Source organism: Lepidochelys olivacea (assembly GCF_965140295.1).
Source record: "Lepidochelys olivacea isolate rLepOli2 genome assembly, chromosome: 2".
Taxonomy (NCBI): domain Eukaryota; kingdom Metazoa; phylum Chordata; order Testudines; family Cheloniidae; genus Lepidochelys; species Lepidochelys olivacea.
In genome coordinates this window covers 232,457,018-233,033,733 of record NC_140412.1, presented here as the reverse complement: position 1 = coordinate 233,033,733, position 576,716 = coordinate 232,457,018, and the positions used below count along the sequence as shown (strand labels likewise).

Genomic DNA, 576,716 nt, shown 5'->3' with positions numbered 1-576,716 from the left:
AATTGCTCTTTCAATCCCATGGGTCTCAAAAGTTACAGATTTACTGTCTGTTTTGGTTTCAACTGTCATCATCTAGGAAAATAACTTTTCTCAGAAAACATAGTTATCTGATTTCACTCTTCATGGGTGCTACAAATTATACATTGTTTCTTCCTCTGAGATAGATTGGGCAATTCTTAGTCTCATGGGTACTCCTACTGACTTTGCTGGGACTGCTTGTATAAAAAAGTGATCTTCAACATGAGTTGCCCTTTGCAATTTATAGCAGCACCTGATGCTGAAAATCTAAGAGGGAGGAGTACAGTTGAATAGTCAAATGGTAGGTGATAAACTTGAGGTATAATTGGCTTCAGCATATGCATTTCTTCCCAACCAACTGCACAAGCTGGGTCAGATTCTGATCCCCGTTACAAAAAGCAAATCCAGAGTAACTCCAGTGAGTTTGCACATTGGAATCTGGCATATTGAGCAGTCCTAGTTTAGGAATAGTAAACTAGGCTTTAATGTACTTATGGAACTTAAATGTAAACTTTCGAAGCTATTAAAATTATAATACATTTTTCAAAGGGCTGAAGAAAGGTTTAATATTAGTCTGAATATATAACCACTGATGATAAAGAAGTTGCCTGGAGAAAGTAGAAATGAAGACATGCTTCATTCATGGGAGAAATAAAAAAGATTTTAATAAATATAAACTCGAGCTCTTTTTTTTAAAAAAGAGAAGTTAAAAAAAACTCTTCTTTTCACACTTGGTGGAGAAGATAATGACAGTATGTGCTGCTTAGATGGGTTCTAAGTCTCTGCTGATGGGGGATCTCATCTAAGCGCTGTGGCTGAAAAGAAGAAGCTTAATGGAGAAGAAATTAGAAAAACCTTTGAATTAGCATTATCAGTTATTAAGACACTTAAATGAGTCTCAAGTGATGAAGTGAAACACTGGCAATTAATATTCAAATAAAAGCATGATAACTCTTAAATGAAAGCCTTTAAATCATAAAAAAATCTCTGAAGATGTAACAATATTTTATAAAAAAAGAAATTAAAGGAAAAACATGTCTAAGTTTAAAAAAATTGTATTACATCAGTGCTGTCTGGATTCCATTCAATCAAATCCCTAACTGAAACAAGATGCTTTTTATGTAGATAATTTTTTATCTTAAAAATGGAGGATTGCAGTTTTCTGGAAATGGTTTTAGTAAAATGAATATACATTTATATCCAATTCATTTTCCTTTCCTGAGCTTGCTATTAATTATCAGTAAGAAGTATAAGACATCTGAATATAAATATTCCAGTGCAAGCTGAGATTTCATATCCATGCAGATATATCAGCAACAAGACTTGACAGGCTGTGCATATATTTTCAGAGGAATTTTTTTTAAATACTTTAAGTGGATTGGGGTACAAGGTCTAAGGTCAGGGTCTTGGCTGGTAATTATTTGGGTCTGGATCCTTCAAACATTTCTGCATGTGATTTCAGTGGGATTACTCACATGCTTATAGTTACTCACACGTGTGTTTTGGAGGAACAGAAGATGAAATCCTGGTTATGTTGAAATGAATAGCAAAACTCCCATGATTTCAGTAGAGCCATGATTTCACCCATGACATCTTAGCTAAAACCTGCTTATCTTACAAAACATTCCCAGTGAACATTTTTATTAATGGGAATGCGTGTAAGAAGAGCAGAATAAGGACTGCAACAATGCTTCAGGTCTTGTGGAGGACTGAAGACAGAGAGATGGTGCTTTTTTGGGTGAGGAGTGAGAGATGGGGAGAGACTCAATTCCTTTTCCTTTCTGTTTTTGGGTCTTAGTTTGATCTTTGATTAGGAACTTCTAATAGTTTTACCTTGAATTTTTTAAACAAACTTAAATATGTATTATTATTTATATTATAGTAGCACCTAGAGGCCACACTGCCTCTCAAACAGGAATTGTTTCTGAAACATAGTACAGAGATGGAAGGAATAGGTATGGTCATGTCAGGGAATGCTTTTCTGCATTAGAATTTTAAATCACCGGGTCTGGCTTGAGAAAACATGGTGAGCAAGGAGCCTTTCAGGAGATGCCATATTATCTTTCAGGGGCCTAACGGAGATAAATAAGGACAGTGAGCTTTACAATGTTTTGCTACTAGTACAGCGTCTGGATAATAAAATAGAAAATCAATCTGGGAACCTACAAAAGAAAACAAACCAACTAGCTGGTAATTTGGTATCAATTATCAACAATTTGGAAAAGTGGATGCCAATGTTATAAGGATCATATTAATAGCCCAGAACCCACTCTCTGTGAGGCCACATTTTCTGTATCAATAGCAAATAATACCACATAAAACCTATGCTGAAATAAATCTCTATTCTTTCTCTTTATTTGGCATTCCCCACTTTAAATAGTACAGGTACATGAAATCAGAGCTATCACAGGTGTGAAAAAGCATATGCACATTGACTATAAATGAGGCTTACTTTGGAGTCCACACTGATGTAGTTACCTAACAGTTAACAGTCTACAGGTTTCAATGAAGAATACATTTTAATTTAATTTTATTTGCAGAAATATTTATAGAAAATTATTTTGAAATTTGTATTTAGTTTGTCACCCTCCATGCACCTTTTTATTCCTTTTCTCCTTTTTCATTTTTTCCCTTTCCTCACTTCTTACCTTTTTCCATTTTTGCCAATGAAAAAGAAAGAAAAGAGTAAAGTGTGAGAAAATGTGGGCGGGGAGGGCATATGAAAAATGCTAAAACAAAGAACCAAAACAATTGACTGTGTTTTCCAATTTCACTAAACAAAAATGGAAGATTAAAAACTCTTTTTGCAAAAAAAATTTTGATTTTGACAAAAGGCTATTTTTTGACAAAATAATTCATTTGGAATATTTTGACCAGTTCTGCTGCTTAATTTCAGGCTGCTTGGGCTGTCTTCAAAATATCAGGACTTTCAGTGATTCAGCTCTGAAAGTGAGATTGGCCCTGTTTAAGTAGGCTACAAAGAGATTCAGCTCTTGAGATTTACTAGAGTCCAGAATCACTTAAAGTAGGGGAATGTGTTATTTTCCTGGCTTTAAAAATTCCTTGCTTTTAGATCAGCTGGGTTTCTGTGGTCATAGGACGATGTGAAGGCTTGGAGACTATATTTTAAAGAATCCTTATTGAGGTTACAGGGACAAACCATCGCGATGTGTGGAAAGAATAGTAACTGTGTCAGGCGACCAGCTTGGCTTAACAGTGAAATCCTTGCTGATCTTAAACACAAAAAAGAGGCTTACAAGAAGTGGAAGATTGGACAAATGACCAGGGATGAGTATATAAATATTGCTCGGGCTAAATCACACCTGGAGTTGCAGCTAGCGAGGGATGTTAAGAGTAACAAGAAGGGTTTCTTCAGGTATGTTAGCAATAAGAAGAAAGCCAAGGAAAGTGTGGGCCCCTTACTAAATGAGGGAGGCAACCTAGTGACAGAGGATGTGGAAAAAGCTAATGTACTCAATGCTTTTTTTGCCTCTGTCTTCACAGACAAGGTCAGCTCCCAGACTACTGCACTGGGCAGCACAGCATGGGGAGGAGGTGGCCAGCCCTCTGTGAAGAAAGAAGTGATTCGGGACTATTTAGAAAAACTGGACATGCACAAGTCCATGGGGCCGGATGCGTTGCATCTGAGAGTGCTAAAGGAATTGGCGGATGTGATTGCAGAGCCATTGGCCATTATCTTTGAAAACTCATGGTGATCGGGAGAAGTCCCGGAAGATTGGAAAAAGGCTAATGTAGTGCCCATCTTTAAAAAAGGGAAGAAGAATGACCCTGGGAACTACAGGCCGGTCAGCCTCACCTCAGTCCCTGGAAAAATCATGGAGCATGTCCTCAAGGAATCAATTCTGAAGCACTTAGAGGAGAGGAAAGTGATCAGGAACAGTCAGCATTCATTCACCAAGGGAAAGTCATGCCTGACTAATCTAATTGCCTTCTATGATGAGATAACTGGTTCTGTGGATGAAGGGAAAGCAGTGGACTTGTTATTCCTCGACTTTAGCAAAGCTTTTGACACGGTCTCCCACAGTATTCTTGTCAGCAAGTTAAAGAAGTATGGGCTGGATGGATGCACTACAAGGTGGGTAGAAAGTTGGCTAGATTGTCGGGCTCAACGGGTAGTCATCAATGGCTCCATGTCTAGTTGGCAGCCGGTATCTAGCGGAGTGCCCCAAGGGTCGGTCCTGGGGCCGGTTTTGTTCAATATCTTCATTAATGATCTGGAGGATGGTGTGGATTGCACCCTCAGCAAGTTTGCGGGTGACACTAAACTGGGAGGAGTGGTAGATACCCTGGAGAGTAGGGATAGGATACAGAGAAGCTGGATATGAGTCAACAGTGTGCCCTTGTTGCCAAGAAGGCCAATGGCATTTTGGGGTGTATAAGTAGGGGCATTGGCAGCAGATCGAGGGACGTGATCGTTCCCCTCTATTCGACATTGGTGAGTCCTCATCTGGAGTACTGTCTCCAGTTTTGGGCCCAAAGTACAAGAAGGATGTGGAGAAATTGATGAGAGTCCAGCGAAGGGCAATAAAAATGATTGGAGGATTGGAACACATGAGTTATGAGGAGAGGCTGAGGGAACTGGGATTGTTTAGTCTATGGAAGAAAAGAATGAGGGGAGATTTGATAGCTGCTTTTAACTACCCGAAAGGTGGATCCAAAGAGGATGGATTCAGACTATTTTCAGTGATAGCAGATGACAGGACAAGGAGTAATGGTCTCAAGTTGCAGTGGGGGAGGTTTAGGTTGGATATTAGGAAAAACTTTTTCACTAGAAGGGTGGTGAAACACTGGAATACGTTACCTAGGGAGGTGGTGGAATCCCCTTCCTTAGAAGTTTTTAAGGTCAGGCTTGACAAAGCCCTGGCTGGCATGTTTTAGTTGGGATTGGTCCTGCTCTGGGCAGGGGGTTGGACTAGATGGCCTCCAGAGGTCCCTTCCAACTCTGTTATTCTATGATTCTATGATTCTATGAGACAGGAGTTCAGGGAGCAGCCCAGGTGCCATTGTAGAGAGATCTGCCCCGTTGGTAGAATATCTGGTGGGAAAGGAGAAGAAGATATTGAGGTTAGGAGCCCTGGCTGCCAGTGGTTGGGGTATATTGTGCAAGGCAGTAGCTGGAAAGGTTGGTGATTGGTCTATGGTATTTTTCTTGGCTTTTGTTCCCCCAGAAAGGTCATGGTGACAAACCTTCCTAGAGAGAAATTTGTGCTGTACAGGCTCTACCCAAAGGTAACGAGCCAGAAAAAGTATATTTGCTTTTAAAAAAGCACTTAAGTCATATTTAGTGCCTTGAAAAAGTCTGCTGGCATCTAAGAGATCAGTCTGAAGTTTCTGTCTGTCATGGTTACCGGGCAAACTGCACTTTAGACACCTTTTAGTCCCTTAGGGGATAGGCCTTGGTAGGCTTGAATAGAGACTGGGAGTGGATGGGTCATTACACAAAGTAAAACCATTTCCCCATGTTTATCCCCCTCTCTCGCCCCTGTTCCTCAGATATTCTTGTCAACTGCTGGAAATGGCCCCCCTTGATTATCACTACAAAAGGTTCCGCCCCCCCCCGCTCTCCTGCTGGTAATAGCTCACCTTAAGTGATCACTCTTGTTACAGTGTGTATGGTAACACCCATTGTTTTGTGTTCTCTGTGTATATGAATCTCCCCACTGTATTTTCCACTGAATGCATCCGATGAAGTGAGCTGTAGCTCACGAAAGCTTATGCTCAAATAAAATTGTTAGTCTCTAAGGTGCCACAAGTCCTCCTTTTCTTTTTGCGAATACAGACGAGCACAGCTGCTACTCTGAAACCTCTCCTCCTTCTGTGAGGAGTCAATCAGTTCAACCACCTGGGTTGGATCTCCAGATATCAGCCCCCCTGTTTCCCAACCATGTCAATGCGACAAGTCCTGCTGTGTTTTACTCTGGGGACATGTGATTGGCTGATTTAAAGTGACTCAAAACCAGCTGCTTCAAAACAGAGCTTATTCACCCAAAGGTACAAAGCGCGCAGAGCAAAGGGTACAACATTGTAGGCCTATATGCATTTATCGTTGCCTAATCTTTAATCTTTCCTTGCAAGCTTTGCTACATTTGATTTGGTACATTTAGTTATATTTTCAAAGCATGATTAACCTCTATTGTTCTCAGTCCCATATCTTCAAAAATGGTCTGTATAAAACAGCTCAAATGTTTGCAAAAATTGTCTTCTGCCCAGAGACAGCCTCTATATAATTTGAAGTGCAAATCAACACCTTTTCTCAAGAAATCTTGAAAGGATGGATATTGCTGACATGTAGAGGATCTAATAGGACTTACACTGACTCCACTAGTAGTTGGATCAGGCGTTGTATTGGAAGGCAAAACTCATTGTTAATTACAGCAAAGCTATTTCCTCCCTAAAATGAGAACTGTGAAAAACCTTTGGTGTTGCAGGGAGAAATTCAAGAACTTTTTTGAGTAATTTATAATGAATCTGATATCAGTGAAGGTCACTGGAGATAAAAGACCTGATTCTGATCTCATGCCAGTTTTACATAGTTGTAACCACATACTACTGACTCTACCTCTGAGTATCGGAGATCAGCATTAGATCTGAAGAGTACAGACTTTAGAGTTAAAATGGAGAAAAGGTCTGATGACACTTGAGTGAGAGTGGATGATCTGCTAGCTGGTACGTGATATGTTAGCAGTGATTCTATCCCCAATTTCTGCCCCATTTCAGTTTTGTTTTTGTTTTTCGTACTACAGACAATGCAAACAAATTCATCTTTTACCTGATATAGCAAATCCACTTCACTTAGCTGCTAAGTTAAGGCTCTGTTTTGGGGAGAAGGATACTCTTTTATCAGTTAGAATAAAACCAAGAAACTTGATGTATCATTTATCCCATAATGTTTTTCATTTAGAGATGGAAGAGGATTGTTTTTATAACAAGCTGCAAGGCCCCCTCCCTTGCCATTTTTAAGTCCCTCATAAAGTCTGGCTTATGCTGCACTTACAGTGATTCAAGTTAACTTGTGTATAAATTACCTTTTATGCTTTACCTTCCCCTAAGTTATGTCTATTTGTTTACTGTCATTATATTGTGAGCCCCTTGGAGCAGGGACCACTTTTCCCGAGTGTTTGAAAATCACCTAGAACAAGAATAGTCACTATCACAAGTAAATTGGAGAGAGTAGGCCTGAATTCAGAAATGAGTAATGGCACTGAACAAACTTATAGGTTCCCCTAGCCCTCTCATCTTGAAAGCTATAATAACTTAGACTTCTTCAGATACCCTTCCTCTTGCTGACATGTAATTTACAAATCTTTATACCACACCCCTGAATTCATGCTGCTGAAGCTAAGGAAGTCTACATTAGTAACTTACATGATGAGTGATTGGAAGAGTGGAGTGTGGTAAATAAAGTATCGTGAGGGTGTGAGAAGTTTAAGTTAAAGTTGTGTGGTGACCCATTTCCAGTTACATCCCCTTACATTGCTCTGTTAGCTGTTTTTCTGACATCTTGTCATCTTGCTCCTCAGCATTTTTTACCAATTTAGACTTAATTTCACTCATGAAGGCCCAGGGGGACAAATTCAGAGGGGATGAACAAGGGGTATATTTACACATGTAAGTATAAACAGGTATCAGTAAGAGAGTCTAATTTTGTGTAAGTTGGTACAAGTTAAAACACAACGGACTTAAACAAGTGCAAATTGAAATTTTGTGATAAGCTTAATAATTTTGTTTATAGTTTATTGTTTATGTTACATGGCTTTTTATTTCAAATGAATCAGGCATTGAGCAATGGGTGTAATAATAATAATAATTAATAATTGTTTTCAATGGGCTGAGAGGCTGTCATATTGATGCTTTTTCATAGAATCATAGAAGATTATGGTTGGAAGAAACCTCAGGAGGTCATCTAGTCCAACCCCCTGTTCAAAGTGGGACCAACCCCAACTAAATGATCCCAGCCAGGGCTTTATCAAGCCGGGCCTTAAAAACCTCTAAGGATGGAGATTCCACTACTTCCCTAGGCAATCCATTCCAGTACTTCACCACCCTCCTAGTGAAATAGTTTTTCCTAATATCCAACCTAGACCTCCCCCACTGCAATTTGAGACCATTACTCCTTGTTCTGTCATCTGCCACCAGAGAACAGCCTAGATCCATCCTCCTTGGAACTCCCCTTCAGGTAATTGAAGGCTGCTATCAAATCCCCCCTCACTCTTCTCTTCTGCAGACTAAATAGGCCCAGTTCCCTCAGCCTCTCCTCATAAGTCATGTGCCCCAGCCCCCTAATCATTTTCATTGTCCTCTACTGGACTCTCTCCAATTTGTCCACGTCCTTTCTGTAGTGGGGGGGGGGAGAACTGGATGCAATACTCCAGATGTGGCCTCACCAGTGCCGAATAGAGGGGAATAGTGTATTCTCCTGATAGTTGCTCTAACCTGGAGTAATAAGTGTGACTGATGATGGCATTTTAGGTAGCACAGACTCAGTGACCTGTTGTCCAATTGGCTTAGAGAATTTTTGTGGCTGCTAATTGTTTGCTGTATGTTCAGACAGTACCAAGATGTTTGTATGAAAGAAGATTAATCCAGACTCTCTCAATTTTAAAAATTCAATAGCCATAGATCAAAACGAGAGAGCTGCTGCTACACACATTGACAATTCCTGTTTGTTTGCAAAGTGAATCAGTGAGAACAAGGCCACTTAGTTTACCAAAAAAAGAAGACATGCTAGCAGTCAAAATGAAGTCAGACTTGCTAATAATAGACTCCACATCAATCACAGTAAGAAAAGCAGTGACAGGTGCATAGTTCTAAATATAAATACACATTAGAGAAAATCAAACTGCTAAATAATGTTGAAATTATCCTATTAAGTACCTAATTATATAATCTTTGCCATAAATAGCTCATTAAAAATATTTTCCTCATCACATCCACCACTATTCAATTACAATGCACTGAAATCAGTTAGCCCCACTTCTCAATCATTGATTATTTCCAAATTACAACTGTACTCTATACAGGTTCTTCTACCAATCTCCTCTCAGTAGTATCGGAACATTTTCCAGTAGTGCATTAAGTGCCGTGACTAATATCTGTCATGTGATTCCTTCTCTCTTTCATCCTCTCCCCAGAAGGAGAATTGTATGTACAGTGTGGTGTTTTGATTTGTTTTGTTTTTTATGTATATGCTGCTACATGTCTGACATGACAGGTTGGAGAAGTGCACCTTGCACTTGGAGCAGAAGGTGATGAGGTTTGTGATCGCCTTTAGTTCCTGTAGGAGTTCATTGCACAGTCTCAGACCAAACCCGAGAGAGCTCCCGCTCATGGACAAATTAGCTTTTTCCTGTATAGGACTTTGTAGTTGGAGTTGTCAACTACAGTCTTCATCCTGGAGTATTAGGCAAACTTCTAGATGCCCAGGCCATTGAGTACTTTGAAGTGTGCCGTTGTTGCCAAGAAGGCCAATAGCATTTTGGGATGTAGGGGCATGTAGGGGCATTGCCAGCAGATCGAAGGACGTGATCGTTCTCCTCTGTTTGGCATTCGTGAGGCCTCATCTGGAGTACTGTGTCCAGTTTTGGGCCCCACACTACAAGAAGGATGTGGAAAAATTGGAAAACGTCCAGCAGAAGGCAATAAAAATGATTAGGGGGCTGGAACACATGACTTATGAGGAGAGGCTGAGGGAACTGGGATTGTTTAGTCTACGGAAGAGAAGAATGAGGGGGGATTTGATAGCTGCTTTTAACTACCTGAAAGGGGGTTCCAAAGAGGATGGATCTAGACTATTCTCAGTGGTAGCAGATGACAGAACAAGGAGTAATGGTCTCAAGTTTCAGTGTGGGAGGTTTAGGTTGGATATTAGGAAAAAAATTTCACTAGGAGGGTGGTGAAACCCTGGAATGCGTTACCTAGGGAGGTGGTGGAATCTCCTTCCTTAGAAGTTTTTAAGGTCAGGCTTGACAAAGCCCTGGCTGGAATGATTTAGTTGGGGATTGGTCCTGCTTTGAGCAGGGGGTTGGACTAGATGACCTCCTGAGTTCCCTTCCAATCCTGATAGTCTATGATTCTATGATTCTAAGATAAGGACTGAGGCCTGGAACTTGATTTGATATTCTATGGGAAACCAGTGTAGACAGTAGAGGACAGGTTTAATGTCTTTGCAGTAGCTTGTGTTGCTGAGGAAATGTGCTACCGCATTCCGTCCTAGTTGGCATTTCCTAAGAATTGATGGCTTCATGCCCAATTGCTAACATCACCAATAAATTGTTTTAAAAAAATCCTAACATTATCCCACGAGCAATGCTATTCAGGGGGTATATATTGGTCCCTGTTCCAGTCCCTTTATGCAGCTCTGCCATCACAACAAGCTAGAAATCAGCCTTAATGGGACAACTGAGGATGCCCTGATATAGAGGAATCGCTGGCTTCTGTAGAACCAGTATAACCAGCTCTATACAACCCTTTCATCATAGGTGGGCATGCTGGGGATGTGACAGGAGTGGACTGGGCCTTAGCTAGAACCGCTGTGCTTCAGCAGTCATTGGTCAGTAGAACAGTCTACGGGGCCATTAGAAACTGGCATAACTTACAATAGCTTTAAGGCCTCTCTAGTTTGTCAGGTGCTGAATGCGCCTGGGGGAATCAGAGTGAAAAGATAAGATACAGATGCCTTTGGCCACTCATCTCAGGTCCAGCACCTCCTGAACTGAAATGTTTGGTTTTGTTTTGTTTGTTTTTAGTGTTCATGCTTTACGTTGCAAATACATTTTCTTTAAGGAACTGTCAGATTGGCAAAGCCCTCCCTGCCTTTCTTATTAGCTCTATGAAAAATGCAACAGTCTGTGATTTCACCTCAAATCTTTGGTTTTTAGTTTTCAAAACTTCTCAGCCCCAGAATGGTGTGTTTCAAAATGTAATGTCTTTCAGGCTCATAAACAAGAATAAGCCAAGAGTTCCTTTACACTATAGCGCATTGTGACTGCATTCACCTTTAGTCAGACCACTTAACACGTTGGCTTAGGGTGGATGAAAAGATGTTTTGTGGGAATTGACAGGTTTCAGAGTAACAGCGTGTTAGTCTGTATTTGCTCCAGCTCACAAAAGCTTATGCTCAAATAAATTGGTTAGTCTCTAAGGTGCCACAAGTACTCCTTTTCTTTTTGTGGGAATTGAGTTTTGGCTGGTTGGGTGGTGGATTGTTTTTTGTTTTTTTTGTTTTTTGGTCCCAGCCAAACAACTGAACTGCCAACCATATTTTTTTCTAAACACCATTATTTTTCTGTGGCTGGGAGCATTTATTTTTATTTCAAGAAAATAAGTGCTGCCCACTGCCTGGATGTATTGGGACTATATGAAATACTGCAGGCTTCCTTCCAGAAATGGTATGAAAATATGTTGCTGTATTACTCTTATTTTTTTCTGTTCCTAAAAGAAATCACTCAAATTTTTATGAAGGAAAGAAAAGGAGTTGCCCGCACATTGGGATTTCATTGCAACTTTCATGCTATGCAGCAGTTACATGGAAACAAGCCTAATCAAGTTTAACACATTGAATATTCATCCTTCTATCTACCTTGCACAATTAGCAGCTCTGCTGGCAAGCTATGACTAAGGCTACAATTTTGGCATGGGTATTTTTATTAAGTCACGAACAGGACGCGGGCAATAAACAATAAATCACTGACTTATTGAAGCTAAAGCCCAAGCTCCGCTGCCTGAGGCTGAATTATTGGAATTTTCAAGAAGTCACGGAGGTCTCGTAAAATCACGGAATCAGTGACCTCCACAACAGATTCATAATCTTACTTGTGACTATCCACAATCTGAGTATTTTGTTTGCTAAATGGTGGTGTATTTTGGAGCACTTATATGAAAATAATTCATAATTAATGCCTATTTTTTCAAATGATTTATCCTGTGTGAAACAAGCAAAATGATGGTAGACTATCTAATACCTACTAGCATCTTCTTACTTCCAAGGGGCTCGTTCATGCAATTTGAATGATTAGAAGCCATTGTGTAAGGGCAGCTGTGGGTCTTCAAACCTGGGCCCAGGGGTTCCCAGGCTGTCCTTACACCCTGGCTGCCACTGGGCAACCCACACAGAACTATTGAAAGTGAGGGGCTAGCAGAATTCTGACCACTCCCAGAAGCACCACTCACAAGGATCCTGACTGGAAGCAATGACTAGACCTGCCAGTTGGCCCAGCCATACTATTTAAGCCAGAAGGAGGGACAGAAAGTTGTTTGAGTAACTGAGAGACTTCCTGGCTGGACTTGATCTTGCTTGATACCTAATTCTGGCTCTGACCCCTAGTTTGTTCTGACCACCCCTGCTCTGACCACTAGGTCAGACTGCCAGCGTCCCAGGCCTAATGCAGTTTCTTCCTTTCCAAAAAGTGGCAGCTAACAAATATTTCTAGAAGTATAACGAAACTGAGCCCAAACTCTAAATCTCTTGAAGTTTGACTAGCTCAGTTTCTGGGTACACCATTAATAGTGAAAAGTAGAGCTTACCTTGGTCTGGGACACCATCAAACTTTGGGAAAGCTTGAATCCAGACAATGTAGCTTCTCTTCTGCAAAGTGAATCTTTGAAATATGCCCAAACAGGAACCCTAAAACTGAACACCTATTCCAAACTTTGGGAAAATCTTGATCCAGATCCCCTGCTTGCGGTTAAAAACAAAGAAAATGAAAAGAGAAAGAATAACAAGAGAAAAGAAAACTAACAAAAATGTTTGGTCTCTGGATATTTAAATACATTTCCAACTCCCAGCATTTTAACTGCCATGGTTCTTTGCTTTCTAACTCTGCTCATTAAGCTTTGTCAGTAATAGGCTTGGGAGACATTAACAGTTGTAAGTCATGGAAGAAATGGTTTCTTTGTAATCCATTTTAGTTTCCTAACAAAAACCTCCTGGTTCTCTTAAATAAAGACTTGATGCTGAGCAGACAGATTAGCAAATTGAGCTGACTCAGCTAGGTTCTTAACCACTCATTTTCAGGCACACAAGTACCTCTGCATATAACTGGGATTGATGGGGTGAAACACTTAGGAAGGCTGGGGAAGTTAGGAGCCCAATCCAATAGACCCAGCAGCTACAATGTCACCTCCATACTGATAAACCATCTGGCTGACGCCTTCAGCCACTTGTATTGATTGAATTACAAGACTTCACTTTTATTATGTGTTCTTCTGGTTCTCTCATAATAATGGGCTGGAGGAACAGTTTCACTAGTAATTGAAACCAGATTCATAACTTAGGGGGAGAGCTTATTGGGGCAGAGAATTGTCCTTTGTGTTTGTTTGCAAAGTGTCATGCACGTCCATAACACTATAGTGAATAGAATTATTCTTGGTGGACGCCTCCTTTCATTGCATCTGTACCCACAATACATTTTTTCAGTTGCTTATAACTTTGTCAAACTTCTACTGTTCGGGCTGAAATTTTCCAGGAAGGGAGTCTGCCTCAGGTTTAATTTTTGTTGTTGTTTTCTTTGGAAACTTTCAGCTAAAACTGTTCAGCCATCCCTAAGAATGAGATTATTTTTGCTGTTAAAAAATTATTTCATCCATTTTGTTGGGAAGTTCTAACATCTCCAGGCTTGGGAGCAAGGGTTTGAAGTTTGGCAGGGGATTGCCCTAGTGTCAGGGATGTGCCATTTGCTGTTCCCATGAGAAATCACACAAATTTAGCCCAGTTATAAACCTTTGAAATGAGATAGTTTGCATGTGCTCAGTAGAGACTTGTTAGAGTTTGGCAGCTAAATTCTTGGAGAATTTTGTCAGCACTGAGCATGCTACAGCCTGGTTGCATGGTCTGAGCAGGGCTTTCCCAACAATTGCTCCTCCTGGATATTCTGGGTTGCATGGCACAGGCCATCAGTGCGTCCAGTACTTCATGTGAAAAACAGTCATTCCTGGAGGTTTGTGATCAGTTTGCCCCACCCTCCAGCACCACAACTTCTGTGTGAGGGAAGCCATGCTGGTCCAAAAGCAGGTTGCTATAGACATCTGAAACTTGACTACCCCAGACTGCTACTAGTCTGTGGCTTACCAGTTTGGAGTTGGCAAATCAACTGAAAGGTTTGTTAGACCATCAGGACTGTGAGGTATCCAAAGGTGGTGGTGTGATGCTGTCCTCAGGGTTCCCAGAACTGTAAGCCACTGTTACCTCTCTGCCTCACAAGGGAGAGCTTTGCTGGAGCTTAAACTGTGTCATCTCCTTGCCACACAGTTCTGTCAGCCTCACCAGCAAACTACCTGAGACTCTGCCATCTTAACCTTGTCTTGCAGGTAACATTTAGTGAACTCCTGTTCCCAAGTTCCCCAGAGATATCTCTTTGTAGTTGCCTGTCCCTCTCACTGGACACTGACAGACAGTGCTAGCCTTAGGGAAAATATCACCCTGGACAAACTTGTATCTTGGCACCCTGGCCCCAGCGTCTTCCCCAACCCATTGCTCTGGTCCTCGCTGCCACTTCACTCACTCCCATTGCCCCAGCTCCCGCTGACTCTGCCCCCCACCTTGCCCCAAGCTCCCTTCCATGATCTCACACTCCAACCCTGCTCTCCTCCTTGCCTCTTAACCACAGCACCCTCGAACACTCACCCACCCATAGGGCCAGCCCTGCCCTGCAGTGACTCACATGTGGTTGCCATGGTGATGGGCATCCTAGGAAACCCTGCAGCAGCCACTTTGATTCCCCTAGATAGTGCTACAGGGACCCCTTTGCCTGGTCATTGAGCATACAGTATTCAAGATGTGGGCATCTTGGATTTCTATAGAAGTAATATAATATTTTCTGTCTTATTATTTATCCCTTTCTTAATGATTCCCAACATTCCGTTACCCTTTTTGACTGCCACTGCACATTGAGTGGATGTTTTCAGAGAACTATTCACAAATTGCTCCAAGATATCTTTCTTGATTAGTAACAGCTAATTTAGACCCCATCGTTTTGTATGTATAGTTATGTTTTCTAATGCACATTACTTTGCATTTATCAACATTGAATTTCATCTGCCATTTTGTTGCCCAGCCACCCAGTTTTGTGAGATCGCTTTGCACCTCTTCATAGTCTGCTTTGGACTTAATTATCTTTAGTACTTTTATATCATCTGCAAGTTTTGCTACCTCACTGTTTACCCCTTTTCCCAGATCATTTATGAATATGTTGAATAGGCTTGGTCCCAGTACAGACCCCTGGGGAACACCACTATTTATGTCTCTCCATTCTGAAAACTGACTCTTTGTTCCTACCCTTTGTTTCCTATGTTTTAATCAGTTACTGATCCATGAGAGGACCTTCCCTCTTATCCCATGACAGCTTACTTTGGGCATTACAAATGTTCCTGAAATAGTTGCTGGCTTTCAGCAAATAGGCTTTCTAAATTGCACCAGGCCATTGACGGAACTGTGCCCATAGTTTGTCCACTGCAAGGAGCACTTGTGTACATAAAGTGCAAAGGATACTACTCCACTGCTATGCAGGCCCTGGTTGACCACAGGGGCAGATTAATGGACTCTAATGGGAGATGCACTGGCAGGGTGCATGATGCCTGGTTGTTCTGTAGAACAGGACTTTACCTTCATGGATAAGATGGAACATTATTCTCACCAAATGACATTGTTATAAATGGAGTCACTATCCCCAGTTATTCTAGGGCACCCCACTTACCCCCTGTTGCTCTTTTGAAACCACATCTTGATTTCAGAAGACCTGAAAAAGAAGGCTCCACCACATCCTATAGCTACTGAGGGTGGTGATGGAATGTGCATTTGAGAGAGAGAGAAATTCTGTTGACATTGCCTTCAAAACCATTTGATTGCCACTGTTGTCAGTGCAGTCTGCATTATTATGGATTACACTGTGCAGAACACAGCATGTGAGGACAAGGGGGAACCTTTTTGCCAGCAGTGGATTCAAGACAGTGCTGGATTTCTGAACCTGTACGCACAGTCAGAAATGTGACAATTTGGGGAATCTGTACAATTTAGGAATTTTGTGAGAGATAATTAACTCTCTAGGTATCTTGAACAAGCTTCAAACCCCAGTTTGAATATGCAGCAGCTCTGTTGTCCTTTTACCTCCAGGGGGTACTGATACAGGTCGCACAATAGAGTTGCTAAATCTGGATGCTCTCCTCTTCAAATACAAACATGCCACACAATAGGCTGGCTGCCACTCAGGAGAAATTGTTTGGCAGGAGAGAGGTCACCTGTCACTTGGTAGGGATCTGTAATCAGCTGAGGAGGCTGACTGGGGAGTCACCCGATAGAGGGACTGGAAGGTTATAAAAGGACAGGAGCTGGTCTACTCAGGGTCTTTGGGCATTTTCACCAGCTCAAGCTGAGGAAAGCTGCTGCAGGAGCCTGATGGATCAGGGGAACCCTGCCTACCTGAACTTGGACAGTGCCCCAAAGATTCCCAAGGGTGGGTGAGAAGGGTATTGTGTTCAGGATATCTGTTTTACTAAATGATCTGTGCTCTCTTGTACTTTTTTTCTCTCATGTAAAGCGCAATGATGTTTTAGAATCCTGTGCAAACTCTGTTAGTTGAAAAACCTATCACATGCTCTTGAGGAGTGTCTACATAGCTGGGAGAGGTGTGTTTAAGCTATGAGAGAGCCCGCGGGGGGCAGGGGGTGGTGGTGTCAGCACTGGGCAATTGGACTGTGAAGCCTCAGCTCTCTGTAAGAGGTGCTAGACAGCATCTGCACCCTGAGAGGGTACCTAGGGACCCCCACCGGGGCAGTGCTCAGATTCCTGAGGTTTAGAGCATGTGAGGTTTTGGTGAATGACCAATAAGGGGAGCACAACTAGATATGTGACAAGGAAATTGCATCCAAAAAGCTATGTTAAAAGAACATTAAGGTTGCAAAGTCAAGCACTCAGAAATTAGGAAATGAGAGAATTAAAAGTCTCCTGTGCAATCTTAATTTCTCCTCCTTGTAGCAATGCATATGCAATCTATAATTCCATAATCACATACTCATTTTTTCACAGAACCTGTGTCTCATTTAGTGAATGGTTAGTCATTCAGTATTCCTTTTTTTAAAATCCTCCTCATTCAAAGTGTGGCCACAGGCCTCATTTATCACCTACCCTTCAAGCTCTAAACTCAATATAGAAACTAATTTCCATGGTATTCAAAGTCTCTAGGTGCTTCACAAACATTTAATGAATTAACCTTCACCCCATGTGATTAGGGAGGTATAATTATCCCCACTTTGCAGTTAGGGAACTGAAGCACAGAGAGATTAAGGTCAAATTTGTCAGAAGTGTGCACTAAGTTTTGTGTGCCAACTTGAATCACCTAGTGCTTGACTCTTTTAAAAGTACTTAGCATTTTGTAGTACTTCGTATGTTCAAAGCATATCTCCTATTTTGGTTGTGGTCATGAACATGCATCACTTCAGCAACTCCGGCCCATGTGTCTCACATAGGGCACCCAGAAAACGAGAAACACACAATTAGTGTCCAGCTGAACATCTTGCTTAAAGTGGCTCACCCAGCATCACATAGGAGCTCTTTTGCATAGGCAGGGATAGAATCCAGTTGTCCAGGGTGGCATTCAGCTTTCTTAACTATGAAACTTTCTTAACTAAGTTTCTCTTCCCACAATCGCCTGCCTTATTACCTACATATCTGGCAACTTGTGGAACAAATGAGACAGGGATCCTTCTAGTTTCCCTATTTTAGGCAACTTTAAAGAAAGTAAAAAACACCATCCTTTTGAGACTTTGTGTCCCATTGTATTCAGTATCCAGTTTTTGGAGTGTATTTGAATGTTATTTTCTCTGGATATACAGTACAGCGTGGATTAGCAGCTCACAATTCTTTGTTTTGTATTTTTAAGTACATAACTTTAACGAGCTTATATGTATAAAAGGTTGGACCCCCTCCCTCTCCATCACACCTTCTCTTTCTTCTTTTTTTTGAGGGGGGAGGAAGGCTTGAGGGAGGATGAACCTAACTTGCTTTTAAATGTTTTACTTGTGATGTTAGGTCTATTATATTACTCACAAGAAACACAACGTTATTCATTCCTAAGCAATTATACAAAAAATTGTATCATTCCCTAAAAGTACCCCAGACTAACGGCGAATTGAATCTAGACTAGGTGCTGGCAGTAAGGACTAAATCATGGTAAAGGATCCATGTACTGTATATTTAGTTGTAGAGTTAAACACCAAGAAAATAATAATATAGACCACTGAATTTCCCTAGCATTTGATTGGGAATGACAAATCGGAGAATAATGAACCTCCCCTTGAGTAATTTTGATGTAAATGTTTTTTTCAAAGATGCAGTTATGTGCACACGTACAGTGTTAAGGATTTACAGAAAGAAATATTGATCCTCAGTGCAAGTAGATGCATATGTGTAGGACGAGTAATAAGTAAGCCATTTTACATAATGATTATTAGTGTCCTTAATGGTTCATGTGCTGATTGTACAAATTAATCTGGAGAACGTAAAGGAAATGGTAGTGTGGAATGTCCTGTTATAGCTGCTGAAGGTGAGGCAATATAATAAGATGCTTTAAAAGTAATGTGTGGTTTTAATTTGTTGCCTATTGCTCATGCAACTTACACAATTTACATTTGACTCTCTTCTCAGAGATCTCCTCTCATATGTGAAGTCTTTTCAAGTGAAGCTAGTGAAGTGGCCATGGTTTTTAAATGAGAGCTAAAAGTTGGGCTCTTAAATCCACAACTGGGCACCTAAACAAGTGGTCTGTTATGTACCCAGCAGTTTCCATAGACTTCAAGGGTTAACAATACACACATCAAATTCTAGTTCCCTGACATTTGATTTCTGTATTCTCATGAGTTGCTGGTACTGCTGGGTGAAAATAGATGTTTTGATTTGCTGGAAATTAAAAAAAAAAATCATTTTGGGGTCAAACAATGTTTCATTCCAACAAAATAACATTGTTTACTTTTGATTTTAACCATTTTAAAATATTTTGATTGTTTTAAAAAGGAAATTAAAAGAAATGTTTGAAATGAAGTCATTTTGAACCCGTCAAACCATTTTGTTTAAAAAACGTCAAAATGCAACATTTCAGTGTTACCAGATTTTTCATAGCTTTTTCATCAGGAATAATTCTATGATGCTAAAATGAATTCACAAAACATTTTTTGCTGAAGAAGTGTTTTGGCAGTCATCACTCGCAACCAATGTGACATGGTGGATGGACAGACTGCAAACCTATGCACAAGGATGGTAGCACGAGTAACTGGGGAGGCTTAGACAGTGATCAATAAGGAAGGCTTAGACAGTGATCTCAGAGTGAATGAAGGATGTTTGCTAACAGCTGTGCTTGCAATTTTTTTGCTGTTGTTCCATGGCAAGCAGCAATTTGCTGCACATCTCTACTGCCACTCAACCTTCCCTCTGCTTAAACAATGATACACCCTGCTGCATTAGTCATAGGTTCAGTGTTCTGGACTGGTGCATGGTTAGATGCTGTATGTGCATGGTTAGATGCTGTATAATGCAATGTGACCTTCCCCTCTACATCCTCCTGGTAATCAATCTTGTACATGGGGATGTCACTTACATTCTACTGACGTGCATCTGTGTCCCGTCCCCCGCCCCCATTTAACTCATTTAAACTGAAACTATTTTAAAGTAAATCACATATTACCTTAAATATTTAGCAAACTAATATAAGGAAAAGAGCATCCTTGCTTATAAAACTTCACCCAACTTTGATGCAGGAAGCATCATATAAAGTAGCTCTTGACAGAGTTTCTGTTAGTAGTAATGTAATATACCTGGAATGACACTTCTTGCTTATGCTCTCACAGCTGTATTCCACCTTTAACAGGAAGTCCCACGGAATTCTGTTTGCACTTTGTCAAAGGGGAAATCACATAAAAGTCAAACATTCCTCACTTCTTCTGGCCTTCCATTGCACTGTTATTGTGGTGCCTGTTGTGGAGAGCTTTAAGCAAAGAGTTTGCTGTGGAAGTTACTGTATAGAGGAAATTTACTGTAGCGGGTGGCTGACAGGTAGGAAACATTTCAGCAGGTTATTGATTCACCGTTAGCCTATTAGTTTAGGCAATACATCCCTTTAGGAGGGCATAGAATGTTCTCATAATTTCAGAATCATGGAAGAGATGCAAGAAGCCTGAAATATCACATTGGCTATGGCCCAGGGGAGAGAATGTGAAGTACAGCAATGCAGAGAAAATGAACCTCATTACTGATGAATATTGTCCAAAGAATGGTTGCTCTAAGCATTTAATTACACGTCGTTACAGCTCCTCAGTGTGTTAAGCTACTCCAGTTTAGTCTCCCTTAGATATCAGTAGAGGTGGTATAGGTGGCCTAAAGCCATCTTTGTTCCATCCCTTCCTCCTCCCCCTTTGTCCTTTTCTCCATGGGAGCAGCACAGAATCAGACCCCTCAACACTAATTCAGCTTTTCTTACTGCTCGAACTCCCTTACAGCATATACCCCTCCTACCAAAATTAAAAGGATACTACACTGAATTAATTTAACATACTGAGGCTGTAGAAGAAGGTGTAACTTAAAGCAGGGTGAGAGTCATTCTAACTCACATCTTCCACTACCTCCTTGGTGTGTAAATTACATCAACTTAGTGTTGTGTAGATATCAATAGAATGAATATAAGTAATTCTAAGGGAGTCTGAGATAGCGTAAGTGCAACTTTCATATCATTTCTGAAAGACACTATGTGACTCTGAGAGTCCAAATAAGGAAGACTAGTGGGAGTTTTATATATTGGTGCTCCTTCCAGACTTGCAATTTGTGCATCTGTGAGTCTATGAATGCCCGTGTTCATTCCCTTTCTTCATGGACCATGGGTAGAGCAGGAAGCTTTGCAGTGGCCTCAACATACTCATAACGCTTGCAGCTTTGCATTAAAACAATGATTATAATTAAATATCACTCTTCCAGGCTTTGTTGCCTTCAGAAGTCAGGCAGGAATTGGTCAGATGTATTCTTGGATTTATTTGCCTTCCTCTGAAGCATCAGGAATGGCCATAGCGGAGACGGGACAATGGATGCAGTGGACCAGTGCTCTGAGATGCTACAAAGAATCCTCTTTCTCAAATGCTTGGCTGGTGTGTCTTGCTCACATGCTCAGGGTCAAACTGATGTCTGGATGTGGGGTTTGGAAGGAATTTTCCTCCAAATCAGATTAGCAGGGATATTGGGGGTGGGGTGGGGGCGCCGCCTTCTTCTGCAGTATTGGGCATGGATCAGCTGCTGGATTCATCTGGTCATATCTCACCTAAAAAATTTCCTACAGTTGTAGGGGCCTTTGGGCATTAGTGGCACCTCGGTCTCTCCTCTGCTTGCAGCACAGTTGAGTCTCCTGAGGACTGAAATGTTTTTAGTCTAACGCAAATTACTGGGCTCATAATAGGGGTAAATGGGTGAAATGTAATGGTCCCTGATATATAGGAGGTCAGACTAGATGATCTAAAGGTCCTTTCTGACCTTAAAGTCTGTAAAACTATTGAGGGGATAGGTAGAAGCTGTGAGGTACAGCTACTAATACTCAATGTAGGCCCTATTAAACTCACCTCCGAATGTGACCCCATGTTTTTATTTTCTCAAATAAAGTGCAATCCACACTTGTTTTACTGTATATTATTGTTAAATTATCATAACAACACACATGATAAAGTTACATGCAGCCTTTAAAAACAATCTAAAAATATTGTCCATCCAGTACAGAACCCTCTTAAATAAACAAATAATGTGCTTTTAATAACTGAAAAAAAGTAGTCATTCACTGAATCAGAGCACAAAAATCTTGACTAACTTTTAGATTATTTTAATAGGAATATACAGAGGTTAATAAATACAAATATAATTTCTCAATTGTGTAGTTATATCTTGGGCTGGCAAGTCATAACTGTCATACAATAGGAAAATAATTTCAGGAAACCACAGTCCAGGAAATGTAAAATTATCTTAAAAGGAGGGCATTGTGCCAGAAATATAGTACTTTAATTTAAGAACAGATCGTTGTATTGAAAAACGCTGCCGCAATGTTACAAGTAGACTATCATCCAGATGCCGATGGTATCAGACTGATATTGGCAGGGCAATGCAGTGTGGAAATGCAGAATCAGTGGCTCAGGTAAAGCTACTTAGTGTGACAGTTACCATCTACAGGTGCCAACCTGTAACAGCCAACACACAGTTAGCTTTTCTCATCTGTACAGTGCTCCTGAAAAGGTGCCAGACTGAAATCTGAGACAGCCTTGGTTTATTCACACAGGACCTGATCCCACAGGTCTTTACTCAGGCAAAACTCCCCTTGAAGTGAAATAAAAATTTGGGTTCATTTAAGCTTTTATAAGTAACTAAGGATACATCTACAGTGCAAATATACACCTGCGGCTGGCCCATGCCAGCTGGCTCAGGCTAAAGGGCTGTTTAATTCCAGTATAGACTTCTGAGCTCAGGCTGGAGCTCAGGCTCTAGGACCCTATGCAGTGGGAGGGTCCCAGAACTCGGGCTGCAACCCAAGCCTGAACGTCTACACAACAATTAAACAGCCTCCTAGCCTGAGCCCTGTGAGACTGAGGCTATGTCTACGCTACCACTTATGTTGGCAAAACTTACGTTGTTCAGAGATGTGACTATTCCATGCCCATGAACAATATCAGTTACGCTGGCCTAAGCACTAGTGGGAACAGTGCTATGTCAGCGGGAGAGCTTCTGCAGGTGACGTAGCTACCGCTGCTCACTGGGGGTGGATTAATTACGTTGACGGGAGTGCTCTCTCCTGTTGGCATAGAGTGGTTACACAAGAGATCTTAAAGTGCCGCAGCTACATAGGTACAGCTGCACTACTGCAAGTTCTGTACTGTAGACATAGCTTGCGTCAGCTGACATGGGCCAGCCCCAGGTGTCTAACCGAAGTGTTGACATACCCTAAACCAGAGTTTCTTAATGCTAGTCCCTGAGATCTCCCTGACACAGTTTAGGAAGGCAGCAGCTAGTCCCTGGTATCAAGAAGGTTGAGAAACACTGCCCTAAAACATGTGGCAGCAACGTTTTGTTTAAATGGAACAATTTTGTTGAATTATATCCATTCTTAATTTACATTAAATACAATGCTGATCCGCCACGCTTCTGTGGCAATCTCACTAAAGAAATCCTACTAAGCGTGGGTTTTTTTTCCTTCATCTATTTGTGTATACCAAAAATCTGGCCTCCTTGGACGATAAGTTTCAGCACAGAAAGAAATGAGACAGCTGAGGTATAAAACCTTGACAGTTGTTTACAATGAAAATGCTGATACAGCAAGAATTAAATTTCTGTGACTGACACTGTTGTAATAAAAATTAGCTTTTGCTTTTTCCTTTTATCTTCCCCTCTCTGCCCTATTGTGAGCTTTGGTTAAGGCATTTGTTTAAAACAAGCCATGTTTATCCTCCCCAGATGCAGAATCCTTACACCAAATCACTATCTGGAACTAATTAATATATATATTAATGTATCTCAATGGCGATATAAGTTGGAAAATGAACAAAAAAGAATCAAAATCCCCCAAGCTTGAGCCTTCTTTTATCAACCAAAGCTGAGTTAGAGGAACATGTTTGCATCTCAGCTTCTTCCTAACCCTGTTTCTGGTGATGATTGGCGATCCCTCGATTCAAGGATGATCTCTACCACGGATTTGCATATGAGTCCTGAGATGACTCAGGAGTCCGATCCTGGAACCGCAAATCCAGGCAGTAGGTACAGAATTTTGTGGTAGGCCAGTGGCCTGCTGGGAGAAAGTTATTTCTTTTTCCTTTCTCCTCTCTCTCTTTTCTGCTTTGAGGCAAGACACTTCTCCTTGAAGCAGGCCACTGCCTGATGGAGAATATGGCACCATTGGGATAGGTTGGTGGCTTGCTCTTCCCAGCTTGTGATGTCCACATCAGTTTTCTTAAGATACGCTTTCAGTGTGTCTTTGTAGCGTTTCCTCTGACCACCACGGGATCTCTGACCATGCATGAGCTGAGTGTAGAGAACTTTTTTTGGGAGGCAAGAGTCTGGCATCCGCACACAATGTCCTGCCCAGTGAAGTTGGTGCATAAGGATCATTGCTTCAATGCTGGTGACATTGACTTCAGCGAGGATGCTGGCGTTAGTGTGGCGATCTTGCCACTTGATGCGAAGGACCTTCTGGAGGCATTGTTGGGGATACCTCTCCAAACTTTTGAGGTGCTATCCACAGATCACCCAGGTTTTGCATCCATAGAGGAGTGTAGGAACAACAATTGTCGTCTTGGCCTGGATCTTGGTGTCCTGCCATAGGTAATGGTCCATGAAAATGAGTCGAAGCAATTTCCTAAAGGAAGGACTTGCACACTGGATCATGTGCTGGATATCACTGTCAATTTTTGCATTTTGAGAAAGTTGGCTTCTGAGATAGCAAAAGTGCTCAACTGTCTCCAAAGTCTGACCCTCAATGATGATTTGTGGTGGGTCATAGGCAAGGCATGAATCAGGTTGATAGAGCACTTTAGTCTTCTCAATATTGAATGAGAGTCCTAGGCTTCAGTAAGCTTTTGCAAGAAAATCCAGTATTGACTGAAGGTCATTCTCAGTGTGCGTGAGGATGACACAATCATCAGCGTACTGACAATCAGTAATGGATGCTCTGAAGACTTTAGACTTAGGCAGAGACTCTGAAGATTAAAGAGCTTCCCATCCATTCTATATTGAATGTCAACTGCATTGGGGAGATGATCTTTAATGAGGACCAAAATGACGGCTAAATAGATTAAAACACGGTTGGGGCAACAACACATCCTTGGTTAACCCCAGTTTTGATGACAAAAGGTTCCATCTCAAGGCCATTACAGAGAACCGTGGCAGTCATCTGATCATGGAGAAGCCTTAATAAATTTTGGAGGGCAGCCAAATCTGGCCAGCACCTTCCACAGGGCTTCGCGATTGACAGAGTCGAAGGCCTTTGTCAAATCAATGAAAGTCATGCACAGATCCTGATTTTGCTCCAGAGATTTTTTCCTGGATTTGGCATGAAACGAAGATCATGTCAGTTGTCCTGCGGGATGGTCTAAAACTGCACTGAGATTCCGGCAATATTTCCTCAGCAAGGAGAAGTAATCAGTTTAAAAGGATACGGGCAAGAAATTTCCCTGCTGTAGATAGCAAGGCAATGCCTCAATAATTTCCCCACTCTGAATTATCTCCTTTCTTAAATATTGTTACAATGTTATCGTTTCTCAAGTCTTCTGGAATCTTCTCATTATACTAGATAGGAAGAAAAAGTGTGTGAAGCTTCCCTACCAGTTCTTCACCTCCAAACTTGTAGACTTCAGCTGGTATGCCATCTGGCCCTGCTGCCTTGTTGTTCTTAGTTTGCATCATGGGTCATGTTATTTCTTCGAGGGGTGGGTGTCAGCAAGAGATTCTCTTTCATGTCATTGAGGTATAGATTCGATAGTGGCATCGGAGACAGTTGACTCACGGGTCAGGAGTAACTCAAAAATGCTCCTTCCATCTGGCTTTGGTGGCTTCGCTGTCGCTGTCTCTGGTAGGATTAGGGTAAAACTATATTGACTTTTATGGGACAGTTCTTGTTTTCCTGGATTTCCTGCAAGCCTAGTTTTTTTAGGCCTGACCTAATGATGGTTACATCAGTGCATAAAAATACAAATGGTGTGATTGATACAGCTTCATGGAACTGTAACATGATTTTGTCCTGTGGGACAGATATAGTTAAGTAGCAACCAGTGGTTCAATGAGAGAGTCCTGAACTGGCATCTCCTTGTCTTCAGGCAAGGTTGAGGGTGCTGAGCACCTTGTAAAAGGAACTTGGCAATTTACAGGATCAAGTCCTAAAGCTGTACTGGTCAGCAGTGCTCTTGATCCATCTGCAAAATACTCCTCCAAATACGGAAAAGTGCTGTATTGAAAAGAATGTCTTTTCTGTAGCTGCTGCCAAACTGTGATGTATTGAATCTTCAAGCCAAACCAAGTATGAAACAACACATACAAATGAAGAAGGGAAATATCAGTCTATATGAAAGCCACAGATGTATTTCAGAAGCAAAGTTTACCCAATAAATCATTAACAGCCTACTCAAGCAAATCCTTCACTGACAGAATACATAAAAACCAATGGCTCAGGTCCTTAGCGGGTGTAAATCTGCATAGCTTCCTTGGACTCTGTATAGTGGTGTTGACTTACTCCAGCTGAGGATCTGGCCACATGTTCAGTAAATGAGTGGTGGCACAACTACGTTTGATTTTGACTAGCAACAAATTATGGCTGATATCTGATAAGACTGTTTAGAGACAAAACCTTATCAGGTTATCTGGATCTCAGTGATTACTGGTGTGTTTATAGATGCCGTTATACCACAACACAATACATAAGTGATGTCCCACATCTGGCTATTGTTAGGCATGACCATGCTTGAGAAGCCATTTCAGAATTATGTTTTAATAATTTCCAGTATGCAGTTCCAGATTTCAAAGCAGAACATGTCAGGCAATGGAAAAATGCAAACAGGCCTCACCATTTTTATATCTGTTTTTACTCTCATGATTCAATAAGTTTGTTTGTGTCGCAAAATTTGCATTTGCCTTACTCTCTCTTTGGGTTTACAGTTCTTTCCTGTACGAACAGGTTATTTTGCACAGTTAATATAAGCTTAATACAACTGCAGACTTTTTGATTGCAAAATATTATTGTGGCTATACTGTAAATGTCTGACACTTACCTTCTACTCAGTAATCTTTGTGGTGATACCACATCTGGAAATAGTCTGAAGGGGTCTGAGAGGTTGTTTTACACCAAGGTAATGTGATGTCTCATTAATAGCTCTAGCTATAAGTTGTCATTTATAATCACTGCATAGTGCAATTAACTCATGTTAACAATTTATCAACATCCTTCATGTAAAAAATTTATATTTGCAGGTCCATAAGCTTTGAAACACAGGAAATGTGAGTTAATAAAAACCTTAAATGTATTATGTTACTCATTCACCCCTTGCCAGACTGAACAAACAGGACCAAATCATAATAACCAATCCATTATTTTTATTAAATACCGTCTGGAAAAGTTTACAACTTTTGATTCACTCCATACACTTTTCAACCACCTACCCCAGTGGTTGACTCTCAGCCAAGGTGATGGATGGAAAAGAGGATGACAAGGAAATGATGCCATGATTAAACGGACACTCCATTACCCTTGTAGAATAGAATTGGAAGGAAACGTAAATAAAGCCACAAGAAGAGAATAGGCTAATTTTGTTATTCCAATTCCTATTACTTTAAAGTGCATTTTGCATGGACTCTATTACTTTATTTCAGTAATCCAACAGAGTTTTTAATAAGGCTTTCTGAGTACTCATGTCTAAGTTTTGCTATGGCAGGAATTGCCACGTGGAGTTGTTACAGATATAGTCTTCCAAGTTTTTTTTCTCAGTATGTAATCAAGTTTTGACTATGGAAAAGGCATACTGGGTTGCTAGTTTTGGGCTATGCAAAGTTCTGTGCAAGCATGAAGAGAGCTCTCCCCCTCCCCCTTCTTGTGTGGCTCTGATTAGTCAGTTTTTGAGGCAGAATCATTCTCTGGGGATCAGGCAGTGGTGCTGGGCTGAGCTTTCTGGAGGTAGGCATTACTCTGCATGTTGTTTGACCATTTCCTTTCAGGACTGATGTATATGTGTAAATAAAGCAAATTACACTTAGAGTGTACCCAGACTCACTGATACCCACTCTACTTGGTAGCCAATCTGCAAGGAACCAGACATCTGTTATTTCTTGAGAGAGGGGCGACACTGGTATCAGAAGAAGAGGTAACATTATTAAATGTCATTGAACACTGATTTTGACCAATGAAATAATCAGTACCTCAGTTTTAAAAACCCGAATAGAACTTCCTTCTAGAGACATCTGTTCATCTGTCCCTTGATTCTTTACCTCCAGCACAGGTTATATAGACATAAACCTAAAGCATTTTCTTTATTGAGAAAGACCTGCTAGTCAGAGAGTGTTTGTATGTATATTAATTCATAGTTCTTGTAATAGTTCTAATTCATGAAAAGAGTGTCATCCAGAATCCAGCATGACTTTAAAGAGGCAGATAACTCAGAAATAACATGCATCTGACCCACTCAGGTAGAGTCAATATAAAAAAAAGAAACATATCTATAATGCTTCTTTGAATAATATTTTTATTGGAATTTTATGCAAATAATGCTTTTTGATATCCAGACTTTGATTGATTCAATATATATGAAATGAAAGAAGATTAGAACTTGAAAATAAGTATAGCTCTACCAAGCCTTTCATTACACCCCAGTGGTCCATTTATCATTGAGGAACTCAAGCACCTCCAGGGAATCCTCCTGGAATGATGATAGACATTACACATTGTGACAAAGCTCTGTCCTTGCCTCCATGGGTCCTGCATTTCCTGGTGGATTTCGCTAGCCTCAGAGGCTCACTGTGACCCTGCATGTAACCCTTCTCTCTCTAGAGACAAGGGTCACAGTCTACTGACCCATTTTCATCATAAGCCAGCGAGGGAGGTGAGGAGAAGGTATCCTTCCTTGCACAGTCTCTGTTGTCTCCCAGTCTCAGTGATTAATCGGGGGCAAAGGTGGGGAGGGGGGCACCCGGGCCCACCCTCTACTCCGGGCTCCAGCCCAGGGACCCTAATAGTATCAGTTATGGTAGCTGACCTTTTAGAAACATTACATGTACAATTCCCTGTGCTACTTCCCCCACTGCAGCCCTCACTTCCTCAAGCTCCACTTCACCCTTATCTCAGGGCCTCCTTCCTTGTGCCTGATATGGTGTGTACTACTCAGCCTCTCCAACAGCGCAACTTCCTCCCACAGCTCCTGACATGCACCCCCACCTGACTAACTGGCAGGCTTTTAACCAGTTTCAGCCAGCCCCTGATTGGCTTCAGGTGTCCCAATCAACCTAGCCTTCTCCCTGCCTTCTGGAAAGTTCTTAATTGGCCCCAGGTGTCTTAATTGACCTGGAGCAGCTGCCATTTCACTTATCCTGGTACCAGGGATTTGTTTAGCCTGGAGCTAATATATCTATCTCCCACTACTTTTCTATAGCCCTCTGGCCTTGCCCCGTCACAATATGTATCTCCAGTAGTACAGAAATACTGGAAATTTATTACAACTTCTACTTAATATATAATCTAGCAAGGGTAACTATTAATCAGTTCAATATCAATACAGGAATAAAGAAGGGATGGATAAAGATAGAACAAATCACTCTACTTTAATTGGTCAAAAATATCATTCCTTCATTCCTTTGTCTCTATTCTCCTACTATCTCTGATATCTTGACACTTTCTTTGTTCAACACAGTAGAAATTCATGTTTCAGGATGGCTAAAATGCAAGAATTTCAATTTGAAATTAATGCATTTATCAGAAGATATCTACAGACTTTTCCCTTTGATTACAGTAACAAAATCTAGGGTTCAACTCTTTCATTTAAGATAATTCATTAACACTACCTTTAGTAAAAGAATTAAAGACTGTGTAATAGTTCAATGCGCTAATGCTTTCTGCTTCACTACATTGACATTTTGCTCTTTGATACTGTCAACCAAGGTTTCTTTTAGGATTTGAATCTCATAATGAGATTGCTGTGAGCTCCCACGTTTCTGTCAGACTGACTTCATAGTCATTCTCCTAGGTAATTAGGACAATTTCCCTCGGGGAGATTAAAAGAAAATCAGATCTTATATTTTCTGCAGTGTTTCACCCAAACAATCTTTACTGCTAAAAAGATTGAACAGGATTTCCTTATTATGTTCCTTGTTCATCTGTAGAACCCAAGAGACCTCAAAAGCTGAAATATGTATTGGACTTTATTAGAAAATGGGAGTTATGGTGCCCCATAACTGAATTATGGAGAACTCTGGTTCTAATTCAGCATGGCATTGAAAAACAGTCAGCTAAGCAGTTGAACAAGTGTTTCAGTGGGACTTAATCATATACCTAAATTAAATACCTGTTTTAAGTGCCCTGCTGAATAGGGATGGACTGTGGAATTGTGGCCTCTGTGATGACTTACTAAAATGCCTCCTATTTCAATATGTTATCCCATAGAGAAATACAAGATCCTCCAGAAAGCTTCTTTTCCACCAGAGCAATGTTTTAACATAGTCATTCTTAGTTAAGAAATGTTAGTTCTCATATCTTTCAACTTTGTCACTTGGAAAAGTATAGTCTGCCATTATAGTGAAGAAAAATTCATAGAGCAATCTTGACACCTTTAAAATGTATTCAAGCTATTAATTGTAACGTCAATATATTATTACTGAATAGCAGGGGGTTTGGCTGAGACAGAGACAAGCCTCAAATTTTGAAGAAGGGATAACATCAACAACATATCCACATTTCCTAGTCCACTTACAGGCCTTGAATAAGTGGAAGTGTAGCATCACAAAATGATGATATACCCAAAAGAGTGGAGGAAAACTAAATGAAGCAGTTAACTTTGTAAACACATTTGTTAAACAAGCTCCTCTTATTTTCTAACAATCTGAGCCCATTTTCCCTTTCCCTGAGCACCGTTTGCCCTCCACCCCCATTGCTTTAGTTCCATGCATGCACTTACCCAAGTGATAGACTATCTCTGCACTGTATATTAAGTAAGAGAGACAGTTTAAGTGGATGGCACAGTCACACTGCCAGCAAGAGATTTGAGAGACCAGAAGTTATACTAACTGTCACCTAGGTGAAGATATCTTCAAAATATATTGAGGTACATTTTCAGCCCTTGGAATAAGGTGTAACACAGCTATAAACAATACCAGGATGATGAACTCTAGAGCCAACATACTGTATTTCTTCTCTTATCACTAGAAAGTCAAATGCAAAGTTAGAAAATATTAATGTTTTGTTGTTGTTTTTACTCCTCCCAGACTCAGCAAATATGTGATTGGGGAAAAATTAAATGAGCAAAGTGGGAATATATTTTCCCAATACGATTCATTGTCAGGAAACCTTATTCACTAATCTATTGCTTTTTCTAATAGTGAGACACTGGACTACTGTTATATATAGTACATATCAGATGCATCTAGACAATAATTATCGTAGGGGAAGATTATTTATTGTTTCCACAAGGGTTGCACCAAGAGGTCCAAATTAGGATTGGGGACTCATTGTGCTAAATGCTGTATGAACACATAGGAAGAATTGGTGGCTATCCCAAAGTGGTGGAGAGGAATACAATCAATATGTTATATATTTAAAAAGCCAAAAAAATTTACTTTAAAAGACAAGAATCCGGGGGTGGGGGGGGGAATAGCATATGATCATGTAACTAATGACTGTATGCTAATGCATACACATGAATCTATCTTAATTCTAGCATTTCCTAACTTTTGAGCGCTTGTCTTTGCAACCTTACTATTCTTTTCAGATAATGTATTTTCTTATGATTTAAAAAGCAAAGTGGAAAACCCCACCCCCAGCATTCAATCATGTGAAATCATATTGATCACTGAACTTCTGTCACCAACAGAGTTGGGATCTTTAGCTCCAGAGCACAGATCTCTACCACTTCAGCTACCCGAGTAACTGGTGGGAATAGTAGGCTGTTATCCTTTTGTGGATATCCCGCAGAAGGGCAAGAGAAACACTCTTTATCAGTGTGCAATGCTGGTATTTGCCAGACAACACAGGAATGTTGAGACTCAGAAATGTGGGTTCTGGAAGGCAGTGTGCTTAGTGATACAGATCCTTCTTCTCCTTTCCCCCACAAGACCGAATCTTTCTACCATTGTCCCCTCCAGCCTGTCCCTGTCTTCATCCCCACCCCCATCTGCTGTCTCAGTTAACTTCCCCCCAGCTGCTGTCACGTTCTCCCTTTCTTCCCCCCAGCTCCTGTTTAAGTTTCCCACTCCTCTCATCCTGGCTTAGTCTCCTAGTCTCCTCCTACCTCCCTGCCTCCTCCTGATCCAGTCTCTTCTCCTCCCTTTCCCTACAAAGCTGCTCTCTGTCTCCCAGTCTTTCCCCCATGCCCAAGCACCTATCTGAAGGGAACACAGGTCTCAAATACTGGGCCACTGGTCCCCAGGCCACAACCACCACCCTGCATCTCACCTGAGTAGTGAGGGAAGAGTACAGTGTAGGGATAGCTCTTAGGGTATGTCTACACTATGGAATAAGGTCGAATTTATAGAAGTCGTTTTTTTAGAAATTGGTTTTATATATTCGAGTGTGTGTGTCCCCACAGAAAATGCTCTAAGTGCATTAAGTGCATTAACTCGGCGGAGCGCTTCCACAGTACCGAGGCTAGAGTCGACTTCCGGAGCGTTGCACTGTGAGTAGCTATCCCACAGTTCCCGCAGTCTCCGCTGCCCATTGGAATTCTGGGTTGAGATCCCAATGCCTGATGGGGCTAAAACATTGTCGCGGGTGGTTTTGGGTACATATCGTCAGGCCCCCGTTCCCTCCCTCCCTCCGTGAAAGCAAGGGCAGACAATCATTTCGCGCCTTTTTTCCTGAGTTACCTGTGCAGACGCCATACCACGGCAAGCATGGAGCCCACTCAGGTAACCGTCACCCTATGACTCCTGGGTGCTGGCAGACGCGGTACGGCATTGCTACACAGTAGCAGCAACCCCTTGCCTTGTGGCAGCAGACGGTACAGTACGACTGGTAGCCATCATCGTCATGTCCGAGGTGCTCCTGGCCACGTCGGCTGGGAGCGCCTGGACAGACATGGGCACAGGGACTAAATTTGGAGTGACTTGACCAGGTCATTCTCTTTAGTCCTGCAGTCAGTCCTATTGAACCGTCTTATGGTGAGCGGGCAGGCGATACGGACTGCTAGCAGTCGTACTGTACCATCTTCTGCCAGGCAGGCAGGAGATGAGGATTGCTATCAGTCGTATTGTACCATCTTCTGCCAGGCAGGCAAGAGATGAGGATGGCTAGCAGTCGTACTGTAGCATCTTCTGCCGAGCAGCCATGAGATGTGGATGGCATGCAGTCCTTCTGCACCGTCTGCTGCCAGCCAAAGATGTAAAAGAGAGATGGAGTGGGTCAAAACAAGAAATAGACCAGATTTGGTTTGTACTCATTTGCCTCCTCCCCTGTCAAGGGGACTCATTCCTCTAGGTCACACTGCAGTCACTCACAGAGAAGGTGCAGCGAGGTAAATCTAGCCATGTATCAATCAGAGGCCAGGCTAACCTCCTTGTTCCAATAAGAACGATAACTTAGGTGCACCATTTCTTATTGGAACCCTCCGTGAAGTCCTGCCTGAAATACTCCTTGATGTAAAGACACCCACTTTGTTGATTTTAGCTCCCTGAAGCCAACCCTGTAAGCCGTGTCGTCAGTCGCCCCTCCCTCCGTCAGAGCAACGGCAGACAATCGTTCCGCGCCTTTTTTCTGTGCGGACGCCATACCAAGGCAAGCATGGAGGCCGCTCAGCTCACTTTGGCAATTAGGAGCACATTAAACACCACACGCATTATCCAGCAGTATATGCAGCACCGGAACCTGGCAAAGCGATACCGGGCGAGGAGGCGACATCAGCGCGGTCACGTGAGTGATCAGGACATGGACACAGATTTCTCTGAAAGCATGGGCCCTGCCAATGCATGCATCATGGTGCTAATGGGGCAGGTTCATGCTGTGGAATGCCAATTCTGGGCTCGGGAAACAAGCACAGACTGGTGGGACCGCATAGTGTTGCAGGTCTGGGACGATTCCCAGTGGCTGCGAAACTTTCGCATGCGTAAGGGCACTTTCATGGAACTTTGTGACTTGCTTTCCCCTGCCCTGAGGCACATGAATACCAAGATGAGAGCAGCCCTCACAGTTGAGAAGCGAGTGGCGATAGCCCTGTGGAAGCTTGCAACACCAGACAGCTACCGGTCAGTTGGGAATCAATTTGGAGTGGGCAAATCTACTGTGGGGGCTGCTGTGATGCAAGGAGCCCACGCAATCAAAGATCTGCTGATATCAAGGATAGTGACCCTGGGAAATGTGCAGGTCATAGTGGATGGCTTTGCTGCAATGGGATTCCCTAACTGTGGTGGGACCATAGACGGAACCCATATCCCTATCTTGGCACCGGAGCACCAAGCTGCCGAGTACATAAACCGCAAGGGGTACTTTTCGATAGTGCTGCAAGCTCTGGTGGATCACAAGGGACGTTTCACCAACATCAACGTGGGATGGCCGGGAAAGGTGCATGATGCTCGCATCTTCAGGAACTCTGGTCTGTTTCAAAAGCTGCAGGAAGGGACTTTATTCCCAGACCAGAAAATAACTGTTGGGGATGTTGAAATGCCTATATGTATCCTTGGGGACCCAGCCTACCCCTTAATGCCATGGCTCATGAAGCCGTACACAGGCAGCCTGGACAATAGTCAGGAGCTGTTCAACTACAGGCTGAGCAAGTGCAGAATGGTGGTAGAATGTGCATTTGGACATTTAAAGGCGCGCTGGCGCAGTTTACTGACTCGCTTAGACCTCAGCAAAACCAATATTCCCACTGTTATTACTGTTTGCTGTGTGCTCCACAATATCTGTGAGAGTAAGGGGGAGACGTTTATGGCGGGGTGGGAGGTTGAGGCAAATCGCCTGGCTGCTGGTTATGCGCAGCCAGACACCAGGGCAGTTAGAAGAGCACAGGAGGGTGCTGTACGCATCAGAGAAGCTTTGAAAACCAGTTTCATGACTGGCCAGGCTACGGTGTGAAAGTTCTGTTTGTTTCTCCTTGATGAAACCCCCCGCCCCTTGGTTCACTCTACTTCGCTGTAAGCTAACCATCCGCCCCTCCTCCCTTCAATCACCGCTTGCAGAGGCAATAAAGTCATTGTTGCTTCACATTCATGCATTCTTTATTCATTCATCACACAAATAGGGGGATGACTACCAAGGTAGCCCAGGAGGGGTGGTGGAGGAGGGAAGGAAAATGCCACACAGCAATTTAAGCACAGCACTTTAAAAGTTTACAACTTTAAAATTTATTGAATGACAGCCTTCTTTTTTTTGGGCTATCCTCTGTGGTGGAGTGGCTGGTTGGCCGGAGGCCCCCCCACCGCGTTCTTGGGCGTCTGGGTGTGGAGGCTATGGAACTTGGGGAGGAGGGCGGTTGGTTACAGAGGGGCTGCAGTGGCAGTCTGTGCTCCAGCTGCCTTTGCTGCAGCTCAACCATACACTGGAGCATACTGGTTTGGTCCTGCAGCAGCCTCAGCATTGAATCCTGCCTCCTCTCATCACACTGCCGCCACATTTGAGCTTCAGCCCTGTCTTCAGCCCACCACTTACTCTCTTCAGCCTGCCACTTACTCTCTTCAGCCCGCCACCTCTCCTCCCGGTCATTTTGTGCTTTCCTGCACTCTGACATTATTTGCCTCCGCGCATTCGTCTGTGCTCTGTCAGTGTGGGAGGACAGCATGAGCTCGGAGAACATTTCATCACGAGTGCGTTTTTTTTTCTTTCTAAGCTTCACTAGCCTCTGGGAAGGAGAAGATCCTGTGATCATTGAAACACATGCAGCTGGTGGAGAAAAAAAAAGGGACAGCAGTATTTAAAAAGACACATTTTATAAAACAGTGGCTACACTCTTTCAGGGTAAACCTTGCTGTTAACATTACATACATAGCTCATGTGCTTTCATTACAAGGTCGCATTTTGCCTCCCCCCACCGCATGACTACCCCCTCAACCTTCCCCGCTCCCTGTGGCTAACAGCAGGGAACATTTCTGTTTAGCCACAGGCAAACAGCCCAGCAGGAATGGGCTCCTCTGAGTGTCCCCTGAAGAAAAGCACTCTATTTCAACCAGGTGACCATGAATTATATCTCACTCTCCTGAGGATAACACAGAGAGATAAAGAACGGATGTTGTTTGAATGCCAGCAAACATACACTGCAATGCTTTGTTCTACAATGATTCCTGAGTACGTGTTACTGGCCTGGAGTGGTAAAGTGTCCTACCATGAAGGACGCAATAAGGCTGCCCTCCCCAGAAACCTTTTGCAAAGGCTTTAGGATTACATCTAGGAGAACCGCGAATGCCAGGGCAAAGTAATCCTTTCACATGCTTGCTTTTAAACCATGTATAGTATTTTAAAATGTACACTCACCAGAGGTCCCTTCTCCGCCTGCTGGGTCCAGGAGGCAGCCTTGGGTGGGTTCGGGGGGTACTGGCTCCAGGTCCAGGGTGAGAAACAGTTCCTGGCTGTCGGGAAAAGCGGTTTCTCCGCTTGCTTGCTGTGAGCTATCTACAACCTCATCATCATCATCATCTTCTTCGTCCCCAAAACCTGCTTCCGTATTGCCTCCATCTCCATTGAAGGAGTCAAACAACATGGCTGGGGTAGTGGTGGCTGAACCCCCTAAAATGGCATGCAGCTCATCATAGAAGCGGCATGTTTGGGGCTCTGACCCAGAGCGGCTGTTCGCCTCTCTGGTTTTCTGGTAGGCTTGCCTCAGCTCCTTCAGTTTCACGCGGCACTGCTTCGGGTCCCTGTTATGGCCTCTGTCCTTCATGCCCTGGGAGATTTTGACAAAGGTTTTGGCATTTCGAAAACTGGAACGGAGTTCTGATAGCATGGATTCCTCTCCCCAAACAGCGATCAGATCCTGTACCTCCCGTTCGGTCCATGCTGGAGCTGTTTTGCGATTCTGGGACTCCATCATGGTCACTTGTGCTGATGAGCTCTGCATGGTCACCTGCAGCTTGCCACGCTGGCCAAACAGGAAATGAGATTCAAAAGTTCGCGGTTCTTTTCCTGTCTACCTGGCCAGTGCATCTGAGTTGAGAGTGCTGTCCAGAGTGGTCACAATGGAGCACTCTGGGATAGCTCCCGGAGGCCAATACCATCGAATTGTGTCCACAGTACCCCAAATTCGAGCCGGCAACGTCAATTTAAGCGTTAATCCACTTGTCAGGGGTGGAGTAAGGAAATCGATTTTAAGAGCCCTTTAAGTCGAAAATAAAGGGCTTCATTGTGTGGCCGGGTGCAGGTTTACATCGATTTAACACTGCTAAATTCGACCTAAAGTCCTAGTGTAGACTAGGGCTTAGAGGGCCCTGACCCCAAAGCTCCTGAATGGGGGGGAACATCCAGCCCCCTGATTGGCTGAGGGGCAGGATATAAACCAGGAAGTAACAACAGGATGTTTTCTGAGCAACTAGGGGAATCCCTGGATGGCTGCTACTATGGATGTCTCCTGCTTGCCTGAGCCTGATAGGGTTGCCAACCCTCCAGGATTGTCCTGGAGTCCCCAGGAATTAAAGGTTAATCTTTAATTAAAAATTATATCATGTGATGAAACCTCCAGGAATACGTCCTATCAAAATTGACAACCCTAGATCCTGAAGTCCTGCATTCCTGCCTGTTCCTGGTTTCTGTCCTCCTATCCCAGTCTCCTGCCTACTCCCAGTTCCTGCTGTCCTCCCCTACTCCAGGCCCCTGCTCCTCTGACTTATTCCTGATGCTGGCTCTGACCACTGTCCTAGCACCTGACTGTCTCCAGCTGTGATCTTCAGCTTGGTACCTGCTGGTGTCTTCAGTTTTGACCCTTGGCTCTGACCACTAGGCCTGACCACCCATTCCCCAGTCATTGAACTGTCTCAGTCTTCTTTCCACTGGTTCCTCTTTCATTCTCTGCCCAGCTCCTGATTCCTGTTTCAATCTATCGTATCCCATCTCCCCTCTTCATTCCAGACAGACTACTTCCTCCTACATGTTGCCTGGGCACCAGCAACAGGGGGAGCACAGAAGAAGCAGTCTGCCTCTTCTTAGTTCTGGTGCCATAGCAGACCAGTGGATGGAAGGTGCCAAAAAAAATCCTGCTTATTCCCTGCAGGCCTGGGATACTTAATCACTTTGTAGGGATGAAGCATGCTCAGTGAAGATGCTGCAGTCTCTGGTGAATTTAGCGGGCAGCCTCTAGCATACCTATACTGAGCAGGTGCAAATTGCAATTTTTCAGAAGCTTGTAACTTGGCAAAAATAGGGTAGAGGAAAGGGCATGTTCCTGACATGAGGGTAACTTTTCTGTCACAACCCAAATTTCAAATCCCTGGTCCAAAGTATGCATGAGCTAGAGCTTCTCTATTAAATGGCTATATTATTTTTTTAATATGGGCAGAGATGTTTTCCCCTATATTTGTTCTCACAAATGGCTACACGAATTTTGTTGAAATTTTGAAAAGAAAGAAATCGGCTTCAGGCAGACACCTGGGGTCAAGGTTCCTCCCCCACGCTGAACTCTAGGGTACAGATGTGGGGACCTGCATGAAAAACCTCCTAAGCTTATCTTTACCAGCTTAGGTCAAAACTTCCCCAAGGTACAAAATATTCCACCCTTTGTCCTTGGATTGGCCGCTACCACCACACCAAACTAATACTGGTTACTGGGGAAGAGCTGTTTGGACACGTCTTTTCCCCCAAAATACTTCCCAAAGCCTTGCACCCCACTTCCTAGACAAGGTTTGGTAAAAAGCCTCACCAATTTGCCTAGGTGACTACAGACCCAAACCCTTGGATCTGAGAACAATGAAAAAGCATTCAGTTTTCTTACAAGAAGACTTTTAATAAAAATAGAAGTAAATAGAAATAAAGAAATCCCCCCTGTAAAATCAGGATGGTAGATACCTTACAGGGTAATTAGATTCAAAAACATAGAGAACCCCTCTAGGCAAAACCTTAAGTTACAAAAAAGACACACAGACAGAAATAGTTACTCTATTCAGCACAGTTCTTTTCTCAGCCATTTAAAGAAATCATAATCTAACACGTACCTAGCTAGATTACTTACTAAAAGTTCTAAAACTCCATTCCTGGTCTATCCCCGGCCAAGACAGAATGTAGACAGACACACAGACCCTTTGTTTCTCTCCCTCCTCCCAGCTTTTGAAAGTATCTTGTCTCCTCATTGGTCATTTTGGTCAGGTGCCAGTGAGGTTACCTTTAGCTTCTTAACCCTTTACAGGTGAGAGGAGCTTTCCCCTGGCCAGGAGGAATTTCATAGGGGTTTACCCTTCCCTTTATATTTATGACACGCCCCCCAAATCTCAGCTAGGGTGAAACACTGGCTGGGATTTCTTCCTGGAGCTCTAGGAAAAACAGAGTTATAAGACACATGCATCTCTAAATATACTACCAAGTACATAAAGACTAACAATATTTTCTACATCTCAAGGATGATTTTAACCAGTTGATTCTGGGAAACTTTCACGGGAGAGTGCATCAGCCACTTTGTTAGAAGCTCCTGAGATGTGTTGGATGTCGAAATCAAAATCTTGGAGAGCTAAACTCCACCAAAGAAGTTTTTTGTTAGTTTCTTTGACGGTGTGAAGCCACTTCAGTGCAGCATGGTCGGTTTGCAGGTGGAAACGCCGTCCCCAAACATATGGGCGTAGCTTTTCCAGAGCGTAGACAATGGCATAACATTCTTTTTCAGTGACTGACCAGTTGCTTTCCCTCTCAGACAGTTTTTTGCTGAGAAACACTACAGGGTGGAATTCTTGATCAGGTCCTTTCTGCATTAAAACTGCTCCCACACCACGCTCGGACGCATCTGTGGTTACTAGGAACGGTTTGTCAAAATCTGGGGCCCTTAGTACAGGGTCAGACATGAGTGTCGCTTTAAGCTTGTTAAAGGCCTTCTGACACTTTTCGGTCCACTGAACAGCATTTGGCTGTTTCTTTTTGGTTAGGTCTGTCAGTGGGGTGGCGATTTGGCTGTAGTGCAGTACAAATCGTCTGTAATAACTGGCCAAGCCTAAGAAGGATTGAACCTGTTTCTTTGACTTTGGGACAGGCCACTTTTGGATAGCATCCACTTTGGCCTGTAGGGGGCTGATAGTTCCTTGACCCACCTGGTGTCCAAGGTAAGTCACTCTGTTTAGGCCTATTTGACACTTCTTAGCCTTAACAGTTAGTCCTGCCTCCCTTATGCGCTCAAGGACTTTTTGTAGATGTTCCAGGTGGTCTGCCCAGGAATCCGAAAATATGGCCACATCGTCAAGGTAGGTGACTGCATATTCTCCTAATCCCGCTAGGAGACCATCTACAAGTCTTTGGAAAGTGGCGGGTGCATTTTGCAGCCCGAAAGGGAGTACATTAAATTCATACAGCCCAAGATGTGTGGTGAAGGCTGACCTTTCCTTGGCTGATTCATCTAGCGGTACCTGCCAGTACCCCTTGGTTAAGTCGAAGGTAGAGATGAACTGGGCCCATCCCAATTTCTCTAATAGTTCATCTGTGCGTGGCATTGGATAGTTGTCTGGGCGAGTTACAGCATTTAGCTTACGGTAGTCCACGCAAAAACGTATTTCCCCATCTGGTTTGGGAACTAGAACCACTGGAGATGCCCATGCACTTTCAGAGGGGCGGATGACACCCATCTGTAACAGATCCTGGATCTTCCGTTCTATAGCAGTTTTAGCTTGAGGAGACACCTGATAAGGTTGGACTCTAATTGGGTGAGCATTACCTGTGTCAATGGAGTGGTATGCCCGTTCAGTCAGTCCTGGGGTGGCTGAGAACGTTGGCGCGTAGCTAGTGCACAGCTCCTTGATCTGCTGTCGCTGCATACACCCAAGGGTCATGGAGAGGTTCACCTCTTCCACACCACCAGCACATTTCCCTTCGTAGTAGACACCTTCAGGCCACTCAGTGTCGTCTCCTCCTTGGGCTGTAAACTGACAAACCTTTAATTCTCTGGAATAAAAGGGCTTTAGAGAATTAATATGGTACACCTTAGGCTTTCGGTTGGAGGTGGGGAATGCTATGAGATAATTAACAGCTCCCAGGCGCTCCTGGACCGTGAATGGCCCTTCCCACGATGCTTCCATTTTATGGGCCTGGAGCGCCTTTAAGACCATGACCTGGTCTCCTACTTTGAAGGAATGCTCTCTGGCATGTTTATCATACCAGGCTTTTTGCTCTTTTTGAGCATCCTGTAAGTTTTCTCTAGCAAGGGCTAAAGAGGTTCAGAGGGTGTTTTGTAGGTTGGTTACAAAGTCCAGAATGTTAGTTCCTGGAGAAGGTGTAAATCCCTCCCATTGCTGCTTCACCAACTGCAATGGCCCCTTAACCTCACGGCCATATACAAGTTCAAATGGGGAAAACCCTAAACTGGGGTGTGGTACAGCTCTGTAGGCAAAGAGCAACTGCTGCAACACTAAGTCCCAATCATTGGAGTGCTCATTTACGAATTTACGTATCATGGCCCCCAAAGTTCCATTAAACTTCTCCACCATGCCATTTGTTTGATGGTGGTGAGGAGTGGCAACCAAGTGATTTACCCCATGAGCTTCCCAAAGGTTTTCCATAGTTCCTGCCAGGAAATTAGTCCCTGCATTTGTGAGGATGTCGGAGGGCCAACCTACCCTGGCAAAAATGTCTGCTAGTGCCTGGCACACACTTTTAGCCCTGGTGTTGCTTAGAGCTACTGCTTCTGGCCATCGGGTGGCAAAATCCATGAAAGTCAGTATGTACTGCTTTCCTCTGGCTGTCTTTTTCGGAAAAGGACCCAGAATATCCACAGCTACTCGCTGAAATGGAACTTCAATGATGGGGAGTGGCTGGAGAGGGGCTTTGACCTGGTCTTGGGGTTTTCCCACTCTTTGGCACACCTCACAAGACTGGACATAGGTAGAAACATCCTTGCCCATTCCCTCCCAGTGGAATGACCCCCCCCAAACGGTCTTTGGTCCTGTTCACCCCAGCATGGCCACTAGGGTGATCGTGGGCTAAGCTCAAGAGCTTGGCCCGGTATTTAGTTGGAACTACCAACTGTCTCTGAGGATGCCAGTCTTCCTGGTGTCCCCCAGAAAGAGTTTCCTTGTATAAAAGTCCTCTTTCTACAACAAACCTGGATCGATTAGAAGAGCTGAGAGGCGGTGGGTTGCTCCGCGCCGCCGTCCAAGCTCTCTGGAGGCTTTCATCTGCTTCCTGTTCAGTCTGGAACTGTTCCCTTGATGTTGGAGACATCAGTTCCTCATGGGATTGTGGACCTAGGCTTGGTCCCTCTGGAAGCGATATAGGGGATGGAGCAGTTTCTGTTGACTGTGAACCGCTCTCTGCTGGTGCACTATGTTGGGATTCAGGCTCCGGCTGAGCCTCTTGTGTAGGGTTATCAGCTGCTGCCCGTTCAGGTTCGGTGGGGCCCTCTGGTGTTGAGGTTGCAAGTACTGGATTCAGTGCCGACACTGGGTCTGGTGTTGGTTGTTCGGCTGGTTCCGGTTCTGGGACTGGTTCCGTCTGGGTCTCTGGGACTGGATCCACTACTGCTGTTGCAGACATTGGCCTGGGGTCCGGGTCCATCACCTCTGACCGGGTCCTGATAGAAGTTTCCGGAACAGAGCTAGGCCTCATGGCTTGTTTAGCCTGGCTGCGGGTGACCATTCCCACCCTCTTGGCCTGCTTCACATGATTGGCCAAGTCTTCCCCCAACAGCATGGGGATGGGATAATCATCATAGACTGCAAAAGTCCACATTCCTGACCAGCCCTTGTACTGGACAGGCAACTTGGCTGTAGGCAAATTGAAAGAGTTGGACTTGAAGGGTTGAATCGTCACTTGGATCTCTGGGTTGATTAAATTGGGGTCCACTGAGGAAGCATGGATAGCTGACACTTGTGCTCCGGTGTCCCTCCATGCGGTGACCTTCTTCCCACCCACACTCACAGTTTCCCTCCGCTCCAAGGGTATCTGGGAGGTATCTGGGCCTGCGGACCTCTGGTGTGATTCCAGTGCAATGAACTGTAATCTGTTGGGGTTCTTGGGGCAGTTGGCCTTTACATGCCTCAGCTCATTACATTTAAAACATCGTCCAGCTGACAGGTCACTGGAGTGAGGTGGGTTGCTGGAGAATGGGGTGGTGGGACGATAAGGGTTCTTTGGGAGGTCGGTGGGGCTTTGGGTGGCCCCCGGTAATAGGGTGTGGTCTGGGTTGTCCCTTCTGGTCTCTGCTCCAACTGCAACCAGTTTTCTTCTTCTCTGCCACCTCCACCCATCTGGCTCCAATCTCTCCTGCCTCGATTACAGTTTTGGGTTTCCCATCTAGGATGTATCTTTCTATTTCCTCAGGAACCCCCTCTAAGAATTGTTCCATTTGCATTAGGAAGGGCAAATTTACTGGAGACTCACCACTTGCTCCTGATATCCAGGCATCCCAATGTTTCACAATGTGGTAGGCATGTCGGGTAAATGACATGTCTGGTTTCCACCTTAGGGCTCTGAACCTCCGACGAGACTGCTCGGGTGTTATCCCCATTCTGACTCTCGCCTTGGATTTAAACAGTTCATACTTGTTCATGTGTTCTTTAGGCATTTCAGCTGCCACCTCAGCTAAGGGTCCACTGAGCTGCGGCCTCAGCTCTACCATGTATTGGTCAGTAGAGATGTTGTACCCAAGGCAGGCCCTTTCAAAGTTTTCTAGGAAGGCCGCAGTATCATCGCCTGCCTTGTAGGTGGGGAACTTTCTGGGATGAGAAGTGGTACTTGGAGAAGGATTACTAGGGTTTGTTGGGATATTCTGCTGAGCCTTTATCTTCTCCATCTCCTCCACATACTTCCTCTCTTTTTCCTTCTCCTCCAGTTCTTTGTCCCTTGCTTCCATAGCTCTCCTGTGAGCAGCCGCTTGGTGTTGTTCTGCCTCTCTCGCTGCCTCCCTTTCTTGTTCCTTCTTCAGCCGCATGAGTTCTATCTGTCTTTCATGTTCCCTTTGTCTTTCCGCAGCCTGAAATCTGGCTAATTCCAGCTTGTGTCGAGCCGTGGATTTTGTCATTCTAACCTCTCTGTTTTAACTAACTTTACACCCAAGGTTTAGAAATAAACAAAACTTGGCTGTAAAATTTTGCTGTGCTGGAATAGAATACCTATTCTCTGATAGTGATTGTCAGCCTACAGAAAAAGACAATTCCCTTGTCTCTGCTCTGGGCCCAAATAAAGCAAAAAACCTCCAACTACTTGGAAACCTGCTTACCAGCAGCCCAAAGGAAAAAAAAATTTCCTTTTCAAACCTGTGCTCTTTGTAAAACAAAAAAAATCAAAATCCTAAAAAAAAACCCCTGCCACTTTTGTCTCCAGGCAAATGGGTAGAACACCCCCCTCCCTATTTACTTTTAGGGGAAAAAAAAAAACCTCTGGGTTGGAAGACTGTGAATTTCCCTGCAGGAGTTAAGTACCCTGCCTCCAGGCAAAGAAAACCTGCAATTCACAAAGATAATCCCCTTTTGTCTCAGCTCTGGCTCCAAAGCAGAGAGAAAACAAGCTGCTTTTCCAGCAACTCCAAAGGAAAAAAAAATTCCTTTTTAAAATCTGTATTTCTAGTTCAAAAAATCTCAACTGGATCTCAAAATGATTTCAGGTTAATCCCACTACTATGCCACCATGTCAAGGTTCCTCCCCCACGCTGAACTCTAGGGTACAGATGTGGGGACCTGCATGAAAAACCTCCTAAGCTTATCTTTACCAGCTTAGGTCAAAACTTCCCCAAGGTACAAAATATTCCACCCTTTGTCCTTGGATTAGCCGCTACCACCACCAAACTAATACTGGTTACTGGGGAAGAGCTGTTTGGACGCATCTTTCCCCCCAAAATACTTCCCAAAACCTTTCACCCCACTTCCTGGACAAGGTTTGGTAAAAAGCCTCACCAATTTGCCTAGGTGACTACAGACCCAAACCCTTGGATCTGAGAACAATGAAAAAGCATTCAGTTTTCTTACAAGAAGACTTTTAATAAAAATAGAAGTAAATAGAAATAAAGAAATCCCCCCTGTAAAATCAGGATGGTAGATACCTTACAGGGTAATTAGATTCAAAAACATAGAGAACCCCTCTAGGCAAAACCTTAAGTTACAAAAAAGATACACAGACGGAAATAGTTACTCTATTCAGCACAGTTCTTTTCTCAGCCATTTAAAGAAATCATAATCTAACACATACTTAGCTAGATTACTTACTAAAAGTTCTAAAACTCCATTCCTGGTCTATCCCCGGCCAAGACAGAATATAGACAGACACACAGACCCTTTGTTTCTCTCCCTCCTCCCAGCTTTTGAAAGTATCTTGTTTCCTCATTGGTCATTTTGGTCAGGTGCCAGCGAGGTTACCTTTAGCTTCTTAACCCTTTACAGGTGAGAGGAGCTTTCCCCTGGCCAGGAGGGATTTCAAAGGGGTTTACCCTTCCCTTTATATTTATGACACCTGGCATTGGAAATTTTAGCCCAAACATAGAAGGTTGGGAACGTTATAGCCACTGAATATAGGGTCCTATAACAGAAAGTGCAAGGCAACCTTTATTATAGACATCATTTTGGAAAGGAAGATGTGACACATTGTAAAATAACATTATTTTTAAATAAAATTATTTGATTTCCCAATCGGAAGCCTTTATTATTTGTCATTTTTATGATGCTTTGTGACTGGGGGTCACTATTTTCTACTACTTATATCACCATAAATTGGTTGCCATCACGTCAGATAATGAAATGAAGTTAGGATACTGACAGCATTCAGAACAAAAAAATCAATTCAGTAAATATTGGAATCCTATACCAATTAACATTCTTCTGGCATGGAAAACTATAACATGCTTAAAGCATGTGGTGCATCCTCTGAAACAGTTTGATGTGCTTTTCAATCCAGGAGAACTCTCCAAAGTGCAATAAACTTTCAGTGTAATTCTCTTAAGAAAGGCAAGAAACACCACATCAAACGCAATACAGGCAGAAAAAGAAATCTGACATTTTGGCTTGGGGTGGGGGCTGAGGGGGAGGTGGATACTATCACAGCATTCAGTTTGGGGTACAATCCAGACCAGAAAGAGGTTGTTAACCTTACAACTCAGGGTGTCTCATACTGCTTTGCTGCGGTAGCTCCCAAACTGGATGGCTTACAACTAGTCTATCAGCATACAGGTCACACCCTGAGTGTCTGTGTGTTAGACAGCCATGGTCCAGTAGCTCTGATCCCAGCAGCCTATCTACAGCTCCACTCTGACTTTCATCAGCCAGCGTTACTACTTGCAGGACTCACTCCCAGTCCTGAATTTTCCCAAAGCTATGTGCTTTGTAAAATCTAGCTCTCTCCTGAATGGTTCAGAGAAATAATAAGGTTTGTTTGTTCCACTCAAGACCAAAAGCACACCACAGCTTATAAACTTAACTGGAATAAGTACACCCTTCCATTTAAACACAGCACTGAGTAGGTTGATATTAATAGTAACATTTATTAACAAACTCTACATAGGATTACGTGATGCCAAGAAAAAGGAATAAATTTAGAAAGGGTTACAAGAAAACAAAAGTCAAAACACTCATCTAAAAGTCTAAAACTTAACCCAGCAAGACTGTGCCCTGGTCTACACTGGGGGGTGGGGGTGGGCAATCAATCCAAGTTATGCAACTTCAGCTACGTGAATAACGTAACTGAAGTGGATGTACTTAGATCGACTTACCATGGTGTCTCCACCGCAGTGAGTCAACTGCTGCCGCTGCCCCATTGACTCTGCCTGCACCTCTCATAGCGCTGGAGTACAGGAGTCGATGGGAGAGCGCTCAGGGGTCGATTTATCGCATCTAGACTAGATGCGATAAATCCATCCCCGCTGGATCAGTTGCTGCCAGCCAATCCAGGAGGTAGTGAAGATATACACTCAGGCTTTGATCAAGATGGTTTCTCTCACCAGTCATTCTTCTTCCCAGCCATGGCTGATTTTCTCTCAGACAGGACCTTCCACAAAAGCACAAGGTGATGGTTTCCTTTGTCTGCCTTGGTGAAAGATCTATGCCTAAGCAGGTTTCTCACCTATATTCAGTTCCAGAGACTTCAGCAGCCCCCTTGGTGAAAGACCCATCTTTCTCAGTTTGCAAGAGCTCTGCTCTCTGGTGTCTGTCTAGTGATGGAGGCCAAAGATGGCTTCTGTCTTAGCTTATATCTTTCAAAGTTCAATTATTTTGTTTCAAGAAGCAGGATGACCTCATGCTGTCCTTCCTTTTCTGTGGGCTTCTCATCCCTCCATATGATTTCTGTGTAAATGGGGCTTCCATTGTTCAAGTTGCAGTGGGGGAGGTTTAGATTGGATATTAGGAAAAACTTTTTCACTAAGAGGGTGGTGAAACACTGGAATGCGTTACCTAGGGAGGTGGTAGAATCTCCTTCCTTAGAGGTTTTTAAGGTCAGGCTTGACAAAGCCCTGGCTGGGATGATTTAACTGGGAATTGGTCCTGCTTTGAGCAGGGGGTTGGACTAGATGACCTTCTGGGGTCCTTTCCAACCCTGATATTCTATGATTCTATGATTCTAATTCCTCCAGGCTTAGTTTACATAGGAGACATGTGCCCTTCCTTCCTGCCTGAGCAGACTGTACAGCCTAATATCAATTAGTATCTATAATTTCTTATACTGTCTTAATACATACAATTCACAAAGATATTAATCACCAGTGAGTCATAGGGTTTCAGAAATGACCTCACGCTATATATTTTTATAATACAGTATGCAATCAGCTGATCCAATTGCTTATCACTTGAAGTTCAGCACCCCTGTCTCTAGAGACCGGTAAACCTTTGCTATGTATTCACTGAAAGTAAAACCCAGACCAAGCTTCTCTCCCTTGCTGGGTGTAGATGACATGCTGCCTTCCCGTCCTCCCCCCCTCAATTGTTAGTGTGAGGTTTGCCGCTAACCCTTGTTGGCGTGATGGGTCTGATGGGTCTCATTGTCTTTCAAAGTGCTTTCAAAGTAAATCCCAGGTGGAGAAACCCATTCCTTTGTCTAGTGCAGACCAGTTTACTAACTCTCTCTGGCATACCTGGTTTACATACACTTTAGTTATAATATTCCCATATTCATAACTCTCAATACCCACCACATTCATACAACACACAAGAATGTTAATGCTCAATGAGTTATTAGTTTTCAACTGACACCTCACAAAGCATATTTTGTACAAAGATTATTATAATAGTGGGTAGGGTGTGAATACACAGATGCTTAGTGTTACAGGGCCTTTTGTGCTAAAGCCTTTTTTTTCCTTGAAAAAGAATACAGATTTCTTTGCTGCTGCTACATCACAGTAGTACCTCGGAGTGAAATAAAGTACTTGAGTTTCAGCCCTGGACAGGGGGTGATAGTAAGGTATGTGGCTTCTTTTGACCATACTCTTACCTGGAAGATACTGTTGATGGGGGGAGGAGGACACTGGAAGATTATTGCACTTCCGTCTTTCAGACAACAGTGAAGGAAAAATAACTTATTTGGATTTATGATTTTGGGTTCAATAAAGAATGCCAAAGTGTTGGCAGTTTATTTTATTTTCAGCTCATTAAGGTCTGTCATTAGGCTAAAACTCAGACACCTTCCTTGTTTCCCAATTGCCAAACCTGAGTAGCCAGAATGGACCCTGAGTATAAACATGGAGAGGCTGTGAAGCTGCTGTGGTGCGTACCTTAGCCCAAAGGAGCCCTTGGCTTGCTGTCACCCCATTCTGTCTTGCACCTGTCATGCTGCCCCACAGAAATATGCACTCTCTGTACAGTTCTCTCAAATTCAGCCCACCTTGCATGATGGAACTACATCCATTCTGGTGCATGTAACCTTCTGATCTACTGATGTTCATGAAGAGGCTGGATTTCCTTTTTAGTTTAAAGCTCTTTCTGTTGAGCCTTATTGTTTCCCCTAATACAAGTCCTCTCTTTCTTCAATGGACTGGGGAAGAGTGGAATTTATTCATTCAGAAAAAAGAGAAGTCATGCAATTCATGACTATCATATCCAGTGCATATGATCACCTAGAGATTGTTTCATTCTAGTGTGCTAAACCTCATAGAATCATAGAAATGTAGGGCTGGAAGGGACCTCAAGAGGTAACAAATCCAGCCTCCTCTGCTGAGGCAGGAACAATAAACTTAGACCATCCCTGATGATGTTTGTCCAACTTTTTCTTAAAAACCTTCAGAGATGGGGATTCCACGGCCTCCTTTGGAAGTTGTTCCAGAACTTATCTACCCTTATAGTTAGAAAGTTTTTCCTAATATCTAAGTTAAATCTCCCTTGCAGATTAAGCCCATTACTTCTTGTCCTGCCTTCAGTGGACATGAAGAACAGTTGATCATAATCCTCTTTATAATGGCCTTTTACATATTTGAAGAGTTTGATCAGGTCCTCCCTCTGTCTTCATTTGTCAAGAGTAACAGGCCTATGTTTTTTTTAAAAATCTTTCTTCATAGGTCACATATTGTTGACTCATATTCAATTTGTGATCCACTATCAGCCCCAGATCCTTTTCAGCAGTACTACCCCCTACCCAGTTATTCCCATTTTGTAGCTGTGCATATGATTTTTCCTTCCTAAATGTAGTACTTGTCTTTATTGAATTTCATCTTGTTGATTTCAGACCAATTCCCTCATTTGTCAAGATCATTTTGAATTTTAATCTAGTCCTCCAAAGTGCATGCAACCCCTCTCAGTTTGGTGTCATCTGAAAATTCTATAAACATTTCTGCACTCCATTATCATTAATGAGACTAGTATTGGACCCAGGACTGGCCCCTGTGGGACTCCAGTAGATATGCCTTTCCAGCTGGACAAGGAGCCATTGATAATTACTGTTTGAGTGTGGTCTTTCAGACAGTTATGCACCTTCCTTCCAGTAATTTCATCTGGATTGCATTTCCTTAATTCACTTATGAGAATGTCATGTGGGACTGTATCAGAAGCCTTACTAAAATCAAGATATAGCACATGTACTGCTTCATTGCTATCCACAGGCCAATAACCCTGTCAAAGAAGGAAAGGGGGTTGGTTTGGCATGATTTGGTCTTGACTAATCCATGCTGGTTATATCTAATAACCCTATTATCCTCTAGTGCTTAAAACTGATTGTTTAATCATTTGTTGCAGTATGTCTCCAGGTATCGAAGTTAGGCTGACTGGTCTATAATTCCCTTGAGTCTTTGTTCCCCTTTTTAAAGATAGGTTATACATTGTTTGGACCTCACTCATCCTCCTTAATTTCTCAAAGATAATTGTAATGGTTTTGAGATTGCTTCAGCTAGTTCCTTAAATAGCCTAGAATGAATTTTATCAGGCCTTGCCAACTTGAATACATCTAACTTAACTAAATAGTCTTTAACCCGTTCTTTCCTTATTTTGTCTTGCGTTCCTTCCACCTTGTTGTTAATATTTATTGTGTTGAGTATCTCATCACCATTAACCTTTTAAGTGTGAAGAGTGAATCAAAATAGGCATTAAAAATATGCCTGCTTGATGTCATCAGAGATTAGCTCTCCTTCCCTGCTAAGTAGAGGATTTACACTTCCTTTCATCTTTTTCTTGCTCCAAATGATTTAAAGAACCTCTTCTTATTGTCCTTTCATGCTCCTTACTAAGTGTAATTTGTTTTGATTTTCTTTCTGATTTTGTCCCTACATGCTTGTGCTATTCTTTTGTATTCCTCCTGAGCAATTCTTCCATGTTTCTACTTTTGCTAAGATTCTATTTTGATTTTCAGGTCATTAAAGAACTCCCAAGGGAGCAATATTGACCTCTTACTGGGTTTCCTATCTTTCCTTCACATTGGGATAGTTTGCTGTTGTGCCTTTTACATTGTCTCCTTGAGAAACTGGCAGTTCTTTTGATCTCCTTTGTCCCTTACATTTTCTTCCCATGGGATCTTACCTTGCAGTTCTCTGAGTTTCTTAAAGTCGACTCTTTTCAAGTCCACTGTCCTTATTCTGCTGCTCTCACTCTTTCTTTTTCTTAGAATTATGAAATCAATCATTTCACGATCCCTTTCACTCAAATTGCGTTCCACCTTCAGATTTGCAATCAATTCCTCCCCGTTGGTCAGAATCAAGTGTAAAATTTCTGTCCCCTGGTTACCCTCCTCCACTTCCTGAAACAAAAAGTTGTCCCCAATACATTCCAAGAACTTATTGGAAATTTTGTGTTTTACTGTATTGCTTTTCAAAGCGATATCTAAATAGTTAAAGTTCCTGATTACTACTAGGTCTTGTGTTTTGGATATTTCTGTCATTTGTTCTAGACTTGCCTCATTTACTTCCTCTTCCTAATTTGGTGGTCTATAGTAGACCCCTACCATGATGTCATCCCTATTTTTATCATGTTCTATGTTCACCCAGAGACTTTCAACTGGGCTTTCTCTCATCTCCTTCTGGATCTCAGAATAAAGTGCATATATTCTTGGTGTAATGCAACACCTCCTCCCTTTTTCCCTGCTTGTCCTTCCTGAACAATCTGTACCCCTGTATACAATATTCCAGTCATGAGATTTATCCCAAGTAACTGTGATGCCACTTAAGTAATAATTTAGCTTATATACTAATATTTCCAGATCTTCATGTTTATTCCCCATACTCTTTGTATTTATGTATAGACATGTAAGATGTTGAGCAGATTTTCCCACTGATTCCTCTTGTTGCTCTTATGATCCTTTTGTAATTTGTGTGTTCCCCCCAAAATCTAGCCCTCTGTTAAGGTAATCTTTTCTATGCTTTCTTGTGGGTTACTGTCATCCCTTGCCCCCCTCTGCCCCCCCGCCCCGAACCTAGTTTAAAGCCCTCCTCACTAGGTAGGAAAGTCAGTGCAGGAAGATGCTCATGCCCGTCTTGGATGGACATTTTTATTCATTATTAGCTGTATTTTAAAACAGAAAACTTTAAGTACAAGGAGGGTTTGGAAAGACAAAGGGATCTCAAAACATGCAGGCATTTGGAGGCTGCTAGGTATATGGACAGTGCAGGCACTCACATCATTACCTACCCAATAATGAGCATATTGTATCTTCTTGTCATTTTCAGAGCTCCCAGCTCAAAAACTGTTTTTCATAGAATAATATCAGAGAGTTAGAATACTGACTAGAGGACATTGACACCATTTCTGAAAGTGTTGCCCCTGAGGGCGGGGCAGCTCTATGTACACCTGGTTATACGGATAGTCTGGCCATAGTAGCAAACAAAAATATTGTCTCCTTTTCTGTGAACAGATGTATATTTCCCAGACATCAAGAAGGTGGGAAAGGGATAAATTCAGATCCTAGGAGACAGGAAGTGGACCAGTTGGACCCATATGCGGCTACTATAAAGAAGGTGACACTTTTGGCAGACAGGAGGTATCTCTGGACAGTGGCTTCAAATTTTCACTGCAGTTGCTAGAGCAAGCTGTACTAATTTTTTCTCTTTAGACCAGGACTGCAGTAAGCCTTTTGGGGACTTTAGACTTTCGATTCTGTTCGGAACTGGGAGGTTGTGGGACCTCACCCCTGCAGAGAAAAAGAAAAAGAAGAAAGTAAATCCCACTTTTGTGAACAGTTGGGTCCTCTCCAAGGAATGGGACTAGTTGAGGGAGTTGGCTGCTGGCTGAGATGTTTGTATTCTTCATAAAGAATTGTGTAAATGATGTACGCAGTCCCTGTATATAGACTGTTTTAACATAAATCTCATCTTATTTTTCCTGTTTCCATTCACTCAGATTTTCAACAATTCTGTACAATGCTAATGACTTTTTTTAAAAAGATGGTGGGAAAGTGATGAATGCTAACATTATGCAAATATACTTTCTCTATTCATAGCTTTATAGAAAACTACATGAAATAAGTTGAGAAAATACTTTATCATACAATAAGAATAAGAATCTCTTCTCTTAGTTTATTGCTAGTCAATATGAATCTATTCTCTTAGTTTATGGCCAGTCTGATAATACACTAACAACATTTGCACTTGTTAGATACTGCTCAGCAGAATAAAAATTTAACTTCTTCTACATTATAATATTCTTATGGAGATCCTTTTCTCTTCTTTTCTTTTCTTAACTTTCAGAAACTCCTGGAAATTTTTAAGTGGTTTTATTTATTTTCTTGCTTGTTTACTACTTTATAAAAACAAAAACAAGAGACTTCACCAACCAAACAATATGTCCTTTAAACTTATAATTTCTAGAAAGAAGAATATTACAAAGCATACAGCTTGTAGCAATAACACAGAAGCCACTAGAAAATCAAGAGAGTCTCATAGATCTCAAGTGTTCAATGCTGTACTTGTCAAGTTAAAAATGTGGCAGAGATGGCATTGTGTTACAAAGCAAACTGTCTGTAGCTATGAAATGGCCCCTAAAGATCAAACTCCAAGCGTAGTGGAAAACTAAGGGGCCTGTCTTTCTAACAGAGTGGCAACCTTTGTATAGCTTGTAGAACCAATATTATTATTATTATTAGTTTGTTTGTATTATGATAGTACCTAGGTGCCTCAGTTTTGGACCAGGACCCAATTGTGAAATGTACTGCACAAACACTGAACAAAAAGATGGTCCCTGTCTCGGTAATGTTTTCTCGTGTTGTATGGATATTATGCTGTTAACTAACTTCTCTGAAAAGGATTAAGAAGTACAACAGGGGATGTGTGTTTTGAGGAAGAATTCCTGCATCAAGCTGCAGCTAAGTTGCTGCCTTGGGATAGCAGAGAAAAACAAGAGAAAACAAAATTGTAAAACCAATTAAAATAACGTATTTTTGTTTTCTTTATTTTGCATAGGACTTCTGCTTCTGATGCATTTTTTTCAGCTGTACATAATGTTACTGCCAATAGTGCACGAGTGAAGCATATTCAGCAATGGATTGGCAGGAGTTTTTTACGTCATCACTCATGTACATCATGACCTATTGAATCTATAAAGTCAGTAAGATGACTTTACATTTTTAAGTCAACTTCTGCTTTCAGTGACCCTGGTGTAAATGAGGAATAACTTCATTGAATTCACTACAGCTCAGAAGGAAGACCTCAGCTTAGATATTTCTTTAAAAAAATTATTTTAATTTGTAGGGTAATATGTGGTGCACTGGGCATTCACTGCATATCTTTTAAGGCTGAAGGTTCAGAAATCTAGAGATTTTATTAAAATGAATAGATTCTGCTGCAAAATCCTACCTCAACATCTCAAAGTGGCACAGTAGTGACCCTGGCTTTTTTGAAATTGAGGATAGTGGAGTGTATTCTTCAGTAGGTTCAACCATGCTATTAAGGTGTCAGACTACCAGCCCAGGGAGAGGACAGCTGTCCTCCTTCTTGAGGTTGGGTGCTAGCTAAGTTGAGGAGGTAAACGTGCCACTGGCACCATGGCCAGTGGGTGGATAAAGAAATGGCTAAAACAACATGAATAAATGGGCCCAGGTCCTTGTGTGCTCCTCAATCCATTCTACGATGGTGGTGGGGAGTTCAGTCGATGAGAGGCTGTTAAGAATCTCAGGGGCCAGAAAAAGGACAGCCCTCTCAGTGTGCACCTATAACTGCAGGACACTGACGAAAGACGATTTGCTCAACCATCTAATGGAGAAGAAGGCAAGGACAGCCTGAGACATCCTTGGTCTCAGAGAAACATGACGAAGAAAGGAGATGGAAGTGAAGTGGAGAGATGAAAGTACCAACTTGTTGGGAAAAGGAAAAGTGCGAGAATCATTGGAGGAATCGACTTCATCACCAATAAGAAATGGTCTTCAAAAATCATCTCCTGCAAGTTCAAGTCATCGCGCATCAAAGTGCTACATACCCAACTGAATAAGAACAGCATCCTAAAGATTATTCAGATCTATGCTTCCACAAGCACAAGTGAAGATGACAATGTGGAAGAATTCTATCAGGAGTTCGAGGAAACCCTCACTCAAAAATCCACATATACGATTGTGATGGGAGATTTCAATGCCAAAGTTGGAAGAGGGAAAGAAGGTGAAAAGTTCATTGGAAGGCATGGCATAGGAGAAAGGAATCCACAATGAGAGTGACTGGCAACTCTGGACCAGAGATGAAAGAAATGTTCATTGATAACACCTGGTTTAAGAAGAAGGTCAAAAGGAGGTGGGACATGGATCATGCCCAATGTGAAGAACAAGAATGAGATTGACTATATTCTGATTGATAAGCGGCACATTGTACAAGACATCTCAGTAGTACCATCATTTAACACTGATAGTGACCATTGCTTGCTCAGAGCATGGCTCAACTTCAATGGAAAAGTTGGAGAAGAAAGCGCTATAGATGGCAAATCAGAGACAGCGGCCAAAAATATTAGATGAGGCAATCTTGAAAGTGAACATTTCCAAGGAAGACTGGAGTCTTATAGATAACTATAATGAGGATTATAAAAACTTCACTGATAAACTGAGGCAATGAGTGAAATTAGCTGAGAAAGAAAGACTGAAAAGAGTGAAGGGAAGAATCTTGGAGGAAATGGGAAACTTGCTAGAGAAGTGGAGGAATATGAAGCGAAATGATGGTGACAAACTTGAATACTCCCTCCTCTGCAGGTTGATAAGCAGAAGACTAAAGGAGGACTTCGAGAACATCACAGAAGTCTCAAAAATGCAAAAGGGAATAGATATTGTACAGTTCAACAATAATGGCACTGAAGAACAGGGACGGAAAGCTAGTAATTGACAGAACAGGGATGGAAGTGGTCTGCAAAGATTTCTACACTGAACTGTTCACGTCTCAGATAAATGTCCTAGTACCAACAGACCAACGAGCATGTACTCCCAGTCCTTGTCAGCGAAGTTCAACATGCAGTTCACCAAATGAAGGAAGGAAAAGCCCCAGGTAAAGATAGACTGACAATCGAAATGATAAGAGCTGTAGGCCAAGGCCATTGAGAGACCCTTGCTCAGAGGTTTAGCCCTTACTTGGAAATGCAGAAGATACCATCTAGCTGGAAGGAATCTGAGATGGTGCCCCCCCATAAGGCTTTAGTGAAATTTACCTATATTTGTGTGTGTGTGTGTATATATATATTTCATATATATAAGAATGTATATATGACATAACTAGAATGTGTTTCATGCTACATATGCCATGTAACATATCTCTGTAAAAGTTATGATCTACTGAATCTATTAATCCTATTTGTATGCATGTATCATTTTTGTATTCAAAGTTACAAATATTGGCTGCATACTTGTTTGATTCTGAGTAGGTTTTAGTGAAGCAGTTGGTCAGCTTTCTGAGAAAAGACTATTCTCAGTAAGTGCCCAATCAAGAAGCCCTTAAGCCAACAGTGAACTTGGAGATGCCAGTTCACATCTGGGCTTTCCCAGGAAAGTTGCTTGGCTGATAAGGAACTCAGTCATGCATGGACATGTGACTAGCCCAGGTGACCCCAAAACTCCATTTTGTAGCTGGACTTTGCATAGGAGAGAGGAGGGGGTCTCCACGCACAGGAGAAAGTCTATTTAAACCCCTGGGAGACCCCTCCATTTTGTCTTCAGCTGGCTAAGGAGATAGCCTCTCCACCCCCAAGGATACCTGAAAGAAACTGTAACAAAGGACAGTAACTACAGGGGGTGTAAGTGCTTGCTGGACCCAGACTAGAAGGAGGCTAGTCTGTAAAAGAGGCTTATTGGAACATCTAGGAGGGTGAGATTTTATCTGTATTCAGCTTCTTACTGTATTAGCATAGATTTGCGGGTTTTTTGTTTTGCTTGGTAATTCACTTAGTTCTGTCTGTTACCACTTGGAACCACTTAAATCCTACTTTCTGTATTAAATAAAATCACTTTTTACTTATTAATTAACCCAGAATATGTATTAATACTTGGGGGGAGGGGCAAACAGCTGTGCATATCTCTCTATCAGTGTTATAGAGGGTGAACAATTTATGAGTTTACCCTGCATAAGCTTTATACAGGGTAAAATGGATTTATTTAGGGGTTGGACCCCCATTGGGAGTTGGGCATCTGAGTATTAAAAACAGGAAGACTTCTTTAAGCTGCTTTCAGTTAAGCCTACAGCTGTTAGGGAATGTGGTTCAGACCTGGGTCTGGGTTTGCAGCAGGCTAGCGGGCCTGGCTCAAACCAGGCAGGGCACTGAAGTCCTAAGCTGCCAGGGCAGGAAAGCAGGGGCAGAAGTCATCTGGGCACATCAGATGGCAGCTCCCAGGGGGTTTCTGTGATCCAGCCCGTCACAGAGTCCAACAACATTCTGCTGTACAAGAAGGGTGATTGTGAAGATCTAAAGAACTATAATCCAATATGCCTGCTCTCACATGTCTACAAGCTGTTCACCAAAATAATAACAAACTGACTCTCTCCGAGTCTGGATGAGCAGCAGCTGAGAGAGCAGGCAGGCTTTCGAAGGAATTTCAGCACAATGGACCATATTTTCACTATAAACCAGCTATTGGAACACTCAAGGGAATACAACTTCTGGGAATTTCAATCCGCCACCAAGTCCCCAATGAAGTGATCAGACAGCAGAGTGGAGTGCGGGACATCATTGTTGAGAGCAGGCATGGTAAAATGTGATGGGCCAGGCATATAGTAAGGCTCACTGACAATTGATGGACTGCAGCTGTTGCTGAGCGGTACCCTCAGGAACTGAAATGACTACTTGGCTGACCTCCAAAGAGATGGGAAGACATTATTGTGAAAAGACATGGCCGCACATGGAGAAGGAAAGCCAGGATATGAGAAGAATGGAAAATGTGTTGTGATCAGTGCAATCTATTCAAGGGCTGAAGGATAGATTGATCAAGATGATCACGGTGAATTGATTTCCAAATGTTGCATATTTGAATATGCATCTGTCAAGGCTGATTCCTCACTCTGGCACTTCAAGTGCATAAGGTATGGGCCCGCAAGGATTCTAAAAATTAATACTGGCCACTCCAGGCTTGTATTAAACTCCCAAGGTTACAGCTTCTTCTCTCTGACCTTGGATGCGTAGATGCTGCCACCACCCAAGTGCAAAAAAGTCCCATTTGGACCCAGGAAGGCACACTTGGGAATTCATCCGTTTGGGGTACCCTCAAGCCCTTTCACTCCTCTCTGGGGAAGAGCTCAGACAGAAAACAAAGGAAATCAGCTGTTGCCACCAGCTAATTAAACAACATATGCACAAACCTCTTAGGACACAAAAAACCCCAATCCTGTTCTTAAAAAAGGTAAATTTTATTAAAAACAAAAAGAAAGAAAATACATCTGGAACTTGGGCTATTGCTAGATTTAAAAAGAGCATTAATTAAGCATCAAGAATGGTTTTCTTGAGGTCCAGTTTAATGGTTACAAGCAAAACAAAAGGATTTGGGAGTTAGCACAGAGGAGACTGCAAGCTTTAGAGAAATAAAAGAGATAAACCTAATCGTGTCTTCCTAGACATTCCCTGATCTACTTACATATCTGGGGTTTCAGATACGTAATTCCTAGGTATGATTTGATGATTTTTCATACCTGGATTAAAGCTTCTTACAGCATTGCTGCTCTGTGTCTTCTCTCTCTGTAGAACAACAGACAGACAGACAGACAAAGGGAAATTTTTTCCCCAATTTTAAAAAGTTCTATCCCTCCCATTGGCTCTTTTGGTCAGCTGCCCACTCACTTCCTTTTACCTCTGGGCTTTTTTAACCCTTTACAAGTAAAGCAAGTAGAGAACAGCTACTAACAGGGATTTTGTAGCTAACAGGCTGGCTTGGTGCCCATAAATGGGAGCACTCCCCCCAGCATCATCTTATTTACCTGAATTATGACAAACATCCTGATTACCAGAACTTATATCTGAAAAGGCTGCAGCTTGGAATGAGCTTTAGGAGCACAGGAATTGCTATTCTTCTGGCTGGTGTCAGTATCAACTTGCACTGGAGTCAAGGTATCTTTGGCAACTCCTTGAGTCTCTGCTCCTGGTTGTACCTTTCCCTGGACTGGGTGGAGGTCTGTGGCCAGGTTGTACTGGTTGCTGCTTGCCCTGAATTGGATGGGGGACCTGCCAGGCATCAACAGGGGATGTTCTCGCTTGGCTGCTAGTCCTTAGCTGGGTGCCTAGCTCTGTCTGCTCCTTGTCCTTTGCTCTATTGCTGCGGGGGAGAGAGTCTGGCTGCCCCTCGCTGCTGCTCTCTGGCTGAGGTGGTGCTATTGTTGCGTTAAAGGGATTCTGGCCTAGACTTTTGGTTGCTGCTTCCTGGCTGATGGGCATCTGGTTACTGCTCAAGGACCCTGTGGCCAGGGAGAGATGGCCAGAGCACTTCCCAGTGTCATGCCAGCTGCAGGGCACGGGTGGTTCATGGAATTACACTCTAGGCTCCATCTCTGTGGTTAGAGCCTTCCTGGATGGGTCAGCACAGAGAGAACGAAGACCTCCAACTATGACACCTAGAACAGCCCTAACTGTAGAGAGGCAGCCTAGAGTGTCTTGTCATCTCTCTACCCAACTGGGAGATCCTATGCTGGAACCGGCATATGACTAGATCTGACTGTCAGTCCTTGAAGGAGTCCTAACATCACTGTAATTTATTTTCTATTTACAATAATAAAACATGCAGGATGGGAAATGAGCCCATCTGTCTGCAAAGAGCCGGTGGCGCTGACAGGACCGGCACATTGACAGAGATGGAGGTTCCCTGTAGTCTTGCGTTGTTAGCAGCAGAATAATCCTTGTGTGTGTGTAGGCCGGCCTGTGGCCATCCAAGTTAGTGCTGGAAGTGGGCAGCATTGCACAGTGAGGAGACTGGGCATGTACTGATTTAGAGCATTTCCTAAGCAACCGCTACTTACGTAGCTTGTATTGATAGAGCTCCAACCATAATTTAATAGTGACCCATTCAAATGCCACCACCCCTACCCACATGAAACACTGCCTGCCCTCCTCGGAGGGTGAATACCTCTGGGATGCAGTGGCTTCTGAGGATGTGTATGGGGCAGGTGGGGGCAAATCAGTCCAAATCCATGTTCAGACTCCAAACGTTGGTAAAGTTCAACGGTGTTCAGATCTATGGGGTTGATTTAGGCCCATCTCTAATCTGTTTTTAACAAAGAAGCCCTACAAACTTTTCCATTATCCTTTGTTGCTGTTTGCTAATCCTTTGTCAATCTGAGAAATTGAAGTTATATTTTGAAGATTTAAATGTATTCGCATCTGCTTTGTAGATTTATATGCAAAGGGTAAAACATGTTTAGAATACAGCCAGCACAATGGTCTACAGTCGGTATAGACCATTGCTCATTAAGACTGCTTCAAACTGAGCTGATTGAATTATCTCTGTTTGCTTGCCACCAGACCATTTGGAAAGAGACCTATTGTTAACATACTGAGCCCTAAATAATGTTTTTATGGGAAAGAGCATTATTCTATCTATATCCTTTCAATTCTAGCCAAAATTCCTGACCTGAACCAGTTATAAAAAATAATACTTAATATTTACAGTATGCGACCCTTTCCAGCCACAAATCTCAAATTGCTTCACAAAAGTTTGGCTTATTTCCATTTTGCAGATCTCTAAGAAAGAATTTAGTGACTTGCTCAAGACAACACATTGAGTCAGTGGCAGTGTGAGGAATGGAACCCAGACCTCTTGGTTCTCAGTCCCATGCTTAACCACCTCTTTTTTGTAGAGTAAAGGAATTTGATTACATATCAGCACAGATGTGGAAAGTGAAAGGAATGATTAGATCACATAATCTAGTAGAAGGCTAAAAACCTACTTCTGGACACAGATGCATTGTGTATTTTGGGCAAAAGTTCAGATCTTTTGCATTTGAGTTCTGTAGGCAGCACACTCATATCATCATAAGAATCCATAATGACACTTTAGAAAAATAGTTGACCCCAAAAATCTAAATGTATAGGTGTTTATAGAATTGGAATTATAGAAACATTACTATTGAACCACAAAGTGACAGTTATTTGTAGCAGAGAAGATACATGAGTTGAAATAAACTGAAAGAGAAAATCAATCCCCCAAAAGGATGAGGTAATAAAATAACAGAATAATAATGAGTGACTGGAGCCCTGATGAATTATGAGCTTGGTTTTGACTGATATCCTAAGGTTTAGTATATGTTCTCTAGCCATAATTATCTTTCCTTAGAACTGATTCATCACATCTATTCATTTCCATTTCTTTTCTGTTCTCAGATGTATTTTCTCTAAAGACTGTTCCTAACCACATACAGTAGGCATCTCTGCTGAGATCTAGAAAAGACATGACTTTTTTGCTAAGGCATATGCTGTCCTGCTGGAAAGTCATTCTTCCACTTCTTGAGCCTCTACTTCCTTTTTAGTGCAAGAATCAATTTGCGAGAGGTTGTCAGATGGCAAATCATGTCATCTCCTCAGCAGCTGCAGAGCCCCCGATCCAGTGGAACTGGTGCATTTCCATTACAGAGGAGTAGGCAAGGATTCATGGAGTTCATACAGTGGATGCACACCCTTTACATGTCTAAATGCCCAGCTCTAGCTAGGATTCCTTGCACAGTAATGGAAGAGGGGCTTGTAAGCATAGCAGGACTAAGTCCTAGCTGATGCTGGCCAGGGTCAGTGGCTCTGTCACTATAATACATGGATCCACCAGCCATTGTCTCTCATGGAGTCAGAATAATATAGTGTGTATTTTCTATGAATTACAGTAGATTACAAAGGCATGAAAAACTGAAAGTAAAAGCATTAGCACTTGAAGGAACAATCCAACATTGGTAGGGAATGGACTAGATGATCTACCTCTAGGTTTCTTTCATCTCTAGTTTTTGAGAACTAGATTCACTCAGAGGATACCCAGTGATGGACAGTCTGCCTAGAGAGCTTTTGTGACAGTGCAAAGTACCTGCTGAAGTCCCAGCAGATAGCCATTCCCACTGTGTGTGGCCAGGGTGCCTGGCGGATGCGCTGAACTCGCTGCCCTTGTCATGTCACGTGTTTGTTCAAAATGGAGCTTAAAAATAAAAATAGAGTAACTTTTGTATGTGTAAACTGACCCAAACCTCTGAGTCTTAGAAGGTTTGCCCATTGCTGAGGAGTGGCCAGTGTCTGTTTGGGAACAATATTAAGGAATATGAATTGATAAATGCAAATTTATAATAATACATTGCACTGATACAATGCTTTACAAATGTTAACTACTTAACCCTCATGACACAGGTGTAAGGTAGGTATGCTAAGTACTGGTATCCCTATCTGCAACATGGGGACAAGGAAATATAGAAAGGTTGTGCAGAGTTCACAGCTGTAGGGGGGGATTGTTATTGGATCAGAATTCAAATGAAGGGGGCAGATCCTCAGCTGGTGTAAACAGTGTATACTAGCTGAGGATCTGTTCCAAGGTGTTTCTGCCTCTCAGCCCCATGTTCTGATCACCAGGCCATAAGTCTGAAGACTGTTGCCAGAGATCTCCTGTACTGCTATATTAAATACACACAGCCGGTTGGGAAATTTTTTACAAAATGGTTTTCATGTGAAAATAGCCATTTGTTGAAACCAAAACTTTTTGTAGGAAAGGGTCCATTTTGATGAATTTATCAATTCAAAATGATTTTGGAAAAAAGTTTCAAAATTGTGGAAAGGTTTCATTTTGACATTTTTGAAATGAAAAATTCTGTTTTTCTAGTTTGGAATGACCTTTTATTTAAGCTAATTTTAGTAAAAATAAATAAATGGTTTAAAAAACATTTTGAAATTATTAAAATGAACTGTTCAACTAACCCCAAAACTGAATTTTTGGGAGGGGGTAGATTTTCAGTTCACAAAAGTTGTTGAGACTTTGACTTTTTGTCACAATTCCAATTTTTTTTTGATCTTTTAAATTTTTTTGTAGGATGGAAAAACCATTTCCTACACAGCTCTATAAACAAACATGTTCTTTATGAGCTATGCATTTCAGAAGCTGCCTCTTTGTTGTTAATAACCAATTTAAATGGCAGTTTATATTGAAACATGTTATTCCCTGTGAACAGAAGCATGCTTGGAGCCGTGCCTCCAAATAAGTAAATATTTCAGTCAAATCCCACCCAAAATACTTTTATGCATTTTGGGTACTTATAACATCTGAATAGAATAAACTAGCACACCAAACCAACCCATACTTTTCAGCAGAAGAGAATAAGTGCACAGAAAGAAAAACATCACAAAAGATCACCACATATAATACACACAAAACTAGTTACAATAGATAGTATTGTCCCACTTTCTACTTGTATTTCACAGTCATCGGCTTTCAGTTGGATGCTTTCTTGATTATATTAATCTGTTCCCTGATCTTCTAGCAGGGGCAATGTTTTGTTTTCATCCCAGTTATTTATTATATTATATATATATATATATTTGCAATTGTAGCTAACGTTCTAAAATGACATCTGTTACTTGGCTGCTGAAACATTTTCTTATCTGGTAACATAAATCCCACTATGGTCTTCCTTCCATTTCCCCTGTTAGTGACAAATGTCTACTTGACTTTTCTTAGTGAGGCACCATCTGCTGGGGCTATATGCTTCATGTTAAAAACGTCTCTCTTTAGACCATGTGGAATATTACTTTTTTCATTATATCTTTCATTAGCCTGAATGCACTCCAGCCCATTCAGGTTGTTTTGATCTATGCAACTGTTGAGAGCAACTTTTTCAAAGATATTCCTATCTGTGATGATATCTCTTAAGTGTAGGAAACTAAGAAGATCTTTTTGAGATGGATATTAAACATCATGAAGGCAAATTATGGGTACTTCTTCCTTAGATCATATCTGCCACTGACTGAGGAACAATTATGAAAGAATAATACCAGTTCTCCAGGACTACTTTTCTTTTTTGTTTCAACATATATACTGTGATTAATTTTGTTCCCTCCTCTGCCATTGAACTCTAGATTCTGCTTAGGAGCTTTGTAGTGGTGGGGAGAACTTACAATGTTTGGAATTTAGATTCATTCCAGATAAGCATCTAGAATTTTGCATGCTTGTCTGAGGCTCATCCAAACTATTTGAATCTCCTCAATCTGCAAAAATTGGACTGGAAGTATTGTTAAGAAGCTTTATTTTAAGCTGTCTGGTTCTGCTATTTCTGTTTGGGCTGGACGTGTCGAAAGAATAAAGAGGTAGAAAAAACAATGGCAGTAGAGTGACAAGTTAACATTTTCTTTTGAACTGCCCAAAAGGTTTGGTTTGAGTCTTGAATGAGGTAAAAATCCTTCCAAACCTACACTCAAAGTGGATTATTATTTGTTTTATGGTAGCACTTAGATGCCCTGTTTGGGAATTGAAGCCATATTGGTCTGGACACCGTGCACACACATAATGAGAGGGTTTGTGCATCTCAAGTGCTTTCCCATTTCCTTTTTTCAATGTGTGTGCTATTATAACTTTAGCATATCTTCTGTTTAAGATCTAATTCATCTGTGGTGTAACTATTGAAATTAGCTGATTCATCCTAGGGATGAATTTGGCCTGATATGTCAGTATTACACCTACATGCACAGTGGGGAAAAATCCACAAACACTTGTTTAAAAATTTAAGTATATTCATGGGAATTTGGCTACTTCCTATTTTATCCTACAACATCCTTGGCTCTTGGTGTGGAAATTAGACCTATCCTGGGAGTCACAGGTAATGTAAGCACACTGTTTGTGTTCTAATTCAGGTTTAAGATCAAGTGCCCCTTTTGTTCACACAGAAATCAGTCTGACTCAAGCCAGAAGCCCCTCTGGCCCCTCTATATACAGATAACGATCCTCCACTGGCCTGGAACAGCAGTTCATGCTTCTACTTGGAGACCTCCAGAATATCAGTGTTCTGTAAAGCTTGCCCTTCCTGAAAGGATTGAAAAACCATAGCTAGAGACTAGACCATTCATAAGTCCTTTGCCATCTCCTGCACCCTACACCCAGAAAAAAGTGAAGGGCATGTAGAAATCATTTCAATTGAATTTTGTATTAAATTTACCATGATGTGTGATGGCTTTCAGTGCTGCTCCAAAGGATGTCTGAAAGTGACTGGTATTTTTTGCATGGATAACAAAGCCCATTGATTAAAAGCATTATCTTTTGACCTTGAATTAAAGCAGTCCTTTTGATAGTGTGGGAAATTTAATTTTTGTTATCATGGTCAGACAATAATGTGTTCTTTCATTTTCTTTTCAAAGCCCTTCTCCCCTTGCAGGAAAAAACACACAGCACCAGCATCCTGGGGAGGGGCCCGAGGGGTAGCTCAGTAGTTTGAGCTAAACCCAGGCTTGTGAGTTCAATCCTTGAGGGGGCCATTTAGGGATATGGGGCAAAAATCTGTTGGATGACTTAAATGGGGATTGGTTCTGCTTTGAGCAGGGGGTTGGACTAGATGATCTCCTGAGGTCCCTTCCAACCCTGATATTCTATGATTCTATAAAGGAGCACCTACTGTAGGCAAGGAAGAGCTTTTGGAAAAAATGAATCAGCAGACAGAGTTCCAGAATGACCAAATGGAGTACAAAATGGATAAGAAAGAAGGAAGGGTGGAAAGAGACAAAGGAGTTACACATCTTGATGAGAGATTGGTGGACATACTCATGGAACATGACCACAGGGAGGAAGGCAAAGCGCAGCAGAAGAAACTGTTTGAGTGATTACTTGTGCTCATGGCTTCCAGATTGCTGTTTCCACTACCACCTTCAACACCTGCTTCAGCCCCGCTCCCTGATTTCCCTCCATATTATTGTGTCCTGCAGATTGTGCAGCCTTTGGATAATTCATGGGCTAGTTGGACCATGTCACAGCACACAGAATGGAATTTGCCCACGATTTTGGCTACATCTTTGCAAGAAACAGAGTGCAGTATAGGGATTTTTAATGATTCTTCACTGATGCTGAAATAATTTGGTAATCCTGTAGAGGCTTCCAGTGTAAAGCCATTCGAAGACAGGTAACACTCTATTTTTTTATTCCCAGATATTCTACCAGCTGGTCTTCAGCATGGGATGAAGTAAGGAAGAAATACTCCAGGACTCTCAACATACTCTAATGTTCAACTAGAATAGACTTTTCATCTGAGACTTATGTAATTTTCTGGAAACAGCTTTCTAGAAGCGAACACCACCATCCTTCTTGAATAAAGAAAGTCAGCAAGGAGTAAGCAATTTTTTCCCCCCCTTCCCCTATTCGTTGAAAATTCTTTGTTCAGGACAAGACATGTATCTTTTTAGGATAACCAAGGTTTGTAATGTGCTTTACTTCTTATACTAAGTAGTAAAGATCACACACACCTAGTAGTGTTGGTAAGAAGTTTACTTCCTGGCGCAGGTCAGATGACATAGGTCAAGGTTACCGAGGTCAAACCCAGTCAGTCATATTGGTTTCTATTGACTCAATTGGCTTCTGGTGAACCAGAAACAGGAAAAGGTAAGGGCTGTTTTTCTTTGGCACAGGAAGTTTTCATGCTTTTTGATAGCTCCTATGCCAGCACATGTAGTGGTGCTTGGTCTGCTTTTACTTTTTAAACAGTCATTCACAGTTCATTGTACGTACAATACATTATATTTGGTGAGACCGAAGTCTAAGGTGAAAGCATTGAAGTCAATTTTTCACATGACCTCCATAATTTTCAAGAAAAATGAACTTGAGTTGCATGCAGCATAGAGACATTGATTTTACTTTTAAATCTACTTACTTGAGGGAAGAATGTGTTTTGAAGTTACAGTTTCATAATCTGGAACCAGCGAGTGCATCTGTTCTTTTGCAGATAATGAGCAGTATCATGTGAATCAAATTAAGTCAGCCATTATTTTATCAGGTTGGTATCCAGCTTTTGCCTTAACTTTTGAATATTGGAGGTGACAATGAAAAAATGAAAGATTCCTTTCCTTCTTTAGGATTTAATTTGTTGTACAGTCATCTTATCTTCTCATTATTTCTCCACCTTCTAAGTTCAATTTTCTGAAATCATATATTGTCTGAGGCATATACACAGACAGAAATATTCATACAACATACCTGTTCTTCAAAAGAAAAAACTGATTAAGTGTTCTTATTTCCATTCTTTGTACAGAGCCTCCTTCTTCTCAGCATTATCTCAGTCCACAGAAGTATGAGAAGCTAACAATCACAGCTATATTTACATAGTTCTGCACTACGCAAGCTGAGAAGCACTTCATAAGAAAAAACACGGCCACTTCTGAACCCCAAATAATATTCTGAACTTGCTAAGAAACTTCTCCATCCTAAACCTCTCCACCCCAGTTTAGGAGTACCAAATCATTTTCCTGGTTCAACAGAAGTGCCAATATTCTCTGTTCGTACCCTCTTGACTAGAGCCATGTCCTGTATTTCAGAAAACGAGCCCCAATCCTTCTTTAGGCCAAACCTCCCTGTAATGCAATTGTCTTCAATAGAAACTTCAAAATGGATCAATATCTAAACACCTCTCAGTCACAATTTCATAGACACAGTTAAATGTTTCTGCAGTAAATTGGTCATGTCCTTTCAAAACTAAGGATCCAATCTGGTACGTTTACTAGCACTCACCCATGGGAGCCATATCATCAGCATCAAGGATGGTCTTCTAGTTAAGGTACATGGTGGGAACTTAGATCTGAGTTCTTATTCAAGCTCTGGCAGTGATTTCCTATGTTTCTTTGGACAAATTGTTTAATTTCTCTGAGTTTCTCTTGTGTAAAATGGGAGTTCTAATCTTTCCTTCCTTTGTAGGTATGTTATATGGTTAAGTCCACAATTTTTTGTGATTTATGAAGGCACTATGATGATAGGTGCCATAGAGTAACTTGGAAATAAACAACATGTATGAGGAAGAGTTGCAGATTCAAACCGTAAATGAAAATCTCTACTAGGTCTGTAAATTGAAAGAGGCTTTTCTGACCAGAAAGATGAACCTGATATCATCCATGCACTGCACACTGCTACAAAACTGTCAAGTCACAGCACTATGGGAAGCTTCTAAATTAAAAATTGATGGATTCTGCACACTCACAGGAAAAAAAAAGACACACTGTAGTTAAATGAAAGTTAGAGTTGAAGTTAATTTTTCCTTCTGTTCAGTCAGGTTAATGGCCTTTCTGCACTTCCACACTTGCTTGGTTGTGAAGAGACCATTCCAGAGAAGGCTTGTCAAATATTTACTGTTGACAGCAAAATCATTTTAAATTCAAATTATGCAAGCTTTAAGTGTACCATCAAAGCTTGGGGGGAAGTCATGGAATCCAGACCCACGCGCTGTCACTACTTTTAATTTAATCTCTGAGGCCATGTCTACACTTACCGCTGGATCGGCACTGCTGCGATTGATGCAGCAGTGTCGATTTAGGTGGTGTGGTGAGGACCTGCTAAGTCATGGCAGAGTGCTCTCCTGTCAACTCCAGTACTCCAGCTCCATGAGAAGAGAAAGGTAAGTTGTCAGGAGAGCGTCTCCTGTCAGCACAGTGCAGTGTAGACACCGTGGTAAGTCTACCTAAGCTACGTCAACTTCAGTTACGTTATTCACATAACTGAAGTAGCATAACTTAGGTCGACTTACAGCGGTAGTGTAGACCAGCCCTGAATCTTGATGACTTCCAGAGGAAATTCCAATTGCACGTTCCCCTAATCTGTCTGAAGAGATGCTAGTGGCCAGACTCAGTTTGCTTGTAGTGTGGTAGGGGTATCTACCTATAAATAACAGATAATAGCAGAAGCTGTAGCTCTCATTTTGCTGTTCACGCTACTCTAAGCATAAATCTGTCCAGGAAAAGCATAGCTGAGATTTTCAAACCAGTGAATGAGATCTAACCACACTTCTTCCATTGAAAAATATGGAAATTATGGGTCTAACTCCCCTGCACTGCTTTGCAAATTTCAACTATATACTTATTTCTCAGACAGCATGAAAAGTCTACTGCTTATAGGTCAGTGGTTGTTGTACAATCTACAGTCATTGACCAATATCTATAAGAACAGAGCTCCTCATTCCCAGTCATTTGTTTCTATGCATACCACAGTCTGTGGAAATTCTTGGAAATCTGTATAGAGTATATTTATGCTGCATAATCTATGAGCAAAGGCCAACATGAATAAATTAAATTACCCCAAGTCTAAGGCTAGAGTTGTGGTATTAACTGCCAGTTTTGAAATACAATGGCTTTTGTCACTCAAAACTGAATAAGTGAAGTGGGTTATCCTAATCCTAATGAACATATGTGGAAAGTTATTTGATTAAATTCTACCTGTTTAAATCCTTCAGTATGTAAAAATTGATAAAGGTGTTCTGTCCACATGCGTGCAAGTATATTTTCTTTTTAATTTAGCTTGTTCAAAGGTCATTAGATGTTACATGTAGTGGATCAATAACTGATCTAAGAATCTGTTTATCTTAATAACAGGCATCATGCCATAGAACCGGGTGATAACGGACCCTTTCAGTACAGATCTGCTGCAATACTTCATTCATTTCTGAGCAGCTTGTTACCATGCCATGTAAGTTATTGATAAATTGGCAGGAGCGCAGCGTAACAAAAATGATTAGGTAGCTGAAGGGATGGACTTAGAAAGAAAGTTTAAGAGTTAAATAAGTATATGATAGCTTGGCAAAGTGATTAATGATTACAGGGAATATGATAAGTCTACCAATATTTGAAAGTATTTGAAACATCAAGGAGTGATAGGACTGATTTAGAATAGTAGAAAGGAGTAAGAGTGTAAGCCCTCTCAGGTAGGGGATTGCCTCTTTCTATGTCTGTATTTTTGTGTGGCCCAGTCCCAATTTGGAAGTTTAGCCCTACCATAATACAAATTCTTTTCTATTCTGTTCTACATAGGATCTTATATCGCACTGAGCACTGTAGATTCTAAGTGTCTTCTTGTAATGCATTAAGCAACATGCCTTCACATCTGTCATGTATTTGCTCCCTCATCTTCTCCCAAATATTTACTAATAATAACTAGGAGTAATGGAGTTAAATGATGAAAACGGCCATTTAAACTGTCAAGGGAGGGGAAATCTTCCCAGTTGTTAGAGCTATTAAACTGTAGAACACTCTCCCAAAACACTGAAAGTCCTATCTCTTGGGACCTTAGGAAAAGACTGGACAAAACACTTGTAAATGTACAATAGGTAAAAATTTTACACTGGCAGAGAGAAGGAATAGATCTGACAGGGCTTATCCATCTCTACTTTCTATGATAATCAAATACCTTAACTTTTTAAAAACGTATCTGGTTTAGACTGGTATTCATGTATCGTCCGAGTCATCTGAAAAAATGTGCAAATGTAAGAGGGATTAGAGAAAGCTGTTATTGTGTTAAATTATTCCTCCCTGCTCTTTCTCACACCACAATCCCTCAAGAGGAAGCAAATATTTCAGTACATTACAAATAGAGAGACAATATTTCCTCCAGAAGCAGGTTCCTTTAGGAATGGAGATATGTTCAGGGACTGCCAGCCCCTTCCTTGCTACACCCACCATGCCAGGGCCCAGGCTTCAGAAGCCTTCATTCCCCACCCACCCACCACATGGTTGTGACCAGCATGAGGGAGCCCACACAGAACAGTGGCTGCGGCAGCAGCAGGAGCCTGTCTTCAGTCTCTTGGATCCAGGATGTCAGAACTAAGATCAAGTTTGGGACTTTCTTGGAGTTTGAGCACTACTTTTATCATGGTCTGAGTCCTCACCCTCCTGCTTGCCACACCCTCCTTTTGTCTCCTCTCCTCCCTCCCTCAGTCCATCAACATCTCTCCCTTACACCCTCTCTGCTCCCTCTTCCCCCCCCCCCCCCGACTACTGCTCAGCTTCCTTTCCATTCCTTCCCCATAAAAAATACCCCACTGTAATAGGGTGTGCAACCCACACTGGCTCAGCAAGAGCTGTGTGGGGGCGGATGGGTCCAAGCTACTAATTAGGCTGCAAGCCAGGGAGCTAATTGAGGAGCAAGGGCTCACCTGGGCAGGAACAGGTGGGGCCTGCAGAAAGCCAGGTAGCTGGCTACAGGGCAGAAGGGGTAGCAGTGGCTAGGGAAGGGCAGTGATTCCCTCGAAAGGGAGAGAAGTGTTTGAGGTTGCAGGAAGGCAGGTTGCAGAGACTCCCTGAGAAGAGGGAGTGGAGAAGCTAGTGAACCCGGTTCAGGGGAGGGGAAGAAATAGGTAGGCAAAAGCCCAGGGAAACAGCAGCCAGGTCAAAGGCAGTACATGTTGGCTTCATGTTATAGGGTCCCTGGGCAGGAACCCAGTGTAGAGGGTGAGCCTGAGTTCCCCTACCTACCACTGGATAGTGGGTCAGGAGATGCCTGCCGGAGAACTGGTCTGGAAAGACTGAAATTTTCCTGAAAGGGGAAGGACTTAGTGACCCTGGCTGGAGGGCCAAGCCATGCACTGGAAGTGGCAGCACTGAGAGTGAGAGGCTGCATACAGAGAGAAGATGAGTGGAGAGACTGCTGAGGAGAGCACAGCTGAGAGACAGAGCTAATTCCCTGAGCAGGAGGCACCACGAGCAGAAAGTGAACCCCATCACACCCACCATATGTAAAACCATAAAAGACCCTGGACCTAACATAATGTGTGCTGAACAACACTTTGACCACTTACCTGCTTGCAGTACGTCTTCCTCTACCCGTCTTCTGTCTTACCTATTTTGACCCTGATCCTGCAAGTTTGCATACACAGCCAGATTCCTGGTGCATATGCAGAGCACCACTGATCTGAGCTCTGCATGGATGGAGAAGCCAAAAAAAGAGAATATAAACTGAGAGACTGGGACCTCAGATTGTAAACTCTTCAGAACAGAGACTGTCTATTTCTAAATGTTTATAGAGTGCCCCAGTCAAGGCCTTTAGTTACTGGAATACAAATAATAAATCTCTTTTGTGAAATTATCCAAATAATTTTTTTTAATCAAAGGTAGTACTGCAATAGTTAATATACTCATTTTCAAATAAACTGGGCTCATTTAAGGCAACCTTAAGTTGGTGGTGATGTGGGTATGAAAACCATGTGCCAATTTTTAAGTAGCAATGCCAATAAACTCAAAAAAGAGCTACAAAAGAGTTAAATAATAATTTAAACAAGGTTATATGGAAAACATCTCACATAATACACTGTGTATAAGTGGCAAAGAGTCCTGTGGTACCTTATAGACTAACAGACATATTGGAGCATAAGCTCCAATGAAGTGGGTATTCACCCATGAAAGCTTATGCTCCAATATGTCTGTTAGTCTATAAGGTGCCACAGGACTCTTTGCCACTTTTACAGATCCAGACTAACACGGCTACCCCTCTGATACTTGACACTGTGTATAGACACTAACCCATCCTATGCACCTGAGATATCATAAGGTCCCTCTAACAGAGTTTTGCTTTCTCTGAAAACATCAAGCAAATTCTTTCTTTAAGAAAAGGCTTCTGAGATCCCATTAGGCACCCAGCTTTGGAAAAACTGGTGTTCTGCCCAACTCACAGCTGTCAAGAGAAAGGCCAAATCGCCATGCTATTGTGTTAGTTCACAAAAAGACCACATGACCTGTTAACATGCCTGACTCTCTTCGCTTTACTTAAGGAAAGAAGTCTGGCAGGAAGCCCAAGATAAAGCTACCATCTGTAGATTTTTCTCAGAGCCCCTGCCCTCTATAGCCACGTATCTGTGAGAAATCAGGGTTGGACAAAGCCACCCTTTGGTTTTCCATATCAGTGTCAGGAAATGAAACCACTGAAGATGAGACAGAGAGAGAGAGAGAATCAGTAGTCTGGCTACTACCTAGAAACACATGATGCCTGGCACCAAAGTACATGCTGAGGAGCGCACATATCAGCACAAAAACCCTGGATATTTAATAACTGGCCCAGAATTTGCTGACTGCTTGTTAATTACTTGAACAATCCCAAATTGTCTGACCAAAAACCTACCCTATGACTCCTCAGCTGTTAGTCCCAGATGACTAATAGCAACAGTACTTGTAATAGTTCCAGGAATGTATTTGTATTGCCTTTGTTTTCCACAACTCTAGCCAAGCTTCTACACACCAAGAACCCTGAAACATATAGCCAAAACCTCTCCCTCCTGGTACATTCAGAAACAACTGTGGCTGTTGACTTTAAATGCAGCTTCCCCTGAAATACTCCAGAAGAGGTGCTCTTAACAGAAGAAATATGGGTTCTCAGCTGTTATTAAAGCAGGTAAGGTGGAAAGGTAGAGGTACAAAATCACAGCCTCTGTGAGAAAGATCTTATAGGTAATACTCTCAAAATCCAGCAATAAGAAAAATTATAGATTTCTCTTTTCTGCTCCACATACCTATGTCAGTAATTGCTTAATGATATGGATTGATTTCAGGAATGCAGGCTAGATATTTTTCTGAACTGAAAGACTAGAAGTGACAATTATATTTGTACCCTTTCTTAAAGTTTCAGAGTAGCAGCCATGTTAGTCTGTATCTTCAAAAAGAACAGGAGTACTTGTGGCACCTTAGAGGCTAACAAATTTGTTAGAGCATAAGCTTTCGTGGGCTACAGCCCACTTCATCAGATGCATAGAATGGAACATATAGTAAGAAGATATATATATATATATATATATATATATATATATATATATATATATATATATATACACACACACACACACACATACACATATACATACACACTCATACAGAGAAGGTGTTGTTTCTCTTTAGAAACTTACACTTGCTCTTGGTATGTAAGAGTCCTCAATAGTTTTGCAAACAGTAAATACAAATAGACAAGGAGCCTTTTCAGATGTTTGTAACCTGTGACAATCTTACTGTTTGTATTGTGTTTCTGCCACACTTTTCAAATGCTAGTGGTTTTGGCAGAAGTGTATGAAGAGGTTTTTTTCTCAATGTGCTATCTGTAGATAATATTTGTAGTGACAGCATTGACCCAATCAAATCCTGTCTAACAAATTAGTCAGTTAAGTTCCCTGACTAGTTACATTAATTTTTTGGTCCTCAGGTACCATTCAAGCATTGACCTTAGTCATATTCTGAGCTTTGAATACGACATACCCATATTCTTGAAAGATTATTTTAGCTCCAGAGACTTTTTTTTAAAATTATTTCTATAATTTATCATATCTTTAACCTGGGCTGGGCCAGAGGAGAGAAATTACTTGATACTCTGTTCCTAATGGTGGTAGGGAGATAAATATCTCTAGTCTTCTTTCTGTCCCTGTTGTCCCTTGAAGGTGTCTGTAGAAGTGAGCAAAAAGCTTTGGTATAGAACTTCCTATGTCCTATGCACTCTTACACCTCTTTCAGATTGGTAGGACAACTTCACTTGCTTCTGCTGGTTCTGTTTGTTGAAAGTGGTGCTGTTTTTTTCTCTATCACTGTTGACTGCTCCTGGTTCCTTTGCACTGGATATCTGATGGACTCCTTACAGCAGCTTAGGCGAAGCAACCAGTGAACTCTGTTTACAGTCTGACATGGAAACGAGTGCTAATGGAGCCTCAACAGAGATATTAAACTGTCAGCCATGATTATAGATAAGATTAGAACCAGAACCACCACAGTGAACTTCCTTTATTCAACTGTGTGTGTGCCATCTTCTTTTCTCCAAATTGCAAAGCCAAAATCTGGACCCCTTCAGATAGAATATTAGAATGTGTGGGATTTCATTCACCATATGTATTTGCTTACTCATCTCTCTCATACTTTCTCTCTGCAGCCTGATTCCTTGCCTTTTTAACCACTCATGATTGTCCTGTGTGCTGAAATGTGTATACTAATCCATTATTTGTCTTCTGCTCATATTAATACTAAGAACGAAATGGTGAAAGGTAGCCACTACTATGAAATCCCTTTCTCCTGCACCACTCCAACCCTATTGTCTCATGTTAAAACTGCTATTTGAGTGTACTATAAACTGAAATACAGTAATTCTTTAAAGAGCAAAGCTAAGATGCCTTGGGCATCTTTTACTATGGGCAAAAATCAGAGGTAAATTCAAGGCATTCTTCTTCTGACTCCCTCAACGTGCTAGTTACTTCTTTAGATTATCTCAAACCCAATGATGCTCCACGTACTCATGCACTTAGACGTGTAACTTACACCCATTTACAAATCACCTCTGAATTTTGCCACTGAATCCAATTAAGACTAATTTAAACTTCTCCATAGTTCAGGCCAGTGACCTCTTGAATAAGGCACATGCAACTCAAAGGCTGAATCAAATACACTGACTCTTAAGTTTTTGAAATTGTCTGTGTGCCACAGCAGAGCAGCCATATTCAAGAGCTTATATGCTCAGATGTGGAGTCCGTTTCACTGTCCCTTACAAGGCAGCTCTCTGGTCTCCAGACTACCTAACCATGCATTTCTAATATTTCTTTTCAGAAAAGATTTCCATGTTATAAAGTAAACACATATATTGTGTAGGCACCATCATGCTGGTGCTAATGTGGAAATGAAAAGTGTGTGCTCTGTAGGACATGAGACTGACATTTTATTGCTGAGCTGATTTGCAAAATGCCATTCATATCTATTTGCTAACTATTTATCTGTAGCACTTGAAAGCTGTGATTTAGTGTAAGCATTGAACTGTGGCCAAGAATCAGGAAGTTCCTGAAGTGAAAAGGCAGGTAAGGTCAGAAATATGTTGTTACCCTTTTTGGCCTGCGCAGTTAGCCAACGTTTGGGGCCCTGTGGATTGTTTCCATTACAATGAGAAATTGATAATGGAGTCCAGTATCTTTGATGCAATCCTGATTATTTGCAAAGAATGTATGAAGTCCTGTTTACTGAGCACAGTAGGAATCAAACAACAAGCTCCATGTTGCTTTCAGCCAGCACCAGCCCAGAAGCTCTTTCGCTAGGCTTTTCTCAGGGCCACCCTCTCAGTGCTGTCTGGTTTTCAGCTCTTTCTGTGTCTGTGTGGGGTTTCTCCTGCTTCTCCCTCACTCACATGCATCTGCTAAAACACCCAGCCAAGCCCCTCTTCTTAAATTCCTGAGCAGCCTTACATGTGCCTTTGTTTTGCGGGGGTGATATGCGCCTATGTTTAGGGTGGAGGTCGCTACTGCTTCCTTTAAGATTGTTTAACTTAAGCTCCTTTATGAAAGGCAGCAGCTACGGCATCCCCCACTTTCATTGAGGTTTAGCCATTCAATCTGTTATGGGTTGGGCTATCTGTATTCTTGAGAGTTTCCAAAACCTTAACATAACATAGTATTGCTTTCCCACAGTTTAGAAGGCCTATTTGTGTTTCAAGTACATTTTTTAATGTGGCACATTTTCATAAACTTTTGAAGCACAGGGTTTGATTCTCCACAGCCTAACAATTTGTACAGGTGTAAATAGTTACAAAAATTGTAAGGTAGTAGAGAATCAGGCCCATAATAAGTCAAAGAGGGCTCAAAAACTTCTCTGAATCATCCACCTCTCCCACTCAATCTTTGGTGGATCAGATAAAATAGAACCTGGATTCAAGCTGCTTCTGGTTTTGCAAAACCCAAACCATGCTGCTGATCCTTAACAACCTACTCTGTTTTGCCCACTACAGAGATGGACATTACCAAACATTTTTTCCCAACCCACATTCTACCTCCATTTTACTTTGGTAGTCAGGATAAAATGCAAACCACATCCATACCAGAGCTGGTTTTAATTTTACAAAACCAAATTCCTTCTAATGAGGTTTGTCAAAACAAAAACCTCACCTCCTCAGCCCAAATCTCCTTTCAACAGGGTATCTTGTTAATTTTTCTTGGCAGAGTTGTTTCCCCTTATAAGTCTGAACATAGTAGAATGTCTATTGAATCATTACTGCAGTAGGGTTTTGCCACATGCTGAGTAAAAACCAAAACATAGCCTAATATCCTCCTTCCTCTTGACTTTGCACTTTCCAACATGTTGTTCCTCCTGTTTCTTTGGAATTCCCTTCCTACCATAGCGTGCTAGCTTGCTTCCTCTTTTTTCCATTCTCCCTCCTTAAACCACACTCCAACACATAGTCTGCCAGTCCCCAATCCATTGCAGTAAACTAATATACTCAGGAATCAAAAAGTGTAAAACCCAGAAACAAAAGTATGTTTCAATACACAACGATGCTCTGGATCAAGGCAGTGCATTGTGTGGCCGTTTCTCTAATGCTTGTTTAGATTGTAGGTTTCTTGGGGAAGGGAATGTATCTTCCTCTGTATCTTGTATAGTTCTGTCAGCCTACAAATAATAACTAGTAACGTTTTCCATAGGCTAATTTAGGTCTAGGAAAACCAACCTCACAATTTGAGGAAGTAAGACTTAAGTTTCAAGATGTTCATCATCATCAGGATCAAATTTCTCTGTCCAAAAACAGTCTAAAAATTACAACTAAAACTTTCATTCAGGCTTCAGCCCAAATTCTTTTTGTGGGTGGGTGAGTGCATTTCCACCCACAAAATTGTACTGAGTGTGTGTGTGTCTGTTCACGCAAACTAATTTTCAGTTGGATGTCTAATTGCATGATTTGCAGGCCACCCAGTTGCTAAGACTTGGGTCAACATGCAGATTGTACCTTCAAAAATAAAGGCAGACTTTCCAAAACTTATTTTTATTTTTTTTCCATTTTTTAAAAATTAAATATTAACATATTTATTTAATTTGGGCCAGCTTTTATAATAAAGCTTCAACCTGTGATGAAAATGCAACAGATTTTAAGATACTACATAGCCTGAATAAAGGTCAACTGGAATAAGCACTATATATGCTTGTGTATTAAATATGTAACTGATAATACAGTATAACATAATAAATGGAGAGACTTGCATATCAAGCACCATAAGACATTACACAAACTAAGCCAACAATTATGTCTCAACTCATTGAAAAGTGAAAAAAATAGAAATACATTTAATTTATTTTGAAACAAGTGCATGAAGCTGAGCTGGGTAGGGGTAGAAATTCCATACCTTTGACAAATGTTTTTTGTTGTGCTTGCTGATTTAATTTTTTATATGGCACTACCAATTAACCTTCTTTGAAGAACAGAAAGTGGTAACCACATTTTAAAATGAGCTCTAAATCTTTTTTGGGTGGAGATCAGATTGTGAACGTCTTACTTCCACTGACTCACAGGCTCACCAGAGAGATGACTAGAGCGACCAGATGGCCTGATTTTATAGGGACAGTCCCAATATTTGGGGCTTTGTCTTATATAGGTGCCTATAATCCCCCACTGTCTGTCCTGATTTTTCACACTTGCTGTCTAGTCACTCTAGGGATGACTAGTGTGAATAACTGTTTAACTGGTGGGAGTCAGGGCTTCATAATCTGTCTTTAAAGAGCAGAACATAAGTAGTATATATAATAGTGAAATTTTGTGCCTCTTCTGAATGGTATTTTGAAGCAGCTTTTTTAAAAAAAATTTAATTACACAGTCTGAGGGGCAAAATTGTCAGGAATTATAACAACTGGGGACTGGATGGCTCTGAGAATTGATAATGGGGAAGGATGTCTTTTCTCTCTAAATTATCAGTTTGAATCCAGCTGAGCTCGGTAATGATCAAAAGTTGCTACCATCTGTCTGATGGCCTATCAGAAATTAGTTGGTTGTCTCGTTCCAGTTCCCAGGGGACGACAAGTGTTTTCATCACCAAATTAGCTTCTAAGATCCTTTTCTTATTATTTCTAAAGCTCTGTATACATGTGTGGAAATCAATATTAATGATTATATTTTTACAATAATCAGTAAACCCACTATCACAATTGACAATACTTGGCAGCTTTGTTAGCAGTCCAACAGAGAGGCCTAAGATTAAATTGGCCTGGGGACTAATCTAGTCTCTCACCTTTCATTCAGATCTCTCCAATTCAGGGGTGAGGCACACTGGAAGGGAAGTGTCGAGAGGTAATTGCATACAGTTGCTACTGTCAGATATAACCCAGAGGCCTGCTCTGACATCCTTTGCATGCTCACAAATCTCATCTCATTGATTATATTGGGGAACTTTGAGTGTGCAAAAAACATAGTAGAGGACCTTATATGGACAAGTGCTGCGTTGTCCATCTTGGTGAGAAAATGCATTAAAAGGCTGGCTGTGAGTAGATGAGAGTGCACTCTATGTTTAGATTAAAGAACTCTGTGCAACACACAACTGCCCATATACCCCCATAAACAAACCTTTGGTCATTTCTAGACTTGAACTTGTATCACTGTGGCTCAATTTTTTTTTCTCATTTCCAGTTTCCATGCATAACTTGTAAGTGCTGAAACATTAAGACTGTTAGTATGTCCAGCTTGGCACAGACACGGGAGTGCTAGAATCCTATGGGAGACCTATTCTTGGGGGATTGCCATACTGGTTCTGCAGATTCAAGAAGTCTGGACTGTTTACATAAGCACCCAAACTTTTAGATGTTTCTTTGAGCCCAAATCCAAACTCTAAACTTTCTGAGGTTCACTCGTCCCTATTAGTTGTGACTGTCAGGAAGCAGACTTCAGCTCCTGCCATTGATGATGTGTTTCAAAGACTAGATATGGTTCCATAATGACACTCAGACCTTAAAGTGAAGATGACTGAGCCACTTTCTATCCATTAGAGAAAAGAAGATAATGGATTCTGACAACAGGGATATTCAAAAAGTTGCTCAGAAGTTTAGTCATGTCTCCCTTTGGAATCAAGATTATGTGGCCCAACAGCAGCATATATAACTGTCCAGACAGACTCTGCAAGCCATATCAATCCAGCTCTAAAAAGAACTCAAACCATGAAAGGAACAATTCACTATGAACTAAAGCAGTGAATATCTGACTGATCATTAGCGCTCCTGAACTGACATCCAAATTGCACCAAGAAATGGCAGTTTTAAAACTGTATTAGTATGATTTTAAATTGGATCATTTATAACCAGACTTATTGTCATAAAAATGGATTGCTGTTATAGCACCATCTCTTCTCATTTTCACGGTCTTTTATTCCGGAGAAGAATGGCTGCTGTTGAAGATGCCTGTAATAGCCCAGGGAGGATTGCACCTGCCACCTCTGGCTTCACTTTTAACTGAACAGGGAACTTGCAATATTCATGAATGTCTGAATATTGCAGTATGGACACAACCACAGCAGAACCATAAGGATTTGCCCTGGGCTTTCTGTTAAAAATTTCATGCTACAGTGCTGACCTTTTCAACAGTCACTATTTTGGACAAACAACCCTACACTCTTGGACCAATTTGATTATTGCAAACAGAGCCTCAATTTTTTTTCCAATCTTCATATTTTATTCATATTCTTTTAAATGTGGATCAGGGTTAATATTTTCCCGAGACAACGGAAGAGGAAAGGAAATATTTGTATGTATGTATATTTGAACTAAAATAAGCAGCACTGATCCTACCAGTATTCCTTTTTGGATTATCCCATTAATTTGCTCACATTGTGACATTAATTATTTTGGTTCTGGTGTTTTATCTACAAGCTGTGATATAAATAAATCCTACAAAGGTAGATGCAGAATCATGTAAAATGACAGAGCACTCCTAAAGGCACAGATTCTGAAACCATTACTCACTGAGCAGTAGCTTAGGTCAAAAGTGATCTCACTCATGTCAGTGGCACCACTTGTACAGTCAAGTTGTGTTCTACATGAATAAGTGTATGAGAATCTGGCCTCAAATGAACATAGAGAGTTGGGTGTTTCTAGTAATGCAGTTCTGTTATCTGCAGAATATAGAAAAGGGATATGACTGATCCAGATGCACTGCACATTTCATTTATTTATGCAGAGGAATGATGTTTATAGTTCTTGGTGGTTTCAGCAGGAGATGCAGCTTCTACTTCTGAGTCAGTTTTGAAATTGCCTCTTGTCAAAATGGAGGAAGCATTTTGGAGGGCTCTGTTTGTGCACTATAAGGTGGGTAGAAAGCTGGCTAGATTGTCGGGCTCAACGGGTAGTGATCAATGGCTCCATGTCTAGTTGGCAGCCGGTATCAAGTGGAGTACCCCAAGGGTCGGTCCTGGGGCCGGTTTTGTTCAATATCTTCATAAATGATCTGGAGGATGGTGTGGATTGCACTCTCAGCAAATTTGCGGATGATACTAAACTGGGAGGAGTGGTAGATACGCTGGAGGGGAGGGATAGGATACAGAAGGACCTATCCAAATTGGAGGATTGGGCCAAAAGAAATCTGATGAGGTTCAATAAGGATAAGTGCAGGGTCCTGCACTTAGGACGGAAGAACCCAATGCACAGCTACAGACTAGGGACCGAATGGCTAGGCAGCAGTTCTGCGGAAAAGGACCTAGGGGTGACAGTGGACGAGAAGCTGGATATGAGTCAGCAGTGTGCCCTTGTTGCCAAGAAGGCCAATGGCATTTTGGGATGTATAAGTAGGGGCATAGCGAGCAGATCGAGGGACATGATTGTTCCCCTCTATTCGACATTGGTGAGGCCTCATCTGAAGTACTGTGTCCAGTTTTGGGCCCCACACTTCAAGAAGGATGTGGATAAATTGGAGAGAGTCCAGCGAAGAGCAACAAAAATTATTAGGGGACTGGAACACATGACTTATGAGGAGAGGCTGAGGGAGCTGGGATTGTTTAGCCTGCAGAAGAGAAGAATGAGGGGGGATTTGATAGCTGCTTTCAACTACCTGAAAGGGGGTTCCAAAGAGGATGGCTCTAGACTGTTCTCAATGGTAGCAGATGACAGAACGAGGAGTAATGGTCTCAAGTTGCAGTGGGGGAGGTTTAGATTGGATATTAGGAAAAACTTTCACTAAGAGGGTGGTGAAACACTGGAATGTGTTACCTAGGGAGGTGGCAGAATCTCCTTCCTTAGAGGTTTTTAAGGTCAGGCTTGACAAAGCCCTGGCTGGGATGATTTAACTGGGAATTGGTCCTGCTTTGAGGACTAGATGACCTTCTGCGGTCCCTTCCAACCCTGATATTCTATGATTCTATGACTTTAAAGAAAGCTCTTCCCCTCCTTTGTTTTCCCATTATTACTCCTCTGAGCTTTCTATCCCACTCTACTCCTTTGAGTATTCTTAGTACCTGAGGTCCTCTGCCTAACTTTCCCAGCTGTTCAACTCTATCCCCCTTGAGGGAGCAATCCACCCATAGCCTTCACCTCAATCAGTTGAATGCTTCCTTTACATTAATAAAAACAAGAGAAAACCCATTTACTCACAGGCAATGCAAATTAACTCATCCTCGTATATGAGCAAACAAAAAACAATTTTTTAAAAAAAACTTTCCTTTATAACCAATTGTAATCAATAGAAACAAAATGGCCTTTTGACCCATAAACTACATTTCCCAGAATACCACAGGCTGAGAGTCAGGATTGATATCCCCTACCCAAATATAAAAGTTTCGGGATCCCTAGCTCTCTTCCATGCTGTATGTATCAAACATGTACTCAAATTCAACAATACTCTGTTAACAAAGAGTACATAGGCTGAAGAAACCATGCAAATATTGCCTTTTAAATGTGTACTTTCCCCAGAAATGGTTCCTTTGATACTCAGGCACATATGAAAATACAAATCTTTAAAAAACATCCTTCTTTCCCTATTCTGGAGCAAACCCTGAACTCTTAAAGATTTCCCCATGTCACACCTGAACAAAAATGAGCAGTGTCCATGCCTCAGACAAGTTGGATTATCAGCTTATCTTCCTTTTGAAGACATCTGTTCTGTGAGGATATATCGACTCCAACCTGTTTCTTGTTACAATAGATACACTGAGTCACAAGGTAACAGAAACCAGCCTTTACTGAATTCAAACTGATGTGCACATTTCAAACATAAGCAATACAAAAGTCTGACGGATGGAGATCATTATAAGGATATAAAAATGGTATCAGGAAGTGATCTCAGAGGTTACTATGGCATTTAGCTTCTGATTGTAAGGAATTTTAAGAAGAAAGAAAAGCTTGCTTGGTTTTAGATTTATTTTTAATGCAGTCCCTTTTGCAAAAATGAAGTATAGCCTAGTTGATCATAAATAGTAAAAGCAGAAATTTGAAATGTGAGTTTAAATTTAGAATCACTGAGGTAGATATCCTCCTCCTTTCGTTGCACAAAGTGATTTGACACACAGTTTCAGATTTTTTTAAAAAAAATTGTGTAATTTGTCTATCCTGCTAATAAGCATCCAGCCATTACCAAATGTTTGTGTGTCCACCAGCACTACAGGTCTATCATCATCTCATCAGGCAGAGATGTACTGCAAGGCAGAATAATGCACTTGCTCTGAGTTTCAGAAATCATCATCCGTTTTTGTGCGTATAACCAAGGGTATAAAAGTTATTTTGCACCTGCCAGTAAATGCATGTGCAGTTAATTGTCAGCACAGACTTGCCCCTGCTGAATTGGCGGTTGCCTTGAAGATTTTTATTTACAAATCAAGCCCATTCCATTCCAAGTGCTCTCCCTGCTGAGCTGCTTGAAGAAATGTTAAATCAAAATTAGGATCAGATTGTGGCTGCCCTGTGCAGGTTTTCCAAGAGGCAGAAAAGAGGCCGCCTTCTCTGTCTTGTGGTCTTACTCAGAGGCAAGTCACTACAATCCTGAAGTTTCCAAAGTCCCGAGCACCCACAACTCTGACAGAAGTCAACGGGAGCAGCAGATGCTCAGCACCATGAAAATCCATGCCGATCACTTTTGCAAAAGGAGTTGGGAGAGAGTGGAGCTATGGCCCCAACCCCATCCCTCTGTACCAGCCAGTGTAGCTCAGCAGTCACAGGAAGGCACATACACTTTGACAGGGAAAAGAGCTCCCACTCACGTGTTCATTCCCTTAGAGACCTCCAGATGCTGCCAGTGCCTAGATAGTACAGTGGCTGGCCTTCTCTAAGTATACCTAGGAGAGTGAAATAGACAGAATTTTGGCTGACAGGTGACTGTTGACATTTTCCTATACTGATGTAAAGAGCACAAATACATTTTCCAGTGAGTTTGTCTGAGCTACATTGGACTTGGGATGTACCTTTGACAAACTGCCAATTCATAGGATATCAGAATACTTATCCTCCAGGGTGTGTCTACTTGATGGTCTTGATTATTAATATTTGATGTAACCTTTACATTAGCTTTTATTAGTAACAGCTGCATATTATTAAGGTTGCCCATCACTTTCCATTATAAGACTCTTTTCAATTGTTTATAACTTTGCCAAATTTTAACCACTGGGGCTAAAATTCTCCATGCTGGCTGTCTGTCTCAGGTTGAATTTGGTCAGAACTGTTCAGCTGTTTCCAGGAATGAAGCTAGGTAAAAATATGTTTTACCCATAAAAAAATCTTCAGTCTTTGTCTTTGCAATGGGGGTGCTAGACCATGCTTTGGAGCCTGGATCTGAAATTTGACAGGGGTGGTATTTGTGTCAGGGATTTGCCTTTTGCCACCTCTGAAAATCCATCCAAATCTGGCCATGTTACAAGTCTTTGAAAACATCACTTTGCACATGCTCAGTAGATTCTTTTTTTAATTTTCACAGCTAAAATCTCCAGAGAGGTCCATTCTCATGGAGCACTCACCAGCCTCTCACAGCTCCTATTGCTGACCAGACTGCACATACACCATCCTGACAGAATGACTGAACATGCTTCAGCCCAGGGCTATGGGAACTCAGAAAGGTCTTCCCCATAATGGCTACTCTGGCCTGGGGTGGGGCTGGACATTGGAACTGAGAGCAGGGAACCTGTTTCTGATGTGCTCTCATTAACCCTCCTGCTTGCACCCAGGTTGCAGAGTAAGCAACTGTCTAATTCAAATTCAGAGAGGATGAAAGCTCGGCAGGGGCCCTATGGGGGAAAACATAGTATGGAATCGTATATTTGAAGACAGTATCACAATGCGTACATACGTGGGGCTCAAATTAGGTTGCACAGGTAGCTTTAGTTCTGGCAGCTTTTGAGTGCTTATCCTGCAACCTTCATGTTCTTTTAATGTAGTGTTGTGTGTAATATATATAGGTATTTTAGACATTAGGGTATGCCCATTCGTCTCCCTGTTAGCCCCACCTTTGGCAAGCTGTACCTGGATAGGTTTCAGAGTAGCAGCCGTGTTAGTCTGCATTCGCAAAAAGAAAAGGAGGACTTGGGGCACCTTAGAGACTAACCAATTTATCTGAGCATGAGCTTTCGTGAGCTACAGCTCACTTCATCGGATGCATGCCGTGGAAACTGCAGCAGACTTTATTTATACACAGAGATACCTGGATAGTATTCTCAGAAGTGGAATTTGTTTGGTGCCTGATGTAGGGCAAACCCTGCTTTCCTAACTCACATGACTAGTCCCAATGACTATAGTCAAGTGGCTATTGGACTAAACAGATCACAGGTTCTAAAACTGTGGTCCATAGACCACCACTGGTCTGCGAGCTCCATTCAGGTGGTCCGCGGATAGTTCCCTCCAAGTTGCGGACCTAGATGGCCGCACACGAGAGAATGAAGGGCCACCCACCTGATTAGTGGAGCCGTGTAGGTGTGATTCCATTAATTAGGTGCTTGGACCCTGGAGAAGATGCACATGTAAGGTGAGCTGGTGGCCTTGGGGGGAATGGAGGATAGGTGGGAGGGGAAAGTGGGGTGAGAAGAGGGGGTGAGGGGAATTTGGGTTGTGCAGGACTGCAGCGGCCAGAGACAGAGCAACTTTCCCCAGCTCCAGGGCTGCAGCTGCTGGGGAGAGACAGCCCTCCTCCCCAGCCTCAGCAATATGGCTGCTGTGGCAGCGGAGAGATCCCCCTCCTTCCCACCCCAGCTCGGGGGCTGCCGTGACAGGGGAGAGAGGGCACATCCATTGCATTAAAAAGATAAGACTACTGATATTAAAATATGAGTTGGGTGCTTTTATTTGTAGATCAAAAAAGTTCATTATTATTAAGGGTTTTTTTATATAGCGCTTTTATCCAAACTGCTTTACAACAGTTAAGCTAACGGTCCAAAAAACATTTGGAAAGATCATGAAGTGGTCCGCCAAGACCCTCAGCAATTTTCAAGTGGTCTGCGGAAAAAAATGTTTTTGAGAACCACTGCTCTAGCTGATCAGGCAGACAAGCTCCCAGGGGAAGGGACAGTTGAAAACTAGATTTGTTCCACTCCAGTTCCTCCATTCCCCTTTCTTTTTCCTCTCTACTTTAGTACTTCCCCTTCTGCTAAATTTTGCATTCCAAGAAATTAAAACGAAAAGTAAACTGTAAATGCTGCACAACTGCCTCTGTTGCAATTGCTAGGCTGGGAGGGAAATGGCAGATGTGCTTCAAAGTGACACTGCAAGAGGAGCACGAGCAGGGGTGTTTCTTTACCTCCCAGCCTGTCTGGCCCCTCCAGAGGTGCCCTGGCAGCTTTTACATTTAAGTTGAGGCTAGAGGGATGAACTGGAACTTGGTTTTAAAGTCACCATTTCAGTATTCTGAGATCTGGAATCTAGGAGAGAAGAACAGAAAGGAATGGGGGGAAAGGAATAGATCTTCAGCTGATTTAAACCAGCAGAGCTCCACTGAAGTCAGTGGAACTACACTGATTCACACCAGCTAAGGATCTGGCCTGGAATATTTTCATAAAGAACCTTCCCCTCCCTCCCATGTATTGAGTTAAATGCAGTGAGAAGGAAAATAGAAGGAAAAGTGTTTAAAATCCCCCCCACACACACACACCCCTTTTTCCTTTTAATTTAACAGGCTTGGCCTAGGAATTTCGCTCTTTGTGGTGATGTGGTCCCAGAAGTGAAGCACTAGGAGCTGGCCCTGTAGCTGGATGACACAAACTTTGTGCACAGCAGATGGTGTAGATAATAGTGATACTGCCCAATTTACTGTAATGTGCATCTATTAGTCAAAGTAAAAAGTCTGTTTTCAGTGAATTAGAACGCTTCTGGGAGAAATCACAGCAACTCACCGATTTAGTACTGCATACAAATAAGAATAAGGTTTTGCTCTATATTTTCTTAGAAACTAGAGCTAAGCAAACCCTATGAACTCTTCCCTTTGGATTTTTGCAAGTGAGTTAATGATATTCTCTTTTTCCACAGCATTTTGTACACTGGCATAGCAGCTCCATCCTACCCAAACATTCAGATTAATCACACATTTTATGCAAATACCTTCAGATTCATGGGACTCCTTCATATTTACTGTATAGTTGAGAATATTTTCTTATGCAAGGAGAGACTTTCAGCCGTTTATCTTGCTGTCAGGTTAAGCCCTCGGGATAAATATAATGAGATCTAACTGTGGAACAGGTAGCCTTAACTACTACAAGGGAGGGAAAATATAAAATGTGTTTCTCTAGTAGGGTTGAACTGTGTTGTAGCATTTTGAAATGAATGGGCACAATCATGTGTTCGCTGTGGATAGTGGGCATTATAATAACATGCATGGTTGATTAAACTGAACTGTCTTCTCATGCTATCATGTACCCTCCCCCACAACCCAGGTATGGCCTTTTTTGTAGTGTTCTGGCAGTGCAGAGCAGGCAGCTGAGGTCCCCCCCCCCCATGCTCCCCAGTGTGGGGAATCCCCCCAGTGGTGTAGAGAGGACATAGATCATGTTGCACCAGCCCCTCAGAGTGCCTGGCATAGAAGGCCTGCCAGGAGCATGGCTAGGGAAAGGGACATTCCAGCAACCCCCAGCTGATAACAACCCCCCTCTCAACTCCCAGCTGATGTAACAGCTTCCTGGGGGCTTACTCCCAACCAGCTGTACTGAGTGGAGGGAACTCTGCTCCAGCTGATGATTAAGCCACATGAATATCGTTAGCCATAAATTTACACTGCTGAAAATGACCAAATATTTCCTGTGTCTTCAGCATTATAGAAAATGACTGAGCCAGCTGGCCAGGCCCTGCATCCCCTCTCTTCCTCAAGTCTCTTCTTCATTTCTACTCCTCATTCCTTCTGATCTTTTTAATATAATTCGTTCAAGGGCCTGACTTTATAGAGGCAAGAGGTACTTGACTTTATAACTGCAGTGCTTATATTGACTCTATCTCCTAGCATCAGCATCCATCCTCCCTCCTCATTTGTCACTCTCTCACACTCTGAAGGCTCCCAGTTTCTATTTGCCTCTGCTTCCTTAATCTTATAGGAAGAGTTACATCAGAGATAAATGTGACCCATTGTAGTGTAAAGTCCAGGGATGTAATTGTTAATATTTGAATAAATATCATGTATGATAACAATGTATATATGCAACTCTTTAATTCACCAGGATGGTGTGTATATCTTCCACTGTGCAAAGTGTAACATATTATTTTAGATAAATTATTTCATAGCAGTTTAAAACAATACATATTGTTGCAGGAAAATGCATATTATAGGATATTTGTATAATTTATCTTTGGAACAACATATAAGAGGAAAAAATGAGAATTTACTAGAAGAGTTTAATTGTTATAAAAGAGGTTTATAAGGTTACAAGACCAATAGAAAGACAAACAAAGCACTGGGTTTTGTACCTCTAGCAATGTAAGGTATTTACATAGTACTAGCACTGTAGAATCTGGGTACTATATAAAAAAAAATGAATACTTGCTTTAAAAATGATCTTGTTAAATGAATACATGACCAATTAAATTGATTTTTGCTTCCAGCTCTCAAAAGGTGCCATATAAACAGCTCCGGAGAATGCATCTAGCCACAGAAAAGGTACAGCATTCACAGCAGCAGACCAAACTTCCCATCAATCTGCTTCTACCCGCACTCAGAGAGACTGCAGCTAGGGCCACCTGGTAGTTCATCATAATTCAGGAGCTCAATCTTGTGAGGTGTTGATTACCAACTCTAATAAATCAGCACCTGGCAGGATTGAGTCCTCAATCCATGGCCTCTACTGAGATGGCCAACAGGTTTTCAATTAGTGCCAGTTGTAACATGGTTTTTGTGATATGGACATCTATGTACTAGGAATGCCAATCACCGTCTCACTGCCTTCATTCCCTGTTACCAACCCCCTGGGCCCTGGAATCTCTCCAAAATAGTTCATTTAAATTATACTACTCATATTTTCTGGATAAGCAGTTACATGCAAATTACTAATGCCAGAGTATTTTGCAATTCCGATTATTTTCTCTGAGAAATAATATTCTAACAATGTAGGTTTTTTTTTTTTTTTTTACAGAAGATAAAATGTATGTCTTTCAAAGCAAAATATAGTATGTTCAAATAGTTTCTTCCTATCATGTTAATATATTTATATATTACAATTACAAAAAATGAATATGCATTACACTCAAACTTTTCCTTTGTTTATGGTGATCAGCAGTAAAAATAGCTACTGTTGATATTCTTTATAAGGCACCTTACATGTAATGCACTTTGCAGTCATAGGCGAAAATTCAGACTGTGGAGAGGACCTGTGCAAACCCTTACACACCACTTAATCCCCACAGCGGGAGCCACATGGGTTCCTACTGGGAGCCCTGTCTCCTAAGGCTCTGCACTTGCACTGCATAGTCTGGTGCTCGGGCTGGGACAATGAAAGGACCATGAAATGCAGATTCTGTGGTCTTATCTTCCTTTGCAAGAGGACTGAAGGGTCTGTGGATGCTACTGGCAATGTTAGGCAGGGAGCTGGGGTTTGGATTTCAGTTCTCCAAGCTGCCTGCTCTCTGCCCTACGGAAGGTTCGATGACTCAAACTTTTTGAGGGCAAAGTGAATTTTACTCATAACAAATGTTATATTTTATGGTATTAAATATTTCCTTAAGTTTTCCAATATTATTCAAAGCTACAAAGAATCCTATCCTGAATCTTTCTAAAAGTAAGCAATCTACCTATGAGCACATGCTAAATATTTCATTGGCACAGAGCTAGCACCTACCCAATGATGCAAGTCTGATAAATGTTATCAACACATAATCAATGTGTCTGAAAAAATACTACTTTAAATATAATGTTATAGTCTATTGCTTAATACCTTCCTAGTAATAGAAAAGCAATAGTTACAGTGTAACTGAAAAATCCAAAGCAGAAAAATGATAAAAAGTTAAAGAGTATTTCAGCTACACAAGCAGAAACTCTAACTAGCAAAGATCTCCCAACAGGATATTGAACAACATTCTCATCTTATGAAATACTGGAGAGAATTTATCTGATAGAAGTCGTTTTAGGCTGGCTGATGATCTGTCCCTGTAGTTTCACAGTATTACAACATTCTCATTGGCCAAACATGTAAGAAACTTTTATTTAGCAACCGTTGAGAGCTGGATAATTTTGTGTGGGTGTCATCTACACCACAGTACTAGGGAGTTTTGACTCTAAGCTCTGGGTTCCAGCTACTGGAAAATGTTTGTTATTGGAACAGAAAGAATTGGGGGAACCAAGAAATGAATGTATACTGTAGTAGTAAGAAATTAAAAATGGAAGCATCAGGGGGAGGGATAGCTCAGTGGTTTGAGCTTTGGCCTGCTAAACCCAGGGTTGTGAGTTCCCTCCTTGAGGGGGCCATTTAGGGTTATGAGGCAAAAATTGGGGATTGGTCCTGCTTTGAGCAGAGGGTTGGACTAGATGACCTCCTGAGGTCCCTTCCAACCCTGATAATCTATGATTCTATGATCTGGAGAGATTATTGTTTTTCACGAGAGGTTAAAGCTGCTGAGCTTACACCTCCATCCCTTACATTACCACCCAGGGGCTATAATTGTCTAAAATGTCACTCCCTCTCTGGTCTTATTGATTAGTTATTAAAAAACTTAACTAGATGCTTTCATTAGTTTAACTACAGAATTCAGCAATTAATTTTCTTGGAATGATAGGTAACAAAAAGTACAATTACCATGTGCTAAGTCTGTTTACCACATTATTACAGGGCAAATACAGTTCCAACTGTATTGTTGGAGTGCATTTATGCTGTGCATTTGATGAATTATTACTATTTTACTTCCAGCTACAGTTGTTTTGGCTAAAGTGTATCAAAGTTCTCTGAGTAAGTATTTTGGTGGCAAAAGACCACAGGGGAATTAAAATGTGAAATGCACTGTTCAATACAAGCAATTCAATGCTTGTGGTGTCCTGCCAAGAATTATACTGCTGCATACTGTATTCGTTCCTAGAGGGATGTTTTCTTATTGGGAAAGAAACAAGAAATACACAGAAACACTTATATGATTGAGAGGATAATAAAATCTAGTTGCTTGTGCCCAGTGGAGAAAAGAAAAAGCAGATGTACTTTTAATCATAAATGAGAAGCTCGAGAGCTTATTTTATTTGGAAGCTTTTGAAAATCTACAGGCATCATCCTACATTGTTAGGGAAACACACAATGTTAGGGACCCATTTCAGCATTATGCATTATAAGTCCAACGCTACTGAAACACAAGTCCACAGGGAGTTCACCAATGATCCATTTAAAGGCATGACAAATTATCTGCATTTCCACATATAACACTTAAGTAGTATTTGAGTATTGAATTAGTTTGGGGGTATCTCAATGTTCTCTTGCAGGAGTGCCAGCAAAGGTCACAGAGGACATCACTGATAGTGTCTCTGCATAAACACAATTTGTAGCTGGCCTGTGTGAATGGTATTGCCATCACCCTCCTCATCAGATTTCCCTGTGGGGAACAGCTCTATATTTAGTGCGCATCTGTGTGTCTGCCTGTACGCCTACCGGGGGGCTCCACCCAACTCTAAGAAGGTAGATTGTAGTGGATGGATTCTCAGGGGGGTAGTTAATTGGACCCATTATATTTATCTTTGCTATTGAAATATTACTAAAGTCATTTGAATGATATAGAGCTTGATAAAATTAGGTGCATCCTTGCCACCATAATCTGTAGTGTCTGAGCAATAGCACGTGTTCCCCAGCCAACAAACAGCATGTACACCTGGGGTTCACTGAAGCATGAAAGAATCAAATACTTCAATAGACCCAAGAAGTCTGTGTCTTGTTATGAAGAAACACCTCATAACACATAATTAGCACTTGTACAATGCTTAGATTACTTAACAGGAAAAAGTAGTGTGTGTTTACAGGTTAAAAATAACCTTTTTAAAACAGCAAGTGTCTTTATTTTTTATAATTTAGGATTAATTTATGAAGGTATGTTTACAAGCTTCTGAACTCGCCTCACCTCAAATTTTGTTCCTCAGTGCTCCACGACTGCTTGAGTTGAAGCCCATGTTGTCTATGAAAGACTGTTTTAAACCAATATTGCTTTTTCTGGAGACAGAAGAGAAACCTCTTTGCAGGACCTGTTTTAAATGAACTCTAACCGCCATTTTGAGTCTGGCATTACCCTCTTGAGATGCCCTCTGCTGAGCAGCATACGACCAGTGCAAACTGCCTGCCTGCTCAGCTGAGGCAGTTACTTTGTCAAAATAACCATCACACCCTAAGATGGCTACACAGACTAAATGCCAAAGAAAGCCTAAACCTATCAGACTCCTTAGATAACTAAAGTCTTGATCTCTCCTGTAGGCACAGCCTTGTATTGAGAGCCAAAACCACATGAAGAGCAGAATGCCTCTAGGAGCTCCAAGGCCACTATGACTGTGCGTGCACTACTATAACCCTATATACTCCTTCTACTTCCCTGTGACTGGCCGGCTATACCCAACACCTCCTCCTCCCAAACTGTTGGGGCAACTTCTGACTCCAAAAGGCACACTCCAGAGCACAGAGTCTGCAATTCTACCTGGTGGATGTATAGGTGGAGGGGGGGAGCCTCCTTCCACACACTGCCCCCACTTCACAGCTACATAAGGAGCAGGCAGATTCTGGTCCTAGAAATGTATTTGCAATTAGGTAACCTCAATATTTGTAGATTCCCTATTTATCTTAGGTAATACTGGTAAGTTTTTTAAGGGCTCCAATTGTACTTCCAATAAATTTATTTTATCTTAGACAACCCAGGAGTTATTTCTCATAATATTCCTCACAATTCTTAGTTATCAGGAAACCTAGCAACTTCTGAAACAAATACTAGCAAGTAATTATAGCACCTAAAAATGTCGCTCACAGCGTTAGAAATGCACACTTGATTGACTGATTTCCATATTAATGGAAGTCATGAAAATTCATTTTTGCCATTTGTATGGATTGCAAGCAATAACTGAGTGAAATTGTGAAACTGCAAACTAGTTTATGAGACTAAAATATAAAATCTAATATTCAACACAGTACTTTGAAGACAACTCAAATACAAGCAAGAATAAAATTATCTTAGTCACAATTGAGAGCTAGCCTCTTGCTCTTTAAAACCAAGGACTTTTAAAAATGTATTGCCCAAAAGTCTATGCAAGACTTCAGTAGTTTTATAAAGAATACATCTATCTATCCACACACACACTATACATAAACGCCATCTGATCTTTTAACTTATAAAGAAGTTGCAAAGCTGTAAAAACAGTCGTGCATGAGTTTTGTATTTTTAATGAGAGTCACTCCTCCTGTAAGTAAATCTAAAGCCGTTTCCCCTGACTTGGGCAATCTGAGGACTATATGTTTTGGAACTATTGCCTAGTCAAACTGTGTTCAGCTTGTCCTTCTAAGTGGGACTCCCATATCTTGAGCCACCAAGCTGCAACCCTTCAATAGCTTTAAAAATTAGAATACCATCAGACAGGGTACAGATGCATTAAAATGGCTTTATGCCACCTTTGCATACATACATCCATGCCTGATGGCAACTCTGCAATTGGGTTACACTGGACAATGTGGCCCTTTGTGTCTATGTGAATTATAATGTCTCCAAGAGCTCTACCAGTGCACACCTACAACTAAGGACTTCATGTTGTCATTGTTTGTGGCTATACCAATGAAGAACATGTCATTTCTCTAACAGATTGTTAACTTAACTACCCACCCAATCAAATTCCTCATATGGGAATACAGCTATACTGACAAAAAGCTACTGTCCATAATACTGCCCTGTTTTAAAGTTCCAAGGTTAAGAAGTTTATCTTCAGTAGTTAACCCCTTTTTATTTATGTAGTTGCAGTTTGTATGTTTCCAACAGAAGATAAAACATACTGGTAAGTAAGATGTAGTGGCTGTCAGGTGTAATAGATTTATTTTATGCTAAAAATGCACATTTTAATATCCTCATTGAGGAAGCTTTAAACACATTGTGATCATATAGCAATGCAATGATTTTTCTGATCGGCTGGTGTTTGTATATTTTAAACAAAGCTGCACTGATATTTTGTTAGCATGTTGATTTTTCACATAATGATTTATGTTCTGAAATCAGAGGCAAAGAGACAGATTGATTCCCATCAACAGCAAGAAAAATAATAGCTAATCAGAGTCAGATTTGATTGCAGTATTTTTCAGGGCATAAACTGAAAACAATCACTTTGGACATTGTAGAACGTTATCAGAGTTGACAATACTTATGTATACAGTACAACTTTGTGCCCAATCCAGCAGATTATACATGGGTGACTGCAGTGCAGTCAACTGAACTATTGATACGAGTAAGAACTACGAATGTGAGTAAGGGATAGAAGTTCTAGGTTCTGACACCTTTTTGTAACGTCAGAAGAACTGAACATCTTTCACCGTATGGCCTTCTGAGTTCTCATGCAAAATAAATCATAATTGATTCAAATAAATAGTGAGAAATATTAGGATGTGTGGATATGTCATACCATGATCAAACTAGCAAAGAAGGAGCTCAGTATGAGACTCACTTGACGTCTGTACTGAGCTCCTTCAAAGATGCTGAGGTCTCTTTCAGCAAAAGGAAGTAAGGGAGGACCTGATATTTCTAAGATAAAAAACAGAGTAGGAAGTTTTGTTTTTCTTGTGAACCTTTAAGAATTCCAACCCTTAATGAGTAGGGCCCTACCAAATTCATGGTCCATTTTGGTCAATTTCATGGTCATATGATTTTTAAAATAATAAATTTCATGATTTCAGCTATTTAAATCTGAAATTTCACGGTGTTGTAATTGTAGGGGTCTTGATCCCAGGGCCGGCTCTAGGCACCAGCAAAACAAGCAGGTGCTTGGGGTGGCACATTTCTAGGGGCAGCATTCCGGCGCCAGCCATGCCACCTGTCACAAATATAAAGGGAAGGGTAAACCCCTTTAAAATCCCTCCTGGCCAGAGGAAAAATCCTCTCGCCTGTAAAGAGTTAAGAAGCTAAAGGTAACCTCGCTGGCACCTGACCAAAATGACCAAAATGAGGAGACAAGATACTTTCAAAAGCTGGGAGGAGGGAGAGAAACAAAGGGTCTGTGTCTGTCTATATGCTGCTTTTGCCGGGGATAGACCAGGAATGGAGTCTTAGAACTTTAGTAAGTAATCTAGCTAGGTATGTGTTAGATTAGGATTTCTTTAAATGGCTGAGAAAAGAATTGTGCTGAATAGAATGACTATTCCTATCTGTGTGTCTTTTTTGTAACTTAAGGTTTTGCCTAGAGGGAGTCTCTATGTTTTGAATCTAATTACCCTGTAAGATATCTACCATCCTGATTTTACAGAGTTGATTCCTTTATTTCTATTTACTTCTACTTCTATTAAAAGTCTTCTTGTAAGAAAACTGAATGCTTTTTCATGGTTCTCAGATCCAAGGGTTTGGGTCTGTGGTCACCTATGCAAATTGGTGAGGATTTTTACCAAACCTTTCCCAGGAAGTGGGGTGCAAGGGTTGGGAGGATTTTGGGGGGACAGACGTGTTCAAACTACGTTTCCCAGTAAACCCAGTTAGAGTTTGGTGGTGGCAGTGGATATTTCAAAGGCAAAGGATAAAATTAATTTGTACCTTGGGGAAGTTTTAACCTAAGCTGGTGAAAGTAAGCTTAGGAGGTTTTCATGCAGGTCCCCACATCTGTACCCTAGAGTTCAGAGTGGGGGAGGAACCTTGACACCACCCCTAGAAATGTGCCCCCGCTGCCCCAGATAGTCTCCGCTCCGCCTCTGCCTGCTCCCCTGAGCGCGCTGCCACCGCTCCGCTTCTCCCCGCTCCCTCCCAGGCTTGCTGCGCATGACAGTTGTTTGGTGCGGCAAGCCTGGGAGGGAGGGAGCGAGAAGCCGAGTGGCGGCATGCTCAGGGGAGGCGGCGGTGGTGGAGCGGAGGAGAGCTGGGGCGGGAAGCGGTTCCTCTAGCTCCCCCATTACTTCCTGTGCTCCACCCATCCTACCTCACCTCCGCTCTGCCAACTCCCCGAACGCGCTGCCTCTCCCTCGCCTGAGAGGGAGGGGGGAGAAGCGGAGCGGCAGCATGTTCAGGGGAGCTGGTGGAGCGGAGGTGAGCTCAGGTGGCGGGTTGCTGGGGGGAGCCGCAGGAAGCAATTCGGGGGGGGAAGTGCAGCATGCCTGGGGGAGGAGGCAGGGCCAGGGATTTGGAGAAGAGGTTGGGAAGGGGCGGAGTTGGGGCAGAGCCTGGGGCAGGGGGTGCGGGGGGGATGAAAAATTTTTTGCTTGGGGCAGCAAAAATCCTAGAGCCAGCCCTGCTTGACCCAACAAGGAATTGTGGGTGGGGGGTTGTGAGGTTATTGTAGGAGGGGTTGCGGTACTGCGACCCTTATTTCTGTGCTGCTGCTGGTGGCGGCACTGCCTTCAGAGCGGGGCAGCTGGAGAGCAACAGCTACTGGCTGGGATCACAGCTCTGAAGGCAGCAGTGCAGATGTAAGGGTGGCATGGTATGGTAATGCCACACCTACTTCTACGCTATTGCTCGCGAGGCACCGCCTTCGGAGCTGGACACCCAGCCAACAGCCACTGCTGTCTGGTCGCCCAGCTCTGAAGGCAGTGCAGAAGTAAAGGTGTCAATACCGCAAACTCCCCTACTATAACCTTGTGACCCCGCCCTGTAACTCCCTTTGAGTCAGGGACCCTCAATTTGAGAAACACAGGTCTCCCCCATGAAATCTGTATAGTATAAGGTAAAAGCACACAAAAGACCAGATTTCATGGTGGGAGACCAGATTTGACAGTCCGTGACGTTTTTCATGGTAGGGACCTATTAATGAGGCACAAAAATAGATATGTCCCAAAAAATCTTGCTTAAAGGAAATATAACTCCTATTATTAAATGTTTTGTTACCAGACCAAAAAGGGATTTATGATTCAGGTTTCAATAAACCCTACTAAGTGGAGATAAAGCAGACAAGGTATTAACAGGTCAACAAAGCTAGTTTATTCAGTGAACAAGAGAATTTCACACTTGAGATCGGTTTACAGAAAGTCAGCCTTCTTGTCTACAAGTTCAAATGATATGCTAAGCAGCTCAGGAGGGGTTGGGGCTATATTCAACTGTCACTAATTCAACTGGACAATTGACAGGCAGTGTTGATGTTGCTACTGGATTAAGAGATGCTGGTATGGACAATCTATGGCAACGCTGTGCATGCTAAGAAAATGGTGCTGCCAGTATTTTAAAGTTTTATTTTAATCCTTCAAAAGAATTTTTGGTATGTTTTCAGCAGCAGCAGTCAGTTAAAAAACCTTTTGCAAAACGTTCAGGTAGGGAAACGTAGCACTCTATACTGTTTAGATCCTGGCAAGTCATAGAATATAAGACTTAAATGTACTCTTTGTCTAGACATTATAATTTAACTAGGTTGTCTCTGTTCTTTTCTCTTTGGACGTGGTAGGGAAACGGAATGAAGAATTATAAATCTCAGCATATTAATGTGATATACAATGAATACACAAACACAGCCCCTTAGTTGGTTTTTGAACTGTATTTGGACTGGAGATAGATGTGAAACTGTATTTGCACTGGTTTCAGAGTAGCAGCCGTGTTAGTCTGTATTCACAAAAAGAAAAGGAGGACTTGTGGCACCTTAGAGACTAACCAATTTATTTGAGCATAAGCTTCTGTGAGCTACAGCTCACTTCATCGGATGCATTCAGTGGAAAATACAGTGGGGAGATTTATATACACAGAGAACATGAAACAATGGGTGTTACCATACACACTGTAACGCTCACCTTAAGTGACCACTCTCGTTACAGTGTGTATGGTAACACCCATTGTTACCTAGGCCTGGGTAAGGGCGGGGCAACAAACAGTCAGTAGTTTCAGGCCCTCTGGCAGGGGCTGAGCAAAGAGTTCAATAGCAAACCCAGACTCCTGGCTCCGAGCGGCAGATGGGTGGCAGGCAGGACCCAGGCCCACCCACTCCACTGCATCCCAGCCCGGGGCCCTAGCAGCAGCAGAAGACCCACTGCTGTGTCAGTGGGGTTTCTGGCCACAACACACTGACATTGGCTCTGGCAGTGTTGCAGCCTGACTAGGGTCGGCTGCCCTAGGCTACTTTCTACCCACCACCACTCCAGAGGTACCTGGGTCCAGCTGGCATCCTCCAAGGGGTCACACACCATGGGCTCCTCGGGGTAACTGGCACACAGTTGGCTTGGCAGTTCCTCGGGGTAACTGGCGAGCGGCAAGCTTGGCAGCATCTCTGGGCTTAGGCTAGCATCAGGCATTGGCTGGTCTGGCCAGTCCTCAGGTCAGCTGCCGCTTGCCATGGTCTCCCAGCTGGAAGCTCTGCCACAGGCATCTGGCCTCTCCAGGGGCTGTCTTTTAACTGAGCTCTGGGGTCGGGCTTTTATACTTCCTGTCCTGCGCCTTGACCTCTGAGGGGCCGGCATAGGGTTAGCTGGCTCCACCCACTTTGGTGTCCAGAGAGGATCGTCACTCTCCGGGGTGGTGGGGAACCAGGCCACCTCGCTACACTTACCTATAGTGTGTTAAATATGACTGCTGAGATAAAGGTGTAAAATAGAGGACAGACAAAAAGTGTTTCTTTCAGTGTTATATAACAGTGCCAGTGGCAAGTTCTGCTTTAACAGAAGAAAGAAAACAGTCTTTTGAAGCAGAAGGAACATATTGGTGAAGAAAAAGAATCAATGTAATTTTTTTTTAAATGTCCTGTATAATATTACTCTGCATCAGAAAAAAAAACAAACAGATGAAAGAACTGCAGTAAGTGATGGCGGAACGATGTAACTAAATAGAGAAAGGCATAAATCATTAAAAGTCTAATACATGATAAAAATTCACCCACCTTGTCTCTCTACTATCCTGGGACGAACACAGCTACAACAACACTGCATAAGGAACAGAAAGAGTCAGAAACTCATGCAGGAAGTCAACAAGGAACATTAATCAATGATGAGCAATAGAAAAGTGAATGACAAACCTCCATGGATACAATAAGGTTGTCTCTATCTATCCAGTATTTATATGTCACATGTTAAATCGTTATTACTATTACTTTTTATCCTTATGAAGATAATAGCCAGACATGTGGCCTCTCTGAGCCAGATGGGGAGGGACCACTTTGTGAGCCCTGGTGGGCAGAGCCAGGCTGTGTTTGCCCCTCCCACCAGAAGTCAGAGCACAGGAGAGGAATTATAAAGGCGGGTCCTGGAGCTCAGTTGGGCTGCAGCTGCCAAAGAAGTCATGGGCCTCCTGCCCACTCTTGAGCTGGGAGACTGCAGCAGACCCCTGCAGAGCTAAGGACTAGCCAGAGATTCTGGAGCCACGCACTGACCAAGCCCCGGAGGAGTTGCTGGGACTACTACAGGCCTCCCGATGAACCGGAGAACCTCCTGTGGATCCAGGTATACCCCGAGGAGAGGAAGTGGCCCAGGGACAGCTGACCGTAGTCTGTCTGGCTGCTTTGCTATCACAGACCCAGTCAGCAGACTCTGCCACTGTTAAGGCCCTGGGCTGGGACGAAGTGGAGTCAGGTGGGCCTGTGTCCCCCTGCCACCTTGCCCCTGGGGTGGCAGTCCTGCCTCTTTAGCCCAAGGAGCCTGCATTTGTTGGCTGTCTACCAGAGCTAGGATGCCAGACCACCTTGTTGCTCAGCCCTGAGTACAGGCTTGAGCCATAGACTCTTTACTGCCCTGCCCTGACTAAGGGCTGGGCCCAACAATTACTGCTTGTCCCTGAGTACAGGCCTGAGTCACAGACTGTTATTATTCTGCCCTGCCTGGGGGCCAGGATGCATAACTGTTTGCTTCTCTGCCCTGATTGCTGGCTACAGACCCCAACGATTAACGCTCTGCCTGGACTGTTGGAGAGCCATCAGCTGTGTGTTGCTCAGCTAATTCCCGAACTGTGGGTGTTGCCCAGCAATACAGTGAAGTGGAGTGGCCTCCCACTGACACAGGCGGGGGGGACCACAGCAAACCCACTACTCTCTCCAATATGCTTGTTTTTGTTGCTGTTTTGTTGGATTTTAGCACTTTTTAATAATATGAGACAAATTCTGATATGATGTTGCACACAACAAAAAATAGTTGTGGGGGGAGGAGCTCAAGATTTCTGCCCCAGTTGTTTCCCACAATTGTACAGATAAACAACTCTGCAGGAACTCCACAACAAAGATGTGCTGAGATGTCACCTTCACGCAGGGTGAAGAACTAAGCACCCCCTGCCTCTTGCAATGTTTTTTAATCACTGAAAAGAGTAAGATATGTGATGGATATTGCTGCTTGCGTATTTTAAAGCATTTTCTTGAGTTTACCAACCTATGTCTGACTGCATTTTGTTCCAAAACACAACATTGCATGTTGTAATTTGACTCACACCTTCATTTTATCTCCGTGTGAAAGCCTTTTTCAATTATTTTTAGTGAATGGAAGTCTACATAGAATAATGTTTGTTGTAAAAAACAGAGTTACAGCACTGCAGTTTTAAGGCAAAATGTAGAATAACAAAAGCAAGTATCATGAGACAAATCAAAGAAGAGTAAGCAGAAAAATATCTGTAAGATACATCCTACTACTGGTAAGAAAGATAAAAATAGGGGCATAGAAAAGGAAGGCATTGAAATGGCCAAAATCTGCCCTCAATTACACCTATGCATGCTCCAATGATTTTACTGAGCTTGTGCAGGAGAATAAAATTTGGCCAAGGATTTATACTTTCAGGCTCCAGCAATGAAACTGGTAACATGGATCTGACTTTGGTTTTAATGGGTCCCGGTATGCACTCAGCTATCTCTTGTTATGGGTTAAATTAAAAACTTGAGGAAACGGCTGTGTCAACATGCCTTTCATTTAAGTCTGCTGTAAGAGATAGTTAAGGAGCTGCACCTAAACCTGATTTTTCAAGTATTTTTAGAAAAGAGGCTCTGGATACCCTGTCACCAACGTTTTCATATACAGCTATGCCAGGCTTGCCATTGAAAGCTATACTTACTGCGAGTACTATTTTTAACTAATGCAAGCACATACTACTTCTTTTTGCTGAACTAATAAATAATCTTCCATTGACTGATCATATTTATATAATAATGCAGAAAAGACAAAAATGTTCAATATATATTTCAGTTCTTTATTTGCGGGAAAAACAGCTGTTGTCGTCATGTCATATGAGAACTCTTTACATTCCATTAGTATCTCAGGAGAATGTTAAATATTCTTAAGGTAAATAATCAAGGTAAATATTTTTAAATCAGCAGGTCCAGATAAATTCCATCCCAGAGTTTTAAAAGAGCTGGCTGGGGAGTTAGTTGGACCATTAATGATGATTTTCAATGTCTCGGAATACTAGAAGAAAACTAAATTTGTTCTAATATTTCAAAAGGTTAAGCAGAGTGACCTGGGTAATGATTGGCCCGTCAGTCTGACATTGATCCTGGGAAAGATAATGGTATGGCTGATGCAAGACTCGATTAATAAAGAATTAAAGGAGGGCAATATAATTATTTCCAATCAACATGGGTTTATGTTAAATAGATCCTGTCAAACTAACTTGATATCTTTTTTTGATGAGATTACAAGATTAGTTAATAAAGGTAACAGTGTTGAAGTAATATATTCAGACTTTTGTAAGGCATTTGATTTAGTACTACATGACACTTTCATTAAAAAACTAGAATGATGTAAAATAAACATGGCACACATTAAATAACGTAAAAGCTGGCTACTTGGTAGGTTTCTAAATGTAATTGTAAATGGGAAATCATCATCAAATGGTTGTGTTTCTAGTGGGGTCCCACAGGGATTGGTTCTTGTTCTAATGCTATTTAACATTTTTATCAATGGCCTGGAAGAAAACATAAAATCATTGCTGATAAAGTTTTCGGATGACACAAAGTAATGAAGAGCACAGGTCAATTGCTTGGTAAACTGGGCGCAAGCAAACAATACATGTTTTAGTACAGCTAAATATAAATGTACACATCTATGACCAAAGACTGAAGGCCATACTTACAGGATAGGGGACTGTATCCTTGGAAGCAATGACACTGAAAAAGATTTAGGTGTCATGGTAGATAATCAGCTGAACAAGAGCTCCCAGTGTGACGCTGTGGCCACAATGGCTAATGCAATCGCTTGGATGCATAAACAAGGGAATATTTTAGAAAAAAATGCCTTATAGTGATAGATGTAAAGAGCTCAATCTGATTATCTTAACAAAGAGAAGGTTAAGGAGTGACTTAATTACAGTCTGTAAGTACCTACATGGGAAAAAAATATTTGATAATGGGCTCTTCAGACTAGCAGAGAAAGGTATAACACAATCCAATCGCTGGAAACTAAAACTAGACAAATTCAGACTGGAAATAAAGCATAATTTTTTAACAATGAGGGTAATTAACCAGTAGAACAATTTACTAAGGGTTGTGGTGGACTGTCCAGAAGCGGCCATTTTGAAATCAAGATTGGATGTTTTTCTAAATATGCTTTGGGAGATATTTTGGGGAAAATTCAATGGCCTTTGTTATACAGGGGGTCAGATTAGAGGATCACACTCATCCCTTCTGATCTCAGAATCTATTAATACAATCTGTTATAGATGTTTTTTTCCCTGTTTATTGTACTGTTTGGTGACTTTAGTCATTTGCGTTAAAGTAATTGTGTCAGCCACTGTGAACATTTACCTTCTGAGATTGTGTTTGCACTCTTGGTTTGATTTCTGTGTAGCCATTTGTAGAGAGTGTGGTGAGATTTGTTTTTCTACTTGATACCTTGCTTTTTCACATTTCTCCCCTATATTTAATTATTAATAACTTGTCCAGGATGCAAAACCTCTTTTAGACTTAAAATGACAGCCAAGGACAGGAGCCACTTCATCTACCACTGAAATATATCCAGTGCTGAGGGAATAAGTTGCATGGTTTTAACGTGAGGGTAACTAACCAATGAAACAATTTAGCTAGGGATGCGATAGATTTTTCCATCACTTGAAGTGTTTAAATCAAGACTGGCTATCTTTCTAAAAGAGATGCTCTAGCTCAACAAGAAGTTATGCTCTTGATGCAAGAATCACTTGGTGAAATTCTAAGGCCTGTGTTGTGCAGGTCAGATTTGACAATCATAATGGTCCCTGTTGGCCTTAAAATATATGAATTTTAGCAACTCTTTATCAACTCAAAGCAGCAGTACAAAATAATTTAGGTCATGAAATGAAGAAGAAATTCTACTTCAGGTGAAAATATAGATGGGAAAATGTAATTGCCGAGCCAGGAATTTGATTGACACAGTACGGTTAACATGCCTAGAAGATTTGTAAAATCCACAAGTGGTCAGGATCTGTTTCATGGTACATCGCATCCTAGATATGGAACATAACACCAGCTGCAAGTGGTAAATATTATCGTTTGACATCTGAGTACTCTTGACTTGTGAATTAAAATGTCATTGAGAAAGAAAGACACATAGAGAAAACAAAGGGTAAAACCCTTTACCCCTGCATGAACGCAGAGTGGTATGAGAGAGAACAAGAACAGGTTTCAGTGTCTCTTCCACCATCCTCTATTCTCAATGTCAAATTTTCTTTCAAGTGCCTCATCCTCCCGAGAGCTCTTTAAAAACGGTATAATCAGCCCTCTATTCCCTGAAGGAAAAGGAAGAGGTGAAAACTGATATATTTGTACTGAGGGGAAAAAAGCAGCTGAACAGCTAACCGATGAGTTGGAGGACAAAATGAAACCTGTGAGTAAAGAAACATGCAGCACACAAAGGCGCAAATGGAGAGTGGAGAAGTAATTTCTGGGCTGTAATGAAAGTACATGCTTTGCTGAAATTACAATTGTTTTCCAGTTGGTTTTTTTTTTTTTTTAACGGTGAGGCTTTGGTAGCCTAGTGATGGCACTGAAAGAACTGAGTAAGCTGCAGGGATACCAAAAAGATTGGAAAGTTTGGGTTTGATTATTTGACTATCCACTAAGATTTGAGAGTGCATTGTAGTTTGTATCCTGTTCAACCAATGAATATCCAGAGAACACCTAACCATAAGTTATGCTGGGGTGACACAAACTGCAGCATTTATTATTGTGTTTTTCTCATGAGATGGTGATTCAGGAAATGAAAAGTAAAATATTTGTTAGAATATTTGTTAGAATCAATGAATCCCTAAGTTTCTAGATATTCTTTATTCCCGGCTATATTGATATGGCTTAAGCCTAGAAACCCAAATTTTCAGTTTTGTGGTCTGAATTTGGAGGCAATAGGCCAAATTCATTTCTGATGCAAGTCCACAGACTGCAGTGGGGCTACACCGAGAATGAATTTAGCTCAATATGACCCTTTCATGCTCAGCACATCCCTGGTTAGTTTTGAAAGGTGCTGAGGACTGTCTTTTTTTCAATGGCTTTAATGATCAGAGAAATGTCTTCGCCCTAATTCAGCACTAATCTCAGACTGGAAATAGTATAGACATTGGAAGAGTATTGGACAGATAGGAAAAACTAGTGTACAAAAGGTTTTCTTCTGATGGTAGACCTTATTTGTTGCGCACACACACATTATCAGGGCAGAGTCTAGACAAAGCAGAGAAAGGGTGGCCCCATGATTCAGGAAGTGTATTAGAAATTGGAAACTTGTGTTCACTTCTGGACTCTGCTCCAGAATTCCTGGATAACCTTGGACACATTGCTTAATCTGCCTGTACCTCTGTTCCCCATCTATAAAAAGGAGATAAAATACTTCCCTACCACAGAGGCTTTTCTTGTGAGGCTCAAGTCATTAATGTTTGTGACGTTGTTCAATAATATAACGATGGAAGCTATATAAATAAAGAGTTTATGGTTGTCCTTTATATAACTGGCAAGTTAATATTTTTTAGTTTAGTGGCAAGGTCTCAGATTTAATCTACGATCTCATCAATTTGATTTACAGTGACTTTTGACCAACTCTATTTCCACTCTCTTAGCATCTTAGAGGTCAAACATTGTTAGGATATAGATATTCAGGCCTGTCTGTAAAGGCCTGTACTTTAAGAATTTAGGTGTATTCTTATCACTTGGCTAGTTAGAGGTATAAAAGAAAGAAAGAATCAAAATCATTGTCTGCCAGTGTAAGGTCCTTCTCTTACTGTGACAGTCTGAGGCCCTGTTCTTAGGCTAAGGCCTTTGGCTAAGCAGCAGAGGCAGCCATAAGCTAGGAAGCGAACAGTCACATCCTCACATTCCAAACTAGTCACATTGAAATAAGGTGCTATTGGGCTGTCAGGCACTATCAGGACAGGATTGTATTCCTATCACCTCCAGAGAAAGGGAAGTACCTAGAAAATGTAAAAGGAAACTTAGTTTGATAGCATCCTGTCTGGCAAGAACTCACTTATCAATAGCTGGGATGTGAAATCCTCACTTCTGTATTGTTTTGTCATTATAGTTCCCACTTTGCTATTGTTTGTCTGTATAATCTCTGTCTGGTTCTGTGATTGTTTCTGTCTGCTGTATAATTAATTTTGCTGGGTGTAATCTAATTATTGTGGTGGGATATAATTGGTTAGCTAATCATGTTACAATATGTTAGGATTGGTTAGTTAAATTTCAGTAGAATGATTGGTTAAGGTATAGCTAAGAATAATACTATAGGGGCAAACAGGAAGTAAGTTGGGATTCGAAAATAAGGAAAAAGGAACTTGTATTTAAGCTTGCTGGAAGTTCACCCCAATAAACATCAAATTGTTTGCACCTTCGGACTTCGGGTATTGTTGCTCTCTGTTCATGCGAGAAGGACCAGGGAAGTGGGAGAGTGAAGGAATAACTGGAAAGGTATCTGTCACCCCCTCAGCCTCTCAAATGATTGGTAAAATCTAGGAATAATAATCTAAATCCCACATTACATCTAAATAGGAAACGTTGGACAGCATTCTTAAAAATTTTAAACTCAGTACATGAATTATGAGATTTCAGAGAAAATGGATTTTTTAGCATCCCTCTGCTCATTTAGAGAAGCTGTTCCCCTCTAAGTGAATTTAACAAAGTGCTAAATTGACAACCGTGGATAATGAAGTCCTGTGTTTCACCCAAGGAACCAGGCTGAGCACATACAATTGCAAGGCAAGCTTCTCCACGTTGGTAAGGTAATGTGCCTCAAACTTCACCTATAAGGACCACCTCAAAAGGCAATTCTTATTAAACAAGAGCATGCAGGTTCTACCTATAAAATCTGGTAAACCAAAATGTGACACAAATGTGAAATATATTACAACATCATCACATTGCAATGTTAGCCTTTGAAGAGCCCACTTTTGGGAGGTCAGCTCTGTAGAATGAGTGGCAACATAGGAATAGCAGTATGGGGCAGCAGTGAAACAAAAAAAAACTTGCAGTGCAGAAATTAATCTTTGGGGTGCAATCGGGTTCATGAAACAGATTTGTGAAACTAAACTGGTTTAAGTCTTCACCTCATAGCACAAATTTTCAATGTCAAAAATTTGAGTTCATTCAGCAGGCTACATCAAGGCCAATTTGGAAAAGCTCAGACTTTTTCCTCCAAAACTGTTTTCTAAGGTGTGGATAATGTAAGCCTGTTAGCTTTGTTGCTAACTTAACACATATGTCCCTCACACTTACTTCTAGTTTCAGTTAGAACAACAGCTGGTCAGTTTGGCAAAAATAGTGTTTGCAAACATTCATGCAGTTTCTAAACACCTGTATGGTGCTAACGTGTTCATACACCTTATTTGCTATTTGTGAACATTCACACAAACTGGCTTTTGTTTGTGTAAAAAAAAAAAAAAAAAGTTTAGGGAACATCTGTTCTATATATGAATAGCCATATTCACAGTTGAAGAATAGTAATTTATGCCGATAAAAGTATTTCATACTCATTATTCCCTATTCTTTATTTGGTACTTGTGATGTATTATCATCATCTTTAAAAAGCTTCACTCATCCAATCAGGGAGCAGAAATAATGCCATATCACTTTGGTGACCAGTTACACACAACTAGCAAAGAGTCAAATCTAACAGTTTTTGCAACTGTGTTGGTTGAAAATTGTTTGCATCAACTATTCAACAAATATTTTTTCACAACAAATGCATGTGTAGAAATCACGGTTGGGTCATGAACATTTTACAGATATTAAGAAGGATTTAATTAAATCCACAATTTATCCACAGTTAACAAATCAACCTGCTCTAGTAGTCAGTAACTGATTAGCTGTAGTCAAACCATATAGTTGAATGGCTGTTTTTCATTAATAACGCCCTGAGGCATCCAGTGCCCCAGGAATACTGTAAAAAATTGTAGCTTTATAAACAAGGAGGTCTATTTTTTAATCATGATGAGCTATTTTCTAATAGCTATCAAATTGAATCTTTCCAACTTACTATATGAAAGTAATCTTGTCAAATACAAGCATTTCTGGCTGTACAAAATATAGCAATAACATAGTAGCATATCAGTACAAAAAGAAAAGGAGTACTTGTGGCACCTTAGAGACTAACCAATTTATTTGAGCATAAGCTTTCGTGAGCTACAGCTCACTTCATCGGATGCATAAAGTGGAAAGTACAGTGTATGTCCTTCAATCAAGCCCCCAACCTTGTCAAGCTCAAAATCAGAATCAATCTCCTCACGGACCAGGACACACCAATTTAAAGCAGCATCCGACCCTGCCGTAACAACGGATGCAAAACCTGCTGATATCATTCCATGAAAATGATGATCAATGTCCCCCACTATTACTAGAGAAAATCTCCAGTCTCTACTTTGTATTTCTGATCGCCATTCCTGAATAAGTAATACATAAATAAATAAAATCACTCTACCCTGAGAGGGGCGATGTACACCCTGAGCATGCTAAGTAAGAACTTAGGATTTCTTAAAAAAAAAAAAAAAAAGGTACTCGGGCAAAGAGCCAAGGGGGTGTGGGTGTGGCTCCACAGAATCACAGCTCTGAGGTAAAGGACAACAATGAGCATGTGCAAGATTGGCAGCTATTAAGCATGTGCAGTAAGGCGTGATAGAGAGGGCAGTCAGTTAAGCAGCTAGGTGGTCAGAACCCACTCATACTGGCCACAACTTGTTTTAAAGGTCAGAGCTATCAATCAGAATTCTGAGATAGTGGGCAAGTCTTGAGCCCGTGCGAGTGAGGTAACTTTTGCTAAGAATGGGAAGGTATATAAAGCATGAGCTCCAATGTAGCATAAAAGGTTCAGAGTCTGGAGGCTGCATCTGAAAAGGTGAGAAGCTCGCAGGAAGAACCAGAGAGCCAGCAAGAGAAGCCAAAGAGAGAGAAGAAAGCTGGAGCAGAGCAGAGCTGATTGACCAGGAGCTGAACATCAGCAGCAGTGATTTGATTTTAAACGAAAGCAGCAATGGATTTATAGTGTAAGCTTAATATTTTTAATTATAGTTTAGGAAAGAATATAATAAATATATGTGTGCTTGAAATGTGTGTGTGCATTTTACTTATGGAAACTTTAAAGCAATTTAAGATCTGCTGTCAGCAATTTCTTGCACATTGGACACTTCCAACAAATTGCTTCACTTAGGGCTTGGCTACACTTGCCAGTTACAGCACAATAAAGGAGTCCTGGGCACCCTAGCTCACTGCCTGTCCACACTGTCAAGGCACGTAGAGCACTTTGACTCCGCGGCTACAGCGCTGCTGGTACTCCACCTCGGCGAGTGGAATAACATTTTGTGCGCCCCCGCTGGAGCACTGCAGCACCAGTGTGGATGCCCTGGTCTGTTAGCGTGCTCTGATCGGCCTCCAGAAGTGTCCCACAACTCCTATTCTAGCTCTCAGGTGACCAACCATCAGACCCACCTTTTAAACTGGAAGGGGATTCTGAAAATCCCCTTCCTGTTTGCTCAGCAAGGTGTGGAGTGCTCTCAGCGAATCTTTCCAGGTGACCATGCCTCCACATGCCAGGCGATCCTCAGTATGGAGCAATGGCGAGGTGCTGGACCTCATCAGTGTTTGCGGGGAGGAAGCTGTCTAGTCCCAGTGGTGCTCCAGCTGCAGGACTTATGATATGTTCGGGCAGATATCAAGGGCCATGCTGGAAAGGGGCCATGACCAGGACACACTGCAGTGCAGGGTTAAAGTGAAGGAGCTGCAGAATGCCTACTGCAAAGCCGCAAGGCCAACAGCCACTCCGGTGCTGCCCCCAAGACCTGCTGTTTTTACAAAGAGCTGGACTCGATATTTGGGGGTGACCCCCACCTCCATGCCGAGTACCACCATGGACACCTCAGAGGCCAGTGCAACAAGGCGGGAGGAGGAGGAGGAGCAGCAAAGCGGGAGCAAGGGTGCTGAGGCAGAGGAAGAGACCCCTAGAATCCCTAGATGCATGCAGCCAGGATCTGTTCTCAAGTCAGGAGGAAGGAAGCCAGTCGCGACGGCCATTGCTTGGGGAAAGACAAACACCAGAGGAGGTTCCCAGTAAGCAGCTTTTATTTTGGGAAGGAAGTTATTCGGTGCAGGCTCTTGGGGTGAGGAGGGTTAGGGCTGCATGCGTGCCTAGATGAGGAGTAGGGCGTTGATGTGCTCTCTCACGTCACGGTAATCGGCCTCAGTGATCTCTTCAAAGGTCTCATCCAGAACTTGGGCAATGCGCTTGCTCAGGTTTCTCAGGAGAGCCACTGTGGTCCTTGGCCCAGTAAGGCTAACTTGTCCGTGCCACTGTGCCGTGGAGGGGAGGGGGCCATTGCTGCACACAGGCAAGCTGCATATGGGCCAGGGCGGAAGCTGCATTGCAGTAGAAGATCCTCCCTTGCTTCCCAGGTCACCCTCAGCAGCGGCATACCTTCCTGGACGAACTCCTGTGGAAAATGTGGGGACAGTGTTCACTATAGGGGCCTCCTGCTGCTCTTGGCTCTCCCCAAGGCACAGAAACCCAGAGGACAGTACAGCCGTGAAACAATCAGTCATGCTTGACCCTGTGCTTACTCACCATTTTGGGGCTCCCGTGGGTTATGTGCTCTCGCTTTGGGACAGGCAAATTATGCTATTGTGTAGACTGTGCTTGCCCTTGAATACAGGGGGAATCATTGCTCTGTCTGGTGTGAACAATGCTGCCTCTGTTAAGTGTTGCATTTTGCCTTTACAGATGCAACCTTGAGAGTTCAGCTGTCTGTGTTATCAACGGCCAAGAGACTGCAAAGAATCAGGAAGAGGCCACGTGGAAGCAGAGAGGACATGCATGCAGCATTCAACTAAAGAAAATAAAAAAGTGCAGGAGTGGCGGGAGAGTGAAAGGAGAGTCCGCCAGCAGAATGTGGATGGCTGGCACCAAAGCACAGAGCTGCTGATAAGCATCATAGAGTGCCAGGTGGACTTGATCCAGGCACTCATAGCCATGCAGGCAGAGCACTACCCCACCTTCCCCCTCCCCCCCCGCAGCCCTTGTCCCAAAACTCTTTCCCTTGTGCCACCATGTCACCTCCAAACCACTTTCCCCAACATCCAGGTTCTTACCACCGCCTTGCAGTGCCTGTTGCAATAATAAAGAATGTTTTCAAAGCCAAAAAATCAATTCACTGAAAAGAAACACAACACAACTGCTTGGGAAACACAAAGGGCAATGGGGGGGGGAAACGTTAAATCACAGATTTGCATATGTCCTGTCTGGAGTGCTGTGCAATGTGTGCTGCACTTCAGGATGGCTATACTGCACAGCGATGGGGGTTGAGTGCAGTGGGTAAGGGTCATAGTTTTCAGGGCTGGGTGGTGAAGCTACAGGTGTTAGAGGCAGTGGGCAACAGGCACTGCAAGGCAGTGCATCATACGTAGCAAACACAGATTCCTACTGCACTTCACTCCTATGCAGGGCACCACACCAGACATTACTGGTTGCTTTCAGCCTCAAATTGCTCCCTCAAGGCACCCCTAATCCTTGCAGCCACTTGCTGGGCCCTCTAATAGCCCTGCTCTCTGGCTGTTCAAATTCAACCTCCAGGTGTTGAACCTCTCAGTTCCATGCTCGAGTGAATCTTTCACCCTTCCCTTCACAAATGTTATGGAGGGTACAGCACATGGATATAACCGCGGGGATGCTGTCATCAGCCAGGTCCAGCTTCCCATACATAGAGTGCCAGTGACCCTTTAAATGGCCAAAAGCACACTCCACAGTCTTTCTGCACTGGCTCAGCCTGTTGTTGAACCGCTCCTTGCTTCTGTCAAGGCTCCCTCTATAGGGTTTCATGAGCCACGGCATCAAAGAGTAAGCAGGGTCTCCAAGGATCACAATGGGCATTTTGACTTCCCCTATGGTGATCTTCTGGTCTGGGAAAAAAGTCTCGGCTTGCAGCTTCCTGAACAGGCCAGTGTTACAAAAGATGCATGCGTCATGCACCTTTCCGGGCCAGCCTGTGTTAATGTCAGTGAAACACCCACGGTGATCCACAAGCACCTGGAGAGCCAAAGAGAAATAGCCCTTCCAATTAACATACTCGGAGGCTAGGTGGGCTGGTGCCAGAATTGGAATATGTGTCCCATCTATCGCCCCTCCGCAGCTAGGGAAACTCATTTGTGCAAGCCAGCCACAATGTCATGCACGTTACCCGGAGTCACCGTTCTTCTGAGCAGGATGCAATTAATGGCCTTGAAAACTTGCATCAACACGATTCCAGTGGTCAACTTCCCCACTCCAAACCGGTTAGCAGCTGACCAGTAGCTGTCTGGAGTTGCCAGCTTCCAGATTGCAATAGCCACCCACTTCTCCACAGTCAGGGCAGCTCTCAATCTCATGTCCTTGTGCTGCAGGGTGGGGGGGCGAAATCCTCACACAGTCCCATGAAAGTGGCTTTTATCATCTGAAAGTTCTGCAGCAACTGCTCTTCATCCCAGACTTGCATGACAATGTGATCCCACCACTCAGTACTTGTTTCTCGAGCCCAGGCTGTGGGTATGATCCGGAGGGACTTTCAAGCCAGCAAACTCACCAATGCTGCTAAGAACCTGATATATGGACTTTGAAGTCTCTGTATGTATCTGACTGCTTTACCATTTAACTCTCTTCTTGTTCTTTATTTTTTCTTTATAATAAACCTTTTTTTAAAGACACTAAAGGATTGGCTGGCAGCATGGTATTTTAGGTAAGATCCAACCTAATATTGACCTGGCCCTTTGGGGTTCAGAAGAACATTTTGTATAGTGAGCAGAGTTTTTAAATAACTTTTCACTGTACTGGATCTAGGTGCTGACTGGGAGTGAGAGAACTGGAATGCAGTAAAGGGGGCTGTGTGATTTCTCTTTTAGCTTCTTGATGACTGGTTTAGGAGATCAGAAGCACAGTTTATGACCAGTTGGTGAGTTTAACTTCAGTGTTAACCACCAGTTTGGGGAGTATATGCTCCTGCTTTTGCATCCTGCCCTGGGCATTTTCAGTGAGGGCTGCCCCAGGCACACTGGGTCACAGGTTATATCTGTGTCCTTTAGTGTTTCCTTAGCAGTCCTGGGAACTTTTACCTTGGCAAGAACCGATTAAGAGGGCAATAGGCAAGTTATTGTAGCAGTGCCCAAAACTCATTTTTTGGGGTAAAACCACAACACAAATTCCAAGAGCCCTGGCTCCTACACATGCCCACCACAACATTTGATGTACTACAGCCAGTGCACTAAATACCCCAATAACAACTATGTGGGTGAAATCAGTGTGCTGTTCCCCTCTGGTGTTATCTGGACCGGTGATCTGCTAGGTCACTCCAATCCTTGATTCTGGGAACCAGCTTTACCTTGCTCTGCTGTGAGAACCCCCACTCCTGATCTGTTCACATATGGCCTCTAGCATGTAGGCTGCTCCTTGGATTGTGCAACCAAATGACACTAGCCAATATCTCCGGTCCCAGACACAACCCTAGGAACTTCCATCTTGTATTGTCCAGTTATGCCTGCTGGATGCTGCAAGCTTATATCAGTTCGTCAATTTAACAAAGAAATTGAAATGTACCAGGCTTTTTATCCCAAGGGGAGACTCTGACACACTTCAAACCAAATGCTCTGCTTCAGGTAGAACAAACAGATTTATTAACTATAAAGATGGATTTTAAGTGATTATAAGTCAAAGCATAACAAGTCAGATTTGGTCAAATGAAATAAAAGCAAAACACATTCTATGCTGATCGTAACACTTTCAATGCCCTTACAACCACAGGCTGGCTGGTTGCTCTTCAGCAAGGCTCTTCCCTTTGATCAGTGCTTCAGTCACTTGGTGTAGTGTCTGTATATGTAGGTGGAAGAGACAGAGTATGGCAAACATCTCTCCCTTTTATCTTGTCCTTTCTTCCCTCTTGGCTCTGCCCCCACCCTCCATCCCTCTGTTCAGAGTCAGGTGAGCATTTCCTCATCACAATCTCAAACTGACCAAGGGAAGGGGGGAGACTCACTGTAGAGTCCAACAGATTGTTTTATTGTTGCCTAGGCCAGCGTTCTTTGTTCCTGTGAGGCTGGGCTGGGTTAGTCCCATACCTGCCCCGATGAGGTATGAACTGCCCCTCTGCTCTTGGAGAGTTTTTGCCTGGGCTTATTTTAAGCATGAGGCTACATTTTCAGCCTTATAATTATATACATGAAATTATAACCTATAGCCTTACTATAACATTGCTGTAACAACAATGCTCAGTGCATCATGAGCCTTCCAAGGACACCTGGCATGACAAACTTTGCATTGGATACCACACAATCATTTTACAAGGATGAACATGGGGCTGCCGGGTGTTACCCCAAGGTACAGAGTGTCACAACCAGATAGTCATTACTTTCTTGAATGAACTCAAAGACAAAAAAACACCGTATCACCCATGGTCACAGAAGTCACAGATTTCCCTCCCCCACCCCCCACACACACAGATTGAGGCCCTGTAGCAGCCCAGCTGCTCTGGCAGTGGGGGAGGGAGGCCCCCCGCATCTCCCCAGCCCCCCACGGGTGGTGTGGGACCCCCCCCATACACTGCCCCCCAGCTGCCACCAGCAAAGGGGAATCCCCCAGAACTCACTAGCCGCCGGCAAGAGAGGGGGACCATGCAGATTCCAGCCCCAGTGGGCGGCAGGGAACCTCCTCCCAGCGTTGTTTGCTTGGACTGCTCAAGACCTGAATGCTTGTGTAGGAGGAACTCTTTGAGTTGACTTCTTAAATATCTTCATGCTATTTCACATCTGATACTCCTTGATGAAACATAGGAGCCTTGTCTTATAACAGGCTTATTCAAAGTGATACAAGCTACAAAAGTGAAATCTTGGAAAAGCGTTGCCATTTTCATAACGTAATAAAAATACTGTAATGATAAATAATAATAAATAGTGTGTAATAAGCATGTAATAAAAATACATTATGTATTTCCAAGATCACTACCTTTATAATTTGTACTCAGGTAAAGGAGAAAATCCCTGGAAATATTTAATTTTAGGAGGGGGTTCACAAGACTTGACATTTTATTGAAAGGGGTTCACAGGGGGGAACCACTGTTCTAGATGTTTGCAAATTGATTGCTTACTTATCTGCTCCATTACCTTTCTGGGTACAGAAGTTAAGCTGACCAGTCTGTAATTCTCTGGGGTGTCCTTATTTCCCTTTTTTATAGATTGGCACTATATTTGCTCTTTTCCAGTATTCTGGAATCTCTCCTGTCTTCCATGACTTTTCAAAGATAATCACTAATGGCTCAGCTATCTCCTCAGTCAGCTCCTTGAGTATTCTAGGATGCATTTCATCAGGCCCTGGTGACTTGAAGACATCTAATTTGTCTAAGTAATTTTTAACTTGTTCTTTCCCTATTTTAGCTTCTTCTGATCCTACCTTATTTTCACAGGTATTCACTATGTTAGATGTCCAATCACCACCAACCATCTTGGTGAAAATGGAAACAAAGAAGTCGTTAAGCATCTCTGCCATTTCCACATTTTCTGTTGTTAGTTCCCTCCCCCTCATTAAGTAATGAGGCTACCCTGTCCTTGGTCTTCCTCTTGCTTCTAATGTATTTGTAGAATGTCTTCTTGTTACCCTTTATGTCTCTAGCTAGTTTGATCTCGTTTTGTGCCTTGGCCTTTCTAATTTCGTCCCTATATACTTGTGTTATTTGTTTATATTCATCCTTTGTAATTTGAACTAGTTTCCACTTTTTGTAGGATTCTTTTTTGATTTTTAGATCTCCTGGTTAAACCAGGGTGATTTCTTGCCATACTTCCTATCTTTCCTAGGCAGTGGGATAGTTTGTTCTTGTGCCCTTAGAAATGTTTCTTTGAAAAACTGCCAACTATTCTCAATTATTTTTCTCCTTAGCCTTGCTTTGCATGGGAATCTTACCTACCAACTCCCTGAGTTTGCTAAAGTCTGCCTTCTTGAAATCCATTGTCTTTATTTTGCTGTTCTCCCTCCTACCATTCCTTAGAATCACGAATTCTATCATTTCATGATCACTTTCACCCAAGCTGCCTTCCACTTTCAAATTCTCAACTAGTTTCTCCCTATTTGTCAAAATCAAATCTAGAACAGCCTTTCTCCTAGTAGCTTTCTCCACCTTCTGAAATAAAAAATTGTCTCTAATACATTCCAAGAACTTACTGGATAATCTGTGCCCTTCTGTGTTATTTTCCCAACAGATGTCTAAGTAATTGAATTCCCCCATCACCACCAAGTCCTGTGCTTTGGATGATTGTGTTAGTTGTTTTAAAAAAGCGTTATCCACCTCTTCGTCCTGGTTAGGTGGTCTGTAGTAGAACCCTACCATCACATCAACCTTGCTTTTTACCCCTTTTGTCCTTACCCAGAGACTTTCAACAAGTCTGTCTCCTATTTCCATCTCAACCTCAGTCCAAGTGTATACATGTTTACTTTATAAGGGAACACCTCCTCCCTTTTTTCCCTGCCTGTCCTTCTTTAACAAGCTGTGCCCTTCTATACCAATATTCCACTCATGTGTATTATCCCACCAGGTCTCTGTGATGACAACTCTGTCATTGTTGTGTTTATTTACTACTATTTCAAATTCTCCTGCTTATTCCCCATTCTTCTGGCATTAGTATACAGACATCTAAGATATTGATTTGATTCCCCCATCCAGATCTGTCTTGTCTCTCCTTTATCCTTGCTATAACAGCCCATGCTCCCTGCAAATTCTGAACCTTCTCCAAGATCTCCATGTTCTTGACTTACCTGTGGGTTTGGTCACCTGCCCTTAGAACCTAATTTAAAGCCCTCCTTAGTAGGTTAGCCAGTCTTTATCCGAATATGCTCTTCCCCTTCCTTGATAGGTGGACCCCATCTCTGCTTAGCGGTCCTTCTTCAAATAAATACAACTAAAATACAACAAGCTATTGCTGTTTCTCAGTCCAAAGTGTTAGAGATTGTTTGCCTTGGGCTTGACCCAGCGCTATCAGGGAGATGAAGATCTCAGTGTTGCATTTTATGTTTAGCATAATAATCACACAGTTAGTATTACGGCTCCAAGAGCAGACTTTGCATTTCAATATTTATAGTATCAAATTTTAGAGGAAATTTAACAGTGCCAACAACAACATAGTGGTTGAACACTGCTGTAATCCTAAAATATGTAAAGTTACTGTGAAGCCAGATTTATGTGTGGATTAGTTGCAGTGCAGTTTAATTGCTACCGGTGGGTATTGCAATGAAAACTGAGTAAGGAATGACAAAAACATGGCTTTAGATACAAGGAGGGAATTCTTATCAGGAGAAACTCTGAGCACATTCTTTGTTCAAGTCTTCTTAATACAGTTTTGGTTTTTGGACTTGAAAATCTAGGGACTATGTGTGTTCACAGTCAAATGCACACACATCACGTACATTTTTAAAGCCAAATCCCTAATCCAAGTGAACAATAAAAAGTCACAGTGCACCCATGAAGCAGATTCACTGCTGTGCAGGGAGCCCCTGACAATAGCCTGAACTTGTGCTGTGCTTCAATGGCCTCAATATTATTTTACAGAGGAGCAGAATAGCAGGGGCTTGGATCCATCTTCACCAAGCCACCCCTCCCTTCTCCTGCCTGTCCCACTTCTAATGTTCTACCCTCAGCCCTGAAACACAGGTTAAGTCTAGGGATCTGGTAAAGCCAGAGGACCCACCCCCCACCCCCCCGCCAGTAATTCTCTGAGGGGCAAACAAGATTGGCATAAAGGTCTGACAGGGTAGGGATGACCTGGGTTATGTTTTGGTCATGGTATTTTTAGTAAAAGTCATGGACAGGTCATGGGCAGTAAACAAAAATTCATGGCCCGTGATTTGTCCATGAATCATACTGTATAACCCGATTCAATCTTGTGGGGAGGGAGGCAGGACTTTTGGGTTCGACTCCTAGCTGTGACACTGACTTGTGCAAACTTGGAACTGTTGCTTCATTTCAATGGCTCACTTTCCACACCTGTAAAATTAGTATAATAATATTCACCTGCCTCACAGGCTGAATATTATCAGGCTTAGTTAAGATGATATTTGGAGAGTTATTTGAGATATTCAGATAGAAGGCACCAGAGCTGTACAGAATTTGCCGTGTGTTTGGAAGTGAATATTTCTTCCCACTTAAATGACACAGAGAATTCCAAATGTCATTTTCATAAGTGCAGTGAGGTCACTACACCCAGATGGTACAAGGATGGAATCTTCATGTTGAGTTTTCTGCAGAACTTAGAAGAGATTCTAGATTCTGCGCATCAGAATCCCACATGAAGCCTCACTCTTATTCCAGATGATGGTGGTACTGGACATTATTCCTCATACCTGCATAATGCATAGCATACCAGTCTGTTAAATGCAAATGCAAGTGGCGGAATATGGCAAGAGGCCAGTGCATATGGAAGACCTAGTACAGAGGGACCTACCAGAGAATTACAACATGTAAAGTGATATGCTGTTCCCAAGCCCTTCATCTGAAGGGAGAAAAGACTATCCCCATTCTCCTTGGAGGTGGTAGTGATGGTAGACACAGCATTTGCTGTTATGTCCCCAAGCCATCCATAGAGTCCTGTCTTTGCTCCTTTCCCTGAATACCATTGTCTCTCCATTCTGATGCTACTGAAGCCCCTAATCGGCTGCTGTTCCGGGTCATTGGCTAAAATAGAAGTTGCTGACATGCTGTATACTTTGCATGTGTTTTTGAGTCACTGGATCCATCTAAATGGTGTTCCATTAGCCGAGTTGTTAATCCCCCTCTACATGGTCATGAATCAGTGGCCAGTGCAGAAACTACCTGTACAGCTGCACCACTCCAGCACGGGGCTTAAAATGCCCCCTCAATAAATATCGATTAGCAAGACAAATATGTTTTATTGTTGCAATCGACATCAGGAAAAAGGAAAAGCAGACTTGCTGCTGACAATAAAATAGATCTGCATATGCCCCCAAGAGAGGATATTCTGGAGGTTTTTGGTTTGTCTTTGATTTTAGTTTTCAACAAGGAGGCAGGTTTACAAATGTTCAAATAATGGACTCTGACCTCCAGTTTGGTTACCTTTCTCTACCCTTTGGATTGGTCACTCAGAAAGCCAGTGCTGATGATAAGTCATCTGTCATCCTGCTACTTTTGCATACAGGGAACTGGCACTGCTTGCTACAAATATATGCAGAATTTAAAGAGAAAATTACTCCTTAGCTAGACCACTGCAGTGAAACATGGTTCTAAGGTTTTATTCAAAGTGTTTCTGTGCATAGTGGGGGAAAGGTTGTTGCTCAAGTTGTCTCTTCAGAATAAAATGTTCAGCACATAAGAACGTACCTTTCACATTCAGCAGACCAGTGTTTACAAATGAAGGGCATGATCCTGCAAACCCATACCAAGGGGACAGAGCTCTAAGGCCCTGATCCTATGTCACGGAAATCAGTGGCAAAATGTCCATTGACTTCAGTTTTACAATATCTGGCCCTAAGCAAATAGTCCCGTTGAAGTCAGTGGGAACGTTTGTTTGCACTCATGTAAGAGTTTACAGGATTAGGCCCAGAATCTGAACCCATATCTGTATAGGGGAAACTGTCAGCAACAATCAGATATCTACTTCTCTCTACCTACCTATATATTTCTGGGGCAACCATCTCTGTAGTTTCTCTAAGCCAGATAGAAATCATCCTGTCATATTAGCTGATAGAGAATAGTTTCTTTAGGGGTATCTAATATATTCCCTATATTACCTCTTGTTTCAAATATAACCTATAGTATTCTTACAGAACTGTACAGTAAGGGCACCAAATGCTACAGGCTACCTAGTGTTACTCCAGTGTTTAAAGGCCATTAATGAAGAGGACTACCACTTCTTTTCTTTCATGTGCTATCTACTCACCATTACAATTTGCAGAACTGGAGGATGTGTGTATCAGTAACCAGAAAATCTTTTGTAGGGGAATGTTGAAACATATTGGAGGCATGAGGCTTTTGTCTGTCACAATGTTGAAGTAAGATTTTCCTGAGCTTAGGCTGAAGGACCAGGGCCAAATATGAATAAACAAAAGTTGCAACATATAGCAAAGCTGTTGCCATTGGAAATCTTTCCATTGTCTGTTGAAATGAGATTGTCATGACAACTTTAACAAAACTCACTCCCTTGCTCCTTATTGGCTCACTGGTGATTTGGGTTAGTGTCATGGCTATTGGCAAAATACCCTTATTTATTGCGATAATTATAGTCTTATTTTTCTTTACTATGATCAACACTTCCTGATTACTAGGAATAGACAAAAAGGTTTAGGCTAAAAGAACTGAATCCTTTACTTTGCCCAAAACTCATTTAGGGTTAAAAAGGTTTGATTGACTAATTCTTGTCTATTTTTATCTTCACAGACTTAAATAGTTATTGGTTTCATTGAGAATTGGGATCAAAACCACCAAACACCGTGATGTGATAAGTTTTGAAAGTCTTACAATTGTGCCCCTTAAATCCAGGTATATTCAAAGCTACTCTTGTCACCATGTTCTCACTGACAGAGATCTTTACAGCGTGGGAAGGCATTTGGGTGTGAAAAAGAAGCTCTTTAATGACCTGAAAATCAAAAAGGAATCCTACAGAAAGTGGAAACATGGATGAATTATTAAGGAGGAGTACAAAAGAATAACACAGGCATGCAGGGACAAAATCAGAAAGGCTAAGGAACAAAATGTGTTATACCTAGCAAGGGACATAAAAGGCGATGAGAAGAGGTTTTTAAAATACATTACAAGCAAGAAAAAGACAAAGGAAAATGTAGGTCCCTGCTTATTTTGTAAAGAGAGCTAATCATTACTGACCTCAGAAGGCTGAGGTGGTTAATATCTATTTTTCTTCGGTCTTCACTAAAAAGGCTAATGGTGACCAGATACTCAACAGAGTAAATTTTAACAAGGTAGAAGGACCACAAGCCAAAATAAGGGGAAAACAAGTTAAAGACTATTTACATAAATTAGATTCAAGTTGATAGGTCCTTAAGAAATTCATCCTAGGGCACTTAAGGAACTAGCTGAAGCAATTTCAGAACCATTAGCAACTATCTTTGAGAACTCATGGAGGGCAGGTGAGGTCCCATAGATTCATAGATTCATAGATCAGAAGGGACCATTATGATCATCTAGTCTGACCTCCTGCACAACGCAGGCCACAGAATTTCACCCACCACTCCTGCAAAAAACCTCTCACCTACCTCTGAGCTATTGAAGTCCTCAAATTGTGGTTTAAAGACTTCAAGGAGCAGAGAATCCTCCAGCAAGTGACCCGTGCCCCATGCTACAGAGGAAGGCGAAAAACCTCCAGGGCCACTTCCAATCTGCCCTGGAGGAAAATTCCTTCCCGACCCCAAATATGGCAATTAACTAAACCCTGAGCATATGGGCAAGATTCACCAGCCAGATACTACAGAAAATTCTTTCCTGGGTAACTCAGATCCCACCCCATCTAATAACCCATCACAGGCCATTGGGCCTATTTACCATGAATATTTAATTACCAAAGCCATGTTATCCCATCATATCATCTCCTCCATAAATTTATCGAGTTTAATCTTAAAGCCAGATAGATCTTTTGCCCCCATTGCTTCCCTTGGAAGGCTATTCCAAAACTTCACTCCTCTGATGGTTAGAAACCTTCGTCTAATTTCAAGTCTACACTTCCTGGTGGCCAGTTTATATCCATTTGTTCTTGTGTCCACATTGGTACTGAGCTTAAATAATTCCTCTCCCTCTCCGGTATTTATCCCTCTGATATATTTATAGAGAGCAATCATATCTCCCCTCAACCTTCTTTTAGTTAGGCTAAACAAGCCAAGCTCCTTGAGTCTCCTTTCATAAGACAGGTTTTCCATTCCTCGGATCATCCTAGTAGCCCTTCTCTGTACCTGTTCCAGTTTGAATTCATCCTTCTTAAACATGGGAGACCAGAACTGAACACAGTATTCCAGGTGAGGTCTCACCAGTGCCTTGTATAACAGTACTAAAACCTCCTTATCCCTACTGGAAATACCTCTCCTGATGCATCCCAAGACCGCATTAGCTTTTTTCACGGCCATATCACATTGGTGGCTCATAGTCATCCTATGATCAACCAATACTCCAAGGTCCTTCTCCTCCTCCGTTACTTCTAATTGATGCGTCCCCAGCTTATAACTAAAATTCTTGTTGTTAATCCCTAAATGCATGACCTTGCACTTCTCACTATTAAATTTCATCCTATTACTCTAGTTTACAAGGTCATCCAGATCCGCCTGTAGAATATCCCTGTCCTTCTCTAAATTGGCAATACTTCCCAGCTTTGTATCATCCGCAAACTTTATTAGCACATTCCCACTTTTTGTGCCGAGGTCAGTAATAAAAAGATTAAATAAGATTGGTCCCAAAACCAATCCTTGAGGAACTCCACTGGTAACCTCCCTCCAGCCTGACAGTCCACCTTTCAGTAGGACCCGTTGTAGTCTCCCCTTTAACCAATTCCTTATCCACCTTTCAATTTTCCTATTGATCCCCATCTTTTCCAATTTAACTAATACTTCCCCATGTGGCATGGTATCAAACGCCTTACTGAAATTGAGGTAAAATAAATCCACTGTGTTTCCTTTGTCTAAAAAATCTGTTACTTTCTCAAAGAAGGAGATCAGGTTGGTTTGACACAATCTACCGTTTGTAAAACCATGTTGTATTTTGTCCCATTTACCATTGACTTCAATGTCCTTAACTACCTTCTCCTTCAAAATTTTTTCCAAGACCTTGCATACTACAGATGTCAAACTAACAGGCCTATAGTTACCCGGATCACTTTTTTTCCCTTTCTTAAAAATCGGAACTATGTTAGCAATTCTCCAATCATACGGTACAATCCCTGAGTTTACAGATTCATTAAAAATTCTTGCTAATGGGCTTGCAATTTCATGTGCTAATTCCTTTAATATTCTTGGATGAAGATTATCTGGGCCCCCCGATTTAGTCCCATTAAGCTGTTCGAGTTTCGCTTCTACTTCAGATATGGTAATATCTACCTCCATATCCTCATTCCCATTTGTCATGCTACCATTATTCCTAAGATCCTCTTTAGTCTTATTAAAGACTGAGGCAAAGTATTTGTTTAGGTATTGGGCCATGCCTAGATTATCCTTGACCTCCACTCCACCCTCAGTGTTTAGCGGTCCCACTTCTTCTTTCTTTGTTTTCTTCTTAATTATATGGCTATAGAACCTTTTACTATTGGTTTTAATTCCCTTTGCAAGGTCCAACTCTACTTGACTTTTAGCCTGTCTCACTTTATCCCTATATGTTCCGTCCCAGAGGATTGGAGAAGTGTATACATAGTACCTATCTTTAAAAAGGGAAACAAAGAGGACCCAGGGAATTATAGACCACTCGGCCTAACTTTGATACCTGGAAAGATACTGAAACGAGTTATAAAACAATCCAATTGTAAGCAGCTAGAGGATAATAGGGCTACAAGGTACAGACACCATGGAGTTGTGAAGAACAAGCCATGCAAAACCAACCTACTTTCCTTCTTTGACAGAGTTACTGGCCTAGTGGATAAGGGAGAAGCAGTAGGCCTGATATATTTTGGTTTTAGTAAGGCTTTAGATACAGTTCCACATGACATTCTCATAGGCAAACTAGGGAAATATGGTCTAGATGAAATTACTCGAAGGTGGGTGCATAACTGGTTGAAAGACCACACTCAAAGACTAGGTTTCAATGGTTTGCTGTCAAACTGGGAGGGCATACCTAGTGGAGTCCCACAGGGATCAGTCCTGTGTCCAGCATTATTCAGTATTTTCATTATGACTTGGAAAATGGAGTGGAGAGTATGCTTCTAAAGTTTGCAGATGACATCAGTCTGGGATGTGTTTCAAGCACTTTGGAGGACAGGATTAGAATTCAAAACAACTTTGAAAAATTGCAGAATTTCAACAAGATGAAATTCAATAAAGATTAGTGCAAAAGTACTTCACTTAGAAAGGAAAAATCAAATGCACAACTACAAAATGGGGAAAAATGATTACCTACCTTTTGTAACTGTTGTCTTTGAGATGTGTTGCTCATGTTCATTCCATTCTAGATGTGTGCGTGCCCATGTCCATGGTCGTCAGAGACTTTTGCCTCAGCAGTATCCAGAGGGTCAGCTGTGGTGCCCCCTTGAGTGCCGCGCTCATGCATCAGTATATCAGGCGCCACCGGCCCTGTGCCCTCTCAGTTCCTTCTTGCCAGCAACTCCAACAGAGGGCGGATAACGGAATGGTCATGAGCAACACATCTTGAAGAACAACAGTTACAAAAGGTGGGTAACCGTTTTTTCTTTTTCAACTGCTTGCTCATGTCAATTCCATTGTAGGTGACTCACAAGCAGTATCAATGGAGGTGGGCTCAGAGTTCATGGTCTTGCAGCTTGCAACATTGCTTTGCCAAAGCCAGAGTTGTCTCGAGCTGGCTGGGTAAGCGCTTAATGAGACGCAAACGTGTGGACAGATGGCCTGGTAGTGGCTCAACAGATCTCTTGGACTGGTACTTGTGCCAGGAAGGCTGCTGATGATGCTTGTGCCCTAGATGAGTAGGCAGTCATTATCACCGTGGAGGGCACCTTTGCCAGCTCATAGCAGTAGCAGATGCAGGCTGTCATCCAGGACAAAATCCTCTGAGCAGGGCGACCCTTCATTCTGTCTGTGACCCAATGAACAACTGTGTTGACTTAGGCAACGGCCTTGTTCTATCTATGTAGAAGGCCAGTGCCCTCCTGAAGATCAGAGTGTGTAGCCTGCACTCCTCATCTGACACATGAGGCTTTGGAAAGAAGACCAGTAAGTGTATGTCCTGGGAAACAACCTTGGGCAGAAATGCTGGGTGTGGTCACAGCTGGACCTTATTTTTGCAGAAGACCGTATACAGCCACTCCAAGGTAAGTATCCTGATCTAGGACATCCTGAGGGCTGATGTTATCATGACCAAGAATGAAACCTTCCAGGAGTGAAGCAGGGGAGAGCAAGAAGCCAGAGACCCAAAGGGAGGCCTCATGAGCCTCAACAGCATGAGATTCAGGTCCTGGGGGAGATGGGATATGTGGGTAGAGATGCTCCAGACCTTTCAAAACCCATGCCATCATGTCACGAGCAAAGATCTTGCCACCAGTGCCAGGGAGCCATGCTACTTCATTTTTTTCTGGGCACCAGTGACAGGGAGTGGTGCTGGGTGGAGCCCGGTGCCGGGGGTGTGCTCTGCCCCGAGGCCAAGGTATTAGGGGTAGAGTCTGGCCGCGACAGCCTCGATGAGGAATGCCTGCAAATGAATATCCCGCTCTTTCTGAGGCCTGAGTCGAAGATTTTTACCAATTTGACCCTTGTCCTTCACATGTGATTCCCCCAAGCGCTTGAGGCAGCTGCTGTGGAAGTCACTTACAGGCATAGGCCTGTTGAGATGGGCATGCCCCTTAACAACTTTCTAACACTAACTACTATTAACAACTATTTACAAGGCCCTGTGGCTCGAAGTCAGAAGAGATGAAACCGCTAGCCCTTGCTCTGCAAGGAAAAGGTGCTCCGGCTAACCACCACAGGCAGTAAGAAGGAACTGAGAGGGTGTAAGACCTGATATACCGGGCGAAGCCTGATATACCGACGCATGAGTGCAGCACTCAAGGGGACATTATAGCTGGCCCTACGGATACTGCTAAGGCAAAAGTCTGGACGACTGTGCATGTGGGCGTGCACACACCTAGAATGGAATGGACATGAACAAGCACTCAGAGCAGAATAACTGGCCACATGGTACTACTGAAAAGTCTCTGGGGGTTATAGTGTCTCACAGATTGAATATGTCAATAAATTGAAGCAGTTCTAAACAGGCTATTCTGGGGTTTATTAACAGAGTGTTGTATGTAAGACACAGAAGGTAATTGTCTGGCTCTACTCAGCACTGGTGAGGCCTCAGCTGCAGTACTGTGTCCAATTCTGGGCACCACACTTTAGGAAAGATGTGAACAAACTGAAGAAAATCCAGAGGAGAGCAAACATAATGATAAAGGTCTGGAAAACCTGACCTATTAGTAAAGGTTAAAAAAACTGGACATGTTTAGTCTTGAGAAAAGAAGACTGAGGGGGGAACCTTCTTATATGTTAAGAGCTGTTATTAAGAGGACTGTGATCAATTGTTTTCCATGTGCACTGAAAATACGACAAGAAGTAATGAGCTTAATCTGTAGAAAGGAGTTTTAGGTTAGATGTTAGGAAAATCTTTGTAACTGTAAGTACTGTTAAGCTCTGGACTAGACTTCCAAAGGTGGTTGTGGATTCCCCATTGTTAGGGGTTTTTAAGAACACATTCAACAAGCACTTATCAGGGATGGCCTAGGTATACTTGGTCCTGCCACAGAGCAGGAGATTGGCTTGGATGGCTTCTTGAGGTTCCTTCCAACCCTACATTTCTACGATCTATGAAGAAAGACACCTTTTAGTGATGTGTGTTAATAAAACCATCTCTGTCAAAAGGTCAGACTCTTTTAGCATTAAAAAGCATACAACACTGAAAAATTGAAAAATAGTATGGACTGTGTTATAAATCTACTAGCAGAAGACTGCAGAAAGCTATAAAAATCTGTGTTTAAGCATACAAATTATTGACTTTTGATGAATCCTGATTTTATAGTGACTATGACATAAAAATTTCCCTCATTCTGTGAAACTGAAGGCTCAGTACAGATACACTGTTTTATCTTACCCTGATGTTTATTTTAAAATTCTGACTACATCAGGAGGGGGAGAAAAGACACATAGTTAAAACTGAATAAGATAATAATGGAACCTTTGTTCTGTCACACATATAAATATCTTTAGAATTGTTTTTAATGTCTGGGAATGACAATTCCAAAATTTGATAAGATGATTTCATCTGATCTGTCCTTGCTTTTGGATTCTAAAACTAGTTTAGTGGAAAAAAAAGTTAAGCTTTCCTACTATTAGCATAACAATTAAGATTGCTTTGCTTCTCCATCTAATCCTGTATACATTCCTTAACTTACAACAACAAATCACAAGCTTTTAAAGCTAGAAGGGCTTTTGATTGCATTTTTAAAGTGACTATCTCAAACTGTGATTTCATCCAATAACTGATTTGTGCTGCTGTGGTTCACCATATTGGTACCAGGACTTAAATGCAATCCCAAGCGAGACATGTTCCATAAAACATGATGGAGCCTTGAAAGACGGTATGATCTGTAACATCACCTAGCTCAAGGTATAATTGCCATCCAGCAACAGTGCTAAGATTCCCAACAGCAGAGAGTTGCACATGCTGAAGGACAGAAAGATTTTCAGGAATCCATTATTCTCTCAATAGGTCAACAAGTTTATGCTTTACAATGATGAATACTGCTGAAGAGAAGATGAGCAGATTTTCACATAGTAAATGCCACTACTACTATACAGTAGCTTTAATTATATGCAGTGCCTCAGATGTTTAGTATGCATTAAAAGATGTCTTCAGACAAGTGACCATGCCCATTTTTTCCAACAAATAAAAATGTTGTTGGGCCATCCCCTTTTTCTATGGAAGAGGCATAAAAAGGTGATGACTCCTTTAATACGAGACAAAATAACGACATTCCCAGCATGGTAGAGAAACTTTACTTCTCATGAGACTGAAGGGAGGAAAATATTGTCTTGTCATTAAGGCAATGGAATGGGAATCAAGTATCTTGGCTTCGGTTCCTGGCTGTGTCATAGACTTCTTATGTAACTGTGGACAAGTCATTTATCTTTTCTGTGGTTCAGTTCCCCAGCAGTCTTTCTTATTTCACAGATGTGTTTTGTTGTCAGGATAAATTCATTTTATGTCTATGAGGCACTTAGATACGAGGATGATAGGAGCCATATAAGCACCTACTGCAGATAGCTAGGTCGTTGTAGTACCAACGATGATTATGGTATTGCCTCTTGATAGCTAAATATTATCGGCACAGACGTGACAGTCTTGAAGAAAGAATGGAGGGAGGAAAAACAAAATGCGGAGAGCAGGATTTCTACAGTAAGTGGTGATTTCACCAACACAGCCAATGTATTCTGCTAATCGCTGCATCCTACGCATCTCCTTTTTGTCAGATGAGAAATGCCACCTTGCAGTAATGACAAAAGCGTGGCACTCGTCTACTTACAGCTTCTTTGCCAATTTCCATCACATAATGTGGATTTTCTAATGCATAAATCACTGCTGTTGCCATGCATGATACCTAATTTGTTGTCATGTATTTGTTTTGCGGTAGAGCCAAGGGGCCAAATCTGTGGAGATGGGTCCCTTTGTGCTAGGCCTGCTGCACACATATAACAGTCCTTGCCCTGAGGCGTGTGTGTTCTAAGGGTGAGATGCTGTGCTACATTGCTAAGCGGCGCAGCACAGAGCTCACAGCCTGGGGAGTGGAGGGGGAGCCTATATTGGTTTAAAACTATCATTGCACTTTCCTGATTGCAGGTGCTTCAGGGCCCTGGATGTAACTTAGACACGCTGCGGGGGGGTTGGGGGAGGCTGTATCACAGCAGCCTCCCAGTCTGTGCTTTGGGTCACGACGCTGCCTGGCATCTCCAGAGTGGTGAGCTGGGATCCTGCCCCAGCCGCGCTGCTTCTGCTCCCAGCCCACTCCCTCAAACCGTGCAAAGGTGTCCTAGGGAATCAGCTTTATAGCTCTGTTCCACAGTGCCTGTGCTGGCATAATCCTCCCTTGTCTGGACCCAGGATTTTTAGGGCTCTCTGATGGGCCTACAACACTTGTATGCACATAAAGGCCCTGGGGTGTGTGAGAGAATCTTACCCTATGTGTGTATGTTAATTATTATTAATTATTTTTGTTAACGCATGATATATTTAAAGCACAATTGTGCATGAAAGCTGATAGTAACAGAATAGAGTGTATGAGCTGGTAACTATAGGCCAGTTAGCCTGAAATCAGTCCAGGGGAACAGTATGGAAAAGAGGATACAGGATTCAATTGATAAAATACTAAAGGATAGGAATATAATTATTGCCAGTCAACATAATAAACAAAAATAATGGTGTAACCCCTTTGGGGTTTAGAGAGCATGGCCCCTTTAAATCTTTTTCCTACCGGGGAGGCGGAGCAGTGAGAGAAACGAGGGAAAGTCGGGTGTGGCACTGGAGTTTCAGAGAGAGAAGAATTGCAGCCTGGAGGCCCTGGATGAAGTGAAGCAGAGAGAACCTGCCTGAAGGCTGGGAAGGGCAGGGCGGCCAATCGGGGACACCCCAGGATAGGAGCCAGGAGGAGCACTGTGCCAGGGAAGAATCGCCCGAGAAGGACAGGCCGGAGCTGGACCCAGTGATGTGCACCATTGTGTAGCCTGAGCTATAGGTTATGTATTAATTATACAGATTACTTCAGAATTCCCTTTTCTCACTTTGAGGGTTGACAGGTTCTTGTCCCAAGCTCAGACCCAGTATTATTTAAATGCCATATAAGGATACAGGTCTGTAGGTTCCTTGCCTTACTGCTGAATATAGTAAAGGCAAGCTAGCCCTATAGGATACAAGTGACAAGCCCACAAGGAAATTAATCATTCTGTCTTCAAAGCAGGACTTGAATAGCACACAATAAATAAGCCATGGGGCCATTACAAATACAGCCATGTAATTAAACACTGCATCATAATGCAAGCTCATAAGGGGCTAAATTTAGGTTTCACAGGCAACTTGTGAGTGCTTTGCTTTGCAACCTTAATAGTGTTCTTTTAACAAATATTTTCTGTGTATAATACATGTATCTACTTCATTGACTTATTTTACTGAGAGTCTAAGGTGCCATTTGGCAAAGAAGTTTGAAATCTTTTTCCTGGAAAGTGCCTTTTTTCTGTAATCTGCAGCAGAAAATGTCATAATTTCATTGGGGACATTAGACTTAAAAGCACACTTCTACTAAATCTAGAAAAAATAGGAAAGGCTACTTTTATGAAACTTTTCTAATCACTTCAACATCTATTTGTATGCAAATACCTGTGCATAGAGAAATGGGCTATGAGATACAGTAACTGCTACAATAAATGGCACTTTAAATAAACAATTACCTAGATGAATAATTCTGAAGTACGCTAAGGCTAAGGACCAGGGAGATTGTTAGGGAAGCCATTGTTCCACCGCTATCAGGCTGCAATTTCTTTTGGATTGTCATGAAGAGGGACACCTGGATCCATCAGTGTTACAGTTTATAAAGTGATAACTATAGGCTTCTTTGCGTCTTCTGATATTTCATTACAACTACTGGAGCAAAGAATCACATTTGTATCACTTTTAATTTTTAAAAATGTAGAAAAGCAGATGGAATCATAAAACAACAACAGATTACTTAATTACCTTCGCCCACTGGGATAAATGGAACATACTACAGAATATATCAAAGCAGACACTGATGAGACACTCAGTTTCTACAGGTATGCAGGAATTTTCCCCTTCAGACATCAGTTCCTCTTCAGACACAGGAATATGCCTATTGAATAAATCCAGCAACTAATAATGGTATAACCAAGTACACAGAAGTATGGGAAAGCCAAATCAACTCTATTAAGATATTTCTTTTATGTCAGCCATTCAGTGAAATCTGTCACCAATTTACCAGGGATGGCCAAAGAGTGAAAAAAAAAAAGCATGAATATTTCAATTAAGAAATGTCATCAAATGTATGTTTATTTGTGAATTATCACAAACTTTTCATCCAGCTCTATAAAGGGGATAGGAATGAAAACAGAAAAAATTGCTGACTATGAAAAAAATCATGAAACTCACAAATACAATGACCAGTATTATTCAGCCAGGTCCACTGTTTACTCAGTATAACATACATAAGTAAAACTGAATCCAGCTTGTTTTACTAAGCCAATACTTCACCTTCAAACCCAGAGTTCTGTGAGTAGTCTTTACTTACATGAATATTAAGACAACCACACATATTGCAGTACCATGTGGATACTCTTTAGTCAGATTCACAACATTTATATGTTGGCTGATATGTCATGATGTGATCTGGAATAACATTTATTTTAACTGGTGAGGACATCATGCTTCAAAAATCACAAGTGCGAGTTCTGTGATTGTTTTATTAGGCCGATAGATCCTAGCTGATGATTGCAAATCTACTTGGAATAAGATAGAAAAAGTGATTATAAGTATCAGACCCCGGAAGTTTGTTTTTTAAATTATGTGTACTGTTATGTGTTTTATTTTAAAAATTAGTGTCACCAGATAGGCATGTGTATATATTTGATTACTGCTATCTGCATTAATAGCCAGTACATTAATCCCTCCCCCATCAGAAACAGGTGTTGGTAGAGCCACACAAATTGAAAAGAGTGATCACTGCAAGATTTCAGCAGACCTCAAGATGTGGTTTTTATCAGTTTCAAATTAATGCTGGTTAGATTTTGAACATTTCAAACCTCACAGTGGACGATTTAAAGCCGACAGTAAAATGTGTGTTACACAAAATAAAGAATGAATACAGAAAATACAGTATTGTATAATTTACTGAAGAAAATAACAAGTAAAAATCATGTTATTTTTAAAACAGAGTTAAGTAAACAAATTTAGACCATACGAGCATTGACAAGAAATGTAAATAACTGATTAATTAAGGTTGTAACTACAAGGTGTCTAAACTACTTGAGACCTAAAACTGCAAATGTTGAATACTGTACTTTAAAAAGATTCAAGGGCCTCTGCTTGTACAGTATGTAAAAGATTTGAAAGTGAAAGACCACAATGAAATGTACATACAATACCTGAATTGAAAAGTTTAGTAGCTCAGTGTATATTAACCCCTTTCCACCCAAAGGAATATATTTTCTTTTCACTGGGAATTTATCATATTGTTTTTCCCTAGTCAGGGAGGAAAAGGGTTGATATTAAAAGAAACGTGGTTCCAGTCGGCAGAAAAGTTATGGCACTGCAACTAAACGGACCACCATCCCTAAGCAACATAAAAATATTCTAATATTAAGGATTATTTTACAACTCAGTGGAAATATGCAGTAATGCAATCCATTTCCTCCGTCTGGATGACAAAAATGCAGTCTTAACAGCCACAAGAGCCTGCCTTGTGTTAGCTATAAAAAAAAAAATATATTTATATATATATTTATGCAACTACTATGTGTATTAAACAAAATCACTGAATGAATCAGATAGTTTGAATCTCTATCTCTGGGAGGGGTGCACTGGAATCTGCAACGCTTCTCGGGAAGGACTCACAATGAGGATAAAAACCCATTTGTTTAAAATCTTAACATTTTTTCATCACATTGTCTAAGAAATGGTCTATATTGATTTCTGCCAGCATTAGCCAAAAGCATCTGTTGCCTTCATTTCAGCCCACTGTTTGGAAATGGAAGCGACATCCCTTAAAACAAATCCGATAATTAATTGTTCAGTGAACACTGACACTGAAAATTACTCCAATTATACAGCCCAATTTCACCATAGCGAAAACTCCCAGCTATTTTTTCTAACCGCCTTGTGCTAACTTTATAATTCTTTATCACGGCTTGTTTAACGGATATTAACCAACGAAGTACAAGAAACATTCTACTACTCCTGGAAAGAATAGATATTGTACTGTAACTCACTCACTCACTTGGTTATGTTAGTTTGGCACTGAACACTCAGAATTGTATTCCACATTCATTTGTAGAAGTACAGAAAATTGCTTATTTTTTACCTGCATTGAATTTATTTTCTTAGCAACTTTGTCAAAACTGATCATTGCTCTTTGCATGAAAGGGTTACAGATTTGTAACACAGTTTATCTTTGAGAAACCAGAGAAGAATGCTTGAACAAAAGGGTAGCACCCTGATGAACTAAAGCTTTATTATATTTTTTTATTCTTACGCAACCCCATACCTCAGCCAATAACATGGCATTTGTGCCACATTTCTCAGACTGTAGCTGTCCACTCAGGGTGTTCTGAATGAACTATTGTATGTCAATCCACGAAGGGAAACTACAGCGCAGTGGGTAATCTGCTATCCTAGATTGTTTTTTCTTCTTGGACAAGATTTATCCAACAATCTTCTTTACAGCTACAGCAGCTTAGGCCTCCTTTTCTTTAGAGAGAGGCAAAGTAAATGTCTTACACCTGTAGACCAGTACTGGTGCTCTTGTCCTAGAAATTTTAGCACTGCTCTGATACAATGAAGCCTTCTTTTTCTCCAACTGGTTCCACTTCCGCATACGCAGGATGTCCCGAGCCTCTTCGAAACTTCATTGCAGGCCATCTGCTTGGGCGGCGCTACAAAAGAAACAAGAACAAAATCCTTTTTAGAATATGTAAGGGACAACAACAAGAAAGCAAGTGTTGAAAAGTACCTTGTAATTTCAATTGCCTTGATACTAAAATCCAATTGGCTAATGCTGTAGGGCATTTTGGGAGCTGTGGGGAAGGGATAGATAACCAGAGCTGAAGAAGTTCATCCTTCCTTCTTAATTCATAGGAAAAGTCTGGCACTCTCAAGCAGCCCAGCACTAGCTACTAGTCCTGAGACTATGAGCTAGTGTTGCCTGCTGTCTCCTCCCTCTCCATCTGGGGATTTGGTAGATCTTCACTGTGCTCTGAGTCACTGGCCAATCAACCCACTCCCAGGCCTGCCCACAATGCCTCCTTTCATAGGCCTGCATAGAGAGTTCCCATTGAGCTCTACGCTGTGTCCCCCTGAATGGTCTCTCTTCCACTGCAGAAAAGTGGAGTCCAGGTTGCAATGTGACATGTGGTACTTGGGCCTATAAATTAGGCTCCTAATTGTGAGCCTAACTGTGGAAAAGGGGATAAAAGTTTATGAAGTGTCACAATAATCTATCACAATAAATGCTGATGGGAAAAAGTGAGACAGAAAGACCGAATTAGTCCAAACAAAACAGCCTACTGATATAATTCAAGGACCGTGTTAAGATCTTGCCTGATAAACAAAAACTGTGTGACACCGGAAATCAATTAACCAAAATTGACATGTTGGAAATGAGGCCTAACTGGTGGACAAAATAATGAGGGGGATGGGCTATTCCACCCATCGCTCCCTTTTGGTGCCCTCAAAAGGAGATTTTTTTGGAGGGGGGGACAGCTGACTATGCAACACTGGCTGACTGAAAAATCAGACTAAGAGGAAGGAGCGAGCTTCACTATCATGACTGCAAACCCCACTAGCTCTGGGGACCCCAAACTGTCTTTGTCCTAAGCCTGAAAGATATTCTGAGCAGACTGGGCCAGAGAGAGGGGACCAGATGTCATCATTACCTCCACTTCTATTGGCGCCAGCTAAATTTCAGTCACCACCTAGGATGTGCGACTCTGTCTAACCCTTGCCCAAATGTGTTCTTTTTCCTCCCACTCTTTTTTTCTTTCTGATACCTCTCCTTTTTCCTTCTGTCTAACAAAGGTCTGGCTTAGCCAGCCAAGACTGCATATTTTGCAATTCTGCTGTGAGCCTGGGCCTAGAAAGAGGGAGCTAAAAGCAATGCCCCAAACAGCCAAGGCTGTAACAAGTTTGCTAGGTCTCAGACTGTCTGACAAGACTGTGCCTGTGTTTTTCATACAGTGCGGTTGCAAATGAATCAACATTCAACAGAGATGGAAGCTGTTTTTTCCTATCTTTTTCTCTCGTCTTGTGCATGTTTGTCTTGGTTTGTTTTCTAGGAAACAGGGTTGGACTTTACCGACAATAGCTCTGGCTCATCTCAACTAATTTCTTTTCTTTTTTCCAAGAGAACAGTTATTACCATCTTTAATACCATCTAAGAGATTGTCAAAGAAAGTGTTTTTACTTCGAAAGACACTCTCCAGCCAAAAAGAAAGGGAACCAGGGATGTTGTTAAAATGAAAGCCTTACTTAATACTTTACATTTCAAATGCTTTAACTGTTTATCCTTCTTCTGTATCTTTTATAAAAGGTTAAAAAGAGTTCTGATGATGTGTTTGCCATGGTATTAAGCCTGAACCTTGTTTAAAAATATTTGATATGGGGCCATTTCATGGTCATGTTAACACCTTTGACTCTTTGGGCCCATATATTCCATCTATATTAATACACCAGATATTTCTGTTTCATATCAGTTCTTGGAGCCAAATTCTAGCACTCTTACCTGGGTTTCCAAGAAATTAAAATTCCAATTTGAATAACTACATTCTGCCTGAATAATTTTTCCTGCAGCAGTTTCAAGTAGATGCAGTATTGATCCTTGAATTTTGCCAGGTGTAAAAATTGTGTAGTCAGACAAGCATTAATGCATGGTCTGGCAGGGAGCCATGGGGCACCACCTCGTTGGATAAGGCAAAGAGTATCTGAACAAGGATCTGAACAAATTCCCTGGGGTCATAAGAGGCTCAGCTATTTTGCAACCTGGTGCACCAGAATTATTTAGGGAGGGTCGGGTTCCCCTGCCCGATTTGGGTGCTGATTTGGTTTTGGACAATAAAAAAGAGGGCAGTGGGAGATGTCTGGGAACGCGGCTGGGTTTGTGGGGGAGGCAACCACACCCACACCTGACACCTCCTTGTGGCGGTTGTCCAGTGCAGGCACACCATAGGAAAGGCAAAGAGTGACCAGATAAATGCCTCGTAAAGGACTTAAAAAGGAGGTATTGATTAAAGGAATGGAATGGGGGGAGGGTTTGGGGCTCCTATGAATGGTATGGTAGGGAGCCAACCCCCGCTTTCTTATAGTCCACCTTAAACCTGCTACGGGGGGGGGGGGGGGGGGGCAGTTGGTATGGTCCCAGCAATGGGTTGGCTGGGAGTCCTGGATGGAAAAAGAGTGGGGGCTGGCAGAAGACATCCCAGACATCTAATAATAAAGTCACAGCCTGATTAAAACCATATCAAATATCTCTGGTACTTCTTTTGGTAGAGCCAGACAACTACAGTCTGCCTGAGTAAGTTTCCCTGCAGCCGTTTCAAATACATGTAGTATCTTCATTCCAACCATCCCAATGTGTTTTGTATTGTTAGGGCCTCATCCAGCTCCCACAGAATTTTTTTCTATTGACTTCATCAGGCCCTGGATCAGTTCTTTAAGCAGCAGCCAAGAACCAGCCAAGTGAAGTGGATTCATTTCAGTGGTAGTTGAAATGAGATTTCTGTGTATCTATAATGCCTTCTGAGATGAAAGACACTTCTAAGCCCTAAATTTTCAAAAGTAACTAGTGCTTATGGTGCTTATGCTTATGTTGCATCCGATGAAGTGAGCTGTAGCTCACGAAAGCTCATGCTCAAATAAACTGGTTAGTCTCTAAGATGCTACAAGTACTCCTTTTCTTTTAGGGCTTATGGGGCTCAATTTTTGGGTGCCCAAGCTGATGCATATTTAAGGATGCTGATTTCCAAGGGGTGATTGCTCAGTACTTTCTGAAAAGCAGCCCCTTCAAGGTATCTCAAATTAAGTGGCCAAAGTCATTAGTCACTTCTGAAAATTTTGGCTTAAGTAAATATATTATTAAATTATCAATTGTTTCTTCTTCAAATCTGCTACATAAAGTAGCAGTCCACTTTGGGGGACTGCTGAATTACAAAGCGAACATTCCAAAAGTGCTCAAGTTCAACAGAAGGAAGAGGAAAGAAAATCACTTACAATTTTATAGTTTCATTTTGAGACCGAGACACAGCTTAAATGGCCTTTTCTCAGCCCTGGTCTACACTACGACTTTAGGTCGAATTTAGCAGTGTTAAATCGATGTAAACTTGCACCCGTCCACACAATGAAGCCCTTTATTTCGACTTAAAGGGCTCTTAAAATCGATTTCCTTACTCCACCCCTGACAAGTGGATTAGCGCTTAAATCGACGTTGCCGGCTCGAATTTGGGGTACTGTGGACACAATTCGATGGTATTGGCCTCCGGGAGCTATCCCAGAGTGCTCCATTGTGACCGCTCTGGACAGCACTCTCAACTCAGATGCACTGGCCAGGTAGACAGGAAAAGAACCGCGAACTTTTGAATCTCATTTCCTGTTTGGCCAGCGTGGCAAGCTGCAGGTGACCATGCAGAGCTCATCAGCACAGGTGATCATGATGGAGTCCCAGAATCGCAAAAGAGCTCCAGCATGGACCGAACGGGAGGTACGGGATCTGATCGCTGTTTGGGGAGGGGAATCCGTGCTATCAGAACTCCGTTCCAGTTTTCAAAATGCCAAAACCTTTGTCAAAATCTCCCAGGGCATGAAGGACAGAGGCCATAACAGGGACCTGAAGCAGTACCGCGTGAAATTGAAGGAGCTGAGGCAAGCCTACCAGAAAACCAGAGAGGCGAACGGCCGCTCCGGGTCAGAGCCCCAAACATGCTGCTTCTATGATGAGCTGCATGCCATTTTAGGTGGTTCAGCCACCACTACCCCAGCCGTGCTGTTTGACTCCTTCAATGGAGATGGAGGCAATACGGAAGCAGGTTTTGGGGACGAAGAAGATGATGATGAGGAGGAGGTTGTAGATAGCTCACAGCAAGCAAGCGGAGAAACTGGTTTTCCCGACAGCCAGGAACTGTTTCTCACCCTGGACCTGGAGCCAGTACCCCCCGAACCCACCCAAAGCTGCCTCCTGGACCCAGCAGGCGTAGAAGGGACCTCTGGTGAGTGTACCTTTTAAAATACTATACATGGTTTAAAAGCAAGCATGTGAAATGATTACTTTGCCCTGGCATTCGCGGTTCTCCTAGATGTAGTCCTAAAGCCTTTGCAAAAGGTTTCTGGGGAGGGCAGCCTTATTGCGTCCTTCATGGTAGGACACTTTACCACTCCAGGCCAGTAACACGTACTCGGGAATCATTGTAGAACAAAGCATTGCAGTGTATGTTTGCTGGCATTCAAACAACATCCGTTCTTTATCTCTCTGTGTTATCCTCAGGAGAGTGAGATATAATTCATGGTCACCTGGTTGAAATAGAGTGCTTTTCTTCAGGGGACACTCAGAGGAGCCCATTCCTGCTGGGCTGTTTGCCTGTGGCTAAACAGAAATGTTCCCTGCTGTTAGCCACTGGGAGGGGGGAAGGTTGAGGGGGTAGTCATGCGGTGGGGGGAGGCAAAATGCGACCTTGTAACGAAAGCACATGTGCTATGTATGTAATGTTAACAGCAAGGTTTACCCTGAAAGAGTGTAGCCACTGTTTTATAAAATGTGTCTTTTTAAATACCGCTGTCCCTTTTTTTTTCTCCACCAGCTGCATGTGTTTCAATGATCACAGGATCTTCTCCTTCCCAGAGACGAGTGAAGCTTAGAAAGAAAAAAAAACGCACTCGCGATGAAATGTTCTCCGAGCTCATGCTGTCCTCCCACACTGACAGAGCACAGACAAATGCGTGGAGGCAAATAATGTCAGAGTGCAGGAAACCAACCGCCCTCCTCCCCAAGTTCCATAGCCTCCACACCCAGACGCCCAAGAAACAGACGCCCAAGAAACAAACAGAACTTTCACACCGTAGCCTGGCCAGTCATGAAACTGGTTTTCAAAGCTTCTCTGATGCGTACCGCGCCCTCCTGTGCTCTTCTAACCGCCCTGGTGTCTGGCTGCGCGTAACCAGCAGCCAGGCGATTTGCCTCAACCACCCACCCCGCCATAAACGTCTCCCCCTTACTCTCACAGATATTGTGGAGCACACAGCAAGCAGTAATAACAGTGGGAATATTGGTTTCGCTGAGGTCTAAGCGAGTCAGTAAACTGCGCCAGCGCGCCTTTAAACGTCCAAATGCACATTCTACCACCATTCTGCACTTGCTCAGCCTGTAGTTGAACAGCTCCTGACTACTGTCCAGCCTGCCTGTGTACGACTTCATGAGCCATGGCATTTAGGGGTAGGCTGGGTCCCCAAGGATAGGGGGATATAGGCATTTCAACATCCCCAACAGTTATTTTCTGGTCTGGGAATAAAGTCCCTTCCTGCAGCTTTTGAAACAGACCAGAGCTCCTGAAGATGCGAGCGTCATGCACCTTTCCCGGCCATCCCACGCTGATGTTGGTGAAACGTCCCTTGTGATCCACCAGAGCTTGCAGCACTATCGAAAAGTACCCCTTGCGGTTTATGTACTCGGCGGCTTGGTGCTCCGGTGCCAAGATAGGGATATGGGTTCCGTCTATGGCCCCTCCACAGTTAGGGAATCCCATTGCAGCAAAGCCATCCACTATGACCTGAACATTTCCCAGGGTCACTACCCTTGATATCAGCAGATCTTTGATTGCGTCAGCTACTTGCATCACAGCAGCCCCAACAGTAGATTTGCCCACTCCAAATTGATTCCCAACTGACCGGTAGCTGTCTGGCGTTGCAAGCTTCCACAGGGCTATCGCCACTCGCTTCTCAACTGTGAGGGCTGCTCTCATCTTGGTATTCATGCGCCTCAGGGCAGGGGAAAGCAAGTCACAAAGTTCCATGAAAGTGCCCTTACGCATGCGAAAGTTTCGCAGCCACTGGGAATCGTCCCAGACCTGCAACACTATGCGGTCCCACCAGTTTGTGCTTGTTTCCCGAGCCCAGAATTGGCGTTCCACAGCATGAACCTGCCCCATTAGCACCATGATGCATGCATTGGCAGGGCCCATGCTTTCAGAGAAATCTGTGTCCATGTCCTGATCACTCACGGGACCGCGCTGACGTCGCCTCCTCGCCCGGTATCGCTTTGCCAGGTTCCGGTGCTGCATATACTGCTGGATAATGCGTGTGGTGTTTAATGTGCTCCTAATTGCCAAAGTGAGCTGAGCGGCCTCCATACTTGCCTTGGTATGGCGTCCGCACAGAAAAAAGGCGCGGAACGATTGTCTGCCGTTGCTCTGAGAGAGGGAGGGAGGGGCGACTGACGACACGGCTTACAGGGTTGGCTTCAGGGAGCTAAAATCAACAAAGTGGGTGTCTTTACATCAAGGAGTATTTCAGGCAGGACTTCACGGAGGGTTCCAATAAGAAATGGTGCACCTAAGTTATCGTTCTTATTGGAACAAGGAGGTTAGCCTGGCCTCTGATTGATACATGGCTAGATTTACCTCGCTGCACCTTCTCTGTGAGTGACTGCAGTGTGACCTAGAGGAATGAGTCCCCTAGACAGGGGAGGAGGCAAATGAGTACAAAACAAATCTGGTCTATTTCTTGTTTTGATCCACTCCATCTCTCTTTTACACCTTTGGCTGGCAGCAGACGGTGCAGAAGGACTGCATGCCATCCACATCTCATGGCTGCTTGGCAGAAGATGGTACAGTACGACTGCTAGCCATCCTCATCTCTTGCCTGCCTGGCAGAAGATGGTACTATACGACTGCTAGCCATCCTCATCTCTTGCCTGCCTGGCAGAAGATGGTACAGTACGACTGCTAGCAATCCGTATCGCCTGCCTGCTCACCATAAGACGGTTCAATAGGACTGACTGCAGGACTAAAGAGAATGACCTGATCAAGTCACTCCAAATTTAGTCCCTGCGCCCATGTCTGCCCAGGCGCTCCCAGCCGACGTGACCAGGAGCACCTTGGACACGACGATGACGGCTACCAGTCGTATTGCACCATCTGCTGCCACAAGGCAAGGGGTTGCTGCTACTGTGTAGCAATGCCATACTGCGTCTGCCAGCACCCAGGAGTCATAGGGTGACGGTTACCTGAGCGGGCTCCATGCTTGCCGTGGTATGGCGTCTGCACAGGTAACTCAGGAAAAAAGGCGTGAAACGATTGTCTGCCCTTGCTTTCACGGAGGGAGGGAGGGAACGGGGGCCTGATGATACGTACCCAGAACCACCCGCGACAATGTTTTAGCCCCATCAGAGTGCTCCATTGTGACTGCTCTGGACAGCACTCTCAGATGCCCGATTGTTTGCCGTTGCTCTGACGCAGGGAGGGGCGACTGAGGACACGGCTTATAGGGTTGGCTTCAGGGAGCTAAAATCAACAAAGGGGGTGTCTTTACATCAAGGAGTATTTCAGGCAGGACTTCACGGAGGGTTCCAATAAGAAATGGTGCACCTAAGTTATCGTTCTTATTGGAACAAGAAGGTTAGCCTGGCCTCTGATTGATACATGGCTAGATTTACCTCGCTGCACCTTCTCTGTGAGTGACTGCAGTGTGACCTAGAGGAATGAGTCCCCTAGACAGGGGAGGGGGGGAAGCAAATGAGTACAAAACAGATCTGGTCTATTTCTTGTTTTGATCCACTCCATCTATCTTTTACATCTTTGGCTGGCAGCAGACGGTGCAGAAGGACTGCATGCCATCCACATCTCATGGCTGCTCGGCAGAAGATGGTACAGTACGACTGCTAGCCATCCTCATCTCTTGCCTGCCTGGCAGAAGATGGTACAGTACGACTGCTAGCAGTCCGTATCGCCTGCCTGCTCACCATAAGATGGTTCAATAGGACTGACTGCAGGACTAAAGAGAATGACCTGGTCAAGTCACTCCAAATTTAGTCTCTGCGCCCATGTCTGTCCAGGCGCTCCCAGCCGACCTGGCCAGGAGCACCTCAGACATGACGATGACGGCTACCAGTCGTACTGTACCATCTGCTGCCACAAGGCAAGGGGTTGCTGCTACTGTGTAGCAATGCCGTACCGCGTCTGCCAGTACCCAGGAGTCATAGGGTGACGGTTACCTGAGCGGGCTCCATGCTTGCCATGGTATGGCGTCTGCACAGGTAACTCAGGAAAAAAGGCACGAAACGATTGTCTGCCCTTGCTTTCATGGAGAGAGGAGGGAACGGGGGCCTGACGATATGTACCCAGAACCACCCGCGACAATGTTTTAGCCCCATCAGGCATTCGGATCTCAACCCAGAATTCCAATGGGCAGCGGAGACTGCGGGAACTGTGGGATAGCTACCCACAGTGCAACGCTCCGGAAGTCGACTCTAGCCTCGGTACTGTGGAAGCGCTCCGCCGAGTTAATGCACTTAATGCACTTAGAGCATTTTCTGTGGGGACACACACACTCGAATATATAAAACCGATTTCTAAAAAAACGACTTCTATGAATTCGACCTTATTCCGTAGTGTAGACATACCCTCAGATTCACACTTGACTGTGAGGAAAACTCTGTTCTGACCACAAGATCTTTTTACTTTTCCTGTCCTGAAAATAAATTCCTCTAAATGTCTCCTTTTGCTGTAGTGTTACTGTGCTTCTTGCTGTTTAGTATATTTGATGGTAGAGAGAATCTGTGCTAAGAACCACTGAACACCCGCTGCTGTTACATTATATTGGGATTAGTGAAGCTGATTTAGAGCAGGATTAGCTAAAGAATTTCTCAGGGACTGCTGAATTCCAATCTCAAAAAGACTGTAACTGCGAGGAATTTGGTGGTAGGGCACAAAGAAAGGCTTACATAGGGATCACTGTCATGCAGATATACTACAAAAGCTGCTGCTCCTCCTCCTCCCACGCCCCCTTCTAGGGTCAGGTGTGCTTTTGAGGTGTGCAATGTTAAATTTTATTTGACAGTTATTTAAAACCTATGGCTTCTTTGTGTAAAACCTCGCAACATTAAAAATAGGAATGTATAGTGCTGTTCTTTTGACAGGACAGGTTTTTCCTAATATGGACACTCAGCCCATTCCAATTTTTTTTTAGACTTTCCATGTATACTTGATTCAGATTGTTTTAAAAATTAAAAAGGGCAGTTAGGTTATTGCTAACGAAGAGGGATCAAATTCTGTTCTCAGATTCACTGGTGTAAATCCAGATTAAATCCAATAAAGTTATTCCAGACTTACACCATTGTAAATTAGAACAGAATTTGACCTGATAGGTCTCTAATGAAAAGAGAAAATGAAAAACCAATGGAAAACGAGTAGGGAAAAATAATTAAAAACAGCGTCGCAGAAAACAGTGACTAAGGATGACCTAAGTTTTAATGTATTAAGATGTTTTCCAACCTGATTTTACCATTTTTAGCTCTGCTGTCTACGGGCAAGATACTTCTTAATTGGCATTTCCTTTTGATGAAAAATGAATGAGTTCACCGAACATGGGATCGAGCATAAATGTCAGCTGTTGCCCCAGAAACTAACAAACAATAAATCTGAAGGTCATCTTCAAACATCAGAGTTGAAACTTTGTGAAGATTCTGTTCATGCCAGAGGTAAGAGAAATATTTTTGTGCTACCTTGTTAGGTTTTACATTGCTAATAACATACAGTAGGGTTTTTGAGTAACAGCCGTGTTAGTCTGTATTCGCAAAAAGAAAAGGAGTACTTGTGGCACCTTAGAGACTAACCAATTTATTAGAGCATAAGCATCTGATGAAGTGAGCTGTAGCTCACGAAAGCTTATGCTCTAATAAATTGGTTAGTCTCTAAGGTGCCACAAGTACTCCTTTTCTTTTTGCGAGTAGGGTTTTTGTTGTTGTTGCTGTTGTTTTTTGTATGTGTGTATGTGGGAAGATCTAGTCTTTGAAATCAGAGCATTGACAAGCTACCGATTCACTTGACTTTGTTGCTGACCCAGATAAAACTGTAGAGATATTACAGTTTTAATTGATAAAATGAAAAGTAACTTAATGGGCATCATGGGATTTGAAGCTCCTCAAGCTATCACAGCAGCCCAGGAACAGCATAATGAATTCTCTGCATTTGCTCCCTCTCAAGTAGGTAGAAAACATGATTCTTTCCCTTAGAATTTGAAACCTTTGAGGCTATTTTCTGAACCGCTGTACTGTAAATAGGGCTACTAAGACTCTCGCTTGCTCTCACAGCATGTATTACAAAGTGTATTGCAACTGAATTCACTGGGATTTTTGACACATGAGTGAATCTTCCAGAAATAGGTCCCAAGTTTATCTTCCTAAGCAAATCTGCTAGAGGAAAATACCCCCAGTCTTGCAACCCCCAGAAGGCCATGGATACTGAGCGTGCAGAAGAATGACCTGCCATATGTGGGGAAAGAGGTTGGTTCCCTGTGGAAGGCCATCAAAGTAAAAAGAGAAATAGTTCCAGAGCAGGATAATTCATAAAATAACATTTCCAAATTCAGACTCCTGTGATGGACCCATCCATTGTACCACTGCTGGGGACCATGCAGTCTGCTGGAGTTCCTACTGCCCTTAGCCTGGAATAAACATCTTTATGCAGACCCTGGAGCAGTGACAGGATAGGTTTTGCCCGTCTCCTTTTTAAGAGCACAGGTGAGGTGTTTCCCAACCCAAGTACTACAGTGTGGACGTTCGGGGATTCTTCTCTTTGCCCTGGTCTACACTAGGACTTTAGGTCGAATTTAGCAGCGTTAAATCGATGTAAACCTGCACCCGTCCACACAATGAAGCCCTTTATTTCGACTTAAAGGGCTCTTAAAATCGATTTGCTTACTCCACCCCTGACAAGTGGAGTAATGCTTAAATCGATGTTGCTGGCTCGAATTTGGGGTACTGTGGACACAATTCGATGGTATTGGCCTCCGGGAGCTATCCCAGAGTGCTCCATTATGACCGCTCTGGACAGCACTCTCAACTCAGATGCACTGGCCAGGTAGACAGGAAAAGAACCGCGAACTTTTGAATCTCATTTCCTGTTTGGCCAGCGTGGCAAGCTGCAGGTGACCATGCAGAGCTCATCAGCACAGGTGACCATGATGGAGTCCCAGAATCGCAAAAGAGCTCCAGCATGGACCGAACGGGAGGTACGGGATCTGATCGCTGTTTGGGGAGAGGAATCCGTGCTACCAGAACTCCGTTCCAGTTTTCGAAATGCCAAAACATTTGTCAAAATCTCCCAGGGCATGAAGGACAGAGGCCATAACAGGGACCCGAAGCAGTGCCGCATGAAACTGAAGGAGCTGAGGCAAGCCTACCAGAAAACCAGAGAGGTGAACAGCCGCTCTGGGTCAGAGCCCCAAACATGCCGCTTCTATGATGAGCTGCATGCCATTTTAGGTGGTTCAGCCACCACTACGCCAGCCGTGTTGTTTGACTCCTTCAATGGAGATGGAGGCAATACGGAAGCAGGTTTTGGGGACGAAGAAGATGATGATGAGGAGGAGGTTGTAGATAGCTCACAGCAAGCAAGCGGAGAAACTGGTTTTCCCGACAGCCAGGAACTGTTTCTCACCCTGGACCTGGAGCCAGTACCCCCCGAACCCACCCAAGGCTGCCTCCTGGACCCAGCAGGCGTAGAAGGGACCTCTGGTGAGTGTACCTTTTAAAATACTATACATGGTTTAAAAGCAAGCATGTGAAAGGATTACTTTGCCCTGGCATTCGCGGTTCTCCTAGATGTAGTCCTAAAGCCTTTGCAAAAGGTTTCTGGGGAGGGCAGCCTTATTGTGTCCTTCATGGTAGGACACTTTACCACTCCAGGCCAGTAACACGTACTCGGGAATCATTGTAGAACAAAGCATTGCAGTGTATTTTTGCTGGCATTCAAACAACATCCGTTCTTTATCTCTCTGTGTTATCCTCAGGAGAGTGAGATATAATTCATGGTCACCTGGTTGAAATAGAGTGCTTTTCTTCAGGGGACACTCAGAGGAGCCCATTCCTGCTGGGCTGTTTGCCTGTGGCTAAACAGAAATGTTCCCTGCTGTTAGCCACTGGGAGGGGGGAAGGTTGAGGGGGTAGTCACGCGGTGGGAGGAGGCAAAATGCGACCTTGTAACGAAAGCACATGTGCTATGTATGTAATGTTAACAGCAAGGTTTACCCTGAAAGAGTGTAGCCACTGTTTTATAAAATGTGTCTTTTTAAATACCGCTGTCCCTTTTTTTTTCTCCACCAGCTGCATGTGTTTCAATGATCACAGGATCTTCTCCTTCCCAGAGGCTAGTGAAGCTTAGAAAGAAAAAAAAACGCACTCGCGATGAAATGTTCTCCGAGCTCATGCTGTCCTCCCACACTGACAGAGCACAGACGAATGCGTGGAGGCAAATAATGTCAGAGTGCAGGAAAGCACAAAATGACCGGGAGGAGAGGTGGCGGGCTGAAGAGAGTAAGTGGCGGGCTGAAGACAGGGCTGAAGCTCAAATGTGGCGGCAGCGTGATGAGAGGAGGCAGGATTCAATGCTGAGGCTGCTGCAGGACCAAACCAGTATGCTCCAGTGTATGGTTGAGCTGCAGCAAAGGCAGCTGGAGCACAGACTGCCACTGCAGCCCTTCTGTAACCAACCGCCCTCCTCCCCAACTTCCATAGCCTCCACACCCAGACGCCCAAGAACGCGGTGGGGGGGCCTCCGGCCAACCAGCCACTCCACCACAGAGGATTGCCCAAAAAAAAAGAAGGCTGTCATTCAATAAATTTTAAAGTTGTAAACTTTTAAAGTGCTGTGCTTAAAGTGCTGTGTGGCATTTTCCTTCCCTCCTCCACCATCCCTCCTGGGCTACCTTGGTAGTCGTCCCCCTATTTGTGTGATGAATGAATAAAGAATGCATGAATGTGAAGCAACAATGACTTTATTGCCTCTGCAAGCGGTGATTGAAGGGAGGAGGGGCGGGTGGTTAGCTTACAGGGAAGTAGAGTGAACCAAGGGGCGGGGGGTTTCATCAAGGAGAAACAAACAGAACTTTCACACCGTAGCCTGGCCAGTCATGAAACTGGTTTTCAAAGCTTCTCTGATGCGTACCGCACCCTCCTGTGCTCTTCTAACCGCCCTGGTGTCTGGCTGCGCGTAATCAGCAGCCAGGCGATTTGCCTCAACCTCCCACCCTGTCATAAACGTCTCCCCCTTACTCTCACAGATATTGTGGAGCACACAGCAAGCAGTAATAACAGTGGGAATATTGGTTTCGCTGAGGTCTAAGCGAGTCAGTAAACTGCGCCAGCGTGCCTTTAAACGTCCAAATGCACATTCTACCACCATTCTGCACTTGCTCAGCCTGTAGTTGAACAGCTCCTGACTACTGTCCAGGCTGCCTGTGTACGGCTTCATGAGCCATGGCATTTAGGGGTAGGCTGGGTCCCCAAGGATAGGGGGATATAGGCATTTCAACATCCCCAACAGTTATTTTCTGGTCTGGGAATAAAGTCCCTTCCTGCAGCTTTTGAAACAGACCAGAGTTCCTGAAGATGCGAGCGTCATGCACCTTTCCCGGCCATCCCACGTTGACGTTGGTGAAACGTCCCTTGTGATCCACCAGAGCTTGCAGCACTATTGAAAAGTACCCCTTGCGGTTTATGTACTCGGCGGCTTGGTGCTCCGGTGCCAAGATAGGGATATGGGTTCCGTCTATAGCCCCACCACAGTTAGGGAATCCCATTGCAGCAAAGCCATCCACTATGACCTGCACATTTCCCAGGGTCACTACCCTTGATATCAGCAGATCTTTGATTGCGTGGGCTACTTGTATCACAGCAGCCCCCACAGTAGATTTGCCCACTCCAAATTGATTCCCAACTGACCGGTAGCTGTCTGACGTTGCAAGCTTCCACAGGGCTATCGCCACTCGCTTCTCAACTGTGAGGGCTGCTCTCATCTTGGTATTCATGCGCCTCAGGGCAGGGGAAAGCAAGTCACAAAGTTCCATGAAAGTGCCCTTACGCATGCGAAAGTTTCGCAGCCACTGGGAATCGTCCCAGACCTGCAACACTATGCGGTCCCACCAGTTTGTGCTTGTTTCCCGAGCCCAGAATTGGCGTTCCACAGCATGAACCTGCCCCATTAGCACCATGATGCATGCATTGGCAGGGCCCATGCTTTCAGAGAAATCTGTGTCCATGTCCTGATCACTCACGGGACCGCGCTGACGTCGCCTCCTCGCCCGGTATCGCTTTGCCAGGTTCCGGTGCTGCATATACTGCTGGATAATGCGTGTGGTGTTTAATGTGCTCCTAATTGCCAAAGTGAGCTGAGCGGCCTCCATGCTTGCCTTGGTATGGCGTCCGCACAGAAAAAAGGCGCGGAACGATTGTCTGCCGTTGCTCTGAGAGAGGGAGGGAGGGGCGACTGACGACACGGCTTACAGGGTTGGCTTCAGGGAGCTAAAATCAACAAAGTGGGTGTCTTTACATCAAGGAGTATTTCAGGCAGGACTTCACGGAGGGTTCCAATAAGAAATGGTGCACCTAAGTTATCGTTCTTATTGGAACAAGGAGGTTAGCCTGGCCTCTGATTGATACATGGCTAGATTTACCTCGCTGCACCTTCTCTGTGAGTGACTGCAGTGTGACCTAGAGGAATGAGTCCCCTAGACAGGGGAGGAGGCAAATGAGTACAAAACAAATCTGGTCTATTTCTTGTTTTGACCCACTCCATCTATCTTTTACATCTTGGCTGGCAGCAGACGGTGCAGAAGGACTGCATGCCATCCACATCTCATGGCTGCTCGGCAGAAGATGGTACAGTACGACTGCTAGCCATCCTCATCTCTTGCCTGCCTGGCATAAGATGGTACAATACGACTACTAGCAATCCTCATCTCTTGCCTGCCTGGCAGAAGATGGTACAGTACGACTGCTAGCAGTCCGTATCGCCTGCCCGCTCACCATAAGACGGTTCAATAGGACTGACTGCAGGACTAAAGAGAATGACCTGGTCAAGTCACTCCAAATTTAGTCCCTGCGCCCATGTCTGCCCAGGCGCTCCCAGCCGACATGGCCAGGAGCACCTCGGACACGACGAGGACGACTACCAATCGTATTGTACCGTCTGCTGCCAGAAGGCAATGGGTTCCTGCTACTGTGCAGCAAAGCCGTACCGCATCTGCCAGCACCCAGGAGACATAGGGTGAGAGTTACCTGAGCGGGCTCCATGCTTGCCGTGGTATGGTGTCTGCACAGGTAACTCAGAAAAAAAGGCGCGAAACGATTGTCTGCCCTTGCTTTCACGGAGGGAGGGAGGGAACGGGGGCCTGACGATATGTACCCAGAACCACCCGCGACAATGTTTTAACCCCATCAGGCATTGGGATCTCAACCCAGAATTCCAATGGGCAGCGGAGACTGCGGGGACTGTGGGATAGCTACCCACAGTGCAACGCTCCGGAAGTCGACTCTAGCCTCGGTACTGTGGAAGCGCTCCGCCGAGTTAATGCACTTAATGCACTTAGAGCATTTTCTGTGGGGACACACACACTCGAATATATAAAACGATTTCTAAAAAACCGACTTCTATAAATTCGATCTTATTCCGTAGTGTAGACATACCCTTTGTTATTATTGTACTGGGAGGTCTCCAGGCTTATCCCAGTGGATAGCACTATTCCCCTCACCACCTTTTCATTTGGGTGAATCCTGGGCCTCAGGGCATCATTCTTATTCCTGGCTGGGCATCAGAATGGAGTTATCAGCCACAAAAAGATATGGAATGCAAGCAAATATGCCCCCGTAGCATTCTTTCTTCGCTGACAGAATTTCAGTCAACCACAGAAGGATCCACATTAGGAGCTTGGCTGCTTAGTTCAGGAGATTCAGAAGACCCATGAAGCTGCTTTCTAAGAGATAGAGCTTGTAATGAGCTGAATGCCCCAATTAGTTTGGCAACTGAGGGCATTCAACACATACTGAATTGAGGGACTTTTATGAAATCCTTTGCAGGTCAGCTTTAAATCAGCTGATTTTCAGTTGTAGAGTAATGTGTTTAAAAGAACCCCAGACATGTCCTAAGCTGAATCCTCCACCAGATTCTCATATAGAATCATAGAATATCAGGATTGGAAGGGACCTCAGGAGGTCATCTAGTCCAACCCCCTGCTCAAAGCAGGACCAATCCCCAATTTTTGCCCCAAATCCCTAAATGGCCCCCTCAGGGATTGAACTCACAACCCTGGGTTTAAGCAGGCAAATGCTCAAACCACTGAGCTATCCCTCCCCCCATATAAATTAGTGTCGTCTAGAAATGTAATCTGATTGGCTGAGTTTCATGACGAGGGTTCTAGTAAATGACATTACCTCTGGTATAGTTCTACAAGAGAGGAAAAGGAAAACAAACCTTTGCTTTCAATCTTCAGACTCACTCTGAACAACCAGACACCATTTAAAGAGTTGTGATGGATTTTCTATTGCCAACAAGGCTTCCCATCTATAATTATTCACAGGACCACTGATGACATAACTATAAAATAATATAGTACATAGCTTTGAGCTGAACAGACAACTGCAATTCAGTTGAGAAGTTCTGCAGAAAATTATAAATGACTATACTTCTTTATAGCCTAGAATTCAGTCAGGATTTCTAATCAATTTTATCCTGAAAACAAAGGAAACAATCATTTCTGTGTTTCAGTAAAGAAACTGCTACAAAATAAATGGAAGATGTTTGTAAATATATATATAAAAACAAGAAGAAGGAAATGCATTGAATGTGAGCCAGAGGGAGGGAAAAGTCTACTGTGCAGATGCCACAGGAATATAAAGATTAGGGGATAAGTGATGTAGGAGAAGATCAATTATAGAAGTTCTGAACAGATGTGCTCACTGGCATATAATCATTTTCAGATAGAGTACAAGCACTATAATATGGGCGTACTGGCACCTAATGACTGCTTTTCCTTGGCCTCCTGAAGGAACTGAGAAACATATTGTTATCCCTTATAAAGATCCATATAATCTCTATGAAAGATCAGTCAATAGTATGGTACATTTTACCTGTGACAGGAATTCATTTACAGTAATTATAATGATGCACACTGAGCACTGTGCTTCATTGTTAGTTTGCTGCAATTCTTAATAATTCTTTTTTTACATTTCCTTTCATGCTTCTGCAAAATAAGTTTGTATTACCTGTAGATAATATTATCCGTGGAGAGTAGTTTGGAGACATTTACCATCCTCTACAACTGCACACTGAGGACTACAGAAATAGTACAATCCTATGTAGTGAGACCAGCTACTGTGTCAGAAAACTAATCAAGGACAATCTCCATTACAGTCATGTCTCTTTCCATTTCCTGTACTGAGAAGCCTGTACACTACTAGTAAAACTTGCCTTTTGCTTTAATAGTATCATCCTACCAGCACCAAATCCCAAAGAGTCTGCTGTGCAGTTTCATCCCTAACCAGTTACCAACTTCATCATGTGGTCTTACCTTGATTCATGGGGATTTAAGTCTCCTCCCATGCCTATTTTACGTGTGTATAATTGACTTTAATAGAGTTACTCTGATTTACATCAGTGTAAGAGCCTGATTCTGCAAAGTCCTGAAGGCTTTCTCGGAGGGACATAACACCATCACCTCCCATTAAAATCCATGCAAGTTGAAGGTATTGAGCATCTTTCAAGTTCAGGTTTCTAATGCAACCCTGCCCTCCCTAGCTCTATATTCTATATCGACCATTCTTTTTAACTTTAAAAGGGAACCTCCACTGTTTCTGACAAATATTATATCTCACACAATTCACTGAAGTCCTGTCTGTGGCACATATTCTTATCCAGCTCAGTGGATAAGACTTATAAAGATGTCTAACATCAAGTGAAAAGTTTATTAGAATTGCTTATGGGCTTTTTGACTGAACTTCAGTCTTTGACAACAGCAGATGTTTATGTCTCGCAAGTAGAGATATTTAAATACAGATTCCTCACAACTCTCAGGATTGAGTGCCAAAGCTTTAGAACGATAGTACAAAATTACCCAATGAACCAAGAAAGGAGGAAGAAAATATATTAATCTATTACATTTTGATCTTACTATTCAGTTTACCCAATCAATATTAGTACATTTTCAATAGGAACATATAAATCATGTTCCTTTTTACTAAATATTAGACAACTGTTATCTGTGATAGCTTTGCAGTCTTCAACATTAATTAAAATAAACTGTAATTTCCACTAAGAAATAAAGGCATATGTTAACACAGTATCAACAAGATCCCATATCATCCTTATGCAAATAAACTAATATTTGATTATGATATCCAGGACTACCATTGTCCCATGACAAGTAATCAAATGCCTAGTCTTGTCTACCACTGATGATCTTGGCTGTAACAGGATTGCTCTATGGGTCATCTGCACCCTTACAGTCATCCGAGTATTTTTTGAATACTTGCAATTTTAGTGCCAGCCCCACCTGTTTTTTTCTCCGAACCCCAAACACCCAATTCTTTTGACTAAATGTCAGTCAGACATGAGCAGGTATTGAAATATCAGATCCAACCCAAAGTGCCTGCAAACACTGTGTTTCCAATATACCTAACTTTCAAGTAACTGGGTAACATGACATGCCTGGTACCAATTAAAAAATTAAAATTATTTTAATGTACAGATTGACCCAAGCTGTACAATTCAAAAGGATGATATGGCGATACAATGAAAATACCTCATTCATTTCTTTCTTTCACTCGATACAAATCCTTCTCCAAAATAGACCTCTCTGATTTAAAATGCTTCTTATAAAAAAAGTTTCTGCAACTTTAAGGACCAGCAGTATGTAGGATCATCTAAGCAGTCAGCTGCTGAATGATGAGAAACTGGATGCCTCCTTCCTTACCCTTTTGACTTTTATTTTCAGTGATAATTATTTATTTTACAGGTTTTCGAACTGACATGATCTGGGTCTTCCCCGCTGAGTTGCTGGTTCCTGCTGAGCTGAATAAGCTCTTGAAGATATAAATGTATTATCAGTGCAGTGCAATAACAATTAGATCAATAGCAGTATTCAAAATGCCAGGACAATGTAGAACTTTCAAAGAACAGAAAAATTATACTTGTTCTTTTTTCTTTTAATCATTAGTTTCAGGATGCGGAACTCATCTGTCAGTGCAGGGAAGAATTAGATCAGTGACAGTGCTCATGAAGAGGAGTGCCTGGCCATTTTCAAACTAAAAAAAAAAAAAAAATTATGGGCCAAATCCTCAGCTGATGTAAATCAGCATAGCTCCATCAACTTCAATTTAAACCAGCTGAGAATCTGGCCTTACATTTCTCTTTCTCCTATTTACTTTGCATTATTTTAAAGAGCTATGCAGCATCTGTGAAATCACTGCATTGTTAGAAATAGTTATGAAAAATCCTTACCTATCACTGTGCAATCTTATCTGCTGTGTGCTGCTATATACAAAGATGTAAAATGCTGAACCTCAGATGGAGCCCAAAAAGCCCATCAAGACAAGAAATCTGAAAGTCAACACCAGGAAAAATATTGCAAACTAGATTTTCAATTATTATATTATTTTTTCTTCAGTTGTCTCCTTTCAAACAGCCAATTGGAATGGAGGTTGGGGGTAAGGAGTGGGCCAGAGAGAACCAAATTCAAAGGTGACTCTAAATGATTCTATTGGGAGTCAAAGTAGAGACTGTGATGCTGGCAGACCTGATGACACATCATGCCAAGGTCCCCATGTCTCAAATGAACACTGACAAATACATGGCTGGAATCAGTCCAGCTCACCTGTGTGTTAATATAATTAAAATAGGTATTAGAATTATAAGGAAGTGTTTAGTCTTCATTGAATGCGTGTGAGTTGCTGAATGCATTAATCTCACTTACAGCATCTGCTTCCCATGTTATAAGGTAATAGTCGAGCATTTGTAGTGTAAGCCACTGTGACTGTGTAAATCACCAGACAGGAGAGAGACATCAACTAGAGCAAAGTGTTGGTCTCCAACAGAAGATGTTACATCCTGCCTGACAAGGAAGGTCCATCAACACCGGATGGTTTATTGGGAAACATTAAAGAGGACAAAGGACTTTGTTGCTCTGCTCTTTTCCCACTCCCTTGAAGATAAGGTATGCAAGTGGATTCTCCCATCAGCTGAGTTTGCAGCTCAAAGCATGGGGGGGAGTGAATAAAAACCACAAACAAGAAGGAGCTGTATCTTTATGATGCTTGGATTCTAGCAGCAAGGTTTTCTATGCAAAAGTAGGTTTCAGAGTAACAGCTCATGCTCAAATAAATTGGTTAGTCTCTAAGGTGCCACAAGTACTCCTTTTCTTTATGCAAAAGTAAATGATCTCCAGTTGCTTAGCCTGGGTTAGCCCAAAAGGCAATACAGAGCTTGCTTATTATAGGTGCTTCTATTACCTTTTGAAACTTAAGATTGTAACTCATTTGTGTATGTACGTTTACCTGCTTTAACCTTGTAAATAACTCTCTCGTTTCCTTTTCCTATTTAATAAATCTTCAGATAGTTTATTATAGGGTTGGTTACAAATGTTACCTTTGGTATGAAATCTAAGGTGCAGTTGACCTGGGGTAAGCGACTGGTCCTTTGGCACTGGGAGTAACCTGTGATTGCTGTGATTCTTGGTGTATCACAAAGGTAGGCATATCTGGGTGGCAAGACAGATTGGGGATCCCAAGGGGACTGCCTGTGACTCCATGTTAAAGCTGTTATAGTACTTGAGGAGTTTACAATTGAAAATTGGCTGGTGGAATATAAGTATAGAATTCACAACCAACTTGGGGTTTGTGCCCTGGTTCTCAAGAGTCTGCCCTGAGATTGGTACCTAGTCACTGCAGGACAGCTAGATAGGGATAATTTACACCTTTTGGTTTCCTCAGAGTGAACTTCACACCAACCTAAACTACCTGTACAGTTACTTAGAATCCATCAGATTTACTTACACTCAGAACTACTTACCAACGTGTAATTCTCACCAACACAGACACCCAATCTCTGAATTTGGCACACTGAGCCTGATGAAGGCAAGTAATTCTAATGGGGCCAGATTCTCTCCTGTGCCAAGATCCACTCAGTAATGGAGAGCTGATAATGGCTCCCTGATTCTCAAGCTGCCCCTGCACCAGCCCTGAAGTAAGACACACAATCTAAACCCAAACCTAATTCATGACAGTTGGCCATGGTTCCTGCAGCACTGTACTCCAGCTGAGAACTGCCATAGAAGAATACCATTGTGTTGTTGCCATGCTTTACTTACACTCACTTGCCATCACACCCCCATGCCAAGGTAGAGAAGAATGGCACAGGAGCTGACTCACTTGGCTTTATACCAGTCAAGAATTCTTTTGGGGGAATTCTCAGCTGTCCAGCTTCAGCCAGATTATGTCCCCTTTGTGCCACTTAGGCAGTGAAAAGGTGACAAAACTGGGGTGAGAAGTAATGTAGCTCATACACTATGGGGCCTGGAGAAGGAAGTATAGCGGAGAAAACCACCATGTGTACTTTACACCTGCTTTGGCTTCTCTATGTAAGTTACATCCGCATAGTCTTTCTTTGGTACATCAACAATGCACGCCTCTTTTGGCAGTGTGTAGCGTATATACCTGCAAAGTCCTGCCAGCATGGATATAGATAGCAGCACAGCTGGTGATGCATGGTTTAGTTAAGCAGAGTAGAGACATGCCTGAAGGGTGTGAGTATGTATCCAAGTACCTACCCTATACACTCTCTCCTTGCTTTCCCATCTACACTGCTATTTTTAGCAATGCTATTTTGGTGGTGGGAGGGGGACAGCGGGGAAAGGCTCCAGACGCTTCCTGCTGCAAAGCCCTTCCTCACTGTAGTGAAAGACACCAGCAGCAGGGAAAGGCTCCCTTAGTGGGGAAAGGCTCTGCTAGCTCCCTGCCAGCTCTGCCTTTCCTCATCACAGTGAAAGGTTCTGGCCATAGGGAACTGCTGAAGCCTTTCTCTGCTCTCTCCCTCTGCCAGAGCTTTTTGCTGACATGGGTAGCTACACACTGCAGTGTGGATGGAGCCTGCTTTTCACTGAGGCATGTAGCTACACTGACGCTATACACCTCCACCAGTGCTGCATAGTATAGATGTAGCCTTACACACAGATAAGTGGGAGCAAGTAGGGTAAAGATGCCTGGATACAAGACAGTCTAATTTTTATCATCTCACATATTACCTCTTAATTTTGTCTAGTTTGTCCTTCACGCATAATTCCCTTTCACCCCTAAGGCTCACATTTGAATCAACCAAGTTACAGGGAGGAATATAACCTCATTCAAATGCAACTTCAGAAATTCCTGAACCATGTTTTCTCATATTTAATCTTTATACAGCACACCCTTCAATTAATCTGTTTCATATGTTCTTGTATTCACAGGCATGTAATCCACCATAATTGGCACATCATGCCTGGCTTTTTGCCAGACAAATCTTACATCCTGACTGCAGTATATTTTACGCTACATAGATTAGTGGATAAATTAATTATTTTTTAATTGTATTATAGCTAACTATTATTGTGGTTCATTAATTTTGTTGTATTTAAGGCGCCTAATGTGAGCTGTGGTTTTGTTAAAACAAATATGAAAGACATCAATTTTTATATGTGCATTATCCTCCAAAAATCAGCAAGGGGGAGTTTAAAGTCTCATCTTGCTGCAACATTCCTTATTCTCAAGAGACACTGTGAAAGAATTCCTGAGAGTCAGAGTCAATCTGTGACCTGATTCAAAAGGAAGTATCCCTGGCAACTAAATGTATTTTATTTTTGTATTCCAAGAGAGGAAAAAAGATCTTAACAATAATTTAAAAAAGGACCTGAGCAAGCAATATCTTTTCTATTACACTGAAAATGCATCTTTACTCATTATGTTTTATTTATGTTTTATTTAAAAGGAATCCTCTAAAAGTAAATAGGTTCCATATGGTAATAAACATTTTTCTTGGTTTGTGGCCTGTTCCCATTGAGATGTCAATGAGAACAGGAGTGGTCCTTTTGTTTGAAAAGTTCATAATTCTTTCCACCTGACCACATATACATTTTATTTTCTGAGATAGAAACTTTCAGTATTATCCCCTAAATAAGTGCTATAGCACTTAATTATGAGTAGTCCAACAATAATAAACAAGGAAATGCATGTTGGATACACTGCAGAGAAGAAGAAATAGAGAAGTGTCAGATTACAATTTCAATCTTCCAAATGATTAATAAAAAAAGGATTTTTTTTGAAAAATTATGAAACTACCTTGACACCATTCTGTATAAATGATACAGATATCATTGCTAGTTAACTAATAAATACACACAAAAATCATACTATCAGTTAGGGTGACCAGATATCCTGATTTTATAGGGACAGTCCCGATATTTGGGGCTTTGTCTTATATTCTTGCCAGTTACCCCTCACCCCCTGTCCCGATTTTTCACCCTTGCTATCTGGTCACCCGACTATCAGTTCAATATCTATTTTCTGTTCCAAGTGTAACTGAAGATATGTTTTGTGCTCAATAAACCAAGTACAAACACTTCAGCACCTACTTTGCTTCACTCTAAGGAAAAGTTCACAGAAATCTCAAGAACACTGCTTCTTTTGAAGTTAATAGCATTTTTCTTGTCTTGGGCATACAATTTGTTAAAACCCAATATTCCACTAAGAATGTAGTAGACATAGTTAAATTAGCCCCGCAGACTGTAGCTTCCTTCCTTCGCCACTTTGGTTTGTTTTCAAAAAGAATGAAAAAAGGGTGTGTGTATGCTCTCATGCATGCAGTGTGATGCCCATAAATCACACAAATGATGAAACAGAGAAAAACGTACTTCAGCTTCATCCTTTTCTGTGCTCTTACATAAAAAAAGAGTGTTTGCTAATCAACCTCAGTAATGTAACCAATGTACAACTTAAAATATACAGACTCACAGCGGGCTAATACCCTCTACGGGGTTGTGATTTCTAAAGTGCACTAACATAATGCATGTTAAATGGTCTGTGTAGCCCCTGCTGGTGTGTAATTTAATGTTGTGCGGTTTGAAACAGCACTATGCTAAAGTGCACTGGGGAACCTTTAGTGCACATCAACAGGTTCTACACAGACCAATTAAAATGCATTATGTTAGAGCACTGAAAAAATCACACCCCATGTAGAATGCATTACTCCTCTGCGTAGACGAGTTCTTAGTGCAGAGACCAGAGGGGTATGTGTGTGTGTATAAAACTTTATTAATTGTACAGCTACAAGACTACTCAAAAATGCTTTAGTACATAGATACTCTATCAATATTCAGTGTGAGTTTTCCTGCTTGTAGCAATGGAATGAGGAGTTAGCCCTTCATCTTTTTTGTTTATTGTACAATTGAGTGCCAAATTTTCTGCTGGTATAAACTGGCACAGCCCTTCTAGTTCACTGCAGCAGTGGCAGTTGATACCAGCTGTGAATTTGGCATGTCTTTAACATGCTCTTTTAGGATTCCATCCAAATCCATTGATTTCAAAGGGAGTCTTTCCACTGAAGAAAGTGAGAGCTAGGTTGTTCTTTTACCATCTCCAGAATTAGTGGAAGCTGTAAGACTGTATGCCAACCTCTGGTGTATGTTCTTCTTGCATTGGTATTACTACAGTCTCTGGTGGACTTTCTGGTTTTGACCTTATTTCTGGTTTCTTTTTTTGATAAAGTTGCTGATGGCTGTTGGAACAACCTGGACTTATCTTTTTGGAATAGCATTTCCCAAGAAATTCCATCAACTGCTATGTATTTATTCTAAGGTATGTCTAAAATACTGTACACTTCTAGACAATTCCTTCCCTTTTAAAAGAAATACTACTGTGGTCCACGTAATGATTCCCAGTGCTGTAAGAACATTACTACAAGCTGTAGGGTAGGTTCCATTATTGTAGAATTCTGGGTTTCCAGTCAAAAGGTGAAAAAAAACCCTAATTTTCTGGGAAATGACACAAGAGGTATTCTGTGTTCTATCATGTCATTAACTGACATGGAAATGTTAGCTATATGTGTGCTACTTCAAAGAAATTTGTTTTAATTGCCCTGTCCTCTTTTCCTTTGGCAGCAATCCAGCTCAGAATATTTGCTGTTTGCTTTTCTCGTGGATAATAAACATGAACTACCACTTCCAAGAGGGTGAATAAGTGTTCCAACTTGGAACTATAAAGGAATCATGCTGCCTAAAATAATCCTTCTCTCTCTACCCATTCCCTCCTGAAAACATGCAAAGCTCGAAACATAGTTGCCATAGAAAGCACTACGAAAGCTCATGCTCAAATAAATTGGTTAGTCTCTAAGGTGCCACAAGTACTCCTTTTCTTTTTGCGAATACAGACTAACACGGCTGTTACTCTGAAACCTACTAATACATTGTTCCTGCTTTCTTTGTCTGGGTTCCCTGCTCCATTTGGATACATTTATTCTCCTCCAATCCAAAGCGTGGGAAAAGGGGCAGTGCCGTCTCAGAGGACAATTTGAAAGCCAGCCATGGAACTTGATACACAATTTTCAATCTATGAAGTTCTCTTATAATCAATTCATTGCTGATATCCATTACTCTGTACTTGATTGTTGGATAGACTCTAAAATATACTAAGGATTATTAAATACCTGCAAGTTCATTAATATGTGATAAGAAGAAATGACTGATTAATAACTACCTCTTTTATAGTGAAAATTGACCTTTCTGACCAGTACTAAAATCTCCACCAAGAATCCCCCATCCTTGCAAATGATGTCAAATTCTTGCTGACTTAGCCTACGTCTGCGCTGCTAGGTAGGGGTGTGATTCCCAGCCTGCAGAGACATAAGTGTGCTGGCTCTCCTCCGAGCTAGCCTGCTAACATAGTAGTGTAGCGTGGTAGCGTGGACAGCAGCACTAGTGACACAGGCTCGCTCCCTTGAGTACATACCTCTGGGGTTCAGGTGGGTTTGTACTCAGAGCGGCTAGCCTGTGCTACCACTCTGGCTGTCCGTGCTTCCTGAAGGCACACTGCTATTTTTAGCACACTTGCTCAGATGAATACTAGCACAAGTGTGTCTACATGAACTGGGAATCACACCCCTCGCTCTTAGTGTAGATGTATCCATTTACATTCCAACTAAGGAGGATCACATTTGTTATTTTATTACCATTTCCTAAAACATGTCAAAATTATTCCATTTTTAAGTAAAGCATTTTCTATTTCAAAACACAAAGTTAAAAGAGGAGTAAAATCTTTTTCGGTTCATTACATTAACAAGCTAACAAAACATCAGCAGAGATTGTCCTATACATCTGTTGTTATGGTAAATATTTGCTATTAAAATAGATGGCAATAGATAGTATAATGAAGAGCAGTGAATAATAAAATGCTTTGATTAGTGAAAATTAATTGCAGTTTGCGGTCTTCTTTCAAAAAAACATTGTATAAATAGCAAATGAAACCTGTTGATGCTAACTAAGAGTATGTACTGTACAGGTGTCATGGGGTCCAGTCAGAGTACATGCTACAGGGCAGTTGGTTTATGTAGGGTGACTGGCTATCCAGCATAATGATATATAGACTGCAAATGGAAATCACACTGCAGTCTCTTCCTACTGTGTTATGATGCAGGAACAACGTATAATTGTAGTATGTAATCAAACAAGTGGAAGTAGCTATACATACAAACTCCAATTAAAGGGGCTCATCTGTGACTTCCTAACTGACAACCAAAATATTTCTGGGTCACAGCATTTAGACCCAGTCCAGACACAAACACCCTCCGCATGGAAAAAGTCTTATACAGTTTAATAAAACCCAAAGGGTTCTATAGCAGTCTCTCTATAAACCTACAGAATCTAGTAGAAAATTACATACTTCATAGAGAATTAAAAGATCATCCTACAGAATTTAAGAGTGGATTCTTTGTACTTCTGTTACAGAATTCTATAACTTGGGTTAAAAATTCTGTACAAAGGTTATCATTAAATTCAATAAGATGTTTTATAAGGGTGCAGATAGCTTGTTTTTATAAGCATAGGAAAGCCAGGTCCACTTCTTCTCTTTCTTCTCTCCCCATCAGTACATTGGCTATTTATTTATTGCATTGACTAGCCTTCTCTCTGGAGACCTAGATTCAAATCTTGATTGAGTATGACAAATGAGAATGAATTTTTGGCTTCACCTTGAGCCTTGACTAAACCACCACTCAAGGCAAGGAGGTACAGTTCATGCTCTATGCTCAAGGAACACCAATTCTGGAAAAGCAGAATGGTTATAGGTCAATTGTTCAGATACAATTATGTGAAGAAGTTGCCTGCCTGCCTATCCGTGCTTTAAGTCATACAAAATATATGAAAACAATGCTTTTTCCTGTTCACTACTCTTATTTTACCTAACATTTGTGTGTGTGTGTTCAGGGGAAGGGAGGATTTCTTTCATGCTATTTGATCAAGCCTGTGGCAACATTTCTCAATCCATATCCTACAATACTAACACCAGATCTATATTATACTCATCTCCAATAAATACGGTAAGTTAGCTATTTTGGAGAACCTTGCTAACCCTGTTGACTGGGTATTTTGGTCTGAAATCACCCTCGAACAAGGATTCCTTTACATCATTGTGCTACCAGCATCATTTACTCAGAAATCTCTCTTATTCCCAGTCATGAATCTTTATGCTGACAGAACCTTTTGTATTGTTTCTACAACCAAATGAGTAAATGCTTTTGTATAAGTTGCCTCCATATAACAATTATAATTTATCATCTTCCTCTATATTCCCTCCCAAATATGCATATTTGTTCTTTCCAAAAGCAAATCTTAGGGGGATACATTCTCATCTCCATGTGAGGGAGTTGCATGTGCATACCCTTGTGCACCAGGTGAGAAGGATGAATTTTTATCATGCATTTTCTCAATTGGCCAAACTACTTATAGTTTTTGTTTGTGAAATTAAATGATCAGTGGTAGTAGTTAAGAAAGTATCTGAAAAGATCAAACAATAAAACTATACTTAATAGAAGCAATCAGTGCAAGAACCAACTGTATTTCAGAAAGCAATAGCATTCTCCTATACTGTAGGCTGCAGATACTTGCTATTATATTTCCAAAGCCGTGGTAATGTTCTAAAATTCAGAATAATCCTTTTCCCTACTCATTTTCGAACACCTAAAAAATCAATAAAAATACTCTGCAAGTCTGAGTCTCAGTGTTCAAGGAACATCTTTACCTGTTATTCTGAAACTGACTACAAGAAGCCTACCCCTTCCTGGCACAATACCCAGGCTTGTACTTTTGTTAATTTTCACAGAACTTATGGTTTTCACAAATATTATATCATTGCCAGAAAAAAAAAGAATTATGTAGTTTACAGCACTAGTAATAAGGGTAATAGTCATAGTTTTGATGATCACTGGTTTGTTACATACCAATAACTGTCCTTATTTTCATGCATCCTATTCATTTTGGGTAGGATAGAAAGATCATGTTACCACATTTTCTAACAGCCTGTCTTGAAAACTAGTAAGCTAGTTCATTAGCATTGAATGCTGGGATTACTTCACTTTTGGTGACAGTAAATATATTATGTAGTAGATGGCTCTACTATTCCAAGGAGAACTGTGTACAATTGTACTATAATACAAAGGTTTAATAATAATAAATTGTTAACATGTAGAATTTCTGCTCTGGACCATGTAACTACGCACCTCAGAAACTCCCTTTTAATATGCATTTTACTGTTAGCCAGTACCTTGTTTCTGTCCTTTTGAAAAATGGTGTTACCACACAAATCAAGTCTTTTTGGAAGGTTTTGTTAACAGATAAATAAGTTTCCCATGCCAGGGTCAATTAAAGCTAGTGAAAAATACAGTGGGCCAAATTTTCTGCTTAATGGAAATAGACACAACTCCATTGACTTCAGCGGAGTTGGGTTCACTTACGTCAACAGAAATTTGCCTCAGTATGTCACTTAGATATGTATGAAAAATTCATGAGTTTGTTATTTGGATCCTGATCCCAAATGGTTAATGTAGTTACATAGCCTGAGCTCTCACAATACTTGTAAGCATTTCATTTTGATTTCTGTCACTACTCTTGCATGTAAGTTCTCTATTTAACTATAAAGTAATTTTAAAGATGAAGCCATGTTTAATTTACATTTCAATTCATGCTCCTGTTACTAAGAATGAACTTTTTATCAATAATCCAGACCCTTTTGGCTGATCTTCAACCTAAGCAATCCCCAGGTAACTCCTTCATGATATTTCCAGTTGTTATGCATCTTTATTGTTGTCTGTTGCAAGTATCCATATTCTTAAAAGTAAGCCAATACTGCATATTGGTTTCATGCATGGTCTCAGTTTTCTTTTTTGTATAGCAAGTATATATTTAGCTTGATACAGATGAACTCTGCTGAGCTCCAAAAGAAATATTTATCACAGCAGAGTGCAGATCCTAACAATATACTGGAGCCACAAATACCTGCAATAGGAATAATGTTCCAGTCTCATGTTGTCAGACACTGTCAGGTACTGTATTAAAGGATTTCAATAAATGAATCTGTTGCAAAAGTGTCTGGCTTACCCCAAGCATTATTAAACTTGCCATAGGTCAGGCATTTTGCAGAATTTACTAGTGCACATATTCTTTTATTTTTACGCTAGACAAATAAGCAGATTAAAAAATAAATACAAGCTCGCAAATAAAATGACAACGTGCATCTATTACACAGTTACCAATAAATCTAGTGACAATATGTTATTTTAAGTGAGTAAAATGTAAGATAGCAAGAGATTTTGTGACTATGACTGATAACTGAAATGACTGCATATGGCCTTTGAATACATATTGGGTAAAAAACACCTACTTTCTTGAAATAAAAGGATTGTCGTGAGGGGTGGGGGAAGTGGCTGTATTTATAGCAGCAGGTTTTGGGTTAGGTATTTAAGAGTCTTTAAACATTACAGATTAAAGCTAGTACCAATCAGGATTCTAAGAATAGTCTGTAGTTTAAGCTTAGAAAGTACTATTCTGTAGACTGAATAATCATGTTAAACAAGTAACAGAATTAGTGACCCATCATGGCACCGTTGACTTACCTCAATAAAGAAGAGACTAGCTGCTGACGTTGGATGATGGTACATATAGACTGTCACAAGGATGGCTGCTGCTACAATGAGGACCAATATCAGAATTCCAACAATTAAACCAGCATGGAGAGTTCCACCTTTCTTCTCTGCAGCGCTATCGTCTGTAGAAGCTACAAGCATGGAATACTTTTTAGCATGGCAACTGTTTTGCGATTAAGAGAGATTATTTCTTCTCGTCTACAATAAATTATTAAAATGACAATTGAACATTTGTTTTCTCTGTCCTACATTTTCCTACTATTCTCAATGGCCCACGTTGCAGAAAGAAATTACATCTTCCTTTCCCCTATATGCATATTCATATAATGTTAATGAAATGATATTTCCAAATGTTTTATTATTTCTAGCTCAATAAACAAAATTAATATCCTTCTTTCTGAAAGTAATTTGGACATTCTAAAGTTCCTAATTATCTACATAATGAATTTACATAAGAACAAAATTTGACTTTGATTTACCCAAAAAACTATCACAGTTGTCCTACAGACATCAAGTATTAATTGAATACATTTTGAAATATGTATTTTGTCTTTTTTTTTTTGCAAGCTTCAATTTGAGAGATGTCACAGTTCCCTGTGAGGGGTAGCTAAAAAACACATTCTGAAAGCCTGATTCATTAGCTTGGAGAATGATTTCCCAGAGTCCTGTGCAACTGAATCACATTGCAAAAGTGTAACAAATGAATGTTAAATGACCCTCAAATATTTAAATCTTAGTATGAAGGGAGCAAAGTATTACTGAAGTTGATCATTTTGTTAAACTTTATACTGATGGGTCTCTTGTTGTATTATACACTTGCCTTGGGGAAAGAAGACATACCAGAGTATATCCTGTAAAGCAAATAACACCTCCACTCCCAGGTAAATCAACCAATTGAAAATCTGATTAACAGTGTTATCATCATGATGAAAGAATCTCATTAAGTTAGTTAGTTGTCATCTGTGGTACTGGTTGCACTTGGGTGAGTCTGATTCCTATTTTGGGCACCCCAGAGAATTTTAGCAATTTCAAACATCAACAGTAGGTTAATCAGCTACTATTGCCTATAAAGAGAATTCACATGTAATCAGTTACCAAACTGTACATAGAAAAGAAACAAGAAGAAGGGGAAGGCCTTAGAATGATTCAGAAGCCCTAACTTAGTTTTAAGACCAACTGGAACATGTGATTTGCATACAAAAGCTAATATTGGTGCTTGTGTTCCCATCCTTGTCTGCCATTTTGTCTTTCGAACAATCACCTGTGTCATCTGCTTTCACGTGACCCATTCCGGGCTTCTGAATCACTCCAAAGCCACCCCCTTCTTATTTCTTTTCTACATATAGTGTGGAACTGATTGAGTGACAGTTCTATTTTTATGCAACTGAAAGCTGAACTCATTAACAAGGACCCTTCACTTTTAAGCCCCCTCTCCAAAACACATTTCTGTCATGTCGCCTATAATGACGTTTGTTGAGTTGTATTGAAATCCCTTTTGTTGTTCCCTTTCCCAGACTAGGATGTATCTGTTTGTCCTTAATTAGTGAGATCCTCAGGGCAGGGACTGCACCTTCTCATGTGCCTGAAAAGCTCCTAGTACCTCTCAGGCACCACTGCAAACAAATGATACATAAAAATAGTAATAACTACTGTACATGATCTTTTAGCATTCACCAGCTGGTCAACAGATCATTCAAAGCATATCTTAGACAAGGAAAATTGAAAAAGAACAGGAAAGGGACTATCCATCTAGGTTCTCTCACAATGATGCCTGTCACGGTACCAGCTGAGCACTTAGGATGAATGGTTAACTCGCATGATCCCAGCTACACATGTTCATGCACAGTAGTACTCTCAGATGGAATCAAACTGTATAAAGCTAGAGGTCCATAAACAAAACCATGGGAAGGAATTTAAAATGCTACCCTAACTTGGGATCTTCGAGAAGAGCATGAACATCTGATCCTATTTCCTCCTACAGATTTCCTTTCGTGGCTATAGGTAAAGCAGCAGGAAACTCCTTGGAAGCCAGTAGTCTTCTCTTCCAGGTCTTCCAGCAGCTGGCTATGGAACACTTCACATGTTGCAGGCTCAGATAGCAGTTGGCCAGCCTAAGCGTCTCTCCTCTGCTTTCACAGCACTAAGCTCAACCACAAGAGCCCATGGGGCCCAGGTCCATCCTGCCCTTCTTGTAGCCTGCGGGGTTGGGGGTGTTGCAAAGCCAGGCAAAAGAAGAAGAAAGTAAAAGATGAGAGAAGGAGAAACAAGAGACAGAAAAGGATGGGAGAGAGAAAGAAAATGGGCAGAAAAGAAAGAAGAGGAGACAAATGTACTTGAATATGGTGTAACAGAGCTGGGGGGCCCACATCATTACAAGGGGTAGGGGCTCCTACAGCAAAAAGAAGTTGTGGGGCCTTCGCCATTTCAGTGCACTTTAAATTGAATTAACTTTCTTTTTTCTCACTGTTCACAGCTAGGAGCAGATACATTTCAAAATTGCTATGCTAATCATGTTTCACATTTTCAAATTAATTTTTGTACCAACTGCACAATTTTTTACTACCATGGGTCCCATTCTGCCATCTTTCCTTATGACACAAGTACGCCAGATGAAGTGTGCAGATGTGAGTTGATCCCATGACTGGCTGCATTCGGGGCCATTATAGGACCAGTGAAAAAAAGGAAGATGGCTTTTAAAGATTTTACCTTTACCAAGAGATAATTTAAGCTAGCCCAGTGGTTCTCAGTCTGCAACTGCAGGCCATTTGCAGCCCAATCAGCACACAGCAGCGGCCCATGTGACATCCTCAGGGCCACACAGGTAGTATATATATTGTTTGGATGTGGTCCACATACCACATAGAGAGCTGCATATGCGGCCCACAATGGTAAATAGAAAAGGAGTACTTGTGGCACCTTAGAGACTAACCAATGTATTTGAGCATAAGCTTTCGTGAGCTACAGCTCACTTCATCGGATGCATAAAGTGGAAAATACAGTCAGGAGATTTATATACACACAGATATAAATCTCCTGACTGTATTTTCCACTTTATGCATCCAATGAAGTGAGCTGTAGCTCACGAAAGCTTATGCTCAAATAAATTGGTTAGTCTCTAAAGTGCCACAAGTCCTCCTTTTCTTTTTGCGAATACAGACTAACACAGCTGCTATTCTGAAACCTGTCACAATGGTAAATAGGTTGAGAACCGCTGATCTAGCCGCAGGAGCAAATTTGTGGGGAAGAGGGGAGAATCTGGAATCATTCAGCTTTCCCCTGCTCCTCTCCAGGATTACCAAAATCTTCAGATAGGGCAGTTTTACCCTGTGGTTTGGCTGTATAATTCATCAGGCAGTCAATGGGACAACGCATGGTGTAAAGTACCACTCAGTGGACTGAGAGTGACAGAAACAGGCCCTAAGTCATTTATAAAATGGCTATATGCTGCACCTGAGACTAGACTGCATTATAAAAGCTCAAACTGAAATTTTCAGTTTATACACTGTAATAAGGATAATAATATTTAGTATGTGTACAAGCTTTACATGCTCAAAGCACTATGCAAACATCAATTAATTTATCTAGAGGCCAGCAGGAGAGGCCTGCTTTATGTTACATGCCCTGGGCCAGACTGTGAACCCTTTATTTGCAGTGATGAGCAGTTACTTGCACAAACAGTCCCATTGACTCACCAGTAGGAGTAAGGGATTCATAAACTGACCCCCCACTAGTTACTTTTCCTTTTACAACTGCCTGCTCCTTTGCTCTTCCACTGAATGCTGGATTAGCATAAGTTAAATTTACTTGACCATTTACACCCATTTTCTGACCAACTTATGCCTGACAAGTACTTTGTATCACTACTTTGTGGACTATCATATGCTACAGACATCTGAAAGACAGGTTCTAGCCAGGGAGTGGGGACCAGATCAAGTTAATCCCTTTAATTTGATACACTGTCAGTATTTACTACCTGGATTTGTAAGAGACTCCAAATGATAGCAGCCTGTCAGTATTTCTTCTAGCCCATTGTGTAAAGCATTCCAAATACACTGAAATAATGATCAGAATGGCAAATGCAAAAAATAATAAAATATAAATACATGGTTTTCTAAATGACAAGTGTAAGTGACTAGTGAGTTCCATAATCAAACTTCAGTTCATTGACCTCAGTGTTAGAATGCTGAAGAGAAATTGATTTCACTCTATTTGCACAGACAATAAACAGTGTTGTCAACTGTGGAAAATATCCTCTGTCATAAATCAAGGACAGGTCTTTAAAAAGCCACAGAGGGGAATGCTAGAAAGAAGCCTTGGAATCTTTTTCAGGTGCAAAAACATTAAGCTTATCACAGCCCATCTCCTGCTTCAGGCAAGGCTAAACCTGTAAGGAGGATATTTGTCTTGATGACCAATCCCTTCCTGATGGCAGCTCTCACCAATAAGCTTCCCTCATACTCTCCTTTTCTTTTGCTCCAGCTGTGGGTGTTACAGATAGCATGTTCTGTTTACTAGAGGGTCACACACATCATAGCTTGTGTAGGCTGAGTTTATGGCACACACCAAGGGCTCCTTCCATCCTTTCATTTTGCCTGACCACCACGAGCTCCCTGTGTGGTCCCCCTTTATTTCAGGGACTCTCTACAACTCCCCCCAGTCACTCCCTTGCCAGAAGTTCTGTGTGCCCTTCCATTTCCACTTCCGCCATACTCCCCACTCCCCCTTTTCATCCCATGGCAGGGGCTCTGCATACTAACTAATCTCCATACCAATTCCCACCCCCCAAAGGTTCTGTGTGCTCTCCATTCCCTTCTCTTCCCATTTCAGAATCCAACATTCTCCTCCCCATGGATAGGGTTCTGTGTGCACCTCAGTCCACTTTGTCTCTGCATGTCCCTCCATACTAGGGGCCCCCAATCTCTACCATCACCAGGTTTTCTGTTTGTCTCCACTCTCTTCCCTTTCCAAGCGCTCTGTCTGAACCTTCATAACTCCTGTTTCCCCCCATTTCCTCCTTTCCTCTGGCTTACCAGGGGCTCTGTATGTCCTTCTTCCTCCTTTACCAACCTGCCATCCACCAAAGGTTCTGTGTGCCCCATTCTACCCTCCCTCCATATCAGGGTCTCCAATCTCTTCATGTCTCCTTTCTCCTCCATCCTTATTCTTCTTTCTGTCTGGGAGATATAAGCCATTCAGGATGTCAACATGCTAAAACTCTATTGGAAGGATGGGCAGAGATGAGAGGCTGGAAGGTGTTAATGGGTGCCATCAATCAGTTCTTTGTCCTACAGACAATTGCAGAGGTGCTTGAGGCCTGGCTGTGCTGAAGATCTGGCAGGGGCTTCATGTGTCCCCCATTTCCCACCTTTCAGTTTTCCAAGTTCCTCCCAAATCCACAGGGCTCTGGTTGCCTACAACATTCCCTGAAATTTTGGAATTCATTGGATGGCCTGACAGACAGACATGCCATTGAATTGAGTATAAGGCCTTTGCAATTTCACCCAATTACTCAAATAAAAATTGTTCTAGTATAACTCTTAAACCAAAGGAGCATGTTCAAATGTGCAGGTTAGTCTGCTTTTCATTATGGACTGTGGAGCAGGAAGGAAACAGAGGGTAATTACATGCTTTTTAAAAAACAAACACACAAATGAGCTAAATATTAATTCATTTCAGTCTCCTGCTGCTGGAAGTTCTTCCAAGGAAGCCCTGGTCTACAATGCCAACTTACATTGGTATGACTACATCGCTCAGGCTGTGGAAAATCCCCTGAGAGACATAGCTATACCAACCTAACTCCAAATGTAGACAGCGCTATGTTGACGGTGAAGCCCTCCTGTCGACATAGCTACCACCTCTTGGAGAGGTGGAGTACCTACGTTGGGTGCTACAGCGGGCACAGCTGCACTACTGTAAGTGTAGACAAGCCCATACAGATGATGAGTGAAAATCAGAAATGTTTTCATAACTGGATAGTTTACCTTTAAAAATATATTTTAAAAACACACAGACTATCTGGTTTGATTTTAGATTATGTCGTGGCTTATGGTTCGATTAGCTCCTTCAGACATTCTAGTGTAGAAAGACATCAGAGAGACTCAAAGATACATTATAAAGAGACCTACCCTGTTCCTTTTACATTCAATGGGAATTTTGCAAGAATGTATCCAAAATCTTAATTAAAAAAAAAAAAAAGCCAAACTGGCAATGGTATGCACATCTTGTAAAACCCATTTTGCTGTATTTATAGCATTCGCCTCCCTATAGCACTAACCATTCAGCTCCATAGAACAGTATACATGACAGACAGTACTATAGTATACTGCCTGCAAGATCTGCCCCATAGTTCAGCTTGATGCTAGCTTTCCACTATGCTATTATTATAATAGAGATTGTGAGGGCACCTGCCCCTCAATAATGTAGGAAGGAAGGGAAGGGGCTAACTAGGAATCCATTAGAGCAGAAATATAAAGAGAAGAGAGTGGAAGGCTAAGGGAAAATCCCTGAAGGTCTACTACTATTTCTTCGGTGGGAGCCTTGTCTGCCCACCCCCACAGGACAGAGTTAGTGAACTTCCAGACCAGGAAGCAAGGAGGAACTGAGGAGCTACACTGACAAGTTATTTTATTTGAAAGAAATTTTCTAAGTTATGCATTTCTTTTTTAGGCCTAAGTTGAAGCAAGCCAGCCGTTCTTATCAGTTTGCCCTTATATTTTAGACCAGACTCCAAAAGCCCTGCTCATAAATCTCAATATAGCTGTACATATGTGTGCACCTGAAAGAGGCAGGACGCATTTTTTTTTTTTTCCCTTTTCCAGTTACTCCTGGCTATGGCCCAGGTCACATCCACAAAGAACTCTTCTTCACTTATATATTGAGGCATTTAAAAATAATGTTTAAAAGTTTCAGTGTAAACTGATCTCCTGATAACACCTGTGGGCCATGTGGAGTGGGGGCACAAGACCTCAAGGGAATTTGGGGGAGGTGTGGGGAACCACAGCAGAGTTGGAGGGGACACAGAAGACCTTGAGAGATGTAGAAGGGCAAAAAAGGTGAAATTTGTAATTCACATTAAACATTGTGAACCATTAAAATTTTCTACACACAAAACATAAGAGAGTAATTTTTTCTTTGTGGACAAAATCCTCTTAGATTTCCTCCTCACCTGCTATGCTGTCGACTACTCCCATACCCCACTCAGACGTAATCCTGTCTCAGTGTAGGGGGCTGGACTAGAGAGGTCCCCTCCAGCCCTCCATTTCTATGATTCTATCCCCCTTCTGTGGGCTTGCTATGAAACATGCAGGAGGGGAGCCCTGCTTTGATGGCCTCACAAGATCTATCAGAGATCTATCTATGGGTCCTCTACCTGGGTATTTTATGAGCTAATCCAAATTAAACTTTTGGTTCTTAATAAAACCAAACCAAACCAAACAAACAAACAGTGAAATACCCAAACAAAACCTTTCTTTAAAAAAAAATTAAGGTTGAAATAGTATTTCAGCGTGAGTCCAGTTTAACACCAAAAATTATTAAGGGCTGATGCTATAACCCTTATTGATTTAAGTAGTTCCATTAAAGCCAATGGTAAAACTCCTGTTGGCATTAGTGTGACTAGTTAAAAGGACTACTCTGATGAGTAGACTTGCAGGATCAGGCCCTGATTTCATAACAAAGGAATACAAGTTGGGCATTGAAATTGTTTTCCTGTGAGTGCTTTAAAAATGCATTTGCTGTTAGGCCATGTGGCAATGCTATAATGTATTATTAATGATCATTCTAAAATAATGAATTTATTGGGCTATTCAGATGAATGAAAGACTATTCACATGAGTAACTGTAGTAGCATAAAGCACCGTCACGTATTTACACTGATCTCCGGAACTAGTGAGTTAGCGTCCTATAGCAGTGGTTCTCAAAGCTGGTCCACCGCTTGTTCGGGGAAAGCCCCTGGCGGGCCAAACCGGTTTATCTGCTGCGTCCGCAGGTTCGGCCGATCGCGGCTCCCACTGGCCGCGGTTTGCCACTCCAGGCCAATGGGGGCTGCGGGAAGCGGCGCGGGCCAAGGGATGTGCTGGCTGCCTTTCCCGCAGCCCGCATTGGCCTGGAGCAGCGAACCACGGCCAGTGGGAGCCGTGATTGGCCGAACCTGCGGACGCGGCGGATAAACAAACCGGTCCGGCCCGCCAGGGGCTTTCCCCGAACAAGCAGTGGACCGGCTTTGAGAACCACTGTCCTATAGTAATTCAAATGTTAAAGAAATAGAACGTACAATGCGTTTTTCAGGGTCTTTGTGTGAATATGCCACTTGGTAAAGGTTGGGGTTTTTTTGTTTTTGTTTTGTTGGTTTTGTCTTTGCTGATTTTCGGCTTGTTCCTGCTTTCCTTGAAGTCAATGATAGAACTCTGATTGGCAGAATTTGCATGAGTAAGGACGAAAAAATGAATGTTTCAAGATTGGGTTTGATTTTTAAGCAAAGGATTGTAGCATGGAGATTGTGCTGGCTGAGAAACGATGCAGTACTTTTATTATGTATTCGTAATACTAATGCAAAAGCAATAGTAATACCCGCATGTTCTTAATAAACAAGCTCTTTCCAGTACTGGTTTAGGAATATTAAAATATGTTAATACATTATTATGATTTTATGTATATAGCATCAAAGAGTGGTGGTGGTGGGGAAACTTCACACACACTTCAACTGACAGGTCAGATCACCAAAGAGCTCACAATCTAGAGTGCTGATCCTAAAGAGAGACACTAAAATAAGCAGAAATGACAGAGTACAGACAAAGAACAGGCCTGTCCTGGGGGAAGGTGCCATTTTTTTCATAATCATTTTTTCAAAGCAGATGGAAATGTACCCTTGCACCTTACATGGAAACTGCTGAGCTATGGAAGTTTTACAGATGAGCCCTTTGTCCCATAATCACACATGACAAAGGGTTTTAATCACACAATTATTATGGAATCAAAGAAATTGGAGACTTCTAAAGACCTATAGTTGTTAGGTCATTTGAGCATTGGCCTGCTAAACCCAGGGTTGTGAGTTCAGTACTTGAGGGGGCCATTTACGGATCTGGGGCAAAAATTGGGGATCGGTCCTGCTTTGAGCAGGGGGTTGGACTAGATGACCTCCAGAGGTCCCTTCCAACCCTGATATTCTATGATTCTATGATTTAATGCCTCACATGGCCAATGCACGGCTGCTCCCTATGAGCCCCTGTGTTTTATGAGAGAATGGAGTTGGTAGAGTATTCTCCAGGACGGGCCCTCAGCTTTACAAAAAATCCACTCACCTGTTTGTGAAAAATAGCACAATCTGCAAATCTTGAAGTCTTGGGGAAAGAGGGATATGCTGAGAGCTGGGTTTAGGGGCTGTGTATTTTCTGCTTTTGGGGAAGCTGCAAGGTTACACCCTCAAACACTGGGAGATTTCAGTTCTGTATCTGAAGTTGAGACACTGAGCCCCTCTCACCACATTGCACTACAACCCCAGTCATCCATTCAAAATACTAATGCACCTAGGCTAACATCATTCCCACAGTGTTCTCTCCTAAGCTACTTCTTGCTCCCTACTTGGTCCAATTACCCCCTTTCCCAGGAATTTCAGGAGATACCAAATAGCTGCTTCCCGGTAACAGAATCTTCTGGGAATCACCAGGCAAAGGTTCTTTCCCACATGTTCCCTCTCTCCCCACTGGGCAGAAATGCTCCTCCTGGTGCATAACGCTTAGCTGTAAAGAAGTTGCAAGACAGAATTGTTTAGTTACCACACATGGCTGATGGAGAACTATCTGCAGTCATCTCAGAAAACAGGTGGTTTAGGATCTTACAGGTTGGGAAAGCAGAGAGAGATTTACTGTTTGAAGAACCCTACAGAGAATCAAAGGAACATCCATAACAGTGCATTTACTGCTGTTGCAGCAACTTAATGCTCTCGACTTCCATTCACAGTAATGGGGTATGATGTCCTTGTTTTGGGTTTCAGCGGGGGCAGGGAGGAGGAAGGATAGCTCAGTAGTTTGAATTGGCCTGCAAAACCCAGGGTTGTGAGTTCAATCCCTGAGGGGGCCATTTAGGGATCTGGGGCAAAAATTTGGGATTGGTCCTGCTTTGAGCAGGGGGTTGGACTAGATGACCTCCTGAGGTCCCTTCCAACCCTGATATTCTATGATTCTATGAAGTAATTCCCTTAGCATTCATTAATACTTTTGAGCTTTCTGCTTTACTGTTATTTGCTTGGCTGCACAAGGAGTAATAAATTTATGCAGAAGTGGATTAAGATTTATTGGGGACCAAGGCACAAAGAACTTTTGGGTCCCCCACACTCCTTCGCCATGGCGCCCCATCCTCTGCTCCTCCTCTCCCCCGAGGCCCTGCCTCTTAGCCAGACCAGAAGCCAGAGCCAGGCAGTGGTAAAAGCTGTGGCAGCTGCCTAGGGAGACGGTTTGCTGTGGGGAGCCCAATGGTGCCAGAACCTTGTAAAAGTGTGTGTGTGTGGGGGGGAGCGCAAGGCCAAATTGGCAGAGGAATCCCCCACATTGTCCCTGGACCCTGCTGCCTCCTCTCCATTGCCCCGAGCTCCCTTTCATGGCATGGCACCCCAGGCTCACCCTGCTCCTTGCCTCTTGATCACAGCACCCCCCCCCACCCTGGCCCCCCCGACCCGTGAGGCTGACCCTGTGTTCACCTTATTTCCAAACTCTACTGCCTTCCTAGATTGGCATCAGGATACACATGCCAAAATTAAAACTCCCAGGCTCAGTGTAGAGTAAGATCGAAACAGCCAGCTACTAACATTAAGATTTATACTCCTCCTCTCGTGGCCAAAAATCAGGCTCTCAGTATATTAGGATGCACCCAACAGGCCCAGAATGACAGGATTCACATTAGAGAGACAAGGTGGGTGATGTAAATATATTTTATTGGACCAGCTCCTGTTGGTGAGAGAGACAAGCTTTCGAACTTACAGATCTGAAGAAGAGTTCTGCATAAGCTTGGAAGCTTGTCTCTCCCCAAGAGAAGTTGCTCCAGTAAAAGATATTACCTCTCCCACCTTGCCTCGCTAATATCCTGGGTCCAACAGGGCTACAAAAGCACTGTATACAAAAATGGAGGATTCACATTAGCAGCCCAGAGTGATCATCACACCAGGGCACTATTTTCAAGGTTCATATTTCTAGCATAACGCTGTTACGACACCACGGCACCAGCACTACCAGCACAATGAGATACATATAGCAGGGTGTGGATGCACTCCTGGAGCCCCCCCAGTTGGCTGTGGCAGTAATCTGCCACTGCATTTGTGGTTAAGATAATGTTTTAAAACTATCTTTCCCCCTGCATGTAAGGGAGGAAAGATGGTCTTATTCAAGTACTACAAACTGTGACCCAGGAGATCTGGGTTCAATTTCTGGCTCTGCCACAGATTTTCTGTTTGACCATGGGCAAGCCACTTGGTTTCACTCAGTCTGTTCTGGACTGGAATCAAGAAGACCTGGAAGTAGCAAGCCCAAAGGGATTCTTTGTTCAGGATGCTGGACATGAACAGGCTCTGTAGTGCCATGGTTCTCTAGTTCAGTGGCTCTTAACCTTTCGAGACTACTGTACCCCTTTCAGATATCTGAATGATCTGGAGGATGGCGTGGATTGCACCCTCAGCAAGTTTGCAGATGACACTAAACTGGGAGGAGTGGTAGATATGCTGGAGGGTAGGGATAGGATACAGAAGGACCTAGACAAATTAGAGGAATGGCCAAAAGAAATCTGATGAGGTTCAACAAGGACAAGCGCAGAGTGCTGCACTTAGGACGGAAGAATCCCATGCACCGCTACAGACTAGGGACTGAATGGCTAGGCAGCAGTTCTGCAGAAAAGGACCTAGGGGGTTACAGTGGACGAGAAGTTGGATATGAGTCAACAGTCAACAGTGTGCCATTGCTGCCAAGAAGACCAATGGCATTTTGGGCTGTATAAGTAGGGGCATTGCCAGCAGATCGAGGGACGTGATCGTTCCTCTCTATTCAACATTGGTGAGGCCTCATCTGGAGTACTGTGTCCAGTTTTGGGCCCCACACTACAAGAAGGATGTGCAAAAATTAGAAAGCGTCCAGCAGCGGGCAACAAAAATGATTAGGGGACTGTAACATATGATTTATGAGGAGAGGCTGAGGGAACTGGGATTGTTTAGTCTGCAGAAGAGAAGAATGAGGGGGGGGGAGGATTTGATAGCTGCTTTCAACTACCTGAAAGGGGGTTCCAAAGAGGATGGATCTAGACTGTTCTCAGTGGTAGCAGATGACAGAATGAGGAGTAATGGTCTCAAGTTGCAGTGGGGAGGTTTAGGTTGGATATTAGGAAAAACTTTTTCACTAGGAGGGTGGTGAAGCACAGGAATGCGTTACCTAGGGAGGTGGTAGAATCTTCTTCCTCAGAAGTTTTTAAGGTCAGGCTTGAGAAAGCCCTGGCTGGGATGATTTAGTTGGGGTTTGGTCCTGCTTTGAGCAGGGGGTTGGACTAGATGACCTCCTGAGGTCCCTTCCAACCCTAATATTCTATGATTCTATGATTTGTCTTGTGTATGCCCAAGTTTCACCTCACTTAAAAACTACTTGCTTACAAAATCAGACATAAAAATACAAAAGTGTCACAGTCACATTATTACTGAAAAATTGCTTATTTTCTCATTTTTACCATATAATTAAAAATAAATCAGTTGGAATATAAATATTGTACTTACATTTCAGTGTACAGTATGTCACCTTCTACAGGACAGGCCCAGCAAAGAAAATAACAGAACGCCACTAGCCATCACCTTCAGTCCCCAACTAAAACCTCTCCAATGCATCATCAAGGTTTTACAACCTATCCTGAAGGACGACCCATCACTCTCACAGATCTTGGGAGACAGGCCAGTCCTTGCTTACAGACAGCCCCCCAACCTGAAGCAAATACTCATCAGCAACCACACACCACACAACAGAACCACTAACCCAGGAACCTATCCTTGCAACAAAGCGCGTTGCCAACTGTTCCACATATCTATTCAGGGGACACCATCATAGGGCCTAATCACATCAGCCACACCATCAGAGGCTCGTTCACCTGCACATCTACCAATGTGATATATGCCATCATGTGCCAGCAAAGCCCCTCTGCCATGTACATTGGCCAAACTGGACAATCTCTACGTAAAAGAATAAATGGACACAAATCAGACATCAAGAATTGTAACATTCAAAAACCAGTCGGGGAATACTTCAATCTCTCCGGTCACTCGATTACAGACCTAAAATGTGCAATTCTTCAACAAAAAAACTTCAAAAACAGACTCCAACGAGAGACTGCTGAATTGGAATTAATTTGCAAACTGGATACAATTAATTTAGGCTTGAATAGAGACTGGAAGTGGATGGGTCATTACACAAAGTAAAACTATTTCCCCATGTTTATTCCCCCCCCTCCACCCCACACTGTTCCTCAGACGTTCTTGTCAACTACTGGAAATGGCCCACCTTGATTATTACTACCAAAGGTTTCCCCCCCACCCCTGCACTCCTGCTGGTAACAGCTCACCTTGAGTGATCACTCTCTGGTTACAGTGTGTATGGTAACACCCATTGTTTCATGTTCTCTATGTATATAAATCTCCCCACTGTATTTTCCACTGAATGCATCCGATGAAGTGAGCTGTAGCTCACGAAAGCTTATGCTCAAATAAATTTGTCAGTCTCTAAGGTGCCACAAATCCTTTTCTTTCTGTGAATACAGACTAACACGGCTGCTACTCTGAAACCTGTCAGTATATAGAACAGTATAAACAAGTCATTGTCTGTGTGAAATTTTAGTTTGTACTGACTTTGCCAGTGCTTTTTATGTCGCCTGTTGTTAAACTAGGCAAACATCTAGATGAGTTGATGTACCCCCAGGGGTATGCGTACCCCTGGTTGAGAACCAGCACTCTAGTTTGCTGGATGCCAATGCTCTACTGGTATAGGCTAGTGGTGCAAACTACTGCATTGTTCTGCACTAGATACACACCAAAACCTCCAGGGGCTTGTACTAGAAATAAATTTAGCCTGTCTGATGGGCTCAAAGGGACTCAATTGTGTTCTGTGTCATTTGGCCTGGCAAAGCACCTGACTGCGCTCTTCATCCCCAAAAGAGTGTGGCTAGCTGGAGTAAGTGTGGCCAAGCACTGTCTCCTCTGTCCGCCAGTTGAGGTTAGGTACAGCTACTGGCCTATGCATGCTACCTTCTTTCTATAGCTGCCTCTAGTGCTCCCTGAGGCATTCATTATATTTTCCCTGTGAAGACATAAAGCTTTACAGCACTTTTAACTCAGGGTGTATCTGCACTAGTCTTCCCTCCGAATTTTCCACAAACAACTGTGTAGCTCACCAATGGTAGCAAGGATGAGAAAGTTAGCATACAGGGCTCCGAGCTGTACTGGTGAGAACAAAAGTGGGAAATTTTAAAGGAAAAGCATTCAGTCTGGACAGTGCCTAATTCTCCACTCCCCTATCTGCTCTCCAGCAAAACCCTTTGGCCTGGCTTACACATACAAGTTGCAGTAGTTTAATTAAAAGGGTGGTGTTAAATTGATTCAGTTAGATCAGCACAACTGTGTGTGTGGTCTTACATCTGGTTTACAATAATAGATACGTCAGCAGCAGAGGCAAATTAAACCAGCATAAGCCAGGCTTAAATCGAGGTAAGTGTCTACACACACAGATGTTTCACTTTAGCTAAATTGCTTAAACATTACACCATATCTTAAACCACTACAGTTTGTGTGTGTAGACAAGACTTTTGTGGCAAAGCCAGGGTCTGACATGCATTCTCTGCATAGAAAATAACAATGGCTTTATTTTTTGGGAAGACTTTGTAGATATATGTATTGACTCTCTGGGTAATTTATCCCTTATTTCCCATATTTACTGTGAGGATAACTGCAGTAAGAAGATGATGACAGCAAAACTGGTGAGCAGTGAAGATATGAAAATTCTAGAAAAAATACACATACTTTAGCTTAAGGCTCTTTTGGGCACTCCCCAAAGCACCAGGAAGCAAACTGAAGTGAAAGCAATTTATCAGACCTACTAGATTAAATTTCCTGAAAGTAAAGATTATTAATCTGTGATGTTGTTTCTCCAGGATGGATGAGTTCAGCACTTTTTCCTCTGGCTGAGAATTTAAACTAGTCCTTGGACAAGCAGGCTGGATTTAAAGCGTACAGCTCACATTTGTTGAACCAAACAGTACCTCATGCCTAAAAGCCTTATAATTAACAAGGACTGAACCATAAAAAAATTGAACAACACTTGAAAATATACAAGACCATTTTTTTGTTGCATAAATGTTATAGTGGTGACAAGTTAATTACCATCCCGTTAAAAGATCTTGTGCTGGATTACAGTTCGACAAGTCATTATTTTTATTTCCAAATAATAAAGCACAGCCTCAGTAACTCATGGCACCATGCAGAATTACTGCTGCATTATCCGTGGCTAGGAATATAATTAATTCCTGTCACCATTGCAGAGGATACTTACAATTTTTAAGTAAAATTATTTAGGTATTGCAGTGAAATATTGAGAATTTATTTTATAAAAGGAACAGCTGTCAAGCCCCATATCTCAGAAAACAGAGTTGGCACAGAATAGACTCATTTTACAAAACATTATGGCTAAAAATATCAAGATCCTCCTGCCCCCATTTTGTAAGCATTAGCTGTGTTTGGACTGCATTAAGAGTTCCTAGGCAGCACACTCATGCCATGTATCTGCCATGCTTTGTGCTAAACCAGTGCTTGTCTTTAAGGGTTAAGGAGGAATTTTTTGAATGCTGCTGATGGGGATTGTGAATATTTGTTTCACTTTTCCTTGAGCTCCGTGCATGTCAGAAGGCTGTGAGTGGTTGGTTTTGTCAGGATTTGAATGGTGGTGACTGATTTTGATCTTTATGAACATGTCAATTTAGCTGTGTCATCTTCTTAGGATCTGAGTCCTCTGCAGTACTGGTGCATGTTGAGGTTCTAGCTTATCCCACACCTGATTATATTGCCAGGAATAATGATTGGTAGAATACGGAGAAGCACTTTTAAAACTGAGCATAGGTTAGAGGTATCCATCACTCACGCCCAATTGTTAACATGAAGAAAGGACTGGTTGGGAGAATGATTCCAAACAAGTATTGATAACCTCTGGGGCTTCATGTGGCCACTGTTTATTTGAGGCACAATGCCTCCAGGAACTCCTGGTAGGATGGTCCCGCTCTGCGTTGCTTACAACTCAGCCGATGGCTGGCACTCATTGTTTGTACTTGCTTTAGTAATTGCCAGTGTAACCCACCAATCAGTGGGTACATCTTCGCTTTGTCTGGGAGCAAGCCTCCCAGCCTGGGTATAGATTAGTGGTAGTGGGGCTCTCACTTGTGTACTAAAATAGCAGCACAGACATTGCAGTGCCAGTTGCAGCTCGGGCTAGCCACATGAGGTCAACCCTACCCCTTGGGTCCAAGCTCACTTCCAGCTGCAACGTAGACATACCCAGTACATATAACATGTTCCCCTCTGGGTCTGATACACAGAGAATGTGAGACTGTTACAGCCCCCAGCTATGCAGGCAGGCTCCTTAGCTCAAGCTGTAAAGTCTCAGCTTTGGAGGTCTCTGTTTGCTAAGATGGATGCTGCCATCCTCTTATCTAGTAGATACCTAGATCTAACAGCAGCCAGAGGTATTTTCTTTAATAGACTATATATTTCCCCTTTAATGCCTTTGGTTCATACATAGGCTGTTTTGGGAAGGAAGAACGTTGCTCACAGCCGCATGCTACTGTAGATTTCCCATTACCCTTTCTCAGGAAACAGTGGCTTCTTCTTCCAAGCACATAGACTGAAATTGTACAACCAATGAACTGCAGTTAGCAAAACATTTGGAGTTTATAGTCCAGCTCTAACTATGTTTCATATAAAACTGAAGAAAACAGGAGTGCTCTGGGATGTATGCAAGACCCTATTCCAACTTTAACTAGTCTAGAGAATTTGATTATGTGAACGAATTCATTACTTGGAAGTGCTAGAGGAGAAATGGCTTGATAATTGGTTGGGCTGATACTGCTGAGATAGCAAAGTGGAGATATCCAGCGGCACAGGGCATTTGTTAGCTTAAGTAAATATGCAAATTTACCTCGATCAAAGGCGGACAAACTTTTTGGCCTGAGGGCCACAGAGGGTTTCCAAAATTGTATGGAGGGCCAGTTAGGGGAGGCTTTGCCTCCCCAAACAGCCAGGCGTGGCCCGGCCCCCGACCCCTATCCAAAGCCCCCTGCTTCTTGCCGTCTGATGCCCTCCCCCTCCGCCCCGCCCGGGACTCCTACCCTATCCAACCCCCCCGTTCCCTGTCCCCTGATGGCCCCCCGGGGACTTCTGCCTTATCCACCACCCCCTGCTCCCTGTCCCCTGACCGCCCCGGACCTCCCGCCCCTGAATGTCCCCTGCTGCCCCAACCAACCCCTCCTCTCCTTCCTGACTGCCCCCCTAGGACCCCTGCCCCCATTCAACCCCCATGTTCCCTGCCCTCTGACCGCCTCAACTCCTATTCACACCCCAGCCCCCTGACCACCCCCTCAAACTTCCCTGCTCTCTATCCAACCCCCCCCCCGGCTCCTTACCACACTGCCTGGAGCACCAGTGGCCACGCCATGCCCTTCAGCTGCGCTGCCCCAAGAGCTCTCAGCCCCGCTGCCCAGAGCACAGCACCGGCAGCGCAGTGAGCTGAGGCTGCTGGGGAAGGGGAACAGCAGGGGAGGGGCCGGGAACTAGCCTCCTGGGCCAGGAGCTCCGGGGCCAGGCAGGAGGGTCCCGTGGGCCGGATGTGGCCCGCAGGCCATAGTTTGCCCACCTCTGACCTAGATTCTTGGTTTCACATCACAAATGACAAGTTATTTTTGATTTGTTAAAAGACCACTAAAGTATGTGCACAAGACAATTTTCTTTCTGGTTTATTTGATAGTCTGGGTGGCTAATTGCTATTCACAAAGCCCCACCTACCTGTCCTTATCCTATTAAAACACTACCCCCCTCCATACCCCTCTTTTTCTTATCTTTGAGCTCTAGTAGCATCTCTCTATTTTTTCTGATTGCTGTTTCCATCACTAATGACACAGTCCTAAAGCTGCTTATTGATAAGACTGGTTTTCAACAAACACAGCACAGCGTCAATAAAATAAAGAACAGTTGGATGTTGTGTCAAGTTTCCACTGGGGAAATTCTTTGCTACCATGAACTGCATAAACTCTGCAATTATGTCAGAACTCAAATGTTTTTAAACAGCTGAGAAACTCAGGGTTAGACTTATAAAAAATGGACTAAATTGTAGAGCCAAATCCCATTTGGAGTTTTGCCAAAATTCAGACTAGCGCTAATACCCTCCCCTTCTCGTAGGAAAAGACTTGGAAAAGGAAGACTGAACCATGGCTTTTTGACTCCTTGGCCTACAGGTGTACTTGGCATCAGAGCTGATTAGCCAGAGGGTAGGGGTACTATTTCTTTTGGGCAAGCTACGATCTGAGGGAATAACAACAAAGCCATGACCTGTGGATCTTATCCTGTGCAGGGTCCACCTCCCTGAAATAGTAGTAATATGGCTCTTGAATGTACCACGCTATCACTAACTGAGCAATTCTTAGCATCTTTTTTGAATCATGCAGAAACTTAGTATGTTAAAAGAAAATACTTTTTAGATAATGATTAGCAGGTGTCAGTATAATAAACATAATCATAGGTTTCAACTGGAGTTTAGGGTGCACAAGAAGGGAAGGACTGGGCCCTATCCAATGTTTATTGTTATGTTTGCATAAATTTAGACTGGGATTTTCAAAGGCAGTTAGGTGCCCAAATTCCAATGGGAGTTGGAAATATGTGTTAACTACTTATGCTAAACAATCTGTTCCACCTTGTATTTAGCTATGACACCTTGAGTACATTTCCCAGTCCTGAAGAAGAGCTCAGAGAAAGCTTAAAAGCTTGTCTATTTTGCCAACAGAAGTTGGTCCAATAAAAGATATTACCTTATCCACCTTGTTTCTCTAAAACCCTTAGGCTCCATTGCAAAAGTCCAGTCTTATATTACTTTTTAATAAACACTGTATTGTACCAAATATATGCAACAGTATTCACGTCTTTTTCCCAAGACTGCAAAACTTGATTTTGTTTGACGTCCATCTGCATATGACACACACTGTATTTCACCCTATACAAAAGACTAGCAGATGTCTTATACAACACTCACTTCCAGCTAAAACATGGCTTTGAGAGCTTAAGTAGGACTAAGTGGCATGGGGCGTGTCTACAAAATGCAAAGAAAACCCTGTGGTGCTGAATCTCAGAGCCTGGGTCAAATTACTTGGGATCACAGAGCTCGGGTTATTTATAAGAATGTGGACAGTCCTGCTTAGGCTGGAGCCTGGGATCTGAAACGTGGCAAGGGGTGACGGTCTCAGAGCCTGGGCTCCTGCTCAAGCAGGAATGTCTACACTGATATGTTTAGCCTCTCAGCCTGATCCCTGCAAATTGACTTGGGCTCTGAGACTTGACATCAAGGGTTTTTCTTTGCAATACAGACATGCTCATACAGGCCTTTTGTTGGTCTTCTGCTCAATGGCGAATTTCACAGTAGCACATCAGAGAGGATGAATTTGTGAAGCTTGGTAGTTCTCAATGGAAGTTTATTCTTTAAGAAGATATTCTGACTAATGGAAAATGGCAACGGTTGGTCTCATGGCCATTGCCTTATACATAAATCCTATTTTTCTCAGTGCTCAAACTCAAGACAAGTGAAGAATCTACAGCTAGCAGATCATGGTAATGAGCTATATAAAAAGGTCAAAACAAATATATAGAACTCTGGGACAATTATCTGTTGTTTTCATCTAAATTCAGTTTGAACTAGTTCAATGAAAAAGGGGCTCACTCAATCATAAATAATTTTAAAATAGAAAAGCTTAGTTCATCCTACGTGAACCAAACTATTTAAATTCCATTTTTAGCTTCCCTGAATGAATGATTCTAAATCACGCACCCAAGAATTCTCAACATGAAAGGGCTATTACTGTATCATTATTGCCAACTGCCTGCTTCTTTTATGAAAAATTAGGTAGCTGTTTTTGAAATATGTTAGCTTTGGTACACACGAAGTTAAAGGAAAATAAGAACAACAATGGATTGAAGGGTTTTTATAACATAAAATATAAAAAAGCAATGCTATTATACAAGAACATCTTAATTTTCCTAAACTTTTAAACCACGTTTTTCAAGTTTGAAAACTTTTAAGAGAATGAAGAGTTAACAAGTGTGACGTTAAGCTAGCCGACTGTAAAAAATCCTTAGACGTGCATACGGGTAACTGGCAGTAATGGAAGAACAAATGCAGAAGAAATAGATAAAAGCTAAATTGGAATTAATGGTAAAAGGTGCCACACAAGGTTATATATGAATGGGTATAGCACTAAATTACAAGTGATTTTCTCATATAACTAAAAGGTCAGGGCAGTTTGACCTACAACTGGAGTCTGCTTTAAAATTTTAATTTAGTTACTGCTTGATAAAATTTGGCCTCAAAAGTTCCAGTCAAAGGGGAAATGCAGAATTTATACAGAATCCTTTTGTTGTACCTAACCATCTATTGACTGTTATCATCCAAGGACACATCTAGCTATAGGCCCTTATTGATCAGATATAGCTTAGTTTTCCATTACAAAAGGTTCACTTTGATTTGAGTTTTATAGGATCTAGTTTGGAAAGGCTAAAGACTCTGTATTTGGTTGACCTGGAAACTTCTACTCTTTATGAAAGGCTGACAAACCACAGCATATCAAAGAACAAACCTGTGGCTACAGAGGTTTTATCAGAGCCTAATCTAAGGGCTATTGTAAAACTCAATGCATAATTGAAGATTCATGAAGCACAACTTCCCAGATTAAAAGCTAGGTTTATTATGTGAATGAGAAATCCTGCTGAATGACTTTGCTTCCATACTGTTTGAAGTCCATATCACCACCTTCATTTTTATTTCAAGAACTAAACCAAGAAAAGTGAATCTATAGCTGCTGGTTTCTATTTCTGAAATCAAGGAGCTTTATGCACTGAAACTGCCTACCTAGGCTTAAAGAAAACCATACCACAAAGTCTACCAAGGGACTACATCTGAGTTCTTCCTCTTGGTTTTGTACGTTTTGCTCTCTGTTTCAGAGATTTCCTTCTCAGATCTTAGGCAAGAGGAGGAAAGCCAAATATAGTGTTTGAAGTAAGTCCCCCAGTGTGGGAGAGAACTGGAATTTATTTTTTAAAAATATATTGATTGGGTTTGAAGTAATTTTATATTATTATGCTCTTTAAGAAGATGAGCATTGAAGCATTTGTTTTGACAAAACAAAGTGTAATAACTTCAAAAACAAACAAGGGAAAGAACAGGTCAAATGTGGGGCTGACCAACCATAGCAGTATCCCTTTTAATAAAGTTTTAAATGGTTAATTTGTAAGTTACCTTATTCAGAGTTTCCAGTTATATTTCAAATCCATGCCAATTAACAACAAATGAACAGCCCTGCATGAGGCAAAGTTCAATACTTTCCTAGCTGTGCTGTTGCTATTGATAGTGAGGTGAAGATGTTGTCCAGACAGATGAGTGACTGGAAAAACGATTCAGAGGGGGATATTTAACTTATGAGAGGAGGAGAACTAAATAAAAAATCCCCTCATGGATATCACTGGTGAACCAAGCAGCAAAAAATCAATCCAGAATGTCAAGGGCCATATGGACACCACACATTCTTTCAAGCCTAAGACAACTGTAAAAGGTAACTAATATCAACAGTAAAGCTTCCCTTTACATCAGTGCAGGTCTAGTGCATTTCGTCACGCAGAACAAATCAGCATTCATTCTGAGGGTCTGATCCAAACCCACTGAAGTCAATGGGAGTCTTTCTAATGGCTTCAATGAGCTATGTTTAGTGACTCAATGCTACTTCTCTTGAAGTCAATGGCAAAACTCTCAACAATTCAAAAGGGAGCATGAACTGAGATGCTGATACTGCCAGGAGGACTGTGGGGTGTGGTCTCTTGAAGAGCCCCATTTAAAAGGGTCCATAATATTATATGCCTAATCAGAGAATACATGTGGATAGCAACTGTAATCTATGATAAATACAAATACTGTAGCTTATAGTATCTTATATAGACCACATCACAACAGAACAAATATATGAATACTGCTATTAAAAAACTATCACCAGCCCCACTCCCCATATCATCTTCTCCCCTAGATTTTTGCCTTTAAAAGATCATCTTTTTGGATGCTAAAGTTATTTTACTGTTACACTAATGAGTTATAAAGACAGTTGTAAACATTTAATTTACTAAGCAGTAGCTTAGCCTTTTTACCCTGGTACTGTGCCATAGAGATGTGGATAATTTAAGTCCCTTGGGGTCCTGGTATTTCTACACTCTGATTTAGATTAATTAAGCTGAGCAGGCTGTAGTTATGTAACCTATTGACATTGTTTACACACACACACAAAAATCACCTCTTACCTCCATTATCTTTTAGGTGCAGTGCTATCTTGGTATCATCTAAAAAAGAAATTCACCATTACTAACACAGGAAACCTAGTTTAATTAGGTCATAGATCTCTTTAATGATATTCCAATGTCCAACAGATTTAACCATCAGAATAGAATTTGGTGTTCTACTCATACAGGGCTTGATCCTCTTGCCTTCACACTGAGTAGTACCTTACTCCTCTAATAGTACTAAGACATCTAAAGGACTATCAGTGGAGTAAGATAGAATTCAAAATGAATAAAGGGATGAGGATCTAGCCCATAGCTTTTAAAAGCACCTTTACCACCTTTACCTATGTAATATAAGTATGATTATTTGTATGACTGACTCTGTAGGTCACATGACATATTTAGGACTCAGGTAGCAGCTGACAGTAAAAAAAAACAAAACAATTATTAACTGTTCCCATAAGAAATCATTGGAAAAATATACCCATTTCAAAGTCTCTATATATTTCCAGATTTCTTTTATTACTTGTATATTTGATGAGCCAAATATCTGGGGCATTATTAGCAAATGAGCATTCAAGAATAAAGCTACAAATCCTGCAGTGTCAGCTTCTAAACTTTTCTTGCTGCTTTGCTGCAATGGAAGCCAGTCCTTTTCATCAATAGACTCCCACCTTGTAACATCTTCAGTTTTAGGCTTAACACTTGAATATCTTAGAAGCTAGAAATGTTCCTGCCAGAATCTATTAAAAAATTCTGACCACACTGTACAGCTTCCCATATATTAACAGGCAATTCTGCTAGAAGAAGAGTTGCCATGATATTTTATAGTTGCTACTTGATTCATTTTAGGTAGCTTTTCAATCCAGCTGAACTTCTACCAGATGCAGGAGGCTAGAATATCTTATCTGCAGGATGGCAAGGTTTAAGCTCTGAAATCAGAGGAACAGCTACAAATGTGAGTTCCCACATTATCTCTCAATCCTGTTACTTTGCATTGGGACCCTAAAGAAAAGGGTCTTTCTGGAAAAGAATAGTGTAGTCAGTACTGACGCAAAAGGTTAGTGCCAAATTTCAAAAGAAATCTTTAATTTTGAGTGTCTCTGTTTTCAGGTGGCCAACATTGGACCCTCAGGACCTGTTCCAAAGCTCTCTGAAGTCAATAATGCAAGTCTCTCCATTGACTTCCATGGGCTTTGCTTCGGGCCCATAAGACCTGATTTTTCCGACGAGCACCAATAACCTCCTAAGCTTCATAATTGTAAATTCTTTGAAATGTTGACTGTCTTTAACCGTATGTCTGTACACCACCTCGCACAATAAAGCCTTCAACCCTGCTGGGACCTCTAGGCGTTACTGTAATACAAATAATTCCAACTGAACATAGTGGGAGCAGAGAATTGGCAGTCTCTGCAGAGACAAAGGCCAAGACAGCAGTAGTGGCAGCCAGGATGTAGCAGTTAGAATTAAGAAGCTGAGGCAGGGCTGTTTGAAGACACAGGGTTTGTGTCATTGGTCTAAGAAGAAAAATTAGGGCTTTGGTTTTCATCACTATCCAAGCTTCTTGTTTTGGAAACATTCAAAGGCCTTCAGATATTTGCTCCATGCTAAGTCTTCTCCCTCCAAAAAACAAAAACAAACAAACAAACAAAACAAACAAATACTCCTGCCTCCTCCCCCCCACAAACTTAAAAGATCAAAAGATTTGTTTTCTCTTTTACATTGTAACTAAGACAACTTTGTATTATGGACTAAAGCATTTCATGGTAAGCCACCTTCTGTGGGCAGGCTGGTTGGCAGGTGGGATGTAGTGGCTCCTCTGGTGGTGGTTAAAACTCTGAACCTCGTGGTAGTTGGCTGGAGGGAAGTGGTGGTATGGGGGTGCTTCTCAGTTGTGTCCACATTCTTCTCACAGACCTTATCTTTCGACTATTGAGAAACACCAAAAACAAGCCAGAAGAAAATTAGTTTTCAGTGGAGACCATTTGTCACTAAACTAAAAGTTGGAGTATGGACAAACTGCCAAGCCAGAAAGAATGAAAATGGAAACTAAATCAAGGAATATTTGGAGAGTTTATTTATTTATTTTTAAGGTAAAATACTCTGCACAGGTTTCAGTAGAATGACAGGTATTCAATTGAACTGGAAAATTGGCAGTGCCTAACCTGCTGATGACAAAGCTGTGAAGGCTCTGAATACCAAATGTATATTATTACTGCCACAAAGTTTTAACGTCTAAATTCATCACTAGGAAGTTATGTTTTGGGAGGGGGTTGTTCTTTTTGCTATTGTAGTTGGAATGCACACCTCAATCAATCTTTTTTTCTGGGTGCCATAAAACATGTCAGAGCAGATACATGTCTGGGTAAAATAAAAATACAGAAAATATGGTATAGCACAGAAAATAAGGTGTAGTTAATTGTAATTTATAATTAATTACATTTTCCTTGGAAATTACCAAAGACAATAATAATGATATATATAAAATAGCTTTACATATAAATAGTGAACTTTACTTTTTATTTTTATATAATAAATCACATATGTGAATATGTGCATATGTATACACACACATACACATGTATACATTTTTAACTCAAGGTGACATTTATATATTCAGTAGGAGTAAAGATTAAAACCTTTTTTGTTTTGTTTTCTTTGCAGTGCATCTATAACACAGTTTTGCAGAAAAATATTTCCAGCCAACAGCAGCAAATATATGAACTACCCCCGCCTCACACCCGACATACATCATCCAGTTCAGAGAGTTGTGAACTCTGCTTCCTGGCAGTGTGTTCATCTCAGTGAAATGTGAACTTCAAAAACAAGTGTGTATTGTTTCACTTTTGACATGCATGGTTATTTTCTTGTCCTCTCTTCCCTCTACCCTTTCTTTCATAAGTGCAAACTAGGAAATTAAATGAAAAAAACAACAACACCCTAATACTATCCCCAAAACAAACAACCCTTCCACCACCTTCCATCCGCACCTACAAAAACCCAACCCAAGCCCTCATGTTAATATTATATATTTAAATAGAAAAAAATCCCCAGGAGATGCCAAATATAAGTTTGCTCTCAGTCACAAAACAGAGTAACTCATTCAAATTCAATACCATGTTGGTAATATTTTTGATAAGTAGGTCAGGTATTATGTGTATATCTAAATATATAGGGCCAGAAAGAGTGCATCCTCTATAGGTGCCCCAGGGAGGGAGGGGGCATGAGTATCTCTTCTCTCCTCCCTTTGCAGCTCACTGAAAGAGGCCTTGTGCTCTGGGAATGCAAGCCTTGCTAGTACAGATCTCGGCAAAGAGGAGAGAGGTCGCTAGCTAGCAGAACCGGATGGGTGCAGAGAAGAGCTGTGGACACATTCTGCCCAAGCAGCCAGGGTCTACCAGCATTCCCCAGAGCTCAGGAAGGCATTGTATATGGCTGAGGCAAAATGCCTCCCAGAGGTCCTCGTAGCGTGTGGTCACACTGTGTGACTCACAACACAGGCCTGTGGCCATCAGTATCCTTCAATCTGAGACCATTCTGTGAGGTTCCGCCCCACAGTGATAGATTTACCTGTAGCCTTAATTGCATGTTCTCAGAAAGTTACCTCTCTGAGCACTAAAACTCTGAGGGCAACCCCATGACTAGACTTTCAGTTTGCAAATTGCAAAGCTGAAGCTACAAGCCTTTATAACAACCAGCTAGGATGTAATTATTGTACCTAATCATGCAGTATTACTTTGCAGTTAGGGCTGTATAAGAGGAAGAACTCCAACAAAAAATACCCCCACCACAATGGGCTCATATCAGTGTATGCATTGGACTCAATTATTGAGACTAAAATCGAGCATGCTCTTCTAAACAGACACTTGGGGACATATTTTGCCTTTAATTATACCCTGCCATATCCTGTCAATGGGGCTGAGCTGTTGTATCTGAAGACAGAATTTGGCCCTTAGTGCTGAAAAAGAGAAAGTAATTGCTCTTTATCAGCCTTTGAGAGAATCAAAGTCTGTTAGATGAATTAGTTCATTTGACCACAAATCCTCACATGAAAAAAACTTGTACAATGAGGCCACTGGGAAAGGACCAACATAATGTAAGATACTAATGAATGTGACTTGAAAATGACCTGCTCTGGGCCTTCTTACCCTCTGGCTGCATCTCCTGTAGTCAGCAGCAGTCCCAGGATCGCCGCCCACCCTCCCTCATGTCAGATATCTATTGTTGCTTTCTTTTTTTTACAGGAGAACTGAATGTATCAAGTCTTTAAAAATGAGTAACAACAAAATCTGTACTTAATGCTAAAGGCTTGGCCAGAATTCACAACCAAAATGCTTGGGCTGTATCTTTAGCTAGAGCTATTCTTGCAGAGTCTGTCAAGGATCTCTTTTCATCCAACTAAAATGGAGATGAGCAAAGGCAAGGAAGGCTCAACGGCAGTTGGCAACTACAGCCCAGCCTCTTCCGTCATTCTGATGAGAATCTTAGTGCTACACCAATCAATGCAGGGTCAGAAGTTTAGCATTAGCCTTTTTGTTGCATTAATTTTTGGGTTTACCATATTTTCATGGAAATAAAAAATTCATATTATGCTCGTTTTATACCTTCAGATAATAATGACTATTGCTCAATCTAATGTTTCTTTAATACAACCTACTCAATTTTTAAGTAATGTATATGGATAATTGTAGCATGCACTTGGCCTTGAAAAATGTTGCTTAATAATCTGCAGAATGTAATCAGAGGCATAATAACTAGGGCCCTACCAAATTCATAGCCAAAAAAATACATCATGGACCATTACATCTGATCTGCCCCTATAAAATTTGGTCTTTTGGGTGCTTTTACCCTCTACTACACAGATTTTATGAGGAAGAAATTTTCAATGTTTCTCAAATTGGGGGTCCTGACCAAACGGGAGTTGCAAGGGGTCACAAAGTTATTTTAGGGAGGTTGTGATATTGCCACTCTTACTTCTGTACTGCCTTCAGAGCTGGGTGGTTGGAGAGTGGCCGGGCAGCAGTTCTAAAGGCGACGCCCCATCAGCAGCAGCGCAGAAGTAAGGTTGACAATACCGTACCATGCTGTCCTTTACTTCTGCGCTGCTGCCTTCAGAGCTGGGCGGCTGGAGAGTGGTGGCTGCTGACTGAGGGCCCAGCTCTGCAGTCCGAAGTGCAGAAGTAAGGGTGGCAATGCCATACCAGGCCATCCTTGCTCCTGCACTGCTGCTGGCGGTGGTTCTGCCTTCAGAGCTGGGCTCCTGGCCAGCACCTGCCCCTCTCCAGCTTCCCAGCTCTGAAGGCAGCACCACCGCCAGCAGCAGTGCAGAAGTAAGGATGTAGCAGCATCGTAACACCCCCTAAAATAACCTTGTGACCCCCCCCACAACTCCTTTTTGGGTCAGGACCACTGCAATTACAACACCATGAAATTTTAGATTTTAATAGCTCAAATCATGAAATTTATTATTTTAAAAATCCTATGACCGTGAAATTGACCAAAATGGACCATGAATCTGGTAAGGTCCTAATAATAACTGCAAATTGCCTTTGGTGGTCATATCAAAGTTGTAAAGCACCTTCTTACCTCTTCAGGGCAGCCACTGTCTACCCAATCTTGCCGGTGGCGATCAAATCCACTGGAGCATCTTTAAATGATGAAAGAGATAAAAGCAGTCCAGATGGAAATAGAAAGAGGGGTGCAGGTAGGGAAGGTGGTGGGGGGGGGGAAAGAGAAAGAGACTGTAATTAACTGATTTATTTATAAACTGAATGATTAGCACAGTTTGTTAACCATTTTCTTCTAAGGATGTTTATTTCAGTTTGTCATTTTTTAGATACCAGAGTATCTATCCCTTTTGACAGTCAATTTCTGCACCAAGCAGTGTGGGCTTAAGTTTGATCTCAAGCATATAGAATTAACTCATTAAATTCATTCTGTCCTGGCTTCTTCTTAGTCTGTAAAAAGCAACAGCAGAAAGGGCATAATGTATCAGTCATTTCTGCTTTCCCTTTATCAGACTAGGTGATCTGAGACATCAAGACACTCACTGCTGTACGATCAACATGCCAGGATTACATAACAACCCATCTGAACACTCCCAGTGGCAGTCTGCAAATACTGTAGAGCTGCTTCAATCTCCTTACTAGCTGAAAAGATTTAGGTTACATACACATTTCTTGCCAAATTCACTGAGGTTAATAACCTGTTTTAACAATCCTTTGTAATTTCAGTAAATAATGAGAAAACTTTCAAAGCAGCTTGTAATGTTTTAAGTTAATGAGTCCCATAGACCTCCCCACCTCATAGGAGTGTTCATTCATGGTTGTAAAGCACTTTGAGATCCCTGAACAGAAGGAGCTATAGATATGCAGAGTTATATTAAAAGGGCAAGCAAGTGGCTAGACTTCCAAAGACTGCTTTGAAAATTTTGCCCACATTTGCTTAGCAAATGGCTTTTTGTGGCACTGTGTTGTATTATGTCATGCCAGGGGTGATGTACCACAGCATAAATGGAAACAACATAGCTTGAGTAGAATGTGGGACACAGGTCAGTAAAAGGGACAAAACAAAAGGGTTTTTTTTCAAGTACAAGACTGCAACAGGTGAAACACGTTTGGCACCTGCAATCTGTGTTGAAGTCAGTCTACGTTGTTTTGAGTTCTTTTTCTTCACATTACCAAGCATAAGGAATCTTACCCACCACTCCAATTAGCTATATATGGATGGTATTATTTGCCCCTTCACAATTCAAAGGTGCCTAGATATCTTTTTAAAACCATGAAACAATTAGGGATAGTTAAAACTGTGCAGTTAAAGGCTGGGGGAGCGACTTGAACCCTTTTCTAAAAAAGTTTGTGGTTTCCCAAATTTGGTGGTAACATGGCATGTTGGTGGCTATGAGTTTCCACACACCTCACTCTGACAGAGGCCACAGTGAGGTGTGTTTATCTTTGCCCTCACTTGGGGGCCAAGGAAGGAGTGCCAAACAGGGTGAGGGATGGTGTCCTCTTCTCCCAATCTAAGGGTTCGTCTCTCTAACTGGGAGATGAGGGGTGACTTGCCTAAGCAGAATGGAACCGGTGAAAGCCAGGTTCCTACCTGCATGTGACATTCAGTCCCTAATTTTCAATGATGTTTGAATGGCTTTGCCAATACCATATTTGCCCAACTCTAAAAAGAGCCTGATTTTCAGAGGGGCTGAGCACCTGCAGTTCCTTTTGATTTCAGTCAGAGCTGGGGGCTCAGCACTTCTGAAAATTAGGCCCAAAGTTTAGAAACTAAAATACCCAACCCCACAGTATATTATTATAAACAGATAACTACTGCAAAATTATACATCCACACTTAACTGGCGTCTAGCCGTATCTAGGACCATCTTGTATTCTATCTTGGATCGAGATGGTGCAAAATTTCAAATTCATTAGGTTGAATGAACAAAACGTATCCCAGACTTACTCATTTACTGTTTTGAAGTTTCTTTTTGGCAAACTACTGAAATATTGCAGTAGGCAATATAATTTGTCATAATTAATACAGCCATGCTCTGGGCAAGGATTTGCAACAGCTCCTATCGAAAACATGTAAAACAAACATTCCTAAGATAACTGCCCCCTAAAGAATTTGAAAGGCTAGACACTGCTGACGTACTGGTGGGCCCAAACATTATTATCTGAAAGCAGGTTTATCAGAAATTAGATAGTTTTGGCTCCAAACAAATTGTCTGCAAAATATTTCTGAGACACATGTCAAGGAAATGCCAGTTTTAGAGGATATAATCTCTGTTGCATCACTGAGTTAGGACTCTGGAAACTGTCATTACAGCAGCGTACCGCCTGCACTACATTAAGCATTTATAAGATTTTCATTTAATGGCATGGCAATAATTCCCTATTGCCATGAAAACACTGGAGTAGATTTGATTAGCTATGCCATTTGTGCCATCTGACAACACGGCCATTTTATAACAACTTCATTTTCAAGTGATGATCCAGATCTGCTCGTAGCAAAGCAATTAACATAGCATGTTCTGGGAAATGAGAACAAGGACACTATTTGAGAAACAGGGAATCCCAGGCTTCCTTATTTACATGGAACACAGATGTGCAATTTTAGGAAGCAGAGGGAAAATTCAAGTGTTTACATATGTGATGGTGATGGTTTGGCATGGCTGACACACTTGACATTGAAGTATGAATCCTTCCATTGTGACTTATGTGAGACTGAAAGGAGCTGTAAACATCATGAGATTTACTAGAGGCCATTTACCTCCGTTTGGTAGAGAGCACATAGATGAGGAGAAGTTTCCATTTACTCTAGCAGCCAAACCTCTATCCTTTTTTTCTGCTGTAGAGTCCCAGTGCTGGAAAAAAGTCAGCCAGCTCCCATAGTAACCCAATACAGAAGATTTAGCACAATATGCTCTGTGCAGGATAAATACACTCGGGAAAGTAACAGAGAAGGAAAAAGACAACGCCCCCCACAATGAAAAATCTAGGTACCTGACAGATGGAACGAAACACAACCAGGAGATTCAACCCCTTCTATGACATTTATCTTCCACCTTAATAGCAACCCGCATATCTCTCCCAGGATATCTGAAGCATCACACAAACACCCAGATCCTGGGCATAGAAAAGACACACTCAGCAACAAAGGTTTTGAATCAGTTTCGTAACTACACTGTATACAAATATTGATTCAGCACAGTTAAAACATTTACCTATTCCTCTGAATAAAAGTGTAACCGGGGGATTAATTAGAAGAGTGGGCAGGCTGAAAACAAACAGCACGCTATTGTTCAGGGAAAATGCAACTGTACTGTTTTAAATTATTGAATGGATTAGTGTCATTTTAAATGCAGTCTCAGACTAGGTTGAGAGAGAAAGGAAGTATCAGGGAAAATACTGGCAGCCTTGGTGGCAGTAACTGTTGCACCTGTGAAATGTTCTACAATAGAATCCTTATACTCGTAAAGCTAACAATCTATCCAGTTACATTGGGGCAAATCCCTAATAAAGACTAATTTAAACCCATTTAAATTGCACTTGAACTGATTTATCTTAATGCAGTAACTTGCTCTTGGATATCACACCCTCACCATCTGGTGTTTGTAAGAAACAAGCACTGAAAGGGATAATCTATATATGAATGTTATCTTTATGCTTACTCTGACTTTTCCTCCATTTCACCCCAGGACAGGCTTGTCTTGGTCCTTCCGTTCTCCCAGTATCATTTTCTTCTCATGCAGCTTAGGGTGGAAAGAAATTGCATTTTCCTGCTCTTGTTGTTTCCCACTTGCCTTATCTCAGCTCCAGAGCTGGATAAATGTGTTTGGAATTCATTTAAGTGTCACTGCAAATTACTGTGATGTAAAACGGGTTGTGCCCTATGGCCCAGATTTTGTACAAAGTATTTAAGCCCATGCCTCACTTTAAGCATGTGAGTAGTCTCATGCCTAACCCCTTGCTTAATTACATGCCTAAACCCCTTGATTAACTAGGGCCTATTCCTGGAGTCTCCACAGATCTCTCTGTAGTAGGATGCCCTGGTAGTGATAGGAAGGGGAAGTTTGAGTGCAAATTTGCTCCTATGTGGCTGCTATATGCCCTGCTACTGAGCAGCTAAGATAAACCTAAACCATTTAAAGGTGAATAACGTAACTGAAGTCGACATACTTAGATCGACTTACTGTGGTGTCTCCACCACAGTGAGTTGACTGCTGCCGCTCCCCCGTCGACTCTGCCTGCGCCTCTCACAGTGCTGGAGTACAGGAGTTGATGGGAGAGTGCTTAGGGGTCGATTTATCGCATCTAGACTAGACACGATAAGTCGATCCCTGCTGGATCAATCGCTGCCCTCCGATCCAGCGGGTAGTGAAGACATACCCTTAGTGTAGTAACTGATCCCTGTGCAAAGGGGGTGTACGCTATCATCAGTGTAGGTTAGCAGTGAATTCTCATCTGGTAGTGTTTCACGCCCACTTTGCCCAGGTGTAAATGACTTCCCCATGGTGCAAGGGAGTGGGGAATCAGGTCCTGAATCCTAATATCACTATTGGGACCACCTATGTAGTTCTGGCTTCTTAACCGCAGCATGACAATTACTTTCTTACAATCACCTTGGCTTACAAGTCTGAATCCTTTTATCTCTTTTCCACATAGCCACTTTAATTTCAGAGTGAGATCTCCCAGGATGACTACCTCCTCAGGAAATACATTTACTTTTCCCCACCACCAATCAGCAGACTCTCCCCCTGCCCTACCCCCCCCATGGATAAATAAATAAGTGATAAGCTTTATATAATAGTTTCAGAGTAGCAGCCGTTTTAGTCTGTATTCGCAAAAAGAAAAGGAGTACTTGTGGCACCTTAGAGACTAACAAATTTATTTGAGCATAAGCTTTTGTGAGCTACAGCTCACTTCATCGGTTGCATTCAGTGGAAAATACAGTGGGGAGATTTATATACATAGAGAACATGAAACAATGGGTGTTACCATACACACTGTAAGGAGAGTGATTACTTAAGATGAGCTAATACCAGCAGGAGAGTAGTGGGGGGGGAGGGGGGGGAGAAAACCTTTGGTAGTGATAATCAAGGTGGGCCATTTCCAGCAGTTGACAAGAACGTCTGAGGAACAGTGTGTGTGTGGGGGGAAATAAACATGGAGAAATAGTTTTACTTTGTGTAATGACCCATCCACTTCCAGTCTCTATTCAAGCCTAAATTAATTGTATCCAGTTTGCAAATTAATTCCAATTCAGCAGTCTCTCATTGGAGTCTGTTTTTGAAGTTTTTTTGTTGAAGAATTGCACCTTTTAGGTCTGTAATCGAGTGACCAGAGAGATTGAAGTGTTCTCCGACTGGTTTTTGAATGTTACAATTCTTGATGTCTGATTTGTGTCCATTTATTCTTTTACGTAGAGACTGTCCAGTTTGACCATTATATATTTGACTATTATATAATAGCTTTCTAAATAAAGTTTGACTCTGACTTCCTTTAGAGTGCAGCTGCGCTTATCCACTCACTGATTTGTCTTTTTATTTTTAAATAGAATAATGAGGCTCACTGTGATTGAGTTTCTTGGTTTATTTATTTTTTAAGTAGTAATTTAGCTCCTTTTGGTGCATCTGACCACTTCCTCTTTCCTTTCCCTCTAGCTATGCAGGTAGCTTCCTGTGTCATTAGCAGAAGGCAAGGTCTGAAGGGTGTGCACAAGGATCGCAGAGGCTGCTGGAAAAATAACAGACTGCTGTTTCCAAGAGCAGCAGCGCTAAGATCATCAGCAGCACTAAGATCAGCAGCAAAAGAGTAGCACGTTCACCCTCTCTTCTCCATGGCACATGGCAGCATGAACTGTGCTGGGGTTCTCTCACCAGGCTGAGGTAACTGGTCAGTGGGATCTGACCTGGCTTTGGGGAGCAATACAGGCAAGTGTGGCTGCTGGGAAGAAGGCTGAAGGCAAGCAGTAGCCAGCTCTGAATGTTTAATACAACCCATCTTTGCTATCCTCTCAACAGTGCCTTTGGCAGGCCATTGGGAAGGAACATGCTCTTTATCTGTTCCTCAGTGCCCTGGAAGCAGGGAAAGGGATGCACTGAAGTCCATTCACTAGGATGGGGCTGGAAGCGGAGTAGGCTTCTTCCCAGCTGCAGATCAAAGGGTTGCTGCTTTGGGAGAAGTGGCAGACATGTGGTGCAGCTCAGCAAGGAGAGAGCAAGGAAAGTCAGTGTTCATAGTCACTCAGGCTCCCTGCAGCCTCACTCCCCAATTCTTTCACCAAGCCAGCCCCCACAGAACTGCTGCTGATCAGCTAAGTGGGGCCTCTTGAATAGGAATCCAGGCTGGCTGCCAATAACCAATCTGTGCATTCCAGAAAATATTCTGTCCCATAAAATAGTCTCCAAAGCATCCCCCACAATGATTAAATTTCCTAGTCTACTGCTACTTGTCATTTGATTTATTATTGTTTGCATCACAACTGTGCTAAGTGGCCTAAACGGATACTGGGGCCCTGTTGTGCTACACCCTGTGCATACACATTGTAAGAGTTAGTCCCTGCCTCAAAGCGGTCACAAACTGAACAGTTAAAACACAGAGAGAAAAAAGTACCAATTATCCCCATTTTACAGATGCGGAATTGAGGCACAGGGGGGATTTTAAATGATTTGACTAAGATCGCACAGGAAGCCTGTAGCAGAGCCCAGGACTCCAATACTTTAACTACAAGATGATACACTTTCTTTAACACCCACTGATATATGTAATCTAGATATGGTTCTATGTCTGCTGTAAACTAATCTAACCTTTATATAAACAGTTACATCATTATCTATATATAACCTAGCTCAAGGCCAAATTGAGGCAATCTGGTGCCCTAGTACACAGGGCCTTACATGGCTCTGCCACTCCCAGCCCCCAGGCAACAGGCTCACCCTCCCTGGGAGTGGTAGTGGCAGAAGGATCCCCTCCTTGAGAGGTAGCGGCAGCAACAGGGGGCTGCTTTCTCCCCGCAGGAATAGTGGCACCCCACCTTTCCCCCCCACTCAGGAATAGCCACGGTGTCAGCAGGGGTCTCCTCTCCTTCCAGGAAAAGCAGGTTGTGGTAGCAGGACCCCCCACCCCAATTGCCAGGGTGCATCTGTTGGGTGGGTTGGTAAGTGGGCTGGGCCTGTGCACACACAGAGTCCTTTTCTGAGGTGGGGTTGCCAGGGCTGCCACGTGCACTGGCTCCGAGTGTTAACAGAGCATAGAAATGAATGAGACAGTTCACATCTCCTAGAGCTACGATTCAGGCTGTCTGCAGATGTTGCTGCACCCATTACAGCTGTGGCACATTTTTACTTCATGTCGTAAGTTCAATTACAGACTTTTTTTTTCCTTTTGAACTGAGAGCTCCTATTTAGATGTAATCACAAGACTCTGGGACCTGGGGCAATGTATGGGCCTAAAGTAGAATCTTTAGGTCTAAAGTCACCTTAATTTGACTCTGACCTAGGTCCTTCACCATCATCCTTGGAAAACTGACCCAAGACTGTGAGACCTCCACTACATCCCTCTGTAAAGGCAGAAACAAAGAAACTGATTACTGAGTATTATGGACTAAATCCTGGTGACCCTATTCATGCAAGCAAAATGGTTTGACTGAAATGAGATTTACTTGTGTGAATAAGGTGAGCAGAGCTTGGCCCCATAACCTTATCTGCTACACCTTATAAGCTCTTCACTCTCATTTTTAAGTGAGTGGACCTGTTTCTTTTCTATCTGATGGTGTACAAATTTGAAACACTCATTCTGCCCATTCTGAAAGGAAAGAATTCAACTCTCTTACAGAAACCTCCACTGTAAATTGCCACAAGAAAGTCCCAGGGAGTAGAGGTGAAACACAAAACAAATATTCTGTCAATGGCTGCTATAAAGTTAGAATCACTGAAGACAGAGCAGTGTAAAAAAGATTGACTGCTTTTCAGAGAGAAGACCCCGGGTTTTTGCAGCAGAGAGGAATGAGGATGTTATGATTGCTAGGAACGAATGCTAGTGCTTGTGACAAAAATAAAGCAAAAGTTTTCACTCGCAGGCAGGCAAGGCAAGTGTTTTTGTCCTTACAGCCAGATTTTTTAAATGGTCCCTATAAGAAAGGACCTACATATGGTAGTATCAGTTTTCCTAACATTTTCCTAACCATAACTTTTTCCTACTTAAAAGGCAAACCCACAGGGAGAGGATGGAATAGCCAGCGAGACGCCTGCTCAGGAGTTAAATTATAAGGATTTAGTTTTTGTCATTAGAAAAACTACTGCAGGTACTGTGGTGTATAAATAGGGGTAGGAGCCAGAAACCCTGACTTCTGGAACAGGCAAGTGTGCAAAAACAAGGAGTGTTCATTTGATTAAAAAACCCAATGTACAAACCATTAGAACCGGTGGATTTTGCTCTAAAGATGCCTAGATTAGGAGGAATGTTGCAAATCAGAGCTGAGGTGCACTGGGAAAGTTATGTGAAAAATCTTGCCCAGTGCCTGCTCAGACTGTGCCTGCTTCAAACCAGTGCTATCTATAAGGGTCTTCATTTTTACGTGGACTACATTCACACTTTTATTTTGTAATATGCTACTAATAAAAGCCCTGAGTGATTTTATAGATTATCGGTGGATGCATAGCTCTTTCTTGGCTAAGGATCCTGGCCTTTCAGCTTCCCTTTGTAGTTGTTTCACCATTAACACACATGAAGGGCCACTCCTGAGATTAGATTAGAAACCTTTTCACTGGCGCATCTTTAAAGAGTGAAAACCAGGAAGAATTGATAGTTAAAGGAGAAAAAATTGTTCCTTGCAATAAAGCAGGCCTACACGTCCCTTCAAAATTGAAGTGTCTAATCCCTTTCACACCCATCCTAAACTATGCTGATGGTGTAACGGGAATAGCTAATAAAGAAAACGTGGCTATCTCAATATCAATGAGGAGTGATGCCTACACCAATAAAAGGGGAATTATAGAAACATTCAGGTGTTGCAACGATATGTTACCCTCTCAAGTTCTAACTCACTCAAAAAGGTAATGCAGAGATTTCAGCTACAAGGAGGAGGAGTTGTTAAGAGGTCAATGGGAGGATGGGACTGTGAGGGAAGAGTTGTAATCTACACAATATGATGATCCTTCATGACTGCCAATGTTTAAGAGGTTTATTAGGCAGCCTGATGGAATAGGAAATCTTTTCTTCCCTATTCTTGTTAAGAATCCATACAATTCTAGAAGCTCTATGTTCATACTGATGTTTTTGTGAAGATGAATTGCAGAGGATAATTAAAACAGAGCCAAAGGAAAACAATGTGGAACTCTGCTATAGAGTCTCAAAGAATTAATCAACCCAGGAGAGCAATGAAACAAAAGGGGCTGAAATGTCCTATGATTGACTTTGCTCAGAGAGCTGTGATGATGCCACCTTTAAGTTCAGAAAGGTATTTGTTTTTTCCTCCCACCTAACTCACTCTCTTTTTCCTAAAACGAGCGCAAAGTCCAATGATATAGTCAATACTCAGCAAGATTTCTGAAGAATTATAGAACAGTTGGGGATCATCAGTTTCCTCATTAGAAATACACATTAATATACATTATGGTATCTGGAAGGTGAAAACCAAATGGTTTATTTGTTGCTATATGATAATGCTTATATTGGAAGAGTTTAGTAGAACTAGACTATTACGGGGTTGGGAACAAAAGGGTAGAGTAAAGGAATGGGATGAAATTAAGGAAAGGAAAATGTAGGACAAATATTGAGAGAAGTTCCCTTAATTCTCTGAAACTGGAATTGCCTCCAAAGGGAAATACTGGAGTCCCCATCACCTGGAACATCCAAAACTGGACTGGGCAACCATTAGAAAATATATATGTTACAGAGAACAATTTTCCAGTTGTGGGGGGAGGGGAATGAATTAAATGACTGAATAGGTCTTCATCTCTAATATTTTTATTCTATGTACAGCTGTACAGACTTCAACTTTACCTAAAGACACTTTTCAGGGAACCTTAGATAGGATGAATATTTTACTTAATTATTATGGATCTGAAGTACTGCATGATGCCATTTAAAATACTTTCACACCAAAAAGCAGCATCTTCCTTAATTCCCCCTACCTTAAACAAGGTATTTATAAGGGCACTACTGTGTCAACATGTCTACAGTTATGCTCAAGTCATTTTCAGAACCACAGCTTTAATGTGTTAGTCCTTCCAGAAGAGAACTTAGCAAAATAGTGGCCACCCAGCTTATCCATGGCTAAAACAGATATCTGGGTCTATGAGATTCAGACAGTCAATTGTTTTATTTCAGGCCATCCAGTCAGAATGTAACGTACACACTAAAACACTAGCCAAACTGTCATGCGAATTGCTGAATATGAACACTGTAAAATTAATGGTAAGAAAATGAGGACTACCAAACTAACTAGTTAGTTTCCTGTCTTTCACAATACAGATTTGTGCTGGGATTACAATAAGGAATTCAATTAATTAGAAATGCTTTGGTTATAAATTTGGCCAGCAATTGATTGGGAGAATTTTTGCAGCCCAGTAGTGCTTACTTATAAGCAGACTTCTTATTTGCATTTAAATTATATTCCCCCCGACATTCTTCCTGTCAAAACCCTGAATGTCATCCACCGACATAAAAACTCCTTATTAGTCACCATCATTCTGCCTGGGAAGTATGGGGCAGCAATCATTTCAAAGCCTGATACTGCTACTCTTCAGTCTGCTGGAGCAGGGGTCATGGCTGAGTGATACCAGACATCCGGTCAGGGATCAGTTGCACTCTTCCTATGATATAACTAGATCTAACCATTTGCAGATAGTGACAATGAACAGAATTACCACGAGACCTCTGGGTTGAGTTTGTTACATTAACTGTAATTACATTATATTCTGTAGCATCTTTATACACCATATTATAGCATTTAAATAGCACATTTCACCTGAGATTCTCAAGGAGCCTGTTGTATAGGAATATGCCTGAATCCAAGCTTTGGTGTGATACAAGCTATCCATGTACAAAAACAAGCATAAGAAAACATGATGGTGGAAACTGCTGTGCCAACTGACCATGCTGTAGTTCTGCCAGCAAATGACTATTTCAGCCAGTGGCACATGCCAGCTTAATAGAACAAGGCCACATTCACTGTTATGGCTTTAGCAGTACCAAGATAAGCAAACAATGCAGGAATTAAGGAATTAACTCTACTGTACTGAGACTTCAAAGATTTACGCTGGCATGGAAGTTTCAACTCCTGATACAAATGGCTCATCAAAGACTGGGCATTTTCAATGTTTTGTTCCATTATTATAAATGAGCAATAATAGCTTACTGGTATGTAAAAGAATCATGTTTCATAGGCATTTCTAGTAAAAAAATGGGCTATTTATCTAGGGTTTCATACTATTGTATCTGAAGATCTTCCATGAAAACTAAACACAAGAGTTATAATCTCTCTTCTAACCCAGCCAGCAAAAACAAACATTTTCAAAGGCACAAATGGTAGTTAGATACTCAGCTCCCCTACTGTGAACGGGATTTAAATGTTTAATTACCCTTTGTGTCTTTAAAAATCTCCTACCTATTTTACAGAACACACAACAGGAATGAGGACCCTGTTATGCTTGAGAGGCCTATGTTGGGAAAGAAAAGTCAAAGAAATGGATTTTGAAATGGTCTGAAAGTAGCAAAGACTGGTGGCCATTGTTATTTCATCTGGCAGTGACTTCCATAGTCTGTGTCCAGATTTCTTGCAGAACTAGACAGCACAGAAAGTCTTAGACTGAAAGGAAAATGAAAAATTATTTTCCAATAATCTAAGACTTTGAAGCCACAGCAACAGCTCTAAGCAATGGCTATTAGGAAATCCCTATAATTCTTTAAGAGAAACGGCAAGGAAAGGAGAATGAAAATAAAAATCATCTCTTGGAGCAAGACGTGTTTATCCAAGAAATGTTAGTAGTGGGGCTTGGCTGGGTCTCTCGCTCTGTTCCTGTTTATTGTTATACTTTCCCAGTAAATCATTCTTAAAAGCAAGATCCTGACAAGAGTAGGATTCCAGAGAAGGGGGAACATCATTCGTCCTTTTGGCCAGTTGTTTGGAGACAAACTCAAAATCAAGTATAGCAGGGTTTTGGGACTCAACACCACATTTCTTAAGAACCTTCTTCAATATTGAGCAGACTTAGAGCTTTGGGGAAAGTAGCCTCAACAGGAAGGAGCTGATAACATATGTAAAAGCTTGTTCAGTGACACTGTACCAGGAAGGAATGGAAAGGTTTCTGTTCTGGAGCAGGATTCCTGAACATATCCACTAAATAATTTAGATGAGAATAACAACTATAAACTGACACGTTAACAAAACAGTGCAAGCAGGCTTAGATATCCATTCTTAGCAGCTGGGCATTGGGGATTATCAGTGAGCAGAAGAACCTGAAGGGACTGCAAAAGAAGAAGGTGTGAGGAAGGAAAGAAACATTATGGAGTGAAATATGTAGGGATGTAAAAAGCTAAGGCTGTAGGAAAATGCCAGGGTGTTTCTCGAGAAAATAATTCTGTATGGACCAGCCATGAGGTATACATAAACTATAATTTGGTAAGTTGGCTTTTCTCCACGCATTTGTGTCCTGTGGATTCCACAGCAATTCTACAATGATTTCATAAAGTCCAGCTGCCACTAAAAGCTACACAATGATATTATGTATTAGAAGGACTGCTTAATTTATCTGCAGTTCATCAATGCATAAATCTCAATAAAAGTCTAACTCATCTGGCTAGAGGCTAACTTTCAATATAAATGCTTTATGGACTCATAATCATATGTATTCAGTGATGATACTTGTAAATGACAACCTTTAACTTCACTCACTCTACATTGTCTTCAAGACACAATTTTCATCCCATGTGGGAGACCTATTTCTAAGATCTTACAAGGCCCCCTTCATCACATCCCAAACATCACTAAGTTCACCCCAGTTTGAGGAAATGTTTTGTTCATTAAACAGTCCTGTGCTGCTTTCTTTTCTTGCTTTACTCCATCAGGTTTGCCATGCATACCAAATTCTCAATTATTGAATGCTAATTTCCTTACAGTTTCATGCAGTTCATGCATTCAGATTAGCTTGTCAAATTAAGAAAAAAGCAGCTTGGAAGGGAATTGAAGAAGTTGGGTGTGGAGCAATTTTCTGCTCCATAAAATACAGTTCTAGTTATCAGCAGCATATCAGGGGCTGACACATTTCCCCATACAAAACTTATCATTCCTGACACTTGTTGCACTTGATTTAAAAGACCCCCTCCCTATCGCAAGACGATCTCTAAAAAAGAAGAAAACAAAACACTGTGTTAAAATCAAAGCACGCTCCTCAAGGAAGGGCCAAATTCTTTACCTCATGAATTTCAATGTGATTGTGGTATAATCTGGGCAGCAACTGGCCCCAAGTTGGAAAAACAGCACTAGCATTATCTTCAGTTTAGCATAGGGACAAATTTGAGCTGAATCAATAGACTGCCACAATAGACCTAGATGTTAGAACTCTACATGTTTGTTCATTTTTCATATAAAGCCACTCTAGCACCACTCCCAAAAGAAACACTGTAACTGGAATATTAATTATAGAGTGAGCCAGAATCTGGACGATTTTCCCCCACTTTTCTTTGCTTGAAGCAGCAAAACGATCAGCAAATTGGGTCTCACTTTCATAATTTTCTGCATACTGCTAGAATGTGCTAGTGTTTAGGGAACACACATTGTTTGAAATCTCTAGCCCTTATAAAACATTTCAAATTAGATTTTCCTTGTAATTTGTATATGAATCGACAACGTTCATTGGGTTATGTATGCTGCCTCTGGTGGTTTACTTAATCGGTACAAATTCTTCATTTTCTTTCTTTGTAACTCAAGAGATCAGATCTTGTACCTGATTTTGTTATAGTGGCTCATTGCTGTCACTTAAAATTGGGCTGCGGTAAAAATATCCATAATATAAATCAACACCTCCCACACTTAATTCTGATTATAAATATTTAACATGCACAAGGGGAAAAAAGAAAGAAAACTCCACCAAATTACAAAAAATAGAAGTGTTTAAAAAGGAGCCAGGATCATTCATATTTAACTATCTGAATGGTCAATTCCGTGAGACACTGGACGATGGACACCTCCCTGCATCTCAATGCTCCCAAGGCTGGATCTATGAAGTTTGAAGGTACACCACAACCACAACACAAACGGGCCACGATTTTCAAGAAAGCTTAGCATCCACAGTAAGGGCCAGATTTACAGAAGTGTTTAGCAAAATGCATGTCACAATGGGAGCTTCTGGGTGTTGACTGAGCACTTTTGTGAGCCTGGCCCAGATTGTGCATACTGAACACTGGAAATTTTAGTCCGGATCTCTTTTGAAAAAGTGGCCTTTAATGTTATTAACTCTCATCTAATTCAGTGTCTTTATAAAATATCTCTCCCTGCTCTGTTCTTTTAATTTTTTTATGGGGGGTGGGTGGACAAGCAACATGGTCACACCTGATTATTTATATTACAGTAACCTACTCCAAAAGCTTATATGAAAATATTTATGGTACAGGTAGGTCTAAATCAAAACAAACCCCTCCCCAACACCCTGAATGTTGGAAATTTTCAGATCCAAAAATCAGATTTAAAACTAACCTTAATATATTTGAAACTACTACTGAAAAGAAGAAGAAAAAAGCAAGCAAGAACATTTCCGGCTTACCCAGAGATCTAAATGTAGAGCGATAAGGTATTTTTTGTATATCAACATGGAGCTACTATAAAGGTATCTACAAAAATATCAAATAATATTTCAATTTAAAATCATTTTCCTGAGAAGAGCAAGTTCCCAAACTTGCTTTTCCCCACTTCCAGTTATTCAGCTTGGAATGCAAAATAATGTGTTTCCTCAGTATCGGTTTAGGTAGAAGATGTGATTGTAATAAAGAGAACGCAGAAATATCAAGATTTTACATGACATCACTGGGATCCTTCTCAAAAGCCTTTCCGACTTTTGACTTCGTGCTGAGCACATCACTTAAAACACAAGAATAACTTCCTGGTTTGCATAACAGGTGCTATTACTAGTGTCAACACCGGCACATGAGAGAGGATTATTTTCTCCTACTCCTTATCACTGTGGCCCAGAGTCAGGAAAGCACTGAGGCGCGCATGTCATTAAAGAGCTCTTCATGAAGCCACCTTGGCCTCCTAAAATTTTTTTCCTAGCTCTCCTTTGCATCAGGATAGTTTGCAGTTGTGCCCTTTAATACTGTCTCCTTGAAAACCTGCCAGCTCTCCTGAATTCCTCTCTCCTTTAGATTATCTTCCCATGAGACCTTGCCTATCAGTTCTCCGAGTTGGTTGGAGTCTTCTTTTTTGAAGTCCATTGTCCTTATTCCACTGCTCTCTCTCCTTCCTTTCCTTAGACTCATGTAATCTATCGTCTCATGATCACGTGCACCCAAATTGCCTTACACCCTCAGATTTGCTACCAATTCCTTTCTGTTGGTCAGAATCAAGCCTAAAATGCCGTCCCCCCACCCTTTGGTTTCTTCCTCCACTTTCTGAAACAAAAAGTTGTCCCCAATACATTCTAAGAACTTAATGGAAATTTTGTGTTTTGCCATATTGCTTTTCCAACAGATGTCTGGGTAGTTGAAGTCCCCTATTACTGCCAAGTTTTGTGTTTTGTCTATTTCTGTTAAGCAGCTCGTTTCTGGTTCTCCCTGACTGGTGGGAGTGTGAAACTGGGCACCCAATGTGGTGACTCCCAAAGTTAGGGGTGTTTTTGAAAAATTAAATCTTCACTTTTCTGTACTTATATTTCCTAATCTGTATAATGGGGATAAAAATGTTTATGCACCGGGGTAAGACACATTTAGATCTACGGATGTAAAGTAATACAAGTACTAAATATAACTATTCTATAGTAAATATACGTTCCCTCCAAAAACAGCCCTGGGTGTTATTTCTCACCCTCTCCCTCTGATCACTCTGGGGGAAGCTGATCTTTTTGCTGATGCCAGAACAGCTACCGAGAACAGACTACCCTCTCTTCATTCACACCCCATCTCAAAAATTCAGCTCAGATCCCATTTTTCCCCACAGTGTACAACTGGGGAGCTGTCAGCAAGCACCCTGCCCTGGAGTTAATTATTGTCTACCCTGGCCTCACATCCATGTCTACTTTCACACTCTTGGGGCTCATCTACATGGGGAAAGTTACCGGCATAGCTTCTGTGGACTAAGCTATTCTGCAATAACTATTCTGGAATAGCTCCCCATGTGGACATTCTATTCTGCTGAAAAAAGTAAAATCATTTTTATTCCAGAATAGTGTGTCCATGCAGGAGAGTTATTCAGGAATAGCTAAATCATACTGGAATAGTTATTCCAGAATAGCTGTGCTGGTGGATTTCTTCTGGGAAGACAAGACCTTTGAATAAAGATTTTATTGTTGTAACAACTGCGCTCGGTCATACGAATGACACAATATAAAATTTTAATTGTATTGTACTGTGCCTGGGAGACAAAAAATACAGAATGCTGTGTTTAGTAGTAACGTAGCTTTGATATATGCTGTCCTGAAGAAAAAGGGGCTGTGGGAGTGTAAAAGAGTTTTACTTTATACTGAAGAGATGCTTGTTTGGTATTTGTTTATTAGCTAACATGCTCTAAGCAATCTCACTTTAGAATATCTGCTTATTGCCCCAGCTTCTTTGCTTCTCTAGGAGACCATTTCAATGGCCATTGAAGCCCCTTGTGGATCTTGATTTATCACATTCTGATCACTGGGAAATAAATTCACTGCTTCCCTGCTCCTTACTTGACAATGGCAGGACTTCCCAATGCCCAAGTTAAATGCTGTATTCAGGGTATCACAGTAAATGTTAATTGCCTTCCTCTATGGACTCTGAGTATAAGGAAGGAGATTCTGTTATTTTCTGTCCTGTTTCTTGACTCAATCTGTTAAAACAGATTTTAGGGCCATTATCTACTTTACAGGAGTCAGATCCATTACTCATCAAAAGTCTTTCAATTTTGATTATTGTGGATGGGCTTGTCTTGTAGTTTCCAAAGTATCTTCTTATGACTACTTGAAAAAATTCTGCAGGTATTCCCTCCAAAATTAAATATTAATTTTCTGTATATTCTTAAGCACTTTCAAAATGCCTATGTTAATAGTTCATGTGGTATTTTATCTGTTTTCCCAAATAGATTCTGCTCCACTGCAGAGGTACAATATTTATCCCAATGGGAGATAAAAATCCAGGGCTGTATTATTTTACAAGAATTACAATTGATACACAATGGTTCACAGAAAAAATGGAGTACTTGGGATGAAGCCACACCCAACAATCTATCCTTAGCAATTTTTGACCAGGAAATTCAGCTATCTTAATCGAGTTTGTATTCCTTTACCACACATAACAGTGAAATATTTTACTAAAGCTAATTTTGGCTTTTAAAGAACAAAAATACTTGCTGGAACTGAAGCTCATGATTTGGAGCATTTTGCTGCTGTCAAGAAACACAAAATATAGTTGCCAACCAGGTTATAAAATATGGCAAGAGATTACCCAAAAGTGGGTGTTGGGGAACTTGATGTGTATTTGTCATGCTCCAAACTCACCTTCCTTTGAAATGCAAGCTAGACTGTGAAAATGAATTCACTCCCTTAACAGTATCAAGGCAAGAAGGCAATGACTGTAATTTGTAAAAATAATCATCCTTTGGACAATGTGGACGTTTTTGAAGAGTGGCCGGATAACATAAGAGAATCACTGGACCAAAATGTTGCATAAAGCAATCTAAGATGCTGGGAAGGAGAAAACATTTTGCAAGTTGAGAGCAGAACTTGCATTTGATGATTGATACATTGTAATGTGCTTCCTAATTACTACTATGCATTGTATTAAATTTCTGATACCATTCAGCTACATTTCATGCTGCACACCATTGGATATTTTATGCTTTATAGTTATTCAGAACTGCCCATTTTGGAATTGGGTGAGATAATATCTTTTATTGGACTAACTTCTGTTGGTGAGAGAGAGAGAGGAGGTTTTGACCTTAAACAGAGCTCTTCTTCAAGTCTCTGTGTAAGCCAAGGATGGGCAAACTTTTTGACCTGAGGGCCACACCAGGGTTGCAAAACTGCATGGAGGACCGAGTAGGGAAGGCTGTGCCTCCTCAAACTGCCTGGCCCCTGCCCCCTATCTGCCCCTCCCACTTCCCACCCCTGACTGTGCCACTCAGAACCCCTAACCCATCCAACCCCCCCTCGCTCCTTGTCCCCTGACCGCCCCCCCAGGACCCTCACACCCTATCCAACCCCCCCCCCCCGGCTCCCTGACTGCCCTGACCCCTATCCACAATAAAGAGATTGCACTTCAGTACTTGTATTAGGTAAACTGAAAAATACTATTTCTTTTATCATTTTTACAGTGCATATATTTGTAAGCAAAAATAATAATATAAAGTGAGCATTGTATACTTTGTATTCTGTGTTGTAATTGAAATCAATATTGAAAACATAGAAAAACATAAAAAAATATTTAATACATTTCAATTGGTATTCTATTGTTATAAGTGTGATTAATTGCGATTAATTTTTTGAGTTAATTGCATGAGCTAACTGCGATTAATTGACAGCCCTAATATTAACTGACCATGTTTTTGTTTTGTTTTGTTTGTTTTTGGTTATTTTAAGAGCATGGGGGAATCTGTCTGTTCAGGAATTTTCAGGATCTAAAGTTTTTGCAGGTGGGAGTGGGATAAAACTGCACGAAACAATGCGGGAGCAGGTGGAAGTGGGAGTGGGTATTACGGGGTGGGATGAGAGTGGGATTAAAAAAATAGCCTCATGCAGGGCTCCAGTGCTGAGGTTTCTATCAGGGTGCTCTCCCTTGATCCTGCCTGGCAATTCCATGTCATTTACAGCTATGCAAAGAGGGTGTAAAACATTGCCACTATTTTGATCTAACAGTGCTGTATTACCAAGTAAATGACTGCATGAGGTGCACAGCAGTGCAGAATTCACTGTCCATCTTTTGTACCAGTCTCTAGCTCAGGGGTAGGCAAACTACGGCCCGCGAGCTGAATCCAGCCTGTCAGGGCTTTGGATCTGGCCCGTGGTATTGGCACCATGTCCCTATGGCCCCTGGAGGGAGGAGGTGTGGCAGAGGGCTCTATGCGTTGCCCTCGTCTGTAGGCACCACCTCCTGCAGCTCCCATTGGCTGGGAATGGGAAACCACGACCAATGGGAGCTTCGGGGAGGTACCTGCAGGCGAGGGCAGAGCACGGACCCCTCTGCCCCCACCTCCCCCAGAGGCTGCAGAGACTTCTGGGAGCAGTGCGGGGCCAGGGCAGGCAGGGAGCCTGTCGTAGCCTCGCTGTGTGCTGCTGCCACCCTGGAACCTGCACCCCGAAACCCTCCTGCATCCCACATCCCAACCCTCTTCCCTGAGCCTCCTAACCCCCTGCCTTGAGCCCCTGCCACACCCCTCCTGCACCCCAACCCCCTGCCATGAGCCCCCTCCTGCACTCCATGCCCCCTCCTGCACCCCAACCCCCTGCCCTAAGACCCCTGCTGCAGCCTGCACCCCTCCTGCATCCCAACCCCCTGCCGCACCTTGCACCCCTCCTGCACTCCAACCCCCTGCCCTGAGCCCCCTCGTACACCCCCACACCTGTCCTGTGCCCCAACCCCTTGCCCTGAGCCCCTTCCTGCACACTGCACCCCCCACACCCTCCGCACTCCCTCCCAGACCCCAACCCCCTGCCCCAGCCCTACATTCATGGCCCTGCATGCAATTTCCCTACACAGATGTGGCCCTCGGGGCAAAACGTTTGCCCATCCCTGCTCTAGCTAGTAGCTGTCTGATAAATTTGAAGCCCCACCTCCTTTGTTGCTAATGGAAAGGAGCTTTTTTGTCTCTTTTCCTCTCTCAGAGCCTCCTAGCTACTGTTAAGGGAGGTGTCTCCACTGCTCTATTCTTCCCCGAGCCTCCTGGCAGCAGGCAGAATTGGAGAGAGCAAAGAGGTCTCTGTTAGTCTTCCCCTCTCTTAGACCTGATCCATACATAAAGTTTCATCAGTTTAACAAAAATCAGTTTAAAAACAAATTTAGTTAAACAGGTGCAAATTCCTGGGTGGACATTCCTCTATTGGTTTGAATCTGGCTTTTTATCAGTAATTTTACAAACACAAGCTAAATGATAGAACCAGCTTTTAAATGAATTGTATTTAAGCTAGTGCAATTTCTGTATGTAGACATAACCTTAGTCTCCTTTTTTTTATCCTTCTCATGAATAACTTCAGATCCTGCCTCTGCTGCTAGTCAGAGATTTCCCAAGCCCAAGTAGCATGAAATGACTGACAGCTTCACTCCCACCCAGAAATAGCAGCGACAAATGTGCCATGTTATTCATTTTACTCTACCACCTCTTGTCAAAGCCATGAGCACTGTAACAGCACTGGAGTTGTCTGTTTGCAGAAAACCATATAGTACTAGGTTACATACTTGATAGAAGGTGATCTACAACCAGAAGGACAAGAATCTCTTTAATGAAAACTTATATTCTATAGAAATCGAAGTCTCACGCCCCCCATACTTGCCACTGATGAGTGGCTGAATTGATTTATTAAGCCTTTTTTGCAGCACTTCTAATGCTCTGGTAGTTCAGCATAATGCTTTAGAAACTTCACAACAATGGCTGGGCGGTTTTGTTTTTTTACTTTCATAAACGGACCAATTTTTGCTGTTTCCACAAACAAAGCTCCACTCACTCCAGTGGGTGTTTCACCTGAGCAAGGAGGACTGCAACATGATCCCAAAGCATCAGATCTTGCTCCTAACTAAGTCAATGCATGTTCATGCTTCAGTGTAAGCAGGAACAAATCCTAAGACTAAACTTCACACCAAGCAACCGGGGCACACTTACAAGGCCTGCTCACTTAGCCTTTCCTTGGAATAGCCTGCTACTAGGTGTATATTTTTATTCTGTACAACATTTGTCATGCTGCATGATACAATCTGATGTAGATAAAATACCTTATCAAGGCTGTCTGGCAAAATAAGTGGACAAAACTGATTTGCAGCAAGCTTTGATACAAACCTACTTCAAGTGAAGCGGCTTAGGAAAATATAAATATAAACTACCACAAATTCTTAATTCCATACTGACTTCATCAACTATTTGCCTGTCTTTCAGCATCCTATTAAATAACTGCACACTTTTAAAATGCTAATAGCCTTTTCTCCTTTCATTATTCATACACTTTATAAATAAGACTTGTGTCCTTAATCTCTGAGGTTGAAAAGCAAAACACAAATAATTCACATCCATAACTATATTGTATTTTACATAACTGAATGGCTGTTTAATTCTAGATACCAAGGTCAGCAAATGAAGAACTTTTTGAAAAGCCATGATCACAGAGTTGTCGTTATGCTCTTTACACTTCAGCTATTCCATAAAGCTTCCAAATGGTTCCTGCAGCTGACATGACTGTCAGAGTGAATGTAGCAGTGAGGGGATGATGAGACCCAAAATGTTCACTAAACATGATGAGAGGCTCAAAGACTTTTTTTTTTTTAAACTCCTAGTTGTGTCAGTCTCATCCCTGTTTGGGGGACCAGCAGGTTTTTATAGCTACATTTACATACTCGCCCCTTGGTCTCTGCATGCAGTGACATTTCTTTCTGATGACATACAAGGAGCAAATATGAATTTAATTATGATTTCTATTGGCTACTTTAAACCAAAGATAATTAGAACTTCAGATAAGAGTATGGAAATAATGGTAGGAACTCTGAGAAACATATGCTTGCTCTGTCAGCCCTTGGGCCCTTCTTTCCTAGCTTTCTTTATTAAAGTTAAATGGGGTAGTGATGTGTTGCTGATAATGGGAGCTGCTGAGGTTCATAGTGATGAACAATATTACTTTAGGATGATACTGTAAATTACAATGCCAAAAGCATCCCCCTTGTCTTTCCTCAGCAAATAAATTCCCAAAAGAACAAGTCCTATATTCTGAATCATTTAAGGTCAAACTTTTTTTGAATACATTTTGAGCACGGCCGTATATCAAAGGCCAAAGAAACAAGGCTCTTTACCTTTGGAGTTTATTACACCAGCTGCAGTTGAAGCCAATCTGGGCAGTGACACAGGAACCACAGCTGTTAAACTGGAGACAGGCTGGGAGATGGAAAAATAAATAAATATTAATACACCTATTAATCTTATAGACAATTCTTACTACATGTACAAAGCAAGAATAAATCCTCTCCAAAAATATATTTAAGCGATCACTGGGCTCTCAGATGTGCAGCATGACATATAAAAGATAGCCTGTTAGCATGTACTGTACAGATATATGCAGAGAAGGTAATTTTGATCTTCAGGATTTAAATTGTTTTCCATTTGTAAATTTAATCCCATTTCCAAAAACCTCCTTTCACTCAGGTTGCTAATTTTTTATTTTACTGTTAAGTATTAAGTTATTTCTTTAAATCTCTTTCCTTCTCATTTCTACATTTCTCGGTATAGCTAACATTTAGACATATGCTGATAAGAAGACTGGCAGGAAAGTGTGTAAGAACTGTAACTGGATTAGGAAAAAAGGGTGATAGCTACTTTCAGTGTATCATAGTGGTACAGCTGGCCATTTAAATGCTAAGATTTCTAAACAATGTAGGTTTACCTTGAGCAAAGAAGAAGGTGGATGAATTGCAAAACTTGTTTGTCTGTTCATTTAAGTTGGGCTGCACTGTACACATAAGTTTTTGTGTTTGACTCACAATCTTGTAATTTACTCCCTTTCTTCATGAAGCAAACAATGGATATATAGACACTCATTGGAAAATCATTTAGTGCAACTGTCATTCAAGATCTTCTGGCAGTTATGATAAAACTCTGATCTGTTAACTTACTTGAGTCAGCTATATAAAGTTTTCAAACCCTCAGATTCTAGGAAAATATTTTGCAATGCTGCATTTTCCAACTATTTTGGACCTGTCCATATTAAATTTTACTTACTAGGTAGAGGTATCATCTCAACAGCTGACAGATTGGTAATCTTTGACATTTGTAGCTCCACCCTGTGGTATTCATAAATCGTTCTTCTACGGACATCTATCAGGGAGGAAAACAGGGAGGAGATATTTTCATATCTTATTGTTTTGCAAGCTGCATCCTGTGAGAAACCAATGGGTTTACCAGTTGCTTGCTATACTACACACACACACACACACACACACACACACACACACACACAGAGCACATTTCCCCCATGACGCAATTTTAATTTAACAGCTCTAGAGTGGGAGATTCATTTGAGAAACCATCAGAGACTTTCACCAATAAAGGACTATGAAAATGCTGAATGAGCTCTCAGCCATCTCATTAACTCATTTAGGCAGAACTTCTAAAGCTGATACTCAAATTCATTTTAGACTATATTTCAGATATTTACCCCCAGAAGATGTTTCCCAAGCTAGATGGCTTATAGAAACATACTGTCGGAATGCCATTTGTTCTCAAAATGTGCAAACAAAAATGGTTTAGTCACTTAATTTATTTGTTAGCTGGAAGCTACTTCACATCTTAATACTGCAGCCTTTGCTCAAAAGTATTGGATTAGAACGTTTTTAATATTAAAAAAAATGAAAAATGTTAAAGGAGCTAAGAAAAGTGTTACTAAAAAGGCAGCTGCATGTGAAATCACTCCGTAAACTGAAATCAGGTATGTTTCTCAAAGCAGAAGATTCTCTGCAAAGTTATAAGTGTACTGTTTAGACAGGCTTTGAACACACAAGCCCAAAGCAACAGACGGGAAATGTAAAAAGAAAAATCAGTTGATTGTTAGTTTCCTATTCACTGTTGTATTATTTATTCTAGTCATCTTCAATATTCCAGATATTAAGTGTATGGCTGCAAAGCAGACCAGAACATTTGCAAATTAGAAGGATAGACTATACTACTGGTCTTACATTATAATGATGACCATTTCCATAGGCCTTGGATTCAAGGTTAATTTTTTGTCAGAGGCCTGATCAAGCTTCCATTTAAATCACTGCAAACTCTTTCACTTCAGTACGATTAGGACAGAAGAGAAATGAGCAGATTCAGACATTGGATTAATGGATTCTCTTGGTCAATTTTGTCAGTTGAGCTGATGGGAGGAGAAAATAATACAGAGAACCACAAACCTATGCTTAGGCAGCCTTGTGTTGCCAATTCTGCACCATGCAAATGGGGCACAGCCATATGGTTGGTGTGAGGGACATGTTTTTATCAGCCATTCTGCTTTGGACTTTAAGAGTATTGTTGCATCCCCAAATGTTGTTAGGAAATCATATAGCAGCTGTGACAAAAAGAAAGTATTTTCCCCAGCTTCTTCTGGTCAGAAGGTCATGGCCACTTCTTTCAGATGCAAAACGTTTTTACTTATATATTTATTATACACTGAAATAAACACATTAACAGCAATAAATATGAATTCCTACAAGATGTGCTAGAGTGCACTTGGAGATACACCTAGCTACTGTGCTTGAAGAGCACAGTTTGGCCTGAGTACGTGAGCTTTGTTAGGACAAGTACATGTGCTGCCACCAACAGCAAGCAAAAGCTGTCAAAGCAACCAGCAAACAACCTGCTTGAAGGAGCAGTGAAGACAGCCCTAAGAAGGGTTGGGCTGGGATGTCATGTGAAATCCTGCCCTGCCCTGGCAAGTTTCTTTGTGAAGCGACTGCACTGGACAGCCTCTCTGTTCTCCTCTTTGAACAAGCTCTTTTAGGCATGAATAGTCAGAATCTTGCTTGCAAACAATAATACTTCTACCTAACTCTCCATAAGGCTTAAGGTGCCATTGCCAATTAACTCAACTTGTTATTTATTTGAGGCTGACTTCTGCTATCATTGAACCACTCCTGGTGGAGGATCTCTGTTTTTATCTTGGATGCAGTGATAGCTTTTTAAGTTGGTACACTTATATATTTTTACCACAAAGCCATTCTGATTGGATAGTAGGCAGATCCTGGCAAGATAAGATATCTGCTGTGGATGTTCTGATACCTGCCAGACTTCCAAAGGTACAGGCTAGGAAACCCTGCCAAGATGAAACTAATCTGGGCTTGGTTTGGGTAGATCTGACAGCAGTGAAGGATATATTCTCCCAGAATGTTTTGTCCAAGAGAAGCACCTGCCAAATCAAAGCAATCATGGAATGTGTTTGAAATGAATTCCTGCTGATGCCTGAAGCTTTCATTTGTTTTTTTTGTTTTGTTTTTTTTAAATCTGGCTCCTGTCTGTCAAAAAAAAAAAAAGAAAAAAAAAGGCAAATGGATACATAGAAAGAAATGATGGCACTGGAAATGAACCTGGCAGCATTCTGTCATTAGTAGAGGTGAACAGTGCAGGTTGGTTAGCCATAATCTTATTATTTCTGAGTATGTCACAATAAATGCCCAAGGGGGACATGTATCAAACCAGGTATTCAGGCTTTCCAAAATCCCCATGAAACAGTCTGTCACACAACCACCCTGCAGATAATTACTAAAAATACTAATATTATGTAAGATGATGTCTGATATAAAAGCTTGCTTTATAATCATGCAGAATGCAGCATGACTGCTAATCCTAGTAAGCAATACATTTTCAGATGGATGGAGGCTTGACCCTTCCTTTTGGAGAAACAATTGGTATCCACAAAACATAATGTGAGCTTCCACACTGTGGTGACACGTGGTGTAAGAAAGCCTAGCATAGGTAGAATCTGAGTACTTGCACTCTTAACGACTTGATTTGCACCTGTAAGCAGGTAGCTGGAAGTACAAGCACTCAGATTTGTGTACACAGTTAAATCGTATGGAAAATGCAGGTACAGCTTCTTTTGAAAATTAGACTTGAAAGGCACTTTTCATCCCCTTTCAAAATTCACATATTCCTCAGGCCTATAATCCTCAATCCTCTTCTTCCGAAGAGAACAAAAGCCAGAAACCAACCCAAAGCAGAAAAACACAACTGAAGTCCCCAATCCTAGACACTTGGGTGTAGTTGTTGTTTTTCACATGCTGTCTATTTGGGTATTTAACAAACAAGTATAAATACAAAGTCCCAGCCCCCCAGAGTTTGCAGTCTAAGGCCTCACTTCACCCAGGTAGTTAGGCGGATGCTTAACTGGAAACATGAATAGTCCCTCTGAAGTCAACGGGACTACTCATAGACTAAGTTAAGCACAGGCTTTACACTGCAAGTTCTTGAGACAGGGACTTCGTATTTATACTTGTTTGTAAAGCATCTATCATGCTTTGGGCATGTCAAAAATGTAATACCACATGTCACAATAGCTTAGATAACCTCGGTGTGTACTAGAAATAAATTTCTGTTAATAGTATTTCCTGGAGCATGTGTATGAAAATGTTTCACTTTTCTTTTAGTCTTTTTTTGTCTCCCATGAATCTTTTTTTTAATTTGAAAAAGATCAATAATGTATAATTCTTCAGTAACAGGTTCTACCTTGTGGGCAACTGTTGCATTTACAATGTAGTTCAAATGGTACACATGTAATATCTTTGAATACAAAAACAAAGGCAGATTTCCGGCATAAAAGAACCAAAGAGAAAACTAGCCTCTTGAGGTAACTACACACCTCAGCCCTGTTGCTAGCCTCTAAAAAGATAACATGCTGTCACAAGGCCAATTGTCCTTTCAAGAGATTAAGCAATGCATCTGTAAATTATAGATGTCTAAGATACTGGTCTGAGAGCACATTTTTCTCTACAGGATTATCACAGTGGTTTAAATGAAATAATGACATATAAACGTTACTTGAATCAGAAGTGCCAGAGTTTACTACATTAGCCACAGAATGCAGGAGGCTCTGCAGATGGTGCAGTAACACAAAAGCAGAAGAGACTTCTACAACATATCAAAAGGGTTAGTACTTGTACTGAACTATTCTGAATCCATATGTTTGACAGATGTAAACCTGATTAGGTTTCTTCTATTAAATCCATTTCAGTTAAACCTTCTAATTTTATCTTCACAAATTACAAGGCTTTGTCACTTAAAGACCCCCAGGGATTCAACACCAGCCCTAGAATCAGCAAGAACAATAAACAAAAATAGCTTACCTAGTAAAGAGAGTTTTTATGTATTTGTGAATCTAAGGGGTGGGAAAATAAATGGCCTGTTTACAAATGAGTATGACAGCTCAGTACGAAATAAACAAGCTATGAAGGATATTCAGTTTATACTACCAGCAATTTATAAATCAAATAAAAGTTACAAAAGAGGGTGGGGCAAATCTCAGTACAAAGTGACCTTTAAATCCAGCAACTAGTACTATATGTGAGCAACTGAGATCTTCATGCCATAGGAGCAAGTATGAATTCTGGGTTGATCATGCTGTTAGTCCCATATGACTGGCAGCCAACTCCAAAACAATGTAAAGGAGTCAGAAAGGCCTGAAGATTATTTTCAAAGTAATATTCACCCTCAGCACTTCATGCACTTTCCATCTTCAAAGGTCTGTAAACTACTAACATTAACTAATGAATCTACAAACAAGAATCTACTGTTCGACACTAGGGAAGTGCTGCTTCCTGATAACACACAATTATGCATGTGTGTCTAAAGTTGTGTCTACACTGCCCCACAGCTTGGACTACAGGGGTGTGAATAGCAGAGTGCACCAAAGGGCTGTGCTATAACTCCCCCATGTGGATGCATTAGGTGTGAATGAAAAGGTTCCTTGTTAGCATTAATGTAATCCTGTTTGAAGAGGACTATGTTAACACAATGAGGAGCTGTTTAGTTCATGCCCTCAGTATCTACACAGGGCAGTTACAGTGCAGCACTTTGGTGCACACTGCTCTTCACTCCCCATAATCTGAACTGCAAGGCAGTGTAGACAAGCCCTAAACCTCCAGCCGAGATGTGGGTCCTTCTTTGTACAACAGTCATTTTTAACATTCTTTAAAGTTACTCAAAACACTGCAAAGTCACCAGCAGTTGGAGGAATTTGAACCTCAGTTCAACAAAAGTTATAAGATCATGGTGAGAAAGGGTGGCAGTTGAGGACACATAGAGGAGATAATCTGTCAATGAGTGAGCCAATGAATTAAGCACCAAATAATTGTTTTGTGAGTAATGTAGAAAAGCCATCCGCAACAGACACAGTTGCCACGTGTAGTTTAGCTGGTTGGGGAAAACACTCAATAGGACAGGTTTCAGAGTAGCAGTCGTGTTAGTCTGTATCCGCAAAAAGAAAAGGAGTACTTGTGGCACCTTAGAGACTAACCAATTTATTTGAGCTTAAGCTTTCATGAGCTACAGCTCACTTCATCGGATGCATTCGATGAAGTGAGCTGTAGCTCACGAAAGCTTATGCTCAAATAAATTGGTTAGTCTCTAAGGTGCCACAAGTACTCCTTTTAACTATATATTGAGTGGCACTAATTGCACTGAAACTGGAATGTTGTTAATTGATTACTAAACTTTCATTTTTATTTGCATACCCAGTGTTGTAGAGTAATTTCAGTGTTTTTAAACCTTGGGTTGTCTCAGCCCACACTTCCTAAAATAGATGAACCTACCTTAACAGAGCCCAGTGTGAAACATCACTGGGACAAAGTCCAGCCATTTATGTGCCTTCATTATAGGAGTATCCCAACCATTGTTTCCAATAAAAAGACCAGCATGGAGTAGCAACCCACTGTGAGGCTGTAGGAAAAACTGAGAATTCACATCATTTTACACTGCACTTATGGACCACGATTCTCAGTGCAGTGTGGACTCAGAAAGCAGGACACTTGCTCGGTGTTTTAGAGTTGAACACAGTGTCAGGTTGAAGACAATATTTCTTCATTATTTTCTACATGAGCAATTTTAAAACAATTATTTTAAAAAGGTATTGAAAAAGGAGTGTCCTGGAAAAGAGAGAGAGAAAAGGGACTTAGGAGCAGAGATGATAGACCAAGGTGTAGAAATAAAGCTTGAGAGTAGGAAAAGGGAATGCAGTAGAGAGAGAAGAAGATTGAGAATGGCCTGGGAGTAGAAAGAAAGGGCTGGTCTGACAGAGAAGAAAAAAGAATAAGGAACAGTGAAGAGAGGGTGGCAACAGAGGGGCAAGGAGCTGGTAATTGATATAGCAGGGATGATGAAGAAAGAAAAGGAAAAGACCTGCTGAGAGCAGCTGTAGAATTAGCCAGACTATCAGAACTACTGCCAGTCACAGCAATACCTAACCTGAAGACAGGTATTAAGACTTATAGTGTGCTTTCTTGCAAGACAGAAAAGTTAATTTAAAGAACATTCAGCCTGTCTATAGACAGAACAGAGACATCCTGTACCCGCATTAGCCAACTCCTACCTGACTTTCACTGCCAGACTCATCCTTCTTATGGTGGCACATCCCTCTTATAGTGTCCTGGATATGCTCTCACACCTCACACAAACTCAGCTACATCTGGAATGTAGCACTTGTTCTGTACTAGCAACGCTGCACAGTATTTAGGCTAGGAAAATATTCAACCAACAGGAACAATAAAATAAAATAAAATACAATAAAAAGGGGTCTACCAAAATTCCACGTCCCACTCACTCTCCCATCCCCCCCAAAGCCCCCAAACTGCTTTACAATAGCAATGGGGCAAATCCTAGGAAACATCCCAGGTAAATGAATGCAGTAGACAGAGAACAAAGAGTTGCTACTGCCAAGCCTTTGGGGATGGAAGAAGAGACACTTACATTAATATCAGACAAAATGGTCGCTTTCCAGAATCACATGCATATCTAGACCTTTGCTTGTTTATCAGAACTGAATTCCAAGCTTGACCCATCACTAAATGTACCACTTTTCATGTTTTGTTTGATAAGAAACCAATGAGTGAATTAAATCCAAACAACTCTGATGCCCATTTCCTCTGTTGAGGTTTCCCTTAGACAATGAGACTGTGAATGGATTGTACATAGCTTTATCCCACCATTAACAGGAAAACTATAACTAGCGAATGATATATCCTTCCAATGATGATTGCCATCAATTGAGATAAACTGTCTAAACGCTGGCAAAGAGTCCTGTGGCACCTTATCGATTAACAGACGTATTGGAGCATAAGCTTTCATGGGTGAATACCCACTTTGTCAGATGCATGTTTGGCCGATGTACATAGCAAAGGGGCATTGCTGGCACATGATGGCGTATATTACATTAGTGGACGTGCAGGTGAATGAACCTTGACTTTATCCTCATGCACAATTATTTCAAATTTGGTGACAATATATACCTCCAGAACAGTGGCATCGCTATGGGCACCCGCATGGCCCCACAATATGCCAACTTTTTTATGGCTGACCTGGAACAATGCTTCCTCAGCTCTCGTCCACTCATGGCCCTTCTCTACCTATGCTACATTGATGACATCTTCATCATCTGGACCCATGGGAAGGAAACCCTGGAAGAATTCCACCATGATTTCAACAGCTTCCACCCCACCATCAACCTCAGCCTGGACCAATACACACGGGAGGTCCACTTCCTAGACACCACGGTGCACATAAGTGATGGTCACGTTAACACCACCCTATACCGAAAACCCACTGACCGCTATGCCTACCTTCATGCCTCCAGTTTCCATCCCGGACACACCCCACCATCCATTGTCTACAGCCAAGCGCGGAGGCATTTGCTCCAACCCCTCAGACAAAGCCCAACACCTACAAGATCTTCACCAAGCATACTCAGAACTACGATACCCGCATGAGGAAATAAGGAAACAGATCGACAGAGCCAGACGTGTACCCAGAAGCCTCCTGCTGCGAGACAAGCCCAAGAAAGAAACCAACAGAACTCCACTGGCCATCACATACAATCCTCAGCTAAAACCTCTCCAATGCATCATCAGTGATCTACAACCCATCCTGGACAATGATCCGTCACTTTCACAGGCCTTGGGAGGCAGGCCAGTCCTCGCCCACAGACAACCAGCCAACCTGAAGCATATTCTCACCAGCAACTACACACCGTACCATAGTAACTCTAACCAATCCATGCTACAAACCTCAATGCCAACTCTGCCCACATATCTACACCAGCGACACCATCACAGGACCTAACCAGATCAGCCACACCATCACCGATTCATTCACCTGCACATCCACCAGTGTAATATACGCCATCATGCGCCAGCAATGCCCCTCTGCTATGAACATCGGCCAAACTGGACAGTCCCTATGTAAAAGGATAAATAGACACAAATCAGATATTAGGAATGGCAATATACAAAAACCTGTAGGAGAACACTTCAACCTCCCTGGACACACAATAGCAGATTTAAAGACTTCAAAAAAACTTCAGGACCAGACTTCAAAGAGAAACTGCTGAGCTTCAGTTCATTTGCAAATTTCACACCATCAGCACAGGATTAAACAAAGACTGGGAATGGCTAGCCAACTACAAAAGCAGTTTCTCCTCCCTTGGTGTTCACACCTCAACTGCTAGAAGAGGGCCTCATCCTCCCTGATTGAACTAACCTCGTTATCCCTAGCCTGATTCTTGCTTGCATATTTATACTTGCCTCTGGAAATTTCCACTACATGCATCCGACAAAGTGGGTATTCACCCTTGAAAGTTTATGCTCCAATACGTCTGTTAGTTTATAAGGTGCCACAGGACTCTTTGCCACTTTTACAGATCCAGACTAACATGGCTACCCCTCTAATACTTGTCTAAATACTAAGACGAAGACTTCTCTGTTAAGAAAAAAAAATCCTTCAGTTTTGTTCCCAATTCTTATAAACAAACCTTTTCCAGTCTTGTTTAAATGCTTTTTAGAGGAAATAACCAACCATAACAAAAATGAAATATCTCCAAACCAGATTTTCAGGGAAGCATGTTTATCCATCAACATTAAGCAGTTTTGCCTGACTTTGGAATAAATGTGTTGTTTCATGAATATTTACAAAATATATTTTCTTTTTTGGCCAATGTTTGAAAGATCCAGCTGTTAGCTCTAAATTTTCTTCCATAAAAAGCAGGTTGGTATCCTGAAGTTGTAGACCCTGATTTGCAGAGGTGCTGAGTTCCCATAATTCCAGTTAAAGTCAGTGGGAAATAAAGATGTTCAACACCTCTGAAAAACAGACTTATTAAGCCTTTTAACTAGTTCAAAATTGTTGAGGTAAATAGAGGACAGCAGCTTTAATGTCAGTCCCTGCTGGAATACTGAAGTCATGAACATATGGCTATAATCATTTAAAAAATATTATCCCATTGAAACTCTGAAAATACTTTTGGTTTTAATTTTTTTGGGGGCTGGTAGAAGAAAAACAACAAAAAAAAAGCTCCAAATAAACCAGATGTGGTTCTATAAGACATCCAGTGTAGAGAAATCAGTACAGTGATTCACAAAATTTATCACTGTACCACTATGTCTCCAATTTTCCCAACTGAATTGCTGATTGTACTTTTTTTTGTTTTAAATACAAAAGCTTATTATCTGTCTGTGCCTAATAATAGCTAACATACCATGGCTACATTTTGTACTGAACAATAGTGACACAAGTTGAAAAGATCAAATGTAAATCAGCTGCTGCCTACCATTTAGAAGCCACCAAAGAATAAACTCTCTTGTGTAACAGAAGACGAACTGACCCAAATGAAGAATTTTGGAAATAAGCCTAAGAAATTTCACTTTTGGCATTTTGAATTTGCACCCACTGATGCTAGAACATCTGGAAAAGTTTTGATTATATGTCTGATAAAGGTCCTGGTAAAGTGAGGTTCACCTCAGATTTCTCACACCCATTAGCCTGTACTATAGAGGGAAATGCCAGAAATGCCATATATAGAGAAAGTGAATCCTTCTGACAAAGACTAACGAGGATTATAGGTACACAAAAGGTCAAACACCTAGTAGTGTATTTAAAGAGAGCTCTGCTCAGTCAAGAGAAGTTCAACTGGCTGAACAATGTAAAAACACACTGCAGATATTATGTGCTACATCTCTACAGCTCTGTGAAAGGAAAATGCTTGTTCCTTACAGTGAGAAAGCACTCAGTTACTGTACACTTGTGTATATCTAGAGAATGTTATTTACCTCATTATAATTATACTGGATTTATACTGTTATGCCTGAGAACAGATTCTGGACAGTTACACTAGTATACATTCAATTCAAAGCCAAAGGCTTCATTTTACTGGAAGAAGCATTTATTGTAGACAATGCAAGGAACCTCACTTGCGATCTATCCAAATTCTAATTCATTTACCCTCTGTAATATACCAAAGCAGGTTTGAAGTGTTGAAATAGATTCCAAACCTATCTCTGGATGATGTTCTGTTTCCAAGTCACTAATGGGACTGATCTGCCATGAGTGTATACTAGCTATCTATGCTGGGAGTTCACTTAAAGTAGCATTGAACTTAATTTTCATTATCATTCTACAGGAAATATGCCCTTGTCCCATTGCCATAAATGGAAGTGGCACCAAGTGAGCAGGTTGAAAAAACAGCTTTTCAAGCATCAAGAGAAAAAGCAACAGTAGAAGAAGACTGAGGGCATTTCCCCAACTTTGCAGGATGAAGTCAACCAGTTATTGAGTACGACTTGGAGGGTGCTGAACATTTAACATATAAATCAACACAAATGAACTGTAAGCTCTTTTCTAATAGGGTTATAAAGGAGTCCCTATGTGAAATTCATATTCCATTTTACAGTTTTCCATCCTGTCTAGCCAGTTGATGCGAAGTCCTAGCTAAAATATTAGACAAGAACCCATAAAACAGCTATAGGAGCTCTGTGCCTTCTACAGGGACAAAGTAAGCAGCAATTTATATTCTTTCTGTGTCCTAAAGAACCAATAAATAAACTAAAACTACTATTATTTTATTTCACTTTTGCAGTAATTGACTGGAACCCTGGTTGATTTAACACCTCTGAAAGACAAGAATGCAAGAACATGCATACTTAAAGAGCAGCTGACATTGGCTCTTTACAGGCCAACACTATTTAACAGTTTTGTCAGGATACAATTATATTGCTGGCACATACGAATATAAGGTTGTTCTGTTGACAGCACTATTTGACTCCAGGAAAGCCAACTGCAAATTGCCCATTCCCTTGAATACTACTACCTCCCTCAAGAACTTCAAGCTAGTAAGCAACAGAGTTACCAAGAATTTTCTATTTCCATCCTTCACAAAATAGTACTCTCCTATAAGTGAAGAAGTCAAAGTAGCACAACCTAAAGAGTACAGTAGGTAGTGTAGAAAGGAAACTACCAAAATAGCTGATACAATTCCACTGCTTAGAGCCTCTCACCAATTTCCAGATTGCTCATCTGCCATTTACCAGAGATGACAAAATGAACAGAATAAACTTAAAATTACACTCTATAATATGTGAGCTGGTAAATTAGTGTCACTTCATAAAATCAAGGGAAAAAAACAACAAACAACCCCTCCCCCCCTAAACCACTCATATAGCTGAAAAGTGTCAGGTCAGACTTACTCCTGCTGGTGCAGGGATAGAAAAGGCATTTGTAAGTGTTGAATGCAGCTTTAATTTCCATGGTAGCTCAGCCTGTAGGCTGCTTTGGGGATGGGCTGAATCAGGTCAGCTCACATCAAGTTTGGCTATGCCACACCCCTGCCAGCATTATCCACTTTGGAGACTGCTTATACAGTCCCAAAGCACTAGGAACAGTCTTGGGCAGCTTGTTTCACTGCAGCTTTTTTCCAAGCATATCCTGCTGCCAGGGGCCTTCCCTAAGGTGTAATGGGTAAATCTGGCCCAAAGTATGTATGTAAAGACGCACACCTAGAAAATGAAGTGTGCATTGGAATCCTTAATGGTGCAACTGAAGTCGAGCTATGATCAAGGTATACGAACACCAAGTGATAACAAAATAAGGAGTGATGACTAGTCTTAATTTTAAGTAAGGTGAGTATTTTAAAGCTTTGATAACACCTTTAACCTCAGAGAAAATAAAAATGCAAATTGCAGTGTAACTGAAAAGATTTATGCAAACACAAAATACTAGTTAATTTCTGTGTCTTCTCTCCCTTCCTCTCACTGAAAGGAAGGTATGTGGTCTGACATTTACAGTGTGGAATGTGTTTTGAGAAAAAAAAATCCAACTTTGAAAGCATGATTTTATCTTTCACCTGGGCACAAGGGCATTCTATGCACAATTTATTTGTTCCCATTTATTAATAAAGAAACATATTGCAGCAACTAAGGTGGAGTATCCTATATGGAATACAGAATTGTGTGGTTGATTTATTTTACTTTGTCTGACTCTTTAATTATTTTATTTTACTTAAGTCATCAGTTCAAGAGAAAAAACAGAAAGCCACAGTGGGATCTGTAAATCATATAAAATTGCATTTGAATTAACAAACTGAAATTAGCTAAGTGATTTGTTGTTCAGTTAAATCCGCTTCCATGCAAAATTTGCTTCCCCACTTCCACACTAGTTCACATCATACAGAATTTTTATTACATACTGGGAATTTGCTGGATCCTATGCACCACCACAAATGCATCTGACAGTCCCACTTTCACTGGGTGATTGGCTGAACTTATCTGTGTCACTGCGACAGGAATCTGGAAGAGAAAATAGATTGATGTGCATTAAATATTAATTTTTTACATCAAGAAATTCAAGTCTAAAAATAACAATACTGCCAGAATGAGCATATAGTGTGTGTTTAACAGTTATAAAATAGAAGTTTAAACATATTATAAGAAGGATGCAGCATGCTTAAAATAAGTTTTAATACTGACTGAAACTGTAGATTTTAATTTTATCCTACTTTGATTTACCGCCTATTTAACAATATTCACATAATCACCTCTTTTTTAAAGCAAAACAAAACACTTCTTTCCTTCCTTTTGTGTTCAGCTAGACTGGACAATGACAATTGTTACAATACTGTTTGAGTCTGCAGCCAAATAGACGGGAACGATACTGCCCTGGAAAAGTATTAGCTTCCATGTTCATTTTAATGGGACGGTTAACTTGATGGCTTAATTATCTGAACTTAATATCTACTATTAAATATTGATCAGCATAGCAAAGTCATCCAGCTGACATATGTATCCTCCTTAGGAACCTTTATATCCTGGCATTTGATTTACTTTTTGGTGCAACTCTTCCTGGAATATTTTATATAGTTCTTTTTCCATAGTTTGGGAAAAATACAGAAAAACATAAGACTATATTCAGGTTAGTACAAGCATTGGAGGACAAGATATATGAAAAGAGTCTGAAGGAACCATATTTTCATAGTCTCCAAAATATAACACTCAAAGGGGATACAATAACAGTCTAGAAAACTCCTTCAAAGTGAGAGTATAAATGAAAGAAGGGAATTAATCACAGCCTCAGAAGACTGTAGGACAAAGGAGGAAAAGCTTTGGCTGCATATGAAAGAAATATTCTTAAACTGGAGGAAAAGAGACCATAAAAGGCACCATCAATTTAGCTATTCAAGACCAGGATAAATAAGACATTGGTGGGGGATGATGTATTGAATAAGTTCTGTAAGATACAGAGGGGTCACACTAGATGAGCTAAGTAACCAGAGTTTCATGGTCACAAAAACTACAGGTTCAGTTCAAGCTCTGTGTGCGTGTGTGTTTGTGTGTGTGTGTGTTTGTGTGTGTATGCATGCGTGTAACTATCTAACTGTGCCCACAAAACTGGTAGTCTGAGATGTAAATGATATCAAGTGTGCCCATAAAATAAAAATTGTGAATGTCTCATTTTGTGTCTAATGGTGATATTGGGTATTAAAATAGGAGACTGGAGCCCTGTAATATGGAAAACACAAATAGAGCCGTCTGCATAAAGATTTGGAGCAGAAATATCTTCACAGATTTGGCAAATTCCCTGCAGATTTCAGCTTTCATGTGCTTATTCTAATGAGATGTTAAGCATGGAATCAATCTCTAATACATAGCAAGGGCCAACAACCCAAGATCCTAAAGTTCAGAACCAATAAACTGGATCAGAAATCTAATTTAATGTTTTCCAATAATGCTTTCATATCGAGTCTGTCACAGGGTAGCACCGTAGAAATCGGGGAGACCCACCATAGAACCTCGCAAGTTACTGCAGTTCAAGAAGGAGCAAGGACGATAGGGTTTCAGGAGGTGTATGCTTTTGTTGTGGGGGGGCAGGGGTAAGGACATTAGAAGGTACAGCCCCACTAAGAATGTAAACTGTAAGAATGTAGACTGACACTGAAGATTTGGGAGCCCCAGTCAGAGGTGCGCAAAGGGGGAGGGAAGGAAAGCAATGGCACGGCCTCCCCAATAATTGTCAGGGTCACAGAACTTCTCCGGCCCCAGGGCCAAGGGGCAGCGAAGAGCGAGCTGCTCTGGGGGCCAGGGTGGGGGGAGAGCTAGTTCCTATCAGGGTCAGGACCGGGGTTGGGGCTGGAGTGGGAGGGGGTTGGGGCAGGGAAGAGCGAACTCCAAAAGGGGTCAGATTTAAATTTCTGCACACGCCCCTGCCCTAGGTAGTGGTGAGACTACTGGGAGGTTTGGACCAGGAGGGGTAGGAGGGGGCCTGAGTATTTCAGGTGTGCGAAAATGGGACACATCATCAGGTGGTTCTGCCCTTTGAAGAGGAAACTTGGGAAAGATGGTGTCTGTGGAGGTGGAGAGCCTTAAGAGTGAGGGAAATAATTTCCCAGGTGGGGCACTGACGCAGAGGAGGGTAGTAGGGGAACGGAAGCTGGTGGCAGAGATAAAACACTGTTTAGGGCCTTGGTCCGATCAGTGTGCAACAGGGACCCAGGCAGGGCTTCAAAGGAACAGTGCCTATGAGAAGGGTACAATGGAGGCTGCAGTTATGGCAGTATTGTTTAGGGCTATCATAGGAATTAGGGCTGTCAATTAATGGCTGTTAACTGAAGCAATTAACTCAAAACAAATGAACTCGCTTTTAAAAATTAATCACAATTAATCGCAGTTTTGATCACACTCCTAAACAATAACAGAATACCAATTGATATTAATTATAAATATTGTTGGATGTTTTTCAACATTTTTAAAAATATTGATTTCAATTATAATATAGAATACAAAGTGTACAATACTCACTTAAGTACAGGAGTGCAATTTCTTTATTGTGCAAGTGCAAGTTACAAATGTAACGCTTGTTACAAAAATAATGCATTAATTAAATTTGTGACTGAACTCCTTGGGGGAGAATTGTATGTTTCCTGCTCTGTGGTTTTTCTCACATTCTGCCATATATTTCATGTTATGGCAGTCTCATATGCTGACCCAGTACATGTTTGATTTAAGAACAATTTCACTGCAGATTTGACAAAACACAAAGAAAGGTGCCAACGTGAGATTTCTAAAGATAGCTACAGCACTCGCCCCAAGGTTTAAGAATCTGAAGTGCCTTCCAAAATCTGAGAGGGATGAGGTGTGGAGAATGCTTTCAGAAGTCTTAAAAGAGCAACACTCTGATGCAGAAACTACAGAACCTGAACCATGAAAAAAAGAAAATCAGCCTTCTGCTTCGGCATCTGACTCAGTTGATGAAAATGAACATGTGTCACTCCTCACTGCTTTGCATTGTTATTGAGCAGAACCTGTCATAAGCATGAAAGCATGTCCTCTGGAATGGTGGCCGAAGCATGAAGGGGCATGCAAATGTTTAGAATATCTGGCACATAAATACCTTGCAGAGCTAGCTATAACAGTGGCATGTGAACACTTGTTCTCACTTTCAGTTGACATTGTAAATAAGAAGCGGGCAGCATTATCTCCCGTAAATCAGAAGAGCTCGCGAAGAACTTGCCAGCACAGTTGATCATGGAGACTCAAGGCCGAAAACACACTCCAGCATGGAGTACACAGGAGGTGCTGGATCTTATTGCTGTGTGGGGAGAAGAGTCTGTGCAGGCAGAGCTCCGATCCAGCAGAAGAAACGCTGACATCTATGCCCAGATCCTGCAGGGGATGGGGAAAAAGGACTACACCAGGGACCTGCAGCAGTGCTGCGTGAAAATAAAGGAGCTTTGGCAAGTGTACCAGAAGACAAGGCAAAAGAAGACAAAGTTGCTCTGGTTCTGCCCCGCAGACATGCTGCTTTTATGAGGAGCTGCATGCGATTTTCAGCAGAGACCCCACCACTACCCCAAAACACTCCTTGGATACCTCCCAGGAGCCCTGGGAGAACTTGAGCAACAACGAGGAGGAGGAAGAGGAGAATGTGGGGCAGGCAAGCAGAGGATCCATTCTCCCCGACAGCCAAGATATATTTTTAAGCCTGGAGCCCATCCCTTCACAGGACCAGTTGGCAGAGGAGCATGATGCTGGGGAAGGCACCACTGTGGGATAGCTACCCACAGTTCAGTGTTCCGTGTGTCGATGCAAGCCCTGCTAGTGAGGATGCACTCTGTTGACACAACGAGCATAGTGTGGACATGCAAGACTGACTTGCTTAAATCAGAGGCTCAATGTCGACTTACATAAAGTCGACTTAACTTTGTAGTATAGACATGGCCTATGAGATGAGCCAGCTGAAAGGAGAGCTGGAGCAGCTACAGGAAAAAACACTAATAAGGGTCAGAGAAGAAGATGCGATTTATATTGATTGTGCCTGGTGAGACAGAGTATGTGTCCTTGGCCCCACTGCACAGGACTGAGAAGGACTGGGATTAAGGGTTTGTTCCTGTGGGACGTAGGGAACCCTCTGTGCTGTCAATGAATGTATCTGTCCTGGGAAATGGTTTCTGGAATGCTTGGGCTACGTGAAATGAATGTTTGAGTTGGAGAGGGAAAATCTGGGGTCCAGTTTCAGGAGTTGGAGCCCCAGAGTATTATAAGGAATGTTTTGTGAGGCCAGGAATGGGGAAGGAGTGATTGGGACAAGCTCTGACTGGAGAGCAGCCACAGAGGAATGGAGCTAGCTCAAGTAGTGGGGTCCTGGAGTAAGGGGGTGGTCAGAGCTAGTACTAGCCCATTGGGGTCCCTAATCAGGAATATCCTACCCCCAAGACTAAAACAGGCAAGTTTTTACAATAAAAAGTGAATAGGAGGCCCCCTTGAGCTGATTGGTGTCCTAAGCAATTGCTTAGTTTGATTATGCCTAGCACCAGCTCTGGGGCAGGTGTTCCAGAAGGAGCAGGGAGCTGGCTGAGAAGTGTGAACTGAGGAACTGCCTATGTTTGGTTTGCTTATGTTTGAAAAATAACCAGGTTTGAAGGAGGCTGGGCAAGGCAGTGTATGTTTTGAAGCTGAGGAGAAACCCTGTCCTGTGACTGATTGCTTTTAAACGGAAGGCTTTGAATGAGGTTTTAGGATTAGGAAGAGCATTCTCCAAGGAAATGCTCAAATAAATTGGTTAGTCTCTAAGGTGCCACAAGTACTCCTTTTCTTTTTGCGAATACAGACTAACACGGCTGTTACTCTGAAACAAGTTAAATACAGTAAGTCAGTTAGGCCAACTCTTCAAAGTGGAATATAGCTTATGTCAAATGATTAATGTTACAAAACAATGGTCCAGTTGAAGTAGACTGGTAATTCATATCATATAATTAGCCAAAGAAAAACATCCTCTTCATTAAATATACATATGCACACAATATATTTTTTCTGTGAGGGAGAGTCAGACCTATCTTACAGAGCAGGCTATTTCAGTCTTTTTGTAATTTATTTATATCAATAACGTCTTATATAGATTAAACATCTTCTGAGCAAAATACCAGCTAATAATAGGCTCTCTCACTATTATGCCTTGTTAGTAAAATCTAGCAGACAAACCCATTAGATTTCCAATGTTCTCAGAACATTGAGAACTGTAGTCATATACAGATGGTATAAACACCTTCAATTTCCCTGCTTCCCCCCTTGGGAGGGTAGGGAAGGTACTGTGTATATAATACTAGCTGAAAACTGTGTCAGCTAGTGGCTTTGAGCTGTGAGAATGGTTGCTGAAAGGTGGCAGGAGCACTTGAAGGGCAAATTTAAAAAAAACCAAAACCCTAAAAGCCTATTTTAGCTTCCACCATGGCCAACACAAAACTCTCTCTTCTACAACTGACCAGTTTGGGAATAAGCTTTCCAATACCAATGTCCTCCCTAGGATGTCTGCATGCCATAATGACCTATGCAGACAATACTGGAAAAGGAGAGATCTAGATTCTAGAGAGCACTGTATTAGTTGCAAAAAGCCATTGACAGTATTAAAGTGAGCAGTATTTTCCATTCGACAGTTCTGAAGTCCCTGTTTGGGTTCATCTTTCTCGGAGGCCAGACCAGTGAAATAGATTCTTTGCCCCCCCAGAAAGTTACACAATGCTCTGAGCTTATTCTGAAGAAGGCGCTGAGAAGGATATAATTATCATATTCCCCCAGTCTAATTCCATGTCAAATATAAGACCTAGAGTATGGTCTAGAATAATAATTAGTAATACCTAATATTTTATATAGTACTTTTCATCTTCAAACCTCTGTATAGACATTAGCGCATTAATCTGTCCACTGAACTGCATAAAACATCTGAAGAAGGAATTATTAATAATTGTGTATTTTATTATATTTGAGGCGTATATGCATCACTCCCACCCCTAATATTGTTTTAAAGAGAAGCTGAATTTTCACTTTAAACTTTGGAATATATTCTATTTCAAGCCATTCTGATCTACAGTAACTCATCGCTTAACGTTGTAGTTATGTTCCTGAAAAATGCTACTTTAATCGAAATGATGTTAAGCGAATCCAGTTTCCCCATAAGAATTAATGTAAATGGGGGGGTTAGGTTCCAGGAAATTTTTTTCGCCAGACAAAAGACTATATATATACACACACACACACGCACACGGTATAAGTTGTAAACAATTTAATACTGTACAATGATGATTGTGAAGCTTGGTTGAGGTGGTGGTGTCAGAGAGTGGGAAAAAGCAGGGAATGCCTTACTGCTAAATGATGAACTCGCACTTGGCTGAGCCCTCAAGGGTTAAAACACTGTTGTTAATGTATCCTCACACTCTATAAGGCAGCATGAATGGAAGGAGGGGAGACAGAGTGGCAGAGAGAGACCGAGACACACACCTTGTGTGTGAGAGAGAGACGTGCATTGCCCCTTTCAGTACGCTGACCCCACTCTAAGTACACTGCCTTTTAAAGTAGATAAGCAAGTTGAGACAGCAGCTGCTGCTGCTTCGGTCCAGAGCCCTGTCCTGTTCGTTGTCTCCCCCTCTCCCACTCTGTGGATGGGGTGAAGGAGGGGTGGAGGGAAGCGGGATACCCTGACATTAGCACCAATTTCCCCCTCACCCATCCCCCGCACAGCAAGCAGGAGGAGCAGCTCTAAGGCAGAGGGCAGGAGCAGCACATGGCAGTAGGCGGAGGAACAGCTGAACTGCCCGGAAATTGATAGTCTGCTGGGTGGCTGTCGCACAGGGAACTTAGGGGAGCGGGGAGCTGATAGGGGGGCTGCCAGTCAACCCTGGTTCCAAGCCCCCCCCACCTGGCTGCAACGGGCTGCTCTTTCTGCAAGCAGTGGACAAAGCAGGTGGCTGCCAAACAAGATTAAAAGAGGGCATTGCGCAACTTTAAACAAGCATGTTCCTAATTGATCAGCAACGTAAGAACGAAACAACATTAACCGGAAGGACTTTAAGTGAGGAGTTACTGTATTTATCTTACAGTAAATATTTCTTCTTTGATTTTATATCACTAGAAATATTCACATGAAAACCAGATCTTAGCTCCTTATGGTCTTGTCTAATCTGTATTCACCTAAAATCCCAATACTCTTTATGTGATCTCTTAATCATTTTCACATCAGCCAACTGTGATGTCAAACCACAAACAAGGGATGATATTTTTAAATGAGAAGTGAGACAGAGAAACAGGTAAAATCTTAAAAACTAAAATCTCGTTTCCACGTAAATATCCAGAGTAATAAGAAGAGGAAGAGAAATGCAAAAAAACTCCAACCCCCCCACCCATTATGTAAGCAGAACTGTCTTCGAAGTGAATATTTTTCTGATTTTTCATGAAGCAACAGTGAGTTTTTAAACTTTTGTTACCTAAAACAAAATATTTTCCAGCATAAACAGCAAGAGCATTCACTTAATCTAAATGCCGACATTATACATCTGTATTAACCGCTGTCCCCTCTCAGAAGAGAGAGGAACTTGACAGCATGTCTCTCTTAGAACTATTTGCTGGCTTCAGATATTCTGCAATTTCAGCAAGTGTTTCAACTTTTACAATGGTTTCTGGATAGTTACATAACTGAAGGACCATTACTATCTAAACCAACAGAGACAGCCTTCATGTCAATGAAATGAAGAAAAATGTCCTCAGACATTCAGAGAGCCATTGACACCTCTGGTTAATTTGCACTGGCCATGCATTAATTACATCTAAAGATAGAAACAGTAAATATTACACTAAGACCGTGTCTGCACTACACAATTAAGTCAACCTATGTTAGGTTGACCTACAGCTACCACATTGATTACAGTAGAACCTCAGAATTATGGACACCTCGGGAATGGAGGTTCGTAACTCTGAACAAAGCACAGTTCGGGCTCTAGATCCAGCAGCTGACACTTCAGGCCAGGTTCCAGCAGCAGCTGAGCTCCCTCCACAGCACCAGCAGCTTCCTTGCAGGCTGTTTCTTTCCCTGTGTTGGACCGAGTTTGCAAGCTTGTTCCCCTCCCAGCCGCGGGAGGGAGGGTGAAAACAGCATGTCCCCCTCTTGGCCAGGGGTGGGAGGGTGAGTGCATCCCCCTCCCCCAGGGGCGGTGAAAGTGATGCTGACCCCAGCGCTGCTCCTGCTCTGCTGGCTCTGGTTCTCTTGGGCTGGCAGCCCCAGCATCTTTACCTCCTAGCTGTAAGTGGCTGCCCCATGTGTGGCGGAGGGGACAGGCAGCCCAGATCTGCCTACCTTTAAGATGCAATACAGGCACATAACAGTATTCGCTCTTTTGGAGGGGCGCAGGGGTCTCTACTGCTGCCTTATTGGTTACTTTCAGTTTCACATGGTGTGCAGTTGACCAATCAGTCCATAACTCTGGTAGTCTCATCTCTGAGTTTCTACTGTACTGTGGTTTTTCATGTCCACACTACCCTCCTTCTGTCGGTGGTGCACGTCCTCACCAGAAGCACTTGCATCGGCTTAAGAGGGGTAGGAGGGTGGGGCTGAGAGCCCAGGCTCTCAGCACTCGCAGAACTTCCAGTTGGGAGCCCGGCTACCCATGGGCTCCAGCTGGGAGATCTGCAGGGAACCGAGAGCCCAGGTTCTCAGCACCTGGTGGCCGGGCTCCCAGCTGGGAGCTCTGTGCTGAGCTGAGAATCCAGCCTGACAGGCAATGTAAGTAACGCAGTATACAGACACTGCATCGCCCTAACTACATCAACCAAAGCGCTACACCTCTTGTGGAAGTGAAATTATTAGGTCAGTGTAGTGGGGGACTTAAATCGGCGGGAGAAATGCTATAATGTAGACACTTACAGAGTTAGGTCGATGTAAGCTGCCTTATGTCTACCCTACTCTGTAGTGTAGACCTGGCCTAAGGAACATTAGCTTTAAGTACTTCCAACAGAAGACTGGATTAAAAAGCTGTTTTCTTTAATAAACTGTAAAGCTCTTGAAAACTGACCTTCTCTGAGATTTACTACAGAATGAGAGGGCAGTCCCTATTAAAACATACATAAGCACATTCCCCAGCAGATTGTTTATTAATATCCTCTACTGGCAAAACTGAATTATCACTTCAGTGTGTCCTAAGCATTAGAGACTACCAGTAAAATATTCATTAATGTAAACTGCATTAGTTAGCCAATATAATACACTTTCAATGAGGTTCTGCATGCTGAATAACATTACGTATTAGCAAAGCAGCATTCAAAGAGAAAATGTGTACACAGTAAACAAACTAAAATGTTAAAAAATAAACATTTAGCTTACTTGAAAATCTTTCTAGTCTATTTCCTCAAAGGAATTTATAATACACAGAAGTCTTTGGCTTATACAAAGCATATTTACATTCTTGTAAATCAATTCTGATATTATAATGCGAAAGGAATATCAGAAAGATACACTAGAAAAGTATCAGGGGGTAGCCATGTTAGTCTGTAAGCACAAAAACAACAAGGAGTTCGGTGGCACCTTAAAGACTAACAGATTTATTTGGGCATAAGCTTTCGTGGGTAAAAAACCACTGCTTCAGCTGGATGGAGTGAAAATGGAGTGAAATTTTCACTCCATGCATCTGAAGAAGTGGTTTTTTACCCACGAAAGCTTTTTCCAAATAAATCTGTTAGTCTTTAAGGTGCCACCGGAACCCTTACACTAGAAAAGATGATGATAAAAATACTTTTATAGGGATGAATAAATAAGTTCAGAGAAAAAAAGAACTAGACTAAACCCAATTAGAGAACTTACTTAGTTTTGAAAATTTTCAGGTACATAGGTCCCTCTTCCCAAATCCAAATTACCTACTGATTTTCCTGGAACACATTGTGGAGTCTCAGTAGTGCTAACAATCTCTGCTGGGCTAGCTGCTGTTTTCAACACATGACTTCAGAGTTTCCTTGGGCTTTGAAGGTAAGCATGGATCTCAAAACCTCTGGAGTACATCTGACCAGGGAGTCCACAGAATATGCAAGATTTTAATAGCATAGCTCTCTAGAACCCAGTTAAGCTGAACCTGAGATCTTGCTTCAATACATCACAGTATTTATGGGGTCAGAAGGCCTGTAGTGGGCTAGGATGACAGAAAGAAGGATATGAAAAAGGAAATATCAGATGGTTTGAATAAATAGGAGCAAGAGGTGAAAGCTTCAGGTAAGGTGCCTTAGTTTCCACTCCACTCCCAATACCCTGAAGCATGTAGTCAGTTATTTTTAAGCTTGATTCTTTATAGATAACAGTTAACTCTGTCTCCTAGTATTATTGGCCAACTTTTTTGCCACATGTCTAACTTTTGTACTTTGCAATGTTCTTGTAGCCATGTTGCTTCCAGGTTATGAGAGAGACAAGGTAGGTGAAGTAATATCTTTTATTGGACCAACTTTCTGCTGGTGGAAGGTATAAGCTTTCAAGATACACAGAGCTCTTCCTCAGGTCTGGGAAAGGAAGCAGAGTGTCTGAGCTAAATACAAGATGGGACAGATTGTACAGCAGTAGAGGTAATGCATGTTGGAAGTAGTCACGTGAAATGAAGTGGGCAACTGGGAGTTAGATTGTTATGTACAAAGTGTTTTGAAGTAGGCAATTAAGAGTAGCAGACAGTGTGGTGTGTGACAAATTGCTGTAATGAGACATAAAACCAGTGTCCCTGTTCAGTCCGTGGTGTCTAGTGGAGTTATACATTTAAGCTCCCACGCTCACCTTTAGAAGATGTTAAGCGGATTTCCTTTGAGGACAAGTATTGAAAGATCACTTATGCAGTGTCTGCCCACAGGTGATATGGTGTTTTTCTCTTTTATCATTTTTTCTGTGTGAGTTCATTCAAAACACAGTAATTGTCTGGTTTCACCCACATAGTTGCTGTTGGAGGATTTAGTGCACTGGATGAGTATACCACACGTTGTATTCATGTAGGACCCATGAATCTTGAAAGATGGGGAGAGAGAAGGGGGGATTGATCATCATAGCAGTGGGTACTGGCAGGGTCTAGTGCTGCTTTGAGTTCATGGGTCCTAGTCTGTGTGGAGCTTGCTTCTGATGATGAGCTGGGAAAGATTGGGGGGGGGGGTTGTCTGATGGCCAGAAGACGAAGTTCAACAATTATTTTTTTCAGGATGTGGTGCCCATCAAATATGGATTGTAACTGTTTGAGGATCCCCACATGACTTACAAGGAGAGGTCTGAGGGAACTGGGGTTATTTAGTCTGCAGAAGAGAAGAGTGAGGGGGGATTTGATGGCAGCCTTCAACTACCTGAAGGGGGGGTTCAAAAGAGGATGGAGCTAGGCTGTTCTCAGTGGTGGCAGATGACAGAACAAGAAGCAATGGTCTCAAGTTGCAGTGGAGAAGGTCTAGGTTCGATATTAGGAAACACTATTTCACTAGGAGGGTGGTGAAGCACTGAAATGGATTACCTAGGGAGGTGGTAGAATCTCCATCCTTAGAGGTTTTTAAAGTCCAGCTTGACAAAGCCCTGCCTGGGATGATTTAGTTGGTGTTGGTCCTGCTTTGAGCAGGGGATTGGACTAGATGATCTCCTGAGGTCTCTTCCAACCCTAATATTCTATGATTCTATATGGGTTGCAGTGTGGTGTGGAAGGTGGCAGGTAAGGGTCTGAGTTTTTCTTCTCTATTGAAGCAGGTTCTCCTGGAGTATTTGGTAGCCTTTTCCATGATGCGATCTACTTCTCTGGTGGAGTTTCCTTCTTTAGAGAAGGAAGCTTTTAAGTGTGTTTAGATGTGTGTTCTGATTCTGAATTTTATCTTTGGAGCAAATGTGGTGGTATCGGAGTGCCTGCCTCCTTTCATTATTATTTACATCTATACAAAATGAGTGTGAAATTACTGTAAAATGTTACCAAATCAAAATGACAGTCTCTGACACCCACTCTGCACAGGTGTAAATGGTGACACAACATTCAGGACACAGGAGAATGGGGAGTAATGACTACAATAGTTACCATTAATATGGTCACTAGTTTAATTTACAAAATGTGCCTCTCTCAAATTCAAAGTGCATTTGCAAGCCACTTTTTAAAAAATATTTATCTAAGAAATTACAAGTTGGATCCGGGAATCAAATTAGATTTCACCTCCCAACCCCTACTAGGACTTTACTAAACAATCAGCACTGAAAACATCCAGAGAAGGATCATCTTAGAGTCAAATGAAATTCACCAACTATGATATTCAAGGTAATCATATGACCTTCAGCTTTACAAAGGAATTCAAGTTTCAGCAGAACAGGTATCTTATGTGTAACAAAATATAAAAGTGATTTTGACACATTTGAACTTTCAGGTAACCAAAATAAAAATTATACAGAGTAGGTCCTGACAGACAGAAATTGTGGGATTGTAAAGTGATACAATTATTCAAATGATAGTTTTCAGACTCAACTTACTTCTTTATATCCAAAAATGATACGCCCATCATTGAGTAAGGTAGCCTGAAAAGTGAAACTGCCTAGGTTGTAATTATCCTGCAGATGTACATGATCCCATTGGACAACAAGTGCTGTGCCTGTGAGCCCCAGAGAGGGGAAGAAAAACATGAGAAAAATATTCATTAACATTAGCGTAAGCATTTACCGAAGTTATATTAAATAAAAAAAATACTTTGTCCCTATATATCATATTTCAGCCAAAGACCTCAAATCACCAAAGATCTCATAAACATTACTTGAGCACCAAACTCTCTTGTAACATGTTTATTACAGTGTTATAATTAATTATATCATTATATAGATACATTTGAGTCAAGACAGATTGAGGAACTTGCCTAAAGTCATAGAGTGAGTCAGTGTCAATAATCAAGAACAGAACCCAGTATTCCTACTCCAAGTTTGCTGCTTTAACCACAAGACCAGTGTCCTTCATTTATCCTATCACTCAATGGCTATCAAGGCTGAAAAGTTAATGGAATTGCTGGTATTGTAAAAGTGATTATTTAAGGTATTCAGTTTCCTCCATTACAATGCAGCAATATAAACAACATTATATTTTCTCTACAATGTAAGGTTTCACTGTGTTTCTGAAAGCTGAAAAATACTAGGGGTTGGCAATAAATATTAACTATGCAGTCTAAATTAAAGCCACTAAAAAGCCATAGATGGGGGTAAATGTTGAGTTAGGTGTGCAGAGATTTAGTTGCAAAAGGCCTATTAATATCCATGGGAGCTGTCTGGCTGGACCCCCATGCACCACACTAAAAATGTACCCTCAAGTGACTCACATGCTCTGCAAACATGTTTTACAGATGGTGAGAGGTTCAGGCAGCTAGGCTGAAAGGAATTTATCACCAAAACAGTGTTAACTGAAAATGTCTTTTTCATATTTAGGACTATATCCTTCCCCCAGTGCACATCTCCTTTTAACACTAATGGGAGTTATGTGCTTTGGTTCAGAAAACCTCTATTTCATTTCTTGCTGTAGTGTCACAAGGATGCTTCAAGGTGGGTCAACGTGCCTCGAGCTCAACACATCTTTGATGAATCCTGCAAACTCCTCAGCTACAGATCTTCCGCACAATAGTTTATATGCCTGTTTTTTGCCAATATGTTTTAGGAAACTATGAACATGCAAATCTATCACATCATTTGCAAGTGTATATTTCATGGTCTTACTGCATAAATCAATGCTGTATGCAGTGTATTCTTCATAGACAGCAATAAGCGTGCAAGCTCATTTTTAAATGATAAGTAGATTATTTTAAATTTCAATTTTAAAAGGACATTTCCCATTTCAGGATTCATTTTCACCTGCATAATGTTACAAACAAAAATCCATCAATGGGCCGGACTCTGCTCCCCATATCCATGTGGATCTCAGCCCTCCTGTGCAAAAGTGGGAGTCAGCAGCCTCTGTGGCACTGGCTCTTTCTTCCCCGGGGAGCTGTCTGCTGGGCTGGGTTCCATGAGAGGTAACAACATGGGTAGGTCACTAAGCTCGACCCATATTGATACAGAATTATTTCCAAAGTAACTAATGTACTTCAAGGAGAAACAGCAGAGGGAGAATGACAAAGGCAAAACCAGAATTAAGTAGCTGATGATGTAACTTGTTCTATTTCTTTTCATCTACTGTAACCAGCCAAATCCTTGGTCCTAAAGCACATACAGCACAGAAGAAGTTCATGACTATGGAAATATTAGGTACTTCCAAGGGTGGACACATACTCTGAGGCAATTGCCCAACCTCTTCACTTAAAGGGCAATGTAAGGGCATCTGCCCCACCCAGGCACCAAAGAATTATGTTAGTATGGATCATAAGAAGTTCCTCCTCAAGGACATTCAGATCCCTTTCAGTTAGCCAGGTTCCCTCAGTGTTTATGGCACACCTGTACTCGACAGCTCCATTATATCTGCAGGAATTTGCATTTGTCATTCATGTATATGACATATAACATACACACACACATATATAGATACAAATACGTAGTGCTACATCAACAGTCCAGGTTCAACAATAGCACCTAACTGGTTGTATACCTGGATTAACAATTCATGATAATGGAAATTCTCCACATAGCCTTTTTCTTTCTCAGCAAACATCACTAAAAAGATGACTCCACTGTCCATCAGTTGAATTAAGAAGAAATAAAATAGCTGACCAAACACACTGCTATGTTAGGACCACAGCTGGCAGAACAATTCATGTCAAATAATTTATTGCATGAATGCCACCACTTTTCACTTTGTAAATCGTCTCCAAAGGGAGTATGGTTTTGTCAAATGTATTTATTTGAATGTTTTTGGCAAATAAATTCTTCAAAAAATTACTGGACTGTGATTGACATATGACATGGCTGATTTCTGATTGGATGAGCATAACTTTCAAGATAAGTTTTTTGGTGATAAGTTCTCATGATTACAAACATGAAATGTTGTCATAAACATTCCATAAAACGTGCTTAGAATTCACTCTCCTCCCCATAAATTCATTTGTTAGAATATTCATGGAAAGCAAATACAAAAGGAATGTTTTGTAGAGTGGGCACTTCCAGGACCAGCCAGTCTCCCATCTCAGGAATAGGGATAGTCCCTATTAATGTAAACATAAATATAAATATAAAGCAGTCTTTCTAATTTTAGGCTCCTGCTGTTGAAAATATTGGCTGTAAATGCCTAATTTTAAGCATACATGTTTTAAAATTGTACCCTAACATTTTAAATATGAAATATAGAATCAGTGTCTTGTGTGGCATCACTAGATTTACCACTAGAGATCAGAGTTAAGGCACTAGATGTCATTTCATCGCAGAGGATCAAGCTTTCAAAATGCTGATTTTTAACAGACAACATGACTACAGTCCTCATAGTTAATGCTTTAGAAATGTATCCCAAAGAGTAGCCCTCAGTATAACATTTCACTTTGCTTTTTAGCTTTTCAGATTTTCCTGTGAAGGACTGCTATACTGCTATACTCCTATACTGGGGCACACTGCACATTTAATCAGTGATGGGTTTATTAACCTCATACATGCCCTGCCTCTGTGTATGCTTAATATTACATCTCATAAGGCTATTTTCTTTATAGCTACTGGGTGGACAGGACTTACTACACAAATGAATCAAGAGGGCTATGTCTATGTACCTTGGCAGGAGATAGATTTTTCTCTTTAAAATGATAAAGTATATTTCAAGTCTAGAAGTGGTGTTACATGTTCTAGCATTTGTGGGATTTTTTAAAACCATTTAATACAATCCATTCATGAATGTCTAACCATGTTTTAGAATCCATTTTACGACTATTTAACCACGTTCTTTAGATGACCTATCAGCCACATACAATATTTTGAGTAGTCTTCATCTTTTTTTTTTTTAAGCTATTTAGGAAAATATAAATAGCCAAGGGATAGACAAATTCATTTTTGTAGGACTATCACATACCATTATCAAAGTATCTCACTGTTGAATTTCTTGACACACTGGGGTCAAAATTTGCCATCAAGGGTGCAATGTATTGCGTAGCTGTTAGCATTCGATGCACAACTTCTCCAGTATATATGAAACCTACAATAAAGAAGAAACAAAATCAGTAATTTCTAAAAGATTTAATAAATGTCCGATTTAACTAGATATTGCCAGAGTTTTAAAGATAAATTAATCCCATCGCCAACTTCTAACAGTAAATTAAATAACAGAATAAAAGGCACAAAAAGTTTCATGACAGCAAACAGAAGGAGCTCTGAACAAAGGAGGAATCATTTCAAGGAGTAGATTTTCATAGTGGCAGAAAAACAGATCGAAACTCATTGTACACTGAAGGATATTTTCTGTTCTGGGGCGAAACTCAGAAGGGCTGTGTAAAGCAAGCATTATCAAAATGCAGCCAATTACCATCTTTGCTACTTTCCTCATGTGTTGATCCCCTCCCCCCTTCATTAGTCTGCCTGTTTTGTCTTTTCAGCTGTCAGCTCTTCAGGGATGAGACCACACCTTCTTTTTGTAAGACACACAGAAAGGCTTTGTCTACACTGCACTTTTGTCATTAAAAACTTTTGTTGCTCGGGGGTGATGAAAAGCACCGGTGTGCACAGTGCTTCGTCATCAGGAGACATTCTCCCGTCAACAAAACTACTGCCCCTTGTTGGGGGTGGTTTTATTTTGTCGCCGGGAGAGCTCTCTCCTAGTGATAAAGAGCGGCTACACTGCGCACCTTACAACAGTCAACTGTTGAGAATAGGCCACTTCCACCTTAACTGAACTGGCTCATTAGCACTGGCCCCGCACTTGGTAAGACAATGCCCATCTTTTCATGTACTATAATATATATTCTGCTTTCTGTTTTTTTCATTCCATGCATCTGATGAAGTGGGTTTTAGCCCACAAAAGCTTATGCCCAAATACCTTTGTTAGTCTCGAAGGTGCCACAAGGACTCCTCGTTGTTTTTGCTGATACAGACTAACACGGCTACCACTCTGAAATCTTTCTAAACTGTTATCTTTTGCTTGACAATTCCCAGGCTTTGGCCCTGCTTGTCAAAATTGGTTCTGTAAGCTGGCTGGAGTCAGGAGTAGATACTTCACAGCTAATAGTTTGGACATTGTCTCTTAAGGACCCTTAGAATTTACTGAGGGGCGGTTTATCTTGAGCCATTGTTTCCTTCCTGCTTGCTTTTCCTTTCTGCCTCCTATGATGCTAAACCAATATATCCAAACAGTAAACATCCCAATAACCAGGCCAACATTAGAACGGTTGAAAAAATTTCTAACAAGATCGTTTTCCATCAGAAAATGCTGTTTTGCAGGAACATGTCATCTTTGATGAAAGTTTTGATGGGAAGAGTGGTGTAGCAGCAATGGTGACAGTGAATGTGTTCCTTCCTGTCTCAGGCACATGGATTTCCCTTCCCCCTCCTCACCCTCCCATCTCCAGTCTGGGGGATGGGGTGGGGCTTTCTTTCCCCTCTGTGTTATCTGGATGCAACACAGGAAGAAGGAACAGCATAGAGGGGCAGAGATACCTGAGATAGGTCATGGCACCTGTATGTTCCCAAATCAGGCTATTTCCCTTCACAGGAAATCCAAGGTTTGACATTTCAGAACAACAACAAAAAATCTGGAACCCTCTCATTTTCCTTCGGGACAGAAAATCTGTTTTCCAGTCAACTCTAGTCAACATGAAGTATTCATAAATTATTATAGCACAACTCCACTTCTGTCACAGGAAAGTAAGACACAGAGAGATTAGATGAGTTATCCAAGGTCACAGAGTAATTCTGTGGCAGAGCAAGGAATTTAACTCATATCTCCTGAGTCCCAGTCCATACCATAGCCACCTCTCCCATCTCATGTTGTTAAACAGGCTATCTTCATTAACAATTTTTTCCTGACCCCTTTTAACCAAATGCTTGCACAGTATAACTGAGTTTGTCAGATATACAGTTTTACATGTTGCACTGTGCAGTGACTAGAGAGGGTAATTAAAAAAAACAACCTGCCTGGCTAGTAGCAGTTATCACCAAATATCATGAGGCAATCCTTTGCTGAAATGTTAGAAAATGCATTAATTCAAAAACTATGCTGGACAAAACATCAGAAAATATACTCTAGGAAACATCCTACATTCCCATGGGCTGGATTAGAGGATTCATTTGCCTTTCTTTTCTTTTAAAACACGGTTTGCAGTTTCATAGTTTCAAATGATGGTAATATTCTAAAACCTGGATGTCTACTATTCAGCTCCTAAATCTATATTTAGGTCCCTAAGTGCAGGTGACCTGGTTTTCAGAGGTTCACAGAGACAGACAAAACAAACCCAAACATCTTTTACAATGTTCGCTTTTGTAAACTGGTAGAAAACAATTAATTCTCTCTGCTTATAAAAAACTGTAATCTCTTCTTTCCTCACCTTTTCTTCATGTGATTTTTTGGTCACTTAAAATCTAAACTTTTCAGATGTTCTATTGCAAATGGATTTTCAATAAGACTTGTATTCTACCATATGTCTTCTTAGGTTAAGCAGAAATCCTACCAGACAACAGTCACTAAAATGCATTTTTATTAGTTCACAGGTCTTGCTGTTTGTTTCTCAAGAGAGTTACATTTAAGAAGCATTCTCCCTTTGGCTTATTCAGACCTTTTAAATATCTCTGGTTTCATTCAGCACTTGAGTGCTGATGGTCCCTGAGGTAACACGTACATGCCTTTTGTCATATTCTTGTCTGGATCTATATACCTACAACCACACCCCTAATATTCTGAAGATGATATATACAATCTTGAAAGTCACATTCATGTATCAGGATTACCTTTTAACACCCTGCACCTCAAATTCATTTCTGGTGTAACTCCAGTGTCCTCATATGCTTGCACACCCTCTCATCCCAATTTACATTTGTAAACATTACCATCACAACTAATACTCAGGCCAGGTACAAAATACAAGGCAAAAATTTAATTGTTGGAATATTTAAGTAAATAAATAAATTAATCCAGGTAGTTAGTAGCCATAATGTATATTTCTACTTGTTTGCCAGTGATACATTTTTCCTATAGATAACAGTGGAAAGGGGGAGGGAAGGGTGATGATAGCTGGAAACCAGGAAGGTTCCGAACAAAGGTCATTCTAATGAGAACTCCTGTCATGCTTCAGAACAATTTGGAAAGAAACACAAAGTCAGTTCAAAGCATCCCAGAGATTCAAAGGCAACCACTGTTGATATTTTATCATTGCCATTAATACTTCAAGTATGTAGCACATATAAATTTAACTTATCCCTGAAGGGGCTTTCACAGAAAGTTGGCAAGCAGTGGCTTATACTGTCTGTAAGCCAGTTTTCTGATAGTCAAGGAAGAATTTTCCAGACCTACAATTTCCTGAACCACTTAATCCTCCTTTTGTGGGAAGAGTTTGGAGGGCTCTTTTGCAAACCTATCCAAAAGGACTAAAGCTAGAAACAAGATTCTAGCTGCCTCTAAAACGTTCGGATGAAATTTATCAAACTCTGTTGTTCAGGATTTTATAAGTTATAACAAACAGCTCCATGTAAAACAAGAACAAGTATAAACAAAACCTAAAGTAAGTACAGGTGAATAGTATAGAAATAAAAAGGATAAATCTCATGTGGAGTGTGGGTATACATGTACATACAAACATACGTATACAAACTGATGGAGAAGTACACGTTGTGGGCCAGCTTTTTAGAGTTGACTTGGGCCAATTTCCAAAATTTCAATTCCATTTACAGAAGACAAAACCAAACTGTTTTGGTCACACAAAGGAGGGCCATTCTTGTCATTTCTCTGTTCCACTGGTTGCTCTAGATTCACGCTTGAACGGTTTCAGTGGAGTTACTCGGGATTTTCATCAGTTGATTCAAGGGCAGAATTAGGCCCACTATTGGTTCTCAAACATCAGTGGCAGTTTGCCTTCATAAGGATTGCAGAATTTGGCTTTTTCCTCTTTTATTCACTTTCTATAGGCATGCCTAGACACCAGTCACCCAACATAAGCTTCCTGCATTATTCACCAAATTCAAGGAAATTGTAGGATATCGGCTTTAGGTAGTGTGAATAACTAAGCCATATAATAAATAATTAAATAACAATACCTAGCTCTTTTACAGCACTTTTCATCAGTAGATTCCGAAGGTCATTATAAAGGAGGTCAGGATCACTGTCCCCATTTTACAGATGGGGGTGGGGAGGTGAACGCACTTGCCCCAGGTCAACCAGTAGGCCAGTAGCTGAGCCGGAAAAAAACCCACATTTCCTGAGTCCCAGCTCAGTGCTCTAGTCACTAGGCTACACAGATTTCCCACTTTTCTGCACCCTTTGTTTCATTGAAGATATGCCAAAACATGAGCTACACAGGTAAGTAAAAGGAATGAAACACTCTGTCTTGGAAATCTCCTTTCTAAGGCCGATTCAGTAAAGTACTTAAACATGTACCTAGTTTTATGCATGTGAGTTCATGCATGGACTTCAGTGGGACTACTCACATGTTCAGGGTTACATTTGGCACATGCTTAAGTACATTGCAGAATTAGAAACAAAATAAAAAGCTGAGACTGTGATTTCCAGGATACTGTAGGGGGTTGGCTTGAACAATTGGTGGTATCTAAAAAGCAGTTACAAATCCGACTGAGTAAAGAGTTCAGCTGAAGTATTATTGCAAAAAAGAGTCTGAAGGAGTCCATTCAGAGTGCACATACTTCAGACGCTCAAATATTATGGTCCAGGTTTTCTTTGAAGCTAATGCAAGATGTGGATTTACAAGGGTTTTGTCTGTGTACATGTAGTTTGTAATGTTTTATGGCATTTATTTGAATGACTGGCATTTACAGGAACTTGTTTGTTTGCAAGCTTATGGTAGATGCTCAACAAAGATATTTTATTTGAAGATATTTAGAATGCCAGCGGGAAAAGGTGTAATCTGACAACTGAAATGGCATATTTAATACACGACAATAATGTACTTGGCAATTCTCGCCATCTACCTTTCTTAAGTCACTCCCATTGCGTTCACTGTTTAGTTTAGTTATCCTTGAGTGAAAACACAAACCCCTTAAATGGAAAAATTTGCTTGGCTGTACAAAGCTATCAACAAGAACATGGTATGAAAAATTCTTTCTACTTCATGACACTTGCACTTTCAACAATAAAAGTTTTCATTGCTCCAGGTGACAGGAACATAGATAATGAATGCGGCATATCATTTTGAAATACTCCTGTCATTGCTTTTATAGAAGGGCTTTAACTTTGTGAGTTCACCAAAACCATCCCTTATTAAAAATAAATATATAAAACAGTGTCCTCTTCTATTCCAATTACCAAGCAGTTCATTTGACAGGACTGGGAATGTAATAATCTATTCACAAATATAGGCAGAGAAGCATTTTTCTGACATTTGTCTGAAGGACTCTATAACAAAGTGTAATTGTCTTTCTCTTGATCTTGTAGCTCTGAAAATGACAAGAGCTGAATTGGAGCATTAGATGAAATGCATATAGCATACCCCAGAATAAAATATACAGCATGTCAGGTGCCTCCACATGGTGATACTTGGCTCTGCACCTACTGCACATGTGTATTCATGTTTCAGTGCTATACAAGACTTGGTTTTATGACCTACAAAGCCCTAACTGGATTGGGTCTGGTTACATTAGAGACCATTCTCCCCTTGTGCAATACTGCAGCACCTGAAATCAGATGATGAATGATGGGGCTGTAAAAAGGAAGTTGTCACTGAAGAGACTTGAGCTCTAGAATTCACTCTGGCTGCTAGCCTGAGTGTGCCTGAAATCATTGTCTTCCAATGCACATACCAAGGTTCATCTCTTTCCCAAGAGGACAGGTTAATGGCCAGTGGATTAAAGAGGAGGTATTAGGCTTGGGAAGGATAGTTAATATGACTATTGGGCCAATTGGAAATGTATTTATTTTAAAAATATATTGGTACATGCACCTTGAGCTCGAAGCACATTTTAAAAGAAAATCTAAATAAACAGCATCACTTTACACATGCAAAAATCAGATTGCCTTGTAAAGAAAATGCCCATTTGTTATCATCAGTGTTGAGCAAAAAAAAAAGGGCAGTGCGTGGAACCCCATCCAATGGGAACTGCGGGGGCAGACCCCATATGTTCAAAGCCCTGCTAAGACAAAGAGCTCTGGTTAGCAAGCTGGAAAAGTAATCATCTGCCAGCAGTGACAATAGAGTGAAAGGTCTGGCATGAAAGAGACTTCCACTGGGCAGAGGCTGAGTTGCTAGTCAGTTCACTGCAGGTTTATTAGTTATGTTCTAGCAGCACACAAATTAGAAGGAAAATGGTGTAAGAATTTCCAAAAAAATTGGAAATGGAGAAAATCTGCCCCTGTACCCCAATGGCCTGAGATACACTAGCTATGAAGCCCTGATGTCATCTGTGAGATTTTATATTAAAAAATTAGCAGCCATGGTAGCAGAGATGTAATAGCAGATATTCATTCCCACTGTACCATCTTGCTGTGTGCTGTTGAAATGATCGTTTTCATTTCTCCCTTTTATTTTCCTTATTTAATCAGTGGGAGAGTACACAGCCTCTACTGATCATTTTCATCCAAATCCATGCTAAAACCGCTGCACGGGGCAGAGAGGGGAAGCTGTAAAGGAGATAGCTGAAGCTCCCGAATTCTCAGACTATTTCTGCCCTGGTCCCGGCATAGTTTATAGAGCTATCTTGGGCTGCTATAAACTATGCCAGCTGGTAGCAGTCTGCATGGCTCCAACATGATCCCTGTCTCTGGGTCTCTGAGGGGGCATGGTTTTATTCCCTCTTTAATATCCCAGATTCTGGGGCCACCAGTTTGTCCCTGGCACGAATCAGAGCCAGCATCAGATTGCACTAACTTGGGCTGGCTGATAACAGCCCATAAGGGCAGGAGCATTCTGGCCATCACCCACCCTTAGTCTAATTGTACTCTAGGTGCTGTTGGAGGGCTGGCATAGAACTGGCAACGCTGACTGTACCTGTTCTAGGGATTCCCCCATGGTGGAGAAACCACAACATGCCCAGTTGGGGCCTGATCAAAAATCCACTGAAATCAACTGAAAGACTCACCCTTACTTCCATGGGCTTCGGATCAGGTCCCTTTGCACACAGAGTAGGGTTGCCAGCTTTCTAATAATACAAAACCGAACCCCCAGTCCTGCCCCTTCTCTGAGGCCCTGCTCAACGCTCGTTCCATCCCCCCTTCCTCCATCACTCACTCTTCTCCACCCTTACTCACTTTCACCGGGCTGGGCAGGGGGTTGGGATGCAGGAGGGGGTGAGGGCTCTAGGAGGGGGTGCAGGCTCTGGGGTGGGGATGAGGGGTTTGGGCTGAAGGAGGGGGCTCTCGGCTGGGGCTGAGGGGTTGATGTGTGTGGGGAGGGTCAGGGCTCTAGCTGGGGGTAGGGCCGGGGATGTGGGGTTTGGGGTGTGAGAGGGGACTCCAGGCTAGGGCAGGTAGTTGGGGTGCAGGGAGGGGGCTCTGGCCCTCACCCCCCAACACACTCCAACCCCCTGGCCCAGCCCAGAGCTCACTACTGGACTCCAAACTCCTTATTCCCAGCTCCACCCCCAGCCAGAGCCCTCACCCCGACCACAGCCCAATCCCCTGGCCCAGCCTTGAGCTGTCTTCTGCACCCCAAACCCTTCATCCCCAGCTAGGGTTGCCAGGCATCCAGTTTTTGACTGGAATGGCCAATCAAAAAGGGACCCTGGCAGCTCCGGTCGGAACCGCCCACCAGGCTGTTAAAAGTCCAGTTGGTGGCACAGGAGGTCCGCGTGGACCTGCCCTAGGTCTGCGTGGCTCCCGGAAACAGCCACCAGCTCCCTGCAGACTCTAGGCACACGGGCAGCCAGGGAGGCTCTGCACCCTGCCTCCAGTGCCAGCTCTGCAGCTCCCATTGACTGGGAACTGCAACCAATCGGAGCTGCGGGGGTGGCGCCTGTGGGCACGAGGGCAGTGTGCGGAACCCCATCCAATGGGAACTGCGGGGGCAGAGCCTGTGGGCATGAGGGCAGTGCGCAAAGCCTCCCTGGCCACCCATGCACCTAGGAGCTTCAGAGACCTGGCGGATGCTTCCTGGGAGTCGCAGTAAGCGCTGCCAGGACCCCGCATCCTCTCCCGCACCCCTATCCCTTACTCCAGCCTAGTGAAAGTGATTGAGGGTGGGGGAGAGCAAGCGACAGAGAGAGGAGGGATGGAGTGAGCAGGGCCGGGGCCTTGGAGAAGGGGTAGGGCATTGGCGGAGCCTCAGGGAATGGGCGAGACAGGGGTGTTCTGTTTTGTGCCATTAGAAAGTTGGCAACTTTAGGTGTTATACATGTGTAAAGTTCCTAATATTGGGACATCTGGTCACCCTACGTGGTATACACGTGCAAAGTCTGAGTCCAGAGGGCTACATGTGCTTTTTGTTCAAATGCTTCTGAACTATTTCAAAAACTCCTTCCCACTTCTGTGCTTTTTTAAGCAATTGCGGGGGGGGGGGGGGAGGAAGGGGGTAGGAAAAGAGGAGACATGGCTGAATCTGCAGATATTGAGAGGCTACCGACACCATACCTTCACCAATATATGCACGTGGATAGCATTGTTGCCATTAGCAGCCAGAATCTGGGTGGTGATTAGCACAGTTGTCTGTACAAACATCTGCACTTGTTTTTTTTCAGTACTGTGCTCCTTTGTGAGCCAGAATTTTCTTGTACATTTAATCAAATATATTATGTGAATAGTATGCAAAATACATGGTATGCCTTCTGCAGACTTTGCATAACATTTACCATATTCTTAGGTAAGAAAATAATATATATTTAAAGCATTTCAATGTTATTTGAAATATACATTTAAATATATGTTCTGTTTCATATAAATGCACTCAACTGAGCATTTATACACAGTTTATATGTGGAGTAGGAATTCAGAATATTTGTACAAGTATATGGGTGAAACCATTAGCTTTCCAAATGAAGCATGCTTGTGGGGAATGAATGACTCTCCATCTATGTTTTTTAAAGGAAATGTAGGGGAAATGTATTTAAAATAATAGTATTTACTGTTAAAAGACTGGAGAAAGTAGAAGTTACATTCAAAATAATGGTTCAGCTAGGATTTCCGAATGGTTATTTTAACATTAAAATGGCGTCAAATCCAGCAAAGGAGCCCTGTAGAAAATACACAACACATTTGGCACAGGAATTTATTTATTTTTGCTTTAAACAGGCAGTGAAGCTCAATCTTCTCGGAAATGTTTAAGGTTAAAAGCAGACACTGTAACACAAGTTCAGCTTGTTAGATAAAACTCTATGATCTAAAGGCTTCAAACCTCAAAAAATCCCACCTTAACAGGGCAAAGACCGTTTGCTGAAAAAGTCATGGAGAAGAATATCAAGATTCAAGTTTATTTTGCCACCTAAACGTGCCACCTTTGAAGCAAATGGTTCCACATCAGCCATTCACATACACGGATATCTTCCTTTCAAAAGGTTTTTGTAAAACAATTATCTTAAAATTTAGGACCTAATAAAATGTGGTCAGAATCCTTTTGGTCTGTGGTCAGATATGCTCATTTCGAACTCTTTCAGAAACCATCACTGATTTGAAGAAACTTCTCCTAACTGCTGAGAACCTAAGAACTCCAGTTTTATTCTGCAAGTGAGATGACTCGTGAAGTATCTCTGACATGAGAATTTACACCATACTCCACTTATTTCCTTCCTAAAAAATGCTACAATCCTTCCAAGCAGTTCTTTGGGCAGTAAAAGACAGATTTGCTGAAACTATTTTAACCTTGAGTTATAAAAATTTCTTCTACTCCTTCAAACACATCTTTTCATTAGGTTGGAAGATATCTGTTTGGAATCAATCTGTACAGAAATGCTTTCAAATATATTTGGTAAATAGGTTTAATTCCATTTGTTTTAGAATTTTCCGTAGGGTGGAAAAGCAGAGTTTGGCTAATTGGGCCAGTCCTTAGCAGGTGTAAATGTTTGATCTCTACTGACTTCAGTAAAAAACTCTGATTTAATCAAGTGAAGATCTGGCCATTGTTTTATTTCATGTATTTGAGATCAAATCTAATATTTCACTTGGGGGTAGAGCTGCAAGCTTTTTGTATGAATAAATGGTAAGATTCATTTAAGCAGGGTGACCAATATTTTACCAGTGTTCAGTGGTTTAAAATATAGTTTAGAGATCGCTACACCAAGAAACAACTTTGCTAACTGATACTTTTTCCTTTGCATTTTTGATATATTTTAATAATTTTCCACAGAAGCACTTGATGCAAAATTAAGAAAATTTGTATGAAATCATTAACCTCCCAATACATATTAGAACACTAGATTCTATAAAGAGTTAACATAATTTCTTTATACACTCTTAGCTACCAAATTACATTGATACCTCCTTATTGCCTCACCAAAGCAAGTCAATTTAGAGTAACTTCCTTCACACAAAAATGACTAAGTTATTGTTACAATGCTATGGTTTGGAAGAGTGCCATCATCATTCTAAATACATGAAGACTGGTCTATAGCTAACCAAAAGGACAGCAGCAATTCCAGATAGCTAAAACAATCTGAGAATTAAATAACTGAATAATGAGCTTAGTGCTCACTCAATGTCAGGCCCTCTCACTGTTCCTGTCTCCCCCTGGAAAAATGAGAGAGAGAGAGAGAGAGAGAGATTTAAAAAAAAATCATTTTCATATCCACTAAGATAACCTTATAGTGCACAGCCATAATCTTCTCTCAGTTTGAAAGGTGGCATATCAGAAAGGGGAAACCCCAAAAGGCATAACTGCATAACCTCGATTAATGGGAAACTTTTTGTAAAAGACTAGCATGAACCTTAGTTCTTCTAGACAGAGTTTTGTGGTCTCTCATGTAGATGTTAGAAAGCCAAGGGGATGAGCTTCTCTGCATTCTTCCTACTCTTCTTTTAATATGAAAAGTGGTATCTGGAACAATTGAAAATGCTCTGTGTAAACCCAAAAGCTTCTCTCACCAACAGATGTTGGTCCAATAAAAGATATTACCTCACCCACCTTCTCTCTCTAATGTGTTGACACTGAGTTATGTGAGTGATTTTCTCAGGTTGCTGTAATATTCATTACTTTTGTAAAAAAATATATGATCTGGTCGATTGTAACACATTCTGTTGAATATCCCATTTAATTAAGCAAAGGGATTTAGGAGTTTTTATGTACTATGAAATACTGCCAGCAGATATTTTTCTTCTAAAATGCCAAAAAAATGGACCTTGTCAAAAAGAGGTTGGATATCACAGGGAGGGGTGGAGGAGGAGGGGAGAATAATGCCAGCAATAACCAAACTTCAGCTTTAATTGTAACTGATGTATCTGTTCCTATGTTTTTAATTACATATTTATACTCTGAATTGTGGAGATAGAACTTTCACATTCATGAGAAAACAAGACAGGAGGCTATTTAGATTCTAATGACTCATCATTCCTGTCTGATCAGGTACTTATTCCTCCAGAGAAGGTATGGGGACAGAATCATAATGGTCTGTACAGGAAAATAGTATCTATTCAATGAGAAGCCTTGAAACTTGATAGCTCTCAAGTCACTCACACCTCTGTCCTACCAAACAAAGCCCTTAGCTTTGTTCCTAGATGGGTCAGAACCAGAGTAAGGAAGAGAGGAGAGAAAGGATTACCTCACTCAGGCTGTACATCTTGGCAGTTATGCTACTGTAGCTAACTTTGAACTTGCAAAATATTAAGAAGAGGTTTAAAAGCATCTGCAGAGGAAATTCTAATTTTGTAGGCTCTTTGCTGTATTGTAAAAAAAAAATCTATTCTGTAGAACGTGTCAAAAAGTTTTATGCAAAAAAATGGGTTTTGCCAAAAGCAACATTTTTGGCAGGGGAAATGACATTTTATTTATTTTTAAATGGTAAATCTCAGAATAAAAATGAAACAAAGAAAATGTATTTAATTTTGAGTTGAAAATTTTTATTTGGTTTTCAAAATACAAACTTTTAAAAACATTTCAGATTATTGGTTTTCCCTGTATTTCTCCTTCCCTTTTTTTGCTGAGAACAACAGAATTAGCAGTTCTAGGATGTTTCCCCGCCACAATTTTTCTCTTTTTTCACACTTTTCCAGCTCTAACTTTTCAAAAGTTCCTCAACTCTGAAAGACTATAGAATGGCCAGGAGGAAAAATGACATATTTGCCACTATCATTTTTCTAAAATTGGAGTTTTGAAAAGTTGCAGCAGGGGGGAAAATTAAACAATTACAGAACATAACCTTGTATTCATTGTATTGTGCTCAGTGCCTCCCTGCCGCTCTCCCTCCCCCCCCAAAAAAGATGGCAGAAAGTTTTTAAAAAATGAAACATTGTTCCATTGAGAATTCTGTGAAACAGAAAAAGTACTTAACTGCTGAGGCTCAAGTGTGTTTGACAAGGGATTTTCGATGCAGAGGATCAGTCCTATTGAGTTTATCATGCTATAACCTTGGCAAAAGCCGGCCGTGAAAAAGGTGTACAAAGGAAATAGCAGGTCAATCTTTTCACAAATACTACATTCATAAATGTGTGGAAGAAAAAAACACACCAAAAGAACTACAGCTGCAGTAGATAGTACGGTGATAGATGATTTAGAAATGCCCATTGATTAAATTAAGAACCCAAAACATACATCTGATTTACAGACTGAAATAGCAAAGGACGCAATTTTTTTAAGCCAGTAGTAAAGTCCTTATTCAAAAAGGTTGTCAGATGTTGTGTATCATTATTTCGTCCTACTTCCTGCCATGGCTGGAAGTATGGAGACTACAATATTATACTCATCTGCAGCTCTTTGTTTAATGGCCATGTTTATTCAGATGATACTCAGAATTGACCCATGACAGACAATATGGTTTTGCTAGAGACAATGAGCTCCCCAGTTGAACACCATGATCAGTGGGATGGTGGTGAAGGAAGAGATGACAGGGAGAGGATGCAGGAATTTAAGAGAAAATCCATGCATGTTTCAGAGAGAGTGGTTTATTCTACATTGTTGTTCATAAACATCACATTTCTTCATAACCCTTTTCATTTCCTTTCTTGTCAAGGGCTGGGAGCTATTTGAAATGGAATCCTGACCTCTGGTTTCTCATTTTATACTGAATTTCCCTTTCTAACAGTGCTCCTCCTCATGGGAGAAAAATGATCAGCCTTTTCTAAAGGAAAAGTTCTTAAGGGAAAAGCAGTTGGCTCTAGCCCCAGTTCATAACTTTTCACACTCCATACACATATTAGAGTCGGGTGAGCAATTTATAAAAAACAATTAACAAATTTAGCCCCCTTTTCTCATTTGTACATAATTACAGAAAACACATGCTGCCTTTTTCCTGAAAGATATCTGGCTACAGTCAATTAGAAAGTGGGTAGCCACTGACAGAGTGTGTGTATGGGAGTAGGGGGAGAGAATATACCGGTCTCAATATTTGACAATGGGAACCTAGCAGGCAGACAGCACTAAAGTCAGCCTAGCCCAAGTACCTTCAGTAATCAGAACTGTTTCTCCTCTCTTGCTCTCTCGTCACTTTTCTTGCATCTGATTACATTATAGTACTGTATTAATCAGCACCTCCAAACACATACAAGATCTGCAAATGGGTGGTTGGGCCTGGGTCAATTTTTCAATTTATTTATTTACCATCTTTTGCTTATTTTTAATATATTTTGCAGCATATCTGATCTGTAGTAAGAAAATGTTGAATAATTGATCATGCTGGGAGCTGTGCTTAGGAAGAATCAGTTCTGGGATGCTGAATGGTGAGTGATGATTCAGCAAACAGCACTTTTTCCTCTAGACAGTACTGAATGGAGGTTCAGGATGGTGTTTTGATACAAAGTGTGCTGTTAAATTTGGTAATTATGGTTTCTTTAAATCAATTCCCCCAGTCGTGTTATTTAGCTAGGATAGTCCTCTTCACTTCCTGTCCTAAACTATGCAATGTAGCAGTTCTGCTTAACCCCAAATTTTTATAACCCCACTAAAACCACAAAGGAAAAAAATGGTGTCAACTTTGTGGCATATAATACATTTCAGCCCAGAAGAAACTTTACAACTGAACTTAAAACACAAGGACTGGGGTAACAGAACTAGTGATGTTCCCCACCCTGACTACGGTGTAGCAGTGCTGTCAGCGGATGAGATCATCAACATAAATATGTGAAAGGTTTTGCTTCAGCCACAAAAAATACAAAGTAAGAATTCTGGGTCAAATTCAACTTAAGTTCATACAACACAGAGTCCATCTGCAAATATTTGGTGGCTGTGAGCACAGAGGTGATTGTGTACACAGAGCTATTGAAGGTGAGGGAACTTCCTCTCCTCACATCTGAACTCTGTCACTACTGTAACAGCTGCCTCTCCTTGACCTCAATAAGCCCCGGAAGTCCACTCTTCCAAAGACATCTGTTGAGTTCTAGGAGCATAGGTGGCGGATGTTGGTTCTCTGGGGAGTACTAAGTTCATCTGAACTAGACTCCACAAGCAATATTAAGAATCTCATTTACTTCTAATCCCTGCAAGCCAAACTTCATGGGTTCACTTTGCAAACCCCTTTCCGAATTGAACTCTGCAAGGTTCTCACAAGCACTACTCATTAATACGTTTTAAACAGGTTTAATCACAGTCTCCCCACAATAGGGTCAGTTGCCTATCTGTGGGTCCACTGATGCTTTTCAGTGCATACTGCTGCTAGCCCTGCCAGTCAGACTCTTTTGATGAATAAATGTCATCAGACTGGCTCAAAGCACAAGGGATCGTATGCTAAAGCAAGCATGAAACTGGATTTGTATCTCTATGCTTCACTATGACAAAAATGTATGGAAATACAAGTTGTTAACAACTCTTCAAAGCACTTGAAAAAGACTGGAAGGGTCACATTTCATAAATTCCGTGTGCCACGTTATGCAATCTGAAGGAAATTCCAGGCAAGCAGCAGAACAGATGTCAAACATTTTATATCAGTCTCCTGACAATAATCCAGTAGTCTTAAAATGAACAGTTAAAGTGTTTTAGAAACAGCCACAGTAAACAGATCAGCAGATAATTTCTCCTTCGTTCTACAGATCTACCTTCTGACTGAACTAAAGCAAGATAGCTTTGGAAGGGGGTCAAGAATGACATTACAATAATGCTCTGTTTTATGGGGTACAAATATCATGCAACACACTTTTACTCAGATGATAAATGTGGATTATTTAATTATAAGGTAAATTACAAGTAGCAGCAAGATATCTATGGTACATGTAAGCAAGTACATGTAATTACAGAGTACATAAACAGTAATTCCTGCCTTTTTAGACAGAGGGGAGGTTACAATGTCTTGGATTTACTGAATGTCATTATCACATGCAGTTATGTTATATTTGTCAAGAAAAAGTCATTTAGTTTCCAAGCAAAGAAAATATATATGTTCACTATAACATGGACTATGGAAATTTAACAGTAGTTATCATACCCACACACAATCAAAAAGATAACAGTTGTGGCAGGATAGCTAGCAGGACTACACTGAATGCAGATGTCTTTGCCAGACACTACTTCAGTTGATAGCTATAAAGGACTAACAATACTTTAAGGCAGTGGTAGTTAAACTTTAGCAACCTGAGGACCCCCATTTTGATTTAAAAAAATTTGAAGACCCCCCCAAACGCCCCACTCAGCCCCAAGCCCTGCCCCCACCCCACATAAGAATGGTCATACTGGGTCAGACCAAAGATCCATCTAGCCCAGTATCCTGTTTTCCGACAGTGGCCAATGCCAGGTGCCCCAGAGGGAATGAACAGAACAGGTCATCATCAAGTGATCCATCCCATCACCCATTCCCAGCTTCTGGCAGATAGAGGCTAGGGATATCATCGCTGCCCAGCCTGGCTAATGGCTATTGGTGGACCTATCCTCCATAAATTTATCTAATTATTTTTGAATGCTTTTATAGTCTTGGCCTTCACAACATCCTCTGGCAAGGAGTTTCACAGGTTGACTGTGCGTTGTGTGAAAAAATATTTCCTTTTGTTTGTTTTAAACCTGCTGCCTATTAATTTCATTTGGTGACCCCTAGTTCTTGTGTTATGAGAAGGAGTAAATAACACTTCCTTATTTACCTTCTCCACACCAGTCATGATTTTATAGACCTCTATCATATCTCCCCTTAGTCGTCTCTTTTTCAAGCTGAAAAGTCCCAGTCTAATTAATCTCTCCTCATATGGCAGCCGTTCCATACCCCTAATAATTTTTGTTGCCCTTTTCTGAACCTTTTCCAATTCCAATATATCTTTTTTGAGATAGGGCAACCACATCTGCATGCAGTATTCAAGATGTGGGTGTATCATGGATTTATATCAAGGCAATATGATATTTTCTGTCTTATTATCTTATTCCATCCCTATATCTTATTCCACCCCTTACCCAAGGCCCCACCCCATCCCACCTCTTCCCACCCCCGCTACACCCTTGCCCCTCCTCTTCCCCACCTCTTTCTGCCCCTCTCCCGAGTATGCCCTGTCCCTGCTCTTCCTCCTCCATCCCAGCTCCTCCTGTACTCCAGGGAACAGCTGTACCATGGCGTGCAGGAGGCACTGGGAAGGATGGGTAGGAGTTGATAAGCAGGGCTGGAGGCCCTGGACATGGATTCCACCCCCTCCCTCGAGCGCACCCCATCCCTGGTCCTCCCCCTCCCTCCCAGCGTCTCCTGCATGCCGCTGAACAGCTGTTCCCTGGCATGCAGGCAGTGCTGGGAGGAAGGATTTGAGGAAGGGAGGGGGAGGAGTTAATCAGTGGAGCCCAAAGACCTCTTGGAGTACCCTCGCGGACCCTTCAGGGTCCACAGACCCCAGTTTGAGAAACACTGCTTTAAGACATTTCACCATATAGTGGTGATAAATGTTCAGGTGTGGCATAGTATACAATATGCAGCTTCTTCCTTATCAAATTTAAGCTATGCAAAAGCTAGGACAATTTTTTCCACACAAGCTTTTCCATTTTCCTTTGGGTGATTTTGCAAACCCAAACGTTAACAGAAGAGTTCAGGGTAATGGTTACTTTTCAGATAAATGAAAACACACAAATGCCAGTGAACTTCACTTGAAATTTCAGCATGCAAGATGTGGAGTGGCAGTTGTTCATGTTCTGCCTTTTTTTTTTTTTAAAAGAAGGAATTCCTACAAGATCAAATTCACAAAACATGCAAGAGCAGGTACTTGGACAGAACTCTTTCATGCACCACTTGCACCAGAGTGGCCCCACTATCTGATCCACAAAATCTAGGGGAGAGAGAGGAGCTAATATCATATCCATTACTTCTCTTAGCTTGTGTAACAAATTACATGCAGTATATAATTTTCTGAAATGGCATTTTCACATAGATTGGTATTTTGCTGCATGCTGCAGAACAGAATGCATCACCATCCTTCTCCCTGTCCAAGGTCTATGCCACAAAGCTTGTATATTCACGTATAGTCATCAGCTTGACAAGTGGTCCATGCCTGTTGTGAAATGAATTGTCTTTCCCACATGCCTCACTAAATCCAAGAGTGTATCCGTAAAATGAGCGAGCGTTTCTGTCAGTCTGGGATTAAGCAAGAGGGCCATGGGGTAGGTAGCTCAGGCAAAGGGGAGACAGACATCAGCAGAGTCACTCCATAAAACACACCACCAGCAACCAGGCTCAGAAAAGCAGAAAGAGTTTAAATAAGGATGTGTACACTGTTGCACACCCAGAACACCAGCAGAAGGAATAGACCACCAGTCTTGTCTCAGAACAAAGTCTCACTGTGTTAAACAGTAGCATCACTGATTCTGGCTTGTATATTTTACACTGACTGTCACAGGATTTAAGAGAAACAGCAGATAAGTAGGTCATATATATATGCAGCAAATCAACAGTACAATCAGATCTCCACCCTTGTTACCAAGTACAGCCTAACTATTCTCTTAGGCTGTATGCCAGCATCCTCGTCTAATTTTACAGTAAATAAGATATTGGACAAATTCTTGTCTCCAAATTCAGCAGCAGCAGCTGCAGCCTCCTCTGCAGGAGCCTCTGTCTCTGACAAGCATCTCTCTGTCCATGATTGCTTCTGCTTGGTCCTTCTAGTTATGTCTTGTTAGTCTAAATTATGTATTTCAGTGGCAACTGTCAAAGATCTGCAGGCAGATTGTTTGGCTGGCCATTGCAGAAGAAGCTATATTGCAATCTTTGAATATAGTCCTTTCACCTGGCTACAACTCCATAACATTATCTTTTAGTATTTGTTTGTTTAAAGAGAAAACCATCTCTCTTTTGTGAATGCAGAACTGCCTCCCCTGCTCAGCCAGATTTTGCAATTCTTGCCCAGATTGCTTGAAGTCCCTGGGAGTAAAGCCTGAAGGGTCTGGCTCTTTGTGAGAAATGCCAAAATGCAGCAAACCAGACCTATGATATTTTGTATTCCTGCTGCCAGGAGAGTAGTTAAATTCATACAGATACATGCTCCTCTATGTTCTACGCAGGGATAATTCCATCTCTCCCTAACACCCATGAGTAAGGCTACATTTTAGTCATGGGTATTTTTAGTAAAAGTCACGGACAGGTCACTGGCAGTAAACAAAAATTCACGGCCCATGATCTGTCCATGACTTTTACTATATGACTCAGACTAAAACTTGGGGGGGAGGTACTGCCCGGGGGTGCTGTGGGAGGGTGGCCTGGGTGATGAAGTGGGCAGGCGGTGGCATGCAGCCCGGGACCCTTGCTAGTGCTGGGGGGGAGGGGTTGGTGGGGCTGGCAGGCTCCCTACCTGGCTCCATATCTCCCTCTACACCAAGCAGCAGCAGTTTGGGTGTGGGAGGGGAAGGGGGTTGTGGCACTGGAGGGGATGAGGCAGGCTCTGAGCAGCGCTTACCTAGGTGGGGCTCCCAGAAAGTGGTGACATCCCCCTTGCTCAGCTGCTAGGCAGAGGCGTGGTCAGCCCAGAGCACTGGCTTCACAACTCCCATTGGCTAGGAACTGTGGACAATGGGAGCTACGGGGGCACTGCCTGTCCCTGTTCCTTGATTATTTGCTCTCACTGGGGGTGCCCCTGTTCTCTGGATGCTCAGGCTCAGCTGACATTGTCAAGCCTCACTGTTACATGATGCTATGATCTCCAAGAACTGCTGTGCTCACTGCCTTCCCCATGCTCCAAGGTAACTCCAGGCTCTTCAGCAATTCAGTCACAGGGCATCTTTCTCCAGCAAAGATGTGGTGATGACTTCTCCAGCACTGTGAACTGAAGTGAAAGCCTCAAAAACAGAAAAAAGGAGCAGGAAATGCTTATAGCGTTTCACATTCTGTGTTTGAAGTGGAATACGAAGCAAATAAGAGGCAGTTTCTACACACTACAGCCAACCTTTTTCAAAAGCTTGGCCAAGGTGTGTACAGCAATTTGGGCCCTCAGCTAGAGCCTCAAGTGGGAGTTGGGCAGCTAGGAGATTTGCAAAGCTGGGATTCAGTGCCTGAACACACAGCACTTGGTGGGATACTCAAAAATGCCCATGAAAATTTCTTGGATACTCTGCCTCAAATATGTGGGTAGCATGATGGGAAGGGTGTTTTTTAATGTCTGTGTAAACTATTTTTCAGAGCATAAAGATCTCACATGAGAGGTTGATGCTTGAACCTCTGAACCGTTTCTTCCTGTTCTTCTCTGACCCAACCAAGTTTTGAGCAGCTGGAGCAATCTCTGAGTGCCCGGGCGTCCTCTGAAAATATGGATTGTACACCGAAGAAAGACTAAGCCTGCCCTGCCCCATTGGAAGTTCTCAAACCACTGGGTTCCTGGACATGACCAAACATCAGCCTTGAATATCCCTGGGGCTCTCAGCTCTCTGGATGGGGCAGAAATGCCAGTTTGTACCCGAACTTTTAAAAGCTTTGTCTGGAGTGAAATCAAACAGGAAATCTGCTTCTCTGGGGCCTTTGGTATAAATATAAATATGGTATAAATATATATAAATATGACAGGTTTCAGAGTAACAGCCGCGTTAGTCTGTATTCGCAAAAAGAAATGGAGGACTTGTGGCACCTTAGAGACTAACCAATTTATTTGAGCATGAGCTTTCGTGAGCTACAGCTCACTTCATCGGATGTGAAAGCTCATGCTCACGAAAGCTCATGCTCAAATAAATTGGTTAGTCTCTAAGGTGCCACAAGTCCTCCTTTTCTTTTTATATAAATATGGTAATTTTTTCCTTTTTGTTTCCACTGGAAGCAGCAGTGGTTTCATATGCAAATAGGTCACCTTCAGGTTTAAAGCCAAATTATTACTTGAAAAGAAGGAGAGATTACAGTTTAGTCACAGGGCATCTGCCATCACAGTCATATAGCTCTGGGACTGCCAGAAGACTGTTCTCAACACTCAAAGATACTACAGACAGAAGGAGAGACAACAGAAATGCCTGGGAGCTAAATTCTGTTCTCATTTTACAAGTGTGTAGATTCAATGAGTGCATAGGAGAAAGCAAGCATATAGCAGAAGAAGCTGGATCCTGATATTTAGAATTACAGCCACAGCATTAGAATCAATCACAACATAAATACAAATCAGAGAACCTTACACCAAGACACTTAAAAACACTAGGGGAAAAACATAACTAAAATCACAAATCTGTATCCTAACAGGCCCGTTCTTCTCTGGCTAATCATATACATTAGAAATTGTAGATTTACAGTTTATTTCAGTTTTACAGCTTCTATTTGCAGTCTTATGCTTTATTTTGGGGGATTAAATGTCACCATGGCACAGCCAGTGTCTGGTAAATTTTGTTTAATTGAATACTAAACCATTTTGGGGAGAAGACAATATAAAAATACTTTCTTAATTCTATTAACTCCCATCAATTATACAAACTATGGAAGGAATAAGCCTCAGAAGTGTGTGTGTGTGTGTGTGTGAACGTGCGCGTGCACATGTGTAAAGCTGAAGAATCCAAAAGAAAGGTGCAGAAAAAGAGAGAACTCCCATATCTAAGTTATACTTACACAATATTTTCATAGTTTTTAATATGGTCAGGAAAGTCGAGATTCATAAAATAAATGCACACTATTTACAAAGAGGAGTATAGGCAATCCATACATTTTATGAATAAATTACATGCTTCAGTGATTCATAAGTGGTTAGTAACAGCACAGAGGAGAGGACCTATTTTGCAACCTTAAAGGGGCAGAATGTACTGCACATTGCAAACAAAGTTCTTCACATTATGATAACAGATTTTAGAAAATATTTCAGGGATTGATCCTGCAAGAGGTGGAACAACCTAAAGGTGCTCAGCACTTCTCAGAGAGCTTGTGAGATCAAGCCCTAAATGCAGAATGCACAGATTTGACGTAACAAGCTTAGCCACAAGACACAGGGGATGGGAATTCAGATTTAACCAAGGGCCCAGTTGTGCATTTAAGGTACTAGCCTGCACTGGAAGCTTTGTGGGAGATTTGGGAGGCCCTGTGATTGAGGGAGGCTCATCTTTTGAAGTTCTCAGGCATACAGCGGGAGTGTACCTGCACCTACAACCCTTAAGGAGTGCTTCCAACAGTTCAGTCCACAGCTAGCCATCTCCTGGGGCAATCCAAGATGGTGGGGCCATGGCCCTGCCTCTTTCCCACTCCTTTAGGTTGGCTAGTGGCTTAGAGATGGCAGAGACTTCAGCCAAGCCTGGAGACTTCTTGTGCACCAACCCCACACTTTTTCAGGATAATTCCAGGCACTCCATACCCCCATACATGGAAATAACCAACAGTAGAACCATTTGCACATGGGGGCGGGGGGAAGGGCTTTGCGGGGAGAATGAAATACATATCCCAAACTGGAAAGGCACAGCCCTTGTACACCTACCACTGATTTGAAATAACTCACAACACCTTTCTAACCTTTGAAAGGGGAAGGGGCTTTCTGGATGGATGAGGCATGTCTCGCCTACGTGTCCTTCTACCCAGCTTCAGAGAGTGACAAATCCTTTGTTATTTTATACAGTTTTTTTTCTTAAACTGCCAATCAAATAATTGTCTGTCCACCATGCTTACATGAAAAATCCATAGAGCTCAGGTCATATTTCAAAAAGGCACCCAACAAAACCTTCAGCACTCAGCTGTTCATCAACTTGTTAGCTACACCAAAGCTATAATGTGGCTGACATTGGACGGATCTTTCCCCCCCCCTCCCAAATGCCTATTAAAACAAAGCAGACAGCATGCTTTAGAGAATGAAGATGGAAAGGCCAACCAGTAACATACAGGTTTGGGGCTGAGCTGGAGAGATATATAGTGGTTGCTCTCTTTCCAGACTGGTGAAGATGACAAATGGCTGTCACCATTTCACACTCCATCCTTGAAGTTGACTATCACCAATTAATGCACAGGAGTCACAGATGTGCTTTTTTCACCACTACTGCTATTGCCATTACCTTTCATTCCTGTTTTCAAATCATCTCGTTTACCGCTTGCAAACACAGAATCATAGACTATCAGGGTTGAAAGAGACCTCAGGAGGTCATCTAGTCCAACCCCCTGCTCAAAGCAGGACCAATCCCCAACTAAATCATCCCAGCTAGGGCTTTGTCAAGCCTGACCTTAAAAACCTCAAAGGAAGGAGATTCCACCACCTCCCTAGGTAACGCATTCCAGTGCTTCACCACCCTCCTAGTGAAAAAGTTTTTCCTAATATCCAACCTAAACCTCCCCCATTGCAACTTGAGACCATTACTCCTTGTTCTGTCATCTGCTACCACTGAGAACAGTCTAGATCCATCCTCTTTGGAACCCCCTTTCAGGTAGTTGAAAGCAGCTATCAAATCCTCCCTCATTCTTCTCTTCCGCAGACTAAACAACCCCAGTTCCCTCAGCCTCTCCTCATAAGTCATGTGTTCCAGTCCCCTCATAATTTTTGTTGCCCTCTGCTGGACGCTTTCCAGTTTTTCCACATCCTTCTTGTAGTGTGGGGCCCAAAACTGGACACAGTACTCCAGATGAGGCCTCATCAATGTCGAATAGAGGGGAACGATCACGTCCCTAGATCTGCTTGCAATGCCCCTACTTGTACATTCCAAAATGCCGTTAGCCTTCTTGGCAACAAGGGCACACTGTTGACTCATATCCAGCTTCTCATCCACTGTAACCCCTAGGTCCTTTTCTGCAGAAATATAGGTGCCTTGTCCGAGAATCAGCAAGCCTGTCCCCCACACATAAAGCAGATGATGTACTCCATGGAGCAGCATTTCCAGTGATTAACCTTCTGTTTCCAATGACACTTTACTACACAGCATTTTCACATTACTCTCTCTCTCTTGTACAATGTTGGCTTGCTTGATTTGGGCACAGCCATGCACACAGGAATGTGGGACTTCAAGCATTTCTAAAGAGAGGCTGTTTTCAGCCATGCATAGCATTTCACTTGGGAATGTCCATATGCTTGGATTTGTAAGTTTTACCCTCTGACTGGATGTGTGAATTGTGACCTTTTACTTGACCTGCAAGTTAATAAGCCGTGGAAGCTCATACTTTGTAAAACAAGTACACAGAGCAGCTGTTAGAAGCTCTTCTTGAATGAAGTTCAAGTCAAGCTGTAGCATGAAGGATTTTGTTAAGTGCAGAGGATAAAGTATAACAACTATGTGGCATGAATCATCCAATTTCAGCAAACAACTTCAAACCTGAAGGATATGCCCTCTAGTTCATATGAAAAGAGGCATAAATGAGAAGTGGCACAAAGGGTATTAGTCTGTGTTGACAGCAATTACCCAGAACCATAAAGCTCACACAGCGAAATATCCCCACATTCAAATGTCCTATTCCTAAAGCTGTACAGTTGATTCACCACATAATGAGTAATATGAAGCATAATTAACATGGGTTTGTATGCTGGTAAGGGCCATCATTTTAAACGAGTTTAACCTAGGTGCTCCAGCAAGCGTTATGCCAGATCCTTAGGTACAGAATCATAGAATATCAGAGTTGGAAGGGACCTCAGGAGGTCATCTAGTCCAACCCCCTGCTCAATGCAGGACCAATCCCCAAATTTTGCCCCAGATCCCTAAACAGCCCCCTCAAGGATTGAACTCACAAGCCTGGGTTTAGCAGGCCAATGCTCAAACCACTAAGCCATCCCTCCCCCGTGAGCTTGAATCCCAATGACAATCAGAATCCGGACAATGACACCTCTTGATGTAAACCAGCACTTGACAAAACTTTTTCTGTTTGTATGGTGAAAAATAAGGTTTTTTTTTCATGGTACCATGACTTTTGTATGAAAACACAGTTGTTTAAATCATGATCATAGCTGAATACACATCCGAGAAAATCTTTAAGTTTCTGAATGTCAGGACCCTGGGTGAAGGTAGGCAGGACTAGTGGCAGGAGCTTGGGATCCAGGAATTGACGCCAGCAGTCAGAGCCAGTATCAGAGTCAAGAATGAAACTGAGGGTCAGAGCTGGACACAGAGTCAATCAGGCTGAGAATCATTACCAGGTACCAGAGGCTATGCTGGGGTTCTAGGGATTCATCGGGAGTAAGAATTCAAGTCAGAGCTGAGGGCAACATGGCGAGTTCAGAAACAGAGAACCAGGGAAGCCGTGGCAGCTAGCTAGCTAGGGATCCAGGTTGTTGCCTGCATACTTCCTGGTATGCCCCATGGCTTATATAGGATCAAGAAGCCAACCAGGGATTGCTAAAATACTGTCAGTCAGATCATTGGAAGAACCTCCTGTGACATGCAACCTCTGCAGCTTGTGGGTTTCAGGGAGCAGATAGGTTACAGCTGCTGTCAGGTGACAGGGTAGATATGTTGGTTACCTGGTAGTCCTGCAGGCTCCGGTTAAAGTCCCTGACCAAATGCCAGATACATAGAAGATGCACTGAATGAAGTGAACCTTTGGGCCATCTAATTCATTGCCACCTCTTAGGTAGAAAGCTTTATTAGGTATAAACCATCTAATCTGAATGGAGAGCATGACAAACATTTTCAAACTCAGGTGTCTAACGTTAGGCAACTAAATCCACATTTAGACACCTTGATAAAAATGGCAGGATTCTCAGTGGATATAGGTGCTTGACTGTGCACCCAACTTAGCACCCAAGTTTCTAAATTTTGGCCTAAGAACGTGCCCACTATTTTCCAAATTAATGCATAGTGGGTTCCTTACCTTCACTCTTCCTTTTTGCTGGTATGTTTCTCCTTAGAGAGAAACCTCTCCTTTCCTGTCAGTTCTAAACATATCACTTATCTTTTGCCTGTTCCATATCATGACCCCTCATTTTGTGATCTTCCATTATCTCAACAGGTCTTTTCCAGACTACTTGTATCACCCTTTCAAATACTTAAACTCTGTAACCAAGTGCCCTCTTCTTTTTCAAGACTGAGCATATTCAGCTCTTTGAAAACAGACCTTCTCATCTGTATCTTTGTAGCCTTTTCTGAAACAGTTTCTCTGAAATAATTTTAATATCCTTTTTTAAATTCAGTGAATACTACTAAACACACACTTCCAAGTGAGGGATTTTTTGTTGGGGGTGTGTGTGTATATTCTTTGCATAACACAGCCAATATCCCTTCTGATTTTTAACCAATTGGTCCTGTTGAGCCCTCTGACCCTGTTACCTTTTCTTGCAGCTATAATGCACTTGACTTCAAGTTATCCCACACTATTTCTCTCCCTCTTCTGTTGTTTCACCAAATATGTTATGCAAGGTATGTTTCACCTTCTTGGCTGATCCTCCAAGTTGTATATTAAAATACATACTCCAGTCCCTGCCCGTTTTGCCATCCAGTTGAAATCTTCTTTGATGATGTCCTCCATCTTGCATCTTTTGACGCACTGCACTCCAGCAAAGGACTCTACTCATTTTATTTATTAGTACTTCTAGCTTAGCACCCCCAAAGTATCTGAGCACTTTACAGGACTGAAGATAAATCATATACCTCCAGCAAGCGCAACTTTCTCCCCCTCCCCCCGTCTCTTAACCTATTTCTCAGAGCAAATGACTATGGGCCATTGATTCCTTTTTATCCTTTAGCTCATCAGATATGGCCTGCTCCTGGTTACTCATCAGCAGTATCCTAACTGGAGTGAATCTGTATAACAGAAGTAAAGAGAAAGTGTACTGTAGTGCCACAATGCCCTGCTATGAAGATTTACTTGAGGCAGTTACTGTGACTTCTGCAATAGCTGATAAATGGAAAGAAAAATTGTGTGCAGGTTGGTTAGATATTAGTTACCAAGCTGCAGGATAACCTCCCTGTCAGTTTGTCAGTTGCCTGCCCTTGGATGGGAACTGGTGGATGCAGTAAGAACCCTCACTACTTCATTCAGGTGCTGCCTAATGTTTGCACAATTCTGAAGAGTCAGACAGGAAAGGTTAGGCAAGGCTACATATTTCTTATTGCTGTATCAATCTTTTCCTTCACTACAGAGCTTCCACTTTTACTTAAGCTACTCCTGGAGCTTTAGTTTGTTTGGAACTGATCTTTGCTCAGTGTGACACACTAGATTGTCAGCCAAGAGCAAATGTTAATTAGTTGAGTGCCTACTAGTCTTGCATCACCTTTTCTCTTCCTGTACTTTAATGCAGGGTAACAATGCCTGTAGTATAATAATGAAAGTGATATTCCTTTCTCAGTGGCAGGACCCTAGCTCTGGAACACCTTTCCAAATGAGATCAGACTGAGCCCAAGTCTGGTTGTGTTTAGATCAAGGTATAAAACAAACTTTTTCAAGAAAACCTTCCTCCATAATCAATACCCTTAAAAAAAAAAATCCTACAGCCACAAATTCATGCTTCTTTGCCTGGAAGAACTGAGAGAGAAATACTTGTTATAAGCTTTTGTGATTTTTAATTTTGTGCTCTTTAACTTTTGTGCTCTTCAACTGTTTCATATCATGGAGGTAGGTGCTACGTATAGCACACTGATTAGATGAGATATATAAAGCTATAGAGATGGATACGTATACCATGTTTCAGAGTAGCAGCCGTGTTAGTCTGTATCCGTAAAAAGAAAACGAGTACTTGTGACACCTTAGAGACTAACACATTTATTAGAGCATAGGCTTTCGTGAGCTACAGCTCACTTCATTGGATGCTAGCTCATGAAAGCTTATGCTCTAATAAATTTGTTAGTTTCTAAGGTGCCACAAGTCCTCCTTTTCTTTTTACTTATACCATGTTACTGCTGGCAAAGGTTTCCTTTTCTTCCCTTTTTATTGAACAGCAAGAAAAAAAGGCTGGATAACACTGCACTTTTGATGACAGGAGAACTGACAACCAAGAAGCTAAAGCAAAGCTACATGAGATGCACCTAGGGATATTACAATCTCTTCTTCTCCCTCTCCTAGCTGCTGAAACCATTGCTAGGCGCACTCAAGTGCTTTTCCTAGAGTCTTATAAACACAGAAGTCTGCAGACAGCTTTTTACTGCACCACTTACAGTAATGGAGTATGTTAAAAATCAGCTTTCCATCACTGGGTCAACTTCAATCTGGTGTAACTTCACTGAAGTAATTAAATTTGGCCTATTATGTATTTATTTGAAGAAAACTAGGAGAAAGAGAATGTCATAAGATTAATACAGTTTTGGTAAACTGAACTTTCAAGGTCCTGATAATGTCAGGACAGAGGCATGTAACCAAACTGACAAATGCAAAAAACTTTCAAGTAGAACTCGATCTTGCTTTAGCTCAGAAAAAAAATCTTAAACATTTTTTTCTGTTTAGCCGTTACCTTTATGCCGAGCATAGGCAAATGCATTTTAGGGTATTACATGTACACTTTATGCAGTGTCCCTTAATTTCCATTTTGATACAAAATGTCATCTGGCAAAACACCATTCTGGAAATGGGCATTTCAGGGATGATCTTTTGAAACTCAGAAGTTTAATGAGATCAAGCTAATAAGAAACCAAAAATTTTTAAAAAAAGAGGAGTACTGGTGGCACCTTAGAGACTAACAAATTTATTTGAGCATAAGCTTTCCTGGGCTAAAACCCACTTCATCGGATGCATGCAGTGGAAAACACAGTAGGAAGATATATATATATACACACAGAGAACATGAAAAAATGGGTGTTGCAATACACACTATAATGAGAGTGATCAATTAAGGTGAGCTATTATCAGCAGGAGAAAAAAACTTTTGTAGTGATAACCAGGATGGCCCATTTCCAACAGCTGACAAGAAGGTGAGAGTAACAGTGTGTGTGTGGGGGAGAGGGGGGGAATAAACATGGGGAAATAGTTTTACCTTGTGTAATGACCCATCCACTCCCAGTCTTTATTCAAGCCTAATTTAATGGTGTCCAGTTTGCAAATTAATTCCAATTCAGCAGTCTCTCATTGGAGTCTGTTTCTGAAGTTTTTTTTGTTGTAATATTGCGACTTTTAGGTCTGCAATCAAGTGACCAGGGAGACTGAAGTGTTCTCCAACTGGTTTTTGAATGTTATAATTCTTGATGTCTGATTTGTGTCCATTTATTCTTTTACGTAGAGACTGTCCGGTTTGGCCAATGTACATGGCAGAGGGGCATTGCTGGCACATGATGGCATATATCACATTGGTAGATGTGCAGGTGAACGAGCCTCTGATAGTGTGGCTGATATGATTAGGTCCTATGATGGTGTCCCCTGAATTGATATGTGGACAGAGTTGGCAATGGGCTTTGTTGCAAGGATAGGTTCCTGGGTTAGTGTTTTTGTTGTGTGGTGTGTGGTTGCTGGTGAGTAGTTGTTTCAGGATTTCCCTCACTCTCACAGATCTTGGGAGACAGGCCAGTCCTTGCTTACAGACAGCCTTCCAACCTGAAGGTAACACCAGCAACCACATGAGAAAATGAGACAATTACCGAATAGGGCTATCCTTCAGGTTTGAGTTAGAGTAACTCATGAATTAAATTAAGTGGCCCACTAAATTACTCAAACTGTCTGCCATTTGCTGATAACGGCACCATTTTCATTCTGCTTCAAACTTTACCTGGAGGTGAGGCACTCTGTAGATCTCATCACAACCCATTTATCAATCGTCTCCTGCGTTACCATGGAAACCTTCCTCACCAAAAACAGGCACACGTTGCATTATACATTCATACACACGGTGTGACTGAGCATTTTGCTGATGGGTCTAGAGGTGGGGCCAAAGCTACAGGCTCCTTTATACTAATCACCAATCTAACTGATAACAATGCATTGTGTTCCATTTAGCACTTTTCCTTATGACTGTTTATGGTTTTACAAGGTTAAGGTTTCCATGGATATCATCAGCTGTTGTAATGAGATTCTCCCACACAATGTTTCCTTATAATTTCTCTATGCACTCACAGCAAAGAGGCAATTTTTTATTTGTTTCCTCTTGAGGTTGATTACTGTGAAGCTACTCGGCTGGAGCCTGTTTATAGGTTTTGTGACAAATGGGTTTTTAGGCCAGTGCCTTCGATTCACTCATTCTCTAGAGCAGGTGAGATGAGAAATGTTTAATGTATTGTCATTTGCTTTTGCTAAGTCAAACACTGGAACACCCAGGCTTCACTGCTTTCTACAGCTGAGCCAGTCAACATTTCTCCAGACTACTGGACATAGCTCATTTCATTTTAAGATGATTCCTTTCTAAAAAAAAAACCCCCACCACGTTTGTTCTGTCTATTAAACAGCTTCACAACACCAGAGCCACCCTTCAGTTTTGAAGGACCCCCAGGGAAAGTAGTACAATAAGTTGGAAAGACATATTGTACAAAAACTGACTGGTAGAGCCTAAGAAAACATTTCAGAGAATGTCCCCTCCCCCTGACACTTTTCTTAGTTTCTCTCAGATTCAAAGACAGTAGCTCCTTGTTTGTAATAATACTTTAATACTTTGCATTCATATAGCACCTTTCATCCAAGGATCTCAAAACACTTTACAAAGATTCAGCAATTCAACCTCACAATACTCCTGTAAAATGTATCTAATGTGGTAAATTGAGGTCCAGACTGGTTGACTTTCTTATGGTTATACAGTGATTAAGTGGTATAGCTAACAGAAACCAGAGTCCTAATGGACTCCTGTCTCCCCTTCTCTAATTACTAGGCCAGTTTACCTTGCCTCACTGAATCCTACCAGAATGTAACAAGTCTGTCGCTTGATCAAGTTAACCCATATTAGGTGGGGAGTCCTAGAGGTACCCCCCCAATGAACTCAATCCGTAATGTAAATCTCTCTGATGTTTTATCCTTATGAAATTTCACTGAGATCAGAATGGCAGCTAGAGCACAGGTGTACAAAGAAAACTGAAGTTACTGCTGTCTCTGTTTCCCTTACTGTTTAGTCTCCTGGCCAGGTCTTCCTTGTCTCTGCCCTATTAAAGTCATAGTGCAAAAAGAAGTTGTAGAGTCTTAGCTCCTTAACACATGGAAAATGTTTTTGATTTAATTTAAGGCATGTAAAGTGTGTCCAGATAACACAGAGATGGAGAGAATATGAATGCTAATAATTAAGTAAACTGTGAAGAATGCTAGTATCTGGTTCTGTCTCATATTATTACGTTCACATCCATTTTATATGAAATTAAATATAGTCTCCCTCTTTATATAGTTTTTATTAAATTATAGGAATAAATACTTCAGGCAAGATTGCTATTTATTATTCCTGTTGCAGCTCTGCCTAGAGATCTTGTGCTAGATTTTGTGCAAACACATAGTAAAAAGACAGTCTCTGCCCCCCCAAAAGCTTACAATTTTGATTAATGACAAGACACAATAAGAAGATAAGACTGTACTACATTACGGTTTGATCCTTACTGAAGTCGATGATGGCAAATCTCCCATGGACTTTAGTGGGAGCAGGATCAGATCCCAGTGTATGTGATAACTAGGTTTCAGTAACCAGCTCCATTACTAGCCACTGATTTAGAGCAAGGGGGTTGTTACAGATGAACTAGGAGTGGGCAACGATTAATTTTTAAAAAGAACAGAAGTCAGAATGAGAGATGGAGAAAAGAAAGGTGAGAAAACAAGCACTGAAAGAATTAGAGACAGAGGTGAGAAAGGGCAGAAGATAAGGTTGAAGTGCCGAGAGAGGCAACAGGACAATGAACAGAGAAAGATGGATGTGAATAAGACGCACAATAGGATGGATTCATTGACTACACATTTTCCTTTAAATGGAGCACTTTGGGACATATTGTTGGGTTAATGACAACTCAGGTGCAGTGTAGGAAACTAAATGGATTGAAAGAGATTGGGGGTTTGGGATAGTGAATGTTAGATGGAATTTAAATAGGATAAAAAGTAATTCAACATGAGACTATTTTGGTCAAGTTCTCAAGATAGCATGTATCAGTGACATGATCAGAACACACGGGATGCTAAAGAAGAGGACCTAAAGTACAAGTAATTGAAGAAGACTACTGAGTTTGCAGCTGCAATTAAAATGCGCTGAAAGAGGGACAGGAAGCTATAAGACTACACAAATTGTATTTAAAAGCATGAGTAATTTGTATGTAATTTTAGGATAAATGCCAGTCCAATAGATTCTCAGCAATATTGTATCTAGTCAAATTTCCATATATTTAACGCTTCTAAATATGGATTTATGCAGTTAACTGCCATGGCTCTGGACCAGTCATAGAATCATAGAATATCAGGGTTGGAAGGGACCTCAGGAGGTCATCTAGTCCAACCCCCTGCTCAAAGCAGGACCAATCCCCAACTAAATCATCCCAGTCAGAGCTTTGTCAAGCCTGACCTTAAAAACCTCAAAGGAAGGAGATTCCACCACCTCCCTAGGTAACCCATTCCAGTGCTTCACCACCCTCCTAGTGAAAAAGTTATTCCTAATATCCAACCTAAACCTCCCGCACTGCAACTTGAGACCATTACTCCTCGTTCTGCTGTCTGCTATCACTGAGAACAGTCTAGATCCATCCTCTTTGGAACCCCCTTTCAGGTAGTTGAAAGCAGCTATCAAATCCCCCCTCATTCTTCTCTTCCGCAGACTAAACAATCCCAGTTCCCTCAGCCTCTCCTCATAAGTCATGTGTTCCAGTCCCCTCATAATTTTTGTTGCCCTCTGCTGGACGCTTTCCAGTTTTTCCACATCCTTCTTGTAGTGTGGGGCCCAAAACTGGACACAGTACTCCAGATGAGGCCTCACCAATGTCAAATAGAGGGGAATGATCACATCCCTCAATCTGCTGGCAATGCCCCTACTTATACAGCCCAAAATGCCATTGGCCTTCTTGGCAACAAGGGCACACTGTTGACTCATATCCAGCTTCTCGTCCATTGTAACCCCTACGTCCTTTTCTGCAGAACTGCTGCCTAGCCGTTCGGTCCTTAGTCTGTAGCGGTGCATGGGATTCTTCCATCCTAAGTGCAGGACTCTGCACTTGTCCTTGTTGAACCTCATCAGATTTCTTTTGGCCCAATCCTCTAATTTATCTAGGGCCTTCTGTATCCTATCCCTATCCTCCAGCGTATCTACCTCTCCTCCCAATTTAGTGTCATCTGCAAACTTGCTGAGGGTGCAATCCACACCATCCTCCAGATCATTAATGAAGATATTGAACAAAACCGGCCTGAGGACTGACCCTTGGGGCACTCCACTTGATACCGGCTGCCAACTGGACATGGAGCCATAGATCACTACCCGTTGAACCCGACAATCTAGCCAACTTTTTATCCACCTTATCGTCCATTCATCCAGCCCATACTTCTTTAACTTGCTGGCAAGAATACTGTGGGAGGCAGTGTCAAAAGCTTTGCAACAAGTTATATGAGTAATTCACATTTACATAATCCTGATTTTAAAAATATCTGCTAATCCTTAATTACCTGGTACAGAAAAGTGGCTATAAAATGAGTACTAAAATCCATCACGTTAATTCTCACAAATTTCTACAAATGGGTCTAGTTTTGTTTGATTTGTTTCTTTAAAAATTAACTACAATAAAATAAAGGGAATTAATCACAAGGCTTAACTAATGTTATTGGGAAGATACAAGACCAGAATTCTATATTTCTATACTCCTTCTTTAAAGGAAACTCTCATTGACTGCTGTGGGAGTTGTGAGTTCTCAGGTGTTCAGCATGTCTCAGAATTTTCCCCACAAAAGGACAAACAGAAGAAATTCAACATTGAGACCAAGAATTCATCCGCAGAACACCCCTTTGTGCCAGCATAGGAAACAGAGACAGGATCATTATGCACTGCTGCATGAAATGTACCTAAAGAATGTTCTGTAGTAGCTTACGCACCAAGAAATGTCTGGAGTATAGACTATTGGCTTTTTGTTTTTGTGTCACAACCTAAAAATCATTAAGCATATTGCCACCTTAACATGAACATGAAAACTAAGCGTAACAATTTAAAGATAAAGAAATCAAGTGAGTAAAACAGAACACTGCTCTCAAGCACACTGAAGGAGAAAGAATGTTAGACAATTTACAGTTAAAATACAAATGGAAAATGTAATGCGCCATAGAAGATGAAAGAACAGATGAGAGGATATCTGTAATCCCCTCAAACTAACTATTACTTTCTCCCGCCAGTGCATCTTCCTCTTGACAGATGCTACTTTGAAGTCTGGGTATCTTTTTCACCGCTAGCTGTAAAGACCACCTGCTCCTCAAAATTCTCTAATAAACATGTTCTTAAGACCTTCTGGTTTAAAGGACAAATTGATTGTAAAATAAGGGTTTGTTTAAAACACTCCCAATTGTACATTCACGTGCTGTGGTGACAGAAGTTTGCTGCATTACTAAAATATATCAAAACTGTTACCATGCCATTGTCATTTCCAATAGCATTGGTGCTCAGTTCCTCCACAGTTATTGTCCAAGTACAATAGAACCTCAGAGTTACGAACACCAGAGTTATAAACTGACCAGTCAATCACACACCTCCTTCGGAACCAGGAGTACGCAATGAGGCAGCAGCAGAGATAAAATAAAATTAAAAAATACCAATACAGTGCAGTAGTGTGTTAAACTACTAATGAAATAAAGGAAAAGCAGATTTTTCCTCTGCATAGTAAAGTTTGAAAGACAATGTTTAGTTGTAAAGTTTTGAATTAACACCCATAACGTTTTGTCCAGAATAACGAACGTTTCAAAGTTGTGAACAATCTCCATTCCCGAGGCGTTCATAATTCTGAGATTCTACTGTAAAAAAAAAAAAGGCACGGGACTGCTACATTGGCTCTATAAACCAGTTTGCTTGCTATCAACCTTCAACTGGGGGCTCCAGTTGCTCCAGTTGCGCAATCATGTCTCTAACGTGGTTGGGGAAGAACCAACTGGCCATTATGGGCAGTCAAGCCAACGAGTGCTCAATGGGAGATGAGAATATAACTGCAACAACAGCACTGAAGAGCATCATGTTGTGCACTCGAATAAAAAACAACAACAACAACCCTGCCAGTTTCAACTACATCTAGGAGTATATATCCGAGTACCTGAGCACACACTATACAAAAGGAATTGTTATATGCAGGACTCAAGAGATTTCTCAAAGCGGAACTATGTCCCATCCATGACAACACTATAGAAGTCAAGGATCATGCATTTTTATGTTTAAATCGTAATAGGTCAGGGGACCTTTCTGTCTTCTATCATTCATGCAGCATCTTAAAGCCTACGCTTGCTTTTCTAAGACAGTGTTTTTTATCTGTCAAGTGTCAGAAGCATAGTTTCTAGTGGGATAAATATTCCTCGTGTTCCCTCTTCTTTCTCTCTCCCCTTAAAAAAATCTTGTTTTTAAGGTGGTCACAAGGTGTCTCAGACTGTTAGATGGGTAATTTCACCCAAACCACCCCAAAAGAGAGCAAACCCCTCAATCCACCAAGGAGAAGGAGCAAAGGAGAGAGGGTGTCTGGAATCTTAGCACTCCATCAAGGTCTTAGACAGTTGAGGATTCAGTCAAAGGGACCCTGGCTGAGGTGGCTTCTCCCAGTATGTGGGTCATCAGGAGCTGCATCCCAACAAAACACAAAGGAGAAACCCAAGGAGAAAATATAAGTTGGAAGGGGGGAAGGTGACACAAACCCCTTTTAGGTCAACTTACCATGTTATTGCCTGACTGAAAGTAGGAAACAGCTAGTCTATTCTGTCATCCTTGTTTCATGAGCGTAAGAAATAAATTGTAAAGGCACCTTTTGGGGGGAGGAATAAAGAGGGGAAGGGGGGGTATGCAGTCCTCTAAATACCAATCACTGAATAGAAAAAAATAGTGTGCTGAAGGTGAAAATGAAACCTTTGTTTAGTTTCCAAAATACATAATGATCTATCAGTGCCTTTGTAAATGGAGTTTACCTTTAACATATTGGCTGACTGCCAAAATGACTTAGAATTAAAATCAAACAAACAAGCAGAGCTATATTTCACAGCAAGGAATTTCAGTTTGAGACTCTTTTTGACAGTGGCCAGTCAGTTCTGCATTTTTCCCTAAGAGATAAGTGTTTTTAGTCACATGAATTAAAAACATGTCACACAAGATTCATGAAAACTGTGCTTCTTCTGTGCTTTATAGGGTTGACAGGCAGGAAAATATGATAGAAGTGGTTGTATCCAAGCTTGCAATCAGTAATACATATACAAATGAAATACGATCTTCAGATAAGAAAGTATCCAGAAGATATATTTTTAAACCCTAAAACACACTCACCACCATAGTGAACCAAAAGCTATGGAGCAGATTCTACTACCCTTACTCAAATTTAACTTTAACTCCACAAGTTGTCCCACTGGAATCATTGATAAGTAAAGGTGCTTTAAAATATTGGTGGACAACACTGCACACAACATGTTTTTACATGTACAGTTATGGCTAGATATGCCTGCTTAATTTCATAATTTCAATTTCCAACATGGGTGTGCTTTTTATAATTTAGAAGAGAGATATCCGAAACAAAGCATGTCTTTCGCAGTAAAACAGCACCATACCACTATTTTAAAATATCCAATACATAAGTAATATATATGGCTTTAGTGTAACCATGTGTAGCAGGTGCAGATGTGTCTAGCAATGAAAGTTTTTATAAACGAAAATAAATAAGTTCTGCAGCTGGTCAGCCAGGGCTAAATAGTGGCACACTCACTCCTGCTGAGTAGTTGCTGGCAATCCCTCGAGGTCAAGGATGATCTCTTTCACAGGTTTTATTTTTCATGGGTCCTTTGGTGACTGAAAAGACCGATTCTTGAGCCACAGGCTTGTGGGCAGATGTTGCAGGTGGTGTTGGAAGACAGGGTTGGGCTGCAACTGCTGCATGACCATTGTCTTTCCTTTCTTTTCTGGCATTTTTCTGCAACCAAGGCAAGGCAATTTTCCTCAAAAGCGGATGTTCCCTTCTCTGACAAGTCTTTGCCAGTTATCCCTATGCTGGGCTGCTCTCTCCCAGTGTGTGGTGTCGATGCCACATCTCTTTATGTTTATCTGTCTTTAAATCGTTTCTTTTGGACTCCTTGTTTCCTTTCTCCCCTGGCGAGTTGGGCAAACAGCAGTTGTTTTGGTAAGCGCACATCAGGCATGCGCACATAGTGCCCGCTCCACCTCAACTGGTGCTGGATAATCAGGGCCTCAACACTGAAGATGTTGGCCGCTATGAGGACACTGACATTAGTGTGATGATTCTCCTACTTTATGTAGAGGATCTTCTGAAGAAAGTGCTGGTGCTGGTGTTCCAGGTTTTTCAGATGTTTTCTGTAGGTCACCCAAGTCTCACAGCTGTAGAAGAAAGTTGGGATTACCGCTGCTTTATAAATGAAAAGTTGAGTATGCGTTCTAATGTTGTGATTGTTGAATACCTGGTAAGACGGTCTGCCAAAGGCAAGGCTGGCACAGCAAATTCTGTGCTGAATCTCGACGTCTATATCTGCCTACTGTGAGAGATGGCTGCCAAGAAAGGCAAAGTACTCTACATTTTTCAGTTCTTCTTTGTCAATATAGATCATAGAATCATAGAATATCAGGGTTGGAAGGGACCCCAGAAGGTCATCTAGTCCAACCCCCTGCTCAAAGCAGGACCAATTCCCAGTTAAATCATCCCAGCCAGGGCTTTGTCAAGCCTGACCTTAAAAACCTCTAAGGAAGGAGATTCTACCACCTCCCTAGGTAACGCATTCCAGTGTTTCACCACCCTCTTAGTGAAAAAGTTTTTCCTAATATCCAATCTAAACCTCCCCCACTGCAACTTGAGACCATTACTCCTCGTTCTGTCATCTGCTACCATTGAGAACAGTCTAGAGCCATCCTCTTTGGAACCCCCTTTCAGGTAGTTGAAAGCAGCTATCAAATCCCCCCTCATTCTTCTCTTCTGCAGGCTAAACAATCCCAGCTCCCTCAGCCTCTCCTCATAAGTCATGTGTTCCAGTCCCCTAATCATTTTTGTTGCCCTTCGCTGGACTCTCTCCAATTTATCCACATCCTTCTTGAAGTGTGGGGCCCAAAACTGGACACAGTACTCCAGATGAGGCCTCACCAATGTCGAATAGAGGGGAACGATCACGTCCCTCGATCTGCTCGCTATGCCCCTACTTATACATCCCAAAATGCCATTGGCCTTCTTGGCAACAAGGGCACACTGCTGACTCATATCCAGCTTCTCGTCCACTGTCACCCCTAGGTCCTTTTCCGCAGAACTGCTGCCTAGCCATTCGGTCCCTAGTCTGTAGCTGTGCATTGGGTTCTTCCGTCCTAAGTGCAGGACCCTGCACTTATCCTTATTGAACCTCATCAGATTCCTTTTGGCCCAATCTTCCAATTGGTCTAGGTCCTTCTGTATCCTATCCCTCCCCTCCAGCGTATCTACCACTCCTCCCAGTTTAGTATCATCCGCAAATTTGCTGAGAGTGCAATCCACACCATCCTCCAGATCATTTATGAAGATATTGAATAAAACCGGCCCCAGGACCGACCCTTGGGGCACTCCACTTGATACCGGCTGCCAACTAGACATGGAGCCATTGATCACTACCCATTGAGCCCGACAATCTAGCCAGCTTTCTACCCACCTTATAGTGCATTCATCCAGCCCATACTTCCTTAACTTGCTGAGAAGAATACTATGGGAGACCGTGTCAAAAGCTTTGCTAAAGTCAAGAAACAATACATCCACTGCTTTCCCTTCATCCACAGAACCAGTAATCTCATCATAAAAGGCGATTAGATTAGTCAGGCATGACCTTCCCTTGGTGAATCCATGCTGGCTGTTCCTGATCACTTTCCTCTCATGCAAGTGCTTCAGGATTGATTCTTTGAGGACCTGCTCCATGATTTTTCCAGGGACTGAGGTGAGGCTGACTGGCCTGTAGTTCCCAGGATCTTCCTTCTTCCCTTTTTTAAAGATTGGCACTACATTAGCCTTTTTCCAGTCATCCGGGACTTCCCCGGTTTGCCACGAGTTTTCAAAGATAATGGCCAGTGGCTCTGCAATCACAGCCGCCAATTCCTTCAGCACTCTCGGATGCAACTCGTCCGGCCCCATGGACTTGTGCACGTCCAGCTTTTCTAAATAGTCCCTAACCGCCTCTATCTGCACAGAGGGCTGGCCATCTCTTCCGCATTTTGTGATGCCCAGCGCAGCAGTCTGGGAGCTGACCTTGTTAGTGAAAACAGAGGCAAAAAAAGCATTGAGTACATTAGCTTTTTCCACATCCTCTGTCACTAGGTTGCCTCCCTCATTCAGTAAGGGGCCCACACATTCCTTGGCTTTCTTCTTGTTGCCAACATACCTGAAGAAACCCTTCTTGTTACTCTTGACATATCTGGCTAGCTGCAGCTCCAGGTGCGATTTGGCCCTCCTGATAACATTCCTACATGCCCGAGCAATATTTTTATACTCTTCCCTGGTCATATGTCCAACCTTCCACTTCTTGTAAGCTTCTTTTTTATGTTTAAGATCCGCTAGGATTTCACCATTAAGCCAAGCTGGTCGCCTGCCATATTTACTATTCTTTCGACTCATCGGGATGGTTTGTCCCTGTAACCTCAACAGGGATTCCTTGAAATACAGCCAGCTCTCCTGGACTCCTTTCCCCTTCAAGTTAGTCCCCCAGGGGATCCTGGCCATCCGTTCCCTGAGGGAGTCGAAGTCTGCTTTCCTGAAGTCCAGGGTCCGTATCCTGCTGCTTACCTTTCTTCCCTGCGTCAGGATCCTGAACTCAACCAACTCATGGTCACTGCCTCCCAGATTCCCATCCACTTTTGCTTCCCCCACTAATTCTACCCGGTTTGTGAGCAGCAGGTCAAGAAAAGCGCCCCCCCTAGTTGGCTCCTCTAGCACTTGCGCCAGGAAATTGTCCCCTACGCTTTCCAAAAACTTCCTGGATTGTCTATGCACCGCTGTATTGCTCTCCCAGCAGATATCAGGAAAATTAAAGTCACCCATGAGAATCAGGGCATGTGATCTAGTAGCTTCCGTGAGCTGCCGGAAGAAAGCCTCATCCACCTCATCCCCCTGGTCCAGTGGTCTATAGCAGACTCCCACCACTACATCACTCTTGTTGCACACACTTCTAAACTTAATCCAGAGACACTCAGGTTTTTCTGCAGTTTCGTACCGGAGCTCTGAGCAGTCATACTGCTCCCTTACATACAGTGCTACTCCCCCACCTTTTCTGCCCTGCCTGTCCTTCCTGAACAGTTTATAACCATCCATGACAGTACTCCAGTCATGTGAGTTATCCCACCAAGTCTCTGTTATTCCGATCACGTCATAGTTCCTTGACATCACCAGGACCTCCAGTTCTCCCTGCTTGTTTCCAAGGCTTTGTGCATTTGTATATAAGCACTTGAGATAACCTGTTGATCGCCCCTCATTGCCAGTATGAGGCAGGAGCCCTCCCTTCACAGACATTCCTGCCTGTGCTTCCTCCCGGTATCCCGCTTTCCCACTTACCTCAGGGCTTTGGTCTCCTTCCCCCGGTGAACCTAGTTTAAAGCCCTCCTCACTCTTCCCTCTCTTCGTAAGATGGAGCCCGTCTCTGCCCAGCACTCCTCCTTCATGGAACACCATCCCATGGTCAAAGAAACCAAAGCCTTCTCTCCGACACCACCTGCGTAGCCATTCATTGACTTCCACGATTCAACGCTCCCTACCTAGGCCTTTTCCTTCCACGGGGAGGATGGACGAGAACACCACTTGTGCCTCCAACTCCTTTATCCTTCTTCCTATCTTCCTTGCTGAGTCTCATGACTGACCAGGGATTGGCTGGTGGAGAACTTTTGTTTTGCCGATGTTCAGAGTTAGCCCGAGGCTTTTGTAAGCTTCAGAGAAGCAATTATGTTTGCAGATCTTCCTTTGAGTGTGCAACTACAGCACAATCATCTTCATACTGGAGTTCAGTTATTGTTGCTGATATTACTTTAGTTCTGGCACGGAGAAGAGAAAGGTTGAAGGGGTTGCCGTCAATCCGATACTGGATGTCAAAGCCCTGTGGCAGACGGTCTTGGGTTAGTGTTTTCATAGCTGCTAAGAAAATGGAGAAAAGGGTGGGTGCCAGTACACAACATTGTTTTATGCCAGTTCAGAAGACAAAGGGCTCAGAGGTGGAGCCACTGCACAGGATGGAGGCAGTCATCTGGTCATGGAGGAGTCTTACAGTGGAGTCTTACAGTCTTACAGCAGCCAAACTTTGACATGATTGTCCACAGAGCCTCACGGTTGACAGAGTCGAAGGCTTTGGTCAGATTGATAAAGGCCATATACAGCTTCTGGTGTTGTTCTTGACATTTTTTTCTGGATCTGCCTGGCTGCAAAAATCATGTCGGTGCTGCCTCAGATGCTCTGAAGCCACGCTGGGAATACTTCCTTTGCAAGATGGAGCAGGCGATTCAGTAAGTTTCTAGCAAGAATCTTCCCAGTGATGGAGAGGAGGGCAATGCCTCGATAGTTGCCACAGTCAGGCCTGTCTCCCTTTCTGAAAATGGCAAAGATGTTAGCATTACCCGTAAGTTGGCAGGGATTTCTTTGGTGCACCAGATTTTGAGGAGCAGCAAGTGAAGCTTGTTAGTCAGTATTTCTCTCCCCACTTTCAGTACTTCAGCTGGTATGCCATCAGGACCTGGTGCTTTATTGTTCTTCATTTGTTTAATTGTTTTGCAGACCTTCTCAGGTGTTAGTGGGTTAGAAACAGTTTCCCAGATTGGGTGCTGAGGGATGGAGTTGGTAATGTTGTCAGTCACAGTCGATTCTCAATTTAGAAGCTTTTGGAAGTGTTCCTTCCAGTGCTCTTTGATGGTTTAGTTATCTTTAAGAAGGGTACTACCATCTTCGGATCTCAGAGGTGTGAGGCCACATGGGCATGGTCCATACAGGGTCTTTGTCTCAGAAAAAAAGCTCCACATAAATGTCTGTCAGCAAATGTTTGGATTTATTTTGTTTGTCCTCCCACCATTTGTTTCTGATTTCTCGGATCCTCCTTTGAACTTCAGCTTTGGAGGCAGGTAGCAAGACCAATGGATTCTTCCCAAACTTCATGGATGGTCTGTTTTAGGGCTTCCTGGCCTTCTTCAACACTTGTGTTGTCATTTCCAGGTGTGCAAATGGCCAGCTTTTCACTGAGGAGTATTTGGAAGTTCTCTTGGTGCACTGAGGATTGAAGTCTTTGGATGTTATACTGCCATCTGTGTGATTTGGGTTGTTTTCTATGTTTTGGTGCAATCCTGATGGACACGACTGACCTCACCAGGTGGTGGTCAGTCCAGCAATCATCAGCTTCTCTTATGACACAGGTGATTTGGACATCTCTTAGATCCTGTCTTATAATGATAGTGTAGGAGGTGCCACTGTTTTGAACGGGGGTGTTGCCAAGTTGTTTTGTACTTGTTGCTTTGTCTGAAGATTGTATTTGTATAATAGGCACAATTTTGCCCTTAAAACAATATTTTGTGTGATGGGTAGGAAACTGTTGGATACAGAGCATGGAAATAAAAAGTACTATTAGGTCTTAATGCCACATAATCACACTTCATAGAAGACCACTCCCTTGAAAGAAAAATCTTTATTTTTTCACTGTAGGGTTGAACAGCTGTGAGAAGAGAAATTTATAACTGTCAGTCAATATTTCAAAAATATTGCCTTTATAGTTCAAATCTCCCCAGTGAAAGGCAAAGAGTGAAAGCAGGACATCTATAACAGTGAGTGAATGTGCTTACAGAAATTGAATTATATTGCACAGTCAAGCTATACCCAAATAATCCCCTCTCTCACAACTGATTTTGTTTGTTGTTTCAGTGCAACTTAAAACTGAGAAACATGAAATCACCCCGTCACTGCCACTCAGCTCAGAGTTCAACACACTTTTATGGTAATTTACACCGCTAGCTTGCTGCTAATAAATACACATTCCTTCTTTGCTGAAATACCAGTACAACACTAGCTCTTAGAGAGTCAATTAAGTGTTTTGAAATACTTTATACAGTCACCTTTTAAATTCTTCTCAAGACCTTTTTGACTCAGTCTGCTCTCAGGTGAGCAGGCATGTACCATACTGCCACACACAGGATCATGAAAATCAAAACCCACTATTATACTGGAGTAAACATCTAGTAAAGGATTTTTCAAGGGTGTGCAGCTGTCATAAATATAAAGGGAAGGGTAAACCCCTTTAAAATCCCTCCTGGCTAGAGGAAAAATCCTCTCACCTGTAAAGGGTTAAGAAGCCAGAGGTAACCTCGCTGGCACCTGACCAAAATGACCAATGAGGAGACAAGATACTTTCAAAAGCTGGGAGGAGGGAGAGAAACAAAGGGTCTGTGTCTGTCTATATGCTGCTTTTGCTGGGGATAGACCAGGAATGGAGTCTTAGAACTTTAGTAAGTAATCTAGCTAGGTATGTGTTAGATTAGGATTTCTTTAAATGGCTGAGAAAAGAATTGTGCTGAATAGAATGACTATTTCTGTCTGTGTGTCTTTTTTTGTAACTTAAGGTTTTGCCTAGAGGGATTCTCTATGTTTTGAATCTAATTACCCTGTAAGGTATCTACCATCCTGATTTTACAGGGGTGATTCCTTTATTTCTATTTACTTCTACTTCTATTAAAAGTCGTCTTGTAAGAAAACTGAATGCTTTTTCATTGTTCTCAGATCCAAGGGTTTGGGTCTGTGGTCACCTATGCAAATTGGTGAGGATTTTTACCAAACCTTTCCCAGGAAATGGGGTGCAAGGGTTGGGAGGATTCTGGGGGGAAAGACGTGTCCAAACTACATTTCCCAGTAAACCCAGTTAGAGTTTGGTGGTGGCAGTGGATATTCCAAGGACAAAGGATAAAATTAATTTGTACCTTGGGGAAGTTTTAACCTAAGCTGGTAAAAGTAAGCTTAGGAGGTTTTCATGCAGGTCCCCACATCTGTACCCTAGAGTTCAGAGTGGAGGAGGAACCTTGACAGCAGCTCTGGGCATTGGAGAGTATAATGTAGTTCCACAGGGTCTGGTTTTGTTCTTCAGATTGATTCAGAACTTAAGAGTTATGGCCTAGACTTCAGCATGAACAGATTTTAAAGTATAATAAAACATGGAAATTAAAAGAATCCTTTGGAAGCTATATGGGAATCATGGGGACATATCCTAGGGCCAGATGAGGCTGCTTTGTGCTGCTGCGCATTCTAGCAATACAAACCAGACTTGAGGCTGGCAGAAGTTCATGGGAGTAGTGAAGAGCTGACGTAGGCACACCCTTGTGTGCACACACAAGGCACACCCTTGCCTGCCCCACCCCACATTTAATGATGTGTGTGGGTGGGGGGTGACTGTAAAAAATGGATTGTAGTTGGAGCATTACTGGTGATTCTGTATACTCAGTTGTCCCCTGGGGAGACAGGTACAACAGACAAACCCTGTCTTCAAAGGCTCCTCCAGATGGAACTAGTGGCCCAAGAATCAGGAAGACACAAAGGCCACCTGGGTAGGCCTTTGCATAAGGTGCAATAGTTAGTTCTAAGGATCTGCACCTACATGCTTTATTCTATATAGTTTAAACTTACAAACAATATGATACGCACAATATATGAATTTATTATTAAAATAATCCGAAGAGACTAGAAACCTTAATAAGAGATGATGCTATGAACCATGCCTATAATACTGAATTCATGATCTTGAGGGACCTGAGACAGAAGCTGGAATAGAAAAGAGACAGGAAAGAAATGGTCCAAAATAAAATGGGACTACAATATCTTTAAAAAAATCCTAGTTCCTGAGAAAACTTAACAAAAAAACAAAACAAAATCACCTTCCATTTATCAATACATATTTTTAACATTAAAACAATTCTGTATTGAAAATCCTGAACAGAGTTCAAGCTCTAAAGACGAACAAAGCTCCAGTTTTATTTAAAAAAAACAAAACAATTCTTAGTCATTTGCACTCCTTTTACACTGTTTTATATCAGATAATGCAAGCTCCCGTCTCAGGAGCAAACATTACATGCATAACTGGCAACCTGGTGACGAGTGGAGGAAAAAAACAACTGAGTAGTTGAGGCTGACTTGCTGGTGGACTGGAGTGAGGAAGGAATTGTAACTAAATTCAAGGTCAGTGATGTAAGCCAGGGGAAAGGAACCTGAATGTAAGAAGAAGAAGTCTGAACTTAATACCCAGGGAAATGGGGAGCCAATGAAGGAATTTAGGGCCTGATCCAACCTCATTGAATCGGAGTCTATTTACTTCAATGGGTTTTTGGATCAGGACCTTACAGAGTGAAGTGACATGGATCTTGACTTCCAAGGGGGATGAATTTAGCAACAACATTTTGGACAAGATGGATGTCAAGGACTCTAGAAAAGAGCAGTTACAATCCTCACAGAAGGATAAATGGGACATGGTCACGGATCTTGCAAAATGCTTTTTTAGGCACCAGCTGTATGCATTCTTTTCTTGGATTATCCGCAAGCAAACAGTAGTTGCTCTACTTAAGATCCAGAAGGAGTGAGGTGTGACCAGCCATTCAATCAAGTCCACAGAACAATTCAGAAATTAATAAAACTCCATGCTTAATGTTATCCTTGTATGGGTGTGTGAAATGCTCAAAATAGCACCCTGAAACCCCCATATTCATCATTTGTATATTGTTGAAATGTTGCATACAAAGTATGCCTTGTAAGGTACCATATGAAAGGTCATGATCTGCTGAAACTCATTGCTCTGTCAAAATATGTGTATTATCATCATATATGGAATTGTGATATTCTGCTATATGGTTGTTATTGAAATATGTTGTGAGTTTGGGAGATGCTCACTGCTAGCTTTCCAGTGACAACAAAGGCAGTGACCCACACCCAAACAGCGTGTAAGCGACCATCATGAGCCACGACCAGCAGGGGAATTGTAAACAAGAAATTTACAATTCTGTAAGAGACAGTTGCACAAGTACCACACAATGGGGATTGCTCAACTCTATGACTCAATTAGACAAGTACCACACAATGGGGATTGCTCAACTTTGTGACTCAGCAAGATCCACCAGGACATACCTGCACCAGTATCTTCCCTGGGACATGAACTGAGAATATAAAATAAGGGACAGTGGCACCAGGAGATCACCCCTCTCCTCCCCCACCTACTTGGAAGGCAAGAAGAATGCTGAGAAGACAAAGACTTTGAACTGAGGAGATTGGCTGAGAAGGAAATTCAGCCTGTGTATTAAGAACTGTAACCTGCCCACAACATCCAGTGGTGTGAGAAAAGCTGTTTGATTCAAATCTTGCTTAGTCTGAAAGTTTAGGATTTAGAATGCATGTTTACCTTTTATTTTCTTAAGTAACTTTCTCTGACCTTTATGCCTACCACTTATAATCACTAAAATCTATCTTTCTGTAGTTAACAGACTTATTTTAATGTTTTATCCTTACCGGTGAGTAAGGGGGATAAGCCTTAAGAGTAAGCCTGGGGGAAACTGCTGAGGTTACAAAGACTGGTGCATCGCCACTATTCTTGATGAAGTGGCGAACTAATTAATGAGCTTGCATTGTTCAAGAGAAGGTCTACAGCAGTGTAAGGGGATACATTTCTGGGGTACAAAGCTGTGGGCTGTGGGGATTTGCTAGTGTCTCCCTATGTACAGTTCATGAGTGTCTTAGAGAACATACGTGCAATCTAGCTGGGTGTGTCTCTGAATGCGGGTGGCGGAGTGATAAGCAGCAAACCCTTGCAGGTGCTGTTATCACTAGCAGACCATCATGAGAGAGAGCCCATGCTGGAGAGTTAAGGGGGCACAGTGGTCCCACAGTTCCACGCTGTACCCCAGGGATCCCATCACAGGGTGCTACTGTCATTACAGATGCAGACTTATCCTCCGACATTGATAGAGCCCAGTTAGAGAAACTGGCTATTTTAGCCGAAGTAATAAAAAGGCTTACCAGTTTGATTCATCCATCCTACATACTTCCTACCTGTTTTCCCTCAAAAGGGCAAATGGAAATTGAGAATTATGGGGAATCTGAGGATTAGGATGAAACAAAGTGGGGTCATCAGTGCTTAATTTGTGCTAGGGCTTGCCAGGGCTCCTCTAGACTTGTCAGTTCATAGCTCTGGCACCTCTGGGCTTGCCATGGCAGTTTTATGAATGTAAAAAAATTGTTTGAGCCCCAACACCTCTTTCATTACAAATTAAACAGGCGGGGGGAGGGAGGGTCACCACTTAGTAACACTGAGGAAAGGGCACAATACATATTTTTGGTAATTCTACTGAAACAAGTGATCAAACATACATTTCTAGTGCTGTCTCCATGCAGGGCCCACATGATATTTCCCATCACATCAGTGATGACTGGCATCAGGCATCTCTGGACATTTGCTTTGCTACCCTCATTAATTTCAGTGCTCGCTTCGAAATCCTCCACTGATTGTAATTAAGGCTATCTTAGGCTTGCAAACTTTTTCTTCTAGATAACAAGCTGCTTACTCCACAACGACAGAAACAAAAATAAAAAAACCCACACTCATGAATGTAGTTTAGAGTGAAATATGTTGTAATTTTCTAAAACGGCTTTACACAGATTGGTAGGGTCATTATGAATTAATAAGCTTAAAGTGAAAGGAGGAAGAGATTTGTGTCTATCAGAACCACTAACAGAGACAGAATCTTAAGGCATTCTTTCAGACTTGTAAATGTCTCATTTTCTTAGAATTCTTTTCTCTTTTTAAATAAACAGCAGAATGCAAGTTCTCTCTAGATTTTGTGCCTGTTTTCAAAAGTGCCTGATTTTCAGATGATGAGTCTTCAGCACTTTCTGAAAATGAGGCCCCTTTAAGATGCAAACTTGGGACCCAAAAATTGAATCACACAGACTCACTAGTCACTTTTGAAAATTTAGCCCTTAGCATATAGAGTAAAAAAAATTATTTATTGGACTTCACTGGCATCTAACCACAGCTCCACGAACCTTCCAAAATTTGACACAAACATTTAGTTTAGCTAAAATTTGCAGTATAACAGCTCAGTTAATTACATTTTTTAGTTATAAATTTTCCAATAGCTTACTCTTCAAGAATCATAGAATATCAAAGTTGGAAGGGACCTCAGGAGGTCATCTAGTCCAACCCCCTGCTCAAAGCAGGACCAGTCCCCAGTGTTTGCCCCAGATCCCTAAATGGCCCCCTCAAGGATTGAACTCACAACCCTGGGTTTAGCAGGCCAATGCTCAAACCACTGAGCTATCCCTCCCCCCAAAGAATAAACGCTACTCTCTCTATCTAAAGATACTCCTCCCATATCTTCCTCCAGCCTGTCCTCTTATGCACTTCCAACCTCCCTAAATGCTTTGGGAAAAAGACGGGCCTTACAGCAAACCCAAATGGTTAAAGTAATGATTTCTGTTGCTTCGTTACAATCTCTGAATACACTCTGCTATCTCAAAGGAGAGCAGCAGTGAGTTCAGTACTGTTTTAGATTACCACATAATGTTACACTTCATCAGATTTATTTAAACAAGGAAATTACAAAGCAGTAGTTACAAATATGTTGACATCTCCTTTGACATGGAACAAATGGCAGACTAAGGGAATCATCTTGCTCCACTGATGTCAATGAGAGTTTTGCAACTGGCTTTACTGGAAGCACGATCAGGACCCAATATCTGTGGGCTGCCATTTTAACAGTAATTCCTACAGGAAAGCCTGATGACAAGCCAAGTCAGGAAGCTCAGAGGTGTAGCCAGAAACACAAGTAACAGAAGAAGATTTCCATAGTTTTTTGGGGGAAAAATTATAAATTTGACATTGATACACACAAGGAACTGAAAACATCTCAGAGAGATACAGCACTCAGTTCCCTTCATATAGGTGATGACAAGATACCCAGCTATACTAGCTGCTTCAAGATTCATTATTTTATATTAAAACTTTTTATTAATAGCACCTTTTAAAGAAATAATGATTTGGGGCCTAATCCATGCTGTCACTGGAGTCAACATGAGTTTAGCCACTTGTTTACATGGAAGCTGGAGAAAGCTCTTCATCATGACTCACATTGGAATAAGTGAGCGGAAGCCATTTTATAATTCATTGCAATTTTCTTTCAAGTCAGGGTCCTTAAGAATTCAGTATGTTGAAGAATTCTTACTTAAGAGTTACTGGGACTACACTCTTTGGAGCAGGGACAGTTTGTATAGCACCTAGCACAATGGGGCCAAACCTAGTTATGACCAGTAGACATTACCACAACTTGAATGTTAAATATTATATTATTAATAATGATTAGCTGGATTTTCAATATTTTCCCCAGCCTTCCTGAATCCCCTATGTTCAGAGGTATAACAAGGCACAGCTCTGCTCCAGTCTTCTTCCCCACAGAAACTGCACTGATTCCGTGAGGTGTGCACTCAGTGACTTTTTATTTCAAGTTCTCTCCACCCATTACTACTACAGTCCCTATGCCACAGTCTATTTACAAATATCTACAGAGCTACTGGCCCTCTCCTCAGGACCTGAGGGGAACAGAGGTCTTCCTTTTCTGAGGCCTCTGTATAACTGGGCTCAGCTAGTCCTGTTCTTCCCCTCCAACTTCCTTCCTGTGCCTCTTTATCAGATTTGGGCTGATGGGCTAATTGAATCTTTATCCCACACAGCCTGCCAGCTTGATTAGCTAATTACTCCAATAAGCTTCCTCTGGTGAACTATTTAGCATCTAAGTCAGTGATACTCAGACTGAGGCTCCTGAACCACAAGTGTCTCCTGTGGCTCTTTGCAGCTGTCATAAATATAAAGGGAAGGCTAAATCCCTTTGAAATCCCTCCTGGCCAGGGGAAAGCTCCTCTCACCTGTAAAGGGTTAAGAAGCTAAACATAACCTCGCTGGCACCTGACCAAAATAACCAATGAGGAGACAAGATACTTTCAAAAGCTGGGAGGAGGGAGAGAAACAAAGGGGTCTGTGTGTCTGTCTATATGCTGGTTTCTGCCGGGGATAGACCAGGAATGGAGTCTTAGAACTTTAAGTAATCTAGCTAGGTATGTGTTAGATCATGATTTCTTTAAATGGCTGAGAAAAGAATTGTGCTGAATAGAATAACTATTTCTGTCTGTATCTTTTTTGTAACTTAAGGTTTTGCCTAGAGGGGTTCTCTATGTTTTTTTAATCTAATTACCCTGTAAGATATCTATCATCCTGATTTTATAGGGGGGATTTCTTTATTTCTATTTACTTCTATTTTTATTAAAAGTCTTCTTGTAAGAAAACTAAATGCTTTTTCATTGTTCTTAAGATCCAAGGGTCTGGGTCTGTAGTCACCTAGGCAAACTGGTGAGGCTTTTTACCAAACCTTGTCCAGGAAGTGGGGTGCAAGGTTTTGGGAAGTATTTTGGGGGGAAAGACGTGTCCAAACAGCTCTTCCCTAGTAACCAGTATTAGTTTGGTGGTGGTAGCGGCCAATCCAAGGACAACGGGTGGAATATTTTGTACCTTGGGGAAGTTTTGACCTAAGCTGGTAAAGATAAGCTTAGGAGGTTTTTCATGCAGTTCCCCACATCTGTACCCTAGAGTTCAGAGTGGGGGAGGAACCTTGACATGGTGGCATAGTGGTGGGATTAACCTGAAATCATTTTGAGATCCAGTTGAGATTTTTTGAACTAGAAATACAGATTTTTAAAAGGAATTTTTTTTTCCTTTGGAGTTGCTGGAAAAGCAGCTTGTTTTCTCTCTGCTTTGGAGCCAGAGCCGAGACAAAAGGGGATTATCTTTGTGAATTGCAGGTTTTCTTTGCCTGGAAGCAGGGTACTTAACTCCTGCAGGGAAATTCAGTCTTCCAACCCAGAGGTGTTTTTTTTTCCTAAAAGTAAATAGGGGGTGTGTGTTCTACCCATTTGCTTTTTCTTTGGGCTGGGTAAGCAGGTTTCCAAGTAGTTGGAGGTTTTTTGCTTTAATTTGGGCCCAGAGCAGAGACAAGGGAATTGTCTTTTTCTGTAGGCTGACAATCACTATCAGAGAATAGGTATTCTATTCCAGCACAGCAAAATTTTACAGCCAAGTTTTGTTTGTTTATTTCTAAACCTCGGGTGTAAAGTTAGTTAAAAACAGAGAGGTTAGAATGACAAAATCCGCGGCTCGACTACAGCTGGAATTAGCCAAATTTCAGGCTGAGGAAAACCAAAGGGAACATGAAAGACAGATAGAACTCATGCGGCTGGAGAAGGAGGTACTGGAGGCTGCCCACAAGAGGGAAATGGAGGCAAGGAAGCATGTGGAGGAGGTGGAGAGGATAAAGGCCCAGCAGAATATACCAACAAACCCTAGCAATCCTTCTCCAGGTACCACTTCCCATCCTAGAAAGTTCCCCACCTACAAGGCAGGTGATGATACTGAGGCCTTCCTAGAAAACTTCGAAAGGGCCTGCTTTGGGTACAACATCTCTACTGACCAATACATGGTAGAGCTGAGGCCGCAGCTCAGTGGACCCTTAGCTGAGGTGGCAGCTGAAATGCCTAAAGAACACATGAACAAGTATGAACTGTTTAAATCCAAGGCGAGAGTCAGAATGGGGATAACACCCGAGCAGTCTCGTCGGAGGTTCAGAGCCCTAAGGTGGAAACCAGACATGTCATTTACTCGACATGCCTACCACATTGTGAAACATTGGGATGCCTGGATATCAGGAGCAAGTGTTGAATCTCCAGTAAATTTGCCCTTCCTAATGCAAATGGAACAATTCTTAGAGGGTGTTCCTGAGGAAATAGAAAGATACATCCTAGATGGGAAACCCAAAACTGTAATTGAGGCAGGAGAGATTGGAGCCAGATGGGTGGAGGTGGCAGAGAAGAAGAAAACTGGTCGCAGTTGGAGCGGAGACCAGAAGGGACCACCCCAGACCCCACCCTATTACCGGGGGCCGCCCAAAGCCCCACCTACCTCCCAAAGAACCCTCAAGACCCCTTATCGTCCCACCACCCCGTTCTCCAGCAACCCTCCTCGCCCCAGTGACCCGTCAGCTGGACGATGTTTTAAATGTAACGAGCTGGGGCATGTAAAGGCCAACTGCCCCAAGAACCCCAACAGATTACAGTTCATTGCACCGGAATCACACCAGAGGTCCACAGGCCCAGATACCTTCCAGATACCCTTGGAGCGGAGGGAAACCATGAGTGTGGGTGGGAAGAAGGTCACCGCGTGGAGGGACACCGGAGCTCAAGTGTCAGCTATCCATGCTTCCTTAGTGAACCCCAATTTAATCAACCCAGAGATCCAAGTGACGATTCAACCCTTCAAGTCCAACTCTTTCAATTTGCCTACAGCCAAGTTGCCTGTCCAGTACAAGGGCTGGTCAGGAATGTGGACTTTTGCCGTCTATGATGATTATCCCATCCCCATGCTGTTGGGGGAAGACTTGGCCAATCATGTGAAGCAGGCCAAGAGGGTGGGAAGGGTCACCCTCAGCCAGGCTAAACAAGCCATGAGGCCTAGCTCTGTTCCGGAAACTTCTATCAGGACCCAGTCAGAGGTGATGGACCCAGACCCCAGGCTAATGTCTGCAACAGCAGTAGTGGATCCAGTCCCAGAACCGGAACCAGCCGAACAACCAACACCAGACCCAGTGTCAGCACTGAATCCAGTACTTGCAACCTCAACACCAGAGGGCCCCACCAACACTGAACTGGCAACAGCCGATAACCCGACACAAGAGGCTCAGCCAGAGCCTGAATCCCAACATAGTGCACCAGCGGAGAGCGGTTCACAGTCAACAGAAACAGCTCCATCCCCTATATCGCTTCCAGAGGGACCAAGCCTAGGTCCACAATCCAATGAGGGACTGATGTCTCCAGCATCAAGGGAACAGTTCCAGACCGAACAGGAAGCAGATGAAAGCCTCCAGAGAGCTTGGACGGCGGCACGGAGCAACCCACCGCCTCTCAGCTCTTCTAATCGATCCAGGTTTGTTGTAGAAAGAGGACTTTTATACAAGGAAACTCTTTCTGGGGGACACCAGGAAGACTGGCATCCTCAGAGACAGTTGGTAGTTCCAACTAAATACCGGGCCAAGCTCTTGAGCTTAGCCCACGATCACCCTAGTGGCCATGTTGGGGTGAACAGGACCAAAGACCGTTTGGGGGGGTCATTCCACTGGGAGGGAATGGGCAAGGATGTTTCTACCTATGTCCAGTCTTGTGAGGTGTGCCAAAGAGTGGGAAAACCCCAAGACCAGGTCAAAGCCCCTCTCCAGTCACTCCCCATCATTGAAGTTCCATTTCAGCGAGTAGCTGTGGATATTCTGGGTCCTTTTCCGAAAAAGACACCCAGAGGAAAGCAGTACATACTGACTTTCATGGATTTTGCCACCCGATGGCCGGAAGCAGTAGCTCTAAGCAACACCAGGGCTAAAAGTGTGTGCCAGGCACTAGCAGACATTTTTGCCAGGGTAGGTTGGCCCTCCGACATCCTCACAAATGCAGGGACTAATTTCCTGGCAGGAACTATGGAAAACCTTTGGGAAGCTCATGGGGTAAATCACTTGGTTGCCACTCCTTACCACCATCAAACAAATGGCATGGTGGAGAAGTTTAATGGAACTTTGGGGGCCATGATACGTAAATTCATAAATGAGCGCTCCAATGATTGGGACCTAGTATTGCAGCAGTTGCTCTTTGCCTACAGAGCTGTACCACATCCCAGTTTAGGGTTTTGCCCATTTGAACTTGTATATGGCCGTGAGGTTAAGGGGCCATTGCAGTTGGTGAAGCAGCAATGGGAGGGATTTACACCTTCTCCAGGAACTAACATTCTGGACTTTGTAACCAACCTACAAAACACCCTCTGAACCTCTTTAGCCCTTGCTAGAGAAAACTTACAGGATGCTCAAAAAGAGCAAAAAGCCTGGTATGATAAACATGCCAGAGAGCGTTCCTTCAAAGTAGGAGACCAGGTCATGGTCTTAAAGACGCTCCAGGCCCATAAAATGGAAGCATCGTGGAAAGGGCCATTCACGGTCCAGGAGCGCCTGGGAGCTGTTAATTATCTCATAGCATTCCCCACCTCCAACCGAAAGCCTAAGGTGTACCATATTAATTCTCTAAAGCCCTTTTATTCCAGAGAATTAAAGGTTTGTCAGTTTACAGCCCACGGAGGAGACGACGCTGAGTGGCCCGAAGGTGTCTACTACGAAGGGAAATGTGCTGGTGGTGTGGAAGAGGTGAACCTCTCCATGACCCTTGGGCGTATGCAGCGACAGCAGATCCAGGAGCTGTGCGCTAGCTACGCGCCAATGTTCTCAGCCACCCCAGGACTGACTGAACGGGCATACCACTCCATTGACACAGGTAATGCTCACCCAGTTAGGGTCCAACCTTACCGGGTGTCTCCTCAAGCTAAAACTGCTATAGAATGGGAGATCCAGGATATGTTACAGATGGGTGTCATCCGCCCCTCTGAAAGTGCATGGGCATCTCCAGTGGTTCTAGTTCCCAAACCAGATGGGGAAATACATTTTTGCGTGGACTACCGTAAGCTAAACGCTGTAACTCGTCCACACAACTATCCAATGCCACACACAGATGAACTATTAGAGAAACTGGGACGGGCCCAGTTCATCTCTACCTTGGACTTAACCAAGGGGTACTGGCAGGTACCGCTAGATGAATCTGCCAAGGAAAGGTCAGCCTTCACCACACATCTCGGGCTGTATGAATTTAATGTACTCCCTTTCAGGCTGCGAAATGCACCCGCCACTTTCCAAAGACTTGTAGATGGTCTCCTAGCGGGATTAGGAGAATATGCAGTCGCCTACCTTGACGATGTGGCCATATTTTCGGATTCCTGGGCAGACCACCTGGAACATCTACAAAAAGTCCTTGAGTGCATAAGGGAGGCAGGACTAACTGTTAAGGCTAAGAAGTGTCAAATAGGCCTAAACAGAGTGACTTACCTTGGACACCAGGTGGGTCAAGTAACTATCAGCCCCCTATAGGCCAAAGTGGATGCTATCCAAAAGTGGCCTGTCCCAAAGTCAAAGAAACAGGTTCAATCCTTCTTAGGCTTGGCTGGTTATTACAGACGATTTGTACCGCACTACAGCCAAATCGCTGCCCCACTGACAGACCTAACCAAAAAGAAACAGCCAAATGCTGTTCAGTGGACCGACAAGTGTCAGAAGGCCTTTAACAAGCTTAAAGCGACACTCATGTCTGACCCTGTACTAAGGGCCCCAGACTTTGACAAACCGTTCCTAGTAACCACAGATGCGTCTGAGCGTGGTGTGGGAGCAGTTTTAATGCAGAAAGGACCTGATCAAGAATTCCACCCTGTAGTGTTTCTCAGCAAAAAACTGTCTGAGAGGGAAAGCAACTGGTCAGTCACTGAAAAAGAATGTTATGCCATTGTCTACGCTCTGGAAAAGCTACGCCCATATGTTTGGGGACGGCGTTTCCACCTGCAAACCGACCATGCTGCACTGAAGTGGCTTCACACCGTCAAAGAAACTAACAAAAAACTTCTTTGGTGGAGTTTAGCTCTCCAAGATTTTGATTTTGACATCCAACACATCTCAGGAGCTTCTAACAAAGTGGCTGATGCACTCTCCCGTGAAAGTTTCCCAGAATCAACTGGTTAAAATCGTCCTTGAGATGTGGAAAATATTGTTAGTCTTTATGTACTTGGTAGTATATTTAGAGATGCATGTGTCTTATTAACTCTGTTTTTCTTAGAGCTCCAGGAAGAAATCCCAGCCAGTGTTTCACCCTAGCTGAGATTTGGGGGGCGTGTCATAAATATAAAGGGAAGGGTAAACCCTTTTGAAATCCCTCCTGGCCAGGGGAAAGCTCCTCTCACCTGTAAAGGGTTAAGAAGCTAAACGTAACCTCGCTGGCACCTGACCAAAATGACCAATGAGGAGACAAGATACTTTCAAAAGCTGGGAGGAGGGAGAGAAACAAAGGGGTCTGTGTGTCTGTCTATATGCTGGTTTCTGCCGGGGATAGACCAGGAATGGAGTCTTAGAACTTAGAACTTTTAACTTAACTTTTAACTTAGAACTTTTTTTAACTTTTAACTTAGAACTTAGAACTAGTGCATCTGAGGAAGTGAGCTGTAGCTCACGAAAGCTTATGCTCTAATAAATTGGTTAGTCTCTAAGGTGCCACAAGTACTCCTTTTCTTTTTGCGAATACAGACTAACACGGCTGTTACTCTGAAACCTGTCATTAGAACTTTTAGTAAGTAATCTAGCTAGGTATGTGTTAGATTATGATTTCTTTAAATGGCTGAGAAAAGAATTGTGCTGAATAGAGTAATTATTTCTCTGTGTACCTTTTTTGTAACTTAAGGTTTTGCCTAGAGGGGTTCTCTATGTTTTTGAATCTAATTACCCTGTAAGATATCTACCATCCTGATTTTACAGGGGGGATTTCTTTATTTCTATTTACTTCTATTTTTATTAAAAGTCGTCTTGTAAGAAAACTGAATGCTTTTTCATTGTTCTCAGATCCAAGGGTTTGGGTCTGTGGTCACCTATGCAAATTGGTGAGGCTTTTTATCCAACATTTCCCAGGAAAGGGGGGGGTGCAAGTGTTGGGAGGATTGTTCATTGTTCTTAAGATCCAAGGGTCTGGGTCTGTAGTCACCTAGGCAAATTGGTGAGGCTTTTTACCAAACCTTGTCCAGGAAGTGGGGTGCAAGGTTTTGGGAAGTATTTTGGGGGGAAAGACGCGTCCAAACAGCTCTTCCCCAGTAACCAGTATTAGTTTGGTGGTGGTAGCGGCCGATCCAAGGACAACGGGTGGAATATTTTGTACGTTGGGGAAGTTTTGACCTAAGCTGGTAAAGATAAGCTTAGGAGGGTTTTCATGCAGATCCCCACATCTGTACCCTAGAGTTCAGAGTGGGGGAGGAACCTTGACAGCAGCATATGGTATTAAAACACTGTGTGATTTAATTAACCAGTCTAAGTTATTAACCAATCAGGATGCTTTTACTATGTTGTAGTTTATCAACTGTAGTTTATAAAATAATACTTGGTCAGTCATTTTGCTGTGAGAATATCTATCTATCTAGAGAGTAAATGAAACAATTAATTCACACTACTGTGGCTCTTTTGGGTAATATTAAACACTAATTTGGCTCCTGAACCACTGAGGACTGAGTATCACTGATCTAAGTGATCAGAGTGCAGGCTCACCTGTTCACTCCCTGCACTCTGTCTCAAGAGGTTATGTGAATTTTTCCAAATTTGTTTGACCCATTGCCAGTCAGACTGATTTTATTTTCTGAAACAGAGCAGTAGGGTGCAAACATTGATTTTAAAATACATCTTATAGTTTCTGTAGATATTAGAAAGTTGAAGGGCCTGAACAGGTTTTATTAGGTCATTGCTTTCTGCAGTAAGGAATCGTTATTGTGAAATGCAATATTACCGGGGAGGAAGGGAAGGCTTGTTTTTCTACTCATTATCAGGAACTTCCTTTTTTAATTAAACATTAAACATACTATCCACTTTTCTCATCAGTTTTCAGTTGTCTTGTTTGTTAGGTTTGGAAATGATTCCCCCCCCCCCCCCCAGTAAATAACTTTTTGATCAGGGATTGTGAAGTACAATTATTCTGTTGAGAACTGAGGCTCAAATATTGTGGTAGCAGCACACAGAAAAAACAAAAAATGATAAACCTGCATGTGAGACTGGATGTCCATAGTGAATTTCACAGTCACTCACCCTGAAGGCAGAACAGAGTTAAAGCTTACTCCTGAACTCATAAATAACCTTACAGCTCACGGTACAAACACCACACTATGTATAAGATTTAGAAAGCAGCACCTCCAAACACTAGTAGCACACAACACTGGACTTAAGGGTCTTTAATGTACAGTTAAAGTACAGTATGAAAGAATTCAAGAATTAGTGATTTTTTTTTACAGTGCTGCTCAACTAAAAACCAGAATGCACAATGTCTGTTCAAGTATTAAATTCTACATACATAATGAGGAATTAGGGATGAGTCAGAGTACATACAGCCAGTCCCTGGAGGTATGAGTATAACCTATGTGACAGACCCAGACCAGCGGGATACAGGAGTCTAGTCGAAGGCAAATATACTGGCCACTGGGTGAATAGTTTTCTGTTCCCTGAGTGACCAGAGCAGGGGCTGCCCTAGAGCAATCAGGAACCTGCTAGAACCAATTAAGACAGGCAAGCTAATCCAGACACCTGGAGCCAATTAAGAACTTTCTAGAATCAGTTATGGCAAGCAGGCTAATCAGGGCACCTGGTTTAAAAAGGACCTTCCCATCAGTTAGTAGGAGGACACATAAGGAGCTGGGAGTGAGAGGATGTGCTGCTGGAGGACTGAGGAGTACAAGCGCTATCAGACACCAGGAGGAAGGTCCTGTGGTGAGGATAAAGAAGGTGTTGGGAGGAGGCCATGGGGAAGTAGCCCAGGGAGTTGTAGACGTCACGCAGCTATTACAGGAGGCGCTCTAGACAGCTGCAATCCACAGGGCCCTGGGCTGGAACCCGGAGTAGAGGGTGGGCCCGGGTTTCCCCCAAACCTCCCAACTCCTGATCAGACACAGGAGGAGCTGACCTGGACTGTGGGTTCCACCAGATGGGAGGTCTCAGGGCTGTTTCCTGACCTACATGGTGGATCAGCAGAGACTGCAGGTGTTGTTCTTCTCTTTTCCGCCATGCTGGCCAGTGATGAGGTTATCTGAGCGAATGGCAGATTTGAGCCACAAAAGTGGCCAAACTGAGGGCTGTCGTTAATCTCTGAGGCAAGCAAATCTGCCAATAAGTGCAGGACCCACCAAGGTAGAGGAGGAACTTTGTCACACCTACCACTTAGAATGATGTAAGCTAGTTGTAGGCCATCCCATTTTAATTATCCAAAAAGCACTCCAGCACTTGGTTGACTTTAAGTGAGCAGTTCTACTGGCTAGTTATATGGGGTGGGATCCACAAAGGTACTTTGGCACTTAAACCCCAGACTTAGGTGCCCGAGTCATCAATCTTGCTGGACACTTCAGTGTAACTGCCCACATGTTTAAAATCCAGTAAGTGTTTAAGGGCTTTGGTGAATCAAAGCCATAATGATGTAGATATATATAGATCTTCATAGAAAAAGTCAGACATGGTCCCGACCCTTAGGAGCTCCTGATCCAGTCTGTACGGATAAGACACAAGAGTGGGAGCAGAAAGAGTTGTAAGAGTTGAATGATGGAAAGCCAGGGGAAATAAGAGGGTTCCCAGGGGAAGGATCACTTGCTTTAAGGAGAGAACCAGGCTAGTCCAAGAATAGTCTGTGACTTCCAAAAACCTCTGTGATTTCAGCCAGCACCAGGGTCCCCTGATGTCTGTGGAGGCAGGGAGTTGTGGGGTACGCCCCACCCTCTGCCCACAACTCCTGGCTGCCTTGATGGCAGGGGCAACCCCCCACTGCTCAGAGCCACCAGTGGCGAGGGGTCCTGGAGCTCTGAGCCCCTATGAGCGGTGGGGGCTCCTGGAGCTCCCAGCCCACCCTCAGATGCCCAGGCTCCCTATTTTGTCACAGATATTTTTATTAGAAGTCAGGGACAGGTCACAGGGAATAATGAAAAATTCACAGAAGCCCGTGACCTGTCCCTGATTTGACTACAAATATTTGTGACAAAATCTTAGGTTTATCCATGAGTACTTCTAGTCATAACAGTGCCAAGAGTCTAGTTTTAGTTTTGGACTATCTATGCTGAGGATGATTTTTGCATTTTTTTTAATACATGACACTTGCTTGGGTATTTGTTTGTTCAGCACATTATATCCATTTTACAGAGCTTTATAGATTTACATAGTAGGAAAAGAGAAAGGAAGGAAATAATCTGAGGTTCCCTTTGCGTAGTTTCCTGCTAAAGGTTCCCCCAAAGGGGGAAGGGGAAATCTTCCTGGACTTCCCAACTCTATGATCACCAGAATGTACAGGCGACGAAGCCCCTGTTCTCTCATCAGGCGTGTGTCCATGGAACAATCATTAGTATAGCACATAACTGTATTAACTACCTCCCAGATTTCCATGCAGAAACCTAGGCGAAGGGGGATAGTGGCACAGAAAACAGCCAGGTCTCCTCTCCAGTGTGTTTCCAGTACCACCTGTAAAGCCCCACAGAGCTCTGTTTAGCACAAAACCCCAACACATTTTCTCTGTTGCCAGCCTCCTACAATAAACTAGTGACAAAATTCAGTCTTGGTCGGTTACAGTTTTCATGATACAAAATTTACCAGTTTTAAAATACACCGTCTGGCCCTGCTGGTCTTGAAAAGGAAGCTTTAGACCATTGGAAAGGGGAAAGCTCTAGATTCCTGGTAAGATTCAGCATTGAATTCTAGCCTTGGATGGCCCAAAATTGTCACATTTTTACATACAGACATACTATTTTAGGATAGGAGTACTTGTTTTTAGAGGTGCTTTAGGTTTCCTCTGAGCACTACACAATTGGGAGCTTGGTAACTATGGCATCTGGCTTTACAAATGGTGGATATGAATAAAACTGTCAAAATAAAGTTTTTAAAAATTTTCAAATGCATTCTTAGAATAAATTTTTATCTACAATGTGTGACAGATACTGCCTACATGATGGCACAGCGTGGGATAAATGTTGTGTGTACAGTAAAGGCTTTGTTATCCAGCATGTTATGGGAATGGAGTTGCGGAAAGTAAAAAATTCCGGTTAACTAAGAGGGAGGGCGTTTGGGTGCAGGAGGGGGCTCAGGGTTGGAGGAGGTTGGGGCGCGGGAGGAGGGGCAGGGTGCTGGATCCGGAAGGCGTTCACCTTGAGATACCAGTGGAATGGAAAGCGAGTTATCATGTGATATGAGCACATCATGTTTTTCTCCAAATATAGAACATACATTTTTACTGAACTTCTGCCTTTTCTAAGTTATTGTTGATAATTTTACCACTTCTATCTTGTAATGGAATGATACCATTGTTATGATTCTTTTTGTTTCTACTATACTTAAAAAAACCCTCATTCTTATTATTCTTAACTCTGCTGGCAATAGATTTCTCCTTGTGTCCATCTGCTTCCCTTATCAATTTTCTAAAATTTGTACAAAGCAATGCAGAAAGGGTAGAATTTTCTGAATAAACAAGTACCCAAACAGGTGTCATGTAGTAGATAACTTGCCTAACTAATTTGGGGCTTTTACCATTCATGAATAACACACCGTCCCAAACTCATGCTGCTAAAGCCTTTGTAAACACATAATTGTGATGTTACACTCCATATGTTTATGGAAATATGCTTCTGGAATATGCGTTATGCAAAAGGTATCTTGTAAGGTATCATTACAAAGCTTATAATCTGAGTGTGTTCATCCTGTGTGTATGAATGTATCATTTTTGTATCTAAAACTAGAAATATGAAGTATTACTCTGAGGTCCTATTGTAATTATGCAAAGTGTGGGACATTAATGGTGGCTTAGGATCTTGATGGCTCCCATTAACTAGAACAATTGGCTGTAAATGGCTGTTTACTCGTAAGCCTTCCTGTGTTTGTGTGAGTCAGGCCAGAAAGAATGGAGGCTTGGGGTCTCATAGGATGCACTCCCATTTAGAAGGAGGGGTGGGAACCCAGAGAGAGACAAAGGATTATCACCTTGGGCCAAAGATATAAAAGGGGGTGGAACAGAACAAAGGAGGCTGCCAGTCATGAGAAATCCCCTAGTTACCACCTGAGCTGGAACTAACAAGAACTGTACCAGGGGAAAGGATTGGGCCCAGACTAAGGAGGGGTCTAGTCTGTGAAAGAAGCTTACTGGAACATCTCTGAGGGTGAGATTTGCCTGTATTCAGTTTCTTAAATGTATTAGGCTTAGACTTGCGTGTTTTGTTTTATTTTGCTTGGTAACTTACTTTGTTCTTTCTGTTATTACTTGAAACCACATAAATCCTACTTTTTATACTTAATATTAATATCTGGGGGAGCAAACAGCTGTGCATAACTCTATCAGTTTTATAGAGAGAGGACAATTTACGAGTTTACCCTGTACAAGCTTTATACAGACTAAAACAGATTTATTGGGGGTTTGGATCCTATTGGGAACTGTGCGTCTGGGTGCTGAAGACAGGTGACTTGCTGAGCAGTTTTTGGTTAAAGTCTGCAGCTTTGGGGGCATGGACCAAACCTGGGTCTGTGTTGCAGCAGACTAGCGTGTCTGGCTCAACAAGGCAGGATTTGGAGTCCCAAGCTCGCAGTGGAAAACGGGCACAGAGGTAATTCCAGCACATCAGGTGACAGTCCCAAGGGGGTCTCTGTGACTGATCCCATCACAGTAATAATGTATTCCACATTTAGGCCCTACATGCAATTTTTCTATGTGTGAGTGCCAAAACCCCAGCATTCTTGGGTACCATTTCCACATGAAATTAAAGGGCATGCTTGATGGAAGAAATGATGTGGGTATAAGTATTCAGATTAATTTTTCCAAGACCACAATGAAGGACACGGTTAAAGTTCTTGTTCCTAAAATCCCATAGTTGTGTACCCCTGGCATTACTGATGTTAAAACTTCAAAAATCGGTAAAAAAAAAGCTCTATTATGATTGCTAAATCTGGCTAAAAACCAGTATTCATGGCATGGCCTATAAGATTCAGCTTGATCAGAGTAAACCCATAACTGAGCAAGTATCAGCAAGAGTAATACGGAACTCAGAGCAGTTCAAAAGGAAATGAGGACTTACAATAAATTATTTCAACATAGTATAGTCCATTGTATATCTTTGCATTGATCAGATATAACTTTATAAGTACAGTGCCACTCTCTCAGATCAAAAAGAAGGTGCCACAAGTACTCCTTTTCTTTTTGCGAATACAGACTAACACGGCTGTTACTCTGAAACCTCTCAGATCAGTGGTTCTCAACCTTTCCAGACTACTGCACCCATTTCAGGTGTATGATTTGTCTTGCGTACTACAAGTTTCACCTCACTTAAAAACTACTTGCTTACAAAATCAGACATAAAAAGGCAAAAGTGTCACAGTACACTATTACTGACAAAGTGCTTACTTTCTCATTTTTACCATACAGTTATAAAATAAATGGGTTGGAAAATAAATATTGCACTTACATTTCAGTGTATAGTATATAGAGCAGTATAAACAAGGCATTGTCTGTATGAAATTTTAGTACGTGCTGACTTCGCTAGTGGTTTTTATGTAGCCTGTTGTAAAACTAGGCAAATATCTAGAAGAGTTGATGTACCCCCTAGAAGACCTCTGCACACCCCCAGGGGTACGTGTACTCCTGGTTGAGAACCACAGTCTTAGATCAATGGGTGTTAATGAAAGAGAAAAAAATGTTTGTGTATATTCTTGTAATTTAAAAAATGAAAAAGCTTTTAAAATATTTTGTGTGTGTGTGTGTGTGTATATATATATTTTGATTGTTATACTGGATAAGATCTTTGTGGTCCTTTAGTTCAGTATCCTTTCTCTGATAGTGGCCAGTACCAGATGCTTGAGAAGAAAGTGCAATAAGCTGCAGTGTGGAGAGGAGGGATAGTTTGCTCCTCAGGAAAATCTTTTCAATGCTAATAATTACAGAGTGTCTTAAACCTGGAAGCATGAGAGTTGGTATCCCTTCTAAAACATCTTCAGATCCTCAAGTCTTTACTTTTATAATTCTGGAAATTCTTATTAAGTCTTATAAATGTCCCATTCCTCTTTGAACCCTGCTAAGTTTTTGGTCCCAACAACATCTTGTGGCAATGAAATCCACAGTCTAATTATGGGTTGCATGGAAAAAAGACGTTTTTTTTAACTCAGAATTTTTTTTAAAAAAAGATTAATCATATCTTGACAGGCTCCACAATTAAAATATAAAAGTAGGTCCATATCTAATTGGGTACATTTTCTCACTAATACTACTCTTTAATGATCTTAACTGTTCCTTTATGGTTCTGAAGACGGTTTCATGATCAAACATCATTTTCACTTCACATGCACAACCTTTTTGTTATTACCAAGTAGCTGTGTTAAAACTGGAAACAGGTGACCTTCCCACGGTCTTCAAGCCACACACTGACTTTAGTAAAATCCTTCCTTTGCAGAATACATTTTTATAGCAGTATCTTTTTGTTCCATGGAAAGACTGGAAACAAACTTTATGACCCTAAGGGTAGTGACACAAACTCCAAAACCTCATTAGAGCCTAGTAATCGAGATAAGACTTGGGGGCTAACATATGAATTACCAGAGGCTGTACTTCCTGCCACCCTGCATAACTATGCTAGAAGACACAGCAACGGATATTATTGAAGAGAAATGCTCTGTTGGTCAGATGTGGGAACAGGAAAAGAGCCTGCTAAGGAACTTACATTAGATGACACAGGTCTCCATTTGAAAACATAGAGCAATGAATTACAAAGCTGGCTGATGAATCTTGCCCATATGCTCAGGGTTTAGTTGATCGCCATATTTAGGGTCGGGAAGGAATTTTCCTCCAGGGCAGATTGGAAGAGGCTCTGGAGGTTTTTCGCCTTCCTCTGTAGCATGGGGCACGGGTCACTTGCTGGAGGATTCTCTGCTCCTTGAAGTCTTTAAACCACGATTTGAGGACTTCAATAGCACAGATATAGGTGTGAGGTTTTTTGCAGGAGTGGTGGGTGAAATTCTGTGGCCTGTGTTGTGCAGGAGGTCAGACTAGATGATCATAATGGTCCCTTCTGACTTAAATATTTATGAAATATCTATGAAAAAGCTTGCCACATACAAAGAGAAAATAGTGAAGAGCTATTAGTGCTATTAGCATGGAAAATTAATACAAAAAATAAAATAAAAAGACACTGCATTGAGGAGGATTTGAAGCCACCAAAGCCCCGGGACAGCTTTGGGAAGGATTGGGTCTCCTGGCACAATTCCTCCCAGAGCTCCACAGGGAGTGTGCACCTTGCTGCTCAGCCAGCTAGATCTGCTAGTTGGCATTGGCGAGCAGAGGAAGAGAGGCTCCTTGTGCTTAGCTCCCTCCTGCCTATGCACAGGACAGGTCACAGTTCAGGTAGGTTTAGCATGAAATTATCAAAAAACCTGAGCAAAGGAATAAAAAAACCTGTTGGCCATAAGTTTCTAGGAAATTTCACAGTCAACTGACACTGAGCAACTTATGATGATACCTTCTATTATTAAAGACCTGAAGCCCTCCAGTGGTATTCAGAAAGCATTAATAAATAAATAAATAAATATCACCGTTAACATATACGGGAATCACATATGACAGATGTTGACCTCTTTAAGAGCTGTACATGATGAATTATGCTAAAAACGCTTGAAACAGTTTTACCTCCTAGTCATAAATTCAGTAACCTTGTTGAAATGGACAATGACACATTAAATCCCCAAACCAATCATTTCATTCCCACTTCTTTGTTGAGCCAAACACAATAACTTCTCATCAAGACTACTCAGAAGCAGCACCTAATTTTAGTTTAACAGATGAAACTGAAAGAAGGTCTACATCTACGCAGTGTCTTCAATAGCCAACTCTGAAGCAGTGATTTTCCTATGGGTGAAATAGGTGAAAAGCTGTTGGGTAGACAGGGCACCCACAACATTTCACCATCATGAGGATTTAATGTGCCATTGAATCTGCTTGTTTTAGTCCTTTCCTCCCCCTTTACAATTTTTTCAATTTAAAGACCATGTTAGTATACAACTTTCCAGCAACAATGACCAGAGCTCATTGAAATACTAAGTGAAAAATCTCATTCAACAAACTCAATGACAGCACTATACAGGAAACAGAAAACTCCATAAAACAACTATGTTGAAAAGGGATTAAGACTGGTTAAGCAATGCAAACCCTTAAGAACAAGGAAATACCCAGTTCTGGGACACACAGCACATTTCCAATGACAGTTAAAGAGTTCTCCCTCTTTTCAAGGAGATTTCTCCCACAGAGAAAGAACCCCTCTTCAAAGGAGAGATTCATCTCCCACACGTTGATTACAACCTTAGCAAGTATTCAAAGTTGACATATGTACATACGTTAAGTGTGCAATGTGTTATGTATTCCTAGAGGAAGGATGAGGTCACAGTTACATTACACTGCAAGGCAGATTACTGTGCAAAACTATTCACAGGTGTCATAAATATAAAGGGAAGGGTAAACCCCTTTGAAATCCCTCCTGGCCAGGGGAAAGCTCCTCTCACCTGTAAAGGGTTAAGAAGCTAAAGGTAACCTCGCTGGCACCTGACCAAAATGACCAATGAGGAGACAAGATACTTTCAAAAGCTGGGAGGAGGGAGAGAAACAAAGGGTCGGGGTCTGTCTGTAGTCGTCTTGGCCAGGGACAGAACAGGAATGGAGTCTTAGAACTTTTAGTAAGTAATCTAGCTAGGTATGTGTTAGATTATGATTTCTTTAAATGGCTGAGAAAAGAATTGTGCTGAATAGAATAACTATTTCTGTCTGTGTATCTTTTTTGTAACTTAAGGTTTTGCCTAGAGGGGTTCTCTATGTTTTTGAATCTAATTACCCTGTAAGATATCTACCATCCTGATTTTACAGGGGGGATTTCTTTATTTCTATTTACTTCTATTTTTTTATTAAAAGTCTTCTTGTAAAACACTGAATGCTTTTTCATTGTTCTCAGATCCAAGGGTTTGGGTTTGTGGTCACCTATGTAAATTGGTGAGGCTTTTTATCCAACATTTCCCAGGAAAGGGGGGGTGCAAGTGTTGGGAGGATTGTTCATTGTTCTTAAGATCCAAGGGTCTGGGTCTGTGGTCACCTATGCAAATTGGTGAGGCTTTTTACCAAACCTTGTCCAGGAAGTGGGGTGCAAGGTTTTGTGAAGTATTTTGGGGGGAAGGACGCGTCCAAACAGCTCTTCCCCAGTAACCAGTATTAGTTTGGTGGTGGTAGCGGCCATTCCAAGGATAACGGGGGTAATATTTGTTACCTTGGGGAAATTTTGACCTAAGCTGGTAAAGATAAGCTTAGGAGGTTTTTCATGCAGGTCCCCACATCTGTACCCTAGAGTTCAGAGTGGGGGAGGAACCTTGACAACAGGATTGGGTCCTAAGCATACACACAGCTCGTATATGGTAAAGGAAAAAATTCCCCATACTCTGAGACTACATGGTGAATCAAAACCTGAACCTGAACACACAACCCTTTCTACAAGCTCAATCAGCACGCATAAGAATTCTGTTGCATCTGGAGAGAGACTAAGTATGTCTCATCCAAGGTACCAAGCCTTTATCTGAACAATGGAAATGGGGCAGTCAGCAGCTACTGACTTGGAAAACTGGTACTCTTGGTAACAAGCAACTACCACACTGCTGTGACAGTCTGTACCTCTATGTTCACCCTTTTTACAAGACTGTGATAAATTTTGTACAAAATATGCCTTGTGAGGTTGTGACAGGTTCCCCAGGGTTCAACCTGGAACTGGGGAACAGCTGAGTCCTCTGTCTTACCAACTTGGGCTCCCTCTCACATTGTGATGCTTTGACAAGATGCAAACCTCTCCAGGTCCTGCACTCACACAGACATCCACAGGCAGGGACACACCCAGCTGAATTACATGAATGCTTCTCCTAGCCACTCATGAACCAACAATTGAGAGCCAATTCCCCACATCTCCCCAGCCTGGGATCCCAGAGCTGTACCATCTTGCCCTGGTCAGAAGCCTGACCAGCATAAATTTATTACCCAGTCCACCCCTCCCTCAATGTGGAGAGGACATGCACCATCTCTTGTTCCTGAGCAGACTTCCCATGCACTTCAAGCAAAACCCACTGTTTTAGCTACAATATAAAACAGATTTATTAACTACAGAAGGTGATTATAAGTAATAAGTGTACAGAATAAAAATGGTTACCTAGGAAATAAAAGTAAAATCACAATCTGAGTTTTATAAACTAGACAGAATTCGAATCAAGCAGTGTCTTAGCCTGATGGTATAGTTTCTTAACACACAAGTTAGGATTCTTCTTTCTAGCCTGGGACCACCTTCCCTGCTCAAAGTCTTTGTTCTCCAGATGTCTTTCCAGGTGTTGAGATGTGAGGGGAGTGAGGACAAATGATGATGTCACTTCCTCTCCTTTATAGGTTCCTCCAGGTTGCTGGAAAGATCTTTTGCTATGTTGTGAGTCAAGCAGTCTCCATTGTCTACATGCTCTCTCTGAGAGGTCTCCAATGTATACAGTACCTGGGGTAGTGCCTGTGAGTGTGTAACACATACAATTCAACAGGATATTAATGTTCAACAGATTAAGACTTTTTAAAATGATACTTTACAAGGCATTTTTTTACAAAACATATCATAATCATAAAACCATTGTAAATATAGGGGTGCCATGGTGCTGCTTTGGGGTACAAAGTATCACACAGGTATAATTTGAAAACTCAGAATCTGCTGAACATTATTGTCCTGGTAAATATGCATGGTGACATTGTATGTAAAGTTCTAACATTCTACTGTATAAGATATGATCCAAGTCTGGGGAAACAACCAGTTCCCCAGAGACAGAAGGTTAGCCAACACCTCAGCCAAGTGTGAATAAAATCAAATGGACTATGATTTGGTTAAGCAGCCTTTCTTTGGCAGGAAGAAGGATGTGAGTGAGAAATTTATATATTGGCAAAAAAAAAAAGCAGATGAAGATTCCCATCCCCAAGACCTCGTGTCTCCTGAACCCCAAGTGGAGATGATCTTCAAAGGGAAAAGACAACTATAAAAAATCAGAAGAGAAGCCCCAATTCATCTCTTTCTTCATCTCTACTCACAGCATCCACACTTTAAAGGCAAAGGAAGAATCATTGGACTGGGGAGGGATCCTGTCTGAAAGATTCAGCCAGTAAGACTGCTTGAACATGTGGTAAGAGAGACCTTTTTGCTTTAAATTCACTTAGCTTGTTAAGATATTAATTTGTGTTTTACCTTTTAATTTTATGAAGCCAATTCAGACTTTTATGCCTCAATACTTGTAATCACTTAAAATTTATCTTTCTGTAGTTAATAGAATTGTTTTATCTAAACCAGTGTGTTTGGATTGATGCATTTGGGAACGTCCATTTGAGATAACAGCGTCCCTGCACATCATTTTTAATTATTGAAATGACGGACTTTCTATGAAATTGTAGTGTCCAAAAGGAAGGGGCAGGCAGTACGATACACATTTCTGGAGGAGAGTCTGGGACTGGAAGTATCCTGGTGTCACCCTGTGATATAATTCAGGAGTGACTGGCCAGAGCATTCTCATAATTCAGTTGGGAGTGATTTTGCATGCTAGAGGCTATGTAACCAGAACAGGAGTGGTTCTTACAGCAAAACAGGGTAAAAGGCTGGAGAATTGAGGGGACACAGCTGTTTAACAGTCCAGATTATACCCCGGTCAATGTCACAACTGCCCATCACTAACTTCCACAAACAGTGAGCCCAGTTTTCCGCTGAGCTGTGCCACTCTCTCATCTCACTAGTAGCTTTCCTAACAGACTTTCCTCTACCTGCATTGAACCCTCTAGTTGGATACACTGCCTCAGAAATTGTAAATCTGTTAACAGAAATGGGCCTATGCTATGATGTTCAGATCCAAATCCAAGTTTTCCCAAAGTTTTGAGTTAGGCCCATTATACAGATAAGCCCAAGCCACAAAGGTTGGATCTGTATAAAATCTTCCCCAGAACTGGGGGATGGGTCTCGGAATAGGGGATGTAGTTTAGGCCCGTCTCTACTTTTTCCAGAGGTCAGCAAAAGAAAAAAAATCTGGAATTGAAAAAAAATCGTTTTGTTTCTCCCCTGCTTATGTTTGCCCTCCTTTGTGGCTTCTGACCAATTTCCATAACCAGCATTATAGCTCTGATCACAAAAGGAAGTAAAAACAAAAGGAGAATGGGGAAATACTTAAACAGGAAATTATTCACACTATTTGTTTTCCTACTGAAAACACTTTGAGCAGCTGGAGGTTTTTCCAACATGACAATTATTTTGTTATGTGCTTTCTGTGGAAAGGAATATTTCCCAAATAAATACTACACTTTATCTCTTGACATCTGAAGAAAAGGCATTTTTAAACAGCTGCAGGAAACTCTTGTCAGATTCCTTAAAGTGAATGGGTAGAAAGCCACTTACCCCCAGTTGCCACAGTAATTTCACGTAGGAAATGGCCATAAAATGGAAAATCGAAGGACAGATTCACTCTCTGCAAGGAACAACACCAAAAAAGAAAAATCAATAATGTGAAGAATAGGAAGAGAAAAACGAAGAGCCCTCCACTTCAAAATGTGATTAACCCATTTATTCCTGCCATTTTTAAAGCAGCCTTGCCATTTGGAATCCCCAGTGGTTAAATTGGAGGAAAAAAAAGTGTACGAGCTAAAGGCCTGAAAACACAGCACATGGAAACATAGGATCTACACTACTAATTAAAAAAAAATACAGCCCCACTAAATGGATGATTCTATTCGGTATGGGTAATCATCATGTTTGGGAAGGGTTTCCACTAAGCAAGGTTATTTCTGCCTTTTTTCTTACTATGACAACCATCATTATTTCATGGCTATAATAGTACCTGAATATTACAACATACCCTAATATTTGTCCACTCCATCAATTGCAGGCAATGGTCTGTATTTAAAATATCCTTCAAATGTATTTTTCTAAGCCTACTTCTGTCTTGTTTTTAATTTGTATACTACCTTTGGATTGAATTTGGCTCCCTTGCAAAAGGATCAGTTTCTCCAGCCATCAGAGATTTTTAATGACTTATTTGGCATGAAATTAACCACTGAAGATTACAGTGACTTGAAATTAGATTTTCTTTCCTCTTAAATGGAAACCAGAATTTTGAAGGGATTTGTTATTACTTTTTTTTGTTTACAAATGGAACAGCAAAACGCATTTTCATTGTGCTAATTGGACTATGTAGACTCTCTCTCTATATATATAAACTGAATACTTCAAGGCAAGATGGCACATCTAATGACAATATGTGAACAGCTTTTTCCCAACATGTTTTCTTTGTTGACAAACATGGTATATTAATGTACATACTCTATTGTCCATGTGCTTCTTCTGTTATACATTATTTCCAACAGCACAGCTTAAAAATGCCAAATTTTCTGACCAAAACAATACTGAGGGACACAGGTAAAACATACAAGCCCCCCAATATTGGGTAAGAAAAATATGTACTCATAAAAAAGGAGTAAAGCAGCAGCAGATTTTGCTGTTTAAATAGATATGGTCACTTGTGAGTGACCAGCATAGCAGTATTTATTTCTTCTCTCTCCACTTTGGTTTATAATTATCTTACTTTTTTCTTCCTTTCTTATAAGCCCATTCATATTTCCTTTTAAGTATCTACATCTTCAACATACTTCTTTAAATCTTCACTGTTCTAAGTCTTGCCTCCAGACTATTTCTTTCTGCCCAGACCAGAAAGTAGAGGGTTTTTAATTTTTTTTATTTTTTGCTTAACATTAACCATTGTTATTTCTACCTATATCTCCCCTTACTCCTGTTCAGCTCATTTAGAATAGCTTTTACAACAATTTAGAATCACTTTGGCAAACAACTGTGCCCCCTTAGCAATATAGCAGGACTCTGAATTAAAAGCTGTACTATTAAAAGACCCATCCTGTGCCCATTCAACAAATATTGAGCTCTCATTAATTTCATTTGTACAGTTGGGCCCTAAATCCTGGAACTGTAATATCTGTTTAATACAATATTAGGATTTAAATAATCATCTGTAATACAGGGCATAAACGTCTGTTTTTAAAGGTGTATTTTTAAGGACAACCATCATTTAAGACATGCTCACCTTTCCAGCTGGAAAGCTTATATGAACTTTCGCATTTATAATGCTGTAGGGTTGATATTCTCTGCAGGAGAGAAGCTCTTTCCATGCACAGGTGATAGAATTTGTGTGCACAAAAGAGAATTGTGTATTCACTAAATATCTGGTACCTTCCTGATTCAGCAAATCTGTTATTAGATGCCCTACCAATGAATCTGTGCATCCAAATCACAACTGGAGTTTAATTTTATTGCCAAAATATTAATGACAAATAAAAAGAATAAATAAAAATGTTGAGAAAGAGTTGTAGATGGGAAAATATAATCCTTTTTATTTTCAAAGATAGAATAGAAACAAAGGAAGACTGTATTAATTGACTGTTCATGATTCCAATGAGAACTGCGGAATAATATCATTAAGCATTGATAGTGCAGGACTTAGAACTGACACACTTTATGGCTAATCTTCATTGTTCCTTTTCCCTTGAAAAACAAGAGTAAGAAATGGTATGGGCAACTCAGAAGCTATATGTTTCTTTCAGTATTGCAGAACACATTTATTTACTTGTAGACTGAACAGGTATTTTGTCCATTAGTTATTTTGAGGTGATGGTGGAAGAAAGGTGATACCATAATTCTTAGCATTCCCAGAAGGAATCATACAGAAAATACTTACAGGCAAATTGCCATGTCAGAAACACTGATTTCTTGATGTGTCAGTCCTATAGATATCGTTGTGTTCTATAGGCAGTTATTACAGAAATGATATCCCAGCATGGCCGTGAGGTGGGCATTATTAATGTCCTGTATACAGGTAGTTACATCTGTCCTAATAGCTGCACAACTTTGAAATGACACTATATATAACTGCAGGCTTGTACCTCATTTTCCTTCCTTATATCCATTAGGAAAGTACAATTTCTTACTTTGGAATTTTTCTATTTTTTTTCTAAATTTTCATAATTTCTAATTTCTCTGTCTTATTTTATCATTTCTAATTACCTATTTTTTCACAACTAATGTTTTATTTTTAAAAATAAACAAAGGCAAACACTAATGAGCTACCTTATGATAATAAACCACTATATTAGGGAAGTGGAAGGTAAACAAACCCAAACATCTCTCAGGATACAAATTTCAGTGTCAAAATTCCAAATAGTAATTTATTGAAAAAACGTTTAAAAATTAAAATTACAAAAATAGCAGAAGTTCTCATCCAAGAAATGAGAACATTTAGATTGCCAAATTATTGAAACATTGAGGCAGGAGGTCAAATTTGAGATCTTACTGTGAATCTAGGGAAAACTAAGTGTCCAATGAATCTTTCCAAATTATAGTTTTGCAAAATTACCTTTCTAATTCATTATGACCTCAAGCTCCGAACGGTTTACAAGTTGATACAATATGTTCAAGCTTTATTACATCTGTTCAGAATCCCCAAATTATAAAATGCATTAACACTGAGCTTTTAAGCAAATCTGAATCCTTGTTTTCCTATACTAAAGAATGATGCTTAAGAAGTCATCAGCATCTAAATCACTAAGTCTCAGCAAGATGTGTGAATTGACCTTTCATTGAGTAATGAAGGAGTTTCATCTCTGCACAAGGAGATGAGAGATGTTTCTGCCAAGCTCCAACCAGACCGCCCATTTGGCATTTTAAATACTATACTAGTTTTGTGGTTTCTTTTTTTCAAACGTCATCACGGTGATCATTTGTAAGGAAGCATAAAGCTATGAACTGGTGTCAAGTACAACTATAGCCCACATTCCTTTTCTCTAGATGCAAGATTAGAATCTTGACTTAACTATAATCAGTCTTTTAGAATTACTATTTTTTACCCTTTGAACTAAAAGTCTTGGTCCCTGGGCTAGCAGAAAGCCGAGTGAATTATGAAAGCAACATTAAAAGCATAATTCATTAAAAAGGCTTTTAGTATAGAGAGTTATTTTTAAAATTTTCCTGTAAAATATCCATGTAGGAGCCAGGTAAGTAGAATGTGTCCAATTCCAGACTATCATTCCATGACAGCTGAGCCATGCAGCATATGTGGGTGTTGGTGGATCCAACATGCAAATACAAATCAATTACACACAGAGAAATAAAACCTTACTGGTAGATTCATTGGTACTTATCCATCTTTAAGAGAGGACATAAAACAGAGGTCTCAAGAGAGGTCTTAAAAACAATAGCAAAATCTATGCCTGGATTTTTATGCCTATAATTGAATTTTGTGGGCAAACATCATTACTTACATCTCTATCTATTATGGACACAAAGCAGGTGGATTCACTGTTACTCTCTGAGGTGAATATGAAATGGATTAGTTAAACCACATTACATCCCTGTGTGGATGCTGTTAATCAGAATTAAAGGGACCTTAATTTGGTTTAGTTTAATTCACTTTGGTTTAATATGGTTTAACTAATCCACTTCAAATTCACATCTTTAGTTAATTTGGATTAATTTTCCTGGATGTTCACCATGAAAACAAGCCCTTAGGGGCATGAAGAATCCACATCCCTGAGTGACACAGTTAAACTGACCTAACCCTCAGTGAAGACAGCTCTAGGTCAATGGGAGAATTCTCCCACTGATCTAGCTACTGCCTCTCAGGGAGGCGGAGTACCTACGCCGATGGGAGAACCCCTCCCGCCAGCATATGTAGTGTCTTCACTGAAGCACTGCAGTATGGTGCAGCTGCGACACTGCAGCATTTTAAGTGTCAGTCCATTCTAACCCTCTGGATTCACTCCCTCACAACTTTTACAAAATTTTGCTCTTGGACTGAAATTTCTCATGCTTAGCCACAATGGTCCAAGTTGAAACAAGTGTGCTTACAAGTTAACATGTGCATTCAGAGAAAAAAATGCCAGGTGAAGGCTGCCAAACAATATTATGTAACATTTCTAATTTTAATTTAACCCTAGATTTAGGGCCCCAGCTATTGCCAGAGTGTTTCTTGTTAGGAAAATATTCAACTCTGGGAAAGGTATTGTTAGTTCTTTTGTACAAAGTTTGCATTTTTTCAGTCTTTTCCCCAACTCAGGTGAAGAGAGTGCTCACGAGAAAAAGCCTTTGGCAGAGTAGCAAAACCATGAAAGATTCTTATTTGTGGCACACTTCCCAACCCCCAGCCCCACGAACTGACTTAGAATGTGTGCAAAAGTCACAGATAACTGATACAGAGCTTTATTAAATTCATCCCAAAGATAGGAAACTGTCTCAACCCCTTTATTTCCATTATCCCCAGCCCCTTACAGACTTCTTAGCTATTTATTTTGACCTTTTGGCTAGGCAAAAGATTGCCTGAATGCTGTCCTTTGTCAGCCTAAATCTACTGGATTTATTACCTTCCTCGGTTTTTGAACTCTGAACTAAATCCCACAGTGATTCGTCTGTCTCCTACTTCCCTCTGAGCTTGTCACCTCACTGGTAGGTTTATTGGCTATGGGAAATAATATGACAGAACCCACTGGAGAAAAGAATTTTAGCTTTGTTTTTGTTCTCTCAGCCTCAGAAGGCCCCTCTTGCATGTTTAAGAACCATTGAGCTATCAAGCAAAGCTACTACCTGGAGTTTTTTCAACTGTCAGAACCTCATCTCATTGTTGCAACTAACTGGGTAGTAGATGAAGCAAGAATTTTGAGTCACAACACAGAATCTTAATGTTCCTTATTTAATTAATGCCCATATTGGTTCTTCTGTTCAGGCAGTTTCCAGTAGTTGGTCAGACATGGGAATACAACTTGGAAATCATGCAGCATCCAATTATAATTGTATGCTAGCTGCTTATTTTTGTATTCATGGTACAGGACAGTGTGACTGGAATTAGCCAACGTAGATTTCTAATCTGGAAATGGAATTACATCTGCCACTTTAGCTATCGTCATTTGACAAAAAAAAGTTTAAATCATAATATTTTGGCAAGAATTTAAGAGTTCTCAAAAGGAAGATGTGGCTGGCACTTCATACAAATTTAAAATGTAAATGCAAGTCTACTCCCTGTTGGGGTTAAAAACAGGAGTTAAGCAATTTAATCTTGAGCCCAAACCTGATGTCAGTGAATCCAGGGGCAAAATTCCCCTTCAACAGCAGCAGGATTGCTTTGTGCATCATAGTTTTTGATCTAACCTCGAACACAACTAAGGTGAATTTTCAGTTCATCTGGAAAAAGTTCCTTGAGGAAAATATTCCCCAAGGGACACTTGCAGCAGATGCACTAAAGCAACATATATTTTTTTTATCACAGCATTGTACAGACATCCAGAGCTCTGAGCTATAAATGCAGAGGTGAACCACCTTTAGTAGAAGTTGTCCTAGATAATTATTGATGTGTCAGTCATAGGAGAAAAATATCAAAGCCAGTCAAAGAGGGAGAGTATCAATGTATAGCGAATCCCTTACTGCTGCTTGCCGATGGGTATTGGACAAAATCCCGTGGATCTTCACTTTGTCTTTTTCCATTTGGTCTATGTTCACCCACAAATCCCGGCTGACAGAATCAAATGGGCCGTATGTCCTGGAAGTATAATAATTATGATCTGTATCCTCCTGTGTGGGGGAAAACACACAAACAAAACCAAGTACAGATTAAAATGGAAAATATCTCCCAGACATTTCTAAATTTGTCTTTGAAATACTGAGTTTTATTGTTCCTTAAAGCAACAAATAAGACCAAACTGTTTCTATGACAAGTAAACTAATAAGGAAAAGGTACAAACTTTAAATCTATTATAGAAGATATATATATATATTTAAAAACAAATAAAATAGGAGGCAAATATTTGCCTTGCATGTTATAATCTTATCTTATAAATGAAATTTTAGTCATCCCAAAACTCAGATATATAGCTGCTGTAAAGGCCTTACTGAAATCTGTGGGAAAATGAATGCTGACTTCCAAGTGAGTGATAGCCAGTAAATCCCCTGTGACAACTTCTCCACTTTAATAACAGCAAGAAGCAGTACTACTTTCAGCTAATGGCTTTACAATGATGGAATTTTTAATGTGTTTTCTTTTTATTGACCTGCTTTTTATTAGAATGCCCATTATTGATAATAAAAATTGTTCTTTGGTATGTGTCAGTCTACTCTACTATTTCATCTTAAATTAGCATGAGATTATTTTTTTATTGTACATGTTCCACTCAATAAAGAGATCTAACTACTTAATGGATTCTGCTATACCAAAGCCAGAACGTCCATCTCTCTGGATCATGTTTATTAGCGGTATCAACTAGAGCTGTATGAATAACTGATTTTTAGGTTTGCTGGAATTTCTGAAAAACTTCTCCCAGTTGACCAGAATCAAAGTTTGTGTGTGCATGTCTGTGTGCTTGAGAAATCTGAAAAGTTGGTAACAATTTTGGGGGGTCAAATTAAACATTTTGCTCAACTAGAAAATGAAACTTTTTAGTTTGGGTATTTTAATTAAAGTGAAGGAAATGAGAGGCTACATTCACTAAACAAACACAAATAAAAAAAAACCCAAAGAAGAGGAGCCATCCCTTATAACCTTTAGCCTAGTGGTTAGGGCACTCAGCTGTGCTGTAGGAGATTCATGTCTGAATCCCTGCTCTGGAGCAAGAACTGGAACCAACCCAGGTCTTCCCCTGCCCAGGTGAATGTCCTAATCAGTAGGCAATGGAATCATTCTCACTCTCTTTTTCTGGCCAATGACTATTTAAGTGTTTTATTCAAAGTAGAATAGCTTCAAGAAGAGATTGAGAGATATCTTCCCAGAATACCTTATAATTGCTGCTTTGTGAATGGTGGCAAACTCCCTTTGTGAATTTAGACTGAAAATGTGAAATGTTTCCTTTTTGATTAAATGAATCATTTCAACATTTCAATTTTTTTTCTTTTTTCATTCAGTCCAAAACAATTTGCCAAAATCAATACCAATTCAGAAATATGTTTCAGTTGACCTGAATCTGCATTTTGGGGCAAAAAAAAATTCATCTGAAAAAATTCACCCAGTTCTAGCCTCAACCCGTATAAAATCCTAACCGTTCAGGGTAATAAATTACCATACATATGTTTCAAACTAAAATTTCCAGTTCTGCGTTTTCTAAACTGACAGTACTTAATGCTCATGCTTAAACATCCACAGAAGCAAAGTCAAAGGTAAAATACATGAGGACTGGATTTGCTATAATGGATCACACCATTAAGTGCACCAAGTTCTGCAGTTGCTTACAACAGTGACAACTTCATCATGTTTCAGAAGAAGTTCAGTGCCTATATCCACTTCTGCAATGCTGTATATGGTGCACATGATGGCCAAGACACTCAAAAGTGACAAGTTATTTTGAATGGCCAAGTTGAGCATCCATCACTCTGAAGTTCAAGCCCCGTCCAAAGCATCTCAAGCTGAACACCTAAAATCTGAGGCACCCAAATTCACTAGTCAATTTCGAAAATCTTGTCCAGTAAGCATAATAAAACAATGAGCCCCATAGTACTCCGGTGAGTAACGTCATTAATGTTTCTAAGCCGCTTTGAGATCTTTGGATAGAAGCCTCAACAGAAGGGTTAAGTATTGTTAGTATAACATGCAGAAAAATGCAACACTCTACTCTGTGGCAATCAGCTTATGCACAATAGCACAACATCACTACCCTTCTTCAGCACACAAAAGATGTTGAAATTTGACATGATTATTTTTATGTGCACATACGTATGCACATGCACGCGTGCGTGTGCACACACACACACACACAATTTGTAGTATAATAGTGTTCAAAAGCCCCAGTCAGGATCAGGATCCCATTGTGCTGAGTGCTGTAACATGGATTCAAACATAGTCTCCGGCCTGAAGAATTTTCCATCTGCTTTAAGATAACATACAACAAGTGGGCGTAACAATCAATTGGATGGGAAAGGTAGGATGGAGGTAACAGGGATAGGAGCAATGGAATAGAAGCAATGATAAAAATAGATCCATAATAATAATTAGCTCTTATATGGCAATTTACAGAGGAGGTCAGTATTATTCCCTTCCCACAACCCCACATTTTTGCAGGTGGGGAAACAGAGGTAAAGAGAGGGGAACTCTTTTGCCCAAATCACACAGCAGGCCTATTACAGAACCAGGAATAGAAGCCAGGTCTTCTGCATGCCACGCCATTGCTCTAGCCACTACACTACTAGCCATGTAACAACAACTAGTAGACTTCAAGATCATCGTATTTAAAAATAAATTATCCAGAGATAATTCTGGTGCTGTTGTCCAAATGGAGCTTAGGTTTAGAAGGGCTTTACAGGCAAGGATAAGAAGCTTTCATTCAATGGAGTGGAGAAGGAAGGGGCTCAAAAAGTGGGGGAATGACATGACAATGGGCCAGGAAGACAATCTTAGCAGTCATGTTTTGATTGGACCTCATGCAAAGGAGGTGGGTGTCAGGAAGGCTATACAGGAGGAGGCTGGAATATTCAAGACAGGAGATAAGGGCCCAAATGAGAGTTTTGGCAGCACGTACATGAAGAAAAGACCAGGGTTTAGAAACATCATGGAGAAAGAAATGGAAAGATTTGGAAATGGCCTGGATGTACAGGTCTAGAGAAACGCTCAAGGGAACATCCAAATTATGTGCTCAAGGGACTGGAAGACAGTGGGACTATCAACGACTTTATGGAGCTAGCTTCTAGTATTTTCCCTTCTAGCTTCACATTTTTTCTCCTTTACGAAGGAACTTGAGTTGTGATCCAGAGATTTTACAATCTGCACTTCTACTTTTGATCTGCAACATTCATTGCAGCTGGATATCCATGCTTACAGCTGAAACGAAAGAACTTTACAATTGCTGATAACTGCATGGCATCTGCAGAAGAATGGAAACCAGTGACTTGGGGATCTAAGCCGATTAGATAGTCCTGCTAATATTATGACAGCTGCTACTTTGTAGGATACCTAAAAGTAGGAGGCTAAGAGGGATGGAAAACAAAGGTGCTTGAGTGACAGCCAGAGACGGAACTTATCTAATGTTCCTGTTTCTTTTTCTTGCTCTTTAATTGTTTTCCTTTGTCACAAATTAATTATTGTCACTCTCAGAAATAATTTAAATGAAGGAGTTTACCCTCTACTTCTAGCTGTGACAGGATTACACACTTCTTGCCTCAATGGCAGCAAGAAATAGTGTGATACGATTACATACTTCTGTTTCCAGTTTTCTTCGCCAAGCAAAGTAATTGAGTCTTACTATTGAAATATGCTATACTTAGAGTAAATTAAAACCATTACCATCCATTTCAAACTTTCTCTAGTCAAAGGACAGCCTAGGGTATGACTGATCAAAAGCAAGTGCTTTGGAAGATAGGATTAAAATTCAAAATGATCTGGACAAACTGGAGAAATGGTCTGAAGTAAATAGGATGAAATTCAATAATGACAAATGCAAAGTACTCTACTTAGGAAGGAACAACGAGTTGCACACATACAAAATGAGAAATGACTGCCTAGGAAGGAGTACTGGGGAAAGGGATCTGGGGGGCATAGTGGATCACAAGCTAAATACAGTCAACAGTGTAATGCTGTTGCAAAAAAAGCAAACATCATTCAGGGATGTATTAGCAGGAGTGTTGTAAGCAAGACATGAGAAGTAATTCTTGCACTCTGCTCCATGCTGCTTAGGCCTCAGCTGGAGTATTGTGTCCAGTTCTGAGCACCACATTTCAGGAAGATGTGGACAAATTGGAGAAAGTCCAGAGAAGAGCAACAAAAATGATTAAAGGTCTAGAAAACATGACCTATGAGGGAAGATTGAAAAATTTGGGTTTGTTTAGTCTGGAAAAGAGAAGACTGAGAGGGGACATGATAACAGTTTTCAAGTACATAAAAGGTTGTTATAAGGAGGAGGGAGAAAAAATGTTCTTCTTAACCACTGAGGATAGGACAAGAAGCAATGGGCTTAAATTGCAGCAAGGGCAGCTTAGATTTGACATTAGGAAAAAATTCCGAACTGTCAGAGTGGTTAAGCACTAGAACAAATTGCCTAGGGAGGTGGTGGAATCTCCATCATTGGGGATCTTTTAAGAGCAGGCTGGACAAACACCTGTCAGGGATGGTCTAGATCAGAGGCGGGCAAACTGCAGCCCGCAGGACCCTCCTGCCCAGCCCCTGAGCTCCTGGCCCAGGAGGCTAGCCCCTGGCCCCTCCCACATTGTCCCCCCTCCCCCACAGCCTCAGCATGCCACGCCACCAGCGCAATGTTCTGGGCGGCCGGGCAGCACAGCTGCAGAGCTGCGGCCTGACCTGGTGCTTTGGGCACAAGGCTGCAGCACCACCAGGTGCCAGTGCTCCAGGCAGTGCATTAAGAGGGCAGGGAGCAGGGAGGTTGGATAGAGAGGCGGGGAGTTAGGGGTGGTGGTCAGGGGTGTGGATAGGGGTCGGGGCAGTCAGAGGGCGGGGAACAGGGGGGTTGGATGGGGTAGGGGTCCCCGGGGGGCAGTCAGGAAGGAGGGGGGGTTGGATGGGGTGGCAGTCAGGGGCAGGGGTTCCGGGGGCGGTCAGGGGACAGGGAGAAGGGGTGGTTGGATGGGGCAGGGGTCCCGGGGGGGCAAGTCAGAAATGAGAGGGGGGTTGGATGGGGCAGGAGTCCCAGGGGAGCCGTCAGGGGCCGAGGAGCGGGGCTGGGTGTGTTGGATAGGAGGCAGGGGCCGGGCCACACCTGGCTGTTTGGGGAGACACAGCCTCCCCTAACCAGCCCTCCATACAATTCTGGAAACTGGATGTGGCCCTCAGGCCAAAAAGTTTGCCCACCCCGGTCTAGATAATACTTAGTTCTTCCTTGAATGCAGGGGAATGGACTAGATGACTCTGAAGGTCCCTTCCAGTTCTATGATTCTCTAAGAACATGGAAGCCATTCCCAGCTGTCCAAAGCTCTAATCCTACATTTGGTCACATCTGGAATTGTCATTGAAAGGAATGGGATCTTTACCTGAGAAAGGACTGCAAGATCAGTCCCGAAATCGTTTTGGAGGTTCCCTCACACCTCTGGAGAGGGGTATGTGGAATCACAATGGATGCTCTTTCACATACAACTACTCATCCAAAGTGCGCAGATTTATCACAAACTGCTACTGCAGTAGATACATGATATTTACATTTTCAAGGGCTTAATTATAGTTTATATTCTAGGGGATGCAGCCAATTAGTTCATTTTATCATCTATTTGTCATTGTATTATGTGGTGTTATGGTCAATTCATATGCTATTTCATATATAATCAATGCATGTTAAATAGATTTAAATTGTAGGTTTATAGAAGTATAAGGCTGACAAGTATTTAGGAGTGATGAGTGTGTATTAGGTATATAAGTAAAGCATTGCTGGAATGCAAAGCCTACAGGCTCAGACCTATAAGATTTTACCTTAGCCAGACTAGGCCATAGGCTTAAGAATGCTTGACATGAGTGAATGACTAAGGAATAACCCTATGCAAGGAAATCACAAGATTACTGTAAAAAAAATGTGCCAATAGGTGATGTTATGGAACAGTAGATTGCAGTAGACTGCAATATATTGTCGAAGACCACAAGACACCTGATTGTAACACCTTTGAATGTTCTGTCCTGACCACAGGTTGCCAAGGACACATGTTGTGCATAGATGCTAATGACAATGAAAGGAACTAAGAACAACCTATGAAAAATGGGACACCCCGATATTCATGGGGGATGGAAGTACAGATAAGGAAAAGAGGGTTGAAACCCTCATGCATATGGTGTTAGGTGTGGTCATAACAACAAGATAAGAGAGGTTCCCTGGTTGGGTAAAAGTGAGAGAACCCCAAAGGATAACCCCATGAGAAACTTGAGCAGGAACAATCCCTCTATCGATGATTGGCAATTGCTGCTTCCCGCAGCCCCAGTGGCCTGGAGTGGCAAACCGCAGCCCCTGGGAGCTGCGATCAGCCGAACCTGCGGACGCGGCAGGTAAACAAACTGGCGCAGCCCACCAGGGGGGTTACCCTAGCGGGCTGCAGGCTAAAGGTTGCCAATCCCTGATCTATTGAGAGATCCATTGGACTCTCCAATATCTTTGAGGATGTGAGTATGACTACAGTCTTAGTCACTGCATGCATTTTTGTAGGATTTATATATGCACAGGTAATTGTAACATTACTTATTGCTTTAATAAAACTCGTAGTACAGATAAGACTTTGTACTTGTGATTGTTTCTGTGGTCATTATCTTTGGACTTCCTGTGTTCCTAGAGCCTTCAAATGTGAGAAAAGCACCAGAAGTAATTTTCACTCTGTTGAGCTTGTAACTGTAGCAACAGGAGCTGAACCCATGGTAGTTTAATACAAAATTACTAAATTCAATTTAAATAAATAAAAAGCCTAAAGGGAAATATACTGACCATAAGTTTTGCTTTATCTGGAAATGACAACTTATTAGCAGTCGTTACTGATGCACTTCACTCACAGCTGTTGCAGATAGAGGTACTTTATGGTTATCTTCTGATGTACCCTATATGCCAAAGAGCATTAGCTCCAGTGACAGCATTTAATAAGCAACTCCTAATAGCCTCAAAAGCTCCAGATTCGTAATAAAAGTAAACATAAGTAAAATCATACTATCAGAAAGATGGTATGCAAACAACTTAACCAAGTACTTTTCAAGTGGTTAGAGTCAAGAGTTATTACTGTTATGGTAGATGATTCAAAAAAGGTACAGTAAATTTAAAGTTCCAAGTTTAATTCATCATTCAGATGACATAATGTTTTTATAGAAGCTAAAATGTAGGTTAATGACATCATAGAGACCCAAGGAAGAGATCAATTCCAGAGGTAATGGGGATAAGGGATTACAAAATAACTATTGCATTATTTATCTTAAGCAAAGATAAATATGCACAGCTTTAACTGCAAAGCTAATTTGCAGTTAAAGCTCCACAAGGACTTTATTTATTGCCAATTTCTAATGACTGATCAAAACTATTCCATTTACTCTCTCTAGCAACCAAATGACTACATAACCCCTGTCCCCTGCCCCATAAGGCCATATTATTAAGGCCAAATGACTGCTGTATAAGAGTATTTTAAATGGTACCTTGATCCATGCTTAAAGGAGAATCTTTTAACATCTTGCAATTACACACTAATTATAGCCTTCAGCTGAACAACCAAGTCAATGTGTATAGAATAACTGATGTATAAATAGCTATTAAGTTTTGTGTAAAAAAACAGTCTTATGCACTGCCGTAATTCAGATACATTAACTTCATGTATTTCTGAAGGGAAATGAAATCGTTTCAACAGGGATGATGTAAGGAAACCAGCATCTGCCCTTTCAACAAAGAGGCTAAATTCATTCTAAACATCTTTCTCACAGACAACATTCTGTGACTACACTGTTAAATGCCCTTTTATTGTAATTCCCATTTCTACTATTTGTAAATCTTACAGTGTGGCTGGACTGGAGCACTGTAATTAGCCTAACATTAGTTCTGGTAGAACTATGCCCCTCCCCCCTTTATTTTTTATTGTTAGTAAATTAGAAAATCTGGGTTCTATTCCAAGTTCCTACATCACATAATTTGGTACATATACTTCCAGTAAAGAAATCAACACAAAGATTGCCGGTCTTAACACAGTGCCCAGCTAATGAGTCATATTTCATTTGTATCAACAAGCATCTATGGCTTATTTTTATTCTCTGATTTATGGGTCTCTGTCAATAGTATATCTGTTCTGTAATACGTTCTATTAATAGAGTCTAGATATATAGGGACATCAAAAAGCTAGAACTGATGCTAGTGTTGGGTTCAGGCATTGTATTTTTTAAAATGTGTTATTATTTATTTCCCTAGCTCTCGAGACACGAGCATGTAAGTTTGCAGACATTGTAAAAATCAGTTTTAGCAATACAAAAGCAATGTAGCTATTAAGGAATCAGAGCAAACTTTACAAATATTTCAAATGCAGTAAAAGCTTGACAGAAAATAAACAACATGCAGAGAAAGATGCCAACTCTTGTTTCCATCTCATTTCTTGTGGGAGAAAAAACATGGAAGATTTCTAGCGAGTTGATATTTGAACACTATTTTTTGAGGTACTATTTGTTGTCCACCTCATCTAGAGCAGTAGTCTTGTCCATAAATATGCTTAGGAAGTAGCTTCCCCAGATTACTGCATACAGCTTTTACTGAAATGATTTCCCCAGACTTTTTCAGTTTGGTTGGTGGGATTATTGCATTAACCATTTTTCAACTGGTGCTATATATAAAGTGGATGCTGGACAGAAATGTCCATCATATTTCTTCCCTGCCTCACGAACAACTTATTTGTCACCACTGTTAATTATATGAATCATTAACAATTTCTCTTTGCTGGAGTTGCAGTCTTCCTACTGTGTGGAAACAAAAAAACCAGAAACAGACAGAAGTTAATTTCACACTGTTTTGACCAGAGATGTTGCATGGTGACCTATACAATTCTAGTAGTCTTACTGGGTCTGATTTATTCAGAAGTGTTGAGCACCTGTAATTCCCATTGCAGTGAATGAGTGTTCAGTGCCATTACAGATCATACTTGTCCTGTATTTGTCAAATTAAATAACAGAACACACAGACCATATACAGTGTGTGTACAAATGCACCAGAATACAATCTAAATACCACAAAACAATTTTCCCATTCCAGAAAAAAATTGGTCTCCTTTCACAGATTAAGATTTCCAATGTGTGGCAGAGAGTTAGGTGAGTTTATTGGGCAAAACAAACTGTCCATACCCAATTATTAAACTTACTCAATTTTAATGTTTTATTAAGAAAATATTCAGGGCAATATATCACCACCTTAATCAATTATGAAGTATAAGTAAAACAGAGCAGGACAGGCTAGTGATCAGTTACCCAGTCCTGGAGTGCAGGTAGGCTGTTTCTGTTATCATCAGGTCCATTCCCATTTGGCTGTGTAGATCCTGCGTTGTTCCCTCGTGGTCAGTAATTAGCACTCTTTTATGCCTTATACACTACATAACTCATGCATCACACACGAGCCATCCTTGTTCTTGCATGTATTACCTAACTGATCACTCATCACCCTTATCCATACTTGGTATATTTCAAGCTATATACAGCCTTCATTTTTGTAATCACAGACAACACTCTTTTCCTGACTGGGTTATGCTTTCTTAGCATCCCTCCACTTACATTATCTAGATAGCTTATTTCATTGCCCTAGGCGTTTTCCTGTTTTTCTCAGATTTAACTATTCTTGTGGCCTTGTCCTTATCATTACCAGTTCGGGTGTGGTGTAATGGTCCTTGGCACCTAGACTATCAGTCATTGTAGAAAGCCTACTTATATAACTTCAGTTCAGTTATTATCTGTACATGACCTTCCAACACTTGGATTTTTTAAAAAGCTGTTACAACAAACCATGCATGATGTTCATTTCTGTGATATTTCAAAGTAATAACCACATAATGGCTCCAAAATGTATTCAAATTGCTAGTTAGGTCTCTGGCCAAGGAAGCAGGTGAAATGAGAAACTAGTTAACCTGTAAATTATCAGCACGCAGATCAGAAAAGCAACTTCCATTTGGATGTACAGACATCGTGAGCTGGTTACAATATAATCACTTGTGACTTGCACAGGGCATGTGCAGCTACAGAAATCATCTCAGAATTCTTTAATTAAGAAACTTTCACTCAGTACTTATTGTTCCTTTAACTCTTTCCCTTGATTAATTAATTATTATTATTAGTTCAGTTTAATTTTTTGAAGTGAGCTTGTCTTTTTAAAGGTGTCCGATTGACAGCCATGGAGATGAGAATTACCTATTTCTCCTCAGGACAGATAATGCATGGGAGATATTGTTGCTGCCCTGCCAATTTTCCTCAGGTCTGAATTCAAGGAACTACCCTTTAGGAATAAGAGGATAAGTCTCTCTATCCCCCTAAGAAACTGATCCACAGCATACTGAAATCAATGGGAAACTTGAGAGTACTTGCTCTCTCTGTGCTGAGTATAGAAATTGGTGCCAATCAGTGACAATGCAGGGGTAGTTTCTGCGATCAGTGTTCAGTGCCGTTCCAGATCATACTTGCAGATGGACATTTATATACAAGAACCTATACTAAGCATACTAATTATACTTTTCAAACGCATAAGGTATTAACCCAACATGAGGTAACTATTTTGGATCTCATTGAGCTGGTTAAAGATGAATTCATCAGTGGACTAGAAGTTAGTGGTTGCCTAGGGAACAAGTGATCATGACCTGATTGTATTCAATATAGACAAACAGAGAATGGTCCCAAACAGAAACATGAATACTTGGTGTTTCAGAAGGCCTAATTTTCCAAAGTTGTGGAAAATTATGAGTGAAATTGACTAGGAGGAAAAAATTTAGACAGAAAATTTTAAATGAAAATTGGGAGGTCTTTAAGAAAAGTTTTAGATGGCCAAAAGGCCACAAATCCACAATCAAAAAAGAGAACAGCTTTTGGTTGAGTGGCAAAGTGAAGGCAGCAATTAGATATTAAAAATACAACATATAACAAATGGGAAAAATGAAGAAGAGATAGCAATCAATATAATTAGATGTTATAATGTGCAGAAAATTGATGAGGAAAGCTAAAGAAAGGGAAAAGTCTTTGGCTTGCAAGCATAAGGACAATGAAAGATTTTTTTAAAAAATATATTAGGAACAAAAGAATTTTTATCAATGGTATAAGTCAATTACTACATGGAGAATGTAAAATTGTTAATAAAGATCCAGAAAAGGCAGAAGTGTTAAATAAATAATTCTGTTTTATATTTGAAAAGGAAGAGGAGAAGAATGTGCTTGTATCACGAGTACAGCAAAGTATTTTCCACTAGAAACCCTGTTTTACCCACATTCTGCCATATATTTCACGTTATAGCAATCTTGGATGATGACCCAGCACATGCTGTTCATTTTAAGAACACTTTCACTGCAAATCTGACAAAATGCAAAGAAGATACCGATGTGAAATTTCTGAAGATAGCTACAGCTCTCGACCCAAGGTTTAAGAATCTGAAGTGCCTTCCAAAATCTGAGAGGGATAATGTGTGGTGCATGCTTTCAGATGTCTTAAAAGAGCAACATGCCAATGCGGAAACTACAGAACCCAAACTACCAAAAAAGAAAATCAACCTTCTGCTGGTGGTATCTGACTCAGATGATAAAAATGAACATGCATTGGTCTGCACTGCTTTGGATCGCTATCAAGCAGAAGCCATCATCAGCATGGACACATGTCTTCTGGAACAATCGCCGAAGCATGAAGAGGCATATGTATCTTTAGCACGTCTGGCACGTAAATATCTTGCAACGCCAGCTACAACAGTGCCATGCAAATGCCAGCTCTTACTTTCAGGTGACATTGTAAACAAGAAGCAGGCAGCATTATCTCCTGCAAATGTAAACAAACTTGTTTGTCTGAGTGATTGGCTGAACAAGAAATAGGACTGATTGGACTTGTAGTCTCTAAAGCTTTACATTGTTTTATTTTTTGAATGCAGGGGGGTGGTTTGTACATAATTCTACATTTGTAAGTTCAATTCACTTGCATTAGGTAAACTGAGAATACTATTTCTTTTGTTTTTTACAGTGCAAATATTTGTAATCAAAATAAATATAAAGTGAGCACTGTACACTTTTTATTCTGTGCTGTAATTGAAATCAATATATTTAAAAATGTAGAAAACACCCAAAATATTTAAATAAATGGTATTGTATTATTGTTTAACAGTGCGATTAATTACAATTAATTTTTTTAATCACTTGGCAGCCCCAGTTTTAATACAGCAAAGTTATACATGTAGGAACAAGAAATGCAGACCATAACTATAGAATGGGGGAATGTATTCTGAAAAAACTGTGACTCTGAAAAGGATTTAGGGGTCATAGTAGAGAACCAACTGAATATGAACTCTCATTGTGATGTTATGGCAAAAATTAATGTTACTTTTCTGTAACTGAGGTTCTTCAAGATGGAGTCTGTGTACTTACACTCATGGAATGTGCCATCCAGTACAGCCTCCAGGGTAGAACTCTGGCTAGTAGTATCTGTAGGAACCCTCCCGTGCCTCCGTAGCCCCTCCCTTCAGTGAATGACAAATATTCCAGAGAGGGAGTATAAAAGGTGTGTGGTTGCTCCAGCTGCCTCATTTCCTTCTCCCTGTGGCTCCAAGCCCTTTGGTAAGTTGGACTCTGAGGTAGTGGGAAAAGGCAGGCAGCGAGCATGAATATGAAGAATCCATCTTGAAGAACCTCAGTTACATGTAAGTAACCTTAATTTCTTCTTCAACTGTTCTCCACAGATTCCCACTCAGGGACAGAGTAATAAACAGTACTCTGATCACGGCCATTGGGATCCTGGAGTCCTGACTGAATAAGGACTGCAGGACTTTGTTGCCAAAACTTGCATCAGATCTGACCCTAAATCTAAGGAATAGCCTTAGTCAAATGAACAGAACTCTATGTTACTGCTGTACATATTTCTATTAGAGGTATATGCCTAGAAAAAGCCATAGAGTCTACCTTGGATCTAGTAGAATGTGTTCTATTTCCCTGGGGAACAGATAAACTCTTCAGTTCATAAGTTTCATTAACACAAATTCTAACTCAACTTGAAAGTGTTTGTATAGAAATAGCTTTACCCTTATTTCGCTTTTCAGTAAAGAGCTTGGAGCCTGTCTAAATGGTTTAGTCCTGTCTAAATAAAAAGCTAAAGCTCTTCTAATATGCAACATGTAATTTAGCTTCCCTTTCTGAGCATGAAGCTTGGGGGGAAAAGCACTAGTAAAGTTGTATACTGTCTTATGTGAAAATTTGAGACCTCCTTTGGTAGAAATGTTGGGTGAATATGAAGAATGATTTTTATCTTTTTGAAAGACAGTGAATAGTGGATCAGCCACTAATGCATATAATTTGCTTATACATATTGCAGCAATTATCTTAATAGTCAGATGAAACAAAGCACAACTTCCCAGAGGTTCAAAGGGAGGTCTCATCAATTGCTAAAGCACTAAGTTCAAATCACAAGATGGAACATGGTGTCTTATTAAGACCCTTTTAAGAACATGTTGACTATATCATTAATGAAAATTGGTTTACCACTTCCAGGAGCATGCAACTCTGATATAGCTGAAAGGTGAACTTCACAGAAGATAGTGAAAGAGCTGTTTTTATAAGATACAATAAATATTCTCATATATAACTAATTGGTGCTGTGTATGGATCTATACCACACATGGAAATCCACAACATTTTTCACTTATGACTATAACATTTTCATGTGGACTTTTTCCTGGAATGTAACAATACATTTTGCACTTTTAATGCACAACTTTTTTCTAACAACCCCAGCATCCTATTCTCCATGCTGTTCGATGAAGAGACTGAAGATCCAAGTGTTAAACCATCCCATGCTGTTGCGACGACAAGTCTGGTACTTATAGTAGAGGCTCTACTAGTCCTCTCGACAGCCAAATTAAGTCTGGGTATCATTTCTGTCTGGCCCCTGGTTTCGCATTTTTCCCCATGATAAACATTTATAGAAATGCTCATAAAAACTTTTCTCTAAGAAAAAGACAAAATCATCCCTCATATAGGTTATTCTCACACTGGGGCAGGGAATGCTTTATATTCGGACTTACAAGGCTTCCACCTGGTTTTCCTCATGGGATGGGGCAGTTTTTCTCCCCACCACTACAGAAATGACATATATGTGAAGAGTCTGTGCCTTTATACAGCAAGAGGAACAGTACGTGTTTTCACTCTCCAGAACCCCTATTTAGGGCATGGGAAAAACACCAGAATAGGGGCAACAGGGGCAGGCTGCTCCACTGCCAGGATCTTTCTGTAGGCCTGAGGCAACTCCAGTGGCCCCAACTCAGTGCCCGAATCTGCTGCACTCTGTTTTACTCTGCCGATGGAAGCAAAGTGGAGCACTTAAGAGTCCAAGTTATAAATCTGAAATTAACACTAAAAACAATGAAAACTCCCAAGATTTTCTTCATATTTCATGTGTGGGAGAAGCGTACAGAAATCTGTGAAAGATGTGGCTGAAAGGCAGTTGGTTACTGACTAGTGTCTCCAAAAGCAAAAGCAGTTTTGTTTATCTAAATATCTTTCATATATTTGCTCTAGAAACCATTGTGCTCTGTTTAATGAGACAGGATTCATAAAAGGCCATAGCTTCACTCTATGGTTACACAAGCAAAAACCACTGCTGGCCTGATCTAATTCCCACTGGAATCAACAAAAAACTTTCCACCATCTTCAGTAAAGTTAGATCAGACTGCAAGTGCTAAATTTTTTTACTACTAGCCATTTGAGCACAACTTAATGAGGCATCAGCAGGAACCCTTCAAAAACAAAACATTTGTAGTCCATTTTTCGGTCATTTTTTACAGAAACACACATGATCTTTCTACAGTATCAACTTCACTTAGCAGAAGTGGATAAACCCAGTGGCCTCTGGTTTTTGCAGAACCTATCAGTTATAATTCCATGTTTATATATGTATCTAAACCATCACAGTGTCTGTGGTATAAATCAAAGCAGTAGAAAACTAGTAAGAATGGCTGTTCTCACGTGATTTCCACCATTACCAACCACTCATGGAAGTGGAGGCTGGCTAGCCCTCATCACATCCATTAGAAATCCCCAGGAGACAGAGGGCATCACAGGATGAGGCCTAGATAGGTTTTATTGTGGATGCAACTGCATCAAGGGTTCTATTTTCAAACACTGATCTGACTGAATCCAAGAGGGATAGGAATGTGATATTTTCAATCCAAACTCCCTTGGTATTATTTTTAGAAATGTTTGCATCCAAACTATAAATCTTTGTTACCTAAGGACACTTTTGTAATTTATGTGAGGGGAGGTGGCAGTCCTACAGAACTCCTACCAGAGGAATTACAAATGGCAATCTTGTTGGCAGTCCCATCAGAGAAGCATTGGACTGAATTACTTTCTCACTCTTAGAACTAGTTCCTCAAACTCAGAGTTGAGCTATACCATTCACTGGATAATGTAGAAGAATTCATACCACTGTCTGTACTGTCTGAACAGAAGGACAACTTTTTTTTTGGAGGGAGGGGAAGGAGTAAAATGGAGGCAGGGGAAGAGTCGCACAAAACAAACCATTTTAAGTGGGACATCCAGACAGAAAATTATTAGATTTTGGTGGTTCTAACTTTGCTCATCCCTCACTCCAGTCTTACCCTCTATGTATCATATGTGTATACAAGACTTTCATTTCCACAACTCTCAATCTAGCACTGTATTCACTTTAATTTTAAAGAACCATTTGTGACATGATGGATCAAAGAATGAAACATGCAAGGCTCTTAAACTTCAAATATCAGTAAGCAAACTTCACAAATACAAAAATGATTGCTTGCCAGAATAAAAGACACAATTAAACTGCACCGAACGAGATAGCTTCCTTTTCTTTAGACACCGTATTTATAGAAATTGTACTGTATGACTTACATTGAAACAAAAGAATGAAGAAAATCTTAATTAATCAAGGAAATGGAGTTGGACATTAATAGGTATTTCATCCTCTCACTGTAAACTGAACTACGGGGGTCTGAGTTTTAACAAATACATGATCATCAAAACATTGCTATGGGAACAGCAAACAGACCAATTATGAATGAACTAAAGATACTACTTCTATACACCTAAAAAAAATAAACACATATTACATCCAATTGGATGGCAAGTGATAAGAACAAAACATACCAAGCCAACCTAATTTCCTTCTTTGACAGGATTACCTGCCAAGTGGATGGGAGAAAGCAGTCAATGGGATATATCTTGATTTTAGTAAGGTTTTTTGAAACAGTCCCACGTCATTTTCATAAGCAAACTAGAAAATGTGCTCAAGATGAAATTACTCTAAAGTGAGTGCACAACAGGTTGAAAGATTGTACTCAGAGTAATTAGCAATGGTTCTCTGTCAAACTAGGAGGGCGCGTCTAGTGGGGTTCTGCAGGGTTGAGTCTCACGTCAAGTACTATTCAATATTTTCATTAATGAGATAGAAAACAGGGTGGACAATATGCTCATAAAATTTACAGATGACACCAAACTTGGAGGTGTTGCAAATAAGTTGAAAAATTTGAGAACTAGTCTGAAATCAACAAGATGTAAATTCAATAAAGAAAAGTACTACCCGTAGGGAGGAAAAATCAAATGCACAGCTACAAAAGGGGAAATAACTGACCAGGTGGTTGTACTGCTGAAAAACATTTGGGGATTACAGTGGGTCATAAATTGAATATGATTCAACAATGTGATGCAGTTGCAAACAAGGCTAATATCATTCTGGGGTGTGTTACCAGGAGTGTCCTATGGAACACATGGGAGGTAACTGTCCCACTCTAATTGGCACTGGTGAGGCCTCAGCTGGACTACTGTGCCCAGTTTTGGACACCACCCTTTAGGAAAAATGTGGATAAATTAGAAAGAGTCCAGAGGAAAGCAATAAAAATGATAAAAGGTTTAGAAAACCTAACCTATGAAGAAAGGTTACAAAAATTGAGCAGGATAACAATCTTCAAATATGTAAAGGGCTATTATAAAGAGGATGGTGATCAGCTGTTTTCCATGTCCACTGAAGGTAGGACAGGATGTAATGGACTTAATCTTAAGCGAGGGAGATTGAAGTTAGATATTAGGGAAAACTTTCTAATTTTAAGGCTAGGTAAGCTCCGGAACAGGCTTCCAAGAGAGGTTTTAGAATCCCTATCACTGGAGATTTTTAAGAACAAGTTGGACAAACACAGGTCAGGAATGGTGCAGATTTACATGGTCCTGCCTCAGCACAGAGGAATGGACTTGACGACATCTCAAGGTCCCTTCCAGTTCTACATTTCTGTGAATCTACTAGTTTTCTCCCATACCTCCTTTCTTATAAAATGTATTAGACAGAGGTTCTCAGACTGTGGTCCATGAACCACCAGTGGTCCGCCAGCTCCATTCAGGTGGTCTGCGGATAGTTCCCTCTAAGATGCACCCCTGGGTGGCTGCACACAAGAGAATGAAGGGCCATGCACCTAAATTAGTGGAGCTGTGTAGGCGTGGCTCCACTAATTAGGTGCCTGGACCCTGGAGAGGACGCACATGTAAGGTGATGTGGTGGCCTTGGGGGAAATAGGGGGTAAGTGGGAGGGGGCAGCGGGGTGAGAAGTGGGGGGAGGGGCGGATTTGGGATGTGCAGGGCTGTGGCGACCAGGGAAAGAGGTGACTTTCCCAAGCTCCAGGGCTGTGACTGCCAGGGAGAGACGGCCCTCCTTCCCAGCCCCAGCTCAGGGGCTGCCGTGGCAGGGGAGACAGGGCACATACATCGCATTAGAAAGATAAGACTACTGATATTAAAATATGAGTTGTGTGCTTTCATTTGAAGAACAAAAACATTTTAATTAGTTTTTTTTTATATAGCACTTTTATCCAAAGCGCTTTACAATAGTTAGCTAATGGTACAGACAACATTTGGAAAGATCATTAAGTGGTCCGCAGAGACGCTCAGCAATTTTTGAGTGGTCTGTGGAAAAAAAGTTTGAGAACCACTGTATTCTAGAGGGAGAGAGAGAGAGAGATGGGGGGGGGGGGCAAAATTTATCATAAAGAGAAACAAAATTATAGAAAATTGAATTAAGGAATGAATTTTCAACTCTGAATTAGATATGGACATTTACAGATGAGCAGTTAATACATCAGTTATGTTTTCCTAAACCTACATTTGGAGAGCAAAATGGCAAAACTGGGAGGAAAGACAGGCAAATTATATATAAGACAGGTCATATTTCAAAAAGAGTACACAGAGATAATGATAAAACATGGTTTTGGAAATTTAGAAATAGGAAATGATCACAAACACAATAAATGACATTTTAGAATAACAGCAATTAAAAATCTTTTCCCTACTGCAAAAGAGTACTTTGGGTATATTCTTCATTTTCACTTCATAGAGAAAAAAACACTGCTATCAAAATGAGCCAGAATGGCAGGGTGCTCCAGTGCTGGATACCAGAACCAGGAGTCACAAAACTTGGGTTCCTTTCCCAGCTTTATAGAATCATAGAATATCAGGGTTGGAAGGGACCTCAGGAGGTCATCTAGTCCAACCCCCTACTCAAAGCAGGACCGATCCCCGACTAAATCATCCCAGCTAGGGCTTTGTCAAGCCTGACCTTAAAAACTTCTAAGGAAGGAGATTCCACCACCTCCCTAGGTAATGCATTCCAGTGTTTCACCACCCTCATAGTGAAGAAGTTTTTCCTAATATCCAACCTAAATCTCCCCCACTGCAACTTGAGACCATTATTCCTTGTTCTGTCATCTGCTATCACTGAGAACAGACTAGAGCCATCCTCTTTGGAACTCCCTTTCAGGTAGTTGAAAGCAGCTATCAAATCCCCCCTCATTCTTCTCTTCTGAAGACTAAACATCCCCAGTTCCCTCAGCCTCTCCTCATAAGTCATGTGTTCTAGTCCCTTCATCATTTTTGTTGCCCTCTGCTGGACTCTTTCCAATTTTTCCACATCCTTCTTGTAGTGTGGGGCCCAAAACTGGACACAGTACTCCAGATAAGGCCTCACCAATGTCGAATAGAGGGGAATGATCACATCCCTCGATCTGCTGGCAATGCCCCTACTTATACATCCCAAAATGCCATTGGCCTTCTTGGCAACAAGGGCACACTGTTGACTCATATCCAACTTCTCGTCCACTGTAACCCCTACGTCCTTTTCTGCAGAACTGCTGCCGAGTCATTCGGTCCCTAGTCTGTAGCGGTGCATGGGATTCTTCCGTCCTAAGTGCAGGACTCTGCACTTGTCCTTGTTGAACCTCGTCAGATTTCTTTTGGCCCAGTCCTCCAATTTGTCTGGTTTACTACTGACTCATATGACCTTGAGCACATTACTCAAAATCTCTGCCCCCTGTTCCCCCCATATACAAAAAGTGGGTAAAAATGTTTTGTAAAAAACACTTCCAGGTCTGTGGATGAAAAGCACTGAATATTATTATCCAGACAAAAAAGGAGCAAGAAGATGAAGAAAAAACAAAACAAAAATTGACGATTAACATGACTTCACCATCAACAGCATTGGAGCTGCTTACAGGTCATTTCCATCACCGCCCCTGGACTTGCTGGAAGAAGATCACAAGCATGCTCAGTGGTACTGGGGCAGGGAGGAAGGGCATGTGTGCTGCATTGCTGATTAAGCCTCTGATTTATGCACATTTTCAATATTTTTAAAATTAGACCCAGGAAGGAATCCACGTCATTGTGGGGAGTGTCAGGAACATGTCCAACCACCATTAGGAAAAGGAAGTTGTGTGTGAGAGACTCTGTGTGCACATATGTTCAAATCCATGCTGGGATGGGTTCAGAGTGGACAACTGGATGGGAAGAAAATTGGATTGCCCTACTAAGAGCTGCAGTGCAGCTTCCTCCTGAAATTATGCTTTAGCAAGCAGGAAAGGCTGCTAGCACAGAAATCCCTTTAAATTATAATCAAAGCATAGTAGTAAATAGTGTTATTTTGCAAGTATATAACATGTTATAGCCAAGGACCTCTGAATATGACTTATTTAGAACAAGCATTTCTAAAATGTAAAAAGACTAATTACAGTGGATAAGCCCTTTGTAAACTACTGTATGAAAATCTGGTACAAGATATAGACAATAACTGCTTATTTAGAAGAACTTGATTGTTACTAGTCAGTCATTCTCAAATATTAACAGTTCTTGGATTAAGTTTCACCCAAACCAGTGTTTCCCCTTGATTCTGGAACTGCCAGCAAACCAGAGTCAGTTATTTGCCCTGTTCTACTGCTATGTGGGATGCTCTGAACAAGCACTGTTATTAGCACTATTAATTTTGTAGTTCACTAAATGAGCAATTTGTCAGTTTCTATAGGATTAATTTTCCAGATTGGATACCAAGATTGTCAAGGTTCCTCCCCCACTCTGAACTCTAGGGTACAGATGTGGGGACCTGCATGAAAAACTTCCTAAGCTTATCTTTACCAGCTTAGGTCAAAACTTCCCCAAGGTACAAAATATTACCCCCGTTATCCTTGGAATGGCCGCTACCACCACCAAACTAATACTGGTTACTGGGGAAGAGCTGTTTGGACGCGTCCTTCCCCCCAAAATACTTCCCAAAACCTTGCACCCCACTTCCTGGACAAGGTTTGGTAAAAAGCCTCACCAATTTGCCTAGGTGACTACAGACCCAGACCCTTGGATCTTAAGAACAATGAACAATCCTCCCAACACTTGCACCCCCCCTTTCCTGGGAAATGTTGGATAAAAAGCCTCACCAATTTGCATAGGTGACCACAGACCCAAACCCTTGGATCTAAGAACAATGAAAAAGCAGTCAGTTTTTTACAAGAAGACTTTTAATAAAAAATAGAAGTAAATAGAAATAAGAAATCCCCCCTGTAAAATCAGGATGGTATATATCTTACAGGGTAATTAGATTCAAAAACATAGAGAACCCCTCTAGGCAAAACCTTAAGTTACAAAAAAGATACACAGACAGAAATAGTTATTCTATTCAGCACAATTCTTTTCTCAGCCATTTAAAGAAATCATAATCTAACACATACCTAGCTAGATTACTTACTAAAAGTTCTAAGACTCCATTCCTGTTCTGTCCCCGGCCAAGACGACTACAGACAGACACACAAACCCTTTGTTTCTCTCCCTCCTCCCAGCTTTTGAAAGTATCTTGTCTCCTCATTGGTCATTTTGGTCAGGTGCCAGCGAGGTTACCTTTAGCTTCTTAACCCTTTACAGGTGAGAGGAGCTTTCCCCTGGCCAGGAGGGATTTCAAAGGGGTTTACCCTTCCCTTTATATTTATGACACGCCCCCCAAATCTCAGCTAGGGTGAAACACTGGCTGGGATTTCTTCCTGGAGCTCTAGGAAAACAGAGTTAATAAGACACATGCATCTCTAAATATACTACCAAGTACATAAAGACTAACAATATTTTCCACATCTCAAGGACGATTTTAACCAGTTGATTCTGGGAAACTTTCACGGGAGAGTGCATCAGCCACTTTGTTAGAAGCTCCTGAGATGTGTTGGATGTCGAAATCAAAATCTTGGAGAGCTAAACTCCACCGAAGAAGTTTTTTGTTAGCTTCTTTGACGGTGTGAAGCCACTTTAGTGCAGCATGGTCGGTTTGCAGGTGGAAACGCCGTCCCCAAACATATGGGCGTAGCTTTTCCAGAGCGTAGACAATGGCATAACATTCTTTTTCAGTGACTGACCAGTTGCTTTCCCTCTCAGACAGTTTTTTGCTGAGAAACACTACAGGGTGGAATTCTTGATCAGGTCCTTTCTGCATTAAAACTGCTCCCACACCACGCTCGGATGCATCTGTGGTTACTAGGAACGGTTTGTCAAAGTCTGGGGCCCTTAGTACAGGGTCAGACATGAGTGTCGCTTTAAGCTTGTTAAAGGCCTTCTGACACTTTCCGGTCCACTGAACAGCATTTGGCTGTTTCTTTTTGGTTAGGTCTGTCAGTGGGGCAGCGATTTGGCTGTAGTGCGGTACAAATCGTCTGTAATAACCGGCCAAGCCTAAGAAGGATTGAACCTGTTTCTTTGACTTTGGGACAGGCCACTTTTGGATAGCATCCACTTTGGCCTGTAGGGGGCTGATAGTTCCTTGACCCACCTGGTGTCCAAGGTAAGTCACTCTGTTTAGGCCTATTTGACACTTCTTAGCCTTAACAGTTAGTCCTGCCTCCCTTATGCGCTCAAGGACTTTTTGTAGATGTTCCAGGTGGTCTGCCCAGGAATCCGAAAATATGGCCACATCGTCAAGGTAGGCGACTGCATATTCTCCTAATCCCGCTAGGAGACCATCTACAAGTCTTTGGAAAGTGGCGGGTACATTTCGCAGCCCGAAAGGGAGTACATTAAATTCATACAGCCCGAGATGTGTGATGAAGGCTGACCTTTCCTTGGCAGATTCATCTAGCGGTACCTGCCAGTACCCCTTGGTTAAGTCCAAGGTAGAGATGAACTGGGCCCTTCCCAGTTTCTCTAATAGTTCATCTGTGCGTGGCATGGGATAGTTGTCTGGGCGAGTTACAGCATTTAGCTTACGGTAGTCCACGCAAAAACGTATTTCCCCATCTGGTTTGGGAACTAGAACCACTGGAGATGCCCATGCACTTTCAGAGGGGCGGATTACACCCATCTGTAACATATCCTGGATCTCCCGTTCTATAGCAGTTTTAGCTTGAGGAGACACCCGGTAAGGTTGGACCCTAATTGGGTGAGCATTACCTGTGTCAATGGAGTGGTATGCCCGTTCAGTCAGTCCTGGGGTGGCTGAGAACGTTGGCGCGTAGCTAGTGCACAGCTCCTGGATCTGCTGTCGCTGCATACGCCCAAGGGTCATGGAGAGGTTCACCTCTTCCACACCACCAGCACATTTCCCTTCGTAGTAGACACCTTCAGGCCACTCAGCGTCGTCTCCTCCCTGGGCTGTAAACTGACAAACCTTTAATTCTCTGGAATAAAAGGGCTTTAGAGAATTAATATGATACACCTTAGGCTTTCGGTTGGAGGTGGGGAATGCTATGAGATAATTAACAGCTCCCAGGCGCTCCTGGACCACGAATGGCCCTTCCCACGATGCTTCCATTTTATGGGCCTGGAGCGCCTTTAAGACCATGACCTGGTCTCCTACTTTGAAGGAACGCTCTCTGGCATGTTTATCATACCAGGCTTTTTGCTCTTTTTGAGCATCCTGTAAGTTTTCTCTAGCAAGGGCTACAGAGGTTCGGAGGGTGTTTTGTAGGTTGGTTACAAAGTCCAGAATGTTAGTTCCTGGAGAAGGTGTAAATCCCTCCCATTGCTGCTTCACCAACTGCAATGGCCCCTTAACCTCACGGCCATATACAAGTTCAAATGGGGAAAACCCTAAACTGGGATGTGGTACAGCTCTGTAGGCAAAGAGCAACTGCTGCAATACTAGGTCCCAATCATTGGAGTGCTCATTTACGAATTTACGTATCATGGCCCCCAAAGTTCCATTAAACTTCTCCACCATGCCATTTGTTTGATGATGGTAAGGAGTGGCAACCAAGTGATTTACCCCATGAGCTTCCCAAAGGTTTTTCATAGTTCCTGCCAGGAAATTAGTCCCTGCATCTGTGAGGATGTCGGAGGGCCAACCTACCCTGGCAAAAATGTCTGCTAGGGCCTGGCACACACTTTTAGCCCTGGTGTTGCTTAGAGCTACTGCTTCCGGCCATCGGGTGGCAAAATCCATGAAAGTCAGTATGTACTGCTTTCCTCTGGGTGTCTTTTTCGGAAAAGGACCCAGAATATCCACAGCTACTCGCTGAAATGGAACTTCAATGATGGGGAGTGGCTGGAGAGGAGCTTTGACCTGGTCTTGGGGTTTTCCCACTCTTTGGCACACCTCACAAGACTGGACATAGGTAGAAACATCCTTGCCCATTCCCTCCCAGTGGAATGACCCCCCCAAACGGTCTTTGGTCCTGTTCACCCCAGCATGGCCACTAGGGTGATCATGGGCTAAGCTCAAGAGCTTGGCCCGGTATTTAGTTGGAACTACCAACTGTCTCTGAGGATGCCAGTCTTCCTGGTGTCCCCCAGAAAGAGTTTCCTTGTATAAAAGTCCTCTTTCTACAACAAACCTGGATCGATTAGAAGAGCTGAGAGGCGGTGGGTTGCTCCGTGCCGCCGTCCAAGCTCTCTGGAGGCTTTCATCTGCTTCCTGTTCGGTCTGGAACTGTTCCCTTGATGCTGGAGACATCAGTTCCTCATGGGATTGTGGACCTAGGCTTGGTCCCTCTGGAAGCGATATAGGGGATGAAGCTGTTTCTGTTGACTGTGAACCGCTCTCCGCTGGTGCACTATGTTGGGATTCAGGCTCCGGCTGAGCCTCTTGTGTAGGGTTATCGGCTGCTGCCAGTTCAGGTTCGGTGGGGCCCTCTGGTGTTGGTTGTTTGGCTGGTTCCGGTTCTGGGACTGGTTCCGTCTGGGTCTCTGGGACTGGATCCACTACTGCTGTTGCAGACATTGGCCTGGGGTCCAGGTCCATCACCTCTGACTGGGTCCTGATAGAAGTTTCCGGAACAGAGCTAGGCCTCACGGCTTGTTTAGCCTGGTTGCGGGTGACCATTCCCACCCTCTTGGCCTGCTTCACATGATTGGCCAAGTCTTCCCCCAACAGCATGGGGATGGGATAATCATCATAGACTGCAAAAGTCCACATTCCTGACCAGCCCTTGTACTGGACAGGCAACTTGGCTGTAGGCAAATTGAAAGAGTTGGACTTGAAGGGTTGAATCGTCACTTGGATCTCTGGGTTGATTAAATTGGGGTCCACTAAGGAAGCATGGATAGCTGACACTTGTGCTCCGGTGTCCCTCCACGCGGTGACCTTCTTCCCACCCACACTCACAGTCTCCCTCCGCTCCAAGGGTATCTGGGAGGTATCTGGGCCTGTGGACCTCTGGTGGGATTCCGGTGCAATGAACTGTAATCTGTTGGGGTTCTTGGGGCAGTTGGCCTTTACATGCCCCAGCTCGTTACACTTAAAACATCGTCCAGCTGACGGGTCACTGGGGCGAGGAGGGTTGCTGGAGAACGGGGTGGTGGGACGATAAGGGGTCTTGAGGGTTCTTTGGGAGGTAGGTGGGGCTTTGGGCGGCCCCCGGTAATAGGGTGTGGTCTGGGGTGGTCCCTTCTGGTCTCCGCTCCAACTGCGACCAGTTTTCTTCTTCTCTGCCACCTCCACCCATCTGGCTCCAATCTCTCCTGCCTCAATTACAGTTTTGGGTTTCCCATCTAGGATGTATCTTTCTATTTCCTCAGGAACACCCTCTAAGAATTGTTCCATTTGCATTAGGAAGGGCAAATTTACTGGAGATTCAACACTTGCTCCTGATATCCAGGCATCCCAATGTTTTACAATGTGGTAGGCATGTCGGGTAAATGACATGTCTGGTTTCCACCTTAGGGCTCTGAACCTCCGACGAGACTGCTCGGGTGTTATCCCCATTCTGACTCTCGCCTTGGATTTAAACAGTTCATACTTGTTCATGTGTTCTTTAGGCATTTCAGCTGCCACCTCAGCTAAGGGTCCACTGAGCTGCGGCCTCAGCTCTACCATGTATTGGTCAGTAGAGATGTTGTACCCAAGGCAGGCCCTTTCGAAGTTTTCTAAGAAGGCCTCAGTATCATCACCTGCCTTGTAGGTGGGGAACTTTCTGGGATGGGAAGTGGTACCTGGAGAAGGATTGCTAGGGTTTGTTGGTATATTCTGCTGGGCCTTTATCCTCTCCATCTCCTCCACATGCTTCCTCTCTTTTTCCTTCTCCTCCTCCTTCAGCCGCCTGAGTTCTATCTGTCTTTCATGTTCCCTTTGTTTTTCCTCAGCCTGAAATTTGGCTATTTCCAGCTGTAGTCGAGCTGAGGATTTGCCCATTCTAACCTCTCTGTTTTTAACTAACTTTACACCCGAGGTTCAGAAATAAACAAACAAAACTTGGCTGTAAAATTTTTCTGTGCTGGAATAGAATACCTATTCTCTGATAGTGATTGTCAGCCTACAGAAGAAGACAATTCCCTTGTCTCTGCTCTGGGCCCAAATTAAAGCAAAAAACCTCCAACTACTTGGAAAACTGCTTACCCAGCCCAAAGAAAAAAAAAATTTCTTTTCAAACCTGTGCTCCTTGTAAAACAAAAAAAAAAAATCAAAATCCTAAAAAAAAACCCTGCCACTTTTGTCTCCAGGCAAATGGGTAGAGCACACACCCCCTATTTACTTTTAGGAAGAAAAGAAAAAAAAAAAACCTCTGGGTTGGAAGACTGTGAATTTCCCTGCAGGAGTTAAGTACCCTGCCTCCAGGCAAGAAAACCTGCAATTCACAAGATAATCCCCTTTTGTCTCTGCTTGGCCACAAAGCAGAGAGAAACCAAGCTGCTTTCAGTTTCAAAGCTGCCTTCTGGACTTCCTAAAAATTCCTTTTTAAAATCTGTATTTCTAGTTCAAAAAATCTCAACTGGATCTCAAAATGATTTCAGGTTAATCCCACCACTGTGCCACCATGTCAAGGTTCCTCCCCCACTCTGAACTCTAGGGTACAGATGTGGGGACCTGCATGAAAAACCTCCTAAGCTTATCTTTACCAGCTTAGGTCAAAACTTCCCCAAGGTACAAAATATTACCCCCGTTATCCTTGGAATGGCCGCTACCACCACCAAACTAATACTGGTTACTGGGGAAGAGCTGTTTGGACGCGTCCTTCCCCCCAAAATACTTCCCAAAACCTTGCACCCCACTTCCTGGACAAGGTTTGGTAAAAAGCCTCACCAATTTGCCTAGGTGACTACAGACCCAGACCCTTGGATCTTAAGAACAATGAACAATCCTCCCAACACTTGCACCCCCCCTTTCCTGGGAAATGTTGGATAAAAAGCCTCACCAATTTGCATAGGTGACCACAGACCCAAACCCTTGGATCTAAGAACAATGAAAAAGCAGTCAGTTTTTTACAAGAAGACTTTTAATAAAAAATAGAAGTAAATAGAAATAAGAAATCCCCCCTGTAAAATCAGGATGGTATATATCTTACAGGGTAATTAGATTCAAAAACATAGAGAACCCCTCTAGGCAAAACCTTAAGTTACAAAAAAGATACACAGACAGAAATAGTTATTCTATTCAGCACAATTCTTTTCTCAGCCATTTAAAGAAATCATAATCTAACACATACCTAGCTAGATTACTTACTAAAAGTTCTAAGACTCCATTCCTGTTCTGTCCCCGGCCAAGACGACTACAGACAGACACACAAACCCTTTGTTTCTCTCCCTCCTCCCAGCTTTTGAAAGTATCTTGTCTCCTCATTGGTCATTTTGGTCAGGTGCCAGCGAGGTTACCTTTAGCTTCTTAACCCTTTACAGGTGAGAGGAGCTTTCCCCTGGCCAGGAGGGATTTCAAAGGGGTTTACCCTTCCCTTTATATTTATGACAAAGATTTACTTACAATTAAATCTTGACCCAAAAGTCATAGAACCATATCTGGATCTGGGAACTGAAATGAAGTTCACTAGCTATTCAAATTTGTGGCTCAGATTCTTCTCTAATTTTAATATAAAGAAATATATTTAAAATCAATCAGTTTGTTATACTACAAGGTAAATATTCAGAATATATGTTTAACCTTAACTGCAACTGCTTTATATTTTACCTGTAATAGGCAGGAACCACTGGAACCTTTCTTGGCTGCCTTAAAAACATAGATGAGAGAATACAGAATCATTTGCTTTGAAAAGTAGTTCTAATGAGCCTTTTACTCTGTTCCTCTGTATCTTGGAAGTATTGATTTAATTATCCGCCCATAACAGGTCGATGTCTTCTCTAGCATTGAATACCACTATCCCAATCATTTTGCAGTCTCCCTTACCAGCTTTTGTATTGCCTAGCTGTAGATGGAGTTACAAAGTTTTTTCTAAATGTTAAATTAAGATTTCCTTGAAGTTGGCCCAAGTCACATTGCTTATTTTTCTGTCCTTGTTGATAAATTGTCCAGACATCTTTATAATATCCCTTTGCATTTCTGAGGATGGTGACCCCTACAACTCAAAATCATGCTTCCTTTCCGAACTGAACAGGCACAAGCTCTCAAACACGCCTCATGGTTCTTATTTTCCAAACCTACTACTATTTGTCAATATCTTTTCAAAATATGGTGCCCAAAAGCCAATTGCAATTCTCCAAATGAGACATAACCAGTCTGCATAGTGAGGTAATTGTTTTGGCTGTTTACTTGTGTTAGCCTATCTGAAAAATCTGGGCTCTAAAAATTGCTTAAAATCTGAATTTTAGAGAATTAAAGCTAAAATTCACCAGTTGTAAATGTGGAAGATTTTTTCTATGAATACATAATGATCATCTTTAATTTTGGGGGTTGAATCCTGAATTAAGTTGTTTACCATCCAAATGAATTTTAAAATGATAATGCTTTAATATTCATGTAGAAAAGTACATTTTTGTTTATGTACTATGACTATCATAGTCTTTAAGCGTATGTACACATACACTTAAAATAAATTCTTACAATATACTGGCTCCATGTCAACTCAAGGAATTAACAGTATCCCCCACAAAAATACCTCAAATTTTATCCCATGCCATCTGCTGTGGGAAAAGCCTGTGCGAGTACTGTGTATAGGCCTTAAAGTTTGGTCAGGGGAAGGAGACAATCAGGAAATTTGCTTTTTCTTGCCAATCGGAGAGTGAGTGGTAGAGCCACACAACTCACTGAGTAATGAATACAATCCCACAGATTTACACCTGGAGGTTGTTAGTTCAAACACATCAACTGATATCAAGTGCTGAGTTAGAACAAGGGGAGATAGAGCCGGGAACTCAATCATATAAATGTGTGGTTTTATAGATTAGTACTAACACCTTGAATTTTAACTAGGTTTTTATACTGCACTCTCTTATCTGAGTGCCTCACAGCTCCCATAATGCAGGGTCATAGTCACTGAGAGACAGACTGGATAAACTTATTTAACAAATTAATAATAAACCTATTATTAATCCAATAAGCCATTCACTCTTTCAGGCAATGCAAAGAATCAACTTGGTGCCACTGTTTTTTTATTAAACCAAATGAAGCCAGCAGCAGAAGGAAGCTTGTTTCTGGGAGATTTCGTCACTATTAGCAAAAAGAACAAGGAGTACTTGTGGCACCTTAGAGATTAACAAATTTATTTGGGCATAAGCTTTCATGGGCTAAAACCCACTTCATCAAATGCATGGAGTGGAAAATACAGTAGGAAGATATATATATATATATATACATACACAGAGAACATGAAAAGATGGGGGTTGCCTTACCAACTCTAATGAGACAAATCAATTAAAGTAGGCTATTATCAGCAGGAGGAAAAATCACTTTTGTAGTGGTAATCAGGATGGCCCATTTCAAACAGTTGACAAGAATGTGTGAGTAACAGTAGGGGGAAAATTAGCATGGGGAAATAGTTTTTAGTTTGTGTAATGACCCATCCACTCCCAGTCTTTGTTCAGGTCTAATTTGATGGCGTCCAGTTTGCAAATTAATTCCAGTTCTGCAGTTTTTTGTTGGAGTCTGTTTTTGAAGATTTTTTTTTTTTGAAGAATTGCCACTTTTAGGTCTGTAATTGAGTGTCCAGGGAGGTTGAAGTGTTCTCCAACTGGTTTTTGAATGTTATAATTCTTGACATCTGATTTGTGTCCATATATTCTTTTGCGTAGAGACTGTCCGGTTTGGCCAATGTACATGGCAGAGGGGCATTGCTGGCACATGACAGCATATATCACATTGGTAGATGTGCAGGTGAACAAACCCCTGATGGTGTAGCTGATGTGATTAGATCCTATGATGGTGTCCCTTGAATAGATATGTGGACAGAGTTGGCAACGGGGTTTGTTGCAAGGATAGGTTCCTGGGTTAGTGTTTTTGTTGTGTGGTTGCTGGTGAGTATTTGCTTCAGGTTGTGGGGCTGTCTGTAAGCCTATCTCCCAAGGTCTGTGAGAGTGAGGGATCATCCTTCAGGATAGGTTGTTGATCCTTAATGACCTCTCCAGCGCAAAGATAATTAAGTCCAATTAAGAGTTACAAAGGGATCTCACAAAACTAGACAACTGGGCAACAAAATGACAAATGAAATGCAATACTGATAAATGCAGAGTCATGCACATTGGAAAACATAATCCCAACTACACATACAAAATTGTGGGGTCTAAATTAGTTGTTACCATTCAAGAAAGATCTTGGAGTTATTGTGGAGAGTTATCTGAAAACATCAGCTCAATGTGCAGCAGCAGTCAAAAAAGCTGACAATGTTAGGAACCATTAGGAAAGGGATATATAATAAGACAGAAAATATCATAATGCCACTACACAGTATCCCCATACCTTGAATACTGCATGCAGTTCTGGTCACTTCATTAAAATATATATATATTAGAATTGGAAAAGGGAGAAAGAAGGGCAACAAAAATTTTTGAGGCTATGGAACAGCTTCTGTATGAGGAGAGTTTAAAAAGACTGGGACTTTTCAGGTTGGAAAAGAGATGACTAAGACGGGATGTGATAGGTGTCTATAAAATCATAACCGCTGTGGAGAACGTGAATACGGAAGTGTTATTTACTCCTTCACATAACATAAGAACCTGGGGTCACCCAATGAAATTAATAGGCGGCTGGTTTACAACAAACAAAAGGAAGTACTTCTTCACACAACGCACAGTCAACCTGTGGAACTCATTGTCGGGGATGTTGTGAAGGCCACAACAATAATGGGGTTCAAAGAAAGAACTGAATAGTTCATGGAGGATAGATCCAACAATGGCTATTAGTCCAGGTGATCAGGGATATAACCCCATGCTCTGGGTGTCCCTAGCTTCTGATTGCCAGAAGCTGGCCATGGAGAACAGGGGATGCATCAATCGATGTCTGCCTGTTCTGTCCATTTCCTCTGAAGCACATGGCATTGGCCACTGTCAAAAACAGAATCCTGGGCCAAATGGACCATTGCTGTCCCAGTATGGCTGCCTTTATATTCTTAATGTTAGTGGTCTATTTGCTGGACCACTATTTGGCCCAGTATCGCATTCTTATGTTCTTATGTGTTCTTCCTCTGGTTTTTAAATTTTTACCAGTAAACGCTATAATGTCTTACTGATGAGCAGATGGTGCCAAGATAAACCTTATGTTATGAACTGGAACTACATATAGAAATAAGGTAACACATTTTCTACTACACCACGTAGCTGCAGCCTGTGACTGCCCTGTCCTGGGGTTCTTTTTTCTGCCCCAGCAGGAAGTGTCTCCCAGGAAACCAAAGACTGCCACTGGAGTGTATAGGAAGTGTGGCATCGCAACATTGCTTGGAGGACAGTGTCTTAATCAGTCTCTTATGGTGTTTCAGTGATCTCCCCAACCTGCTGTATTGAAAACCCCCTTAAGGCAAGTCCTTGTCTGTAACAGGCTGTTTAGTCTCATAGTCAATAACAGGGTCAGCTTGAGAATTGTTTTCAGCTTGTTCGTCTGCTCTCATTTTATTTGTCTCAGCCAAGTTGTCAGGTACCTTGAGCAGATGCTTACCTTGCTAAATTGTCACTGAGTCTTTGTTTTCTAAGTGTGGAAGAAGTCTTGCTCCCTTATTATGACATTTGGTCTGACTGCACTTTCCCAGTCTCTTCCTCTCTAACAGAGACTGCTTGGTCATCCTTTGTCCCACATTGGGTAATCAAGTATTTATATGTATGTTATAGAGGTGTTCGGCGTGTGACTTTTCAAATTGTAGCACCGTAGCTGTATATTTGTTAAATATGCATCCTCTCTTGTATCTATAGTTTTTTTTAAGCAGGTTCTTCACTATAGATATTTCACATTCAGCTAATTTATTTGCTTGAGGATATCTGGCACTAGATGCCTCATGATGAAAGTTATACATTTTAGCAAAGTCCAGGAACTCCCTATTCTTGAACTGTAATCTGTTGTCAGTTTTACTGTTCTTGGAATTACACAATGTGCAAATACATATTTAATGTGCCTGGCAACTGTTGCTGCTGTGGTATCTTCAAGTGTGTCTACTTCTGGGAAATCGGTAAAGTAGTCCATTATAAGAAGGTGTTGTCTTCCCAGGCTGAAAATGTCAATTCCAACTTTGTTCCATGGAATTGCAAGTTGTTTGTGCAGTATCACTGGTCTTTCTGCCATGAATCTCTGTATTTCTGACATGTTCCACACATGCTCACTATTTCTTCAACGTCACTATTCATGTGTGTCCAGAATATAACTTCTCTAGCTCCCCTTTTTATCTGTTCATTCCCAGGTCGTCTTCATGTATTCATTCCAATATATTTCTTCTCATCACTGTGGGAACCACAATCTGTGCTCCCTTCAAGAACATTCCTGAGATCACTGACAGCTGACTTTTACAGTGGGAATATGCAGGCGAGAAATATTGATTTTTGTCCTCCCTTATTTATCACTTGTATCACTCCCTGAAACATTTCATCTTTAGCTGTTTGTGTCTCCAATTCAATCCATATGCCTGGAGATACAGCACGTGATATTTATCATGTTCACATGTATGTTTACTGCTGGTTCCAGACCATCAGGCTGTGTAATGTCAGATGGAGCATATATCCTTGAGAGTGTGCCTGTCATTACTAAGTAGCCTCCAGGTTGTACTTTAAAGGTCACATTATACCTCTGTTTAGGCTTGAAATTAGACAAAGTTTCTAACCATCAGAAGAGTGAAGTTTTCAAACAGTCCTTCAAGGAGAGCTGTGAGGGCAAAAAACCTAAATGGTTTCAAGACTGAGCTTGATAAGTTTATGTATGATGAGACTGCCTACAGTGGCATGTGGCCCACCTGTGACTGCTAATAGCAGAAATCCCCAACAGCCTGAGATGGGACACTAGATGGGGAGGGCTCTGAGTTACTAAAGAGAATTCTAACCCAGGTGTCTGGCTAGCATAGATGCTGGAACAAGGGGTGCGAGGGGTGCTGCAGCACCCCCCAGCTTGAAGTGGTTTCCATTATATACAGGAGTTACAGTGTGATTCAATGGCTCTTGGCACCCTCACTATAAAAATTGTTCCAGTGCCCCTGCTGGCTGGTGGGTTTTGCCAACATGCTCAAGATCTTTTTTTTTTTTTTGCCTCTGTCTTCACTAACAAGGTCAGCTTCCAGACTGCTGTGCTGGGCATCACAACATGGGGAATAGATGGCCAGCCCTCTGTGGAGATAGAGGTGGTTAGGGACTATTGAGAAAAGCTGGACGTGCACAAGTCCATGGGGCCGGACGAGTTGCATCCGAGAGTGCTAAAGGAACTGGCGGCTGTGATTGCAGAGCCATTGGCCATTATCTTTGAAAACTCGTGGCGAACGGGGGAAGTCCCGGATGACTGGAAAAAGGCTAATGTAGTGCCAATCTTTGAAAAAGGGAAGAAGGAAGATCCTGGGAACTACAGGCCAGTCAGCCTCACTTCAGTCCCCGGAAAAATCATGGAGCAGGTCCTCAAAGAATCAATCCTGAATCACTTACATGAGAGGAAAGTGATCAAGAACAGTCAGCATGGATTCACCAAGGGAAAGTCGTGCCTGACAAATCTAATCACTTTCTATGATGAGATTACTGGTTCTGTGGATGAAGGGAAAGCAGTGGATGTATTGTTTCTTGACTTTAGCAAAGCTTTTGACACGGTCTCCCACAGTATTCTTGTCAGCAAGTTAAGGAAGTACGGGCTGGATGAATGCACAATAAGGTGGGTAGAAAGTTGGCTAGATTGTTGGGCTCAATGGGTAGTGATCAATGGCTCCATGTCTAGTTGGCAGCCGGTGTCAAGTAGAGTGCCCCAGAGGTCGGTCCTGGGGCCGGTTTTGTTCAATATCTTCATAAATGATCTGGAGGATGGTGTGGATTGCACTCTCAGCAAATTTGCAGATGATACTAAACTGGGAGGAGTGGTAGATACGCTGGAGGGCAGGGATAGGTTACAGAGGGACCTAGACAAATTCGAGGATTGGGCCAAAAGAAATCTGATGAGGTTCAATAAGGATAAGTGCAGGGTCCTGCACTTAGGACGGAAGGACCCAATGCTACAGCTACAGACTAGGGACCGAATGGCTAGGCAGCAGTTCTGCGGAAAAGGACCTAGGGGTGACAGTGGACGAGAAGCTGGATATGAGTCAGCAGTGTGCCCTTGTTGCCAAGAAGGCCAATGGCATTTTGGGATGTATAAGTAGGGGCATAGCGAGCAGATCGAGGGACGTGATCGTCCCCCTCTATTCGACATTGGTGAGGCCTCATCTGGAGTACTGTGTCCAGTTTTGGGCCCCACACTACAAGAAGGATGTGGATAAATTGGAGAGAGTCCAGCGAAGGGCAACAAAAATGATTAGGGGTCTGGAACACATGACTTATGAGGAGAGGCTGAGGGAACTGGGATTGTTTAGTCTGCAGAAGAGAAGAATGAGGGGGGATTTGATAGCTGCTTTCAACTACCTGAGAGGTGGTTCCAGAGAGGATGGTTCTAGACTATTCTCAGTGGTAGAAGAGGACAGGACAAGGAGTAATGATCTCAAGTTGCAGTGGGGGAGGTTTAGGTTGGATATTAGGAAAAACTTTTTCACTAGGAGGGTGGTGAAACACTGGAATGCGTTGCCTAGGGAGGTGGTGGAATCTCCTTCCTTAGAAGTTTTTAAGGTCAGGCTTGACAAAGCGCTGGCTGGGATGATTTAATTGGGGATTGGTCCTGCTTTTGAGCAGGGGGTTGGACTAGATGACCTCCTGAGGTCCCTTCCAACCCTGATATTCTATGATTCTATGACTCTATGATCTAATTGATCACCATATTGGGGGTGGGAAGGAATTTTCTCCCAAGTCAGATTGGCAGAGACCCTGAGGGGTTTTTGCTGTCTTCTGCAGCATGGGTCACTTGCTGGTTTAAACTAGAGTAAATGGTTGATTCTCTGTAACTTGAAGTCTTTAAATCATGATTTGAGAGCTTCAGTAACTCTGTCAGAGATTATGGGTCTATTACAGGAATGACTGGGTGAGTTTCTGTGGCCTGTGATGTGCAGGAGCTCAGACTAGATGATCACAATGGTTCCTTCTGGCCATAAAGTCTACAAGTCTATACATGCATACATGTGATCTAGAGTCTTTTTCAATGTGTGGGTACCTCATCTATAGGGCTGTTTCAGCCCTAGATGAATGCAAGACTAGCAATCAATCAGTTCCATGACACTTTAATAGTACTGCTCCCAGCCTTCCTTTGGAGGCATCCGTAGAGAGTTTTATGTCTTTTAATGGGTAAAAAAATTGCAGCACTAGAGTTGATGTCAGAATGTGCTTTAAATCACTGAACTCTTTTGTGCTCTGAGATTCATGTCCATTCACTGACCTAGTGGAGATGTCTTAGGTGAGTTGTATGAGATGTACTGTTAGGTATGAACTTGTTGACATAATTCAACATGCCTAACAGCCTTTGAATTCCCTTGTTATCTTTAGGTCTCAGAATGTTCAGTATTGCCTGAATCTTTGATTCATCAGGCAAGATTCCTCTTCTGATATGTAATTTCCGTTACATGATAATTTAAATATCCCCTGGCACTTCTCATGAGAGGAATAATCTGGCCTAATTCCAATTAGGATAACTAATGTGTTGTTCTCCACATTAAGAAAAGAGTTAAATAAATGTTATTTTAATTTTTAACTTTACATCCACTTAACAGCCCACAAAACAGAGTTTACCTCCAGCAAGCCAGGCAGCTCTCTGTTCCGATTAGCTTTCAGAGCCCTGCAACCCTATGTGAAAGGCAACCAACTGGATTTTCCAGCCATACCCAACATTTTTACATAACAACAACAGCTACTCCACATAACTATGTTATGTGTATATCAACATTTCTCCTGGGTTTTTTAAATTGGAAACGGCCATTTGCTTTTCTTTTAAAAAAAATTGTTGCTGGTGTAGAATGGCTGCTACTTCTGCCCTGGAAAGAGATGCATTTCTGTGGCAGGGGAGCGAACCTGTACTGTTTTGTCACAAAGTCGGTTCTCCCTTCTCAATATACATATAAAACAAAAGAAACCACAAAGTGTAAAGAAACCTTCTACGTCTTACCTTGTATGGGGCACAACACATAGTTCAACAAACAAATACATACATCCTTCCCTTCCCTAAGATATAACAGCAGTTCAACCTTTTAAAATAAAAGTACTGTTTCACTTTCTTCAGTTCAAGGACAGCAACACCCATAGAATCATAGAATATCAAGGTTGGAAGGGACCTTAGGAGGTCATCTAGTCCAACCCCCTGCTCAAAGCAGGACCAATCCTCAATTTTTAGCCCAGCTCCCTAATGGCCCCCTCAAGCATTGAGCTCACAACCCTGGGTTTAGCAGGCCCATGCTCAAACCACTGAGCTATCCCTCCCCCCATACCCTCCCAGCCTGTCACTGCCTGCTTCCTTCTTCTTTCGTATTCAGAACCTGGTACTGACAGGTTACGGAAACCATCTGCAGTTGCTCCACACCAGTTAGCCCTTCTCTGTCTGTAGAGCCAACAGACAAACAGAGAACATGCCCAGTGGATCTGAGGCCCAGCCACCCAGAGGCTGCACCAGAATCAAATGGGTAGTACAGTCTGTCACAAGCCTAAAGCAGGATGAAAGGTATTATAGTAATGCAAGATTATTATTATTAGTAGTAGTACTTTCCAGTTGATGAGGGCTTTAGTTAGGACAGCACAGGGAACTCTGCCTTCACAAGTACCCATGTGTGCTGAACTTCAATTGTTAATAATATAATGTTTCACTGATTTATCAGGGCTCACAGTGGAAACTGCAAAGCAATCAGTTGTAAGAACATGCACGTCTGACATTAAGGTTGTTACAGGCTGGAGCATGGATAAGATAAAACACTAACTTCTTACTGGTGGGGATGAAGTCTAATCTGAGGCTTTCAAATAAAGGTTTGCTACATTCAACCCATTGAGCAGTAGTCCATATCAAAGCACTGCTATTTAATTTAGCCCCATGGCCATATAATAGTGGCAAAGCAGAACACTGTGTTGTATGTAGCAGAACTATAATTTCTGCTTTAGGCCATGTGCATACACTGTGATGCCAGTGATGCCTTTATTATTAGACTAACATGTAAGACTGCAAACCACATAACTAACATTCAGAATTTCAAAATTACTTCTAAAATCTTTCAGGAGAGAAAGGCTTTGCTAACTAAACTGGTTAGGCTGCTGTTGTGAGTTCTCTTACTCCTTAGAACATTTTTCTTTACTAAAAGTTGTTAAAGTTATGTACTTTGTTATAGAAATCCAAAGGGGTACTTTTTGATTCATCAGCACACATCAGAATCCAGATAGGAAAACCAAAGAGAAAACTCTGTGGGTTAAAAAGAAAAGGAGTACTTGTGGCACCTTAGAGACTAACCAATTTATCTGAGCATAAGCTTTCGTGAGCTACTGCTCACTTCATTGGATGCATTCAGCATCTATGAAGTGAGCTATAGCTCACGAAAGCTTATGCTCAGATAAATTTGTTAGTCTCTAAGGTGCCACAAGTACTCCTTTTCTTTTCGCAAATACAGACTAACACGGCTGCTACTCTGAAATCTGTGGGTTAAGAGATTTAATCAGACTATTCTTGCAACAAGGGACTCCCAAGGACATGTTTATGGAAATATTTTCTTATCTGATATTATAGTGACATTCCACAAAACATCCCTTGAGAACCACAATACTAAGACACAATAGTTAACCCAGACACTTAATAAGGCACTTGCTAGTTAGACAGGCATTCCAAAGGCACTCAGTATGCACAATATCAGGCACTGTAAAAGCATTCAGAAAACTCTATATTGGTACTCTTTTCCCCAGGGCTCTCTGAAGACTCAGCAGTTATTCTGACAAGGTGAATATCCCTTTTCTGATAAGTCTGAAAATCACTAGGCTTCTCTAGCTTATTCCAGTGGACTGCCCTAGTACACAGTAGGCCCAGGATTGTAGGTGTGTGTAAGTGGTTTAAAGCCAACTTGGTTTCACCCCCAAGTTATACTGCGTGCCCCAGGGGTGGCCAACCTGAGAATAAGAAGGAGCCAGAATTTACTAATGTACATCGGCAAAGAGCCACAGTAATACGTCAGCAGCCACCCATCAGCTTCTGCCCTCCAGCCCCGAGTGCCTCCTGCCCGCCGGCAGCCCTGCCAGTCAGCACCTCCTGCCTGCCGCTATCAGATGTTTCGCATGCGCAGGAGGCTCTGTGAGAGAGGGGGAGGAGCAAGGGCATGGCAGGCTCGGGGGAAGGGGCATGGGCCTTGGGGGAAGAGGTGGAGTGGGGGCACGGCCTGAGGCAGAGCAGGGGGTTAAGCAGTGAGCACCCCCCGGCACATTGGAAAGTTGGCATCTGTAGCTCCAGCCCCGGAGTCCGTGCCTATGCAAGGAGCTGCATATTAACCTCTGAAGAGCCGCATGTGGCTCCCGAGCCACAGGTTGGTCACCCCTGCTGTGCGCCTTTTGGCCTCAGACAATCAGGGCCGGTATATTTAAACTAGACTCTTATAAAATATAAACTCCCTTAACTTAAATATTCCTAAAAAGATATTCATGAAAGTGACTATTTCTGACCATATTTTAAATGACATTTTGGCTTCTCCGTGTAATTTCTAATGTTATGCTGTCTTCACCAAATCTCTCTTTTTTGTATCACTCCACTTTTAAAATTGTATTTGCTTTTTTTCTTTTTGCTCTGATAAGACAGAGCACCAGAGTATAATTCTTACTTTTATAGGAGTTCTATTTGCAATTTCAAGCTAATTAATTAAGATATGAAAGAAGGATATAGGGAGAAGACAAAACACTATGAAGAAGTTGTTTTGCACAAAGAAATTTAAAATGCAGATAGTTCCCAAGAAGAATTTTTATTTGATTTTGAAGTCTTTTTAGCTCTTTGGATCTGGTAATTGTATAACTATATTGTGGAATCTGTAATATATATGGAGGCAGATACATACACACATACCCCCCTAAGCATTTTAACAAGGTAAAAGATGAAGAGGAGAGAGAGAAAATTAACTCATCCATTGTGTCTTTCATACTGTTACTGACACATATGGCAAGCACTGTAATCATTGTAATTTACCAGGAAAACTAGTCAAAGGGTGTATGTATTTGTCCAAATTCAACTGATGTACCTATCTGCTAAGTAGATGATTTTTTAGAGGTAATCGATAATTGACTCTCCTATGTTACAGTAACATGAAGGGAGAACTTTTCAAAGTGATGCACAATGATATAGCCATTTAGCTCCCATCAATGTCACTGGAATTCATAAAGCTTTGAAAAAAATCTATCCTTATGGATCTGACTTATCTAAACTAGAATTATGTGAATTAATGTAACAATTGTCTATCTACCCACCTCAATTCTGCTACAGTTACAGCTGGATAAAGTATTCCTCCTCACACTTCTTGCCCTGAACTGATTGTGCTGCATTGCTTTTAAACAGGATAGGGCTGTTTGGTTCACACAGGTTTAAGCATAACAACCCCATGCAATCTTTCTTGGAGGTTATATGATACTCAGTCCTCTCCCTCTAAGAAATCCCTCTCCCTTCTCCCACACCAGTGAACTCTCTCCCCACCACCACCCATTTTTGTTTGTTTTGTGCTTTTTGACTTTAGATATTTTCATGGTGAGACCATCCCAGGGCGAGGTGGAAGGTAAAGGACAGCTGTTGAGGATCAGAAGACTGAGAGAAAAGAGAGAGGGTGGTTTACGTTCAACCAGCTCTGCAAATTCAGTTCTTACCAGCTGAGTTCATAGTCAGTGAACTTTTGTTAGCATGTGCTGAGGAACACAAATGAATCAAACCTTGAATTCAGGGCTCATTGCAAATGGGAATGAGGTTTGCTTTCACTATTTCACACAGCTCCTTTCAGTGGTGAGTAGAGTGATTCCAGTATATTTGTAAGGCATTTTAGGAATCTTTGAGAAGAAAAGTGATATAGAAATGTAAAATATTATTGTCAAGAAACTTCGGAGGCAGGTTCCATTACATTCTGAGCAACCCATCTGGATCCTTGCTACTGAAGGCCTATCACAGGCTAGCTGGTCCATTAAGGTAAACCGGGCTCAGCCTTGCTATGGCCTGACATCTAGGCCCCAGCTGATGGCAATGTGCCAATTTAAGGGTAATCAGTGACCCCAGCTGTGAAAGGGTTAGGAAAAGAATATACAGAGTGGAGAATTTAGTTGAAGAGAGAGATTGCAGAGGAGATAAGACTCTCCTGCAGATAGGAGACCCAACAAGGAGCATGGTCAGACTCCTGTGGGTGGAAGCCCTGTGGTAGGGCTTAAACAGGCAAGAAGTCACGGAGGAGGACCCGCAGGGAGTCTGTGCTGGCTCCTGTGGAGGAAAGCTCTGAGCTAGGGCTTACACAGAGCAGGAGATCCCTAGGGGAAGCTGACAGAGTCCCTGGGGAAGGGAGGTAGCAAGGGAAAACCTGCTAAAACCAGAAGCAACAGAGGATGAACTCTGCAGGAGGAAGTTAGGCTCCTGTGGGGAAGGCCCTGAGGTAGGGTCAGTAAAACACTTTAGTGGAGCTCAGGAAGGGTGGAAGACTTATCAGACAAGCACAGAAAGGAGAAGCTGGGAGGACCTAGGGAGAAGTTGGAGGTCTGGGAACCAAAGGGTTGCAGTGTTAAGCACAGGCTGCAGGGAAGAAGAACAAGGGGGCTTGAAGTTGGGAAGCAGCCGAGGGAAACAGCAGCACAACAAAAGAGGCAGACCTAACTGTGTAATACAGGGTCCGTGGACTGGAACCCAGAATAAAAGGTGGGTCTGGGTTCTCCTACCACCAGGAGGCACTGGACAAGGACCGCTTGCTGAATCTCACCCTGACACAAGGAGGAGCTATGGGTAGTGAGTAGGTAAGTATGCTACCTTAGAAGAGCCTAGCGCCAGCATGTTAAATTACATTTCCTGTGTGCTGAAATGCCTAGGCACCCTGAGGACTGTTGATGACAACTAGGAATTTCCTTGCTTTGGTGAGCTTCTAAAAAAATAATTTGTTTTTCATATTAGGGTTGTTTTTAGAGCTGTCGTGATTAAAAAAGTTAATTGCAATTAATCGCACTGTTAATAATAGAATATGATTTATTTAAATATTTTTAGATATATTGATTTCAATTACAACACAGAATACAAAGTGTACAATGCTCACTTTATATTTTTGATTACAAATATTTGCACAGTAAAAAACAAAAGAAATAGTATTTTTCAATTCACCTAATACAAGTACTGTAGTGCAATCTCTTTATCATTAAAGTTGAACTTACAAATGTAGAATTATGTACAAAAAATAACTGCATTGTTTTTGTTTTGAATGTAAAACTTTAGAGTCTACATGTCCACTCAGTCCTAATTCAGCCAATCGCTCAGACAAAGCAAGTTTGGTTACTATTTGCAGGAGATGCTGCTGCCCACTTCTTGTTTATAATGTCACCTGAAAGTGAGAACAGGTGTTCACATGGCACTGCTGTAGCTGGCGTCGCAAGATATTTACGTGCCAGATGCACTAAAGATTCATATGTCCCTTCGTGCTTCAATCACCATTCCAGAGCATACGCTTCCATGCTGATGATGGGTTCTGCTCGATAATGATCCAAAGCAGAGTGGACCGACGCATGTTCATTTTCATCATCTGAGTCAGATGCCACCAGCAGAAGGTTGATTTTCTTTTTTGGTGGTTCGGGTTCTGTAGTTTCCGCATAGCAGTGTTGCTCTTTTAAGACTTCTGAAAGCATACTCCACACCTCATCCCTCTCAGATTTTTGATGGCACTTCAGATTCTTAAACCATGGGTTGAGTGCTGTAGCTATTTTTATAAATCTCACATTGGTGCCTTCTTTGTGTTTTGTCAAATCTGTTGTGAAGGTGTTCTTAAAATGAACATGTGCTGGGTCATCATGAAATATATGGCAGAATGTGGGTAAAACAGAGCAGGGGACATACAATTCTCCCCCAAGGAGTTCAGTCAGTAATTTAATTAATTCATTATTTTTTTTAACGAGCATCATCTACATGGGAGCATATCTTCTGGAATGGTGGCTGAAGCATGAAGGGGCATACAAATGTTTAGCATATCTGGCATATAAATACCTTGCAACTCTGGCTACAAAAGTGCCATGCAAATGCCTGTTCTCACTTTCAAGTGACATTATAAATAAGAAGCAGGCAGCAAACAAGGAAACTTGTTTGTCTTAGCAATTGGCTGAACAAAAAGTAGGACTGAGTGGACTTTGGTCTGTTTTTGAGTGCTGTTATGTAACAAAAAATCTACATTTGTAAGTTTCACTTGCACAATAAAGAGATTGTACTACAGTACTTGAATGAGGTGAATTGAAAATTACTATTTTTATCATGTTTTAGTGCAAATATTTGTAATAAAAATAATATAAAGTGAACACTGTACTTTTTGTTTTCTGTGTTGTAATAGAAATATATTTGAAAACATAGAAAAACTTCCAAAAATATTTAATAAATTTCAGTTGGTATTCTATTTAATGTGATCGTGATTAATTTGTTTTGTTAATCGCATGAGTTAACTGTGATTAATAGACAGCCCTAATTGTTTTTATTATTATTTTAAGATTCACCATCAGGCCCAGCCATTGTCATTTTCAGCTGTGATTGAATTAGTAGTGGTGGTATCAACCCCTGATTTTAGAATGAGAATAATGGAATTGTTGATGGACCCTTTGCAACAGTAGCTCTCACAGGACTTGCTATAATGAATTCACTCCACCTAAACAAGGTATCCAGACCTCCTACCCAGCACATGTATCAAGATTAACTTGATCTAAGTAAGCAATGAATAAATTCAATTTTAAAAGATATATGATGCTTTTGTCTAGTTTACCATTTGGCAACAGCAAGCCAGGAAGAAAACAGGACAATGAAATAGGGGTCCACATCACTGGTGGAAAACTCAGCTGAACTAAAAGCTTTTAAGGTCAGGAGTGGTAGATACGCTGGAGGGGAGGGATAGGATACAGAAGGACCTAGACAAATTGGAGGATTGGGCCAAAAGAAATCTGATGAGGTTCAATAAGGATAAGTGCAGGGTCCTGCACTTAGGACGGAAGAACCCAATGCACAGCTACAGACTAGGGACCGAATGGCTAGGCAGCAGTTCTGCGGAAAAGGACCTAGGGGTGACAGTGGACGAGAAGCTGGATATGAGTCAGCAGTGTGCCCTTGTTGCCAAGAAGGCCAATGGCATTTTGGGATGTATAAGTAGGGGCATAGCGAGCAGATCGAGGGACGTGATCGTTCCCCTCTATTCGACATTGGTGAGGCCTCATCTGGAGTACTGTGTCCAGTTTTGGGCCCCACACTACAAGAAGGATGTGGATAAATTGGAGAGAGTCCAGCGAAGGGCAACAAAAATGATTAGGGGTCTGGAACACATGACTTATGAGGAGAGGCTGAGGCAGCTGGGATTGTTTAGCCTGCAGAAGAGAAGAATGAGGGGGGATTTGATAGCTGCTTTCAACTACCTGAAAGGGGGTTCCAAAGAGGATGGCTCTAGACTGTTCTCAATGGTAGCAGATGACAGAACGAGGAGTAATGGTCTCAAGTTGCAGTGGGGGAGGTTTAGATTGGATATTAGGAAAAACTTTTTCACTAAGAGGGTGGTGAAACACTGGAATGCGTTACCTAGGGAGGTGGTAGAATCTCCTTCCTTAGAGGTTTTTAAGGTCAGGCTTGACAAAGCCCTGGCTGGGATGATTTAACTGGGAATTGGTCCTGCTTTGAGCAGGGGGTTGGACTAGATGACCTTCTGGGGTCCCTTCCAACCCTGATATTCTATGATTCTATGAAAAGTGGAACAAAAGTGCATAAACTAATGACTGTCCCAGATTCTGATTCCAGTCCAGGCTGACATACTATTTGCTTTGATTTAGTAGGATAGGGATAAAAGGGTAGGGTGTTTTATAGCTGAAATACACTCCTTCTAGACCAGTTCACTTTCTGGCACTTCTTTATAACCAGCGCACACACACACAACAACAACGAAATCACTGGAGTACTGGAAAGAATGTCAATTACAATAAATTACTATTCGCTTGTGATTATCATCTGAAAAAGCAGCTTCTTTTGAAAACATTTCAAATACTTCTCTTAACCACATAGCAAGGATGCCAGGACCATTTGTTTCCTTGTCTCTGTCTGAACAAAGGAGATTTGATTATGCACAGAATAAATTACATTCTTCGTCTAGTGTCAAGGTAATTTTCTGGAATAAATTTTTGAAAAGCTTGAATGAAAACACTTTGAAATAGCACCTCCATAACAAAGTAATTTTCTAAACAGAATATTACAAATTTAGTTAGAGACTCTCTAGGATCTTTCCCTTCAGTTAGTAAATGATTTAACCATTCAGGATCAAATTTTATCCCCCACAGCATCATATCATAATTGACAATGATCCCAATTACCATGCCAGTATTTGCTGAACAATAAGTTCCCAGGCAAAGCAAAAGATACACCCCAATAGTTTAAAGCATATAATCAACATTCTGAAGAGATCTCTCTTCTAGTACCTGCTTAGCTTATACACTCTGTTACAAGCTTCTCTTCATTGAAAAGACATGGGATTGATACAATGGTGTTAGATCAGATTTAATTATCAGCAGCATATTAAATGACCTGCAGAAGTGAGGACCAAGCTGAAATCATTCAGAATGTAATAGAACCTACGTCTGAGTTTTCTTGATAATATTTTACATTTCTGTATCACTTTTCAATATTTCACTTGGCTGCAAGCTAAACCTCAGATCTGGACAGAGCAATATGAGTTCAGAGAGACTGGAAAACTTCTAAGCCCCATCTACGGACGGTGCAATGCACATTTGCTGAACTGCTCAAAGAAATTAGGTTTAAATATGATTCCATGTGAAACGGACTAGCCCAACCTAAATTAGAACGTTATCTAAAATGCTTTAAAACTTGATTTGAATCATCTTCAATGGCCAACCAATTGTAAAACAAGTTTTAAACGGGTTCAGTCTAGTTTGAGCCCTGCTGCAGTCTGTGGAAGTCTGATGGTGATATTTGCAGTGCAGGACTGAAAATGAGTACAGAAGAGTATGGGCTGTGCATCAGAAGTCCATAAGAAATTCAGATAAGTGATTTGCAAACCACAAGAGAGGTCCCAGTCTTGCACCTCCTGGATGGATCCTTTACTTATAGAGATTGTGTTTTCATACGTACTGTATCAGCAGTTACAAATTTTTAACCAAATATGTATATCTAATGGCTCATCCCACAGTATTTGAGCACCTTCCACATAAAATCAATAGTAATAGCAAAAACCCTAGTGGAATTCATGGGAGTCTCTGGCTCTTATCCCTTTTCAATGTAAAAATCCACTCCATAGACACGGGGTATATGTGCAGGCTTCACCTTACTCCCTCTCCCAGTACTGACAGCATGGCTGGCTTGGGACACCTCACCTGGAAGGATCTTACTGCTGTTCACTCTGGAGGGAGTTTAGTTACTCACAGCAACAGTAACACATGGGATATACAGCATTCTAAGTTGTGACTGTTTTCAAGGGTAGTATGCTATGTTCAGCTCAGCAACTGTTCCTCAACCCCGAGCGCATCCCACCCTGGCAAGCGGTGCTGCCTTTTACTGGGTTGTGACTGAGGGCAGTGCTGCTGGTGACTACACAATGCCATGGTTACATACCATACAGCTCTTTTCCCCTCTACACCACACCATACCCCATTTCCCTGATTTTTTTTTAAAATCCATTCTGCTTCCAGCCGGTCATCAGGCGGAAGAGGAACCTATGATGAAGACCAATAAAGCAGGGGTGGCCAGCCTGTGGCCCGGAGCCACATGCAACTCTTCAGAAATTAATATGCGGCTCCTGGTATAAGCAACGACTCCAGGGCTGGAGTTACAGGCACCAACTTTCCAATGTGCCGGGGGGTGCTCACTGCTCAACTCCTGGCTCTGCCACAGGCCCTGCCCCCACTCCACTCCTTTCCGCCCCCTCCCTGAGCCTGCCATGCCCTTGCTCCTCCCCTAACCCCCCGAGCCTCCTGCACACCACAAAACAGCTGATCAGGAGGTGCAGGGAAGGAGGGGGAGGCCCTGATCGGTGGGGCTGCCGGTGGGTGGGAGGTGCTGGGAGTGGGGGATGGGGGGAGCTAATGGGGGGTTGCTAATGTATTACTGTGGCTCTTTGGCAATGTACATTGGTAAATTCTGGCTCCTTCTCAGGCTCAGGTTGGCCACCCCTGCAATAAAGGTTGAATGCCTCATCAACAATTCTGAAGTGAAGGATGTCCTCTGCTTGACCCATGGCATTCAACAGGTTTATACCCAGGACAAGCAGTGTAGATGAAAAACTCTCTCTCCTGTCTCCAAACCCCAGAATGAAATAGCACAAGAAAACATGTATTGAAGATTCAGTTGGAGTTGTTTCTTTATTTCTTGAGGGTTTTTCCTTCACAAAGGTTTCATAAAAAAGAGTTTTCTCTTGGCTCTTGGAGACTATAAATTACAGCACATGTGGCCCTAGAGGATTCTTTTAAAGTATCAACTTGTTCCATCAACAAATCTATGCAATTGGAAAAATCAGCTCCTTTCCCAGTCAGACCCAAAATGAGTCAAATTCTAACAAATTTTTGTTTAACTTTTCACACGTTTCCAAAACACTAAAATTATGTTTACATTATTCTGCCTGATATTTTATAATCCATATTTTAAAACATAATTGTCCATCACAAGGGAAAAATCCCACCTCTTACTCGTGATGCAGACTAATAACAGCTCTGATTTTATTACTTAGAGTCTGCAAGTGAAAACATTGCCTATGGAACTCAGTTATTACACTGAAAAGGGCCATATAAGTAGGAAAGCAAGATACTGAGAATACAATTTAAAATAAAACCATCAAAATGTAAATAAAACCCCCACAAACTGAAAGACAGCTCTACATATATAGATTGAATTCATCTATGTTAATTTAGAAGCTATAAGATCACAGAATGGATAATAGTTTTTAAAATCCCCTCAGTCAGAACTCAGGATGAATGAAGAGACTAGAAGATGGGTTCAGCAAAATTATGTGATAAAGAGGGTTCTTTTTCTTGGCTATAGTACATGCTTCCAAACAGTTTGCAAAAGAGAGAACTTTTTAAAGTTCACAACATCTGCTATACTGTTTTTTATTTCAAAATCCTTCAGACACAATTGGTGAGCAAAGCACTGTGAAGGGGGGGGGGGGGAGAATTGGCCAAACAGCCAATATGTGACCATGACATTGTTTAGTCTTTGCTAGTGAGGCAAGGACTTTTATAATTAAGCATGGACAAGTTTTTCTGTAATACTATTATGGAGTAATTCCAGCAATGATTTATTAATTCCAGTAATGCCTTATTCATTCATCAAGCTCCTTGCAATTTAGTTGTAATCATTATTTTTGTTTCATAGCTCAGATTTGAAGTAAGAACAAAAGAGCGTGTACATTGAAGCCTTTTTTGCTGAAGATGCTGTCAGTCAGTAGTGGAGAGCAATCACTCTCAAATCCTAACAATTGAAAAACTTAGGTCCTGTTTCAGAGTAGCAGCCGTGTCAGTCTGTATTCGCAAAAAGAAAAAGAGGACTTGTGGCACCTTAGAGACTAACAAATTTATTTGAGCATAAGCTTTTGTGAGCTACAGCTCACTTCATCAGATGCATTCAGGTCCTGTTGTTGTTTTTGCCAGCCAGAATCAGACATTCACTTTCATGAGTGACTGGAGTTAAGAAGAAAAATGTTTTGCTAGGGAACAACTCCAGGAGAAAACACAAAACAACAAGTGCAAAGTCCCTATTCCAGCAAAAACCCACCAGCCTTGTCCTCACTGAGTCAAGACAACCTGCAGGTCTCAAAGATGGTGAAGTAAGAGGCCAATCAGACTACTAGTGACCTCTGGCAAATGGTGCACCAGGAGCTGATCTACCATTCTGTGCAGTAAACAGGACTTGGGACAGAGAAACAAAACTAGCAACGTAGGCTGAGATTCACCCATATGCAGAGCATCCTGTACATCATTTACACCTCACCTAATAATAATTATTATTATTGTTATTAATATAGTATTTTGTATAATATACAAGGGGCTTTGCAGACATAGTCACCCTGATTCAGTAAGGTACTTGAGCAGGTGCCTTTAGTATTGATCTCAATGGGAACAGAGTTAGGCTAATGCTAAACACTTCTAACAGTGTACTGCATCCTAAAACTGATAAATATTAATCATCATTACAAAATATCTAATTTAAACACATGGGATTATAAATGGGAAAATACGGACTGCAATTGCCATGAAATAATTTTAAAAAACCAAGATATTCTCAAGGTTTAGAAAGTAGTTACTAAAAAGTGGTGTAACCTTATCTAATGCAGAGAAATGGGCTGCAACATATATTGGTAATACCTTTCTCCATATCAAACGCTATCAAAGCTAAGGAGTATATAATATTAGTGTCCTCCATCTTTACTTTGAGGAAAATATTGTTAAAGAGTTGTGTAGGGTGTTAGCCACCAGACTAGCATGACTTTAATGGGCTTCATGGGATTAAAATCTCAAACAACTCTTTGAAAGAAATCTACTTTTAGGAGATTAACTCAAACTACCTGAAAAGCCAACAGTTTTCAAGGAGAACTAGATAACTTAATGACTGTAACTTAAACAGGCAAACCCAGTTAAATCTTAGTTGGATTATCTTGGAATACATAGGCTAAAGCAGGGACCAGCAACCTTTGGCACGTGGTCCATCAGGAAAATCTACTGGGGGGCCGGGACGGTTTGTTTACCTGCAGCGTCCGCAGGTTCAGCTGATTGCAGCTCCCACAGGCGCAGTTTGCCATTCCAGGCCAATGGGGTCTGCGGGAAGCGGCGTGGGCCAAGGGATGTGCTGGACGGATGAACTAGATGACCTCTTGAGGTCCTTTCCAGACCTACACTTCTAGAAATTGTGGTTATTGCCTGGTAATGAAGGCAATCCAGTACCCTAGGCACACACAGGGCTCTAGCTTCACTTGGAGTGGTGGTGGCTGGTGGATCACCCTCTCCTACCCTACCAGAATGGTAGGCAGAAGCTTTGGATGGCCTCTCCCTCTCCCACACTGGACTGGCACCAGCCTTTTTCCCTGCCTTTGGGAGCAGTAGGGGTGCCAGTAAGGGTTCTCCCCCCCACCTGTGAGGTAGGGGAACCCCACCCCCTAGGACCTAACCCGTCAGAAGGGGTGAAACTGATTAGGTAGGTGAGCTGAGCACACCGTAGTCTTATCTTCCTGCTACACACAGAATACTACTGTGGGGATGGTGTTGGGAGGGCCCCCCAGAGCAGTGGAGTTAGCACTCTACAGAGATGCCTGGGAAAGTTCACACCACTCAGAGCTATTGCTGCAGGCTGTCTGCAAGCTCAGACACATATTGCTGTGCTGGTCACTCTCAGTTCACATTTTCAAGGTGTGTGCGTGTTTTTTGTTTTTTGCAACAATAAGGGCTAAACATTTACTTCTTTTTAAAATGAAAGATAAGATTATGATGTAATCACGTGACTCCAGCAGCAGGTGCTCTAGGCCAATACAATCTATGTCTTAATCTCTACCAAAAATTAAATGGGTGAATCCATCAGGCTCTGAAGCTCTCTCTCTTCAACAGGGTCCACCTTCCTAAGGGCCCAGTTCAAGAAAATATCCATATATAGGAAAGCACTTGAGCATGTGTTTTAGTTTAAACAAGTGCTGAAGTGCTTTTTTGAATCCAGCCCCAGTAGGCAGAAAGGGAATTCTGGCCAGGAAGAGAGTAAACATTCCCACGCTTGCCACAAATGTTGAAGGATCCTGAATGATGCTTGGGACCCTCAGACTTACGTTTCATTGGAGAGACTGCACCTGCAGCAGTACAGCACATCTAATCATCTCAGACTGGTCCAGCACTGAGGTCATTGGCTTGGCCCTGACTTAGAAGAAACTGAATCCACCCCACCAGGACTTGGAGGCCTTCAATCCCCATAACCAGCAAGGTTAACCCTTCTTAACTTATGACAGACTGTGGGGCAGAGGAGCGTTGTGAGGTTTAGTTGATAGCTTCTAAAACATTTGGCTGTTCTCTGATGAAAATATGTAAGTGAAAAGTTGTTATTATAGTACTATAAAATACTAAGAAAAATCAGTGAAGCTGCACCCACTTACCCCAGGCTGAATTTGTCTCTAGGAATTTTTTTCCATAAGAAAGGTCAAATTTGATACTACACTTAGGAAATCAAATTTATGGCTTTTTACAAAACAAGACACACACTCATATTTCTTTCTTCTTGTTCTTGTTCTGTGTTTGTTTTACAGTTGGTTTGAAGCAGGGCTTATCATGGTAAAGGAAGCTGTGGGGAGAGACTATATATCGTCCTTAGGGTGTATGTCAAAGCATCTTTGATATTTACAATGAAAGAGTATAACATAATTTAGACAAACAATATCTGTTGTGAATGAGTTTTGTAATGCTTTATTGTCATGAAATATGAATAAGAGATGACCATCAGTTTGTGGATTTTCTTCAAGAATTACAATACACAGGGAAGAAGGGTGACTAAAAAAAATCAGTATGTCTTTCCAGAGCTGCTGCTGATCTCCAAAGGTTCAGGAGAGGGATTTGCTACATACGGCTATCTACACTTTGAATATTCGTTATACGCTGCTCCTAGTCTATGAAGCTGGTCATCAAGGATTTTGTAAGGTGGGTGTATGTTATAATGAGAATTTATAATGGAATCCAATACAGTTCAGAGCCACAATTCAGTTATTTTACCCTGCGGTGAAGCCTTTAGAAAAGGAGCAATATGAAAGGGTACTGCACCTGAATTTAACAAAGTAGGTTACTGTGAGTGAAACTTGTTAGTACACACTGTCAGTGCACTTTGCTCTCATCAATCTAAACATATTTAGGGAAGATGCATGTGAGAAAATATCACCACTACCCACATCTGCTTGCAAGTATTCTCTTCTAACCCGTACACCGCCACATTTTACTGTCATTCCTGGAATTACAGCCAGTTCAGATTATAAAATCTTAGAACATCAGCAGAACAGAGAAGCAAGGCAACACTGCATTACCCCCTAGAGATAAGCCATGAAAAGTTCAGCCACATGAATATATTTATAGCTGCGTGCCTTACTTTATCAACCAAATAATCAGAAGCAAGATCTGTGTCCTGCCTGACTGACTAGTTACATATGTGCCCAGATGGGAGTACAGGAGGCAATAAACAACTCATAAATCAACACACAAGTCAAGAGTATCATTTACCAGCCAGTAACTTCCATGTTAATGCAAACAGAAGATGCAATTAGCACTCTGAAAACTGTAAAACTGAAAAGTCAAAAACAATCTCTCTTTGCCTCCCACCCAGAAAAGCCTTATCATTTTTGACTGAAACACTACTGACTCCACAGATGGCTTTGTGTTCCTTGTATTTGTTGTTCTTTAGCCAAAATAATTATTAAATAATAAGAACAATAAATAATACAATTAAAATAGATGTGCCACAAAAACTGAAAGTTGTTTTGTTCATTCAAGAATAAGTTCTCCTAGAATTAAGATTTAAATGGTACTGTTGTTCTGGAAGCAAAATATAGAGAGTAGAATTGAATAGGATTTAGATTAAATAATTATTTATTCCAAAATGTATTCTGCTTCAAGAATATAGAGTACTTTTCATAATTTAAGCAAACAACAAGTAATTACTGTTTTTAAAACATCAAGTCAATCAGCACTGAAGTCTTTACTTACTATCCATCTATAATCAGATAGTGGATTTCCAAATTACCACAGAAAAATAGCTCAAATCCAAAAAATATTCAGTTACTTGTCACCAACCAATCAGAGAGAAGAATCTCAAAAATACTTAGCGTCAAATTCTGCTCTCAGTTATACGGGTGTAATATGGGAGTAACTCCACTGAATTCAATAGAGTTCATCTAGATTTACAAAGGTGTGAATGAGAGGAAAATCTGTCCCTTCAGGCTCCTGAGCAAATAATCGAAGTTTAAGTTTATATTCTAATATTCACACATTCACACAACAGTCACAGCTCTAAGGATCCATAGTCTACTGAGGTCAACGGGGAATCTTTCCATTGACTTCAATGTGCTATGAAACAATTGACAATTAGGTTGCTGGTTCACTGAGACCTATCATGCCAACCGATATTGTCTCATTATTTCCTCATAATCCCCCATCAGGGTCTCTGTGTCCATCTGTTTTCTATTGTTTTATACTTAGATTCTAAGCTTTTTAGGGCAGGGACTATCTTTTTGTTCTATGTATGTACAGCACCTACCACAATGGGGTCCTGGTCCATGACTAGGACTCCTAGGTTCAACAGTAATACAAATAATTAATAATAAGTTGCTTCTTTTTTATAAACTATTCTCTTTTCCTTTTCAGGTCCTCCAGCAAGAACTCCTAATGATGTCAAAAAGCCTCCCTTGTCTTGTACGGCAAGGAGACCGACAGCCTCCATCTTGAAATGACCAGTACAATGGGAGAAACCACCTCTTTCCCCAAGAGTCACAAGTGTCACTCCCTCCCAGACTCTCCAAGTCTAGCAACTGGAGAACAGAAACTGGAGCCCACATGATAACATGTTACATAAACTGTGAGGCCATTAGGCTAGCCTCAGTCATCAAAGTTGAAATGCACTGAACTCATCTCTTAGCTTTTAAAAACATTTTGTAGGGTTCTGGAACTTTGATTCATGCCACCACTAACAGTGTAGTTCACAAACTAAATAAAGTTCGAACGTGGAACGAATCTCTACCTCAATCTGTGTGGTGTTGTCATGTCCCTCGTCAAGTAGTAGGTCTGTGAAGCCCCCAGGCTCTGAGGAATCCTGCCCCATGCTGGCTCTGTTAGTATCGACTGATTTGAGAGACTCTGAGTGCCTTTTCCACCTGTGACTGTATAGATGCGAATCCACTTGTACGTTTTCCTCCACTCGAGGGGAGCTCTGAACAACTTCATAAAACACACCTGTTTGACAAAAGAAAATAATAATAATGTAGGGGACAGATGGTTATTTATCAGTTGGGATCCAAGCAGCTATCACAGCCAATAACTTTGTTTTATTGATCATAAAAGTAATAGTGCTAATAATTATAAGGTCTGATTATTTCTTACGTAAGAGTCTTATAAAATCAAATAAAAGTTGATAATCTTTCTATACGTTCTTTAAACCATCCTGTTTAATTTAATACTATACTATATATCTGAATGAATGCTATAAAATGATGTTTAAAAATCTACAGAAAGAATATAATTTTATCAAATTCAAAAGATTTGAGCGATTTTTGTAGATCCTTACTAAATTTCTACAGAGCACTGTTGTTTTCATCCCTGTCTATTTCATGGTTTAAGAAAAGCCTTTCCATGACAGAGAGATTGACATTCTCCATGTTGACACCTCCATCTACCCAAGTACCATCTCTCCCCAAACCAAACCAAAAATCTGAAACAAACAAAACCAACCACCCAATAAAAAAAATACCCCAGGCAGAGTTTTATCCCCAAAGGGGAAGAGGAACCAGACATTCATGTCCACTATGGACTTCACTATTGCTGCTGATTTTATGTGGAAGGCATTCAGATGCTATGGTGATGGGTGGCAATTTTAAACAGTAACTCCTCATGTAAAGTCATCCCGGTTAACATTGTTTCATTGCTGATCAATTAGGGAACATGCTCGTTTAAAGTTGTGCAATGCTCCCTTATAACCTTGTTTGGCAGCCGCCTGCTTTGTCCACTGCTTGCAGGAAGAGCAGCCCATTGCAGCCAGCTGGTGGGGACTTGGAACCAGAGTGGACCAGCAGCCCCCCTATCAGCTCTCTGCTCCCCTAAGTTCCCTGTGCAGCAGCCATCCAGCAGGCTGTCAATGTCCGGGCAGTTCAGCTGTCCCTCCCCCACTGCCATGTGCTGCTCCTGCCCTCTGCCTTGGAGCTGCTCCCAGGAGCCTCCTACTTGCTGTACAAGGGTGGGGGGAGAGCGGAGCTAATGTCAGGGTGTCCCCCTCCCTCCTGCTCCTGCCTCCCACTTACCCCATCTCCATAGAGTGGGGGGAGACACGACAGGACTCAGGACAGAGGGAGCTTGCTGACAGGAGAAGCTGTCTCAAATGGCTGATCTACTTAAAAACGCAATGTACCTAGAGTGGGGTCAGAATACTTAAAGGGGCAATGCACATCTCTCTCACACACACACACAGGTGAGAGTCTCTGTCTGCCATGCTGTCTCCCCTCCCTCCATTTGTGCTGCCTTGTAGTGTATGAGGCTACATTAACAAAAATGTGTTACCCCTTGAGGGCTCAGCTATTTTAGTTCATCATTTAGTAGTAACACATTCCCTGGGAAATATCCCACCCTCTGACTTCACCACCTCAACCAAGCTTCATAATCATCATTGTGGAGTACAATATTAAACTGTTTGTTTAAAACTTATACTGTGTGTGTATATATATAATAAAGTATTTTGTCTGGTGAAAATATTTTCCTGGAACCTAACCCCCCTATTTACATTAATTCTTATGGGGAAATTGGATTCGCTTAACATCATTTCGCTTAAAGTCGCATTTTTCAGGAACATAACTACTACGTTAAGTAAGGAGTTACTGTAAATATTAAAGACAGCAGACTTCCCCATAATATCTGTTTCAGCATAGAAAACAAATATTGCTTACTGTGTCACTAGTGATGAATGCTAATGTTGTGTGAAGTTTACAGAGATTGACAATGCCCTTAGCACAAATATGTAGTCTCATGACATGTGTTTTATCCCCGTCCTTTTGGGCTTTACAAGTAAACTTATTCTCTTGCTGTGAACAAAAACACCACCATCAAAAACTCTTGAGCAATTTCCACTTTGCTTAACTCAACAGACAATAAAAAAATGCATTTGTTAATTCACAATAACTGTATTTAATTTATATAGCAATACTTAGAATTTATATTTTGCTGTATGTCTTCAAAGGCCTGTATTGATATTAACTAATTAATCTTTAGAAAACCAATGTGTGGCAGGTAAGTAACATTATCCCCATTTTCTGGATGGAAGAACTGGCAAAGAAGCTTTATGATTTATTAAAATATAATGTAATAGTGGTGTAAAATTACATGGTACTTTACAAACATAAATTAAGGCACAATCCATGCCCATAGAGAAGCTGGACTAGAACTCAGGAGTTTCTGATTCCCAATCACATGCTTAATCCATTAGACATTGTCACTATCATATTAACACTACAAAGAAACAAAATATTTGCCCAATGCTGCAAAACCTTTATTTTATGAATAAGGATGACTCAGCCAAGTAAGGCTTTGCAGAACTGGACCCAGCATTTGGCTTGGTTACATAATATTTGTATTTGCATGGCACTGCATAATTGACCGAGTGCAATGTGGGGTGTTTTTTCATATTCCTCTGAAATATCTGATATGATGGTAGGATTCATGAGGATCAGGAGGCAGGATATAGGAGTAGGAGAATCACAGTCCCAAACACTTGGGTCATATTTTATCTCTACACACCATCAGAAGCAACAGTTTCAGTACTCTGCATTGCCATGCAGCGGATCAAATTTGACCCTTATCCCCAGTATCGTCCCCCATGGAACATGAAGGTGGGAGTGCTGTGGGAGCAGTGTATCCAGCCTCCCAGGGAGACGAAAGGTCTCTGAATACTCAGTAGTGACCCTCCACCTGATTAAAGGGGCAGGATCCACAAGGGTCATCAAGGGAAGAGGTACAGTAGAGATAAAGGTGGGGAAAGAATTTTCAGATGCTGAAAAATAAATAACTAGTCAAATAGTTTCTATCACTTTTTTCCCTTGCAGCGACTCAAGCAAAATGGCATTTCCAAAGCCCTAATAGGTAATAGGTAATCTTCCTGCTGACACATTAGAGGAAGTGAACAGAAAACTAGCATTCAAAAGGTTAAATGAGTAATAAGGAATCCCTGTATTTTTGCATGTAAGGAAATTGGGGATGGGGATGGATCTACCAGCCATCACTCCTTACAGAGCAGAGTCAGTTGCAATAGTGACAAATGTTATGACAGACTTCAGGCTGCTGTATAGACTATTTTGGGACACTAGCTCAATAGCTCATCCTCCAAACTGTTTGATCACCCTCATCTCCCTGGAAATTAATGTGAGTGGAAGGTGATCAGATCCTGAAAGAATCTGACCTTTAATGACCATTCTTAAGGCAGAATAAATAGTCTCAGGCCTTAGTCATCTCCAGAAACCAACTAATCCCATTGCTTTCTTTTAGTCACTGTTTTTCTTTTAGGCACTGTGTTTTCTGAAAAGCCTAAAACAGTTTTCAATAAACTGCTTCAGATATCCTTGTTTTATCTAACAATCAGCTGCCAGAGACAGAGGGACCGCTCAATAGCTGAACTGACCCATTCCCTCAGAAAGCTTTATCAACTGCCAGTCACAAATCCATTCAAAGCTACCCTACCTGCTTCACCTTAGAGAAGCTCATCAAAATGTTAAGGGATAATAGGGCCTCAGGTCACACAGTGCTGACAAATATGACAAACACAACAGCTTCAATCAAAGATGTGTTTAGTGCCTGCAATACAAATCAGTGACAGTATGATTGAAAATACCAAGTTACTATATTTGTAAGCATCCATATTTGATAACAGACTCCTGGAGAGAAAAGCAGGGGTAAGTACACCCACCCACCCATAATTACACTGTGTCAAAAATCACATTCAGTACAATTATATCAGGTTACTAATATAACAATTGAACTTAGTATGGCCCTTTTTCATAGATCAGATAATGCAGTAGGTAAATGTACAGTTTCCTATTTGAAAGTCAATGTTCAACATAGGTTAGGCCTCGTTTGCACAGTTTTTATACAGATTTAATTATTTTGGTTAGGGCTATGATTTTCTACTTAAATAGTAAAATTGGTGCTACTCCTAGCTCAGGACTACACTACAGATTTCTGCCACCATAGCTGTGTCAGTCAGAGGTGTGAAGAACTGTGATCCCTGACCAATGAAGTCATGCCAGTAGAAGCCCTAGTGTAGACATGTTATATTGGTAAAGCTGCACTTTTACTGGTATAACTTGTTTTGCTTGTCGGGGGTGGGCTTATTAAGTGCAACGCCAATATAGTATACTAGTATTTCTATACCAGTAAAGCACTCCTACTGTACATACAGCCCTAGTATGGACACAGTCATTATGACACAAAGGGGCCTTCCACAGGTATAGCTTATTATTCTTCCCTTACAAGAATAAGCTATACAGATATAAGGCCAACAGTACATACCAATATAACTGTGTCCAGTCTCTAGCTCTGCCAGTATAGTTGAAGCAATACAATTGTGTGTGTAGCTATGACCTTAAGCATGAAGTCAGTCTTGTGATCTCTCAACTTCACCTGTAAAGACTGTTTGTTCACATTACAAAACAACTGCAGAATTCAACATAATTGATCCAGGATTGGCAGAGTAGGGATATTGCAGGTTAAGTCTGAGGCAAATAGCAGAGCTATACTATGGAGTTTTCTCAGCCCCTGACTGTACTTATTACTGTCTCTAACTATTGCTGTATCATATTTCTATATGTAATAAAGTCCACCAAATTATTGTATTGTTTGTTCTAAAAGCAACAGCCAAAAATTATTAAGGGCCGTTTCTAACCAAATCAGCAAAACAGCTTCCCCTTCATGAATCTCCAGTCTTGAGGAAATGAAACACAGCATCACTTTCTTGAAGTCGGCTGAATAGATTGATTGCTTTTTATCCACTGTATGTAAATGTAAAGTTAATTAATCACTGATGGAAATCAGTTAGATCAGTGATAGTGTCTTCTAACTTCTGAAGTCAGACAACTCAAGAAAAATAAATGTGCAGAGCCCTAGAAATGCAGCTCTTTCCCAGGTTAAAGCTATTTCACCTTTTTTTGTGAACGCAGCTAATGGATCGCTGATGCAAAGAACAGCGGTTTACAGGAAATGTAACAAAGTGTTTTACTGTTACCATTTAAATCTCAGTGTTTTCACCCAATTAGCCTGCAGAGGAATAAGTAATTCAATTCAAATGGAATGCAGGTCTGGCAAATTAGGTGCCAGCTCATGCCAAGGCCCTCACTAACACTGACATGCATAGCCGGAAGCCAGTTTGGCTCGCTTGTATGTTAGTATTATCAAAATAGATATTAGAGTTATAAGTAGGGTTGCCAGCTGTCTGGTTTTCAACTGGAATGCCAGGTCAGAAGGGGACCCTGGTGGCTATGGTCAGCACTGCTGACGGGGCCACTAAAAGTCCGGCTGGCGGCTCAACGGGGCTAAAAGGCATGCTCTCTGCCTGCCCTGGCTCTGCGTGGCTCCCAGAAGTGGCGACGTGTAGGGGCAGCCAGGCAGCTCCATGCGCTGCCCACGCCTGCAGATGCAACCCCCACAGCTCTCGTTGGCCATGGTTCCCAGCCAACAGGAGCTGTGGGGGAAGCACTGCCTGGCTGGCTCTGCGCCTATGGGCTGCAGGGATATGCTAACCACTTGAGCCATCTGTGTTAAGTGCCACCCAGAGCCTGCACCCCTCACCCCAACCTTCCTGCCCCAGCCCTGAGCCCCCTCCTGCACCCTGAACCCCTTGGCCCCAGCCCGGAGCCCTTGCACCCCAAGCACCTCGACCCCAGCCCCACCCCAGGGGGCTCCCTTCCGGAGCCCACACCCCCTTCTGCACCCCAACCCCCTGCCTCAGCCCGGAGCCCCCTCCCACACTCCAAATCCCTCATTTCTGGCCCCACTCTGGATCCCACACCCCAAGCCAGAGCCCTCACCCCATCCCACACCCCAACCCCCTGCCCTATCCTGGAGCCCCCTCCCACACCCAAACCCCTCATCCTCAGCCCCACCCCTGAGCCTGCAATCCCAGCCAGAGCCCTCACCCCTCCTGCACCCCACCCCCCTTCCCCAGCCCAGCGAAAATGAGCGAGTGAGTGAGGGTGGGGGAAAATGAGCGAGTGGGAGAGGGTGGAGGAAGGGGGGGTGGAGTGAGCAGGGGGCATGGCCTCGGAGAAAGGGCGGGGCAGGGGCAGGGCCTTGGGGAAGGGGCATGGCAGAGGGAAGGGCAAGAGTGTTCAGTTTTTGGCAATCAGAAAGTTGGCAATCCTAGTTATAAGAATGTGTTTAGATTTTATAAAATGCTTGTAGGATGCTGCATGTGTATTAATCTTACTTAGAATATCTGTATCCCATGTTATAAGGTAGCGTTTAAGTGTTTGCTCTGTAACTATAAAAATAGGTTTCAGAGTAGCAGCCGTGTTAGTCTGTATTCGCAAAAAGAAAAGGAGGACTTGTGGCACCTTAGAGACTAACCAATTTATGCATCTGATGAAGTGAGCTGTAACTCATGAAAGCTTATGCTCAAATAAATTGGTTGGTCTCTAAGGTGCCACAACTATAAAAATGTTTGCTAAGACTGTAAACTCCCAGAATCAGGGGGAAAGCGTTACCAAGTATGAAATACTAGTTTACCACTAGAGTTGCCAACTCTTACTGAAGTTATTCTGGGAGATTTTTTTCCCCAACATGACATAATGTCATTTTCTTAAAATACCCTATTAAAAATCTCCTGGATTGCTTTCAGTCCTCACCGGGAGATCAATGCCGATTCCAGGAGACTCCAGGCCAATCCTGCAAGGTTGGCAACCCGATTTACCAAAAGAGGTGTTATCTCCTCCCCAACAAAAGAAAGCCTATAGACACTAGAAAAGCCATTGTGGAACATCAGTGGATAAAAGATTGTTGATTGACTCCCCCACACTTCTGAAGAGGGAACGTACACAAGCCCTCGTCCCATCACAGCCTGAATCCTGCGGGAAGTGAATAAAAATCCCTGTTAAGGACAAACTGTTTTCCCTATGCTGCTTGAACTCTGAGGGATGAAGATTTCCAAGCACGGTTAGCCCTAAAGGACATATAAACCTTTGCATATTATAGCAGCTACTATAATCTTTTGGAACCTAAGACTGTATCTCATTTGTGTGTATGTTTACCCGCTTTACCCTTGTAAATAACTCTCTCATTTCTTTTTTCCAGTTAATAAACCTTTAGTTAGTTTATTATAGGATTGGCTACAAGTGTTGTCTTTGGAGAGAGATCTAGGGTGCACTTGACCTTATTAGTCTTTTGGACTGGGAGCAACCTAAATATTTTGTGATTTATGGTGTAGGTGACCATTTATCACTAAGTCCATCTTGCCTGGGCGGCAAGCTAGACTGCAGTGTCCAAAGAGACTGTCTGCAACTTTCTGCTAAGACTGGTATATAGTGCTTCAGGATTTCATTTGTTACTGGGTTGGTTTGATTTGATTTGATTATAGAACATTGCACCAGTTTATCAGAGTAACAGCCGTGTTAGTCTGTATTCGCAAAAAGAAAAGGAGTACTTGTGGCACCTTAGAGACTAACCAATTTATTTGAGCATGAGCTTTCGTGAGCTACAGCTCACTTCATCGGAGCTCAAATAAATTGGTTAGTCTCTAAGGTGCCACAAGTACTCCTTTTCTTTTTGCACCAGTTTAGGGTATCTGCCCTTCTTTTTGACAGTCTGCCCTGAGGTTGGCACTAATGGTCGTGAACCACTCGAAACAGTATGACAATTCATACCTCAAAAACAGTATTAAAAAGTCTGTTTATGAGATATAAAATCCTACTTCTCAACCTGACTGGGCTCAAAAGTCAGAAAGACCAAATATAAGACAGAAGAAATTATTCATGCAAGAAATAGAAAATTCTGTGGGATGCAATCCTTTAAGTATTTTTAATAAGATTAGTTTCGTGATTTTTTTAAATTTCTGATGTACATGTTTTTGCCGGTTTTTTTAAGCCATGAAAGGGAGGGGATACTGAATTTCTGGGGAAAATAGATATGTTTGAGACAAAAATGAGCGACATCCCTCACAAATCAGCTATTTATACAACTTTAATGTAGCATATATTTGGAAGCCCCCTTGCATTAGTGTGCAAGGAGAAGACCACAAAGAATCTGTGATATTCCAAACTGTGTCGGTTTGGCTAGTTTCTGATCTCCCAGCAGGTAATGGTAAAAGCAGCCCTGGTGGAGAAGTTCTGATCAGTTGTAGCTTGAGGGAAAGCCAAAGGCTAAAAAAGATGCAAGTATACTGCTTAACTGGTGGATTAGCTAACCACAGTGTTAGATCACTGACTTCTTTGTAGCATGCAGAGGCTAAGCATGTTAATTCCACTGCCACCGGTCTGGCCAAGATACTTTTGTTCTCAATATGCCTGTCAGGCTCAGTAATATTGGCGTTTGGAGGGTAACTGGTTTAATGGGCAGCCTTGTCAGACTGCAACTGTGAGCCCTCCAACTCCCTGACTCAATGTCATATCCAAGATCTGACAGCATGAGCCAAGAAATACAGAAGAGAAAAGTTAAAATGACTGAGTTAAAATGACAATTTAAATGGAAAAGAAACACAATCCAGGATTTAAATCCAAACTCTGCACTGTACCTTTCCTTAATGATAATAGTTCCTAGATTGTCCTTACTACAGCAGAAATAAAGGAACAAGGGTGGCATAATTTGGTGTAACAAAAAAATCCATATTATCCCACACCACCCCTGCCATGGGAGAACATCTATGATCATCTTGTTAGCAAATTAGTGCCTAAATATGGATAAACTCCTGAGGTCCTAACTCAGTGTTTACTCAGTTCTTACTGAGTCAATGAGAGTTTGCCAAAATAAGAACTGAATAAATTCAGTGGTAATACTTCTATTTAGAATTTATATAACCCTTTACACCTAAAGACAAGTCCATGGAATCTGGTCCTAGGGTGGATAAAAAGCAGAGGTGAAAGTAAGCCGGTACGCCATGCTGGACCAGACCGGCTTCCCCAGGCTGGCGATTTAAAGCGCCCGGGACTCCCTGTAGTGGGATTTTCATTATGAATTAAATGAGAATGTCTTTTTTTCAGCAAATGAAGGCTGAAAAAAATGTGTCAATTTGAAATAGTGGGATAGAACTTGGCAAGATTATGTCAGCTACTATGGAATGTAATGACTGTTTTAGGTATTGATTGATTAATTTAATAAAAATGAAGGTTTAGCCTCGGAACACCCCATACAGTGCTGACAAGACAAGCTCTTCATGGATCCTGTGCTAAGAATAAAGAAAAATGGCACTCTCGATCAGGAGAACTGCTCCAGCATTCAAGAAAAATAAAGACTATCTCACTGTGCTTATGCAGTGAGTTCCTGCATGCTTAAATTGGCTATGGTTGAGAAATATCTGAAACCTTAGTGCTTTAAAATTATTATCATGTTTTCTGTCCTGACGTTGATCTTACATATTTATTGCAAGATGTGTCTATTTAGCCAGGCCTTTCCTGTGGAGAGGGGTTCATCAGAGGCACAGGGATGATATTGGGTTTTCTAAGGAAGAGGAGCTGGGAGTTCTTCTCAGTGTCTTTATTTTCTGTTTCCACCACTACATCATCCATAAAATTTCCCCACACAAAAGGAACACCCAAATACCTGATTAGGACAGCTTTATGGCACAAAAGTGATTATATTAGGGCCAAGGAACTGGCCTTGAGTCCTTACATTTTCATATAAATACCACAAGCATGTTCACATTTACACTTCTCTAAGGCAGAGTTCAAGTGAAATATAACAAGAGTTTTACACAAATTAAATTGTGACTCTGCAGTGAGTCACTAAGTTTACAAAAGCAACTAACAGAAGTTGCAGAGGCACTTGACAGACCAAAGGCTGATGATACCAATGCTGCACTCCCAGTGAAGCATGGTTTGATCTAATTAACACCAAATGACTTACACAAGGGCAAAACTAAAAAGTGATTCAGCAAAACTAGAAACGTATTACTTAGCCAACATGACAGATCTGAAATTCAAAGGTTCTATGGACTAATTCTAGAACAGGAAGGGGTTGGAATGTGCCTGGTGTGCTGTAAGCCTGAGTTACTTCATTTTCTTATAGGCAATGTTGTTGTAGCCATGTTGGTTCCAGCATATTAGAGAGACAAGGGGGGTGAGGTCATATCTTTTTTTGGACCAATTTCTGTTGGTGAGAGAGACAAGCTTTCGAGCTTACACAGAGCTCTTCTTCAGGACTGGGAAACTTACTCACAGTGTCACCGCTAAATACAGGATAGAACAGACTGTTTAGTATAAATAGTTAAAACATATTTCAAGGGACCATTCAAGGTGAAGTGGCCAGTTAACACCCTTCCATTCGTAGGAGGGAAAGGAGGAGGCGGAAAAAGGGGGCGGGGGAAAGGCAAGGTTTAGTGGATTATAGATTATTGTAATAAGCCATACATCCAATGTCTTTATTCACTCCATGATTTTTAGTATCTAGCAAAGTTATGAATGTAAACTTTCAGTCTCGTCTTTTGAAGGCATTGTGCAGGTTTCCTTTGAGGATGAGGACTGAGTGGTCAGATTTAGGGTGATCGTTTTGTGCAAAGTGTTCACCCCTGAATGATATGGTGCTTTTGTCATTTACTATTTTCTATGTTAGTTCATTCGCGATCCATAGATCTTACACGTCTATGAGTACATTTCCCAGACCTGAAAACAAGCTCTGTGTAAGCTCAAAAGCTTGTCTCTCTCACAATAGAAGTTGGTCCAATAAAAAAAAAGTTACCTCACCCACTCTGTCTCTTCATTCCTTATAGCATTTAAATCTGAAGATTAAGACGCTTCTACTCAAAATGTGGGTTTGCAAAGGAGGCTGTTCAAAGTCCAAACAAATTGTGTTTATTGTTTCTTCCTTATCCACTGTTTCGTTAACATGCTCTAACAATCCTATTTGTTTGGAGAGACACTATTTTCCATTACGAAACCCAAATGCGCAACGGGGGAGTGGGCAGAGGGTGTAGCAGGCCACAGGGACTGCCCTCACACAACCGCTACTGGTAACACAGAACAGGATTTGTGGTAAAGCAGAGGGGTGGGACACTGAGAATCTCTCTGTTGGCTCAGTAAGTGTTTGGATTTATGGATACTTATACAAACTCCAAGTAGTTTAAGGTTTTCTATCACTACTTATTTTGTTGTCATTTTTGCAATATCATGAAAGATTTGTAATATGCAAGTATCAGTGCTGATACGCTGGTCGCTGAAGAACCCACAATACATCAGAAAGCACCCAGATATAACTTCAGCGGTAGAGGGTTTAGCAGGCCCAAGATTATTTATTGATTTAGGGGGGAAATGTCAAATGCTGGCAATGATCTTTTTGAGATTTTTGAGCACCCCATAATAGCTACAATAATCCACAGGGGCCTACACACAAGAGTTCTTCCTTCCCTCTCTCTTCTATCTTAATCATAGATCTGATTACTGTTATGGAGCATCTATGTCACAAAGAGGTTTACCCGGTATTTTATCTTGAAGGCTTACATCCTAGGAAAATTTAAAATTGTCAGGTACCGAACTGGCCCAGCTGAGGCTCTCCAGTAAGATGACACCTTACAAACTACCTGTCGTCTGATCCTGCAGAATGTGAGGCCATGGCAACACAAGAAAATTGCACTGGTTTAACTAAAGGTGCAATTTTAAACTGATTTAGCTAACCAGTGCAAACCCTTTGCAGCCTCCCTCAGATTGTAGTTTAAGGGTGGTTTATTTCAAGTTTAGTTTAAGTCAGTTAGGGATCAGGTTAACCTTAGACTGAAACAGGCCACTCTTGAACTGAAATAATAGTGTCCGCACAAGGGCGGGCATCAGTTTAACTAAACTGGTTTAAAACTGCACCTTCAGTTAAACCAGTGCAATTTTCTAGTGCAGACATGGCCTACATTGAATGAAAAAATAAAAAAGCCCATACTGAAGCAAAAAACCTTTAAAAGTGTTCTACGCTGGTAAAGTAATGAGAAATGAGTAACGAGCTGAAACTGATATAATAATGTCTGCCTGAGTCTGCAAACAAGCGGAAACAATAATTCTGAGAGAGGTGAACGGGATGTTAGCAATGAAGCCCAATTATAACAATTTTATTGTAATATTGTTAATTAATTATTCATGAAAGTACAAAATGAGTTGGACAGTCATGTGATCATTGTCATCTTGGCATTAGTGGGGGAGGTTTGGAAGGGTGATGTGGCCTGGACTGGGACTCAGACTGGGGTCTATTCCCAGCTCTGCCACTGGCCTACTGGCTGACCTTGGGAAGGTAACTTCACCGCTCTGTGCCTCAGTTTGCCCATCTGTAAAATGGAGATAATGATCCTGACCTCTTTTATGAAGCACTTGGAGAGATAATGACGAAAAGCACAAGATGAGAGCTACATTATTTTTACTGAAGCACCACTGTTAATTTCTTCCAATCTGACTTGTGGCTATTGTGCAGAAGCAAACTGCTTTCAGTCTTGTTCAGTGAGGATAATTATGGGACATTTCTTTGTTGAATTTGGGACAAAAAATCCCCAGTCCTTACTCAGTCATAACTCCAATTTTAGGAGTTTTGCCTAAATAAAAACCATCATGATTATGCTTGTTACCTATACAGGAGATGAAATAAGAATTGAGACTGTTCTGAAATAAAATCTAACAAAATCTAAATTGCTGGAACCACTTGATGTGGGGGCCAAAAAGATCATACAAATGTGTATCAAGAAGTAGTGTCAATTGCTACACATTTAGCATCAGGAAACAGCAGGACTTCAAACCTAATACCATCAAGAAGCAAAGAAATAAATTTTAAAAATGATACCAGTTAGAGTTACGAATGATAAGACACATTTTGTCAACAGAAGTAATGTATTTAACAACTTGCAGTAACATGGAAGAGTCAGAAGAAAAAATAACATTGATTCTGAGAGATGTCAAAACAATGAAATTCTTTGGGAAATGCTTAATTTAAATGCAGAGTAAACAGGGTATAACATACTTCATTCCTCAAAAGGTGGTCGTACAGAAGTATGTTCTGTGTTGGCATGCAGTCAGTCAATTGTGTTATTACCAACGTGCAGGAAGAGCACACTCTCTAGAACACTGAGGAACTGTATCCATTTCTAACTGAACTACAGGACTGTGATTTTTTTAATTTCTGCAATGCAATTTCATTTTTAAAAAGTTATAGAAGTTGAAGTTTAAACAACTTTTTTGTTTTAAATTATTTATCCACATTAATTCTGCTTTAATAAAATCAGAGGACATGCCACCATTTGCCATCAGTTATTAATGCATGCAGACTACTTGGAGATTAGTTCTTTGCACCATTTAACCTATCTTTAATTCAGATTTGCATACTCTTGGAAAAGTTTGGGTAAGTAGGTTTTTATTATATTATTTTCACTACTATCTTACCATTTCCATGATAAAAACTACAGCTCTGCAAAACTACCCCCAAGATGGGTTTGCTAGGGTCCCTGGTGAATCCGCTGTGTGTTTTTCTTAATAGGAGTCAAAGCTTTGTTCATGTTCCACTTGCAAAATGCGTAATATTTTGGTAGGAGGCAAGGCAGCAAAAATGACCTCATTATACACTTAAGAAGGGAACAGATTTACTTATATATCTGGTGTTTGGTGTACTGGCATTTTTCTAAACAGGAGATCATGTATTATGCAATATTTGATGTTCCATGTTCTACTAGTGTAAAATGCATAGTCAATAATTTTGCTTGGTTTACAGCACAAATGCCAACAGCACATTTATATAGAACAGCAAAGTGCTTAAATGTTTCTGGGGCTTTATTTTGTCAATGGAGCTAGATTTGGATTAACTCTGAATATGTAAACTCAGTGAGCCAAACAGATGTGAACAACCCCCCAGGACACAGACACAACAAAAAGAATGGCAAAACAAGGATGCCTTCACAAATAGCCTAGTTTTCTCTTCAGCAGTCAGCATGATGCATACTACTACCCTGCCTAGAAATAATTCTCCAAGGTTTTTTTTGGGGGGTGGGGGAAAGGAGGTTGTTTGGTTTTGTTTATTTTTTCTTGGTTATATGGCAAAAATCAAAGGAGAAAATAGAAAGAAAAATTGACAGTGATTGTTTGGTGATAAGGGGCAATATAGTGGGGGGGGTATTTAAAAAAATGTTTTTATTAGACATGGTAGCACTAAACTTCTTGAGCCTTATTAATCACAGGCAAGAAAGGATTACTCAGCATGCATAATAATCTGGGAATAAAATGTTAGTTGGGAAGTCAACTGTTTTATGAGGAGGGGACAGATACCCAGCCGACATACTTTAAAAATTAGCCCATTTTTTCCTCATTCTTGTCACCAACTTTTTTATTGCTAGCAAGCACGTACAGGAACTCCTCACTTAACACTGTAGTTATGCTCCTGAAAAATGCAACTTTAAGTGAAATGATGTTAAACTAATCCAATTTTCCCATAAGGTTTAATGTAAATGCAGGGGTTAGGTTCCAAGAAAATTTTGGGGGGGCAGACAAAAGGCATTCTATACTGTACAGTACTGTACTGTGGTTGGGAGGTGCCCCTGGCTTACCCCACACAGGCACAACCCACTGCAGACAATGAGGCAGGTGAGGACGCTAGGAAGCACCTTGCGCAGCAGCAGCAGCTTCTCCCCAGAAGAACAGGCACCGACTTTGCTGGGGGATGTTCCAGACCCACCTCTTCCTGTCCCCGCTCCGCTCCAGGCCCGCCTCTTCCCACCCCCACTCCACCTCCTCCCCGGAGCATGCTGCATCCCCACTCCTCCCCCGTCCTCCCAGCTGTTTGGCGGCACTTAGGACTTTCTGGGAGAGGGGGGAGGAGTGGAGACACGGCACTTCCCCACTCCTCCCCTTCCCTCCCAGAAAGTCCTAAGTGCTGCCAAACAGCTGTTTGGTGGCGGGGGAAGCTCTGGGAGAGAGAGGGAGGAGGTGGAGAAGAGGAACTTGTGCAATGCTCCCTTGTAAAGTCGCTACTCTTCCACAGAATCCTTCAAGCAGTGGACAGAGCAGGCAGCCAAACGACGTTATAAGGGAGCACTGCACAACTTTAAATGAGCATGTTCCCTAATGGAGCAGCGACATAACTTCAAAACAACATTAAGCAGGAGGTCATTCAGTGAGGAGTTACTGTACTAATGCTTTCTCAAAACGCATAACTTTCCCTTCCAATCCAAGCACAGTCCCAATAATTTGCTTCCTTTCTCCATGTCCTCTATCCTCAATGAAGATAAAGCATCAGCCATATGAAAGAAACAGCCTTATATTTCTATGTTAATGTAACTGTGGCCAAGGCTTTAGCCATCAGACTGGCTGACAGCCCATCCTGAGCCACAGAAGCCACAGTAAGTTTTGGAAACAAACTCTTTACATTTTGTGGTGTGCAACTGATTCAATAATAATTTGAGGGCTTTGGAAGTACACTAGCACTCATATACTTTACCTAGTTCCTGAAGGGAACGTGGCATTACAAATAGTATTTTAAAAAATAATCTCTACATATTGTTCATAATATAGACAATCTTTTTTGTTTTGTTTCTCATTCTTGGGTGAAATTCACACCTATAGAGAGGGTTAGCATGGGCACAATGTCTGCTTATGGTTCACTTAAACCATGCCATTGCACCACCTAAATCCTACCTAAATCATGAGCAATCCAACTTTATAAGTTTAAGTGGTTCATAGGACTTTTGCTGGCCCCTCTGCATGGGTGTGAATTTCGTTCTGTTTAGAATAACATCTTAGGAACTAGCCTTCAGTGCTTCCTTACTGAATGCTGGTTTTCTTCCTTTACATATGCACATGATTTATGTTAACAGAGACAGACAAGTACTGATCAGGGTCACTTTTTTTTAAGACACAAATTTAAACAATTGAACAGATTTAAGGAGGAAAAAAGTCTGTCAAAGGTTGGGTTTATCAATCTGTCCAATAGATATATCCCTTTGTTGAAAAAATAAACTTTTTATGTTGACAACTCTTTTACACTTTCATTTACTGATTTCTTTTTATCCGTATGTCAATTTCTCAGAGGCTCTTCTATTTGGGTACAGCCTTTGACTGGAGGCGAGCTGCAAAACCACCGACCACTTCCAAAAAACAGAGTCTTTCAAATTACAGTTGTTTAACCAAACAGTATATGTACTACTCACAGCCACTCTTATTACCTTTCCACCAATTGGCAACCATAGGCTCACCACTTCCTCCCAAAATTAACATTAATGCAAACAACATTTTCACAGTTTCAGTCCTGACTACCTATACTGAAGTTGCAGACTCTTATGAGCTTCCTGCTTATACCCTGGTTAAATGATCTACCAAAGTGATTTCTAAAGATCTGTCAAGTAACTTTTATTTCTAAATATGTACGAAAGTGTATATAATTTGTTATTTAATCTTGGGGGGAAGACTCCACATGCGCAGCCACGCACACACACACTATATCAGGGGTCGGCAACGTGCGGCACGTATGCCAAAGGTGGCACGCAAGCTGATTTTTACTGGCACGCTGCTGCCAGCCGGGGTCCCGACTGCTGGCCCCGCTCAGCCCACTGCCTGCCTGGGTGAAGGGCGGCCAGTACTGGCCTGGTGTTTTTTCCACCACCCAGCTCAGCCCGCTGACAATCTGGGGTTCCGGCCGCCAGCCCCTTGCCAGCTGGGCCCCGGCCATCTGCCCCGCTCAGCCTGCTGCTGGCCTGGGATACTGCTCACCTTGCTGCTGGTCTGGGGTTCCAGCCACCCAGCCCCATGCCAGCCAGGGTCCAGGCCTCCTGCCCTACTCAGCCCTCCTGCTGACTTGGGTTACCGACAGCCAGCCCAGTGCTCTGCAGCCCTTATCAAAAATTACACTACAATTAGCTTAAAAACTTGAAAACTTAAAAACTTTGTTTTCTACAGTAATTGTTAAAAATGTATAATGTTAATAAATACATAGGTTTGATGAAACAAAGTAGTTGTACTTACGTGCCTGTGCTTAATTTGTGTTTTCGATGATTTACCTTCTAAAAAAATCTTGCATGTCTCACACCCCCAGAAAGGGCATTTCACTCCCCCATGGGGTGCGTGCACCCCAGGTTAAGAACCACTCCACTAAACTGATAAGATCTGCATTTTAATTTAATTTTAAATGAATCTTCTTAAACTTTTTAAAAACCTTGTTTACTTTACATACAACAATAGTTTAGTTATATTATATATAATATAGACTTATAGAGAGAGACCTTCTAAAAATGTTAAAATGTATGACTGGCATGCAAAACCTTAAATTAGAGTGAATAAATGAAGACTCGGCATACCACTTCTGAAAGGTTGCCGACCCCTGCACTATATGATCTTCTCATATAAATATTCATTAACTGACAGGAAAAAACAACTTGTCTTATTATCACCAACAGGTTTCCTAAAATGAACAGTATCAGAGTAATGCAGTAATGACCAAGAATTGCTTTCGGTGAGAGGAATGAGGGTAGATACTTACGGTATATTCATTCATACTGCCTCTCCATAGGAAATCCTGAGCTTGCCAACAGATTGTTTTGCAGCTTAAGTTCTAAAAACCACTGATTTAACAAATACCAGCTCAGATATTTTTTTTTAGATCTCCAATAAACACCAAGAGTTTTAACATTCCAGACTGGAATCTTTGAAGATGATGGTAAATCTGTTCATTCCTCCCTCAACAGTTTCAGATAAAATTTCTTTTGGGACTGGAAGGAAAGACTGTTCATTCCCCTTAAGGAAACCCATGCTAGAATCAGAACCAAGCTATCTATAGCCACTGAGGTTTGGTCTATGCTTGAAATTTATTCCATTACAACTATGTTGGTCAGAGGTGTGAAAAAACATACCTCTGACTGACATAACTATGCCAACAAAACTCCCAGCATAGAAGACACAGCTATACCAACAGAAGAGTGTTTCCATCAGCATAGCTAATATGCACAGTGCAAAAATAGAGTTTAGACATGCACAGAACACTATAATTTTTTTTTAAAAAAACTGCTGTTACATGGATAAAGGCTACAGTATATCAATGGAAAATTCCACAAATCAGTTGATCCAGTGGCAAAATAGCAGTGCAGAACTGAGACGAAAGCCCCATTGAAAAAGAAAAAAAAGGATTTAAAACATTTAGGCCAAAAGATAGGCATTGTTATATTCAGTAAAAGGATGGCATGTTCTGATTTCAAGAAAGGGAGCTAGTAAATCCAATGAATATAACTACAAATATTGTTCATAAAGGCATAATCACTAGCCATAGAGTGAATTCATAGAATCATAGGGTTAGAAGTGACCACTAGTCTAACCCCCCTGCCATTCATGTTGGATCCCACAGAAAAGACTTTGAAAAACCTGGAGAAAATACAGTTCTAACATTCTGTCATTGCAAGACATACTGTATCAAAGAGATGGTCATGGTCTAAGGAGCACTTGGTGGTGACTGTTGGCTGGTCACATAGTGCTGGCTGCTCTCCTTGTATCGGCTGCTAATGAGCACTAAGAAAAGCTAAAAGTACATTAAATATTTCACTAATATTATTGTTCCATGTACACAATTGCTGTAGTTGCCAGCAAGAGTATAGGCAATCTGTGCATTTGCATAATGGAATGAGAGGTGAGCCCATGAGACAGTGTCTCTGTTAAAGTTGGAGGGAAAGTTTGAGAATTCTTGCTCTAGCAAACCTTTTGGCCAACATTTTCAAAAGTGACTAATCGTTTTAGGTGCCCAACTTGAGACATCAAAAATGGATTTTCACAAGATGAGTGCTCAGCACTTTTTGAAAATCAAGCCACTCAAAGGTTTCTCCATATGAGCACCCAATATCACTAAACAGTTTTGAAGGTCTTAGTCTTTTTGCCCTTCAGTACATGTGAACATCTGTAGGTACAGACTTCCTTAAAGTTCGTACCAACCAACCTAGCAATTGCAAATTAAGGTTACTTACCTATAACCCAAGTTCTTTGAGATGGCTCTGTATATTCACACCCATGGGTGGAGTGCCACCTTGTGATGCCTTGCAGTAGAACCTTCTTATAGCAGTGTCAGCTACCATGCTTCCTGCACCTCTCTTCAGAGTCACGAGGCACTGAGGGCAAATTTCAATAACTGGCACCTGCCTAAGGCAGATGAAGGAAGAAGCTACAACTCTAATGGAATACATTTGTATGGCAGCAGGTACAGGGTCTTTGCCAGTGTGTAGCATTCAGCAATACATTGTTTAGTCAACCAAGAAACACTTTAGGAAGAAACCATATATCTCATCTGGTTCTTGGCATAAGACACAAACAACCTAGGCAATATAAGAAAATTCTTAATTCCAAGTAGGTAATCAGCAGAAGCCCTTCTAACATCCAAAGTATGTAGAATTGATTTCCCACCCCCACATTAGAGGGCAGCTTAGGGAAGAAAACAAGCAAATTAGTTGTCTGATTAATGTGGAAATCAGACACCACCTTGGGTATGAATGTGGGATCACGTCTGAAAATGACATTGTCCATATGGAAAGAAGTGAAGGGTGGATCAGTCATAAGGGTATTCAATTCGCTTATGCTCCTGGCAATAATGAAAGCCATCTTGACAGATAAATGGCAGAAGGAAAACCCAGCCAAGGGTTTGAAGGGTGATTTCACCAGCATGGCCAATACCAAATTGAGGTCCCGAGAAGGAACAGGATCTCTAACAGGGAGATACAGATTTGATAATCCTTTCATAAATGTTTTAACTGAACAATGAACAAATAGCCATCTCCCATCAACTAGAGTGTAATACACAGAAATGGTTCCCCTTTAACAATGAGTTTTTTAAGTACATTAGGTATTTCAGAACACAAGGAATGGAAGCTGATACAGGAGAATCAGATCATTCCTTCACCCAAGTCAGAAATCTGGACCACTTTCAACAGTAACAGTTCCTAATAAATTGTTTTGGTGAGTTAATTAGTATCTCCTGCACTGATGAAGAACATGACTGCTCAAGAGCAGACAGAATCGGTCTCAGATCGCCCAAGCCATCAGGTGAAGAAATTTTGGGTCCAGATAAAAGTTCCTGCCCTCTTTCTGGGGGGAGGAGCTTTGGGGACAGAGGAGACACATGAAGACTCTGCTGGACAGTTGAAAAAGATCAGAAAACCGCTGCTGATGTGGCCAAGCCAGTGCAATGAATATCATCACTGCCCTGTCCTGACAAATGTTCCTTATCACCTTCTGGATCATAGAATCATAGGATTAGAATGGACTGCAAGGGTCACTAGTTTAACCCACTACCAAGATATAGGATTTGTTATGTCTAAATCATCCAAGACTGATTGCTATCCAGCCTCCTTCAGTGAAGACGCTTCCACAACCTCCCTAGGCAGCCTGTTCCATTGTCCCACTGTTCTTACAGTTAGGAAGTTTTTCCTGAGATTTAATATAAATCTGCTATGCTGTAGTTTGAACTCTCTTGCCCTCTGTGGCAAAAGAGAACAACTTTTCTTCATCTTTTTATAGCAACCTTTCAAGTATCTGAAGACTGCTATCATGTCCCACCTTAATCTCTTCTTTTTCAAACTAAACATACCCAGTTCTTTCAGCCTTTGCTCATATGGCTTGCATTCCATCATCTTTGTCACTCATCTCTGGATCCTTTCCAGTTTCTCTACATCATGTCTATACATTCATGACCAAAACTGGACACAGTACTCCAGCTGAGGCATAACCAGCACCGAATATAGTGGTAATATCAACTCCAGCGACTTGCATGCTATACCTCTGTTAGTGCAGCCTAAAATTGCATTTGCTTTTTTTTTTTTTGCAACAGCATCACATTTCTGACTCATATTGAGGTTGTGATCCACCACAGCTCCCAGATCCTTGCCAGCAGTGCTTCTGCCAAGCCATTTTCCCCCATTCTGTATTTGTGCATTTGCTTTTTTTCCCCGTGTGTAGCACCTTACATTTGTCTTTGTTGAATTTCATTTTGTTGTTTAAAGCCCAGTTCTCCAATTTATCACAATCCCTCTGAATTTGAGCTCTATCCTCCAATGTATTGGCAATCCCCCCTAGTTTTGCCTCATCTGCAAATGTGATCAGTGTCCCCTGTATACCTACATCCAGGTCATTAATGAAGATGTTAAACAACACTGGACCCAGTCTGGGTCTGGATCCAAGATAGAGTGAACTGGGGATAACAGGGCTATTTGTGGAGAGAGGGATATTGAAGGAGCCTATGTGGAGGGAGCATAGAAGTATTTCCAAAAGGGTCCCCACACTATCTAGCCTCTTCTTCCTGACTGAGGATGAAGAAAAGGACCTCGGAGTCAGGAAAGCAAGCCTCTTCTTAGAACCCTTGCATTTCACACTCAGATCGAACATGTGAAGCGGTGTCAAGAGGAGAACTTGGGCTGCCACACTGACAGAACTCTCTGAAACCAAGGAAGTAGCTGGAACTAATATAGGAGCCAAAGCAGGAACCAACAATGGATCAGAAGACTGAGACAATATTGGATCCAACGCCATACTCAAATCTACCTTCCTTGCTACTGGTGATGAGGGCAGAACCAGTCTGTGTTTCTGGGCCATAGAACCATTGCCCAAATCAGATGGATCTGATAGCTCTGATTCACAGGAATTGGCTCTACTAAAATAGTTGCTTTGTCCTTATGCCTCTTTCTCTTCAGGTCCCTAATGGTTAGCACCAAAGGCAATGATGACCCCAGTCCTGACAAACCCATGAAATCCATATTCCTAAATCTAGGATTTGACATCCTGCTCCGGAAGGTGCAGGAGTTCCAGCAGGATTGCAAGGCTGTGAGACACGAGGTATGGCACCAGCAAAGGTGGTCGAACTGTCTCTCAACTTCTCCTCTGGTACTGGGGCAATGGTATCCGACTGGGTGGCCCTTGGTTCAGCCATGTGTAGCCTCAGAGGCATAACTGAGGGAGCCACAGGGAATAGATCTGGTCCCGAGCAGCGATGCAGACTTTTCAGAAATCTTCAGTACTTTGCTGCTGGGATTGGATTTTCAGCCTTGGATTGGAGGACTGTTCGGATCCAGAGGGTCTGACCTTGAGGGCTTTCTTCAGGAGGTGGAGTTGCAGGTAAGTCTCCTTATCGTTAAAGCAACTGTTCACAAACATTTTCCCTGCTGGCCCCCATTTTCAGATATATTGCCTCCTGCATTAAAAATAGCATCCTCCATGCAGGGTGACCTTGCATGCACCACATGTGCAAGTTCACACCGCATGGAGGACAACAGCGTGACTTTGCACACATGTGTACAAGGTGATGCTGCATGGTGGGCACCATTTTGTAGAGCAAAATAGCATTCTTTATCTGCAAAGAAGCAGCTTCTGCTTCGGGAAACCAAACAGGCTCTTATCTGTTCGTGGCACATGGCTGGAAGGAACTGCGGTGGTCAGGGTACTTTGCCCCCTTTATAATCTCACCCTCATTGCGTGATGGTGCTGAGGGACGGAGAGCACAGGAATGTTCTAGCCGACACTACTAGAAGAAGGTTCTACCACAAGGTGGCATAGTACCTTATGTGGGAATATGCAGAAACACTTGAAGAAGAACTAAATCTTCAGGTGGATCACTATAATGTTAAACAACCTTGCAATTCTCATTTATTTCAATGGGATTTGTGGGCACTCAGCACTTCCGAAAGTCAGGTCACTTACTTTGAGGTGCATAAAAATAGATTTAGGAGCTTAGCCTGAGGCATTCCGCTTTGGAAATTTTAGTCATAGATAATGAACTCCAAAATTATTCAATATGGCAATTGCGATGTTAATAGATGAAATATCTACATCTGAAGAACTTTCAATTCAAATTTGAGATGGAGGAAATCATTTTGCCTATTTTCAAACCTTCTCTAACATTCTGTGTTTGAAACTTTGACTAGCACAACTTATCAGGTTCATTTCCCCCGCATCACTCAGTTTCTCCCATAGACCAAAACCCTTTTTTTCCTGATCAGCTTTAAGCCTAGAGTCCTCCAGTTTGGCTGCTTCAAAGAGCTTTGTTCTTCATACATTAAAAAGATATTCCAGGTGGTTTGGCCCTCAGTATCTTTTAGTCCAGGAGTTCTCAACCTTCTTCTTTCTGAGCCTCCACCAAATGCTCTAAAAACTTCATGGCCCAGCTGTGCCAGAACAGCTGTTTTTCTGCATATAAAAGCCAGAGCTGGAGTTAGGGGCACCACAAAGCTAAGTTTCTCAGGCTTCGGCTTCAGCCCTGGGTGATGGGGCTTCGGCTTTCTGCTCTGGACCCTAGTGAGTCTAACACTGGCCATGCTTGGCGGACCCCCTGAAACCTGCTCACAACCCACCCCCGGCAGCCCTGGATCCTAGTTGAGAACCACTGTTTTATCTATGAGAGTTACTTTAAGATACCTTTCAAAGGGTTCAAAGCTTTAGTCTGGCTTCCAAGCTAACCCACTATTCTCTACAAAATAAAAAATAAAAAAAACACTATAAAAAAGGACAAAGGTCGGGAAGATAGCATCTCCCTGTTAACATACTTTAGTAATGAACATTTTCTATGCAAACCACTGTTTTGGTTTTGTGGGATTTAATTTCAGGTAAGGAAAACCAAGTGCAGATGTGTGTGTTTGGTTTTTTTTATTTCTTTATTTTTTTAAAGGGCAAGGGTGGCATTGTGGTAATGGGACGAAGCAAAGTGACAACCTTTAAAGAAACCATTTCCCACTAGTATTATCAGCCACCATGCTACTGCAATGGTTGTGAAATATGTTATTCAACCAAAATAAAAATCTGTTACATCAGTACCTATATGAACAAAAGTAGAAGAAAATCAAGCACTGTGACAGGTGATCAGTTACTTCTACATAGTATACTGTAATTCTAAATAAATACAGTTGCTGGCTCCTTTAGATATTGAAAATGTAATCAGCAACGAAGCTAATTTGTGTTCCACCAAGGCTCTTAGAGTAACTGATTACTTACAGATGCCAAGTCTCCAAGAGAAATTTTTGCCACCTGTTTTCAATTTCAGGATTGGCAGTCTGGCACTTCCAAGATTACTGGCCTATCGTCAGGCTATGCCAGCTGCTGGTGTATTTTCCATGCTCAATCAATAGTTTTCACAGGACATCCACCAGAACACCAGAATGAATGAGATTTCCTTCCCAACATACAGACACACACATAAAAAGAACACCCTAGAAAAACTCTTTTCTATAGCAAAGAATAGTTGTAGATGAAATGACCAAACTCTGAATAAGGCCTATTTCCAAATCAAACTAGCCAGTGTTCATGATTTCTTATCTAAATATTGATGTTAACAAGCCAGTCACTTTTACTCGATTTGGACACAAATTATCCATTATCTAGTTTAACTACTGTAATTTCTGTATTCAGATAACCAGAGTACTTAGAATCATAGAATACTAGGATCGAATGGACCTCAGGAGGTCATCTAGTCCAACCCCCTGCTCAAAGCAAGAGGAATCCCCAATTTTTGCCCCAGATCCCTAAATAGCCCCCTCAAGAATTGAACTCACAACCCTGGGTTTAGCTCAGTGGTTTGAGCATTGGCCCGCTATTCAGTGCAGCATATTCAGTTCATTCAAACAGCACTGTCACATGAAAATTTGTATGTGTCAAGGTTCCTCCCCCACTCTGAACTCTAGGGTACAGATGTGGGGACCTGCATGAAAAACCTCCTAAGCTTATCTTTACCAGCTTAGGTCAAAACTTCCCCAAGGTACAAAATATTACCCCTTGGACAGGCCGCTACCACCACCAAACTAATACTGGTTACTGGGGAAGAGCTGTTTGGACGCGTCCTTCCCCCCAAAATACTTCCCAAAACCTTGCACCCCACTTCCTGGACAAGGTTTGGTAAAAAGCCTCACCAATTTGCCTAGGTGACTACAGACCCAGACCCTTGGATCTTAAGAACAATGAACAATCCTCCCAACACTTGCACCCCCCCTTTCCTGGGAAATGTTGGATAAAAAGCCTCACCAATTTGCATAGGTGACCACAAACCCAAACCCTTGGATCTGAGAACAATGAAAAAGCATTCAGTGTTTTACAAGAAGACTTTTAATAAAAAATAAAAGTAAATAGAAATAAAGAAATCCCCCCTGTAAAATCAGGATGGTATATATCTTACAGGGTAATTAGATTCAAAAACATAGAGAACCCCTCTAGGCAAAACCTTAAGTTACAAAAAAGATACACAGACAGAAATAGTTATTCTATTCAGCACAATTCTTTTCTCAGCCATTTAAAGAAATCATAATCTAACACATACCTAGCTAGATTACTTACTAAAAGTTCTAAGACTCCATTCCTGTTCTGTCCCCGGCCAAGACGACTACAGACAGACACACAAACCCTTTGTTTCTCTCCCTCCTCCCAGCTTTTGAAAGTATCTTGTCTCCTCATTGGTCATTTTGGTCAGGTGCCAGCGAGGTTACCTTTAGCTTCTTAACCCTTTACAGGTGAGAGGAGCTTTCCCCTGGCCAGGAGGGATTTCAAAGGGGTTTACCCTTCCCTTTATATTTATGACACGCCCCCCAAATCTCAGCTAGGGTGAAACACTGGCTGGGATTTCTTCCTGGAGCTCTAGGAAAACAGAGTTAATAAGACACATGCATCTCTAAATATACTACCAAGTACATAAAGACTAACAATATTTTCCACATCTCAAGGACGATTTTAACCAGTTGATTCTGGGAAACTTTCACGGGAGAGTGCATCAGCCACTTTGTTAGAAGCTCCTGAGATGTGTTGGATGTCGAAATCAAAATCTTGGAGAGCTAAACTCCACCGAAGAAGTTTTCTGTTAGTTTCTTTGACGGTGTGAAGCCACTTTAGTGCAGCATGGTCGGTTTGCAGGTGGAAACGCCGTCCCCAAACATATGGGCGTAGCTTTTCCAGAGCGTAGACAATGGCATAACATTCTTTTTCAGTGACTGACCAGTTGCTTTCCCTCTCAGACAGTTTTTTGCTGAGAAACACTACAGGGTGGAATTCTTGATCAGGTCCTTTCTGCATTAAAACTGCTCCCACACCACGCTCGGATGCATCTGTGGTTACTAGGAACGGTTTGTCAAAGTCTGGGGCCCTTAGTACAGGGTCAGACATGAGTGTCGCTTTAAGCTTGTTAAAGGCCTTCTGACACTTTCCGGTCCACTGAACAGCATTTGGCTGTTTCTTTTTGGTTAGGTCTGTCAGTGGGGCAGCGATTTGGCTGTAGTGCGGTACAAATCGTCTGTAATAACCGGCCAAGCCTAAGAAGGATTGAACCTGTTTCTTTGACTTTGGGACAGGCCACTTTTGGATAGCATCCACTTTGGCCTGTAGGGGGCTGATAGTTCCTTGACCCACCTGGTGTCCAAGGTAAGTCACTCTGTTTAGGCCTATTTGACACTTCTTAGCCTTAACAGTTAGTCCTGCCTCCCTTATGCGCTCAAGGACTTTTTGTAGATGTTCCAGGTGGTCTGCCCAGGAATCCGAAAATATGGCCACATCGTCAAGGTAGGCGACTGCATATTCTCCTAATCCCGCTAGGAGACCATCTACAAGTCTTTGGAAAGTGGCGGGTGCATTTCGCAGCCCGAAAGGGAGTACATTAAATTCATACAGCCCGAGATGTGTGATGAAGGCTGACCTTTCCTTGGCAGATTCATCTAGCGGTACCTGCCAGTACCCCTTGGTTAAGTCCAAGGTAGAGATGAACTGGGCCCTTCCCAGTTTCTCTAATAGTTCATCTGTGCGTGGCATGGGATAGTTGTCTGGGCGAGTTACAGCATTTAGCTTATGGTAGTCCACGCAAAAACGTATTTCCCCATCTGGTTTGGGAACTAGAACCACTGGAGATGCCCATGCACTTTCAGAGGGGCGGATTACCCCCATCTGTAACATATCCTGGATCTCCCGTTCTATAGCAGTTTTAGCTTGAGGAGACACCCGGTAAGGTTGGGCCCTAATTGGGTGAGCATTACCTGTGTCAATGGAGTGGTATGCCCGTTCAGTCAGTCCTGGGGTGGCTGAGAACGTTGGCGCGTAGCTAGTGCACAGCTCCTGGATCTGCTGTCGCTGCATACGCCCAAGGGTCATGGAGAGGTTCACCTCTTCCACACCACCAGCACATTTCCCTTCGTAGTAGACACCTTCAGGCCACTCAGCGTCGTCTCCTCCCTGGGCTGTAAACTGACAACCCTTTAATTCTCTGGAATAAAAGGGCTTTAGAGAATTAATATGATACACCTTAGGCTTTCGGTTGGAGGTGGGGAATGCTATGAGATAATTAACAGCTCCCAGGCGCTCCTGGACCACGAATGGCCCTTCCCACGATGCTTCCATTTTATGGGCCTGGAGCGCCTTTAAGACCATGACCTGGTCTCCTACTTTGAAGGAACGCTCTCTGGCATGTTTATCATACCAGGCTTTTTGCTCTTTTTGAGCATCCTGTACGTTTTCTCTAGCAAGGGCTAAAGAGGTTCGGAGGGTGTTTTGTAGGTTGGTTACAAAGTCCAGAATGTTAGTTCCTGGAGAAGGTGTAAATCCCTCCCATTGCTGCTTCACCAACTGCAATGGCCCCTTAACCTCACGGCCATATACAAGTTCAAATGGGGAAAACCCTAAACTGGGATGTGGTACAGCTCTGTAGGCAAAGAGCAACTGCTGCAATACTAGGTCCCAATCATTGGAGTGCTCATTTACGAATTTACGTATCATGGCCCCCAAAGTTCCATTAAACTTCTCCACCATGCCATTTGTTTGATGATGGTAAGGAGTGGCAACCAAGTGATTTACCCCATGAGCTTCCCAAAGGTTTTTCATAGTTCCTGCCAGGAAATTAGTCCCTGCATCTGTGAGGATGTCGGAGGGCCAACCTACCCTGGCAAAAATGTCTGCTAGTGCCTGGCACACACTTTTAGCCCTGGTGTTGCTTAGAGCTACTGCTTCCGGCCATCGGGTGGCAAAATCCATGAAAGTCAGTATGTACTGCTTTCCTCTGGGTGTCTTTTTCGGAAAAGGACCCAGAATATCCACAGCTACTCGCTGAAATGGAACTTCAATGATGGGGAGTGGCTGGAGAGGAGCTTTGACCTGGTCTTGGGGTTTTCCCACTCTTTGGCACACCTCACAAGACTGGACATAGGTAGAAACATCCTTGCCCATTTCCTCCCAGTGGAATGACCCCCCCAAACGGTCTTTGGTCCTGTTCACCCCAGCATGGCCACTAGGGTGATCATGGGCTAAGCTCAAGAGCTTGGCCCGGTATTTAGTTGGAACTACCAACTGTCTCTGAGGATGCCAGTCTTCCTGGTGTCCCCCAGAAAGAGTTTCCTTGTATAAAAGTCCTCTTTCTACAACAAACCTGGATCGATTAGAAGAGCTGAGAGGCGGTGGGTTGCTCCGTGCCGCCGTCCAAGCTCTCTGGAGGCTTTCATCTGCTTCCTGTTCGGTCTGGAACTGTTCCCTTGATGCTGGAGACATCAGTTCCTCATGGGATTGTGGACCTAGGCTTGGTCCCTCTGGAAGCGATATAGGGGATGGAGCTGTTTCTGTTGACTGTGAACCGCTCTCCGCTGGTGCACTATGTTGGGATTCAGGCTCCGGCTGAGCCTCTTGTGTAGGGTTATCGGCTGCTGCCAGTTCAGGTTCGGTGGGTCCCTCTGGTGTTGAGGTTGCAAATACTGGATTCAGTGCTGACACGGGGTCTGGTGTTGGTTGTTCGGCTGGTTCCGGTTCTGGGACTGGTTCCGTCTGGGTCTCTGGGACTGGATCCACTACTGCTGTTGCAGACATTGGCCTGGGGTCCAGGTCCATCACCTCTGACTGGGTCCTGATAGAAGTTTCCGGAACAGAGCTAGGCCTCACGGCTTGTTTAGCCTGGTTGCGGGTGACCATTCCCACCCTCTTGGCCTGCTTCCCATGATTGGCCAAGTCTTCCCCCAACAGCATGGGGATGGGATAATCATCATAGACTGCAAAAGTCCACATTCCTGACCAGCCCTTGTACTGGACAGGCAACTTGGCTGTAGGCAAATTGAAAGAGTTGGACTTGAAGGGTTGAATCGTCACTTGGATCTCTGGGTTGATTAAATTGGGGTCCACTAAGGAAGCATGGATAGCTGACACTTGTGCTCCGGTGTCCCTCCACGCGGTGACCTTCTTCCCACCCACACTCACAGTTTCCCTCCACTCCAAGGGTATCTGGGAGGTATCTGGGCCTGTGGACCTCTGGTGTGATTCCGGTGCAATGAACTGTAACCTGTTGGGGTTCTTGGGGCAGTTGGCCTTTACATGCCCCAGCTCGTTACATTTAAAACATCGTCCAGCTGACGGGTCACCGGGGCGAGGTGGGTTGCTGGAGAACGGGGTGGTGGGACGATAAGGGGTCTGGAGGGTTCTTTGGGAGGTAGGTGGGGCTTTGGGCGGCCCCCGGTAATAGGGTGTGGTCTGGGGTGGTCCCTTCTGGTCTCCGCTCCAACTGCGACCAGTTTTCTTCTTCTCTGCCACCTCCACCCATCTGGCTCCAATCTCTCCTGCCTCAATTACAGTTTTGGGTTTCCCATCTAGGATGTATCTTTCTATTTCCTCAGGAACACCCTCTAAGAATTGTTCCATTTGCATTAGGAAGGGCAAATTTACTGGAGATTCAACACTTGCTCCTGATATCCAGGCATCCCAATGTTTTACAATGTGGTAGGCATGTCGGGTAAATGACATGTCTGGTTTCCACCTTAGGGCTCTGAACCTCCGACGAGACTGCTCGGGTGTTATCCCCATTCTGACTCTCGCCTTGGATTTAAACAGTTCATACTTGTTCATGTGTTCTTTAGGCATTTCAGCTGCCACCTCAGCTAAGGGTCCACTGAGCTGCGGCCTCAGCTCTACCATGTATTGGTCAGTAGAGATGTTGTACCCAAGGCAGGCCCTTTCGAAGTTTTCTAAGAAGGCCTCAGTATCATCACCTGCCTTGTAGGTGGGGAACTTTCTGGGATGGGAAGTGGTACCTGGAGAAGGATTGCTAGGGTTTGTTGGTATATTCTGCTGGGCCTTTATCCTCTCCATCTCCTCCACATGCTTCCTCTCTTTTTCCTTCTCCTCCTCCTTCAGCCGCATGAGTTCTATCTGTCTTTCATGTTCCCTTTGTTTTTCCTCAGCCTGAAATTTGGCTAATTCCAGCTGTAGTCGAGCTGAGGATTTGGCCATTCTAACCTCTGTTTTTAACTAACTTTACACCCGAGGTTTAGAAATAAACAAACAAAACTTGGCTGTAAAATTTTGCTGTGCTGGAATAGAATACCTATTCTCTGATAGTGATTGTCAGCCTACAGAAAAAGACAATTCCCTTGTCTCTGCTCTGGGCCCAAATTAAAGCAAAAAACCTCCAACTACTTGGAAAACTGCTTACCCAGCCCAAAGAAAAAAAAAAAATTTCTTTTCAAACCTGTGCTCCTTGTAAAACAAAAAAAAAAAATCAAAATCCTAAAAAAAAACCCTGCCACTTTTGTCTCCAGGCAAATGGGTAGAGCACACACCCCCTATTTACTTTTAGGAAGAAAAGAAAAAAAAAAACCTCTGGGTTGGAAGACTGTGAATTTCCCTGCAGGAGTTAAGTACCCTGCCTCCAGGCAAGAAAACCTGCAATTCACAAGATAATCCCCTTTTGTCTCTGCTTGGCCACAAAGCAGAGAGAAACCAAGCTGCTTTCAGTTTCAAAGCTGCCTTCTGGACTTCCTAAAAATTCCTTTTTAAAATCTGTATTTCTAGTTCAAAAAATCTCAACTGGATCTCAAAATGATTTCAGGTTAATCCCACCACTGTGCCACCATGTCAAGGTTCCTCCCCCACTCTGAACTCTAGGGTACAGATGTGGGGACCTGCATGAAAAACCTCCTAAGCTTATCTTTACCAGCTTAGGTCAAAACTTCCCCAAGGTACAAAATATTACCCCTTGGACAGGCCGCTACCACCACCAAACTAATACTGGTTACTGGGGAAGAGCTGTTTGGACGCGTCCTTCCCCCCAAAATACTTCCCAAAACCTTGCACCCCACTTCCTGGACAAGGTTTGGTAAAAAGCCTCACCAATTTGCCTAGGTGACTACAGACCCAGACCCTTGGATCTTAAGAACAATGAACAATCCTCCCAACACTTGCACCCCCCCTTTCCTGGGAAATGTTGGATAAAAAGCCTCACCAATTTGCATAGGTGACCACAAACCCAAACCCTTGGATCTGAGAACAATGAAAAAGCATTCAGTGTTTTACAAGAAGACTTTTAATAAAAAATAAAAGTAAATAGAAATAAAGAAATCCCCCCTGTAAAATCAGGATGGTATATATCTTACAGGGTAATTAGATTCAAAAACATAGAGAACCCCTCTAGGCAAAACCTTAAGTTACAAAAAAGATACACAGACAGAAATAGTTATTCTATTCAGCACAATTCTTTTCTCAGCCATTTAAAGAAATCATAATCTAACACATACCTAGCTAGATTACTTACTAAAAGTTCTAAGACTCCATTCCTGTTCTGTCCCCGGCCAAGACGACTACAGACAGACACACAAACCCTTTGTTTCTCTCCCTCCTCCCAGCTTTTGAAAGTATCTTGTCTCCTCATTGGTCATTTTGGTCAGGTGCCAGCGAGGTTACCTTTAGCTTCTTAACCCTTTACAGGTGAGAGGAGCTTTCCCCTGGCCAGGAGGGATTTCAAAGGGGTTTACCCTTCCCTTTATATTTATGACAGTATGCAAATAAGTATAATAGTTTAGTAAATCCATCTGAAAAAGGGTAATAAAACACATTAGAAAATAAACAGATTATGGTGGTGATGAGGCAACAAACATAGCTCAAAGCTTGGTCAACTTTTTCCACTAGCCTACAAAACATATGTGGGTAAAAGGTCTTCTGCAATCCTCTTCTACGTTCAGTGTGAAACGTACTAAGTTTGGTTTTATTCCAAAATACACCACCAGTTTTATCTGAACCATGACAGAGCACAGATCTCAAATTACAAATCAATTCAGACTTTTATTTTTGTGGTAGCCATTATTATATGGTATCCCCCAAACTAAGTAGCCAGCTATGGAAAATACCAGGTTAATTATCAAGTCCATAGGGCAAGGTGTAGTAAACTGATATCACATTTGGTCCTTAATTATACATACTAAGGGAAAGAACTGCTTTCACTATATAAAACACAGCTGATATCTGCCCTCCATGGCCCATGCACTTAAGTGCTGCCTTTTGAATTGCCGTCCATTTAGATCATAAAACTTTTGAGGCAGGGACGGACTACTAACTCGGTTCCTGGCACAATGGGGCCCCACTCCTTGTTGGCCCTTAGGTGATGCCATAATTACTACTTTTTCATAAAATTCAGATTGCTACTGTTATTCAAAAATATGATTATAGTTATAATTACTTTTTTCAGTAAATGAAACAAAGTGCCTTATATACCCTAAAGAAAGGGTAAAAGGGGGAGAAAGGAAGAATGCTTGGTAAAACTATTAAGGCATTCTTCAAATGTTATTCCATCACTTAAACAAAAAATAAATCAGATTTTACACTCTACACCCCCATCCCATGCTTTCACAGGCCATGGCCCACAGTAGGAATTAAGGAGACACCATTAGCCTTCCCAACACACCACCCACTGGGTTAGCAATTATTCCATTGCATACAGCAATCCGAACATTACGGGTCACTTGAAATTCTTCCTTCCTCTCCAAAGGAAACCACCAGGAGACCAAACTCTGACTTCCAAAGCATTATAGAAGCAGGAGACAACGCAACACTGAAGGCAATTCTCCAATCAGCCATAGTTCTCCTGAGAGCTCTGCAGGCTGCTGTTATTGCTCTCATACTGATGCTGATAGAAACAGAATCCTTGTTTCCCCATAATGATCCAAGTCCCCTTCTGTCATAATTATATGATCTCTGCTACAGTTCAATCTCTATATGAAAAATGTTCTGGCATCAGTGTGAAACCATCAGAGATTATACCTTCTACTTACAGTACTCTGTCAAGCTGAAGTTAGAGAGGATACTGGTTCATTCACTGGGGCTGATCCTGACCTCAGTAACACTGCGGTAAAACTATAATATTTCTATTGACTTTAATGGAGTTTTTCCAGTTCTACACCAGTGTATTTGAGGTCAGAATCTGAATCAAAATGCTCACAAAAAGCTGCAAGTGTAATGAAAAACCTAACACAAGCTACCCACATCCACTGAGGGATGAATAAATATAATAAACCCTTAGGAAGTGGAGCTGAGAGGCAGATGCTATAAGCCTCGGTACCTCTGTGAATATCATACAGAAGGGAGAAATTTCCCCTTACTGTAATATACAGCACTGAGTTCATATAAACACCAACTAGCACACCTTAGGCATTGTATCAACATACATATGAAATATAATGGGAGCAGCAGCTTGTTTTTCACCAGAAAGATCAGAAGAACGGCAGCTGTTTATTGCTTCAGTACAGAAATTACGTTAGCCAATGTTTCCAGTAAAGTATGCTTCAATCCATGCCATTTCTAATAAGCTAATAATGATGACATTCTTTTTCCTTCGTTTGTTCGTCCGAGAGTTAGCTGTCCAAAATACCACAAGAGTTACTCTCAGTGAAAGGCGAAAAGATCACGTGCTCTGCTTTTCAGATTCAATTAGCTACAATTAATTTACACAGTTTTCCAAAAAGATATTCCATTTCGCAGTCAGCAGTGTAATTTTGATCTGGAACAAAAATAAGGACATTTCAGAAGACTAAACATTTTAACTAGAAACAGCAGACCTGGCAGAAAAAAATCCTCCCCTTCATTTTGTTTCTTTGGTGACTTGGCTAACAACAACAAAAACCACAAACACCAATGAGAAACAAAAAACCCTGATTTGCTGACAACTAAGCTGTAGACTAAAGAAAGACATCTTTAAAGATTTAGGGCCTGTCAAGGTTCCTCCCCCACTCTGAACTCTAGGGTACAGATGTGGGGACCTGCATGAAAAACCTCCTAAGCTTATCTTTACCAGCTTAGGTCAAAACTTCCCCAAGGTACAAAATATTACACCCGTTATCCTTGGAATGGCCGCTACCACCACCAAACAATTACTGGTTACTGGGGAAGAGCTGTTTGGACACGTCTGTCCCCCCAAAATACTTCCCAAAACCTTGCACCCCACTTCCTGGACAAGGTTTGGTAAAAAGCCTCACCAATTTGCCTAGGTGACTACAGACCCAGACCCTTGGATCTTAAGAACAATGAACAATCCTCCCAACACTTGCACCCCCCCTTTCCTGGGAAATGTTGGATAAAAAGCCTCACCAATTTGCATAGGTGACCACAGACCCAAACCCTTGGATCTAAGAACAATGAAAAAGCAGTCAGTTTTTTACAAGAAGACTTTTAATAAAAAATAGAAGTAAATAGAAATAAAGAAATCCCCCCTGTAAAATCAGGATGGTAGATATCTTACAGGGTAATTAGATTCAAAAACATAGAGAACCCCTCTAGGCAAAAGCTTAAGTTACAAAAAAGATACACAGACAGAAATAGTTATTCTATTCAGCACAATGCTTTTCTCAGCCATTTAAAGAAATCATAATCTAACACATACCTAGCTAGATTACTTACTAAAAGTTCTAAGACTCCATTCCTGGTCTGTCCCTGGCAAAGAGCAGCACACAGACAGACCCTTTGTTCCTCTCCCTCCTCCCAGCTTTTGAAAGTATCTTGTCTCCTCATTGGTCATTTTGGTCAGGTGCCAGCGAGGTTACCTTTAGCTTCTTAACCCTTTACAGGTGAGAGGAGCTTTCCCCTGGCCAGGAGGGATTTCAAAGGGGTTTACCCTTCCCTTTATATTTATGACAGGGCCTGATCCCAATATTTAGACTCCACTGATTTCAATGGCATTTGGATCAGGCCTTTAATAGGTAATATTCTAGTCCTAAATTGAGGTCTGCTAATGTGGCCTCTTATGCCCCTAGAGCCCCATCACTTTTCATGGATTCATAGATTCCAAGGCCAGAATGGATTGGTGTGATCACCTAATCAACCCTGCTCTATAAAACAGGCATATCTTTTAGAAAAAACATCTAATCTTGATTTAAAACTTGCCAGCAATAGAAAATCCATCACAACCCTTGGTAAATTGTTTCAATGGTCAATGACTCTCACATTTAAAAATTATACTTTATTTCCAAGTCTGAATTTCTCTAGCTTCAACTTCCAGCCATTGGATCATGGCTTTCTCTGCTATCCTGAAGAATCCATTATCAAATATCTGTTCTCCATGTAGGGATTTACAGATTAGACCTCAACCTTCTCTTTGTTAAGCTAAACAGACTGAGCTCCCAGAGTCCATCACTATAAGACATGTTTAATCCTTTAATGATTCTCAAGGCTCTTCTCTGAATCCCCTCTAATTTTTCAGCATCCTTTTTGAGATGGAATCCTTCTTTTAATGTGATTCTGCAAAGGAGCAGGGATATACACTGGTCAATCACAATGCAGGACCAGGTTCTAATTATTAGGCTAGACATTTTCAACAAAAATTATGGCATGGATGTGCTACCATATCATATCAGGCATTTTCTATTTGCAGGATTCAACACTACACTATTTAGATTTCTTCTTAGTTTTTTTAGTCAACATGCTAAGCAGAACAAACCCCCACAAATAATTTTGTTGGTGGAAAAACTAGAATGAAAATCATATATCATGACATACCCAAATTTTTGCATTTTTTCCATATTTCAGGGGATTTGAGGGTGAACATTATAGATTAATATCTTTTTTCTCAAAGATGTGAAATTTAAGCACCTTACTGTTATATATTCAATTTAAAAACATGAGTAAAGTGGAACTCTGCCTCCATTCCAGGGGACTAGACATAAGAACGGCCATACTGGGTCAGACTAAAGGTCCATCAAGCCCAGAATCCTGTCTTCTGATAGTGGCCATGTGCTGTCACCCAATCCCAGCTTCTGGCAAACAGAGGCTAGGGACACCATTCCTGCCCATCCTGGCTAATAGCCATTGATTGACCTATCTTCCATGAATCTATCCAGCTCCCTTTTGAACCTCGTTATAGTATTGGCCTTCACAACACCCTCTGGCAAGGAGTTCCAGAGATTAACAGTGCACTGTGTGAAAAAATACTTTCTTGTGTTTCTTTTAAACCTGCTACCTATTAATTTCATTTGGTGGCCCCTTGTTCTTGTATTATGAGAAGCAGTAAATAACACTTCCTTATTTACTTTCTCTATACCACTCATGATTTTATAGACCTCAATCATATCCCCCCTTAGTCGCCTCTTTTCCAAGCTGAAAAGTCCCAGTCTTATTAATCTCTCCTCATATGGAAGCTGTTCTATACCCCTAATCATTTTTGTTGCCCTTTTCTGAACCTTTTCCAATTCCAATATATCTTTTTTGAGATGGGGCGACCACATCTGCACACAGTCTTCAAGGTGTGGGCATACCATGGATTTATATAGAGGCAATATGATATTTTTTGTCTTATTATCTACCCCTTTCTTGAAGATTCGCAACATTCTGTTTGCTTTTTTGACTGCCGCTGCACATTGAGTGGATGATTTCAGAGAACTATCCACAATGACTCCAAGATCTCTTTCTTGAGTGGTAACAGCTAATTTAGACCCCATCATGGTATATGTATAGTTAGGATTGTGTTTTCCAATGTGCATTACTTTGCATTTATCAACATTAAATTTCATCTGCCATTTTGTTGCTCAGTCACCTAGTTTTGTGAGGTCCTTTTGTAGCTCTTCATAGTCTGCTGGGACTTAACTATCTTGAGTAGTTTTGTATCATCTGCAAATTTTTCCACCTCACTGTCTACCCCTTTTTCCAGATCATTTATGAATATGTTAAATAGGACTGGGCCCAGTACAGAGCCCACTATTTACCTCTCTCCATTCTGAAAACTGATCATTTATTCCTATCCTTTTAACCAGTTACCAATCCACGAGAGAATCTTCCCTCTTATACCATGACTGCTTATTTTGCTTAAGAGCCTTTGGTGAGGGACTCTGCCAAAGGCTTTCTGAAAATCTAAATACACTATATCCACTGGATCTCCTTTGTCTGCATGCTTGTTGTTCCCCGCAAAGAATTCTAGTAGATTGGTGAAGCATGATTTCCCTTTACAAAAACCATGTTGACTACTTCCCAACAAATTATGTTCATCTATGTCTCTGACAATTTTGTTCTCTACGATAGTTTCAACCAATTTGCCTGGTACTGAAGTGAGGCTTGCTGGCCTGTAGTTACCAGGGTCACCTCTGGAGCCCTTTTTAAAAATTGGCGTTACATTAGCTATCCTCCAGAGACAGAAATACCACCCTGGAGTTACGACTTCTCTGAGAAGTACATCTCCTGCAGGAGAAACAATCAAGTCAAGGAACCCAGTTACACCACAGTTAAAACAGGATTTCATCTTATAGTATAGATAAAATCTTGTCTATCTCCCCAGTCATTGTAATGTCTTCAGCCATCCAAAGTTTTAGCACACTTTGGAGCATTGGAACGACACAGTTAGGGTCCCATTTATACTACAAGATGGAACCATATTTTAACCAGGTTGGGGAAACAACTATATTGTAATCCTGACTCCCAACACTCCCGAATCTGCAGTTTAGATGGGCTGGTAGTTTTGTAGGGTAAAGTGATCCCATTAACCACCTTCTGAAAAAAGAAGGAAATAATTGTATTTTACTATTGTTCCACCACTGAGCAAAAATTTCCCATACCCACGCTGTTTTAAAGAGACAATGTCAGGTGCTCCATTCCTTGCCTGCTAGTAAAATAAAGGTTTTATAATCCCTAGTATTAAATTAAATGTCAATGATTATTTTAATTTTAGTGCAAGCAGTTGGGATTTAAACATTCCTTTACTGTGTTTGCAACCCAGACATTGCAGCATTGTATTCATATGAACCAGATACTGGAATGAACTAAAACACAAGTGCAGATGACTTGTTTATTTTTATTGCCCAAACTGAGTGAAATGCAAAAAGGAAAAGAGTATAAATAGAGAAATGCAAGGTAGAAATTCATCCAGCTTGAACTTATTATGTCATTACTGGACACAGAAATGTATATTTTAACAAACATTTAAACATCTGATAGTCTCTCTTAAAAAAGGGTCTAATAGAATGTCGCCTACATAGTAACATGCTGAAAACAGTAAACAGAAAGTCTAAGTGGAAGTGATAAGTCACAAAAATATGAACTAATGTTGGTGGCATCTTCATAATGAACTATAATGGCTATATGTTGAGTAAGTGTTAATGATGTCATTTGTGCCTGAGAAGCCCACCTGAGGACAGTACCAGTGATCAGGAGAGGAGACCTAGACTGAGCAGCTCCATGGACATCACATCTTCAGAAAGCTCAAATGCAAGCACTGCTGGGTGATGTTTAAATTCAAACACAAACTGTTTTCACTAATGTTTTTAAACAGTCATAGCCATGAAAATGTTCTTTTTAACATTAGATTTGTGTAAATAAATAATTTTTAAAACACTACATCTAAATTGAATCTAGCTGACAGTGAAGCTTTAAATTAACAAAAGAAGTTTTGAACTGTGCACTACTAAAAGATAACCACGACAGATGTAACAGGATAGGACAATAAATGAAGTGCTTTTAGTGGCGAGCTGTTGGCTGTATAATAGGAAACTCTGAATAGTTTTGTTCTACACAAAGCTCCTTTTTTATTAGGTTGCTTTAATTATACTCTTAAGTGCATTTTTCCCCTTGTAAAGGTGAAGGATTACAGTGCTTTTATGTATACAGCTTTCTGGAGGCAAGTTATCATTTCACATATAACAGGTCATGGTTATGTCAGTGTTTACCTACATTATGTTATCTGAAAATGTAACCTGTTTTTGGAGTTTCACTCATTTTCAAATATTTTTCCCCCAATTTGGCAAAGCAATTTGTCCACATTAGTGCAGACAGATGCCTGTTCACGTAGCTCAAGAAGGCACTGGAAACATCTTCCAGTCTACTATTCAACAGATAAGCCCCATTTCAGAAAATGTTTCAGAACAATCTGCTTCAGCACTCAACGCTTGTATGCTAGGTGAAGCAAACTGTATAATAAATCACATTATGAACTCAATGTGTATTCAATGTAAATTGGCAATGTGAATTCAACAATGCCACCTAATAAAAGTAACAGACACAAGTATATATGTACTCAGCACAGTACAATACAAACATATGAAGACAGAACTGAAGTGGAGGTGAAATTCACCCCCTCAAAAGAGCATCAGCACAAGATTTATGGTCCCATTTAAATCCCATTTTGAGAGCATAAATGAGACTTTAAATGGTGTATATCTCTCCCATCACAGTCTAAGGGCTCAAATCTACTCCCATTGAAGACAGACCATTAAACAGCCCCAATAACACAGCAAGGACACAGAGGATGGTGCAGAGGTAGTATGTTTTTTCTGTATTCAGAAAAGTTGATGGGCCATCACTAAGGTTGCGAGTCTGTCACAAAGGTCACAGAAGCCATGGATTCCGTGACTTTCTAGGACCTCAAAGACTTCTGCAGCAGCCGGTGTGGCTGGGGCAGTCTTGGGCCACCGTGCGCCTCCCACTCCAACAGCAGCAGGAGTTTGGGTGTGGGGAGGGGACTCAGAGCTAATGCGGGGGTTGGGGTGCAGGAGGGGGTGAAGGCTCTGGGTGGTGCTTACCTCTGGGGACTCCCCGGAGGCAGCCAGCATGTCCAGCTCCTAGGCGGAGACACGGCCAGATGGCGCCGCCCGCTGCCTCCGCCCGCAGATGCAACCCCAGCAGCTTGCATTGGCTGCGGTTTCTGGCCAATGGGAGCTGTGGAGCAGACGCTCCCGGGGCAGGGACAGCTCATGGAACCTCTCCATGGCACCTCTGGGCTGTCCCCGACCTCCACGTTTTAGTCAGGGGTATATAGTAAAGTCATGGACAGGTCATGGGACGTGAATTTTTGCTTACTGCCCGTGACATATCCATGACTTTTACTAAAAATACCCATTATTAAAACATAGCCTTAGCCATCACCAATCAAGTGACCATTCTTTGGCAAGAAAAGGGGACAAGGAAAAAGAGATCTGCATCTTAACAAAGAAACAGTCTGAGCTCACTTTCTTCCACAAGACCCCTGTCTCTTTGTTCTCATATGGAAATGTTTTCCAACTGAAACTACAAAAAGGAGGGGCAAACACCCCAAGACTCCCCTCCTCTCTGTCCCTGCCCATCTCATTCTCCACACCTGAGAAGACAAAGGAAACAGTCATTAGACACTGGGGGAGGAATTTCACTGACCTGAAAGTGTTGGTCAGTACTGCTGTTGGAAGCATGTGGTGAAAAACTTTGATTTGAATCTAATATAATTTGTTAAGCAGGGCCCTAGACAGCATTTTTATCTTTATTTTCTTGTAACTTTTTCTAACTTTTATGCCTCATTGCTTGTACTCACTTAAAACCTCTCTTTGTAGTTTATACACTGGATTATATGAAGCAATAAAACAAGTGTGTTTAAGTTAACATCTCTGGATAATGTCTGTTTAAAGTGGTGAGGAGTTGTGTATTATTCCCTTAAAGGAATAATGGATTTAATATATTTGAACTATCCAGGAGATGGCATACAGGATATGCCATCCTGAACTATACAGGATATAGTTTTCTGGGGGGAAATCCAGGAGACACCCAGCAGAGGTTGGAGTCACCCAACAGAGGTAACCCAGGGTGATAAAAGCCAGACTGTAACCCAAGTGTGCCTGGCAGGTTGCAGTTACACACAGGCACTCAGGGTGTGACTTGCATACTGGAAAGTTATTTGTGAGAGGCCCAGGTGGGAGCTACTGCAGGGCAGGGGTGGCACAGCACTTCACTGATGTAGATTGCACTCTGGTATGTCACACATTTATCAATAAGAAACACCCCAAGCTGAGTTTTCACCCTGAAAAGAGCCAGAGAGAGTCCATCAAGTCCACTGGGGCCTCACTGTTGCCATCCATTTTACATAGAAATTGCCCAGATACTACAGAGAAGGACAGCTGTGTAAAATCCTAAAACTGACATAAATCTATCATCCACCCTCTATCCCCATTTCTCATCCATAATTGTGGGGTGTCGCAGCAGCTAGCTGTTTGCTTTCCTGGTGGAAATGCTGAGTCTTTAGCAGGGATCTGAAGCAGCGGAGGGTAGGAGAAGAGGGCATACGGTACATTGGGGCTCACTGGTCATTTTCAGATTTTACATTCAACCTAAATTTTGAACCCACAGCAGTGGACTTTTAAGTGCTATATATATATATATATATATATATATATATATATATATATATATTGGATACACACTAATATGAAAAATCTCAGGAACATTAACTCATTCTCACATTACTTAGAAAAGTGGAAGAGAGTAAACTGATCTTCAGTAATTTAAAGGCAACTCTTTACAATGACTCCAATTTTCAAACAGGCATGCACCTAAGTGTGTGTACACTTTGGGCATAAACGTGCAACCTTCCACCCCAGAACATGCATGTAAGACAGGTTACAGACAACCTACAGTATCTATGCACATACAGTATCTGTGCACATGCACTCATGGATCAAGGTTTGTGCACACTTGGTAGCAAATTCAGTCAAAAATTTGGGCCAGTGTGACTTTTGCCCAAGAGTGGAATCCTGACACAGCTGAGTACTCCTAAGAGGGCAATACTCATGGAGAACTGGAAGGTAACATAACAGAGTTGGGAGATGGTCTATGCTCCAACATACTAGTAAGGCTCTGAATACTCAAACAGTTCATCAATTGCCAGGAATTGTGGGGTACAGGAAGGTCAGTAATGATGCAATACTTACACTGATTTTTTCCTACTCTTCTATGCCAGTTTTGGGCCATATGGATTCATGTTGTGCACGGAATACAGTCAAGCCCTTGACCTACTCACTTTCTCTTTTCTGCATTCTCTTGTGAAGATCTGCCACCACAGATTCACATTCGTAACACACATGCGAGTGCAAAATCATCCTGCATGAATTTCCCACTGTATTCCACATCTGTATCCCAGAAAAGCAGCATTTCTGCTGTTAGTCAAAACACCTGTACATACCAGCTCAGGATCGTGATTTTTTAAAAAACAAAGTGAGCAAAACGCATTTGAAATGACTCTACAAACCTAACATTTGTATTGCCTTAGGTACTTACTGAAAGCTAATAAATGTCATGTTATTATAGCTCATTGTAATAAGGCAGTAAGGCAAGCTTAACATTAATGTTCCTTCCTAGCAAATACTTTACCAATTTGATAAAATATCATCCATAGGAAGCACTGAGCCATTGAATCAAGATTCTATGTCAATGCTGCAGAGCTTAGTATATAAAACAGTACATTTTAGAGATAAAAATCAGGTTAGATCCTCGGGTGAAAGTGAAATTAGATTCCTGACTTCACAAATTAACCTCTTCCAGAAATCCCAGCAGAGAATTCAATGGCAACAGCAGTTTTGATTCAGTATTGGCTAGAACTGAGCCACAGAGGTAGAATAACTTAGGGTATTTCTTCACTGTGGAGTTGATCTGGCCTATAGCCCATGTGTTTCCTCTAACTCCTCCTCTATCCACACATAAAAACATCTAACCCAGTTTGGTGGTGCTTTAAGTTAAAACTAGCAGGCACAGCTAAGGGTATATATTTCACTACAGCCCTGGTGGAAAACCTGCCTATTTTCCAGTGGTATTACAAGTTAATAAATCCTATCCCACAATTCCACCTGGATTGTACTTTCTTGCCTAATTCCTCCCTTCTTATGATCTGTGTTTTAACCCCACGTTTGCCTACTCCATTTCTGCAGCACTTCTATAGCATTTGACCAGAGAAGCCATACATAAATCCTCCATCCATGTTGCCAGTCAGTCAGACACTGACACCAGCCTTCTGGTAAAGCTGTTGTGTGATGTCAGTAAGGCCCACAATTTGTGGAAAAGTACCGAAAATGACATTTTTATGTTTAGTGAACAGGAAAGAAACAGAGCAGTCAGTCGCGTGCACAGAGAATCACTTTGTGGTTTGCAGACTATTTTCCTCAATGACATCCTCATTAGAAGTTCTTGCTACCAAATGCTGTTTGCTTTTGCCATCAGAACTATGTGCATTAATGAGTAACTACACTTGGAACTTATTTATATCAAGTATTGTTCTCATGTCGCTGCCACAAACAGCAGCTTCATGCCTGGGGGTAGGGGGTGGGGAGAGAAAGCACTCTGAGAATGAATTCAAACAGCTCACCGGTCATTATGTAAAATAACTACAGGAGGCTGAGGAAGGGAAGGGGTCAATTATTACACAGTCATCAGAAGCTTATAAGGCAGCTATATGGGGAGAAGTGGGTCAGGAAGAAGAAATGTGGAGGTGGAGGGAAGAGTCAGGTATCTCGTATATTGCAGTTCCAATATGTTAATGGACCCCTAAGAATCCTGGGATTCCCACCAGAAATACACTAGTGCAGCACCACTGCAAACACAGTTACACATGTCTGGCACAGGGAGTGCTTTGCAGTGCAAGGCTTTGTCCATGTCATGCTAGCCCTGAAGTGAAGACAGACCCTTAGTTATTACCTGTAGACAGGTTAGTATCGCTGAGTCTGAGTTCCACTCCTTGACGAGCTGTGTGAAGGACTTAGGCTTCTGTTATCTGAACCATGCTGGTTCACTGTAAATAATCTCTAAAGAGACTAGATATCCATAACCTTAAATATGCAGAATATCCAGCTAGTACATTTGAAAAACGTGACAGCTCAGTGGAACTGCAATATACAAGATAACTGACTCATCTCTCTACCTCCACATTTCTTCTTCCTGACCCACTTCTCCACTTCCTCAGCCTTATGAGCTTCTGATGACTGTAATAATTAACCTCTCCCCTTCTTCAGCCTCCCGTATTTATTTTACATAATGATTTAAACAATTTCTTCCCTCCCAATCATTCATCTATTGAAAGTGTACTGATAAAGATAAGTCACCCCTGAGGGGACTGTTAGAGGGCTTTCCCTTCACCCCGTCCTCTGGTTCTTGTCACACATACAGAAAACAGAAGACCAGAAGTCTGAAGTGCAGGCAATGCAATGTTTATTGGGCTTAGTTCCAAGCAAACATATCCATAGCTCAAATTAAGACAGTAACTTACTGACCTTTATACAGGGCCAGATTCTGCCTCTCTACATTGAGAAGTACCTTGAGCAAATCCACTAGAACTGCACCCCATAGGCTAGTAAGGGCAAAATTAGTTACTCTTTAGTTATAGCCTTTTCCAGTGCATTCACAAAGTATTTCTTACTGCCCTGTTGATATAGAAATAATATGTTATATAAAGGAGTTTCAAATGTTTGGATAACTTCAAATTAACAGTGCCTCCATCTTTATTTGTAAAAGCTCTTCTGACTCTGATTAATCTTTCAACTGCCATTCAGTCTAGTAATGGTCCCGTAATATTAGTAAAATCAGTGAAGAAATAACGCAACCAGTTGAATTCATAACTTTTTAATGCACTTCATAATAATAGAATTATTTTTTTCAGTTTCAAGTACATCATCAAATAATTTTATCGTATGACTATGCTTTAATATTTTATTTGTATCCTAACAGTGTTGCTTGCACTGCTGTATATTAGGGCTGCTGCTGTTTCCATTCTAGTCCCCTACCTGCACAAGATCATAACTCAACCAAATAATGTACTCCTGTCTGAAATGGAGCACAGCAGGGCTCAACCTGACAGAATTTCCTTTTTGTTCTTTTATTTTTTTAATACACTAACTTTGCAAACAAGCCATTCACTTCGGTTTGAGTAACAGCAGTACATGCTAGTTTCAGAGTAACAGCCGTGTTAGTCTGTATTCGCAAAAAGAAAAGGAGTACTTGTGGCACCTTAGAGACTAACCAATTTATTTGAGCATAAGCTTTCATGAGCTACAGCTAGTGCATGCTAGTGTTATGAAGTCTTTCACTCTAGGAATTAACAGAAAATTCTCTTTAAATAAAAAATCCTTCAGTGCCCAAAAACAAATTTATAAAAGAAATTGTGCAGGTTTGTAATGCTGATTAATTTACATAGACCATGGCACCTCCTAAACAAAGCACACAAAAAAGAAGGAGCCTATTGTAATCCACAGCAAATGTATTCATTTGAATCAGAACTATTATGATAAATGGTACTATTGACTGGGACAGTGACTTTTTAAAAAGTTGGTTCCAATATCCTGTATAGGAAAGTAGGTGTTTTTTTTTTAGAGGGGTGTGCGTGTGTTTGTGCGTGTGTGTGTGTGCGCGCATGTGCGCATGCGTGTGTGTGTGTGTGTGTGTGTAATACAAAAAGGATTTGTCATTATTTCAATATACCTCCTAGCACTTCTAAGTACACTTAGGATAGATTTGTCATATTTGGGTGTAGAATTACAGCTCAAAATCCATATTTAGTTACCTAAAAACCATGTGGCCTGTTTTTCAGATGTGCTGAGCATCTGCAACTCATCTAAGGTTAGAAGAAGTTGTGGGTGCTCAGAAACTCAAAATCAGGCCATTCTTGTGGGGTCACTCAATATGGATTTAGGTTCCTAAATGTAAGCAACCAAGTTTGAAAGATAAAGGCCTTAATACTATTGTCCCTTCTTTCTACATCAGTGACTCATTCTTCACAGCGCTGTCCCTAACCCAGCTCCCATCCACACACAAAAACCTCTGGCCCAAGTTTGCTGCTATCAACCTGGGCTAGCTAGCCCACAGATGGAACCTTTCTACTCTGCAGTGTGGGCTCAAGCCAATCAAAGCCTTATAGCCCCCCAGTGCCATCGCACAATTCCTCCTGGTATATATATTTTATAAATAATTTAAACACTGAGCCAGTGTGTATAAATTGACAGGTGATGCCTGGTACAGAAGAAGGCAGCAGGTTGATTACCAAAATATATACATACAGTTTTGCTAATCAACCTGCTCCCTTCTTCTGTACCAGGCATCACCTACCAGTTTGTATATACTGGCTCAGTGTTTAACTTCCATGTTGCACATGGCCTGCTGTACTGGTACCCTTTCTATATTTCTACTGCTCTTTCACAGCATTTGAAAAGAGAGCGCATCCAGAAAATCATACTCTGAGCATACTGCCAGCTGGCTGGAGGCGGACACCAAGGTTCTGGATGACCACTGGTGTCATTAAGACCCAAAATTTGTGGAGATCTACCTAAAATCTGCAGGTCTACAAGGCCACTCCTCAGGAAGCTGGCTGAGGAGGGGATTTCACGGACAGGACCTCAGTTCAGGTAGAAAAATCAAATCCCTCCAGACTTTGTAGTGTAAGATCAAAGTCCAGAACTCCCCATTGAGCAAGTCATGGAGAATGTGCACATTCTCCGATGAGCTGGACCAAGTGCTCAGCACTACCCTGAGCACAGAGCCCATTTTCATGCTAAACAGAATTTTGTCTCCAGGAAGTACTTGTACTTGACCAGACCCAGAGAGACTATAAGAGCAGACACCAGGAGAGCTGGAACCAGAGAGCATGGGGTAGATGCTGACTGGGCCAGGGCACTGCCAGCATGAACCTCAGACTGCAGTCCCAGCACCTCTTCAGGGCGAGACAGGGCAATGGACCAGGAAGGATATGGCAGAGGAACCAGCATCACTGAGTCAGGTAACACACAATCCACCATCTTTTTTATTGTTATGGTGACATTTCATCATAAGGCTTTGCCTGTTTATAACAAATCTCATTACTATAATAGCAAATGTTACAGCCTGTGGGCAGGCTTTTCATACAAAGCTTCACTGGAGGGTGGAAGAACCTTCATTTTTCCTGTCCTACAGTCCTCTCTTCCCCCTGCCTGACAATGCATGATCCAAGATTAATTCTATGGGGCGGGGCAAGGAAATATAAACATGCAACCCATGATCTATGGTGGCATGCACTGCTGCATGTGAGCAAAGCAGGGAGTATCATTACAAGCCAAGCAATGCCTGTAAATGCAAGGACACAAGCAGCACAAGCATATATAAGTGTGCATTTTCTCACACTGGCACTAACATAGATTATTTTCAGAGTCAGCCTAGATATTAAGTCTACTGTGTGACCTGTGGTAGTATTAAGACTAGAGCATTTGCAAAGTCTTTTGGAGTATATCTGCACTACAGAGACTATATCATGTAACCTGAATTCTACAGGCTTGGTATCCAGCTGCTGCAGGCAGAAGGGAGGTTGCAAAGACACACCTATGGTATGTTTATGCTGCTGCATGCTCGTTCAGCACCCTGTTTATGTTGGACTGAATTTTAGTGCACTCCTGAGTTATAATGCAGGAGAGAGGCCCAGTTACATCTCCTTTGACAATTACATCATGAGACCCGAATACTGGTTTCACTGATAGGAGTTCTCATTAACTAGCTTTAATAAGACCAGGCTTTGACATCCATGTACCTTTCTGATTTAATTAAATGGATGCTTTAAAGACCTGGTAGTCCCAAAATACCAGCTGGTAAATACACGTTTGGAAAGATATGAACAGATAGATATTCTGGGCCTGATTCACGATGGTGATATACCAAGTTTTGAGCTGGTGTAGTTCCACTGGCTTCAGTGGTGTTCTACTATTTTGAAATTAGTGATTCAGGCCCTTGGTTTAAAATTGCAATTAGTACTTTCAGAAAAACAACTTAGTTTTAACTATTGGCCATGTTTTTATGGTTGAAAATGTCAATATTTCAATCTTAACAGAAATGGTTGTTCTGTTTTTTCTCTCTCTCTTTTGACCTAAGTCTGAAGCATCGTGTTGAATTTCCATCATTAGCTCCAAATTCACTTAGCATCTGATTTCTTGAATCCTCTCTTTAAAAAATAGTATTAATTGCTAGATTCCTTTGCTGAGCTCAATTAAATTTGAATAAATTGCCACGAGTTTGATGAACAGTACCAGGAATGTTTGCTTTCACATTTAAAGGAAAAATATAGTGACCTGATTTGCTTTATTCTACATATATTTAAAATACACACACACCTGCCAAGAAACCTCATTCTCACTGATCATTTCTTCTACAGTGGTTATGAATTCTCTTTAAAAAAAAGATTCATTTGTTCAAAAGCACTGGATTGACAGCACTAGAAACTGAGGCCCTTTATATTTGTCTATATGTACCTTAACCCTGAGCTGGAGGGCACAGATTTAGAGCTGAAAGGTAATTCAGTCTGTAATCATTTAATTCTTGGCCCCTTGGTTGAGTCTGACAAAAAGGGTGCCAAATGGTGTCAGCTGCAATGTTGGGTTTTGCCACGTTCATTAGGAATGCTAACAACTAAAACCACCAACTCATTTCACATAAAACCAATTAACAGCCACTAACCAGATGGCAGTAACTTTTGATTGCTACTATCCCAGGGCAGATTCAAATGGTACATACCTCCTGAGAAAGCCAGTCTGCCAGGTCAGGAATTCATCCATTGAAGATATGAGGACATGACCCTCCTTACATAATTAAACCATGCAACGTTACACGCTATTCTCTCTGACTTCATGTTGCCACCCAAAATTTCCTCCAAACCTAATCCTGCTCTAATATGGGAGCAAGCCACTATGTCAAACCCCTAAAGTTTGATGATGACAATAGGGAAAAGGCAGAAAACACCTTTCCTTCAATTCTACTTCTGCTCACTGGGAAATTCTGAAGATAATGGAAGTGAGTGAGAAAAGTGGTGAGATTACCACATTCTTGTGGATCAGGAGCAAACAGAGTCAGAGACTGAGTTGAGATTTGCTGGGGGAGAATTAAAAAGCTACTATGGCACTAGAGTTGGAAAAGCAAACGAGTGTAAGGATAATAGGAGTGCCTGGGAAGCAAGTGTGTCCTTTGCCTTTGCATGGTGGAGAAACTGGAACCTGCTCATGGTGCGTCAAGAACAGAGGCTAGAGACTGACTTATTGTCTGAGGACTCAAGGCTATAATTAAAAAAAAAACTGGAGCATGAAATCTATTAATATTTAATAACTTTTAAAAGTACATAATTATATTAATTGTTAATTATTATTTTTATTATTACCTAGTGCTTATTGTTAGCAGGAGTAGTATAGCACCAACTTTGAACTAAGCTCCTTACAGACAGATAGGGGAACAAGCTGAACACCTAAACTAAACTCTCTGACTCCCAGAGAGCGAGTGAAATTTGGATATCACAACAGCCAAGGGCTTGTCTACACAGGGCCACTCAGAAAAGAGAGGACATGTTGAGAGGGGAGGAGATTTGTACTGAGACAGTTACAAAAATTTTAGATTTTTTTTTAATATTAATGTTAGTAACTTTTTGGGGAAAATGCTAAACATTCAACTCTTCAATTAAAAGAAAACCCAGGGAATGCCACAAGTTTCTGATATTTTTAAAGATAAAAATCAAGCAGGGGATAAAAACAAAACAAAACCTTTTTAAAAATGCAATAACCCTTTCACAGCCTCTTTATAGATCATTAAGCAGCAAAAACAGGCTCAAGTCTAATATTTAAAAAACACTTTGCATGTCACCCTTTAGGTCAGATTATGCTTGCCGAATACACCTTTCTGTAAATGAAGAGGGCCTAGTGAGCAACACCCCTGCAGCAAACCATTTTATCACTTCTTATTATTCAGGCACCAGCTACATCTATTTAGGTGAAACAATTCATATATTTGAAGAAAAGAGTTAGCACTGTTTCCATTCTGCCCCTCAGTCACTTGTGTTCAGTAGGCATTAGGTCTCCCTAGTGTTACCCAATTACTGTGTTAAGTGGCAGTTTAAGTTGGCACTTACGTTTTTAGAGCGTCTCTCTAAACCTCATCCTGTGTACTCCCGGAAGATATGCAGATACAACTGCAGTTAGATATGCAAACGCCTCTGACAAAAGCTAGGGATGGAGCAGCTGCTAGCCCTAATTCTTAACTTTGAACATTACATAGGAGCTAATATCCCATGCAGGCTTGAATAAATCTCCATCATAATGATACTTACTGTAGCAGATATTTCCTACCATAATTTCAGTTGATCTGAACCTACCTTACTTTTAAAAAAATCAGTCTAACATACAATTGGCCTGAGTCATTTATTATTTTAGAATATGTGTCTCATAGGAATAGAAAACAAACACTACAGTTTTAATCGTGATTGTTTGATATATACTAAGCCATACTATATGTCCCACAAAAAGTTCTTTCCTTAAACTGTGTCTAAATACTGTAGTCATTCATTAAAAAAAAAGTCACAGCAGTGTGCAATTTAAAAGTGTTCCTGAGTTCTTTGCTTATGTTAAGCTCTCATTTGGGAGAATATGTAACTTGTGGACACTGCTTTCTACAGCTTGGAGGTTTGCTCTGGCCTGCTTTTAAAGACTGACCTGGATATGAACCTGACCCAAGCATAACTGACCTGAGTCGTTTTCAGCCCCAATCCAAAGTCGACACTTCCCCCGAATCTGTGTCAATGCTGCCACTGCCTCATTCTTGGGGCTCAGCCTGGAAGGGGGCTTCCTACTCTCCATGGCCCATGCCTGCAATCTGTCTCCAGCCACCTCTTGCCTGGAGGGTTGGCACGTCACCTGCGTGCCCCACTCCTGCGAGCCACTGCTGCCTCACTGCGCAGTCCATGCTGTGGAATGAAAGCTGCTGCAATTCGTCAGCAGACTCACTTCAAAGTGCACACACAGTGTGCAGCGAGGTGACGGCGCTCAGTAGAAATGGGACATGCAGCCACCCTCATGACATTGGCAGGAAGAGGTGGTGATCAGAGATGACTTGACCCAAGCCTGAGAGAGTCGGGTTGTTTTCCCAGGAACCTGACACCTGTAATATTTTGGCTATTAGTGATCTGGGCTCAGAGTATGTAAAAACTAAAAGCATAAAGCTCTGAGATGAGGATCACAGTCAACAACTCTACAGCTCTGGCATACCATAAGGAGACAAAGATTTTTAGGGGCTGATACACAATATTAGAATGCTGCATGCTTCATTCCATTCCATTCTATTCCAAGTGGAAGGTGCACTTCTTTGACCTTAAAAAGAAAAGGAGGACTTGTGGCACCTTAAAGGCTGACCTTGTCTTCACTAATACACAGAGCACAGCATAAATAATGTATTGCTTAAAAAACAAATACATCTTGCCACTAGGAAGGAAGAAAGGAACCAGTCATGACAAATGTTAGTCATATTGCTTAATGTGCTTCTAAAAAACACTGAGATACCACGGTGATGGGCATGGAATAAGAACCGGAACAGAGCAGCCAGTGTATAGTGCAGTGGTTCTCAGCCAGGGGTTCTGGGCCCACTGGGGGGCTGTGAGCAGGTTTCAGGGAGTCCGCCAAGCAGGGCTGGCATTAGACCTGCTGGGGCCCAGAGCAGAAAGCCAGAGTCCTGCCACCTGGGGCTGAAGCCGAAGCCTGAGCAACTTAGCTTTGCAGGGCCCCATATGGCGTGGGGCCCTGGGCAATTGCTCTGCTTGCTACCCCCTAATGCTGGCCCTGGCTTTTATATGCAGAAAAACAGTTGTTGTGGCCGTGGAGTTTATATAGCATGTTGTGGGGGCCTCACAAAGAAAACGGTTGAGAACCCCTCGTATAGTGTACTACAGAGAACATACTAGTACCTAGTTTTCCAGAGTGTTAGTAAAGTTAAAAAAAACTGTAGTAACTGACAAAATAACAAATGTTGGTGAACACTGTATACAACCAAATATATTCAGCTCACCTTCTCTAGCCCCAAAGCAGAAATTTTACACCATAAAACATAAAAAAAAAATGGTACACCATAAAAATAAACTTAATTTCTCTTTATGGGCTAGAAGTAACTTTGCTTTCCTGTTATCATCCCTAATGTAGGCTATTCATTACTAAGGATTAGTGCTATGGAATACCTTCAGCAACCATAATTTACTTTTCTCCTAAATTATTTATTACTAATCACTGTATTTGAAGCAAGTATCCATTTCAGTGCCCATTTTGGAACATGCTTCTGTGAGGGCTTCCAGATGTTCTGAGCCCAAGACGAAAAACTCTCTCTGTATCTACAAGGTTGTCTTTCAAACTGACTATTTAATCACAGCTTTAACTGGTCATTTGACCTTGCTAAGATCCAGTTTTTCCCACCTCTGCGTCTAATGTGTAGGTTGTATAGACAAGACTACAAGTCAAAACAGCAATAATACATGAAACCAGGTTTTGAAAGAGCTCAGATCCCATTTAGACACCAAAATATGTGGCCAGACTTTCTTAGGAGCTCATGTAAAATCTGGTCAGAAGTATCCCCATGGAGGGCTGCTGATGCTGAGACAGTGAAAACCTGGTCCTGAGCTCTTTTAAAAACGTTGGCCCTTAGTGTCTTTTTAATCAGACTAGATGCAAGAAACAATGCACTGTCTTAAGTGTCTGAAACATCCCTTGGTGGAGATCTTTCTTATAATAACCCCAAGCTATACTGAACTTTCTTCTAATAGAATTTTGATTGCCTTTGATCAACATGGTTCCCCACCCCCCATTTTCAGTACTCTAGTGTTGCAGACACATACAATAGTAGTTAATGTTTGCTGTACTCACTGATATCTAACACAGACCTTCCATTGTACCAAAAAAATGAATTTCTTTGGGCTAAGGTTTCTTTTATTCTGTGGTCATTTTAACTGTCAACGATTGAGAGTGGTCAGCTAGCCTCTTCTATGACCTCCATCCAAATGGATGTGTTCTTCCCTTAGAATCTGACTGCTAAGTGTGTACTAAGGACAGTGTTGGTTCCTCAGGATGGAATCCTGTAAACTGCTATGCACCCTCATGCAAGGTGCTGAGTGCCTTTAACGTCTCATGAGATCAATGAGAGTTAAAGGCCCTAAAAGCATCTGCAGAATCTAGCCCTTTAAATGATCCCAGGCTAATCAGAAATAGATTAGAATGTTTTAGTTTAGTTTTTGGTAGCAAGAGGCATGAGATATCACAGAGTGTAGTCAGCCAATAAATCTGTCTTCTAATTCTTTTTATTGCCCAAAGAATTACCTTGGGAAGTAAGGACTACCCAGTGGAGTTATGAGACACACTTCTCTAGTCTAGAAATAGCATTTATTACCAGTGAGACTTGCTTTTTCACAGTTCTCCAGGAAAGTACATGAAACTGCCTTCAATTTGATAGGCATCTTAATGGCTGGTTTCTAATATAATCCAAATCCCCTTAATTTCCTATCAAATATACTGCATAGTCCATTTTTTGCTCTCCCTTCAGAACTGCCACTGGGAGATGGAAAATGTCTGGAAAGCTTTTAAAACAAGAAAATGGTAACAGTTAATAGCAAGCTACTTTAAAAGGTGCAAAGGCTCAGTTCCATCAACCCTGGTAAATGATCATCTCAATGAGTAATGCATGACAAAAGCCTGTCTCATCTAGAAAAAAGCACAAATCACCTTTATTACTGCCTTCTCTTCCAAGTAAACAAGCCATTGGAATAATTCATTGCTGAGGACAGTTTTGTAGGATTTAATACATCTAAAAGAGCAAGGCATTACTTTTTCTACTTAAAGAAATTCCTCAAATGGCTGGAATGAGGCCAGGGAAGCAAAAATATGAACTGTGCTTGCTGTGTTCAAAAGCATTACAAATTCAGCAAAGCCGATAGGCAGGTTTGTCTTCTCTAATATTTCAACACAGGCAGGTTTGTCTTCTCTAATATTTCACAAACAAAGCATAGTGATCTTGGTTTTGGATGGATCCTGAGCACTGGGATAAAGCTATTAAACAAATCTAATACCTATTGGAAAAAATAAGTTTTAATATTTATGAATAGGCTTTCTAATTGATCATTTATATGTTAAACAGCTATGAGCAGGAGAATGACAGGTGAATCTTATTTTGTCAAGTCCCACTGTGCAAAAGGCTATAAAGGGAACATCACCACCTTCCTTACATAGCTTATTCAATTAAGCCACAGTATACCTGATACAGCATGTCATGGTTACAGGGTGAGATGAGTTTTAAATCCTGTTTTGTCCCTCTCAAGTGCACCCCTCAGGTGACAAAGATTCCTTTGAATCTCCTAAGGGTGGAATCTGCGGTCTAACCACTCCTGGAATGGATCTCTGGGTGGCAGTCCCCCTATTTCAGAACCATGTAAACAATACGGTCCCAACTGTACTCGGCAACTGAAAGAAAACTTCTGTCTAGGTCTCTGAACAGTGGCTGATTAAAGTGGCTCAAAACAGTTTTATGCAAACAAATGTATTTAACCAATAAATCATAGAATATCAGGGTCAGAAGGGACCTCAGGAGATCATCTAGTCCAACCCCCTGCTCAAAGCAGGACCAATCCCCAATTTTTGCCCCAGATCCCTAAATGGGTCCCCTCACGGATTGAACTCACAACCCTGGGTTTAGCAGGCCAATGTTCAAACCACTGAGCTATCCCTCCCGCAAATGTAATGTTTAACATGTTTTTTAATAGGGAAAATGCAATAGAACTTGCCAAGAGTGACCACTTACGGGAGTTAACAAAAGTGGTGACTTGTAAGAGGTGGTCTCTCTTCAAAGGTTTGCACACTGGAGAGTGGAGGCTGCTGGCAGGGTGCCCAGCTCTGAAGGCAGTGCCATCACCAGTAGCAGCGCAGAAGTAAGGGTGGCATGGTATGGTCACTAGACCCCTATTAATAAGCGAATATCGGTTTCTCCTACAGGTTTGTTTATATGGATGGGAGTAAGAAATGTGTTTAATGGTTACAGATGACAGGTCATCACTCTTCAGAGTTAAATTATAGGGGAAATCGTCCCATGGCCTCTTCAAATAGTTGTTTGTGGTCTCTCTTCAAAGGTAATCACTAAGGCAGGTTTTACTGTATGTGGAGTCAAATAAGGAAAAAATATCGACAACAATTTTTATATAAACCCAACTAATTAATTAGGGTAATGGATTCTGGAAACATGTCAGAGAGAACTTTTTCTCCCAAGGGCTAAAACAACATGGAACAATATAAACCATTAACTACCAGCAATGATCACTCCATGACCAAAGATTAATGCTTTGGTCAATTATTATGCTGATAAAAAGAATTCCTATCTCTTCTGACAAGGCTTAAAAATGTGTGACAGTGTGTAAATGTGGCAAATCCTTGAAAACCCATGCACACTCTCTTTTTTGATGGAAAAAAGGCACATGTGTTGTGTAGCCTTTGCAGTATAATGGTTGATATAACATTTATACTGTGCATATTTAGAAACCAGCAGTTGTCAGTGCCCTGACCCTTTTTTATGAGTACTATGAACTGTGGGCACAGATTTAAGTAGTTATTTAACTACTTTATTACAGAAACAAATCTGATAGCTACACATCAAACTAAAGTTGAGCGAATAATGAAAAAAAGGTTCTATGAATATTTAGTTACATTTTTAAACAAGTTTACTTCAACCACATTTGCACCTTGCATCTTGCTTTCCAAGGACATTTTAAAGAAATCCAATTCATTGGCACAAATGTTGGCAGAATTTGAGTTCAGTATTATTGTCAGAAGTGTATGTATGGTCATCTAATCAGGAAATGAAAACAATGACATGCAATTTAGCTGACTTAATACACAGTTTGGTTTTGGAATATGTGCTATTGACTTCCAGATTAAAACAACATTTACTGAATAATTTTGAACAAAATATAAATTTGGAGGAAATTGCAATAAGCTGGCAGATATTAAATGAGCAGAAAAAGAAAGGCAACGCTCATCATCATTTGTTGCAGAGAATATTAGCTACCAAATTGCATAAAATATTCATTTGTGCACATAAATGAACAGGGAAGCAAGATTTCAACCCAGCTGAAAATTTGGCCCTTTGTGTTTAAAATTGTGACATTGCACCCCATAATGCTTTATAAAAATATGCTTATGAGTGTAAATATGACATAATTGGAATATGTTTTATGCTAGATATGCCATGTAACATATCTTTGCAAAGGTTATGATCTACTGAATATATTCTGTTTGTATCCATGTACCATTTTTATATCTGAAGTTATGAGCATTGGCTCTATGTTTGTATTTAAAGTGTTTGCTGTAGGAAGCACATAAAACAGATTTGATCAACATAGTGTGAAGGGGTTATTCAAGTAATTGGGAGTGCTTAACTAACAATGGACTTTGGGAGACGCCAATCTACATCTGAGCTTTTCTGGGAACGTTCAAACTAACATGTAAACAATGGCATAGGCCTGCAAAAAGCTGAATCATTCATAGACATGCAACTTGCCCAGGTGGCTAGAGACCCCTCTTGTGGCTGGAATGTTGCACAAGAGAGAGAATACAAAAGGCCCTGGGAAACCCCTCCATTTTGTCTTCTGCTGGCTCAGAAGATAGCCCTCTCCACCCCAAAGAGATGCCTGAAAGAAACTGGAACAAAGGACAGTAACAACGGGGGTGTGAGTGATTACTGGACCCAGACTAGGAGGAAGTCTAGTCTGAAGAAAAGAAGCTTATTGGAATATCTTTGAGGGTGAGATTTACCTGCATTTAGTTTTCCACTGTATCAGGCTTAGACTTGTGTTTTTTATTTTATTTTGCTTGGTTACTTACCTTGTTCTGTCTGTTATTACTTGGAACCACTTAAATCCTACTTTTTATATTTAATAAAATCATTTTTACTTATTCATTAACCCAGAGCAAGTAATTAATTCCTGGGGGAGCAAACAGCTGTGCATCTCTCTCTATCAGTGTTATAGAGGGCAAGCAATTTATGATTTTACCCTGTATAAGCTTTATACAGAGCAAAACCGATTCTTGAGGGTTTGGAGGCCACTGGGAACTAGGTATCTGGGTGTTGGAGACAGGACCTGTCATAAATATAAAGGGAAGGGTAACCACCTTTCCCTAAAAAGTGCTATAAAATCCCTCCTGGCCAGAGGCAACATCCTGTTACCTGTAAAGGGTTAAGAAGCTCAGCTAACCAGGCTGGCACCTGACCTAAAGGATCAATAAGGGAACAAGATACTTTCAAATCTTGGGGCGGGGTGGGGGCGGGAAGTATTTTGTTTGTGCTCTTTGTTTACGTGTTTGTTCTCTCTTGGGACTGAGAGGCCAGACAGAAATCCATCTTCTCTAACCCATCCTAATCCAAGTCTCCAATATTGCAACCAGTATAGGTAAGCCAGGCAAGGCGGATTAGTTTATCTTTTGTTTTATGTCAATTTTCCCTGTGTTAAGAGGGATGTTTATTCCTGTTTTCTGTAACTTTAACGTTTTGCCCAGAGGGGGATCCTCTGTGTTTTGAATCTGAATACCCTGTAAAGTATTTTCCATCCTGATTTTACAGAGGTGATTCTTTTACCTCTTCTTTAATTAAAATTCTTCTTTTAAGAACCTGATTGATTTTTCATTGTTCTTAAGATCCAAGGGTTTAGGGTCTGTGGTCACGTGTACAAATTGGTGAGGATTATTATTAAGCCTTCCACAGGAAAGGGGGTGTCAGGCTTGGGGGGATATTTTTGGGGAAGACGTCTCCAAGTGGTCTCTTTCCCTGTTCTTTGTTTAAAACGCTTGGTGGTGGCAGCATACTGTTCAAGGACAAGGCAAAGTTGGTACCTTGGGGAAGTTTTTAACCTAAGCTGGTAAGAATAATCTTAGCGGGACTTTCATACTGGTCCCCACATCTATACCCTAGAGTTCAGAGTGAGGAAGGAACCCTGACAGGAGCACTTCTTAAGCTGTTTTCAGTTAAGCCTGCAGCTTTCAGTTAAGCCTGCAGCAGTGGGGGCATGGTTCAGACCTGGGCCTGTGTTTGTAGCAGACTAGCATGTCTGGCTCAACAAGGCAGAGTACTGAAGTCCCAAGCTGCCAGGGAAAATGTGCTTAGAGGTAGTCTCAGCACATCAGATGGCAGTCCCAAGAGGGTGTCTGTGACCCAACCCATCACAAGAATAATTTTAGAGATAATGTTACGCTCTTATGACAAGAAAAAATACACCTTACATCAACAAAAAATAGTCCTTTCTGCATCTAACTGCCAATCACATTTAATGTGTCACTTTATTAACATATAAATATACAGTATCCATACTGTAGTGTGGTCAATAGACCAATAAAGTACTGCTGCACAGGGATTTTCCTAAATAAAATAGATGTTTAATACTATAATTAATTTTAATACTGGGTTAAGATTACTACATATAAATAATCAGCAAAACCTAACAAGGAAGAAGTTGAAGTTGTCTTGGGTTTTGTGAAGCATTTAGAGCTTTGGAAAGTTTTTAAATATTCAATAAACCCATTTAGAAATGTTAGAACATCTGGAAAAAGTATTTTCTACAACAAGATTTTTCAGAATCCAGCCATATGAAGCCATGGAAAACAAAAGTTTAAAATCTCAGGCTCTAACAATCCCTTTTTCTCAATCATCTCCAAGAGTTTGAGGCTTTTATGCTGCTCTTTGGGACAGCACTTCAGACAGGAAATTGGAAGAGATTTTCCTTGTAATTTCCACGATAACTTAATTCGTTGAAAGTGGTAAGAAAGAAAAAGACCTTTATGCCTCGTGCATTGCTGGTCTAATACATTAGAGAATGTGAAATTACGATCCCTGTAATGCTGCCAAGTTTAGTGAGACCCATCGATGATCTGTGCTTAAACACTGGTTACATGAAATAACCCTTGGGTTCAGTGAACATTAAATACTGTGTGTACATACATGTTTATCTACAGGGAATAATTGATGGTGTAGTATATAGAGTTAAGCACATGAATAAATCCCATTGACTTGAACTGGAATTAAAACATTTTTACAATTAAGCACCTGTTTTCCTGAATCAGGCCCTTTATCAACATGAATAGGGGATGGCTTCCTTACTCACGAACTGCAAAACCAAGAAGTGAGTCATGCAGGTCACCCCAAACCAGCACCAATGAAACCTAGCCCTAATCCTCACCACCGTGTATACTGTATATGCCACATATTTTATAGAATAGCTTCTTTAGGAATGTTGGGGGAGTGGGTGTTAGTGTTTCAAAAGGTTGGTAAAGAGAGGAAAAAATAATCGCAGTATAAACCTGTCAGTAAAGAACAATAAAAAGGGCAGAGCACTGCTGCATGACCCAAACTCAGTGAGGCAGAGCAAGACTGGGGAGCTACTGCCTCCTGAGTGCAAAGGCAGAGCAGAGAGGCAGGCACCAAAAATCCAGCCCTGTCATCAACTGCTACTGTTGTTGCTGCCTTTTAAATGGTGAGCTGAGAAAAAAACCATCAGTTCAGCCTGGTGGACTGAGAATACAGAAGCATAAGAAATTGCTGTTAGTGTTTTTTTAACTTTTCATCCATGGCACATTTTATACAAATTCACAAGCTCAAAAATAAAGCAACTTCCACCCTTCCTTTTTATTATGTGGTCTAGTTCAAAAGTGCTGACATCTCAACCTTATTCCTGTAACATTCAAAATAAAATGTAAGGTGCTTTAGTGAGATATCAGTGAATTTATAAAACTCAGTTTGTCAATAATGAAAACATCCTTTTATATCAACTTTAGTGCTAAGTGTACTTTGTCTTCCTACAGATAAAATCATGTCATGACTTTTCTGACAATGGCTGACTGTTTATAATAAACTAGCTCAATGAGTTAGCTGACAGCTAGCATGAATACGTCCCCTCAAGCTAAAAATCATACCCCCAACGTGAAACTTAGATGTACCCATACCTTTTTATACCTGTACTACACCACTGGTTTCTCTCTCTTTGGATTATTACTTTCCCCCCTTCCCTCAGCCTACTCTACCTTGTGGCCTTGGTGCTCCCCTTCATCACTAGAGCCCTGCATGACTACAAAATTTGTATCTGCATCTGATCTGCAGAAGTGGTCCATGGTTATAAAGTGGATATCTGCAAATTTCAGGGCTCTATTCATAACTATACTAGTCCATCAATTGTCTGGATTTCTCCTCAGGTGATCTGCCCTTTACCATGTGGTTATTCTTCCAAATGTTTTATTTTTAACGTATGTATGTATTTCAGCATAAAGCAATGGGGAAGACCTCTACAATGATATATTATTCATTAACAGCATGAACAAGCTAGTGCCAAAGTGCTTTCAGAAAGACAGTGTATCAAGTTAATACATTTCTTGCTGGGTGATGGTTCTCTGAAATGGATTATAAAACTTTTTAGGAGATGAGTTTTGAATACATGAAAAGTTGAGAAGAACAACTAGAAAATGCAAGTGGAACCTTCTGCAAAACTATACTGCCCTGACAAACATCCCAAAGTTCAGATGCTTGCTTCAACTATTCCATCCTCTCTTACCTGAAACCAAGGCAGGAGATGTTGCAAGATCCCCAACATTTCCCACCTCTAGTTGGGTTGGAAATACATAACAAAAGCACCACCTTGGTACTTTGGCCTCCAATCCTGTTCAGAATCAGAATATTCAAAACCTACTTGGTAGTGGTGCTTTTATAACATCCACCGCTGTGTCATCTAAATACTTAATATAGATAGAAGACAGATGTAAATGAAAAATACTTGGGGGCTGAAGAAAAGAGTGATCTTAGTAGTCTAAGTTCCTAATTTAGGAAAGCAACCCCTGCTCAAGAGAGCATTTAAGCACATGTTTGAGTCCTATTGAAGTCAATGGAACTGAAGCACATGCTTAAAGTTACAGATTGAACAGTCCCATCAAAGCCAGTGGGACATCTCACATTGTGTCAGGATGTATTGATTTAAATCAGCAAGCAGGAAACCTTGATTTAAATAACTGAATTTAATTTGGTTTTGCATTTGTCCTTTTGAGATTTTCCTAAAAACAGGTTGATTCTCTTTGGCTGGTATAATTTGGCATTTCTTTTTGCTAACCAGGAGGATATACTATATTTATACACATTTATTTAAGCAATTATATAGATTAACATACATTTATTCAGATTCTTAATTTTTACTTTTTTATTACATTGAGTGATGGGTTTATTATTTACTGGATGATGATTAATTTTTATACTAATTATTTGTGTCAAGCTGCATTTGGATGGAAATTGGAACTCAACTAAAAATGCACAAAACCAGCTATGAACCTGATCTATGAACACTGAAAATCACTTGGATGATAGTTTGGTAAGATCTGAGATACACACTGACCAGGGAGCAAGTGTCCAACCCTTGGAATTGGCAGAACCTCACATATGATGAATCAGGTTTTCAGTAACCTCTCAGTGTATTAGACCAATTTGTCTGGATAGGAACCAAGGGCTGGAATGCCAAAAGGGCACTGTGTTTGGCTTCTCGTTAACGAGTGTGGTGCTACAGAAGCTCTTTTGATACTGGTTTAGCGAATCTAATTCTAGAATAAACCACCAGTCTTGGAGTACTGTCTGCACTGTTTCTTGCAGTCTTTCCTGAGTGTGGCATTCTCAGTGTGGTCTATCCCAGGCACCCAGTCACATAAAGACCCAAGCTTGCAAGTTCCTTAAGCCAACCAGTGTGCACTTAATTAACTATGCAGACATGCAAAGGCACACCCATGTTTAAAATGGCACCTGTCAAAGTAAAGTTCACTCTTGCATGCTTTGTATACAGTTTTCAAACATTCAGATAGTTGTTATAGTAAAACTAATATATTTGCTACCAAGCAACAGCTCTAGTCCTCAGTAACAAGTCTGGTCAAGTTTAAAACTTCATTCATTTTTTCTGTAACCCTATTAAAACAATACGATTAGAGCTTTTTATTTATTTACTATATTCTAGAAAGCACAATGGGAAAAGTATTTCTTTCATGTATCAAGTTTTTTTTTTAAATGATTTATTCACTTTTTTGTGGTGGGAGACAGCAAAGGAGGAGGGAAGTTCAGGGAAAAAACACTTTTGGACATGAATGAGGTATGGGAAATATCAGCTCATTATATTTTTATTTATTTATGTGTTTCAATTAGGAGCTCGTAAAAACAGGGAGTTAAAATAGAAACTGTTTTGCAACCTTCATTGTACTAGCTTTCACTTATCATTAGGAATGTATTTAATATTTCTTTATACCTTTCTTGGTAACAACAATAATATTATACATAAACCACTTGTTTTTAAAAGAAAATTTGCATGCAGATTTTTTTTCCTAGAACATCTCAAACAAACAAAAAAACTGATGTGCATCTTTCCTCTCCATTTTAGAACACGGAGCAAACCATTTAATCAGTCTTTGGTAGTAATTGTGTATTACATTGCCTCGCCATTATGAAAACTTAGCACAAAAAGAGAATTCCACCTGCTGATGCTTCGATTAAGTAGACAATCACATCCATCCTACCCCTAGGGTGATTTACTAACAATATATTGCTACAGACAATAAAGTGCTGCCCTTTAGCTATTTACTCTTTTCAAAGAAAATTTACAATTAAAAGGAAAATTAGACTTATTAAAACTTTTTTTTTCCCTTCCAAGACCACTCAATCTTTATCCAAATGGAGCAACTGTGGATACTGTAAAGCTGACAAAGAAGTAAAAATACCTGAGGAGATACTTTTAGCAAGCCTAATTCCCATTAATAAAATGAAGGCTTATGATTGAATTATGCGATATAACAAGAGATCCTTCATCTAAGAGTAGAAATACATGTTGTAATTCAAATGCAAAGATGAACCAATTGATGTCAGGTGCTGCTTCCCAATTCTCAGGTCTAATGGTTGGAGTGCAGGTCAAAGCCAGATGTAGGGTCAGGACTGGGCTGGGGGTAGTGCTGGAATCAAGATCCAGGGACAAGCCACGATCAGAACCGAGATCAGAGACAATGGTGGAGCAAGTCAGTAACAGGGCTGGAGCAAGGTCAGGGTAGGGCAAGGACAAGACTGTAACAGGACTCAGGCAAGGCTGGAGCGGGAAGTGGATCAGGAGCAGACTAGGATTCTATAGTCTGCTACGCTGCAAGGCTGCAGAAGGGCTCCTGGCTGGGTAGGACTGTTGCACAGACTGATCTGCAGCTGTGGCAGACTGGGGAAGTACCTGAACTTGGGGGTCATCTGACCCAGGCTCCACTCCAGGATAGCCTACTGCCGCATGCCTCAGTGCTGACTCACCATGGCTCTGTTGGAGGGGCAGCTGAGTGAGCAGCCCTGGTTTGGTTGCAGGTTTGCCCCACAGTTGACCCGTATATCGGTCCCTGCTGTAATGTATCAGGAGTGTTGTAAGCAAGACATGAGAAGTAATTCTTCTGCTTTACTCTGTGCTGATTAGGCCTCAACTGTGTTCAGTTCTGGGCACCACATTTCAGGAAAGGTGTGGACAAAGTCAAGAAAGTCTAGAGGAGAGCACAAAAATTATTAAAGGTCTACAAAACATGACCTATGAGGAAAGATTGAAAATATCCAGTTTATTTAGTCTGGAGAAGAGAAGATTGAGGTGGGGACATGATAAAAGTTTTCAAGTATATATAAGGTTGTTACAAGGAGGAGGGAGGAAAAAAATGTTCTTGTTAACCTCTGAGGACAGGACAAGAAGGAATGGGCTTAAAATTGCAGTAAGGGAGGTTTAGGTTGGACATTAGAAAAAAATTCCTGTCAGGGTAGTTAAGCACTGGAATAAACTGCATAGGGAGGTTGTGGGATCTCTGTCACTGGAGGTTTTTAAAAGCACGTTAGACATTTACCTTCAGGAATGATCTAGATCAGTGGTCACCAACCGGTCAGTCAACTCGATCTCTGGTGGTGTAGTGTGGCTGCCTCTAAGGCAGACTCTCTGCCTACCCCAGCCCCAAGCCACTCCTGGAAGTGACCAGCGCAGGCTTGTGGCCCTGGCAGCGGGCGCGGGTAGGGGGGGCAGAGGTCTGCCTCCACGCACTGCTCCTGCCTGCAAGTACCGCCCCCCACAGCTTCCATTGGCCGGGAGAGCTGTGGGAGCAGTGCTTGCAGAGAGGGGCTGCGCATGGAGCCACGTGCCCCCGCCTTCCCGAGGCCACAGGGGTGCATTGATCCCTTCCGGGAGTGGTGTGGGGCCGGTGTAGGCAGGGAGCCTGTCTTAGCCTCGCTGCACCCACTGCCTAATGGGAGCCGCCAGAGGTAAGTTCTGCCTGGTGGGAGGCTGCACCCCAACCCTCATCCCTGAGCCCCCTCCTGGAGCCAGCACCCCAAACCCCCTCCTGTACCCCAGGCCCCACCCTGAGCCCCCTCCCAGAGCCAGCATCCTAAGCCCCCTCCTGCACTCTGTCCCAGCCCAGAGCCCCCTCCTGCAACCCAATCCCCTACCCCAGGCTCAGCTCAGAGTCCCCTCCCACACTGCAACCCCCTCTGCCCCAGCCCAGAGCCAACACCCCCTTCCGCACACTCCAACCCCAACCCCTTCGCCCAGCCCGGTGAAAGTGAGTGAGGGTGGGGGAAAGCGAGCAACGGAGAGAGGTGGGGGTGGAATGAGTGGGGAGGGGTTTTGGGAAAGGGATGGTGCCTCGGGGAAGGGGCAGGGTAGATCCTGGATTGCTCTTAGATTCAAAAAGGGATCTTGGGCGTAAAATGGTTGGAGGCCACTGGTCTAGATAATACTTGGTCCTGCCTTGAGGACAGGGGACTGGACTAGAAGACCTGGAGGTCCCTTCCAGTCATACGATTCTATTATTCTATTTTTAGCCCCATAGCTTGAGTCCCACTAGCTCAGATCAGTTGACCTGGGCTCAGACCTGCTGCTGCAGGTTGTGTCTGTGGGTTGTGGGTTTTTTTTTGTTTGTTTGTTTTTGCAGTGTAACTATGCCTTTGGAGGCTGCCAGATTTCTAAAATCCTGTATTATATCTAATACCCCAATGCCTTTATGATGTCAAGATTTTAAGATTTTGCAATTTTGGAGCAGTAAAAAGCTACATAATTACACACTCTCTGTAGAACATCTGTGGAATAGTTAATTGATTGGGACATTCTAAGTTCTAAAGTATACTGTTTGATCTGAGAAGAAGGATGTTCTGTCTAGACATGCTAAGAGAGAAGTTCATGCATGAACCTATTAAAATCAACACTTGAATTCTAGAGCACCATTAAACTGACAGCAGCTTATTATTTTAACTGTGAAATAGTTTAAGCACAAGGGCGTAACATATCACAGAATGCTCTAAAAAAGGAAAGTGGGCATAAAAATGTGCCAATCTTTGATCCCTATCCAGCAGCTGGCTGTACAATGATAGATCTTTGCAACAGATGGTAAAATAGAACAGGTTACTTGGCTGTAAGACTAAATTGTGCCTCTTGCAGTATAGAGCCATGCGACCACAGGGGAGCACCAGGAGAGACTGTGCCCCCAGCCTCAAACCTCCCCCAGATTCCCCAGTGGATGCACACTCCATGCCATACATAAGGATGGTGCAGATTGCTTTCTTAGTGTGCAGGTCTCACTCCACCAGTTAATGAAGAGAGGATGGGGGCCATATTCCCTCTCCTTCCTGGGTAATTTGTTCCTTTGAGGGAGTAAGTACCAATGGGTCCTTAGTCATAGGGGCTGCTATTGTGATCTGCCCAGGCCACACAAGGTGGAGGATATGTACAACAGCTGTCACAGTTGTGTAAAGATGTGGGTATGGCTCTGGAGACTAAAGGTAATCTTCCATTTTGGAAGGCAAAGGCTCTGAACTGCAAGGAGGGGCTGCAGTCAACACCAGACGCTGGGTACTGGTATGGTAGTTACCAATATTTAAATAAAAATAATTGAAGCATTAAAAACAAGCTCTCCATCCCTCACTCAGAAGGCCAGCACAGAGAGGCTTTGCACATGCATGCCCAACAGCCCTCTCTGCAGCTTTGCCCCACAAAAGCCAGTCACAGTTATAATCTGGCCTTTAACTCTTATTTAAGTTTGCCAGGGCCAAGAGTGTCTTCCTGGATCCTTCAATAATATGGTGTAGTACTACTGAAAATGGTCATATTAAACTCTATTTGGCCCACCCACATGGTATATTACTTTTGTTACTTTAAATAAAGCAGTCTCCATTTGTTCAGGAGAAAACAGGTTAAAAAAGCATTCAATATTAGTCCACAGCTAATGAAAGGCTATTTATAAAAAACAGAAAAGAAAAACTGAACTGGGCTTGAAAGAACAATTACAGAAGGACTAATTAGTTCTTTCTATACAGGAATAACAAACTAAAAGTTATGCTGAATTATAAAGAGATGGTCCAAAAATGGGGTGGGGGGGGAGACAGTGGAATCATCCATTTTTCTTCAAAATTTCCTGAGCAGCTCTAATTATAAGCAATAACCACTTCTCTATTTAAAAATCATTAAATGGCTTTCTCTTATCTAGCCATCCCAAATTCTGTCATGGGAACTGGAAATATTATTCTTTGATAACCTCAGCAGTCAAATCCAGAGTCAAACTTGCTACTCACTCCACAGATGGACAATTTTGCCTTTTAGCAGCCTGGGACTTCACTGCAGCTCCAAGCAAAGGATCCATCCCAACTACCCAAATGACATGTGTTATCTTTTCAGGAAAACTTCTAGACTATGCATTTTAGGAGTTTCCATGACAACTATTAGATCACTGCAACATTCTCTGGCACATGCCCATTAAACTTCTGTTATTACAAATCAGAAGGTGGGTAAGGTCAAATAGATCTAATGCATCTGTTGTCACCTCTATTGATAGAGAAGATCTAGATAGAATGGTTTACTGTTTTCATAAAACAACAGGACCACCATTTATGAAAGTCCAAAATTTTCAGATTGGGTGCTTAACAATGTGCACCACCCCCTTTCCTGGGGAAGGCTTGATAAAAATCCTCACCAATTTGCAGAAGTGAACACAGACCCAAACCCTTGGATCTTAAGAACAATGAAAAGCAATCAGGTTCTTAAAAGAAGAATTTTAATTGAAGATGCATCGGATGAATTTTAATTTTATCGTGAGATAAATCAACTTGCAGGGGCATGCAGCAGAGTGTTTTTAGAACAATGACAATGGTCTTTGCATAAGGAAATGAATCATTTATGAAGAGGGTCCTGTGTGTGGTCAAAAACTTCTAAAAGGCAAAGTCTTGACTAAACTTGATTTTAAAAATCTAGAATCACTATTTAGAAGCATGTTTACATTGGGTCAAACTGTTAATTCATTTGTTCTGTTGTAAATCTCGGAGAACTCCATCAATTTATATAGAATTACTCCAAGAATAGAATGCTGCTCTTCATTTCTAATTCCAGCCTTAAAACATCCAAGTGTCATGCCTATGCTTTTACTGCTTTCTCTGTAGAATAAAGAAAAAAACCCAGTCTTAATGCCCACAATGGTTGTGAGTCAGGTACAGCAAGTACTTATTTAAAACTTATTTTTTGTTTCTTACCAGCAAGGAAAACATCAGAAGTTCGAGCCAATTATGGGCCAGGTTTTGACTGACCTTTGCATGTGTATGAGGAATTGGATGAGTCTTTCACAAACACATATACATACACAGAATATAAACGGGCTTTCCTCTGATTACCAACTCATCCCAACTTCTAGGCACCCTTTGAATCAGGGAGTGGAGACTTAGGGAGCTTCTCTCTTGTGACCTGGCTTTCTTTGCTAGAAGGGCCCTGGCAGGCAGTAATAGGGCCTGCTAGAGGAATGAAGTCAGCACCCTAGCCTTTGTTTTTGCAGACAGATTTGCCAAACTGAGAGACAAATGGAGGCAGAAGGAAGTCAAAGAGAGATGCCTGGTTCTCACTCATCTTGATTTAACACTGAGGCTATCACTCTAGTCTCTGAATTTGCACTGCCTCAAAAGGGGTGGAGAGGAGGGAGGATCATGATTTTGACCAGACCAAACCCACGCATGAATGCATCAGCCCACAGTATGGGCCAGGCATGTAGAAGGGAATTGGCTTTATCTTAAGGCATGATCCCTATGCACAATGCAAAAGTAGGGATTAGTTTAGTAATAACACAGTAGAATCTTGATTTTATGAACATCAGTCTTACAAATGACCAGTTATATGAAACATTTCCCCTGACATGAGGTGGAGCAGGGGGAAATCACATAATTGAAGTAATATTGATGAAGACCAAGTCAATGTCCCTTCACACTCCAATGTCTTCAATGCATTGTAAGTCAGTTTGCAATGATTTGAAGGACAGGAAGAATCCAATGCAATGGCCATACTGCAATTTACCCACCGCATCCACCATAACTTGTTCAGTTTAATGAACTTTTTGATTTTATGAACTCCTCAATTCCCAGTTAAGTTTGTAAAATGGAGTTCTTCTGCATTATTAACCAAGAGTATCTTATCTCTTAGTAGAAAAACCTGTACTCACTGAACACTATAATAATCGAAAAAGTCAAGTTATTGAACATTGCAGTAATTTTTAGGGAGGCAGGGTACGGTGGAGAGAGCAGCAGATGTTGAGCCAGGACCATGGGGTTCCTTTTCTGACTTTGTCAATGGCATGACCTTGAACAATCCCTTTTATCCATATATAAAATAAGCAGAGCTTTGTTCATGCCCTAAGCAATACCTCACAGCGCGGGAAGGATTCAGATTACAAATCCATTTAACAGACTATGCCTCAAAAGGATGTTGCAAACTTGACATTTGCAAAGCAATTTGAGATCCTCAGATGAAATACAGTACTTTATATAATTTCAGATTAATCATGCCATTCAACACCATGAGGGAAACACAGCCCACATTAACAATATTCATTTATTACTAAATCAGAAGGCAGAATTTGTGAAATTTTAAACAGAATGTCATCATAAGAGATTTCTTGCTCACAACGTGTTAAGAATAATGCCCAACAGCTCAGGAACTAAGCCCACTTCCTCCCACTTCTAACTGTTAAAATTATCATCTATCAAAATATTTAACAAGTTAAAAATCTATTGAAAATACAGTCTTGTTTACAACAAAAAAATAAGTGGGAGCTAAAACTACAGCATACATCAATCAAAAAACAATCAAACTGTGTAGTAGACTTCAAAATGCAGTAAGCTTACTCAACACATCATTACACACACAGAAACAACATCAATTATATATAGTCAAACCTATTTTAAAACTAAAGCAATAAGCAGAAAGAAAGTCTAGCATAAGATTACTGTGAGTGCCCATGGAAAACAGAATACAAAAGTAGCATGACCATTTCAACCACTAAGAAAGAATAAATCCATCATAGAATCATAGAATATCAGGGTTGGAAGGGACCTCAGGAGATCATTTAGTCCAACCCCCTGTTCAAAGCAGGACCAATCCCCAACTAAATCATCCCAGCCAGGGCTTTGTCAAGCCTGACCTTAAAAACCTCAAAGGAAGGAGATTCCACCACCTCCCTAGGTAACCCATTCCAGTGCTTCACCACCCTCCTACTGAAAAAGTTTTTCCTAATATCCAACCTAAACCTCCCCCACTGAAACATGAGACCATTACTCCTTGTTCTGTCATCTGCTACCACTGAGAACAATCTAGATCCATCCTCTTTGGAAACCCCTTTCAGGTAGTTGAAAGCCATTATCAAATCCCCCCTCATTCTTCTCTTCCGCAGACTAAACAATCCCTCAGCTGGGCCGCCTGGAGGATTCAGGGGGGCCTGGGGGCAATTCAGGCGGCAGAGGTCCTTCCGCTCTGGGTCTTCTGGGCACTTCGCCGAAGACATGGAGCGGAAGGCCCCCCCGCCGCCAAATTGCCACCGAAGATCCGGAGCGGAAGAAGCAGCGGCGGGTCCTTCGCTCCGGGTGTGTTGGCGGCACTGAAGGACCCCCCCGCCACTGAAGTGCCGCTGAAAACTATCATGGGGGTCCCTGAAAACTCTCGTGGGGGCCCCTGTGGGGCCCGGGCAAAACTGCCCCTCTTGCCCCCACCCCGGGCAGCCCGGTTCCTCAGGCTCTCCTAATAAGTCATGTGTTCCAGTCCCCTAATCATTTTTGTTGCCCTCCGCTGGATGCTTTCCAATTTTTTCACATCCTTCTTGTAGTGTAGGGCCCAAAACTGGACACAGTACTCCAGATGAGGCCTCACCAATGTCAAATAGAGGGGAACGATCACGTCCCTCTATCTGCTGGCAATGCCCCTACTTATATAGCCCATATAGGTAACCACCAAATCTACTCCCCAGAACTCAGTCTGGATCACTCAGGCTGGGGCTGGGGAGATGCATGGTGGACAAAGTGACAATGAGTCCTTTTCCCAAGATGGCAAAGTGTCAGCAATGCTGCTGCCAGAAAGTTACAGTAGAGTCTCAGAGTTACGAACACCAGAGTTATGAACTGACCACCAGTCGACCAAACACCTAATCTGGAACTGGAAGTATGCAATCAGGCAGCAGCAGAGACAAAAAAAAGCAAATACAGTACAGTATTGTGCTAAACATGAACTAAAACAAAGCAGCATTTTTCTTCTGTATGGTCAAGTTTCAAAGCTGTATTAAGTCCATGTTCAGTTGTAAATTTTTGAAAGAACAACCATAACATTTTTATGAACATTTCAGAATTACAAACAACCTCCATTCTCAAGGTGTTCAGAACTCTGAGATTCTACTGTATTCTAGTCCCACAACCCTAGCGTGGCCACCAATGGGGTAGGAGAGAGTTAGAGGATCTGCACATCTTTTCCTTCCACTATCTCCAAAATCCCAGAGCATTCTGTCACTCCAGAACACCATGGGAAAGAAGGGGCAGGCTCCTTGGAAGTCCCACAAAAATTCTGTGGGGAGCTCTTCTCCTTCCTATCCAACATCCTTTCAAGACCATGGCATGCCATGTCACCCCAACCCAGAGGCCTACCAAGGCTCAAGAAAATTCTAATATATAAAATTTCATACAGGTGGCCTTTGATGCTGAAAATGTTTTGTCAGCACCTTGGGCATGAATAGAAACATTAGTGATGAACAACACTAAAACCTTGTTAACACAAACAAAAATAATCCATCTAGGCATGTTATAATTTAGAGACTTATATCTATATAAAGTTTGAAGTGCTAAAAGAAAGCCATGGTAAATTAGATGGTCTGAAAAACAGTGAGAATCACATCCTTAGATTTAGACATAGAGTCATTGTAAATTTCTAAACCTCTGAACATATTTTATATTATGGATAGCCAATAGTAAAGAGCTAATTTTTGACCTGTTTCACTGGTGTCAATTAGTAATAATGCTATTGGTGGCAATGGTGGTACACAGCTGTAAACCAAAAATAATTCAGAGCAAAATATGGCATCAACTCTCATCACCCTAAGAGTAAGTGGTATAATTTTGGTTATGGTGAATGTTTGTTTACATCCCTAAGCTAGAGAATGAAATATCACTATAGCTGAAAAATGCAAGTCAATTATGAAGTTATTAAACCAAACCTCCCTAATTTAAAAAAGCATCATTCATTCATAAAGTTCGCACTTCTTAGGTTGGCATGGATTTTGCGGCTTTTTGGTAGGGTGGTTGTTCTTTGCATGTCTGTCCTATGGTGAAGGCTTTGCTGACCATTCTGTAGTCATTTTCATTGCTGGAAGGCTTGTGTTATTCAATGGGTCTTATATCGTGTCCTAAACATGGAGCCAATGTAAAGACATAGGCTCATCCTGATCTCCAAGGACCAGGAATTTCACAGTTGAAAGCCTATGTGCTTGGATGCCCAAGAGTTTCAAGCTGGCTTGAATCAGCCATAGCATCACCACACTGATCACAAATGTCAAGGTGTGTCTTGAATGGAAAGTTAGTCTGAGATCCTGGAAACCAGAACAATGAAGGCTTTATTGTCTAGTACCAACAGCTGGTAACAAACCTAGCACTGGATAGGGAACATGGACTAACTGCGGGATGTGCTCTGATGTATGTGAGACCACTATGTGTTGGGCCAGCTGAAGCGTCCCTATGGCCTTTATTGCCAGTACCAGGTAAAGCACAGTAAAGCAGCCAAACCTGGAAAAGTCAAAATATTGGTCAGTGAGGTCAGATTCACCAGATATGACTGGGAAGGCACAACTTCCTCCCTACCTGATGATGAAAAAAAGATATTTCTGCTCACTGCTACCATTTGGGAGTCTCTGAGGAGAGACAACTCCAAAAAGATTCCAACAGTGTGTACAATCTTGACAACAGGAGGTCATCTGTATACAAGGGACAGAGAGGTCAGAACTCCAGCTAGATTCCCCTCCAACCAGCCCAACGAACTCTATTAAAACCTTCTCTTTTCCTATCAGCACCACTTCAGCCTTTGCCATATTGAGCTAGATAACACTGCTGACAATTTTTTTTTAAAAAAGCCTAATCTGATTAGGGGTCTGATTCTATGAAGCACATTGAGGTCAATGGGATTTGAGGATGCTCACTACCCACCAGGAAGCATTCAGGACTGCAACAGGATTAGACCCTGGGCCAAAAATATAATGAGCTCAAGAACTATAGTATTATACAGACTGAGACAATTGTCTGCTTAACAATCATCTATATGTATGGGGGATATGAACTAAGATTACTCTTCTTGTATGCTGACTATATGTCTATTTAATTGGCTGCTTCAAAAAAAATCAGTATAATGTGGTAATTGTTTTTGTTTTTAAAATTATCTATTAATTATAACAGCTGCTATTGCCTCTCTAATTTTCCCTGATCTCCAGATGTTTTGCAGAAGGGTCCCCATTAAATTGGGTAATTTGGACAGTCTGTCAGGAACCCACATCCCTTTAGCAAGAATTTACATGAAAAATAATGTGTTTTTAATCATGTTCTGCATGTAAATGAAAATGAGATGAGTACCATTAATGTTCAGACAGTAGTATCTATTACTGGGGCTTCCCCCCGCCATCCACGGCACTTGGGGAGAAGAAAAACATATTATAGATTTGAGAATCATTCCAACAAAGCCAGAGCATAAGAGAGCAACCAATCAAAACCCCTTCTCCCTAAATAAAGATGTTTTTAGAAAGTGTTTTAAATAGAAGTTTATATATATACTTTTGGAAATACCATGTTTTATATTCTAAGTGACATGCAGAGAAACTTACATCTTCAAAATCATACTGTGGTCCATTTATTATACAAATTTACCACAAAAGTACAGCAGGAAGTGCCATAAAAAAACTCTTCCACCAATGTTTTTATTATATGTCTGTGAAGAAAAAGGATTAAGAGATCATTAAAGTTGGGTCTCCTCTGCTATTTACTGCAACTTCTACTTAAATGATACTATTGTTCACAAAAAAGCTGGTTTCAAAAGCCAAAGAGAGTTTGTGTATCACTTAGGCTACCATTTAAGTAATACAGAAAGTCAGACTTTCAGACACTTTTGAAGCCCTATTTAACTTCTTTTTTAATGCCTACTCCCAAATTCTGCTTTCTTCCCCTTTATTAAGCTTATCAATTTCCCCTGCTTTTTTCCAGTTTCCAGTAGATGCCTTAACCCCTGGATGAAATTCTCTATTGTCCAGCTCTTAACAACACACATTGGGTCTGATGAAAAAAATCAGAATATACATAATTAGTCATTTCTAAGTGGCTTCCACTTCTTTTTACATAGAAACTTAAACATATTAGACTAATTTTTACACCCACTACTCCAAAGCCTATTTTTACACCCACCATTACATAGCCTTCAGAGATAAATTAATCTGTGGGAAACGTTGAGCCAAGCAGTACTACGTAATACACAAGTGCAAAGAAGGTTTCTTCCATGTAGGAATTTTCCAGTAAGAATATTTGCTCATTAAGTACTCAACCCTGCTCCCATAGAAGATAATGACAAAATTCCCATTGACTTGTGTCTGAGGTCCTGATCCAACAAAGCACTGGAGCATGTGCTTTAACTTTAAAGCTTGTGAGTCGTCCTATTCCCAGGCTTCAAAATGTTATCACGTCTTGAGATGAAAGATGTAAGCAATATTTTCATGTCAGATTTAGAAGCAACATAAAAGAATAGTAATCCTTCCTTTCTCACATTTTGTCTATTAGAGCTGACTGGATCATTTTTGACTAAATGAAATGTTAAAGCCCAAATGTTTCTCAGAAATACATTGGTTTCAACGAAGTTTTCGTCAGGAGAGTTTTTTGGTTCAGGGCTCTTGAGAGAGAGGAAGACAGAGCAGAGTGAGAGACAGAAAGATATTTTCTCCCCTGATCCAGCATAGCCTGGGGGTTACAGAAATTAGCCTGAAATGTAGAAGACCCAGATATGAATCCCTACTATACCTGATTCATAGAGAGCTAGGATTAAAAAAAAATTCTGTGTTCTCTTATCTTCCTGAATCAAAAAGGTGGTGTTTCACTCTGACAGCAGACATCTTGACACAAGTGTATTTTTTTAAAAAAAGTTCTAAGGGCTTTGTTTACATTCCACTATGGAACAAAAACAAATTTCAAAATCTAGAATGTGGACGCCTCCGGCCAGTTGTATTATCTATTTAGTTTGTAAGCTTTTTGGGACAGAGACTGCATCTCATTATGTATTTGTACAGTCTAGAGTAAGGGGATCCCCATTTTACTTAGAGCCAGTAAGTATTAGTGTAAAACAATTTAATACAAATACATGGAATGCTAAATGAGTGTGGGGGAGAGATTCTCCCATTTCACTCTTGTGATTCCTGTCAAGTTTCATTCTTGCACTTCCTTTTAGAAACAGAACCAAGTAAAAGCTCCAGCTGAAAGATTAGAGTTATGTTTCCACACTAAGAGCACAGGAGAAGATTTAGAACAGTAAGGGCCTGATCCTCTTAGGAGCTGAGTGCATACTGTCAGGTTCTGAGCATTATCAACTCTGATTAAGTGCAACAGGATTGCAGAGTGGGCAGCACCGCACTGCATTGGACCCGAACAGTGAGAAAAGTGAAGGAAAGTGGAAAAGAAGGGGGGGGAAACAGGATTTAAAACTCAGTAGATGAAAGAATTAAAATCTGCTAGATCTCATGTCATTGTGAGAAGGAGAGTGTTCTGTATTCTAAAGCAAGACTGCAGCACCACGCTTTTTAATCAGTCATAATCAGTTTTTTTTTTAAAGGAATTCACATTAGATACTGCTTATGCTGAAAACGTGATACTTTTACATAGCAGAATTAGAATGTCATCTACGGAAACAGAACAGAAAGAAAACTGTTAAAAGTGTACATGCAACTCAAATAAATACATTCCATATAGTACTGATAGCCAATCATTAAAAGACATATTTTCAAATTTGTGTCCTGCAATACCCTGTTCAAACCCCAAGTAAATTAAATCATAGAATGCTAAAATAATAAAAGTTACTAAAACTGCCAGTTGGCTTTAGATGTGTATTATACTGCCTGGAATGCAGTCTCATTCAACAATGTTCCCCTGAATCTGAGAATGACTTGTAGCATAGGGGCTTTCATCTAGAAATTCCCAATCTGGTCACTCACATAGAATAAGCGAGGAGGAAGTAGTGGTAGTTTGAAAGCCTCTCTGGTTACATCAAGCCTCTGAATCAAAATCAGAGACACTAAAAATACTCCTACATGTAGAGCAAAAGCAGAAGGAAAGAAGGATTGAATCTGACTTCCCAATACAGGAATAAACTGGCTACTTTCACTTTGTGTATACATATGCATACCCCTCCATCAGGCACTCAGACAATACAGCAATAAAGACAATCTAAGACACTGTAGTATCTGTGTGCTTATCAATATTTAATGTATTTATCCTCATAACACCCCATTATCCACATTTTACTGATGGGGAACTAAAACACAGAGAGACTAAATGATTTGCACAAGGTCACACGGGAAGTCTTTGATGGAGCAGGGATGTGGACCCAAGTCTCCCAAGTCCTAGGCTGTAACCACTGGACCATCCTTCCTCTGAGTGCCACACAGTTGCGAATTAAGTGCCTAGACAAGGAGACGTCCTTGCTTTTACATGACTATAAAGCATTAAACTGCACTTCTGCCCCGAAAAGTAACTTTATCAAACTGGTATTGTTGGGATCCACCTCTGTTAATCTCATTAGTAACGCATCAAACTATCTCAGTTTACAAAGGTTTTTGGGTTTTTTAGGTCTGTTTGTTTCAAACTGTCAGCTCTACTACTTAGCCTGAGATGTGACAGTCAAATTCTGTTCTTTCTGGCTTGTGCACCACCATCAGTAATAAAAATGCTGCAGGACATATCGATTGCCTTCAGTGATGTTGCTCAGGTGTAAGTGAAAACAGAATTTCAATACAATGAGACCTATTTACAGATGTGTCTAAAAAGTCTAAACAGAAATTAGGTTAGAGTAAATTATACCTACTTCCAGCTCCCTAAACTTGCATATCACACTAATTTAGACTCCTTTCGACTCACTCAGTATAACACCCATTCCTAGTAGTCAACTTCCAAAAAAATCTATCATGCTGAAGACCCATTACAACATGATAGTCATTTAACAGTTCAGTCTTGCAGTACAGACAAGATTAACTGTGCTTCCAAACTACTTCACTCAGACTTTTGCAGGGCTCTTGCCCAGTTCAAGAACACCGTTAAAAAACAGTTCAGCCTCAGGAAAAGTGTATGATTAAACTCTTTTTAATAGTTGGGCAGAGGTGAAAGTAAGCCGGTGCAGTCTGGTATTCCAGGCCGGACTGGACCAGCTTCCCCAGGCTGGTGATTTAAAGGGCCCAGGGCTCCCTGCAGCAGCTGAAGCCCTGGACCCTTTAAATCACCTCCCAAGCTCTGCTGCGGAACCCTGGGGTAGTGGTGGCAGGGCTCCATCAGTGATTTAAAGGGCCCGGGGCTCTGCTGCAGTAGCGGTGGCTGGAACCCCGGGCCCTTTAAATCACCCTGAGCCCTGGCGCTCCCAGCCGCCTCTGCTGGGACCTCCGGGGAGTGATTTAAAGGCCCCAGGGCCTTTAAATCTTTAAAGTCCCCGCCTCTTCCAGTCGAGGCCACACCCCGGCTCAGAACTCCAGTGTACCGGTAAGTCCTTTAAGTTACTTTCACTCCTGGTGTTGGGATACAACTGTGCTGTTTACTAGACCCCAGACACAGGAGATTTCATTATGTAAAGGGACGAAGGGGAAAAAGAAAAATTATTGGAGGGGGGAAAGATGCTGGAGAAGATGGGGAAACATTAACTGAAGAAAGAGTACAGAAGAAAAACAAATGAGATTTAGCATGTTAGAATATTATTGATTTATAGAAATTCTGGTGTCAAAATTTTACAGAAAACAACACAAATATTATTTTGTGTGTACTGTGAGAGCTATGTCCATTAGGTACCATGGTGACGAGCATACGATGGATAGAGAAATCTGATCAGATTAACAGGATTTATAAAATATAAAGATTTAGAACAGACAGATACATTGTGACTCTGTAGGATGTGGTGAGCTTGGGAGAACTCTCGAAGTTGGTTGAAAAATCCCAATTTTACACAGCATATTTTTTATTTATTCACTTTTTTCCCCTGAGTTTCCTGTGATTCTTTTTGAAAACCAAAAAACCAGCAACTGAAACCCTAAAATATTTTTAAGGTAAAAATGTTGGGATTGGGGAGGGGAAATGTTTTCCGTGAACTTTTTGGATGGAAAGGATATTTTTTCATCTAAAATTTTCAAACAGCTCTATTTTTTATAAATGGGAGAAAGTCCAGAAAGAGGAGAGGTGAGAAGAGAATCTCTTTGTTTTGATTTTCACCATGCTGCTGATGGCTTTTTGAATACATGTGTATACCGTGCCTGACTTTCAGGAAGTATATGGGCAAATGTGTGAGTGCAAATTTCTGCATGTGTCAACTCCTAATGCACTGAACCCTCCACCCTCAAGTTATCATATCTATAAAATCTATGGTTGTATCTACAGTTTTTTGACTGCTGAAGCAACACTAAAGATTTATGTACAATAAGATGATATTTTGATGAATGAAGCTTATATTTAAAACATTGTAACAAATATGTCATACATATTCTACATACAAATTAATATGGTCTTTCTGTGTTTTTAGGTACAAAGCATAGTCATAATTTCTGTCGAACTGGCCTTGGGTCAGGACAATTGATGAGAACATTCACAGACTGCCTCTAGAATAAGAGCAATCAAACAGTCTGAAAGAGAAAACTGTAAGTTCTGTTTCTTAGTCTACAAGGAGTTCAGAGGAGGATGGGGAGTATAGTCATTCCCACTGAATATGTGGTGTAAACAAAAGACCCAGTTCCCATTGTTAAATTTACAGAGGGATCAGAAAAAGGGGAAGGGATGACTCTTAAGAAGTAGTTTTGGAGTTCACAGTATGACTGACGCCAGATGAGTAAACCATAGACAATCTGATTCATTACATAAACATTGCCAGTTTGTAAACACACACTGCAGGCTATTGATTTAACAGTGAAAAATATATTCCATCTATGCTGGAATATTATGGATTTGTACTAAGCCTTTTACGTGACTCCAAGCTAACTAGCACATTTCTCTGTGTTGTAATTTTAACTCTCATTAAGGAGTGTTTATTTAATAGCACTTGCAGTGGGAATACTAAATGAGCGTGAATTCTTGTAAGCACTATTAAAAGGGATAGACGTTTCAGCCTTGATAAGCAAAAAAGGTGCCCTGATCCCATTAGGAATGAGCAAGTCTGGCAGAATGCTGGTCTTCATGTTTTGCTATTGAGAGACTAAAATTGGAAATAATTTCTCAGAACTAGTCTGGGCCCTGAGTTCTATCAAAACATTCAGTGAACTTGAGGATGGGCCCTGAGTTCTATCAAAACATTCAGTGAACTTGAGGACTGAGAGATACTGGATTACCAGAGCCTAAAATTAAAATGTCATAGTGTCCGAGCTTGGATATTGTAGAAATACCCTGCCTGAAACTGCATTTTAGACAATCATCTCCCCTCAGGGGAGAAAGTCCATACACAGAACAATGACAACGCCATTCCAGTTCCATCCAAATTAAGTATGCAATTCAGAAGATCTGCAATAATGCAGTCTTACAAATTGAGCAAAAGGGAACAAACCAGGGGGAAAAGAGGTACCATTAAGTTCAGGTATTACCATTCTGGAGACCAGTTTATAAAAGAGTTATGCCTCATTGACTTTTTCCTTCTTCTCTTGGGGAAACTATGTATTTCCAGGGAGCTTCTCCTCTACTTCCAGAGTTTATATCCCCTTCCCAGTGTCTGCTGTATATTGCAATACTCTCTAGAAAAGTGCACCTTGTTTCTCGCTTTTTTGCTTTTGAGGTTCTCACACCTACTTTCCAGTTTAATCTCAAGTCCAGCAAAGTTACTCTATTTAATTCAGGTGCTGATGCAAAAACAATCCAGACATGAATGTGTACATCAACTGGCCAAATGTGCATTAATGCACAGGGAATAAAGATTTTATTAGGCCAGCTGCTGCACAGAACTTAAGGAACAAAGGTAAGATGTATTGGGAAATCCAGAGGAAGAGATGACTTAGTGGGGTTTCTTTTGCATGTTTGTTTTAAAATATAAACAGATTACTTGTGGGTCTCATGAAACGAGTGAATTTTTAAGTGCAACTTGAATGAATTCAAGATGAAAAAATGTGTGCACAATTTTGATTAATGGTTGCTAAATGATGCTAGTAATTGCTAGCAAATGGCCTTGCTATAATGTCCCAGGATGATGAACAAAATGACAGTATCTTTTATGTTACTGAAGGAGAAAGGCTGCTGCAACACTGTGTCCCATTCTGGAGACCACAATTCAAGAAGGATGTTGAGAGGTTAAGAGAAGAGCCACAAGACTGATTAAAGGATTAGAAAACATGCTTTATAGTGATGAACTAAATAGATGGAGCTGTTTGAGTCTATCAAAGATGGGTAAGGGTTGAACTGATTGCAGTATACGTACAGAAATACATAAGGATGCACCTAAAAGTCAAATTGCAAAATCAAGTCCATATCTCATTTGCTCTTATTTCCTTCTTCCATTCCTAACTTTGTGACTTTTTCCATGTAGTCAGTCCACTATAGGGAACAATTATTTAATAATGGGCTCTTCAATCTAGCAGAGAAAGATATAACACGATCCAATGGCTGGCGGAAAGTTGAACCTAGACAAATTCAGACCGGAAATAATGTGTAGATTTTTAACAGTGAGAATAATTAACCACAGGAACAATTTTTGGAGGGGTCGGTGGATTCGCCATCACTGACAATTTTTAAATCAAGATTGGATGTTTTGCTAAGAGACATGCTCTATGAATTATTTTTGGGAAGTTCTATGGCCTGTGTTATACAGGAGGCCAGACTAGATGATCACAATGGTACCTTCTGGCCTTGGAATTGCTGAGCATCTCTAGAGTATTTATTTCTGTCGTGTGAACAAAAAGATAGAAAACTATAAATCTTAACACCCATGAGATAAAATGGTCTACATTTCAGCAAAAAGTAGATGTTACCACTCATGCAAATAACAATGTCTTTGTTGCATATGATAATTTAAAAGTCGCCTATGATGGAACAGATATTTAGAGATGATTTTGGATTAATGAAAAAGTCACATATATTGGCTGATTTGTCTTCTAATTTTAAAATGCACTCATTACAGCTGCCTCTGGTTATATATTCCATTTTAAAAGGATATAACAATTATTACATAAACTCACCCCATAATAAACAAAGACCAAGTTCTAGAGCCTTTGCTCAAAGCTTAATAAAGAAAAGTTCCTACTGACTTCAAGCATATAAATATACTGCGCCTTTACATGCAAAAGCCTGAGTAAACAGATTTGCTTTGCACTATGCCCTTAATGTTAACAAGCTCTGGGCTTGATTCTTCTCTAATGGGGTTGTAAATCAAGAGTAACTCCACTGAAGACAGATTTACAGTGGTATAAAATTGATGTGAATGAAAGGTGATTTCTTTACCCATAAGTATACTTTAAGTTTTCTCTAAATTTTACACTTGGCTGTTAAAAATACACCCATCAGCATTCTGTCATCTCAACACTTAAAACACGTTTTCTGATGTTAACTTCTAGGATTGGGGTTTTCACAGGCCTGCATCTCTACACAGGTTTTAACACAGCAATAAGGATGCATCTCAAAGTCAAATTGCAAAACCAAATCCATATCTGGTTTGCTTTTACCTCCTTGTTTCACTCCCAACTTTGTGCCTTTTTCCATGCAGTCTGTCCAATATACTTAGAACAGGTTCTCAATCCCAGCATGCCAGAGGCCCTCAACCTTCAAATACCTGTCAGAGATTCACTTCTTCCACTAGGCCCCCAAACAAAATGTTTTACATGGCCCTTTATGAAGGCCCCAGCATCCTCTGAGAGAAAGAGTCCACAGCAGCTGCTTTAGTGCACCAGAATAGGTAAGCCCTGCCCACACTTGCAGAGCCAAGATTTAGGGGGCAAATAGCCCTAGTTGTTTCCACTCATTCCTTATGTTCAAGGCACTCAGTGACCTTGTCCCAGAATGCAGAAAGCTCTGGGATGAGAACCAACCTACCACAAAAGTAAAAGTTTGTCCATGCAGGCAACTGAGCCTTCTTGGGGGCCAGTCCAAGACTGTGGAACAAGGACCTAAGAACCACCACAGGGCCTAAGAACCACCACAAACCTCACCACCTTTTGTTCCAAATACAATGTGCATGTCTTTGGCCTTGTCTTCACTAATATAAATACATTATACGTGCACAGTATTGTAGTCTATAAAACAAAATTAACACCATGCTGCACACAAAATTCTCCTCCTGGGGAGAGGATGAGAGAAAGAGTGAACTGCATATGACAGATACTAGTCCCATCATTTAAGGTACCAAGTGGAAGGTGCTCAGGTACTACAGTGATGAGGGAGGTGTAGGAATCTGAATGGAACAGAACAGAATATGCGGTAGGCAGACAAGAGGAGGAGACAAATTGTTTGAGGGAGTTGTGGTAAAATATATCACTTAAAAACACCCAAACTAATAATGCTAGATGGGTGCGTAGGGGCAAAACAACAAAAATACTACAGAACTAAGAAGCAGGGAGTCAAGAGACACTTGTCAGAGGATGGAGGAGGATGGGAGTAACTGGTAAGGGAGCACACAGTTTGATAGGGAAGTAATTTAAAAACCAGGCACCAGTTTCTCAGCCTGTTTAAATTGTTCTTTAGAACTCTATGGAGCCAGGGGCACTGGAACACTTTTTGTAGTGGGGGTGCCGAAAGCCACTAAACAAAACTGTAAACCCTGTGTATGATGGAAACCACTTCAAGCCAGGGGGTGCTGCTGCACCCCCAGCCCAAACCTGTATGGAGCTACATCAATTTAAACCAACCGAGCATCTAGCCTCAATTGCTCAAATGATTTGGAGCCATTGAATTTGCACATAGTATCCTATCTAACTATGATCTTATCACGGTTTTTATCCTCGACCTCTCACCACTTCCCTCTTCGTGCACTTTATATCTTTGTCTTGACTTCAGCACTGATCCTGCTGTGATTAGACCCATAGATGTCATGTGCTTAAAGTGAAGTATCTGTGTAAGTGTCTGCAGGATGGGGATCTGTTCTTGTGGGCAGGGACCCCGATTACCTGTGTGTTTGTACAGCACCTAGCACAATGACTGAGTGGTGCCTTGGAGTACCACCATAACAAAAACAATCTGAAAATGATCAGATTAAGAATTGTTTAAAAAAATACTTGTAAAGTGATTCCTTCCTGTGGATCTCCCAGTGCATTTTAGCGTTATATCTGTCTAGATTGTGGCTCTCGGTAGCAGGAACTTTCTTGATATGTTGGTCTTGCACAGCACACTGTCAGAGTTTAACAAACAGTAATAAATGATAGATGATAATAATAATAATATTCCAATAGGACTGCAATCACAAGAAGTCAGAGCATCAGTGGAGTACGGTCTTTGGATATAGGCTTTGAATGCTTTCAAGGAGAAAGCCTGAGGAATACTGAACAGGAGAGCCCTTGCAGAGTCATTCATTCACATCTTCGATTCTACTACTGAAAATAACATAATTTGGAATCAGTTTGGGGAAAATAACATATGAAATAAACTATATACATATGTACAGCTGAACTACTTAAAAGTGAAAACACAGCAGGGAGGTAAATGTTTTTACATAACTGCAAGATCACATACGAAACTGCCACTTTTCAAGAATCTCCAGTTTCCACTGTACACTAATTACAAGATCTCTCCCTCCTTATGGGATTAAATCACATAGAACTACCTAAATTATATATCCTAGACTAGACTGTAGTATGTGATATCATTGTTTTATTTACATAAACATCACTTTGCCCATCCCCATGTAACTGGAGAAGGTTTGTGGGAATTTTCAGATGCCAAACAATGCAATTTAAATGCTTCGCTCTCTCATTTTAAATCATGCTAAAAGATAGATGCAGTGACAAGAGATCAGGACCCAAAAAGGCACTCTGTATAAAAGATTTAAATACAAATGTGGGAGTCCAAATAAAAGTGATTGCACCTTGATTATTATTATTTATTTAATATTAAAAGTCTACTGAACTTCATATAATAAACTAAAAAGGGACAAATGTATATTCTTTATAATGTTTACAGAGCTATACTGATGATTCAGTTCTCTATGATTGAAAGGGACATGGGGAAAATCACGAAGGGTATATCTACATAGCTGTTAAATACCCACAGCTGGCCCATCTCCGGTGACTCAGGTTCGCAGGGTTCAGGCTGCGGGGCTAAAAAGTTGTGGTGTAGACGTTTGGGCTCAGGCTGGGGCCCAGGCTCTAGGATCCTCCCCTCCTTTGGGGTTCCAGAGCTCAGGTCCAGCCTGAGCCCAAATGTCTACACCGCAATTTTATGGCCCTGCATCCTGAGCCCCACAAACCCTAGTCAGCTGACCTGGTCCAGCTGTGGGTTTTCAATTTCTGAGTAGATATACCATGAGACACAAAATACGGCCTATTTTCCCACAATTACGCTTTTGCAAATTCCATCTACTGTAAATCTTTTGCTTATTCCCCTCCACAAACATACAGAAAAAGTGCTTCATCTGTTTTTTTAACCCTTTTCTAAGTGAGTTTGGTGCACATATACGGTGATTGGCTAACGTTGGTAGAGACTTAACAGCCATTTTTTTATTCACTGCACAGGCATAGCATGGACAAAAACAGATTGTTTGCAACTGTTCCCCAATCCTTCCCTGAGGATGAAAGCTCTTCAGCTTCCATGCCAATTTTAAGGAATGCTGCTGAGACAGCCCAGGAGGCTGCTAGCTGTAATTTACAAATTCAGCCAAATAGCTAAACCCCTTTCTTGCATTATAGCCCTGACCTTGCACCATTAATCGGGAGCTTTGCCATTGACTTGAGGAAGCATAGAATCAAACCCTATTTGGCCAGCTTCACATTTAATCCACAGTAAGCACTTCTCAGTGCTTTTAATGCATAGTAGCATCTAGGTGCTGACATCATAATACAGGTCCCCTGCAATCATTCTCACAAGCAAATTTGTTAAATCAAATGATCTACCATTTCTGTTTATAGCTTAAGGCCAAAATCATCCCTTAAATTCCCACTTCCTTTGTTTACAGCAGGTTAGGTGTTTCATGTACTGTGTGCTGGGTGTGATGCTGTATGATTGAAGATCACCATTTGTTGCTACCATTGTTATACAATCACAACAAATCTTATACAAAGTGTATCATGGAAGGTGTCAATGGAAAAGTTAAAATCTGTCAAGTAAGATTATCCTTGTTAAATCCATGTATCATCACTGTATCTGAAGTTATGAATATTGGCCCTGTATTTGTACCTCAAATGTGTTTGTACTCACGGTGACACCAAAAAGGTAGTTTACATCCAGTCTCACCAGCCCATTGCGAATGGACTATTCAAGCTTGATGGGCAATTAAGAAGAATCAACTCTCCAGATGGCTCTTCCTGAGGACACCTCAGACTGCAAGGAGCCAATGGCAACCCCCCATGATTCAGCAAAACATGTAAGGGCATGTGACACTGACATGTGACCTCAGACTCCATCTTTGTCAGTAACTTTCCATACACAGGGCCTGTGGGCTTTGTTTGGGACAGTAAATTTCCATGCACATGGTGGAAGATATAAAAGATACCTGAGACACCTCCAATTTCCTCATTCCTGCTCCACTTCTCTGGACTGTGGATTTACAACTAAAAGGAGTATTTTGAACTATAGACTGAGGACCTTCCAATCATTTGGAAGTTACCAGAGAGATTTTTGCAAGCCAGCAGCCTATTACATCATTACTATGGATCCTGGACTCTGAACACTGAAAATCACTTGTATCCATATGATTCCTTAACCATTCAATAATGCTCTTCTTTTCTTTTATAAATAAATGTTTAGTTAGTTCACTAAGGATTGGCCGACAGTGTGATAGTTGGGTAAGATCTGAGATACATATTGACCTCAAGCTAAGTGTCTGATCTCTTGGGATTGGTAGAACCTCACATATGGTAAATGAGGTTTTCAGTAACCTCTCACTAAATTGGACCAATTTGTCTGGATGGGTAGAGGAAACTGTGTTTCGCTTCTTGCTAACCAGTGCGGTACTATAGAAGTTCTTTTGATACTGGTTTGGTGCATCTAATTATAGCATAAACCACCAGTTTTGGGGGATTGTCTGCCCTGTTTCTTGCAGTCTTCCCTGAGTGTGGTATTCTCAGTGTGGTTCATCCCAGGCACCCAGTCACACTGGTTAATAACACAAGAGGACTCCATGCTTATAAAACTAAAATTGGCTTTTTATTAAGAGAACTCTTTACAGAGACACTGAACCTGAAGCTACCATTCAAGCCATATGGACACAGACTAATCTTCTGATGCCTCCTCCAAAGATTTCCCTGCTGCAACATGTACTCCTCCCTGCAAGGTCCATGCAGGTTGCTACCATAGGTTGCCTCATGTGGTATAGCAATATAGTGATAAGTGCTTTATGAATGCAGCAAGATGAAATTATTATTGACACTGGCTTGAACAACAGACAGTTTCAAGGGAAGAAACAGTACTGTGTTTCATAAATTGCCATTATTTGTTATGTGGCAGGCACAATTCTCCATAGCTAAAGTTGATGGAGCAGGAGCAGAGAAATTTTTTGGCAGAGATTATATTCTACAAGCAACCCTGTCACTGATGGATTCTTTCAATGATCAAATCAAAGAGTAGGGATGTATCGATTGTACACAGTATATTCGTGAGGAGCGATTTCAGTTACTCTTATTAGCCCTTCCCTTTCCAACGGCCTGCTGAACAAGCCAATGTTACAAGCATATTTTTCTATATGCATTTATCCATGGTTTGTGTCACCATGGTTCTGCACCTCAATGCTACTCATGGATTACACCCCAGTATGGTTGGGGGACATTGATAAACCTTGAAAGTTGTGATGTAATGTAGTTTTATTGGGTATACAGAGGACATGAAAAATTATTAGATGCTTCACAAAAAAGTTCAGATGGAGCTATGTTAATAACTTTAATTTCAAGCAGTCCATTCAAAATTTTCAGAACAAATTTTCTGGTTTTGAATGAGACTTACCTATAAAAAGTGTGAGTCTGACGATTTCTCTCTCTATGCAGTCAAAAGGGAAAGATAAATAAACCTGAACAGTCAACAGGCTATGACCATAAACCATAACAGAACAGAACCCTAGCCCCATAGTTCCAAAAACACAATCTCCTAACACTGTAACCAAAGGAAAACCTCAGTAAATTACAGAAGGAAGTTTTCTTCCTTCTAAGCTGCAATCAGACAATGAAGTTCATCATGCTCTCAAATATGTAGTGCTGTATCCTGCTCCTACTGAAATCAGTGATATAAAATTGTTCATAACTTTGCTCAAATGCTGCTTATTTTCTTGAAATATAGGCAGCACATTAGCTTTCACTCTGTGAAAAGAATGAAGTGGCAGTAACAAGTTATTTTTGAGATAGAGGTAGACAAAGAACCATTAGACAGCAGTCAAAATTTCAGCTTCACAGGTTAAGGCCAGGAGGGACCAGTGTGATCATCAAATCTGACCTCCTGCAGAACACAGGCCATAGAATTTCTCCTGGTTATTCCTGCAACAAGCCCATTATTTCCCATTGAGCTATACTATATCTTTCAGAAAGCCATCCATTCTTGCTTTACAGACTTCAAGTGACAGAATCTACCAAATGCCTAGGTAAGTTGTCCCAGTGTTTAAATAACCCTCACTGTTAAAATTGTGGCTTATTTTCAGTCTGAATTTGTCTAGCTTCAACTTCCAGCCATGGGATCTTATTATGTCTTTTTGTCTGTTACATTAAAGAGCTCTCTACTATCAGAAATCTTCTCACCATGTAGGTATTTTTTGATCATGGATAAGTTAAAAAGATTGTGCTTATTTGTTTCTCTCTGTTAAGCAGGATTTCCAGAGCTCAAATCATTTTTGTAGCTCTTTTTTCAACCTTTTCCAGTCTACCAATATCCTTTCTGAAGTATGGACACCAGAACTGGGCACAGTACTGGTGTCACTAATACCTACTACAAAGGAAATACTACACCCCTACTTTCACTGAATAGTCCCCAGCTCATGCATCCAAGGACTGCAGAGCTCTTTTAGCCATATCATTGCACTTGGAGCTCATGTTCAGATTATTATACACCATGACCCCTAAAGTCTTTTCCAGAGTCATTGCTTTCCAAAATACACTCCCCCATTCTGTAAGAGTGACTAAAAAGCATATTATCAAAATTATTACTGTTTCCTTTTAAAGGATGTTTTACTAGAAGTAGCATGTGTATCCTCTATAACTATGAATTTTTCTTTGTATACATTAAAATATTATCCCTGACTTGAAACACATATTAACACCTGCCACGCAAATGGTTTTGCCAATTTTGTTCAAAAATTGCAGAAATATTCTCCTTCACCTTCAGGGTAAACATGACAATTTTCAGGCCTAGTTATTTTTCCAAAAGTTGCAGGGGACCGAAAATAGGGCTTTATACTGGAAGCTGATTGCAGCCTTAGGTATGGAGAGATTACTATTTATAATAAAGATTTGTCGCATTGAACAGAAAATAAATGAGGAAGTCAGAGCTTGAATATTTTAATGTATAATCCAGTTGCAATATAGGAGTTCAGTTTAAATGCAGTAATTTTGCACAGATACATTCCTTACTGGAATGGTATAAAAATGTTATAAAACAAGAAGAAGGGCAGCTGTTATCACGAGAACCATAGAAAAAAGGCCAGCCAGCGGATGAGATGTTGTACATGGGAAATAATATTTCTGCACAATCTCTTTTCACTGTTATTGTCCGGAAACTGTGTTGTCACAAATATTGCTGTATGGTCTTACAAACCTTATTTCTGTGCTAGCCTGCTTAGCTTGCACATGTACATTTTTTAAACAGTTTTGTACTCATGACTAACATGCATTTGTAAAGATGGGATCTGAGAAAATTATGTGGATTTAGGTTTAGAACTTTCTCCATTCTAGCAGATGAATATGAGTGGGACATGTATCCACCTCTAGCTAACAATGCTCTCTGGCTTCTCCATTAGACTTAATTTGCCTTTTCTTTTTTGTAGTAGATACGATGTACTGGTATATTTAGATTAAATCACTACAGAGACTTTATTCATATATAGACTGCAGCGCTGCCACAGCTTATTCCACTGTAGCAGCTTTCCATAGACCTAGAAGGCTTAATATTGTAGGGATTAGGAATCGTGTAATTTTAAATCACATGAGCACTTGGGCCTTGCAAAAATCTGTGCTCGTCACAGCAAAAACCTCCACAGAATGTTCGCTAAGTCAATCCTCCACGCCAGCCCTCCTGAAATCCTGTATAAGCACAACTAGTGAGATATGACTGCATTTGTCAGTCGCATCAAAAACAAGGTAACTGCTTTCCATAGTGATGAAGGTCTGCACCAATCCCTCGCTACAGATGATAAAACAGTCTTGAGTCTTCAGATACCTACCATAGAATCCCACCAACTTCGGTCATGCTACTCCCTGAGAAAGCAAAGAGGGACTTCACCCCGGCAACAGTAAGAAAACCAAAGCTGGTAATTTAATTGGTTCAATGTAGCTACTGAGATTCTATGTATCTGGGATTATATATTATAAACTAAGTGCATGTTGATCACAACTGCATACAACTTGCGATACCTGAAATAATAGAGGCTGTGAATCTCTTTACTGAATTATGTAGCAAAATTACAATCAACCATTCAACAACACTGCTTGTTTACTGTTTCTATTAACCTTGTATTAACGACAGAGGATTCATTGTGAGGACTTCAAATGCTTGTAGCACTGACACTACCAACAAAGGACCAGAAAGTGTGTAGGATAGAAAGTCCTGAAAGCCTCTCCTCCTAATGTTCAAGAATAACCACCACCAAAGTGCATTAATCAGAATTGTATTTGGATAAATGACGAAAATTCGATTTCTCAATGACGGGCTGTGATGATGTGAACCTAAGACTATAAAGAGGAATCTGAAACACTACTTCAATTAATATCAGCAAGAGCTGTGTGTCTAATTCCCCCCTGCACTGTGAGCTAGAAATTAATACCTACATGCGTTTCTTTTTTCACTGGATTCTTCACTCCGTTATTAGCTTCATGAGCACCACACATGGCAAAATGCAGTTTCAGAACAATGTTCTGTTTTATTTCAGTGCTATCAAATCACTGATTCCAACCCTGCCCATGCAAGTATCATGAGATTTTAATACTTAAAGATACAGGAACTTTGACATATAGACTGCCACATAGTTTAGGATGAACTCTACTTTCAGAAGAGTAGAAAGGTACAGTTCTAAATCTCAGTGATGAACACATACATACTGGAGTCACAGAATATGAAGGGGAAAACAGCTCTAGCTGTAGCAAGGTTATAGTTTTTTGTTTTTTTACAGGATCAAGAGAAGTCCTCCCTCATGTACACACATACACACTTTTGTAGGAGTGGGGGGAGATTTAACATAAAATAAATTACATTTTGAACTTGTCAACTTTGAGTGGTCCCTTTAAGGTTATATTGTTGTCACTTCCTTTTAACTCAACGTTTTCATGAGTGTATATATTTTTTAAAATTAAAACTTAATTTTAGCAGACAAAAAGTTCAGCTCGGAAGAAAAATGTAGAGAGCACTGAAAAATAATTGTTTTAGTGCTCAAGCTGCAGATGGAGGGATAGACCCAGGCAACTGCATTTCTGTAAAACACTCATAGCATAGCATAGCATTTGCCTTCCCAATGACAAAACCATCCCTACTGTGAGTTTCATTTTGGATTATAAGGGCAAAGCTTCCCATGCTGACTTGTGCCATTATCAAGTGAAAAATTATACTCTCTATTTCTCCTTTATATGATTCTTGTCCTGCTCCTAGCATTATACAGGGAATAAAATATGCATGTAAATTCCAGGCTCAGCATAACAAATCTACATATTACACTGGAATCAAGATCAAGTAGTACCAACATTTAGAGGCTGACCAAGGTGGCTCCATTCAGCTCTGGATCCAAATGCTGCCAGAGTTACAGTACAGGGTTTCAAAGTAGCAACCATGTTAGTCTGTATTCGCAAAAAGAAAAGGAGTACTTGTGGCACCTTAGAGACTAACAAATACATTTGGATTCAGTCATCCAAAACAAAATGGCAGCAACCTCCTTTTTGAATAGCTCTCCCTCCACAGTCTTCAGAGAGAGGGATCTTCAGGCCTTCATTATCCCCATCCCCTCAAGGGCTCTTTGGTGGCAATGGCTGATCCACCACCAGCAGTTGTTTGGGAAGGGAGTGGAGTGTGTTGCCAAGTGGGAACAATGTCTCACTTATCTGTTGGCAGTCTTTTTGGTGGGGGAGGGGGGGGGTGTCAGATAGGCCTCACAGCAGAGGAAGGAACAGGCCTCCCCCTGAAGCCTGCCCAGTTCCACTACAGCCTCCAGCAGCTCTGTGAAAGACTCAGGAGGGGCATCAGAGCATTGAACTTGTTATATACTCTTGAGTGAAATCCTGGCCCCAATGGAGTCAATTACAGTTTTGCTATTGATTTCAGTGGGGCCAGAGTCTCACCCTCTGTGTCTGTTTTCAATGAAGCTGCTGCCCATTATGCTCTTTTCCTCTCTTGCAAAGTGCACATGGGATGGGATGATCAGGGCCAAAGGGACACCTACAGGATTCACTCATGCCACTGCTAACAGGACTTGTTTCCCACCAAGTGTATCATCAAAACCAGCCAGTGACATTTCTAATGAATATCTATCGAACATTTATCCTTTTCACTATACCGAAGGTTTAATTTAGGCCTTACTGATGACAGCATTTGAAATCACCAGGACACAGGAAGAGAGAGCTCTGGGCCTTGGGGTCTGTCATTTGTAATATGCCACAGAAACTGCGCAATTCAGAATAGCATGCCAGAAGCTGACAATTAGCTTAACACGTCATAAAAGTATTCCCCAGCGGGTATTTTTCCCCTGTGAAATTATGGTGATGGACAATACACATTGAAATTATTAAGTCATTGTATAAATCAAGCTACATAATTTGTTCCGTTCCTAAATTAACCATTCCTAAAAAAAGGATTTAGATTGGCCTATTGTGAACAGTTTAATTAATAGTCAAAGAATTTCTTAAGCACCAGTAAGGTGTTAAAGCTTCCCTGAGAAAGAAAAGCCGCCAATTCAATAGTGTGTTAATACAGTGACTGCCAAATAGCATGCTCCAGTAGCCAAGATAGATCAATAATCAACAGATCAAGGACTCCTGCTTGAAAAATGGAAATCTACTGTTCTCTTCTAAACATTGGATTGATCAGTATCATTTTCCAATATTTTACCATCCTCAGTACCCACCAAAAGAAAATAATCCCATCAATCACTTGCCATTCCCTCCTTCCCTTTATTCGCAAAGCTCTTAACTCAAAAAGGTCGCCAGTCAGTTGACAAAACAAAATAGGAACAAAAGCGAACGGCACAAAAGATCATTTCATTTACTTGACTGGGCACATTAATGAATTTCACTGAGTCTGGAAAAAATGCAGTGAGCACCAGAGCATCATGCATTGCTTTAGCCTGAATGATGCATTGTCTCTGCTATTAGAATGTACAGTAAACTGTAATTAAGCAATTAAACATGAAAGAGTGTAGGCTGGGCTAAATAATTCTAGACCCTGCATGCCTTGTTTGTCTTATGCCTTCAGCTGCCTCAGCATTAATGCTGTTTCAAAATGACACATGCCCTGCCTGGAATGTCTAACTGTGATTATAAAAAGCTACTGCCTTTTTCTCCCCACCACAAACTAATTGGTTAATTATTTTGTTTTTTTCACTTGAGTGTCAGACTTCCCAAATCCTGTTAACCGTTTCATGGCGGGCTGCTGCTGCACTTTCTCATGAAGAGTCACCATTCCGCTGGTCAAGTCATAGGAAACACAAAGCAGAGATACACAGCCCTTTCTTAACATGAGAAGTTAATAATAGATTATTCCAGGGTTCAGGACCTGATTTCTTCAATATATTTATTATTAATAAACTGAGAGAAAGGGTGAATGATGATGTGAAAACTTACTAAAGACTAAGGGGGACTGTAAATAATACTGGAAGAACTTCATTGGGAGAGGCAGATTCTCAGCATCTCTCAGGATCGGGGTCCAAACTAAATAACTTGAAAACACAAGGACAGATTAAATTTGCCACAGACAAGGACAGGGCAATGCATGCTGCAGGGAACAACTGTGATTACACATCACACTGGAAGGTTCTGTACGAATTTTGTCCCCTCAGAAAAAAGCTCCAGGCATCATTTTGAGATAGTTAATCGCATCGTCTGGGCAATGTATAGCACCTTACAAAAGTGAATAAGTACATATGCTTTATTTAGAAGAAGTCAAAGAATACAAAATATTTCACAATATTATAAATAAGTGGTATGGTCCCACGAGCATTACTGCTTTCCTCTCTAACATCAAATCTCAAAAAAACACATGGCAGTAACACAAGCTGTTTAGAAAAAGGTTATGAAAATAACTGGAAGCAGGGAGAGAGGCTTCTGTATTAGGAGAAGTTAAAAAGACAAGGACTATTTTCTTGGGAAGGAGATACTCATTTGACTTTTCATAACATGATATTTTTAGTCTCGTGTTTTAAAATGTATACTAACTTACTTTTATGATGTCATCTAGTACTCCGAAGCACTTTTGCATTTGATTGGGATGTGGGGGTAGTGAAGAGGAATGTTGCTGAATAAACAGTTATTGGTCAGCCAGGCAGGCCTATTTTCTCCTTCCCACGGTACAATAAGCCAAAGGAAATGTGTGCAGCATACAAACTAACCTATCAGCGGCACTGCTATGGGTACTCGCATGGCCCCACAGTATGCCAACATTTTTATGGCTGACTTAGAACAACGCTTCCTCAGCTCTCGTCCCTTAATGCCCCTACTCCACTTGCGCTACATTAATGACATCTTCATCATATGGACCCATGGAAAAGAAGCCCTTGAGGAATTCCACCATGATTTCAACAATTTCCATCCCAACATCAACCTCTGCCTGGACCAGTCCACACAAGAGATCCACTTCCTGGACACTATGGTGCTAGTAAGCAATGGTCACGTAAACACCACCCTATACCAGAAACCTACTGACCGCTATGCCTACCTACATGCCTCCAGCTTTCATCCAGACCACACCACACGATCCATTGTCTACAGCCGAGCTCTATGATACAACTGAATTTGCTCCAACCCCTCAAACAGAGACAAACACCTACAAGATCTCTATCAAGCATTCTTACAACTACAATACCCACCTGCTGAAGTGAAGAAACAGATTGACAGAGCCAGAAGAGTACCCAGAAGTCACCTACTACAGGACAGGCCCAACAAAGAAAATAACAGAACGCCACTAGCCATCACCTTCAGCCCCCAACTAAAACCTCTCCAATGCATCATCAAGGATCTACAACCTATCCTGAAGGACGACCCATCACTCTCACAGATCTTGGGAGACAGGCCAGTCCTTGCTTACAGACAGCCCCCCAACCTGAAGCAAATAATCACCAGCAACCACACACCACACAACAGAACCACTAACCCAGGAAACTATCCTTGCACCAAAGCCCGTTGCCAACTCTGTCCACATATCTATTCAGGGGACACCATCATAGGGCCTAATCACATCAGCCACACTATCAGAGGCTCGTTCACCCGCACATCTACCAATGTGATATATGCCATCATGTGCCAGCAATGCCCCTCTGCCACACACATTGGCCAAACTGGACAGTCTCTATGTGAACAAATAAATGGACACAAATCAGATGTCAAGAATTATAACATTCAAAAACCAGTCGAAGAACACTTCAATCTCTTTGGTCACTCGATTACAGACCTAAAAGTGGCAATTCTTCAACAAAAAAAAACTTCAAAAACAGACTCCAAAGAGAGACTGCTGAATTGGAATTAATTTAGGCTTGAATACAGACTGGGAGTGGATGGGTCATTACACAAAGTAAAACTATTTCCCCATGTTTATTCTCACCCCCCCCCACTGTTCCTCACATGTTCTTGTCAACTGCTGGAAATGGCCCACCTTTTTGATTATCACTACAAAAGGTCCCTCCTCCCCCCGCTCTCCTGCTGCTAATAGCTCACCTTACCTGATCACTCTCGTTACAGTGTGTATGGTAATACCCATTGTTTCATGTTCTCTGTGTATATAAATCTCCCCACTGTATTTTCCACTGAATGCATCCATTGAAGTAAGCTGTAGCTCATGAAAGCTTATGCTCAAATAAATTTGTTAGTCTCTAAGGTGCCACAAGTACTCCTTTTCTTTTTGCGGATACAGACTAACATGGCTGCTACTCTGAAACACTAACCTATGAAACTCACTACTACAGAACAGTATAGATGCAACTAAAATAAGATTTCAAAAATAAGAACGAAGAGCTATATGAATTAAGTAGCTTGGTAGGCTCTCAGTAAGCATGCTTTAGGAATAAACTGATCACCAGTTAAGGCCAGGAAAAATCTCCCTAAAGAGTAATATTGCAGTTAGATGCAAGATGTGGGGTTTACTGCTTTCTCTGAAGCTTCTGGCATTAAACAATGTCAGAGAGAGACGGCCCAATCAGATTAGACATTGGTCCATCCAGTATGGCAAATCCTTTGCACCTAGTTTTAAAAGGATTTCTACTTGCTTTCTGCCCTGACATCTAGTCCCTAGAAGCACACAAAAGAAAAAATAGCAGTTTGAAGCAATCTTCTCCCGCCCCACCCAACATCAGTAGCTGTGCTCAGCAAAAGGCAAATAGTGTTGTCTGAGCTCCAGAAAGCCTCCTTTGCTTCTGTATAATGGAAAAACATCCATACAAAGACCCTCCATGCAGTGTAGGATTCACCTTTGACAAAAGAACAGTCATGAAACCCAAATGCATATGAAACAGAGCTTTTTAAGCTTTCCCAGAATACTTACACTTACACACCCCCATAAACCCACACATACCTTCAAAGAATTCACTTATTTGCCTATGGTGACTATTTCACACCACACTTACCCTGCATGAGCACTAATACATCTTTGGATGGATAAATTATTTGTAGGCATAGCAGTGAACAAATCTGAGCTACACATAGGACGAGGCAGATCTACCATATATCACAGATGTAATGACTGCCTCTTTTCCTTACCCCAGAGACAGGCCATTACTCTAGTCCTGTGTCCTGATAATACTTTCTTTAAAAAAAAAAGTTATAACCAGCTTTAATACAAAGGTTTAAAATTGCTGAGCAGCAAGATTTAAGGGTTTTTTAGGGCTGTCACATGATTTAAAAAATTAATCGTGATTAATTGTGCTGTTAAACAATAATAGAATACCATTTATTTAAATATTTTGGATGTTTTCTACATTTTCGAATATATTGATTTCAATTAAAACACTGAATACAAAGTGTACAGTGCTCACTTTATATTTATTTTTCATTACATACATTTGCACTGTAAAAAACCAAAAGAAATAGTAGTTTTCAATTCACCTCAGACATGTACTATAGTGTGATCTCTTTGTCATGAAAGTTGTACTTACAAATGAAGTTATGTACAAAATAATGCATTCAAAAATAAAACAATATAAAACTTTAGAGCCTAAAAGTCCAATCAGTCCTACTTCTTGTTCAGCCAATAGCTCAGACAAACAAGTTTGTTTACATTTGCAGAAGATAATGCTGCCCACTTCTTGTTTACAATGTCACCTGAAAGTGAGAACAGGCATTCGCATGGCACTGTTGTAACCGGGGTCGCAAGATATTTACATACATGCTGATGATGGGTTCTGCTTGATAACAATCCAAAGAAGTGCGGAATAATGCATGTTAATTTTCATCGTCTGAGTCAGATGCCACCAGCAGAAGATTGATTTTCGTTTTCTGGTGGTTTGGGGTCTGTAGTTTCTGCATCAGAATGTTGCTCTTTTAAGACTTCTGAAAGCATGCTCCACACCTCATCCCCTCTCAGATTTTGGAAGGCATTTCAGATTCTTAAACCTTGGGTTGAGTGCTGTAGCTATTTTTAGAAATTTCACATTGGTATCTTCTTTGCATTTTGTCAAATTTGCAGTGAAAGTGTTCTTAAAATGAACGACATATGCTGGGTCATCATCCGAGACTGCTATAACATGAAATATATGGCAGAATGTGGGTAAAACAGAGCAGAAGACATACAATTCTCCCTCAAGGAGTTCAGTCACAAATTTAATTAATGCATATTTTAACAAGTGTCATCAGCATGGAAGCATGTCCTCTGGAATGATGGCTGAAGCATGAAGAGGCATGTGAATCTTTAGCGCATCTGGCACATAAATATCTTGTGATGCCGGCTACAACAGTGCCATGGGAACACCTGTTCTTCCTTTCAGGTGACATTGTAAATAAGAAGCCGGCAGCATTATCTCCTGTAAATGTAAACAAACTTGTTTCTCTTAGTGATTGGTTGAACAAGACGTAGGACTGAGTGGACTTGTATGCTCTAAAGTTTTATATTGTTTTGTTTTTGAGTGCAGTTATGTAACAAAAAAAATCTACATTTTTAAGTTGCACTTTCATGATAAAGAGATCACACTGCAGAACTTATATGAGGTGAATTGAAAAATACTATTTCTTTTGTTTACCATTTTTACAGTGCAAATATTTGTAATAAAAATAATATAACATGAGCACTGTACACTTTCATAAATTTCAATTGGTGTTCTATTGTTTAACAGTGTGATTAAAACTGTGATTAATCATGACTAATTTTTTTGAGTTAATCACGTGAATTACCTGCAATTAATCGACAACCATAGGTTTTTCTTTCAGACTAATCAGTTACTAATTCCTAGATCATAAGTCTGTTTCATTTATTGCCCCTCACTGGCTCTTGCCCATTTTTCTCTGAGGTAAACAACTTTGTGTGACTAAAAGTTGATCTCCATTTGCCCCTCCTGTGTAATATATCAGGTTCTGATCACTAAACATATCTAGAGGCCTTGACCTCTTTAGGATTATGATGCTGTCATAAAAGCAGTTTATCATCATCAGCAAATAACACCAACTTCACTTGACTGAGTTTCTTCCAAATTAAATGAAAATATGTTACTGTGAGGATTGTGAAAGGGACTGGATTAACAGCCTTGGAGACTCAAGTCCTCTCTTTTTCTGTACAAGAGGATGAATGTGGATAAATGCCCAGGACATCTTTCAAAAAAACCTGATCATCAGCTGTAACTCTGAGTCAGATGTGCAATTTGATGATCCTGGTAAATCAATAACATGCAAAAATTAATTCATTAGAGTTTACCAGGGATGAATTTGGGCCAGTGTAATTATTTTAATCAATACAAAGTGCAAGGAGACACAATTATAGGATCAATATTCCCCACCAGTGCATGCACTGAAAAAAAAGGCAAACACCACCAATGACCAAAAGATGGACAGCAGAAGAAAGCTGAGACAGACTAGAAAATATGGCTCTATGGCCAACAAAATGGAGCCAACTATCTGCATTCCTTGTCAAAGAAGTATCATGGATCATCAGTAACTAAAGTCGAGTTTAGTCTTATAATCACATAAAAAGTACACTAAATGATTGCCATTAATGTTGGAAAGTGAAGCACTCAGTAGTTAGGAAACACCAACACAGATTTAATTCAATCCTCTTCCACCTTCTGTGCATGCATTATGATAAAGTTTTTAATTAAACAATCACATACTATTTTCTTTACAAGACCTTTGCCTCACTCAGCACAACAGGCAGTGCTTTGGGAGTAAATCAAGGCTGTGTACTGAGTAAGGTTTTCTGTAGGACCCTTCCCTCATTTGCTCTAGAAGTCGGAAGACAGACAGGTAGAGAATGAGACATGGACTGCGGAAAAAAAAGAAGGACAGACTTGTGGTTATGGAAGATGTGACACACAAGAGAACTGGATTGTGTCCCTGCCTCTGTCACAGATTTCCTCTGTCATGCTGGGGAGATCACTTAAAATTAAATTTTTCACAGGTGGCCTCTAATTGAGGTCTCCTCATGAGGCATCTGGGCCCAATTTTCAGAAGTGTTGAACATTCTGCCAGAGTCCCATCTGGATGTTCAGTTCCGTGGGGAAGTGAGACACTGGGGAGTATGCTCAGTGCTAATGGAATGCTGAGCGAGTTTAGCTTCTAGCAAGCTCATCTGTGCGTAATGCAAACTGCAAATGAGAATTATCAATAATTAATAGCTACGTCAAACCTGCCTGGTTTTTCATGGAGACAACAAAAGAGCACCTCCCTGATCACAAGACCATCCCCTTGCAATTTTTCAAAATCGTGATGAAAACACTAGAATTTCATGAGACATTAGAAATTCTCCAAAAGTCATATATTTTTTCATGAGAAATGTTAGGCAACCTTAATATAGGGGTTGATACTGCAGAAAAATGAACAAATGGCAAAATACTTCAAAAAACCTACATGAATTGCAAAGCCTACCATTGCACTGCCTACTGGATAGAAAAAAATTATCAGAGTTATGCAGCAGTTTTCTTTGTTTCTTTGATTTTTAACTACTGGGTAAAATTCACTCCCACTCCAACTTCTCACTGGACAGAGTCCGAGTAAGCAGGATCTGTGTGTTGGGGAGAGAGGGAGAGGAAAGGGGTGGATGAACTACATAGGAATGAGGATAGGAAGTTTCCCCATAATTTGCTTGAAAGATGAGGAGCAGCCCCACCAAGGTTCCTGTTCCAGTGTCAGAGGGTGTGGCCTTTGTGCACACTCCTCTACACAGGACTGTGATTACTAACTGGAGCCCAGCTCTATAGTGCCCAAGGGAAGCAGAGTTGAGAATCATGTATAGTGCATCGGTGTGGCCAGTGTACCAGCAGTGGCAGAAAACTAGCTTAAGTTTCTACTAAGGCTGTGGATCTGATCTTTGAAGCAGTCCTGATGAGTTTACCCTAAACATGCTTAAAAGTGTGTTCAGGTTCCCTTTCCCTTTCCCCAGCTCTTCTTATAACCCAGCATATTTTTGCTAGAAGCAGAAAAAAGTATGGTATGTACTTTGTAATAGGTTTCATATAGATCAAGCTGTTACTTCACTAGTTGCAAATTTGTTGTCATTTCTTCGTCCACATATGTATACATTGGAGATACAAAGCACAGTCATTTTATGGCCACCATGCAAGATGTGACAGGACTTGTCATTCCCTTTCTCTGAGTCTCATACTTATTCTGTTTTAAATTATCATAGTACTCCTTGTATGTAAATCGGGACTAAAGCATCAGCTACAGGATTCATTCATGCTGCCACCTTACACCACACCATCATTGTGAGATGATTCCTGAGACAACTGTGCAATTAAAATAAAACAAGTCCCTCCCTTGTTAAAAAATACAGTAATTAGAGAATACCATACCCAACATTTTAAGAGTAAAATTCCAAACAATCCAGGTGATGAAAAGCCTATCCCAAGTCTTAATGAATTAGCAGGTCCAAGAAAGATGTTTTCCAACTGAAGAGAATAAGAAAAACATGCAATATTTGAGGTTTCCATAATCCCACCTTGAGAACTGGAATAATTTCTAAGAGAAAGCTCATTTGCCAGCTAATTCCACAGTAAGATCTCAGGGAGGATCTATGACAAGTTTGCCAAATTGCTAAAATTACTACACAAACAAACAGAGATAGAATGTCCTTTTCAGGGATGAGAAACCACAGCTTGAACATTGGCTTCTTAAATATTCTGGAGAGAATGAGATGGGGTGACATGTATCTAACATAGTTGCCTGTGACCTCCAAGGTACAATATTCAGATCCAAGCCCAGGTAACTGATTTACTGGAATTCACCAGAATTTACTGGAATTCTTAGTCTCTTAATGAAGTATTCACTTGTTACTTTTACACACTGCAAGTTACACCAGCTTCAAAACTTCCTCCAAACAATGTTACTCCCAGAACCAATCAGAAATGGAAGGATGCAATAATATGGCTCCTAGAGAGTGCCAGGGAAAGCCAAGGACTGAAAGCCAAGGCTATCATTTCAAATTATGGAGTGCTTCAATCTGTTTGAGTTAAGATTGAGTATCACTTTTGGAAAACTGTGCCGCAAACTGCTATGCCAGTAAAGGTAAATGAAGCCATGAAACATGCCTTTAATATGAAAAGGAGGGGTTTTATAGTTTGGGTGATGACAAATGTCTGCATAACTTCAAGCGCTGTACAGCATATTCATTGTTAATGCTTAACATTTATGATATGTATCGGAAATAAGACCTACTGTTGTAGTATTTAAGTATCTATTCAGGCAAAACTCTTGTTGATGTCAATGGGATTTTTAACAAAGCATAAGGATTGCAAGATTTGTCCCATAAAGATTAAATTACACCTAACTCTGGGATGAACAGTTGCCAAAGTCTTTCGTTTGAAAATCCTGTGCATACAAACACTTAAATCTTGATCACTAGATTCAAGATTAATGGTAATGTACAATAACAAATAAAACTAAAAAAGCCGTTTTCCGAAAGGTACCAGTTTGCATAATTTAGCCATTCTGGGGTCTGGTATATTCTACTCTGGATCTGCATGCATAACTCCTATTAGCAGTAATGGGAACAAAGTATACAGAGAAAGGTAAATTAAACTGATCACTTAATTTATCATATGTTTCTGACTGTATAACATTATAGTCCATTTCACACACAAGACACGGATTTTCAATTTCATAGGCTCTGCCATTTTAATATTCAGATTTTTCTGCCTCTAAGTTTAAAATTTGACAATAAACCACCAAATACAAAGGAAAAGAAAAGAAAAATATGCTGCAGCAGAACCTCTACAACCAGCACAGCATATGTTGTCAGCAACGGATGTGGTCCATGAAGGTGTAGAAGGAGGAAGAACATCACAGTGTAAATATGCCCACCACTAGCATGTTCCCCAATAATCTAATTTCTTGGCATCAGTCTCATGTGAAGAGTCAGAAAGCACATGCTTGTCCACACGGTAACTGTGTATGTCTTTCCAAAATATTACTGCCACAATTAACTATTTCTATGCTGTACACATCTTACTTCTTTTGTGCAATTTAATTTACCTACCACACCTCCAACTAAACATATTGTATTGTAAATTATGGCTATTCAAAACAGTGTTAACTTGCAGTGAAAGTTGTCTTGCATATTCCATGGCGGATGCAATGATGCACAAGGATCAGTTCTTGGCCCTACACTCTATTTAACTTTTTTATCAATGATCTGGAAGAAAACATAAAATCATCCCTGATAAAGTTTTCAGATGACACAAAAATTGAGGGACTGGTAAATAAAGAAGAGGACAAGTCACTGATACAGAGCAATCTGGAGCACTCGGCAAGTTGGAGACAAGCTAATAATACGAGTTTTAATACATCCCTATGTAAATGTATACGTCTAGAAACAAAGAATGCAGGCCATACCTACAGGATGGGGGATTCTACTTCTGGGAAGCCAGTGACTCTGAAAAAGATTTGGGGGTTGTGGGACAATTAGCTGAACATGAGCTCCCATGCAACGTTGTGGCCAAAAGAGCAAATGCCATCCTTCCATGCATAACAGGGGAATCTCATGTAGGAGTAGGGAGATTTTATCTCTGTATTTGGCACTGGTGCAAGCACTGCTGAAAAACTGTGTCCAGTTCTGGTGTCCACAATTAAAGAGGGTGTTCATATATTTGAGGGGATTTAGAGAAAAGCCACAAAATGATAAAAGGATTGGAAAACATGCTGTATAACGATAGACTCAAGGAACTCAATCTATTCAGCTAAACAAAAAGAAGGTTAAAAGATGACTTGATTAGAGACTATAAGTACTATCTTGGGAACATATATTTGATAATGGGCTCTTCCATCTAGCAGAGAAAGGTATAACACAGTCCAGTGGCTGGAAATTGAAGTTAGACAAATTCAGACTGGAAATAAGATTTAACTTTTTAACACGGAGGGTAATTAACCATGGGAACAATTTATCAGAGATAGTCGTGGATTCTCCATCATTGGCTAGATTACTTACTAACAGAAGTTCTGCGACTGCATTCCTGATCTGTTCCCAGCGAAAGCATCACACAGACAGACGAACCCTTTGTCCCCCCCCCCCCCGATTTGAAAGTATCTTGTCTCCTCATTGGTCATTTTGGCGAGGTGCCAGCCAGTGAGGTTATTTTAGCTTCTTAACCCTTTACAGGTGAAAGGGTGGGAGTTCTATGGCCTGTATTATACAGGAGGTCAGACTAGATGATCACAATGGTCCCTCCTGGCCTAGGAATTTCTGACTCTAAGCCCGGTGTTAAGGATTCTTGCCAGATTGCTCCAGTTCACACCATTTCAACATAGTGCACTAGCTGTGTGCATCTAATGCACTATTGCTGGGGTTTTCTATGCTTATGGCATCAACATTTACACATCCCCTCCGCATCCACCCCTGTAGAGGGTGTTGGCAGCTTCTTTTCACATTCTCTTGAGACATACTTTTTCACTTCAGCATTTACAATACAGGAACACAGCCAGGGATGACAGCAACAGGTTTGTCTACATAGGCCTTGGCTCCAAGGCCTGGGAAAACTATAAGAGATGATATTGTTCAACAGTAAATGCATGAAGACTATTCCAAAGACAAGACTGGTATTCTGACTCAAATCAAAAGTGAGGTCAGGAGGCACAGGACTGCAATTTCAGGCTCTCATTCATATGTATGGAGCACAGAAGCCATTTTTCTGTGAAAAAACTGAGATATTACCAGGTGAGTGAGTGTATCTTACAGGTCTCAAAGCATGTGAAGACTGATGTCAACCTACGTGGATGGGGCATCTAACTTTTTTGCTATATAAAAGCTCTGCTAACTTTGCTCTCCAGGCTTTAGCAGCACTCAACATAAAAGACAGAGTAGGATACAGAAAGGAAGAGGAATGAGGCAGGGTGAAGGGATGGCAAAGAGCTAGGCCATAACCTTTACATCATACTCTATTACTACTTTTGCTTATGTAGAAATATGGTATGTTTTTAGGTGCTGTGCTGTAAGGAGTGACAATACTTAAAGATATCCCCAGAATCAGAAAACACAATAAGGAATCTGAACCAAATGCCTACCAATAACATAATTTGAATTATATTGGACAGTGACACTTTCCTCCCCCACCCACTCATTAGTTTAGCCCCTATTTTATATTCTGACAAGACAAAATATGAAGACAAGGAGTCAGAAGGGGCAAAGTTTCTTCTTCACAGATGTACTTGCTACAGGGTTGCCAAGTGTCCAGTTTTCAACCAGAATGCCCAGTTGAAAAGGGACCCTGGCAACTCCAGTACATTAAAAGTCCAGGTGGTGGGGCTAAGGCAGGCTCCCTACCTGGCTCCACATGACTACCCAGTAGTAGCAATATATCCCTCGGTTCCTAGGTGGAGGTGCGGCCAATGGGAGCTGCAAGGACAATGCCTGCAGGTGGAGGCAATGTGTAGAGCCACCTGGCTGCGCCTCTGCCTAGCTGCCAAGGGACATATCACCGCTTCTAGGGAGCCCCTTGAGGTAAGTGCCACCCAGGGCCTGCACCCTGAGCCACCTCCCATGCCCCAACCCCCGTCCCATCCCTGAAGCCCCTCCCACACACCCAAACTCTCTCCCAGAGCCCACATTCCCTCCAACACTCCAACCTCCTACCCCAGCCCAGTGCCCACTCCTGCACCCCAAACCCTTCATCCCCAGCACTACCCCAGAGCCCACCCCCCACCCCAAGCCCCTGCCTCCGCCCTGAACTCCCTCCCATACCCAAACCCCTCATTTCTGGCCCTGCCCTGGAGCCTGCACCCCCAGCTGGAGCCCAAACCCTCCCTGCATCCCAACCCCTGCCCGAGCCTGTGAAAATGAGTGAGTGAGTGAGGGTGGGGGATAGTGAGCAATGGGGGGGGTATGGAGTGAGCAGGGGGCGAGGCCTCAGAGAAGAGGCGGGGCCTCATGGAAGGGGCAGGGATGTTAGGTTTTGTGCAATTAGAAAGTTGTCAACCCTAACTTGCTAGTTCCCATTGGTGATTGGCAGCAAGCTATCCAGTCTTAGACAAGAAAGAATTAGTCACAAGGAGGTTGAACTAATAGCTATTTAATCTCCATTTGAAAACACCAATGAATGATTTAAAAAAAAATCTCTGTTCTCTCCATATCTATTTCCCATCTCATTGCCATGAACAAACACACACAAATTTATATCCCCTCCTGTGCAGGTACAACTTATTGATCTGATATCAGCGGTGTCTCAGTCTCCTGCTGGACTAGCAGTTTAGCAAATTAGCCCTTAAGACGGATGAAACAGGTCTTCCCCCTTCTGGGGTTAACAAGAGCCCCCACCTCCAAAGAAAAAAACCCAAATAGACATTCTGATAACAAGACTTCTGCCATCAACTGAAGGAGCACAATAGTCATTGGCTAAATAGACCTTTGTTTCTTGCTGCAAGGAGCTTCACCAAATAGACCTGCATATTCCCAAGGTGAAATAGTCTCCCATCAAGCAGGGCTTCTCTTGCTTAACTCCCCTAACATGAAGGAAGGACTTTCTCCCCGCTCTCTGCAAGTTCCGTTGTAAGGCCCCAAAAGAAGAGCAGCTGCACTCACCAGGCCTCAAAGTTACACTACTGTATCTGCACCAGGAATTTTCCTTCACCTGCTTCCCCTATCTCCACAGTACTTTTGCATCTTGCTCCTAGGCCTCCTCCTAGACCCTTCAACAAGTTCCTTCCCACACAGCCTCTCCCAACACCCCTTTCAGCAGGGAACCAAAATTTGTCCAGTCCCTCAGCCCCAGGAGAGTCTCTCCAGTAAACTGCTGCTCTTCTTCCCCTCCCCCCCATCTCCTCATGCTGAGCACACTGGAAGCCTTGGTGAGTACTGTCCCTTTCTCAGCAGGCCTTGCTGTTGCCTTCCAGAACATGCTCTTTCTGGGGCCAACCCCCAAAATGCTACAGAAGTCCTGGCTAGACCTGCCCTTATTCCCTCTGCCATAGCCAAAAACAAAACATTAGCCATTTCTTTTCAAATAGCCCTGTAGCTAGCTAGATGCGATAGGATAAAGGTTCCTTAAAAACTGGCAGAGGAGCACACTTATTCAGTCTTTTTCAATTGTTAACGAAACAATTTTCCATGAAAATGAATTTTTTTTTATTAAACTTCCACATGTTTCTTTCTGTTAAACAGTTGACTGTTTTATCTCCTTCCATGCCACTCAGCCACCATTTGTACCTTTAATCTTGTGCTCAGTGACGTAGACCTCTACCTCGTGGAATGGAAGAAACCTAGCAGCATTAATCACTCCAATATTATTTTTTCCTTCCTGTCATATTTTGGTAACAGAAATCAGTGACAACAATAAGCTCTGCCTTCAGTTATGCTCCTTGCATTCCATATGAAAGCGGGAAACACATTGAGAGAAACAACAGTCTAGAAAAATTACCTTGCCTAGTCCTTCCACTTACAGTTTTTCTCCATTTTCCAGAACTAATTTAATAGCTGAACTTTACAAAATTAACTATTTATATGCCTAATGATTACAATCCTACCAAGCTTAGTGTTGGTGTGCACTCACACAAACTCCTGATTAGCTCATGCATCCAGGCATGAAGTGTACAAATCATGATGTGTGCATGCATTGGAAATTGCAGATATGGAAGCTAGGAGGACAGAGAAGCTGTTTTTTTTACAGAGTTTTGTACATGTGCTTTGCAAAAATCTGGCCCAGAATTACAGTCAGCCAATGTTTCAGCAATATTTAGACTCCCTCAAGGTTTAAGTTATTTTACTTCCTAATTAAAAATAGCTTGCAAATACATCAAGAATTTAAGAGGGATTCCAATGAAATGTGTCACATGATGTTTAGGTGCTCACAGGTGTTAACTATTAGCCAGTAACCTTTTAAAGCACATAACTCCAAATCTGAAATGCAAATCAACTTCTGTCAGAGCATTGCTTCACGCCAGATTTCTCAGCAAATTTTGTTTTGTTTAGTAGAAACAATTACTGTTGCTTCAGTCAAGCTGTTCTTGTTGGTCATGATGTTGGTGCTTTATTAAGGTAAATAACGTATACGAAAAAACCATCAAATAAATGCCATGTGGTCCCTGGCTGATGTGCAGAAGTGGGCCTAGCATTTGGGACTCAATGGTAATCTGACATCCTTGTTAATTTCCCATGCAAAGGAGAAGACCCAGCACACTTTCCATATCCTGGTCATTAGCATGCCAAGAAACAGACTCTTGTAAAAGTTTTGATATTTGTACCACTCAAAACCATCTCTTTTTTTCCCTAGCCTTTATTGAACCCTGTTTCAAAAGGTACTTTTATTAAGAGAAAGGATTCCGAATGTCTGATAGTTCTATACCCTAAAGTGAAAAAAAAGAGTTCTGTTGAATGCCCTATCATCAATTCATCTGAAAAATAATCTTTACTATGGGCCTGAGGCACCACTGGCCTGAGCTGAAAGTCCCCAGTAAGTACAGAATGACTTCTTTTCATGCTACACTGAAGTTATTGGCAATACCTATGAGAAATGTGACTGTCTTAAGTGAAGAAAGTTTTTAGCAGAGACTTTTTTTTCAGAAATTGTAGAAAGTGGAACTCAAGGTCTTTTCACTAGCTTATGCTTTAAAGAACTTAATTCTCATTAGTTCCCTTATTTTCAGAAAACTATTCCCTCCTCTAACTGAAATAAATCAATATCTACTCTGCTTTACACATTTTTGATGATCATTTATGTTGATTTGAGAAGAACCTGACAACACTGCAGAAAATAGAACATTGACTTTTCAGAGATTACTATTGTATTGTGTTGTATGCTTTCTGCTAAACAGTGATGACCTTCATGCCTTCTTCAATAGGAAAAGATAAAATTAAACTTAAGTTGAACAATGTATTAGGCATTCTTCACAGCTTGTGACTCAATGCAGCTTGTATAGAAGCAACTAGCTCCCGTGGTTAACATCAAAATAAATAATTAACAACATCAGAAATCAAATCCTGAAGTCCTTCCTTAGATTTTAGTCTGGCCTTATTTTGGCAAAACTCACACTGTCAATGAAGTCAAGAAGAAGAATGTAATGCTTCAGAATCCATTCTATCAGAATAACTGTTCAAATGCCCATTCCTGAAGCCGGGAGAATCTGAGCTGAGAGCTGTGTCTATAGAAGAACAATGCTCCATTCAGATAAAGCAGGCTTATGGACTACACCAGATTTTGTATGGATGGATATGCAACTCATCACTTCACAAATCCAAAACAATCTTTGATCCTATCTTTTTGCCCAAATCCACCACATGGAAAGGATAAAGCCTGACACAGACCATATGTCAGGAGAGCACTAAGTATTTATCTGGTAAGTACTAAGGCAATCCAGAAGTCTACCTCTTTTCTGTGGTTTTGTACCCAAGTTACAGTGGGAAAACTCTGCACTAGCAAGCAATATGGATCCAAATTATCATTTAAACTAATAAAAACAAAAAAGGAATCTAAGCTCCAAAAGCCAAAAATAACACCCATGTCTTCTGTGGAGGAATCTGCAGCTTTCAACAAAGTTACTTTTGCAAAGTTACCAACTGTCCCAGAATTTATACTCCTCCAGGTTTCTTCCAAGGCAGCATTTACTAAAAAAGATATTCTATGTTGTGTTACTTAACCAGATAATTACAATGGAGTAAGGAATTATTAAAGATCTTCCTTCTCTCATTTCTATTGTCTCTTTGGTAGTCAGTTCTCCTCTAATGGAGATCGGGGCCACTTCAAAAAGAAAAGCTGTCAATTTCTTTCCCCCTCCAGTGTTCGCATCTGATGATCCAACAATCCCGAAAGCAAAGTATGTCATAGTTCCTAGTCAGCCTGTCTGAAAAGCAAAGTGTTTGTAACCTTTAAAATGTTTCTTTCATGGGTGTTATATCTCTAGCACTGTCAGCTCTGGAAGAACCCTCTGTGGCGCAGGAAAATAATAGGTGTGAATTTCCACTATAGTCCCAGATGTTTGATAGCTCTAGCTGCTTCCAGACACTGCCATGAAGAGCTATATTGGACATTAGTTCTTTGCTCTAATAAGCTGACAGGTAAGAGTTTTTTCTATCTGCCTAGGATCTTTAAAGTAAACTACAATTACTACTTATGTAGGTAAACATTTTTTATAGCACAGCAACAATTTCTGTATTAGAATTCTACTCCTAGGGCCTAATTTACAGTACATTTGTCGGGAAATATTTGCATGTGTGCGAATACCTGGCTATTTTTTCCACACACAAATTCCCAATTTGCACCCACATGTAGCTAGAGAAGCATCTTTATAGCCATATTCGGGTGTCACTTTCATACACGTATATCTGCTACCATAAGCACAAAACAGATGTGTATCTGCATGCCAACCAACTGACTGAAAATCAAGTCCCTAATATGTTAAGTGAACACCACATTCCTATAACATCTAAACTCTAATGCCAGTCAGTAAACTAATGGCAATGTCATGCACTGCCTCATGGGAAATCAGAGCTCTCGCTTTTCCTGCCAAGGTGGCACATATATTCACTGAAATAAATGTGAGTTAGGCACCTAGGCGCTTTTGAAAATCCCACTAAGCACCTAGCTGCAGCTTTACAAATACATCTGAAATCAGACCCAAAGTCTTTTGTTTCTCTACTTGACTAACAGAATGAATATTGCACTTTCATAAACCCAAAGTAAAGATAAAGAATTATACATCTTAAAAATGTTGCTTTGCAATCACATTATGCCAGTGTTCTTTCCAAGTCATATTGGATGTCTACGAGTTATAGACTTTCCATTGGTTCACTTGAAAGCATCATCCATGTATAATGCATCTGTATTTTGGTTCTGTGATGTAATGGATTCTAAAGAAAGAAAGGTAAACCTTTGAGCTATTTGCCAGTTTTTCCTTACACAGGCATCTGACTGTGGTAACTTCTGAGAAACATCTGTTATTGAGTATTAACTTGCTTCCTCAGGAACCTGACAGTTTTGCTTTAACCTTGTTAGAGAAGCCTTGTTTTTAATTCAGTTGGGTTAGACTTGAGGATTAGTGCTTACTATCCAAGCTAATTCCCCCAACATGTATGTGTTACAATATTTACACAGCAATTCATTGAGCTTATGAATTAGACAGGATTAAATGTTCATTATTGGCATGTGAAGTTCCAGATTCACAGCTTAGGACTTGATCCACCATCACATATTGCTCAAGGATATAATGTGAGAACTGCTGTACTGCACAGTTTATCTTGGCTATCCCACAGTATCACCAGGTGATGGAAAGAAAGCTGTGTCAGTAAACGATCACTATTGCTACTTTCCTACATTTAAGCTCTAGCTAATCCAATGATGCCAGAAGTTCTTTTATGAAAATCTTTTTATTTTATTAGTCTTGTTCTCAATCATCTTTGACATACAGAAAACTGTAGAAAATTATCCTTAGGAAAAAAAATTACAAGGCAACTGGTTCCAAGGGATTGGGAATCAGGAGGCGTGGGTCTGTTCCTCAATCTACTCTCAAAGGCCTGGGTGCTAGTCCCTACCACCACTGATTCACTGCGTAACCCTGGACGTATCGTTCAGCATCTCTATGCCCAGTTTGTAAAAGGAAATAGTACTTACCCACCACTGGAAAGCACTTTCTCAGATGAAGGATGGCATATAACTGCAAAGTATTATTACTGGTTCAGTAGCTAATTTTCTAAACAAAATATCTGTATTGTTTATTTTTTTCTCTGACAGTTATTTAATATTTTCTCCCAAAGCAGACCAACCCACTAACATACTTTACAGGCTATTGTCCTGCCAAATTTCAGATACTAAACTCTAGTGTTCATTTTCTATTTGCTTGATATTAAGACTTTAAAAACAAACAAAACAAAACCCATGTTCTTCCAGCATGTTTAGGGGTTGTCCTCTTTACCCTTCCTTATCTGGATGATTAACCTTTCACACATCATGTACAAACATTGTCACACAAATCCTTCAAACAGATCCTCTTTCAGGAAGTTTCACCTTAATTCCTTTAGTTTTCCTTAGCTTTAAGGGCCAAATCTACAATGTGGTAAAGAGCGAAAGGAAACAAAGAAGCTTTTCATTTCAGTTTCATGTGAGTGAAGTGTAAGTAACCATAAAAAATGGGGAGGGGGAGAGGCATAAACAACTCCTCCAAGGCAACACTTCATATGATATAACAATGAATACGATGTCTGTAATGAATGAGAGTTGAAAACATCGAAGTGTAGGTTCTTATTGTCTGCTATCACACCTAGGAAGTTCAGGCTGAGCAAGTTCCTTGGAGAAAACTGCTAAGTGTTGCAAAGAGTATTTGATGCAGAATACGGCTATGGCATTGTTTGCTCACTTTCAATTGTTTTTCTTTTTAAAATACCGCTACCATCCTCAATCTGTGCTGCAGACCATCACAGTGGTAGGAAGTGTCAAAATTCCACTGGGTACTGGCACTTCAGAAAGGGATGTGCCAAGTACATGGCTGAACTGGTTAATAAATGACCCGGAAAGATGTATGAAGAAGATTCACCCCTATGGCAATAAACACAACTACTCAGGTTCTTTTGCCATTAATTTACTTTAAAGAAACAAGACAGCACTCTTGATTTAACAAAGTAGATACATGGATCCATTGTAATTACTGCATCATCCTATTCTATCACATGGGTCCCTCCAACATATTTTGGGGAATGCACTTTGTTTTGGAAGGGATTTTTGTTAATTTCCAGTCCCATTACTGTAGCACTGCAGTTTCTCTTTCTCTTAAACCATCCCCATTTTGTTTTGTCTCACTGGCCATTTGTTCCATTATATCCAATATCATCCTTACCCTATATTCTGCAGCATGGTCCCCATCAAAGGAAAATTATCCCTCAACACATGGCAGCTCTTTTCTGTTGGTGCTGAAAGTAGCAATTTGAAACAAAGTTGAGTTATGCAATGATCACAATGGTTCCTTCTGGCCTTGCACTCTATGATATTATTGATTCTAGTCACTTCCAAACCTCTACTGCTGGCTTGCTGGAAAAGAACTGCCTACATACAGCACCGTCATGTGGAGGGATGATTCTGGGGAACTTTCCTGCTTGGGTAAGATGAAAAGTAGTATGGGAAGATGCAGGACCCCCCCACACACACACCCCTAATATCTCACTAAAATTGATCACTATAATTAATTGTGTCTGTTACAGAATTGTTGGAGGCAGTAATGGATGCAGGGGTATTAATCTTTATTTCCTAGCACCATCACCTGACCTGGCTCAGAGTCACAAAAGTTAATGTATTTCACTGTTCCACTGTAAAATACCAGGCTGAAGACCCCTTTAACTTAAAAATATAAATCAGGCTATTTTTCATATTGTCTATACAAATATATATTTTAACGTGCTAGTAGAAAATAAAGACTTTCAATAAATCTATCAGTATTTCTACCAATATTAACATGAGCCAATGTAGATAACACAAAACTCTATAGTTTTAGGCTCATTTCTGCTGTTGCTCTGTAGCAAATGGTCAATGTCTGCACACCTGGTTGCTTCAAGTAGGCTCCTAAATGTATATTTAGGCTTCTAAATGAAAGAAGCCTGATTTTAAGAGCAGCTGAGTAAGCACCTGTAGCTGTCACTGACTTTAATGTCAGTAGCAGGTGCTCAGTACTACTTAAAAATAACAGGCCAAGGTGCCTAAACATGGATTTTGGAGCCTAATGTTAAGCTCCAATATTTGGAAGTGTTGGCCATAATATATCTACATATGATACTGTGATCAGCATACTCAAATGTGTCATCATTTGACCAGCACTGACTGTGCTTGGCAATTTTATTCAATATGTCACTCATGATAAAGGCACTCAGCTCACGTAACTAAAGTGTGCACTCCTATATGTAAGCGGGGGAATAGTCCCACTATTGTGGGGAACTTTTCTGGCTTCTGCACTACTCCAGTGAAGTGGGCTAGCGAAAGAATCTGAGTCCTCGCTCCCACTTCCTTTACCTAGTGGCCTCCCTGCCCTTGAGGACTCCCCTTCCACTCTCCTGTCTGGCAGAGTCCTCGTAACCCCAACAAGGCTGGGCCCAGGGTTCCTGGGGGGCTCGACCCAACCCTGCTGTGGTCACCTAGGATGGGGCTAGGGTGTGCCCACTCGAGGGTACTCTCTCTGCCCTGGGCACTTCTCTGACTCACTGACCATTACATACAAGTTAAAGCAAATGCAAGTCATTTAATCAACAATTAATTTTAAAAAGAATACAGAAAAATGGGAAAGGTTAAAGGAAACACATCAACCCGCTCTGTGGCAGGGAACATCACAAACAGTGTCTCTGGAATGTCAGGGCAGTTCACAGTCTGTTCCTTGTAAGTCCCAGGCCTCCTTCTCAGGCCCTGGCTGTGCTGCAGGGATGCTGTGGGTTGGACACTTGCTCTGGTGGTGGCCAGACGCTCTCAGGCTCTAAGTGGTAGGACCCTTCTTCCCAGTGTCGCCCCCTCCCTGTCGGGGTTACGATCCAAGCCTGGCCTGCAGAGCCTCTTGGCTGAGGCGTCTCCCTGTGCTGGGCTCACTGCCCAGGGTCCCCCTTGCTCTCCCCAGCTGCTCACCGGACCCAGCTCCACCACTCGCTCTCAGTACTGCTGCTGCTGCTCTGCTTCCAGCTCCCTGGGCTGCTTCTTTGGCCCCTCTGCCTCTGGTTGCTACAGCTCTGCTCCCAGGACAGGTCTACTCTGCAGGCTGCTTCTGTGTTTCTGCTCCCAGCACTGACCTGCTTCGTGGTCTGCTTTTCTGGCCCCTCTGGCTCTGGTTGCTGCAGCTCTCTCCCAGGGCACGTCTGCTCTCTCTCTGGGCTGTGCCTCTGGCTCTGAGGCTGCAGCTCTGCTCCCAGGACAGGGTCTGCTCTCTCTGGGCTGCTTGTCTGGTCCCTCAGGATCTGGCACAGCACTGCTCCCCAGCTTAGCTTGGGCCCCTGCTTTCTCCTTAGCTCGGTCCCACTCTGTCTGGCCCACGCAATTCCAGCTCACATAGAGGACAGGACCTCTGTGGCTTCCTTACTCCTTGATTAGCCTGCCCACCCTGTCATTCAGGCTTACCTGAAGCATTGGCCTCTCCCCATTGTTTCTGGGGTCTGTCCGTCTCAGGGTCCTGATTCCCCATTGACCCTTCCCCTTTGAGTACTGGGAGCTAGCAACTAAAACACCCCCACTGAATGTTAGTAAGGGGGCAACAGTCCCCTTACATATAGAACAGTCACACATACACTTATCTCAGAGACTGAAAAACTGAAAAAAACATGTGTTGTTATCCTCTTAAAGCTACTGATGACCCCTGCCTCTCCCTCTGTTTCATCCATCAGACATTTATCATTGCAATATGAAAATGTTTATTGGACAATTATCAAGTAAGGCCTATAGAAAATCCTTGTCCTTCATTCTGTGCACAAAATTGCCATTCATTGAAGAGAATAGCGAGAATGGGATTTTTAAAATGAGATCTAATAAAACAGGTGTTGCTCTCCTTGCACCATTGTGCTCTTAGATTTAACTGGAAGGCAATGTGAAGTGATGTCTGCCACTGACAAGTCCCTCCTTGGTGTCAGTAATAACAGAGTGCTCCATTTGTGTTGTCAGACATGCACAGAACCCTAGAGGATTGATTAAGGTGGGGCAGTGATGCTCAATCTGTCTAGAATGTTTGGCCTGATATTTTACTCCTTACAACATGCTATGCAAGTTCTAAGCAACCCAGCTGTCTCTACACAACTGGCAGAGGAAAAACTTATGTGCAGAATGCCAGTCTTGCCAGCCCTGCAGGAACATAATGTCAGCAGTCAGCCGTTTTTGTAATAATTCCCTGAACTAAATATTTATTTTGAACTGGGATTTGTGCAGATGTTTGTGTCAATACAACTTTAGCACAAATATCTACATAAGAAGACAAAAATCTCTTCAAAATAAGTAATTAAAAATAGCTTCTGAGACAAGGAATGGAAAGTACTGGGGAGGAGGGAGCATTTAATGATACAGGCTCTGCTTTTTCTCCCAGAAGCCACTAGCAAAGTATTGTCTACACAGCTATTTTTAGAGCGCTAATGTGAGCCCCACTAGCCCAAGTCTGCACACCTGGGCTAAGAGGCTCGCAGCTGAGGGCTGTGTAGACGTACCCTCAAAGACTTAAATATAGCTATAAATCAATTTGGCATATTCTTAGCCACACCACACAGTTAGCTTTTTACTCTGTTACTAAGAAAAAGCAAATGAAAAAGAAATTATTTTCTGTACTGCATCGCTTGAAGCAGATGGGAGGGTCAGAACCACTGACAGCTCTGAATGAGGAAAAGCAGGCAGCAAAACAGATAAATCACACTAGTTAAGCACTTTGCATAGGCTTCAGTTACTTGGCCTGGTTCTAAACTTCCATGACTTACCAAAGCCCAAATGTGAAACAAAATGTGTGACAAAAACCCAAAAATGAGGGACAAAGAAAAGTGTACTCATGCAGGAACCTTGAAATGTTGTAGATACATTCCTTTGCTGTGACTTCTGTAGTGTAAAAACAACGAGGAGTCCTTGTGGCACCTTAGGGTATGTCTACACTGTGGAATAAGGTCGAATTTATAGAAGTCGGTTTTTTAGAAATCGGTTTTATATATTCGAGTGTGTGTGTCCCCACAGAAAATGCTCTAAGTGCATTAAGTGCATTAACTCAGCGGAGTGCTTCCACAGTACCGAGGCTAGAGTCGACTTCCGGAGCGTTGCACTGTGGGTAGCTATCCCACAGTTCCCGCAGTCTCCGCTGCCCATTGGAATTCTGGGTTGAGATCCCAATGCCTGATGGGGCTAAAACATTGTTGCGGGTAGTTCTGGGTACATATCATCAGCCCGCCCCCCTTCCCTCCCTCCCTCCCTCCGTGAAAGCAAGGGCAGACAATCATTTTGCGCCTTTTTTCCTGAGTTACTGTGCTGACGCCATACCAGGGCAAGCATGGAGCCCACTCAGGTAACCATCACCGTATGTCTCCTGGGTGCTGGCAGACGCGGTACAGCATTGCTACACAGTAGCAGCAACCCATTGCCTTCTGGCAGCAGATGGTGCAATAGGACTGGTAGCCGTCCTCGTCGTGTCCGAGGTGCTCCTGGCCACGTCGGCTGGGAGCGCCTGGGCAGACATGGGCGCAGGGACTAAATTTAGAGTGACTTGACCAGGTCATTCTCTTTAGTCCTGCAGGCAGTCCTATTGAACCGTCTTATGGTGAGCGGGCAGGCGATACGGATTGCTAGCAGTCGTACTGTACCATCTTCTGCCAGGCAGGCAAGAGATGAGGATGTCTAGCAGTCGTACTGTACCATCTTCTGCCGAGCAGCCATGAGATGTGGATGGCATGCAGTCCTTCTGCACCGTCTGCTGCCAGCCAAAGATGTAAAAGATAGATGGAGTGGATCAAAACAAGAAATAGACCAGATTTGTTTTGTACTCATTTGCTTCCCCCCCATCCCCTCTCTAGGGGACTCATTCCTCTAGGTCACGATGCAGTCACTCACAGAGAAGGTGCAGCGAGGTAAATCTAGCCATGTATCAATCAGAAGCCAGGCTAACCTCTTTGTTCCAATAAGAACAATAACTTAGGTGCACCATTTCTTATTGGAACCCTCTGTGAAGTCCTGCCTGAAATACTCCTTGATGTAAAGCCACCCCCTTTGTTGATTTTAGCTCCCTGAAGCCAACCCTGTAAGCCGTGTCCTCAGTCGCCCCTCCCTGCGTCAGAGCAACAGCAAACAATCGTGCATCTGAGTTGAGAGTGCTGTCCAGAGCGGTCACAATGGAGCACTCTGGGATAGCTCCCGGAGGCCAATACCATCGAATTGTGTCCACAGTACCCCAAATTCGAGCCGGCAAGGCCGATTTAAGCACTAATCCACTTGTCAGGGGTGGAGTAAGGAAATCGATTTTAAGAGCCCTTTAAGTCGAAATAAAGGGCTTCATCATGTGGACGGGTGCAGGTTTACATCGATTTAATGCTGCTAAATTCGACCTAAAGTCCTAGTGTAGACCAGGGCTTAGAGACTAACAAATTTATTTGGGCATAAGCTTTCGTGGGCTAAAACCCATTTCATTACATGCATGGAGAGAGAATAGGCCACTTCCACCTTAATTGAATTGGCCTCATTAGCACTGACCCCCCACTTGTAAGGCAACTCCCATCTTTTCATGTGCTGTGATATATTTACTGCTTATTGTATTTTTCACTACATACATCTGATTAGGCGGGTTTTAGCCTATGAAAGCTTATGCCCAAGTAAATTTGTTAGTCTCTAAGGTGCCACAAGGACTCCTCATTGTTTTTGCTGATATAGACTAACATGGCTACCATCAGGAACCTGTTCTTTAGTGTAGTTCTCTCTACAACTTCAGTGTCACGATTCCTAATTTCTGAGGCAGATGATTTTCAACAATAAAACTGAAGGAACACTAAATTTGCATGAAACATGGTCACTTTAGTATTAAAGTGAGTGAAGTCCTCAGTAATTAGAAAAAATTCCATTTGTAGCCTATTAATACCCTGACTCAGGATGTAAAAGGGCATAATCAATTCTCTCACCTGGATCCACTACTCAGTAATCAAAATATCATAATTCATAGCTATTTCTGCCCAATCTAGCTGAATGGAGACAGTTTTGCCTTAATATAAATTTAAAAAAAAAAAACACAAAAGTTGGAACCTCTCACTTCCAGCAACAGAGCCACTGGTCCCCAAAGCAGAGGAGATACAAAACTCATATATATATAAAATTACATATAGTACAATTTGGAACCAATAAAAACAAAACCACAACCATTATGTACATGATATTCTGTGACAATTTAGCCTTGTTGGACACACTCTTCTGCCTCGACTTGGAGAAACTGAAAAGGGAATCCAGTACTGAACCAAAGATACATAGGTTATTAGATTAGCATAGGAAAGGTCTGTTCAAAACAGTGAATCAACACCCCAGAAAGCAAAACTGCAAAAAACTGCAAAACTGCAAAAAAAGGTAAGAAAATATGTTTTTCCTTTCTTCTGTGTTATAGCCACTGTTGTGGTCAGAAGTAATAATTCATGAGAGGCAGCAAACAGTGACCATCATCCATCAATTGCACAGCAAGGGTAATAAAAACAGTGAACAATCTCAAAAATAGTAATTACAAACAAAGGAAATAGGTGGAAGACTGATCCAAACAAAAACAGCCATTCAGTAAATCTTTTAGAAGGTAAAATTAGCTAGAGTTTAAAAAAAAATGCAGCAAAGAATGCATCTTAGAATTCAAAGACCACTGCTACTTCCCAGAGCGAATTGGTCTGCCACTCTAACATTCATTCTATGCTAACAGAACAATCTTTACGGCACTTCTTACAATCTCCAGTTAATTCTCGTTTCTGACAGATTTACTCTTTGTGCCACACAAAGAATAGAGTGTATCATCCCCAAATTTACAGCACATAATCTCTGAGTGAAGACTAAATTTTCTGAGGATTTTCAGGTAAATTCATTAGTTTGAGTTAAAATGCATTGAAAAAGCCCCTTGAAAATAAGGTATTGTTTTTTGAATCTCATGTTTTTCATGCACCTCTAGAGTCAGCAAATGGCTTGTAACTTAACTCTTCAAATTTTCCATATACTTAAAACACATTGAAAAAACTGGGAATAGGCACCTTTGATGAAATTGGGGGTAATTAAGTAAAATCATTGGTAGCATCAGAGCAACTTCAAGGTAACAATACAACTATCAGTCACCACCACACTTCCTATTAACATATAGGTTGCTGCTCTATTAGACTAAATAAATCAGTGAAGCAAGGGGAATAGTACACATTTGGCAAATAGTTTCCATGGGTAGATTATGTGCTCTCCTATATTCAAACAGAAACAGAGAAGGAAGGATGTCTGTCATTTTTTTTTCAATAATACACATCTTTCTGAAGTGCCTTGAGAGAAGCCTGGCTGATCAGCTGCCCAAATAATTGTATCCAAACATTGCACTGAGAGCAAACTTGATGTTTCCTCGTCCAATTTGTCACATCTCTCTGGCAGAGCAGGCAATGAAACCTCAAAGAATGTCCCCAGATTTCTGATCACGCTGCTTGGAAAATGGAATTATTTAATCTGCCGAAGTAAGGACTTGGAGAATTATGCAGCTTTTTCATGACTGCCAAACACCACAAAAAAGGCATTGACCAGGACAAGCAGACGAATGACTCACAGACACGTGGGATGAGTTTAAATGGCAGGCTGCAACTTTATTATATATTGGTGAGGGGAACTACATGTCCACCCTAGCTCTCACATACCAGCCATTTCATTGGTTCCAGTGCAGGTTGCAGGTCTTTTACCACAAACCAAACAATAATTCAAGGCAAAGGGGATGGAGTGTTAGAGGCCACAAGGCAGGGTGGAGGGATCCTCAGTTCACAAAGACTTCAAGCTCTCCCCCACACGACCACAATGTCCAACTTCACAATCCTGGGTCTCATTTACATCTGAGAACTAGCCCTTTTAGCCTTTACCTGCAGTGCACTCCGGCTGCAAGTTGTGACGAGTCAGTAATTGTCACAGCATTATAACTTCAAATCCTATTGTTTTTAACCCAACTATGGTACCAGAAGGAAGGCGAAAAAATGAATGTGCTACATGGCAATTTTGCACAACAGGAACATTCCCCCTTTGAATCCTAAAAACAGGCAATTTCTTAGAGCTGCAGGAACCTAAGTGGCAAAGCTTCTAATCTATATCCAAAACGGAAGGAAGGCGGGCAGACAGGTCAACTAACTAGAGCAAAAGAGGTTTTGCAAAGCCCAGGCTTATTTGAAATAGACAAGTAGGGCACAAAGCAGCCAATCAGCTGGTCCCATCCCCGTTTACCCAGCCAATCTAAGCAGAGAAACTAAGAAGGGGACAGTCCCTTTCCTACTGTGCATGCATTTGAACTTTTCCCATTCCTTGCTGTCCAACCAGAGTACCTTCCCCCACTAAAGATGGTAAGCGGCATCAGACTTCTTCCCCTGATGGGAATGGCTTAGATTGAAACCTGTGTCCAGATCACTTCCAGAAAGTGAAAACACGTCTTTAGTGGTGCTACTGTAACCCACACACCTTCTGGGTGTGGTGTTCTGTCCCACCTAGTGGCACTGAGACAACTTAGAGCAAGTTAAATGAGTCTGCTCTACAGCCTTATCTAGGAGCAAGTTAGCTTTTAGCTCATGCAGTGGAGGCTCATGCACTAAGCTTCAGAGGTCCCCAGTTCAATCCTGCCCGCTGATGACCAGGGTCTGTTGGTGTTACACTAAGTTTAGGATTGAAAAAAGAATTGAATGCTTTAGGTTCAGCTCACTTGATCTATTGAACTGGTTTAGGCACTTGAACATAGAGTCCTCTAATATATCAGACTGATAATACTGAGCATCATATTTGTTCAAGTCTTCTTTGTATCATCGACATGCCCCAATCAAAACACCCCACTTTTTGGGTCTCCAGAAATTATTTGGACTATAGAGGCTCTCACTGACCCAGAAAGCAAGGAATGCCAGAAACTCTTTGAGGAAAACAACGTATGTTCAGATTTATGATCAAAGATAACATGCTCAAGGATATCTAGCTTGCAGACAGACACTCAGAACATGTTTCAGAGTGATAGCCATGTTAGTCTGTATCAGCAGAAAGAGCGAGGAGTACTTGTGGCACCCTAGAGACTGACAAATTTATTTGAGCATAAGATTTTGTGGGCTAAAACACACTTCACCAGATGCATGCAGTGGAAAATACAGTAGGAAGAAATTACAATGTTGGTGTAGAGGGCTTCTACATCCATAGTGGCCAGGATGGTGTTTTCTGGAAGATCACCGATGGATTGTAGTTTCCTCAGGAAGTCAGTGGTGTCTCGAAGATAGCTAGGAGTGCTGGTAGCAGAGGGCCTGAGGAGAGAGTCTACATAGCCAGACAATCCTGCTGTCAGGGTGCCAATGCCTGAGATGATGGGGCATCCAGGATTTCCAGGTTTATGGATCTTGAGTAGCAGATAGAATAGCCCACGAAAGCTTATGCTCAAATAAATGTATTAGTCTCTAAGGTGCCACAACTACACCTCATTCTTTCCACTCAGAACATGCTAACTCAGGTTTTCAGAAATCACATCCTATCCAAGCATTTCTGTGCTCTCCTTTGCAAACCAGGTTTCTGCAAGTTCTCTCTCACAGAAATAATAGTGGTCAGCTCATCTCTTACTACTTTCTCATTATGCTTTCAGCTGAGTCTTGGACAGGGCTCCTTTTGAAGCTATGGATGCTGTTCATTTATCAGTCAAAGGCATTCCTTTCCTGCAGAACTCCACTATATCCTCAGCTACCACTGGCTTGGGAAGTGACAGATTGGGACAGGAAATCTTCCTTAAGTCTTCTACCTTATATTTCAATTCCCCTTGGAAGGCCCCAAATCCTAGTTTATGTTAATTAGATGCACATACTGACACAATTAGTGGCCCTGTCTTTGCAGGAGGAAAAAAAGAATTCTTCGTCTGTTGAGTTCCTGGCAAGACACATGGAAAATAAAAAGATTTTAGAGGAAGGCCAGGATAACAATATATTTACAAATAGTCTGGAGAACCCATTAATCAGAGATGATTTTGTCCCATTTCTCAGCAAATGAAGAAACCCACCAGAACCCATAATAATTTGTGGAAGAAATAACACGAGAGAGCAAGAAATAAGCTACTTGTATCTAACAAGGAGAGCTTGGTCTGTAAAGGAAGGCATGTGCTTCAGATCACTCAACTACTAGGAGGAAATATGAACAGCTCATCTAGTCAGTCTCTTGAAAAAAATAGTACATGTACATTAGAGACAGCAGTTTTCTTGATTCCTCTGTCAATTGAAGACTGCTGGAACCAAAGGACTCACACGTAGTTATCTACAGATGTCCCACCCCTACCCCCCAAAAATGTTGGCTTTCTGGAGGAAGAAGTTTGCCAGTTAAGGTTGGGAGCCAGGAAAACAGGCTAGATTTAGAGCCAGAGATGATGCTGAATAATATAGCACAGAATACTGATCCAACAGAAAACATACTGCATTGTACAAGGCATCACACTCAAATAAAACATGAATTATTATTCTGTACGTCTTGTAGAGTTCTTAATACATCAGCCTTAGTCGTCCAATCAGTGGTGCAAGTAGAAATCATTTCTTGCCAGTACGCTACTCTCATGAGGGGGAAACAAAGGGATGGAGCACGCAACTTTTTCCCCACATGACCCCCCACGTGACTCCTCCCTGCCCCCAGCCTGGGGCCCCCATGCTCTCCCTGTCCCCTCCCCATGATCCACATCCATCCCACGTTAACGGAGGGGTGGGCTCTCTGTCCTCCTCCTGCTATGCTGGAGACTTCTGCTGTACAGACCCCAGGCAGGAGGACTCAGAAGACGCATCTGTGTGGAAAGGCTGGGGGCTGGGCTGGGGGCAGAACAGCCATGCTGGAGGAGCTGCCAGCACGGGACCATCTGGTGGCCCCACGTTCTGCTTCTTTTGCCACTGCGGTTCCCTGGAGATCAGGGCTCTCCGGAACCACAACAGCTAAAGGAGAAGAATGTGAGGCCACAGGGCAGCCCAATTCCAGCAGCTCCTCCGGCACAGCTGCCGTACTGCCCCCAGCCCTGGCCCCCCAGCCCAGTCCTCTAGCAGGCCTGCTGTAGAGACCCCAGGCAGGAGGACTCAGGAGATGTGGCTGCGTGGAAGAGCTGGGTGTGGGGTGGGGCTGGAGGCGGGCTCCTCCTGTTTCTTTCCATTATGCCGTACCAGCTATAAATATCTTACTGGTACAGCGTACTGGACCGTACCTGCACCACTGTGTCAAATGCTACTAAGCTTGCCTTTAACTAGACAACCAGCACCCTGGAGGAAACAAGTGTCATATATACTATAATTCAGAAGCTTGAAATACCAGCAGATTTTATGATTCATGACCTGGGATAAGGCATCCACAAATTTACCATTGTTTATTGTTTGGAGGAAAAACACATGAACATATTTGGCAGTTGTGAATGCTTAAGTATGCCAGGCTGAAAAGTTTCAGTGATTAGTTCCAATGTCTAAGTATACTATGAATAAATTCAAGATAGTTGCCACTGTAAAACTACCAGCCATATCTCTGATTAACCCTATAATAAAATAAAAGATGCTCCTCCAGTTCCAACTTATTTATTTTCATTTTTACAATGCCTTCCATTCCTAGTTCCAGTCTTCATAAATTCCATGGAGTTCTATCTGTCATGCTGCCATTCTGACAAGCAGGGACACAGATGCAGAAAAAAATCTTGCTTATTAAATAGGGCTGTCGATTAATCACAGTTAACTCACGTGATTAATTCAAAAAATTAATCATGATTTAAAAAAAATAATCGTGATTAATTCCACTGTTAAACAATAGAATACAAATTGAAATTTATTAAATATTTATGATGCCTTCAGGGCTTTGGAGCAAAGCCCAGAGCTGGAGCGCGGAGCAGCTCTGGAGCAGTGGAGCTGCAAGTTCTTGCCTGGAGCTGGAGCGGAGCTCCAAAGCCCTGGATGCCTTTCTACATTTTTAAATATATCAATTTCAATTAAAACACAGAATAAAAAATATACAGTGCTCACTTTATATTATTTTTATTACAAATATTTGCACTGTAAAATGATAAACAAAAGAAATAGTATTTTTCAATTCACCTCATACAAGTACTGTAGTGCAATCTCTTCATCATAAAAGTGCAACTTACAAATGTATTTTGTTTCATACTACACTCAAAATCAAAACAATGTAAAACTTTAGAGCCTACAAGTCCATTCAGTTCTACTTCTTGTTCAGCCAATTGCTAGGAGAAACAAGTTTGTTTACATTTATGGGAGATAATGCTGCCCACTTCTTATTTACAATGTCACCTGAAAGTGAGAACAGGTGTTTGCATGGCACTGTCTTAGCTGGCATTGCAAGATACTTACATGCCAGATGCGCTAAAGATTCATATGCCTCTCCATGCTTCAGCCATTGTTCCAGAGGACTTGCTTCCATGCTGATGACACTCATTAAAAAAATGTGTTAATTAAATTTCTGACTGAACTCCTTTGGGGAGAATTGTAGGTCTCCTGCTCTCTTTTACCCTCATTCTGCCATATACTTAATGTATTGCTGTCTCGGATGATGACCCAGCACATGCTGTTCGTTTTAAGAACGCTTGCACTGCAAATTTGACAAAATGCAAAGAAGATATCCATGTGAAATTTCTAAAGATAACTACAGCACTCGACCCAAGGTTTAAGAATCTGTAGTGCCTTCCAAAATGTGAGAGGGATGAGGTGTGGAGCATGCTTTCAGAAGTCTTGAGAGCAACACACTGATGCAGAAACTACAGAACCCAAATCATCAAAAAGAAAATCAACCTTCTGCTGGTGGCATCTGACTCCGATGACGAAAATGAACATGTGTCAGTCCGCACTGCTTTCGATCATTATTGAGCAGAACCTGTCATTAGCATGGATGCATGTCCTCTGGAATGGTGGTTGAAGCATCAAGGGACATATGAATCTTTAGCGCATCTGGCATGTAAAAATCTTGTGACGCCAGTTTCAACAGTGCCATGCAAATGCCTGTTCTCACTTTCAGGTGACAATGTAAACAAGAAGCAGGCAGCATTATCTCCCATAAATGTAAATCAACTTGTTTGTATTAGCAATTGGCTGAACAAGAAGTAGGACTGAGTGAACTTGTAGGCTCTAAAATTTTACATTATTTTAATTTTTGAATGCAGGTTTTTTGGTACATACAAATGTAGAATTAGCATCAATTTTCATGACAAAGAGATTGCATTACAGTACTTGTATGAGGTGAACTGAAAAATACCATTTCTTTTGTTTTTTACAATGCAAATATTTGTGATAAAAATAAATAAAATGAGCACTGTACACTTTGTATTCTGTGTTGTAATTGAAATCAATATATTTGAAAACGTAGAAAACATCCAAAAATATTTAAATAAATGGTATTCTACTATTATTTAATAGCACAATTAATCACGATTAATTTTGTAATCGTTTAACACCTTATTATTAAAGCAAACAGAAAGGAATAAGATCAGGGGTAAAATCCTGACCTCACTGAAGTAAGTGGCCAAACTCCCATTGACTTCAGTGGAGTTAGGATTTCACCCCAACCTTTCTTTCTCAAGGTGCCCTTCAAGCACAGAATTGAGCAGTGTCCCTGAAGACTTTCCTACCACCCTTTTACCTGGTGTGAAAGGAAAACATGAACACAGGCTAAGTCAATGTGTGATGAATCTACACATGTGTTCCCTTGTTTGGGCATAGTGACTGATCTACCTAATCTCTTCAAGAGTAAAGTGACTGCTATGAATGCATCCCAAAATCCTTCCAGTGGTGGTGACCGCATTTCTCGTAGACAGTCAGTGTTGGTAACAGGACTGAAAATATCTTTCAACATTTTTCTTGTACCCAGCTTGCAAAGTCCTTCTCCATAAACTCAGTAATAAAAGGTCCCTAGGATTTTTATCAGGAACAGAAAGTCTGACCCACTATTTGTTTCTTCTGAAACAAATTTTTCTGCCTGTGAAAGAGCCATTGTCCATTGATTGCATACCTCATTTTCATAATCTATCAGGCTATTAATTCAAAAGACACATCAAGCCCCATCCATTCAATGGGTGTTTTCTACTGTAGACATGGGTCTGTTGAGAATATCTGCAAGGCAAATGACTGAAATTCCACATCTCTGGTGCTTAGACTCACTTCATGACAGAACACACATTTGGATCTGTAGTAGTTATAGAACCTCTTTGCAGCAACCAACCCCTTAAAATTGAAAATATATTGGAAATAGAAGCTACTCCGGGAAGGAAGACAGGAGGAATATTTTTTAAATAGTACATTCATACAATTAAAAAGGCATTTCCAGTGCATTGCCTTTTCTATGGCCTTGTCTACACTGAGGACTTTCTGTATTGCTCCCGCTGCTAGTGCTAGCAATGGTGGCTCTGCTAGTGTACACCAGCTGGTGGTGTTTTTCACACATCTTGCAATGCTCCCACCATTTTTAGCACCAGTGCCAGAGCAACAGTGGGATAACGTCAGAAAATCCTCAGTGCACTTACAGCTCTTCTGTCTGTCTATAAGACTGTAAGGTCTTCAGGGCAGACAATGGGGAGAGGATCTGTTTGTTTTTTACTCTATACACAGCAGAGAGCATATTATGGGTACAGAAAAAAAAATCATGTTACATTTTAGTAATTAGTTTACAGTGACGGTATTTAAACAGATCCTCAAAGGATGTTGCATCATTTTAAATAACTTTGCGGGTTTTATTGTTTTATTTTTTATACTTGAACTATGCATGATTACAATACAAAATAAATATACTGATTTTCCTTCATAGAATGATAGAATACCAGGGTTGGAAGGGACCTCAGGAGGTCATTTAGTCCAACCCCCTGTTCAAAGCAGGATCAACCCCCAATTTTTGCCCCAGATCCCAAATGGCCCTCTCAAGGATTGAACTCACAACCCTGGGTTTAGCAGGCCAATCCTCAAACCACTGAGCTATTCCTTCCCTCACTATCCTCTTCCAGGACTTACCTTTTTTCTTTCAAAGTTTAAACTTTACTCAAACTATTTCTTTGTACCTTAGCATTCCAATAGCACTGTCCACCTGCATTAATCTTCTATTGTCAAGGAACTGTAAACAATTCCCTGCCTACATTCAGTGTTTGGCCATTTAAAACTATACACACTATTTTTCTGCTCTGAGTCATTAATATATTACCTCTGATCAAGCTTGTAAGGATAAAATTATCGGTAAATGTGGATTTCACTGTCCACACACAAACTGATGAGAAAAAATTTTCATCGATAATGATCGAAGTCTACAGATAGGCAAAGTAAGAAAAATGCTGCTTGATAACATATTACCGTTTGATTTAAGGATACTTACTTTGTATATTTTGACAGGTGATCTTGACAATTTGTTGTAATGGTTATAATCCTTTAGCTTTTTGAATCTTTGTCTTCTGTAATTAAATAATTGTCTGATCCCCCTGTTGTCCAACCTTCCCCCCGACAATGTCCCATAACTGTAAAAATTTACATTGATCAAAATTTTAAAAACACATACAAAAAACAAACACCAATATTATCCATTGAAATTATTTAAAAAATTGGAATTCTGCCAAGCCTACCTATGATACTTCTAATACTGTAGGCAAACTATTGCAACCCTTACTCTTTAATGTAGTTCGTACTCACATAGGTAATTCTACTGACTTCAGTGGGAACATTCATATGAGTTAGGGTTTTCAGAATCCATCCCTATACTTTATAAAGGTTTTGAAAAATGTTTCATGGCATAAATGCACAGAAAATAATATCACTTGTAACATAATGTTTGAGCAAAGTAATTGTTGCCATTAGTGAATCCACATAATATTATAATATACACTTATCTTTTGGGCTCTGTATCAATTTAGGAATCTGGGATGAGATTATGGCCCCACTGACGTCAATGATAAAACAGCCACTGATTTCAATGGGATCAGGATTTCAGCCCTGATCCTCAAAGCCTTAATTGTACAAAGCTCTTATCAGCTTCAACAGAACTTGCTTGTGAGGAAAGCTTGCAGGATTGGACCTCTGATAATATTTACTGGTTTCATAAAGATAATCTTGTACATGTTTATTTGATCACAGTATTAATTGATGCCAGAAATTTTAACAATTTTAATAATTTTCAATCCCTTTAAGTTCCATGAAATAAAAAATTCACCAGTGCAATGCTTTGGTATGACAGAGAGAATGTCTTCTATCAACACCACTTCAATCATCAGAGGCCATTCACTGATCTTTATAGAATGGAGATTCTGTGAAATAAGGAATGTGGGATACAATTATTACTACAGTCATTGAAATGTGACACACGCAGGAGAGGAACAAAAGCTACCTATCCATTAGTTAGAGAATTAGAGTTTCAGCTAATAAAAGGCTCAACATTTCATCCCTTCTCTGTTCTACAGAAGCCTTTTAAACTATCTTTTATCTTCTCAAAATGAAAACTGATAAATTAGAAATGGAAAGAACAGCTCCAAAGCTAAACAGCTTGTTCAGAATAGTTATATATATGGTCTTTCTGAAATGTGTCCAATACCTAAATTATTCTGATAAATTAATTTTCGTGCAATTGGCAAAAAGTATTTTCACTGCTTCTCCTGTACTGATTATAATTCTTGTGCACTGCACTAACCTGTCTCAGACAGTCACTTCAAATTCAGTAAGCATAAAATGAGGACTGGTCCAAACTTGACATTTCTTTGAGTATCCAAGATGACCCTACTGGATATATGAGAAATCATTCTCATGATATTTCTGACCTCGTAGTAAACAGGAAATACCTAAAATATCACAAGAAACTTAAAAAGAAAAGGAGTACTTGTGCCACCTTAGTGACTAACAAATTTATTTCAGCATAAGCTTTCGTGAGCTACAGCTCACTTCATCGGATGCATTCAATGCAAATGCACAAGTACTCCTTTTCTTTTTGCGAATACAGACTAACACGGCTGCTACTCTGAAACTAGAAACTTAGTGCTTCCAAGATTTCCTATCTATCTCATTTCTAGGCCACAGAAACATGTACAAATTTAGTTCAACAAATACTGTGTCTTTTGAAATGAGCCACTCTGTATACTATGACAGGTTTCAGAGTAGCAGCCGTGTTAGTCTGTATCCGCAAAAAGAAAAGGAGGACTTGTGGCACCTTAGAGACTAACAAATTTATTTGAGCAATAAATTTGTTAGTCTCTAATGTGCCACAAGTCCTCCATTTCTTTTTTTTTTTTTGTATACTATTTATTTCCTTATGTCTAGATTGTTCACTACTTGGAATTTTCTGAGAGAAAATGGAAGTTTAGCTGGATAGAGGGATTTTAGTTTTGTTTTCCCATATATATATTATATTTATATATATTTCTAATTAACAACTTTCTTCAGCTTTGCATGACACTCCGAAAGCTGCAGAAACTGATTTAATCTACCAAAAACAGTTACGTTTCTAGAAAACTATTCCTCGGATCCTGAAACAGCAGGTCGTTTCTGTCCCTATAAATTATCTCCTCAAATTGCCATTAACTCCAGGAAGAGACACTCTCTTTATGCCCCAAATCCTTTCAAATACCATCTCAAGTCTCCTTGCTTCTCATTAACCTATGACTTCTAGAACTCTTTCCAACAGAACAACCAGATCCTTGAGTCTTCCTAGTTTCTTTTAAATTACCACTAATTATTCCATTCTTTACCTTGCTGTACCATATCTACGGTTGAATCCTGGGCTGGAGGTGAGACAGCAGTTTCTAAGCTGGTAGACAGTTTTATAAAAATTGTTCTCATTCATCGTCTTCTCTACAGGCTGCTCTTTTGACCTTTTTGTTGCCTAATAAGAGCAGCACAATACTAGAGATGTCACCTGTATGATGTATTGCAACCGACAAAATCTTCTTATATTTACGCGTAAAGACTGCAATCAGCTGTGGAGCATCCTGCAACACTTGTGTGTGACAGATGCTATATAAGATTATGCTTTATTATATGACAAAAGCACTTTTGGGTGGCTTTTTAATCACCTGCACTGATACGCAGCTCTTTTCTCGCTTGTGCCTATTCCCCAAAGGTAGCTAAAGTGGAATAACCTAGGTATTTTTAAAGACCCCTCTCAAGGAACTATGTCAAAAATCTTTATGCTGCAGTTACAATGATCGAACAAGCAGCAGTTAAGAAGTCTAGTTCTTGTTTTAGACACTCTGCATGGGAACATGAAAGTGGCAATTAACAAAGAACAGACTGAACTGATCTTTTTGGGGAGATCTAGCTCTGGTAAATGAGCTCTCTTATTAAATTAACATCTTTTTTCTTATTCAAACATCCATAACAAAAGTACAAATTAAACAACTATTTCCACATGGATGAACCCAACCACAAGGGCAAGAAGTGAAGATTAAAAGGAAAACTCAGCCTGAAAACTAGTTTCCAAAATGCACAGTTCTGCCACTCTCCATTCAATATACCAGACTGTAGCACTAAAAACAAAACAAAACTCTACCAATGGTATCAAGCACTCAGAGGAGACGGTGCTGAAACTCCCAAGTAAAACAGCACTGTCCCTTCATGTTGTAGATGATGGAACAGTTTGTAAGACAAAAACTCATCGAGTTTAGTCAGTTACAATTTCATTCAGCGAGGATAGGAGTTGAAGCAATAGGAGACTAAAGAATTTTTCTCTTTACTGTACTTTCAAATATTGAGGCAGGATGACAAAAGAGAAAATGCGCTAAACATTGAAAGGGTCTACACCAGAGGTGGGCAAACGATGGACTGCAGGACCCTCCAGCCAGTCCCCTGAGCTCCTGACCCAGGAGGCTAGCCTCCGGCCCCTCCCCCGCGGTTGCCCCTCCCCCGCAGCCTCAGCTCACTGTGCTGCCAGCGCAATGCTCTGGGCGGGGGGGCTGCGAGCTCCTGGGACAGCGCAGCTGCAGAGCCCGGCCTGACCCGGTGCGCTGTGCTGTGTGGCCACGCAGCTGTAGCGCCACCAGCACTCCAGGCAGCGCGGTAAGGGGGCAGGGAGCGGGGGGGGGGAGGTTGGATAGAGGGCAGGGTAGCTCAAGGGGGTGGTCTGGAGCCGGGGGTGTGGATAGGGGTTGGGGCGGTGAGTGGACGGAAAACAGGGGGGTTGAATGGGGGCAGGGGTCCGGGAACGGCAGTCAGGAAGGAGAGGAGGGGTTGGATGGGGCGGTGGGGGGCAGTCAGGGGCAGGAGGTTCAGGGGCAGTCATGGGACAGGGAGCACAGGGTGGTGGATGGGGCAGGAGTCAGGGGGGTGCAGTGGGCATCAGGGGACAGGGAACAGGTGGGGTTGGATGGGATAGGAGTCCCAGGGGGGCTGTCAGGGGGCACAGCCTCCCCTAACCAGCCCTCCATGCAATTTTGGAAACCCGATGTGGCCCTCAGGCCAAAAAGTTTGCCTGCCCCTGGTCTACACCATCAAGTTAGACAGCCATTGCTCATTTTTGAAGGAAAGAACAGGTGAAAAACAAGGGGAAATGGAGCCCCAAATGCTGGCAAGAGAAGCAAGATGGGATAGGATCAAGAAAATGTGCCCATTTTCAAAGGAATGAAACTGAGTGGTCCACAGAGATATTAAATATTTTGTACCAGAAAATGATTCTTGTAATTGCTTTACATTGCCTTACTTGACCATATTTGTCTATATTATGTTGAGTATATCTTGGCATATAGGCATTCTCTTGGCAACAGATTATTGCTGGTTTGGAAATACTATCAATATTCCTGCACAGATAGTGGTCAACGACATACCCCAGCAGAAGGAAGAAATGTGATTTCATTAAGATTAGATCATGTCCTTGTTTTGGGTTCCAATGAAAGTAAAGGGTATTAATATTAATTATAATTATTATATTTAATATAACAATAATAATAACAACATAAAATACAATAATAATAATAATGTGTACTGCTGTAGTGCCTAGGAGCCTCAGTCATGGACCAGGACACCATTGTGTTAGATCAGTAATATTCAGGCTGAGGCTTGGGAGCCGCAAGTGGCCCTTTACTGTGTCTCCTGCGGCTCTTTGCAGCACACAATATTAAAACCATGTGATTTAATTATTAATCAATCAGGATGTTTTTACTATGTTATTAGTATAATTGTAGAATACTTGGTCAGTCATTTTGCTATATGTATAATGTGTGTATAACTAAAAACAAAAACACACACACACACACAGAGGCGCCAACTCCGTGGGTGTTCTGGGGCTGGAGCACCCATGGAAAAGAATTGATGGGTGCTCTACATCCACCGGCAGCCCAAGCTCTCCGCCCCGCCCCATACCAGCTCACCTCCGCCTCCTCCCCTGAGCGCACCGCGTCCCCGCTTCTCCTCCCAGTGCTTGCCACTGCAAAACAGCTGTTTCGCAGCAAGTAGTGTCTAGGCCATCCCTGACAGGTGATTGTCTAACCTGCTCTTAAAAATCTCCAATGATGGAGATTCCACAACCTCCCTAGGCAATTTATTCTGATGCTTAACAACCCTGACAAGAAATTTTTCCTAGTGTCCAACCTAAACCACCCTTGCTGCAATTTAAGCCCATTGCTTCTAGTCCTATCCACAGAGGCTAACGAGAACAATTTTTCTCCCTCCTCCTTGTAACAAACTTTTATGTTCTTGAAAACTGTTGTTCCACCTCTTCAGTTTTTGTCTTCTCTAGATTAAACAAACCAAATTTTTTCAGTCTTCCCTCATAGGTCACGTTTTCTAGATCTTTAATCATTTTTCTTGTTCTTCTCTTGACTCTCTCCAACTTTCACATCTTTCCTGAAATGTGGCACCCAGAACTGAAAACAATACTCCAGTTGAGGCCTCATCAGTGCAGAGCAGAGCAGAAGAATTACTTCTCTTGTCTTGCTTACAACACTCCTGCCAATACATCCCAAAATGATGTTTGCTTTTTTTGCAACAACGTTACACTGTTGAGTCATATTTAGCTTGTGATCCACCATGACCCCCAGATCCCTTTGTGCAGTACTCCTTTCTAAGCAGCCATTTCCCATTTTGTATGTGTACAACTCGTTGTTCCTTCCTAAGTGGAGTACTTTGCATTTGTCCTTACTGAATTTCATCATATTTATTTCAGACCATTTCTCCAGTTTGTCCAAATCACTTTGAATTTTAATCCTATCCTCCAAAGCACTTGCAATCCATTGTAGCTTGGTATCATCCACAAACTTTGTAAGTGTTCTCTCTATGCCATTAACTACATCATGGATGAAGATATTGAACAGAACCAAACCCAGAACTGCAGGACCCCACTTGATATGCCCTTCCAGCTTGATTGTGAACCTCTGATAACTACTCTCTCAGAATGCTTTTCCAACCAGTTATGCACCCACTGAACAGTAGCGCCATCTAGGAGAAGGCACCTCTATCATGTCTTCTCTCATTTGTTTCCTTCAAAACTACGCGGTCCCCAAATTGTCAGTATCTCCTCATTTGGAAGTTTTTCTATGCCTTTGGCTATTTACATAGCCTTTCTCTGGATACCCTCTCATTTTGTTTTGTTTTCTTAGAGGAGATGACCTTAACTGGATATCGCTTCACCGATTAATATGATAGCACTATAACGTTTTCAGTATTATTTTCTATCCCGCTCTGATTCCAAGGTGATGGAAGCCATATAGATTACACAGAGTGTTCCCCTTCTTATTCCTAACCATCTTTCCCTCTGGGAATTGAGCATCAAATGTCTCAAAAATTTAATCACCTTGAGAAATGGAGCCTCTGCTGAGGGTCCTGGAACAGCACACCAGGAGCAAGCCCAGCACTCTCCCAATTCTGATCAGCTGGGGATGGATGGAAGAAGTGAAGAGCTGGGCTCCTTCCCAAGGCATTGTTTCTGAACCTCACTAAGGATGCCCTTCACTGTGTCTTCTGAATCTACATATTACTATAGCTAGTAGATGCCTGATAAATTTGTCAAGTCTATACAGCAGTGCCCTAAATCCAGAGGCTGACCAAAATCAGGATTTGTGAAATACATGCACATAGCCAAGAAGAAACAGTCTCAAAGAGTTTACTGGATTCGCCCCTACAAGTGCTCACATGGATTCGACTAAAGAGAGATGTGATGGTGACATACCTAGAAGCGATAAATTAGCCCAGCAGCCCAAGAGGAAAAATTCCGAATTCTGACCTCATTTCCTCACCACGTTCCATAATGAGATAGGGTCATTCTTTGTCTGTTCCGAGAACAGCAGGAAAGGTGATTTCTTCAGATAAGCTAAATGACAATCTTGTTTGTGTAACTAGTTTGAATTCCACAGCCAACTACTGTGCCAGTGAAGCAAAGTTCAGATTTTTATACTTTGAACAAAATTATCAAGGTGGCACGCATTCCCTGGGATAATAGTAATGACAGAGTGCTCAGCTGGCAGAACTCCTGCATTCTACTTGAGGAATTACAGTGGTATGAAGCCCAGTATTCTCCCCCAGTGATTCTCTTTTTTATGCTTTGGTCCTTGTACAGCCGTTCAGCTTCAAAGACTCTCCTGCCGCTTCAAAGTCACAGATTAAAAGAGTTCAGCAGTTTATACTTTGAGGGGAAGCAGTCATTCTGAACAGAGTTACTCTAGTATTCTGATGTAAACATGGCATGGTGCGTCAATATTATTTCAGATGGAATTAGGCAAATACATGGAGTGTAGGTCAGTGAATGGCTATTAGCTAAGATGATCAGGGATGGAACACTAAGCCTGTAACTGCCAGAAGTTGGGAGTGGACAACCGAGGATGGATCACTCATTAATTGCTCTGTTCTGTTCATTCCCTCTGAAGCCTCTGGCACTGACCACTGTCAGAAGACAGGAGGACACTGGGCTACATGGACCATTGATCTGACCCGGTACGGCCGTTATTATGTTCTTAATCATACAAAATCTTCTAGCCCTGGTCTACACTAGGACTTTAGGTCGAATTTAGCAGCTTTAAATCGATGTAAACCTGCACCTCTCCACATGATGAAGCCCTTTATTTCGACTTAAAGGACTCTTAAAATCGATTTCCTTACTCCACCCCTGACAAGTGGATTAGCGCTTAAATCGGCCTTGCCAGGTCGAATTTGGGGTACTGTGGACACAATTCGACAGTATTGGCCTCTGGGAGCTATCCCAGAGTGCTCCATTGTGACTGCTCTGGACAGCACTATCAATTCAGATGCACGATTGTTTGCCGTTGCTCTGACGCAGGGAGGGGCGACTGATGACACGGTTGGCTTACAGGGAGCTAAAATCAACAAAGGGGGTGGCTTTACATCAAGGAGTATTTCAGGCAGGACTTCATGGAGGGTTCCAATAAGAAATGGTACACCTAAGTTATTGTTCTTATTGGAACAAGGAGGTTAGTCTGGCCTCTGATTGATACATGGCTAGATTTACCTCGCTGCACCTTCTCTGTGAGTGACTGCAGTGTGACCAAGAGGAATGAGTCCCCTAGATGAGGGGCAGAGGAGAGGGGGGGTTGCAAATGAGTACAAAACAAATCTGGTCTATTTCTTATTTTGATCGACTCCATCTATCTTTTACATCTTTGGCTGGCAGCAGACGGTGCAGAAGGACTGCATGCCATCCACATCTCATGGCTGCTCGGCAGAAGATGGTACAATAGGAATGCTAGCCATCCTCATCTCTTGCCTGCCCGGCAGAAGATGATGCAATAGGATTGCTAGCAATCCGTATCACCTGCCTGCTCACCATAAGATGGTTCAATAGGACTGACTGCAGGACTAAAGAGAATGACTTGATCAAGTCACTCCAAATTTAGTCCCTGCGCCCATGTCTGCCCAGGTGCTCCTGATCGACCTCACACAGGCGACCAGGAGCACCTCAGACATGACGATGACAGCTATCAGTCCTATTGAACCGTCTGCTGCCACAAGGCAATGGGTTGCTGCTGCTGCGTAGCAATGCAGTACCGCGTCTGCCAACACCCAGGAGACATACGGTGACAGTGAGCTGAGCGGGCTCCATGCTTGCCGTGGTATGGCGTCTGCACAGGTAACTCAGGAAAAAAGGCGCGAAATGATTGTCTGCCCTTGCTTTCATGGAGGGACGGAGGGAATGGGGGCCTGACAATATGTACCCAGAACCACCCGCGACAACGTTTTAGCCCCATCAGGCATTGGGATCTCAACCCAGAATTCCAATGGGCAGTGGAGACAAGGTGGGTAGAAAGCTGGCTAGATTGTCGGGCTCAACGGGTAGTGATCAATGGCTCCATGTCTAGTTGGCAGCCGGTATCAAGTGGAGTACCCCAAGGGTCGGTCCTGGGGCCGGTTTTGTTCAATATCTTCATAAATGATCTGGAGGATGGTGTGGATTGCACTCTCAGCAAATTTGTGGATGATACTAAACTGGGAGGAGTGGTAGATACGCTGGAGGGGAGGGATAGGATACAGAAAGACCTAGACAAATTGGAGGATTGGGCCAAAAGAAATCTGATGAGGTTTAATAAGGATAAGTGCAGGGTCGTGCACTTAGGACGGAAGAACCCAATGCACAGCTGCAGACTAGGGACCGAATGGCTAGGCAGCAGTTCTGCGGAAAAGGACCTAGGGGTGACAGTGGACGAGAAGCTGGATATGAGTCAGCAGTGTGCCCTTGTTGCCAAGAAGGCCAATGGCATTTTGGGATGTATAAGTAGGGGCATAGCGAGCAGATCGAGGGACGTGATCGTTCCCCTCTATTCGACATTAGTGAGGCCTCATCTGGAGTACTGTGTCCAGTTTTGGGCCCCACACTTCAAGAAGGATGTGGATAAATTGGAGAGAGTCCAGCAAAGGGCAACAAAAATGATTAGGGGACTGGAACACATGAGTTATGAGGAGAGGCTGAGGGAGCTGGGATTGTTTAGCCTGCAGAAGAGAAGAATGAGGGGGGATTTGATAGCTGCTTTCAACTACCTGAAAGGGGGTTCCAAAGAGGATGGCTCTAGACTGTTCTCAATGGTAGCAGATGACAGAACGAGGAGTAATGGTCTCAAGTTGCAGTGGGGAAGGTTTAGATTGGATATTAGGAAAAACTTTTTCACTAAGAGGGTGGTGAAACACTGGAATGCGTTACCTAGGGAGGTGGTAGAATCTCCTTCCTTAGAGGTTTTTAAGGTCAGGCTTGACAAAGCCCTGGCTGGGATGATTTAACTGGGAATTGGTCCTGCTTTGAGCAGGGGGTTGGACTAGATGACCTTCTGGGGTCCCTTCCAACCCTGATATTCTATGATTCTATGATTCTATGACTGCGGGAACTGTGGGATAGCCACCCACAGTGCAACACTCCGGAAGTCGACTCCAGCCTCGGTACTGTGGAAGCACTCCGCCGAGTTAATGCACTTAATGCACTTAGAGCATTTTCTGTGGGGACACACACACTCAAATATATAAAACCGATTTCTAAAAAAACGACTTCTGTAAATTCTACCTAATTTCGTAGTGTAGACATACCCCTAGTTTAAAAAAAGACTTCTCTTCACAATAATGGATTTTGGAAAATTCGTGAACCTGTAAAACATTATATATATATATATATATATAGGCACTTATGCTCTATCTAAACACTGCCACACACATTTTTAGAGTGCTCACATGTACTTCTCACAAAATAACAGCTTTGATAAGGCCCTCTTCACTGTTTTACAAAGGTGGCATGTTCTCTTAACATGAACCCACATGAGTTTATTCTTAAAGATTTTTTACTAGATGCAGCTCAACACCTTCTAACTTGAAAAACTATTTTATTATCTAATTCTAGCCACTAATTTAATGATAATTGTAGAGTACGGGCTTGATCCAGCTTCTATTCAACTCAGCTGAAAAATTCCCATAGGCTTTAATGATGCATGACCAACCCCTGTATCTGTAAACCCACAAAAGAAACAAACAAAACGAAACAAAAAAAAACCCACCCACCTGCAGTTAGTTAGAATTCTGTGTAATTTCTCTACCAAGATATTTTTGTAAGTAAACAAAGAGGTCATTGTTGTGTTAGATTTATATGGACTCTTAATAATAAGCAAAACAAAGTGTACCCATGCTGTTATACCTTGCAGCACCTCACTTGGGCTTTGTAATCACATTATTATGGCTCTAATTCACAGCTAGTTACGAGCACTTTCAGCTTCCCTCTTTCCCCATCAAGACTGAAAATATGAAGGAAACATGAGACTTAGTCATCCAAACTGCAGGGAGAACATGGTTCTAAGTCAGGGGTGGGCAAACTTTTTGGCCTGAGGGCCGCATCAGGTTTTGAAAATTGTATGGAGGGCTGGTTAGGGGAGGCTGTGCCTCCCCAAACAGCCAGGCATGGCCTGGCCCCTATCTCCCATTATCACCCCCTGACAGCCCTCCCCCCCCCGGGACTCCTGCCCCATCCACCCCCTGCCCTTCTCCCTGTCCCCTGCCTGCCCCTGGAAGCCCCACCCCTGACTGCCCCCTGCCACCCCATCCAACCCCTTCTCTCATTCCTGCCTGCCCCCCGGGACCCCTGCCCCATCCAGCCACCCCTTTTCCCCATCCACTGACCGTCCCTGAAACCCCTGCCCCTGACTGCCCCTATTCAACCCCCCTGTTCCTCGCCCTCTGACCGCCCCGACCCCATCCACACCCCCGCCCTCTGACCACCATCCTGAACTCCCCTGCCCTCTATTCAACACCCCCTGCTCCCTGCCCCCTTACTGCGCTGCCTGGAGCACTGGTGACTGGCAACGCGGCTGCACCAGGGGAGGCAGTCGCGCCACCCAGCTGGAGCCAGACACGCACTGCGCAGCACAGAGCACCGGGTCAGGCCAGGCTCTGTAGTTGCGCTGCCCCAGGAGCTCACAGCCCCCCTGCCCAGAGCATTGCGCCTGGGGAGTGGGGAGCAGCAGGGGAGTGGCCAGTGGCTAGCCTCCCGGGCCAGGAGCTCAGGGGCTGGGCAGGAGGGTCCCGCGGGCCAGATGTGGCCCGCGGGCCATAGTTTGCCCACCTGTGTTCTAAGTACTACAGAAAACCACATCATCATGCAAAAGTGAATTTGTTGCTTTCCTACCAGAAGTCGTGGCGGTGATTTCAAACATCCCTTAATTATTACACTGTAGAGAATATAAAACTATTTTAGACAAAATAGTTGGCTATGAATTTAACAACTTTATTTCTACTACAGTGACAACATTCTGCTTCAGAAAGATTCCACTTTAAATTATTTACAGACTACATATACCAAATCTTTCTTTCAGAAAGGAATAGGCATTCCAAGAACACAGTTCAATCCCCATGACGATTCCATGAATTAAAATCCAGAGATATACAAAGAAATACCTCAGCAACAAGTCAAAAGATAATTAAAACATAATAAGCTTTAGCTCATCACTGCAGGCGAAGAAGTAATCTGAACAAGAATAGGATCCCAAAGTTGTGGCACCTAAAAATGCGTGAACAGACAGCTTGCCATTTCAGACCTGTGCATTCACTATATCTGCTGTTCACTAAGCTAGGCAAAATGCTTGCTGAGATCTTGGGTTAAGTTTACCTAGCACATTCCCTCTGTTCATCCACCATCAAACTCAGTAACATGGACAGGCTGTGAAATCAATTGCTTCCTGTTTGCTCATTTTTAGGGGAGGCACAATGCTGTTTATAAAAGAGAATGAACAGCCAGCATTATAATAAAGCTGAAAGAGCTTACTGGCTACTGACCCAAAAGGATGATAACCACACCAGTGAATGCTAGATGGAACTATTCATGTGTTTAAAAGTTAAGTATATGCTTAAGTGCTTTGTTGGATTGGGGACAACGTGCTCAGCACCTAGCTGGACTGAGCCCCCATTGAGATATTATCCAATCTGAATAAACAGGGTGGAATCAGGCCCTTAGTGAGGGTGACCACATCATAATTAGTTTGCTTGTCAGGAGTCTTAGCAGAGATGCCAATGATTGAATGGGTATGCAGACCAACTTACATTCTTGGGCATGGATAGCACACTGTGGGGCCAGTGTGATAGCTGTGCAATGCCAACGTCCATTTTGTGACCAGATAACTTCATTTTTCACAGCTGACTGTTCACCTTTATATATGAGCACTAAATTCACATTAAATCCAAAAAGAGAAAATACCTCCACTGATAGCTACTGTAGCGTGGTGGCGGTTGTCCGGCCTTGAGGCAGGGTAGAGCTAACATGCTGTCTGTAGTCTCAGGCCCTCAGGACAAAGCATCCAAGCAGCCTATGGGCTCTGGCCCTCAGGCAGGGGCAGAGCAAACAGGTAGTCTATGGGCTCTGGCCCTCAGGCAGGGGCAGAACATACAAGCAGTCTGTTGTCCTAGCATTGGCCGATGGCAGACAACACAAGCCCTTTGGCTTGTGGTGGGGAAGCTGCCATCCTTGGCATGGGGTTGGCAGCAGTAGGGGTTTAGGGACCCAGGCTCACTTGACTCCATCGGGTCCCAGCCCAGGGCCCTAACAGTGGGTCAGCAGGGAATCCAGCCACAACACGCTGACCTGGGTACAGGCAGCAGCACAGCCAGACTATAGTCGGCTGTCCCTGGGCTGCTTCCTACCCTCTCCTTGGGGGTGTACCTGGATCCTGGGGTCATCCTCCGTCTCACCGGGATATACAACTAGTGGTAGTCCCAGCAGCTCCGCTGTGTCTGACATGGCTGGCAGTTCTGGGAGCCCGGTTGAGTTGTCAGGGCAGCAGAGGTCCTTCTCAGTGTCCCCCAGCAATGTGGGAGAAGCATCTGTCCCTGTCTCCCCCAGCAGCTCCCCTGCAGACTTGGTCTCCTCCTGGGTCAGGGCGCTGCCTGGCTCAACAGCAGTGACAAAGACCTGCAGTGAGCCAGGCATGTCTGTCTCCTTACCTGGCTGGGCTCCAACTGAGTGGAGGCTCCACCTTTTATACTTCTTCCCCCAACTTCCAGTGGGAGAGCCCAGCCTGACACCACCCACCCAGAAACTAGGGTGAAGATGCTATGTAAAGAGACCTCAACAGGAAGATATAGATTCTGGATAGTTAGGTAGTGCATTCAGTTTTGGTGTACTTTTCCCCCTATAAACTCTTCTCAGACTGTGTGGTCTTCAAGACAGGGAATATGTTATTGAACACTGCTGAATGCATTGTAGGCCTTACAGCAACACAAACAAATAAATAACTGTTACAATCAGAGAGAGAGAGAGATAAAGATATATAGAGAGAGAGAGAGAGAGAGAGAGATTAGCTATGATTAGATAGCAACAATAGATGGGAAAATTAATAATGACTTCAATTTGCAATGTCCAGAAAAAATAAAAGAACCTCACATTTTGTACCAAGAAAAAACACTACATATATTCCTCAGGACCTGGTAAAACAGGAATTATTGAACATGCAACTCACAAGGAAGATTAATGAATGACAAGAGGAGCAGCACATGTGTAATGAGGAGATAGACTGCAAGTGAATTAAGCAGGTGCTTAAGGCAAACCAGCCATTCTCTTCATATTCTGTGTCAAAAAACCCACAATATTTCTAATTGAATACAAGGCTATAACTCAACCAGGAGCATCTCATGATGTTAGAAACTGTGAAAATGCAGTTCCAAAAGTAGAACCCAAGAGATAATTACAGCCATAGCATTGCAGTGGTGATTTTCCTGAACAATTATTTCCAAGTAACCTAAAATAAAATCCATCAAAGGAGGAGAAAATTTGATACAGGAGGATAAAGGATTTTGCAAGTGAGAGATGTAACTAAGAAAGTTGAAGAAAATAAAGTACTGAAGTAATCTACTTTGGAAAATGCGTTACACATACACACAGAAATCCCATCTCACTTTATCTAATCTATACATCAAAAATTCTCAGACATTGAAAGTACTCCAATAATATGGCGATGAGCACTATGCAAAATCCTAACATGCATACACAGAGTTTTTGTGTCAGCATTAAGATGACAGGTCTTGTCAAGATTGGAAATCTTAACCACTGATCATATTAAAGATATCTCATCAAACAGGTTTCTGAGGGAAACATTGGAAATGCACACAGATGATACACTAGTGCCATATTCTATAGCTACAGACCACGGCTTTAAGATAATTGAGATTTAAAAAGGAAGCCAGGCTTATTAAACAAATCAGGAAATTACAATTCAAATGGTGCCACTGCCCCCATCAATACCAGGAAATCTCTCTCAAAATCTTTCTCAGGAGCTTGTAGGGAGAAAAAAAAAACCCCATGATAGTAACTTGACACTAAAAGGATACAAAGTTTCAGCTAAGGGCATATTCTGAGTTATTGCTCTAACTGTTAACAAATAATGACCTTTTGCACTTACTGCTTCTCTTGAGAGTCTCCTAACCACCAAATTGTTTTGACTTTATCCCTGCTGTTCTAAACTTTGTCCTTGATGCCCTCAGGGAGTGAGATCTGTTTACACCATTTGACTTCTGCTGCAAAATAAACCAGTGCACTCATCACAATCATATTCAGACCTCCTGCAAAACCCATGAGTAAAATCTCACAGCCACTAAAGTTAATGGAAGTTTTGCTCAAGTAAGGACTGCAGAATATAGCCACATAGTTAGAATTGCGCAGGAACAACAAATGTCCAAATTAGAGTTGTTGATTAATCACAGTTAACTCATGCAATTAACTCAAAAAATTAATCACGATTAATCACAGTTTTAATTGGTTTCAGAGTAGCAGCTGTGTTAGTCTGTATTTGCAAAAAGAAAAGGAGTACTTGTGGCCATCTTAGAGACTAACAAATTTATTTTTAATTGCACCATTAAACAATAGAATACTAGTTGAAATTTATTAACTATTTTTGGATGTTTTTCTACATTTTCAAATATACTGATTTCAGTTACAACAATGAATACAAAATGCACCAGAATACATGCTCACTTTATATCATTATTTTTATTACAAATATTTGCACTGTAAAGATGATAAAGAAATCGTATTTTTCAATTCACGTCATACAAGTACCATAAAGCAACCTCTTTATTGTGAAAGTGCAACTTACAAATGTAGATTTTTTGTTACATAACTGCACTCAAAAACAAAACAATGTAAAACTTTAGAGCCTACAGATCCACTCAGTCCTACTTCTTGTTCAGCCAATCGCTAAGACAAACAAGTTTGTTTACATTTACAGAAATAATGCTGCCAGCTTCTTATTTACAATGTCAACTGAAAGTGAGAACAGGTGTTCGCATGTCACTTTTGAAGCTGACATTGCAAGGTATTTACGTGCCAGAGATGCTCAACATTCGTCTGCCCCTTCATGCTTCATCTACCATTCCAGAGGGCATGCTTCCATGTTGATGACGCTCATTAAAAAAAATAATGCATTAAATAAATTTTGACTGAACTCCTTGGGGGAGAATTGCATGTCTCCTGTTCTGTTTTACCCGCATTCTGCCATGTATTTCATATTATAGCAGTCTCGGATGATGACCCAGAACATGTTGCTCATTTTAAAACACTTTCACTGCAGATTTGACAAGATGCAAGGAAGGTACCAATGTGAGATTTCTAAAGATAGCTACAGCACTCCACCCAAGGTTTAAGAATCTGAAGCGCCTTCCAAAATCTGAGAGGGACGAGGTACGGAGCATGCTTTCTGGAGTCTTAAAAGAGCAACACTCTGATGTAGAAACTACAGAACCCAAACCATCAAACAAGAAAATCAACCTTCTTTGATGGCAGGAGACTCAAATGATGAAAGTGACCATGCGTTTATCGGCACTGCTTTGGATCATTATTCAGAAGAACCCATCATCAGCATGGACACATATCCTCTGGAATGGTGGTTGAAGCATGAAGGGACATATGAATCTTTAGCACATCTGGCATATAAATATCTTGCAATGCCGGCTACAACAGCGCCATGTGAAAGTCTGTTCTCACTTTCAGGTGACACTGTAAACAAGAAGCAGGCAGCATTATCTCCTCGAAATGTAAACAAACTTGTTTGTCTGATTTCAGAGTGGTAGCCATGTTAGTCTGTATCAGCAAAAATCCTGATTATCACTACAAAAGTTTTTTTTCTCCTGCTGATAATAGCCCACCTTAATAGATGAGTCTCATTAGAGTTGGTATGGCAACACCCGTTTTTTCATGTTCTCTGTACATATATATCTTCCTACTGTATTTTCCACTGCATGCATCTGATGAAGTGGGCTTTTGTCCACAAAAGCTTATGCTCAAATAAATTTGTTAGTCTCTAAGGTGCCACTAGTATCCCTCATTCTTTTTGTTTGTCTGAGTGACTGGCTGAAGAAGAAAAAGGAGTGAGTGGACTTGAGACCCTAAAGTTTTACATTATTTTTGAATGCAGTTATTTTTGTACATAATTCTACATTTGTAAGTTCAACTTTTGTGATTAAGAGATTGCATTACAGTACTTGATTGAGGTGAATTGAAAAATATGATTTATTTTGTTTTTACAGCACAAATATTTGTAATAAAAATAAACATAAAGGAGCACTCTACACTTTGTATTCTGTGTTGTAAGTGAAATCAATATATTTGAAAATGTAGAAAAGATCAAAAAAAATTTAAATGAATGATATTCTATTATTGTTTAACAGTGTGATTAATCGTGCAATTAATCATCATTAACTTTTTAATTGCAATTAATTTGTTTAATCACTTGACAGTCCTAGTTCAAATCCAAACAGCGAAAGTATAGAAAATATTGAACAGATCATATGGGAAGACGATAAACTCTCTATATAGCAAGGTGTAGCAACAGGGTTGAAAAAAGCCAGCTTAACAACCTGGATATATGAGCTGGAACAAACCAGGTTGTGGAACCCCACTTGCGGCAAGCTCACCTAGAGTGAGGAAGCAATAATATAAACTATGCAGAATCTCTGGGAGCTAGAGCCAAAAGCAGCCAGAGCTGGCCCAAGTAAGGGCAGGGTTAGGGTAGCTGATTCAACCCCTCTCTGCCACTGGGGCTTCTATGCACCCCAACCAGACACAGTGCTGCTAACTGTCACCACATTATCATAAGTCTTGGAATATTTGGTGTTTCTTCCTAAAGCCCCAGCTGCTGGAGTCTTGTGATGACATAAGAATCTCATATTTCTTTTTCTTCTCCCCTGGTTCCAGATAAATGCTGTAAAAACATGCATCCTAAAGGCTCAAAAACGGTAGCGCAAATAAAATTGTAAAAATATATATTTGTAAAATCTCATGTTTTTTAAGCCATTTTGGCGATTTCCTGTGGCCAGACTCATGACTTTTGAATGCTTGGGACTGGCAACAGTAGATATTATAGTGGCCTCCACAGCTGAACCCTGGGAAGACAGTAACACAACTCCACTATTGCCAAAGATGCAAGGAGCTACAAATTGATTTATCTAGTCAGCATGAATCTGGCCCAATTGCTTTCTGGATACATTCTAGTGTCTCCCAATAAAGTGTAGAATTTCATTTATTTAGTTTTCTCCAATTAGACTGACAAAAGTTACTTTAAAGAATATGTTAAACTAGTGTGACAGGCAAAATACCAGAGCATTTGCATTTTGTAAGGATTTTATGCAGGTTTCTACCTAAAGCAAAATGTGTCTTTTATGCGAGTGTCATTATTATTGTAACATTTTCTTACATCTGCTGCCCCGTTATAATGCTTAGATGCTAATCATGACATGGTATATGATACTGTACATCTACTAAGTGCTTCAACAAACAAACACAAAGCCATTATTCAGCAAACCAGCACTAAAAGGAAACCTTTGGTTCTTAGTCTCACCCAACAATGATCTGACTTTGACATCCAGTACAAAAAAGTACAGCTTCTCAGACTGATTACACATTAATAATATTCACTCACATATCCTGCCATTTCAAACAGTAGATACAACAACATGTGCCATACATGTGAACTCCTTAGTCCCTGTTTTCCCTTATGTGCAGAGAAGCAGGTTAGTGTCAAAACGGGGCTCAGAGACATAACAAACTGAACAGCATAACTGAATGCTATTATACTCATAATTACTGCTTACTTGTAGTATGCTAATATCTAGAGGCCCTAATTATGTTTGAGGCCTGCTTGTGCTAGACATTGTTTGTACACAGACTAAGCCAGTCCCTGCTCCACAGAGCTTCCAATCTAAATAGACAAGACAGACAAAACATAAGAGAAAGAAAATATTATCCCCATTTTACTTATAGGGAACGGAGGCACAGAGATTAAATCTCAGTTAAGTCCTTTTACACAGACAGTATGTGACTGAGCTGGGAATTGAAGCAGATCTCCTGAGTCCAAGTCCAGTGCCCTAACCACAAGACCAAGAAATGTGGTGGATTCTTCATCACACAGAGTCTTTAAGATCAAGCTTTGGATGTCTTTCTAAAAAATATACTATAGCCCAACAAGATGTGGGTGTAGAGATGGATTTACTGAGTGAGGTTCTCTGACCTCTCTTACGCAAGAGCCCAGATTAGATTGGGGTTCTCAACCTTCTTTCTTTCGGAGGCCCCGCAACATGCTATAAAAACTACACAGCCCACCTGTGCCACAACGACTGGCTTTCGGCATATAAAACCCAGGGCCGGCTCAGGCAGCCCTGGACCCCCAGTTGAGAACCACCGGACTAGAGGACCATAAAATCCTTTCTGATCTTAAAATCTACGACCAGCCTTCCTCTCAACATGTAGCAGTGTCAGGGCTGGTCTTACCATGAGGCGAACTGAGGTGGCCGCCTCAGGTGCCAGACTGGGGGACGGGGGGGCGCCACTAGGACCCAAAGTGTAGAAAATTGTGTCTGCTGCTGGTGCATGGGTATTGTCTCTGCTCTAGATCCACAGAGATGGTGGAGGGCTGTGCTGGAGGAAGGCGGGCACAAGAGATATAACAGGCAGGCAGGAGAAAAGGTGAGAGGGAATAACAGAAAGCAGCAGGAGCTGCAGGGAGAGAGAGGAGCAGGAGCCTCTTATGTACCTCTCTAGCACCCCCAGAAGCCTGGACTGATTAACACCAGCTTCTCACTACACTACAAAATTAGGTGGAATTTATAGAAGTCCATTTTATACAGTTGATTGTGTGCGTGTCCACACTAATGCACTAAGCTCATTAAGTCGGCGGAGTGCGTCCACAGTACTGAGGTTAGCATCAAGTTTTGGAGCACTGCACTGTGGGTAGCTATCCCACAGCTCCCGCAGTCTCCGCCGCCCATTGTAATACTGGGTTAAGCTCCCAGTGCCTGATGAGGCAAAAACATTGTCACGGGTGGTTTTGGGTACATGGCGTCAGTCGCCCCCCTCCCTCCGTGAAAGCAACGGCGCCTTTTCTCCATGCAGACACCATGCTGCTTTCAGCAGCGGTGCAGTAGGTCTGCAAACCATCATCGTCATCCACCGCTTCCGCTGCAACTCTGCTTTCCTGATGCTACGAATCCACTTTGCAGGTCCTCTATATGACCATTGTCATCCACCGCGTCCGCTGGCACTCTGCTCTCCTGGTGGTCTCACATGGCCGCTTCCGCTGCAACTCTGCTCGGCTGCTCTTGCCTCGCCATACCACGGCAAGTGTGCAGCGCGCTCGGCTGTTGTGTCCTGGCAGCAGACCATGCAGTACATCTGCAAAACTGGTCATCCAACCACCGCTTCCCCTGCAACTCTGCTCTCCTGCAGACACCATACCATGGCAAGCATGGAGCCCGCTCAGATCACCACGGCAGTGATGAGCATTGTAAACACCTCGTGCATTATCATGCAGTATATGCAGAACCAGAATCTGCAAAAGCAGGCAATGAGGCGATGGCAGAGCGGTGACGAGAGTGATGAGGACACAGACACAAACTTCTCTAAAATCACGGGCCCCGGCAATTTGGCCGACCTGGCGTTCATGCCGTGGAACACCGATTCTGGGCCCGTGAAACAAGCACAGACTAGTGGGACCGCATAGTGTTGCAGGTCTGGGATGATTCCCAGTGGCTGCGAAACCTTCACATGCGTAAGGGCACTTCCATGGAACTTTGTGACTTGCTTTCCCCTGCCCTGAAGCGCAAGAATACCAAGATGAGAGCAGCCCTCACAGTTGAGAAGCGAGTGGCGACAGCCCTCTGGAAGCTGGGTCAGTTGGGAATCAATTTGGAGTGGGCAAATCTACTGTGGGGGCTGCTGTGATCCAAGTAGCCAGCACAATCACTGAGCTGCTGCTATCAAGGGCAGTGACTCTGGGAAATATGCAGGTCATAGCAGATGGCTTTGGTGCAGTGGGATTCCCTAACTGTGGTGGGGCAATAAATGGATATCTATTATCTTGGATAATCCCTATCTTGGGACTGGACCACCAAGGCAGCCAGTACATAAACCAAAAGGGGTATTTTTCAGTGGTGCTGCAAGCACTGCTGGATCACAAGGGACGTTTCACCAACATCAACGTGGGATGGCTGGGAAAGGTACATGACGCTCGCATCTTCAGGAACTCTGGTCTGTATGAACAGCTGCAGCAAGGGACTTACTTTCCAGACCAGAAAATAACTGTTGGGGATGTTGAAATGCCTATAGTTATCCTTGGGGACCCAGCCTACCCTTAATGCCATGGCTCATGAAGCCGTACACAGGCAGCCTGGACAGTAGTCAGCAGCTGTTCAACTATAGGCTGAGCAAGTGCAGAATAGTGGTAGAATGTGTATTTGGACATTTAAAAGCGCATTGGTGCAGTTTACTGAGTCATTTAGACCTCAGCAGAACCAATATTCCTATTGTTATTACTGCTTGCTGTGTGATCCACAATATTTGTGAGAGTAAGGGGGAGATGTTTATGGCGGGTGGCAAGTTGAGGCAAATCACCTAGCAGCTGATTACGCGCAGCCAGACACCAGGGCAGTTAGAAGAGCACAGCAGGGTGCACTACACATCAGAGAAGCTTTGAAAACCAGTTTTATGGCTGGCCAGGCTACGGTATGACAGTTCTGTTTGTTTCTCCTTGATGAAAATCCACTTCCTTGGTTCACTGTACTTCCCTGTAAGCCAACCGCCCTCCCCTCCCCACTTCGATCACCACGTACAGAGGCAACAAAGTCATTGTTGTTTCAAATTCATGCATTCTTTATTAATTCATCACACAAATAGGGGGATGACTGCCAAGGTAGCCCGGGAGAGGTGGGGGAGGAGGGGCACACTGGGTGGGGTGAGGGAGGAGGAAAGGACAAGACCACATTGCACTTCAAAACTTATTGAATGCCAGCCTTCTGTTGCTTGGGCAATCCTCTGGGGTGGAGTGGTTGGGTGCCCGAAGCCCCCCCGGCACATTCTTGGGCATCTGGGTGAGGAGGCTATGGAACTTGGGGAGGAGGGCAGCTGGTTACACAGGGGCTGCAGTGGTGGTCTGTGCCTTTCCTGCACCTCCTACACCGGAGCATATTAGTTTGATCCTCCAGTAGCTTCAGCATTGCATCCTGCCTCTTCTCATCATGCTGCTGCCACCCTTCCTCTTGATCCCGCCACCTCTCCTGTTGCTCCCGCCTCCTGTCCTCACTTTCATTTTGTGCTTTCCTGGACTCTGCCATTGTCTGCCTCCATGCATTCTGCTGGGCTCTTTCAGTTTGGGTGGACTGCATGAGCTCAGAGAACATTTCATTGCTAGTGCGTTTTTTTTTTTTTTTGCCTTCTTATCTGTGCTAGCCTCTGGGATGGAGATGCTAGTGGCAGCGATGAAACATTTGCAGCTGTGGGAGGAAAAAAAGGGAGAGTAAAACTGAAAAAATTGGTAATTTAAAAGGAGAGGCTGATGTTTTCAGGTTAACATGCAGCACAAATCCAACTAAACCCCCCCACACACACCCAATTCTCTGGGATGATCACTTCACTCCTCCCCCCACTGCGTGGCTAACAGTGGGGATGATTTCTTTTCAGACACAGGCAAACAGCCCAGCAGGAACGGCCACCTCTGAATGTCCCCTAAATAAAATTCCCCTATTTCAACCAGGTGACCATGAATGATATCACTCTCCTGAGGATAACACAGAGATGTAAAGAATGGATGTTGCTTGAATGACAACAAACACCGGGACAACACACTGCCATGCTTTCTTATCCAATGATTCCAGACTACGTGCTACTGGCCTGGCATGGTAAAGTGTCCTACCAGGGAGGACGCAATAAGGCTGTCCTCCCCAGAAACCTTTTGCAAAGGCTTTAGGACTACCTCCAGGAGAGCTTTATTGAGATGTCCCTGGAGGATTTCTGCTCCATCCCCAGACACGTTAACAGACTTTTCCAGTAGCTGTACAGGCCACGAATGCATCCCAAGTCTTCAGGGCAAATTAATCATTAAACACACTTGCTTTTAAATGGTGTATTATATTTACAAAGGTACACTCACCAGAGGTACCTTCTCCTCCTTCAAGGTCCGGGAGCCCGGATTGGGAGGGTGCTGTCTCCAGGGTGATAAACAATTCCTGGCTGTCGGGGAGAATGGTTTCTCCGCTTGCCTGGTGTGTGCTATCTTCCTCATCCCCAAAATCCTCATCCCTGTTGCAAGACTCCCTTGCAGGAGTCCACGTACAGGTGTGGGGTAGTTGTAGTGGCATCCCCTAGAATTGCATGCAGCTCATCATCATAGAAGCGGCATGTCTGGGGCTCTGACCCTGAGAGGGCGGTTGCCTCTTGGGTTTTTTGGTAGGCTTGCCTGAGCTCCTTAAGTTTCACACAGAACTGCTGCGGGTCCCTGTCATAGCCTCTGTCCTTCATGCCCTTGGAGATCTTTTCAAATATTTTGGTATTTCGTCTTTTGGAATGGAGTTCTGACAGCACAGATTCATCTCCCCATACAGCGATCAGATCCACTACCTCCCATTTGGTTCATGCTGGAGCTCTTTTGCGATTCTGCGACTCCATGGTCACCTCTGCTGATGAGATCTGCATGGTCACCTGTGCTGATCAGCTTGCCACGCTGGCCAAACAGGAAATGAAATTCAAAGTTCCTGGGGCTTTTCCTGTCTACATGGCCAGTGCATCCGAGTTGAGAGTTTTGTCCAGAGTGGTCACAATGGAGCACTGTGGGATAGCTCTCGGAGGCCAATACCGTCGAATTGCGTCCACGTTAACCCAAATTCGACCCAGTAATGTCGATTTCAGTGCTAATCCCCTCGTCAGGGAGGAGTACAGAAATCGATTTTAAGAGCCCATTAAGTTGACAAAAATGGCTTCGTTGTGTGGACGGGTGCAGGGTTAAATCGATCTAACGCTGCTAAATTCGACCTAAACTCATAGTATAGACCAGGGCTCAGGGAGCTTCCTGTTTCCTGCTGCTTCCCTGAACCCACTTGAGGAGAACAGGCAGCCAACTGAAGTAGTAGGAGCCAGTTAGGCCCTTAAGACACTGATATCTTCCCTCACTCAGGCCCTGCTACCAGCCTGCTTATTTGTCCCCTTCAATTGAGTGTTGAGAGCCACTATAGGTGGCACAGAACAGTAGTCATGAGTGAAAGAAGAAAACTCCCCTCTGGGGCAGCATTCAGAAAAAGAAAGAAAGCAAAGGAAGCTTTTCTACCTAAGCAGGAAGGACATCTCCTGAGATACATAGACACAAATGTTCACGGTGAGCCTTCCGGCCCCAGTAAGGATGTGAGTGATGAGGAGATGCCTGATCTTCCAGTTAGTCAGAGTGCAGGTGACCTGGCAGCTACTGCAGCATCCATATCTCCATCTCAGATGGATGTAACCATGCACATTCCTGAAGAAAAGCGTAGATCAGAGAAGCATGTGTTGGAGGCGCAAGAAACAGCTGCTGCTGAGTTTAGTTCCTTAAGTCTAGATGACCCAGGACTGTGGACCCACTTGAGCATTAGCCTGAGGGACTTCCTTGTGCTGCATGGGCCACAGCAAGTGAAAAACTTCATGTTCCCCAAAGACAATGAAAATAGAAGTTTCCATCCAACATATTACTGGCATGAAATTCCGAATGGTGACAAAGTGGAGAGACCATGGCTTATGTACTCAAAAACCCAGAATGCTGCATACTGTTTTGTTGCAACTCTTCCAGTCTAATGTTCCAGCTACATTGGGTTCTACAGGAACAAAGGACTGGAAAAATTGGGCTAGAAGTCTGGCATGCCATGAGAAAGCAGTAAAGCACCAGAGAGCATTCCATATGTGGAAAGATCTTGAGATGAGACTAAGGTTAAAGATGAGACCACCATAGATGATCAGCATCAAGAGAAGATTGCATCAGAGTCTCTTTACTGGCAAAATGTTCTGAAAAGGCTCATTGACATTGTGAGAATGCTTGCTACCAAAACCTAGCATTGCGTGGCACTTCAGATCAGCTGTATGTGCCAAACAATGGAAACATCCTTAAAACTGTGGAGCTGATGGCTGAGTTTGTTGCTGTACTCCAGGAGCATCTAAGAAGAGTCACCAACCAAGAAATGTATACACACCACTACCTTAGAAAAACAATTCAAAATGAGATCATACAGTTACTGGCAACAAAAGTCAAAACAGAAGATTGTGGCGGATCTGAAGTCAGCAAGATATTACTCTGTTCTTCTGGACTGCACACCTGACATCAGCCATACGAAACAAAGGACTTTAATGGTGCATTTTGTAACAACAGAACCTAGTGAAAATGTCCCTGCAATGGTGACGGTCAGAGAGCATTTTCTAGAATTTATTGACATTGATGATACTACAGTATGACAAATGTGCTTCTTAAAAAGCTGGAAGATACGGGAATTGTGATAGCAGACATGAGAGGTCAGGGCTACGATAATGCTGCCAACATGAGAGGAAAGAACAGAGGAGTGCAGACACGGATCTGAGAGTTAAACCCTCGAGATTTTGTTTGTCCCATGCAGTTCTCGTTCATTGAACTTGGTGGTGAGTGATGCATCAGCTTCTAGTGAGGCTGCTGAATTTTTTAATGAAATCCAAAGCATCTATGTATTTTTCTCTGCATCAACTTATCAATGGCAAATTTTAAAACAACATCTGGGAACATCCTCTCTGACACTGAAACCTCTAAGTGCCACACGATGAGAAAGTCAAGTGGAGGCGATAAAGCCTATCAAACACCAAATTGGGAAGACAGATGATGCCATAGTTGCCATTATGGAGGATAATCCTATGACAGAAACTGTTCTTAGGAGAACAGTGGCAGAGGGAAATGGAATCACCAGAAACATACATAACTTCAATTTCTGTGTGGCTTAGTGTTGTGGCATGGTATACTGTTTGAAATAAATGTTGTAGGCAAGAGACTCCAAGGTGTTGACCTTGATATATCTGGAGCAATGGAACAACTGGACAAAGCAAAGTCATATCTACAGTCTTACCAGTCAGATGAGGGATTTCAGAATGTTCTGAAGATTGTACAGAAATTAGCAGAGGAACTTCACACTGAAGCTATTTTCCGACTCATTCAAGAATACGAGAGTCACCGAAGAAGAAAACATTTTGATTATGAGGCATGGGATAATCCCATAAGAGACCTCAAATGACAACTAAAAGTTGAATTCTTTAACCAGGTGCTAGATTGTGCAATACAGTCAGTTGAAGAACGTTTCGTGCAGCTCAAGGAACACAGCAGTATATTTGGGACGTTGTATGATATTCCAAAACTCCTCACTATACCTGAAGAATGCCTACACCAGCAATGCAGGACACTAGAGACACTGTTGACACACGATGACATGCGTTATATTGATGCGAGTGATTTAGGTAATGAACTGAAAGCCCTTTCAAGACACATTTCAGCAGGATCAACTCCAAAGGCTGTTCTGGAATATATGTGCACAAATAAGATGACCACCCTCTTTCCAAATGCTTTTGTTGCTCTGCGCATACTTCTAACACTTCCTATAACAGTTGCCAGTGGCGAACACAGCTTTTCCAAGCTGAAGTTAATAAAAACACATCTACGCTCCACAATGACACAGGAGAGGCTGGTTGGCCTTGCAACCATCTCAACAGAGCATGAGCTGGCCCAGACTGTGGACCTTCAGCAGTAAGCAGTTCAAATCTTTGTAACCAAGAAGGCACGGAAAGCACCACTTTGATTATTCAAACAGATAAAAATGCCAGTGTTTACTATGCAGACAAGAAAAGTTACATTTGCTGTTCAGGCGTTTGAAAGTGAAGTGTTACTTAAAATTTTTGAACACGGTACTTTAAGTTGTTAGTTCTCCTTTATTGGGGTAGGTAGCAGAGCAGTACCATGAGAGGAGTAGAACAGGAAGAAGGCAGAATTGAGATCTTTCAAAGTTTTGGCCCAAGCGAGGGGGCATGGGGGCATCATTTGAGCTTCCAGCCTCAGGTGCCAAAATGTTGTGGGCCAGCCCTGAGCAGTGTACTGAAGGGTGTGGGTGCAGTCTGCACAGGGTGGAGTACCAAGGAATACATCTATGTAAGGAGAAGTCAGAGTATCATTGTAAAAAGGGGGGAAAAATTCTCTGCTTAACTATGCTATGCCATCAAGACTGCAATAGCCAGTAGGGCAGACAAGCAAGAAAAGGATGGCAGGACTAATGGCAATCTGCCAGGTTTTATCAAGGAAAGGGTACAGCAGACTCATAAAAACGAGAGAAAAGAGATCATAAGAGCATGGCCAATGTGTGAAAATGTCACTGTCTTGTATTACATGCAAACAAGCAATGTGTGATGCTAAGAAATGACTTCAGTAGGAATGGGTAGAGAAGAAACAGCCATAATATGACATGAACCATGTTTATAGGCAGCATTACTGGTAACCTAGCAAGCAGTGGCTCATTGACAACCCCTCCTTTGGCCTGCTCTCCAGGCAGCTGGAATTGTGGCACTTACTTTAGACTCAAGTCTTTCTGCTTTCAGTTTAAGCTTCTCTTTGGACTTTTGCTGTATGTGCATTGCAAGGGTGGAACATGCCAACTGACTGTGCTTTAGATCCTGTGAACAATTCACTTATTCCACATACCCACTTTCTCTAGGCTTCTAAATAGATGCTGAGGTACCTAAACTAAGTCAGCTTGACATTCAGAGATGGGCAGCAAATGCCATTGAAGTCAGGGGGAGCTGCAGGTGCTAACCACCTGGGGGGCAGAGAAAGAGAGAGAACGTATCAGGCCACTTTTATTATGGAACTGAAACTTGAATCTGAAAATTTTGGCCCAAGAGCAAACAATTGTTCAAACTCAGCTTTCCCCCAGTAAATTCTTCATACATACTCAAAACATAATCAAACTATTTCTCCTATTATCTGGGGAGGAAGAAAAAGAGAGAGAGATTGTTGTTATTATTTCTATTTTTAAACCTTGGGAGGAACTGTTATGGGGGGATATATAAGTAGAAAGCTGAACAAGAACTCTTGAGTATAAGTGACTATGCAGTCAATATTTTCACATTGAAACTAGTAATAGATGAACCTCAAAAGACATAGGGTTTGATCAGAATAGGCTTAACAAAGTCTTTTGATTTTTCCCTTCTCCAGCTTTTCTTCCTGTATTCTGACTCCTGTTAACTTCAGAAGAATCCCAGAATGCATTGCTTCCTGTTTTCATTAAGATTTCATGCCATTGGATGGCAATACCCAGTGCAGCAAAGATACTCTCTAGGCTCCTCAGATGGACTGCAGTAAAAGTAGCAGTGCTATTAAAAATCCATGGCAGGGAGCTAAAATCATCACTTTTTCTCAAACTGTCAAATTTTGAGAAAATGTTGACAAACTATAAAAAGTAGTAAGCCTTTTAGGGATCACAGAGTAAACTTGTTCCTTCGATGAGAATTTTCACACCTAAAGAAGAGCTGACACACAGTTCAATACTTAAGCTGAAGTTCAGGTCAGGGATTTTGCTTGTTTGTTTCTTGAGATTGATTGGATCATCACAAATTTACAGACCAGCCTACTGAACATATTATTCCACGGAAGGCTCTCCAATACAGAAAATCCTTTGCATAAGTATCTTTAATATCTGTGGCCTTGCTTAGATTCTTCTTTATTCATGTTTCACCGGATCTATAATTAGACTCTCTAAAAAAAAAATCTTTTACAGTCCTAATGAAGAAGTAGTCCAGGAATGCTGGTACGTAGCTTGCTGAGGTATAGCGTGAAGCTGCTTTCTCCTCTTACAGTGATTCCTTCCGAGATTCATTTATTTTAACAGATGGAGGACTGCAGTAAAAGAAAGACAGTTAAGGCTGAAGAGGTCATTAAGGTCTCAAGAGCAGGAAATTACATGAGCATATCTGCCAATTCATTCTATTTATCAAAACTCATTAGGCACTTCCCAATTTCTTCAGTTCTTTATTCTTTGAATAGAAGAACAGTATTTTAAGAGTTGCATATTCAAACCATCTTGTTTCAATGTCATCTAAGCTTATCTTTCCTTTTACTTTTGTAAGTAAAGTCTGGATCTCATGCAAACTTTAGAATGAGACCACCTGCTGGTGGGAAACGAACACGCTCCATAAACAGACCATTGTTTCTCTCCACAGGCCCAATCCTGCAGTCCTTGCTCATTTTGTGTGAGAAGTTGATGGTTACTATTCTGATACTGCAGGACTGGGCCCTTGGTGTGTACTACAACCTTAGTTCTTCATCCTAACTCCAATTTTATGTTAAATGGGAGTTTTGCCATTGATTTCAAATGGAGCAGAACGACAGCCTTTAGAAGAACTTTCCTCTTCTGGGGATCAAGGTCCTGAAACTGAAGGCTCCACTGTGGCATTAAGCCCCAGGCATCAGATGGTGATACAAGGCATGGGAGTCAAAAAAGGCAAGCTCCAGAAGGTGCTGTGCTTCAGTGAGTTACAATGCCTCCCAGGTGCAGAAGGGGCATGGTTGCTGCACTTCCACTGAGGCAGGAGTTCTCAAACTGAGGGTTGTGACCCCTCAGGGGGTCACGAGTTTATTATGTGGGGGGCCGCGAGATGTCAGCCTCCACCTCAAACCCCGCTTTGCCCCCAGCATTTATAATGGTGTTAAATATATTTTAAAGTGTTTTTAATTTATAAGGGGAGCCACATTCAGAGGCTTGCTGTGTGAAAGGGGTCACCAGTACAAAAGACTGAGAACCACTGCACTAAGGGAAAATATGCACCCCCTTCCCCAAGGATGGCTAACTAGCTCCATGGGCTCCTTACATCCTCCCTGCCCTTGCACACACAGGCAGTGACTACTGGAAACAATTTGGCCCAAACTGCTCAGTAAGGTTGATCCTGTAAACCTCACCGAGGCTTTGTCAACACTACGGTGGTAAGTCAATCTACGCTACGCAACTCCAGCTATGTGAATAACGTAGCTGGAGTTGACGTACCTTAGGTCGAGTTACCGAGAGGTCTACACTCTGGGAGGCTGACAAGAGAAACTCTCCCATTGACTTACCTTATTCTTCTCGTCAGGGACAGAGTACAGGGGTCGACTGGAGAGAGATCTGCTGTCGATTTGGCAGGTCTTCACTAGACCCACTAAATCGACCGCCAGTGGATCGATCTCAGAGTGTCGATCCCGGCTGTAGTGTAGACATAGCCTGAGAAAAAATGTTATTAAAGTCATTGGGAGTATTGCCAGAATAAGAGCAGTAGGGTTTGGGCTATCATCTGTAAATACTGAAATCATTGCACAGGCCAAATATTGCAGTAAGTGTGATGAGCAATGTCCTGTTACCAGTGCTTAGGCATTTTATTTGTGCATAGTCTCAAGTACTATTAAACTGCAAAAATGAGTTCATACTACGCAGAAATTCTTGCAAATTACAATTGCAAAGAGCTTGAAGGCCTTCTTTTTATTAAAGCAGTTCCAGCAGCAACAGCTTTCTCCCCACTTCTACAGCACATGTTAATTTCTACTCTTGCTCATATTTTAAAACTAAGTTCCCTATAATGAACATTTCAATCAAATCATAATCTTTAAATTTCAATAAAAGATCATTACTAGAGGAGGTTTGCAGTCTTCCACAGATTACTTAGTTATTGCCTATAAGAAAAGCAGTGGACTTACTGAAAACAGAGCAATTATACTAGAACAAACAGAATTGTCCTCCCTTGAATAAATCAAAATATATAACTGAGTCAAAGTAAAACTTTAATAAACAGAAAAACATGTATATAAATAACATCCTCCAAACAGTAATAGGCTTCATTCATCTGGGAAATACATACATTAAATGCTCACAATCACATTCTTATTACAGAAAGAGACCATGGAGACTAGCATGTAACTGGGCAATTTAAGAGTAAAAATGAGTCAAAGAAGCAGGTTTAACCAAAAAAATTCAGTGCAGTTTATGTAAATAAAGACTAGGTCCCATATTCAGCATGCACTGGTTTCTCCAGTGAGATGATTGCCTAAACCTTCCATATTCATTCCCACATAATATTTCTTTTCAGAAATAAGGCTATGACAATCTTAGTTTCTATCAGAAGATAAATGCAGAAATGGTAATTGGATGCACCTAGTTAAATGGTACCTTAATAGACACTCAAATGTTATCTTTCTAGTGATGTCCTAGTAATATTCTTAATGAAACATCATCCATGATGAAAAATTACCATTTTATCAACACTGCCACAATAAAGCACCCCAATGCCTTCTTAAAACATCCTATCCAATTTGCATCCAGTGGCAATCACAAGGTATTTTAGTCTTCTTTAAATGAAATTTACCAGCTGGAAATAAAGACCGCCTGAACCCTGTGACCAGCCAGTTTTTTGCAGATGACAAGAAAGTGTCCTACAGACCAGTAGCTTTCCACAGGCCAGATAGAGAACCAATTGTGTGGTACAAGCATCTCAAGTCACGAATCAAAGTGAACAGCTCTTTTAAAGATATACACACTCTAATGCACTGTAAGTACATGAAATGAGAGATCAGAAGTCATAATGTCACAAGGGTCCGAATATTATACTCTACATGAGGAGTGGGCAAACTTTTTGGCCAGAGAGCCACATCTGGGTGGGGAAATTGCATGCAGGGCCATGAATGTAGGGCTGGGGCAGGGAGTTGGGGTGCGGGAGGGAGTGTGGTGTGTGGGAGGGGGTGTGGTGTGCAGGAAGGGGCTCAGGGCAAGGGGTTGGGGTGCAGGAGGGGTGAGGGGTGCGGCAGGAGGCTCAAGTCAGGGGGTTAGGGTGAAGGAGGGGGTGCGGAGTACAGGAGGGGGCTCAGAGCATGGGGTTGAGCTGCAGGGGGGCACAGCAAGGGACTCAGAGCAGGGGGTTGGGGTATGGGAGGATGTGGGGTGTGGCAGGGGGCTAGGGTGCAAATTCACCTGGAGCAGCTCTTGGGTGGCAGCGGTGCACAGCAGGGATTAAGACAGGCTCCCTGCCTGCCCTGGCCCCGCACCACACCCGGAAGTGGCCAGCACCACGTCCCTGCAGCCTCTGGGGGCGGGGGATGGGCAAAGGGCTCCGCGCACTTTCCTCGCCTGCGGGTACCTTCCCCGAAGCTCCCATTGGCCGCAGTTCCCTATTCCCGGCCAATGGGAGCTGTGGGGGGGCAGTGCCTGAAGGTGAGGGCAGTGCATGGAGCCTTCTGCCCTCAGTCCCCCAGGGACCACAGGGACTTGGTGCCGGCCGCTTCCAGCCGCGGTGCAGGGCCCGTGGCGCAAGGGGGGTGGAAATCCCGCGGGCCAGATCCAAAGCCCTGATGGGCCGGATCCGGCCTGCGGGCTGTAGTTTTCGCACCCCCTGCTCTACATCACCTTTCTGATATTTGTCTCCAAAGACTAAATGACTGGAATCCAGTTTGCTTCCAGCTGAAAAGCTTTGTCAGGTCACTACACGGCCTTCATATTATCTGGTGTTATTAGAAGTGAATACAATAGAAGCCCATATACACAGAATTCGAAATATACCCATGTAGATTACACACACAGAGATTCTTAAAGCGATTACTTCATTTAGATCTTATTGACATCAGTGCTAAATACCTGAGGATGTAGTACTTAGGAAATCACACCATAACAGTTTTAAAACTAAATGCTATGACTTTAAAGGTAATTTCTTCATATTAACCAGAGTCATATGTTGTCAGCTCTGCTGAAAGAGCTCTGAATGTTCTACAGCCATTATGAAATCACATATTCCAAACTAACTGGGGCACATGTTCCAAGGAGGTTATCAAAGATAACAATGAACACATAGCATAAACAAAAGAATAGAAAACTTACTATATTTTCCACTTATAAATACTCTGAAGATTCAAGAAAAAATATATTTTTACTGAATGCAGACAATTTTAGTTGATGACTTAATTAGATCTCCAAACTAGATAACTGTTCTTCAAAAGGAAAAATAAGACAACCGGCTGAGGCATTTAATTAATAGCAGGTCTTTACATAAATGGTACTTGCCATTAATGTTATACAATGAAAGGGCTATAAATTATACTGAAATGCTTAAACGTACACAAGAAAATCAGCATCTCACAGTTGGCTGGTTTTTGATCACCGTTTCTTTGTGAAACAGTTCTTCTACAACTTGACATACCTTTAACAAGGTATGTTAACCTTTAACAATGAATGATTCGTGTCAATTTTATACTTAGATACACCCTTCAGGGCAAGGATTGAGTCTTTCCCCTTGGCATGAACAGCACCTGCCAGATTTTGGGCCAACACCATCTGTGGAAGCTGCAAAGTCATCTTAACCAGAAGCCTTAAGATACCTCTAATATGGGGAATATCCACACTTGGCACAGGACTACTACTGTAGCTCTTAAGCCACCCCTTCCCGGCCTTCCTGCTGGCACAGAGGACTTTGCTGGGGAAACAGGGACATGACTGGGGAGCCATTTTATCCAGTCAATTTCTGTCTGCTGTTCCCACTAACATAATTTAGCACAATACTGAGACTGCTCCAACTTGCACATCAGGACCAGGCTGTGGCCCAGAGAAGGTGATTCCTCCCAAGCTGAGCTGCATGCCATAATGGCCAGTCCTGAGGATCTGTTCCTTTGGCTTTTACCAAAATATAAGTGAAAACAATAAATCGAGAATGATTTTGATTAGAATTCACTCTCTGTATTTTCCTGCTCTTTTGTATATGGATATTTATTTCTAAAGCCTAGGAAGCTAGAAGCTCGGGAACATTTACACCTCTAGTTTTATCCAAGTGCCTGGATACATCAAGCACACTAACATCCACTCTGTACACAGTTACCTGCTAAATTTGCTTTTAACCCTCCTGAAGGAATCACCATCTCTCGGGGAAAGAAAACACTCAGAATTCTGACCTCAGACCACTGGGAGGCAGAGACGTGCATCTGAGAGCAGAGTTTGATGGCTGCAATCACAAACGTGGAGGCTCATTAAAGAGTCACCACAAAGTATTTATGATGCCGCTGTGCATATCCCCTAAACACTGAGCATGCTCATTTTACTATTGGAGAAAAATCATATTGTCAGATCCTCCAGGGAATAGCCACGTGTAGGTCTTCCAGACATACCCTACATTGTGGATGCAGCCTCTCCATCAGGTGCAAGAATACAGATGCAAAGGAAAATATTGCAGATTTAAGTTGGGAACCCTAACACAGGGGATGCAAAGGGACAGCAACTCCAGTCACACAGGCTGTCAAATCCAACACTGCTGTATCTTCTATCAGATACTATTTTGTTTTGTTTTAATGCAGGAGACTGGGTGAATCTTTCCTTCCACAGGTATTTCAATTTCAAAGAATACCCTCTCTGAAGTATCTTTCAGATTCACCCATTAAATGTCATGCAAATGCATAGCTGACTAAAGTATTGATGCCACCCTGTGCTTTCCTAGACTTCTAGGGAAGAGAGTCATGCAGTAGTTTGAGGTGGCAGAGCTTTCTGAAGCAAAGCTGGCTCTGAATCTTCCTCCCCTTTTTGACCTGTTCCATCTCCCTTGGGAGACTGCAGTGCTGCTTTTACTTCTCCACTACCCTGTTTAAAAGAAATCGCCAATGGGCCATGAATATGGCTTCTAGACTACTTGAAAGAGGGAGACTGCAGCAACTGCCTTTCAAAGCATTCATAAAAGTTTACACCAGGAGTCAAGGTTCTACTAGATGTGCATGTGACAGTGTTTGAAAGCATGGATCTAAAGACAAAAGGTCATTCAGGAATACAACCCATACAAAAGAAACAGACAAGGATATTTTCTGTAATATTGGCCTTTAAAAGGATGGGAATTGAAAGGATGTGAATCAAGTAGATTTGATCCACTTCATGACAAGAGAACCCTATCAAAATTCAGAGAGCTGCATAAGACATCTTGATGTTTCTCTTTCTACTCTCCTGTGTGGGGGCTCTATCCTCCTCAGAAAGGAGTGTGGATGATGCCCTTTACTGATAAGGCAATGGCCACATCAGCTTTAGGGAAATTCAAATAATGTTTACAACATTTCTGAATTTGCCTACTTAGACAAAGAAATTCCCATTCAGAATAAATTGCATCTAAAAGGATTATTTGGAGAGGACTACAAAGTTTCCTCTTTGGACAGAAGGGGAATATTTCTTAGCAGTTTTGCTACCCTTAAGGACAAGTTTTTCCTCAGATTGTCTTCTTCTGAGCTGATAGCAAAGGTGTTTAGGACCTTTCCTAGCATAACCTTAAAGGAGGCTGAAGGGAGTAAACCTCTACTGGGTTTCTACCATCTCGACAAATTCTGACTCCACCTCTGGGAATGAAGAAAAGGAGGAAAGCTAGGATCTCTGCCTTCCTCTTTGATTTTATGTAGCTTATGTTATTGTTCCTTTGAGGAAGATGAAGCCCTGGTCTACACTAGGACTTTAGGTCGAATTTAGCAGCGTTAAATCAATGTAAACCTGCACCCGTCCACACAATGAAGCCCTTTATTTCGACTTAAAGGGCTCTTAAAATCGATTTCCTTACTCCACCCCTGACAAGTGGATTAGCGCTTAAATCGACGTTGCCGGCTCGAATTTGGGGTACTGTGGACACAATTCGATGGTATTGGCCTCCGGGAGCTATCCCAGAGTGCTCCATTGTGACCGCTCTGGACAGCACTCTCAACTCAGATGCACTGGCCAGGTAGACAGGAAAAGAACCGTGAACTTTTGAATCTCATTTCCTGTTTGGCCAGCGTGGCAAGCTGCAGGTGACCATGCAGAGCTCATCAGCACAGGTGACCATGATGGAGACCCAGAATCGCAAAAGAGCTCCAGCATGGACCGAACGGGAGGTACGGGATCTGATCGCTGTTTGGGGAGAGGAATCCGTGCTATCAGAACTCCGTTCCAGTTTTCGAAATACCAAAACCTTTGTCAAAATCTCCCAGGGCATGAAGGACAGAGGCCATAACAGGGACCCGAAGCAGTGCCGCGTGAAACTGAAGGAGCTGAGGCAAGCCTACCAGAAAACCAGAGAGGCGAACGGCCGCTCCGGGTCAGAGCCCCAAACATGCTGCTTCTATGATGAGCTGCATGCCATTTTAGGTGGTTCAGCCACCACTACCCCAGCCGTGTTGTTTGACTCCTTCAATGGAGATGGAGGCAATACGGAAGCAGGTTTTGGGGACGAAGAAGATGATGATGAGGAGGAGGTTGTAGATAGCTCACAGCAAGCAAGCGGAGAAACCGGTTTTCCCGACAGCCAGGAACTGTTTCTCACCCTGGACCTGGAGCCAGTACCCCCCGAACCCACCCAAGGCTGCCTCCTGGACCCAGCAGGCGGAGAAGGGACCTCTGGTGAGTGTACCTTTGAAAATACTATACATGGTTTAAAAGCAAGCATGTGAAAGGATTACTTTGCCCTGGCATTCGCGGTTCTCCTAGATGTAGTCCTAAAGCCTTTGCAAAAGGTTTCTGGGGAGGGCAGCCTTATTGCGTCCTTCATGGTAGGACACTTTACCACTCCAGGCCAGTAACACGTACTCGGGAATCATTGTAGAACAAAGCATTGCAGTGTATGTTTGCTGGCATTCAAACAACATCCGTTCTTTATCTCTCTGTGTTATCCTCAGGAGAGTGAGATATAATTCATGGTCACCTGGTTGAAATAGAGTGCTTTTCTTCAGGGGACACTCAGAGGAGCCCATTCCTGCTGGGCTGTTTGCCTGTGGCTAAACAGAAATGTTCCCTGCTGTTAGCCACAGGGAGGGGGGAAGGTTGAGGGGGTAGTCATGCGGTGGGGGGAGGCAAAATGTGACCTTGTAACGAAAGCACATGTGCTATGTATGTAATGTTAACAGCAAGGTTTACCCTGAAAGAGTGTAGCCACTGTTTTATAAAATGTGTCTTTTTAAATACCGCTGTCCCTTTTTTTTTCTCCACCAGCTGTTTCAATGATCACAGGATCTTCTCCTTCCCAGAGACTAGTGAAGCTTAGAAAGAAAAAAAAACGCACTCGCGATGAAATGTTCTCCGAGCTCATGCTGTCCTCCCACACTGACAGAGCACAGACAAATGCGTGGAGGCAAATAATGTCAGAGTGCAGGAAACCAACCGCCCTCCTCCCCAAGTTCCATAGCCTCCACACCCAGACGCCCAAGAAACAAACGCCCAAGAAACAAACAGAACTTTCACACCGTAGCCTGGCCAGTCATGAAACTGGTTTTCAAAGCGTCTCTGATGCGTACCGCGCCCTCCTGTGCTCTTCTAACCGCCCTGGTGTCTGGCTGCGCGTAACCAGCAGCCAGGCGATTTGGCTCAACCACCCACCCCGCCATAAATGTCTCCCCCTTACTCTCACAGATATTGTGGAGCACACAGCAAGCAGTAATAACAGTGGGAATATTGGTTTCGCTGAGGTCTAAGCGAGTCAGTAAACTGCGCCAGCGCGCCTTTAAACGTCCAAATGCACATTCTACCACCATTCTGCACTTGCTCAGCATGTAGATGAACAGCTCCTGACTACTGTCCAGGCTGCCTGTGTACGGCTTCATGAGCCATGGCATTAAGGGGTAGGCTGGGTCCCCAAGGATAGGGGGATATAGGCATTTCAACATCCCCAACAGTTATTTTCTGGTCTGGGAATAAAGTCCCTTCCTGCAGCTTTTGAAACAGACCAGAGCTCCTGAAGATGCGAGCGTCATGCACCTTTCCCGGCCATCCCACGCTGATGTTGGTGAAACGTCCCTTGTGATCCACCAGAGCTTGCAGCACTATCGAAAAGTACCCCTTGTGGTTTATGTACTCGGCGGCTTGGTGCTCCGGTGCCAAGATAGGGATATGGGTTCCGTCTGTGGCCCCACCACAGTTAGGGAATCCCATTGCAGCAAAGCCATCCACTATGACCTGAACATTTCCCAGGGTCACTACCCTTGATATCAGCAGATCTTTGATTGCGTGGGCTACTTGCATCACAGCAGCCCCCACAGTAGATTTGCCCACTCCAAATTGATTCCCAACTGACCGGTAGCTGTCTGGCGTTGCAAGCTTCCACAGGGCTATCGCCACTCGCTTCTCAACTGTGAGGGCTGCTCTCATCTTGGTATTCATGCGCCTCAGGGCAGGGGAAAGCAAGTCACAAAGTTCCATGAAAGTGCCCTTACGCATGCGAAAGTTTCGCAGCCACTGGGAATCGTCCCAGACCTGCAACACTATGCGGTCCCACCAGTCTGTGCTTGTTTCCCGAGCCCAGAATTGGTGTTCCACAGCATGAACCTGCCCCATTAGCACCATGATGCATGCATTGGCAGGGCCCATGCTTTCAGAGAAATCTGTGTCCATGTCCTGATCACTCACGTGACCGCGCTGATGTCGCCTCCTCGCCCGGTATCGCTTTGCCAGGTTCCGGTGCTGCATATACTGCTGGATAATGCGTGTGGTGTTTAATGTGCTCCTAATTGCCAAAGTGAGCTGAGCGGCCTCCATGCTTGCCTTGGTATGGCGTCTGCACAGAAAAAAGGTGCGGAACGATTGTCTGCTGTTGCTCTGACGGAGGGAGGGGCGACTGAGGACACGGCTTACAGGGTTGGCTTCAGGGAGCTAAAAGCAACAAAGGGGGTGTCTTTACATCAAGGAGTATTTCAGGCAGGACTTCACGGAGGGTTCCAATAAGAAATGGTGCACCTAAGTTATCGTTCTTATTGGAACAAGGAGGTTAGCCTGGCCTTTGATTGATACATGGCTAGATTTACCTTGCTGCACCTTCTCTGTGAGTGACTGCAGTGTGACCTAGAGGAATGAGTCCCCTAGACAGGGGAGGGGGGGAAGCAAATGAGTACAAAACAAATCTGGTCTATTTCTTGTTTTGATCCACTCCATCTCTCTTTTACATCTTTGGCTGGCAGCAGACGGTGCAGAAAGACTGCATGCCATCCACATCTCATGGCTGCTCGGCAGAAGATGGTACAGTACGACTGCTAGCAATCCGTATCGCCTGCCTGCTCACCATCAGACGGTTCAATAGGACTGACTGCAGGACTAAAGAGAATGACCTGGTCAAGTCACTCCAAATTTAGTCCCTGCGCCCATGTCTGTCCAGGCGCTCCCAGCCGACGTGGCCAGGAGCACCTCAGACATGACGATGACGGCTACCAGTCGTACTGTACCATCTGCTGCCACAAGGCAAGGGGTTGCTGCTACTGTGTAGCAATGCCGTACCGTGTCTGCCAGCACCCAGGAGTCATAGGGTGACGGTTACCTGAGCGGGCTCCATGCTTGCCATGGTATGGCGTCTGCACAGGTAACTCAGGAAAAAAGGCACGAAACGATTGTCTGCCCTTGCTTTCACGGAGGGAGGAGGGAACGGGGGCCTGACGATATGTACCCAGAACCACCCGCGACAATGTTTTAGCCCCATCAGGCATTGGGATCTCAACCCAGAATTCCAATGGGCAGCGGAGACTGCGGGAACTGTGGGATAGCTACCCACAGTGCAACGCTCCGGAAGTCGACTCTAGCCTCGGTACTGTGGAAGCGCTCCGCCGAGTTAATGCACTTAATGCACTTAGAGCATTTTCTGTGGGGACACACACACTCGAATATATAAAACCGATTTCTAAAAAAACGACTTCTATAAATTCGACCTTATTCCGTAGTGTAGACATACCCTCAGATTCACACTTGACTGTGAGGAAAACTCTGTTCTGACCACAAGATCTTTTTACTTTTCCTGTCCTGAAAATAAATTCCTCTAAATGTCTCCTTTTGCTGTAGTGTTACTGTGCCTCTTGCTGTTTAGTATATTTGATGGTAGAGAGAATCTGTGCTAAGAACCACTGAACACCCGCTGCTGTTACATTATGTTGGGATTAGTGAAGCTGATTTAGAGCAGGATTAGCTAAAGAATTTCTCAGGGACTGCTGAATTCCAATCTCAAAAAGACTGTAACTGCGAGGAATTTGGTGGTAGGGCACAAAGAAAGGCTTACATAGGGATCACTGTAATGCAGATATACTACAAAAGCTGCTGCTCCTCCTCCTCCCACGCCCCCTTCTAGGGTCAGGTGTGCTTTTGAGGTGTGCAATGTTAAATTTTATTTGACAGTTATTTAAAACCTATGGCTTCTTTGTGTAAAACCTCGCAACATTAAAAATAGGAATGTATAGTGCTGTTCTTTTGACAGGACAGGTTTTTCCTAATATGGACACTCAGCCCATTCCAATTTTTTTTTAGACTTTCCATGTATACTTGATTCAGATTGTTTTAAAAATTAAAAAGGACAGTTAGGTTATTGCTAACGAAGAGGGATCAAATTCTGTTCTCAGATTCACTGGTGTAAATCCAGATTAAATCCAATGAAGTTATTCCAGACTTACACCATTGTAAATTAGAACAGAATTTGACCTGATAGGTCTCTAATGAAAAGAGAAAATGAAAAACCAATGGAAAACCAGTAGGGAAAAATAATTAAAAACAGCGTCGCAGAAAACAGTGACTAAGGATGACCTAAGTTTTAATGTATTAAGATGTTTTCCAACCTGATTTTACCATTTTTAGCTCTGCTGTCTACGGGCAAGATACTTCTTAATTGGCATTTCCTTTTGATGAAAAATGAATGAGTTCACCGAACATGGGATCGAGCATAAATGTCAGCTGTTGCCCCAGAAACTAACAAACAATAAATCTGAAGGTCATCTTCAAACATCAGAGTTGAAACTTTGTGAAGATTCTGTTCATGCCAGAGGTAAGAGAAATATTTTTGTGCTACCTTGTTAGGTTTTACATTGCTAATAACATACAGTAGGGTTTTTGAGTAACAGCCGTGTTAGTCTGTATTCGCAAAAAGAAAAGGAGTACTTGTGGCACCTTAGAGACTAACCAATTTATTAGAGCATAAGCATCTGATGAAGTGAGCTGTAGCTCACGAAAGCTTATGCTCTAATAAATTGGTTAGTCTCTAAGGTGCCACAAGTACTCCTTTTCTTTTTGCGAGTAGGGTTTTTGTTGTTGTTGCTGTTGTTTTTTGTATGTGTGTATGTGGGAAGATCTAGTTTTTGAAAACAGAGCATTGACAAGCTACCGATTCACTTGACTTTGTTGCTGACCCAGATAAAACTGTAGAGATATTACAGTTTTAATTGATAAAATGAAAAGTAACTTAATGGGCATCATGGGATTTGAAGCTCCTCAAGCTATCACAGCAGCCCAGGAACAGCATAATGAATTCTCTGCATTTGCTCTCTCTCAAGTAGGTAGAAAACATGATTCTTTCCCTTAGAATTTGAAACCTTTGAGGCTATTTTCTGAACCGCTGTACTGTAAATAGGGCTACTAAGACTCTCGCTTGCTCTCACAGCATGTATTACAAAGTGTATTGCAACTGAATTCACTGGGATTTTTGACACGAGTGAATCTTCCAGAAATAGGTCCCAAGTTTATCTTCCTAAGCAAATCTGCTAGAGGAAAATACCTCCAGTCTTGCAACCCCCAGAAGGCCATGGATACTGAGCGTGCAGAAGAATGACCTGCCATATGTGGGGAAAGAGGTTGGTTATACTATACATTCCTGTGGAAGGCCATCAAAGTAAAAAGAGAAATAGTTCCAGAGCAGGATAATTCATAAAATAACATTTCCAAACTCAGACTCCTGTGATGGACCCATCCATTGTACCACTGCTGGGGACCATGCAGTCTGCTGGAGTTCCTACTGCCCTTAGCCTGGAATAAACATCTTTATGCAACCCTGGAGCAGTGACAGGATAGGTTTTGCCCGTCTCCTTTTTAAGAGCACAGGTGAGGTGTTTCCCAACCCAAGTACTACAGTGTGGACGTTCGGGGATTCTTCTCTTTGCCCTGGTCTACACTAGGACTTTAGGTCGAATTTAGCAGCGTTAAATCAATGTAAACCTGCACCCGTCCACACAATGAAGCCCTTTATTTCGACTTAAAGGGCTCTTAAAATCGATTTCCTTACTCCACCCCTGACAAGTGGATTAGCGCTTAAATCGATGTTGCCGGCTCGAATTTGGGGCACTGTGGACACAATTCGATGGTACTGGCCTCCGGGAGCTATCCCAGAGTGCTCCATTGTGACCGCTCTGGACAGCACTCTCAACTCAGATGCACTGGCCAGGTAGACAGGAAAAGAACCGCGAACTTTTGAATCTCATTTCCTGTTTGGCCAGCGTGGCAAGCTGCAGGTGACCATGCAGAGCTCATCAGCACAGGTGACCATGATGGAGACCCAGAATCGCAAAAGAGCTCCAGCATGGACCGAACGGGAGGTACGGGATCTGATCGCTGTTTGGGGAGAGGAATCCGTGCTATCAGAACTCCGTTCCAGTTTTCGAAATGCCAAAACCTTTGTCAAAATCTCCCAGGGCATGAAGGACAGAGGCCATAACAGGGACCCAAAGCAGTGCCGCGTGAAACTGAAGGAGCTGAGGCAAGCCTACCAGAAAACCAGAGAGGCGAACAGCCGCTCTGGGTCAGAGCCCCAAACATGCCGCTTCTATGATGAGCTGCATGCCATTTTAGGTGGTTCAGCCACCACTACCCCAGCCGTGTTGTTTGACTCCTTCAATGGAGATGGAGGCAATACGGAAGCAGGTTTTGGGGACGAAGAAGATGATGATGAGGAGGAGGTTGTAGATAGCTCACAGCAAGCAAGCGGAGAAACCGGTTTTCCCGACAGCCAGGAACTGTTTCTCACCCTGGACCTGGAGCCAGTACCCCCCGAACCCACCCAAGGCTGCCTCCTGGACCCAGCAGGCGGAGAAGGGACCTCTGGTGAGTGTACCTTTGAAAATACTATACATGGTTTAAAAGCAAGCATGTGAAAGGATTACTTTGCCCTGGCATTCGCGGTTCTCCTAGATGTAGTCCTAAAGCCTTTGCAAAAGGTTTCTGGGGAGGGCAGCTTATTGCGTCCTTCATGGTAGGACACTTTACCACTCCAGGCCAGTAACACGTACTCGGGAATCATTGTAGAACAAAGCATTGCAGTGTATGTTTGCTGGCATTCAAACAACATCCGTTCTTTATCTCTCTGTGTTATCCTCAGGAGAGTGAGATATAATTCATGGTCACCTGGTTGAAATAGAGTGCTTTTCTTCAGGGGACACTCAGAGGAGCCCATTCCTGCTGGGCTGTTTGCCTGTGGCTAAACAGAAATGTTCCCCGCTGTTAGCCACAGGGAGGGGGGAAGGTTGAGGGGGTAGTCACGCGGTGGGAGGAGGCAAAATGCGACCTTGTAACGAAAGCACATGTGCTATGTATGTAATGTTAACAGCAAGGTTTACCCTGAAAGAGTGTAGCCACTGTTTTATAAAATGTGTCTTTTTAAATACCGCTGTCCCTTTTTTTTTCTCCACCAGCTGCATGTGTTTCAATGATCACAGGATCTTCTCCTTCCCAGAGGCTAGTGAAGCTTAGAAAGAAAAAAAAACGCACTCGCGATGAAATGTTCTCCGAGCTCATGCTGTCCTCCCACACTGACAGAGCACAGACGAATGCGTGGAGGCAAATAATGTCAGAGTGCAGGAAAGCACAAAATGACCGGGAGGAGAGGTGGCGGGCTGAAGAGAGTAAGTGGCGGGCTGAAGAGAGTAAGTGGCGGGCTGAAGACAGGGCTCAAATGTGGCGGCAGCGTGATGAGAGGAGGCAGGATTCAATGCTGAGGCTGCTGCAGGACCAAACCAGTATGCTCCAGTGTATGGCTGAGCTGCAGCAAAGGCAGCTGGAGCACAGACTGCCACTGCAGCCCCTCTGTAACCAACCGCCCTCCTCCCCAAGTTCCATAGCCTCCACACCCAGACGCCCAAGAACGCGGTGGGACAACCAGCCACTCCACCACAGAGGATTGCCCAAAAAAAAGAAGGCTGTCATTCAATAAATTTTAAAGTTGTAAACTTTTAAAGTGCTGTGCTTAAAGTGCTGTGTGGCATTTTCCTTCCCTCCTCCACCATCCCTCCTGGGCTACCTTGGAAGTCATCCCCCTATTTGTGTGATGAATGAATAAAGAATGCATGAATGTGAAGCAACAATGACTTTATTGCCTCTGCAAGCGGTGATTGAAGGGAGGAGGGGCGGGTGGTTAGCTTACAGCAAAGTAGAGTGAACCAAGGGGCGGGGGGTTTCATCAAGGAGAAACAAACAGAACTTTCACACCGTAGCCTGGCCAGTCATGAAACTGGTTTTCAAAGCTTCTCTGATGCGTACCGCGCCCTCCTGTGCTCTTCTAACCGCCCTGGTGTCTGGCTGCGCGTAACCAGCAGCCAGGCGATTTGCCTCAACCTCCCACCCCGCCATAAACATCTCCCCCTTACTCTCACAGATATTGTGGAGCACACAGCAAGCAGTAATAACAGTGGGAATATTGGTTTCGCTGAGGTCTAAGCGAGTCAGTAAACTGCGCCAGCGCGCCTTTAAACGTACAAATGCACATTCTACCACCATTCTGCACTTGCTCAGCCTGCAGTTGAACAGCTCCTAACTACTGTCCAGGCTGCCTGTGTACGGCTTCATGAGCCATGGCATTAAGGGGTAGGCTGGGTCCCCAAGGATACATATAGGCATTTCAACATCCCCAACAGTTATTTTCTGGTCTGGGAATAAAGTCCCTTCCTGCAGCTTTTGAAACAGACCAGAGTTCCTGAAGATGCGAGCATCATGCACCTTTCCCGGCCATCCCACGTTGATGTTGGTGAAACGTCCCTTGTGATCCACCAGAGCTTGCAGCACTATCGAAAAATACCCCTTGCGGTTTATGTACTCGGCAGCTTGGTGCTCCGGTGCCAAGATAGGGATATGGGTTCCGTCTATAGCCCCACCACAGTTAGGGAATCCCATTGCAGCAAAGCCATCCACTATGACCTGCACATTTCCCAGGGTCACTACCCTTGATATCAGCAGATCTTTGATTGCGTGGGCTACTTGCATCACAGCAGCCCCCACAGTAGATTTGCCCACTCCAAATTGATTCCCAACTGACCGGTAGCTGTCTGGCGTTGCAAGCTTCCACAGGGCTATCGCCACTCGCTTCTCAACTGTGAGGGCTGCTCTCATCTTGGTATTCATGCGCCTCAGGGCAGGGGAAAGCAAGTCACAAAGTTCCATGAAAGTGCCCTTACGCATGTGAAAGTTTCGCAGCCACTGGGAATCGTCCCAGACCTGCAACACTATGCGGTCCCACCAGTCTGTGCTTGTTTCCCGAGCCCAGAATCGGCGTTCCACAACATGAACCTGCCCCATTAGCACCATGATGCATGCATTGGCAGGGCCCATGCTTTCAGAGAAATCTGTGTCCATGTCCTGATCACTCACGTGACCGCGCTGACGTCGCCTCCTCGCCCGGTATCGCTTTGCCAGGTTCTGGTGCTGCATATACTGCTGGATAATGCGTGTGGTGTTTAATGTGCTCCTAATTGCCAAAGTGAGCTGAGCGGCCTCCATGCTTGCCTTGGTATGGTTTCCGCACAGAAAAAAGGCGCGGAACGATTGTCTGCCGTTGCTCTGACAGAGGGAGGGGCGACTGAGGACACGGCTTACAGGTTTGGCTTCAGGGAGCTAAAATCAACAAAGTGGGTGTCTTTACATCAAGGAGTATTTCAGGCAGGACTTCACGGAGGGTTCCAATAAGAAATGGTGCACCTAAGTTATCGTTCTTATTGGAACAAGGAGGTTAGCCTGGCCTCTGATTGATACATGGCTAGATTTACCTCGCTGCACCTTCTCTGTGAGTGACTGCAGTGTGACCTAGAGGAATGAGTCCCCTAGACAGGGGAGGAGGCAAATGAGTACAAAACAAATCTGGTCTATTTCTTGTTTTGACCCACTCCATCTATCTTTTACATCTTTGGCTGGCAGCAGACGGTGCAGAAGGACTGCATGCCATCCACATCTCATGGCTGCTCGGCAGAAGATGGTACAGTACGACTGCTAGCCATCCTCATCTCTTGCCTGCCTGGCAGAAGATGGTACTATACGACTGCTAGCCATCCTCATCTCTTGCCTGCCTGGCAGAAGATGGTACAGTACGACTGCTAGCAGTCCGTATCGCCTGCCCGCTCACCATAAGACGGTTCAATAGGACTGACTGCAGGACTAAAGAGAATGACCTGGTCAAGTCACTCCAAATTTAGTCCCTGCGCCCATGTCTGCCCAGGCGCTCCCAGCCGACGTGGCCAGGAGCACCTCGGACACGACGAGGACGACTACCAATCGTATTGCACCGTCTGCTGCCAGAAGGCAATGGGTTGCTGCTACTGTGCAGCAAAGCCATACCGCGTCTGCCAGCACTCAGGAGACATAGGGTGACGGTTACCTGAGCGGGCTCCATGCTTGCCGTGGTATGGCGTCTGCACAGGTAACTCAAGAAAAAAGGCGCGAAATGATTGTCTGCCCTTGCTTTCACGGAGGGAGGGAGGGAACGGGGGCCTGACGATACGTACCCAGAACCACCCGCGACAATGTTTTAGCCCCATCAGGCATTGGGATCTCAACCCAGAATTCCAATGGGCAGCGGAGACTGCGGGAACTGTGGGATAGCTACCCACAGTGCAACGCTCCGGAAGTCGACTCTAGCCTCGGTACTGTGGAAGCGCTCCGCCGAGTTAATGCACTTAATGCACTTAGAGCATTTTCTGTGGGGACACACACACTCGAATATATAAAACCGATTTCTAAAAAAACGACTTCTATAAATTCGACCTTATTCCGTAGTGTAGACATACCCGAAGATAAAGAAGAACTGTGGTGCCATTTAGATATTTTTGAAATTTAGAATTGCAAAGAAATAAAATATCAAAATTGTCAAACCTAACCAAACTTTTTCCTGGCCTCTTATGCTCTGGGACACCCTGTTACTTCTTGTGGAGACAGAACAAATCCAGCCATTGTTCTGAGCAAAGGTGGCTTTGCCCTCAGTGACAGATCTCAACGGCCTCTATAGAAGTAGAGAGAGGAACAACCTGCCATTGGGTTGCCAGACATTTTAAATTAGGAATTAAAGATTTGTTAAGAGACAGGAAGAGGCTGCCAGTAAGGAAGTGTGGACCAGAGTTCAAACATAAACTGCATAGCCGATACCTGCTTGTGTTTTGATTAACAGGTTTTTGTAATCTCTTGTTCAGTTGCTGTGAAGGCACAACGTTTGGTCTGGTGGTTAAAAAACTGGACTAAGAATCAGAAGACCTAGGTTTCACTCCTGACTCTGCCACATTCTGTCTGCATAGTCTTGGGTAAAGCATTATCAGTGCTTCAATGCCCCATCTGTAAAGTGGGAACAAATAACATCAATTTATCTGATGTGGCTGATTAGTGGCTAACTCCATCATTGTGTGTGAGGCACTCAAATAGAATGGTAAGGAGAACCACAGAAAAGCTTATAAACAAGTTATTATTCCAAAATTCTGAGCAATTCTGAGCAACCTGTAAGTTGACAGGTGATAAGTAAAATATATTAGCACATATATATCAGGTAAAAGTGTGTGTGACATGACTTTAAATCTTAAAATTATTACAGGATTTCTCTGTCTGTTCTGTAGGATGGCTATTATTCTTCCAATGCCATTTGGATGGATAAATATAAACAACAAGAGTGGTTACAAGACAATCAGCTTTCTACTAATACCCTGGCAAGTGGACATCAAAGTCCCTAGCTGAACAAGAACCAAAGAAAAGAGAAGCAGGGGTGGGAGGGAGATGTCTAGGAAGACAGAAACATTTTCTATGATTCATGAGAAAGTATGAGACTGCAAGTGATTTGCCTTGGGAAACTAAGATAAATGATCTTATGTGCCAGTTAACAAGTTAAGGAAATGCAGCCCACAATTGCAGATGGGTGCACATTTATAGAAGGATACACTGACATTTCAACATCCCCTATAAAATGAATGCATGACTTCTGGTTATATTACAGTCCTTTCTGCTCACAGAACCAGAATTATGGTCAGAGGAGACTTTGTTAAAGTGCAGTCCAAGCCACGGTACAGTTGTAAACATACAAAAAATTACTGTAGGGCCAAAAAAGCTGACCCTAGCCTTGTCATTATCATCATTATTCATTCTCTCTCTCTCTCTCCCCCCCCTCAGTAAAGCATGTTTATATGGTTATATTACCAATGGAATCTTAAAAGAAATGCTACAGACTGGAAGGCTTTTTCCTCCTCCTGTCCTAGCTAAAACAGGTGTCCAGTAATTAAAAGACACATTTCTCAGGAATCCTTAGAAGAACAGCACAGTGCAGACAATGAGTCTTTTCATTCCTCAGACACTTTTACAAGGCAACCATTGATAAGACCAGTCCCGTGGGAGGGAAATACAGGTAGGGAACAAACACCAGCTTCCTCTTCTAGTTCATATGCCCTTTATTATAAAGAAGGTTTTGACACTCTCAGAAGTATGCAATGGACAGATCCTCCTTTATGTGACTGTCATGCGACAATGCTAAACAATCACAGAAAGAATAATTTTCTTCTAACGCTAAACCAGGGACTGAATTAGAATAAGGAACACATTCACACTGTAGCTACTCTGCTTTTCTGAAGAGCGTCTGCCTAGACTCTTCCCCAGCTCCCGCCTGTTTGGCTTCCTGCATAAGATTAAAGAACAGAGTGACTTTACTTTTCTTTAAAAATCCATTAGATCAACAACTGGATCTTTTGGTCCCTTTCCTCTAGGCTAAAGCTTCAAGCAAACAACTACTTCTTCAGAGATCAGTACAACTGCTCAAATGAATAGGTGAGAAAAAGCAGCCCTTTAGTTTCCAATTCAGTAGAGCCGCAGAGGTATGAACACCTTGGGAATGGAGGTTGTTTGTAACTCTGAACAAATGTTATGGTTGTTCTTTCAAAAGTTTACAACTGAACATTGACTTAATACAGCTTTGAAACTTTACTATGCAGAAGAAAACTGTTGCTTTCCCTTTATTTTTCAGTAGTTTATGTTTAACACAGTATTTACTTTTTTTTTCGGCCTCTGCTGCTGCCTGATTGCAAACTTCCAGTTCCAAATGAGGTGTATGGTTGACTTGTCAATTTGTAACTTTGGTGTTCATAATTCTGAGGTTCTACTGTAGATTTCCAATAGCTCTCACTTCCATCTGAGGACTTCACATTCTTTATCCCCTCTTTTGTATTTAGGAGAGCTTGAAGTGCTAAAAGTTAATGCACTTTCCTTTGATTTTGTGGTTAAAACCAATTTCACATTCAGCTTTTAATAACACAATTCAAACACTGGAAATAAAAACCAGAAAGGCAACTAGACTATTTCAGGTTTCCTAGGACCTCCAAATCATAAAACATCTTCAAAAAGTATATCAGTATGTTTAAGAAAGACAGTACAGCATTTACAATAGCAAAAGTGACAACAATAAATTTGTTAGTCTCTAAGGTGCCACAAGTACTCCTCGTTCTTCTAACAATAATAAAATGACTCCCATCTATTCAGTCTTTCATGGGAAACAATCCATATTTAACTAACGAAAATGGTATCTAACAAAATCATGACCAAAAATCCTACACTAAAACCTTCCACATAAAATTTAGAAAATGTTGAGCACAGTATGGAATTAAAGCAAAAACTTTACAGCTAAAGTCTCCTTTCAATTGGGGACACATAGCTCCCAAAAATGAATATAATCACTTCTATCAGAGGGCAGACTTTAAGCCCTAGTTTGCTAATTTAACACCTCTATAGATACACAAATTATTTTCTTTAACCATTTTTTTTCAGAACTTCTGGATACGGTAAGTGCTAAGGCCAAGATTCAGCAACACATTTAAGCATGTACTTAACTTTAAGTACATACTTAAGTGTGATTGACTTAAAATGAGACTTAAGCAAGTTGTTAAATTTAACCATGAGCTTAAGAGCTGTGCTGGATCAGGGCCTAAAAGAGTAGCAATTCTTTTGTGTGTTTTATTACAATAAATGCACAACTACTCTCTCTTTCCCTCCTCCTTTGTTGACAGCCTCAAATAAGTTATCATCATCCCAAAGGGTAGTAGCCTCCTTGCAGATCGAATGTCACCTGGACCCGTCTCTAGCTAGGTGTTTCAGAAGGTCTGGCTGATTATTCAGTTTATGTCCATCATGGGTAACCTGATCGCACAACTGAATCTTTTGGCGACAGTGTGTTCACCAGTCATGTAGTGGTATTAAAAATACTTTGGAATTCAATGGTCTTGCAAATATTTAATTCTAAATAGAAGTCCAGAAGGCATTTCCCCAACAAAAGAGGGGCAGTTTTGGTGGCTGAGAGTGTCATGTTGGGGAATATGGGCTGGCCCAGCTAAGCAGCATCAGTGTTGATCAGTGCTTACAGAGTATGATGTTTATTATCATCCACAAGACATAGTTGTGCGGTGCAGAAGGTCACTGAACATAGGTAGTGCTCTGTGGCACAGGAGTTTTTAAAATTCAGTGAGAACATTAGTATGGAATACACCTTCACTCAGCAGCACCATCAAATAGTGCAATAAGGATAAGAGAAGGGGATTTGAATACAAACAGAGAAGGCACATATCCAAAGTTACAAAGAGGAGATTATTATTTATACAGCACCTACTGACTACTATGCCCTTTGCAGACATTCCTGAAGATAACTTCCCTGTCCTGAAAAGGTTACAATCAGAGTATTATCTACGCACACCTGGGAGAAGGATGATGATTCATTAATATTTCTGAGCCATTCTCTGAGGTTAATGGGAATTTTGTCTGTGTAAAGACCATTAATCTAAAGTAAAGTAGTAGCATGTGGTAGGTGTTTACACTTCCACAGATTGACCTTAATGGCAGCTGAGGCACCTCTCCAGATCAGGCCATATTTCAGTCCCTCATTACCAGGAGATTATAAAATATAAGAGAATATTTTGTTTGTATAGCTCTTAAATATCATTTGTACACCGTAAGTGAGATCATTCCTGGCACTTATGGGGGAGTATGGTGATGGCACATACAGAAAAGCAGGGACTACTCTCTCTGTATTCCTCCTGTTTGCAAAACACCCCAATGGAGCATGGAGGAGACAGCACCATAAATCTCTTTCTCTACAAGCCTACAGAGTATAATTCCTTCCAGAGACCCTTTTGGGATATTACAACTATATACCAGCAATGTACTGTGCTCATGGCAAACTGAGCTCTATGGCCCTGACTCAGAAAAAAACTATACAACATGTGCTTAAGTCCATTCATTTTCAGGGCAGCATTTAAGCATGTTTAATATTAAGCACATGCTTTAAATTCCATTGACTTTAATGAAACATCAAGCACATATTTTAGTGTGGTTCTAACGGAGATGCTTCCTGAATGGGAGCCTAAAGATGTAAACCAAGACATTTCAAAGGACTGCATCCATCTTTTGAGGCTCACTGATCCTCTGGAAAGGATCACATGAATCCCTTTTTCAGGTTTAGAAAAACACTGCAAGATAAATACAAGAGTTACTTTTAGAAGTTTGTTTCTGCCTCCATCTCTCAACCACCTACCACAGCTCTTGTAAGGTACACACCAGGGCACATCACTACGAAACTAGCAGACACCAAAGAACAGTGATTTTATTAGATGGCATAGTGGTTGACTCCATTTGGATTCATACCTTTTCACTCTGCAGGAAACTTCAACATGATTTATTTTAGAGCACGACAAGCACAGGCTATACTGCATATGTTGGTAATGCTTGTGCTTAAAAGTTCATGGAACACACACTCCCAGTGAGTGGTGCTATTACATTTGTGCAATATAATACCAGAATTTATAACAATTATTGTGGCTTGTTCCTTTATTTCATCGTAAGTATAACTCTCAGAGGCCAAATTTGCAGGCTGTGGCCTTTAGTCTTACAAACACAGTTATTTGCTCTTGCAATTCTGTGGGCATTGTCAATAGTACAAGCTAGTGATAGAAACAGCGTTCCAGATTCTCAGTGGGTGTGAGGATCCGGCCCTGTGTTTATATGGAAATTTTGTCATGCCCACACACTAAGGAGTGCACCTACAGAACAGTGCACACAAATGACTGTCTATGAACAACTGCAGGCACTTCGCTCCTTGCAGGATTAGACCCTAGCTGCAGTTATCTTCCTCCCTAACTTCAACCAGATGAAAAAATAAGTCAAGTTCACAGGTGGCTACTTCCTCAATTCAGGCTTTCCATTCATGGATGCACAGAGAAGTAGGAAGTGCAATTTACAGGGAGCTCTAAAATAACACCTGTAGTAGAATGAGAAGTCAGATGGGGCCCAACAGAAAGACTAAAGTCACTGGCCATCTGGCCTGTGATTTTTTTAGATAGAAGGAGATAGAAGTGAAGTTGTGGCCTCCACAAGTTGAATTTGTGAATTTAGAGTCAGCTGGTGTCAATTACAGCCCTGGACTGGGGGTGCCAAACCCCTGAACGTTGGTGAAATTTGGGGGTATATTGGAAGAAAGTGATTCATTTGCTATGAAGTAGAACAGATGATGGCCATAGGGTTCAGACTTCGGAGTCTGTTTAAATCTTGGCTCTGTCAAAGACCTCCATGTGACCTTAAGCAAATTACTCACAGTCTCCAAATCTTGATTCCCTATCTGTAAAATTGGGACAATATCACCCTACTGCCCAGAGGATACATTCACTAATGTTAGTGAGGTGCTCAAATACTATGGTAATGAGGGTAACTAGACAGACCTAGAGAGAAACATGGCCTGGAATAGGGAGGAGTGATTTGCAGACTTGGATTTCAAGAATTAAATGAATCACAAGCCCATTCTGGAAGAGCAACTTTGGTGCTGGATGATAGAGAGTTCACAGACCAAAATGAGAGAAGCTGCAAGATTTGGGCTTGGACTGTTGCAAACATTAAAGCAAACATACAAACAGCGGCTGAAATATCTGAACTCCACACCCCAACCTACTCCCCCCAAAGTGAAATTTGCCCAAAAGGTTGGATCTTGTGTGGCCAAGTCCCTCATAACAGAACTGCCAATCCTAGCAGTCTTCAATTATAATTAAGAACTAGCCTCTTTTGCAGGTCTAAGGGGCTTCTTAATGAAAAATTATTATAGATCGGGGTCTCAAACATGCATGCGGCCCGCGAGGTTATTTTCTGCAGTCTGCCAGCTTCCCGCGGCGCCCCCAGCGTTTATCTAGAGCGGCTCCAGCCCAGCCCGGCCTGGCCAGGTGCGCACTGGGGGCAGGGCACGGGGTTGGGGTGCAGAAGGGGTGTGGGGTGCGGCAGAATCTCCAGCAATGGTGGCTTTGCTTTGCCAGGCCACACTTATTCGGGTATGTCTACGCTACGAAATTAGGTCAAATTTATAGAAGTAGGTTTTGTAGAAAGCATTTTTATACAGTCGATTGTGCGTGTCCCCACACAAATGCTCTAAGTGCATGTAGTCAGTGGAGTGTGTCCACAGTACCGAGACAACCGTCAACTTCCAGAGCGTTGCACTGTGGGTAGCTATCCCACAGTTCCCGCAGTCTCCGCTGCCAATTGGATTCTGGGTAAAAATCACAATGCCTGATGGGGCTAAAACATTGTCACGGGTGGTTCTGGGTACATAGTGTCAGGCCCCCCTTCCCTCCCTCTTTCCGTGAAAGCAAAGGCAGACAATCGTTTTGCGCCTTTTTTCTTGAGTTACCAATACAGACGCCATACCACAGCAAGCATGGAGCCCGCTCTGCTCACCGTCACCGTATGTCTCCTGGGTGCTGGCAGACATGTGCATTGCTACACAGCAGCAGTTTATTGGCTTTTGGCAGCAGACAGTGCAGTATGACTGGTAGCCATCGTCGACGTAGTCCTGGGTGCTCTTTTAACCGACCTCGATGAGGTCAGGGGCACCTGGGCAAACATGGGAGTGACTCAGCCAGGTCATTCCCCTTTTAAGTTTCGTCTCATGGCGATTCAGTCCTACTGGCAGTGCACTGTCTTTTAATCAGCAGCCAGCAGAAGACGATGGCCAGCACTCATATGGCACCGTCTTCTGCCGAGCACCCAGGAGATGACGATGGCTAGCAGTCGTACTGCAGTCTGCTGCCAGCAAGATGTATAAAGGTAGATGAAGTGCATCAAAACAAGAAATAGACCAGATTTGTTTTGTATTCATTTTCTCCTCCCTCCCCCTGCGAAATCGACGGCCTGCTAAATCCAGTTTTGAATTCTATCCTTGAGATTTTGAGTTCTATACTTGAGGGAGCCATTCTGTTTCTCGCAAAGCCACCCCCTTTGTTGATTTTAATTTCCTGTAAGTCAAACCTGCAAGCCATGTCGTCAGTCGCCCCTCCCTCCGTCAGAGCAACAGCAGACAATCGTTCCGCGCCTTTTTTCTGTGCAGACGCCATACCACAGCAAGCATGGAGCCCGATCACTTTGGGAATTAGGAGCACATTGAACACCACATGCATTATCCAGCAGCACCAGAACCTGGCAAAGCGATACCGGGCGAGGAGGCGACGTCAGCACGGTCACGTGAGTGATCAGGACATGGACACAGATTTCTCTGAAAGCATGGGCCCTGCCAATGCATGCATCATGGTGCTAATGGGGCAGGTTCATGTGGTGGAACGCCGATTCTGGGCTCGGGAAACAAGCACAGACTGGTGGGACCGCATAGTATTGCGGGTCTGGGATAATTCCCAGTGGCTGCGAAACTTTCACATGTGTAGGGGCACTTTTATGGAACTTTGTGACTTGCTTTCCCCTGCCCTAAGGCGCAAGAATATCAAGATGAGAGCAGCCCTCACAGTTGATAAGCGAGTGGCAATAGCCCTGTGGAAGCTTGCAACGCCAGACAGCTACTGGTCAGTCAGGAATCAATTTGGAGTGGGCAAATCTACTGTGGGGGCTGCTGTGATGCAAGTAGCCAACGCAATCAAAGATCTGCTGAATATCAGGGGTAGTGACCCTGGGAAATGTTCAGGTCATAGTGGATGGCTTTGCTGCAATGGGATTCCCTAACTGTGGTGGGGCCATAGATGGAACCCATATCCCTATCTTGGCACCAGAGCACCGAGCCGGCGAGTACATAAACCGCAAGGGGTACTTTTCAATAATGCTGCAAGCACTGGTGGATCACAAGGGACGTTTCACCAACATCAACGTGGGATGGCCGAGAAAGGTACATGATGCTCGCATCTTCAGGAACTCTGGTCTGTTTCAAAAGCTGCAGGAAGGGACTTTATTCCCAGACCAGAAAATAACTGTTGGGGATGTTGAAATGCCTATAGTTATCTTTGGGGACCCAGCCTACCCCTTAATGCCAGGGCTCATGAAGCCATACACAGGCAGCCTGGACAGTAGTCAGGAGCTGTTCGACTACAGTCTGAGCAAGTGCCGAATGGTGGTAGAATGTGCATTTGGACGTTTAAAAGCATGCTGGCGCCGTTTCCTGACTCAGTTAGACCTCAGCGAAACCGATATTTCCACTGTTATTACTGCTTGCTGTGCGCTCCACACTATCTGTGAGAGTAAGGGGGAGAGGTTTATGGCGGGGTGGGAGGTTGAGCCAAATCGCCTGGCTGCTGGTTACATGCAGCCAGACACCAGGGCAGTTAGAAGAGCACAGGAGGGCGCAGCGCGCATCAAAGAAGCTTTGAAAACCTGTTTCATGACTGGCCAGGCTACGGTGTGAAAAAGTTTGTTTGTTTCTCCTTGATGAAACCCCCCGCCCCTTGGTTCACTCTACTTCGCTGTAAGCTAATCACCCTCCCCTCCTCCCTTCTATCATCGCTTGCAGAGGCAATAAAGTCATTGTTGCTTCACATTCATGCATTCTTTATTAATTCATCACACAAATAGGGGGATAACTACCAAGGTAGCCCAGGAGGGCTGGAGGAGAGAAGCACCAGGATGGGTGGTGGAAGAGGGAAGGAGACACAGCTCTTTAAAAGTTTAAAACTTATTGAATGCCAGCCTTCTGTTGCTTGGGCAATCCTCTGGGGTGGAGTGGCTGGGTGGCCGGCGGCCCCCTCACCGCGTTCTTGGGCATCTGGGTGAGGAGGCTATGGAACTTGGGGAGGAGGGTGGTTGGTTACACAGGGGCTGTAGTGGCAGTCTGTGCTCCTGCTGCCTTTCCTGCAGCTCAACCATACTCTGGAGCAACATCCTGTGATCCTTGTGAAACACATGCAGCTGGTGGAGAAAAAGAAGGGACAGTGGTTTTTAAAAAGACACATTTTATAGAACAATGGGTACACTCTTTCATGGTAAACCTTGCTGTTAACGTTACATACATAGCACATGTGCTTTCATTCCAAGGTCGCATTTTGCCTTCCCCCACCGCGTGGCTAGCCCCTCATCCCTCCCCCCTCCCCGTGTCTAACAGCAGGGAACATTTCTGTTCAGTTACAGGCAAACAGCCCAGCAGGAACGAGCACCTCTGAATGTCCCCTTAAGAAAAGCACCCTATTTCAACCAGATGACCATGAATGATATCACTCTCCTGAAGATATCACAGAGAGATAAAGAATGGATGTTGTTTGAATGCCAGCAAACATATACTGCAATGCTTTGTTGTACAATGATTCCGGAGTACGTGCTACTGGCCTGGAGTGGTAAAGTGTCCTACCATGGAGGACGGAATAAGGCTGCCCTCCCCAGAAACCTTTTGCAAAGGCTTTGGGAGTACATCCAGGAGAGCTTTTTGGAGTTGTCCCTGGAGGATTTCCACTCCATCCCCAGACACGTTAACAGACTTTTCCAGTAGCTATACCAGCCGTGAACGCCAGGGCAAATTAATCATTAAACATTCTTGCTTTTAAACCATGTATAATATTTACAAAGGTACACTCACCAGAGGTCCCTATTCCACCTTCAGGGTCCAGGGTGAGAAACAGTTCCTGGCTATTGGGAAAACCGGTTTCTCCACTTGCTTGCTGTGAGCTATCTTCCTCAACCCCAAAACCTGATTCCGTGTTGCCTCCATCTCCATTAAAGGAGTCAAACAACACGGCTGGGGTAGTGGTGGCTGAACCACCTAAAATGGCATGCAGCTCATCATAGAAGCGGCATGTTTGGGGCTCTGACCCAGAGCGGCTGTTCTCCTCTCTGGTTTTCTAGTAGGCTTGCCTCAGCTCCTTCAGTTTCACGCGGCACTGCTTCGAGTCCCTGTTATGGCCTCTGTCCTTCATGCCCTGAGAGATTTTGACAAATGTTCTGGCATTTTGAAACTAGAACGTAGTTCTGATAGCACGGATTCCTCTCCCCATACAGCAATCAGATCCCGTACCTCCCATTTGGTCTATGCTGGAGCTCTTTTGCGATTCTGGGACTCCATCATGGTCACCTCTGTTGATGAGGTCTGCAGGGTCACCTGCAGCTTGCCACGCTGGCCAAACAGGAAATTGAAATTCAAAAGTTCGCGGGCCTTTTCCTGTCTACGTGGCCAGTGCATCTGAGTTGTTTCTTGACTTTAGCAAAGCTTTTGACACGGTCTCCCACAGTATTCTTCTCAGCAAGTTAAGGAAGTATGGGCTGGATGAATGCACTATAAGGTGGGTAGAAAGCTGGCTAGATTGTCGGGCTCAACGGGTAGTGATCAATGGCTCCATGTCTAGTTGGCAGCCGGTATCAAGTGGAGTGCCCCAAGGGTCGGTCCTGGGGCCGGTTTTGTTCAATATCTTCATAAATGATCTGGAGGATGGTGTGGATTGCACTCTCAGCAAATTTGCGGATGATACTAAACTGGGAGGAGTGGTAGATACGCTGGAGGGGAGGGATAGGATACAGAAGGACCTAGACAAATTGGAGGATTGGGCCAAAAGAAATCTGATGAGGTTCAATAAGGATAAGTGCAGGGTCCTGCACTTAGGACAGAAGAACCCAATGCACAGCTACAGACTAGGGACCGAATGGCTAGGCAGCAGTTCTGCGGAAAAGGACCTAGGGTTGACAGTGGACGAGAAGCTGGATACGAGTCAGCAGTGTGCCCTTGTTGCCAAGAAGGCCAATGGCATTTTGGGATGTATAAGTAGGGGCATAGCGAGCAGATCGAGGGACGTGATCGTTCCCCTCTATTCGACATTGGTGAGGCCTCATCTGGAGTACTGTGTCCAGTTTTGGGCCCCACACTACAAGAAGGATGTGGATAAATTGGAGAGAGTCCAGCGAAGGGCAACAAAAATGATTAGGGGTCTGGAACACATGAGTTATGAGGAGAGGCTGAGGGAGCTGGGATTGTTTAGCCTGCAGAAGAGAAGAATGAGGGGGGATTTGATAGCTGCTTTCAACTACCTGAAAGGGGGTTCCAAAGAGGATGGCTCTAGACTGTTCTCAATGGTAGCAGATGACAGAACGAGGAGTAATGGTCTCAAGTTGCAGTGGGGGAGGTTTAGATTGGATATTAGGAAAAACTTTTTCACTAGGAGGGTGGTGAAGCACTGGAATGGATTACCTAGGGAGGTGGTAGAATCTCCTTCCTTAGAGGTTTTTAAGGTCAGGCTTGACAAAGCCCTGGCTGGGATGATTTAACTGGGAATTGGTCCTGCTTCGAGCAGGGGGTTGGGCTAGATGACCTTCTGGGGTCCCTTCCAACCCTGATATTCTATGATTCTATGAAAGTGCTGTCCAGAGCAGTCACAATGGAGCACTCTGGGATAGCTCCCAGAGGCCAATACCGTCCAATTGTGTCCACAGTACCCCAAATTCGACCCAGCAAGGCTGATTTCAGCACTAAGCCCCTTGTAGGGGATGGAGTAAGGAAATCGATTTTAAGAACCCTTTAAGTCGAAATAAAAGGGCTTCGTCGTGTGGACAGGTGCAGGGTTAAATCGATTTAACACTGCTAAATTCGACCTCAACTCCTAATGTAGACCAAGGCAGAGTAAGTAAACAGGATATAGTAAACGGGGTATGCTAAACACTGTTTTGTCGTTTTTTTTATACTGGAAAAAAGGCAATGCCGCCAATGACTTGCAGCATTAGCAGTGAAGGAGAAAGTTTTGGGAAACCAAAAAGACAGTTTTTGTCAGTAAAATCTGGTGTTGTTTCTCCTTTCGTTTGTTTCTTGGAGAAGGTTTTGGTTTGGGGGGTTTTGTTTTGCTGGGGTGGGTTTTTTTTGTTTTGTTTTTTTGGTTGAACTCAAATTTGAAATCTCTGCATTTCAGAGATTTCAGATTCAGAAACATATTCCACTGTTTATCATGCAACCCCTGTACCACTTCAATTATAAAATATTGTCTTAAAAATATACTTGCTAAATATACTTGGTTAAAAAAAATCTGAAAAATTAGTAAGATGCTAAAATATATGAAAAGATAAACAAAGGTGGCATTAATCTATAAGCAAGTAATTTGTTGTATCTATTTACTTTATATTAAGAAGATCATTTAGATCAGTATGTATGTGTTCTGATTAGGATCCCGTAATAAATTGTGCTGATACTGAGGCCAGGGTTTTGCAATATATAAAATGCTAAGCTTCCAGTCCATAAATGTCTTCGCTGCAAATAACCCATAAGTCTATTATCTTTACCGCAGCTGCAATCTGGAGAATGTGCTCTCTTTTAATTTAATTCCCTCATGAATTTCAATATTAACTAAGAAGCAAGCCTGAATGAGCAATACGCCATAAAGCCAGGAGTTCACTAAACCCAGGCCAATGACCCAGCTGGACTGTTCATTTCAGCCATCCCACAACAACCCAAATTGCAGCTTTCACAAAGCAAAATGATCGGTTTTGAAAGAGATCACAGCATGTGGTCAAAAACGCTCAACAATGAGGACTCATAGTTAGGGGTGGTCAGAAAATGGAATTTCCAGCCCTTAGAAATTCTGACATTTTGAAATGTGTTTATATTCCCAGGTGGAGCAAAAAATCAAAATTTCTCGCAGAATGGAAATCCCCCACTCACCCCCTCCAAAAAAAGTGATTCAGAAACTCTTTTCTTATGTAATGTTGAAACTTTACCTTATAAAATATTCAATATATTAAAATAAAATATCATTAAAGCTTTAACAAACTAAAACAAAGTTGAAATGAAACATTTTGACTCTGAAACAAAATGTGAAATTCATAAAAATTTGTTTTGACACCTTCTCATTGAAAATTTGGTTAGAATCCAAACAGAACTGCATTTTCCAATGGAAAACTGTTGTGCTGAAAACGTTTTGACCCACTCTAATCAAAATAACCACTGGTGTTAAAGGGAGCTGTCCAGTATTCTCTACCCTTTCCATTTCTGTACTCTCTCTTTGAGGGCCTGTAATACCTACAGATTTTAAAAAAAACAACTATGTCCATTTGAACTGATTTTATTTCTTTCCATCTACAGTAGCAAGTTTTGCTACACCTACCCTGTTTCTTATATAGCTCACAATCCAACATGGCTTTGTACCTGCTGCCTTATTGAGGTACTCCCAGTCCCCCAGCCTGGGTGTCACAGAGGTACCTGTAGCAATTCAACTAGTGCAGTTTTCTAGGCAAGGAAAGTATGTTGTGTTTGGGGGAAGAGGAGGAAGTGTACAATTCAGAGCCCAACTCTGCAGGAAATCTGTGTGTGGTAGTGAGGAGTGGCATGCCATGGGTGAAGAGCAGGGCCTAGATAGCTACCTTTAAGTATATCCTCCACAGGGTGGATAAAAATTAATGATTTTAAAAGAACGGGATTTTTTTTATTTCAATTGGATTTTTTTGATAAAATGCTTTTTGAGGGAAAAAAACCCTATTAAAACTATAGCTCAAAGTTATCTCATCATGGAATAGGGATTATAAATTCTAATTCTATAGTATGAGACAATATATTCATGTAATATTTAAGAAAAGTTTTGTAAATGAGTTCCAGTAGTTCATGGATTAGGGACCACATTTTATGGGGCTCAACAGGCTTCTGCATAGATTATTTAGGTTAATCTTTCTAGTGGGACTCAGTGCTCAGTCTAGAAGATACCATCAGAGATGCTTAGTTTTGCAGTTTGAGAACTGTGGATTTGTGTCTCCAGAGGTAACATGCTTGTTAACAGCAAAAATGTTTTAAATAAATAAATAATATATAGAGGTGAGAAAAAACAGACCTCAGCTCTATTGTCCCTCTGCAAATCTGTGTACACAGAGTCAATCCCTTACCTCTCTCTAAAAGTGCAAAGTTTCAAAAAGTTCAATGAATAGAAGATTGTTGGGGGTAGAACAGATCTGGACAAGGAGAAGAAGTTGGGAGATAAATGTGAGACGCGAGGGACATATGCTTGTTTTGTTAAAATATTATATGTTTGCTGTTGAAGAAAAAAATCCAGAATACCTAACGTTGTTTTAGTTAAATAAAACAATTTAACTGTCTGTCTGGTGATGTTCTCCTCCTAATACAGATGGCAAGAAAATCCTCCAAATATTAATGATTAACCTGTTGAACTGGAGATAGTTCAGCTCCCAATGACTTCATAAATATCTGCTTCAATTACCTTTGGTAAATGAAATAACCAAACAATCATTCATTTTCTGATATAGCTGTAAAACTAATCTGAAAAGTTTTCAAAATAAATCTGTTTAAAAATGTACAATGTGTACCTCCTAAAAATGAAACCTACGTCTATCTCTGAGTTGTGAAGAATATGTATTAAGGTTATAACAACCAACAAGAATGCACTTTTATGTAGAAAAACATGATTAATCACTTCCTGACTAGTGATTTAAATCAAATCCACCCTGATCCTCCAGTCCTCCCCTTGTTACAAAGATGCATTAGGACAGCAAATGCTACATCATCCACTGGGCTGAAGTGGTCTTCATGAAACAGCTCTGCAGTGGACAATGATGGGAAGAGTCCTTCTGCTTCACTGTCACTTCCAGGGAGACATCCACCTCTCAGCTCACTAGTCGGACTGCACACTAAGCCCCTGGATTTCACCATCAGGGCCCAACTTTGGCATTGTATGTCCACAAGGTGGGGGGGGGGGCACAGATTTTCCAGACATCAAGTCTTCTACTGACATCAGAGAGAGCCACACAGAAATCCAAAAAACAGACTTTGACTCCAACTCAACATTTTATATGATACAAGTATGGTTTTCAGGACAGGATTTGTTCATTGCCTTCCACTCCCTCTGCTGACTCTCTGGAAACAGAGCATAAAGCAATGCAGGCCCTATATAAATATTACCACTCTCTCCCCAACCTTCCATTTCTTGGCAACAAAATAGTAATAAAATACAGGAAGTTGTAATCATGCTCTTGAGCTTGAACAAAAACATCTAAATATAGATTTGGCACAATCATGACACCTTCAAAGCAGACAAAACTTTGAACAACATCAGGGTGAAAACAAACTCTTACACAATTCTTTCTAATGGTTGGAAAATAGCAGCTTCAGACAACATTTTTGAACCTGGGCATTCAAAGTTGAGCTTCTAAATACATATTTAGGCATATAAATAAATGTGGTGCCAGAGGGGCTGAGCACATGAAAATCTCTCTGAGATCAACATGAGGTGCTCATCACCTTCAAAAATCAGGCTACTAAATTTAGGTGCTTGAACATTGATTTACAAGATTAACTTGATGCACTCAGATTAGAAAATTTTGGCTAATACTACTAACTGTTACAATGAGAGAAGGTTGCCTTTTACAATCAGTCCAGCCAGAGCTTTCATACAAAGGAAAGTCAGAATTACAAACCCAAATTGGATATTGCCCATTCAGGATTTGCAAGAGTCACAGTCTGATAAAAAACAAGAGCCAAAATAATAATTTAATAGAAGAAAACAATAAGATGCAGTAGTAACATAATTGCTACTGAAAAGTCATTGGGCTAAATCCTACCCTCTGAAGTCAGTTGAGCTGCATAGGTGTAACCCGGACAGAATTTGCTCTATTCTCTAGCGGGATTAAAGAAGGAACTGTAAAAGCTACAACAGAACCTTAGTATAGGTTGCCATTGACTAAAGTTAAATTACAATGGAACACCTACAAAGAAAAGGTACAGAAATTCCAGCATCTACTCATTATGATAGAACACATATTTAAAGTGTTATTAAAGTTGGGATAATGGAGAGGGTTACACATTGTGCAGGTACTTGTGAGCATTCCTTAGTAGAGGTCAATGATCAATTACTGCATGAAGATACAGTACATGTGATAGATATGAAATACATACACTCTAATAAAATGTCTCTACAATGCTATTCATGAAGCACAAGGTATTAACTGGCCACTGTGGAACTCCGATAATGTTTATTTTAAAAGTCCAAAGCCCCTAAAACAATTGAGAATCAAAGCCATTTCAAGAGGGAGGAACTCTAAATAAACTAGACATTAAAAAGCTCTCTTTTCTGGACGTAGTCACTGAAATGCTAGAAAACTTAGGTTAAAACTATACATACTGCTGACAAAGGAGCACAGGTCCTGATCCAGCAAAGCCAAGGCACTTTTTGCATACTTACAGTTACATGCATGCGTAAGTGCTTTGGGGATCCAAAATAGTCTCTCCTGTATCAGTGCTGAGACCTAATCCTCTCCCATTGAAATCAACACAAACATCATATCAAAGGGAATAAGACCACTATGAGCAGAGAATACGTTCCCACATATTTGTGTTCTAGTCAATAGAGTCACTATGTGACTTTCAAACCCAGAATTAATAAATACACTCAGCAAAGCAGATTGCAGAATGCAGATTGCAGAGGGAAAGATATGTGAGGCCAGGCTAAAATGGGCTGTATCAAGGAGGGCCAGAACAAAATTAAGTGAGGTAGTGCTCCATGATTAAACAAACCACACAGTATTCACAAACAGTATCTAACGGCATTTTCTGGTATGTTTCATGATCGTTTACCATAAAGAGCACCAAGAGACAGAAACATGAACTTGATGTGGCTTCTCCATACATTTCAGGGTGGAAAGAAATCTCATGGGTGGAAGTTAGTTCCTTTTTGTTTCTGTAATGCTCTAGTTTGGTAATACCGACATTTGCCAATTGGGGAACAACAAGTTAGATTCCACTGCCTCCCCCCTGCATTCTCAGCCCTATCTCTAATTAGCCCTTCACTGATCTGATGATATCTCACACTGTTGGCAAGTTAGTACTAGATGAGAAGGAATGCTATTTGCTCACATCCTAAAATCCTCTTCTTTGTGCCTCCCCATTTCCTCTCCCCAAACATTGCTTTAAATGAAGTTTTGCTATAAGCTGTCTGAGTTTTAGAGTGTTGTTATGACCTACTTAAATTTCATCACTGAGCAATGATAAGCCTGGTACTATTTTAAGTCTATTTTAAACTCTGGCTTCAGGTTAAATTAGTGGGGGGGGGGGAAACCAGGGATAGAATTAGATAGGAATTACTCCCAAAACAAATGAAAATTACCCTAGTCATTTTGATTTGTATCATATTCAACTTACCACTGTGGGAAAGGAAGTATGAAAAAGCAAGAGGTCTACTTTAAGACAGACTGCTCTCAACTGTCTGTATTTTAGTAACAGTTTCTATTAACCTAAATGATTTCTAGGTGTATACATATAGGTAATTATACTTGGGGTTAAGATTTGGGGTGAAGATGTGTGAGGCTTTGAAAACAGAACCTTATTGTGGTTGTATCATTAAATCATCCAAGCTGAAGTCAGGGTTCATCATTGTTCATCAGGGTTCACCCATAAAGACTGACAGACACAGCTGCATTTCTAATTTCTCTAGAAGAAGACTTTGTTAAGCTGGTGACTGTCTGTCAGTGGCCTTCAAGATAGGAAGATATCTTACCTTTGGATGGGGTAACATCTTAATAGGGCACTAATTCTGAAAGAGTTAGGCATGCAGTTGTGCATGCGAAATGCACATGCATAAGCCTAATCATGTATACAGTTTTGAAAATTATATCTGCAACAGAATTAGCTATTTGTGTGTACACTTGCTTGAGTGACTGAAGTAACTGTTTCAGAGTAGCAGCTGAGTTAGTCTGTAACCGCAAAAAGAAAAGGAGTACTTGTGGCACCTTAGAGGCTAACAAATATATTTGAGCATAAGTTTTCGTGAGCTACAGCTCACTTCATCGGATTCATGCAGTGGAAAATACAGTGGGGAGATTTTATATACACAGAGAACATGAAACAATGGGTGTTACCTTACACACTGTAACAAGAGCGATCACGTAACGTGAGCTATTACCAGCAGGAGAGCGGTGGGTGGGGGGAACCTTTTGTAGTGATAATCAAGGTGGGCCATTTCCAGCAGTTGACGAGAATGTGTGAGGAACAGTGGGGGGGGGGAATAAACATGGGGAAATAGTTTTATTTTGTGTAATGACACATCCACTCCCAGTCTTTATTCAAGCCTAAGTTAATTGTATCCAGTTTGCAAATTAATTCCAATTCAGCAGTCTCTCATTAGAGACTGTTTTTGAAGTTTTTTTGTTGAAGAATTGCCCCTTTTAGAGCTGCAATCAAGTGACCAAAGAGATTGAAGTGTTCTCCGACTGGTTTTTGAATGTTATAATTCTTGAGGTCTGATTTGTGTCCATTTATTATTTTACGTAGAGACTGTCCAGTTTGACCAATGTACATGGCAGAGGGGCATTGCTGGACCAGTATCCCCGATAATGTCATGGCAAACCTGGTGGCTGAACTTTGTGACTTTGTCCTCACCCATAACTATTTCACATTTGGGGACAATGTATACCTTCAAATCAGCGGCACTGCTATGGGTGCATGGCCCCACAGTTTGCCAATATTTTTATGGCTGACTTAGAACAACGCTTCCTCACCTCTCGTCCCCTACTGCCCCTACTCTATTTGCACTACATTGATGACATCTTCATAATCTGGACCCACGGAAAAAAAGCCCTTGAGGAATTCCAACATGATTTCAACAATTTCCATCCCACCATCAACCTTAGCCTGGACCAGTCCACACAAGAGATCCATTTCCTGGACACTATGGTGCTAATAAGCGATGATCACATAACCACCACCCTGTACCGGAAACCTACTGACCTCTATGCTTAGCTACATGCCTCCAGCTTTCATCCAGACCACACCACATGATCCTTTGTCTACAGCCAAGCGCTAAGATACAACCGCATTTGCTCCAACCCCTCAGACAGAGACAAACACCTACAAGATCTCTATCAAGCATTCTTACAACTACAATACCCACCTGCTGAAGTGAAGAAACAGACTGACAGAGCCAGAAGAGTACCCAGAAGTTACCCACTACAGGACAGGCCCAACAAAGAAAATAACAGAACGCCACTAGCCATCACCTTCAGCCCCCAACTAGAACCTCTCCAACGCATCATCAAGGATCTACAACCTATCCTGAAGGACGACCCATCACTCTCACAGATCTTGGGAGACAGGCCAGTCCTTGCTTACAGACAGCCCCCCAGCCTGAAGCAAATACTCACCAACAACCACACACCACACAACAAAAACACTAACCCAGAAACCTATCCTTGCAACAAAGCCCGTTGCCAGCTGTGTCCACATATCTATTCACGGGACACCATCACAGGGCCTAACAACATCAGCCACACTATCAGAGGCTCGTTCACCTGCACATCTATCAATGTGATATATGCCATCATGTGCCAGCAATGCCCCTCTGCCATGTACATTGGCCAAACTGGACAGTCTCTACGTAAAATAATAAATGGACACAAATCAGACCTCAAGAATTATAACATTCAAACTCCAGTCGGAGAACACTTCAATCTCTTTGGTCACTCGATTACAGCTCTAAAAGTGGCAATTCTTCAACAAAAAAACTTCAAAAACAGACTCCAACGAGAGACTGCTGAATTGGAATTAATTTGCAAACTGGATACAATTAACTTAGGCTTGAATAAAGACTGGGAGTGGATGTGTCATTACACAAAGTAAAACTATTTCCCCATGTTTATTCCCCCTCCCCCCCACTGTTCCTCACACATTCTCGTCAACTGCTGGAAATGGCCCACCTTAATTATCACTACAAAAGCTGCCGCTCTCCTGCTGGTAATAGCTCACGTTACCTGATCACTCTTGTCACAGTGTGTATGGTAACACCCATTGTTTCATGTTCTCTGTGTATATAAAATCTCCCCACTGTATTTTCCACTGCATGCATCCGATGAAGTGAGCTGTAGCTCATGAAAGCTTATGCTCAAATAAATTTGTTAGTCTCTAAGGTACCACAAGTACTCCTTTTCTTTTTTCTTTTTTTGAAGTAACTGTGTGAAAAACTGAACGCCTACGCTTTACGACATGGGCCCATCAATGTATCTTTTGTCCTCTGCTCTCAATCTGGTGACTCTAATAACATTTTCACCTTAAAAATCACTCTTGCAGATCACTTAAATATACAGTCAGCTTGTTATGTATGAAACACATAGGGCATGGTTTAACACCAGTGGGAACCATCATGCTCCAAGTCTGACAGATTGCAGCTTCGAGAGGTTTTGACACTGTGGCTGTGATGGAGTCTTCTTTCTGCAGGTGTACTCACAGTCCTGACCAGCAAAACTGTTCAGGGCATCAGATAGTCTGGTGAACCCAGAGGGCCTTTTCTCTCAGAAACACAGTCAAATGTTTCAACCTGGAAGAAGTTTTCTATCTGCTTTGTGAAGAAAACCAGCTTGATTCAGACATGCTCTGTGTAGCATGTTTCTCTCAGAGTGTCATGGATTTCCAGTAGATAGTTGCACAGGACTCAATAGTACTTTGGGAAACACTAACTCCAGTTCCAAGACTGCACCCTTTTAAGCTTTGTGAGAGTGCAGAGGAAGAACAGCACAGTTTCTCAGGGAAGTGTGGCAGGCAGTTCTATATACGACCTAGTTCACCATGAGATTGCAGTTCTCATTTCCAGTGGATACCTCGGATACACAGGCTACATCTACTACCTCCTTCACAGTCCCTCAAGTCCATTCCCCTCAAAGTATTCCAATGAAATTGCAATTTTTGAATCTCATGGAGTTTCCATGAGTCCCTTAGGGTTTTCACAAAACTGTAGGATATGGCCCCTACAGTCCATTAATGTTTTGCTTTACATTAATTTACCTGTGGTAATAAACTAAATTACCCAAATGACAATTTTTAAAAGTCTGATTTACTTTTCATCATTAATTATATGTGTTGACAGCTTGGACAAGGGACAATAGTCAGTTCCACTGTGCCTTATAGTCAACTTCAGATTCAGAGCCAGTCACAAGTCTGATGCAAATTATGAAAGGGAATGTTTACAGATAACAAGATGGTTTCAGAGTAATTTTTAAAAAGTCAGTGAACTATAACTACTGATCTTACTGCAGGTTTTGTAGAAATATGTTACAAAACCTGAATTTAGAGACTCAAATCAACCTGACAGTGTGTGTGTCTAATCTGGGACAAACACCTTTGTATATCAGCAATATTTCAAACCACACATTTAGAAAAAATGATAATACAATTAAGGGGAGAAAGTAGGAAAAGTAAGGATGTAAATAAACAGAGGTGAGTTCCTTAAAGGGAATTCTAAGTACTACTTATATAGGACATGTGTTGGCTTTACTGCTAAACCCAAGTATCAGTAATGGACACCTGCATTTCTCTATTTGATTTTTCATTTACAAATATCATTAACTCAAAGAAATAAGGTATAACCTTTAATGCAAAAGAAACAGAAGTTACCAAACATATGTACTGCCTAATATTTTGTTTCTTTTGCTAATGTAAGATGAAATATTAATCAGCAAAGTCTCCTAAGGCCTAATGAGAAAAAAGTAACACAGACAAGCAACTCAAGCAGTGCAACAGGTTTGAATGTTTGAGTATTAGCTAAAGGTTAATCTAATAATAAAAATTGTTCTATCCCCTTCTAAATAGCAATATTTTGAAATGGTTGTTTGTCAATTAATATAAATTATACCAAAACACTGGAACACACTTTGATGGAATAAAAATTACAATAAGCTTCCTAATTCTGATTGATCGTATTTTCAGAAAAGTAACATTTTCAAGGCTTCTTGTGGGAATACTTCAACAATTAGTAACCCCTGACTTAGACAACCGGAAGCTTTAATTGTTCAGCTAACTTCCAAAAGAACATTTTTTTCAGTTCACTGAACTTATTTCATATTCATTGTGATTATCTTAAAACACACATATACCCAAATCTTATATTTAAGAACCCTGACCACTGATCTATGCATTTCTAGTCAGCAAAATGACGCTCTATACAGACACAAATGCAGAAAAAAGATAGTATAAGACAATTGATCTGAAGCCTTTTGAAAAGAACCCTGTCTGCTGAAAGATGTTGCAAGGGACAACAGTTCTGCCCTCTAGTGGAGATCCTTCCTATTCATCAGCAGCACAAATATTTAAAATTTAATTCCACAACCAGGAATGTTTTTCATAGAATATCAGGGTTGGAAGGGACCTCAGGAGGTCATCTAGTCCAACCCCCTGCTCAAAGCAGGACCAATCCCCAATTTTTGCCCCAGATCCCTAAATGGCCCCCTCAAGGATTGAACTCACAACCCTGGGTTTAGCAGGCCAATGCTCAAACCACTGAGCTATCCCTTGTTTACAGCCAAACACATTTGCTATAAAATTACTGATTGCTAAACATCAGACCTCAAGGCTACTAGACAAATGATTATTATCTCAGGAAGTTTGAAGGGACTAGTTCTGAACTTCTGGCAAAAGCTATACAAAACCATGGCTCAGCAAACTGTGGGTCAGTTTTATATGAAATCATGATGTTTATTTGATAACATTCCATAAAATCCTCTCTTTAATCCAGGTATTCAGGAACCTATACCACATGTATTGTTTGCATTCCTTTCTATTTTTATTTCATTTCAATTACAAGAATGTATTTTACTCCTGAGAATGTAAATAATGCACAGCCCAGACACAAACTATAATCAAACTCCCATTAAGCATTTGCAGTTACTGCAAAGATTTTTGGTTCAGTTTAAAATTTAGAAGACTATATTTAAACGTAACTGAGGGGCATGGTATTGACCTTAGTGTGTAAGTAAAACTTCTAAATGGCACTTTTTACATTTCAGACCACATTAACTGAAGTTGAATACAGATGTTCATTTTCAAAATGGTATTTCTTGGACATATGGATATAAAAATTCATGGAATAACTTTCAAAATATATTTTTTGTTGCATTCAGGTCTCCTTGTTCTGCAAAACAGCACTCTCTACTTGCTATAAGAAATAGAGTCTATTAATCTATTGTGCTTCTCTATCGAAGAATGAAAGAACCATACATATTAAGGCTGAATGAATTTCAGTTTCTATTATTGAATTTCAGCAGCATGCTTGTGACAGTAACATCATATTTTCAGAAACAGGATTTTAAAAGGTAACAAACCTCACAACAAGCTGCCTGTCAAAAATTGTCATTTAAAATTTCCATTTTACTGTTACGAGAGAAGATTATCTCTTACAGATTATTTCATCAGCACTTGTTTAAACACAAAAATAAAATTCACCTGTATAATAATCATCTTGGTACTTTACACCATAGATCCTATTCATTCAGCTTAAATATTTTTCCTTAACCTGTTAAGACACACCACATTAATAAACCAATAAAAGATTAATGAGCAGATGATATGCCATTCTATTTAGTGCTGAGATAGACTTTATTAAAATAATGCAACTCTAAAGCCTAAATCAGCAATGAATGACCAGCAGTGTACATTGATCATTCACTTCATCAATAGACTGTATTTAATCAAGAAATTATTGACACTTCTTCTGCACAAACACACCTACAGTGGAAGATTAATGAACTTCACGTGCTCAGATACAGCCTTACATCTTTTTTTTTTCAGAGCCCCACCCCTTTCCTTTATTTTCCCTAGTGATTTACTGTAAATAATATTAGTGTATGTTTCCTAAAGGCAAAGCCCTAGAAATGGCAGCACCAGGTTGGACACATACATGCTGAACAGGAGTATAATAAAACCTTCCTTCTGGGTTTTCCCTGAACTGACATAAGAGCCCTCAGCAACCTGCTGGGCTACCTTGTCATTTAGCAATTCCTGAACTCAGTGGTAGGCCCTCCTTGTCTGGCATAGCCCTAAGTGGATGTTTTTAAAACTCCTACATCTATCCTGTTCGAGTCACTCAACTCTTCACATTTGTATCAAACCTTCTGTGCAAAATGGGGTTAGTTTTCTTACAGACTATTTGTAGATGGGCTACAGGACCCAGTTTGGGGTTAACTTTTTGGGTGGCAGGAGAGGGAAAGTAAAGTGTCCTTATGTCTCTAAAGATGGATGTTTAATGATAATACAATACTTGCATTTCCAAACCTAACCCATAATGTTAAACACAGCAGCTTTCAATTGTTATTCTTAGCCTCCTAATATGCTAAAAAATGTTCACCCCACCCGATTCATCACCCAACTTTTCCCAAGCATGCCAAGATTTCCCTGGCAGTTCCCCCTATGGATTACACGCATGCAGAGGTCTATGAGATATGATGACCAGGAAGAGGACCATGTTTTGGGAAAGACTGGGTAGCTGATGAGAATCCACTACATGTGGCTGGCCTGATGCACTAACAGGTGTCTCTAGGAAAGTTTTGAACTAGAGGACCCTAAAAGGGTTACAAGCAAAGGTGGTCAGCCCACGATGCCAGGGAAAGGGCTGGTGCTAAGCACCTGCCAGTACCTAAACTAATGTGTGCTGAAGAGGGGAGGTAAAGTTTACCAGGGACATTTATAACCTGGTTTTGAGAGGTAAGGAGCAACCTCAACTCCAGCTGAAGTCAAAGGGAGCTGCAGTTGCTCAGCACCTCTGAAAATCAGGCCATAAGTGAAGGCAACACCCATTAGTAGAGACCACATGGAGAAAGCAGCCTATTTAGTAACAGCAAGGAACCCGCTGAGCGCAGGGGAGAACAGGGGCTCGCTTTTGCAAGCCGCTGGCCATACAGAGCTGAGCGAAGGGCCAGAGCGGGGAAGTGGCAATTATTGTTGCGCTTTACAAAGGCAGGGTCTCCCCGAAAGGCGATGGGGGCCGGGTCACAGGTCCCCGGAGACTCAGGCTCCCTGAGCGTTCAGCCCAGTTCGGGGACTACTTAAGGCCATTCTGTCTTTGCAGCGCGGCTCTCCCACCGCCCAAGTATCGTGGCTGGGACTGAGACTCCTGGGGCTCGCCCTAGTGAGAAGTTGGGACTCGGGAGAGGAAGATCGCCCCCCGGACCCTCAGCTGAGCGGACCTCAGCTCCCGATTTACCCACAATAAACCCGGGAAGAGGGGGCGGGGAGGTCGCAGCTCCATGAGCTACAAGGCAGCGAGCTTCCCACGGGCGCAGGGGGAAGGGGCAAACCGCCGCATCTCACTGCAGGCACCATCTTCCTCGGCCGTTCAGCAACGGGCGGGGGCTGGCCTCACACAGCACTGGCGCCTGGGGGGGATCAGAGGCCACGGTCGGGGGCTGCCGACCGGCGTGTGCTTGGCCGGGTGCCTCGCCCACCCCCAGCGGCCGCTCCCCCCACCTCCAGAGCAACCCGGCCAAGGGAACTTCAGCAGCAGCCCTTACCCTGAGGTGGCCGCGCCGCCTCCCCGTCCACGAGCTGGACGCGGGCTGCCAAGCACTGGGCAAGGAAGAGCGCTGCAGCCGCTAAGTGGCCGTGCCTCGGGCTCGCCATCGCCCCGCGCCTGCCGGGCTCGCTCGCTGCGCCGCTCGCCTGCGGGGGGGCCCCGGGAGCGTCCTGCAGATCCCACTGCTAGCCGCGGCCGGGACGCCTCTGGTTCGCATCGGCTCCCCTCCAGCCGCGGGGAGACGCCTGGCTCGGTCCCTCCGGCGGGAGCAGCCCCAAGAACGCAGCAGCTGGCGAGGACAAGCCCAGCTCCGGCCGCCAAGCGCCCAACTCTCCCTCCTTGCGGCGGCGCCTGGCCGGACCCCCCTGCCCGCCCAGTGGGAGGGGGGCTGGTGGCTCCTGTCCACGCGCAGTTCAAGGCAAAACCTCCCCCCGGCCCGTCAGCGCCGGCACGGGAGCGACCCAGCTCTGCGCGGCTCGAGGGGAGGAGGAAACAAAATAAGTTTCTCCCCCCACCCCCGGCTGGGCGTCTTGTTGCTCCAGCCCCGTGGGCTCAGGCCAGAAAGGCAGAGCCCGCTCCTGGCAGCGGGCGGCGCAGTCCCGGCGAAGGCGCGGGATGGGGGTCCCGGCGAGGAGCCCCGCAGGGAACTAGTTTGGGGCTGGCGCGGGCGCCTGGCCCTGCGTGGGGAGCGCGCGCCGCCGGCTGGGTGCCCCGAGCGGCCCCGCGCCCCTTTCTCGGGGCCAGGCTGCCGGAAACGACCTGCCCAATTGCTGCACTTTCCTGGGGCTGAGAGAGAGAGGGGGGGGCCGCCCCCCTGCTCCTCGGGAGGGGCGGCTGGAGCTCCGCGCCCAGCGGCCCCCAGCCCACGTCGGGCGAGCCCAGCTCCGCCCTGGCGCCCGGATTGCCGGAGGGCAGCGCTCTCCCGGCCCCCAGCAAACACAGCGGGGGGTTCTGCGAGGAGCAGCGGGTCCGTAGGCAGCGTTCATGTGGGAGGGGGAGCGGGGGGGGGGAGCTGGTGGAGGATGGAGAAAGGGAATCAAATTAAAAAAGGATTTGTGCTTAGACGGGAGGATAAAGAGGCATTTTGGTTATTGGTGGGAGGAATGTCCCTGAACCGTCCCCCCCCCCCCCCCAACTCAGTGAGTTTTTCATGGTCTTGCTGCTGCCATCTAAAGTGCAAAGAAGAGTATTAGTTAGAGAAACTGGCTTGGTCCTGAGTTTTGCTTATGTCAGTTTCTGGCATTTAGATCAGCTGGAGATCGGGAAAGAGGGTTGGAGAATAAGCGGTGTTCAAGGGAAAGGAATAGGGACAATCTGCTCCCTAGAGCTATTTGATAGCCAGGAGGTGGGTGAAAGAGCAGCAGCCAGTGTAAGTGGAGAAGGTCACGGTAGGGCTCTGGAAAGTATCACTGTAGCCAACCAGAGCCCCTTCCATTTAACCCTTACACTGGTGAGTACTGGAAATATCGCACAAAGTCTATGGAACAGGGATCCTGATTTTTATAAATGCCTCTCTCAAAATGCTTTTTTTTTTCTTTGTGCAAAGCAGATGCATATGGAATATTTCATCCCAAGAAACACTTTTTTAATGAGGAGGTGTCACTAGTAATGCTTTCTGGACAAGTCAGCCCCTTTTGATGCAAAGTAAATGGTTGTGATAGATGTTCCGTACTAAACAGTATCGGAACTACGGTTTATACATTGCAAGGCTTTATCCACGTGCTTAATTTAATGAACTCTGAATAATCCTACCCCGTACATAAATGTTTGAAGGATCAAGGGTCCATGCGAGTTAAACTAGCAGAAGGCACATATAACTGTCTCAGGCACACAAATGAAATAGAGACCAGTTTGTGCTACAACTCACCCAGTTGTATTAACCAGTTAAGCAGACGATTGCTATAGCAATTCTCATGGAGAAACCTTAATATGCCACAAACCCTTTCAACCCATGATAATTAAATAGGGCTGCTGCGCTTCAAAAATAAATGAACTATTAATATGTAACCACTAAAAGAAACAGCCATGAGATTTTATCTTCATGTAATTTATACCACTGTTTGTGAGATTAAAAATGTATTGGCTCTCTTACAATTGTTTTACCCTTTAATCTTGACACATTAATGCATAAAACATGCCAAAACACTCATGTCTTAATGCATATTTTCCTTATAAGCAGAACTTTGCACAGTCATTCACTATGAAATAGACTATATATCTGACACAGATAAATATGCTTGGGTCCACTGTGTTCGTCCTTCTTAAGGGTCTTTATTATTTGCAGGAGATTAGCAGAAAGATTTACCAGTCAGTCCAGATATTATTTGCTAACAAATAATTTTAGTAATGCTGTCATTGAATAGAAAGAGAAACTGAAGAGGAGAGAATGTGCTAAATTGAAGACTAAGGTGACATTTTCGCTCCATTGAAATCAATGGTAGTTTTCCCATTTAGTCCAGTGGGGTCAGGAATTCCCTCTGGAGAACTGGGTCCTGCCACAAACAGTCAGACTTTGGCCAAGTCACTTGAAAATTATCTTTAAAAAGGTGAAATTTTAAAAATTGATTTTTTTAACTTTATGATACATAAAGAATACCTGCTAGGTTTTGTTCATTAACCTTAGAAGTACCAGGAATGCAAGTCCAGTCTTCCCAGCTTTTGCTGGTGCTAGAGATGCGAATCGTGAGCTCTCACATTTTCATGGAAGGAGCAGCTATTGAATCTTCAACAAAGACATCCTTTCTTGTAAGTTTTAATCAGGCATTGATATTAAAAAGGTGAGAACAAAAGTAAAATAAGAACCAATGAACCTTTAGCAGTCTGAGTAAAAACGTCGTCTGTTTTGGTCAGCATTGTTATGATGGCATACATTCACTCATTCTTCAGTCACACTAGAGTCTTCCAGTGAAGGAAAGATCTGAATGTCTTATACACAGCTTTTCTCATATAAAAAAAGTCTCCTTTGTAGATTATGGTGTATGAAGAAGGCCTGAAAGCATTTTTAGAGAAGCCAAAATGAGTGAAAGCCAATTTTTCTTTCTTCATTTGCAGCTTGGTGCTAAATATTACTATTTACCTGGATTTATCATTTTAGATTTATATTCTTTATACTTGCCTCACAAATACTCTAGTACTCAAAGAAAGTGAGGGACTATACTGTCTTGAGCACAAGCAATCTATACATAGGAATCATACAAGATTCCCCACACAGCTCTGACAACTTACAATCATAAACTGAAACAATCCACTTTGGTGGTGGTTGTCTGATGTTGATACATAGGGATTAGGATAAGAGCATCAAATTCACTTTCACTTGTGCTCTGATGGGTTAGAATTAGGACATAGATCTCCAAAGGTGAAAAATAAATACATTATTCTTCTGCACTATAAAAGACAACCAAGACACACGTCCTGGTATAATTTGTGTGTAAAAAGACAAGTAAAACCTTATAGTGTGCCAGGGAAAAAAAATCAGGTGAAAGTTAATAATACTATTGTGATTAATGGCAATATGTCATTGATAAGAGGCATTCATAGCAAAGGTAGAGCATATTTATTCATTTATATTAATAAAATATAACAAATAGTGAGAAGGCACCTTTCCTTGTTGGTTCTTTGACTCAATGGATTTAACTTGTTTTGGACAGGATAATTTTTCATCTCTATAATGTTGTTTTACTCCTTCCTTTACATATTGTCCTATGTCTCTAAGGAGCCATTCCTCAGCTGGTCTATATCAGTGTAGTTCCAGTAAAATCAATGGAGCTGCGCTGATTTACATCAGACAAGGATATGGTCCTAAATTCTTATCTTCCTACTTAACTCCAGCATTCCTGATTGTATCATCAATCATCCCAGGAGGCTAGGAGAGACCCATTTGTTGTCTGGAACTGCCTCACTACTTTCAAATTCTCTCTCTCGCCCACACACTGGTTTCATTTTTTCTTTTTCTTGTATCAGAGTCTTTCAACCCCACAGCCTTCTCAGCTTTTGCATCATCTTGGTAGAGCAGAGCTTTAACCACATATTTCTCCCCTTCATATTATTTGTCATATATGACAAATCCTGCAATATCTTGGGCTACCCTTGTTGATGTAACCCTTCTGCCCACCAGAGTTGGCAGCAACAAGGGCCGGGTTCAATATCTAGGGGATCCATTCCAATAATACAATGCAAACCGGCTCAAGCCCCCACCCAGTGACCTGGGACAAATATATACCACCCCCGCTGGGCACCTCCAAGAGGCAATACTTCCCCTCTCGCAAGCACATAGTCTGAGTGTAGCAAAAAGCCTTTTAATAACAGAGAGAAACAATGTGGTATTATGTTGGGGAAACACCACCAACAGGATTCATAACACAACCCATGAACAAAAAAAAAAAACCCACCCCAAGCAAATTGGGGCATGCCCCTTTCCCTTTGGTTCTTGAGTCCAGCAACCCCAAATCACCCGAAGTCCCAGAAGTCCCAAAAGTCCAATGACCCAAAAGTCTCTGTCCCTGGTCAGGGCAGCCCCAGAGTTCGAAAGTTTATCTGCGGAGCTTTACCTCCCAACCTGGGTGGAGATGGGATGGGGGTAAGAGGCACCTTACATGATCTGAAGCTGACCGCCCCACAGCTCCATAGGCCTTCACTCCGCTCCGCCAGCCGCCCCACGAACTCCTTCGCTCAGCTCCGCGGCCCACCAGCAGCTCCCGCTGTCCCATGAACTGCTCCACCAGCCAGTCCACAAACTGCTCCGCGTCCCACCAGCAGCTCCCTGCTCCACCAGCCTGTCCACAAGGCACTCCAGCCATCCAGCAAACTGCTCCACAATATATCTTCAGGCTCCCCCACTACTTAACACAACACTCAGTGATTTCAGCTCTTAAGTGAATTCAGCTTGTAGTAGGGGAGCCCCAGTGCTGGTGCACTGTCAGCCCAAAGTGAGCTCAGCAGCCTATAACTAGACTTCTAATGAAATCAAAATTAGCTCTGATATTCCACAGTGGAGAGAGGAGAAAGTGCAATTAGCATGTAAGGCCTTCACCAAGGGGCCCATACCACCAAGTATTAATGCTTATCCACAGCCTCTCTCAATTCACAGAGTTTTGGAACCCATGACCCTTGCCTAGCAAGTGCTACTTAGCTGATGGTGAGTCCCTCCATCATAACAAAAAGCCAAGTACAGTTCCAAGCACAGTTCCCATAATCAGGGTAATAACAATTTATTCTTCCTGCCCCAATAACAGAGACACTGGGGATCCCACAGCAGCCAAAGTGACCATTTGGGCAGCTATTGCCTCATTCTAGGCGGCATGGGTGTGCCTATGCAAATGAGATTGGCCCCTGAAGTTCTTTTCCACAACTTGCCACACCTCACCACCAGATGTCAGGGTGGAGCTCATCCTGACACTGCTTACATAGAATTAAGTATCCTGGGAGTTCTGTATATTAAAAATGCAAGATAATACATATGAATAAGGGATTGTATGTATTTCCATGAGTGAGAGGGACCACAGCCCTCTTGGAACTGTGGGGCAGGGGCATGATTAGGCAGATTCTCTCTGGTTGGAATACCTCCAGAGAACTACACCGCCACCTGGCAGAAGGCTCAGAAATACTGGTTCAGACTTGATTCTCCAGGGATCAACAGACAAAGAAAGGATTTTTGATTATATAGCCCAAGTTATAAAACAAAAACAAGCAAACAAAAAAACCCAAATTAGAGCCTTCTTTCTGATTCAACAAACGGACAGGAATTCTGAGCTAAAGGGGGCCCCCAACCCTGAGAGAAGGGTTGGCAGGTCTTTGACCTACTGAGGCCCCATAAGACTTGGAGAGCTGATTCTGAGCTGAAGCTATGATTAGTTTGTGCCCACAGAAAAAAAGCCCTGTGTGCGGTCTGTAGGACTAGTCACCAGCCATGGCCATGGGGTGATCTCTGGTAAGCTTATTAGCATGTATTTTGGTTCTTGTATTGTTTCACTATTTTTTTTCTGTAATGCATTTACTTTAAGAATAAAAGCACCTGCTTCACAAGAGCTTTGTGGTAATTTAGAGCTGTTGACTTGTAACAGTCTGTCTTTTGGGGAACGACACTGTACAGTCAGGAGCCTGGGCAGCCTGGAAATACCCAGGTCAGGGGAAGAGAGAGTCCTGTCTCCACCAGAGAGAGGGGATGGCTGAGAAGCCTGCAGCTTACAGCGGGTGCTCTTGTTGGACCGTAAAGGGGAAATTCAGATGCAGCTACCCAGAATTGACACGTATACTACCTTTTTAAAAATCATAACAAAAGAGTGAGTGTGCTGGTGAGGTGACTGTGTGCCTTGGTGTGTACACACATAGCCCCCAGAGGGACTCCTCCCATGTTGACTCTGGAAGTCATTCTGAGAGGATGTTGTTGGGATGGGGTGTCTCTTCTTCCTACATCCAGGAAAGGAGAAAATGGTATGTACCTGTAGCATCAGCAGCAAGAGGGGAGCTACCTCTGTACTCTCTTTACCAAGAAACAGAAGTGGGGTTTTTTAATGTATAATGAAGTTGTACCTACAGTCATTATCTGGGGAAATGTTGGCTGCTTGTGCTAGCTCACTATAAGTGGACCACAAGTA

General features: G+C 41.9%; 1 protein-coding gene across 1 annotated transcript; it reads right to left on the bottom strand.

The window, feature by feature from the left end:
- Positions 1 to 130,018: 130,018 nt before the first annotated feature.
- Positions 130,019 to 570,917, bottom strand: PLXDC2 (plexin domain containing 2). The gene is made up of 14 exons (XM_084618781.1): positions 570,122 to 570,917; positions 371,284 to 371,495; positions 318,191 to 318,337; positions 312,116 to 312,185; positions 242,520 to 242,642; positions 239,033 to 239,151; positions 226,458 to 226,557; positions 213,983 to 214,078; positions 213,061 to 213,142; positions 190,982 to 191,042; positions 187,171 to 187,324; positions 185,417 to 185,455; positions 162,793 to 162,953; positions 130,019 to 132,513 (listed from the first exon to the last, which is right to left on the bottom strand). Exons 1-14 carry the CDS (start codon positions 570,228 to 570,230, stop codon positions 132,397 to 132,399), a joined length of 1,590 nt encoding a protein of 529 aa, XP_084474907.1. The 5' UTR covers positions 570,231 to 570,917; the 3' UTR covers positions 130,019 to 132,396.
- Between the last annotated feature and the right edge of the window lie 5,799 nt (positions 570,918 to 576,716).

What these genes read in the sequence shown, in the direction of transcription:
- PLXDC2 (XM_084618781.1), bottom strand. Translation starts at nt 570,230, where the DNA reads ATGGCGAGCCCGAGGCACGGCCACTTAGCGGCTGCAGCGCTCTTCCTT. An exon ending in ATACCCATCGGCAAGCAGCA is followed by an intron (nt 312,186 to 318,190) that starts GTAAGGGATTCG and finishes TGTTCCTTGCAG; the next exon opens with AGAGTGAATCTGTCCTTCGA. An exon ending in TAGGATCCAGCAAATTCCCA is followed by an intron (nt 214,079 to 226,457) that starts GTATGTAATAAA and finishes CCTCCCTGATAG; the next exon opens with ATGTCCGTAGAAGAACGATT.